This window comes from Oryctolagus cuniculus, chromosome 3, assembly GCF_051225735.1.
Source record: "Oryctolagus cuniculus isolate XC-2025 breed Fujian yellow rabbit chromosome 3, ASM5122573v1, whole genome shotgun sequence".
Lineage (NCBI taxonomy): Eukaryota > Metazoa > Chordata > Mammalia > Lagomorpha > Leporidae > Oryctolagus > Oryctolagus cuniculus.
In genome coordinates, this window is record NC_142869.1 from 81788606 (window position 1) to 82365321 (window position 576716).

The 576716-nt window shown below is 40.3% G+C and overlaps 4 protein-coding genes, 1 long non-coding RNA gene and 1 pseudogene across 33 annotated transcripts; 4 read left to right on the plus strand and 2 right to left on the minus strand.

Moving 5' to 3' along the window:
• Nucleotides 1-11739: 11739 nt before the first annotated feature.
• On the plus strand, nucleotides 11740-139270 carry PLA2R1 (phospholipase A2 receptor 1). Of its 4 annotated transcripts, NM_001082334.1 has the most exon segments (30): nucleotides 11999-12177; nucleotides 30828-31211; nucleotides 32720-32893; nucleotides 45546-45719; nucleotides 50241-50354; nucleotides 50793-50936; nucleotides 53201-53395; nucleotides 55012-55169; nucleotides 59200-59298; nucleotides 62442-62554; nucleotides 75286-75455; nucleotides 87241-87443; nucleotides 90524-90669; nucleotides 94100-94184; nucleotides 100102-100234; nucleotides 100815-100850; nucleotides 101311-101468; nucleotides 108046-108110; nucleotides 108718-108821; nucleotides 110905-111044; nucleotides 120176-120293; nucleotides 120975-121105; nucleotides 121463-121610; nucleotides 126105-126343; nucleotides 128212-128380; nucleotides 130400-130540; nucleotides 131044-131154; nucleotides 132339-132515; nucleotides 136193-136225; nucleotides 136348-137661. In NM_001082334.1, coding segments are annotated over 30 exon segments (4377 nt in total). In that variant the 5' UTR covers nucleotides 11999-12074; the 3' UTR covers nucleotides 136560-137661.
• On the minus strand, nucleotides 101386-186273 carry LOC149127404 (uncharacterized). 2 transcript variants are annotated; one of them, XR_016230852.1, is made up of 3 exons: nucleotides 186042-186273; nucleotides 172636-172748; nucleotides 101386-101522 (listed from the first exon to the last, which is right to left on the minus strand). It is a non-coding gene; the product is annotated as an uncharacterized LOC149127404 (long non-coding RNA). The 2 variants fall into 2 exon arrangements; XR_016230853.1 differs by lacking the exon at nucleotides 101386-101522 and adding an exon at nucleotides 170688-170817 and having other exon boundaries at nucleotides 186042-186181.
• LOC100358350 (small ribosomal subunit protein mS33 pseudogene) lies at nucleotides 141569-142154 on the plus strand (annotated as a pseudogene).
• Nucleotides 186274-186474: 201 nt separating the features above from the next.
• LY75 (lymphocyte antigen 75) lies at nucleotides 186475-296393 on the plus strand. Of its 2 annotated transcripts, XM_070070821.2 has the most exons (35): nucleotides 186475-186726; nucleotides 192437-192808; nucleotides 198507-198677; nucleotides 202274-202438; nucleotides 210897-211007; nucleotides 212429-212569; nucleotides 215115-215306; nucleotides 216124-216281; nucleotides 217944-218054; nucleotides 218585-218673; nucleotides 218799-218968; nucleotides 221559-221758; nucleotides 223431-223573; nucleotides 234344-234425; nucleotides 237497-237565; nucleotides 239270-239384; nucleotides 244406-244441; nucleotides 244841-245016; nucleotides 247554-247621; nucleotides 247886-247962; nucleotides 248551-248690; nucleotides 251257-251362; nucleotides 251576-251736; nucleotides 261405-261534; nucleotides 262697-262923; nucleotides 268858-269023; nucleotides 270411-270578; nucleotides 271764-271880; nucleotides 277849-278043; nucleotides 280290-280516; nucleotides 282064-282232; nucleotides 286117-286266; nucleotides 288647-288769; nucleotides 293435-293602; nucleotides 294694-296393. In XM_070070821.2, the coding sequence occupies exons 1-35, from the start codon at nucleotides 186633-186635 to the stop codon at nucleotides 294870-294872; spliced, it is 5166 nt and encodes a 1721-aa protein (XP_069926922.1). In that variant the 5' UTR covers nucleotides 186475-186632; the 3' UTR covers nucleotides 294873-296393. The 2 variants fall into 2 exon arrangements, with proteins under 2 accessions (XP_069926922.1, XP_089184405.1); XM_089328279.1 differs by lacking the exons at nucleotides 262697-262923; nucleotides 270411-270578; nucleotides 271764-271880; ... (5 more) ...; nucleotides 293435-293602; nucleotides 294694-296393 and having other exon boundaries at nucleotides 186506-186726; nucleotides 268858-268991.
• Nucleotides 296394-303175: 6782 nt separating this feature from the next.
• Nucleotides 303176-337168, plus strand: CD302 (CD302 molecule). 4 transcript variants are annotated; one of them, XM_089328290.1, is made up of 8 exons: nucleotides 303176-303285; nucleotides 317264-317374; nucleotides 318350-318490; nucleotides 318787-318922; nucleotides 323479-323595; nucleotides 329997-330170; nucleotides 331847-331873; nucleotides 334324-337168. In XM_089328290.1, exons 5-8 carry the CDS (start codon nucleotides 323487-323489, stop codon nucleotides 334521-334523), a joined length of 510 nt encoding a protein of 169 aa, XP_089184416.1. In that variant the 5' UTR covers nucleotides 303176-303285; nucleotides 317264-317374; nucleotides 318350-318490; nucleotides 318787-318922; nucleotides 323479-323486; the 3' UTR covers nucleotides 334524-337168. The 4 variants fall into 4 exon arrangements, with proteins under 4 accessions (XP_089184416.1, XP_089184417.1, XP_051705504.2 ...); XM_089328291.1 differs by lacking the exon at nucleotides 318787-318922; XM_051849544.3 differs by lacking the exons at nucleotides 318350-318490; nucleotides 318787-318922.
• Nucleotides 337169-337223: 55 nt separating this feature from the next.
• On the minus strand, nucleotides 337224-387565 carry MARCHF7 (membrane associated ring-CH-type finger 7). 21 transcript variants are annotated; one of them, XR_011387285.2, is made up of 11 exons: nucleotides 387411-387550; nucleotides 385999-386069; nucleotides 372264-372428; nucleotides 363487-363676; nucleotides 361473-361640; nucleotides 358392-359499; nucleotides 354334-354503; nucleotides 345420-345552; nucleotides 342766-342879; nucleotides 341232-341280; nucleotides 337224-338543 (listed from the first exon to the last, which is right to left on the minus strand). XR_011387285.2 is itself a non-coding variant. In XM_051849513.3 (11 exons), the coding sequence occupies exons 3-11, from the start codon at nucleotides 372414-372416 to the stop codon at nucleotides 338485-338487; spliced, it is 2121 nt and encodes a 706-aa protein (XP_051705473.3). In that variant the 5' UTR covers nucleotides 372417-372428; nucleotides 385999-386069; nucleotides 387411-387550; the 3' UTR covers nucleotides 337224-338484. The 21 variants fall into 21 exon arrangements, 12 of the variants coding, with proteins under 12 accessions (XP_051705473.3, XP_008256847.3, XP_069926925.2 ...); XM_051849513.3 differs by having other exon boundaries at nucleotides 345443-345552; XR_517059.5 differs by lacking the exon at nucleotides 385999-386069 and having other exon boundaries at nucleotides 387411-387551.
• Between the last annotated feature and the right edge of the window lie 189151 nt (nucleotides 387566-576716).

The following is a 576716-nucleotide window of genomic DNA, read 5'->3' on the forward strand; positions in this document are numbered from 1 at the left end:
ATGTAACAACATGGCTGTATCTTAAAATATGCTAAGAGACCAGATCATAAAAAAAGACTGTGCACCATATGATTCCACTTGTATAAAATTCTGAAAATTGCAAATAAATCTGTAGTGACAGAAAGCAGCTCAATAATTGGTTGGGTTTGTGGTAGGAGGGGTTTGAAGGAGGACCTATTATTTATAATTTATACTGTAACACAGCTATAACAAAGGACTCATAATTTTATAACTCACTGGATCACTAGCAATGCTGATCATCGCTTATCCAAAATCTTTGTGAAGTAGGAGAGAAGAGATTTAATTTTAATCCAGGTCCTTGCCTTCTACTTAGAGAAGCATTCTAAATACAGGCACATATGTAGTGCACAAAGAGGTAAAGTTCATTTAAAAGATGAGAATACACATACACACGTGGGCACAGTTGAGGAGTGCAGTGGGAGAAAGGGGGTAGAGGAGGGAATGTTGAGAGAGGGGTGCACCGTCAGTACCACTTCTCTCCCTGGTCTCAAAGCAGAGCCTCTCCCAGTTGTATAAGGTTGGAAGGGGAGCGGTTACATGGCACTTCCCATCTCAGGTCTCTGCTGAAAGAGGAGATAGGTCCTGCGAAGAGGGCTATTTGGCAAGTAGGCAAGGGGATTGATTACAGAGGGTGGGGCCTTAGGGTTTTTAGTTCGTGGACTTAATCTAACTATCCCATATCATTTGGGAGCAGAAGAGTTTCAGATTTGAAACTTGTTGAATTTGCGAATACTTGCACAGACCTTTCTAACTGCACATGCCTACCCTAAAGATCTGAGATCTGAAATATTCCAGCTTCTGATTTCAGAGCATTTGAGACTGCAGGTTTTGCCTAGGGATGTTCAACCTGTATACTAAAATCTTTATTTAGTCCATCAGTGCTGGTTTCAAAGGCTGGGGTTTCTAGCCTTTTATTAATAAACTGTCTTTTTTGTAGCATCGAATGTAATGAAAGCCGTTATGCAGAAATAAAACTATACATTGATGGACACGTTTTTAAAAGATTTTATTTATTTATTTATTTATTTGAGAAAGAGGGAGAGAGTTACAGATAGAGAGAGGGAGAGACAGAGAGAAAGGTTTTCCATCTGCTGGTTCACTCCCCAAATGGCCATAACAGGCAGAGCTGGGCTTATCCAAAGCCAGGAGCCAGAAGCTTCTTCTGGATCTCCCACACAGGTGCAGGGGCCCAAGGACCTGGCTCATATTCCATTGCTTCCCAAGGCCACAGCAGAGAGCTGGATTGGAAAAGGAACAGCCGGGGCATGAACTGGGGCCCATATGGGGTGCTGGCACCACAGGCGGAGGCTTAGCCTACTACGCCATAGCAACAGCCCCTTAATGGCTAAATTTAACACAAGAAACAACTAAGTAATATTCATGGATTCCTAGTTGTTAGGTTTTGGGATTTTTAGGGTTCCAAGAAGGCATGGAAGCACCCAGTTAAAGTAGAAAAGACTGTATTTCAAGGGGCTCAAAAGGGGGCTAAAGAGAGTGGGATTGCAGGCTACTGAGACAGACAGCAGGGTTGTTGGAGCCAGGCTTCCTTCTGTTTGGGCAGTAGGCAGAGTTCCTCCTTAAGCTGCTCCTGGGGCAGGTGCAGAGGGCCACATGGACCCTGATAAGGTGGGTGTGGGATGGGCAGAAAGGCTCCTTGTTCAAGTTTATAATGTTTGTCTTAGCAGTTCAGAAGGTCCCAGGTGAGGGGCTTTCCTGAGCAATAAAAATGCCACTAGCCGTTAGATGATCTTCACCAAGTTCATTGGGTTTGGGGTTTAGGCCTCAGAAGTTCTGTGTTCCCTTAACCATCTGCATTTTCCTCTTTTACAAAATGCACACATTTGACACCACTGTGATTCCTGTTTTTACTTAGTGAAAAAGCTAAGCTATGGTTAAGCTCTGTAGCCTGCCCTGGATGACAGCTCAAAGAACCACAGATAGAATGTAGATTTGCCAATTCTGCGGTGCTCTGCTACTTAGCTTTGTAGATCTTCTTAGAAAGCTACGCAGAACTTCTTTAACCAGTTCCACTAAGAGCTTTGTCTACAAGTTTCCTTTGATAGCCCCATGACTATCTCATGTCTGATCCCTATTATCTTGGCTACCCTAAGCATTAGCATTTTGAATTGCTTAGAAATAAAACTTGACAAAGTCTGGGGCAAGATAAGACAAGTGTGCACACGTGACAGGCTCCTTGTCCCCGCTCCTGTGGGATAAATCTTCACTTACCAAGGCTGGGACGTTGTTCCAGGGGGCCTGCTTTCTCCTCGCATCTTGGCTCACAGTACTTCTCCCCTTAAAACAACCTGCAAGGCAAGTTTGTATTGTCCTGCATATAGAGGAGGAAGTTCATCAAGATTATGTAATCTGACCCAGGTCACACAACTGAGAAGTAATGGGAGAAGGATTGTTCACTCACCAGTTACAGCCGCCTCCTTCTCCCATTACCTTCTCCTTCCAGGTGCAAAACACTCACAGATCCTGCTTCTAATTTTGGGGATACATTGGACAAAATCAAAAGATGCTACCTCTGATATTTTATTATTTTTATTTAAAAAGAATACTGGTGGGGCTGGTGCTGTGGTGTAGCCGGTAAAGCTGCTGCCTGCAGTGCCGGCATCCCAGCTGCTCTACTTCCTATCCAGCTCTCTGCTATGGCCTGGGAGAGCAGTAGAAGATGGCCCAAGTCCTTGGGGCCCTGCACCCATGGGGGAGACCTGGAAGAAGCTCCTGGCTCCTGGCTTCAGATCGGCCTACCTCCGGCCATTGTGGTCAAATGGGGAGTGAACCAGCTGATGGAAGACCTCTCTCACTCTCTCTCTCTCTCTCTCTCTCTCTCTGCCTCTCCTTCTCTCTCTGTGTAACACTGACTTTCAAGTAAATAAATAGATTTAAAAAAAAAATGAATACTGGTGGTTACAAAAACTAGGCCGGTGCCGTGGCTCAATAGGCTAATCCTCCGCCTTGCGGTGCCAGCACCCCGGGTTCTAGTCCCGGTCAGGGCACTGGATTCTGTCCCGGTTGCCCCTCTTCCAGGCCAGCTCTCTGCTATGGCCCGGGAGTGCAGTGGAGGATGGCCCAAGTGCTTGGGCCCTGCACCCCATGGGAGACCAGGAGAAGCACCTGGCTCCTGGCTTCGGATCAGCGCGATGCGCTGGCCGCGGCGGCCGTTGGAGGGTGAACCAACGGCAAAAGGAAGACCTTTCTCTCTCTCTCTCTCTCTCACTGTCCACTCTGCCTGTCAAAAAAAATTAAAAAAAAAAAACTACATATTTTTCTTACAATTAAATGGAATGGAACATCTACATCTCCAGAAAATGATTATCAGGTATTAAATAACTATTGGCTCACATTCCAGCCTGAAACCCTAAGTTCTAGGACAGGTGTAGATCCTGCAGGATGATAACTGCAGATGCCACGCCTGGGAGCTTGGGTTCCCAAAGCCTTTTTCCTCCTCTCTTCGGGACTGCAACATGCCAACTGGAAATTTTATTCTAAAGCCAGCCCCTCTGCCAGCTGACAGGCTTATTCTTGTTCTCCTTTCTTTTTGGGTCCCAAGCATTACCTCCCTGCCCTTCTCTGTCCTGAACACAGGACTTCAGAGCACAGACCCAGCCCTTATCCACCTTGCAGCAGTTAAATAAATAAATGCCAAAGCCTGGGTCCCTCCCCAGGCCCCCTGGAGCAGAGTTTCTGGGCTGAGGGCCTGCATCCTGAGGGAGTTCCAAAGCTGTGCAGGTGACTCTGGCCTCAGAAAGGCTGGGCACGGCAGGGCCCACGCACATCCCAGTAGCATATGAGGCAGGTGCACGTTCTCTCTGAGGCAGTCACTCATTTCTTCTACAGATGCTTGCCCTTGGCCTGCTTCCCGTCTGTACCCTCACAAATACCCGAAACAAGAGGGAAGGCAGGAACAAGCAGAAATCAGGCTCTGCCCATTGGCAGGCACAGAAAGACACCTTGTGCAAACGCAGGCAAGACACTGGCTCGAAGATTTCTGAGTGAGTAGAACTTTCTTTCCAGCTAAGTACTTTGCATGGGGAAAACTGTTAATTAAATTAAATGGATATAAATTGCTGCTTGGACTAAGGTGGAAAGCTAGCTTATTAATTCACTACTGGCATTGGCCCTTAGCCCAGTGAATTTTCACTTCTTTTCACTCTTAGCACTCCAGCCACTGTGGGTGCTATTAGTTAAAATATCCTGGTGCTGCTAAATCACAACATAAAACAATATTTTGAACACATCCAGAAGTGTTACATAAATGGCTCAGAGAGAGCTGCTAAATATATGTACCAAATAGGTTAGAAAAATTCTTACATAAACTCACATTCTCTTGTATCTGTGGCAGGGTTCCTTCTTATTGAAGTGGCTACTAGAGGAACTTAATGGGTCATTCAGGGTCACTTAGCCTCTCAAGTGTCCTTATCAGTAAATAATGCCTTACTAACACATCCTTCATGGTGTCATTGTTATGGGTATTATCAGTTACACTCACCATTTGCTAGGGTCTGGATGCTTCCCACACATTATATTATGGGATAGATACTCTATTACCCCATTTTACAGAAAGGAAACTGAGGCTGGGCAGGATGCAATGATTTGGCCTAGGTCACAGAGCAAATTCCCACCCAGGCAGTCTCACCTCGCAACCACCACAGCACACTGGGAACATGACCTACACAAAGCCTGGCACATTTCCACACTCTGCACATGGCAGCTACTGAGGACAAGGATAACAAGATCAGGATTTCCTCTCTTCCTAGCAGTGAACCAATTCAACACCCGTTCTTTATCTGTAAGATATTTGTTATTTGTTTTAAGCAATACCAGTACATATTAAAAACTACCTTGGGTGGGTATTCGCTGTGTCAGTCATGGTTTGAAGTACTTCCCCAGTATCCCCACAGTCTGTCTCCACATCAAGCTAGTGGGACAGGGGTTATTACCATTATTCCAATTTTGCTGATGAGGTTGAACAATTTGCCCAAGTCACAAGCCGGGATCTGACTCAGCCTGGTCCCACAGCCCTCCTCTGCCTGCCACCACTTGTCCATCTGTGTTGATAGAGCTGAGTCCCCTGAGACCCACCCCCACGAACAATTATTCCCCTACCAATAGCTTCAATTTCCTGGTGCATACCATCCTGATTGGTCAACTGCAAAGGCCTCCATGCCTTTCCCTGCATATAAGACAACACAAGCCACTGAAGAGTCACTGATCCCAGAGCACCTCTGGGCCCTTGTGATTCCCAGATTTCTGAACATGTTTCCCCAGCAGCTCTCTCTGTTGTTCCATATTGGAGCCAGACTCACCCACTCCCCTCAACTCCAGTTCTCTCCCTCATTCTCAGCCAATGAACTTCCCGTGACGTCACAGAGAAACTAGAAGCTAGTAGACGAAAGAACTCAAAACTACCAGCAGGTAACTGACTTAAGCTATATCCGCATCTATTATTGCCTTCGTTCCTGCTCTATGAGAGGCATCGTCTTCCTTTCTATAGTGGGTTCTCTTACTTTTTGTCCAGAAATTCTGCCTCCTCAAGGACCTTACACTATGAATTTTCTCAGAGTATCTTTGACTTTTTCTTCTCAGATGGATCCTCTCCAGCAGCATTCAGGGGTGCTCAAGCCTCTCACCTCATCCAGCACCAGGACAACAGTCACAGCTTTCTGTGCTTCCACGGTCTCTGACTCGAGCTACATATTTGCAACTGAACATTCTACTGCATCCCCAGATGCATACCCACGGCCAGGGCAGCCTTTTTTTCCCCCACCCTGTTGAGGGAAAGAGTTGTCTACCTCTGCTGTCTTGGCTCCTGGTCATTGTCAAATCACCTGTGTATCTTTTGTCCCAGCCATTAAGAGCATTCTCCTCAAGGTCACAAGGACTCACCTTCTTGTCCCAAATCCAATGTACATTTCTGCCCTTCAATCCTTTGATGTTTCCTGAGCATATGAAGCTGTTGATGGTTTTCTCCCAGCTTGCAGACCACCACACTCTCCAGCTGCACTCTCCTACCTCTTTAAACTCATCTCACCCTGCTCTGCAGCTGTCCTTCAGGTATTGTTGTCCCCGGTGATTCTTTTCAGGTGTCTCCTCTTCTCTTTCAACTTACACTCCCTGTGCAATTGCATCTACTGCTATGACTTTAATGATCAACCAGATAACCCCCAAGTCTATGTTCACGGTCTGTTTCTGAACTTCGGAGCTATTTGTGCAATTTCCTCGTGGATATCTCTTCCTGGCTATCACCGAGACACTAACACAACCCACATTCACACTTCTTTTTCAGTGGATGGAGCCACTAGGTTGGCCATGAAATGGGACCTCATGCTTGACAACTCCCTCTCACCCCAACACACTCAAACACTAAGTCTCAATGATCCTTCCTCTCAAATATATTTTTAAAATCAATTATTTAGGGCCGGCACCATGGCTCACTAGGCTAATCCTCTGCCTGCGGCGCCGGCACACCGGGTTCTAGTCCCGGTTGGGGCGCCGGATTCTGTCCCAGTTGCTCCTCTTCCAGGCCAGCTCTCTGCTGTGGCCAGGGAGTGCAGTGGAGGATGGCCCAAGTGCTTGGGGCCTGCACCCGCATGGGAGACCAGGAGAAGCACCTGGCTCCTGGCTTCGGATCAGCACAGTGTGCCAGCCGCAGCGCGCCGGCCACAGCGGCCATTGGGGGGTGAACCAACGGAAAAAGGAAGACCTTTCTCTCTGTCTCTCTCTCTCTCCCACGGTCCACTCTGCCTGATAAAAAAAAATCTTAAAATCAACTATTTATTTAGATGAGTGGCAGAGAGAGACAAAGAGAGAGAGCTCCCAAATGCTGGCTAACTCCCCAAATGCCCCACAATGGGTAGGTCTAGGCCAGGCTGGGCCGAAGCTAAGAATAAAAACACAGTCCAGGTCCCTCTCCTGGGTGGTAGACACGCAACTACTTGAGCCTTTGTCTGGTGCCTTCCAGGGTCTGCATTATCAGAAAGCTGGAATCCAGAGCTGCAGGTGGGTATCGAGCCCACATAAATTGATATGAGACATGGGCATCTTAACCTAGGTAGGCCAACTACTAAATGCCCACCCCCTCTAAAATATCCTGAAATGTATATTCATCTTTCATTGCCTCTCTCCTAGTCCAGACAATTGCCATCATTTTATCCAGACACTGGCAGCAGCCTCCTGACCCTTACAAATTGCTCATCTCTGATCCATTCTCTGTACTATAGCAGGAACATTCTTTCTAAAATGTAAAACACAATTCCGGTCATGGTGAAACCCCTAATGACTTCTTTTTTACTTCAGTATAATATTCTTAATATAATTTTGGACCTAGCACAAGCTTTTTCATTTAACCAGAACTCCCCAAAGCGATACTAAATGTGTCTGCTGCCAGAGTTTCTCCAGCTCCTGATATGCACTCTCACCTCTAGTCCCTCTGTCCAGAACATTCTTCCACTCCCTCCTGGCTCAGCTCAGTCTCCCCCCTTGCAGCCCCCATTCCCATTCCCAAGCAACTACCAGCTTTTGTTCTATACCATATATCAGTATTCGTTTTCCAGAATTTTAAATTAATGGAATCATAAAGTATATATTCTCTCATCTATGTTTTTCACTCTGCATAAGTATTTTGAGATACAGCCATGTTGTTACATGCATCAGCAGTTCATACTTTTCATTGCTAAGTGGTATTGCCTTATTATATGGATATACAACTATTTATCCATTCATCTCCAGGCAGACAATAGTTTGAGGCTATTATTAGTAAAGCTGCTATATATATTCATATAAAATTTTATGTGGATGCACACTTTCAGTTTTCTTGGGTGAATGTCTAGAAATGGAGTGGTTACATCATATGGTAGTTGTACTGGGTTATAGTGTTTCTGAAAGGATCATATTCACTAGGACCTCAGAATCTGACTTTATTTGGACATAAGGCCTTTGCAGATGTAATTAACTAAGATGGGACCATATTAGATTGTGGTAGGCCCTAACCCAATGACTGATATCTTTATAAGCAGACCAAGGGAATTGAGGCAGATACCCAGGGAAGAAACCCTCATGACAATGCAAAGACGGTAGCAATGTGCTACAAGTCACATAATATCAATGCCTGTTGGCCACAACAAGCAGCTGGTAGGGAGGAATGGCACGGATTCTCCCAGAAATCCTCAAATATGACCAACCCTACTGACACCCTGATTTTAGAATCTTGGCTTACAACACAGAGAATGAGTTCCTGTGGTCTTATGCTACCCAGTTGGTAGTATTTTGTTATGGCAACCCAAGGAAACTAACATAGCACTCGCATGCATTTCTGCTTTTAAAATTTATTTTAATGTATATATTTAAAGTGTGCGACATGTTTTGTGAATCATAATCATAGTGAAACAATTATGAAGGCTAAACAAGTTTACACATCCATTACCTTCCATAGTTAATATATATGGCAAAAAATATGCAAAATCTGACTAAGCAAATTTTCAGGATTCAACACAATAACTACAGTCTACAGGCTATCGGTGTGGACTTAATCATCCAACATAACTGCAACTTTGCGCCTTTGACCTAATTCTCCCTGCTTCCTCTTCCTCTCTGGCCAGTAATCACCATTCTACCGTTTCTATTTATTCAACTTGGTTTCCCCTTAGATTCCACATGTAAGTGATATCAGACAGCATTTTTCTGTCACTTCCTGGCTTATTTCACCGAGTATAATGTCCTTCAAGTCACTCATGTTGTCACAAATGGCCTTATTCCTTCTTTTCAAAGGCTGAACGGTATCTATGGGCAAGGACCCATTCTGCCCCATCGTCTGTGGGTCCTCAGAACCAGGACAAAGACTGACAGAAGGAACTTATATTGGATGTTCTCTGCTTCTCTGGACTCACTGCCTGTAGTTCTCCACGTGGTTCTGTGCTCTGGGAAGCCGACTTCTGCAGACTCCTGCCCACTGAATTCCTGCTGAGCTTGGTCAGTGGGAAGGGATCAGAGGGGAGGAGAAGACACATGGGGAATTCATTCTCTTCGCTTCCTTCTTCAGGCTTCAGTTGATAGCAATTGCTCTTCTCCTGTGCAGCCAACGGTTTGGTTCTCACTGGGCTTAGGCTACCCAGTTTGTCACCACTGCCTGCCCCAGTTTCTTCAGGCCTAGGTGTAGTAATGGCCGCACCCAGCTCTTGCAGATACAGGGCGTTTCACTCTTGTTTTGGTTCCCTTCACTCTTCCCATAGTTACATCTTTATTACAAACTAGGGTCTCACCCTTTCTTCATTTACACGGTACTGAGAACATTTGGTTAATGTGGACCCTCACCACAACCAACATATTAAGTGAGTTATTAATTCTTGAATTCTCTTCACTGTTTTCATTCCACACAATTCAGGTTTCTAATATTTTTCTCAAGTTTCAAATGACTCCAAAACATTATATTCCTTTCCACTTCCTTCCTTTCTTCTCCCTCCAACCCCTCTCTCCCTCCCTCCTTTTCTTCCTTCAGCAGAGAATCTAAGCACTTGCAAAGCACCAAGAAGTGTGCCACCCTGGAGATCCAAAGAGAGGTAAAATGCCATTGATTGTCAAGGAACTCACAGTTAGGTGAGAGATAAAAATTAAAAAAAAAAAAAAAAAGATAAGTAGTGCACTGGGAGGATGGCCAAGGGCTGTGCACCCAGGGCCCTCCTGCTTGGAGCCAGGAGACACAAGAACCACCAGCCAGCTCTCGCAGTCCTGCTCCCAAACTCTCCCTTTTGCTCTTGCTCTTTGCTGCCTCACCACTCCCCATATACTCTCAGCTCCCTGAAGCGAATCTTCATAAAATGTCACTGTGCTAAGCACTCCACATTCATTATCTCACTTAATACAACACCACTCTGAGTACTAGCAAACACTTAGCAAACAGTAGCGTCCGCACTGACACAGAAGGCAACTGAGGCTAGAAGAGACTAGGAAGGTAACCTGGCAATGCGTGCCGTGGCGTGGCATGGCTAGACCCGAAACATGGTAAGACCAGATTATACATGATGGTCATTTTCCTGAAGGCTGGAAAGCGCTCCACCTCCAATTTCCACCTCGAAGCTGCAGTGCTGCAGGAAGACATGAAAGCCCGTCTCTCTCCTCCAAGACCTCTGAAGGCAGGATGGGAGATGTGCTGTTGGAGGGCCAGGAAGCTGTCCTCACCTCTCATTACGCTAGTTGCTCTGGAGGTGAAACACAGCGGGCTTCCCCTCTCCTTATCCTTCCCGTGCTCATAGCTCTGCTACTTCAGAATTGTGTCTGCTGTGGGTCAGCAGAGGCTTTGTTATTTTGTCCTCATTATACAGAGGATAAAACTGAAGCCTGTGGCAGGTGCATGACTCGGCCAGCTCCCACTGGCAGTGGGAGGTGGCCCAAGGTCCCAGGGACTAATGCGCTAACCTTTGTATTTTTTTTTTCTCCCAACTTTGCACCACCCTAGAATGACCACCTCCTAGCCCCCACCTATCTGAACACACTTGACCTTCTGGGCCCACTCCGGCTCCTCCTGGCCTCTTGCACCTTTACTCTCACTGCCCTGCTCCTCACCAGAGATGATCATCAAGGCCTCTCCCTGTGACCTAATCATGATGTATGAGCTGTGCTTGCCTGCTGCCACAGTGGTAAGTTTTGTACTTAGAGGATGTTCCTTAGCAATGCAATGCTAGGGAGCCAACCAGTGGATGGAGGACCTTTCTGTCCCTCTGTCTGTGGCTCTGCCCCTCAGATAGATAAGTAAAATTTTTTTTAAAGATATCAATTGCGGAAGTAGCCGAAAACAGTAAGTCCTTTAAGGTCCTGCCATCTCTCTTTTCTCTTTTGTTTCCTTCCTTCCTCTATGTTTTATTAACTGACAGCAAGGTCCTATTTAGGGAAGGTCTTAGATTAGCCTGTTCTCACGAAGATTAAGAGAGAGGTTCCAGTCCCCCCGCCCCCCCCCCCCATTTCAAGGGCTGCAGTTGCAAGGACTACATTCTAGTGTGTGGGGGGGGGGGCTCCTGCTTACTGGTTTAGGGAGATAACTGTACTGACTGTACTGGACTGAAGAGTAATTTAGGAGTAGGGAGTTATTTTTTTAAACAGGAGAGGGCAGTCATTGAGCAACAAAGTCACACCTGGACCCACATCCAGGTTGATTGATTCCCCGGACCGGTTCACTGGAGGATTCCAACTCCTCCACCCGACTCCCGCCCCAGTGCTGACCCTGGGAAGCCTCAGTGTAGGCTCAAGTAATTGGGTTCCTGCCACCCACGTGGGAGACCTAGATTGTTTCAGCCCTGCCCAGTCCCAGCTGATACTGGCATTCAGGAAGCGAAACAGGATGGGAAAGCTCCTCTCTCTCTCTCTCCTCCCCCTCTCTCCCTCTCCCTCCCCCCCAAATACGCCCCCTCACAGATATTAAACATTTTTAAAACACACAGAAAAGCTCAAAGGGAATAACGTCGAGATTACTCCAGCGAGGCGGGTGGGGACGAGGCGGGTGGGGACGGCGAGGCGGCCCCTAGGGGTCTCACGTGTGCCACCTTCAGAGCCAGAGTCCCAGAGGCCCCCACAGCGCCTGGGTTCGCCGAGCAGCTCCGTTGACTCCCAGCTGCCCGAGGCCAAACTCTCAGTGTTTACCAGAATCCGGAGGGTTTGCAAACCCACATGTCAGACTTCCTGTCCTGGAGATTCTCAACTCGCTCATCCCAACTCTTTCCTGGCTTTCCCCAGAAAGAAGAGAGCGGCGCTGAAAGCGGGAGGAGCCCCAGAACGCGCACACCCGCAGCCTCTCCCCTCCTCTCTCCCCACCCCCAAGGCAGGAATTTCTGGGACGGGCAGATGGGCCACCCCCTCTTCTCTTTCCCCAAGCCCGAGTAGAGAGGGCGGAGAAAAGCTCCCTGCTCGGCCTTCGCCAGCCCCGTGCACAGCCTGGAGCGGCTGCACACTGTGGATTGGGGCGCCGCGGGGGCGAGGTCCGGGACCGGTGCCGCGCGGAGGAGGCTGCGACCCCGCGGGCACGAGAAGGGGCGCGCGGGCAAGCTCAGTGGTTAGCGATGCTGCTGTCCCTGCTGCTGCTGCTGCTGCTGGGAGCGCCGCGGCGCTGCACCGAGGGCGCGGCGGCAGCGCTCTCTCCCGAGCGGGTCCTCAAGTGGCAGGGTGAGTGTCGCCGGGGCGGGGGTGGTCGAGGGAGAGCAGGAAGGGGCGAAGCTGGAGGCTGGCCGTGTTTTGGGGGTCTCGTTTCTGGACTCCCACGAAGGCCCCTTGCGGCTGGGGCGGTCCTGCACCGCCAGTGCGGCCCAATAGCCTCCCCGCCTCTGCAGGGGCGCGGCGAGGGGCGAGGCTGGGTCTCTGGCAACCAGGACGATTCCAGCACGGGAGAGGAGAAGCTGTTACAAAATGAAAACGGACTTGTTTATTCGAGATCCTCCCAAAAAAAGATGTCTCATTTCGTCCCCTCCCAAAGCAAGCGCATGGGATGTGCGCAGCGACCTGGGGAATGGCCCTAGGTCAGGCCGCCCCTCTCAGCCCCTTCGGGACACAAAACAAGACTGTATGAAGGCCTCTCTGAGGCGGTGGGGGCAGAGGTGGGGACGGGACAGGGAGGACCTCTGTGGCCCCCGAGGAGCTAGGGGAATGGCACAAATGACCCCCTTAGCACAGTTTCTCTGGGCATGGCACACGGAGCGCACACCGATCAGCTCCCCTTTTACTGCACACGTACTAAACATAAGCCCACTGAAGGGGTGGGCAAGGAGCCCTGGTTTCTGGCCTGCAGGGGCCTGCAATCAGCAATGGCCACCTGTGAGGCAGAAAAGCCAAGTCCCAGGGCAAAAGCTGCTGTGTGAAGGGAGGTGGGGTGCAGTGGGGAGGCAAATGAACCTGGGGGAGCACCAGGCCTCTTCCATCCTCTCTGTTGGGAGAAAGGGCCTAAGCTAGTGTCAGCGAGCCTGTGCTCACTTCTTTTCCCTCCCCAGTATTCTGTGTGCACACTTTCGAGGTGGTCTTTTCTAGACCCCATTTCCTAGCACTCCTTGGAGGTTTAATAGGGTCATGTTTGACACCAACCTTATTCTAAAGTGACCAAAGGTCATACATGCTCTTCTCTCCTTGGTCAGGCCAGTAAAAATTGTTTCTGTGGGTTCACATCTGACCCCACTGTGTGGTACATTCCCACCAAGAGTTTACCATGCAGTAGCTCTTCCTGTGTATTTTAAACTCTGGGCCTGGTGGCCAGCAGCTGCCTTGTGACGCTGGCATCCCACTTGAGCTCCACTTGGAGTCCCAGCTAATCCACTTCTGATCCAGCTCCCTGCCAATGTACCTGGGAACAGCTGTGAATGGTGGCTTCCCTACTGCCATTCATCTGCATAGACTTCCAGGCGCCTGGCTTCAGCCTGGCCCAGCCCTGGCTGTTGTGGCCATGTGGGGAGTGAACCAGCAGATGGAAGACCTCTCTCTGAAATTTTACCTTTCAAATACATAAAAATCAATCTTAAAAAAAAAAAGGCAAAACATGTGGGTCTGATAGGAAGGCGGCAGGACAGGTAGCAGCCCAGACAGAAGCTGAAACTGGGCCACACGGAATGTATGCCTGTGACCCTCTGAGCCAGCAGCTGATGGGCTAATCCTTTCTATATCCAGCACACCCAAATCCTGGCCTACGACAGCTCCTAATCAGTGCCTGTTTTTAGACATTAAGGATACTCTGAAATAAGAACTGTCTGCTACCTCCTGTACCTCCAGGAGCAGTTTGCAAATCTGAAGGGGGCTCACACGTCTGACATGGGTGATTTAGAAATGAAAATGCTGCTACTGAAGTCCTAAATAGCACAGAGATTTTGTAGCGATCCTCACACAGGCTCCCCTCCCTCACTCCAATCTCCCACATCTGTGGGCTTTCAGGTGTCATCTAGCCAGCTTTGAAATCAGGTTTTTATTGTCTATTCAAAGATGAAAAACAACAAAATCTTAGCATTGGAAAAGGCTTGAGACACTTGACTCCCACCGTCCATTCTTCAGATGCGGAAGCTGAAGCACGCCTACCACAGAGCCAGTTATGTTTCAGTACTTCCGTTTACCTTGAGCCAGGGTGGACATCCATGGGACCACTGGGAGAAAAGTGCACACTCATTTTAGATTCATATCCACTCATACTAGGTATGTAATAATGCACATAATATAGAAACAGTATTTTTCATCTGAAGTGCTTGACATGTATTGTTTAATGTGTATTGGGAGGCAGATGATGGATTATATTGGATTCTATTGTGCTACATTTTCAATATTTACCAATAGTTTTATATGCAGAAATCAATATGCAGTGTCATACAGTAATTAAGTTCATGAGTTTCAGAGGCAGACTGTCCGAGTTAACATCCTGCTATGCCACTTACTAGCTGCATAACCTTAGGCAAGTTACTTAACCTCACTGTGCCTGTTTTCCTCATCTGTAGAGACGGAACTTACCCAAGTGTTGTATTTCTGTGGCACTGTCACCATGGCACCTCCTTCCTCTGGCAAGCCCAGACCATTTGACAGGTTGACAGGCTATACCAAGAGGTTTCATCGTGGCTTATTTCCCTGATCTAGAATTTGAGCCCTTTTTCCATGTAGCACTAAAACTTGACACTTCACTCAGGACTTCAGATACTGGAAGAGTAGTGGGAGAAGGAAGAAGAGGCAAGCAAACAGGTAAGAGGGGACATAGTCATCACTCAAGAAAAGTGAACTAGGGGCAAGGCAGAAAGTTTTGAAGATACAGCAAGGGCTGGAATTCATGAATGTGAAATGGCCCAACCAACCTGGCAGGAGAGTTTCCTTCTACAGTGCTCAGCTGGGTGGAGGCAGAAGTACAGAGAGGCCAGGGCTACATCAGGGTAGGCTTCCCTGAATGGACAGTGGCCAAGGGAAGTGAGAGTGCTGATGAACCTGAGGTCAGCATACTTGACCTGCAGTACTATCTGGAGTGAAGAAAATGAAACAGGATAAGGACAAGGGGGCACTCTTGACTCCCTATGCCAGTGAGAAGGGAGTGAGGAGCTCATGGCCTCAGCTAGTCACTCACTCTCTGTCAAGCTGAGCGCTGTGTGCTTTATCTCTGGTGCTAACTGGGTTCATCCCAAGGCAGTGCCTGAGACAGGCATTTATTTAGGGGCAAGTAGTTTCTTTGGGGGAGGATTCTAGAGAACATGGTAAAGGGAGGGAGGAAATGAGGCTAAGAAGAGAAGAACTCCACTATGAGCTACTGGGGCTCAAAGGACCTTCTAAGGCACTGTTAGAACTCAGTGAGTCCCCCAAAGGAAATAAGCTGAGGTATTGATCCGCAGCCTCCCACCACCACACTGATTGAGGGGTTGCTTTCCCTTCTGGGCCACTAATTCCCTGGTGTTTGTGGCCTCCTGAAATACTCTTAGCAGACCCAGAAAGTCACAGTGCATAGGAACTGTCTGCAGGTGAGTGAGCTCCAGGTTTGGGGATGTGAGTAGGCAACCAACAGAATGTGCCACTCACTCTAGGTTTGGGAGGTGAAAACAAGAGTAGGATATGACCCTGTACAAGTAGCAGAGCATCCAGAGACAGATACAGAAACGCAAACAGTTACCCAACAGTGGGTAGGTGTTGTAATAACATGGGATGCAGAGGAGTGGCCGGGGGAGCTGGAGACTTACAACAGGGCATTTGTTTTCTTGAAGGATGAGTAGGTAGCTGTCATAATACAGAAAAAAAGGACACAGAGCATTCCTGGGAGAGCCTATTTCTTGTGCAAAGGCAAGAACCACATACGGGGCAACAATTACATTTGAGTGAGCTGACCACTCTGGTTGGGTTCTTTTAGATGCAAAGAAAAAGTCTCCATGGAGGTCACCCACGCAAATGTGGGGCCAGTGGTAAGGGTTCCAGGGTTTTACGGAGACTCAGGAACAAGTTGTCTTATGCAACCAAGCCTCCTGGGAACTGACCACTGGAATGCAGCAGCTACTTGCTCTGTCCCTCTCTGGGACTGCATGGTGGTCCCTGTCCAGGACTCCTTTGTACTGACTGGTTTCTTCTGTTTTGACTTGCAGGACCCTTCTTGTGTTGCTCTCACAGTTTCCTGGCAAGAGCCCTTTCATGTCCTAAGAGAACAGTCTGGTTACCTGCCCCATATGCTGGCCAGTCCCTGTGCTCTGCACTTGAGTCAGAGACCTTCCCATGGCTAACTGGCCATTTTAGGGGTATAAGGCACACGCTGTGGATGGGATAGATCCCCAGAGTAGGTTCACAGACAGGACAGGCAGAAGTAACACATCTATATTAGGAAGCATGAGAGAGATGAGGAAGTGAAGAGTTTGGCTGGAGGCCCTCTGCTTTTAGAAATCAAGTCAAGTTGAATGAATTGGTCATTGCTTTTGCTTTTGGATAAAGAAAATCAAATCATACACTAAAGTTTAGGAAATGCATGGTCAATTTTGTATTTGAAGAAGGTAGCAAAAGACCACCTGGAAGGTTAAGGCTGAGCTAAGTCAGCTTCAGTAGAATATTTCAGAGCAGGAAGTTTTGATAAGAGTAGGAATAAGAGAGGGAAGAGATGTATAATTTGGGACATGCTCAAGCTGACTTGCCCCAAATGGTAGAGTTAGAAACATACCAGGGGACTCCAATTTAATCCCATCAAGGTGGCATGTACCAATGCCATCTCACTAGTCCAAGTGATCAATTTCAGTTCACAATTGATCATAATGAAAGGACTAAGAGTCAAAGGGAGCACATAAACTAGTACCTGCTAACACTAACCGATAGAATAAATAAAGGAGAGAGTGATCCAACATGGGAAGTGAGATACTCAGCAGACTCATAGAATGGCAGATGTCCTAAATAGCACTCTGGCCTCAGAATCAGCCCTAAAGGCATTCAGATCTGGCTGAAAAGCCCATGAGAGTATTTCAGGCATGGAAAGCCAAGACACTCTGGCAAAAGATCTCTGTGAGTGAGATCTCAGTGGAAAGAACAGGTCTTCAAAGAAGGAGGTACCTTTCTCTGAAGGGAGGAGAGAACCTCCACTTTGACTATGACCTTGTCTAAACAAGATAAGAATCGGAGAACTCAGAGGGCTTCCATAGCCTTGGAAACTCATGACTGGAGCATAGGGAGATTACTGATACCATAGACAGGAGTGTCAATTGGTAAAGTCAACAACAGGAGTCACTGTGCACTTACTCCTCATGTAGGATCTCTGTCCTTAATGTGCTGTGCATTGAGATTTAATGCTATAACGAGTACTCAAACAATATATTTCACTTTGTGTTTCTATGGGGGTGCAAACTGTTGAAATCTTTACTTAATGCATACTAAACTGATCCTCTGTAAAAAAAAAAAAAAAGAAAAAAAGAAACTATCAACTCCCAACTTGACTCTCACTGGGATTAAACATGACAGTAGGTCTGATCTGATTTCATCATCATTTAAAAAAAATCATCTATTATTTTTCACTTTATGTTTCTGTGTGGGAGCAAACTGTTGAAATCCTTACTTAATGTATACTAAGCTGATCTTCTGTATATTAAGATAATCGAAAATGAATCTTGATGTGAATGGAAGGGGAGAGGGAGTGGGAAGGGGGAGGGTTGTGGGTGGGAGGGACAGTATGGGGGGGAAGCCATTGTAGTCCATGATTCGTACTTTGGAAATTTATATTCATTAAATAAAAGTTAAAAAAAAAAATTAAAAAAAAAAGAAATTTCAAAGAAACTTTTAAAACAGTAGACTCCATGAAAGTTAGAAAGTGGGAGAAGTTGCAAAATAGGAGGAATGGTAGTTATATGATGGAAATCCCAAGTTTGGGCAATGGGTCTGTTCTTGGTAGTGATCAGATTCAAGATGTGGTTGTAGGAATGGTTACAAAAGTGGGACAACAGGTGAAGCTAGGCCTCATGGAAGAGGAGCATGAAGAACCAAATGTCAGAGCAGTGCTAGGGCCAGAGTAGAATGCAGGACTCTTGTCAATGAGCCACAATAAGACATACATTTTACATAACACTCCACAGTATTCCTATGTGCGCCCACACACCAGTGTATCTCTGAAATTAAAGTTTTGTATAAAAATATCCTTATATAAAGTGACATGGGGATACTTTTCTACTCTGTCATTCAGGGCTGGGCATGATACACTTAATTGATTTCATGACCATTAATGGACCACAAGCTGCAGTGAAGAAAGCACTAGACAAGAATGTTGAGTCATCTGTGTGGAGGGTCAAGGCTTCAGGGCAGGGGAGGGGAGGGAGACAATGGGAGCCTGCTGCTGTCCAAGCCATTGTAAATAGCAAGGAACAGCAGTTCCAAAGTTCACCCCATGGCTGAGGAAGAAAAGAGAAGGTGCCCTGGGAGAGGTTTCTGAAAGGAGGTGGTGAGAGCCACCCTGCAGGCAGCACTGGGGAGGAGCTGTGGTCCTGAGATTCTCCCCATAGTTTCCATTTATTTCAATACAAAGGTACAGTGTCCGTCTCTATTGCTCCAAACATTTTCTAATGTCTGGCAAGTGGTTATTCTGTGCTGTTTTATATCAACACATTGAATCCAAGGCAGGTAATGTTAATAGATAATCCTGCTTTTACATATGAAGAAGTGTTAAGGAACTTGTGCTTACAGGGGATCAAACCACACACTCAGCACTAACTAAAAAAAGGATATCTGGATGGTCTTGTGACCCCATGACCTATCTCTTTCATATCCCCCTGCATGATGGAAGCATGCAATTTGATTTTTGCAACAGGAGGACCAGGATGGCTGCCTCTTGCTCTCTGGAACTCTTCCTTTCCAAACCTCTGCACTTCCACTTGTGGAGCTGAGTATTTTCATGAGGCTGAAATGTGCAAAGCTATTGATTTATTTCTTGTTCTAAGCACTTCCTGCATCCTTAGGCAATGAGCCATTCTTCTAATCTGAAAATGTGGAATTTAAGTGAAGACATGGTTAGTGCTTAAGCTGCCAACTATCCGGACTTGTTCTCTTGTCTTGCCTTGCCTGTCATCCCTCAGTTTCTCTTCCACTTCATACTTTTCTCATCCCATTTCCTCTGACTGGCTCTTTTCCTCACAAGCCTTTGTGCATAGGCATGGATTTCCAATTTTCCTGGTCCTTTCAACCCTTTCTCAGTAAGCTTCTAACCTCTTTCCTATTATTGTTGATAAGCTGCCAAAAGAACTGATACCATACATGCTGCTTCCAAGCCCATGGCCAGCAAGGTCAGTCCACAAAGATAGGTCAGTTATGTCTTGAACTCCCATTCCTTGACTTAACACTTGGCTTATCTACATCTGGTTTTCTGAGGAGATGGCTCCTTTAGGAATTGACTCTTCTGAACTCATTCCTTTTAGGCAAATCCTCATATAACCTATCAAAGTTATATATCTGAGACATTAACAGAGGCTTCCCTCCATTTTCTGTCAGAAATTATCCTTGAAAGTCTTTTATGAGACATCCCAGTGCCTAGCTAGGAACATAAATTATAGTTTGAGTTGATCAAAGTGAAAGGAATATTGTTCAAAATTGAAACAACCAAAATAGTTTCTACTTCTGTGTGTGGCCATGTGACTTTTCAATTAATGGCTTTTTCCAGACACTATTGTTAAGAAATAGTGCTAATATAGAAATTTTGCTATTTCTGGATTTTACCATCTCTTTCCAGTGATAAAAATACAAACAGGAAATTCAGAGTGATTATTTTGCTTATTCTGCTTTTTTGGGCATCATCTGTGTTCAGTGATAAGGTTTGCTCTTGCTATTATTAATATTTATAATTGTGGCTGATGCAATCCTTACCAGGGTCCTATGGCACTGACACCATTACAAAACCCACCATGCAGATCGGGACACCAAAGCAGATTCTCTTCTAGCTTTAGGCACTTCTGCCTTAAGAGATGGGCTCTGCAGCTGACCACAAGCTTTTTTCCATAGCAAATAAGAACAGGGAGAGCTTCCAGGCACGGAACCAGCACAGGCTCTGAGGGCTCAGAAGGAGCTCACACTTAGGGTTTGATCATCTGTAGCTTGCCGTGTTCAGATTCCTAATAATTTTTGATAATTGAATTTGTGTGTTATGCACGAAGTCCAATGGGACAGTGAAGCGTGGGCCAAAGGCTTGGTGCCTCAGTTCAAGTTCAGTTATGCCTGGTATCACTTCCTCAGCTCTCTGGAATGGGTTTTCAGCTGCCTCTTCCTAACTCCTGCCTGATAACCCTTGCTGCCTCCTACCACAGTGCACGAGAGGATGGAAGCCTGGGGCTGGGAGTGGAGGCCTGTGGTGTCTCAGGTCAGGCGTGGCAGCAGTTGTCCCAACTGGATTGGCAGCCCCACTGCATCTTCTACAGGGACTGAGTAGGAAGCTGTCACCTGTCCCAGTCCAGTTACGCAGTATTATTCTGAGCCTGGTATGGCACAAGAGTTGCAATCTTTCAAAGGCCAATGAGAAGGGAAATGTGATTTGATTTCCCCACATCCAGCTAGTGCCACACATTTTAATTTTACCCTGGACCCTGCAAATTTTGTGGCCACTGTTATTAAGACAGAGAGGGGGCCAGCGCTGTGGCACAGCCGGGTAACGCCCTGGCCTGAAGCGCCGGCATCCCATATGGACGCCAGTTCTAGTCCCAGCTGCTCCACTTCCAATCCAGCTCTCTGCTGTGGCCTGGGAAAGCAGTAGAAGATGGGTCAAGTCCTTGGGCCCCTGCACCCGCATGGGAGACCTGGAAGAAGCTCCTGGCTCCTGGCTTCAGATTGGTGCCTTTCCGACCATTGCGGCCAATTAGGGAGTAAACCATTGGATGGAAGACCTCTCTCTTTTTCTCTCTCTGCCTCTCCTCTCTCTGTGTAACTCTGACTCTCAAGTAAAAATTAATAAATCTTTAAAAAAAGACAGATAGAGACTGTTAGGAATTCAGTTGCATGCTTCCACCCACCCCAAGCTCATATGTTGGAGTTCTAACACACTATGAAACCAGAATGGGAACTTACTTGACAGTACAGTCTTTACAGAGAAAAACAAGTCAAAATGAGGGGATTAGGGTAATCCTAATCTGACTGAAAGGGAAAATTAGACACATAAATAAACAGAGAGAACAAATGATGCGAAGAAACACAGGAAGAAGGTGGCTACCCCCAAGCCAAGGAGAGTCGACTAAGATCCCTCTCTCGCAGTCCTCAGAAGGAACCAACCCTGCTGACGCCCTGATCTCAATTTCAGCTTCCAGAAAATAAATCTCTGCTGTTCAAGTCAGTCTGTTATGCAACCTCTGCAAATTCATGCAATAAATATATAACAATAATAAGTCTACCATTAAAATATGTTTCACTTTTTTTAAATGTCTACCTTTCATCGAAGTACATGTCCTTTTTTAAGGGGGCACCTTCTCCAAGTGGTTCCAGTGGGGAGCGCAGAGTCAGCACTTCTGCCTTTAGTGATGTCACACCATTTCCAGAGCTGTTTTGGTTACGGCAGAGTTGTTTTCTGTTTTTGTTTGGGTGACCTAGTCTTTGAATCATTTCCACTGGGACTTCCACATGCAGGCATTTGTAGGGGAGTTGGACAGGGTCTGTCTTTGTGTCTTGCCGTGACTGGCTCTTTGTAAGAGGGCTCCCTGGTACTGAGACCATATATTTTCAGGGCAGTCTATAACATAATAGCCCAGCCACTGTGAGTAATAATGTTTGCCCCAGCAATGACTCATAGATACTTTCCAAGTAAATCAAGGGAAAATGATTGGGGAATAGACTCAAAGCCTAAAGGGAAATGGTCTTCAAAACTCACTGGTAAGAAAAGGCAATACAGCAAAGCACCCCAGGAGAGGTCAGATCCTCTGCAAGGGCTGGTCAGCGCCTGCTAAATGAGAAGGGCAGAGAGGGAGCACTGGGGCGGGACAAGTGGCCTGGACGGTCCGAAAGGGTTAGCTACCTGCAGGGGGTTGGTCACTGGCGATTTGAAGCCACACAAACTGCAACCCCATGAAGCTGATTAAGCTGGGTTTCATTTTTCCCACATGTGAGCAAGAGTATTCAGTGTCTCGTGGAACTTGGGGCGGCGATTTGGAGACTGAAGACAAAGCAGAAGGGACCACATAGAGATTGAGCAGGGGCGTCCTGCGGGCCCGTGGGGGTGGTGATTGCCCAGGTTCAGAAGCTGCAAGGGATAAAGATGGCTCAGAGCCAGGGACTGATGGCACTCTGACAGGTCAAAGAGAAGGAAGTCCTAAGCCAGGGTGAGGGTTTTTTTTTTAAATGTACTAAGGTAACTTTTTTAGTTGACGCATGGAAGGCAGTTCATGAGAACCCAAAGGCTTCTGAATTTAAGGGCCATACACTAAAACTCAGATGATCTGAGATGCAGGGTACCTCTTCATGCAGAGAGGTGGCAAGGGCTGGCCCCCTTCTCACTTTGTTCTATGGATCTGTTCCTTAAAGACCTCTGTTCAGGCAGCTGTCCAACATGGGAAATTCCTACATCACCGGTCTGGAAAGTCATATTAAGTCTCCAGATTTTCTGCATCACTCAGCCATGAGTAGCAGCTCACGGCGTCCCTTCCTGCTCAGAGTAATCTTAGGAGCACAATCAGATCTGCTCCGTTGTTCACTAGGTGGGGAAGACAGAGAGATCCCGAATGTGTGAAACTGCAGAAGGTCCCTTCAGACTGGTTCCAGAAGAGAGATGTCCTCCCCTACTACCTCAGGATAACCTCCTTTCCACAGCTGAAATACTGTTGGGACAGCAAGAAAATGGACAAACCCAAGAGATGCTGCAGGGCAGGAAGTGGGTAAGCCCAAGGGTAGGTGTAGGGTGGACAAACCCAAGGGCCTAGGGAAGCAGATTGAAATTGGATTGCAGTGTTCAAGCTGTGGGTTAAACATTGCACTTGACATGAACTGTGCACTTGAACTTTTCCTTCTAGACCCCTCAATATAGAGCAGTACAGAGGCTGACTTCATGTGTGTAACTGCATTGGATGATCATCGTGGTGTAATTTATTAAATACCAGAAAGTCCTTCGTGAAAGCCAAAAATGCCACCTTAAAAAAGAATACTTCTTTGGTAATTGTTCTATTTCTGAGTGCTTTTTTACATGCAAAAGCCTCACCCAGACTTAACAGTTCACACTTTGTCATATTCGCTTAATAGTTCAAACCTTCATTCGGCTTTGTTCTCTGGGGAGAGCTGTCTAAAGCAGAAGGTAGCTAGATAGAAGGCAGGTGGAGGTGATCAGAAGGGTTCTGAAAGCCAAGTGGAAAGGCCTCAGGAGACTTTGTAGTGGTACCTCCAGTGGACACTGTTCAGATAGCCAGATCGAGCTGTCCAAATAGCCCCAGGTTTTACACTTCAAACTTAACGGCTTTCTAGGGATTGGCCACAGGCATCTGACAAGCCATTTGAATAGCAGAAGCCAGAAAACCAGTCACTGCAACTTCCTTTCCCAGAATCCTCACATTCCATCCATCACCTAATTCTGTCCTTTCTTTCCCCTTGAAGTCTCACTCTATTGACTGCAGTCTAAGCAGTCCCTCTGCATCACCATTGCATTGACGCCAATGCCTTCAGTCCCTGCTCTGGTCACAGCAATAGTCTGCAAACTGTTTCTCAGGTCCACTCTTGTACCACTCATGCACCATCTCATCCCGCCTAAAAGAGAACTCCTCCAGGCAAAGCTTGGTGATGAGTCTTCATTTGTACCATCACCTAAAATAGCACAGTAGGTACCCAATAAATGTTTCTGTTGAATGACTCACCATTCTGATTCATCTTCTATGCCACTGGTTGTGTCTCCTCTTCTTCTAAAAGCTCTCTTTTATCTAAAGAATCATAGACAAATTTTTGAGTAAGATGCAAGTCCTTCATAAAATGGCTCTGAATCACCTCTTTACAACTCCATACCCTGCTATCACTAAAATCTTTCATATAGCCAAGCCATCATCACCCCAGAGCTGATTCTTTTCATCATGTCTGAGCTTTGATGGCATTCTCTATAAAGAAGGTCCCTGCTCCACTATCCACAACACAGTGATGAGTACAGGCATCCATCCCTGTCTTGACCACTAGTGTGCTCCCATTCTTCCAAATGATAGGTCCCTAATACCTACTTGTTGAATAAAAATGTGGAAGGGAATGTTGAATTCTCTGATTGTCTAGAGTAACTTGACCTTTTCTATCCCTAGCTTTACTTTATTGTGCTTATAACTCTTATATCAAAATATGTTGTGGCATTAAGTTACAACTATTTCTTTACATTTTAGTAAAGGAATAGAAGAAGAACATGAGTTCCTTGAAGGCAAGCCTATGATGTAAATATCTTCCTGCAGGATTCCAGACATGTCACGTGAGGCTTTCAATGACTGCTTATTTTAAATTTCACCTCCTACTTCAAAACACTTGTCAACAATTTATAGCAGTTCATTTTCTTCTTACTAGGTTGTAAATGAATATATGTAAATAAAGCTAGACCTACAGTGGATATCATTCTTGCTTAGTTTGGTATGAAATTATTAAGACAAAATGGATTTGTAAAAAAAAAATATCTAGAGTTCATGTTCTTGATTTAGTTAGTCTCCTCTGCCTCACTCTGATTCCTTCCAGCTCTGGTCTGTTTGACCAGCCTGGAAAATGGGCAAGTATATATGTGTGCACCCATACTTCCCAGTCAGAGAGTCTGATGACACCAAGGAGTCCTGTCTACTCCCATCTCCCATCAGATGGGGGCCCAGTCAATTGTCTTATTTTTTTTTAAGATTTATTTATTTATTTGAAAGTCAGTTACACAGAGAGAAGGAGAGGCAGAGAGAGACAGAGGACTTGCATCGCCTGGTTCACTCCGCAGTTGGCCACAACCGCCGGAGCTGTGCCAATCTGAAGTCGGGAGCCAGGAGCTTCCTCTGGGTCTCCCATGTGGGTGCAGGGGCCCAAAGACTTGGGCCGCCTTCTACTGTTTCCCAGGCCATAGCTGAGAGCCAAATCAAAAGTGGAGCAGCCACAACTCGAACCGGCATCCGTATGGGATACCGGCACTGCAGGTGGCAGCTTTACCTGCTACGCCACAGTGCAGGCCCCATCAATTGTCTTAAAGTTTGACCCATTTTCCTGTTTTTCCTCATTTATTTTTAAGGAGTTATTTTAAGTGCAATTATAATATTTTCTTTGGGACTGATGGAACTCTTCCTTAAGGCAGGAAAATTCCCATGATACCAGTAAAAATAGTACGGTTTCATAGGACAGATATTTAGGCAGATAATTACCCCTCTCCCATTGCCTTACCGAGTGTCTCCCACTTAACTGGCACCCCAAATAAATGCTCATTGGTTGGATGAATGAATATTCCACATGAAGTTATGAAAGAAGTGTCTTAAGTTCAACAGTTAATCAAGGAACATTCTCCTCTCATGCCTTTCAAGAGTATGTGTTATTTCATTGGGCCAAAGGGTGGGTCTGAAATGATCTCTTAAAATGAACCAGGGAGGAGAAAGTAGAATCTATTGGCCATGGATTTTATCTTTTTATAAAATGGATAGCTATTAGCTTATAAGTTACTTCTAGTAAATCAATCCTTTTTGTCCCCCTGAACTTATAATTATAAAGGGAAATATAATAACATTTTCCTGCAAAGAGATTTAGTAATTCTGGCAGTACTTCATTAATCACTTAATCAGTGTTCAAGCAGAACTGATGTCCTTGACATATATAATCAATCTTGATTCCTCCCACATTTGATTTTATCTTTCATGAAATCCAACAACTATACACACTAAGGACTGGCAGCTTATTTTCACAGTATGGTCTTGTTAAAAACTACCTGTATGGGCATATAAGAACAATCAGAATATTAACACGTGCCTTGGATTGCCTCACAGTCCATTTAAAAACAGTTGTTTTCAATGAATTTATGAATATTATCAGTGCTTGTATCAAATTTTATTATAACTTAATGGGAAAATAGGCTCAGGTAATTTTTTAACATAATATAATTGGAGGTAGAATTTTTAAAAGATCTATGTATTTATTTGAAAGAGTTATAGAGAGAGAGGGAGAGGCAGTAGACAGAAAGAGACAGGCAGACTTCCCACAACATCTGGGGCTGGACCACGCCAAAGCCAGGAACCAGGAGCTTCATCTGGGTCTCCCAGGTGGACAGCAGGTGCCCACACACTTGGGCCATCTTTCACTGCTTTTCCCAGGCCATTAGCAGGAAGCTGTATTGGAAGAGGAGCAGCCAGAACTCAAACTGGCACGTATATGGGATGCCAGCATTGTGGGCAGTGGCTTAACCCACTATGCCACGATGCTAGCCTCAGCAAGTTTATCATTTTGAGCAAACCACAGCTACTTGTTTATGATACATTCTAGAGAACTTCTGCAACGCTACGGCATAATCGCAGCTGGCATGAAAATGTAACAGCATGGAATTGGAATTAATATCTTTGCTTTGGAAAGTTTTTATTTTTTATGATCATGAGTATGATCAATGAGTTCTGATTCTTTACCCTTTTTCTATTCATTCTTCCCACATTTAGTGGTGTGTCATTCCCACGTCTACTTCTTCACAAAACACCCATTCTCCTATCAGCACACTGCTTGTCAACATCATGTATTTTTCTCTTTCCTATAAAAGAGCAGCAGTATAGACGTCACAGGTGGGCAATGTGAAAGATCAACAGATAAAGACTCTTAGCTCATAATTGCACATGTGTTTGAACAACAAGACCGGATTTTGTGTTCTGGTTGTTTGGAAGGTATTTTTTCTCCCTAAAATGTGATAGCACGGTGTTTCAGGATTGTTTATAGCTAAAAGGTATGTACCTGCTGTGCGCTGCAGGAGTTAAAGTAACAATAAGCTTTTGTGCTAATAAAGGAAAAAGAGAACTTGTGGGGGAATGCTCATATTAGCACCAGATCTACAACTGCACGTCCAAGAATCAGGAAGCCTAAGAGATACTTGGAACAACCCATATTTAGTGGTATCTTCCTACTTCCCATGGTAATGTGGGGTGTGCATTGCATGAGTTATTTAATGGAATATCCTTAACATCCCTGAGAGATCAGTATCCATATTCTTCAGCTTTGCATTACTTTCACTAAAACACCTGAGGGGAGTTATTTAGGAAGGAAGAAGGTTTATTTCAGTTTACACTTTTAGTAGTTCCCAGTCCAGGATTGGGCAGCTCATGAAGAGGAAGGATCATATGGTGATCCAGGCAGCGGAGAGAAACTGAGCTGAACATACACACACATACACTTATACACACACACACACACACACACAGCCTCCTGGGAGAACTACCTTCTTAGCACAACACCCCAGTGAACTAAGCGAATAGGCCTACCTCCCAGACACCATAACTGGATCAACCCTCCAACCATTAATCCTTCAACCATTAACAATAATCCACTGGAGACCAAACCCCCAGTGCATTTGCTTTTGGGGGAACCATCAACATATTATCAAGACCATAATAGGATTATATATATCCCCAGTTCAAATTGGAAAAATAAGGCTCACCAAGATCAAGCCATCTCCCCAATTTTACACAGCTGGTCTGAAATCACTCTGCCTAGTTCCAGAGCTCTTAACAACTAGCCAGGGCTACTCACTGATCTCGGGTGCATAGGCTGAGACCCAGTCAGTAGGTTGCAGAGCTGGGTATATGTGAATGTATGTAGTAGATAGAAGCTGAACTGCAGAACCATTATAGTAAAATAATTATCCTTTAATGAAAAATTAATGGAACTCTGGGCTAGCCAGAAAGTAATTAGTGGATTACAACAGAAATTAAGGTTAACATTCTACCCAAGCATGAAAAGGTGAAAAAGAGAGTTGGCAAGAAGGTTAATTATCAGAGTCCATATCACATTGATGAGAGGTAGATTTGATTTTGAATGACTATTTCTAATAACCATACAGACATGGCCTTCATTAGGAAAACAAATTTCCTGATCTTAATGAAATAGCCTTAAAACCATTCATTTTCCCCCAACCACTCACCCAACTCCTTTCTCTTTTACTCTGATGTATGGTGATTAAAGAAATTTTCTGACAACTAATTCAATTCTTCAAATACATGGCTATAAGTAAGGTTATTGATTATTCAATGAGGTGTAACATTCATTAATACATTGACAGTCTTTTTAAACAGTGTCTTAAGTGATTCGGCCTGCTGTAAATCAGTTCTCTTCAGCCTAACTTTGAGAAAACCAAAAGAACCAAGATGAAGGACTGTTCCCTTGCACTGATACCTGAGGAGGCTCCTTCTGCACTGTCCCAAGTCTCTCAGAGGCCCCTGCTCTGCCCCTACTGCAATGGCACGACTTTCCCTATACCCCAGCCATTTTTTATTGTTTGTGTTTGAAAGTAAGATGGGAAAAAAGTAAGAGGTGGGGAGAATAAATGGGGGGAGGGGGGAGAAGCAGGGAGATGGCAAGGAGGGGAGGCAAAGGGGAATTCTCTTCTGCTGTTTCACTTCCCAAATGCCCACAGAAACCAAGAGCTGAGAACTCAATCCAGTCTCCCACGTGGGTGGCAGGAACCCATTTATTTGAGCCATCACTTGCTGCCTCCCAGGGTGCACACTAGCGGGAAGCTGGGGTTAGGAAAAGAGCTGGGACTCAAACCCAGGCATTTTGATGCAGGACTCAGGGATTCCAAACAGCATCTTACTCAATGCACCAGACATCCACCCCAGCCATTTTAAGGAAGCCTGATAATGGACCTTCAGAGTTTCCACAACCAGGCAGGGCCAGTGAGTTGTAGCACAGCTATCTGCAACCCTGGCATCTCCTAAAGGCACTGATTCATACCCCGGCTGCCCCACTTCTGATCTAGCTCCTTGCTAATGGCCTGGGAAAGCAGCAGAAGATGGCCCAAATGCTTGGGCCCCTGTACCCAAGTGGGAGACTCAGAGGTAACACCTGGTTCCTGGCGTCAGCCTGGCCCAGCACTGGCCTTTGGCAGCCATCTGGGGGAGTGAACCAACAGAGGAAAGATCAATCTTTCTCTCTGTGTCACTCTGACTCTCAAAATAAATAAATAAATCTTTAAAAATAAAAAAAATACACAAAAGTGAAACCTAAGAGGGGAGCCTCACCAGTGGGAGAACAAAAGAGCTCCAGGACCTTGCCACACAGCTGAGGCAATGACGGGCCCAAGCAGCAGCTGTGTTCAGTCAACCTCCTGCCAAGTGGTCAGTACCCTCTGTGCTTAGCTCACAGAAACAAGACGTGATCTCCATCTTCAAAACACCTGTGACGAAACAAGTTGGCAACTGGTGCGTAATCAGTGTCTTCCAGGCCCGCAGCTTGAGGTAAAGGCAGGAGCAGGTAGGGAACTAACATGAAGTCCCTGGTTCAGTCCCACCAGATTTTTCCACAGGAGCCTCCCCCAGGTCACCCCTCCTGGCTGCATGGGGAGAGCTCAGGGAGATTTCACAAAATGCCTTCTTTCTCCATGTTCCCATGGGACCGCTGGGTCCACTGCATGTCTGGAGCTGGGGTCTCAGCTGGTCCCAGCTGGTGCCTCGGGCATCCACCTGCCACTGCCAGTCCCGACCTACAGGGCTACTCATCCTATGAGTCTATCCCCAGTGACAAAGTGTGCCCATATTTCTACTCCCAATGGGTGCAGCACAGACAGCTGATGTGGAGAAGCCCAGTTCATTCACCAGCCTTGAATCCTCAGTGAGGATGCAAACTCAACTTTTGTCCCTTTGCTTTCCCACAGGAACTTGGTAGGAGAGATTTTCATTTCAGCAGCTCCTGATGCAGCTGCTATGTGTCTAACCCCCACGCATCTGTCTGAAGAAAACCACATCCCCAGCCACCCAGTGTCTTTCCTCTCCTATTGTTAACCAGCACTCACCATATCTGAGTAGACCAACCAGGAAGCCCTGGTTCCTGTATGGTTAAGGCGGTTATGTTTGTCCACTTCCTGTTGCTATCAATGAATACCACAGACTGGATAATATTTTCTTAAGATTTAGTTATTTACTTGAAAAGCAGAGTTACAGAGAGAAAGGGAGAGACAGATCTTCCTCCACTGGCTCACTCCTGGCTGGGCCAGGCCAAAGCTAGGAACCTAGAACTCTGACCCGGTTCTCTCCATGTGGGTAGCAGGGACCCAAGTTCTCAGGCCATGTTCTGCTGCCTTCCCAGGAGCAATAGCAGGGAGCTGGATTGAAGTGGAGCAACCAAGACACAAACTGGCCCTCATATGGGATGCTGGTGTTGTAGCACTGGCTTTTAACCCCACAATACTGGCCCCAGGCCTGGTAATTTCGAAAGAGCAGAGGTTCATTTAACATACGTCTCTGGAGGTCGGAAAGTCCAAGAGCATGGCACCAGCATCTGTTAAGGATCTCCTTGCTGGGGGAGGGTACTGCAGAGGGTATTCACGCGGTGGGAGGGCGTATTCCAGAGATGCAGCCAAACTGGCTGTTATAACAGATTCACTCTCGAGTTGATGTATTATATATACCCCTAATCACCTCTGAAAGGCTCCACCTAACCTCACCTGTTATTGTCTCATTTTGGGAATTAAATTTCACCATGAGTTTTTATGAGAACACTCAAGCCATAGCAAGGTCTAAGGTCAGAGGTCTCATTAGCTCTAGTAAGTCCTTTCGTGCTTTGCAACAAACTCCTCTGTTTTGTGCAAATAAAGTCCTTCGTGACCCAACCAATTGACTCCAGATCTGTCCAGAAACACTGGCAGCTGCAACACAGCAAAGCTTACACCCTGGGATCCTCATGACACTCATAACTGTAGGTGAAAATTTCACACCACCCCTTTTCTTTTTCTGTTGCAGAGAAAGGGATATTCATCATCCAGAGTGAGAGCCTTAAGTCATGCATCCAAGCAGGCAAATCTGTCCTGACCCTGGAGAGCTGCAAGCAACCAAACAAGAACATGCTGTGGAAATGGGTTTCAAACCAGCACCTCTTCAACATCGGAGGCAGCGGTTGCCTGGGCCTGAATTTATCCAATCCAGAGCAGCCCTTAGGCCTGTATGAATGTGACTCCACCCACGTTTCCTTGAGGTGGCACTGTAACAGAAAGATGATCACAGGTCCCCTGCAGCACACGGTCCAGGTGAAGCAGGACAACATCATCGTGGCCTCGGGGAAGCGTCTTCATAAGTGGATATCCTATATGTCAGATAGTGGAGACATTTGCCAGCATGTGCACAAAGGTAAAAATAATCTCAAAGTCCTCCTGGAGGGAGGGGTATATTGTCATTACATTTACCCATAAGAAGGATGTGTAAGCATTGTGTGGAAGAAGTACATAGAACATGAAGGAACTTCTGATGAATACATTTTAGTTGCTTCTTTGATCTTGGTGAAAGGATTCCTGGAGTCTTGGGATGAACGTGCTAAATTTCGCTAAACAGAGCATCTCAGGATGTAAAGGCACTGGAGGAGAGACATCCAATTAGTTTTGGGAATCAGTGGAAAAGAGGAGAGGGGAGAAAGGTGGGAGGAAACAAGGACGGTGGAAGAAAATGTTCTTTGTGGTGAAGACTTTTGTCTACACAGATATAATAACCTCCCTGCCACCACTTCTCTCATTGTTGAAACTCATCCCCACATATGGAGGACTGTCTGCAGGCCACTGCAGATGCCCCTGATGCCTGACTGGCATCCATGTGACAGTCATATCCCAAGGGACTTGAAGATGAAGGACACACTACTCTCAGGGGTTATTTGGTGTGTGCCAAGCATGATTTGTGGGGAAGCTCAGTTTGGGGGTAGGTGGGAAAGAAGGCTTTCATTTTCAATACCTCTGCTATTTTGGACACCTTTATGCAGAAAAAAAAAATACCAATAAAATTAAGTGACTTAGTTACATTCCATAACCTCAGACCTGTCCCCCAAGGTTTACTGTGCAACTTCTTTCACCCATTACCCATCCTCCGTCTCTTCCTCTTTTTCTCCACACACATTCTCATCACAAGAACTTTATACTTGCTGTTTCTCTGCCAGACAACTCTTTTCCAAAAGCTTGTACCTTTGCTTCTCCCAGTTCTTGTTCAGAGAGGTTTATGCTGACTGCCCTACCTAAAACAGTGCCCCTCTACCTGTACATGCACACACAGTTGCAAACACACAAGTACACACACACACTCACACACCCATTCTGTCTTCATGCCCTATTTTATTTGTCTTATACCCCTTACCACTACCTAAAATCATGTTTATATGTACTTTTGCTTTCTGTTTGTCCCCTCAGCATTAGAAGATCTACACAAAAAGTAGCTTCCGTTGGTTTGTCCACTACTTTATCCGCAGCTCTGGGCACCTTAAAAGCAGCACAAATATTTGCTGAATGAGTAAATGAATAAACACCTATGTTGAAGTTTAGATGCTGTGTGTGTGTATGGCTGCATTATTGGGGGTGAATGGAAGATATTTTAAAAGATAATCTCCATTAAATTTTTCTTCTTATACATTCACAAAAACGTATGCTATTGTAGCAGTGTGCTGTAGTAAATGCGCAAGTAAATGAATATGTAAAATAAAACCACCACCACTTTCTCTGAGTGTAGCACCTGGCCTACCACTCAGCCCAGCCCTCTACAGAGGGATGTGCCTGCTCCCAGGGATTTTCAGTCCATAAAAGATACATTAACTCTCTGGCATTTTCCAAAGATGAAGCTGACGTCATGCTTACCTGACTTTGCACACTTCTTTCTCCTAGATCTGTATACACGCAAAGGGAATGCCCACGGGACGCCGTGTATGTTTCCCTTCCAGTACAACCATCAGTGGCATCACGAATGTACCCGGGAAGGCCGGCAGGATGACTCACTGTGGTGCGCCACGACCAGCCGATATGAGAGAGATGAGAAGTGGGGATTCTGCCCAGATCCCAGTAAGAATAAATACAGTCTTCTCTGTTTTCACGAATGAATCAAGGACGATTAGAAGTTATCTGTATCCAAAAAAACAGCACCAGGATTGATAAACTGAAATCTAGATAAGCACTCTGATTCCATTAATCCAGATTTTGATTTGGGGTTTGTTTTGGCCTTGAAAAGACAATTCTGATGTATATTCCTATTTACTTTATGTTCAGTAGATGTTAATTAGCTATTCTTCATTAAGCTCAGTGCATAAGGATGCTTTAACTGGAGACAAATTATAATGCTGTGTGATCTCATTAATCCTGGCTTCCCGGCAGGATATGTCAGATCAAATCTTAGTGCATGTAAAGCCCAGTTACCCTTCCAATCCACCACCCTCCTTTCTCCACACCCAGACTGCGTGTCTAACCCATTGTCAAGTCCTGCATCAGCTGGCCCTTAAGGGTCTAAAATCTCAGTTGCCCTTATTATCTTTCCACAATGGATTCTCATCTTGACACACTTTTCTCACTATTCACTTTCTAGATCTAACCTCAAAATCTTTTCTTAACTTGATTTTCAAGGTTTTGTGATAACTCTGGTGTTCTTTTTTTTGTTGTTGCAGTTACTGCTCCATTCACTTTATTTTCCTGTAGGTCTTCCAATTGTTCCAAAGTATTGGGGAATATTTCTATATACCCTCTACTGTCTATATTCAGTTTTCTTTACCTTGTTTCTGGTGAGTCAGAGATATAGCTTCTACAATTTCTTCATCTTCCATACCTACCTCCCCTCCACATATATGATAAAATGCAGCAAACAAATTTGAAATGAAAGCAAATTGAAGAGATCAATTCCAAACAATCAGATTTATAAAATTATCTGAAAATTTGACTTCTAATCTAAAAATCATTATGTCTTAGTAAAATATGTCTGTCTTGAAATCAGAAAAACCAAGAAGAGAATCCTACCACCTCCCAATAATGAGATTCAGAACACTCCCTCCATTTCTCTGAATCACAGCTTCCTATGTCATCAAATGGAAATCAGAGCAGAACTACGTGTGGGTTCAATTAGATGATGCACAGAATACATCTATCTTGATACTGATTTATGGTAAACGTTCACAAGGTTGAGCCATTGCTCATCATTGTCTTCATCCCCAATTTGTCTTTTGAACACACACTTTTGAATCAATGATCCCTCTTCTTCAGGGAACAAGCACAAAGCTAGACATAGTGGTGAATAAAAAGAGTTTTAGGACTTAGGATCCTCCCTGCAAAGAACTTGGCATATAGATAGAAGACAGGGCAGACAGATTTATTCTGTGCCAGAAACTGTAGACTGTATTTTGTAGGATACTGCAGAATCACCTAGGAGATGGCACAAAATGCACATCCCAGCCACATATTTCCCAGAGATGCAGTGCGTATGGTATGTGGGACTCAAACATCTGCATTTTTGACAAGGACCCCTGTGACTAGTGATGCAAATTATTCTTCATTAGGCAATTTGTAACATGCAGGTAACTCCAAATAACATAAATCTACATATATGGTTGAAAGTTAGCTTTGAACAGTCAATGTGGCATTGTCTATTAACAATCCTAGTGGAAATCTTGGTGTGCTGGTAGTAACCTTTTAGCTGCTAGATCATTTAGGGGGATGGTACAGGGAAGTCTGGGGCAGCAGGGGGCACTCTAAGAGTTCAGGACTGTGACTAGTCACCAGTTAGCATGAAAGCATTTCAGTATTTTATAATTATCAAATCACCAACCTTCTCTACCTGAATGTGATAGGTCTTGGCGTATGTCCATGTGATCCCCCACAATCCTTGGACTCCTGACCAGGTCTTGTTTTATTTGCATCATCTCTGTGCGTTTCCATCTCCAATGATGACATCATTAAAAGTAAATGAATGAACCAATGCTAATAAAATTCACAGTGTTTTATGTGACTCTAATAATAATAAAGCTTTTTTTTAGAAAGCTGCATCATTCTCTTTAAGGTTCTGAGAAGAGCCTTGTCCCCATCCTCTGTCATTTGTAGCCAATTACGGATTTCCCCAGTGGAAGCCTGGATTTGGTGGTGCTCTGGACTGTACACTCCCTAGACTATCTATTTGTTCAGCTTCCTGGGCTTGTCAGCCTGCCAGATCCCAACTCTCCTGACCTTTACCGTAGCCAGCAGAAAGCATGTTTATTTGTACAGAGGTAAATTACAGTTCCAGTTTTCTGCCTTTCTTGTTACTTTTGGTTCCCAGTGGCCAACATAACTCAAAATGATGTGTCAGAGACTGAGCACGATGAGAGTTTTTTCCTTGGGGGTCAATGAGTGGATAGGACAGAAAAGAGTGAGGAATGAAGTTAAGGTTTGTACTGTGTATCTCTTACATGGAAATTTTTGTAATATCACCATGTAAAATCATGCTGTTTTAAAAAAATGTTAGCAAATCAACAAAATTGAACTTTAGTACTAATAAACAGAAACATACTAGCAGTGAAGGATGTCATATGACATCTCCAGGAATAAAGATGACATATTTGGGTTTGCATAAGACAATTCTGAGCCAGACCAAGTCTCTCTTGTTTGTTGGAGACTCACACTTTGAGATAATGCTAAGATACCAACCTCTGGAAGGATTTCATTGTCCCTGCACCTTATTCAGTTGGTGTAAATGTGAGTTAGCAGACAGATGGGTAGCAATACAAATGTGTGATTTCCAGTTCCCCTTTGCTTCTGTGTGGACTGACACAGCTGGTGTGCTCTCTTGACATGCGATTCTCTCACTCCCCACCAGGACCACCCCAACCTCCCTATTCTCCTCTAATGTTAAACCGTACCCCACCTCTTTTTCCCTCCTGATTCTCATCAGATAACCTCAATTCCCACTTCATAATGAAAAAAAATCCAATCACAAAAGGGAAGTTTTGACAACTTGCAGTTCTCTATTCTTTAAGCCTACCTGGGTCAATACCTCTGGTTCTTCCTCCCTCCTACATGAGAAAATGTTCTTCCTCCCCTGGGTTCCAGAGCTACCCCTCCAACCTCTTTTAAATTGCATCTCAGTGATTCTCAAACTGCAGCATCAGCATTCCCTGTGAGCTTGCTAGAACTGAAAATGATCAGAAACACCCCAGAGTACTCATTAGAAATTCTGGACATTCAGCCCAGCAAAGTATGTTTCAACAAGACTTGTACATGTTTCCACTATGTATTTCCTCTCTACTGGGTCCTTTCTCTAGCAGTTAAATCTGTTCTAGGCATAAAATAACGTCCTAAACATAATAGAATTCCTTCAATTCCATATCTGTCTCTTGAAAACACCCATCTCTCTCATCTACCATATAGACAGACTTCTCAAAAGATTTGTCTATACCTCCTCACCTAGCTTTCACTCCTCAATGTACTATTTCTTCCGACCTGTATTAAAATTAATGACCTCCAATTCTACAAACCATTCACTCGTTCATCAAATATGTATTGAACACACACTGTTAGACCCTCTGAGTGAGGATGCTAACACGTCGAGAGGCACACCCCAAAGACTCAGAGTCCAGACCAGCTGATGCAAAAGCAAGAGGATTTATTCGGCGTCTGCGCAGACGGGCCTCCTGAACTCGGGAGTCCAGGGAGCGCCCCCAGCACAAAGCCACACGGTTTATATACCTGCAGCAACCAATCAAAAGCACTATAGCGTCCATGCACACAGCAGTCCAATCCGTGAGCTGATCATGTGAAAGGCATGCGTCTTCTATTCAATCAGCTACGGGATCACATGGGAGGCATGCACCTCGTCCCCATTTTGTTGTTTACTTCTTTAGCAGTTCCTTTCCCTGTCAGCGTCATCTTGTTCACCCTGAGGGGGACGACGTCTCGCTCCCTTCGTTCCCCTGGAGAGAGAGCAGCGTCCCGCTTCCCACACCGTTATTTGAGTATTAGGAGGCATACAAACTGGGTTAGGTCTTAGCACAGCCAGGCACAAGTGTCGCAGCTAGCTAAGCATAGGGTCCCTTTTTTTTTTTTTTTTTTTTTTTTTTTTTTAGCTGCACGTAATTTTAGCTTTGGGGGAAAAAGTTTAGGGCTATAATTTTTAAACTTTAATTTTATTTGGGGCAAAGGTGACTTCTTGTTTTTAATAGTGTTAGCTTAATTCACTCCATCTTGGTTTGATTTTTAAGGTTCTTCAATACTGTGTGCCAGAGACTCTGCTGACTGCTGGGGCTATAAGTGAATGTCAAAGATCAAAGTCATGGTGCCTACACTAATGAAATTCACATTAAAATCTAATAATCAAACTAATATATAATAACAATTTTTGATAAGATCTACTTTTAGGACAATAGTATTGTAAGGAAGAAACCAAATTTAAATTTGACACTCAAATAAAGCTCTCCTAAGTAAGTTGTATTTAAACTGTAGCCCAAGAGTTGAGCAGGAGTCATCAAGATGGAAAGTAAGGGAATACATGGTGCTAAGTGCCAAGCACAGAGTGAGGAAATGATCAGTACTGGATGCAGGCAATTTAGGGGCTAAATTGTTTAAACAGAACTGAAAAATAATGAGACCAACTAAAGGTCAGTCTGTTAGTGATTCATCATGCACATGCCTTAACCATCCTAGCCAATGTCAGTGATGAAATACTCCCACTTGTCCAGGTTGACTGATCCCCACTTCATCCCACACTATCCTCTGCATGCCACTGGCCAGTGACTCAAGACTTTGAGGAGGGAAAGGGGCAATTTCAATTTAGGACAATGTAACAAGGGTGCAGTGAGTGAGGGAAAGAGGAACAGAAGTTTCTGGGGAAGTAGACAGATGTCAACTTATGCAGAAACTAGATAATTTAGGGTGTCATAAAGGTAAGGATTTACTTATTTTAGAAACAGAAGAAAGTCATAAGAAGGTTTATAAGCACAGAAGTGATAATCATTTTAAAAATTGTGGGGAGCAACTGAGACTAGACTAAGTTACTGGAATTAAGACTTATTCTATGCATCTGCTCTCCCACAATATGGCGCTGGGGAGGAGGAAACTTCTACACAGCTGCCTCTCGCCAATTTGACTGATAAGCTGCAGGAGCTGATCCTGCTCCTGATTGAAGGAGAGCAGCATGCTCGGCGTGTGGGCAGTAGAGTTGGGATTGGTGGAAGAGGACTATAAAGGAGGAGAGAGACAACATGCATCAGGAACATCTGAAGGAACACCTGAGCAGCCCCCGAGGGAGCTGGCCGGCGGTGTGCCGCTCCTCCGCAGAAGCGGGGAAAGTGGCAGGGGGTGCCGCCCCTCCTCGGAGGTGGAGGAGCCGGCAGCCAACCCGGGAAGGACCAGCAGCAAACCCGGGAAGGACTGAGCAGACAAAAGAACAGTGCAGGGTCTAGTGTTGTTCCTCCGCAAATGGGGGAGCGACAAAAAATGGTAATGATTACTTTGGCTCCTTCTCAGCAGGTGGCTTAGGAGGGAGTTATAGACAGATCCAGGAGACCAGTTGCAGGTTTAGAGCAACAGTCAGGGCCAGGAATAGATTTAGATTTGGTGGTAGCAAGGGAATTGGAAAAAAGTGGACACACTGAAGATCTCCTTTGGAGAAAGACTGAACAGGACCTTGTTGTCAGACTTCAGCTGTGTTGGAAAGGAAGAAAAGAAGGAAGGAAGAGAAAGCAGAGTTGTCAGGTGATAGAGCAGCTGATTAAATCAACAAGCAAAAAATGAAAGCATTAAACCCTTAATCATTGTTGTAATGGGCTAAGCAGGAGTCTAAAACAATGCATTCAGCCATTGGTAAGATTTAAGGTCAGTATAAAAAAAAACTGTATTTTTATGCAGTAGCATAGCGATGAGTAATACAGAAAAGATGTTTTAAAATAATTCCATTTATAGTGGCATGAAAAACAATAAAATACTTAGGAAAGAATTTAACAACATAAAAAATTTACACTAAAAATTATAAAACATAATACAAAAAAATTAAAGACCTAAATAATGGAAAGATATCCCATGTTCATAGATTGGGAAACTTAATATGGCTGAGATGGTGCTACTTTACAGCAATCCCCATAAAAATTTTGGCTGAATTATTCATAGAAATTGACATGTTCTAAAATTCCTATGATAATTCAAAGGACCAAAATAAATAAAAACAAATACAATGAATTTTATCATTAAAAAGAACAAAGTTGCAGAATTCACACTTTCCAAATTCAGAACTTACATAAACTTGTGGTAATCAAGACTAGAAAAATATATCAGAATTGAGAGTTCCTATTTATGTTCAGTTGATTTTTGACAAAGATGCTGAAACAATTTAATGGAAGAAAGAATCAGTTTTTCAATAAATGGTACAAGGAAAATTGAATATCTACACTCAAAGCAGTAGAATTGAAACTCTATCTCTTATGAAAAATTAACACAAAATGGAACCTATATGTAAATGGAATTGATAGAACTATGTTACTCTTAAAATATGCATAGGGTTAAAGTTTCATGGCTTTGGATATGACAATGAATTCTTAGATATGACACCAAAACACAATAATAAAAAAAGTAAAAATGGATAAATTGGATCTCATCAAAATTAATAACTTAAATAAATAAAAATTAATAACTTGTATTTTAGAGGATACTATCATGACAAATTTATTCTTTATTCTAATACTTACATATTTATGCCTTTGTTTAACCAATCCTCTACTGTTGGAAATTCTTTCTTCAGTCTTTCACTATTACATTTTTACCCCCAGAAAGCTTTTATTTAAGGAATACAAACTTTATACATTTCATAATTACAACTTTAAGAACATGGAGATTCTTCCCACCATATCCGCCTACCCATGTACTCTCCAACCCATCTTCCTCCTCCCTCTCCTAGTCTCATTCTTATTTTATTTTTTTTTACTAAGATCTATTTTCAATTAACTTTACACACATGTGATTAACTCTATGTTAACTAAAAAGCTCAATAGTATAAAAAAAACCCCAAACTGTTCATCAACAGTCAAGACAAGGGCTATTCAAAGTCACTGCTTCTCAAATTATAAATTTCACTTCTGTAGATCACCTTTTAGGTGCTCTGTTAGTTATCACAGGTCAGGGATGTCGCTCCCCCTCTTCGTGGAGGAACGACACTGAACCCTGCGCTGTTCTTTCGTCTGCTCGGCCCTCCCCGGGTTTGCTGCTGGTTCTTCCCGGGTTGGCTACTATCCCTTCCACCTCCGTGGAAGGGCAGTTCCCCCTGGCCACATTCCCCACTTCCGCAGGGGAGCGGCACACCGCCGGCCGGCTTTCTCGGGGGCTGCACGGGTTCCCTTTAGATGTTCCCCATAGATGTTCCTGGTGCATGCCGTCTCTCTCCTCCTTTATAGTCCTCCTCCGCCAATCCTAACTCGGCTGCCCACACGCCGAGTACGCTGCTCTCCTCCAATCAGGAGCAAGTCCTACAGTTTATTGGCTGAACTGGAGGCACCTGTGTAGAAGCTGTTTTCTTCTCTCCCAACGCCACATTGTGGGAGAGCAGATGCATAGAATAAGTCTTAATTCGAGTAACTTAGTCTAGTCCGGATTGCTCCCCACAAGGGAGAACATATAATATTTGTCCTTTTGGGACTGTCTTATTCTACTAAGTATGATCTTTTCCAGTTTCATCCAATTTGTTGCAAATGATCAAATTTCATTTTTTTGTTTTTTCTTTTTTGTTGCCTTTTAAAAATTTTTTTACCAGTGTGTAGTATTCTATGGTGTACGTAACTCATAATTTCTTCATGCAGTCTTTGGCTGATGGGCATTTGGATTGATTCCAAATCTTAGCAATTGTGAATTGAGCTGCAATAAACATGGGGGTACAGATAACGCCTTCACATTGCTGATTTCATTTCCCTTGGGTAAATTCTCAGCAGTGGGATCAAGCTGGGTAATATGATAGGTCTATATTCAGACCTCCGAGGTATCTCCATACTGTCTTCCATAGTGGCTTTACCACCAACAGTGGATTAGGGTACCTTTTCACCTTCATCTTGCCAGCATTTGTTGTTTGTTGATTTCTGTATGAAAGCCATTCTAATGCGTGGGAGGTGAAATCTCATTGTGATTTTGATTTGCATTTCCCTGATGGCTAATGATCCTGAGCATTGTTTTCAAATGTGTTGGCCATTTGGATTTCCTCTTTTGAAAAATGTCTTTGTAAGTCCTTTGCCCATTTCTCCACTGGGTTGTTTGTTTTATTATTGTTGAGTTTCTTAATATCTTTATATATTCTGGTTATTAATACTTTATCAGTTTCATAGTTTGCAAATTTCTCTATTCTTTCAGTTGCCTCTTCACTTTCCTGTGTGTTTGTTTTGCAGTGAAGAAGCTTCTTAGCTCTATGTAATCCCATTTGTCAATTTTAGCTTTGATTGCTTGTGCCTCTGTGGTGTTTTCCAAGAAGTCTTTGCCTATGCCAATGTCTTGTAGGATTTCCCCAATGTTCTCTAATAATTTGATGTTACTGCAGCATCAGTTTAGGTCTTTAATCCACTTTGAGTGGGTTTTTGTATAAGGTCTAAGTAAGGTAGGGGTCTTGCTTCATACTTCTGCATGTGGAAGTTTATTTTTCCAAACACCATTTGTTGAAGAGATTGTCCTTGCTCCAGGGACTGATATCAGCTCCTTTGTCAAATATAAGTTGGTCGTAGATGCTTGGATTGATTTCTGGCATTTCTGTTCTGTTCCATTGGTCTATCCATCTGTTTTTCTACCAGTACCAGGCTCTTTTGGTTATAACTGCCCTATAGTATGTCTTGAAATTTGGTATTGTGATGCCTCTGGCTTTGTTTTTTGTTGTATAAGATTGCTTTAGCTATTCAAGGTCTCCTGTGTTTCCATATGAATTTCAGCATCATTTTTCTACATCTGAGAATGCCCTTGATAATCTGATTGGGATTGCATTGAATCTGTAAATTGCTTTTAGAATTATGGATATTTTGATGATACTAATTCTTCCAATCCATGAACATGGAAGATTTTTCTATTTTTTTGTATCTTCTTCTATTTCTTTCTTTAATGTTTTGTAATTCTCATTGTAGAGACTTTTTGACATCCTTGGTTAAATTTATTCCAAAGTCTTTTTTTTTTTTTTTAATTTGACAGGTAGAGTTATAGACAGTGAGAGAGAGAGAGAGACAGAGAGAAAGGTCTTCCTTCCATTGGTTCACTCCTGAAATGGCCGCTATAGCCAGTGCTGTGCCAATCCAAAGCCAGGAGCCAGGTGCTTCCTCCTGGTCTCCTATGTGTGAGCAGGGGCCCAAGCACTTGGGCCATCCTCCACTGCCTTCCCAGGCCACAGCAGAGAGCTGGACTGGAAGAGGAGCAACTGGGACTAGAACCCGGAGCCCATATGGGATGTCGGCACCACAGGCAGAGGTTAATCCTCATGTGAGCCACGGTGCCGGCCCCAGTCTGATTTTTTTTGTAGCTATTGTGAATGGAATTGATCTTAGAAGTTCTTTCTCAGCCATGGCATTGTCAGTGTATGCAAAGGCTGTAGATTTTTGTGTACTTATTTTATATCCTGAGACTTTATCAAACTCTTTTATGAGTTCCAATAGTCTCTGCCTGCACTCCTGCCCTTCCTCCTCCCTCTCCTATTCCCATTCTTATTTTTTACAAAGATTTATTTTCAATTAGCCTTATAAGATTGACCTTACACTAAGTAAAGAGCTCAATAAATGGGAAAAAAAACTGTTCCTCATTAGTCATCAGTTGAGAAAAGGGCTGTTCAAAATCATCACAACTCAAAGTGTCAATTTCTCATCTATGGATTAATTTTTTGGTACTCTATTAGTTACTACAGATCAGGGAGAACATATGGTATTTGTCTTTTTGGGACAGGCTTATTTCACTAAGTATAATTGTTTCCAGTTGCATCTATTTTGTTGCAAGCAACAGGATTTCTGGTTTTTCTATTTTTTTTTACTGCTGTGTAGTATTCCATGGTGTACATATACTATAATTTCTTTGTCCAGTCTTCAGTTAATGGATATCTAGGATCATTCTATATCTTAACTATTGTGAATTGAGATGCAATAACATCTGGGTATAGATAACTCTTTCATATGATGATTTCATTTCCTTTGGGTAAATTCCCAGGAATGGAATGGCTGGATCATATAGTAGGTCTATATTCAGATTTCTGAAGTATCTCCGTACTATCTTCAAAAGTAGACTGGGGTACCTTTTCCCCCACATCCTTGCCAGCATTTGTTGTTTGTTGATTTCTATATGAGAGTCATTCTAACTGGGGTGAGATGAAATCTCATTGTGGTTTTGAGTTGTATTTCCCTGATGGCTAGTGATCCTGAGCATTTTTTCATGTGGCTATTTGAATTTCCTCTTTTGAAAAAATGCCTGTTCTAGTCTTTTGCCTATTTTTTTTTTTTTTTTTTTGACAGGCAGAGTGGACAGTGAGAGAAAGAGACAGAGAGAAAGGTCTTCCTTTGCCGTTGGTTCACCCTTTAATGGCTGCCGCGGCCGGCGCGCTATGGCTGGCGCACCGCGCTGATCCGATGGCAGGAGCCAAGTACTTATCCTGGTCTCCCATGGGGTGCAGGGCCCAAGGACTTGGGCCATCCTCCACTGCACTCCCTGGCCACAGCAGAGAGCTGGCCTGGAAGAGGGGCAACCGGGACAGAATCCGGCGCCCTGACCGGGACTAGAACCCTGTGTGCTGGCACCTGAAGGCGGAGGATTAGCCTAGTGAGCCACGGCGCCAGCCCCTTTGCCTATTTTTAACTGGATTATTTGTTTTGTTGTTGTTGAGTTTCTTGAGCTCTTTATAAAGTCTGGATATTAATCCTTTGTCAGTTACATAGATTACAAATATTTTCTTTGCTGAATGTTTCTTTTGCAGTGCAGAACTTTCTCAACTCAATGTAATCCCATTTGTCAATTTGGCTTTGATTGTGTTTCTGGGGTCTTTTCCAAGATGTGTTTGCCTATGCTAATGTCTTGCAAGTTTTCCCAATGTTTTCTAATAATTTGATGGTATTGGGTCATAGATTTAGATCTTTTTTCCATTTTGAGAGGATTTTTGTGTAAGGTGTGAGGTAGGAGTCTTGTTTCATACTTCATAAAACATGGAGATCCAGTTTTCCCAGCACCATTTGTTGAAGACTGTAAGTTTGTGGAAAATGGAATTAAAATGTGTTTATTTGAATCCAAAAGAAGTTTGAAATCCACGCATATGAGGTATTTTCATAAGGTTCATAAGAAATTCATATTATCAAAAATTTGCTGGATTTCAAAAAATTTTGTACCAAAATGAACTTACCTTTTAAATCCAATTTCCCACATACATTCTGAATTATCCTCATTCAGCTATCAGTTAGGAATCTATAGAAACTTTAGATTTATATGTAATTTGATAACTTCTGGTTAACTAACTGGGTTCTGGGGAATGTTTGTTGCAATAAGACGTGAGAATACACAGTTCACATTTCCCAGGGGAACCTTTTAAGTATTTTTGGGGAAAAGAAAACTAATGAAAAAAATGTTATTCTCAAGTAAATCTGAAGTATGGTGAATTAAAATTATGCATGTTTCTTTACTACAAAATGTCACATAGCCTTCAACATAAAGAATCTTCATAAATTCATGAGAAATGAATATTATGAGAGATATGTATGTGAATTTTGTATTTCATAAATGTATTAATCCCATTCCAAATGAGTTTTTTGAAGCACCCTTGTATTCTAATGTGCGAATCTCAGAGGGTGCTGTCCAAGTATATTTCATTGTGTTCTGAATTTTCTTGGGGAGCCTTTTGAAGCTGTCTGACTCCAAGCAGTTCTCTTTGGAAAAGGCTGTTCTAGATTTCAGAAGGATGCCTGTCCCTAAGTCACAGTCATGCTGTACGATGGTTCATACTTCCTATACTTCTGAAATTATTTGGCTAAGTTTCATTTCTGGCATTTAACTTTGGATGCTTAGTTCACTATGAAATATAATTTAAATTTTTAGCAAAAGCACTTAAACTAACTTCTGATTTTGTATTATTTTATTAAACTTATGATTTTTCAGATCAAGATTTCATCCTTTATTAAATCTACTTTTAAGCATATTATGCAATCTTTGACCAATGTCTTACAAGAGGATTTTATATTTTTTTCCTCTTGATTGAAAGAACATTCTTAAACTGAATAGCAACACTTTTGTGCTAAATATCATTTTGAAAACTTGTGTTCTTTATTGACATATTTCTACTGTATCCTTTTTATTCAATTGAGCATTTCAAATTTGGGGATAAAAGCCTTTTGAAACAACATTTGTGTCTCAGATATTTAAATTCACACAATTTTCAATGTAAAGTTCTAAATGACTACTTTTAAAAGAACAGATGCTATTTCCACAAATAATTCACTTCTATTTCCTTCTCTTTAAATTTGTTTCTGTTATTTTACTGGAAAGGATCAGATCTTCTTTATTGGCAATTTCTTGAGTTTCCTAAGGTAAGTCATGAAAAAGCTTAACAATAGGTGTCCATGGGATAACAATACAAATATCACCACAAAAACTCATGAAGAATATAAAAGACACTGAAGCTTTCAGGGTTGCACACTGGGATAATTCCATTCAAACTCATCTTAGAAATATGTTGCTGTGTAGGCACAATAAGAGAGTAATGGATGTTTATAATGAATTTTGATTACAGCCTCTGCAGAGGTAGGTTGTGATGCTGTCTGGGAGAAGGACCTCAACTCACACATTTGCTACCAATTCAACCTGCTTTCCTCTCTCTCCTGGAGTGAGGCGCATTCTTCATGCCAGATGCACGGAGGTGCTTTACTAAGTATTGTGGATGAAGCTGAAGAAAATTTCATACGGAGTAAGTAGGTAGAAGGTACATAATAATAATAAATATATTTATAAATAATAAAATGTTAAAAATTATATCAGTGTATGAAAAATATATTGTGGGAAAAAAATTCCTTATAAAATATTTTTCTTTTTTAACATGACTCAAATTCTACCTAGAATTTTCACATGACCCATAGACCATTCTATTTGACACCCATTCACGTCATCCTTGATGTTTCTGTCTTGTAGAAGAGAATCTGAGGCCACAAAAAAGCACCCCATGAGAGCTGCAGCTCCAGTGGGTTGATCAGGGAGAGTCTAAGCTCAGGACTAATTCTTGCCCTTTGAGGGATCTTAGCTACACAACTTCCATTTATAAGCAGTTTGTGTACTTTATTAGTTAAACCTCATAACAGTTAACTATCACTCACTTTGTGCAGGTCTGGGGGAAAGAAAAGAACATAATATGTTAACAGGATTTGCATAAGACATAGTATAAGATGTCAAAAGAATTGTGCTAGTACATTGGTACTTGCATTTCACCCATCACTAAACTGCCTTCTTCTCCTTTATAGACTAAATGTGCTTTTTATATGGTATAGAAATGACTCTTTAAATGTTTTTGGTACATTAAAAATTGTCACAAAATTAGTCATTTTCATTAAAACTTTCTGACACTAATTTTTTCAATTTTTATTACACATGTAGTACATTTTAATTTTAGAATAATTTCTTAAATTCAGGTATACAGAGATAAAAATGAATAGAAATGTTCCATAAGTCTACAACAAAGAGATAACTATATTTTCTGAAAAAATATATAAAAACATATATGTACAATGTATAAAAAAGTAAGTATTGTATGAAAACATGAGGTGGCTGTTTCACAGTGGTTACGAGCAGGAGCTGGAAAGCCACCCATCCAGGTTTGATTCCCACCTCCACACCTACTATCCAGGGTTACCCTAGCGAATGTCTTAACCACTCAGTACTCCCAGTTTCCTCTTCTACTATGTGGAAATACTAACATGGCCTACTTCTTGGTGTGGGTTATGTCCCATAACTTACATGAAGTCTTAGGAAAGTTCCTGATACATGCCACACTCAGTATGTGCTAGCCATTTGACAGCAATTATGCATAGCTTGGTAAACTGCTTACTTCATTTTCCTGCCTATAATGAACATCTGACCCTGTCTGTAAATATAAATATGTATCATGATTATCATGATTTATAATGGCAACTGAGTAGCATACGTTGACAGTAATATGTCCATCTAATCTCTTTCCATTCAGGATAGATAGAATTATTGATTTTGCTTTGTTTATTTATTTTTTACTATTATAGAACATCCTTGCATATATCATTATGCGTGGATCCTAAATTATTTCTCTCTATATTTATAGAATTGGATTCACTGGGTGGAGGAAGGATACTCTAAAGCTTTAAAAGTTATTAAGAAGGATTGTAACCAGTGAATGAATGGGAAATTATCATTGAAACCAATTTGACTGAGTCATACTGCAGGAAAAATACCAATTTTCAAAATCATTCTAATCCTGCAATCATTTTTATATAAAAATCTGCATACCATTTATGAGTTTCAGTTATCTACCTTACATGCCAGAATTTCTCACGAGAGAGTCTGGACTTCCTCATCAAACTTGAGTAACAATTTGGCTGGCGCCGTGGCTCACTTGGCTAATCCTCTGCCTGCGGCGCTGGCACCCTGGGTTCTAGTCCTGGTTGGGGCACCGGATTCTGTCCTGGTTGCTCCTCTTCCAGTCCAGCTCTCTGCTGTGGCCCAGGAGTGCAGTGGAGGATGGCCCAAGTCCTTGGGCCCTGCACCTGCATGGGAGACCAGGAGGAAGCACCTGGCTCCTGGCTTTGGATTGGTGCAGCGCGCCAGCTGTAGCAGCCATTTGGGGGGTGAACCAAGAAAAGGAAGACCTTTCTCTCTGTCTCTCTCTCGCTCGCTGTCTAACTCTGCCTATCAAAAAAAAAAAAAAAAAAAAAAAAACTTGAGTAATAATTTATAAAGTAAGTTTGATTTAAATACCTGAATTCTATAATTAGCTTTTGGGGATTATTTAAGAAGACAACAGTTTTTTTTTTTTTAAATAAAGATAGAAACCTATTCTGACCAAGATATTTTTAATGATGAGAATAGCCTAACATTTACTGCTAATCACTGATGAACATTACACAAAGAACAATTAAGCTGTTGCAAGTACCAAGAAATAGCCAAAAGTAATCAGGTTTAAATTTGTTATTTCAGTATTTTGGGTTAATTTGGTTGTAAAGAAAAATCAGTGTTTTATGCATCTTTAAATGCAAATTATGGATTGCACAATTATCTTTATGTGTTATGAAAACAATTGGATTTCAAAATAATTCTAAGATGACAATAATTAATATTTTAATTATGTTATTTAAAAATATCACTAGACAAATACCTGGATTTTAAATACAAAAATTTCTTGCTGTCCTGTCAATCCATCTTTCATTTTACCTGTTGCCATCATAAATCCTGTTAGGTGATTTAATCAAATGATCTTAGGAAGAGACCCCATGGCTAATGCCACAGGAAGCTGGAACTTTGAGGCCCATGTGTGTTATGCTGTTACTGTTAAATCATTTCTGGGTCTCAAAATTATAAAGCAACATATTCTGTTTCCTTAAAAGGGTTCAGTTCTTTCCATTCTCCGCTAATGTACTGAAATGCCCAACCACTGGGGATACTCCAGCCTTGTTATGTAAATCCATTGACCTCATAACCTGGGTAATCACACAATCTACCATCTATCCTTAGATTCTTTGACAGTAAAAGGCACGGCAACTGATGATTATTCTGGAACTATCATGGTAAACCATGGGTTCTTTCAGGCAAACTAGGTCATACATTCACCCTAATTTTTACTCTTATCTGTCAGGTTTTCAATCCCAGGGTAGGCCCCTGTATCTGGCTCAAAATAAATTGGGTTCTGAAACAAATGAACCATTAGAGAACAGTGCTCTCCTTTATAGATTAGATAGGTAAGTGGCAATATCTGAAAGTGTCATAAAATTTGCCATTTTTATAAAATGTTTCTGACACTTGTGTTTTTGTCCAAATTTTATTGCACAAGTCGTTCATGTTTTTTCTAGTATAATATTTTAAAATTCAGGTCCATTGAAAGAAAAGGCAAAGAAAAATTGCAAATAATTCTACAGTTTCCACAGTACAAACTTGTCAATGCAAGTGTTTCCTCCTAGCATCCATAACAAAATGTGTATTTTCATTTATTTCTATCAGGAAGGCAGAGACAAAGTTCTCCCATTTGTTAGCTTACTCCCAAATGTTCCCAACAGCTAGGGTCAAGAGCTCAGAATTCAATCTGGGTTACCCATGTGGGTAAGCACCCATGCAGCTACCTCCCAGGGTACATATTAGCAGGAAGCTGGAATCAAGAGCCAAGCTGACCCTCAAATCCATGCAGTCTGATATGGACTGTGGGCACCCCATGCAATACCTAACCATCTGCTAAAAACTTGAGTTAAAATATGAGTGCTGGAGCAGTTGCCACAGAGCTAGCCTGCCATAAACCTCCCAGCCCAAGTGGTAAACAGCCTTGAGTTTGCCTCGCACTTGGCTTGCTGTGAGGGATCACTCTGGGCACTCTGGCCCCTTGGATTGGGCTGCCCCTCTAGACCAGATGGCCCCTATGGTTGTCACACTGCACAGCCCCTTGGCTGCTCTGCCCCTGTAGGCTGTCCTCACCTTTGAAAACTTTTGCTATTCACTTTCTGAGAGTTCCTCTCCACCCTCCTGCACCCTCTAAAACCCTCAAGTGTAGCCGGCGCCGCGGCTCACTAGGCTAATCCTCCGCCTGGCGGCGCTGGCACCCCGGGTTCTAGTCCCGGTTGGGGCGCCGGATTCTGTCCCGGTTGCCCCTCTTCCAGGCCAGCTCTCTGCTGTGGCCAGGGAGTGCAGTGGAGGATGGCCCAGGTGCTTGGGCCCTGCACCCCATGGGAGACCAGGAAAAGCTCCTGGCTCCTGGCTCCTGGCTCCTGCCATCGGATCAGCGCGGTGCACCGGCCGCAGTGCGCCGGCTGCAGCGCGCCAGCCGCGGCGGCCATTGGAGGGTGAACCAACGGCAAAGGAAGACCTTTCTCTCTGTCTCTCTCTCTCTCACTGTCCACTCTGCCTGTCAAAAAAAAAAAAAATAATAATAAATAAATAAATAAATAAATAAATATAAAAAATAAAACCCTCAAGTGCATGAACTCACATAAATAAGCCGGTTTAAAATCTGTGGCATCCTTGGTCTAGGTTGCCAACCATTGTAAGACAACATTTCTGCATACTTGGACGAAGCACTTCACAACTAAACTGCAGTCAGGGGCCTTTAGGGGACTGCCTGTTCCTCCAAATGGTGAAGGCACCAGGGTGGGGTGCATAAGCCTCTTCCTGTTATCCACTGGGATTCTTTATGACTCTGCGCTCCAGGAATAGGAAACCAAAAGCATTGCATTTTTTTTTTTTCTGAAACTTCATATGTCCATTTCAGAGCAGGTAAGCGGAGAAGCAGTGGAGGTGTGGACAGGTCTGAATCAGCTGGATGTGAATGCTGGCTGGCAGTGGTCTGATGGGACACCACTCAGCTATCTGAACTGGAGCCCAGGTACCTCAGTGCTTTATTGACCTTCCACATGCGGCATGGGAAATAGCCTTTCTGGTGTAGCCATGTTGTTATAAAAAGCGGTTTATAAACATTTGAAGCCTTGCTGCATTCCTGCAAGGCAAGCTTCCCCAGACCAGAAGATGGAGACCAAAAAGGTAAGTTACTTAGCCACGCTTGCAGGAAGGTTTGGGTCAGAGCCAAGACTGCAGTCTGCTCTCTTAAAAATAGCAACAAATTGCAAAATATTTCCCTACTATATAACAATAAAGTTAGCTCTTTTACAGCCTTTGGGAAATCACTTAATTGCCATGCCTGGACTTGACCTGTGAAATCATAGATGTTAACAGTTCACTCTTCCTGTGGAAGGGAGAGTCCTCAATGCTCAAATCACCTTTCACATATATTAAACTCTCATTAACACACATGGTGTATTTTCAGAGATAAGTTTTGAACCGTTTGTTGAATATCATTGTGGAACCTTCAATTCATTTATGCCAAGGGCCTGGAGGAGTAGAAATTGTGAGTCCACCTTGCCTTATATTTGTAAAAAATACCTAAACCACGTCGATGATGAAATAGTTGGTAAGTGTTATTATTTTAAGTGACTCTCATATGTTGTTAGTCTTTTCAATAGACAAAAATTCCTTCACTTTTTATCTTAAAGAATCATACTTAAAACCTAACTAAGTCTTGTTTGTATTTTTATGAATAAAAATGGATAACTATAAAATCACTATTGTAAAGCCTCTATGAATCAAACATGCCTATAGGTTTTTACTAAAAACTAAAATAAAACTACCTGTGCATAGAAAATAATTTTTTCTTTTTTAAAAATATTGCATTTCAGTCATTCTGTTTTAGAAAAACAACTGTGCTCCCTTTTCTATTCTAGTTCTGAATTTTAGAGTTACCCTAGAAAGTAAGCATAAATTAGAGAACAATTTTATGAAGTTCCTTACTTCATTGGCTTTCATTGTTTATTATCTTTTTAAGCTGACACGTAATTACAGACATTAGGCATACACCATGAAATTTGGATCCAGATATACCTTGTGTAATGATCAAGGCATGGTGATCAGTTTTGTGGTCAGAACACTCAAAGTCCTCTCTTCCAGCAACCTAATCACCCCCGCTGCACAACAGAACCTCAGAAATTTCCCTCCCAGGTGTCCATGTGTTCCATGCTTCATTGATTTTCTAGCACACCTGTATCTCTTATTCATAACACATCCTCCCTGATGAAATAATGTTCAAAACTTCTAGATGTCACGAAGGCTTACATCATACCTAATTATAATCTAGTGCCTGAAGTCCAATTATTTCTGTGTTTAAGGTCTACTACCCCTTTTAGTCTCTGAGGGAGTTAATGTCTTAACAGAAAGTAGAGATAAAAACATAGCCATCTTTTAAAGAATCATTACAAGAGTAATTAGAAACAACTCTAGATTTAAAATAACAAGCTAAATTAGCTATTTTGAATATTGTTCTTAACAAGTAGATCTTAACTTTTGTCTGCTTTTAAGAAGCCATGCTTAGGAGTGTCATTGAATATGGGGTAGAGACTTTTTCCATCATTGTGAGGATTCGCTGGAATTGCTACTGGCTGTTATTGACCACATCCTTCTATTTTTGCCTTCTTTCCACCCTCCTTTCTCCGTTTGTCCCTTCTTTTTGTGTTGTTATTGTTGTTACTTTACTCTCTCGCATGCCTTCCTGCCACCTTTCTTTTATCCTGTTTTATTTATTCCTCTGACCGACTAATTGAAGTCAAAAGACCAGAACTGGGGGTTGTAGCCCTCAGCCTGTTTGGATTCTTTGTTGTTGCTTCAGCAAATTCTTTTGAAGATTGAGGCCAGTGCCTTCACACTGTGCTTCCAGGATCTCAAATTCCTTGCTTGTCCTGTCCTTGCTGAGGTCAGACCAATTTCTCTATCTCTGCATCTCACCTTTAGAGACTGAAAATTTCACCTTTAAAGAGTTCTATCGCTGATTTTTGTTAGATCGCAAAGTACAGGGGCAGATGATAACTCAATGTTCTCACAGTCTTTGACTATGAATCTAGTTGCTGTCAGAGTCCCAGAAGCAACTTTAAAAGGAATGTTTTGTTTTCCAAATAGCAGTGAAATCTTATCTAACTGAATTAGTTCTTAAGAGAGGCACTTAGCTGTGATCAATAAAATAAGATTTTTAAATACTATTAACAATTTGGGAACAAGCTCTTGGATAAAGAATGCCAAACACTGGCATGCACACCACCCTTTGCCCTTCCAATGCCCAAAGCACCATGGCTACAAGTTCCTGTAAGGGCAGCTCAGGGTCACATCAACCTAAGGGTGATACCACAGGCAAGCAAACTGACCTTCAATGTGAAACCTATTTGTCAGCCCTGTTCTGGAGGAAGTGCAGGCTCTTATCAGCCGATGATGAATATCTTCCCATCCACACACTGTGTGTCAAGTCCTTGCAATATGACTTAAGTTGTGTTCCAAAATGCTGCTCCTTCTGCCATGTGAAAAAACTTTATAAATAGAAAACCATTCAATTTTGTATCTGGTCCTAACTTTCCATGTTCATTGTATGACTTTCGCCACATCCTCTACCCCTTCTTGCCTTAGATTTTTTTCATCTGGAAACAAAGTGCTGAGACCCATTGGACCCTAGATCTAGAGCTAAATCATACATTAGACCTTTCCGAGTGCAGAGTTTCTAGAATTCCATGATTCATTTCAGAGCTTTCTATTTTTCATATTCTAAAGTAATCATGTTGATGATAATTTATATAAAGGCTATTAAGTAATGTTAAAATAATTGTGGAAAATGACATTGTCTTTTGTTGATTTGAAAAGAAAAAGATGCTTGGAAATACTACGCCACCGACTGTGAGCCTGGCTGGGCTCCCTACCATCGTAACTGCTACAAACTTCAGAAAGAAGAAAAGACCTGGAACGAGGCTTTGCATTCCTGCCTATCCAGTAACAGCACATTAATAGACATAGGCTCATTAGCAGAGGTGGAGTTTCTTGTCACTCTCCTTGGAAATGGTGAGTGCCAACTTTGGCTTTGAGTTAAAAAAATATGAAATAGACTACAGTAGCTATTTTTATTAGTAGAGTTAAAATATTCAAACTATTTAAAAGTATTAATAAATGGTTCATAGGTTTGAAGTTGCTAAATAATATACAAGAGTACAAATTCATTAAATGTTTACAAAATGTGTGTTCAGAAACTTTGTAATGTTTTCACACATGCCAGATATTTTAAATTTGTTGTTAAAAAGCAGAAGTCATTTTCTAAAATTATAATTATAATAATAGTAATAATAAAAAAAACCCTAAACCTGTAATTTAGCATTATGTCCACTAGATAGCAGTAATGTGTGGAAGTGATATAATATAAGTAATAAAGGGCATTCCTCAGCAAATGACCCAGTTTAAATACCTTTGATTAGTAGCCAGTGGATCATCTATTTGGTGCAGTGTCCTCAGGCTGTGCCACGTGCAGAAGTTCTGGGCTGCTGCACCTCCACCAGATTTAGTTCATCGGAGCAGGTGTGCTTCTCCCCAGATGCACGTTTGAAATGGAAGTCTGCTGAAAATCACTGAAACCACTAGCTACATATTTTAATTTTTAAAAACAAAAGAAAACTCCCCAGACTCCATTTTGATGACTTTTGCAATGTTAGAGTTTAATCTGGAGGGGAAACACAAACCCTGCTGTGTCATTTTCCCCAACCCTTTGCTTTGGGATTAAGATGATCCCGAGTCTCCCTCTAGCTCAGTAAGAGCATCTGAACATCTCTTCCGGACACCCCGGGTCTTCTCATCCTACCATGGCTGTCAAGCTTGAGTTTCCTTTCCAGAAACCCCATTGCTTCCTATTTCAATGGCAACAAAATGGGGAAAAAATAGAAAAGGGCTAGTAAAAACATGTATTGTAAATATGAGACTACTAGGGTCAGCACTGTGGCATGGTGGGTAAAGCCACTGCATACAGTGCTGGCATCCCATATTGGCTCTGGTTCAAGTCCCAGCTGCCCCACTTCCAATACAGCTCCATGCTAATGCACCTGGAAAAGCAGTGGAAGATGGCCCAAGTGATTGGGCCCTTGCACCCACATGGGGCTACCCAGAGGAAGCTCCTGGCTCCTGGCCATTTGGAGAATGAACCATCAGATGGAATATCTCTCTCTCTCTCTCTGTCTCTCCATTCTCTCTCTAACTCTGCCTTTCAAATAAATAAATCTTTTTTAAAAAGCTAGGCTACCATTAAATGATTTTTTAACATGCCCTTTTCATAATATAGTGGAACTTCCCATTTTCCCTTTCTCTAGACAGAAGCAAAACCAGACATTTCAGGTCAACTTTATCTACAATAGCAGGAACCAGAGTCCCAGGAATCTGATTTGCTTAAGTATTGCCCTTGCATTGGCTTTAGCTCACATTCTGCCTCACTTATAATGCCTTCATCGAGCCAAACAGGATGTTATGGGAGGGAAAAAGATTTAGTTGGTATCATATACCAAGACTTAACCAGATTTCATCACATGAAGAAGTAAAGAAGTTACATGCAAAGGGGTATATTTTGGTAATAAGCCTAGTACATTATCTCCTTTGCAAATGTTAAGATCTTGCAAATAATTTACATTTATCTCTTACAGAGAATGCATCAGAAACATGGATTGGTTTGAGCAGCAACACATTTCCAGTCTCCTTTGAATGGTCTAATGGCTCCTCAGTCATCTTTACTAACTGGCACACACTTGAGCCCCAGATTTTTCCAAACAGAAGCCAGCTGTGTGTCTCTGCTGAGCAATCTGTAAGCTGATTCATTTGTTCAGTGCTCATTTTGTTGGACTCATACTGAGGGTCACTTGTGCCAAGGACTTGGGCTATGGCAGAGACTAAGACAGGCACAGTTCCTGCTTCTCATGTGGCTTTCATGCTAGGCAGCAAACAAGCACACAGAAAAACATGGTAGCTATTGTTGTGATGATTGCTCCAACAAAGCTGGTGCCAATTTGGTGAGAATCTTGGTTGTGACAAATACTTCAGAGAGATGGTCACTTCTGAAGAAGTGACATTTAAGCTGGGGATTAAACAAACAAACAAACAAAATCTTTTGAAGAACAGGGGAAGAAAATCCAGGCAGAGGGCAGCAAGTGCAAAGGCCCAGAGGCAGGCCCAGACTTGCTGTATTTAATAGAGACCAGCAGTGAGGAGGTGGTAGGGGATGGGGCAGGAGAAATTCGTAAGTGCTGGGCTTATAGACCATGGAGTAGCAGCCACTAATATGCTTCAGGGAGCCAGAGGGCATGATCTGAGGGCATAAGCTGACTTACATTTCAAAAAGCAAAGGGGTGCTGCCTAGAGAATGCATTAGAGAGGGATAAAGTGGAAGCAGAAAAATTAGTTTGAAAGCTTCTCCAGGGTGGTATCTTCGAAGAGAAATGGACAGATTCAAGGATGCTTTGGAAGACAGGACTAGTTCCTAAATTAGATGAGATATGTGAGAGAGGTAGATCGCTGACTTGAGCAGCCATCACTTTGGTGGATGGGAGTGCCTAGACCACCATGGCAACGCTGAGGAAGAGAGCTGAGGGTGGAAGGCTACCCTGGGGGGTGATGATGTGTATGCTTACTATCTTATTAAAACCTAGGGTCTGAAAAAGCATGGGGAAGCTCTTTGAAAACTGTGCATCGGTGGCAAATTTTGCTCTTTTCTTCACACAAATGGAATGGTCCCAGTGGTCTTACCTTCAGACTTATTCCCATGTTCCCATCTTTCATTTATCTAAATTCTCAGATTTTACAAAATTAGTTTAATCCTAAACCACGAGGATAGATTATTATATGTTTAAAACATATTTAATCTCCTTGATTTGATAGCTGCTGATCATACCAGGTGGAAATTATTGGGATTTGATGGACATCTTCATTCTTTCTAATGACCATTATTTTTTTTTGACAGGCAGAGTTAGACAGCGAGAGAGACAGAGAGACAGAGAGAAAGGTCTTCCTTCTGTTGGTTCACCCCCCAAATGGCCGCTACGGCCTGCGCGCTGCACCAATCCGAAGCCAGGAGCCAAGTGTTTGCTCTTGGTCTCCCATGCAGGTGCAGGGCCCAAGCACTTGGGCCATCCTCCACTGCACTCCCGGGCCACAGCAGAGAGCTGGACTGGAAGAGGAGCAACCGGAACAGAACCCGGCACCCCAACAGGGACTAGAACCCGGGGTACCAGCACCGCAGGCGAAGGATTAGCCAAGTGAGCCACAGCGCTGGCCGATGACCAGTATTCTTACAAAGTCAAGTTCCCCCAAGAAGAAGTTTATGAAATGTAACTAATGTAGCTTGACAAAGTAATTGTGCCAAGTAAACATAGAAAATTCCTGAGCACTTAGGATAGTGATACATTTCATTGTTTTCTCTCTTCAGGCTTGTGTGGGCACACACAATCACACATGCGATTAGATGTCTCTGAGTCCCATCTGAGGACGGAGAAACAATGGCCTCCCTAGACGTTTGTCCTGGGTTTGCTATGCAGTCCACCATAGTTCATTCTACAGTATTTGATGTTTTACTGATTTGTGGGTTAAATCCAGGTAAGGTAGTCCTCATCTCCTGTGGACAGACAGGGATATCTCACTTAGCATATTCACAGAACAGGAGCCAACATTTGGACAGAGATCACTTTAAACAGAGTGAAGACAGGTATTAATAGTTTTGGATGGGTCGGGACATCATACTATAAGTATAATGTTTTGTGGTTCCTTTTTAAACTTTTTTTGTTTATTTTATGTGAGGGGCAAAGAGAGACGAACGGACAGGGTTCCTATTTGCTACTTTACTCCCCAGATGCCTGCAACAGCCTGGGCGTAAGCCAGGAGCCTGGAACTCAACTTATGTCCCCGCTGTGGTTGGAGAAAGCCCAATTACTCTAGCCATGACCTCTGCCTCCCAAGGTCTGCACTGGCAGGAAGTGGAAGTCGGGATGCAGAGCCTGGCATCAAACCCAGATACTCCAACGTGAGATGCAAACATCGTTACTGCTAGGCTAATTGCCTGCTCCACTGTGGCTCCTTTATTGGCGGCAAGGTGGCTCCTGAAGCAGTAGATGTGTACCAATTAGTATTCATCTCCATGAAGTGGAACTCAGTATGAATATAATTATTATAGTTAACAAGTTACCACATCATGGTGGACACCTAAATTTGAGCATGAGAGCCTGGAAAGGATTCGTTCTTCCCTCCATGTGACAGTTATTAAGCAGCCACAGTATGCCTGACACTATCTTGTAACTGGATAGCTTACTGGAAGACTCTATGGCAGGCGGATGTGGGTTTGTGAAGACAAGAGGTGTCATACCCACCTCCATGTAGTATGGTTCTGAATATCAAGGCAGGGCTCCATATTTATCTCAAATCCTGGATGCCTCAAATACCACCTGAAATTCCACACCTAAATTAGGTGACTTTAGTCTAATGTTCTGATTTATGTTAAAATAAAAAATCCTTTTGGAGAATAAAATTTTAGACTGTTGGCAGTTATTGCATTATTAATGAAGGTCTAAGAGTAGCCTTTGGCAGAACTCGGAAAAGATATGGAAGTGTCTGCCTACCATCTAAAGGGAACATGCTCTGAAGAAGGACTTTGGGAGTTGAACATGACTGCCAGCTATGGGAGTGTTATCTAGGATGATGCATGGTAGCTTCCAGGATCAGGGTTATACAGGAAAGCAGTAAAGTGTTCAATTGAACACAAAGAAGTGGCTGAGGAGAGGAAGTAGTCTTCTCCCTTGGTTAGAGGGATGGCTTCATCCATGTGATTCTCCAAGTATGGCCTCTGGGCCTGCAGTACCAATGGCACCTGAAGACTTGTTAGAAATGCAAATTCTCGGCCAGCTCAATAGGCTAACCCTCTGCCTGCAGCGCCGGCACACCGGGTTCTAGTCCCGGTCGGGGTGCCGGATTCTGTTGCCCTTCGTCCAGATCAGCTCTCTGCTGTGGCCCGGGAGTGCAGTGGAGGATGGCCCAAGTGCTTGGGCCCTGCACCCCATGGGAGACCAGGAGAAGCACCTGGCTCCTGGCTTTGGATCAGCGCGATGCACCGGCTGCAGAGCACCCGCCGGACGCAGAGGCCATTGGAGGGTGAACCAACGGCAAAGGAAGACCTTTCTCTCTGTCTCTCTCTCTCACTGTCCACTCTGCCTGTCAAAAATAAATAAATAAATAAATAAAAGAAAAAAGAAAAGAAAAAAAGAAAGAAAGAAAAAGAAATGCAAATTCTCACATCCCATCAAGGCTACTGAATAAGACACTGGTCACTGGCTTCTCAGCTACCCCTCTGTGTGATTCTAGTGCATGCTAAAGATGGAGAACCACTGCTTTATCCTGTCTCTGTAAAAGAAAATTTGAGAGCAGCTTCATAAAAAGCCAGCTTACCTTTGGTATCAATGCTTGCCCCTGTTTTTGCTGTCTATGGGAACTTGTGCAAAATATGAAACCCAACCTTCAGATGGGAATGATAATCCCTACCTCACAGGATCATTGAGATCACATGTGGAAAACACCCAGCATTATGCTTGGCACACAGCAGTCAAGAACGTCTGTGTCTCTGTTTCCTGTCCACCCAACTCTGGATTGCATGCCTCAAACCCATGACACACTTGGGATGACTTCCTCCCTGCTGGAAGAGTGTCAGCCCATCCCATGGCAAGGCAGGATCCTGACACATCACCCCACTGGGAATCCCTTGTCACTGGTCATGTTTGTGTTCAGAAGCAATGGGCTCAACCATCAGGGGTCATTGTGGAGCACAGTCATTCAACTTGTGACATCTTTCTCCTTAGGAGGGACACTGGAAAGTTACAGATTGTGAAGAAACTCATTTTTACGTTTGTAAAAAGCCAGGCCATGTCCTTTCTGATGCTGAATCGGGATGTCAAGAGGTAAGTGTTGTTAATATTGGAAGACCCTGCAATTTAGGTTCAGAGACTACATAACTAGAATAACACTTGTATATCTGTCAGTAATTTAAAGTAAATGTCCCTCTCTTGTCTTCTCTCTCTCACTCTCACTCTTTCTCTCCCCTCTCTCTTGCAGCACCCTCTCTCTGCACCTGTTCCTTTCTTCCCTCCCTTCCTTCCTCCCTCCTTCCCTCCTTCCTTCGTTTCCCCTCTCTTGCTTCTTCCTCCCTCTGTTTCCCCTCCCTTCCTTCCAGCCCTCCTCTTTTTGTACTGAATGTGGACTACTCTTGACAAACCCAACAGTTATCAGCCACAAACACCTGAATAATGTACAGCCTCAAGAAGGATCATTGTCTTCTTGTCCTCTTGGACCCGAGACTACAATTTTTGATTAGATAAAGAGATCCTGTACACCATCTGTACAGACACCTGTTGTCACATGATGCCCTGTCTCTTATGTGGTTTGCATCATTCTCAAGTGGGATGTCAGAGAGAGAACGAATGCACTCCCTGGAGTCAGGCAGTGAGCCTCTGCACCCAGCATCTTGCCTGCCGTTCACCTTTCTTAAAATGAAATATTTGAGTAGAATACAATAATGGTGAGAAGTGTATGCTTGTAACATATTTATTATTTTGGAAAGATAGTTAAAATGCATTATTTTCTCTTCAAGTACGATTGTTTATGCTCTAGCTAGATAGTGATCCATCTCACCTCTCTTATCTCTGTTCATTAATCAAGTTGTAAACCCATGAGCTGCTCTTCACACTCAAGCTGGAAAATACAAGTGCCATAGCTGACATGTTCCTAAACATTTGATCAAATGATTACAGGTCCTGAATTAGTTATATAATCTCTACCTGATCAAAAATACTAGGAGGGGCATGAAATTTGTCTTATTGTGGCTTTCAAGGCAACTCAACATGGAACATGGTTGACTTTTGCTGAAATAACTAACTTCTTACACAACAGAAAGGGAACTAATGCTCTGTTCAGACTTTGGTCTGCTGCCTCCCTGTTCTGGCCAGCATTACCAGTGTTTAATGGTAATGGATTCTAAGTTCAAAGCCAGTTCTCTAGCTTTATAGGAAAATTCTCATTAATTTTATTGTACATGAGTCAATGAACAAGGTCTCCAAAGTTTTCTTTCTTTTAGCCACTTGTGCAATACCAGTCGATTATTTGAAGGCAAAAAAAAAAAAGTGATTTCTTTTTCCCACTGAGTCACATCTTTTAGGAGCAATTCCTTCAGTACTGTTATCATTACCCTTTCACTGAAAAACAAAGTGGCACCTACTGTACAAAGGGTTAGCCAATATGATCAATTATTCTTGCCAGTTTGATTGTGTGAACATGGCTTTATAATAAAGTCTTTGTTTTTCTAAGCTACTAATGAAGGAAGAACATCTTAAAGGTCACAGTGTCAGCCCCTCTCTCTGCCTGTTCTTACAAGCACAAAGCAATCTAATCTTCCTATCCTTGTCCCAGGGTGAGGCAAGGAGGGTCACTGTTGGGGGTTCCTGTTACTTGCATGGAGTGGATGGGGAATGAAGTAATGGCAAGTGATCCTGGGTAGCTGCATAAGGGAGCTCTTGTGAGCTATATCTCATTTAGTGATACAATTTAAACTACACTAGCTGATTTCTAGATTAAGGTTTTCTTTAATTGACTATGAGACTGAGACCTTTTCCAAGAAATATACTAGAAATCACTTTACCAGAACAAAAGCTAGCAAGTATTGATTGACCTGGCAGTGAATGAAGACCATTTGAAAGCCAGTGCGTGAGTAAAAATGGATAGATAGAAGTGATGTGGTTCTGTGAAAGTGTAAGAAAAAGAATGAAAACCACTCAGTTGAAATACAAAAGACTGAGGAGTGCATGTCTCTCATACTGTGTGGTTTGAGAGAATAGAGCCACCTTTCTTTCTGTCCAGAGTTGAGCCACAGAGTTATACGTTTCTCATTTTAATCTGAGTGCTAAAGTTTGCTTTCTTTTTTTTCCTCTCTAAAAAGGCAGGCAGTTCATTTAGAAATACTCTTCCAGAGAGAGTATTTGACACAGTGGTTAAACCACTACTTGGAATGCCCACATCCCATGTCAGAGTGCCTGGGTTCAAGTCCCAACTCAATTCCTGATTCCAGTGTCCTGTTAATGTGCACCTTGGGAGTCAGCAGATGATGGCTCAGGTGCCTGGGTCCTGCCACTCACATGGGTGGCCCACACAGACTTTCTGGCTCCTGGCTTCAGCCTGGCCCAGCCCTAGCTTTAGCAGGCATTTAAGGAGTCAATTGGCAGATGGTTCTCTCTCTCTCTCTCTGTCTCTCTCTCTCTAAGCCTTTCATATAAATTTTAAAAATCGATTTTAAAAATTAGAAATAATCTTTGCCATCTATATCTGTATCTATATATAACTTTATCTATTGGCTGTTCTCTATTTGGAAGACCATCCTGGTTTATAACAGACTTGTGTTCCAAACCCAGTTGATTCACTATTTGATTATTTTATCTAAGTCCCTAACCCTAAGGAATTCCAGTGGGATGACATAAAAGAATCAATAAGAAAGAAAGTTGAGAAAGTATATAACATTGTTTAGATCTCCAAGTCCTCTTGATCAGACTCGGTCCATAGCTCTATTTTAAAATCTCCACTGCATTCTGTCCCTTTGTTTCTCATAGCAGCCTGTGGATACTATTATTGTCCTCATTTGACAGAAAAGAAAAAAAGCCTGCAAAGATTAAGTAAGGTCACGTGGTGCTGCAACCAGGTTTCAGACCCCTTCTTTTTGACTCCAGGGCCAGCATTCTTAACTTCTACCCTCCTGCAGGTGCGATTTGTATGAAATTCTGACAGTCTGGGGAGAGAGAGACTGATTTTAAGTGAGTCCCCTTTGTTTTCATTTGATTTGAAGGTTCAAAGTTAATTAAAATTTCTAGGTTTCAAAATAATTGACGAAGGGCATTATCAGGTTGAATAAATATAAAGATATGAGGACAAAAGTTTGAAGAGTTTTGAGTGATTCGGAGGAGAAAGCTATGTAAGTGGTAAATGTGAATGTTCAAAATAAGTCCTTTGGTATTTAACTAGATTACACTGTGACTTTAATTTCCCTTTTCCTTTTTTCAAGGGGTGGGAGAGACATGGTGGATTCTGTTACAAAATTGACACGGTCCTTCGAAGCTTTGACCACGCTTCCAGTGGCTACTACTGTCCTCCCGCACTCGTGACCATTGCAGACAGGTGCATAAAAGTCTCTAATGGAAATGTTAGTGTGCGTTGATATGAGAACTCTTACAATGATGAAATCTGACTATAATTAGAACTTGTCAAAACCTAAAGCATGCTGTACATTAGAGTATTAAATTATTTAAAGTAGTTGTCCAGATTATCTTAAGCCATTCTATGTTATTCCTAAAATTTATTTTTGAGTGACAAATAGTAAAATTTAAGGTATATTTTACTTTGCATAAGAATTGAATTATCTAGCTTGGTCGAAATATTCAATCATGTTGAGATATTTATCTTCTAACTACTTGTATATTTGTAGTACTTGTAATGAAAGTATGTTTTTTAATAATTCAGTATTATTCTTTAATGTGTTCAAGCTCTGTAGGGGTATTTTTAGCAGAAAAGGAAGTATAACTAAGATGTTGAGGGTGTTCAAAGGCTTCACCACGGCCTCTTAGGTCTAATTTGTTTAGATTTAGACTTCTCCAGACACTGGTGTCTTCCTGAAGGTGGCAGAGAGCCTGTGTGCATCTCCCAATCCTTACAATTTACAAAACGCCACAGAAGTGTAGTAGGGGATAAAGGTGACCTTGTGTCACTACCAAGACCGCAAAGAGAGTGAGGTGGGGAGACTGACTTTTCTATGCTGAAGACTGAAGAGAACGAAACTCTTCAGCAGCCCCACAAGAAACTATACTTGCAAAGCAAGTCACTTTTTTGCCTAGGTCATTGCCTTTGCAAATGTCTACTGATGGCGGGGGTTGTGGTACAAAGGGTTGAGCCACCTCCCGGGACTCCCACTTCCCATATCAGAGTTCTGGTTCAAGTTCTGCCTGTGTGATTATTTTTTTTTTAAGATTTATTATTTATTTGAAAGACAGAGTTACAGAGAGAGGTAGAGACAGAGTGAGAGGTCCTCCACCCACTGGTTCACTCCCCAGATGGCCACAATGGCCGGAGCTGCACAGATCCAAAGCCAGGAGCCAGGAGCCTCCCCTGGGTCTCCCATGCAGGTGCAGGGACCCAAGGACTTGGGTCATCTTCTACTGCTTTCCCAGGCCACAGCAGAGAGCTGGATCAGAAGAGGAGCAGCCAGGACTTGAACCGACACCCATATGAGATGCCAGCACTTCAATCCAGGGCTTTACCCTGCTACACCACTGCACCGGCCCCCTGTGTGATTCTACAGAGCTTCAACGAATGTGCCTGAAAATGCAGCAGATGATGGTCCAAGTATATGGGTCCTTGCCCTACTTCTGGCTCCTGGCTTCAGCCTGCCTACTAATAGTTGTTTCAAGCATTTGGGATTTGGGGAGTGAACCAGTAGGTGAAAGATCTCTCTCCCCCTCTTCAAATAAATAAATAAATTTTCCAAATGTCTACTGAATACCAGGAAATAGGACAAACGGTGCTATGGTTTCTGTTTAGAGACTTTTCACACCTAAGTCTAATTGGTAAAAGAATATGTGTCCTTTGTTCTCTCCACAAAAGTGACCAGTATTTTCTTTCTCCTGTTATCTTTTATTTTCCTACTTTCCATCCCAGCCTTTACTCAAAAACAAAACAAAACAAAAAGAACAGGATGTATACACACACACACACACACACACAGAAGAATGGATGGATAGCATTTGACAGACTAAATTGCCCCTTTCAGAGAATAGCAGTACCATTTTTTAAAATGTTTATTTATTTGAGAGAGAGAGAGAGAGAGATCCCATCTGCTGCTGGAATGGCCAGCACTGAAGCCGAGAGTCAGGATCTTGGTACAGGTCTCCCATGTGGATGGCAAGGATCTGACTTCTTGAGCCATCACCCACTGCTTCCCAGGATCTACATTAGGAAGCTAGAGTCAGGAGTTAGAGCTAGGAATTGAGCCCAGGCACCCCAATCGGGGCGCAAGCATCCTAACTGCTAGTCCAAACAGCCCAACACTGCCTTCGGTATATTTCAGTGTTGTCTTGAGTGTTTCCCTTCACCTTCCCAGGTCTAGTTACCAGGCTGAAAGAAACCTTTAACCCCTTCACTTGGCTACCTACCCAAAGGGTTCCATGAGGATATTGGGTTCAAGGGTCTGCCAGTCAGGGAGTCAACATTGGATAGTACAGGGACCTGATTAGTCAAACTCTTTTATTAATTATAACTTAAATACATTTTCCCACTGAAGTAAATAATCCTTTCACCTATTTTTATGTCATTCTTTTTTAAATATATATTATTTGGGCACCTATTACACAGATGACACTGTTAATTGCTTTTCATATGTCATCTGACCATGCAAAAATTAATAGTTAAGAGTTTATTAGAAAATTATTTATTGAATGTCTATTTTGAGAGCCACCATATTAAACACTGGCATGCCCTAGTTAAAAAGGCAAAGGCATGATGTAATTGTCCAGCATCTTTTGCAGCATGGTAGTCAAAGACCAAGGAAACAAGTAAAGAGGATATGATGCAAGCAATGAACATATTAATTTCTAATCCAGATTCTTGTCTCCCACAGATGTAAAAACACTAAGTGGAGACTAGTACAGTGTGCAAATAGGATCACAATTTATTTAACAGAAGGGGAATCAACACACATTCATGTGGGGGGGGGGGGCCACCCTACACAGAAATATTCAACATGAGTGGACCAAAGAGTTTCCTATAAATGAGAGAGAAAGAAAAAAAATGAAACAGTATCTGTAAGTGAGAATGGGTGAGTAGGATAAGATTTCCCAGACCAGTACACAGCAGAAAGAGAGAAAACAAGAGTGGTATGTCTGAGTGCATTCTGTACTGGAAAAATAATTCTCTCCTGCCTTCTACCTCCTTTTATGAGGAATAAGGTAGCACCTCAATTAGATAAACAACTGGGGTGGGATTGAAGCATGCGCCATGGTCCCAGATATGACAGGAGCATCCTGGGATGGTGGGTGTATAAAGCCCACCATCAAGGAAATAAGGTTACCCTACAGGGCTACAAGAGTTCCAGCTCACCTAGACTTGAACTCACTGTCTACTTGCACCTATCAGAGAGACTAGCACAGTAAATGGCTAAACACAAAGTAACATTATAAGATAGCCCATAGTGCTAAAGTGACCCAAGCAAAGACAAGAAATCTGTTAAGAGTTCAAATGCTTGTTGCTCTACAAACCCATTAGGGACATCCTACAAATGACAGAAAGTGTGGGGAAAAATCCATTTCATTTCCCCCAAAACTTGATACAAGATTATACTGTGAATAGAGCTGACTTTGAACAGCATGTGTTTGAACTGCACAGGCCCACTTACATGCGAATTTTTGGTTTGGGAAATCTGTGGCAACTTGAAAAACCTCACAATCCACATGATCTAGAAATATTGAAAAAAAATAAGTGAAACCTGTCATGAACATAAAAGCTATATATAGATAACACCCTATGTTATCATTTACTATCATAAATATATAAATCTATTATAAAAGGTTAAAATTGATCAGAACTTACACACATACACACACACCATACATAGTATAATTTATAGTTGAGAAAAATGTTAACAAACACATGTAGTGGTAAATCATAATTTCATAAAATTAACCTTACCACATAGTGTACTACTGCCATAATTTCTTAGCCACCTCCATTGCTATTATTGGAAGTCAAAATTATGCACAGATGTTCCACGGCCCAGGGGCTCGCACCTCTACTTCTGTATTGTTCATGGGTCACCTGTAATTTATATTTGTTCTTTGATAAACTGGATTCAATAGGCAACACTCAAGTGTGAGCCAATTCTAAAGCAGAGTTATAGTGCAGGTAAGTTTACATTTACCCCAACCTCAGCCTCCTCAGTGGGCCCAGGTTGCCTTGTGGGGCAAGCTGCCAGGTCAAACCCAGGCCCCGGCAGGACTCAGCATGATCAGCGACATGTCCCCTCTCCTTGTCAGTTGACAGACGAATGTGCGGAAAAGTGGATTTTAAAAAGGAAATTTATTTTGGTGAAAAACATTTTTTTAAATCCATGTATACTTTTTTTAAATAACACATATTTTCCATGTACTTTTTGAAGCCTCCTCTTCTTCCCCACACAATATCTACATCCAAAATAGTGACTCCAACACAGGACTTGGAAGTGGGGGAAAGGAAGAGCCCTGCTCTGGGTGATGGGACAGCATCCTCCCACCACAGCAACTTTTGTCTAAGAAGGTTCAGAAGTAGGTGGAAGGACTCCTTAGATGCTGGAGTGTCCACCAGCAGCCTTGACAATCATTTTCTACCATTACCGATTTCCTGTTTGAGCTCAGACACTCCTGTCACTCTTCAGTACCCAAGCTTGTAGTTGCTAATTGATTTTCCACTCTTGTGCACAACTGAGTGACAGGTTTGATGGGCACAATTAGAACCACCTGCTACAGATTACTTATTTCTTTTGTTGTTGGGCAACTGCTCCTGGCCTAGGACTTTTAACACTTTGTAGATTAGAGAGGGTAAGAAAAACAGACCCTTCCTGCTAAATAACAGATATTTATTTGCGTACCAAATGTTACAAAACTATTTCAGGCCTAGCCTCTTAGTTTCCAGACAGAGCAGGAACACAAAACTTGAGTTTCTGAGTCACCATGGATAACTGTCTAACTGCCTGTATATCTTATTCTTGAATCAATCAGCCATGGAATATTGAGCACCAAATAATATAAATAATATTTCATGTTGTACATTTTGCTAAAAGTGATGAGAAATGTTAGGTTTAAATGTATGTCATTTTCCTTCAAGCATTGTACAGGTGTTCCATTTTCCTGCAACTGCCACATCTCTCAAAACATTTTTGCAGTTAATCTTTTTTATTATGGTAAAATATCTGCAACTTAAAATTTATCATTATAGTGTACAGTGACATTAAGTGATTTTACATTGTTGTGTACCTACCGCACATATAAACTAATTAACAGATAAATTGCAAAACAATAGCAGATTAACCGAAAACAATAACAGCTTATTTCCTGCATTCCCTATCCCTTCGTCCCCTAACAACTACCACTTTGTAGAAAGTTTGGCTCTCTGGATACCTCCAATTATTGGATTCATGCAGTATTTATCTTTTTAGTGCATGGTTTGTTTTACATAATGTCTTCAAGATTTATCCATGAAGCCTATACTAGAATTTCCTTTCTTTTTAAAACTAAGAATCCATGGTCCATATACACCACTTTTAAAAAATTATTTATCCATAGATGGACATTTGGGTACTTCCACCTTTTGGCTTTTGTGAGTATTGCTGCTACAAACATGAGCGTGTGGGTATCCGTTGAGTCCCTGCTTTCAGTTCTTTTGGGTATATGCCCAGAAGTGAAATTGAGGGATCATATGATAATTCTATTTGTAATGTTTTGAGGAACTACCATACTATCTTCCATAGTGGTTGCACCATTTTACATTCCTACCAGCAGTGCACAAAGATTCGATTTCTCAACATTCTGGCCAATACTTATTTTCTTGTTGTTTTGACAAGAATCGGCCTACCAGGTGTGAGGTAGTATCTCGCTGTGGTTTTTGCTTTGCATTTCATTAATGATTAGTGATGGTGAGCATCTTTTCACGTGCTTATCGGCCATCTGTGTATCTTTAGATAAATGTCGATTCAAGTCCTTTGCCCATTTTCTAGTTATGGTGGTTGTTTTTGCTGTTGTTGAGTTACAGGATTTATATATATATATATACACACACACACACACACATATATATATACACACATACTTATATATATGTTTATATAAACATAGATTTATATAAATATAACCATGGATATATTCTGGACATTAATCCCTTATCAGATACATGATTTGCAAGTATTTTCTTCTAGGTTGTGGGTTGCCTTTTTATTCCACTGACAGTCTTTTTTACTTTTTATTTCAGAATAGTTTTAAATTTACAAAACAAAATTTGTGGAGCAGTACAAAGAGTTCCAATAGACCCCATACCCTGCTTCCCCCACTGTTAACATCTTATGGTGGTGTGATATATTTATCACAAGCTACAAACCACAGGCAGTTCCCCCTATTATTATCATCTCATATGAATGTAATATAATTATCATAACTAATGAACCACACCTGGCTTCCCCTTTTTGATAGTGTCATTTGATGCACAGAAGTTTTTCATTTTGATTAAGTCTGATTTATCCATTTTTTTATTATTAAGCAGCTTTGCTTCAAACTTGGACATTTCTTAGACCCTTTGCTATAAATATCCCAGATTATAATTAGTCTACAGGATTAACCAAACTTTTTCAATTATTGAACAGTGCAAAGACGGTTTTGAAGTTTTTATTAACATATAAGCATTGTTTATATTTACGAGGTAAAGTCTGATATTTCAACACATATATACAACACAGTGGTCAATCAGGGAAATTAGCATTTCCATTTCTTTATTGTTATTTTCTGTTTGGATCCCTATCTTCTAGTTTGTCATACAATATAAAATGTGCTCCCACTATGCTGTAAAGCACTAGAAATTATTCCTTCCATCTAATGGTATTGTTTTAAATTTTTTATTAACATGTAATGTTGTACACTTTTATTATAGTAGAGTATTTCAACACATATAGACAATATAAACTGGTCAATTCAAACAGTTAACCTTTTCATTTTCTTATCTTTCTTTATGTTTGGACCCTACTGGCTCCTCTTTTCTAGTTCTTTACACAGTGTGTAATAAATTATTGTGAACTATAGTCAGCCCACTATGATGTGGAGCACCAGAACCCACTGCTTCAATCCGGCAGTATTTTGGTTCATGTTATCCCATCTCCACTTCACCCTCTCAACCTCTACTAATCCCTACTCTAAGTTCAGACTGACTTTTTAATTCACATTTAGTTTTATTTTCTTGCCTATGCTTTTAGTGCCATATATATTAAATCATTGCCAAATCCAATGTCATGAAGATTTTCCCCTATGTTTTCTTCTAAGAGTTTTATACTTTTAGATGTTATGTTTAGATCTTTAATCTACTTTGAGTTCATTTTTATACATGGTACAAGAAAAGAGTCCAATTTCACTACTTTTACAAATGGATATCTAGTTTTCCCAACACCATTTGTTGAAAACTGTCCTTTCCCCATTTAATGGTCTTGGTATCTTTGTTGGAAATCATTTGGCCATATGAAAAGGTTTATTTCTAAGCTGTGTTGTATTCCATTGGTCTATATGTTCATCTTTCTCCTGGTACCACATTGCTTTTATTACTGTAGCTTTTTGGCAAGTTTTGAAACCAAGAAATATTAGATCCTCAACTTTGTTCTTCCTTTTCACAATCGTTTTAGATACTCATATTCCCCTGAAATTCTGTATGCATTGCATGCATTTTAGAGCAAGTTTTTCTATTTTTTTGCAAAAAATATCATTGGGATTTGATAGGTATTGCATGGAATATGTTGACCATTTTGAGTAGTATGGACATCTTACCAGTATTATATCTTACAAGCCATAACCATAGGACTTCTTGCCCTTTATTTGTGTGCTCTTTCATTTCTTCCATCAGCATTTTGCAGTTTTTAGTGTGTAGTTCTTTCACCTCCTTAACCTAAGTGTTTCATTCTATCTGATGCTATTGAATTTTTTTATTAATATATATATATTTCCTTTTTGGATGGTTCAATTTTTTTTAATTTGACAGGCAGAGTTAGACAGTGAGAGAGAGAGAGAGACAGAGAGAAAGGTCTTCCCTTCGTTGGTTCACCCCACAAACGGCTTCCACGACCCACGCTGCGCCAATACGAAGCCAGGAGCCAGGTGTTTCCTCCTGGTCTCCCATGCTGGTGCAGGGGCCCAAGCACCCAGGTGGATGGTTCATTTTTAAAGTATAGAAATATTGCTGGGCCGGCGCCGCGGCTCACTAGGCTAATCCTCCGCCTAGCGGCGCCGGAACACCGGGTTCTAGTCCCGGTTGGGGCACCGGATTCTGTCCCGGTTGCCCCTCTTCCAGGCCAGCCCTCTGCTGTGGCCAGGGAGTGCAGTGGAGGATGGCCCAGGTGCTTGGGCCCTGCACCCCATGGGAGACCAGGAAAAAGCACCTGGCTCCTGGCTCCTGCCATCGGATCAGCGCGGTGTGCCGGCTGCAGCGCGCTGGCCGCGGCGGCCATTGGAGGGTGAACCAACGGCAAAAAGGAAGACCTTTCTCTCTGTCTCTCTCTCTCACTGTCCACTCTGCCTGTCAAAAAAAAAAAAAAAAAAGAAAAGAAAAGAAAAGAAATATTGCTGATTTTCCTGCATTGACTTTGTATCCTGTAGCTTTGCTGAATTCATTTGTTGGTTTGACACAGGGTGTGTGTGTGTGTGTGCACGCGTGTGTGTGTCTAAGGCAGTTAACTGGTTTTTTTAAACACATTTTATCCTCTTTAATATTATACAATAAAATAAAAATTCTCACTGTTTCAAATATATGTAAATTGGAAGAAAATATTCTAATAAAATGAAAGTGGCCCCTTGGCCCCTCTCCCTTCCACTCTCAGTTAATCCCCTTCCTCTCCCAAAGGAAACTGCCATTCAGATTTTGGAATTTGCTCTTCTAGGTTTATTTTATTGTGTTTATATTAAGTATATTTTCTAAGTCTGTATTTCTTTTATAATCTTTTGTAAGAAAAAAATCCAAAAAATTAACATTTCTGAGGAATTTCACCAGAAATGTGTGCCATTAACGATCATTATGTATATTTCCCCTTTTAAAAACTACTGATATTTTATTTCCATTCTTTATTTAGTGGAAAGATATTCCATAGCAGAGAACCTGGGTTTGAGTCCTGGCTCAGCTTCTGAATACAGCTTCCTGACAGTGCACATTCTGGGAGGTAGCAGGTGAAGGCTGAAGCACCGGGGTCCTGCCCCTCACATGGGTGACCCAGATTGAACTCCTGGCTCCTGGATTCAGCCTGGCTCAGCCATAGCTGTTGTAGGCATCTGGGGAGTGAACTAGTAGATGGAAGAAGATCTATTTATGTGTGTGTGTTTCTTTGGATAAAGAATTTAATCATTTTTATATTAGTTGAGCAACTAAGTCAGTTATTATATAAGCAAAAAGGCCATTCTGAAAATTGATTATTGTTGACAGCTCTTGTCTCTACTGTTGAGGAACAGTGTTGTTTTTTTTTTCTTCTTACTATTTGTTAAATTCTTTACTAAGTGCAGGGTTAATCTTATGAATACAAAATAAACTGAAAGCAAGTTATTTTAAAAATTAAAAAAAAAAGAAAATAGCACCAAAAATGTTAACAATCCTTTTTTGGGAAAAATCCAGTGCAGTTACTCAGATAAAAGCTGAGCCTTCCTAACAGAATCTCCAGCCTCCTCATTATATTTAAGAATGTCCAGTATTTTTTCATCAAAATTGTTCTTAAGCAAAACTGCTTCCAATGTATTACTCTTTGAGTCCTTTGTTTTATTTGAGGTAATACAAGCACAGTCATTATAGTACAGTCTGTTAAGTACTGTGTTGTTCACAGACAAGAAACATCTTTTTTCAATAACATGTCTCTAGCTAAATCATTTTTTTTTAAAACCAACACATGTTAAATTAAACATTAAGTAGAAAATAATATCTGTTTAAGTGTGCATTTTGATATGTAAAATGTTTATTCTGAAATTAAAAATTGTCAATACATGCTTAAGCTATATATTACTGTAAGTTGCATTTTTAAATTAAAATTTAAAATTTACATTAAAATGCATTTTGATTTCTTAACTTTTTTTTAAGATTTTTATTTACTTATTTGAGAGGTAGAGTTATAGACAGTGAGAAGGAGAGACAGAAAGTCCTCCTTCCATTGGTTCACTCCCCAAATGGCTGCAGGCTGGAGCGGCACCAATCCGAAGCCAGGAGCCAGGAGCTTCCTCTGGGTATCCCATGTGGGTTAAGGGGCCCAAGGACGTGGGCCATCTACTGCTATCCCTAGGCCATAGCAGAGAGCTAGATTGGAAGAGGAGCAGCCGGGACTAAAACCAGTGCCCATATGGGATGCTGGTGCCGCAGGCAGAGGGTTAACCTACTGCTTCACAGCGCCAGCCCCAGATTTCTTAACTTTTTAAAGGACTTGATTAGAAAGTTAATTTCTTTCTGATTCCAAGAATTATTTTCTTGTAAAGTCTGATTTTGTAAGTAGGTGCACATAAACAAAATATTTTCTTTAAAAAACAAACAAGTAATGCTTATTTTACTGAGCTAGGATAACAGATTAATATGCTATTCTGGTTATAATAATAATATAAAATATTTATACAAGGTCATTTCTGTTTCCTGAAATCATAACATTTGAATTAAACAACCACAGTGAAATCATTCAAAAATACCCAATATTGTGAAACTTTGAAATGTTCTCTTATGAATAATCCTAAAACACAGAGCCAGAAAAGACTTTGGAAGTCATTTACTCTATTACCATAAGTTAGAGTTTTTATAACACTTTCAGTGTTTGAAACCAAATAGCAATGAGTAGTAGATATGAAATATCCTCTTGTTTCTTTACCTATTGGAAGCAAACCTGCAAGAAATTGCATCTATTACCCAGACTTATTTTTCTTCTTGCTATTTTTTTTTCTCATTTGAAAGGCAAAGAAACATAGCAACAGACAGGTCTCCCAAATTCTGCTTTACTCCTCCAATGCCCACAACAGAGCCAGGGCTGGGCCAGTCTGAATCCAAGAGTTAGGAACTCCATCTGGACCTCCTACATGACTGGCAGGAACCCCAACCACTTGAGCCATTACCTCACTTCCAGCCTCCCAGGGTGCACATTACCAGGAAGCTGGAATCAACAGCACAGCAGGGACTCAAATCCAGGCACTCTACCATGGGATGTGGGCAACCCAAGCGGCATCTTCACCACTACACCGAATGCATACTTCCAGACTTATTTTCTGAGACTGTTGTTTAGAAGAAAGATACATTTGCTAAACTTCCTTACTAACAGGTGCCATCCTCTAAACTGGAACAACAGAAATAGAGTCCTGTTTTGATATCAGAGTTTAGGATTTAATGTATGAGTATTATATGCAACTACTTAAGAGGTATACTTGCAAATCAAAAAACCAGAAAGTTTCCTTTGTTTTAAGCAAGAACAAATGGAGATAAAATAGAAATCTCAGTGGACTCAAAAAAATGTGCAACCAACAAGAGGCACAAGCAAGGTACTGTTATGAATAATAATACCCAAGGCTAAGTTCACAAACAGTGTCATTTCCCAGCCCTACCCAATAAATGCCATAATAAAAGGTAATGGAAGAACTGGCTTAGCACAGTGAGTACTGGTCCTGACCGTAGCACCTGTGGTTCAATGCTTCGCTGGCTTACACCACAGTAATTTCAGGCACCAGCCGTGCCACTCTGCCGTAGAGGGGATCAGGAAAGCAAACAGCACATTATGAGAGAACAAACCAACAGAAGTACACAAAAACGGCATCTAGGCAATTCAGTTACTACTCGTCTACCTTGCTTGGAAAATACATTTACATAAGGTTTTGCCAGTGCAATCTGGTTAAAAAAATGTTTCTCATTTCAACTGTATACTGCATAGATCATTTATCTGGAGACAATATTTACTAAAGCATTATGAAAAGTTCTATGCACTGGAAAGATGAGCACGTTGGATGCCTAAGAACATTAAATGTTGCCACTGATATCCAGAAAGCAACCAAACATTTTATTTCTTTGTATTTTTTCTCTTTTCCTCCAATATTTCCTTGGAGACTCCTCTATTCTGGAATGACCCCATTGCTTTGGCTTCCCATAGCAAGTTAGGGAAAGATGATAATAACAAACAAACCCAGGAGTAGGCTTTAAAAGTCTGACTTGCTTTCTCCTTTTGTTTTCCTGGGTAATTTAATCAGGCTTTTCCTTTCCCACTAACTCAGCAAGTCTGACCAAAAGTCACCACTGGTTAAATGCATGTTTCTAATTTCATATATTTTGAGAACTGATTTCTCAAGATAGCTTCACATTTAGCTTAAAAGTTCAGCACTAGTTAAAATTTAATACTTGGGTTTCTCTTAGTAGTAGTGCATATGGAAACACAAGTTTTCTGGATTCTGCTTTTGCTGCATTCTTGTTGGGAAGGTCACCAAACACTGACCACTAATTGAGTCAGCTGTTTGGGGGTGAGTACTGGTGGGCACCCCACCTTGGGTAGTTCCTAGGGTTTAACTTTATCTTCAGTGAGAAGCAGATTTGAACACAGCTGAATAAGCCAAAGATTCCATGTACCTGTGAACAAAATCATTTGGGAGACACAAAGTTGCTACTCTAGTCCCCGTTTCTTTCTCACCAGGCAAGGGTGGTGGTTGGGTACCTGTGAACTCTTCCTTGGTCAAAGCTCATTCAGAAAAGCATAATATCCCTATTCCAGCTCTGGCCCATTCAACCCTATGTGTATTCTGGAAAGTGTGTGGTGTGTGGCCTGATTCCAATCATCCTACTCTAAGAAATGTTTTGCTAGCTGTGTGGACTTTGTCACCTACACTCTGAAACTGGAACTGGCCTCTATTCCTTGAAAAAATTAAGTGTGTCTATTTGAGTCAAATTCTCCTCACTAATGTATTTATGGGAATTTCACAGGCATTTGGCATTTATTAGTAATGACCAGGGTCTTTGGGTATTTTTGCTCAGCGTTTTAAAGAATTAATGAGAAATGCTAATCTTGGTGCCAGTCTGTGCACTTCATTATGTTTTAATGGCACTTTTTATTGCCCAGAAATTTCACATAATCCTTTCCTTTTTCCCTTTCTAAGGTTTGAACAGGCTTTTATTACCAGTTTGATCAGCAGTGTGGTGAACATGAAAGACAGTTATTTTTGGATAGCCCTTCAGGATCAAAATGACACAGGAGAATACACGTGGAAGACAGCGGGGCAGAAGTCTGAGCCGGTGCAGTACACACACTGGAATGCACATCAACCCCGTGAGTAGGGTGGACCATGAGGCTGCCCCCGTGCACCTCGTACTTCCATTTCTCTGTACCCCAAATTTCTTCTAGCCCTTGTCCCACCTCTTTTGACTCTTCCTTAATGTTTTCTTTATGCCTAAATTAACTAAAATGATCATCATGGGGTCTTAGAGAGTTAACTTATGGCTACTCATTTTCTTAAAATTTTTCTTGATTAGCATGTAATACTTGCACATTTCTTGGGATACAGTGTGATATTTCTACACATGTATGCACTGTAAACTAATAAAACCAGGCAACATGCATTTCCATGTCCTTATCTTTTGTTTGTGTTTGGAACCTGCCAGCTCCTCTCTTCCAGTTCTTTATGCAGGATATAATACACTATCGTGAATTTTAGTGACCCTCTGTGCTGGGAGCACTAGAAGTTATTACCTGTATCTAACTGTATTTGTAGGTACGTAGGAGGGAGCACTGTGGCCTAAATGTGGAAATACCACTAAAGCGTTATCAGTTTACATCCTCATCTAGCAAAATCTGAGAGGGCCAGTTTTCCCATGTTTTGGTCAATACTGAATATGACAATCTTTTGCCTTTTTACCAGATAAGACATGTTTTATTATTATTTTAATTCATAGATATGTTTAGTAATTTGAGAAATTTTTCATATTTTCACTTTACATTTGTTTGTGGTTTTGTTTTGCTTTTCACCTCAGTCACCTGTTTGCAAAATTTTCTCACTTTCTGTGTTTATTTTGGACACCTTCAGTTTTCTCAGTGATTTGTGGAAATTTTATTACCTTCTGAAAATAAAGTCATAGGCTGAGTAACTCATAAACAGTGGAAATGATTTCTCCCAGCTCTGGGGGCTGGACATCCCAGGACGAAGGCTCTGTCAGACTGGGTGTCCGGTGCGTGCCGCCCTGCTGCATCTTCCCGGAGCAGAGTGAAAGGGCAAAATGGGAGCAGTGCTCTCCTCCAACCTCCTCTCTAAGAGCACAAATCACACGCACCCACGACTTAGTAACTTCTCAAAACACCCCACCTCCTAATAGGATCGCATTTGGTATTAGGTTCCAATATAGGAGTTTTGGAGGACTACATACAACCAAGTCATAGCAATAGATAAGTGATATCAGAAGTACAAAACCAGTTTTTTTTAAAGCCATTTCTTTTATTTGAAAGGCAGAGTTACAGAGAGGGAAGGAGGAAGGAATTGGGGGGAGAGGGAGAAATATGAATCTTCCATCTGTTGGTTCATTCCCCAAATTGCCACAACAGCCAGGGCTGGGTCAGGCTAAAGCCAGGAGCCAGGAGCTTAATCCAGGTCTCCCAGTGGGGACAAGGGCCCATGGGCTTGGCCATCTTCCACTGCTTTGCCTTGGCACATTAGCAGGTAGCTGGATTGGAAGTGGAGCAGCCAGGAATTGAACTGCTGTCCATTTGGGATGCTGGTGTTGCAGGCAGCGATGCCACAGTACCAGCCCCCAAACCAGTATTCTGACAGTTAAAAGAATATCAATTTCCATTGGAGTTTAAAAAAAAAGTCCAAGGAGAAAGTGACATTTTACTTAGGATTTGAAATATGGTAGGATATGAAGGACAAAGAACTAAAAAGAACTTTCTAAGCATGAGTGAATATATGTAGTAAAGGAAACATTGATTAGCTTTAAGGAACTTAGTAGTTCTGTGTAACCAGAAAGGAGGATATATAGGAAGGAATTACAAAAGATAAGGAGAAAGAAGTGTATTGAAATCACAGTTAATAATACAAGCTAAAGAGTTCCCACTTACTCTCTAGGTGTGGGATTCCATTGAAGGATTTGGATCAGGAAAATATTAGGATGAGAACTGCTCCTCGTTGTGGCTGTGAAATACGATGATGCTAGGAGGTAGGAGAGCACACTGCAGGACACATGCATTGAGCACTTAATGACTATCAAGTCAGATTCAAATTCAAATCTCAGCTGTGTGACTTTAGAGAGGTTACTTAATCTCTCCATATCTATCTCTTCTTACTGTGAAGAGAGAGTATTTGCCTTTTGCCTAAAGCAACCATGAATGTCATTGTTAGGCCAGTGGGATTCCTCACCTATATACCTTCTAGGATGTATGACATACCCTGTGCTTGCTTTCTTTTTTTGAAATGCACACAAACAGAGACAGAAGGAGACTAAGAGATAGAAGGACAAAGAGGTCTTCCACCCACTGGTTCACTCCCCCAAATGCCTGCAATAGTCGGGACTAGGCCAGGACAAAGCTACGAGCTGGGAACTCAATATGGGTCTCCTAGAGGGTGGCAGGGATCCATCTACTTGAGTCATCACCCACAGCCTCCTTTGGTGCATGTGAGCAGGAAGCTGAATGGAGAAAGGAGCCAGGTCTTGAACCCAGGCACTCTGAAACAGGGTGCAGGCACCTCAAGCATTGACTTACATACTGCACCAAACGGCTGCCCCTCATGTCCGCTTTCCAACAGAAATACTCCAGGGCATGCTAAATGGCTAACATACAGTTTGAAGAGACTGAACAAGCATCAGAGCCAGAGTTAGATATGGCAGGAGTGTTGGAATTATCAGGCAAGCACTTTTTTTTTTTAACTTTTATTTAATGCATATAAATTTCCAAAGTACGACTTATGGATTACAATGGCTTCCCCCCCATACCGTCCCTCCCACCCACAACCCTCCCCTTTCCCACTCCCTCTCCCCTTCCATTCACATCAAGATTCATTTTAAAAATTATGATTAATGTTTTCAGAGGCTTAATGAAAACAGTAGCCAATCTGCACAAACAGAAGGCTACCATAGCAGAAACATGGACATTCTGTTAAAAATCTAAAGGACATGCTGGAGATCAAAGACACAATAGCCAAAAGGAAGAATGCTTTTGCTGGGCCTCGGAGTGGCGTGGACACAACTGAGGAAAGAACCTCCACGCGTGAGGGTATGGAAAGAGAAACTTCCCAAACCGAACAGCAAAGAAAACAAGGGCTGAAAGCACAGAATGGAAAATCCAAGAACTCTGACACACAGAGAAGTCGTAATGGAAATACAAGGAGAAGAGAAATGGGAATGACACCTCAGTTCTCAGAAACCCTGCAAGCCTGAAGAAGTGGTGTGAAATATACAAAGTACTGAGAGGAGAGCATTGCAACTGAGAATTCTACACTCTGTGATATTATCCTTGAAAAGTAGAGGGGAAATGAAGGTTTTATCAGACGAACAAAAATTGAGGGAATTTGTTGCCGATAGATCTGTCTTACGAGAAATGTTACAGGAGGTTCTTCAGAGAGAAGGGACATGACAGAGAAACTGATGGCGACATAAAGGAAGAGCATCAGAGGACAAATATGTGACAGTAAAATAAATCTTCCATTTTTCTTATTCTTAAGTTATCTAAGGGGCCGGTGCTGTGGCACAGTGGGTTAATGCCCTGGCCTGAAGCTCCAGCATCCCATATGGGCGCCGGTTCGAGACCCGGCTGCTCCTCTTCCGATCCAGCTCTCTGCTATGGCCTGGAAAAGCAGTAGAAGATGGCCCAAGTCCTTGGGCCCCTGCGCCCGTGTGGGAGACATGGAGGAAGCTCCTGGTTCCTGGCTTCAGATCTGCGCAGCTCTGGCCATTGCAGCCAATTGGGGAGTGAACCATCGGATGGAAGACCTCTCTCTCTTTCTCTGTCTCTCCTCTCTCTGTGTAACTCTGACTTTCGAATAAATAAATAAATAAATCTTTTTAAAAAGGTTATCTAAAGGAGCCGGTGCCATGGCTCACTTGGTTAATCCTCCACCTGCGGCGCCAGCATCCCATATGGGTGCCAGGTTCTAGTCCCGGTTGCTCCTCTTCCAGTCCAGCTCTCTGCTGTGGTCCGGGAGGGCAGTGGAGGATGGCCTAAGTGCTTGGGCCCCTGCACCCGCGTGGGAGACCAGGAGGAAGCACCTGGCTCCTGGCTTTGGATCGGCATAGCTCCGACTGTAGCAGCCATTTGGGGAGTAAACCAATGGAAGGAAGACCTTTCTGTCTCTCCCTCTCTCTGTCAAAAAAAAAAAAAAAAAAGAAGAAGAAGAAGAAAAGAAAAGTTATCTAACATAATAGTATGTTCAAAATCATAATAAATAATATATCCATAAATATAAATACATATATATTTGCTTTTGTATATGTGAAATGAATGACAGGAAAGATGGATGGGATGAGAAGGACTTTGGACCGTTGTGGTCTGTCGATGTAAGTTTGTCAGTTTTAACAAATGCACCACTGTACAGGGAGGAGATTGGGGGCAGAGGGAGGTATTAGAAACTCTGTACTTTGCAGTTTAAAAAGTTACACTTGTTAAAGATGCATGCAAAGTGAAACCAAGACAAATTCAATTTCCTATCTATCAGCATCAGTTTAAGAACTCTGTTAAGAAACCAATGACTTTCCATAGCTCTAAACAAGTGACAGCACAATTCACTCAAGAGAACAGTCTCCTTGTTCTACAAATCTATGAATATTATTAAAACGCACAGTGTAGGAAAGCTCCATGTCACACTATATTGCATAAAAATAAAAGCTCAGGTATTATTTCTATATACTCTGGAATTTGGTTAGGAATGTCTATACCTGTCAAAATAAATTAACACATTTTGAATAGACAAAATCCTCGGATTTTAATGTTAACTTCCTTGGGGCATATTTGGAGGTCTGAAATCTGGAATTGAAGCAGAGCTCCTTGTCATTCATAAGTTTCGGCTGTAATTTATTTGAGTGGCACTACTCTTTTTCTCTTTTCCCTGAAGCAAAAATAATGCCATGATGCTCAGTTTGGCTGCTCATGCTGATTGACACTGAGTAAATTGTCTCTGAATAAGATGAAAATGTAAATCTTTTTTTGAAGAAAATAGCAATATAAAAGCTCCCGTGTTTCCCTTTTTCTTTTAAAATGCAGCCTGCAGAAGCACCACCCTAAATCACATTTTCCTCCCTGCCTGTCTCAGAAGAATCCATTAGCGGGGGCCCTATGTCAGAATCTTAATCTAGCATAGACTGTGTGAATTGTCCACTGAACAGGAAGCCTCCTTATGTCACCTGTCCTTATGTCATCGCAGCAAAATATTCAGCTTGTGGTGCAATCACAGTTCTGCCACCTTTTTCAACGTTGCATTATGTTCATCAGATAGCATAACGGAGCACTGTGCGTCCTTCATCACACACCAGCAACTTTCAGTCCATGGCAATCTTATTTGACCTATACTCCTGCCCTCTCCCCATATTTTTTTCACAGAAAATCCCAAACAGCATATTCTTTCATCCACAAATATTTCAGTATTACTTTTTAAGTAGACTTTAAAAAATCAATATAATTGTCACATCCAAAACTAATTACAAATCTGTAACTTCAAATCTTTAGCTAATGCTCAGATTTCTCAGTGACTTGTAAATATTTTATATTTTGCAACCTTTTTTTTTTCCTTTGACAGGCAGAGTGGACAGTGAGAGAGAGAGACAGAGAGAAAGGTCTTCCTTTTCTGTTGGTTCACCCTCCAATGGCCGCCGCGGCCGGCGCCAGCGCACCGTGCTGATCTGATGGCAGGAGCCAGGTGCTTCTCCTGGTCTCCCATGGGGTGCAGGGCCCAAGCACTTGGGCCATCCTCCACTGCACTCCCTGGCCACAGCAGAGAGCTGGCCTGGAAGAGGGGCAACCGGGACAGAATCCGGGGCCCCGACTGGGACTAGAACCCGGTGTGCCGGTGCCGCAAGGCCTAGTGAGCCGCGGCGCCGGCCACAACCTTTTTTTTTTTTTTTTAACCAAGACCCAGATGAGGTTCCCTTATTGCAGTTTGTTGAGAGACCTACTGAAGCTCCATTTCAATCCTTATGTTTTCTGGACCCTGCCCCATCTTTTTTATTTTCCTAAAATGTAATTGTTAATAAAAATTGATTGATTGTGCTATAAATTTTCCTATAGGTGGTTTTGTTGATTGTATCCTCATCATGTTGTTTAATATGTTACTCTATGCTATTTATTTTCCACAAAGTTGATATTTTTATTAAAAAAAAGAATAAGCAGCCTGATCAGAATTCAGATTTTAAGGTTTTTAGAAGCAGATTTGTTAGGTAACTTTGTGTTCTGTCTGGAGGCACATATGTTTGTTTTTCTCTATTTTGTATTTTTAGCAGCCTTTGATGATCAATGCCTTGATCCATTGATGCGCTTGGAGTTCCTTCATTTAGAGCTATATAGCTTCATTTATATTTCTATAAAAAAGCAATTTCCCTCAATTAGTGTTTGGTTTCCCTGTGGTATGGGTTTTATAGGGAAAACAAAATAAATTCTGAATTCTTTCCCTTTACTAGTCTTCAAAATTATTGCTCCCTCATTTCATTTCTCCAACTGCAACAAATTAGGGCTTTTGTTTAGCATTTTTTAGGAAGTAAGCATTTCAAACATGTTTCATAGGTTTTAACCCACTGCCATTACTCTGTTCATACTAAAATTGCCCCATCTTCGTGATGGGCATCTCTTCTGGGGCGGCTTCCTGAGTCCTGCTGATGACAGGAGTAGCGCTTGTCAGTGCCCTTGCTGTCCAGAAAAGCAAAATGTGAAGTTTTGCTCCAGATGTAGAACCTTGTGTCTCATTGAGGAACCCAGGTTCCTTTGATGGGAAGTGGTGTTAGTTCGGGATCACAATCTGGGCATTTGGTGCTCATTGTTTGTTTGTTTGTTTGTTTCTAGGCTATTTCAGTGGACAGATCCAGAAAGTTTGTGTGTGTGTGTATATGTGTGTATAAGATGAAATACTTTCAATCTGAATTTACACCTAGGAGTTTTTTACTTAACATTTTTTCTGTATGTCCCTTCTTTCATGCCAAAAGTCTCTGTTCTCCAAACACCAGAGAATTCCACTATTTCAATTAAAAAAACAAACAAACAAACAAAAAAAAAACAAAGGGACTTGTGGCCCTTGGTATTTTAAGAGAAGTAAAAATTTCAGGTGAAACAAGAATGGTTTTGATTCATGCTAACCATTGCTGTTGATTAAAGAGAAGCAGGATGAGTTAGCTTCTCATACATAGGAACTAAAATGTGCTTTGTACTTAGATGAAAGATTTGATAGAAATGGAAGCTGTTTTTCAGGAAAGAAAATAGTTGAGTACAAATGTGTAAAGACATTCAAAAGCACTGCTCCCAGTTACGTTAGAGATCCATATGTGTCTAAAAAGAAACAGGTGAGATCTCTAGTTTGCAGCCATTGTTGACAGAGACTCTGTGACAAAAGTTTTGCTTCTAGATACCGCTTGCAGAAGATGTTAGCTTCACTCCTGTGGGATGAATCCAGGGCACGTTTGCCCCAGATGTTCCAAGTCAGTGGAAACCTGCCAGTGGTAAGAAAAATTGGATTCCACTAGAGCAAGTCAGATTTGTTTTCTATTTTTAAATTTTTTTTTTTTATTTGAAGGCAAGGACAGAGAGAGATTCAGGCAGGGACAGATAGTAATAGAGATGGAGCTAGAGACAGAGACAGAGACAGGGATTTAGTTAGAGATAGGGATAAAGAGATAGAGATAGAAAACTCTCACCTGTTAGTTCACTCCCCATACACCCACAACATCCAGTTCTGAAGCTGGGAACTCAGTCTAAGTCTCCCAAATGACTGGTAGGTTCCCAACTACTTTGGTCATCACTGCCCCCTGAAGGACCTGCATTAGTAGGCAACTGGAGTCAGGAGGCAGAGACAAGTATTGAACCCAGGCACTCAGATGGGAGACATTGGCATCTTAACCACTAAAGCAAACACTCATCCAGATTTGTTTTCTTGGAAACATCCTACATATACTGAGGAGTAGAAACCTTTACAGTCAGCAGACGCAACTAGACAGACCAGTCCATTTGAAGGCTCATTAGAGTTCTGAAATGAACCAGCACGTAAATGGGGACAAACACAATCTTATTTCTGAGACTCCCTTGGACACTTCTATATCTTTTCATAGTCATGTAAATAACTGTCATACAAGATAAAAACAAGATAGTAGATCTTTAAGGAAACTCTGTAGCCACGTGAGAGCAAGAGATGTGACCAAGGGAATGAGAGTGCTCCATGGAAAAGAGGAAGCCTCATTTGAGGGGAGTTCATTCATTCATTCAGCGGGTTTTTTATTGAGTGGCCACCATTCTGGACCTTGCTGTCATCTCACAATCGAATTATAGATCTGATTCCAAATCCTGAACCAAGTCCTCACTAACTGTGTGGCCTTTGGCAAGTTACCAAACCTCCACGCCTCAATCAAACCATCTGCAAAATACAGATACTAATACCCGCCCTTGAAGAGCCTTTGCTGTTAAATAAGGAAAAGACTGTCTACAATGCCTGGCACAGTTCCAGGGAAAGCTCACCTTCCCTGCCTGTGGAAAAGGAGAGGAGGAGGAGGAAGACGGGGGTAGAGAGGGTGGATGTCTCGAGAGGTGCAGATGTGAGAGGGCTATTGCAGGGAATGGGGAAATAATCAGAGACTGACGTAAAATGATTGTATAGAAACACTGAGGGCCCAGTACAGTAGCCTTCTACCTTGATGCTGCAGGTAGGTTAGATTGGTTGGTTTGTGTTTAGGTATTTGGTCAGGGAAGTAGAAGGTGGAGGCTTGCCCAGCTGAGCCCATTTAAAATGATTAGATAGCATTGTCAAATGGAAGAGACTAGAATAGTGAATTAAGAGTTTCTCAATTGACAGAAAGTTTTCCCAACCATGTTTGCGGGAAAGAGTGAAGGGGAATGAGTTGTAAGACAGCAAGGTGAATCCAATGAACTGTGAGACTCACCACTGAGACATAGGCTGATGGGTTTTCTTCTCCAATGGGCAGTGAGTTGTCAAATGCCAGAGCAATTTCCCTGGGAGGAAAACACATGGCCCTGTGTTTGGCTTTGCAAGCATCCCCATGATATAGGCTTATAAATTCAGTTTATATCTCCCTTAGCCCAGTCTCCCTTTATTACACCACTTTACTGCTTCTTTGGGGCTGAGATTCTAAAATTTGGGTCAAATGTTTCATTAAGTTAACCACGCTAGAATACCAATAACACTCCTGCAGCACTTTTCATCTTCATAGTGGTTCACAAACATCTTCTTCTTCAATAATGAAGATGAGTTGAATATCTATAGCATCGAAAACCAAAGCTATTTAATCACTGTCTGCTGTGAGGAAGTGAAATAAACTGCAAGACCAACAAAAAAAAGTATATTACATTTTAAACTTGCTGATTCGAGCTTTAAAAAAAATTTTTGAACATGCAGGCAGGCAGAACCCATGCCACAAACCCCTCATTTTTGTAATGACAACGGCTATAATAAGAATAATAGCAACTTCTTCAGGGTGTTTTTAGCTCCTCACACTTTATAGAGTGCTTTTCTATACATTGTTTCATTTAATCTTCATGAAAACTCATGTGAAAGAGAGGAATAGGGATGATTAGCCCCATATTTTAGACAAAGCTTATTGTGATTCAACAACGTGCTTAAGGTTCAAGCCACTAGATATTTGCACTTGGCCGAGAACCCCAAATGTCCTTTTCCAGGAGGGTTCCCACCTGGGCTGTGCACTAACAGGAGGTCCAAAAGGACAGGGGATTAGGGCATCCAGGGGAGTGCATGTTTTCCTTCCTCCTTCAAACAGAACAGCTCCATGATTCTAGGACATGTTGGACTTCCATGTGGATTTCCACAGTTCAATTCCATTGCCCAGAGATGACATCATCTCTACTGCTCATGACTCAGCTACGTTGTGAGTTGCAGTCCCAGATTCTGTTCCTCAGTGCTGCAAAGCTCTGTTCCCAGCCAGGGTGACTGCGTACTAAAACCTTTCCCTGCCCCTTGCTTGCCTTCCAACCCTCCACCTGTAGCACTAATTACCTGTTCCGGGCCAATGGAGCCATCTGATGGCCTTTGAACCAACTGCCTCTGGACTTCCTTTCCCTCTATATGAGCCGTATAGATGGGCTTCCTCCTTCATGACTGGCTACTTTACCTTGTGGGGCCTGCTGATGCTTCGAGACTGAGTGGCCTGCAGGAAGGAATGCCCTGTCACCATGATGCCCACTGCCGTAGGCCAGGGGTGCACCTCGGTATTCATTCTTTTTTTTAAAAAGATTTATTTATTTATTTGAAAGTCAGAGTTACACAGAGAGAGGAGAGGCAGAGAGAAAGAGAGAGAGAGAGAGAGGTCTTCCATCCAATGGTTCACTCTCCAGATGGCCGCAACGGCCGGAGCTGCACAGATCCGAAGCCAGGAGCCAGGAGCTTCTTCCAGGTCTCCCACATGGGTGCAGGGGCCCAAGGACTTGGACCATCTTCTACTGCTATCCCGGGCCATAGCAGAGAGCTGGACAGGAAGTGGAGCAGCCAGGTCTCGAACTGGCGCCCATATGGGATGCTGGCGCTTCAGGCACTTTGCCACAGCGCCGGCCCCACAGGTATTCATTCTTTAGCTCTGTATTCTTCCTGCTCTTTCATCACATTCTTTTCCATTTCTCTAGGAGTTCTTTGCACATCTTCCTCACCTCTCCTCATTTTCATTCCTCATTGTCCTTCTCTTTGGTTTTTCTGGGAGCAATAAAACAATCAAACATTGGTTGACAAAGATAATGCTAGTGAATTGGTGCCTAAAATAATTGGATCCATTACTTCTGAAAGAAAATTATGCCAGACAAGTATCTAGCACCAGAACTTTGAACACATCGTTACCATAGCATTTCACACATTATGTTTATTGCAATTGATTGTTCATGTGTTTGTGTGTTACACTAAGAGTTGCTTTTTGTTTTTTTTGTTTGTTTGTTTCATTTGTCTTCTCCCTACACCAACTAGCTGGACACACTGCAGGCCCACTTTGTTGTTGTTGCCAAATACTGATTTAGTTAATTGAATAATCATCCTGGATTCCAGAAAAAAAGTGCAATATTTTTCCATTTTTATTCTGTTGTTGGGGGATTATTTCTTACTGTCCTTCACTGAAATTTGGAGTGTATTTTTATGCTATCCTGTGAGCTGTATAGATTTTGCTGACAAACTTAAGAATCTTAATTTATTGTTTCTGTGAAAAAATGTACTTAATGTTCCAAAACGTTCAAACATACACAAAAGAATGGAGTTTTTTCCATATGTAAACAATCTATAACCTTTTCCAATATTTCACACAAATTATGAAAACAGTGGGAGAAAAAAATCTCTGTACTTTTGCTTGTCATTTAAGTCTTTCTCTCTCTTCCCCTTCCCCCCACCCCTTTTCCCTGGTGTCCACCCTGGTTTTTGTCTCTCAAGCTTTGCCTCATTTGGAGCATGTAGCTCATTCCTTCTGTTTTCCCATGGCTTACAGTTGAGTTTTCCAGTGCGTACCTTGCAGTCTACCTGGAATCCATGTTTTATAAAAGTATTTTCCCCATTGAATGTAGTTGTCAGCGGCTGAGCACTATGCATTTTTCATTGATGATTTTTCACAGTGGGATTTCAGAGCCAGGCATTGAGCCATGGGAAATACTTGGGTTTGGTGTGGGAATAGCTCCTGAATTTCCATCATTTGCCATTTGAGCTCCAAATAGACAATGTCCCAATTCCAGAATTCACAGTCTTTCTTCTTGCACATTTCTCTCTTCTATTATTTTTCCAGAGATAAAGAGAAATGAGACAATCATGTCGATAAAGCAGCCCTCTTCATCCTCATTCTTCTTGCCAGGGTGCCTCATTAGGAAATGTCGACGATGGAGCTGTCTTCTGAGCACAGAGTGTTCTCGTTGGCCAGCATTTGAAGTGCTTGTGTTATGCTTTCAGGCTCTAGTGGCGGCTGTGTGGCCATTCGAGGAAGGAATCCAATTGGACGCTGGGAAGTGAAAGACTGTGTACACTTTAAGGCCATGTCCTTGTGCAAGCAGCCAGTGGAAACTCGGGAGAAGATGGAACATGAAGAGAGATGGCCCTTTCACCCCTGCTATTTGGACTGGGAGTCGCAGCCTGGTCTGGCCAGTTGTTTCAAGGTAATAGAAGAGTTGTATGGGCATTCACAACAGTACTAACATTATTTACTAATTTATTACCCACATTGAATCCATGTGTCCCAAATTCCTTTATTCTAGCACCTTTTTTCCAGAAGAGTACTGGCACAACAGCGCAGGCTGAATCAATGTCTCAGTCATTTCACTTATATCCCAAATAATGTTTAAGTAAAAAATCGGCATATCTCTGGAGGCTTGGCTCAAACTCAACTGCTAGAGTATGAGTGCAGTAAGAGTTGTCACACACGTCAGGCAGAGCAACTTCATTCTGTCATGCAGACAGGCTGCAGGAAGAAACAGAAGCCCAGGTCCATGGCGAGTTGGTCCCCAAAGGCTCAGGAAAGTTGCCTGGAGCAGATGGAGCCTTGACACCACAGGCCCCACTTGCACCACAGCCCACAACTCAGGGATGCTGAAAGCTCTGTGATGTGACTTCTATAAGCACAGCACCCATTGGGTTACTGAGTTCAAGTGCTGTGGGACATCCTGTTCTAGGAGGAAAAAGGACAGTCTCTCCTTATCTCAGGAGGTTCCATTTTCAGTGCACTCTGTCCAAGAATTGCAAGCAACAAGGTGAAGAGCTAGAACATTCCAGGTCATTCAGGTACCTGTCGTGCAAAATCAAGGGCCCGGTCAGCATTCTTATTGTCGCGCTCATACCAAATGAAGGAGGCAGACATTTACTGGATATTGAAATGATATATTCCCTATGACTTATAAGCCAGAGGAATAAAATTTTCATTACAAAATAATACAGTTCTATTCCTAAGGTTAGCTTTTACAGCTTGCCAGTAACTTGAGGACCAAACCAGTTAATACCAATTAATCAGTAAAATAGATGTATGTATGTGTGTGAATTTTATAAAATATTTGAAAAAGGTCTGTGTGCAAATCAACTTGAGAACCTAGATTTAAATCAGTTCCCACAATCTTGTCAGAAATACATTTTTTGAACTGTGATGTGGTTTTGTATGGTGGTTTTGTCTTGGTTCATTTTACAAATAGAGACTCCCCAGTTCTGGGAGAAAGTGCAGCAGCTGGGTGCACGCAGAGCAGGGTGAGGACTCCAATTCCGTATGTGCTGCCATCTCTTAGAACTTGTAAACACCTGTGAATGCACTCAATTTCAGTGCACACAGGTATACTCCCACACTAAATTCACACAATAACAGGCCCAGAAGTGACCTCACAGAGCAGTAAGTTAAGCCTTAGAAATGAGTAAACTGAGGCCACGAAGATGAAGTCATTTACCCAAGATCACAATTTTTTTTTTTTTTTTTTGGACAGGCAGAGTGGACAGTGAGAGAGAGAGACAGAGAGAAAGGTCTTCCTTTACCATTGGTTCACCCTCCAATGGCCAGTGCCCTGCACTGATCCGAAGCCAGGAACTAGGTGCCTCTCCTGGTCTCCCATGCAGGTGCAGGGCCCAAGCACTTGGGCCATCCTCCACTGCACTCCCTGGCCACAGCAGAGAGCTGGCCTGGAAGAGGGGCAACCGGGACAGAATCCGGCGCCCCGACCGGGACTAGAACCTGGTGTGCCGGTGCCGCAAGGTGGAGGATTAGCCTAGTGAGCCGCGGCACCGGCCTCACAATTACTTATTAACAAAGGTGGAATGTATCCCTGGTCTTGGGACTCCTGGTCCAGTGCTTTTTCTGCAATGTATCACCCTGAAGTGTCAACAAATACATGGTATGTCTGATGGGAACAGGGGTAGGATTTATGAATTTAGAGTGATTTGGAAAGAGGTTCCCAGAGGAGGTGAGTTTTGACACATAATTTAAAAGATGGAAAGGCTGTGCTGTGGTCCACAAAGCTTGGAAAGCTATGCCTTCTGGTCTCAGCAAATCAGAGCCTGGTGAAGGCTGCCTACGCCGTGTACCTGCCTGGCCTCAGAGGTTCAGGCTTAAGGCTGAGCATTTCAACCAGAGGGAGGTACAGAACCCAAAGATCAGGAACTTTGGGTCTTCAGTCCCTCACCCCATTTATTTTTGACAGGCAGAGTTAGACAGTGAGAGAGAGAGATAAGAGAGAGTTATAGACAGTGAGAAAGAGACAGAGAGAAAGGTCTTCCTTCCGTTGGTCCACTCCCCTAATGGCCGCCACAGCTGGCACTGCGCTGATCCGAAGCCAGGAGCCAGAGAGAGAGAAAGAGAAAGGTCTTCCTTTCTGTTGGTTCACCCCCCCAAGTGGCCGCTACGGCCGGCGCTGCACCAATCGGAAGCCAGGAGCCAGGTGCTTCCTCCTGGTCTCCCATGTGGGTGCAGGGACCCAAGCACTTGGGCTATCTTCCACTGCCTTCCTGGGCCACAGCAGAGAGCTGGACTGGAAGAGGAGCAACCAGGACTAGTACCCAGCGCCCCAACTGGGACTAGAACCCGGGATGCCGGTGCCACAGGCGGAGGATTAACCAAGTGAGCCATGGCACCAGCCCTCACCCCATCTTAAAAACCAAAAATAGACCCTCCATCTGACTGACTGCTTCCTGTGACCATGAGGACAGTGGAGAAGTAGTGAATTTACACACAGCTGATCTGTTAGCTTAGCTAAGGCCCCAGACCCTAGAGATACACCTGCCCAAAGTCCCCAGTCTCATTTCTCATTTTCTGCCGTAGGCCAGCCAGATTCCTAATCATTGAGCACTCTGGTGGGGTAGAAATTCATGGACTCCTGAAGCAAGGAATCCAGGGTCTCGTCCCAGCTCTGCCCGTTGGTAGCTGTGTGATCTGAAGTTCTTAACCTCTCTTATCCTGACTTTCCTCATCTCGTGACAAACGTTTGTTGAGAAACAAGTATTCGGTAGTCACAAGAGATTGGGGGGGGGGGGGTAGTCCTCAAAGAGCTCATATATAAAATTGAACTTATCATATATTTGTTAATTTGTTGTGAAGATAAAATGAACTTATATTTTATCATGACTAGACACATCGTAGTTCAATAATGTTATTTTCCCCAAGTCCAGCTATTAATAAAGAATGACAATTATATTAATGTTATTTTCTTGAGTAGAATTAAACACCCTCACCTTATCCATAGCTGTGTTAATTTTCTTTATTACACAGGTATTTCATAGTGAAAAAGTCTTGATGAAAAGAACATGGAGAGAAGCTGAAGCGTTTTGTGAAGAATTTGGAGCTCATCTTGCAAGCTTTGCCCATATTGAGGAAGAGAATTTTGTGAATGAGCTTTTACATTCAAAATTTAATCGGTAAATACATGTTAATTTTGAAAAACTTACAGTCAAATATTCCATCTCCTTGTAATGACTTCTTGGAGGTGATTACCCAAATAGTTGTTTTTTTAAAGATTTATTTTATTTATTTGAAAGAGTCACAGAGAGAGGTAGAGACAGAGAGAGAGGTCTTCCATCTACTGGTCCACTCCCCAGATGGCCACCATGACCAGGGCTGGGCCAGGCTGATGCCAGGAACCAGGAACCAGGAGCTTCTACCGGGTCTCCCATATGGGTGCAGGGGCTCAAGGACCTGGGCCATTCTCCACTGCTTTCCCAGGCACATTAGCAGGGACCTGGATAGCAAGTGGAGCAGCCAGAATTCGAACCAGCATCTATATGGGATGCCAGCACTGCAGGCCAGAGCTTTTTAAGCCACTGAGCCACAGCACCAGCCCCAAAATAGTTGTTTAAAATTCTAGTATTTGTTTTAAGCATAATACCAGCTAGCCATTAATTGTGAAAGAAAACACATATACACATTTGGTTTTATATTTCTATTGCACTAAATTCTCATTCCATAAAACTAAGAACAAAGTGATAATTATTTTGCTATTTGAAGTCTTTTCTTTGTTCCTCAAATCAGATGTTTAAGCTCAGTACTTTTCCAAGCATTGTCTGAGGATCCTGAGGGGATGGAGCCCTAGGGGGATGAGGGGGCTAAGAGAAGGGACAGGGCTCCAACCAGCTCCACTGCTAATTATTTTGTATATAATAGGAATCCATGTCAGATTTTGTTTGTAAAAAGAATCCCAGTGATTTGTTTTTAATTCCAATCTAGCCCCTAATTTTCCATTTGAGGAAACAGACATTCAGTTATCTGGGCCCATCTGGGAAATTTACAGAATGTTTCAGGATCAGTTAAGTTTACATTGGAAGAAATCTAAAAGGTCTTGTGGTATGTCCCACCCATGGCAGCAATTCCTTCTACCACCTTCTCATGGTCACCCAGTGTTTGCATAATTCCCTCCAGTTGCAGGACTTTCCTTAGTTGGGAGAAAGCTCATTCCATAGATAAAAGTAGTTTCAGTGTTCCCCTTCCTAGTAAGCCTCAAGTCTGTGTCCCCTCAGTGTGGAGCTAGAGCAATGCAGATCTTGTCTAGTCTATTTTCAAAGGAGGATTCTGTCTCCTGTTTGTAAGCCTTTCTATCCCTTGGCCTCTTTCTCTAGAATGTTCTTGTCAGTCAGCATCTATCTGGAGAGAGACCCAGTCATGCAAGAGACAAAACCCTGCCCCTGAGGATATCTTAGCTGAAGGGCAGCATGGCTCCATGGCTGCAAACTTTCATCTAATGAAAAGAAACATAGGCCAGGAACTCAGTGTCAAGCTCTGGAGCGCTGGAATCTCCATGAAACACTTGCTTGAATCCCAGAGAAAATACAAGACTGTATTTTGAGGAAAATCCTGGCCTTCCCCATAAATGTCCTTACAGGGTGAATATATAATATTCATCAAGTTATTAATTTTCAACATCTACAAAATGATCTTAAAAATGGAACTTCTTGACATCTCCCAATGTGGGTCTCATGGGGTGTTCTGTGGGGTAAAGTGTGGGGGTGTGTGTGTGAATGATTAAATATGACTTCAAAATGTACAATCTTGGCAATTTGGCATGTACGTTCTCACTGTAAAGTCCTCTAGAAGGAAGCTCTTTCACTGACTATAAAACCCTTTTCGTGAGAACACATTTCAATGTTCCTTGGGACTGCTGGTCACTGTTAGATACTGACCTGAGACCATGGCTGCAGAGCCTGGCTGCTCATCATAATCACTAACACAGAATTCCCTGGGCTCACAGCCAGAATCACACTGGCTGAGACTGAAGGAACATTTAGGAAGCTTCTTGGTCAAGTGGATTATTCTCCAGATGCAGGGCCACACATAAAGGGATACGTGACAGTCTCCATGGTTCTAGGTTGCATTTGGCTTCATTACTTTAACCTTTAGTGAGGTTTGCTGTAGCAAACAATCACATGCAAATTGCTTTCCAGTTTGCTTTAAGATCAAATATTAATTTTATAAAAGTTTTAGTCCCAAAAATTAAGGTTGGATGTGATTATGTCATTTCTAGTTACATAAATTCTACTCTTAAACTTTATAGTAGAGTTTAGTGCCAGGCATCTGTGAAATAATTTATCTTTAGCTTCTAAACATAAAAGCTATCAAATGTGTGTTACTGTTTGCCTGCACAACCAGGGAATTCCATCAAATTATGTGTGTGTGTGTGTGTGTGTTTATTTTAAAATTTTATAACTTTAGGAAATTGATGGGAAGAAAATAACTACCAATCTGTCATCTAGGAACCAGTATATAGCAGGAAAAAGGTAGAACCCTCAATTCAGTGAGAGAAGAATGACAAAACTCTCAGTGCAGAGATTTCCAGTCTTCCCCTGCAGATTAATGTGCCTGGCTTAACCTCCAGGTGGTCGTTGTCCCCCTACACAACCTTCAGTGTAAATTGTCGTCACCACACTGACCAACCAAGCACCTGTGATGCCTCCAATTTTTGAGGTTGCATCTGACTGTAATTTGTATCGTTCAGGCAGAGGAACTCTGATACCTGAGCAGTGATGCTTCCGAACAGGCTGGCTTCCTGCACTAAGGAAAATAAAGCATCTGTCACGACTTCTGAATCTTTTAAATCTTTAATTCTTCAAAATTATACTCAGAAAATTATCCTAGTGAGATGGGTCATTGTACGATTAGGCTTTATTGCTTGATTTATTGAGTACTCTGTGGTTTGACATATTTGTACTCTGCCTAATAGGAGGGAAGATGATTCTCTGTGGAGCTTCTTGCCAAGGCTAAACCAATGGTGACTTCTGGGGTTAATTTACCATGCCTCAGGCTGATTTGCTTCGAATGATTTGTGTTGGAATCTAAGAAAAACCCCAAACCTTTTGTATACTCTTTATTATTAAGTAAAGATGGTGATGACTAATTTTCAGAAAAATTCATGAACATTTGACAAACCAAATCACTATAAACTAGTTTAAGTCATATGGTGGTAAAGTAGTAAATACATAATAAAGTGGTAAAAAAAAATCCTCTAAGAAGAGATGTTTGAAAATCTCTTATCCATCTACTATCATATATTCTTGTTTGGACCAAAAGGCATTGTCATTCCTGATGAGAAACTCATGTTCTCAGTATGGGTTGACTTTTCCCCACATAACTGATGAACAAGTCACACAAGCCAAGAGAAATAGGATGTGAGGCTATGTCTTCTCCATCCATTGGATAGCAGTTCAAATATGTCCAATAAATAGTTGTTGACTTGATCAACACTGCCTGGTAACGTCAACTGTTTCCTGCTTACATAAATATTTTAAAATAAGTTTTGACTATTTTACATAAAGTTGTGTATTCAAAGGGAAAGGAAATGTTTTTATTTCTTCTCTCTAGGTCAGAAGAAAGGCAGTTTTGGATTGGATTTAATAAAAGAAACCCACTGAATGCTGGCTCTTGGGAATGGTCTGATGGAACTCCTGTAAGTCTTTCCAAACTGGATAAAAGGAGGCAGACTCAAAGCAAGTGACCCTAGAACCAGCATGGAGAACCTAGGAATAATAACCATATCTCCCATGATAAAACTGGGCCAAGAGAGCAATTTTGGAAAGATCTTGGAAGGCCTTTGCTAGCCAGATGGTTCTAAAGCCACTTTAGAATCTCATCCTGAAAAGGAATCAAAATTTCCAAAAACCACCCCCAAACCATCTCACGTGTACACAGGCCCTCGGGCAGAGAAGGAGCTGTTCTTTCAAATAACCCCAGGGTTCCTTTACCCCAGCCTCTCTCTCCCACATATGGCCCTGATGGGGGGAATAGAGGACCCTGTCTGTGTCACAATGAGAAGCAAGCAGTTTATCTCACTCTAAAAGGACAAATACGCCAGCCTTAAAGATAGCACCTTCTTCTTGGCCAGAGCAAGCTTTTCAGAAGGAAAAGAAGTTTTGCATTTTCATTCAGCCTCATCCTTGGAAACATCTGTGAAGGATACAGGGAACTCACTATTGCATTTTTTTTCTTCATGTGCAATGAGAAAGTCTCTGTTTTTTTCTCAATATGACAGAGAAAAAAAATTGATGCCATGTTCCAGATTGAAATGGGATCCAGCCTAGGGATTGTGCAAAGACATCCAGGTAGTCAACTTCACATGTGAGATGGGGACTAGCCAATACCAGCAGGGAAAGTTTAATCAGTTCCTATTAACTCAGCCATTAATATTCCAGGCACACTCCTGTGTGCTTTTAGTTCATCTGATTGTAACTTAGTGCAGTGGGCATTAGAATGATTAAGTAGTTTGTCTAAAACAACACATGGGAGAGCCAGCATTTGCACACAGGTTGTTTGATTCCAAAGCTGCAATATTATAATATCTCCCAGTTGGCAAATTATGAGCAGCCAGACTTTGAAATAGTAAAGATCAATAGAGAATTAAATAGATGGCTGCAAATTTGTGTCCAAAAGGGATATAGATATATAGATATAGATGATATAGATGGCATAGATATGGATAGATAGATAGATGTATAGATACAAACATAGATTGCTGTATGCATCTAATGGGAACAAAAATAATGATAAGGGCATGCTAGTTTAAAAAAAATAAGAACATTTCTTTTCTAATACAGCTTGTTTGGAAAGAGTGTCAGAATCAGAGTGGGAAGAGATCTTAGAGATCACTCATTCCTTCCCACCTATTTTGCTGATGAGGAAACCAAGGCCAGAAAAGGAACAGGCAAGGCAAGGTCAATTCACACCATAAATGGCAGCCACAGCACAGTTGGGTAGTTAAAGACAACATAACATTTGAAAAACAGAAGGTAATACACAGAGCTTGAGAACACTTCATTTTGTTTTAGTAAAACTCATTAGTAATAGGATAAGAATAAACAATTTGGTTAAGATTAAATGAGATGGCAGCGCCGCGGCTCACTAGGCTAATCCTCCGCCTAGCGGCGCCGGCACACCGGGTTCTAGTCCCGGTCGGGGCGCCGGATTCTGTCCCGGTTGCCCCTCTTCCAGGCCAGCTCTCTGCTGTGGCCAGGGAGTGCAGTGGAGGATGGCCCAAGTGCTTGGGCCCTGCACCCCATGGGAGACCAGGATAAGTACCTGGCTCCTGCCATCAGATCAGCGCAGTGCGCCGGCCGCAGTGTGCCGGCCGTGGCGGCCATTGGAGGGTGAACCAACGGCAAAGGAAGACCTTTCTCTCTGTCTCTCTCTCTCACTGTCCACTCTGCCTGTCCAAAAAAAAAAAAAAAAGATTAAATGAGATAAGGCCATAAAGTAGTGGACTGAGTTCCTCTCTATCCACTCTGGACAAAATGAGTTCAAACTCAAGTTATTCTCCGAACCTGAGGATATACACATTTAAGTTAGCTGAATTGTTGAACAATTATGTTCACATCTAAGGAACAGTATAATATGGCTTTCAAAGATCTTCTTTTGCGCTGGGCATTTGGTGATGTAGTTGAGATACCGATTAGGATATCCACAACTCATATTAGAGTACTTGGGCTCAAGTTCCAACTTCACTCCCAATTCTAACTTCCTGTTAATGTGTACCCTGGGAGGCAGCCGGAGATGGCTACAGTAGTTGGATCCTTGCCATCCATGTGGGAGACAGATTGAGTTCCAGGCTCCTGGTTTCTCCCTGGCACAGCCCCAGCTGTTGCAGGCATTTGGGGAGTGAGCTAGCAGATGGGAGCTAGTGCTCTCTCTCTCTCTGTCTCTCTCTGAGTTTGATTTTTAAATTAAATAATTATTTGTAAATCCTCTTTTTCTCAAAGTTTTGTTCCAATTTTATTTGTAGTCTATCCACTCTTCTGTCAGGTAATTATTAAATAGTAGGGAAAGTTGATTCTTTAATGTTGGGATGCACAAGCGAAAGGAGAGACAGGACACAGGAACTTTTATTCCAAAAAGTGCCACTGGGCCAACCCAGTGTGTTTTCTTTATTGATAAGGATTACAACAGCCTATTGTACAGTGCATGCATGTGAACATGTAACTCTAAGGTTTCTTTGTAACATGTTTAGTAAGACATATTAGTTAAGCATGTCGGGGAAAGCAGCTGCATGTCCTGTGAAGCCAACGTTCCCACAAGGGCCCAATGCTCTTCTTGTTAGTAGGTCATAAACTATCCTTAATCAGTCCTTGTGGTCACACTCTCTGTTCTAGGAAGAAAATATCTTCACTAGGAGTGCACTGGCAGAAATCTTATTCTCCACATTTCCCCCCTTTCTTGTTTTATAAATGTTTATTAGCAATATAATTTTGGCAGAAATTTTATTCTCCACACTTTAGTGCCTCTGTTTGCATGAAGTATTTGAGTTATGTGGAAAGTGAGGGATCGTTTCCTAATGAAAGGTGGCTACAGCTTAGAATTTAGTTAGCACAGACTAACAGCTTAGCATGTATGTAAAAGAATCCACATCAAAATTGTAACCAGAAAAAGAAACAACAGCGAGAGCTACAGACCAATATCTCTGATGAACATATATGCCAAAATCTTGAACAAAATACTAATTAAATCCAACAACATATTAGAAAGATCATTCACCTAAAACATATGGGATTTATCCCCAGTATGCAGGGATGGCTCAACATTCACAAATCAGTAAATGTGATACATCACATTAACAAACTGAAGAACAAAAATCATATGATTATTTCAATAGATGCAGAGAAAACATCTGATAAAATACAACATCCTTTCATGATGAAAACCTTAAGCAAATTGGGTATACAGGAACATTCCTCAACACAATCAAGGCAAATTTATATCAAATCTACAACCAGCATCTTATTGAATGGAGAAAGGTAAAAGTATTCCCACTGATACCTTGAACCAGATAAGGATGCCCACTCTCACGATTGCTATTCAATATAGTCCTGGAAGTTTTAGCAAGAGCCATTAGGCAAAAGAAGAAATCAAAGGGATACAAATAAAAAAGGAAGAATTCAAAATATCCCTATTTGCAAATGATATGGTTCTATATAAAGGGAAACCAAAAGACTCCACTAGAGACTACTGGAACTCATGAAAGATTGCTAAAGTGGCAGAATATAAAATTAACACACAAAAATAAAAAATCAAACACACAATGCCATGGCTGACAGAGAACTTCTAAGATCAATCCCATTCACAATAGCTACAAAAAAATTAAATACCTTGGAATAAATTTAACTAAGGAAGACAAAGATCTCTATGATTGAAAATTATAAAACATTAAAGAAAGAAATAGAGTAAGACACAAAAAATTGTTAAAATCTTCCATATTTGTGGAATGGAAGAATTAATGTCATCAAAATGTCCATACTACCCAAAGCAACTTATAGATTCAATGTGATACCAATCAAAATACCAACAACATTCTTCTCAGATCTAGAAAAAATTATGCTAAACTTCATATGGAAACACAAGAGACTCTAAGTAGCTAAATCAATCTTATACAACAAAAACAAAGCCAGAGGCACCACAATTCCAGATTTTTAAGGCATAAAGCAGGGCAGTTATAATCAAAACAGCCTGGTCCTGGCAAATAAATAAATAAATAAACACACACACAAACTAACATGTAGACAAATGGAACAGAATATAAACTCTAGAAATCAATCTGTGCATCTACAACCAACTCATCATTGGCAAAGGAGCTAAAATCAATTCCTGGAGAAAGGACAGTCTCTTTAACAAATGGTGCTGGGAAAACTGGATCCCTGTATGCAGAAGTATTATACAAGACCCCTACCTTTACACCTTACACAGAAATCCACTCAAAATGGATCAGGAACCTCAGTCTGTAACCTGATATCATCAGATTACTAGAGAACACTGGGGAGACTCTGCAAGATATTGGCATAGGCTAAGACTTCTCGGAGAAGACACCAGAAGCACAGGCAATCAAAGCCAAAATTGACAAATGGGATTAAGTCAAGCTGAGAAGCCTCTGCACTGCAAAAGAAAAGTTCAGCAAAGTCAAGAGGCAACCAACAGAATGGGAGAAAATATTTGCAAACTATGCAGCTGATAAAGGATTAATATCCAATATCTATAAAGAGCTCAAGAAACTGAACAGCAACAAAACAAACAATACAGTTAAGAAATGGGCAAAGGACTTGAATGGCCATTTTGCAAGATTTTCAAGAGAGGAAATTCAAGTGGCCAACAGACAGATGAAAAAATGCTCAGGATCACTAGCCATCAGGGAAATACAAATCAAAACAACAATGAGGTTTCACCTCATCCTAGTTGGAATGTCTCTCAGACAGAAATCAACAAATATGAATGCTGGTGAAGATGTAGGAAAAAAGGTATCCTAATCCATTGTTGGTGGGGATGCAAACTGGTGCAGCCACTGGGGAAGATAGTATGGAGGAGATACGTCAGAAATCTGAAAAATATATCTACCATATGACCAAGCAATCCTGGGAATTTACCCAAATGAAATTAAATCAGAATATGAAAGAATTATCTGTACCTCCATGTTCACTGCAGCTCAATTCACAATAGCTAAGATATGGAATCAATGCAGATGTTAATCAACTGATGATGGTATAAAGAAATTATAGTTTATATTTATATATACTATAGAATACTACTCAGTGATTAAAAAAAATGAAAGCCTGTCTTTTGCAACAAAATGGATGCAGCTGGAAACCATTATACTTAGGGAGATAAGCCAGTCCCAAAAAGACAGATACCATATGTTTTCCCTGATCTGTGGTAACTAATAGAGTTCCTAAACTATAATGTATAGGAGTGAAATGGACATCTTGAGATTCAGTGATTATTCACAGCCCATGTCTTGACCGTTTATTTTTCTTCCTACTATGTGTTGAAGTCTTTACTTAGTGTAAGATTAATCTTATGAGAATAGAGTAAACTGGAAATAGATCTTTGTAAAAATTAAGAGTGAGAATAGGAGAGGGAGAAGGAAGAAGGGTGGGAGCAGGGGCAGGAGGGAGGGTTGGGTAGGAAGTCTCACTATGCTCCTAAATCTGTATATATGAAATACATGAAACTTGTATTCCTTAAAGAGAATTTTTTTAAAACTCTTATTCACATCTGACACATCCCTGAATCTCTAAGAAGGTTACCCAGGATCTTCCAGCTAGACTTATCCTGTCAGTCAGAAAAACACTACAAGTTCAAAATGAAGCTTGCATCTGTTTTGTTCCTTCTGGAGGAAGAAATAGCACACTCACTTTTAAGAAAAAGCATCCTTGAAAAACAATCCTAAGTATTTATTACCTGGTTCTTCCCAAATATGGAAGAACCACTAATTGGAGTTCTGAAGCTTCCTCTGGAAGTCTATAATGGTTATGGGCAGGGCTGCTTTCTGATCTTTTGAATATTTTTGTGGGGGATCATCATTAAGGAATAATGAACTTCATCTGCTGCAGGTTATCTCTTCATTTTTAGACAATAATTATTTTGGAGAAGATACAAGAAATTGTGCTGTGTATAAGGCAAACAAAACACTGCTGCCCTTGCACTGTGGTTCCAAACGTGAATGGATATGCAAAATTCCAAGAGGTAAAAATAAGGTCTTTCCTATCTATTTGATTCCTTGTGTAGCATGCCCCCATTGAAGAGCTTCAGAGATATAAAATTTAAGTGCCCTGAACCACACAATTCCAACAACCTGCCTGATGAAGCAAATATCAATACATTAGTGAAGAGTGTGTCACAGGGAAATGAGAAATAACACCAGTGCAGTGTGCCAAGTTCATTCATTGGGAATGAAGGGATCAAGCTAACACTGAAGAATAGTTTATTATACAAATACAGTCTGGAAGATATTTCACTTTGACTTTACAAGCAACCAGGATGACTTGTAAAATGAGTACATAGAAGCACCTGGCGCAGTGTGTAGCACCAGAAGGCCCTCAAGGATTGTTCATGGCCTTTCTTCTTTAATCCAAAAGCTTTCTGGTTCCTTCTCTTCCAGTAGGAAGACTTAACCATACAATAAAAACAGCACAAAATACCTAGTTTTTTTCCCAATTATTTTTTTAAAAGGTAGAGTATAAAATAGTGTATTATAGCTAAAGTAATTCAGAGACAATTCACCTCTGAAGTAAGTTAATCAAGGTGATTTGCTTTTACTTTGCAGATGTGAGACCCAAGATTCCATCCTGGTACCAATATGGTAAGCACCATTCTTGCAGTTCCTAAATTTCTAATTATACACTATAAAAGTGCTATGAGGTACCATTATTGTGTTATTACATTCTTCCAATCAAGCCTCTTTCTCCTTATGTTCAAATTAATGGTTAAAAGTAAAAAATCAATTAATGTGTTTATTAAATATGATTGAAGACTAATATCACAATTTACCTCTATTTTCCTGATGTGATTTTAAAATATCCTTGATCTTTTAATCTTTGAAGCTTTCATGTATGAGGAAGACTAAGGACAATCAACAAATTATGTAATTATTTGTGTGTGTGTGTGTGTGTGTGTGTAGATAGAAATTTAATGTACATTTTAAAATGCCAAGTGACCAAATTACAAATTGAGATCAAACATAGCATACCTATTTAAAGTCTGCATTCTCTCTCTCAATAGTTTTGGCATCATTTGTGGTGGTGGTTTTCTTTTTTGTTCAGATGCACCCTGGCTCTTTCATCAGGATGCAGAGTACCTTTTTTATCCACATTCCTCGGAGTGGTCCTCCTTTGAGTTTGTCTGTGGCTGGCTGCGCAGTGATATTCTCACCATTCATTCTGCACATGAGCAAGAATTCATCCTCAGCAAAATAAAAGCGGTACTTAAATACAGCTCATAAGGAGAAAGTCAGAATGTAGCATATTCTTCTGTCCTGAGGAGGGGGAGGGGGATGATATTTGATGTTAGACATTGGTTTAATTTTCCTTAAAAGCCACAGATTTTCAGAATTGTTTTAGTTCCTGTTCTAGAGATAATGAGAAAATAACAGATACAGGTTTACTATGTTGCATAGTCAGTTCACTTCTCTTCATTCTGTATTAGCAACAATGGTGAGTAAATCATTTTATTTTCTGAAGTTCATTTGATCATTCCACATGTATTTACTGAGAGGCTTCTAGGGATTAGGGTTCTATCAGTGATTAAAACAGACAGAAATTCCTGCTCTCATGGACTTGACAGTCTAATCTGGGAAGAAAGACCATACTCAATACATGTAAATAGAATTATATACTATATTAAAAAAAAGTATAAATAGTCAAATGCTGTGAAGGAAAATAAAGCTCATGTGAGCATATGCAAGACTAGCAGTACCTGGATAGGGGAGTAGTTTTAAAGTTTCAAAACTTTCTTCCTTTTAAATTTGTAGATGCTCTATACAGAAATGCTAAGTAGTTTTCCATTTCAAGTTAAGATAAAGACTAGACTTAATCTTTCGAGAAACTAGGCTAATAAGTAAGGATTATTATGCAAGACCTGGGTCATGCAGTTTTTTTCATTGTATCCCTTCAATAAACATTTGTAGAGCATCAAGTACATTCCTGGCAATGTGATATTTGTTGAAAACACGAAAATGTAGGAGACATATTTTCTGCTTGTAATAAAGCTGGATATACTGATTTGAAAACATGTTGTACGTGGTAAACACATACAATTTGATCTGTCAATTTTTATTTTTATTTTTTATTTTTTTACTTTTTAAATTTTTTAATGAATGCATTTTTACATAGATACAACTTTAGGAATACAGTGGTTCTTTCCCCCATGCCCTTTACCCCGCTCCCATCCCACTTCCCATTCCCTCTCCCATCTCCTTCTTCATTATGGATCATTTTTAGTATGTCTTTATATACAGAGGACCAACTCTATGCTAATCATAGATTTCAACAATTTGCCCCCACGCCCACACACAACAGATACAGTGTGGGGAGAGAATTTGCAGTTGATTCTCATATTGCAATTCAATAGGGACACAGGTCCTACCTGGGGAGCAAGTGCACAGTGACTACTGATGTTCCTTTAACAATTAACACTCTTTTGATCTGTCAATTTTTAAAATAAAAATTGTTAATTAAGCAGTTAGAAATAATACACTCTTGTATGGTGCAGTAAATAAAAAAGGAGCCATGGACAAAGACAACCAAGAAGACCTCACTCCCAACTTTCCTCCGAAAACTTTGAAAGCAAGAAAAGCCATTTTCTTTTTCCATTGTTTAAATATATGTCATGAACTCTAAGTTCTATTATCTTTTCATAACTTTGTAAGTTGATTGTTAAAATGAAGCTCTGTCTTAAAGCATCCAAGGCTTGTAGAGAAATAAACGTCTGCACTAGCAGCTCATGGGGTTTCATCATCTTTGTATCCTTTTTCTTATTGTATCCTTTTTCTTAACCTCATTCAGCCCACAAGGTTGATGCACATGAGGGCTCCTACCACATTTTGATGGAAAAACTGAGAAACAGAGAAGTTAGGTGACAACCCCATTCTCCCACAGAGACTCAGTGGCAGAACATCCTCTAGATCCAGGATGTTTCCTACCCTCAATTCATATTCTGTTTTGCCACCCTTCCACTTCTACAAATGAAGCACTCAATTCAAAATGTATGTTCACTATCAACAAATTACACCCTAGGATATCAGAAAATACATTGTTTCTTCCGCCTGTTGCCAAACTCCTCCCCTTAGGCGGCAATGACAAGAGGACAGGTGAATGGCTGAAAACCAGTCCATCAAGGTGCAAAATATATATCCCCAAAAGAGCTGCTACTTGGCCAATGTTTGCTGTAATCATGTCAGGCACTGTGCCAAATGCTAGCATTTAATCCCATTACTCTTTCCAAAAACCTTCTGTGGGAAGTCCATTATTAGTACATTTTATAGATGAGGAAGCTAAGACTCTAAAGAGCTTGGTTACACAGTAGTTAAATGGTTGAATTTGGAGGGGAAGCCAAGCCATCTGACTCACAAGGTGATTTAAAAACTCCAAACAGTGCTAGCTATGACAGCAGAACATATGTGTTGGGAGTATGTAAGAGTACAACGCCTTCATTATATAAAGTGCTAGTTTGAAAATCCCTCCCCAAACAATGGCTGCCAACACGAACATTGAAGGACATCTTTGATCTTTCCAGCAGCACTTAGCTCTCCTCATAACCTCTGTAGATCTTCTCTTCACTTTTCCTCTCAATTTGCCTCCTTATATCTGAGGTATGGGAAGCCACTGGGGATAGCAGAGTTCATACTCCCTATAAGAGAACAGTAACTCTCTGTGGATTTAGCAGTTGGGAAGGCATAGCCAGTGACATGATCTAGCTGAGGACTATGACCTCAAATCAGACAAATCTTGTGGTGTCTTATATAGCAAAAATATTATTGAGCCTGTGACCAAGTTAATGTAGAATATCTGTCAGTGTTATAGATGAACTGCTAACTTATCTAATACCCACTGTGCTACTAAAGAAAATTATTGGAAGGTACAGAATGTGCAAACTGAGAAAGGGCAAAGGGACTATATCAATCCATACCATAACCTGGGTGGCATATAAACAATAGAATATATTTCTCACAGTTCTGGAGGTTGGAAGCCCAAGACCCAAGTGCTGGCAGATTTGGTGTCTGGTGAGGGCTCACTTCCTGGTTCAGACACAGGTGTCTTCTCCCTATGTCCTCATACAGCAGAGGGGCAAGGGAGTTTTCTAGCGTCCCTTTTATTAAGTGCACTAATCCCACTTGCAAGGATTCTACCCTATTGATCTAATCACTCCCCCTGCTCCAAAGGCCTCACTTGTCTCCTACTATATCACCTTGAGGGTTAGGATTTCAACATGTGCACTTGGGGGAAATACAAACACTCAGTCTATAGCGAGGTTAAGGGGAAAGAGCATGAATTTATAAAGAAGAAAGCTGTAGATGTCCAAGTTGTTGATTGTGCATAATTTGTGGCTACGTTGGGCACTTTCGGTTGTAGATGGTGATGGTGGTATTTATGGTGTGCATTTACAGCTCATCAGTAATACCATTATTAAGCATATCATCCTAGAGAGGGTCAGGTCAGGGGGAGGTAAGAGGAGCCAAATGTATAGAGGCCATGCCACTCACATCAATGACATGTCCATCCTGTACATGTAGGAAGACTTTTATAAAGTTAATTAAATGCTTTAAATTATATGTATTTTGTATAGCACTCTTACGAAGAGTAGTGGCCAGAATTGTGAAAAACAGGAATAACACTTAGTTGAAGTTAAGAAGAGTTAATTATGAACAAGAAATCTGGATATGGTTTTGAAAATTTAAAGTAAAAAATGTTAACAAAGTTCTCTGTTTTGGAAAAAGAATAAGTCAGTGTTTACTATCCAATTCTGAGTAATAAAAGACCATAAGGCATGATCATAGTGAATTTTTTAATACAAATGGCCTCCATTTCTGTGGGTTTCTCAGCAGATGATTGAACCAAACACAAATCAACAAAAAACTGTTTTAATGGCATCTAGTACCAAACATGTACTGATTTTTTTTCTGATTATTCCCTGAAAAATACAGTATAATGAAATTTACTTACATAGCATTTACATTGTATTATGTATTATAAGTAATATAGAGATAATTAGAAGTATACAGAGGAGTGCCTAAATGATATATGAATATTATACCATTTTATAGAAGAGATTTGAGCATCTACTGGTTTTGGTACCCATGAAACCCTGCAAATACTGAGCAAAGACTTTTTTCTTTTGGCTATCTTAGAGCAATGCTAAAAAAGTAAAAAGCCAAAGGAAAAAGGAGATGTTATAAACTACTAAACAGCCCACTTGGCTAACATCTTTTTACTATATTATACAGTATTTGCACTTGGAAATGACAATTTACCAGTGTTTTTAAATTTCATTTTAAACACTTCTAAAAATGTGCATCAAATTTGTTGGTCCTCCTCTAAAATCAAGTATTTAAAAGCCTGAAAACAACTTGGTTTTTGTCATTTTTTGAGGGAAACAATTAAAAGATGATAGGTTGTTCTTCCTTACATTGCTTAGTATTTTAATATATTGTCTACTCTGTTTTATTTCTTTCTGATAAATGTTCATCCCACATGATGCTAACTATCGTGGCTGTTTGTATATAAAAAACACAACTAATGTTATAAAGTGTACCTTCATATTGCTTTTTCTATATGAACACTTTTTTTTTTTTTTTGGATAGGCAGAGTTAGACAGTGAGAGAGAGAGAGAGAGAGAAAGGTCTTCCTTTTTCCGTTGGTTCACCCCCCAAGTGGCTGCTGCGGCCAGCGCGCTGTACCAATCCGAAGCCAGGAGCCAGGTGCTTCCTCCTGGTCTCCCATGCGGGTGCAGGGCCCAAGTACTTGGGCCATCCTCCACTGCCTTCCTGGACCACAGCAGAGAGCTGGACTGGAAGAGGAGCAACAGGAACAGAATCCGGCACCCTAACTGGGACTAGAACCCGGGTGCCGCTGCTGCAGGTGGAAGATTAGCCTATTGAGCCATGGCACCAGCCTATAGGAACACATTTTAATAAGCCTTCTATTGTGTGGCCTTATATCTAAGTTAAAATTTCAAACATTGAGTTTTCCATGGTATGCTTCAGTCTGGGTGCCTTGTGGCCTGTGCCATGAAGTTCTGTGAATATTGCAACAGGTTGGTGTGTGCTGTGTGGAAGATTACCTCACCATAATTGAGGTTGTAATAAATCTGCCACTTAAGTTGCAGTAGTTGTAATTTGTCTTTAGCAGTCCTTAATTGGGGCAGTGAACAGTCAGGCCACGATTTCCACTACTGTTGCATGTAAGATCTCTTTACATTGAATGAAATTGCTATGGTTCTCCCACTGAGTTCACAGTCGGTCTCAATGGACCCGTTCCAAAGCCTGACAACAGAAATCTAAATTTAGCATGTAAGAACATGTCCATGAAACAACACCTCAGGGATCCAAAATTACAGTTCTTCCATACTGTTTTATTTTCAAATTGCTGATATGGCTGACAGCCACGCTGTTTAAGGCACAAAAATACCTGTGTATAAATTAGGGTGTTAGAGAGCTATTAGATTCTGCTGTGTAATGCCTGAAACTCATACAGGAAAATAATGTATCTTAAAATGTATTCTCAGGTCTTATAGAAGAAATGAAAGTACAAGCTGAAATTTATAATGCCTCCAAATTAACAAATCTTTAGCATAGAATAATTGTTACATTTTAACACAGACACACATGCAGAGTACACACATCATAAAATATATTGATTTAGAGGAGAGGTCTTAAAGAAACTTACTTCCCCTTCTTCTTTTATAGTTAAAGAGAACACTTCAATTTCCTGGGTCATAAGGCCAATATTACATCCGCTCTCATTCCTGTATGTAGAGGTGTGCACGCATACATACATGTTTTTGTTTTTCAAGTTTATATTTTATTGTACCTAGATCTGAATGATTAATTATTGTTTAAGATTAGTGAAATACATAAAGGATAGTTTTCCATTCATCAAACCCTGGGAATTCTGAGGTGTTCTTTAGTCTCATATTATGTCTGTCTATTTGAATGCTGTTCAAAGCTTAACAAAGTGATGGCTAAAATTCAGAATCTTTACACACTCCTCAGGTCTTTGTACATTAGATAGTGGTTCAAATAGTTGTGACATGCGCAGTGAACTTCCATAAATAACTGAGAGGATAAGTGCCAGACTGTTTAATCAGAAGGGAATCTGGGGTGGGCATGCAGCACAGTGAGTGAAGCAGCCATTCTGAGTGACCACATCCTGAATCAAAGTGCCTGGGCTGGAACTGCACCTCTGCTTCCAACCCAGCTTCCTGCGGGAACTCGTGGGAAGCAGCAGTTGAGAGCTCAAGTATGTGAGTCCCTGTGACCCACACAAGAGGCCAGGATGGAGTTTCTGGCTCCTGGCGTTGTCTGGTCCAGGCTGCGCTGTTGCAGACATTTGGAAAGTGAACCTACAAATGGAAGCTTTCTCTGTGTCTTTGTCTTTGTCTCTGTCTTTGTCTCTGTTTCTGTCTCTCTCTCTCCTTCTCTCTGTTTCTCCCCCTCTACCTCCTCCACTTTTCAAATAAATAAAAACTGAATAAACATTTTTTAAAAGGAATCCATCTTCTATTTTACTTTTCAATTGTTTTAGAGAAATTACTTTTCAAATTCTATGAACCTAAAAATTAGTTCCAGTGTTTGATTCCAATTTTCCTTCCAAATGAGGAGGGAATATTTTACAATAACAAAGCATTAGGCTTTCACAACATGCTAGGCCTTAGTTACTCTTCCTTAGGAAATCAGGTAAAATACTGAAGAATAGAAAGTTATTTGCAGCAACTCCTTTAATCTTAGTAGTGAAAAAGGAAAACAAGTAGAATAAATGCTGACATTTTATTTTCTTTAATAGCTCTCTAAGTATGGTGCAAATTGGTGGATTGGACTTCAGGAAGAAACAGCCAATGATGAACTGCGGTATGAACCTGGATTAATTTGCATTCAATATTGTTTGTAGGTTTTATTTGCAAAATGACTTCACAAGATTTTAGTCATCATTTTGTTAAGTAGCCTTCAAAATTCTCTTTAACTTATAAATGTTCATTTCCCTAACCAAAGATATGTGTATTTTTAAGTCTACACCAAGGAAATCATCTCTACAATCTATGCTTAATCAAATGATGACCTCCAAATCTTTTCCCTCCACTTTATTTATGCATTTATTTATTTTTGTAATAAGAATATTGAAATTAAATCCACTTTCTAAGTTTTTAAGTATACAATATTGTTAATTTTATTGCTATTCTATTCTATGCATAAGGGTTTTTTATTTTATGTGAGGTTTTAGTCCGTGTATACATTGTGTTATGTCCAATCAGAGTAATTATATGTATCTTTTCAAACATTTCATATTTCTTTATAATGAAAACATCCAAATCTTATCTTCTACTTTGTTTTTTAATGAGTATTTTTTAATTCAATAAAATAGTGTGCCTTCACCCCAAGGATCAGAACTCCAGGAATGGTGTTGGAGATTGAACATACAGAATGAGAGAAGACCTTAAAATATTTTGTATTCCCACAGCTGGAGAGATGGAACACCAGTCATTTACCAGAACTGGGACAAAGAAAGAGATAGATCCATGAATAATCAGAGCCAGAGATGCGCCTTCATTTCTTCCATAACAGGTTATTTCATTTATCCATTTGGGGTTTATCATACACACCACTAACTCTGAGGAGGCTTGACGTCTCCCTTTCATTGCATCAGTTCTGTGAGAAGGTTCCATTTTTTTCACTTTTCAGTTGACTGTGTTGTGTCAATATTATTAGTTTAAGGCTTGAGGATGGCCATCCTTCTGTTTAATGCATGCATTTATGTTCCTGAAACTAATTTAGATCTGGATAATTCCTTCTTCATGAACCAAAACAGCACCAAAGTAAGCCTATGGAAAAAAATGCCTGGGTGGGCCCGGCACTGTGGCGTAGTGGATAAAGCTGCTGCCTGCAGTGCCAACATCACATAGGAGCACCCCTTGAGTCCCAGCTGTTCCATTTCCAATCCAGCTCTCTGCTAACGGCCTGGGAAAGCAGTAGAAGATGGCTTACGTCCTTAGGCCTCTGCACCTGCATGGGAGACCCAGAAGAAGCTCCTGGCTCCAGCCATTGTAGCATTCTGGGGTGTGAACCAGCAGATGGAAGACCTCTTTTTCTCTCTCTCTCTCTCTCCCTCTCTCTCTTCCACCCCTCTTCCTCCCTCTCTCTCTCTCTGCCTCTGCCTCTCCGTAACTCTGCCTTTCAAATAAATTAATAAATCTTAAAAAACAACAAAAAAAGAAAAATATACCTGGAAAATACTATTCTCTATGAAATTTCAGTATGCACTTATTTTTTAAATTTTTTCCTAGTATCTAACTTATAATTAGCTGGATAAAATTTATTTCATTTTCCCATTTAATATTCTTACTCAGTTTGGCATTCTTTTTAATACTTGGCATTAATTGTTGCTTGCCTTAGAACAGCAGCTCTTTGCAAATTGGGTTTAGAAGCATATTTAGGTTGAAGTCCAGTCAGTACAGTGTTGTTTGAGTGGCCCATTTATGCTCACCTCTTTCTAATCAATAAAAGGTAATGCTAGCCTTACTCTGACAGATTCTTAACCAATGTGTGCCCCAAGTCAGGAGAGGGATAAATATGGGAAGCTATCCATGGTCCCTCTGTAGCAAGTTACAAAAGGAAAGACCATGTACTTAATCAGCTTGCTTTTGCCAGCAGGTGTCACAACAGCCTGCGGAAATGGCTGTTTTGAGAGTGCAGGAGAATCTGCATTGAAATTGGATTCCAGCCCCTCTTTCAAATCCAATATCTTTTTAGTTCATATTCATGATACTAGAAAACTGAATCTACTCTTGCAATTTCCATGCACCCTGCCCTGTTCTGGAATTTATGACTTGGATACTAATGAAATACATTCTGTAATTGTAAGCCTAAAACTAGAGCTTTCCTAAATTTAAAAAAAAAATACAAAAGATTGGCTTTAAGAGGCTAAGGACTTGAGGATATATTTTACTCAAGGCATGACTATATGTGAATCTGTTTCATTTAACCATTATTATTGAGAAATACCACTTTCTTAGAAGTTACAGAGTTAATTCTTTTCAAAGATTTATTTAATTTATTTGAGAGGCAATGTTACAGAGAGAGGGGGAGAGACAGAGAAAGAGGTCTTCCATCTGCTGGTTTACTCCCCAAATGGCCACAGTGGCTGGAGCTGAGCTGATCTGAAGCCAAGAGCCAGGAGCTTCTTCCGGGTGTCCCACATGGGTGCCAGGGTCTAAGTACTTGGGCCATCTCCCACTACATTCCAAGGCTGTAGGCAGAGAGCTGGACTGGAAGAGGAGCAGCCAAAACATGAACCAGTACTCATATGGGATCGTGCCACAGGCAGAGGCTTAACCTACTAAGCCACAGCCCTGGCCCCATAGAGTTAATTTGTCTAAATTACATTTTCTGAAGAATTAAGGTATGGAAATGATCTTTTTTTTTGTGTGTGTGTGTGTGTGTGATCATCTATTTAGAATCTTTTCTCCCCTTTCTCTATGTATATTGAGACAACGGTGACTCCATGGTCAGTAAAGTTTGGTTGAGTTTCTAGATGTAAAAAAATAAACATGAAAAAACCAGAGCAGCTTTAAAAATAGTGGCCCATAGAGAATGCCTACAAAGAGTCACCATTGTTTCTAAACTTCTCCCACCCCATTTTCTCCTCTAGGACTCTGGGACAGAGAAGAGTGTTCAGTTTCTATGCCCAGTATTTGTAAGAGAAAAACATTTTGGGTCATAGAGAAAGAGAAAGATACTCCAAAGCAACACGGAACATGCCCTAAAGGATGGCTATATTTTGACTATAAGGTAAACTCCTTTTCAAACTGTTGCTTATATTTATCTCTCATAGATGTTCATTTTGGAAAGTAATCAAAAAGTGGGAATGGCTTTTAGAAAAAGTATGAGTTGTTCATAGGACCTGAAATTTTTTTGTTAGAATTTTCCAGTTAGGAACCAACCTTTGGGAAAAAAAACTTTTTATCAAAAATGCCTTGACACCACCTCTCATTTGTACATACAGTTTTTACCACTGGCACAGTCATTCATTGTACTAGATGAATGTTACACTAGGTATGTGTGGTCATGTGGGGGGGGGGTGTAGGTGGGGACTGGAGGAGAAAGAGAGAGGGAGAGAAAAGGAGAGAGAGAGAGAGAGAGAGAGTATATGCATGTTTGGCAATGTACCCAGCTCTGCTCCCAAATGAACTGTAAACTCCAGAGGGCCAGACTCCATCTTCTTTTGGGTCTTCCCTGCCTGCAACTCTGCCGACCTGCACGCTGGCAGACTAATGACTTAGCTGGGTCAGTGTCATCTTGAACCTCACAAAGCTGGTTCTTCCATGCAGACAGCAGGGATGTTGTAAACCAGTATTATTAATTATGACTCTACTTCTAGTAAGGCCTAGACTTTTTCCCCACTCTTTATGTTTCATAATAAAATATCATTATAGGCCACAGTAGAAGTAATTAGAATGTATCCCAAATTATAATTGCTTAACTCCTAGAGAATTAAAAAGCTCAGATTGTGTCTTAATTTCCTAGACTAGTATGAAATTGTTCTTCAATTATTGGCAGGCTATTTTCGATCTAAATGTTCAGTTATGCTGGCAGGGCATTCTCTCCTTCTTTGAAATCTTTCTCCCATTGTCAACTTGTGAAATGAAGTCACTTGGATTGAGCACCTTCCATGTGGCACTGATTTTTTAAAATTTTTACTTGTAGTAAAATACACATAGCATAGGATATACCATCTTAAATGGTTTAGGTATAAAGTCCATCAGTGTTAAATACTTTCCCAGTAAATCTCTGAACCCTTTTCAGCTTGCAAAACTGAAAACTCCATAATTACAGCATGGAACAAGAGCTGTTTGTTCTTCTCCCTCTCCTGCCCCCCAGCTCCAGGCAAACACTGTTCTGTCCCTATGAATTTGACTACTCAGATAATTCCTGTAACGGGAATCATACAGTATATAGCGTTTTGTAACTGCTTTATTTCACTTGACACAACGTCCTCAAGGTTCATCCATGTTGTAGCATGTAGCAGGATTTCCCTCCTTTTAAGACTGAATGACATTTCATTTTATATATTTGCCACATTTTGTTTATCCATTCATCTATCAATGGACATTTTGGTTGCTTCTACCTCTTAGCTGATTTTGCTGAGTGATTTTTTTTTTTTTTTTTTGCCAGGCAGAGTTAGACAGTGAGAGAGAGGGAGAGGGAGAGAGAGAGGAAGAGAGAGAGACAGAGAGAGAGTTATAGACAGCGAGAGACAGACAGAGAGAAAGGTCTTCCTTCATTTGGTTCACTCCCCTAATGGCTGCTAGGAGCCGGGTACTTCTCCCAGTCTCCCATGCAGGTGCAGGGACCCAAGCACTTGGACCATCTTCCTCTGCCCTCCCAGGCCACAGCAGAGAGCTGGACTGGAAGAGGAGCAACCGGGACTAGTACCCAATGCCCCAACCGGGACTAGAACCCTGGCTGCCGGCGGCACAGGCAGAACATTAGCCAAGTGAGCCATGGCGCCGGCCGCTGAGTGATTTCATATCTATTTCTTATTTCATTGAATTTTTATATATATAGAATTATCCCGATTTTGTAGAGTAGAAGATCGAGTCTAATAAAATTGTATGAATTTTATGGAAGTTCATAGTAAGTATCAGGTTGAGAAGCAACATCATGTTTCCTATCCCAAAATCTGTCATCTTGTCTCCTCTACACATGCCACTTCATAGAACTTAGGGATTGCTACTCTGAAATGACAAATAGAACAACACTGAGATACTACCACACATCTATTAGAACAGCCAAAATCTGGAACACTGACACCAATTTGGTTGATTGATGGAGGGTAGCAAAAGATACAGCTACTGTGGAAGACAGTTTGAGAGCTTCTTACAAAACTAAACATACTCTTAACATACAATCCAACATTCACACTCCTTGGTGTCTATCCAAAAAAGTTGGAAACTCATGTCCTCATGAAAACCTGCACAAGGATGTTTAGACCAGCTTTATTCATAATTGCCCAAACCTGGAAGCAACCAAGATAGCCTTTAGTAGGTGAGTGGATAAACAATGGCACCTCAGATAGTGAAATATTATTCAATGCTAAAAATAATTCAGCTGTCAAGCTATGAAAAGACATGCAGCAAATTTATATGCATATAAACAAGTGAAAGAAGCCATTCTGAAAATGCTATAATACTGTACAAATCCAGCTTTATGACATTCTGGTAAAGGCAAAACTATGGAGACAGTTACAAGATCAGTGGTTGCCAGGGGATGGAGGAGAGAGAGTGACAAGAAGAACACAGAGGTAGCAAAAACACTGTTATGGGTACGACAAAGAGGGACACATGTATGCTTGACCAAACTCATAGAATGTACAACACCAAGCTTGAGCCCTAATGTAAATCATGGTCAAACTGGGTGATTATGATGCGTTAATGTAACAAATTTATCGATCTGGTAGGAAGTGTTGCTAACGGAAGAAACTATGAATGTGTGGGGCAGAAAGTATATAGGAAATACCGTTCCTTCCCCTAAAATTTCCCTTAAAAAATAGTCTTAGATAATAAAACTCAAGAATTGCCACACTTAGTCCCATGATATGGTCAGCCTGGTGGCTGTGTAAGATACTGTCCAGAATAATATGATTCCTTGAAACTTTACTATAGTATTGAGATACATGATTTTAAATAGTTAATATTTCCCACTTCCCATTTTCTCAAACTACAAAATCTTTCTACCAGCTGAAAATTAATTTGACACCTCAGTATCAGAAACTTGTAGCTAATACTCAACAAAACTTTGAATACTGCCTTTTATTTAAACCTTTGACAATTAGTTTTTAAAGCTTCTTCATTGTAGTAAATATATACAAAATATGTCACTTTAACCATTATAACACATACAAGTAGGTGGCATTAATTATACGCACAACGTTACACACTCATCATTTTTACTGATATTTCCTAAACTTTTTCATTATCCCAAACAGAAACTCTGTAACCATTAAAAAAACTTCCTATTCCCCCTCTCCAGGTTCTAGTAACTTCTAATTTATTTTCCATCTCTATGAAGGCACCTATTCTAGATGTTTCATATAAAGAGAGAAGAAAATGAGTATTGTTCTTCTCTCTGGCCTCTCACATTTAGCATGATTTCAAGGTTCATCCATGTTTTAGAATTATCAAAACTCCATTCATTTTCATAACAAAATAATCCTCAATTATATATGTTTATTCTTTCATTTCTTGATGGACACTTGGGTAGTTTCCATCTTCTGACTATTGTGAATAAAATGCTGCAATGAACATTGACGTAAATCTCGATTAGAGTCTCTGTCTTCAGTTCTTTGGGGGAAAATATCTAGGAGTAGAATTGCTGGATCATATGATAATTCTATGTTTCACTTTTTGAGGAATTGACAAATGATTTTACACACAACAAAACTGCTTTACAATCCTACCAGCAGCATATGAGGGCTTCAGTGTATCAGAGAAAGGGTTGTCTCTGTTCACCCCTCCCCTATGTTGAATCTCAATATCCAACACAGTTACATGAATGAATGAATAAACTGTGTGTTTGAAACCTCAGATAGTACCAAACCCTAACTATAGTATGCTTTTCCCTATATATGTGCTTATGATAATGTTTAGTTTATAATTTAGCACAGTAAGAGATTAGCAACAAAAACTAATAATAAAATTGAATAGTTATACTAATATACTGTCATAAAAGTTATGTTAAGGTGCTTGCGTCTTCCTTTTTTTTTTTTTTTTTTATTTTTTGACAGGCAGAATGGACAGTGAGAGAAAGGTCTTCCCTTGCCGTTGGTTCACCCTCCAATGGCCGCCGCAGCCAGCGCGCTGCGGCCGGCGCACCACGCTGATCCGATGGCAGGAGCCAGGAGCCAGGTGCTTCTCCTGGTCTCCCATGGGGTGCAGGGCCCAAGCACCCGGGCCATCCTCCACTGCACTCCCTGGCCACAGCAGAGAGCTGGCCTGGAAGAGGGGCAACCGGGACAGAATCCGGCGCCCCAAGCGGGACTAGAACCTGGTGTGCCGGCGCCGCTAGGCGGAGGATTAGCCTTGTGAGCCGCGGCACCGGCTCGCTTCTTCCTCTTTCAAAACATCTCATTGCACTGTAATCACCCTTCCTACTGGCTAAAAAACAAACTGCTGCAAATCAAAGCCAGATGAGGAGGGCTCATTCTAATGGATTCATCAGGTTATTAGAAAAGTTGGCAACAGAAAGGTCAATGGCTGAGAGGAGCAGCGAACCCTGAGCGGATGGTTTTCCTCCACTAGCACATAAAGCTACAGAAGGAAAAGCAGGAGATAAAAACCAAAGACCTAATTTCACAATTCTCAATGAGTTTCAATATTATGTCCCATTACATTTTGCTCCCTCTTTATTAATTTCCTAGTACTAATTTTTATAGTTATTTCTAAGCAAAACAAATTAACCTTTTAAGAGTTTTAAAATCCAAGTAGGGGCCAGTGCTGTAGTGGGTAAAGCCACTGCCTATGGTGCCGGAATCCCATGTGGGTGCCAGTTCAAATCCTGGCTGCTCCACTTCCAGTCCAGCTCTCTGTTATGTCCTGGGAAAACAGTAGAAGATAGCCCAAGCCCTTGAGCCTCTGCACCTGCACGGGAGACTCCTGGCTTCAGATTGGCCCAGCTCTGGCGTTGCAGCCATTTGGAGAGTGGACCATCAGATGAAAGACCTCTCTCTGTCTCTGCTTTTGCCTCTCTGTAACTCTGTCCTTCAAATGAATAAATAAATCTTTTTTTTTAAAAAATCCAAGGATATGTCAAAGCTAAACCTATTTCCTTAGGTCTCATAAATAATTTTCTCCATGCTTGATGATAGGGAAGAGGCTTGACCATGGTTTTCTCAAGGAATACCAAGTCTTCTAAGATATTTGTCCTAGCAGACCTGTGGAAGACAGTCTCTGGGCTTGTGTGCATGTGTATGTGATTAACACTCGAGCTTCCACTTACAAAGTTTTATTCAAGAACTTGATTGAATGCCACTGGCGGCCTTGCACCATCTGGTTTGGAATTATCCAACATTTTATTTTATGCACAACATAACTTTTCCTAAAAAACTCTTCTGTTTGGAATTTAGTCTGATCTTAGCACTGTATTCATCCATTCATTAAACTATGTTGAAAACTGAGAATTCAGTGGTGGGAGAAAATGGACACAATCCTTTCCTTTTTGGAACTTATAGACTTAGCTTACAGACTTTGGAGCTTACAGGAGAGCAAACAGCAGTAAATCAGTCAGGAAAATAACCACACAACTTAAAACTGTGATGTATGAGATAAAGAAAAAAATCATACAATTCTGTAAAAGTGTGTTAACAGGAGGACCTTGATTTAGATGGTGAGAAGGGCTGGGATCATTAAAAGTAGGGGAGCAGCATGTGCTAAAGTCTGTTTTGAGAAGTAATAATGATATTTAAGAAACTAAAGGAAGCATGGAGAGTCAGAATAATGAAAAGTAAGACAAAAGAAGCTAGAATGGTATCATGGTAGAGTTTCTGGTTTTTATCCTAAGAGCAATGGAAAACCCATGATGGGTTTTAAGGTGAAGAGTGACATGACCAGCCGGCACCGTGGTTCACTTGGCTAATCCTCTGCCTGCGGCACCGGCACCCCGGGTTCTAGTCCCGATTGGGGCGCTGGATTCTATCCTGGTTGCCCCTCTTCCAGTCCAGCTCTCTGCTGTGGCCCAGAAAGGCAGTGGAGGATGACCCAAGTGCTTGGGCCCTGCACCCGCATGGGAGACTGGAAGGAAGTACCCGGCTCCTGGCTTCAGATCTGCGTAGTGCCAGCCCTAGCGGCCATTAGGGGAGTTAACCAATGGAAGAAAGACCTTTCTCTCTGTCTCTCTCTCACTGTCTATAACTCTCTCTCTGTCTCTCTCTCTCTCTGTGTCTTTCTCTCTCTCTCTCTGTCTAACGCTGCCTGGCAAAAAATAAAAAAAAGAAAGAAAAAGAAAAAGAGTGACATGACCATGACCAAATTTTGAAAAGCATCACTCTAATTTTGGTTTTAAGAACATATTGAGGCTGGCGCTGCGGCTCACTAGGCTAATCCTCTGCCTGCGGTGCCAGCACCCCGGGGTTCTTGTCCTGGTTGGGGTGCCGTATTCTGTCCCGGTTGCTCCTCTTCCAGTCCAGCTCTCTGCTGTGGCCTGGAAAGGCAGTGGAGGATGGCCCAAGTGCTTGGGCCCTGCACCTGCATGGGAGACCAGGGGGAAGCACCTGCTCCTGGCTTCGGATTGGTGTAGTGCGCCGGCCGTAGCAGCCATTTGGGGGGGTGAACCAATGGAAGGAAGACCTTTCTCTCTGTCTCTCTCTCTCTCACTAACTCTGTCAAAAAAAAAAAAAATATTGAAGGAAGGCAAGGGTGAGAGCTGTTAGGAATCTATTACAGCAGTCAAGGAAGAGATTAGTGACTTGGACTAAGATGGTAGTGGCAGAGAACTTGGGGCAGTGGTCTAGGGGGAGTAAGGAGGTGCTCTTTGAGAAATTGGATGTCCAGATGGTGGAGCTGCAAGGTGGACAGAGTAGAAGGGTGAGGTTGCCTCCCAGGTTTCAGGCTTGTGTCACTGTGTGCTGATGGTGGCCATTCAATATCCGGAGAATTCTGGGAAAGGACTAAGCTTGAAGGGAAGATCATGAAACCTACTTTCAAGTGTAGACCTAGAAATGACAAGAGGAATTTTATATTCAAAGCTTGTTTGGAGTACAGTAGGCCTCCTTAATTCACAGTAATAATTAGAGATGCATTATACTTAATCACATTTTGTAAATTACTAAGTAAATAAGCAAGTTAAAATTAAGGATGCTATACTTCATCTTGCTAACTTCGCTTTAATTATTAATGACACCATTTAAGAGTGTGTTTGTAAACATGTGATATTTTTAGAAACAATGTAGTTGTAAAAATGGCAGTCCACACTTTCATCTTGTCAAGCTAGTAAGTCTTGGCTGAGGCAAACATGTTGCAAGAGCAGGAGACAGAGTGTTTTTCTGGGTTTATTGAGGTAGCTGAACCAATAAGGTTCATTGGTATTTATGAATGGTTCATTAGTGTGACTATCTGAACACAAGGTGAATTCACATTAAATGATAAGACTTCCTAATAATTAGTATGCACCACTCTTTGGAGTTTGTAATTAGAGAAAAAAGGCAAAATGAAAAGAATTAGATAAAAGGATAGTTGTTATAAAATTAAACTCCTTTAAAGCCAATTTGGTTTCTTTGTGAAACAAACAAGGCAAAGAGGACCAGACAAATGGAAAATGTTATTTCCTTTCTTACTTGGTAACTCTACTTCAAGCTATATCAGGGTTTCTGGTTTTCACGCTACGAGCAATTGAAAACCCCCAGAGGGTTCAACTAAAGAACATTATGAGCAGGACTGAGTTTTGAACAGACTTACTTCAGCACTATTAATAGCTGGATAATTCTTTGCTGTGGGGACATGATCTGACCTGTACAGCATAAAACGTTCAATAGCATCCCTGGTCTTTATTTGCTAGAGACCCTACCATTGTAACAACCAAAATTATCTCCAGAAAAAGTGTCAAAATATACCCACAAGTGGCAAAATTGCTTATCTGAGAACAAATGGGCTAAATCTAGATTGCCTGAGTATGTTATTTGACAACCATTTTAGGATCCATTGGCTTTTATTTTGTTCCATAAATGTTTATTGGGGACTTTATGTGGTGTGATGTTCAAAGACTTAGTCTCTCTGCTTTTAAGGGACATATGATGGTGAAGAAGAGGTTGGAACTAATGAATTCATAAATTAGAGAATGATGGAGAAGGATATCATCCCAAAATAAGACAGGGAAGGATGACCTAGAATTATTCTGTAGCTGAGATTCTCTCCATGGCAAGATCTTGAGATCTGACCTATTAATGACTAGGGCTGTCCTTGTTCAATAAGAGACTTGAGTGTGAGAGGAAACCCCAGCAAATTCCAGGTGAATTTCCTTTGCATAAAGTCTCTCTTGACTTCTCTGGAACTTTTCCTGATCTGTTATCACCTTTCTCTTCTATCTCTGCCTCTTGCCTAATTCCTTATGGTCCTACTGACACATTTTAATTTCACTGAGCTTTAAGGCTGGGGCAAAAAAAAAAAAAAAAAAAAAAAAGCATAGCTTCAACTCTGCTTGCTCTGCCTAGTATGGATCATTGAATTTCTCATCCTATCCCATAATAAAGAAATCTCTGCTTTGTTGTTATTCTCTCTTCAGTAACAATCAACTCTTACCGCCCAATCCCACAGCCTTTCTTTGTGTGTGAGTTTAGCACTGATGGTTGACCTCCCCTTTCATTTCTCCTCCTTTCCAGATTTCCTTGGTCCTGCTCCTGCTTCTTCTCCCACTGGGCTCCTTGTTTCTTTTCTGCTCTTCCCAGCAGACTTAGTGGCTAAATGGCTGACTCCAAATAGTTAGTGAATTTAATTACCTGGTGTGATTTGATTTCCCAGTATTCCTCTCACACCTAAAGTGAGGAAGTATGTTTGTAAATAAAATCAAATGAAGCTGCTCAACGCACCCCCCAGAATTGTTGTCTAGATTAGATCTTCCATTGTGAACACTGCAATCAGACTGGCAAGAATACTACTTTTCTTTGAGCAGAAGATATTATTCTGACATTGCACATGGCGAAACGCATCCTCCTTTTCTGCCTCATGCAAATGTAGGCAGGTCACTGCCTACCCTGAAACCTGCTCCTCTTTGTCTCATTTTAATGTCTTTAGTGCTGCTGTAAGAAAAATGAGTTCTTTCTGCCCAAGAAAAGCATGAAGTATGTTCAAGGCCGATCCCCAGTGTCTTTGGGAAACTTTTAATTCATTCAGGAAAATATGAAGTGAACACTCTGCTTTGACATTTTTTTATAGTGCCTTTTGGTGAATGTCCCCAAAGACCCAAGCAACTGGAAGAACTGGACACAGGCTCGAGATTTCTGTTTTGATGAAGGAGGGACACTGGTCGCCATTGAAAGTGAAGTGGAGCAAGGTAGAGAACTCAGTGTTCAACCAGGCCAAGATAACCACTTTTATTCTAAAGTAGCTATTAAAATATTCCAAAAAGTTCTGACATTTTCACATCAACCTTTAAAAAACTGTATTTTTGATGACACAAATTTTATCCCAAATTTTCAGTTTGATCTAGAAGGTTTTATGTCATGATATCTTAAAAACATAAAGCATTGATGATAAACTCTGAACTTCAAAGTCTTTTGTTTCACCAGTAATACTAAAAAGGTGACATATTTATGGTCTGTATTTTGAAATGACTAAAATAATCTCAGGTATAGACTACTATAATTGCATGGTATATTTTTAGATCTCTTTAGATTTATTTTACATATTTATTTATTATTTAGACAACTATATACCTTACTTTAAATGTAGGAGGTACCTCTTTTTTGTTGAGGGAGGCATTGACTGAATACTGGAAATTGTTTTGTTAATGATGTGATGAAGTCTCAAGTTATCTAGCTAATTTCTCTCTATTTAAACTGAAACAAAAGGGAAAGAAGCTGCATCACCTTAACAAAGACATACTCAATTCCCACAATTGATTCATAATTAAGTTTTGTTATCATTTAAATACAATCATAGCTATAAACAAAATTCAATGATTACTCAACTAGTTTATATGTAGTAAATTAGATAATGGATTCTTCTTTTTCAGCTTTCATTACCATGAATCTTTTTGGCCAGACTACTAATGTGTGGATAGGGTTACAAAATGATGATTATGAAAAATGGCTAAATGGAAATCCTGTGGCATATTCTAACTGGTCTCCGTCTGATATAATAAATGTAAGTTTACAGGTTTACTTTTCAAAATCATTTTAACAAGAGATTTCATTCAATATTTGTTTACTAGGCATTTTTTATTTCCTATATTTTGTAGGCATAGATTTATATTTCTTTGATAGCAATATATTAATTTTTAATAATGTAATTTCATCTGTTCATGTGTTCCATAAATATAATTACTTTACTCATCACAGTAATTGTTTACTTTGTAGGTTATAAAGTGATTTGTGAAGTTTATTAAATACAAATAAAGGAATGAGGATGTTTTAATTTGAAAAATTATATCCTTAGTAAAAACTTCAATGTTATAATAATGTTATATGTTCCTTTATTTTTGATAACATGTGTTTTTTAAAGATTCCAAGTTACAACACCACTGCAGATCAAAAACCCATCCCTCTTTGTGCCTTGCTGTCAAGTAATCCTAACTTTCATTTCACTGGAAAATGGTATTTTGAAGACTGTGGGAAAGAAGGCTATGGGTTTGTTTGTGAAAAAATACAGGGTAAGAACTGTTTGGTTTTTTTTTTTTTTTTAAGATTTTTTTTTTTTTTGAAAGTCAGAGTTACACAGAGAGAGAAAGAGACAGACAGGGAGAGAGAGATTCTATCCACTGGTTCACTTCCTAAATGGCTGCAACAGCCAGGGTAGGCCAGGCCAAGGCCAGGAGTCTGGAGCTTCCTCCGGATCTCCCATGTGGGTGCAGGGGCCGAAACACCTGGGCCATCTTCTGATGCTTTCCCAGGCACATCAGCAGAGCTGGATCAGAAGTGGAACAGCCAGGTCCTGAATCAGCGCCCACAGGGGATGCTGAAGTCACAGGCAGCAGCTCTACTCTCTACGAGCCAACACCGGCCCCAGTATTTGGTTTTTTTATTCCTTTCATTTCCATGGCTCATCCCTCTCTTTCATATTTGTTATGCACCACATAAAGCTAACAGCTTCACAGTTTGCAGTGTGAGCCTCTCACTCTGACTTTACATGTATTGATTCACTTATTCTCCTCTACCAAAGACTATGTCCTTCCAAGGGCTCAAAAGACTGCAGAACCCATTGAGTGATGACTAAGTTTATATATCCAGCTTAGTCACGTTTAGTCAAATTCTGCTTTGTTCTGAGATTATGTGCCTATTCGGGTTTTTCTTTTGTGTGTGTGTGTGTGTGTGTGTGTCTTTGTTGTTGTTGTTGTTAAATCACATAGAAAATATTGTAGAAGGATCTGGGAAATAAACCAAGTCATAAATGCTCCTTTCTTGGAACTCTAAAAAAGATCTCTGTGGCTAAAGATGGGATGCTGAGAACACCCCCTTAAAGGATTCTGGTATGAAATACAAATGCCATTCTATCACAAACAGCCAATGGAGTGAAGCAGAAGTGCAATGCATGCTAAGTGACATTAAGTAATAAAACAACCACCACAGCTTATGCTTTTACTGAGTGCTAAGCATCTTGGCACCATACCACCACAGAAGACCAAGATTTGTTTCTGGAACTGCATGGAACTGAGCAGCCCAAACAGGAATACAGATGCTGATCTGGAGCATGACTTATACTCCTTAGTATTACACCCATGTGAACTCTTTCCTGATACTAAGTGGGGCCAACACCATGGTGCAGCAGGTTGGGCCACTGTTTGTAACGCCCGTATCCCAGGATCAGAAAGTTTGAGTTCTGTATGCTCTGCTTTTTATCCAGCTCGTAGCTAATGTGCTAGGTAAGCAGAAGATGATGACCCAAATGCTTGGGTGCCTGCCACCCATGTTGGGAGACCTGGATGAAGCTCCTGGCTCCTGGATTTGGCCTGGCCCACCCCTGGTTGCTGTGGTCATTCGGGGAGTAAACCAGCAAATGGAATATCCCACTATGTGTGTGTCCCTCCATCACTCCCTGTCTCTCTGCCTTTCAAATAAATTATATTTTTAAACTTTTATTTAATTTGATGTATTTACTTGAGAGAGTGACAGAGAAAGAGAGACAGAGACAGAGAGACAGAGAGGAGAGAGAGAAAGAAAAAAGGTCTTCTATCCACTGGTTCACTCCACAGATGGCCACAACAGCCCGAAGCCAGGAACCATGAGCTTCTGGATCTGCCATGTGGGTGCAGGGGCCCAGGCTCTTTGGCTATCTTCCACTGCTTTCCCAGGCCATAGCAGAGAGAGGGATTGGAAGAGGAGCAGCGGGGCATGAACTATCCCCCATATGGGAGACCAGCATCACAGGTAGAGGCTTAGCTTACTATGCCACAGTGCTGGCCCCATAAATAATATTTTTAATGATACTAAGTATCAAACCATACTCTGAAAAGCAGTTCCAGAGAAAGTTATCACTTGAGCATAATGGTCAGGAACTGAAATAAAAAAGTAAATCTGTAATAGCAAGAGAAATACAGTAAATGTTAAGCTTGCTAGAAAAAGCACTGTTGTCAGTAGACTATGTACTTAGGTGGTCATGATGTGCCTGGCATTGTGACTTGGCTTTATGAGCATTATGCCATAAAATTTTCATGATAATTTGTGAAGTAGGTAAAAGTCTCCCCATTTTACAACTGAGAAGCTTGAGGCTTAGGAAAAGTAAGTAATACATTCAAGATCTCAGTTAAATACAATGATTTTATTCTGCTTCCTTGATATGGGTTTTTTGTTGGAATCTACCCTTGGATCATTTTCTCTCTTTGGTATTTTTAGGACTTCCCATGTTGATGTTCTTTGGCAATAGTATAGAGTACGTGGAGTTGAGGAGTTAGGACATGGAGGGCCCACCCCAGATGGATTCCCATCCCACCCTAAATAAGTTTTAGTCAAGGGACTTATCTTCCATGAGCTTTGATTTTTGCATCTTTAACATGGTGTAACTATCTTGGATGCTTTGTATAAATGCTTAGCATAGTTCCTACCATATGTTGAACAAATGATGGAATTTTTAATTATTGTTGCTTGTGAAAACAACTTGTGGCCTGAGTGAATGCTCAAGTTCTGATCCTCTTCTGTTTTTAAATAAATATGTGCTTACGTGCACAAAGAATATCAATTACTTTAATTATACTAATTGCTATTACTTTTAAATATTTACTTTGATATTATATTGATTTTGCATGAATTACTGGGGACAAGGCACATAGACTGGCAAACAGACTTCTAACAATGACTAAATTGATAATAAAAGTATGAACCATCACAATTTAATTGCCAAATATATTAATTTCCCTTTGGTTTTATAATATATGTTACTGCTATATGAAGGTAACAGTCTTGAGTAAAAGTTAAATTCTAACTTCACCATTTTTACTGGGGGGAGTATAACCAGAGGAGGAGAAAGAAGCAAGCAGCAAAATTTATTGAGCACCTGCTATATCCCAAATATAATAGAATGCACCCTGTGTAGATATCTCATTGACTTCTACCCACCTTTAAGGGAAGCTGATCAACCTCTTCTAGAACAGAAATTTGATATTTAGAAAGATTAATTTGTCTGAATCTCCTTGCCAGTTAAGGCCAGGAATTGGATTAAGTCCAGGTGTTTGCATCTAGCCACACTTCACTATTGTCCTCTCCAACCCCAACTGTAATTAAACTAGTACATGGAGAGAAATTTAAGTTACTTTGGACCAAAGTATGGAAACTTGTGTTAGATCTTCTGGACTTAGGCTATCCTGGTACACAACATAATACAAAACAAAGAAGCAAAGGTACATATTAAAGAGGACATATTAGGATATAAGACACAGGCTAGATTAGAATGAACAAGAAGCACCAATGACCATATGTGCCTTTTAACCTATAAATTTTTAAAAATTTTTATTTATTTTATTTGAAATTACAGAGAGGCAGAGAGAGAGAGAGAGAGAGAGAGAGAGAGAGGTCTCCCATCTGCTGGTTCACTCCCCAGATGGTCACAATAGCTGGAGCTGTGCCGATTCAAAGCCACAAACCAGGAGTTTCTTCCAGGTCTCTCATGCAGGTACAGGGGCCCAAGGACTTGGGCCATCCTCTACTGCTTTCCCAGGCCATAGCAGAGAGCTGAATCAGAAGTGGAGCAGTCAGGATTCAAACCAGTGCCCATATGGGATGCTGGCGCTTCAGGTCGCAGCTTTACTCACTAGGGCACTCTGACAATTTATCTATTAATAGTATCTACTTATATGAATTTTGTGTATTTCTAAGTATTTACTAACCTAATTTTAAAAAATCCTTTTATAATTTGTACATATAAACATTAAACATAATAGTGACTATCATATTCTCAAAAGTATAGTCAAGCATTTTATCTGAGAATATGTACTTGCAAAACTGGGGTGAGTATTTGGCCTGGCCATTAAGATGTCTGTATCTCACATCAGAGTACCTGAGTTTGAGTCCTGGCTCTGGCTCCTGATTACAGCCTTCTGCTGATGGAGTCCCTGGGAGGCAGCCATGATGGGCTCCTGCCACCATGTGAGAGGCCTGGATTGATTTCCTGCCTCCCAGCTTTGGCCTTAGCCCAGCCTCAGCCATTATGAGCATTTGGGAAGTGAACCATCAGATGCGTATGCCCTCTTCCTCTCCCCCTCCTCCTCCCTTTTTCTCCCTCCTTCAAATAAATACTTAAAAATTTTTAACAAAATAAAATTAGATTTCTAATGTAGTATGTGATTACATAATGACTCAGCAGTCTATTAACAAGAATTCAGTTCTCCCTGAGCAGTGCGTTAGGGACAGTGTAGCTAGTAAGGATATTATCATCATTTCCACCCAAAAGTGATCAGTCTGATAAAGGATGGTCAAAATGGGAAGTCTTTTAGAAGTGGTCCAATCTATGTTTATGTTTTTGAAGAAACACCTTCATTAAATTTTCCAAAAGTGTTCTAATTTATTAGCATCACCTATACTTTCAGGTAGTGTTCTCATTCTGAAATAGTCAATTTGGAAAGAAAAACTCTGATCAGTATGGATCCATGCTAAATTTTGCCTCTTCCTTTCTCATCTAGACGCTACAAATGACTTTTGTTGTATTTTCGTTTTAGATTCTGCTGGACATGAAGTAAACACATCTATCATGGATCCGATCCCCAATACCTTAGAATATGGAAACAGAACTTACAAAATAATCAATGCAAATATGACTTGGTATGCAGCAATAAAATCCTGCCAATTGCACGGAGCAGAACTGGTCAGCATTACAGACCAGTATCACCAGTCCTTCCTCACTGTTATCCTCAGCCGGCTAGGACACGCCCACTGGATTGGATTGTTCACTGCAGATGTAGGTGTTCTTTTTTTTTTTTTTTTTTTTTTTTTGACAGGCAGAGTGGACAGTGAGAGAGAGACAGAGAGAGAAAGGTCTTCCTTTTGCCGTTGGATCACCCTCCAATGGCCGCGGCTGCAGCCGGCGCACCGCGCTGATCCGATGGCAGGAGCCAGGAGCCAGGTGCTTTTCCTGGTCTCCCATGGGGTGCAGGGCCCAAGCACCTGGGCCATCCTCCACTGCACTCCCTGGCCATAGCAGAGAGCTGGCCTGGAAGAGGGGCAACCGGGACAGAATCCGGCGCCCCAACCGGGACTAGAACCCGGTGTGCCGGCGCCGCAAGGTGGAGGATTAGCCTAGTGAGCCACGGTGCCGGCTAGAGATGTAGGTGTTCTAAGACCCTTGGACATCTTTGTGTTTCATGTCTACCTCTTTAGTGACATCACATCTAAAATTAGCACAGGAAGAAAAAGTCCCAGAAATAATAGTAAATGTAACATGGAAGTAATTGGTTGATACAATAACTACTGATCAACTCTATGAGAAGCCTATGGCTATGACATAGGGATGTACACCTTTTTAGGATAAATTTCCACTAGCCTAATTCCTGGAAATACCTTTGAAAGGTTCCCTGAAATTTTCTGAGCACCCTCCCCCAGATCCTGCCTCATCTGTGCCCTGTAACACATCTTAAACTGAAGCACTGTGTTTGAGTAATCTGTTGCACTTAAAGAATTCTCCAAGAAAAAGTAATCATACTTCCTGCTTAGAAATTTAACTATTCATTAATTCAATACTCCTTAAAATTTAACACATGGTGTTCTCCCCTTCTCCCCACTCTGGAGATGTGATAGAGAGAATAGTGTTTTTTTTTTTTTTTAAATGAAAGTATTACACACTCAAAGTAGTGAGATGTAAACTCTGTTCTATCCCAAACCCTGGTTCTATTCCCCAGTGTTAAACCTTGTAAACAGTTTCTTGGTATCTAGAAATTCTCTACATATACACATTTATATACAGATGATGAATGAATGTTATATAGTTTTTAAACACAAAGGAGATCATACTATATATTGCCCTTAAACTTGCCTTTTGATTTAATATATCCTTTACAGCTTTCAATGTCAGCACATAAAATCTCACACATTCTTTAGAACAGCCACATAGTAGGATATACTCCTGCTTATTAAACCCTTCTCCTGTGAAGAGACATTTAGGTTCTCAGTGTTTCATGGTTACAAACAAGGTACCACAAATATCTTTGTGCAAATAGGACATTCCCAAAAGTGAAACTATTGAGCACACTTGAAATTTTAACAACTATTGACAAATTGCCCTTCAAATGTTTGTATCAATTTATATGCAAACAACACAATAATGAGAGCATCTAGATTTTTCACATCCTTGCCAACACTGAGTATTATCAAAATTTTGCTTGTGAGATGGATGAAAGAATGCTATTTTATGATTGTTTATTTTATTTTCCTATTACAGAATGCTTTAACTTCAGTCGGCTTGGCTTTAGGCCTTTGAATTTTGGCATATAAAACATTTTAGCCAAGTTTCCTTTGATACTTACATGTTTCAATGTTATATTTGGTCAATTCGAAATTTACATTGGTGTAAAAAGCAAAATATTGACCCCACTTCCCTAGGACTACTTACTGGGAAATTATGATAACAAGAAGCCAAGAATTCCTTTTTAAAAAGGATATTTTTTGTGGCATATACTCCAATTTTTCAGGAAATATCCACAAACCATCAAGACCTCCTGAATAAGGGGGTGGAAATATAAATCTGTGTGGGAAATGTGAGATGCACACACAGCATGGGGTCAAGCCGCCAGCACTCTTGCAAGGAAATGATGGCTCAATTTCCCTCCACAGAATGGTCTTCATTTTGACTGGTCAGATGGCACCAAATCCTCTTTTACCTTTTGGAAAGATGAGGACTCTTCCTTCCTTGGTGACTGTGTTTTTGCTGACACCAGTGGACGCTGGCATAGTACAGCCTGCGAGTCATTTCTGCAAGGTGCCATTTGTCATGTGCCCACTGGTAGGTTCAGTTCCATTCAATTCAGGAAATACATCCTGTGAAGTTACTGCATACAAGGCAATATACTAGGCCAGGGTGTGAGCCTGAATAGTAACAAGTCTCTACTCTGAGAAAGCCTCTGGTCTGGTTGGTGATGTAAAGATCAATAACTGTTATACCAAGCAGGGCTACCAAATGATCTAAGGGAGGTAGCAAGTATTGAAGGGGTTATCAAGGAAAAGAATGTAGCATATCCGTTTGGAGTAAAGTACAAAGGCCTCTTTTAAAAACAAAAAAGGATATATTTATTTATTGGAAAGTCAGAGAGAGAGAGAGACCTTCCATCTGCTGGTTCACTCCCCAAATGGCTGCAATGGCCAGACCTGGGGTACGGGCCAAAGCCAGGAGCCTCTCCCAGGTCTTCCATGTGGTTACAGGGGCCCAAACACTTGGGCCATCCTCACTGCTTTCCCAGGTGCATTAGCAGGGAGTTGGATTGGAAGTGGAGGAGCCAGGACTTGAAGCAGCACCCATATGGGATGCTGGCACTGCGGGCAGAGGCTTAACTTTCTATGCCACAGCACTGGCCCATGCAAAGGCCTCTTGAAGGATGCAACATTGAAGATGGGCCTTGAAGAATGAGTTGGATGTAAATGGGCAACAATAGGACAGAAACAGGCCTTCAGATGAGAAAAGCTGGGACAAAGCCACAGAAAGAAGGCAGAACTGGGCATGTGTGGGACAAAGCTGGTGCTGAGATTTGCCTGCATCACAGATGAGAAATCAAACTAGCAACATAGGTAAGGAGTATGTGTGGAAGACCTTGACGGAGAATTTATGTTTAAATCAAAGATTAACAGGATTCCAGGGCCATGGATAATCATAGCTGACACTGTTTGGATATTTGCTATATGTCAGGCCCTTCATTTTGCATAATACTCCTATCTTCTTTATACTTACAGTTCACCGAGCCTAATCATCCCTTTATTAAAAACTAAAACTCAGAGCATTAACAGTTTCCTGAGGATCTCACAGCTCTGTCAACAGTATGAGGATGGGAAGCCAGGTCCCCTCCCTCGCTGATGCGGTTTACCCCATTTCATCAGGCCCCCTTTCCCTAACCTGCTATCATGTGCTTGACAACAGTTCCCTAACTCTAGCTGATCTCCTCTTAAATCTCTCTTTCAGTAAAAGTGCATGTGTTTACCTCCATTCTGAGTATTATGTCAAATAGCATACACATTAGGTAACCAGATCAAAACAATTTAGGAATAAACATAAATGATAGCCATATATATAAGAAAAGCTAGTTCTGCTTCTAAAATACCATGAGAGCTCTCCTTTCGTTTTTGATAGCAGTGCATTTATTGAGTGCTTAAGAATCGTCAGGACCTAACTCATTTAAAACATCTCAACATCTATCTTTTAGAGATAGGAATGCAAGTGGAGGGTACCATGCCAGGGCACGTAGCCAAGAAGTAGAAAGGATCTCAGCCTGGGTGTGTCTGACTCTTACACACTTGCTCTGTGAAGTAAGTTCCCTCCCCAATTTTCCTTATTCACATTACCTTGTGATACTTTGTTGAATGCATTATTTTATCTCAGAAGTTTATTAGCAGATAAGGGTTTTTTAAAAATCTGTGATATTCAGCATTGCACAGAACACATTTTATACATTTGGAGTTCCCCTTTGCTATCATCATTTGCTGCCACTCTTTCTCTGAATCCCTAAATGACATCCTCTAGGATACTCATTGCAAACATGAGAAAAGCCACCCTCACCAGGCAGCACTCAAACTAAACCTACAAAGCTATGGATTAATATACCCTGTTATGTTATGTAAAGATTACTTCTGCCAGAAAGTCTATCAACTGATCCCAGTTTTGTAATCATTTACATTAAACCCAATCTTTCAGAGTATTACCATGAAAATCTTATTACATATATTTATCTTCGTCTTTCATGGAATTCAATGTAACATTTATCTCAATAAATGACTCAGTCACCACCCTGAAATTATAATGGGTTTTTCTTTATAGAAACAAGACCATTTGAACACCCAGAGCTGTGTTCAGAAACATCTATTCCCTGGATAAAATTTAAAAGTAATTGCTACAGTTTTTCTACAGTCCTGCACAGTGCAAGTTTTGAGGCTGCTCATGAATTTTGCAAAAAGGAAGGTAATTCTTATGTGATGGTAAAATGTTTTCATGTACTATCTCTTGACATTTCAGTAAACAATGTGTTTTTTTCATTTGTCTGATTATTTAGTGACTTTAGGAGAAACAAAAAGTACAGAAAAAGCAAACACTATTGAATCGCTTCTTTAGGGGGCAATTAATGTATGAAACTCAAGTCCAATGCAGAACTTGAGAATAGAAGATATTGTCTCAGCACACTGGACTTTCCCAAGAAAATGTTGCTTTTTGAATGCAACTGCATTATGAATATTTAATGTTCCTTAAAGTTAATATTCTATGTTTTACCTTCCTAAGTGAAGACTTGTGTCCTTTAATAAAATTGGTTTTACTTTAAAATTTTTAATCAAAATTATGTATTAATAATTGATATTTTTACCTTTCAAAGCCTGAGCTTTACAAATAATGGCATAGGAGATACTTTATAAATTATATTTATATATAAATACAAATATTTATTCATCCTCCACTTGTCTCTTTTATAGGATCAAATCTTTTAACAATCAAGGATGAAGCTGAAAATTCATTTCTCCTAGAAGAGCTTTTTGCTTTTGGTGCTTCTGTCCAGATGGTCTGGTTGAATGCTCAGTTCGATAGTAAGTGATTTGGGTGAGAAGAGGAGAGGCTATAAATAAATATAGTTGTTAAGGTTTGTGATAATGGCATCTGTGAGCTAGAAAATTCTCCTTGGGTACATTTGCTGTGGACACATGGGGCAGGGAAGCATGAATCCTAAAGCCATTTCTTCCAAAAATAACATTTACTACCCTTTTCCATACACTCATATCCTTTACAATAATCCCAGAATACCAACAATTAAAACAAACAACAACAACTTGTCCTTAACCTTATTGTGAAGATGCTTGGCTGGACCTTTGTCGATAAGATTTATTCCAAAGATACCCAAACCATATTGTCTTGAAAATACCCCAGGTTCCTAAATGTTAGAAAATGGAACAATAGAATTACAGAAATGTTTCAGTGATAAACAATGCTGTTAGAATTATCGTTTGCTATTCATCAAAATCAGAGTGTAATGCAATGGAAGCAGGCTATTCTTTTCATTATTTAATTGATGGTTATCGAAAAGTACTTGTAAAGAAAATTATTTTCATTAGTATGAGGAGCTCGTTACAGTGGTGTACCAAGGTGGGCAGAGAACCTACCCTTTTGAGGAGGTGTATTTAAATCCCTGACATTGTGTAGAATTTCTAGCAGATGGAACTAATAAAAAGCAGATGGATTTTTAGTTACTTTTATTGTTAGTTTTAAAATTCTTTCCAGACAATGCAACCCATTACCTACATAGGGCATGTGCTTTCCCACTGTCCCTACACGGTGGGTTCATGACAGGCATGCTATTTAAGAAACTCAGTGTAAATTCCTTTAGAAAATGAGAATCTTGTAATGATACGGATGTTAGAACTTCAAAGATCTTTCATTATCTTGGGTAGTTTAGCTTATTGAAAAATTCCTTAAATTGATTATAAACAATACGAATATTCCGAAATTCAAACTGTTTCATTATGAAAGATGATTTCCTAAGAGAACTAAATTAGAACACTCTCTGTAAAGTAAATGAGAGACTGTTTTAAAGGCAACATTATTAATACCTACTTTTTATGCTGAGTTCATAATTCTGTTTGCAGAGTTAAATACAACAGGTAAACAGAAATTCTCACTAAATTCAGAGGCTGCTTTTTATGCCTCATTCCAGTCTTGGAATGCTTGATAACCGTGTACATGATTCCTAATCAATCAGCATTTTTTTTTTCCACAGATGAAACAGTCAAGTGGCTTGATGGGACTCCAGCAGACCAGTCAAACTGGGGCATTCGGAAACCAGACATGGCGCACTTCAAGCCCCATCAGTGCCTTGCCCTGAGGATCCCGGAAGGAGTGTGGCAGTTATCCCCATGTCAAAAAAAAATGGGCTTTATTTGCAAAATGAAGGCAGGTGGGTGAAGTCAGAGAATAACTCTTCACTTGGATTCTACCTTGACTGATGTTAACCCCCCTCATTAGCAGTTATGGGTCTTAAAATCCAGAATTCAGAGTATTCAGATAGCTTCTCACATTATTTTTGTGTTCAATATCAATCAAGTCAGAGAACATTTCAGATTCTTCATTCTCTGATATGAACAGAAAAAAATCATTATAAATGATCTCAAAGATCCTATAACTTTCTGTGTCACTCTGGCTATTAACCTAGTGGGCAAAAGAAAAAAAAGTGGTTTACATAAAGAAATAAAATTAGAAATGTAAACAGCAAATTCCTTTCTGCCAACTGCTATGCAGAATTTTTAATTTTTATCTTTGGCCTCAGGAAATATAATCTAGGCCAGTGTATATTTATTGTAGACAAACAGATACAATTCTCCATTACAAGCATATCATACAACTCATTTTAACTTAATCCTGAGCAACATACTTAGTTTACAGTGACAAAAAAAATATTTTAGAAATATGTCAGAAAATTCAAGTCAGTTGCAAACAATAGGAGAAATTTTTAAGGTACAATGTCGACAAGGATCACTGACAAAAGGAAGGTGTTTATGATAATTACAACAGTTTCTAGATTCCAGTTGTATAAAAAAGGGGTCCATGTGGCCTGGAGGAGGCTTCAGAGAGATGAGACCTTGAGATCGTCAAGGATGAACAGAATTTTAGGAACTGGAACAGAACACAATGAGCTCACTATAACTAAAGGCAGCAACTGAGAATGACTGAGGTTGGAGTGGAGGTCTCAGGGAGTGATGGGATCCATTCACAGAGATCAAAAGACTCAAGAGTTGGCCTTGGTGACCTTGGTGCAGGGTCCCTCTTGTGCTCTGCAGACACCCACAGTGGAGTTGCACTTGTCCAGGTGTTAAGGGGAGTGTTTGTAATTTGAGTGATAGAACCAGGAACAGAAAAGGAAGGGAATAGTAGGAAAGAGAATCATCATTCTTGGTGACTGAACAGATACTGAGATGAAGGAGAAAAATTGAATGAAGGGATGGGCACCAATGTTTGAGATCTCCATAGTGTGAGTACCAACTCTTGGGGCAAACATGACAAAGTCTAATAAATAGCATGCCCAAGTTATCACCAGCATATAAGTATCTAAACAAACCAGGGAGTGGGTGTTTGGCATAGTAGTTAAGTCATCACTTGAAGCCGGCGCTGTGGCTCAACAAGCTAATCCTCTGCCTTGCGGCGCCAGCACACCGGGTTCTAGTCCCAGTTGGGGCACTGGATTCTGTCCCGGTTGCCCCTCTTCCAGGCCAGCTCTCTGCTGTGGCCAGGGAGTGCAGTGGAGGATGGCCCAAGTGCTTGGGCCCTGCACCCCATGGGAGACCAGGAGAAGCCCCTGGCTCCTGCCTTCGGATCAGTGTGGTGCACCGGCCGCGGAGGCCATTGGAGGGTGAACCAAAAGCAAAGGAAGACCTTTCTCTCTGTCTCTCTCTCTCTCTCACTGTCCACTCTGCCTGTAAAAATAAAATAAAAATAAAAAAAATAAAAAGTCATCACTTGGAAAGCCCACATGCCACACTGCAGTACCTGGTTTGAGCCCTGGCTGCTCTGCCTCCAATCTAGCTTCCTGCTAAGGCAGCAAGTGATAGCTCAAGTACTTGCGGTTTTGCCATTCATATGGGAAACTTGGATTGAGTTCTGGGGTCTTGGCTTTGGCTTGGCTCAGCCTGGCTGTTGCAGATGTTTGGGAATTAAATGAGGCAGATGATCTCTCTCCATCTTTATCTGTCTGTCTATCTATCTATCTATCTACCTATCTATCTATCTCTACCTTTCAAATGAAAATAAACTAATAAATTTTATTTTAAGAAGAACAAACCAGAAACACCTTATATCTGAATAGGACTTTAAATTTCCTATAACACATGACACTTCTTTGATCCTTCATGGCAACTTTCCGAGGTAGCAGAGCAGTTAAGACATTTCTATTCTACAGGTCAGAAAAGTGCTTGCCCAGATTGAGGTTTTAAGGAGGACTTCAAATTTTCTAAGTATTCCTTTTACATCTCTCACTGTCTCTATCCTGGGAATGAGTACTCTTTGATCATTTTTTAAAGAATATTTTCAGGCCGGCGCCGTGGCTCAATAGGCTAATCCTCCACCTTGCGGCGCCGGCACACCGGGTTCTAGTCCCGGTTGGGGCGCCGGATTCTGTCCCGGTTGCCCCTCTTCCAGGCCAGCTCTCTGCTATGGCCAGGGAGTGCAGTGGAGGATGGCCCAGGTGCTTGGGCCCTGCACCCCATGGGAGACCAGGAAAAGCACCTGGCTCCTGGCTCCTGCCAGGATCAGCGCGGTGCGCCGGCTGCAGCGGCGGCCATTGGAGGGTGAACCAACGGCAAAGGAAGACCTTTCTCTCTCTGTCTCTCTCTCTCACTGTCCACTCTGCCTGTCAAAAAAAAAAAAAAAAAAAAAAAAAAAAGAATATTTTCAACCACATCCACAATAATAGGTGTTTTTAATAACTTAATAGAAAATTACACATTATTTTTAAGTTACAAAAACAAGATTTTTTTAATGTGATTTTGCTTTCATTAACTACATTAATGTTTCTGTTAAGTCTATCAGAAAGATGTGCAAAAGACAGACACCAAGGCACTTCCTCCACTCACAAATCCATTAACTCTTCTTCCTCTGGATCATTCGCTCGCTCTGTCTCTGGATCTTTACTTAGGAAAGTTGTTAGGGCAGGCGTAATAGTTACAATGCCAATTGGAATGTCCGCATCTCACATTGGAGTACTTGGGTTTAATACCCGGCTCCAAATCCTGATTCCCACTTCTTGCTAATGTGAACTCTGGAAAGCAGCATTGATGGCTTCTTGCCACTCATGCGGGAAACCTTGAGTTCCCAGCTCCCATCATTGGTCCCTGCCCAGCCCCAGCCATTACAGGCATCTGAGGAGGCAGCATTTGGGAACTGGAGTGCTCTTTCGTCCTCTCTCTCTCTGCCTCTCAAATAAATACTTTTATTTTTTTAAAAAGCAGAATTAAAATTTTGAGATAGTCTACTTGAAAGAGATATATTTTAACAATATAAAGTCCTAAAACAGGAATCCCCTAACTTTTTGAATGGAGGAACTTTTGTTCATTTCCTAAGATCTCAAAACACCAAAGGTGAGAAAAATTGGTTGTAAAATCTTTCATAGAGGCAGACAGGTTATCACTGCTGTACAAACTCTGTACATCAGATCCCAACCAAACTGTGAGTTCTTGGCGTGCAGAGCCTGCATCTTACTCTTATTGCTATCGCCGACACCATGTTGAGATCGGATGGGAATTCTTCAGCTCAAAGAAGTAGTAGCATATGTTTGTAAGCACTAGTAATGATGATTACCATGAATCAGGGATCAGCAGACTTTTCTTATACAGGACAGTAAATATTTCAGGTTTGGGGGCTGGCATGTGATCTGTGTCACACTGCCATCACAGCATGGAAGCAGCCATAGGTAATGCATAAATGAATAAGTGTGGTTGAGTTCCAAAAAACATTACTTAGAAAATATACAACCAGATTGGATCCAGGGGCTACTGTTTGCTGATCTCTGCTATAAATAATGAAATGATTTGCTGAAACAAAGGAGAAACTTCATTTTTTTTTTTTTTTTGTATTTGGTTTTAGATATTCACACTGTAAAGGAGCATCCAGGAAAAGGTAGGCTGGGAACAGGAAAGATTTTATTTTTCTTTGGAATAGTAAAACAGGAAGCAACTATGTGGCAATATCCATATCACTTCCTTGTCATGGAAGGCTTCCTTTTTCTCCTCTCTTTTCAGGACCAAGTCACAGTATTGTGCCCCTTGCCGTAGCACTGACACTGGTAGTGATTCTGGCCATCATCACACTGTCCTTCTACATATACAAGCAGAACAAGGGATTCTTCAGGAGACTTGCAGGGGTTGGGAACTCTTACTATCCTACAACCAACTTCAGTACCATACATTTGGAAGAAAATATTCTCATTTCTGATCTTGAGAAGAATGACTAATAAATAATGAAGCCAAAGAAGGCCACAGCCATGAGGATGAGTGGAGAAGACCCCAGGGAGTCTCCTCTGTGTTTGCACTTATACACCAGAGCATCTAAAGTGACCTGGTCACTATTTCACTATTTTAATTATTCTTACAGCGATCATTGGCTTTGAATTGTAACCAAATCAGACTGGTTTTGATTTATTCATTTCCCTAAACTGCAACGTATCCTTTAAAAAGAAACTATGTAATGGTTATTATTCAGAAGGATAAGAAGTATTAAAAGAAACTCTCTATGGAAAATTCTCACAGCAATGTAAATAATAATTTTTGCATTAATATTTTTCTACTAAAATTTCTTGGGAGTTACCTCTTCAGACATTTACTCATACTTATTCCATTAAGAGAGAAAGACAGGATAAGAAAAAAATTTAATCATGTTTATTAGAGGAAAAAGAAAAGCTTCTGAGAGGTTTTGTTCGATTTTAGTTAAATCATTGTTAATAGCAAGGTTTGGAAAAAACTAACATCTAAGCTTAAAGGTCACAGGTTCTGGACTCTAACAAATATTTAAGGTGATATTTGTCTTGTTAGTTCTGAAAAAAATATTTTTGTTTAAATAGTAAAGGTTTAGGTTAGCAGAAGACTTTCAAAAGCAACCACCTCATTAAAACGTGGCCTGAAATTTCCTATAACTAAATCATGACCAAGTTGAGATTTTAAAATATAGATGAGCTTACAGGAATATATTGAGATTTTAGTACTATTAAAACACAGGGTATGCCGGCGCCGCGGCTCACTAGGCTAATCCTCCGCCTTGCGGCGCCGGCACACCAGGTTCTAGTCCCAGTTGGGGCACTGGATTCTTTCCCGGTTGCCCCTCTTCCAGGCCAGCTCTCTGCTGTGGCCAGGGAGTGCAGTGGAGGATGGCCCAAGTGCTTGGGCCCTGCACCCCATGGGACACCAGGATAAGTACCTGGCTCCTGCCATCAGATCAGCGCGGTGCACTGGCTGCAGTGCGCCGGCCGCGGCAGCCATTGGAGGGTGAACCAACAGCAAAAGGAAGACCTTTCTCTCTGTCTCTCTCTCTCACTGTCCACTCTGCCTGTCAAAAAAAAAAAAAAAAAAAAAAAAACAAAAAACAAAAAAAAAACAGGGTATATTAGAAACTAAAGATACGCAATAATATATAATTCTATTAACAAGAAGTTATAAATATATAACTTGAATTCAGAGGGAAAAATTGAAGATCTGAATTATTATCTCATTAGAACTAGAGGACATATTGAGAATAAATTATCTTCCAGTAGTAATCTAAGTGCCTTTATCGTATTAGTAAGTTGATTTTAGGTGTTTTATTTAATAAACTATGATTTCTGGGAACCATATCCTCTCATACTGTACTAGTTAGTGCAGTTGGTAAACAACCATTAAAAGTATGATACTGGGGCTGGCACTGTGGCATATAGGCTAAGCCTCTGCCTGCGGTGCTGGCATCCCATATGGGGGCCGGTACATGTTCCATGTTCCAGCTGTTCCTCTTCCAATCTAGCTCTTTGCTAATGGCCTGGGAAAGCAGTGAAAAGTGGCCCAAGTACCTGGGCCCTTGCTCCCACGTGGGATACCCAGAAGAAGCTCCTGGCTCTGTGCTTCAGGTGGGCTCAGCTCCAGCCATTGAAGCCATCTGGGAAATGAGCCAGAGGATGGAGGACCTTTCTGTCTCTCCCTCTCTCTGTCTGTAACTTACCACTCTTATAAATAAATATTTTAAAAAAAAGTATGATATTTCCTGTAAATAAGAAATCTCAGATTTGCTCTTCCTTCATGAATATCCTGTAAAGGAAAATGGCTCCATAATCAATATTCAGAACTTTACTCATCACAGAAATGTTTATTGAGTTCAAACTATGTACAAGTTTATGAACTTGGGGTATTAGCGTGCCAGTGAGGTTTCTGTTCTCATTGTACTTATTTTCTGAGGAGGGAAACTGACAGTGACCCAGTACAGAAATGCGTAGTCAAAAATAGCAGGTGGTTATGAAAATCAAGTAAAGTCTCACCGCAGAGAAACAGGAGGAGCCTCAGGGCCTCCCTGAGAGTATGTTAATTACAGCCTCAGCCTCCACACTGGTGGCCACTAGTCACAAGAGGGAGCTCCGGGAGAAAGTATGAATGAGCATGTAGGTGGCAAACCATCACTAACAGAAATACAGTTTTAAGAAAACACCCTAAGAATAGAGTCTTTGAGATGAAAAAAGTCCCTACAGCACCCAGAAGCAGGTCTTTACTACTGCTCTGTGGTTTATACACTGGGAGAATCTATTGCCATTTTTTTAAAAAAATCTTAGAATTTCATTTTTTAAAAGGATACTATATTATGTGGCAATTAAATCATTATGACTCAAAAGAAGAACTGACTTGAACTAACCAGACATAGAAAAGCCCAATTTAGCAATCTGTTGGGTGAAATTAAAGTTCTGCTCTTTTCAGTGGACTTGGTAAAATCTGGTAACCAATTAGCCTTCTAGTCAAAGCACAAAGCCACACCTCACAGTTTAGCAAAGTGTGTCATTAGGAAAGTGATTTTGCAGAAAGAAACTCTATTGCTTGTCAATGCTCTATACTTTGATAGTTAATACTGAACTGTATCTCCAGACAATCTCTCCTCATGAACAAATCTTGCACTTCTTCCATTACTGAAATTTCAGAAATAAAAGGTACAGACATACTTTGCTTTACTCATTGATGTGTACTTCGTAAAACTTTTTTCTACAACTATTTTTAATCTGAGTTGATTTCATAGCTACAACATAAAAAGAAGAAAAGTAGCAGAATCACAACCTTACCCATAATTAAAGTGCCTCCTCCCAAAACATCAGTTATTTTCTATGACTGACCTGAGTCTTTATAGACCCTGGGTATTACAAAATCTTGGATTTTCCAATTAATGGTACCTTGTCTCTTCCAATGCCAATAATCTTCTTTCATGGTAAATATTTCTTCATTCAGTTTCACTCCCTATCCAGGGTAGATTGGTTTATCTCTCGGATAAACATTCACTCTTGGAGTTTCCTTTCCTTCCTCAAAATGGTTGGACATATGAGAGCCTGCTGTGTCCTTGTGGCATTGGGAGAGAAGTTCAAGGCTGCCTCTGGATGTGTGTGATGAGAACTCCCCTGAGAGCAGCTGTCTGGCCCCACTCCTGGGAATTCTGGTGGCAACCACTGTAAAGTCTGTGGGTGGTGTAACTTCCAGTCTGTTCTCTCTGATTAGGACCTATGTTGGCTCTCTCTGGTACTGCCTTGTCTCCTGAGAACTGGTCATGACTCCCACCCAATTCTATCCCTAAACTCTGCAGTTCTTGGTTACAAGGTCACTTAACCCCTGCAATTTTGAGACCCTATCTAGCACGGGAGGCAAAAGGTGTGTTTCTCACCCTTATCTACATGGGCTGGCAAAAGGATTTGTGCTTTATTCTACTATTCAAAAAGCCTTGAAGTTCTCCAATGAGTCTCCTACCCGTAGCAGAAGAAGTTAACTTAAGATCTATCATTGATAAAGTAGGTGAGGTACTATGGTACTATGAAAAGTTTTGAATGGATTTCAAAAATACTTGCACTAAAATAAATTTATCTTTTAATTCCATTTTTCCACAAAGTTCTTGAAGCTCCTTGGTACATAGCTTCTATGGGCTACTGAAGTACATTTTCTAAGTAAACAGTCTTCAGATGGGGGACACATCCCCTAGGGTGCATAAAGACTTCCAGAGAATACAGAGGAGTGAATGTGTTTTTAGGGAACTCAGTTTCTAGAGTCTCTAAGCTTCATGTATGTTCCTTCATAGAACTGACTCCTAAGAACATCCCTGTGATCAAGGTATCCTGCTGGCTCTTCTTTCTCACCTTTCTTTGCACAGTTGCCTTTCTCCACCTTAACAACAAATGAAATGACTTTTCACTCCACTCTTACTGTGATGCCTTGAGAAAATGTTCCATGGAACCAAAGAAAAATATTCAAAATATTTATTTCACTGAGGCTTCTTTTAATAAAGGAATCATAAATCATAAATGTAAAACTTCATGTCTTGCCGTGTGTTCAAGTATTTTTCTGTTAAGGATGTAGTGGTGAGGCAAAAATGAATTATTTTCCCCATATTCATATTCTGAATTAAGATGTATTATACACTGTGGGACAATAGGAGTGCTAACTACCTTTGAGTTCTTATCTCGTTCATGACTTTAATAGGTCAAAGAATATTTCTAGAGGGAAAATCTGGGGAAAGCAAGGTGAAGGCAGGGTAGATGGGGCTAAGAACTTGATGTCTTATGTTATCCAGGGGAAGTGTGCATGACAAAAGCTCTGTGCTTTATTTCTTTTAGCTTTCTAAGTGAGTTGTGAGGATGAATATTAATATGCTTATTTGAAACTGAAAAATGACATTAGATTTTTTTTCTGAACATTAGCTTACTTCACTTATTGATTTGGTATTAAAGCTTGGCTTTACAAATTAAGATTTATGATGAACTTTTTATTAACTGAATGGACTAAAGTGAAAGAGTTAACAGCATAATGAATACTTGTTTGCAAAATATTAGCAAAGCCTTTTCATTTTACTTCTAGGAAACTGACCAGATGAAATCCCTTTCATTACTAGGTAGCAATAGTTTTCCAAGTTCAGTGTTTCCTGTTCTTTGCTTTAAGCAAAACTAAAGAAGGGGTATATTCAAGTGGTGAGTTGATAGAATGAAGAAAAATAATTTTTAGCTTCTGCCTAACAAGTGAAGAGATGACCTACAAATGGGAAGAAGTATTTGCAAGTTATATATCTGAGAAGGGTTAACAGCCAAAATATATAAAGAACTCAAAAAGAATTCAATAGCAAAAAGAAATAAAATAATCCAATCCAATTTAAAAATGGGAAGTAGATCTAAACAGACATTTCTCAAAGGAAGACATACAAATACAGGTACATAAAAAAAATGCTCAACGTCACTAATCATTAAGGAAATGCTAGTCAAAACCACAATGAAATATCATCTCACTCCATTAAAGTTGGCTATCATCAAAAAGACAAAAGAGGGAACCTGCGCGTGTGAGTGAGGAAGGTCGGGTCTAGAGACTTTGGCTCTTTAATGCCCATAAAATGTCTTCACTTTCAGAATATGCCTTGGCCGTGCCTAGTCTGAGTATCTGGATATTTGGTAAAGTTGCCAGGCCCACTGATTCCAAATCCATGAAGGCGATGAAACTGTTCGGTGAACAGCCTTTGGCCCAGAGTAAGGAGGCTTATGACTGGTATCCCAATCTCAACATGTATTTTGAGCTCATGGGGATATTCCATTTTCATGGCCTCTAAAGAGATGAGCATCAGAATTTTAAGGAGGAGTTAATGTATCTAAAGAAGCTTCATAAAAAGGGGAAACCAAGGAAGGCAGAAGGAAAAAGAACAACAAAAAAGAAATAGTGCTGGCCTGTGGAGAGAGAAAACTTCTTCCTCAGTGACTGAGAGGGGAACGTGTACTTGTTGTCTTTGCACTTGTTGGAAGACAGTCCTCTTTCTCACTGAAGCTTATTTGGAAGAACAGTCATCTCTATGTTGAAGTTGAATTCAGTTAAATTCTGACTGGCTTCTTAAACACACTCTAATTCTGCAAAATTATTCTGGTATTATTTTGCAATCTCATGTTTACCTAATTCTTTAATGAAATGGATACAGAAATTATTGTCTGATGACTTGTCTGAGGTGGGGATGGGATATTGGGGAGTAGGGGAGAGCCTAATTAAATGAGTGTCAGCATTTCCTCCTCCCTTTTCTCTTCTCCACTAGCTTAACCCTAAACTTCTTTCATCTCTGGCCATTCAGCCACTGTCTCCACCACCAAGCTCACAAACTTTCTGTGCTTGTCCACTTACTGCTTTGAGAATACCTAGTAAGATAAATCTGTGGAATTAAAGGCTACACCTGAAGAAGAAAAAAAAAAGACAAAAGATAACTGGTTTTGGCAAGGATTTGGAGAAAAGGGGACCTTTTCACAACAGCCAAGAAATGAAAACAACCTAAGTATCCATCAACTAACAAATGCATAAAGAAAAAGCTGTATATATTCACAATGGAATGTTATTCAGTCATCACAAATGATAAAGTTTTGTCATTCGCAGCAACCTGCAAGGAACTGAAGGTCATTATGTTAAATGAAATAAACCAAGCATGGCCGGCGCCGTGGCTCACTAGGCTAATCCTCCATCTTGCGGCGCCGGCACACCGGGTTCTAGTCCCAGTCGGGGCGCCGGATTCTGTCCCTGTTGCCCCTCTTCCAGGCCAGCTCTCTGCTGTGGCCTGGGAGTGCAGTGGAGGATGGCCCAAGTCCTTGGGCCCTGCACCCCATGGGAGACCAGGAGAAGCCCCTGGCTCCTGCCATCAGATCAGCGCGGTGCGCTGGCTGCATGCGCCAGCCGCGGCAGCCATTGGAGGATGAACCAACGGCAAAAGGAAGACCTTTCTCTCTGTCTCTCTCTCTCTCACTGTCCACTCTGCCTGTCAAAAATTAAAAAAGAAAAGAAATACACCAAGCAGAGAAAGACAGGTACCACATGATCTCATTCATATGTGGGATCTGAAAAACTGATCTCACAGAAGTTAAAACAGTGATTACTAAAGGCTGAGAAGAGTGAAGAAAGAGAGATGGGGAAACCTTGATTAATGAGGACTAATACATAGTTAGAAGCAAGTTCTGGTATTCTGACACATAGTAGAGTGGTTCTAGATAATGATGATGTTCTGTATGTTTCTCTAGTAGAAGGAAGAAAGGATTCTGAATGCCTTTATTGTAAGAAAATATTTAATATTTGAGGAGATATATGTACTCTTATTAGACATTTTACAATATTTACATCAAAACATCACATGGCACACCATAAAAGTTTACAATTAGGGTGCCAGTTACTTTTTAAAAGTAATTTCCAATGAAGCATTACTGTAATTTTGGACACTTCTGAGAAGGGAATTAAAAAACAAAGTGAGGTGGGGGCCCGCGCTATGACGCAGTGGGCTAAAGCCCTGGTCTGAAGTGCCGGCATCCCATATGAGTTCTGGTTCTACTCTCGGCTGCTCCACTTCTGATCCAGCTCTCTGCTATGACCTGGGAAAGCAGTAGAAGATGGCCCAAGTCCTTGGGCCCCTGCACCCATGTAGGAGACCCAGAAGAAGCTCCTGGCTCCTGCCTTCGGAATGGCGTAGCTCCGGCCGTTGCAGTCATCTGGGGAGTGAGCTAATGGATGGAAGACCTCTCTCTCTATCTCTACCTCTCTCTGTAACTCTGTCTTTCAAATAAATAAAATAAATCTTTTAAAAAAAGTGAGGTTGCTACAACAATCCTTGTTTCATTCCTACCTACTTATTTTATAGGAATAAAGTTTCTATATTAGTCACGATAGGTTAGCGTATGTACTGGAAACAAACAAAAATCCTGTAATTGCAGTGGGTAAAACAAGACTCAAAAGTTAATTTCCTTATGTATGTATATAATTTCTTTAAATATGTACATATAATTAATATATTTATATACTTTAAGAGGCAAAAGACAGAGAGTATATATTATATTTGTTCTCTTCTGCTGGTTCACTTCCCAAATGCCCACAACAGTCAGGGCTGGGCTGGAGCCAAAGCTAGGAGCCAGAAACTCACCCCAGGTCTCCCATGTGTGATGACACTGACCTGATTACTTGAGCCATCACCATTTCCTCTCAGGGTCTGCAATCAGCAGAAAGTGGGAATCAAAAGCAAGAGCCGCAAATCAAACCCGGGCACTCAGGTGTGGGATGTGGGAGTCTTAACCAGGATCATCTTCACTAGATTACCACACTGGCGGTGTACAGCCTGTCATGGTTCCACGGACTCTCCAGGGTAACTCATTTCAAAGCAGTTACAGACCCAGGTGACATCGCACCTCTGAACACGGGACTCCTAGCACTGATATGGCAATAGAGAACTCTTAAGCAACAAATGGCACTTCCACACACATAGCATTGGCCAGAACCAGTCACAAGGCCTAACCTAAGTGCAAAGAAGTATGGGAAGTCTTCCAGTGAGCTTAGGAAGAAGAGGATAACTGACTATGCTTGGCATCAGCAGTCTCTATCTGACTTCCTAACATGACCAGTTATAAAAATAAAAAAAGGAATAAAATTGATACTGAACCCTGACTCGATCTAGCAATTTGTAATTAATATTAATTTTTACCTATGGTACATCCATTTTATTGAGAGATGCATTTCATATAAATTTTAGTTTGGCAGAAACTAATTTTTTAGTCTTTGTAACACATTTAAATTGTCTTGATCAACTGAATTTATATTGTTCTAATAACAATTGAACTGACAATTCAATATAGAACAAATTTCTAACAACCTATGTTCACAGGGACTTTTTAAAAATAATTTTAATATCATTATTTAATGCACACTGGTTCTAGAAATATCAATAAAACACTATTTCTTCCCTCAAGGAACTCAGTCTCAGGGGGAGAAGAACATACATACAAGTAGGTGTGATGCAATGTGGTACAAATAATCACCAGAAAAACAGAGTCAGAAAGGAAAGAGTGGCATTTTGATAATAATAAGAGGTACAGAAAGAGACCAGGGAAACAGATATCTATTAAACAGTGAGAAATTTTTGTTTAGCAGCTTTCTTTGCTATCTTTTTGAGTTAGAAGGCAAGTTTTTAGTTTGGGGCCAATAACAAAGAAAAGAAAGGCCAAATTTATGTGCAGTTAATTTTTTAATCCTAAGAGAAAAAGACACATGTTATTATCTTTATACTGTGGTTAACCCCATTTAAAGCCAACTTGTTTCTAATGATTTCTAGTTAGTACTGGAGTCGATTGAAAAAGGCAAATAAATCTGGACTGCTGACCATATACATCATTCAAATATTAACCTACATAAATAATTTCATTTTAATCATATGCTATGGAGCAACATGATGAACATGTCTTTTGGCTCTCACCATTCTTAGACATAAAAAATAATGACTACATTAAAAAACTAAAGCTTTTGTAACTGGACATTAGAAATAAGCTAGTAAGAGTGGTGTCAATTTTAGAAATACTGACTTAGCTGGTTATAGTTTTATACAGCCTAATGGAACTTTTGATGTCTTGGATTATTTACAAGAATTCACAACTTTTAGACTTTTATTTCCATGTTTGCAATTCAATACAAAGTGATCGAAATTCATGTTTGTTAATTCTTTGTATGTAAAATTTGAAGTAGATACAATAGCTAATATGCAGAGTTTATAATTCATCTACAATATGAATATTCAGGCTCAAAAAATGTCAATATTTTAGGTATACTTGTAAGTCTGTTATACAGTTGTTTAATATCATATGTCAATTCCATTATTTTATTGCACATTAAATTTTTCAGCGAAAAGTCAACAAGTGCACCCAAATCTAAAGTGCTGAACATAAACATAAAAATCTGTTAACTGTACTTTGAAAATTTATATTTACTAAATAAAAAATAAATTTAAAAAATTTTAAAAAAAGAAAATCTGTACTTGTTTATAATGCCCAATGATGAATTCTAATTGCAGAAGAAAAATCTATAACTAAAACCACAAACTAAGCCCTGTGTAAACCAGTGACCTTCTTTACTTAGAGTTAATTAACACAAGCACTTGCTTCTTGCAGAGCACTTTGCTGTAATTTAGAATAAATTAAGGGAAAAAATCTTTCAAGTGCTGTTTTCTTCACACCATGAAGTGAGCATGATGGACCAAAGTTAAGTCATTTAAAATATTATCATCCATTTCTTGTAATTATGAGCAGCAATGCCATATCTTCTCTATTTTTAGGAAAAAAAAGACATCCTGCTTAACGTTATTGTTTCCTGTGCTATTTATTAATGGAAATTGATTCTCAATATAAAATGCCATTTTCTGTGTGTCTCTCATTAAGTCTTTCATTTACATTAGATTTAATGCATAATGCATATCTTTTGATAGTTTTCAAATATATGTATTTTAAATTTAATATGAAAAAAATGAAAGGATCATTTTTGTTTTCTCCTATGTCTTCCCCAGACCTGAAATTGTGACTTTATTATTTTCTCTACATGCAGTTTTAGAATTGACTTAAACTCTTTGAGTCCTATGAGGTCGTGGCCCCAAAGGTCATTTAAACTTTACTCTTGGCCTTTGTAAAAGATAGAGCTTGGCAGGCACCAGAAATCCAACTCAGCAATGTAGGAATCAACAGAGCTCTTCTCTATGTAGAAGGTGGAACCTGGGAGGAGGTGAGATCATGAAATCAAAGGCAGAATAAAGAAAAACTCAAAGAAAGGAGTAAGATAGGGTGACCACCTAACAGAAATGTTACCTCGCTGAGTCACCTACGACTTCAGAGTCCCTGATTCAAACTGTGCTGGTATGGAGGCTGCTGAGAGCCTTGTTCAAAACTGGGCATGACTTAATAGATTTTCCCAAGCCACTGGCACTCGTAGTCCTTAATCAAGGGCTCCTCTGACCAAATAAGAAACTGTTTCGTCCCCTTTTATTCCAGATGACATCCAAAGGTACAAAAGAGACCCATTCTCTGCACAATACCCAACAGTGCATCCAAATGCAGCAGTGCCTCCTGGCCCTGGGAAAGTGTCACAGAGCTCAGTGAAGTGGTCATGTATTCACAGAGCTCCCTGGAGTTGATACTCCAACTTTACACTTTCCAAAGGAAGCATAGAGGAAAAAACAGATATTAAGAAGGCCTACTTATGGCCGGCGCCACGGCTCACTAAGCTAATCCTCCATCTTGCGGCGCCGGCACACCGGGTTCTAGTCCCTGTCGGGGCGCCGGATTCTGTCCCGGTTGCCCCTCTTCCAGGCCAGCTCTCTGCTGTGGCCAGGGAGTGCAGTGGAGGATGGCCCAAGTGCTTGGGCCCTGCACCCCATGGGAGACCAGGAGAAGTACCTGGCTCCTGCCATCAGATCAGCGCGGTGCTCCGGCCGCAGTGGCCATTGGAGGGTGAACCAACGGCAAAGGAAGACCTTTCTCTCTGTCTCTCTCTCTCTCACTGTCCACTCTGCCTGTCAAAAAATAATAATAAAAATAAAAAAACAAGGCCTACTTGTTTATGTATTCCTTTAGAAGATAACCTGTAATTGCATATTCATAAGCAAATTTAATATTATACTTTAACTGTAATCTGTATTTGTTACAAAATGTAGTTTCATGAATGGTAGCCATTACAATGATTACATGGTCATTCTCATTACTCAACACTGCACTTGAAATGCTCTAATTTAGTTGTGAATCAAAAAAAGTCAGTTAAGGCAAGGAATCATAAAAATCAGTAGTTTTATACATAGCTTAAACACTTTATTTTCTTTTATGTCATATAAATATGCGATTATATACTAATCTTTTAGTATAGGGACAGTGCCATTCATTTTAATATTGCTTCCTGTTGATCTCATGCATAAACCATAGTCAATCTCCACTTTCGGTGTCATTCACAGGTGAAAATTGAAAGAGGGATGTCAACTAATCTGAGTGCAAGCCTTAAGTTTGTATCATTTCCTCCATTATGTGTAATTGTCATGCTCAATAGCAGAATTTTTAACTATTCACATATATTGCATCTGCAAAGCTTCTAGAGTAGTTTCTATAAAGGAATTCTCTTTTCATACTCAAACTTTACATTTTGTAATTAAAGTGTAAAGTTACAATAGGGAGTGCAATTGGCATAAATGGATTTGGAAACAAACACAGCTGACTGGTGTTCCCTGCAAACCAGCAGGCAGCAGGCACAGCAGCCCAGCGCTCTGTGCTTCCCCAGGCTTGGCTCATCTGGCAGAGCACTCAAGTCACGAGCTGCTTCGTAGCTGTCAGTGCTTGAAGCTTCCTCCGGAATTTTCCCTCATGAACTTTTCTCTGAGTCCTCTCAGAACGGACCTGTGCATAAGAAGCAAGAGAGAAGAGCTCCCCAGGACACCTGTGCGGACTGTGACTTGATGAAATGTGTCTGCAGAAGGAAGGTGGGGAGGGACGGAAGCAGCTCCTGTGGAGGCAGCTTCAGAGCCGGATGTCCTCCGCAGTGCTGGGGGAAGGGAACTTGCACTCCCAAAGGCGAGGCTTCTAGGGACATAGCCAGTGGGTTTTTGGGCTCCAAGGACATCTCTGCAGCGACATGGATGCATGAGCAGACCACCTCACGTTCTTCCATAGCGTAACTTCCTTTGTTCTGCTTCCAACGTCACCAAAATCTGTAGTTAGGATTTTGGTCCTCTGTGTAGGTCTGCCTTGGGAATGTCTGATCTCCCAGACTTTGAGCATATTAGGCCTCTAGGCGAGTGACTGCCTATCATAAAGGAAATGGCTCATGATTGTGATTAAATCTTCCATGCAGCTTATGAGAAAGTGAGGATTGTGGCCAATGTTCTTGTACTCATTTTCTAATTGTAAATCGGTAAGTTGGCATCGCTATGCCTACTTCAGTCCAATGGATGAATTTGTTGCGGCAGTAGGAGGTGTGGAATGTTACTGGAGACAGTGCACAGGTGTGGGCAACATCACTGGAAAGGTGGCCTAGACCCAAGGCAGTTGTCCTGGTGCAGGGATTCCAGAACAACTGCATAGCCCTTACTTAGATGAGAGCATGACCATACACTGACATCATAATACCTACTTCAGCTTTTGTGTATGCTTAGAGTAAGCCAGGACATGGCAACCTTTGGCCCCAGAAAAGAGTAAGTTTCTGTGGCTTAAAACCATGAACTAGGTCCTTGGACATAGTTGTGATCTTCAAGGTCCAGTTCATCACCATCAACTTTGCTTTTCTTTGAAAGCAACTAGGACATTTCAACCAGCTCTCATTCTACTTATTTCACATTAGTATTCATAAGATCACTAATTCAAGCACCATTTTACAGATAACAAAAGCGAGACTTTGAATAGTCTTTGGTTTTATCAGTGCTACATGGCTAATTCACTATAAAGTTGGAATCAGAACCTAATCTCACAATTCCCAGTTTCAAGCTTCTCACCAATGGTCTGTGTTGCCGGCAGTACAAGCGAGCACAGAGCACCACAAGAAAGGTGTGTGTTGAGAGAAGCAGGGGTCATGGTATACAAGGAATGACGAAAGCAGCCATGCTATTGCGCAAAAAATCAGGAAGGGCAAACCAACTTTTCCCCTAATTTAGACACCTGGGAAGGTAGGATGTAGTTGCAGTTATGCCTTGGAATCCAAAATGATCTGAGAAGCAGGAAAGGAGCCTGAGGAGAGCTCTGAGTGTGGTGAATTGAAATAAGGAGGTGAGGGATTGGGAATCACAACCCCTAGAGGCTTGTTCAGCACACCTGACAAACAACAAACAGCCATGTTACCCACTTGTTGCTTCAGTTTTTTAATTTATTTGAGAGGCAGAGAGAGACTATGTGTGTTCTCATCTGCTGGTTTATTCCCCAAATGTCCACAACAGCCAGGGTTGGGCTGTGGCTGAAGCTGGGAACCAGGAACACATTCCAGGGCTCCCATGTGAGTGGCAGAGACCCAGTCATGTTGCCATCACCACTGCCTCCCAGGCTCTGCATTAGCTCAATTCAGGATGCGGGCATCCAATCGGGCATGTTAACCACTAGGCCAAACATTCACCCCATATTTTCTTTTCCTGATAAATCTTATGAATGCCTAAACTTTCTCCCAAGAATAGGTTGTCTCCCCCCTCCTCACTGTTCTTATAGCTAATGCATTCTTATTAAAAGCTGCTGAGTTGCATCCCAGTCTGGTTACAGACACACACACACACACACACACACACACACACACACATAACTTTGAAAGTTACATAACCCTAGGAGACAAAGAAAACTTTAAAAGAGCCTTTTTTATTAGTTATGACTGGAAAGCAGGAAATTGGGAACCAGAGGATCACTGAATTTAGATCCTCACTGGTCACATGCATATCAAACCAGCTTGTGAGGCCGGCACTGTGACATGGTGGGTTGACCACCACCTACAGCACTGGCATCCCACATGGATGCCAGTTCGAGTCCCAGATGCTCCACTTCCAATTCAGCTCCCTGCCAATGACCTGGGAAAGCAGCAGAAGGTGGCCAAAGTACCTGGGCCCCTGTACCTATATGGGAGACCCAGATGAAGTTCCTGGCTCCTGGCTTTGGCCTGACCCAGCCCTGGCTGTTGCGGCCATTTAGGGAGTGAACCAGTGAACAGAAGATCTCTCTCTCTCTCTCTCTCTCTGTGTGTGTGTGTGTGTGTGTGTGTGTGTGTGTGTCTGCCTGTCCCTCTGTGCAACTCTGCCTTTCATAAATATATCTTAAAAAAAAGAAAAGAAAAGAAACAGCTTGTTAATGCCAAGTCATTTAGCTTCAGGGCCTTCATCACTCCTCACTCCCCGTCTCACATGTGTTCTGGCTATGCCCCCCCCCGACTCTGTGTCTCACATGTCTTCCCTTCAATGCCCTTGCCCTCTAGCTTTGGTGGGGTCCAGCCCCATGGGATGTTCAGAGAGGAGATTCGAAGGTGCAAACAAGGAGATCCTGCTAGCCCCTCCTCACCTTGCTGCAACCTAGCAGTGGTCACCTTCCTCTTCTGGGGCACAGTGCCTGTCACTCCTCTCCCACAGCTACAGCATTTCCCAGATCCTGAAACACCAAACCCACTTGGCTCTTGAGGCCCGGGGTGATACAGCCCCCCTGCTGCATGGAATTCCCAGCACAGCCTCATCAAACTTTGCTGCTTCCCCTAACCTTCTTAACCTTTATTAACAGTCCCTTCATTAAGCTCTCTTCAATCACCACCACTACAGTGAGAGCCCAATCCCGGTAAGCTTGCAAACTTAGACTATGCTATTGATACCAGAATGGTTCATTATTTAGGAGTCTTTTTTCCTCCAGCTTTCAATCTGATGTTTGCATGGAGCTCTTCCAACACAGCATAAAATTGCAATGGAACACATGTTCAGCCCTACCAGACCCTAAAAGCAAGCATGGTAAATCACCCCCCAGTAAGCCATTCTTGAGCTGAGAGTGGACATCATCAAGGAAAAACAAAAGGTTATTATAAGCCCACATGGTTAAATTATACTTTCATGACTGAACACAACTGTAATCCATATTATTATTTTAAATTACACTATAAAAAGCAGTCATTCCTCGCCTTTCCAAAACATAGTGATAATATATTACCAAATTATCAAGGGTCCTTTATTAAAGCTCTTGAATTTGATTTATAATGCACGATGTAGCTTATCCTTGAGAAAGATCTACTAAAAGGTATACTTAGTCTTAAAGCCAGTGAAATAAAATCTCTCTCTAATCAGCTGCCAGAAAGCTTCCGCTTCGATGCTTTGTTGATACTGCTGTCAGCAGGACATTAAAAGCTTGAAGCTTTTTATGTTTGATCAAATACCAACATTATGTTGAAGCAGAAGTATTAATTCATAGAGAAAAGCTTCTAAAACCTCTGCAGTTCTCCTTCATCCCTCCTTCCCCCAACAAAAAGGTCACTTCAGATCAGATATTTGGGGACAAAAAAAGAGAGGGGCATTTTGTGAGGGTTTGAGATACACAAAACCACTCTAGAACTCAAGAGAGAAAAGTGCTAAAATATCCTTTTGTAAAATTGCCAGTCATATCTAAAAAAGGAGGAAGTCACTGGTGCTGGCAAATAAGGTGACCTGATTATTATTCTCATCTTATAATGAGGAATGGAGCACCAGAATGGGACAGATCTTCGCCCTGAACTTTCATCTAGTGTTTGGAGAATCCGATATCATTGTCAATCTGACCATAATACTACAGCTGCTTGTCAAATAAGATCTCTCAACAAAGAAATTGGAAAGCTCCAAGGTTAAATGGTGGGAAGAAGTCATTTTTTCCTACAACTTTAAAATTTTTGCTTTGATTCTGGGTCCTCTAAAAGAAAATTTTTATTATACTACAAGTTTCACAAAAAAATGGTCACAGGAAGAGACTGAATTTTAAGTGTGTCTTAGAAACCTGCAAGAAAGTGTCAGCAATTTAAACAATGCTCTCAGGAGATTATTTACAAAAAAGAACCCAAAATGTATACTGACATCTATGTGGTTGCTATAAATGCTAATTTTAATAATCTTTTATTTAGATCTCTCCTTCTCTTACGTACACAATACAGCAAAATGTAGAATTATTGCCCCCAGTAAAGCAATAGACACAATGCGATCTGTAAGATGCCCACCATCATTGTAACACTATTAAGACATGTCAGACCCTAAAGAGATTATTTGATTTTTTAGAATACTATTGCAAAAATCTGAGAGTTAACACCATTGCTTCTAGCAGGTATACAGGGGAGAAGATCCTGGAAATTCCATTGCTGACCTGCAGAAGCTCACGTACGTTGCAGAAAAGGGTGGCATGCACAAGAAGGGTCATTTGCATGTCTCTGAAAATTGCACATCAGAGAGCTGAAGAAACAGAAGTTGTCCACTTCTGATGCCCCAAATCCTTAGTGCCATAAACACGTGGACAATGCTTGGCACCATATGAATAATAGCACCAGACCAGAGAGGAAACAGAATTGACCATAACATTATAACCAAACGTTATTCTTAATGAAATGTGGGATATGAGGAATATCCTTCTTTATGTTCCAGAATAGATTTTATATATATACATGTATGTATATGTATGTATGTGTAATGTGTATATATAACATATATGCATATATATAAAGGAGTGAGGTATGATATATATATATATATATACATACACAAATCCATACCTCATGCCTTATTTTTTTACACTCTGCACTCCCAAGTCAAAAAAAATTATGTTCCTATAACTGATCATTTTCCTCGTCAATATTGACATGGCTTGAAATTTGGCACACAAGTATTCAGCAGTAGGTACCTTCTCTCAGGTTAAAGATTCTGGCTGGTCCATTTACAGAAGTTGCTGACATTTGGCATATATTTGGTCACCTATCATCTTTGAACCCTCTCCTGACAGGAAGCTCGCTTCCCAGCCTCTTCCGTGGCTCAGAAACAGGCATGTGACTGAATTTCCACCAGTGAGATATGTACAAGCGACACTTCCACTGGGAAACAAACATGCTCAAAGGTTGAATAATACCCCCAAGGAGACTGGGTCCTAATTTCCAGCATCTGCGAATGTTATATGATAAAGTCTTTGCAGGTATCATTAAATTCAGGGTGTTGAGACTGGGGAGGTTTTCCGGCATCATCCCAGTGGGTCCTACATACAATCATATGCATCCTTAGAACAGGAGGGCCTGAAGGGATTCTCTCTGTGTGTGTGTGTGTGTGTGTGTGTGTGTGTCTCTCTTTCTCTCTCTCACACACACGAGGAGGTGGCAATGTAAAGATGGAACACAAGGAGTTTTGAAGATGTTGCCCTAGTATGCAGCCACAAGCCAAGGAATGCCCATTACCCGCAGAAGCTGGGAGAGAGTGAGTGTGTTATCCCCTCCCCTACAGGCTCCCTGCCAACACCCTGGTTTTGGCCTAGAGATACCTGATTTTGGACTTCTGGCCTCAGAACAACAAGAGAATAAATTTCTGTTGTTTTAAGCCTCCAAGTCTGTGGTAATTTGCTGCATACTGCAAGTTAGTTCAAGCATGAAGAAGTAGGCCACACCCAGAGTCCATCTGGTGAGGGGGGCGGCAGACGTAAGCAGCTTCCACAAGCAGCAGCCACTGAGGGCCAGGACCACCTTCTGGGGCACACTGGCTTGCAGAGCCTGGGCCCCGAGGCTGTGTGACACTGCAGGGCTCTGGCACAATTCTTCCCTGGCTGTTGCTGTGTAGTCTCTTAGCCTCTCAACAATCTTGTAAACTCCCCACTACACGTCCATAAACTGCTTTTCAGCATGAACTAGGTTCAGTATTTTGTAGCTGAGAACCCTGACGAAAACCATCATTAAATTAGCATTCTCCTCAACACACTGAGCCATCCTCATTTACGGCAGATCCCATGTGGTGCATGCCCTCCTCCCCACACAGGTACGCACGGGAAATGCAGTGAAACTGAGACTAGGGGTGACCTCGGGGTGGAAAAGAAAAAGAGGTGAAGTCAGAAGCACATTCAATTCAAATCCAACAAACTGATCAAGTCTCTGTATTCAACCAAAATAACAATGCACAAAGCCCAGGCCCTGTCCTTAAGGAGACAAAATGAATACACTGAAGATTGCGGAGTATTGTAAATGAATCCTACATGGTTCGTGCTGTGGCATCTTGCCTATTGTTCAGTAAAAGAGCATGCCTCTTTCTAGGGACTTGCTACTCCAAGTGAGGTCCAGTGTTAACTACAGAGAAAGGCACTCCAATTAAAGAAAACACTCGGGGCTGGTGCTGTGGCATAGCAGGTAAAGCTGCCACCTGTAGTGCCAGCACCCCATATGGGTGCCGGTTGGAGATCTGGCTGGTCCACTTCCAATCCAGCTCTCTGCTATGGCCTGGAAAAGCATTAGAAGATGGGCTAAGGCCTTGGGCCCCTGCACCTGTGTAGGAGACCTGGAGGAGGGTCCTGGCTCCTGGCTTCAGATCGGCGCAGCTGCAGCCGTAGCGGCCAATTGGGGAGTGAACCAGCAAATGGCAGACCTCTCTCTCTCTCTCTCTCTCTTTGTGTGTGTGTGTGTGTGTGTGTAACTCTTTCAAATATGTAAATAAATCTTTAAAAAAAGAAAATTCCCTAAGCAAAGGCATGAAGGTGAGAAAGCTTGGAACACAATCAGGCATCATGAAGTGTTTAAGACCCCTACATACAGGCCAAATAAAAGGTTAGGATTAGACTGTGAGGGTCAAGTCTGAGAACCCCCACTTTAGGCTGAGACACTGAAGGTACATGAGGGGGCGGGAGGAAGGATTATTCCCCAGAACTGTGTTTCAGGGAAATTCCATCTGACCACATGTGTTGTCAAGTAGGTTCAGGGGAATGACTACAGCCAGGAGCTCAGTAAAGAGCATACAACTATTGTTCATGCAAGATCTAACTGATGACGATATGAGAGAAAGAAATAGCAGGGACCAGGAAGGACAGGATAAACAAAATTTGGCAGTCTGTTCCACAATATAAAGGAGGGAGTGGATAGAGAAATGGAAAGTCTGGATATCCAGAAAGGGAGAAAGAGAAGCTTGGAAGAGAAGTAGATGCAGGAGCAAGATGGAAGCTGGTGAGTCAGAGTTCTAGTCTTGTTGATTTTGACGTCTGAAGGACATTCAGAGGATGCCCCTTTGGAAATGTGAGGTTAAACCAGTGCTTCAGAGAGGCAGACCCTAGGGAAAGATTTGGGAGAAACTGACACAAACAGATAATTGATACCCAGGAAATAGATGAGCTTCCCCGCAGAAAGAGGGAGGATGGAGGGAAAAAACGACTCCAAGAAAAGACCTGCCAGGAATATCTTCTCTTCAGAGATGGAAGGTGAAGAAAAGAAAATGCACTAGCCAAGGATCTTAGGAGCAAGCCACGGAGCCCAGTTGGCTCAGCCAAGCAGAAAGCAGAGGCTTACTCACAGATAACTTAGAGCTGGAGAGCCAGGCTCAGAAAACAGGAGGAAACCACAGCAGGCAGGCAGCTGTGAGCTGGCCAAGTTCCCGCAGGCCACTGGTAACCTTTGATGACAACGCCAGCACAGCGCTGCCTGCAGGGGGCGCTCGGGGGCCCAGGCAGAACTGGGATCTTCGTGAGAGGCTCCCGAAATGACTTCCTCCTGCCCCACGCGGGAGCCAGCCCTGGGGGAGGGGGGAGACACTGCCTCCACCCACGCACCATGAGTTCTGCTCTGCTCCCCGCCGCCACAGCCCCAACGACTTCCCCAAAACAGAACTCTGGAAACTGGCAAATATCTACTAAAGCGCGGAGGAAGGAAAGGCGGGGCAGAATCAGCGGTACAGCTCACGGGAGGGCAGCTCGCAGGGTCCACGTGGTCACCGTGTCAAACATCACCAAACACCTGAAAGGATGCCGACAAACCGGTCAGGGACCAGCCAGTGAAGTCCCCGGGGAACCTGAAGAGGAATAAAGTCTGTGCAGTGGAAAGAAAGTAGAAGCCAGAATTTGAGACAAATAAAAAGAGAAGTCGAGTGAAGGGGCAACAGGAGAGCTGTAGCCAACCATTTCGAAGTGTGGAAGTGGAATAAAGGAGAGCAAGAAGGTTTCGTCAGGATAGGGAATGTGTGAGCATACTTCAGGCCAGTGGGCAGCAGTCTACAAGGGTGACTGAAAATCCCTGGGAAAAAAGTGAAATAAGAGCCCAGAGGACATAGGAAATGTGGGGATCACGGAGGAGGTGGAGAGGAAGGGAGGTGTCAGGAAGAGAGAAGGGAAAGGGGACACAAAATCAGTGGTTCCTTTGGTTCCATGTAACTGCAAGACTGACGTCCTACGCAGGTATTATTCTGGAAACTCTGGGGCATACAAGTGTGGGTAAGACAGGTCCTGAGCTAGTGCCCCATAGATTAGATGACCTTTAATGTTCGTTCATCCTCCAATATGCTAGAGCATTCATACTTGAATTGCAAATGTCAATGAATGAAAGAGGTGAGAATTTACTAAGATCAAGCAAGAAATAAATTACTATGCGAGTACAGGGTGGGAAGCAAATGCTTCCTGCTGGAAGGTTTCAAAGAGGAAGCTGATTCTAGGGACAGTGAACATTTGGAGGGCTTGCCAGGGAAAACAAAGGGTATCCATTATCTCACACACACCCACACACACACACTCACAGCGCATGTTAGAATAGGCATTCCTGAATTCCATGGCTTTCCCAGAATCCGAATCCCTTGTTTGAGTTTCCTCCATCTATGAGGCAGAGCTATTACTCTGAACACCGAAGGTCAGATGTCAACTTTCACTGCCACCTCCAAGCCTAGAGCACAGGGGGGCGTGGTTTAGATTTATCTATCAGGCACATTCACCTGAGTGCAACAGTAGCAGTTGCTGTATCAGTTTTGTGCCATGGTTTTGTCTGTGTCCCATCTACTGCTTAGATTCCTTCTCAGAGCCTGGTTCACTAGCCCTCCCAGCAATTACACAAACACTTAAAATTCTTTCCAACTTAGTTATGTTTTCTTTCTGTTGCTTGCAATGTAAAATCCTAACTGATACGGATGTGATAATCCTGACCAACAAAAACATGGTCATGGACAAGCTCAGGATCCAGCTTAATTTAAGAATTGAGGGAGTGCATTAGCCAAGGTTATTTCAGGAAAACAGAAAACTGCTAAGTGTGTCAAGTAAAAAGCGATTTAATATAGGAAATCGGGGGATTGCACACTCTGGAAAGTCCAGGGGAGCAAAGAGTCTATCCACTTTTAGAATTCAAGAAATTTAGAGTTGCATGGGTTATAGAAACCACTACGGGGATCTCTTTCTATACCACCAAAGGAAGTAATTCTCAGGAGGATGCCTGGGAATCTGGGGCACATCTCCCAGTGTCTGCCCTCTGTGCTTTCTCATGCACTTGCCCATAGCTGCATATGGAGAAAAACGGTACCTCCTCTCCCACGCTGCAAATCTCGCACAGGTGTCCCTCACTGAAGGAGTCTACACTGAAACTCTACTCACAAGGGAGACTAAAATATGTAATTTGCAAATTCCAGGTCCTGCCATAAAAGGGAAAGTTTGCAAAGATGACCACTGGGAAGATGGGAGACTATTGTTCTCCTTCTGAAGGTTAAAATGTCTGGATCCAACTCTCTTGTTTCCTTCCATTTCTTCACCCTCATGCCCCCCCTGTCAGCCAACCCAGTAATTTCATTGAGGCTTCCGCTTCTTCCAGTCTATCAGTTCCCTCTCCATTTCTGGCAATCTTCCAACCATTGTCACATCAACCTCCTTGTCTTCCAACTATTGTCTCTCTATACCCTGTAACACACAAACATTGTATCGCTCTACCTGTTTGGTTCTTAGGTTCAGACTAGCAGGAAACACTAAGTTCAAGAATCCTACACTTTGGCCGCCAGTAATTTACAGCCTCTAACAGATCCCAAGTGAGGTACAGCTCCCATTCCCACAGCTACAATTTGAAGCCTAATAATACTCCTAGCAACGTCTCCTCCCCTTCCCACACATTTGCTAAGCAGTGGCCTTGTCTCCTACAACACAGCAAAAATAGCAGGAACTTGGAATTTCCCACGTCTTTCTTCTCCAATTCATCACCTCCCATTAAACCTGCATATTTAGCCTGTTTCTAATCTGGGCACTTTCCTAATCCTCCTGCCCCAGGCAGAATTGACCTGTGCTACAGGTCCTTAAGGACCTTCTTAGCATTTATCATTTCTCTTGCCTAATTGCCTCAAGCTGTCTCTGCTGCCTCATTCCCTGCATCATAAAGAATGCAGCCCATTGTTAAATTTAACTTTATCTGTTCTTTAGGCAAGAGTCATCTTCTCTAAGTGTTGGGCCAGCACTATTTCATTAGGAGTTGTAGTTCTGTAGAATTTTGACAGGCAACAGGCATACAGTCAAAAAAAAAAAAATACAAACAAAACTAATAAGAGCATAACAAATCAAGTTTGAATCACAAAACAATGAACAGGGTTATAACCCATTAACAGGTGTATTGCAGGTTTAGGTTGACTATTTGCATAAGTGCAGCAAGAAAAGTAATTTATCATAGAGTAATCATAGATTTTAAGAAAACTCTCAAGGTTAGGAAGCCAAACCAAGGTTGATTTTATAGATTTTTACCTGTAGTTCCTAATCTTTTGAAGTTTAAGGGCCTACTCAGAAGTGACTATTTTATTTACTTGTTATAAGACTGAGAATCCTTAAAGCTAGGCATGTAGCCTATATTTTTTAAATATGCCATGTTTTCCATTGTATCCTATTATGAAGAAAACAAATTTCTACTGGACTCATGTAAACACATTGCCATTGAAAACAAAAATACTAAACAGTTTTTTTGAATTTTGGAGAAAGTAGGGAAGAGAAGATAAATGTTTCTATCTTTGTTTACAAAAGTATACTTTACTGAAGTGTTATAAACCATAGAAATCTCAGGGGAAAAAAAGTTTTTCTTTTTAATCTTAGAAGACAGAAACATCTAACTATAGACTGAACAATAAAATAAAAGACATAGAAACTATCGAGTTTTTTTAAGTTTATTTTATTTATTAGAAAGAGTGTTACAAAGAGAGGTAGAGAGAGAGAGAGAGGTCTTCCATCCACTGGTTCACTCCCTACATGGCTGCAATGGCCAGAGCTGTGTCAATGGAAGCCAGGAGCCAGGAGCTTCTTCTGGGTCTCCCACAAGGGTGCAGGGGCCCAAGTACTTGGGCCACGTTCTGCTATTTTCCTAGGCCATAGCAGAGAGCTGGATGAGAAGAGGAGCAGCTGGGACTAGAACCTGTGCCCATATGGGATGCTGGCGCTTCAGGCCAGGGCTTTAACCCGCTGCGTCACAGCAACGGCCCTGAAACTGTTACCGGTGAATGGCAGGGATCTTGTCTTCACACAAGAAAGAATTCGGGCGTGAGACAGAGAGTAGTGGAAAGTAAAAAAGCAAGGTTTATCAGGGTAGGGACATCCATAAGAACGGATGGACACCTCTCCAGACAGAACCTGAGAGAGAGTGCCCAGTCGCTTGGACTAGGGGAGAGCGGGGCTACATGGTTGAGTGGAGAGATTACACCTGGGCAGGCCAGGTGGGCGGCTCAGCAGAGAGGCAGAGGTTGAGGTCGGGAGTTTTGAAGGAGATGGGTCTTTGTCTTCTCACATCTCCTCCTGAAACAAAAGACTTTATGGGTGTAAATACTAGAAACTCCTATCTGAGTTTTCCCCCAGAAGTTATCAGACAGGAGGAAGCCTAGCTGGCACCGCCCTAGGTTTAGAAGAAGAGTGAGCAAGACCCCCTGGAGGATCGGGATCCCAGCAGGGTATCTGAAATGCAGATACTGGGCTGCATCTGGAAGATTATCAGGCAGAAGGGGCGGGGACCCCCACCTGGCAGGTTATCAGGTAGAAGGAGCAGGGCAGGATGCAAATACTGGGCTGCCCCTGAAAGGTTATTGGGATGACTTTGAGATGCATATGCTGGACCCAAATGTCTCCTTAGGCCTTTCTCACACACACATAAGCTCATATCTGACTTCCTACCTAACAAAACCATCAAGCATTATCAGTTCTTTCAGTCTCATGTAATTCTTGTATTGTTTGATCTCCATTAGCAGTTTTATGAATCCACCAGTTTCTTTATAAGGATACAGCAATGTTCATTTAGTCTACTGATCTTAAAGTTATCAGGAACTTGTATATTTAAGAATACTTGTTAGGGGCTGGCATTGTAGCACAACAGGCTAAGTTGCTACTAGCAATCAGAGTGCCAGTTCATGTACTAGCTGCTAATGTTCCTGGGAAGACAGCAGGAGATGGCCTAAGTATTTGGGCCCCTGCCACACATGTGGAAGACCAGGATGGAGTTCCTGGCTGTTGCAGTTATGATGGAAGTAAATCAATGGATGGAGGCTCTCCCCTCCATACACACTCTCATTCTCCATCTCTCTCTCTGTCTCTCTCTCTCTATCTCTCTCTCTCCCTCTGTTGCTCTGCCTTTCAAATAAATAAATAATTATTTTTAAAAAGAATACTTGTTAGAGTCTTTTTCATAAATCAGATTATAAATATTTTTAGAGAAGAATAAGAATCCTAAGTGACAAAAAATTTAGGATAGTTATGGTTAAAATAACTATGGTAAGAGCTCCACAATTGACACAGAAATTTAGGTCTTTTCGTTGTAAATGGCATTCTAGAAAGCACCTTGTGGTCTTTTATGAAGTGATTCCATCCTTGCAGGCTTCTGGACCTGTGAAGGGAGGGCAGCCTCAAAGATCTCTCAAATGCTCTGGGCTTTTTTTTTCTTTTTTCCAATTATGTATCAGTCATAACTGATAGTGTTAGATGAGGGCTGCCAGACTTTTATAAACTTTTTACATAATCCCTAGACTATTTATATCAGTAACATATCTGTAGCAACATATCTGTAGATAAACATAACAAAAAAATGTTTAGCCTCATTTCACAATTTGACAATGCTTCCCATACTATCCAAATAAGCCTAATTAACTATTATTTCTACAAGATGAACAGTATATCTTTTGAAGATAGTCAGGGGCCCAGCTGGAAATCTCAAAGCGTACAAAAATGGGGAGGGAATCAATTTAGAATTCTGATCCTTAGACAGCCTGCCCAAAGATATCAAAAAGTTTAAAACAGCTGGTGAAAATAAGAGCCCACATCGTGGTGAAATAGTGCTTCTGTATTTAATTTAGAAGATTTACCTAGAGTTATAGAATTAGCCAATTATAAAATGCTCATTTAAAACATTTAAAAATAAATGTGTTACTAAGAATCAGATTTTTCAAGCAACCACACCTAAGAAAGCAGGCATTTAGCCTAGCCTTTAAGACACCCTTGCCCCACATCAGAGGGCCTGAGTTTGATTCCAAGCTCTAGACCCTGATTCCAGGTTCCCGCCAATGCAGACCCTGGGCAGCAGTGCTGATGGCTCAGGTATTGGATTCCTGCATGGATTTTGTCCTTGGTTCTTGGGTCTAGATCCAGCCTAGCCCAGCTGATGTGGGCATTTGGGGATTGAACCAGTGGGTGAGAGTGCTTTCTCTCTCTCTCTCTCTCTATGCCTCTCGAATAAATTTTTAAAAATTTAAAACCAATAAAGAAAGCAAAAAACACAAGAGAGTAACTTGACACACATAAAATCTTGGTTTCCCTGGTCAGTTACCAAAGAGTAAAAAAGTATTTTAAAGAAACCCATAAGCATAATTAGTACTTGTTTTAGATGAATGCAATTTTAATTTTAATTAAATTCAGATAGAAATATATCAGCATCTTAAGTCATTTAGGTGTAACTGTTAATTTAAATTGGGTAAAGGCAAATAAATAAATGCGTCTAAATATTAACTTTCATATATTCAGCACGTTATATTCTATAAAAAACTATTGGGTTGGCTGGCACCGCAGCTCAATAGGCTAATCCTCCACCTGTGGCGCCAGCACCCCGGGTTCTAGTCCCGATTGGGGAGCCAGATTCTGTCTGGGTTACTCCTCTTCCAGGCCAGCTCTCTGCTGTGGCCAGGGAGTGCAGTGGAGGATGGCCCAAGTCCTTGGGCCCTGCACCCGCATGGGAGACAAGGAGAAGCACCTGGCTCCTGGCTTCGGATCAGCGCACCCGCTGGCCGCAGCGGCCATTGGAGGGTAAACCATCAGCAAAGGAAGACCTTTTTCTCTGTCTCTCTCTCTCTCACTGTCCACTCTGCCTGTCAAAAAAAAAAAAAAAAAAAAAAAACTATTAGGTTAGTTTATAAACTGTCTATGAAAATAGTTCAACACTGTTTAAAGTAACTCAGGCTGAAATTTAATGTGTTACCTTAATCTTACTCTGGAGATTTTTAACAGGTTATTTCAAAATGTAAATCAAGGACAGTGGCAGATGGAAAACATCACAAGTATACTAATCTATTTCTCTTTGACATAAAATTAAAATCCGATTCTCTGTTAAAGCAATGTGTTAAAGTAATCTATTATGTTCTCTTGATGTCTGTTAAATTCTAATTGTTTAAAAACAGCTGAGTTTTTATTAAGAGCTATGGGTTATTTAAATATGTGCTTATAATCACCTTGTAATGAGGATCAAACTTGGTCTATATTATGTCATGGTGTTAAGAAATCTTATTTCAACCAGATGGTTTGGATTTTGAGCCTCCTAGGCATTCTTGACAGGCATTCAAAAAATCAAAAATCAAAGTTTCAAACAATTTGGACTCTGAAATTTCCAGTAAATTTTGGACTTCAGTTTTTCCAGTTGGGGCCCAGCTGAAAAAATCGAAGGACCTATGTTTCTCATCTTGTAGAGACACCAACTAATCAGCCATTTGGATTATATTAGAAGTACTATCAAGATGTGAAGTGGCGCTAAATTTTAAGTTTCTATAATATAAAATGCTATTAATACAAATGTCTGAGAATTAAAAAGTCTAATGATCTTGTGTTACTAGACACGATACTTATCTTAATGAGAAAGCCCCTGAGACCTAAAGGGTTAAATGCTTTGTAAAATCCTACAGGTGCTTTCAAAAATACTGTGTGAAGTAAGCAAGTGCCTCTTGTTGGTTAATGAGTTTATAATTTTAAACGTGACAACTTAAAGTCTTTTGTCATCCACAGTTTTATATATAATTTGCTGCTCATAAACTAAAGCGCTGTTGGTTCTGTGTTTAGCTGTCCTCCTATAGGATCCAATGGACTTTTTCCAGCCACATCTATTGTATTCAGTATTTTGGGATGATTCTGTAAACAGATGAAGCCATAATGTATTAAAGGTACCAACTGAGAGAAAGTGTGGTTAACAGGCTACTAAGAACAGAAAGTAATTCGAATCCACTGGTAATTTACAAAAAGGAGTTATATTTTTTTAAAAAGCTATTATTGAAACTGCTGTATTATTCTGTTATGTTATATGTGTATACATATTGTATGTCTACATGGGAAAATTTATTAAGAGTTTTTTTTTTTTCATTTTCTTTAATTTTTTATTTCAATTTTTGATTTTTTAACACATTCAATGTGGTTTGCAGATACAATTCCAAGAACATAATGATATTCCCTACCTCTCTCCTCCCTCTCTCTCCTTCTCACTCTCCTTCCTTACCCCTTTCTTTTTCTTTTTTTTTTTTTAACTTTTATTTAATGAATATACGTTTCCAAAGTACGAATAATGGATTACTATGGCTTCCCCCCCATACCGTCCCTCCCACCCACAACCCTCCCCTTTCCCACTCCCTCTCCCCTTCCATTCACATCAAGATTCATTTTCGATTATCTTAATATACAGAAGATCAGCTTAGTATACATTAAGTAAGGATTTCAACAGTTTGCTCCCACACAGAAACATAAAGTGAAAAATAATAGATGATTTTTTTTAATGATGATGAAATCAGATCAGACCTATTGTCATGTTTAATCCCAGTGAGAGTCAAGTTGGGAGTTGATAGTTTCTTTTCTTTTCTTTCTTTCTTTTTTTTTTTTTTTTTTTTTTGCCAGAGTGTCTTGGCTTTCCATGCCTCAAATACTCTCATGGGCTTTTCAGCTGGATCCGAATGCCTTAAGGGCTGATTCTGTAGCCAGAGTGCTGTTTAGGACATCAGCCATTCTATGAGTCTGCTGTGTATCCTGCTTCCCATGTTGGATTATTCTCTCCCATTTTTTTATTCTATCAGGTAGTATTTTCAGACACTAGTCTTGTTTATGTGATCCCTTTGACTCTTAGTCCTATCATGATCAATTGTGAACAGAAATTGATCACTGGGACTAGCGAGATGGCATTGGTATACGCAACCTTGATGGGACTGAATTGGAATCCCCTGGTATGTTTCTAACTCTGCCATTTGGGGCAAGTCAGATTGAGCATGTCACAAATTGTACCTCTCCTCCCTTTTTTATTCCCACTCTTATATTTAACAGGGATCGCTTTTCAGTTAACTTTCAACATTTAAGAATAACTGTGTATTGATTACAGAATTCAACCACTGAATGCTACCTTTTTATAGACTTTAAGAAGCCAATGTTTTTTGTGTGTTTTTTTAACTTTTATTTAATGAATATAAATTTCCAAAGTACAGAATATTGATTACAATGGCTTCCCCCCCATAACGTCCCTCCAACCCGCAACCCTCCCCTTATCCACTCCCTCTCCCCTTCCATTCATATCAAGATTCATTTTCGATTCTCTTTATATACAGAAGATCAGTTTAGCATACATTAAGTAAAGAGTTCAACAGTTTGCTCCCACACAGAAACATAAAGTGAAAAATACTGTTTGAGTACTAGTTATAGCATTAGATCTCAATGTACAGCACACTAAGGACAAAGATCCTACATGAGGAGTAAGTGCACAGTGACTCCTGTTGTTGACTTAACAAATTGACACTCTTGTTTATGGCATCAGTAATCACCCTAGGCTCTTGTCATGAGTTGCCAAGGCTATGGAAGCCCCCTGAGTTCACTGACTCTGATCATTTTTAGACAAGGCCATGGTCAAAGTGGAAGTTCTCTCCTCCCTTCAGAGAAAGGTACCTCCTTCTTTGAAGACCTGTTCTTTCCACTGGGATCTCACTCATGGAGATCTTTCATTTAGTTTTTTTTCTCCCCCAGAGTGTCTTGGCTTTCCATGCCTGAAATACTCTCATGGGCATTTCAGCCGGATCCGCATGCCTTAAGGGCTGATTATGAGGCCAGAGTGCTATTAGTACATTTGCCATTCTATGGGTCTGCTGTGTATCTCACTTCCCATGTTGGATCATTCTCTCCCTTTTTGATTCTATCAGCTAGTATTTGCAGACACTATTCTTGTTTATGTGATCCCTTTGGTTCTTAGTCCTGTCATTACGATCAATTATGAACAGAAATTGATCACTGGGACTAGTGAGATGGCATTGGTACATGCCACCTCGATGGGATTGAATTCGAATCCCCTGGTATGTTTCTAACTCTACTGTTTGAGGTAAGTCAGCTTGAGCATGTCCCGAATTGCACATCTCTTCCCTCTCTTATTCCCACTCTTATATTTAACAGTGATCACTTTTCAGTTAAGGAAATTAAATTGGCAAACAAAAAAGCAGTCTGCACATTAATGTTTATTGCAGCTCAATTCATAATAGCTAAGACCTGGAATCAACCCAAATGCCCATCAACAGTAGACTGGATAAAGAAATTATGGGACATGTACTCTATAGAATACTATACAGCAGTCAAAAACAACGAAACCCAGTCATTTGCAACAAGATGGAGGAATTTGGAAAACATCATGCTGAGTGAATTAAGCCAGTCCCAAAGGGACAAATATCATATGTTCTCCCTGATTGGCGACAACTAACTGAGCACCAAAGGGGAAACTTGTTGAAGTGAAATGGACACTATGAGAAACAGTGACTTGATCAGCTCTTGTCCTGACGGTTGATGTACAATGTAATACTTTATCCATTTTAGTATTTTTTTTTGTTCTAGTACCATTGGTTGAACTCTGTAATTAACACACAATTATTCTTAGGTGTTTAAATTTTAACTGAAAAGTGATCCCTGTTAGGAATTTGGAAAACATTATGTTGAGTGAAATAAGCCAATCCCAAAGGGACAAATACCACTTGTTCTCCTTGATAGGTGACAACTAGCTGAGCACCAAAAAGGAAACCTGTTAAAGTGGAATGAACACTATGAGAAACGGTGACTTGATCAGCCCTCACCCTGACTGTTGATGAGCAGCTTAATGTGTTATCCCTCTTAGTATTTTTTTTTGTTTCTTCTACTTAGTACTTTTGGTTGAATACTGTAATCAATACACAATTCTTCTTAAGTGCTCAAACTTAACTGAAAAGAAGCCAATGTTTAGAAACATTTATCTCCTAGGCTGGTGCCGTGGCTCACTAGGCTAATCCTCCATCTTGCGGCACCAGCACACCGGGTTCTAGTCCTGGTCAGGGCACCGGATTCTGTCCCCGTTGCCCCTCTTCCAGGCCAGCTCTCTGCTGTGGCCAGGGAGTGCAGTGGAGGATGGCCCAAGTCCTTGGGCCCTGCACCCCATGGGAGACCAGGAGAAGTACCTGGCTCCTGCCATCAGATCAGTGTGGTGCGCCGGGCGTGGTGTGTCAGCCACAGCGCGCTGGCTGCGGCGGCCATTGGAGGGTGAACCAATGGCAAAGGAAGACCTTTCTCTCTGTCTCTCTCTCTCACTGTCCACTCTGCCTGTCAAAAAAAAAAAAGAAAAAAAAAAAAGAAAGAAAAGAAAAGAAAAGAAACATTTATCTCCTTTATATTTACTTATTTTAACAAATACATTTAGATTACTTATGAAAACTGAGATATTAGCTTAATTTATTTTAAAAGGAAAAATCCCAGAAATTGGCATTTCATGCAGTGCTTAAGACATCCCTCGGGACAACCACATCAGCGTGCCTGGATTCAAGCTGGGACTTAGCAGGGCTCTGCTTCCTCCTACTGCAGATGATGGGTCAGATATTTGTGTTCCTGCCACCTACAAGGAAACGTGGATTGAATTCTGAGCTCTTGTCTTCAGCCTAGTCCAGCACTCGCTGCTGCGGACATTTGGGCAACCAACTAGTTGATGGAAGACTTTGTCTCTGTCTCTCTCTGTCTCCCTGCCTTTCAAATAAAATTAAAATCAATAAAAATTTTATATGAGAAAAAACCCTAAAAGCTAAATTGTTGCACTGTATATGCAGGAAGCAATGGCCACTATAGTGTACTTTTATCTTCATTATTTGTTTTAGGTCAAAACTATATTTTTATGATTTTAAATATCTAACAGAGGTAAGTACAATTTTGCTTGACTTGCAAACTCAGAAACAAATCTATGTTAACAATTTTGGAAACAATTTTACTTTGTTTTTACTGACTAGTTTAAAACAGCTTATTTATCAAAGATATACTTAAATCACATGAAACAAAAGGCAGTTGAGTTAATTTAACAGTTTTTACTTATGTGAGAACTCATTTATCTGAGTTTCAGACTAAAATGATTAGTGAATTTTGAATATTTCAAATTCATCAAATCAAAAAAAAAAAAAAGAATTGATCTCTTCTTAACTCTTCCCTCCTCCTGAACCTCTTATCGTGCCAACTGGGATCATCACCTGCCAGTTGCCCTTCTCTCAAATCCCACTTTACACTTCTGGATATTATACCTTTCAATAGCTCTACAATATGTCACCTGCTCTCCTTACCTACCACTCCTGTCCTAATTTTGGCCCTGACTGAAACAGAAAATATGTTATGTTAAAGGCCAATAGCACAATCTACAATGTAAAATTAAAATGAAAAGATAATTTGCATAATTAATGTATCATGCTAGAATTACTGAGATCAACAAAATGGTCCAAAACAAAGACATCTGCTGTAAGGGGCATGAGCCAGGACTCAATACAATATTGTTTTAAGCTGATAATTACCTGGGATGCTGAACTGATTTTTTTTTAATCTCATAATTTGGTATCTAGTGACTTAAGTATCTGGCTGTTAGAGAAAATCCCATTACTACTTGGCACACAATTTCAGACTGGATTGATTAACCATGAAATGAATGCAAGTGATTTGCACAGTTTAAATATGCACTTAATAGTTTAAATATGAGATGACATTGACAGGTTTCCAAATAGTGCTGATATTCTAATAGAGCAATTCAGCAACACACATCAGGATAATTCTTACATATTACCATTTTACCATCCCATTTTTTCCTTTATACTTCCAGGATTTTCCATTTTTATCTTAACTGTATTCCTAAATTCTTCATTCTGACAACTTTCAGGAACCATAAACCATGGAAGATAAAAGTTAAATTACAAAGACCATCAAGAGATTGATGATTTGATTCTCCTCTTCTAACACTTACAATGAGAATGGAGACAATTTAATTGGAAGGTGCAATAAAACTCAATAACACAGCATACAATTTGAGAAAAATGCAAAGAATCTCAACTGTGGGGCCGGTGTTGTGGCATAGTAGGTAAAGCCCTGGCTGCAGTTCTGGCATCCCATATGGGTGCCAACTTAAGTCAGGCTGCTCCATTTCCAATCCAGCTTCCTGTTAATGTGCCTGGGAAAGCAGCAGAAGATGGCCCAAGTCCTGGGCCCCTGCACCCATGTGGGAGACCCAGAAGAAGCTCCAGGCTCCTGGCTTCTGGAGCCCAGCTCTGGCCATTGCCGGACATATGGGGAGTAAAACAGTGATGGAAGACCTCTCTCTCTCTTTCTCTGCCTCTCTGTAACTCTGCCTTTCAAATAAATAAATAAATAAATCTTTTTTTTTTAAAAAGGGTCTCAATTGTACATGGATTGATAATTATTAAAATGAGAAGTTTCTTTAGAATCATTGGGTCTTATTGCATTATAAGTACGTTACATTCCTAATCCTTTCAATAGCAGTTTATTATATTCTATGTCTTGAAAAGATCTTCCTTATCTTTTCTTTCCCTTCTATCCACATCTCCTGCTTAACAGTTGTTAAACTTTCCCTATCAACTTTAAATTTGTCCACAACAGCCAGAGCCATCTTATTGTCTTCTAAAAATGTAAATCTGATATGAAATGTAAAGCCACTGTTTTGTGTCTTCATGACATCATAAATGCAGTTCCCATTACTGGAAGGGCCTTTATCCAACAGGGCAAACCCCTCATCCCTCAGTGTCAATATACTACCCCATTGCCGCCTACTCTGGAATATCCCCTATGACTGCCCTGAGCAAAAATTAGTTACCCCCTCCTTTAAGCTATGATCCTGGCTCTAACAATTCTCTATTGTTGCACTGACTCCTACCCATCCATAAATGCTCTTTCACATGCCTCATTTCCCATTAACTCCAGAGCTATTTGAAGAGAGGGACCATTTCTTGTCCATTTCTTCTATCTTCAATTTCAAGTTTAATATATAACAATAACAATATCAGTTATTACACACTTAAAGTATATTTCAGATAGTGATCAAAACACTTCCTTCATTTAATACTCACAATAACCTTATGAAGTAGACATTATTATTAGCCCTATTTTGTATATAAGAAAAACAAGACAGAATACATGCTCAGTAAATGCTAATAAATATTGTAAAAAATCAAATGTATTCATTCATCATGACTTCTAAGTGCCCAGATACTATTACAACTGGTAGTTGATATCTTGGTGCAGGTAAGGTGTATGAAATGACATGAAACAGCTTTTTGGTTTGGAAGGAGCTAGATTATCTGCCATCTGGAAGCTCTATATATACTAGGCTTCAAGATTAAGTGCTTTGTTTTTGTTCTTATTTTTGTCTTCATGTGTCGTACTGGTTTTGCAAACCACTTCTCCCTCCCTAATCTCATTTAAATCTGACCATTTTCTACATGAATGGTTAGCCTAGTTCTATTTGTACATTTCATTAAAAGGTCAGACACAGAGATAAGGTTCCTAGGCCTGAGGAGAAAAAACGTCTACCTCAATACACTAAGTGGGCTAATTAAAAGTTTACCTGGTTAGTCCTCTCTCCAGCAAGTCACATATAGAAGGGCACATTTGAGAGTTATCCTGGATTACAATACATAGTTGCCCTATAGAACCATAGTTTGGGGGCTGATGCTGTGGTGTAGCCAGTAGAGCTGCTGCTCATGGCGCTGACATCCCATATGGGCACTGGTTTGAGTTCCAGCTGCTCCACTTCCGATCCAGATCCCTGATAATGTGCCTGGGAAAGCAGCAGAAGACAGCTCAGGTACTTGGGCCCTTGCACCCACATGAGAGACCCAGAAGAGGCTCCTGGCTCCTGGCTTTGGGCCAACCCAGCTCTGGCCATTGTGGCCATTCAGGAAATAAACCAGCAAATGGAAGATTTCTCTCTCTGTCTCTGTCTCTGACTCTTTCTCTGAAATTCTGCCTTTTGAATAAATAAGTCTAAAAAAAAAGTACCATAGTTTTTGCTACAACATCACATATAAGCACATGAACTTAGATTAACTAACACGGATTATTAATATAAAGCATTTGCATTTCAACAACTCTTATTAATATGCTGAATGTAAATGCATAATGAATGGGACAATTGCAGAGGAGGTTGAGAGTCTGAGGTACTTGCCGTCCAAGGATTAGTGCCAAGTCATGGTTTTGTAAGCAACTACCTACGGCCCAAATGAAACTGGCTCTTCCAGTAAGATAGAGGAAATGTTACAAGCACCTTCAGCTTCTAGATTAACTTCATCAAAGATATCCATTAAAACTCAATGAAAATCACAGAAGGCTGAGTTCAGTAATAGTCCAGTCAGTCCTCCCAAGCAGAATCCATCAATGCATATGCACAGGTAAGGAAGAGAGAAAACACAAAGAAACAGAATAATGAAGTAGTTGAATCCAACCAGTTTTGGAGGGGATAGTAGTGCCTGTTGACCTTCATTTGGTCATTGCAAAAAGCCATGATAGAATAAGTAAAGACCGCTTTCCACGGGAAGTGAAATCACACAACTCACTCAGACACACAGGACTGCGCACTTTTTCTTCTATTCTATTCTATTTTGTTATTTTCAACTCCCTCTGCTTCTTCTTGTCCCTGGATCCTACTCCATCATGAATTCTTACTAATTCTCTGTATATCTCATATCTAGAATCCCTAAGAGAGAGGATCTGTTTAGTTTCATTCATCACAATAGATGCTGCTGAGTGACATCTCATACTGGGCCTGTAGAACCTAATGGAAAATTCTGTGCAGATCCCCATTGATTGCTGTGCCCTTTTCCTCTGGTATGCTTTCACTCGCAACAACCAGCAAATGCAGCTCTTTGTTGGAAGGTTGCCTTCAGGTAGCATGAGGCCACCTTTCTCTGTATGCAGAGAGCAGACAGTGCCTGGAAATTTCTATGCCCCAGGTTCAACCCTTAGCCAATGATTGACAGGTATGGAAATATACATACTCTCAGTTCCATTAGCCCTTTTGGGATTGGTTGTAATGCAAACCATTTCTCTTTAAACCCAACCTTTCAGAATTGAGACAAAATTACCTTCTGTGAGGTTTCACTTGAGGTCCCACCTGTGTTAGTCTCACTTTTCTTCCTTGTCCATGTCACCCTCTACTCATTCCTGGGAAAACTTCCTGCCTCAAGGAGCCCTTTGTCGGTAATACAAACTCCCTAGGCTTTATTTGTGAATTCTCTTCACCAGTGTATTTTCACACAAATCCTCCTCTGGGGAACTCATCTCAGAAAAGGCTATTCCAGATTTTTACTAAACAGCTTAGACACTGTCTTTAAGATGGGGGCCCATCCCTGATCCCATCAGCAATGATTAGGGCTGCAGGCTTGTGCAGAACAGAGCATCATTCTGACATGCACAATGAATGTGTTAATTTGTGATGCAGGTTCTTGTGCCTGACTAATATCATGTGCACACAGGAACAGAGTTTATTTGGCAGTGAGGGAATCAATACAATTCACACATGACCATGAACTGCCCCACGACATGACTGGGCCAAAGAACTGCCGGTAAAACAAGAGAGAAAAACAAAACAAAACTGTACCTATAACTTGGAAGGTCCATCCGCGAGTGGGAGAACGGAAGAGTAGGGAGGCCCCTCTGAGGCTGCTCCACAATATAAAGAGCACACACAATAACGAGATGTCCAACTGTGTTCTGCAGTGGAAAGAGAAATGAGAGCAGCACATTTAAGCAGGATCCGTGGTGGAAAGAGAGCTGTCTCCCCTTCCACCTCTTTTTATAAGAAAGAGGGTAGTATCTCAATTGGATATAGAAACAGGGTGGGGTCCTAGCATGTGCCCTTGTCTAGGAAATGACCAGTGCATCCTGGGAAAGTGGGTGTGTCAAATCAACAGTTAAGGAGATAGAGTGACATGTCAGGGATATAAGAGTTCCAGCTTGCCTAAACTTAACTAACTGCCTCCTTACACCAGATCAGTTTCTGTACATACCTTCTCTGAGGCTCTAGCTATGGGCCTGTGCAACCTCTTGGAAAATGGGAAGCACAAACCATAGCTTTCTCCAGAAAATGCATATTCATTTGGGTAATGTCTGTTGGGCATAACTATGGCAAGGTGAAAATAAGTGGAGGCAATAGTTGTGAACAAATTGCAGAAAGTAAAGTGCTCTCTGTGCCCAGTGTGTAAACAGCAGTGTGAAATTTGCTATCACAAAGCAGTACTTTAAAATATGAAAGACAAGAGAAGGTATTTGGACTCCCAGTTAATGTGCCAGTTGAGATGCTTGCATCCCATATCAGAATGTCTAGGTTCAATTCCCAGCTCCACTCATGATTCTAGTTTTCCACCAGTGCAGACCCTGGGAGGCAGAATGTGATGGCTCAAGCAGTTGGGCGCCTGTCCCCCACATGGAAGACTTGGGCTATGTTCCTGGCTCCCACCTCTGGCCTAAGCCATTGAAGGCATTTGCAGAGTTGTCAGTAGATGGAAGCTCTCTTTTCCTGTTGGTCCTGTCTGTTCATTCTTTCTTTTTCTATTTATGTGTGTTTGCCTCTCAAATAAAACAATGAAAGAATAATATAAGAAACAAATCTGGACATATTGCTTCCACTGAGAAATTTATATAGATATTTATGTGTACTGAAAAAAAAAAGAAAGAGAGAGAGAGAGAGAGAGACTTCAGAAATCAACACTTCTCACCGAAATTCAATACGAAACTGAATCACATTAAAGAACCTGCACAAAATCTCCTTAATTTTCCATTAACTCACAGTGGTGGTCTGACCACCCCTGGAGCAGAAACATATTATAGCTATTTATAAGGTAGCAACAGCCCACCTTTACTTAAGGTTGCATTCTGGCTTTCATTTTTGCATTGTTAGGTATCAACCTTTCCTCTGTAATGGCATAGAGTAACCTGGTAGATGACTTACAGATTAAATTATTTCACCATAAGAATAATAAAGCACTAAAAAACTTTTAAGCTCAATAACTAACCCACATACAGATGTCATAATATTCTAGTAACACTGTCAAACAAACAATGAATGAAATCACAAAATATGTAAGGAATCCTTGAGGGCACTGAAGAGAAAAAGATACATAACTATTCTACCCAAATTCATGTATGGTAACCTCACATATCACAGGGGTCCAACCCTACCCCCACCCTTGCAAAGAAGAAAAACCCAGTATCCTTTATGGAATAAACAAAAGCATTCACTTTTATTTTTGAATTATCATCAATTATTGCCTAACAATATTCTTCCCCTTGAATTGAAAGCAGTTGTGCCAGAGAGTAGGGAGTAAAATCTGAAGACGTTGGTGCCAGCTCCCAGGGGGGTGATAAGTCTGTACATCATTATACCACAAAGGAAAACCTATCATGCAACCTCGTTCTGAAGGCTGGCTTCATGGAAGGGTCGCATTACAGGAAACAATACAATTTTCAGGTCAGCACCGCGGCTCACTAGGCTAATCCTCCGCCTGTGGCGCCGGTACCCCAGGGTTCTAGTCCTGGCTGGGGTGCTAGATTCTGTCCCAGTTGCTCCTCTTCCAGTCTAGCTCTCTGCTGTGGCCCGGGAAGGCAGTGGAGGATGGCCCAAGTGCTTGGGCCCTGCACCCTCATGGGAGACCAGGGGGAAGCACCTGGCTCTTGGCTTCGGATCGGCGCAGTCCACAGGCCGTAGCGGCCATTTGGGGGGTGAACCAACGGAAGGAAGACCTTTCTCTCTGTCTCTCAACTCTGACTGTCAAAAAAAAAAAAAAAGGAAACAATACAATTTTCAAAACAAGAGGCTATGAATAAGCTCTAAGGGCTTACTCTGGTGATTACAACTTTCACTGCCACAAGTTGAAGTGACCGCTCCAAGTCTTAGTGTCTTTGTCTTTCAGATCTGCTCATTCATGTGTCTTTAAGCAGAGAAGCAGGAAGCCTGAGTCTTCTTCCAAAATTGAGTAATTATTTTGCCTCTGAAAAGTCACCCACAACTATCTTATATGCATGACCGCTGCTATCACTAAAATTTAGACTTCCATTATCATCCCCCTAGACCTCTGCAAGAGTCTGGTCTCTTTGTCTATCTTTAGTCTCCAATCAAATTTTTACCACTTTCAGGCTAATATTATTCAAGCAAAGCTCTCTTGATGTCACTCTTTCCCCTAAGAAACCTTTAATGAGTTCCAAATAACTGCCAACTCAAGTACCTATCTCCCAGCTTAGCATGCAAACGGATACCAAAGACCAGACTGAAGAAAAAGCAATCTCATGTTCACGAAGACGGGAAGACCAGTGTCATCACAATGTTCTCACTCTCCAGATTAGTCCTTACATTCAAGGCAGTTCCAATGAAAATTCATGAAACTTGATACACTAATTCCTAAGTCTATTTAGAGAAGCAATGCAACAGGAATAGCAAAAATAATTTTGAAGAGGAAAAACAAGTGAAATGTGTTATCCTACAAGAAATTAAGACTTATTCTAAAGATATAATATATAAAGATATTATACTACTATTGGTGCAAAGATGTGAGAAAATTATGAAACTATCTAGACTCAGAACATATTCACTATCCTATGAATTTATGGTGTATATACATGGCATAATTGGCACTATGAATCAATACAAATGGGATAATATTCAAACATTTAATTAAGCACAGATTTAAATTATTCCTATGTCTCAGCACACAGTCAAATGTACCCCAGGTGGATTAAGGAAATAAAAGTACAAATAAAACATTTTTCATGCTTACAAGAAAATTTAGGAGAACAGTTTTGTGATCTTCAAGCAGAAAAGAATTTCTTAAACAAGACTGAGAAGGGGCTGGTGTCGTGGCATAGCAGGTAAAGCCACTGCCTGAGATACCAGCATCCCATGGGGGTGCCAGTTTGTGTCCTGGCTACTCCATTTCTGATCCAGCTCCCTGATAATCGCCTGGGAAAAGCATCAAAACATGGCCCAAGTATCTGGACCTCTGCCACCCTTGTAGGAGAGACCTGGATGAAGCTCCTGGTTTCTGGCTTCAGCATGACCCAGTCCTGGCTGTTACAGCCACCTGAAAAATGAACCAGGAATAGAAGATCTCTCTCTCTCTCTCTCTCTCCTCTCTCTCTCTTCCTTTCTCACACTGTAACTCTGACTTTCAAAGAAATAAATAATCTTATAAAAAACACATTCATCACAAAGAAAAAGATGTATAGGGGCCAGCACTGTGTTGCAGCAGGTTAAAGCCCCAGCTTGCAGCACCAGCATCCCATATGGGCACCAGTTCAAGTCCTGGCTGCTCTACTTCTGACCCAGCTTCCTGCTAATGCACCTGGGAAAGCACCAGAGGATGGCCCATGCCCTTGGGCTCCTGCACCCACTTGGAAGACCAGGAAGAAGCTCCTGGCTCCTGGCTTCTGATCAGCTCAGCTCCAGCTGTTGTGGCCATTTGAGGAGTGAGCCAGCAGATGGAAGAACTTTCTCTACGTCTCTACCTGTCTCTGTAACTCTTTCAAATAAATAAATCTTAAAAAAAAAAACAGGTTTATATATCTGAATAAATTATCTGTATAGGAAAAAATTGATAAGCCTCAAATCTGGAAAATATAATACACATATAACTGACAACAGCATGATATCCAGAATATATAAAGAAACCAAAACTCCCGAAAACTAGTAAGGGCAAACAGTGAAAATACAAAGGTGGAAAAAAAAGAATATCAACTCAGAATACAAAATAGAAAAATGTAGGCTCTGCCAACAACAACACAGAGCACTAGGCCTAGGAGTTTGAATTGGTGCAACTCTGGTGTGAAGAGTTGGTAACATCATCCTTAGTATCCAGCACATACATGCCTAAGGATGTAGCAATTTCACTCCTAGCTGCATATTTTAGAAAAGCTTTTGTGTATGTGCCCAAGGAGTCAGATGACCGCCAGTATCCCCATCATGTGTTCACTGAATAATAACGTATCTCCACTGCTTTGTTTCATGTGGAGTTCTTCTAGTCCTCACTCTTCTCTGGGAGTGAGGCTCAGCAGGTGTGAGGGAAAGGATTGTTAACCATCAAGTTTGCCCTGCACATAAGTATTAAAGTTAAGAGAAAAATTTTGTAGTGGCTCTTAGGCTCTTTTCTTACTGAGTCATAGCTCTGCCACTTGCTAACATCTGCTTATGGGCCAATTGTTAAATTCTCTCTAAACCTCACTTTCCTCATCTGAATCCAATTATTTGCGACCCTTGTACTTGATAATAGCATACTCATGTTAATGAAGGCATAAGACATTAATAGCTACCATTTATGGTTCACTTACTTTGTACTAGGTAATTTAAGGTTTGAAATAATCCTATGAACTAAGTGATTTTACCTATTCTTTTTTAAAGTGAGAAAAATACACTCAAAATAACTATCTGATAAGTGGTAGGGCAAGGGTCCAAACCCACATGTGTCTGACTTCAAAATCCATGATGCAAATAAGGACCAACTTACTGAGCAAGAGTGCCCAGATGCACAGTGTGGTTTCTAAACACCATTGCCTGCTAAAAAGAGGCAAAGATTCCTACAGGAATGGCTGATTTCAGATCTGGGAAGGAAATACACAGTTCGAGGCTGAAACACCTTCTATTCCAGGTGACAAGGAAATGATGGAAAGCTCCTATGGCCATGTCTGTGTTGGCCAAATATGGAACAGCGGGAGAATCAATAAACACAGTAACTACAAGGAACTGAAACACATCAAATATGTCTAAAGGACAATAAAATATAAAGATTTCATTGGCCACTTTTGGCTGATTATAGGGCATCACCTTCTTATTTTCAAAACAAATGGAAAGAATCCAGCATTTTCCTATTTTTCCTATATGAGCTGTACCTTGGAGTAATCAAATAGTTGGCAAAGGACAGTTTGTCTCTAAAGAAGCATCCAGGGTGTAAGGGCGATCTGGCTGCAACGTGTGTCACCCCATTGATCGCCTGGGCTGATTCAGCTGATCTGGCTGGCTGGGCGGGTGTCCCCTTCCTCCCTCACGGCTCCATGTGCATCCCTCCTAAAGCTGCGCTTCAGCTGAAGAGGACGACCTTCCCTGTTAGAGGATGACTAGTCTTCAGTCAAGGGTGTGAGTAGCTGCACTCCCCTGCTGGACCCTCCAAGCAAGCTTTAAAGAAGCGTCCAGCTAACAAATGAAGAAAAACTGATGGGATTAGAATGTTTATATTCCAACTCTTAATGAACTAATTTTCCCAGCTACAGTCATTGATGGTTGATAGACCCAATGAGAAAATATATGACATGATGAACATTCTGAGAGAAAAAGAACACATACAAAATAGTACTGTCGAGGGTAAAATGAATTTGAACCTCATAAAAATTAGTATGAATTTATAAAAAATCAAAATCAGAAACTTATCAAAATCAGACTATGAGAAACTTTTCAAATGTGCTGGTCTCACACAGAAAGACAAGGTTTCTAGAGATTAAAAGACACACCAGAGACGTATCAACCAGTCTCAACATGAAAACTTTACTCAGATTCTGGTTTAAACAAACTATAAAAACAAATCTTTATAAGTCAGGAAATATGAGCACTGATGAATATTTAACAGTATTAAGGAGTTATCGTCATAACTTGCAGACAAAATTACATATTGTCATTATGAGATTCATATATTTATGTAGTTGAAAGGCATAGAAGTTCCTGTTTCCCGGCTTCAGTATGGCTCAGCCCTGGGGAGCCTTTTGGGGAGCGAACCAGAGGATGAAAGACACTCTCTTTCTCTCTCTCCCTCCCTCCCCTCTAACTCTGCTTTTTAAATAAATTAACTAAATCTTCCAAAAAATAAAAAGGGAAAGCCAACAACACATTCATTGTCTCTCTTTCTCTGATTCATGGGGAGGGAGAGGCTACAAAGCCTGAAGAGGGAAGGAACATGGTTGGAAACACAGAAGACCTCTGATGAGAGTGTGGGACTGGCTCTTCCTCCAAGGCAGAGCAACAGAAGAGGTGACCGAGACAAGGAGACAGGGAACTCCCATACCCGGAGTGAAGTCAGACATGAAGCTGAGCTCCGAAGAGGAAAAGACTTGGACCATCCTTTTTTTTTTTTTTTTTTTTTTTTTGGACAGGCAGAGTGGACAGTGAGAGAGAGAGAAAGGTCTTCCTTTGCCGTTGGTTCACCCTCCAATGGCTGCCGCGGCCAGCGTGCTGCAGCCAGCGCACTGCACTGATCTGATGGCAGGAGCCAGGTGCTTCTCCTGGTCTCCCATGGGGTGCAGGGCCCAAGTACTTGGGCCATCCTCCACTGCACTCCCTGGCCACAGCAGAGAGCTGGCCTGGAAGAGGGGCAACCGGGACAGAATCCAGCCCCCAGACCGGGACTAGAACCCGGTGTGCTGGTGCCGCAAGGCAGAGGATTAGTCTAGTGAGCCGCGGCGCTGGCGACCATCCACTTTTCACAGGTATTAATGAGTCCACAAAAGGTCAGTAAAAGGTAATGTTGGTAAAATGCAGTATTGTCCTAACATAATTCTCAGTGATAAAATTTCTAAGCAGGAATTTCATTGTGCCCTTCATAAATGTTTCTAAGAATCTAGAATTGTTAATCTTACCCTTGGGCCAGGAACCGTGGTGCAGTGGGTTAAGCTGCTGCTAGGGAAGCCCACACCCCCTTTAGAGTGCCTAGGATTGAGTCTGCCTCCACTTCTGATCCAGCTTCCTGCTGGTGCACACCCTGGGAGACAGCAAATGATGGTGTGACAAATTGGGTTCCCATGTGCCAGCCATGTGGAAGATGGGGATGGAGTTCCTGGCTCCTGGCTTCAGCCTGGCCCAGCTCCAGCTGTCATAGGAAATTAGGGGAATTAATCAACAAATGGAAAGTCTCTCCCTTTCTCTCTCTCTCTCTCTCTCTCTCTCTCTCTCTTTCTCTCTCTGTGTGTGCTGCTGTATCTTTCAAATAAATAAAAATAAAGACAAATAAAGAAAATTTACACTTAGCTAACAGGTTAGGTGGTCCAGAACCTTGTGCCTAAGTTGCCAGTCAGTTTTTGTAGAGGGTCACATCACACTGAATTCCAAAGCTTAAAAATAGGGCCTTTGTTATCTTCTGCTAAAGCTGGGAAACTATTAGGGCCAGTGCTGTGGCAGCACCAGCATTCCATTTGGGCACCAGTTCATGTCCCAGCTGCTCCTCTTCTGATCCAGCTCTCTGCTTATGGCCTGGAAAAGCAGAGGAAGATGACCCAAGTGTTTGGGTCCCTGCACTGGCATGGGAAACCCAGAAGAAGCTCCTGGCTCCTGGCTTGGGATCAGTCCAGCTCTGGCCATTGCGACCATTTAGGGAGTGAACCAGCAGATAGAAGACCTTTCTCTCTGTCTCTCCCTCTCTGTGTCTGTAACTCTAACTCTTAAATAAATAAATAAAATCTTAAAAAAAATAAAAGGTTGGGAAAATGTTTGTTCTAAAGTGCAAACCTGATCAGTTTCCCTGAGGATCAAAGGCTCCTGGGCTTTAATTATTTCTCATTCTAACTGTTGTTTTCTTGGAACAGTTTTGCAATGAATTTCGTTAATCCTGAGGAAAGAGCCTCTAATTACAAAAGCAAAAAGTCAAGCACATCATCTCAGATCCTTCCTCTTTGTGTTTCTGTCCAAGTCAGAACTTGGCCCCTCATCACATTTCTCACACCCAAAAAATCATCTGCACTTTGCAATTGTTTCCTTATTCGCCAAGGTGTGCACATGTGATAAGCATTTCCTAGAGAATTCCCACTGTTCTAGAAACATTACACTCTTCCCCCAAACACGCTGCTGATCCTAGTAATAGACTCCTACCAATACCCACATTCTCCTGATCAAGACCCACCCTTGTATGCCCAAATTTCACTCTGCCCCATCAGAAGAGGGCAACCAGCCCTAGGGTGCTCTCAAGGATATGTCTGGACTCTTCCCATCAATCTTTGGGGCCTGCATCCAACCTGTCTGATGCTTCTCTTATCCATAGTGGTCACGGAAGCCTCTGAGCCACAGTTTCCCCAGCTGTAAAGGAAGAGGGCAAAGAATGGACTCCATGATCTCTATCAGCTCTTTAACTCTACACTTCTTGGTGTCTGTGCATGAAGCTAAGCTGATTAAGTGAGTAAGTCAGCCACACCCCCTCCTTGTCCTATTTCCTATTCAATACTTTGCAGCTAACCCAGTAGAACATTTCCTCATCTAAGAATTCCACAATTCTGTGACGGAAGTTCAGGTTACTTCTAATAAAATGAGCCCTTTAATTTTGTTTTGTTCTTTAAGTGGTTGAGTTAGAACCATACGTTTGTCCTTTGGGGTCTCCCTGCCTCTATGACTATAGTCCTCAAGAGTTTAGTTATAATCAGGAATAAACACAGATCTCCATTATTGTGGTGTAGTGGGAATTGCCTAGAATTTATTCTTAGGCCAAACTCTTATCTGAGCCTTCTGGGTCCTTGTTATATATCTGGGGCAAATGTGGGCATCATAGCTGCAGTTTAAATGCATCCCTCACTGGCTCTGTTTATGCCACAACTCCTCATGCAGTTGAAAGTGTTTTATAGTTTTACTTATTTGTATGTAACTCAATTTTGATCCTGTCTCAAGTAAAACTTTTCTTTATGTTGAATCAGCATCATCAAGATCCAATGAGGAAAATAAAATCCATGCTAAGTAGTTTGATTGATGAAATTTAAATACATGTAAATACCGAAGTGTTGGAAGAACTCAATTTAAGTGCTAATAGGGTTACACAGAAAGTAATAACTACCAGATACTACTGCCACTCACGGGACCTGAGGGACAAGGAAGGGATGATGTTATCAGTGTAGGAATCAGTGTAGTTACCCTGTGGGAGCTACAGCCTTGGAAAAGGTTCCAAAAGGAGCTAGAAGTATGGTGGGGCTCTCCTGGTGGGAACTGAGGCACAGAGAGTGGAGCTTTCTGGCAGGAACTGGAAACACAGTAGAAACAGCCTCTGCTTGATAAGATTCCCAAAACAGAAAGAAACACCCTGGGTTCTTCCCCTCCCAAACTCGCATTGCTTGCCAGGAACTCCCATTGGCTGAACCTAACCAGAAGTCAATGGGAAAGGGATTCTGGGGAATGCAAGATAGCTCCTTGGGATTCAAAGCTGGTAAGGACAACGAAAGAATCTAAGAGAAAACAGGCAAATGACTTATATAAGAATAGGAAGAGGAGATACAAGTAACCAGTAAACATAGGAAAATATGCTCAACCTCATTATAACCAGGGAAATGCAATTTTATACCATAATCAGATACCACTTTACCTCTTACCAAAATGTTTAGATGCCAAATGTTGGTGAAGATATGCAGGGTAGTAATGCTGGTGCACACATATGGGAGTGTAACTTGGAAAACACGTGGGTGTCATCTAATAATGATGATACTAAATATATTCTGTGCTCCAGAAATTCCAGTTCTAGGAGAATTTCTGATAGTTGCTCAGAAAACTGTAACAATGTGCAACAGGAGAAGGCACAAAAAAAATGTTCATAGTTGCACTGTGACAGACAGTAAACTACCTAAATGGAAACTACTCAGTTAGAAACTACTCAGATATATACCAACAAGGGAATATGCAAAGTGAGTTTTATTCTTATAATGGACACTACATAAAAATGAATGAACTATAGCTATACACACCAACACAAATATATGTCACAGACATAACTTTGAACCACAAAGGCAAGTAGAAAAAAAGCCAACCTTGACATTATTCGATTTACATAAAATTAAAAACCATGCAAAACTATTTACACTATTTAAGGAAAGAATTATGTGTGGGGGCCGGCGCCGTGGCTCAATAGGCTAATCCTCCACCTAGCGGCGCCAGCACACCGGGTTCTAGTCCCTGTTGGGGCGCCGGATTCTTTCCCAGTTGCCCCTCTTCCAGGCCAGCTCTCTGCTGTGGCCAGGGAAGGCAGTGGAGGATGGCCCAAGTACTTGGGCCCTGCACCCCATGGGAGACCAGGAGAAGCACCTGGCTCCTGCCATCAGATCAGCGCGGTACGCTGGCCACAGCACGCCAGCCATGGCAGCCATTGGAGGGTGAACCAACGGCAAAAGGAAGACCTTTCTCTCTGTCTCTCTCTCTCACTATCCACCACTCTGCCTGTCCAAAAAAAAAAAAAAAAAAAAAGAATTATATGTGGGAAAACTGAAAAGAAAGGAATGATAAATAATTCAGAAGAGTGGTCCCCTCTGTGTGGGAGTAAACTGGATACAATTAGGAAAAAACCCACAAGCATAGCTACTCTCTCTCTCTTTTTTTTTTTTTTTTAGGTACGGCATATTTTCAGATTAAAACCATGATTTCCAAAACTTCAAAAGCTTCCCTATCTTCCAAAAGTTTAATTGGGAAGACAATACTATCAACAGTCATGCAGTTCTAAATTTCCACCATGGCACTATCTTCACTTGCAACCATTAAGCTTACCTAATTAATCCTGGTTCTTAGTTTCCAAAACTGAACAAATGAGGATAAAAGCGCTACTTGGTTCAAGGATGATTACTAAGCAATAGAAAATGCTTAGCAGTGGGTGCCAGGTATCTAATATTTAGTTCACACTATCACCTCACTTTGAAGTGTCCCTCTCACCACCATTGTCTATTGAATGTCACTGATTCAGGGACATTCCGCCCAGTGCCTAAAGACTCTCCCTTCCTCACAAGCAAATTTCCCCCTCTTTTTAATGTGCAGGCCTCCTGTTACTTGCACCATTTATGAGGCATCTACCATCTACTTATTTATTCATTTGTCTAGTGAATCACATGCAGGTACTGGAAACACAGAAGTGAATAAAGCAGACATAGTAATTGCTTTCATGGAGTCTGCATTCTAATGAGGAAGACAGACAAATGAGCGCTAAGCACATAATTATTTCACCCAGCTGTGCATGGTACAATCAGGGAAATGTGTGGGATGCTTGAGAATCTGTCCATATAAAGGAAGCTCACCTAGACTGTAAAGAAAGATGATTTCTCTGAGAAAGTGACATTCAAGGTGAGACCTGGAGGATACACTACTTTCTAATGTCACTATAGACAATAAATACAGATGGAGGGTCTATAACCTAGATGGAGCATCAGGGCACCTGTCCTTAAAGAAAGACTATCAGTAGGAGGTAATACTTGGAAATGCCAAGTGAAGATAATATGCAAGATTATACAGGTGTTTGGAGAATGGTTAATCCTCACAGCTAGGGCCCTTCAGAGAAACGTTTTCTGTAAAATGTGAGAGTTCAGCAGAAACAGTAAGGAAGGATAGAGCTAAGACAAGGGAAGGGATAACAAATATTCAGGATATAAATATATAGGCAGAGACAGGAAAAAGCAAAGTTCAGACAGATTGCTTTAACCCAGGAGTCATGTGGGAAGGAATTTAACCAGGTTATGGAGGACAAAGGTTCAAGGAAGGCAGCTCCTCAACTGGTCCTTGTAGGGATTTAATCACGTACATCTGGTGGGAGACAGTGACAGAACAGAGGCCGGACAATGCAAGACAGGGCCAGAAGACAGCCAAGAGTCCAACGTGGCACGCTGTGGGGTGGGCAGGGGACAGACTGATTGATTTTGGTGAGGGCGTAAGTACAAATGATAGCATTTATTTTTGATAGAGTTTTCTTTTTGTATCATGGACTTCTTTGAGCCTCTCATGAAAGCATCGAACTCTTCCCCCTCAGAAAGCTGCATACAATTTATAAAGTTGCATGAAATTTCAGTGATTCACAATACCTCTGAACACTCAACCAGGAAACCTTGCTACAATCAAGAGCACTAAAAGGACTTGAATAGAATGGTGATGTGTTCCAAAGTATCTAGAATATCTTCCTGAGAGGATCGTAATTGTTGGCAGTGAGGTCAGTTGAGAAATTATTGCAATAGGGCCTAATGCAAGCAGGAGCTCATATGATCCTAGGATATGGTGGTAACTGTAAGAATTCAGTCATTAATTAAACCAACATTTACTTAGAGTTTAGTCTGGGACAGGCCCTCTGCTCAGGACTGGAGACATGACAGCAAACAAGACCAGACCACCTCCCTCAAGGACCTCCAAGCTGGCCAGGATCAGAAGGAAAGGCAGGGAGCTACAGATGCAGTGGGCATCAGATCACTGGTAGGCTCTTACTCGGGGAACATCAAAGTCTTCAATATCACAGTTAAGGTCCTTCAAAACAGCCACCTATCATTTTTTGCTGTCATTTCCTCTTAGGCCTCAATACAATCTCTCCCTCCCTCTCTCTCTCCCTGTACTGTGCTGTCTTCTGCCCTTGTCTTGCATTTTCCTGCCTCTGACCTGTCACTATTTCTCCCACCAGCTGTACCTTCAAGGCCCAGTTGAGATGTTTGCCTTCCTTGAACATGTGTCTGCTCTCCCATTTACTCTGCTCCGTGTTACTCTGTGTGCTTCAGCCTCCCCCAGCACCCACTAAACCCCAGCACCCACTAAACTTTGTTACTCTATTTCATGAGGTATCTAGTTCCTGTGATGGTGAATCTACTGAACTGTAAGGCTAGAGCCCAGGACAGCACAGAGCCAGGGTGGGTTTGGGAGCCATCCACAGAACTCTGGAATCAGGTAAGACAAGTAGACCATCACACCCTCAAGGACACTCACTTCTGGGGAACAGGGCTGGGGCCACCTCTACTATACATGATCCACTCGGAGACTGCAGGGTTTAAATATACAGGACAGTCACCTCCAGGCAAATTAGGTCATTAGGCATTCGGAGCATTTACAAGGATAGCATGTCCGCAAAGGAGATGTGGGACTTGCACCTTCTGGTTCTGGTTGTAGACTTCTACATTTCTCCTGGACGGAATAATATGTTATACTGTTAAGCAAAGCGCTTACTTAAGTGGTTATAAAAATGAATCATCCTTGCAAGTGTTACAGCGCCGCTAAGATAACTCTTAGTTTTAATTCTTCACAATCGCAGGTCAAACAGGAAGGTACCAATATCTCACCTGTATTTGCGCTATCAAAATACTCCAGACGTCGCCCATGACGACTGAACACTTTGCCTTGGCTGCAGCCGCCACAGGCCTGGCGTGCATTTCCTCGTCTGCGGAAGGAGGTGATATGGCGACCTTTCCAGCCCGGCAGTGGAATGAAAAAGTCAGCCTGGCCTGCGGTGCCCTGGGCCGAGGGCAAGGTCCTAAACTGATGAACCCACCCACCTGGGTGGTGCCAAGTCCCCACAAGCTCCGAGTCTCCCCAGCTGTGCTGCTGAAGGGGTGAGGGCAGGTGTCACAGCCCCCTACCCCCGCCCCCGCCCAGTCCAGAGCCCTGGGCCGCTCTCTCCGGCGCCCTCGACGCCCACTACGCCCACTTCCCGCTCTCTCACGCGTCCACACTCGCAGGTGTCTGCCGCGTCCTCCCCCGCCCGCTCCCCAGGGCCGAGGAGACCGCGTTTGATTGGCCGAGGGCGGCAGGGGCGGTGCCTACGCCCCGTGAGGTCGGGGGCAAAGGCGCTGGCGCGGCAAGCCGGGCGCACCAGCAGCGGTGGGCTCAGCGTGCGCCCGAAGACCCGGTGGCACCGTCTGGGCTGGCTCAGGATGAGGACGCGCTGGGCGACCCCTCGCTGCGCTGCGGGGCTCCTCGCGCTGCTCCTCCCGTGCCTGGGGCTGGCGGAGCCCATTGGCCGCGCAGGTAACCGCGGGCGCGTCCGCCCGCCAGCCCGCTGAGGGGCCATGACGCTGGGGGCTACCTTTGCCGGGGTGGGGACTGCTGCTCTCTGTCGGGTCGCGGTCCGGGAGTCGGGAGCAGGACCTGGCACCGACGGGGAGGGTCTAGGCGGACCTTGGGTGCCTCCGCGGTGGAAAGGAGGGCGCGGCGGGGCGTGGGAGGGCAGGGCCTCTCTGGCGCTGAGGGGATGCAGAATGTCTCCCAAGTGTGTCCCTCGCCCCTCCCTCACAGTCTCTGAAAAGCTGCATGCCTGGAGGATGGAGTTCTCCATCTCCCTTCTACAATCCTGTCCGGCCCGTTCTCTCCCCCTTGGACCCCTTGGTCCTTCCACGTCCCGGGGCGCTTCCGCTCCTAGCGCCAAACGTTCCCAGTGATTCCCAGGCTTCACCGCGCCCATGGTGCGCGTCAAAAAAGTCAGGTTAAGCCATCTTCTCCGAAAGGGACCGCGACCAAGAACCAAGATCGGCTGTGACGCCCTCCCACACCACCCGGAAAAGCGACCCTTCTTTGTAATTGACTTTGCAGCGCCAAACGACACCCCCACCCCCACTCCCCGGCAGGCTGACAGCCTTATGCGGAAGCGCAGGTCGCTGACTCGGGGACCTGCAAGCCTCTCACCATGGAACCAGAGCCCGGACCGCACTTGACTAACGCGCAAGGCGGTGCCAACCCCGCCAGCCCCCTGTGCAGCCACCGCATCTTGCTTTTACTTTCTCTTTTTGCCTTGACACAAGATGTGCCAAGGACTTTGTTTCTTGGGCCACCTCCATTGACTGCTTCTCTTACCCTGCCCGTTATGAGGAAGGAACAGGTGGTGAGGGCCGTGTCTGAAACACAGAAGTTGTTGGTGGCTCTTCTTTGCTGCCAGGCTGAGTGACTGTCTGGTTCAGATGTTTTTCAGAGTGATTGGGAAGAGGTTTTCCCGGAGTGTGAGTGGCACCATCCTACTTGTGTCAAGGACCTGTTCACGGATCTTGCTTTCACTCCCAGTTCTCCATTCTTCCTTGCCCCTCCGGGCTGGGAACTACCTAAAGAGCCAGTCCTAGTACAGTCCCTTATTGCTGTGAGAAGTCTATTCTGCCTCCCCAACAACCCAAGGAGAAAATTTCACGACAGCCCCTAACTATGGTGAACACACTAACCTTGAGATCACAAACCTCCTGGTTTATTCCTAAATCGACTTTAGTCCTATATGTTTATTCTCCTGCACAACATTTCATATTTCCTTAGTTCTGGAAGCCTCCACAGTCCCCATCCTTTCTCTGTCTTCCCCAGAGTACCAGGCTGAACTAAGCACCTAGCACTAGGGTCCCAAGGCTGTTTGTTATCCTACATCCTTCCTGACTGCTCTGGGCTGCTCTGGTCAGCTGCCTTACCCCAAACCAGACCAGACTTGTAGCCTTCCTGGGAGGAACACTGAATGGTGAGCACCCAGCCATTGGGGTCGCTTCTTTGGCAGTGCATCAGCTTCAAGATGCTGGTGATGGCGTGCCCCGGGTCAGGTGTGCACAGCTAAGTTTGGTCCAAATGCTGAAGGAGCGCATCTGTGTCCCTGGAGAGATGCCATATTTACTTACTGAGTTTACATTTTGTGCCTGCTTTTAGAGTTAACAGTTTGAAATGAAACAATCTTTTAGGGATTCCTGAGGTTCTTAACAGCCCATACCAGTCAATCTGTGCTGTGTGATTTTCTGATTCCAAGACGACCACCATGAACCCAAACATTACTCCAGAACCTGTTTTTGAACCAGGAAACCCAGACTTGATTCTCACCTGCTGCACCTGTGCACTCTGCACAAAGGGCTTGACAGTGTGAGCTGTGGACATTTCTCTGAAACTACAATTGCTGCAGTATTCATCGCTCCTGGCTTCCCAAGCCATTTCCTTCTTCAGTGGTGTGTGGTTAGCTCTTTGGTATAGGATTCATAAGACAGGAGTTATTTAGTAGTCATAATATGCAAACACTGGGAGGTAGTTTTCCTTCAACAGATGTAAAAATACTAAAAATTCAATTTATGATAATGCTACTTAAGCCATTTTCTCTTAACTGCCACCTGAGTATTTGTATAAAATGAAGCATAGTGAAAATGCTTCTGGGGTAATGAGGCATCTTTTAATCTGCCTCTGCCTTTGAGATTTGTCCCAATATTGTATTTGGAGCATTAGAACTCCATAAACTTTCTTGAGGACTAGTGTGAAGTTATAAAGTGAACAGATGCAGTATGAAGTGATCAGTAAGCATCTATCTCTCTCTCTCTCTTTTTTTTTTTTTTTTGCATTTCATAAATACAACTTTAAGAACCTAGTGACAGTGACTCTTCCCACCATACCCACCCTCCCACCCAGCCCCCTGTGAAGTCCCCCAGCCAGACTCAGGCATCTCCTTTCAGCTGGTTGCTGGGCGTGCAGGCACAAGCTGGCCCAGCTGTTGCATACGTCCAAAATGGCGCCCACCAGCTATCAGCTAGTTACAGGACACTGGTGCTGGGTGGTCAGGGAGGGAGAAGTGTGCCCTCTAGATTGGTAGGTAAACTGACCCCCACAGGGCTCCAAACCAGACTCACACCAAACTCTTCCCACAGCTTTATCACCAGTGGCATGGGCTGCTGCAATCTGGTCTCACCTTACTCTCCAAAGCTGGTGTGGAGGCTCTCAGCTTCTGGGGTCCTGAATTGTATATGTCCACACCCTCCACGTAGGTCCACAGTGTCCGTCTAATATGTGTGGAGTTTCTTCTGCCATTTTCTCCCTAACTTCATGGAGATTACTCTCTCTCCATGTTTGTTTGTCTTTTTTACTATCTTCCCCTAGACTAGAGCAGTAAGCTCCCTCCCTATTATGCCCCTCCACACATCTTAGAAATAGCTCTGTAATTACCTTTTCAAAGTTTAACACACCTCTAAGATAGTTTCTGCAACCTTTTGCAACAGATTTGGGAAGGAATTATTTTCACACTTTTTCAGTGCTGCTTCCCACCCTCCTGCCATCCCATAGGGTCATAAGGCTGAGGCCAATGGAACAGCACCTGCTAGGAGTAAAAAGGATGTGGGGAAACACCGTGAGAGGACAGGACTCTCCCTAGCTAATGTATTACATGTGAATGTTTATATATACATTGTATAGGGGAGGCCATAACAAGTTACCTGAAATAATTTTAATATCTGTGCTAAGTGACCACTGTAAATGTTAAACATTGATTTTGCATACTTGGTTCAAATACAAGTGTAATCTGAGGCAAGAACTACATTTACAGGTGTTGTAATTTGTTAAAGTGTTGGGCAACCCCTCTTTAGCATAGCTACTCTGTGCTACCCATACTTCCCCTATAGCCTTTCAGAGTTCCTGCAATACTATAAAGACCACAGGTGTTCCAGAAGCAAAGTGTGTATAGAAAGGAGGAGAGTACATTTTTCTCTTCCAAAGTGTGTTTATAAAGCAACACTGTCACTTCAGTGCACATGCCCAATATAAGTGAGATTAGAATAAACCTGAAATACCACCAGCAGAAGCATGACACAAAATTGTGGACATCTGTTCACGGTGAGCTTGCCAAAGTCTAGAATAACCTGAATGACTAAGGACACTGTTACCTTGTGGAAACATAGAATGTTAACCCTAAAAGTGCCTGAGGTATCTTTAATTCTGCTGCTTTCCTCTGTCATTTGGAGCTATGAAGACCCTGGGAGACCAAATAAATGACTTCTGCGAGTTCTCCCAGCTAACTGGGAACAGAGGTTGGTTTTCAGTATAGGACCTCCAACTGCTTGTCTCATTGCTCTTTTTGCACTATATGTGGTTGTAGTGCAAACTTTTTTCTGCTGTCGTTCCTGACACTTTAAAATACAAGGTTCATTTTGGAGAGGTGAGGCAAAATTGCTTGGAAGAGAGAGAGAGCAGGGGTGCGACTGGTTATTGACTATGTGGGAGAAGGACATTAGAGAAAGTGTGAGTGATCATCTCTCACTACATTTTCCTTCTTCTTGCGTAACCCTCCAAACTATGTCTGTCAAGAGGGGTGCAGGATGGAGGCTGCTATGGCGACATACAAAGCTGCACTCTGTGGATCTTCTGAAATTCAAATCTGAGCACAGAAATAAAGTGTTAAGGTGTTTTCTGTTGTTATTCCTGTTGATTTTCTTTTTGCTTCTGTTCTTTTAAACAAAAGCCAAAAAAAAAAAAAATCCACCAAAGTTCAAGCTACAGTCAGAGTTAATTTTATAGTCATTATTTACATGGTAAAATTTCCCCTTAAGTTGCTGGCCTCTAGTATGAAAATTTTTAAAAACCCATGAATTATTACTAGAAAAAGTGTTCAGTGTTAGTAAAAGCAGTGATAGTAAATTGTCATCAAAATGAAACTGCCTTTTGGGAACCAAAATTTGTTGCGTCCTTCTGCTGAACTCCGCTTCACTGACATTGCTTAAGCTTGTCTAAAATATTTCAGCTTTCTTCTCATTAACATAATGATCTGTGCAATTAATGTTCCGATTTTTTTTCCTTTGTAAAAGAACTGACCAGATTGTTCAGTTATAGTTTGTTATAACAGATGTGAATCTTGTGTCACAAACTCAGGTGTGCAAGAAACAGTGCATTATTTTATTTTCAGAAAATCAAAAAAATCTGATTTTGAGTTCCCAGTCAGACTGACAAGACTTCAATTTCTGTTGTTATCTGGGTCTCCGCCAGCTCATGCAAAACCTCACAGGGACATTCGTGGCGATTTCCCTTCAGACGTCAACTCCCAGGGGTTACTTCTGAGTCCTGTCATTCAGATCTCTAGATCTTGACTCTGGAGGCTCATGCGATTCCAAGAGTTTAGGTGATCCATGCAGTCAGCCCCCCAAGCCTCTGACCTTCCTACAGGTAGTACTCTGGAGCTGGCCGCAGGTCCCCCATACTCTCAGAACCAGATACTGTTTCCGCTCGTTCCGTTACTCTTGTACCCTCTGAAAAGTCTCCGCATCTCCTGATATACCTCAGTGAATTCAGCCCTCCACAAAAGGTCCAAGGAGAGGTGGTCTACAAGCAGATTCTCCTTTTGCCTGGCCACGCTCACTTGCCTAGGGCCGAGGCACACAAACACGTGACTACATGCTTGGATCAGGAGAAAGGAACATACAGTGAGAACAAAGAATCAACTTCTCATTTAATGTACCTTCCTGCCACTGTAGCTAAAATGGAAGAATTGTACGAAGTAGGCACAGGACATTTTTCACTGACCATAGACCACCTGCCTAAGGAAGATGAAGACTAAGGAGCTTCTTTATCTTACTAAACAAGAGGGAAAAGATCTTCCATGCAATAGCAATAACACATACTGCTCTTTGCAGGTGCTTTGCAGGTGTTAGCTCATTCATGCTACATCCTCCATATGAAGTAATGAGAAAACTGAAGCCCAGCGGTTATGGGTTTTTCACCAAACACATGGCTATTAAGTAGCTGAGACAGAATGTGAGCCTAGGCACACTGGCTGCAGAGCCGATGCCCTTGACCCATACTAACGGCCTTTCCAGCCACTGCTACGCTCCTGCTTTGCACAGGACTTTACCAAAGTCTGAGGGTGGGAGCAGTCTGGTGGTATGCACCTACTCCTTAGCAAGCAGGGAGCAAGGCGCATTGGCCACGTAATTCAGAATCCTGAAATGTCTTTCCTTCACTGTCCGTCTTGACTCAGGTAATGAGCCATTCACCATTGTCAACGAAAACACAGGCAAGTGCCTCAAGGTACTGGATGACTGGATAGTAGCAAAAGATTGTAATGAAACCGAGGACGTGTTATGGAAGTGGGTGTCGCAGCATCGGCTCTTCCATTTGGAGTCCCAGAAGTGCCTTGGCCTAGATATCACCAAACCCACGTACTCTTTGAAAATGTTCAGCTGTGATTCCCAGGCCATGCTATGGTGGAAATGTGAGCACCGTCATCTGTACGGTGCTGCCCAGTACAGGTTGGCTGTGAAGGACGGATACGCCATAGCGAGCACAAACGTGTCCGATGTCTGGAAGAAGGGAGGCTCAGAGGAAGGCCTGTGTGACCAGCCTTACCGTGGTGAGTACTGGGGAGGGATTTTGACCTGTTTTTCATTGTGCCTATTAAATGTGACAGTAAATATGCACAGTTGCATAAAAATAAAACCAGAGCGGTAAGGCCAGCCAGAAAGCCATGCAGTTCCAGGCACTGTGCCGTGACTGTGAACCGCACACCTGTGAGGGCAGTCACGTCTGCCCCTCCTCCCGCCCTTTACAAGTAAGGCAGGGGGAGGTTAAGCGTCTTGTCTGGGGTCACACAGCAGTGAACTTAGCCTTTCAGATATTCTGGAATCTGAGCACATTTACCCCCTCCAGCAACACTCTGAACTCTGGAAGAAAGGAAAGTTACAGTAACAGGAAACTTACAGGCCAAAGGTCAAGAGGTCGAAAAAAATGGGTCTTAATTCTAAGTTAAAAAGAAGAAAGAAATGGGTATTTTTCCTTGTATACAATTTTGATATAATGAGAACATCTTAAGCGTCTCATGTGGGCTTGTTGTTTTCATTTTTGGCATGTTTATCACACATGAGGTTTCTGTTTATAATTCAACATTTTGAGGGTGGACTTATCAATTGCTTTCAAAAATAAGTGTATGAATATTGCCTTTAGAGGAGCAGACCATGAACGATACTCTGAATCAAGGGACTGGATTGTAATGAATTTCCATGTTTAAAAAGAATGAGTAGGCCAGCGCCACGCCTCACTAGGCTAATCCTCCGCCTGCGGCGCCAGCACCCCGGGTTCTAGTCCCGGTCGGGGGCCGGATTCAGTCCCGGTTGCTCCTCTTCCATTCCAGCTCTCTGCTGTGGCCAGGGAGTGCAGTGGAGGATGGCCCAGGTCCTTGGGCCCTGTACCCACATGGGAGACCAGGAGGAAGCACCTGGCTCCTGGCTTCAGCCTTAGTGGCCACTTAGGGAGTGAACCAACGGAAAAGGAAGACCTTTCTCTCTCTCTCACTGTCTAACTCTGCCTGTCAAAAAAAAAAAAAAAAAAAAGTAGATTTATTTTTCAAACAGTAAATGTAATCAGCTGTCACCCCAGCAATCCTTTTGTTGTATGTCCTAAATTATACCAAGTGTTTATAGATCTTATTTAAGTACTATTATTTTGCCTTTTTAAAAAAGATTTATTTATTTGGGAGTCAGAGAGAGGGAGAGACAGAAACCTTCCATCTGTTGATTCACTCCCCAGATGGCCCCAACAGCCAGTCAGAAGCCAGGAGCTTCTTCTCGGTCTCCTTTGTGGACACAGGGGCCCAAGAACTTGGGCCATTTTTCACTGCCTTCCCAGGCACATTAGCATGAAGCTGGATCGGAAGTGAAGTAGCCAGGACTCCAAACAGGCATCCTAGCACTACAGGTGGTGGCCAGCCCCCTTTACTTTCTTTTTAAAACTTATATTATTTTCTGAAGGTTGTCCTCCTCTTTTAAATCTATTTCAAGCTAATTTTAGCCTCAAATTCAGGATAGCTGCTTTACTTCCCACTATTTGCAGAGGTTTTCCTCCTAGTGAAAATGCACAAAATCTGAGAATGTCAAGATATACTGTTGCAGAGGCCAGTGCTGTGGCATAGTAGGTTAAGCCTCCCCCTGCAGCAACAGCATTCCCATATAGGCACCGGTTCAAGCCCCAACTGCTCCACTTTCAATCCAGCTGCCTGCTAATGGTCTGGGAAAACAATGAAAGACAGTCTAAGTGCTTGAGCCCCTGTACCCGTGTGGGAGATCTGGAAGAAACTCTGGCTCCTGGCTTCACATCAGCCATGCCATTTGAAGAGTGGACCAGCAAATGGAAGACCTCTCTCTCAAATAAATAAATATATAAACCTTTTAAAAATGTATTGTTGCAGACATATATTAGAGAATTGCAGGTGGGACTGACCTTTTCTTCAATCCCCTGCCTATCTGCAGTTCAATAAATCTGTCTCTGTTAGCCAGCTTCCCCCTAAATTTAAAGTGGTTGCTTAAACTTTAAACAATTGCTTTCTTTAAAAATAAAAGGAGGGGGAATGCGAGTGGCAGCGCTGTGGCGTAGCGGGTAAAGCTGCCGCCTGTAGTGCTGGCATCCCATATGGGCGCCAGTTCAAGTCCCAGCTGCTCTGCTTCCAATCCAGCTCTGCTATGGCCTGGGAAAGAAGTACAAGGTGGCCCAAGTCTTTGGGTCCCTGTACCCATGTAGGAGACCCGGAAGAAGCTCCTTGCTTCAGATTGGCACAGCTCTGGCCATTGCGGCCAACTGGGGAATGAGCCAGCAGATGGAAGATCTCTCCCTCTCTCTCTGCCTCTGCCTCTCCCTTTCAAATAAATAAATCTTTTTTAAAAATTATGTATTTGAAAGGTAATTAGAGAGTTTCAGAGAGGGAGGGAGGGAGGGAGAGAGAGAGAGATCTTCCATCTGCTGGTTCACTCCTGATATGACCTCAATGGCCAGAGCTGGGTCAATCCGTAGCCGAAGCAGAAACTTCTTCCCGGTTTCCCACCTGGGTGCAGGGACCCAAGCCCACTTGGGCCATGTCCCTCTGCTTTCTCAGGCACATTAGCAGGGAGTTGGATTGGAAGTGGAGCAATTGGAACTTGAAATGGCACCCATGTGGGATGCCAGCACCACATTTTACCCACTATGCCACAGCGCTGGCCCCAGCAATTGCTTTCTTGATACCACTTAATGATCTTTAAATTTTGTGCTACAAAACCTGTTTATAACATGGCAACCAAAAGAAAACATGGAACCAGAGAGAATGTCTTCCAAACTGGATTTAACTTGTTTCATTGTTTTTTTCAGAGACCTTCTTGACAGGATTGTCTCTGTCTCCCACCCCTAGTTCTTTTGAGGGATGTGGTTTATTATATTCTTAATCGCCTGTAGTTGGCAAAATGTCTTCATTTAATAAAATATTAAGTCCTGACAGTTCTACCTTATTAAATTGATGTATAGTCCTTCCTGTTCTTAGGGACTGCTGGCTAAAGTCAGGGACTTTCTCTTGGACTGCTCTGTCAGACTACTGATACTGGTCCCTACCCTCCTTTCTTATCTAGTTGTATATAGAGATAAGAAATATGAGATACCTGAATCCCAGCAAGTGAAGTCCAAGGTTACCCAGTTTATTCTGGCAAAGCAAGGGCTCAAAAATCAAGATTCCTTTCCCCAAAGATGGCTTTCTTTTCTCTCCCCTGATTTTTGCAACGTACAAAAAAATTTCTAATATATATGGACATTTATGAATCATTGAGTCTTAGTTGTGTCATCTTCACTTTAGAGAAAAACTTTTTTGGGGGCCAACACCATGGCTCACTTGATTAATCCTCTGCCTGCGGTGCCGGCATCCCATATTGGGGCCGGGTTCTAGTGCCAGCTGCTCCTCTTCCAGTCCAGCTTTCTCATGTGGCCCGGGAGGGCAGTGGAAGATGGCCCAAGTCCTTGGGCCCCTGCACGTTCATGGTAGACCAGGAAGAAGCACCTGGCTCCTGGCTTCAGATCGTGCAGCGCCAGCCGTAGAGGCCAATTGGGGGGTGAACCAACGGAAGAAAGACCTTTCTGTCGATCTCTCTCTCTCACTGTCTATAACTCTACCTGTCAAATAAAAAAATATAAACTTTTTCAGTTATGTACATTTTATGAGTGAACTACTTTTGACCAACACTCAGATATTCACTTATATCATTATTATATCTTGGTCTCAATGGCAGTTTTCAGATTTTGAATGTTTGATGAATCATGCAGAGGAAATGGAACTATCTGAATTTCGGGGCAACTCCTAGAAGGCTGCCAACCTCTTCCACCATTGAAGCTTTTTGACTCATGTTATGAAGAAACTAGTTTGTTTTCCACAGAAGCACCTCATCTCATGAAACGTTGCCTATTACATAATAAGCTGTTGCTTTAAAGATATTTGGACCACAAATTCACATGTTCAGCTAAGAGTCATCTTGAAAAGCCAGTCTTGCTAAGGAAACTCATGGGAGTTAGGAGGTCCAGCAACAGCAGAGAATGTGTGGGAATAAAACTCTTAGTGAACACTTAGCATAGCTTAGCTGTTTCTGTTTGTGATTGTCGTATGTTTATCATGCTTCAAAGCTCACTGTGACTGAGAGCCTTCTAATTGAAGCCTAGCTTTGAGCTAAGAATTGAAACCTGAGAAAGCAGCCACTGATGTCAGAAATTGTCCTTGTGTGCCAAGGCCTCTAATCAAGAGCCTGTTCTCAATCCTGTCACTTACAGCTGAGTGACCGAATATTTCACTTAACTACTCTACAAAAAGGGTTTTTCACAAACATGTGTAGCAGTTGCCCTACTGACCTCACAGGTTAATGGTTAAGAGCAAGTGAAAGAAATGTGTGTAAAATCACTTTGTATTGCAGAAGTAAAAGGTTTTCCAGAAAAAAAAACAAACAAACAAACAAAAAAAAACGGTTCTACAAGTAACAGTATTCAGGGACTGTCTTCTTAGTGTTGTAATAAAGGAAGGGAAATTGGTCACGAACTGTTGAGACTTTCAAGTGTGGTAAGAAACAAAGCAAGAATTCACAAAACAGAAGTACTAAATTAAAAACTATTGACATGACATAAAAAAACAAAACCAGTGGTCCATAAAAGATTGCTTGCAAAGAAAAGTATCCCCTTTTTTCTTACCTTGTGCTGAATGGTTGCTTAAAACGTTCCAAACTGTTAAATTAAGTCTCACACTTCATTAGATGAATGCTTGAAAATAATGAGCGATATAGAATCAAATATTGTCTTAAGCACACTTTTAAGCAAATTTGCGAGACATTCTGAGACACTAATAGTCTTGTGAAAGATGATGAGATCTGATGACTGTGCTTTACCTAATAGCCTTGATTTTATCTGATGAGGATCAGGATTTTAAATATACTGAGGGTATAGAGAAAGGTAATAGGAATTGATGCAGTGTGAGATGTTCTGTTAAAACACCGTTGGAAGAAAATTATGGACAAAGATATTGAACTCTTCATCCAAGCATATTTGAAGTTGGAATCATTTTTCAGTGGCTCTTTGTGTACCCCAGAAAAATGACTAAAATGAGAAGCTCAGTCTGCTCGCCCACTGGCCACCAGCTGGTCTCCTGACTGCCCCTTTGAAGCCTTTAGGTTCTCATGTCCTGTATTACCATGCCCTGCCCCCACCCTGTTTCTTCTCACTTCCTCAAAATCCAGTCCCCATTCTGCATCTGATTTCTGAACAGCAGACTCTTTAACACCAGGGGTGGTCCCAAAGCTCACACGCACCCCCAGTGATTCCATGATATTTTTCTAGCCCCACACTTACCAAAGGAAACAAAATATAGGTGAGTTTAATCTCAAGGCACCTCTATAGTGAAGTTCTCTACCACCCACAGTAGTCAGTCAATCCTTACTTGATCAAGCCAGGATCTTTCAGCTTTTCATCACACCACGGTAAGTGAAGCTTTATGTGCACTTTCTCACTGAATCATCACCAACAATCCTTGTGATAAGTATGACTGTTCCCAAGTTTCAAATGCAGAAACCAAGGCTAATGGAGGTTAGATAGATAGCCAGCATTCAAGCCCAGACCTGAGCAGTCAGCGTCCCTGCTCTCAATTTCCATGCTATGCAGCCTGCTTGGACAGAGGTGTTCTTGTGAATGAAAGAGTAACCTTTCTTTAAAAAGTTTTAGAAGTTTGCTGACTAAAGCTCATTATCCAGCTTGTAACTGTTCTCTGCTTTCTTCCCAATGCACAGAGATATATACCAGAGATGGGAACTCCTTTGGGAGACCTTGTGAATTTCCATTCCTGGTTGATGGGAAATGGCATCATGAATGCATCGTTAGTAAAAATCATAGTGGGCCATGGTGTGCCACCACCTTAAATTATGAATATGATCAAAAGTGGGGTATCTGCTTAAAACCAGGTATGTATGGGCTGCAAACTATGTATAGCACAGAGAGAGTACTATATATGTGAGGCAAAAGGGAGAAGGAAGAGTTCAGGATGACTCAAAAGTTACTATAGCCAATACTATTCCTAGATAAGAAGCATAGGCTTGGAGAAAGAGCAGTAATGTGTAGTTACGTGTTTGCTTTCAGAATCAGGTCAGGAAGAAGAGACCTGAGACAGGCTATGTCGTGGAAGACAAAGGAGAGAGTGTGATGGGTGGCCCCAGTAGCTCAGAGAAGCGTGAGCAGTTGGGAGATTGCTGCTGACCTTTAGCCGAGCAATTTCAGAACATTAGTGTGAGTAGAAGCTGGGTTAAAGGGAACCCTGTATGAATCATGGAGAAGAAAAAGAGTGATGGTTAGCATGAGGGAAAATGGATTGCCAAAAAAGTTCTAGAAAAGTGGTGAAGAGTGTGCCGAGTGTGGAAGAGAATGGAGAAAGACAGGCCTGGCCTTCTCAGAATGAGTGCCGGTGTTTCCCCTCCATTCCTGTGTGTTAGTGCACTTTTTCTAGTGGCTTCTTACTAGAGGCAAACCACTCAGGTGGTGCTGAAGAACTCACTCTTCCTTAAAATGAGAGGTGAGACCAAGGCAGCTGTTGGATCATTATCTGGAAAGTAGCTGAGACAGTTTCTCCCCAATTAGGTGAGAGTTACAGGGAATCACAGACCTGACAGGTGATAGGTGCTTAAGAAGTATTGTTAAATGGGTAATAGGTTGAAAGACTTTGTAGCAATGATAAAATAAAGAGCTCCAAACCTATGTAACAGTAGTTAACACTTATATGGCCCTGCAAGATGACAGGTACTTTTCTAAGCTCTCAATGAGTGTTAATTCATTCAGTCATCACAGCAACCCCGTAAGATAGGTAACATAATTTATTTCCATTTTGTAGATGGGCATGGTGAGGCATAGGGGAGCTATATAAGCTGCCTAAGGTCACACAGCTAATAAATATCAGGAAATCCAGCTGTGAAGTTCTTTTCCTAAAGAGCTACACTATGCTGCCTCACTAAGTAGCCAGCCTGGTGGTATTCATAAACTCATCCTCCGTAAAGGAAACTGGGACTTTAAAATACAGATTGCTAAGCAACTTAAAGAGGTGATACTGGGCCAGTGGCTTTCTAACCCCAGAATTCCACAGAGTTCCCAGGACGGTTTGTTAGGATGTAGGGCCCATCTCCACACATTCTGAATCAGTAGATTTTGGGCAGGTAGGAGGAGGCATGAATTTACAGCAAGCTTTTAGGTAATTCTGATGCTGCTACTCTGGGGAACCATGTCTTGAGAAGTACTTACCTAGGCAGAGGTGTAGCTTTTTCAACACCTGGAACCTACTGAAATAGAAAAAGCCAGTATTTGCTTTAGCTGTAATTGATAACAAGCAGCATTTGATCAAGCAGGTACAACTGTGGTTTGTATCAGACGTCTCAGATGTAAAAAGGGGTTTAGAGGTTGTGCGGTACAAAGACCTATTTCTCAGGTGAGAGGCAGCAGGTGCAGGTTGATGGAATGACCTGTCAGGGCCAGAGCACATTCATGGCAGAAGCCGGTGGAGAACCAGAATTACTGATCTTCATTCCCCAGCGTATTTACCCAACTATACCTTGCTGCCTAATTTGGGATTAGCCACCTTTGGGTAGTGAGATGTTATTGTATTAATGTTGACCCTAGAGGTAGCTTTTATGGAAGAAGCAAGATTGTGAGTTTTGGAAGCCTGACAACTGCTAACCCGTGAGGGTTGTGTTGCATAGCAAACACACTGCCATCCCACTGGAAGCTTCTGGATTTGCAAGTGTAGGGCCTCAGTAGTAATGATAAACCTTCAGGAAATGCCTGCAAATCTACCCTTTTTGTTTCCATCAAATGTCACCATCTCTGTTGTTATCTATGCCATAAAAAAGAGGCCATTCAGAAGACCAAGTCCAGGCTCAGAGATCAGTGATCTGATTATAACTCAGTCACAAACACCTCTAGATCTTTGTTCCCATCTCTAAAGGAGAGCAATAGACAAGGTGATTTCTAAAGACCTTTCCAGTTTATAGGCCCAAGAATCTAGCATTTGATATGTAACTGGTCATGGGAGGCCATTTGAAAAATCCCTGAGTATCCTGTGTTACCACACTTGACAGACTACATTGGTTTCTCCCCTCTTGTTAGGAGTACATGGGAGGCTCTGAGTTTACTTAAAAAAATAAGATTTATTTGTTTATTTGAAAGGCAGAGTTACAGCAGAGAAAGAGGAGAGACAAAGAAATATTCTATTCACTGGTTCACTTCCCAAATGGCCACAACAGCCAGAGGTGGGCCAGGCTGAAGCCGGGAGCTTCTTCTGGGTCTCCCACGTGGATGCAGGGTACTCTGCTTCTTTCCCAGGTGCATTAGCAGGGAGCTGGATTGGAAGTGGAGCAGCCAGGACTCAAAACAGCACCCATATGGAATGCCAGTGCTGCAGGCCATGGCTTTAACCTGCTGTAATACAGCACCAGCCCCTGAGTATACTTTTGAACTAGTTATCTAAACACCTCAACACCTATCTCATCCAGAAAATAACCTTAAGATTCTTTGGAATTATAGATGCTTTTATATAGCTGTTAAAGAATATAATGTGTACATTAAAGTACATACATGTTTGTAAACATATGCATATATAATGAATATATAATGTGAATTATATAATGTTGATTATATATCATAAGTTCAATCATCTGCTAAAATGTTAGAGAGAAACCTGGGCTTAGTTCCCCAAATTAGGTAATCCCTTGAGCTCTATGTCTTGGCCATTTCAGCAACATGTGTGCACACACATACCAGGCGTGGTTTCTCTGCCAGATCTAAGCAAACCCTCTGCAGTTGACCACTATGTTCAAGTTAGTTTGTTTTCCTCTGGCTCAGTGCTCAACGACCTGTGCATGTTGAGACTCCTACCTTCAGGCCAAGGACAGGCAGGACCATTGGTGAAAATATGATATTGTGGGGCCAGCATTGTGGCATAGCAGGTAAAGTCAGCACTTGTGACACCAGCATCCCATATGGGTACGGGTTCAGGTCCCAGCTGTTCCACTTCTGGTCCAGCTTCCTGCTAATATACCTGGGAAAGCAGCAGAAAATGGCCCAAGTATCTGAGCTCCAGCCACCGATGTGGGAGACCCAGATGAAGCTTCTGGCTTCTGGCTTCAGCCTCGCCCAGCCTTGGCTATTGCAGTCATTTGGGGAGTGAACCAGTGAATGGAAGATATATTCCTCTCTCTCTCTCCTATAACTCTGCTTTTCTAATAAATAAACCTTAAAAAAGAAAGAAAATACAACTTTGTAATTAATGAGGGTTAAAAGAAAAGCAAAAAATAAAGGGAAATGGAAGTTTTAACTAGACAGTGTCATTTGGTGTCCTCTGATTTCAATTTCATTGTGTAACCAAAGGAACAAAATGTAGGCTAAAGAGCAAGGGCAGCCTCCATTTTGGCATATCCTAAGTCTATGCACATTGAATTGCAGTACTTGTAAGCATTCAACGTAATAGAAACCATTATGCCCTTATTCTATGATCACTAACATATCTTTTTATCAACAGAAAATGGCTGTGAAAATAATTGGGAAAAGAATGAGAAGCTCGGAAGTTGCTATCAATTTAATACTCAGGAAACTCTTTCTTGGAAAGAGGCTTACGTCTCATGCCACAATCAAGGAGCTGACTTACTGAGCATCAACAATGCTGCTGAATTAACTTATCTCAAAGGTAGGTTTAGTTTGCATGCTGTCGGGCAAATTGCTGATATTGTAAAGATGTTGTGAAGGTGTGTTCCTGTTTTCATACCCGAGTATGTTATTTTGTGTATATCTTTTCTGGGTTCTCTTGAAATTTCAGCACTGAAGCCCACAGGCAAGAGTACTTAATGTAATCATTTCTATCCATTGAAAATGCATCTTGTGGTAGAGAATAGAGAGAGAGAGAGGGATGTTCAGAAAATGAGGTAGGGTGGCAAGGTTAAACTGCTACCCTAATCCCAAGTGAAAGGACTTGGGGGAAGGTGCACCACATTAAGTTGTTTGAACATTGAAAAGTAGAGAATTCAAGGAAACTAAAGCAGATGGCTGAGTCATACCAGGCGGCCTCAGTCAAAAGTCCCCGCGCTGGAGTGGAGTGCAGTCCCCCGGAGCAAGGACAGTGTTAAGAAGTCTTAAAGTGGATCTAATAACAAGGACTTGTGGAATGCATAGGATTTTGTTTTGTTGGCAAGGTAGTAGTGATAATTTTAAATGTCTTAGTTATGAAATTTTAAATCACATAGGCGAAAAGAAAATAAAGAGACCATTTATTTTTTAATATGATTTTAAGGGACCACCCTTCAGTTCAGTGAAAATCACTATGGAGGCTTTGATTGGAATTGTATTGAATTATTATGTAATTAGGAAGATATTCCTGTCTCTACATTGTCTTCTCATCCTTGAAAATGATATGCCTTTCTACTTTTTTTAACAGTCTCTGGTGGAGAGCAGTGGTTCTTTTTTTCTTTTAAACATTTATTTATTTTGAGGCTGGTGCTATGGCGTAGTAGGTTAAGCCTCCACCTGCAGTGTCAGCATCCGCTATGGGCAGATCCTGGCTGCTCCACTTCTGATCCAGCACCCTGCTGATGGCCTGGGAAAGCAGTAGACGATGGCCCAAGTCCGCGGGCCCCTGCACTCACCTGGGAGACCCTGAAGAAGCTCCTGGCTCCTGGCTTCCAGTAGGCCCAGCTCTGGCTGTTAACAGCCATTTGGGGAGTGAATCAGTGGATAGAAGACTTCTCTCTGTCTGTTATAGAGGGAGGAGGAGAGACAGGGACAGAATCTTCCATCTACTGGGTAAGTCCCCAAATGGCCTCAACAGCTAGGGCTGAGCCATGCTGAAACTTTCTGGCCAGGGCTGGGCTGGAGCCTGAAGCTTCTTCTGGGTCCCTCACATGGGTGCAGGAGCCCAAGGACTTGGACCATCTACTGCTTTCCCAGGCCATCAGCAGGGAGCTGGATCAGAAGTGGAGCAGCTGGGTTGTGAACTGGCACCCATATGGGATGCCAGCACTGCAGGCGGAGGCTTAACCTGCTATGTCACAACGCCAGCCCTGACCTTTCTGTTTTTTAAGAACTTCTTTTATGTACTCAGTAAAATATATAACTTTTTCTATCAGTCTCACAGTCTTTAAAAAAACACTTGTACACAAGTGTTGACTTTTCTTTTTAATCAAGAGACCTGAGCTACCAGGACTCTGGTGGTTTGTTCTCTGAATGAAAAGCACTATTTCAAGGGGTATTTGAAGAGGTCACAGGAAATGTGTATTGTGAAAAAATTGTATGTGGATTTCATTTTTTGATCCAAAATAAAGTTACTTTTTGAAATACTGTCACAGTAATGATGTTGTTCCAGTTAGATTATTAAATGCTTTTCACTCACTAAGTTAATCTCATGTAACAACTCTATGTTGATCAAAGCTTACATAATCAGACCTCTAGAATAAGAATCTGTCAAAAGGCCAATGGGCTGGTATTTGGCAATAGAATTCTATTCTGGACCCTAAGGAAGCCTTATAGAAAATATTGTTCAGAATGAAAGCTCCAGTATATTGCAACCCTCTAGAATATTGACATTTGGAAAGTGATGACTACAGTGAAGTAAGTGTCAAAGTGCGACTGTTAACACCCTACTAAACAATCTAATGATTCCTTTTGGTTTTAAAGATTTTGTTTATTTGAGAGGCAGAGTTATAGACAGAGAGAGGGAGAGACAGAGAGAAAGGTCTTCCATCCACTGGATCACTCCCCAAATGGCCTCAATGACCAGAGTTGGGCTGATCCAAAGCCAGGAGCCCAGAGCTTCTTCTGAGTCTCCCATATGGGTGCAGGAGCTCAAGCACTTGGGCCATATTCTATTGCTTTCTCAGGCCATGGAGAGAGCTGGATCAGAAAAGGAGCAGCTGGGACTGAACCAGTACCCATATGGGATGCTGGTGCTGCAGGTAGAAGCATAGCTTACTATACCACAGCACTGGCCCCTTATGATGTCTTTAAGGGAATGCATGGTACATGATTCTTTATACATCAGTTTTCTTTAATAATTCGTAAAAGGGAAATATATTGTTAAGAATCTTATTTTTCCCCTATTCTGGGCCAGCCATTTCCCACAATTTATGCACATCAAAAATTTTAGAGGTTCTGTTTGTCTGTTTCTAATGTTCCAAGCTCCTCTTTCAATTTGGAAGTTGTTTAGGCATATCAATAGGCATAATTGCAAATTCTGTTTTCCCAAGACCCAAGAAAGCTATGAGTTAACATCTAAACTCAGAGTATCTAAATCTTTTTTTTTTTTTTTTTTTTTTGACAGGCAGATTTAGACAGAGAGAGAGACAGAGAGAAAGGTCTTCCTTTTTCCATTGGGTCACCCCCCAGATGGCCGCTATGGCTGTCACACTGTGCCAATCCAAAGCCAGGAGCCAGGTGGTTCCTCCTGGTCTCCCACGTGGGTGCAGGGCCCAAGCACTTGGGCTATCATCCACTGCCTTCTCGGGCCACAGTGAAGAGCTGGACTGGAAGAGGAGCAACCAGGACAGAATCTGGCGCCCCAACCGGGACTAGAACCTGGGGTGCTGGCAGTGAGCCGCAGCACCAGCCGAGTATCTAAATCTTGAACAGAAATTTCTATTCAATGTCCTTTAAAAAAAAAAGATTTATTTGTTTATTTGAAAGACAGAGTTACACAGAGAGGGAGAAACAGAGAGGGAGATCTTCCATCCACTGGTTTACCCCCCAATTGGCCGCAACAGGTGAAGCTGCACCGATCCAAAGCCAGGAGCTTCTCCAGGTCTCCCGTGTGGGTGCAGGGGCCCAAGGACTTGGGCCATCTTCTACTGCTTTCCCAGGCCACAGTAGAGAGCTAGATCAGAAGTGGAGCAGCCGAGACTTGAACCCATGCTCACATAGGATGCCAGCACAGCAGGCGATGGCTTTACCTGCTACACCACAGCGGCAGCTCCCATTCAGCATCCTTTTACTGAGAACTACCATATGTAAAATTGGGCCAGGTGTAGTGAGGCCAACAAGAGTGAATCAGACACAGATTTAATAGCCAAAGTATTTGATCTAGTTGGATAAACAAGGGTTGAACATAATATGGAGCACAAAGGAGAATATTATTTACAAAAAAAAATCTTTGGATTAGCTAGTTATTGATTGTGACTAGGGAATACTCTGCCATAAGTAAAAGCATACGAAACCTCCTTGAAAATAAGTCTCAAGTAGTCTAAACGAGCTTTGTTTTTTCCTTTCTGCCTACCTTGTACCTGCTTAGTTTTCTTTTTTCTTTTGTTTTTACTAATACAAGGGCCTAGAGATCTAGACTGGTATCTATGTAATCACTGGATTGTGTCTGGGAATCAACACAGGCTGTGGTCTTTCCAATCCATCTGAGACCTAAAAAGAGACTCAGCAATCTCCAGAGCAGAAACATCACATTTCCATTCTTCCGTATTCGCGTCTATCCTAAAAGATTATTCATTTGAATTCACTTTGACAAGTGTCCCAAAGTGAGGATGCTTCTGGACTAGGGTCTCCACTGGCTTTGGCTTTTCCTAGACACATGACTGTTATCAGACCCTGTGGCTTCTCATTGTGGGAGCGGTATAGAAGCATAGGATCAGATCTGAACACTCCAGCAACGTCTTCCTCAGTGGACTCACTCTCTTGATTTAATTTGGGATTTTATGTTATCAATCATCTGTCTCTTGATAAAGATAAAATGTAAAGAAAAAAGTCTAGTTACAGATTGCCCATGGCATTTAAGAAATCTCTGTCCCTTATATTTACCAAGCAGGACTTCCGTCCATTTCCCATTCATGTCTACCTGGCAAATACGCATAAGAAACATTCATATTTTCCAACAGTCACAATTTGTCTTATGATTCCAATGAAGTCTTCAATACAAGTCACAAAGAACACCAGAATGAAGCAAAACATGAGGAGTGTGAAAGCTACAGTTTATCCCATTATAAATGTGTACATGCAGTGCACAGTAGTGATAGGATTTTCAAAGGGATCAGAGGGATCAGTTGTTTCCTGCTGGAGGGGATCTGGAAGGGCTTCTTGGAAGGGATGGTATTGAATTGGGGGGGGATTGGAAAGATTTGTCCTCAGTACTACCTCCAGTGGAAATGAATCAAAAGAATTATGAATATCAGGGTATGGTTGAGTCTGGAGTGCCCAAAATATGTCATAGTTTCCAGGCTCACTTAGGGATGCCCGAAAATCATTTAAAGAAAAACTAACATTCAGTTAAATCTGCGAAGTCTTCGTCTATCAGTCCTGGCAGCCCTTGCTTATGTGTGGGAGATGAAAGAGAGGGATGAAGCCACAGTTGCCTTCGGCGCTCGCCTCACCCTTTCTTTCTCAGCATCTAGTGCCTTAGACAAGTGATGGGAACCCTGGTTTCTCATGCCCATACCTAACAAGTTTATCCTTATCATACCGTCAATCCTAGTTTCTTCCTGGTTAGCTCTTTCTCCCAAGCTCTTTGTATCCATGTCAGCTGTTCTTCTCTTATATTTTCACCTACTCTTACTCCCCCCTCACTCTTCCACATCTGGCTATAAACTTGTTTAAATGCTACCATTAAAAAATAGACATAGGTGGGCCAGTGCTGTGGTGTAGAAAGTTGGCATCCCATATGGGTGCCGATTCCAATCCCGGCTGCTCCACTTCTGATCGAGCTCCCTGCTAATGTGGCTGGGAAAGCAGAGGGAGATAGCCCAGGTCCTTGGGTCCCTGCACCCATGTAGAGACCTGGAAGAAGCTCCTGGCTCCTGGTTTCAGCCTGGCCCATTTAGGGAGTGAACCAGTGGATGGGAGATCTCTCTTTCTCTCCTTCTCTGTATGGCTGCCTTTCAAATAAATAAATAAATAAATCTCTAAAAAAAGAAAATAGACGTAGGGATCGAGATTTGGCCCAGCAGTTACAATGCTGCTTTGGATGCCCGCGTCCCAGGCCAAAGTATCTGGGTTCAAATTCCACCTCGGGTATCACTTTCAGCTTCCTGCCAACATTGCATACTGGGAGACAGCCAGTGATGGCTCAAGTAATTTAGTTCCTGCTACCCATGTAGGAGACCTGGATTGAATTCTGTGCACTGCTCCATTGCAGGCATTTGGGGGAGTGAGCCAGCAGATGGGAGCTCGCTCGCTCTCTCTCCTTCTCCCTTTCCCTCTCTCTCTACCTCCCTACATCGCCCCTCTCCTTCCCTTCTTCCCTCCCTTCTACCCCACTACCTCACTCTCAACTACAACTTTTTTAATTAAAAACACATTTCCTGGATCCTGCAGCCCTACCTCTTTCTTTCACAGCCAAGCTCCTTTGCAGTTCTCTCCCAACTTCACATCTGCTGCTTAGTGGAGCAGTAATTACACCTCTGTTCCCACCATTCCCTTTCAAGACTCCTACCCATCCTTTAAAAGTTGGTCTCCAAGTCGTGGCTTTTGGTTTTGTTACCGACAATGACCAAAAGAAACCAAATGGCACTCGAGGCTTTGGGAGCAAAGGCACGCAGTTGATTTACACATGCGGGTTCAATTAGACTTGTGCCCTCTTTCTTTCCCTACTTTTATATGCTAAATTTAGCAAGGCAGGAACGATGTAGTTTTGAGGCAGTTTCAGGGCAGTTTGGGGGATCACACTGTTACCTTACGCCCACAGGGATTAACAAATCACAACTGCAAGGTAAGATAGCTTTAAATATGGGAATGAGTGAATTGCAGCTTAAAGACAGTTTCAGGAGGCACGCAAGTATCTTATCTTAGGTATGAGACTGGGACTTTATGGCAGGTGTGTAACCAAACTGGTTTCTAAGTCAGTACTGATTTGCTTAGACCCAGCTGGCCCTTTGATAACAAACAGGAAGGAGTCTGTAGCATTCCCTTGAACCGGCTCCTTAATGACAAGCAGGAGGGCATCTGTAGCAGTTTCTCTGCTGCTGCTTTTTCCTCCACCCAGGAAAGCGCTTCCCTTCCATTCCCTGGTTTCAGTTTTGGTGAAGTCAGATGTTTTATGCATCTAGGTTCTAGAATCTTCAGTAAGGCAAGGTTGTGTATAGCAGAATTACCCTTGAAAGCCGTTACAGTATGGACACAGTTTTTTGTTTACATACTACACCATTCATACATATAGGAATAGTTTTCTTCATAATACATGGTTTCCACAAACTTTTCGAAGACCTTTCCTGTGCCTGGATTTCAAAACTTTTTTATTGAAAATAAACTTATCTTTTAATCACATTTTCCTTGAACCTATTGAAAAATAATGCAATAGTATATAATTTGTAGGAAGGATTTAAGAAACTGTTATCAAGTGCTTTACTTCTGGGAGTTTTTCAACAGATTTATGAAGATTCCAACCTGTTAACTCTTCCTGTTTACCAGCATCAAAACTGTCCTTGGTAGATCATTTCACCAGTTGTTCTATCTCTTCTACCTGTCCCTTAATTATGTGTTTTTGTTTTTGTTTTTGTTTTGTTTTGTTTTGTTTTGTTTTTTGACAGGCAGAGTGGACAGTGAGACAGAGACAGAGAGAAAGGTCTTCCTTTTCCGTTGGTTCACCCTACAATGGTCGCCACGGCCGGCGCACTGCGCTGATCCGAAGGCAGGAGCCAGGTGCTTCTCCTGGTCTCCCATGCGGGTGCAAAGCCCAAGGACTTGGGCCATCCTCCACTGCACTCCCGGGCCACAGCAGAGAGCTGGCCTGGAAGAGGGGCAACCGGGACAGAATCCAGTGCCCCAACGGGGACTAGAACCCGGTGTGCTGGCGCCGCAGGCAGAGGATTAGCCTATTGAGCCATGGCGTTGGCCCCTTAATTATGTTTTTAAAAGATTTACTTATTTATTTGAAAGGCAAAGTTACAGAGAGGCAGAGGCAGAGAGAGAGCGAGAGACAGAGAGGGAGGGAGAGAGAGAGGGGTCCTTCATCTGCTGGTTCACTCCCCAGAGGGCCACAATGGCTGGAGCTGTGCTTATCTGAAGCCAGGAGCCAGGAGCTTCTTCCAGGTCTCCCACGCAGGTGCAGGGACCCAAGGACTTGGGCCATCGTCTACTGCTTTCCCAGGCCACAGCAGGGAGCTGGATCAGAAGTGAAGCAGCTGGGACCAGAACCCGGCGCCTATATGGGATGCCAGCACTGCAGGCAGTGGCTTTCCCTTCTATACCACAGCTCAGGCTCAGGTCCCTTAATTAATTTTTCAAATTCTCCCTTTGTGGTGTTGATGAGGTCTTCCAGGTTCCTGTATATTGCTGTTGACTTCCTTTAAAAGTGTTAACATTTCTTAGAATCATTTGCACATTTTTTCATTATTTTTCCAATATACATGGACCTTTACAAGCATGATTGCATCTGTTTTTTGTGGGCATATGCACATTGAGTGACATATTGGCAATTGGTCTTGCTATTTAAATTATTTCTGCTTTTCTATCTTCCCATCTCTTTTTTGCTGATGAAATCCGGTTGTCAAATAATAAATTGGAATGATCCATCTCCACTGTAGCACTTGTATTTATGTGTGCCAGGGGAGGGGAGTCTCATTTTTTTGTTTTTAGCCTAAATGTTCCTTTGGACCCTAGAGCCACATATTCACTTGCCTACAAAAACCAGCTCCTATACATTTTTCTGACCCAGTACCAGAAATACTGTACCATTCAGGGATCTGTATCTGTTTCTATTACATTGACATTCTCCTAAGGACAGGGACTTTGCCATTTTGGTTTTTATATCCCTAGTACCTGACAGATAATATGTGCTTTATGAATTTAAACTATCAGTCTGTCATACAATCAGGTCTTCAAAATCTATACATATACAATGGGAACTAATTTTGCTAAGTCTTCAAGATCAGTATAAGAGGTTAAAAATAGTGAAAGAACTTCACTGTGTTCTTGGCTTAGAAGAAAAGAAATTGGACAAGCCAGTAGGAAAGTAGAATTGAATTAACTTATCAGCCTTAGGGATTCTCCGTAGTCTGAAATTTGATGTCCATCAACGTCAGCTGCCTGTGTTGCATAGACAGTTGCCGAATGAGCTCCTGCCTTAAAGTCAAGCCCTTCAGGTTTTTGCTTTTGGTAGAAATCTAGGTTTGATTTAGATAGTAACAGATAATTTTGTCATTTTTTAAATTATGTGATTTTTCCAGAAAAAGAAGACATTGCTAGAGTTTTCTGGATTGGTTTAAATCAGCTGTACTCTGCTAGAGGCTGGGAATGGTCAGACCACAAGCCATTAAACTTCCTCAACTGGGACCCAGGTAACTGCTTCTTTTTCCACCTATTTTGCACAGAGCAAATGCTTCAAAAAACAAAATCTCCCACTTACTGAGAGTTTATAAAACTTGAAGTCTTTTTTTTTTAAAGATTTATTTTATTTATTTGAAAGACAGTTACAGAGAGAGGTAGAGAGCGAGAGAGAGGTCTTCCATCCGCTGGTTCACTCCCCAGATGGCTGCAATGGCCAGAGCTGTGCCAATCCGAAGCCAGGAGCCAGAAGCTTCCTCCAGGTGTCCTGTACGGGTGCAGGGGCCCAAAGTCTTGGGCCATCTTCTACGGCTTTCCCAGGCCACAGCAGAGAGCAGGATCAGAAGACGAGCAGCCAGGACTAGAACCAGTGCCCATATGGGTTGCCGGCACTTCAGGCCAGGGCTTTAACATGCTGCACCACAGCACCGGCCCAGCTTCAAGTCTTGACAACTATTCTTGTGGTTATTTCTCAGAAGAATGTTTTCTTAAGTCGTCCTTAATTTTGCTATGGTTACAGCCACCTGAAGCATTCCAAAGGCAACTAATCGTTTGTCCTTGACCTTTAGAGCAACCCTGCACTTTCAGCTAAGAGCAGAACGAGCCCCACTGCTTGGCCAGGAGCCAGCCTGTCCTGTAGGAGACTTGACACACCTATGATTTGCCCATGGTGTGTCTCATCTGCAGCTTAACCCTAATGCAGACATATTTCCACATTCTCAAACTCCAAGGTCTCCCCACTGTAGCACCCCCAAAATACTGACAACATAAGGGTTTTATTTTCTTACACAAATAAATACCTCAGGTAGATTTTATGGTGAATAAAACAAAATTTCTACTTAAATAAATGACTTTTTCACTAAAAGAAGGGATTAGGTAGCTTTTAAAAAATAAAACCTTATGCTTCGGACAGATGTAGAACCTAAAAGTTAACATTAACTTCAGTACAAAAATATTCTGTACACAGGAAAAACAAGTTATGTTCAATAAAATACTAGTTAGTAATTTTAGTTAATTAAATTTCTTCATTGATAAATTATTACTCTAATATTTCAGTGAATAGGATCTTTCAAGTTAATTTAATCTTTAAATCCTTAATGGCATTTCAGAATAATTAATTATTTTACTGTATAGAGTATCAGATTAACAGCTGCTTATCACAGGATATGACATGGATGTTGTCTAGGGGCAGAGGTTTGTTTTTTGTTGTTTAAATTAACTACAATATGAATATATCATAGTTCCCCCATATCCTGTATTTTTAGAAGAATTTAAGCACATTGTTGTCTATAAGGCTTTGCATTTCAACTTACTTAAAAGTTTAAACTATACTTTGAGTTCCCATCGAAGCAGAATTATGAATCTGAATTATTTTTTTGTAAATACCAACCTGGTCCTAACCTTATTCTTCAAACTGGAAATCCTTCCTCTCAAGACAAGCCCAGTGCACCTACATTAGGTGGGTCAAGCTGTGTGAAAATGGATGCTGAGTCCGGTCTGTGGCAGAGTTATTCCTGTGAGGTCCTACTACCCTACGTCTGCAAGAAACCATTGAATAACACCACGGAGTTAACAGGTATCTTTCTCATAACAAACAGATAAATCTTAATTAAATTCACAGTGTTCTAAGTCAAGTCAATCTATTTCGAATGTCTATTCCCGTCTTTCCTTTACCTGATATTACCAGTGCAGAACAGTCTTAACTTGTTGACCCCAGGACTAGGTATTAACAACTTCACCCAAATAAACCTTTGGCTGAGGCACTGAAGAATATTAGGTAAAAAATGCATATATGTCATATGAAGGCAGAGATGTTCTAGATAAGAAATACATTTCTATTCACTGGTATCTCTTTTTCCCCTAAAGTAGTTGTTTTCAATGTGTGATCCACAGAGCATGGCAGCACCTATACCTATAGAAATGCAGATTCTCTCATTTTGAGATTCAATGATTGTTCACAGCCCTTGTCTCCACTGTTGAACAGTTTTTTTTTCTTCTTACTATCTGTTGAACTCTTTACTTAGTGTAGGATTAATCTTATGAGTATAAAGTTAACTGAAAATCGATCTTTGTAAAATTAAGAGTGAGAATAGGAGAGAGAAGAGGAAAAAAGGTGGGAGAGTGGGCAGGAGGGAGGGTAGGGTGGAAAGTATCACTATGTTCTTGAATCTGTATATAGGAAATACATGACATTTGTATACCTTAGATAAATTTTTAAAAAAAAAAAGAAATGTAAATTCTCAAGACCTGCTCAGATTTCCTGTATCCTGAGCTCCAGGAATGGGCCTAGCAATCTGTGTTTCACAAAGCAATCTGTGTTTTCTGATACAGGTTCATATCTGAGAACCACTGCCATAGGGATAGGGCTATACATACTGTACGACTCTGTGATGATTTGAAAACTGTGGATGCAAATGTATTCCCAGCCCCACCCACCCACCCAACACCTGGCTATTCTGCACCCTTCCTTGTCAGGCTGGTTCTGTAGGTCTTTAAGTTGAACAATTAGGTAGGAAAGAAGTGCAGAACATTGTATGGACAAGGAGGAGGGTTTTCCCAAGAGCTTGGAGGTGAGAGCGCAAGCAGAGCTGAAGTTTTTGAGGAGCAGAGAAGTTTGAGGAGTTTTTTCAAGAACAGAGAAGAACAGGACTCAGACTGTCCAGGACAGAGCCTGAGGTATGCCTGGGATTCCAGTGAATCTCCATGGAATGAGAAACTGAGAGTGAAATCGGTGAATCTAAATGTCCTGCTCTAAAAAACTATAGAGGAAGAGAATAAAGCATCCAATTTTTTTATAATTCAAAAAAGGAGCATAAAGCAATTTTTAAAGAAAAAAATAGTTGTATGTAATAAAAAATGTAGAAGGATGTTTTAAAGTAATGGAGGAAGGAAACATTTATCTTCCAAGTTAATTCAAACCTAATTTAATCCATACAACAAAAGTCATAACATAAGAGACAGCACAAATGAAAATAAAATAGAGCGACTGCTGAAAGATTAAGTATATCTCTCACAGTACTGATTATTAAGTAAATCATGATGTTTCCACATGATTGAATAATATGCATTTATTAAAATAACTGTGCCAGCAGGAAAATACAAAGAACAGAACAAAATAATATGCCTACTTATCATTTTAATCTTGTGAAAATATGTATCCTAGAGTTAAGGACGAGAATATGAAAATGATTAAGTTTGATTATGTGTGATTTTCCCTCTGTTACTTTATCATACTTGTAAAATATGTCAGTAATAAAAAATGATTTCAGAGCTTTAAAGTTAATTGAGTTATCTTGCAGTTATGAACCTGGATTTTATCCTTTAGTAAAAAACAAACTTCCCAAATTTTTAAGAATTTGTGTTTGTTTTCATACAGTGGACTATCCAGCTGATTCTGAGCCAATGAATAACTAAACCACTTCTGGTTTGTTAACAAAAGTAGAAGTGTGTTGTATGGTTTTACGCCTGACCCTTCCTGTAGACTAGAAAGATTGGACCTTCCCGTTGAGTTCATCATGGTCAAAATGAAGAATCTAATCTTATGATGTCTGTAGGTCTAGCAAGAGGGCATGAAGAGGAATCCCAGATGCCTTTTAGTCCTTTCCCTCTGAGCTGCCATCTCTTGGGTGTGATTGTATAAATGTCTGTTTTGTTCCTTAAATCTCTGCCTGTCATTTCTCAATAGTAGGCATTAATGCGCGTCTCCTTGCTAAGCTCACCACGGAATAAGAGGGTTGGCCTCATAATCTTCTCAAAGGCAGAGACTGGAGGGGAACCTAACAAATTGGATGCCCAGGAAAAGATTTGTCAGCAGCTGGTTCACTCTACACCTTCCTTTTCTCTGCAACGACCAGGGGCAATCTCTCCCTAGCTGGGGTCTGTGCCCAGCTGTGCAGCACATTTGCATCCCATTAAAGTCACATCAGTATCTGAATCCCTGCAGGATTCTTATGATGCCATGTATGCAGGAGGGACTACGTAGATTGATGTCGCTGTTGTATCTGGTAGCCCATTCCCCAGTGTTCCAGAAGGCTTATGATTCAAGAAAGAAAAATTTGCAATGTTATTGATTCAAAGTAAATATATCTTTACTGGAGTATAAATAGCCGCTTTTCTGGCAGATGTTTGGACATATTCAGATACCCGCTGTGATGCAGACTGGCTGCCAAATAATGGATTTTGCTATCTCCTGGTGAATGAAAGTGACTCCTGGGACAATGCGAGTACGGAATGCAAAGCCTCCGGTAGTGACCTCCTGAGCATTCATTCTTTAGCAGATGTGGAGGTGGTTGTCACAAAACTCCATCATGGAGGTAAGTTTTAAAATTTACACTATATATGAGGTTTAAGATATTGTAAAATGGTCCTATTTTCAGACTCTTGGTGGAATTGAAATTTGATCCAAAAATCAGCACTGTCCCTTAGGGTTTTCTGTGGTGCTGGAACTGCTCACCAGCCACATGTGCAATTGAAATGTAGCTAGGGCAACTGAGGCACTAGATTATCACTTTATTTGGTTTTAATTAATTTACATTTGTGTTTAAGTAGCCACATATGCCCAGTGGCTATTGACATGTTCTGTATTGGCAGTACAAGCAATGATCAAATAATCTGCTTGTTCTCATAAATTAAGTTCTTTAAGTTCCTCCAAAAACCTCAGTGATGATTTTACTTTTCTAATTATTTGGAAGCTAAAGACTGGTAAACAAAAATATACTAGACCGCAGTGTTATGACCTATTCCTTGGATTCACTAATAATAGTAGGTGCCTATTTTGTGCTGCCACGGTGCTAATGTTTCATTTGTGAAGGCAGCAGTGGATTGTATTTCTGTTCTAATTGGAACATCTATAGTTGTATTCATAGAATTCCCTAATTCCTTTAAAGCCAAGTTAATTTACACTAGATATCAAGAACACCACTCTACAAATCATAGTGTAACTGCTATAGCTGCATACTCTGTTTGCATAAGTGACTTGAAAAGCCTTCACTGCACAACCTGCCTGCTTTATCAACATTTTAATAGGCTAATTAAGAATATCTTAAAGGCTTTTAAAACTACATCAGAATGTAAAAATGTACTTAGTGTATCACTAAGTAAAACTAAACAAATGGGACATTTTTCTTTCAGATGCCAAAGAAGAAATATGGACAGGCCTGAAGAACATAAACATGCCAACTTTGTTTCAGTGGTCAGATGGTAGTGACGTGACTCTAACATATTGGGATGAGAATGAGCCAAATGTTCCCTACAATAAGACTCCCAATTGTGTTTCCTATTTAGGAAAGGTAGGAAACCTCCCTGGTTTATTTCTATTCTTATTGTAATACCTAATGATAATACTTCGATTGGGATATTTGTATATGAACAAGAAAAGAATATTAAGAACCTTGTATATGATCTTTATGGCATCTTCTGAAAAAAAAAAAAGTAAATTACAGCAGTTACTAAATAATCTGCTTCCTGCCTGAGCGCAGAGAATCCCTTTAGAACTGAGACCCTTGTGCCAAACTGATCCTAATAACCTGTTTTCTCATAGGACCAGGGTCTGCATCCTGTTTCCTACCATTGGTGTGATATTTGTATGTAGCTATAATCTAACCTAAAAAAAATCCCATTTTATGGGGCTGGCTTTGTGGCACTGCAGGTTAAGTGGTTGCCTGCAATGCCAGCATCCCATATAAGCACTAGTTCAAGTTCCAGCTTCTCTCTACTTCTCATCTAGTGCCCTGCTAATGCACTTGGGAAAGCAGTTGGGTTCCTGGCTTCTGGCTTTGACCTGGCCCTGGCCCACCCCCAGTCTTTGTGGCCATTTGGGAGTGAACCAGTTCATGGAAGATGCCTTTGTCTCTGTCTCTGTTTCTGTCTTTCTGTAACTCTGCTCTTCACATAAATTTTTTCAAAAAAATCTTTATGAATTTATATTTAGATCAAGTTTATATTAATCCTACTATGAGAAGTGAAAAAAAATGTGTTTAAAATTAGATCTGAATTTGTTCAAAATGCCTAAACACTTATTGAACATGTTTTAAAACCAAAAAATAGGCAGTATCTTGATCAGGTTTGGCATATGTCTTTCTGTGTTTAATTTGTATCAATCTCCTGTGGGTAGTTGTCTCTTAATTGGTTGTGTGGGTGACTGTGTCACCCAGCCAACTGAAAAGACACAAGTGGGAGCGATACACAGCATACGTATTTAGAAGAATTTCCACGATAAAGATGTGTTTAGAAAGGTATCACATTGGTGCTATATTTAAAAGAATGTGCAAAATGCTTTTTAAAAAAGAGTAGAAGAATGGAAATTAGGTGCTATGGGGAAGAGTGAACTAATGCCATACCTAAACAACATCCCGGTGCCCAGAACTGCCCCTTCTCATGCCTGACTTACTTAAATTTAACTGGAAGGAAACACAGTGATTCAGCCAGTTAAGCAAAATTAATGTTAAGCAGCATATTTGAAAGAAAACTTTCAAGTCTTGGCTGAGGTAGAGTTGAAAGAAAATTGTGGTCTAGAATTCATGGAGCACAGCTGTTCTACCATCCTCACTTTACATATGAGGAAACCAAGCCAAGGAGGGAGTTGACTTCCAATATTTTTAAACTGGTCATGTCATATGGAAGATTGGCATACTGGCTGAGTTCTTCCTTCAACGTCTTTACCCAGGGTCCTATGTTGTTTTTATTGTTGGTCTTACAAGAAAAATAAAATTCATCCACAGTGTGACCTTCAGGTGATACTGAGATAACAGGCTGTGAAACACAACCGTGCAGGCCTGTTTGCATTTGCTGAGAGTGTTTTCTCACAACCAGTTATTCACTACGTTCTCTTCCTCTCCTTCTTCCCAGCCCTCCTTCAGCCCCAGACCTTTCTCATAGTTTTTGTGAATTCAGTTCTAAATGTATGGCAAATAATTTCTTTTGTGAGCAAATATATTTGTATCTTTTAAAAGCTAGGTCAGTGGAAAGTCCAATCTTGTGAAAAGAAACTTAAATATGTATGCAAGAAAAAAGGAGAAAAAATAAATGATCCCAAGTCTGACAAGCTATGTCCTCCAGATGAGGTATGTAAACTCACTGTGTAAAATATCCTAAGCTGTATTGCACCTTCTTGGTTAGAAATGATAGTTGAAACTTAAACAACTTAGACCTGTGAAATAGAAGAAATCACTACCTGTTGTTCATTTACATGACAGCAAACCAGAAGGCAGTGAATCATAAGATATTGGCATGCATACTTGCAGAAGAAAATGTCAATGTTTCATGAATTTTTATACAAACAAATATGATTACTATCCATGATGCTGATTTTTTACTTCCTCTACTATTATTGTTCAAAAATAACTTAGCTTACATACTTTTATGATGAGCCAGACACTAATTTAATTGTCTTTAATTCATCCTCTGTGAGTCCACACATGTGATCAGGGTGGGAGGTGGAGGTTCCCACGCTCATCACATGTATGCATTCACTGGTCATAGCCTCAGTTTCCACAAGTTGTAAGATGTCATCAGTATAACCGAGACTTGCTTGTCAGAGAGGAACGTCATCAAGTCTGGAAAGCATTGTGACAGCATCTCTTCTCGGATTTAGGGCTGGAAGAGACATGGAGAAGCCTGTTACAAGATTTACAGCGATGAGGTCCCCTTTGGAAAGAACTGCAATCTGACTATCACCAGCAGGTGTGACCACTAGTAAACTGTTAACTCTCAGCTCTTTTGCGAAACAGTTTTCCTTGGAAAAAAGTTTATCTTCAAATTAATCCAAACATTGTAAAACATTTGTAAATTTGATTCTTCTTTTGTAGTTTTGAGCAAGAATTTCTAAATGATATGATGAAGAAGTATGATAAATCTTTAACAAAATACTTCTGGACTGGCCTGACAGATGTAGATTCACGTGGAGAGTATAGTTGGGCAACTGTTGGTGGAATAAAGCAGGCTGTAACATTTTCCAACTGGAATTTTCTTGAGCCGGGTGAGTGTTTTGGCCTTTAGTGTAGCAGAATGGAGTGGCTAGCGAATGCAGCATCCTTCCCAAAGGTGTTCTTCACTTTTAAAATATGTAGGAAATGATCTTCAAGGATCTCTCTTTGGAACCAAAGGTAGAATCAGAGGCAATGTCTTCTCTACTAAATCCTTGGGAATAATCTGGTGAAAGAAGTTGGAAAATTTATTCCCCAAAGCTACCATCTAACAGCATGGAGCTACAATCACGAGTATGGGTTTTTTCTTCTTGATATGTATGTCTCCAACAGAATCTAGCAGCTTTTTGTGTTGCACTTTACATTTTCAACTCACTGCTTATCTTCTTTTTCCAAAATTAAGTATGTTTCTTGTCTTCTCAATGGTTAATAATTAAGCAACATATTATAGATAGTGTCTAATCTAAAAGTTAGTTCATCTTTCTCCAAAAATCCTAAAGCATCAGCCATGATTGTCTGTAGAATCAGGATATTTTTTTTAACTTTTATTTAATAAATATAAATTTTCAAAGTACAACTTTTGGATTACAGCAGCTTTTTCCCCCCATAACCTCCCTTCCAACTGCAACCATCCCATTTCCCACTCCCTCTCCCATCCCATTCACATCAAGATTCATTTTCAATTCTCTTTATATACAGGAGATCAATTTAGTATATACTAAGTAAAGATTTCAACAGTTTGCACCACACAGAAACACGAAGTATAAAGTATTGTTTGAGCACTGGTTATACCATTAATTCACATAGTACAACACATTAAGGACAGAGATCCTACATGAGGAGTAAGTGCACAGTGACTCCTGTTGTTGATTTAACAACTGACACTCTTATTTATGGCGTCAGTAATCATCCGAGGCTCTAGTCATGAGTTGCCAAGGCTATGGAAGCCTCTTGAGTTCGCCAGCTCCAATCTAATTTAGACAAGGTCATAGTCAAAGTGGAAGTTCTCTCCTCCCTTCAGAGAAAGGTACCTCCTTCTTTGATGGCCCGTTCTTAGAATCATAACATTTTGGCCAGAAAGGATATCAAAAGTCCTTTCTAATTTTGGGGTTGGGAAAATGGAAGCTTAGAACTGTGATTTACTTAACAAAGGTCATCTGTTTATTGAATTAATAAAATCAAGATCTTCTGATCTCCAAGCGAATAATTTTTAGAGGAGTTTGGCTTTGAATAAGACATCTGTTATAAAGCATCACACTTTCCTCCCCTTTGAATTATTTACATTTTTGTGTATGTTTTTCTAATGTAATCATGAAAATATATTTTGTAACACATAAGTTGGAGTGTGTAAGCTCATAATTGAACCCAATATTTGAAATAATGCCCACAAAATTTGTAACACATGGTCATCACCACTCAGCATGAGTGGTATGGATTGTAACAGTTATCTTTTTACTTGCAGTAGAGAACACAGATGCTAATCTTGGTTAAATCTCATCTTAGGTTAGAAATATTTTAATAGATAAATCACACAGATTTCTCTAATAGTCACTCAGATAACTTAGGGTAAATATCACACACTTATGGGTAAGCCTCAGTGATTGGAGGGATGATGAAGGAGTAGCAACCGTGGCTACCACTTCAGTTCTGTGATCCAGGCAACTGCCATTGAAGTGTCTTTACCATTATTACTCCCAGCATCAGCCAACTTGGTCTACATGGGCAAGCAAGTCATGAATAGGAGCATAGAACAAGGGAAACAACAGCACGCCTACCCAGGGTAGGGTGGCCTTAGTTTCCTTCATTCCTTGTTCTCCTTGCTGTCCACACATAAGACATATGGCTTCTGCGTTTGGTAGGGTAGAAGTTGTTCTCATTATTTTCCACTGTACGTGACTCTTCTTGTCTCCTGTCTACTTCAGGCAGTGTGGCATAATGGAAAAGGAGCATGATTTTCTACAAAACAAATTCTAGTTCAAATCCCAACTCCATCACTCCCCAAGTATGAGCATGGGCAGCTCACTCAGTCTTCATCAGGAAAATGGATTGGATGGTACAAACCACCTTTTAATGTTGTAATGCATAAGTAAAATTGTAGGCATCATAAGATAAATAGTAAACAATATGTGTTATCACATATCACCTTCTGCCTTTATGGTACCAGCCCTACCTTTGGGTCTAAATCTAAGAGTTTTGCCTTGAAGTTTACTTTTAACAACTTCTGAATGTTGTTAGCCTGACTTGAGCCCCTGTCCTGAGGAGTGTAGTGGCTTAGGATGCTATACTAAGAAGCAGCCTACATGGATTCATAATCCTGGATCAACCATTTACTGATAGTGTGACCTAGGACAAGTCCCTGAATACTTATTGCACCTCAGTTGCAAAAGTAGAATCCACTCTATAACCTTGTTGTAAGGATTATTTAATTGAATCCTTTTAAAAATAGTCTCTGACAAGTTGCACACGCTTTTGTATATTACTCACCCTTATCATCATTATGATTATTCTGAATAGTATTTCTTTTTCTCCCTTTTCTCCATTTTGTTGTGTATTCTATCTGCCTGCCATGGCTCAGAGTAAAAACATGATTGAACTTTAATTTAACAATTTAATTTTTAATTAAACTTGCCAATTTAATCCCAGCTTCGCCAGGTGGGTGTGTAGCTATGTCTACTGGGAAGTCTCTTGGAAAGTGGGAGGTGAAGGACTGCAGAAACTTCAGAGCACTTTCAATCTGCAAGAAAATGAGTGGACCTGTTGAACCTGAGCAAATAGCTCCCAAGCCAAGCGACCCCTGTCCTGATGGCTGGCATAGTCTCACCTCCAGTCTTTCTTGCTATAAGGTAAAGTTACCTTGTCATTCACTACTTCAGCAAAGTTACCTTTCTACTCTCCTCGTTTCTGTCCTTGTACAGATTATGTTCTTCCTCATATATGTTTGTAACCTAACGTGTTGGAGCCCGGGTCCTTAATGGGCATGAACCTCAAGTGGCAGGTGGCTCAGTCCTACTCCCTGCACGATACTGTCTGAAACAGAAGCCAAAGCCAGAACAGAGTTATTTCTTTCTGGGAAGTCCAATAAGTGGCATGTCATGATGGTACTCATCTTGGAGCTCTCAGACACTTCTAATGCTTGTTGTCGGATTAAGAATCCCATCACTTCTTAGAACAAAAAAAAAAGTTTATTTTCATATCTGTATCCATCAGATAGTCTCACAAACCGTTAGATACTACCCCAAAATTCAATGGCAATGACAACAGTCTGCAGGTCAGTTGGGGTTTCACTAATCTAGTTCAGGCTTGAATGGTCAGCTATGCTGGGCACCAGGCCACGACGTGAGATCTGTTGCCATTCAATCAAGGGATGAAGTTGAGGGGTAGCTGCTATCAGAGGCTTGTTTTTCTTACAGTAAATCAGTGAAGGCCAAGAAAGTAAATCCAGCCACATAACCCTGTTTCAGACCTCTGTTCACTTTACAGCCACTGTTGTGCTGTTGGTCACAGCATAAGGCACAGGATCACTTAGGCAGGCCCCACAGTGAGGTATAAAGGTGTGTATTCCACCCAGCAGGAGGCCAGGACAGTTATGATTACATCCCAGGAACTGAAGACTTGGGACCAGTGATCAGCTTACCATTATGTCATCTTCTCTTCCTGCACCTCCCCTTTTACCACCTTTGCCTTAAAATTAATCATCACAAACCAAAGAAACAGTCCAAAGTAGTAGGTTTTGTTTTGCTACCTTCTGCCCATGCTCATACACCAGAGCAAACTGCTCTTTCTCTTTATCGGAAAGTAGTTCTGTTCTTGTGTAGGTCTCAGTGGCTTATATTCAAAATTATACTGCTAGAATATTATCATACAGAACTGTCCCAAAATATTCATATGCATCGTCTTCCCTCCTAGTTCATTTCAAGTCCTAGGAACATAGGAAAACATGGTATCTTGTTGGAGCAATTCCCCGCCTGGCTGAGGAAGGTCATCCATCTGACAACAGTGGCTAGCACCTGTGTCAGCCTTTAGTTGACATTTTAAGCAAGAATTAGCTGTGTCTCAGTACACATATGCACTTATTACACTTGTAAGAATGTATTTCAGGGATGCACACATTTAACTGTAATTTTCTTTTTTTAATTTAATTTTATTTATTTGAAAGACAGAGTTACACAGAGAAGGAGAAACAGAGAGAGGTCTTCCATCTACTTGTTCACTTCCCAAATGGCCGCAATGGCTGGAGCTGGGCTGATCCGAAGCCAGGAGTCCCCTCCAGGTTTACCACGTAGATGCAGGGGCTCAAGGTCTTGGGAAATTTTCTACTGTCTTCCTAGACCATAGCAGAGAGCCGGATCAGAAGTGGAGCAGCAGAGACTCGAACTGGCGCCCACATGGGTTGCCAGCACTGGAGGCTGGGGCTTTAACCCACTACACCACAGCACCGGCCCCTGTAATTGTCTTTGAAACTATGAATACTTTAGGATTGTATCAGAAAACAAAATAACATTTTATTTTGTTCAGGTGTTCCATATAGAAAGAGTTGTGAGAAAGAGGAACTGGGAAGAAGCTGAAAGATTCTGCCAGGCACTGGGAGCACACCTCGCTAGCTTCAGTCATATGGATGAAATAACTGAGTTTCTTCAGTTATTGATGGACCAGTTCAGGTAATACTTCTAGAATGAGAGCTTCTGTGCTAAATTTGATGTCCTCCATGTATTTAAAATGAACATTTTTTTTTTGTTATCTAGAAGGCCTTTCAGTGCTTAGCATTGTGTAACATCATGCACTCTTATGTGCAAGACTCTGAAGGATCTGGAGAGTGAGATACCATCCCCACCCTTTGTGTGTAACATGGTCCAATGGTGGGGATAAGAAGAGTGGGACCCAAAATCTAGAACGTAGTTAAGGAGGCGCCTTGGGAATTCAGAGGCGGGATGAAGTGTTTCTGGGAAGTGTAATCAGGGGAATACCATGAAAAAGGTGGATTCTTGGAAAGTAAATAATATGTTTAAAGGTGCACTAGGAGAAAGTACCAGAGAAAACGGAACATAGGTAAGGGCTCTGAGACCAGAATGCTCAAATATGGTAAAGGAGAAACGAATTTAGCTATAAATGGAATTTAGATCCAGAATTGGAATGTCCCTGCTTGCCAGGGAAGGAGTTTGATCACAAGTCAGGAAGCAGTCTTCTATGTGCAGGATACATTCCAAGACTCCCAGTGGATACCTGAAACTGCGGTAGTACATAAGCCTATATAGAATAGTTGTTCCTGTGTATATATACCTGTAATAAAGCTTTGTTTATAAGTAGGCCACAGTAGTATGTTAACAGCATAATAAAACAGAAACATTGTAATAATACACTGTGGTAACAGGGATGTGAATATGCTCTTCATCTTACACTGTCTTCCCCCTCTTGTGATGACATGATCGATTCAGCACCTGGGTGATGACGTGACGAGAGGTGAACGTCCTAGGCATTGTGATACAGCCTCAGGCATCTGTTGACCTTTCCATGATGTGTCAGACGGAAGATCAGCTGCTACATTTCAGAGCAGGACAGCCTAAGATAAATGCCATTCAGAATGGCATATAGTTTAAAATTTAGGAACTGTTAATCTCTGGGATTTTCCATTTAATTTTTTCAGACCACACTTCACCACTGAGACCATGGAAGTGAAACTGCAGATAAAGATGAACTACAAAAGACCCTTCAAAAAGTTCATGTAAAATAGAATTAAAAGATGAGTTCATTTTGGTGCAAAAAAAAAAATTGGAAACCCACACATAATACACATTTCCCATGAACTTTATGACGATTCCTCTGCATGAATGTCATTTTTTTGGCTCCAAAGTAAGCTTATGTTTTCATTCCATTTTACATGAACTTTTATAGACAGACAGGATTAGTAGGGACATGCAGGACAACTAACTTGAAAGATCTTAAAGCTGCCTTGGTGAAATACTACATTGAGGAGTGGCAGTAAGAATCGGAAAGTTAAGAAGTGGTCAGAGATGTTAGAGAAGTGACAGCCATTGAGACTTTGCTGTCAGGGTGCAAGGAGGCTCCCTGAACTATCTTCTGATGTTCTTAAAGACAATATGGAGAGATATGGGCCAGGCGTTGCAATCATAGGAGGAAAATCTCTCTGAAGCTCTAGGGACAATCAGAGCTGTGAGGAGCTTCAGTTATTTTTCTCTTCCCTCACTTTTCTGCACTGAAAATAAAACTCAAAGCTGTAAATCACAGATTCAAGGAAAAAAAAGTCACAAAAGAACCACCACCTGAGAACATTCTAGTGAATCTTTCCCAGTCATTTTGAACCCAACAAAAACTTCAAAGAAGAACAAAACAATTTACAAAACATAAAGAAAATCTAACTATCTTTTTTTTCTCTGGGACATTTAAGGAGACATTGCAAAAGTTTGAGCTTGGAAATGTTTGCTATATTTTAATTTTAATACCCAATAAATTTCATTTGTGTTGAGATTAATTGATATAAGCTACCTATGTTTACATCAGTTTTCAAACATATATTGCAAGTTGTTGAGATTAATTGATATAAGCTACCTATGTTTACATCAGTTTTCAAACATATATTGCAAGTGAGAGATGGATTTAAAAAATCAGGAGGCCAACATCGTGTTATTTGTGATGCTGGTATCCTATATCAGAGCGCAGGTGCCAGTGCTGGCTGCTCTGCTTGTGATCCACCTTTTTACAAAAGAAGATGGCCCAAGAACTTGGGCCCTGGCCACTATGTGGAAAGCCGGGATGGAGTTCCTAGATCCTGGCTTTGTCTGGCCCAGCCCTGGCTGCTGTGGCCATTTAGGGAATGAACCAGTGGATGGAAGATGGATCGCTTTCTCTCTCTTGCTCACACTCTTGCTCTCTTCCTTCCCTCATCTCTCGCTTTCTCTCTCTCTCTCTCTGCCTCTCAAATAAATAAATAAGCCAAGTCCTTTTTAAAACTTCAGAGCACTTGAATAGGTAGTCTATTAGAAATGAGTCGGAAATAAGTATATAACATGAAAACATAATCCCAAGTCTAAATAATTATAATATATATAATTATAAAAGTAGAACCTATCTTAAATCTTGAAAGAGAAATATAGGAATTTTTTAATAAAATCAGGTGTTTAACTCATTTAAAAATAAAAATTGGGATGCAGAAATACAAAATAATTGCAAAAATAGAAATATTAAATAACTCTCATTTTGCCTGGAAACCAAATTTAACAATACAGATTGTATTTTTTTTTTTTTTTTTTGAGAGATAGAGAGACAGGAAGAGAAAGGCAGAAAGACAGAGAGCTTCCATCCATTGGTTCATTCCTCAAATTTCTGCAATAGCCGGAGCTAAGCAGGGCTGAGGCTAGGGGCTAGAGCCATTAGTCTGGAGTGAAATTCAGGTCTCCCACATAGGTGGCAGGAATGTAACTACTTAAGCCATCACTGCTGTCTCCCAGGATCTACATTGGTGGGAAGCTGTTGTTAAGAACTGGATCTAGGAGTTGAACCCAGGCACACAATTGTGGGTTACAAGCATTGTAATTACTAGGCTAAATGTCCCCTCCTTTATACATTTTTAAAATTTTGTGATAACATATAGAAGAATTGAAGAGAATATTTTTCATCTGTTGAATATGCAATGGATGAGGGAAAGTCCATATAGAAAATTATAAAGAAATAAAATAACAGGATGACTTTCAGCATAAAGCAAGTCATCAAAAGATCCATCTTATCTGTTATCACATTTTATTAAATCCAAGTCTACAAATTTTTTCAGTAATGAAATCCAACTGTATGCTGTTGAAAAGACTTACAAGTCTTGCCAGTTAGTACCTGTCCACCCCAAAAAGCATGATGTTTTCTCTCAAAGGAGATATTAGCCATGAAGTATTATAAAATTGAAAAATTTCAATAAAAATATATCTCTTTACAAATTACAATAACTAATAACATTTTCATGTTGCAGCAAATAAAGGTAGTGCTGGGTAGCCGGTAGCCCACTCTCCAGTTTGCTGTGGTCACGAATTTACTACTTGACCTGTTTCACTTGCTCAAATTGCATACTTCTCCCATGTTAACTCAAGCAGTAGTACCATGTGATCATCTTAATAGATGCTGAAAGTGCATCTGGTAAAATTCATTATTCATTTCTGACTAAACATATAAATATAGACTTGACATATGTAATGAATAGAAATAATATATAAATTCTTAAATTAAGAGTAAAAGGGCTGGTGCCGCAGCTCAATAGGCTAATCCTCCAACTGCGGCGCTGGCACCCTGGGTTCTAGTCCCATTCGGGGTGCCGGATTCTGTCCCAGTTGCCCCTCTTCCAGGCCAGCTCTCTGCTGTGGCCCGGGAGTGCTGTGGAGGATGGCCCAAGTGCTTGGGCCCTGCATGGGAGACCAGGAGAAGCACCTGGCTCCTGGCTTTGGATTAGCGAGTTTCCCCCGGCCGCAGCACGCCAGCCTCAGCAGCTATTGGAGGGTGAACCAACGGCAAAGGAAGACTTCTCTCTGTCTCTCTCTCTTACTGTCCACTCTGCCTGTCAAAAAAAAAAAAAAAATTAAGAGTAAAAGAATAGGCCGGCGCCACGGCTCACTAGGCTAATCTTCCACCTGTGGAGCCGGCACCCCAGGTTCTAGTCCCGGTCGGAGCGCTGGATTCAGTCCCAGTTGCTCCTCTTCCAGTCTAGCTCTCTGCTGTGGCCCGGGAGTGCAGTGGAGGATGGCCCAAGTGCTTGGGCCCTGCACCCACATGGAAGACCGGGAGAAGCACCTGGTTCCTAGCTTCGGATCAGCGTGGTGCGCAGGCCGCAGCGCGGCGGCCACAGCGGCCATTGAGGGGTGAACCAATGGAAAAGGAAGACCTTTCTGTCTCTCTCTCTCACTGTCCACTCTGCCTGTCAAAAAAAAAATAAAATAAAAAACAAAAAGAGTAAAAGAATAGGTTAAACAATAGATTGTCATGCTTAATGATGAAGCATTAAAAGCACTTCCATGAAAGTCAGAAAAAATGTAAAGATCCCTATTGTCAATCACTATTGTTGATCTTTGGAATTTAGCCCCAGTGCATTACAATAAAAATAATACTATAAAGTGCAAGTGTTTATAATGTATTTACTATAGGCAAAGGCAGATTATAAATGGGTAAAAATATACTATTTACATTAAAATGTGACTGCAAAAATGCTTTAAAAAAGGTAGTGATTGTTACCTTTAAGAATTGAGTGATTAAAAAAAAGTTTAAATTTTCACATTTTCCAGATTACTTTAACATAGCCACTACCATGTTTTTCTCATTAAAGAAAGTGGTCTCACTACTGCATAGTGGGAACCTGATATAAAATACAATACCTGTGTTCCATAAATATTCATTTATTAAGCATCTATTGTAGAGTTTCGGATATTCTAGACTTCAGTACAGATTGCTCTAAGCCAACTTAGAGATGCTAACTCTCAGGTTCTTTTGAAATGAGTATTAGCTACTCTCTTACACCCTTGAGAACATATTATAATGAATATAAAATTGAGCCCAGATCCTTACATACAAACACATTTATTAAACAATCATGGCAGCAGGTAAAACATTTTTCAAACAGGTTGTTTCAGGAGGTTGACAGCATCCCAGCAGGGTGCCCTTTTATGTGTTCTAACTACTGCCTTGCATTGAAGGTTCACTTTAGGTAGATGTGAAAATGTTCCAGGGACACAATTCTGTCAATGCTATAGTTGGCATCAGCCTGTTTGAATCACTTGATCTGGTGCCTGGATGTGGGTCCAGTTAAGGATGGAATTCTAGATGACATTTCAAAAGATACAGGCTGCCAAACTCACAGGCTTCTAGTATCCCTTCATGAAGGGTGAGAATTTCTCTGAATGTTTTAGCTAATTCTCACATCTTGAAAAATTTACATTTCACTGATGAGAGTCCATGTCTGACATCACAATGATTAAAAAGCTTCTAATTTCACTGGTAGAAACCCATGTCTGACGTTCACTCTACTAATGGCCAGTCTCCCATGTGGCTTCTGTGTTGGCCACCTCTGGAGCATGGCCTTCTGATGACTGCAGTCTCCCTGAGGGGCAACTTTCCAGCAGGCGACTTCACGGCCCCTGCATCTCAAGCTTGGCACACACACTGTACAGTCGAGGTAAAGTATTTTAAAGTAAAATGCTGATGTAACAACCTCTAGATTCCAAATAAGGAGAAGCAACTAACTGAAACAGGAAGCTGTGAACAAACACAAAGCAATGAGGTCATAGATATTTGTGAGAATCAATGATGAGAAAGTTGAGTATCATATGTGATAGAAATGACCACTTAGAGCATCTATCCACAGAATGGGTTATACTAGGCAACAAAACTAGTAATAAAGGAACTTTTCTTGATTAATTTCTTTGTTTCTGATCATACTTATTGAGCACTACCACATTAAAGAAATTAATATGAGACTGGCGTTCGGCACAGCAGCTAAGATGCCACTTGGAACACCTGCAGTCTATATCAGAGTGCCTGGATTTAGGTCTTGGTTCCACTCGTAAATCCAACTTTCTATTAATGCCCACCCTGGGAAGTAGCGGTGATGGTTTTAAGTACTTGAGACCCTGCTCCCCATGTGGGAGACCCAGATTGAGTCTAAGGTTCCTTGCCTTTTTTTTTTTTTTTACAGGCAGAGTTAGACAGTGAGAGAGAGACAGAGAGAAATGTCTTCCTTTTTCCATTGGTTCACCCACCAAGTGGCCACCATGGCCGGCACATTGCCGCTGGCAGACGCCGATCCGGAGCCAGGAGCCAGGTGCTTCTCCTGGTATTCCATGTGGGTGCAGGGCCCAAGCACTTGGGCCATCCTCCACTGCCCTCCTGGGCCACAGCAGAGAGCTGGACTGGAAGAGGAGCAACCGGGACAGAATCCAGCGTTCCAACTGGGACTAGAACCGGGGTGCCAGCTCCGCAGGTGGAGGATTAGCCAAGTGAGCCGTGGCGCTGGCCACCTGGCCTTTTTTTGATCCAGCATTGGCTATTGTAGGCAAACCACAAGATGGGAGATCTCTCTCTGACTTTGTGTCTATCTCTGACTTTCAAGTAAATAAAAATAAATAAATAAAATACAAGTACACTGTGCTCAGTGTTTAAAAAATTTAATGTAAGTTCACAGTGTAAAATTTGGAAAATATAAAAAAGTAATAAAGAAAATAAAAATCATATCCTGGCTATAACATATAATATATATTATAATCTAGTTATATAGTTAATATTTTGTGTAAACTCTTTCCATTTTTTCTTGTCCTATACTTGTAAATTTTGCAAAATTTATTTTTCACAGAATGTACTGTTCAATTTTCTTCTGATCACAAAAGTAATCCATACTGAATTTAGAAAACAGAACAGCAGAGGGAGAAAACAAATCTGCATAATCCCTTCACTCATAGGAACCATGTTTTATTTGTTCTCCTATCCCAGAAATTAACACATTACCATAATGAAGCAGACTGTGTTGTCTGTTTATTAAGTGCTCTGTTAAAAAAAAGATAATTTCCCTCTGCTATGCTAAGGAAGAGAGTATATCCTAAAACTAAAATTGAAGCCATGGCTTAAGAGAGAGAAGGAAGCACACCCATTTGTATTAGAAAATGATTCTAAAGCTTACTGCTTCACAGTTTAGCTTGTCATTGCAGGAGCTGACCTTTCTCAGCAAGATATCCACTTCCCAAATTATGTATTGCATGCCAAGGAGTTAAGTCAGATTACTGCTATACTTCTCAGAATCTAAATTCCACATCTCTATTTGTATTTCAATGAAAAGACTTCATGGTGCACCAAGTCATTAAGGCTCTGCGATCTTTGCAACTCTTAATGGCAGCCCAACAGGGAAAGCCATTGTAGAGCAAAAATAGCCATGGGATTAGAGAAGAAAGCCTTGTTTGCTGTGCCATGTTGCTGTGTACAATCCCTCCCGTGATGTGCATGAATGGGTTTAAATGTAAAGCTAAGGCTTTGCAGACTCAGCACGCTCATCAGATAGTATTTATTGGAGGTTATGGCTGAGGTGCTCTTCTCCTTAGCAACAAGATGCAGCAGGAAATTTATTGGGAATAAAAATTTTTACACAGTTATACATATTAACTTTCTATGAATGTCTTCTTAACCTAATAGCTTTAAAATCATATACTTAAGTGGTTGGAGTAGGTGAAATCTATAAAGAAAGAAAAATTTCAGCTTGACTTGATTCCCTCATTATGATTAGGTGCCTTTGTTTCCCTACAAATTTTCTAAAATTGGAAGAGAGCAGTGATTAACGTAGCTTTCAGTTTTTTCTTCTCGTTATTTATCTATAGCTAAACCAGGTCAAACCAGAAACAGATAAAGTTCAGGAAATCATTTTAACCTCTGACCACACACACTCAAAAATTGCCTACCCATAAGATGCTATGATTTTCTGTGTTTATGACACACAAATGAATCTCTTGAAATGAAGCTGAAAGCTGTAAATTTATGAATTGAAATGAAGTTTAATCTAGTGGGGATTAGAAATTTTAGACAGGCAAACTTTCCTCTGAAAAATTGTTCTTTGAGGTGCAGCAAAAGAGCCAGAAATGGGCTTGAAAGCAGAGAAGTAAGGGGCTGGTGTTGTGGCATAGCAGGGAAAGCCGCTGCCTGGACACTGATGCCAGCATCCCATATGGGTACTTGTTCAAGTTCCTGCTGTTCCACTTTTGATCGAGCTCCCTGCTAATGGCCTGGGAAAAGCAACAGAAGATGGCCTGAATGCTTGGGCCCCTGCATTCACATGATGAAACTCGTAGCTTCATCCTGGCTCAGCCCTGGCTATTACAGCCACTTGGGGAATGAACCAGCAGATGGAAGATCTCTCTTTCCATGTCTCTTTCTCTGTAACTCTGCATTTCAAATAAATGAACAAATCTTTAAAAAAAAAAAAAAAGAAGAAGAAGAGGAAGAAGTAAACAAGTTTCTAAGAGGAAGGAGAGGAAACCTTTGGTTAAGAGAAGACTGGGTGGGATCCTATAAAAAGTCTGCCAGTGGGAGCCTCTGAAAGGCTAGAGACAGACATATGATCTCCGATTGTCTTTCTGGTTGTCTTGCTGATTGTGTAAAGAAGATAAACTATCTAATGCTTACTTTAGGAGAAACACGAAAGTCTATACACAAATTTCCCAGCCCCAAATAAATAAAAGCTTTGGATGAAATGAAGTTATATTTGTAAAAATGAGAAAGGAAACCTAACCTCCTCTTTATTTTAGTAATCTGATTTTAACTGCAGTGTGTGGAAATTATCTAGGCCCTGTGGTTTAGAGATTCAGCACTCAGAGTGATACCTTCAAAAACAGGAAAGTTCTGATGAATTGAAGACACAAACTGCAAATTCCTCTCACAGCTACTGCTTAAACTGGATGTAATTGCCTCCACTGGATTTTTATTTTATTTTATTTTATTTTATTTTATTTTATTTTATTTCTTTGACAAAGTTAGACAGTGAGAGAGAGAGAGACAGGGAGAAAGGTCTTCCTTCCGTTGGTTCACCGCCCCCAGTGGCCCCTGCGGCCAGCTCACTGTGCCGATCCGAAGCCAGGAGCCAGGTGCTTCTCCTGGTCTCCCATGGGGTGCAGGGCCCAAGCAATTGGGCCATCCTCCACTGCACTCCCGGGCCACAGCAGAGAGCTGGACTGGAAGAGGAACAACCGGGACTAGAACCCGGCGCCCATATGGGGTGCCGTCACTGCAGGCAGAGGATTAACCAAGTGAGCCACGCCACTGGCCCGAATTTTTATTTTAAGTCCACAAATTGGTGACCTTTCTCAATGAACAGTGCTAAAAACCAAGTAATACAATAAAAACCAATAGGTCATGGTCCTCATATTTCATTGCAGTAAGTTGAAAAACTTGAGTTTAAAATGAGGGAAAGGTACTTACAATATTAAAATATGAGGGAGTGTTGCACAAAGGAAGAGATAAAGCAATTATTTTATTAAAAAGAGAGAAAGTAATTTCAAATTTAGTCTGGACCAACTTTTGGTTCACTAGTAAATTCTGTAAAAATGCAGACTTAATTCTTTCTCAGTCGTATGTTCCATATAGACCACTAACCCTGTTAAGCCTGAGAGTAGGAATTGTTCTTAGATCTGAATCCTAACCCACCTCTAATATGCATTATGTTTATATGTATATTGCATTTGTAAACATGTTATGAAGGCATATGTATACACACACACACATACACACATACACATGCACTGATCATCTATTCATGTGCCAACAAAGGTTAAATTATACAGAATGGAGATGGTCTACTCAGTAAAGCTTAAAAGGTGTAATAACATTTAGGAAATATTTACAATGGGAATTAAAGGCAGAGGCAATTTCCTTTGGATGTATTACTTCTATTATGCTGCATATTGTAGATTCCTGGCTAGAAAAAGAAAAGGATCACTAATGTCATGTCCTGCCTCCATGTGTGTAGCAGTGTATTCTTGGAATGCCTGGCCCCTCCTAAAGGCCAGTCTGACCCCTGGCACACGGTGCTCTCTCGGAAACACTCACCACCCTTTGAAGACTGACTTGTGCTGCTCGTTTCATAAAGCGTTTCCTCACTTCCTGCAGTCCACAGTGACCTCTCCTTTCTCTGAACATTTATCACACTTAAGATTTATGTGACTTACTTGATAGCTTTCATAAATAATTTTGTCATATTTTCTTTGCTTATATATATTTTGTTTCCATGACTATTTTATAGTCCACTTGAGGATGGATATTAGATCTTATACTTCTGCATATTGTTTTTGCTACAGCTCAAAGTCTTGTATATGAAAGTATAATACTTATGAGTGTTAAGTATAATCATTTAGGTGACTGCTTACTTATAATTCTCTGGTGTATTTCTTTGGCACTTAGAAAATATTCAAATTTATGTTTACTTTAAGCATAATGGGCAGTATTAATCAAATAAGTATTAAAAATTATTTAATAAAAGTATAGCCAGATAATTTGTTTTTCATTTTAAAGAAACGAATTCAATAGTGTTATGGACAGATACTATAAGTAAATGCTATTGCTGTACTTGGATATATCTAAAAATATTGTCTAAGATTAAAGCACTGTAGTGAAAGTTTTAGAATAATCACAAACTTTATTTCCTCTTAAGATTTAAACCAGAACAGCTCTTGTCTCTCATATGAAGAGAATAACTTAAAATTTAGTTTTTAAAATGATTGTTCTTTTTCTATAGGTACTCCATATTAAGGGTCTAGTTTCATTTCAACACTTCTTTATATGGATTGAAACTGTGTTCTTCAGTTAGTGACAAGATCTGAATAAACTTACATGTCTGAAGCACTTTAGACATGTCAATGATAAATATATTTACCCAGCATTCTTCTCAAAAATTTTTCATACTTTTTACACAGTGATCATCGATGGCTTTGGGTAGGTCTGAATAAAAGAAGCCCAGATTTAGAAGGGTCCTGGCAATGGAGTGATCGCACACCAGTGAGTTGAAACTTTTTTTTTTGGGGGGGGGTAATATGGAAAAAGTGTTTGTTTAAGTAACAAGTAAATTGATTGTTAAGTAATACAGTCATGTAAGATTCCTGTAGAATCACAAATGACCATGAATAGCCAAAGCAATCTTGAACAAAAATAACAAAGCTGGAAGCATCATATTACCTTACTTCAAAATATACTACAAAGCTGTTAGAACCAAAAAAGTGTGATACGAGCATAAAAACAGACTTGTGAAAGAAGGGAACAGAATAAAGAGCCAGGGCCAGCACTGTGACACAGTGGGTTAAGCCGCAGCCTGCAACACCCCCATTGCATATGGATACCAGTTCATGTCCTGGCTACTGCACTTCCAATCCACCTCCCTGCTAATGTGCCTGGGAAAGTAGTATAAGATGACCCAATTCCTTGGGCCCCTGCCACCCACATGGGAAACCAGGAACAATCTCCTTGCTCCTGGGTTCAGCCTGGCCTAGCCCTGGCTGTTGTGACCATTTGGGGAGTGAACCAGCAAATAGAAGATTTCTCTCTCTCTGTCTAACTCTTTTCCCTCTTTGCAACTCTGTTTTTTGAATAAATAAGTCATTTTTAAAAATCATCTCAAATGGATTAAAGACTTAACTATGAAACCTAAAACTGTGAAACTACTAGAAGAAAACAGAAGAACAGAAGTAGAAAAGCTCCATGATATTGGCCTGAGCGATGGTTCATTGGCTATCACCTCAGAAGCACAGGCAATAAAAGCAGAAATAGATAAATGGGATTATATAAAACAAAAATCCTTCTGTAAATCAAAGGAGATCATGAATAGACTAAAGAAGCAACCTATAGAACGGAAGAAAATATTTGCAAATTATATATCTGATGAGCTAGACATCCAAAATGCACAAGGAACTAAAACAACAGCAAGATAACAAATAACCTGATCCAAAAGTAGACAAAGGACCTGAATAGACGTTTCTGAAAAGAACACATACAAGTAGCCCAGTATATGAAAAATTCTCAACATCACTAATCATCAGGCAAATACAAATTAAAACCACAGTGAAGTATCACCTCACAGGTGTTAGAATGGCTATTATCAAGATGACAGAATTAAGCATTGGTGAGAATATGGGAAAAAGGGAGCACTTGCACACTGTTGGTGGGAATGTAAATTAAAACAACAATTATTATAGGAAGCAATATGGAGGTTCCTCAAAAAATTACAAGTGGAACTACCAGGGCCAGTGTTACGGCATAGCAGATGAAGTTGCTGCCTGTTACACCAGCATCCCATACAGGCACCAGTTCATGTCCTGGCTGCTTCACTTCCAATCCAGCCCCCTGTTAACAGCCTGCGAAAACAGCTGAAGATGGCCCTAGTACTTGGGCCCCTGCCTCCCGTTGGGGGACCAGATAAAACTGACTCCTGGCTTTGGCCTGGCCTAGCCCTGGCTGTTGGCAGCCATCTGGTGTATGAACCAGAGAATAGGAGCTATCTTTCTCCTCCTCTGTTTCTCTCTCGGGTGTAACTCTTTCAAATAAATAAATAAATCTTTAAATAAATAAATAAAAGTAGAACTACTATAAATGAACTAACACTCCCAACTATTGGGAATATATCCAAAGGAAATCACATCAGTATATCAAGGAGATAGATGTACTCCCATGTTTATTGCAGCACTATTCACAATAGGCAAGATAGAGAATCAATGTTAAGTGTCCATCAACAGATGAATGGGTGAAGAAAATGCGGTCTATGTGTATACAATGGAATACTTTTTAATCATTAAGAAGAATGTAATCCCATCAATTTAAGCAACATGTATGAACCTGAAGGGCTTTATAAGCCAGGCACAGAAGGATGCCAGTGTTCCCACTCACATGTGAAATCTAAAAAGAGATGATCTCATAGAACTAGACACTAGAATGGTGATTGCTAGGGAATAGTGCAGTTGCAAAGAGGGAGAGAGACGTTGATTAAAGGATGCAAAATTTCAGTTAGATAAGAGGAGTAAGTTTAAGAAATGTATTATAAGATACTGACTGTAGTTATCAATATATTATATTCTTGAGAAATACTGAGACTCAATATATAGTTTTCTTGCCACAAAAATAGTAACTATGTGAGGTAATGAATAAGTTAGTTAGACTTAGTCATTCCATAGTGTATATATATATATATATACACTTCAAAACATTTATGTGATATATACATATAATTTTTTCTGAATATTTTTAAAATAAGATTAATATATATGCATATCATATAACCACTAAATTATACATATTTATTGAAATGGATTCACATGTTTATAGTTGGGAAAAATATATGTAGTAAGGAAAAACAAGTTGTTAATATTTTTTATTTAAAAAGAAAATATGTATGTAGTCCAAAAAAGAGAGAGAGATGAATATGATGGTGGTCTTTGTATAGTACAAATTATTTTTCCCCAAAAAGGGTTTTTTTTGTTGTTTTTAAATGTCCTTTTAAAAAAGTAATGTGAAACTTTTCCCTTTTTATATAACAACAGTTATATGAAAAGAAACCATCTTTATCGAGGGAAATAATCTGTTTGGATAACCTTTAAAAATTCTTAAATGTTATTTCAGATGTTTATATTATCCAAAAGGGAGGATTCATGTAACACATTTAGGAGCAAAATGATTCTGGAATTTTCAATATTTGTTCCACCACAGTACTGTCAATTCATTTTGTGTTCTTTCTAAATATAACACTCCTTGACTTTTATTTTCAAATTGGAACATATATGAGGTTAAAAAAACAACTAACACTTCATCACATGTAAAACAAAAATATCTTTCCAAGTTCTTGATTCTATGACTCTAGCGATGAATTTCGTACACCATTAACCTCTACTTCGAAACTGTGTCTTCCTTTGTTTGGATACTTATGACATTTTCTAAGTCCTCTCATGATTTAGCATCCTGGTGTAAAAATGAGTTGAAAAGGTTTTCTTTCTGTAGCATGTGAACATGCTTGAATTATTAGAGCTGCTTAAATTGCAAATATTTATACATCAGTCTTAAATTCTCAAGCCTCTCCGTCTTTTCAGGTGTCTACTGTGATCATGGAATATGAGTTTCAGCAAGATTATGACATCAGAGACTGTGCTGCTGTCAAGGTCAGTACAATGCCAGAAAGTTTGCATGTTTAAAAAACAAATCTGGTATCGTATGTGGTCAGGCAGCAGATCCGTGGGTGCCTTTTGTGTATGAAGTATAATGTTAGGTGCAATGAGTGATAAGTACATTCCTGGCCTTACCAGCCTAACTTGTACTTAATTTGAAAGGATAAAATTTATATTCAGGAAAGGCATTTATGAAAATAGTCAAAGGGTACTGGGTTATTGGGAAATTATATAGTTTAGGTTTTATTCCAGTCTAGCTATGAGATATATCACATAGTAAGTTGAAATCAAGACACAGGAATTGAAGAGGAAAATGTATATTAAAAAGAACAAGGATCCAAGAGCTGGATTTGGGGGAACTGCTAACATAAAAAGGGAAAGATGATGAGAAAGGAGACCACTAGATACAGCTTTACTTTGTATCCCAAGAAAAAGATTCAAGTAGACCAAAAATATTACAGGAAGCGTGCGGCAAATAAGAACTGACGAAGTCATCAGAATGCACTTTTCTCAAAGTAACTCTTCTAGTAATAAACTATAGTGTCCTGCCTTTTAACAGAATTCCCAGGTTAACACAAAAAAGGTAAAAAAGTCCAGTGAAGCTCATGAAGCTCTCAGGGGTCCTTATAAGTGGAGAGACTTGAAAATTCACAAAATTAAATAAATAAGGCCGGTGCCGTGGCTCAATAGGCTAATCCTCTGCCTGTGGCGCCGGCACACCGGGTTCTAGTCCTGGTCAGGGCGCCGGATTCTGTCTCAGTTGCTTCTCTTCCAGTCCAGCTCTCTGCTGTGGACCGGGAGTGCCGTGGAGGATGGCCCAGGTCCTTGGGCCCTGCGCCTGCATGGGAGACCAGGAGAAGCACCTGGCTCCTGGCTTCGAATCAGCGCGGTGCACCGGTCGCAGAGCACGGGCTGCAGCGGCCACGGTGGGGGGTGAACCAACGGAAAAGGAAGACTTTTCTCTCTGTCCTTCTCTCTCTCACTGTCCACTCTGCCTGTCAAAAAATAAATAAATAAATAAAAAAGAGATACTGATGCAGCCCGAATCAGGGACAAGCCCAGCCAGGGCAGTGTTCCACAAGGAGAATCTTATTTCATCAGCCGCAGTACCCACCAGAGCCTTGGCCTTAGAGAAAATGGCCCTTGAAAGCATTAGATACCCACTCCACCCCCCAAAATTATGTCTTCCCCTTTGCTTTCTCTCCTCCTTGCTGGCTGGAACTTGTAGTGAGCTATGTTGGATCATGTAGAAAAGAACAAGAGCCTATACATGGCAGAATAAAACTCAAGAAGGAGCCCAGGCCCCTGAGGCCAGACGTCTATATCACTTATGATCTGCTCTGATGACAGCCTCGTGCTTGGGTACCACCGGAATCAATATTTTTTTCCAGATTCATATTTCTAAATTTTAGAAGTGTGAGATTCTACCATTTCATATCAACAGATACAGGAGGGAAAAAATGGTAATTTGCATCTGGATGTAGATGTGACCTGTATACTGTATTTCCTTTGTCAGCCCCTTTGTAGATTTTTACTCAGGCATTACTGTGTAAACATGCTGCTCATTGATGTGTTCATTTACCAGATATCTCAGGTACTAAAGGTAAAATGGGAACCAAGACTCGAGGGCTCACAGTTTAGTGTTTCCTAAGCACTATACCAACTGCAAAATATCTTGCCATCGTTCTCTTCCTCTAGGTCAATCAAAGGCCGTGGCGAAGAAGGTGGTATTTCTATGAAGAGAGAGAATTTGTTTATTTCAGGCCTTTTGCTTGTGATACAAAACTTGAATGGGTGTGCCAGATTCCAAAAGGTAAGTGATGTGATGGTTAATCCTTTTCACAGCTTTCTTATGTTCTTAATTTTAACATTGTTCATATGTTAACAGTGTGAAAGACTATGAAGATGCAGTTAATATATTAAGTACCTCCCTGTTTGACTTCTGCTCCTGATAGAAGGTTACTTTATTGAAAATTTATGCTACCTTACTCTCTGATTGCAGAAGAATTTGTATAGAAGATAAAATTTGGTTCACTGGGGCAGGCACTATGGTGTAGTGGGTCCAGTCCACCTCTTGCAGCCATTTAGGGAATGAACCAATGAATGGGAGACCTTTCTGTCTCTCCCTCTCTCTCTTTGTAACTCTACCTCTCCAATAAATAAATAAAATCTTAAAAAAATTTTTAGGTTCATTTACAGAGATTAGATTGTAGAATGAAAGATTATTTTAAGTAAAAGGAGAAATGTCATAGAAAAGAATCATTTTAGTTTTTTTTAATAACTTTTTTTTGACAGATAGAGTTAGACAGTGAGAGAGAGACAGAGAGAAAGGTCTTCCTTCCGTTGGTTCACCCCACAAATGGCCGCTATGGCCAGAGCTACGCCGATCCAAAGCCAGGAGCCAGGTGCTTCCTCCTGGTCTTCCATTCCCAAGAATCATTTTAGTTTTAATTTAGATGCAAAATGAAGATAATCTTGGAAGAATGAGGCAAAAGTTTAGAAATCAGAATGTGGCAGTTCCTGTAAAATTCAGAAGCAATTTTCAGTAAACTCCAAAATTGCAAATATTTTAGATAAATCCAAATTCTAGAAACCAGTTAGATTGATAATAGAACCTTTGATTCCAAAAAGGAGATGAAAAAAATCTTAGCGTTTTACTAGGAGACTACTAAGGAAATAGTAAGAAAAGTATTGCATGAGTCATACTTACAAATTATTTTAAGCAGAAATTGGGTATATTAAATTAGCGGCAAATACACAGAAAGTTCTAAAATGAGTTTAAGAAAAGAGGGAAGGAGGGACGGTTGGTTGGAAAGTTCCCTTTTTATAAATAAAACAATTTTTAAATTAAGATGAAATGAGTTTCTGAACTGAATGTAAACAGGTCATTGAAACTATGGGTATATATACTCCCACAAATTCTCAAAGAACTCAAGTTTTATGTCATGGAAATGCCAATTAGACGGTTGTTCTTTTTCCTAAAAAAAGTGTCTATCATGTTACCTTTAAAGGAGTTCCAGGGGCTGGCATTGTGCTGTAGCAGGTAAAGTCACCACCTGCAATGCCAGTATCACATATGGGCACCAGTTCGAATCCTGGCTGCTCCACTTCTGATCCAGCTCCCTATTAATGTGCTTGAGAAAACAGCAAAGATGGCCCAAGTGCTTGAGTCTCTGCCACCCCTATGGGAGACACAGAAGCTCTGGGCTTCATTGTGGTCATCTGGGCAGTGAACCAGCAAATGGAAGATCTTGTTCACTCTCTCTGTCTCTCTGTCTCTCCCTCTCTCTCTCTGTGTACTCTGACTTTCAAAAAAAAAATAAATCTTAAAAAATAAAACAGCTTCTGATATTCCATCAGGTACAGTAACTGGTGAGTCTCTCTCAAGGTGAACTGTCAAGCTGTTAGTAAAAGGGAGTCAGGGATTCAGCCCTAAGGAAAAATATGGCTGAGTTATTCCTGATTATTTGATTAAACCTTAAAAGGGGGCAATGAAAAATCAGTTTGGATACCCTTAGATAAGTGGCATAAAAACTCATGTATATAATTCTTTAAACTTTTCTCTTTTTTAATTTTATTGATCTGTTTGTATTTATTTGAAAGGCAAAGACAAATCTTCCATTCGCTGGTTCATTCCGCAAATGGCTACACTGGCCAAACCAGAAGCCCAAAATTCCATCTAGGCTTCCCACATGGGTGATAGGAAAGCAATTACTTGAACCATCACATGCTGCCTCCCCGGGTGCAATTAAGAAGCTGGACAGGAAGCAAAGCAGTCGGAGCTCAAATCGGGCCCTCCAGTAAGGGGTGCAAATGTTGGAGATGGGGCCAGCGTTGTGGTATACCTGCCACCTGCAGTGCTGGCATCCAGTATGGGCGCTGATTCAAATTCTGGCTGCTCTACTTCTGATCCAGCTCTCTGCTATGGCTTAGGAAAAGCAGTAGAAGATGGCCCAAGCCACCTGCGTGGGAGACCTGGAATAAGCTCCTGGCTTTAGATCAGCACAGCTCCGACTTTTGTGGCCAACTGGGGAGTGAACCAGTGGAACTCTCACTTTCAAATAAATCAATAAATCTTTAAAAAAAATGTTAAACATGAAATCTTAACCACTGTGCCAAGGACCTACCCTTTGTGTGTATAATTTATTCAGACTGTCGCTGGTTTGAAGTATTAGTGTGACCCTCCTATCACTTTGCCATTTACTAGCATGCCACAGAAAGTGTCGTTGCTCCCTCTAACGCGCCCTTGTTGTGGGGAGCAGCCCGGACTGGACTGAGTTACTGGAATTAAGACTTATTCTATGCATCTGCTCTCCCACAATATGGCGCTGGGAGAGAAGTAAACAGCTTCCGCACAGCTGCCTCCAGTTCAACCAATAAACTGTAGGACTTGCTCCTGATTGGGGAGCAGCGTACTCGGCGTGTGGGCAGCCGAGTTAGGATTGGCGGAGGAGGACTATAAAGGAGGAGAGAGACGGCATGCACCAGGAACATCTAAGGGGAACATCTAAGGGGAACACCTGTGCAGCCCCCGAAGAGAGCCGGCCGGCGGTGTGCCGCTCCCCCGCGGAAGTGGGGAATGTGGCCAGGGGGAACTGCCCTTCCACGGAGGTGGAAGGCACAGTAGCCAACCCGGGAAGAACCAGCAGCAAACCCGGGGAGGGCCGAGCAGACCAAAGAACAGCGCAGGGTCCTGTGTCGTTCCTCCATGAAGAGGGGGAGCGACACTTGTTGGTAGCTGCTTCCTCCTTTGAGAGATTAAATAAGAGAAACCTTAGAAATGACAAACCTGTAACCACAGGAAATAGTATGAAGAGCATGTGATTTTTCTTGTATATATACATGGTGTTTAAATTTTTTATTCATTCCTTTGGGAGACAGAAATAGAGAGCTCCCAAATACCGGTTCACTCTCCAGATACCACCACAGCTAGGACTGAGCCAGTAGTAAACCAGGAGCCAGGAACTCAATCCAGGTCTCCCATGTGGCTGGCAGGAACCCAATTACTTAAACCATTACCACTGTCTTCAAGAGTCTGTGTTAGCAGGAAGCTGTAATCAGGAGCAGAGCCTAGTATCAAACCCAGGCACTCCGATATGGAATGCAGGTATCTTAACCACGAGGCTAACCACCAGCCCATGTATATAAAATTTTAAACTAAAGAGAAGAGACTGAGTCACAAAATAAAAATCACTTAATCAAAGAAATACATTTTCTAAATAACTGCACCCCCATTTCCACAAGCAGAAACAAGATAAAAAAACAAACCACTCCCTATGTGAACTTCATTCCAGTCATTTGAAGCAATCAGTGATTGCTTGATCCAGGGCCTGAATATTACATTAACTCCCCTTTGATAGTACCTAGATTTCTAAGTTACAGTGTGTCACATTCACTTGGTTGTATGTTTCCTTGATTATTACAGCAGCAAAAGTCTATACTTTCTGGTTTTCTTAAGGAAATTTGCCTTTTCTGTTGCCTAAATCACCACTTCTTGGGCTCTTGTCTGTTTATTTTATTACTATTATTTTATTTTACTATTAGTATCCACTTCTTTAAAGTGAATATTTTGCAAAACATATAAATTTCAAGTAGCCACAACCACTACTGCTATATATACTTTTAAATATTCCTTTTATGATTGAACTGTGTAAACAATAAAGGTCATAAAGTTTTCAGTAAAATTACCTGTTACATAGCTACCCAAACACAGCTGTGTTTATTTATGTCTTGATTCCTCCAACACACAAATGATCAGAAGTTTTTGACAAGATTACAGACAAGACACTACATTTTTAGTGGGCTTGCAGCATTATCAATGGAAATTATCCAACATAAAGGGAAGTGGCTGAGAGAAACCAAAGATACTGAGTATGCAGGCAGTCCTCTGAGTAGGATCTTCTATACCTTAGGCTCTGATACCACAGCAAAATTAAAAGCAGCTATTTTGCCCAGTTATTGCTAAGATTAAGTGAGTTGTGTGTTTGACTTGAAGCCAGTGTGCCCTGGGGCCAGAATGAAAAGGGGGAGGAATACAGCTGGGATCCTGTGAGGAGCTGTCTAGGTGCTTCCTTAGAAATGATCACATGATTGCCATACTTCCCTGTGAGTTCAGTGGTAGGGTCTCATTTTTATAGAGTAGAAAATTGAAGATCAGAGAATTAAGTAACTCATTCAGAGTACCACAACAGCAAAGCAAATGAGGGCATTTGGACGTTGGCCTCCCATCTTTGAAGCCCATACTTCTGTGTAACATGCCTTATTTCTTCCATTTCCATCCAGGAATCCTGAGGAATTATTTTTTTCCCTAGTTTTCTCTCATATTCTCCAAAGGTTCAATACTGAGATGTCAAATTTTTTTCCAGTGGCTTCTTGGAGGGACAATAAACTCCACCAACATAGATTTACAGAACAATTACTCAGATTCCACTGGATAGAGCAGTCATTCTTAGATATCCTCATCAACAAGGAGGATTATCTTGGTGCATATTCCTTAGTGATTCTTTGTAATGCATACAATGTTTTTTACTTTTTATTGTTTTCTAAAGATTGTATTTTATCCATCTGGTACTTCAGTTACAACTTCCATGATAGCTAAAGGACTGTTGCTAATACTGGTAATACTTTATTCATGTTCACTAAAGCAGTTTTAGCATAGGCCCTACAAAATTCAATTAGGTGAACATAACTTGAAATGAAATGATTTGGCTAGATACAGATGAACCTCAGCAATACTACAAGTCCCTTTACATTATATTAAAGACCCTATTTATAGTTTACCATGATCTGTAATTGCATATTAAATTTAAGTTACTTGCTTTCTTCCTAAAACAGGTCATACTCCAAAAACACCAGAATGGTACAACCCAGGTGAGTTAAGAGAAATGAAATTTAGCTGAAGTGTTTTTTTTGATACTGTGCAAGATAATTGTGTAAGTACCAACTTCTTGTCTATCATATCTTCAAATGAAACACACATACACACACACACACACATACACACACACCCTACAACAGCAAGCAGGGAGGTGGGTGGCTTGTGTGGGATGAGAGGGTGAGGCTGGGTTTTTCCCACTCTGTGAATACAGGAAGGCGGCAGAATCTGTGGCTCAGGAACCCTTCGTTCTTCCCATCAGTACTGGTCCAGCTAGAGAGATCTACAGTCCGGATTAGTCACTCTTCATAAATATTTTAGAACATAAACCCCACATTCCAAGAGTAGAGTTTGCTTTGCACAACCCTAACTCCAATCTTCCTTTTCTTCTTTAGAGCGTGCTGGAATTCATGGACTTCCACTTATAGTTGAAGAAAGTGAATATTGGTTTGTCGCTGAACCTCACTTAAACTTTGAAGAAGCTTTCCTGTACTGTGCTAGCAATCACAGCGTTCTTGCCACTATCACATCTTTTACAGGACTGAGAGCCATCAGGAACAGAATAGCCAATGTAATTTCAACGAATGCATTTTAATATAATTTTAATTTTTACATTTATTCTGTTAAAATAACAGAAGGGGTCTTCAAAAAGTTCATGGAAATGTGTATTATAAAAAAAAAAAAAAAAACCTGTACATGGATTTCAATTTTTTGTACCAAAATAGACTTTTTTTTTTAATTTGACAGGTAGAGTTATAGAGTATGAGAGAGAGACAGAGAGAAAAGTCTTCCTTCCATTGGTTCACTCCCCAAATGGCCACTACGGCCCCCACTGAGCCAATCTGAAGCCAGGAGCCAGGTGCTTCTTCCTGGTCTCCCATGTGGGTGCAGGGCCCAAGCACTTGGGCCATCCTCCACTGCACTCCTGGGCCACAGCAGAGAGCTGGACTGGAAGAGGGGCAACCGGGACTAGAACCCAGCACCCACCGTGTGGGATGCCGGCATCACAGGCGGAGGATTAACCAAGTGAGCCACGGCGCTGGCCCCCAAAATAAACTTTTAATTCCATTTTCCATGAACTTTTGGAAGTCTTCTTGTGTTTCAAAAATGTTGCCAAAATGTACAAAACTTAAATGTTCCTCTAAGATAAGATTTGCCTCACAACATCCAAAATTCAGTGTTTCACCTTAGAAAGGTTAAATAGAATTGCTTCTTTTAAAATATGTAAGATTAATAGTAGGGGTAAATTTATGAGATGAATATTAGTTTTTTTTTTTTTTTAATTTTTGGTTTTTTTTTTGTTTGTTTGTTTGTTTTGTTTTTTTTTTTTATCTTTTATTTAATGAATATAAATTTCCAAAGTACGACTCATGGGTTACAATGGCTTCCCCCCCCATACCGTCCCTCCCACCAACAACCCTCCCCTTTCCCACTCCCTCTCCCCTTCCATTCACATCAAGATTCATTTTCGATTATCTTAATATACAGAAGATCAGCTTAGTATACCTTAAGTAAGTATTTCAACAGTTTGCTCCCACACAGAAACATAAAGTGAAAAATAATAGATGATTTTTTTAAAATGATGATGAAATCAGATCAGACCTATTGTCATGTTTAATCCCAGTGAGAGTCAAGTTGGGAATTGAAAATTTCTTTCTTTTTTTTTTTTTTTTTTTTTTACAGAAGATCAGTTTAGTGTACATTAAGTAAAGATTTCAGTCGTTTGCACCCCCATAGAAACACAAAGTGAAATATACTGTTTGAGTACTCGTTATAGCATTAAGCCTCAGTGTACAGCACGTTAAGGACCGAGATCCTACATGAGGAGTAAGTGCACAGTGACTCCTGTTGTTGACTTTACCAATTGACACTCCTGTTTATGGCATCAGTAATCTCCCTATGCACCAGTTATGAGTTTCCAAGGCTATGGAAGCCCCTTGAGTTCTCCGACTCTTATCTTGTTTAGACACGGTCATAGTCAAAGTGGAGGTTCTCTCCTCCCTTCAGAGAAAGGCACCTCCCTCTTTGAAGACCTGTTCTTTCCACTGGGATCTCACTCACAGAGATCTTTTTGCCAGAGTGTCTTGGCTTTCCATGCCTGAAATACTCTCATGGGCTTTTCAGCCAGACCCGAGTGCCTTTAGGGCTGATTCTGAGGCCAGAGTGCTATTTAGGACATCCGCCATTCTATGAGTCTGCTGAGTATCTCACTTCCCATGTTGGATCACTCTCCCCTTTATTTATTCTATCGGTTGGTGTTAGCAGATACTAGACTTGTTTATGTGCTCCCTTTGACTCTTAGTCCTTTCATTATGATCAATTGTGAACTGAAATTGATCACTTGGAGTAGTGAGATGGCATTGGCACATGCCACCTTGATGGGATTGAATTGGAATCCCCTGGTATGTTTCCAACTCTACCAATTGGGGCAAGTCAGCCCGAGCATGTCCCAAATTATACATCTCTTCCCTCTCTTATTCCCACTCTTATGTTTAACAGGGATCACATTTCGGTTAATTTTCAACACTTAAGAATAACTGTGTGATAATTACAGAATTAAACCAGTCATATTAAGTAGAACAGACAAAAAAAAATACTATGAGGGATAATGTATTAAGTTGTCCATTAGCAGTCAGAGCTATGCTGATCAAGTCACCATTTCTCATAGTGTCCATTTCACTTCAGGAGGTTTATGAGATGAATATTAGTAAGATAAATGATCCTTATCCCTTGTCACATTTTTAATAAAGTTGCATGTCTAGTTAACTTAAGTTTGGGTTTCTACTAATGAATAACTGCAAAATAAGTTAATTCATTTATTTTTAAATTTTTCACTTAATTGTAATAAAACATTGTGTGTCCAGTTAAAGTGTCAGTCCAATTAATAATTATTTACTTATAGTAACCATATTTTCTGTTCCAAAATAAGACCATTGAATATACAGAGAATTTTCAAATTACTTATTTTGGTGAAAGTGCTTATTTGTGTAATTTTGAGACCAAAGTAGTAGGATATCTGGGAATTTTATGGTGTGTAGTTATAGTAAGGCAGGTGTTTACTTAGAAAATGCAGCACATGTAAGGATGAATGTTTGGTTTGTGTTTCAGATCTCTGGTGATGAACAGAAGTGGTGGGTGAGAACAGATGAACGGCTAATAGATCATCCTTTTTCACTGTATGTAATGTACTGATTCTGCCTTTGTAAAGTTGCCCCTTAAAGCAGTATAATTTTCCCTTTACTAAATGTACAACTATTTATAAATAATTTTGAACATTAATCTATAAATTGTCTATGTTAGAAAAAGCCAACTCTCTTTGCATATTAGCATCAAGAAAAGAGTGGTATAAAATGGAATCATTATAGAATTAAAATAATAGTAAAGAGTGGAATAGAATATCTAATGATATGATGAATTGTCAATCTCTCATTTTCTTTCAGCTCACATCATCGATGGCACTACTTTCCTATGTTTTGGGAGGAATGCTTGTACATGTCTGCCAAGACTTGGCTTATGGGTAAAGCTAATTCCAAACCCTTTACTGTTGATTGTGCAATATGTCAACTCTAGGTTCAGTTACAGTCTTAATCTTGTTTTCCTTCTGATCATTTGTTTGGTAGCTTCATCTTATGCTGATTTATTGTTAATGATAATAGCTCAAATTTCCAAATGCAAATAAAGGTAATTTTTACTGTGAATACTTTAACTTCCTTTATCCTAAAACAGTTACTTAGAAATGAGCTAACCATTATCATAACTGATAAGCTTACTGACAAATTTACAAATTTAAAGCAGGTAGTAGTTCTAAAATACATAGTTTAGGTCCTTTTCTCCCTTATTAAACCTCCCCTTTGATTTGCTTCCTGTTTCCTGTCATCACTCCTTGGATGATGTGATAGCCAGCTCAAATATGTGCTTTTTTATAGGCAATGTTTCATATGCTACAGCCTACTAAATGAATAATAATAGATGACTGGAATGGAAAGGGAATATATTTTTACCATTTGGGAAAGATTGAGTTAAGCCTTTCTTTGCCACTGGATTATTTTTTAAATGTGCTGAATGAAAAATTCTCATCATAGTAATCCTGCTTTTCATTTTTCAGACTTAAATAAACCAGCAGACTGTAATACCAAGTTGCCCTTCATCTGTGAAAAATATAGTGTATCTTCATTAGAGACATACAGTCCGGATCCTACAGCTAAAATACAATGCTCTGAGAAATGGATTCCTTTTGGGAATAAGGTAAAAGAGAATTGCTTCATTGTGCATACAATGATTGCTTTCACCTTGCTTATATGGCCTAGTGGAGAATAACAGCCAGTCAGACAACATCCCTAAGATCTCCTCTGCATACTTGGATATTCCACATGGCACTGTTTATTGCCAGAAACCATGGGTGGAACTAAGAGTTAACTCTCAAGCTAGTCGTGTCCAGAGATAGGTCTTTCAAAATGCTGCATTTCTGTGCCCTTGCTACTAACACTGCAATTGCTAAAGTGGTTGGCCGTTGGATGGTAATCCATTGAACAGTCAGGACTGTCTCTGTGTGCAAATAGGAAGCTGAATTAATTTCTAACTGACGTTTTCTTTCCTCCATCAAGCAGAACATCCAAGCAGTACCTTCCAATCAAATTACACCAGCATTTCCCAATCTACCTTCTAGGGACTCCACACATGCTACAAAATGTTAGCCATTGACTCTGTCTCCATGTACAGGTTTTATGATTAAGTAGGTTTGGGAAATGTTACATTCTATATCTGCCTCTTTGAGGTGCATAATCTGTATTGGCATATGTATCTGTTAGGAAATGCATTTGGCTGCTAAAGAGAAATTGTCACAGTATGTTAAAACATTTATTCTCTTGCATAAAACAAGTGTGAAGGTTAGCAGAATGTGCTGGTATCTTCCAAACAAACTACATTTGTTTCTATTCTGCCATCTTTAATATAAGGTTCCCAAGCTCAATTTTAAGTTGTTCTCTATCTAGAGTCTTCTAGAAACTACCCAATGACTTTCTCGGTATCTCATAGGCTTCTTAAATCTGTAAGAAGTCTGAAAAAAAAATTTGTAGGATGTTTCAAGGAACACAGTTTAATATGTACTACTTCAAAGGTGGGTGATTAGTGTAGTGGGGAAGTCTTCACTAACAGAGTACTCGAGTTTGAGTCCTGGCTTCTGGTCCTGTCCACAGATAGGTCCTGCTGATGCAGATCCTGGAAGTACTTCTGTCCCTGCCACTCATGTGGGAGACTTAGACTGAGATCCTGAGTCTTGGCTTCAGCCTAGCGCAACCCAGGCTATTGTGGGCATTTGGAGAGTGAAACAGCAGATGGGAGATGTCTCTGTCTGTCTATCTGTCTATCTATCTCTCTATCTATTTCTCTGCCTTTCAAATAAGTAAAAATTCTTAAAAGATATACCATTCTACACTAAACTAATTAAAAATAAAAAGGGAAAATAAAGCTTCCAGCTGTAAACATCTATAATAAAGCATGTATTTTGACTCTTTAAAATTAGGAAAATTTTTAATTCCCCAGGGTACAAATATTGTTAATTTGCATAATTAATATAAATTTTAATTAAAATATTCTGCCAAGAGATAGAGAAATGATTTCTGTTAAAATGTAGGGTTTTTTAAGATTTATTTTATTTATTTGAAAGGCAAAGTTACAGAGAGAAAGATCTACCACCCACTGATTCACTCCCCAAATGGCTGCAACAGCCGAGGCTGGGCCAGCCTAAACCCAGGAGCTAGGAGCTTCTTCTGGGTCCCCCACAGTGGGTACAGAGGCCAAAGGATTTGGGCCATCTTCCACTGCTTTCCCAGGTGTATTAATAGGGAGCTGGATGGGAAGTGGAGCAGCCTGGTCTCGAACCAGCACCCATACAGGATGCCTGCATTGCAGGTGGCAGCTTAATCCATTATAGCACATGCTGGCCCCAAATTTTGTTTCTTGATATAAAGAGGTAATGATTAAGAGCACAGACGTTGAAGTCAGATGGAACAGAGGCTTGAATGCTGACTGTACTACTGTGTGGCTGCTTCACTTATGGAGTAAGTTACTTAACTGCCCTGTGCTCCAGTTTCCCCATCTGTTGTGAGAATTAAATAGCACTATACAAATTGCTTAGCATGGGAATTACTCAATAAATTGAAAATGTACACACAAATGTATACTTCAAAGGACTCATGGAAAATGAAATTAAAAGAAGTGTAATTTGCTACAAAAATTCTTGCATAGTTTTATCATAATATGAATTTTCCGTGAACATTTTGAAGAGCCTCATATCATAGTTTGATAACCTCCATTCGGTTGTTTAAGCTGAAGTGTATAAACCAGAATTCTTTAAAAGTTTTTATTTATGTTAAAGAGTGAGAGAGAAAGAAGCAGAACAAACTTCTCTCCACTGGTTCACTTCCTAAATGGCTGCAACAGCCAGGGCTGGTCCTGATGATAGCAAGGAGATGGGAACTCCGTCCTGGTCTCCACATGGGTGTCAGGGGCACAAGTACATGGGCCATCTTCCACTGCTTTCCCAAGCACATTCAGCGGTGGAACTGGACAGAAAGCCGAGAGCTGGGATTCCAACCTGCACTCTGATAAGGGATGCTGCCGTTGCCACGTGGGGCTTAACCTCCAGTACCACAATGCTGTCCCTAAACCAGAATTCCTGTCGTACTACTTTGTACATTTCCATATCTCATAGACTGAAAATTAGAATCTCTCTAAGAGATAAGACATTTACCTCTTTTGTGAGCTCTCCTTTGTCTGTAATCTTATGCTTAATTTATGTCTTTGTTTGCAGTGTTTTCTAAAGATCACACCCCAGTTTCTTACATTTTCTCAAGCCAATGATGTCTGTCATTCCTATGGTGGCACCCTTCCTTCAGTGTTGAGCCAGAGTGAACAAGGTACCAGAATTGTTTGGGAAACACATTTTATTTTGATTTGAAATCCAAGTTTGTTTGCAGAAGCTGTGGGGGATTAACATATAATCTTATTAAACTACTGTTTTGCAGAGTAGGAAAAAGGCTATCTTGATGGATAAGCAAAAATATTCAATGACATCTTTAGTATATCTTTGAATAAATCAAATATCTTTTTAAAAAATCTCCTTTTAACAGATTTTATTACATCCTTGCTTCCGGATATGAAAAGTACTTTATGGATTGGTTTGCGCTGGACTTCCCAGGAAAGGATAAACAAATGGACGGATAACAAACAGCTGACCTACAGTAACTTTCACCCATTATTGGTTGGTCGGAGGCTGCAGATACCAGCAAATGTAAGTTTTCTAAAAATCAGCAATGTATATAACTCTGTGAAATGCCTAATCCTCCATAAGTTATTAGATTAAGAACAAGAGCCTATTGTATGATTCCATTATATCAAATGTCTAGAAGAGACACATCTGTAAAGACGGTCGCTAAGTAGTTTCTAGAAGCTAAGGAAGGGGGCCGGCATTGTGATGCAGCAGGTAAAGCCAGTTCCTGTCCTAGCTGCTCCACTTCCCATTCAGCTCCTTAGTAAGGGACAAGCAGCAGAAAATGGCCCAGTGGCTGAAGCTCTTGGCTCCTAGCTTGAGCCTGGCCCAGCACTGGCCATTGCTACCAGCGTGTAGCAGAGGTTCTCTCTCAATCCCTCTCTCTCTCCCTCTCTCTCCCCCTCCCCCTGCCTCTCTCCCTCCCTCCCTCTCTTTGTCTCTCCCTCTCTTTCTGTAACTCTGACTTTCAAATAAATAAATCTTAAAGCTAAGGTGAATGAAGGGGTTGAAGGTAATGGCTACTGGTTCTGGGGTTTCTTTTAGAAAGAGTGAAAATGTGCTACAGTTGATTAGGTGTTTGTTGTACAACTCTTGAATACACCAAAAACTATTGAAATGTGTCATTTGAATTATAAGTTCAATAAAGCTGTTACAAGAAGAACATGTGTTTCTCCAGCTTTCAGATAGTTGCCCTGGTTTTGCATGGTGGCATCAGATTCCATTGTAATTATTTTATAACCCTCAGGTAGTAAGTTGTAAATAGGAGCTTAACATGTATGAGCTTTGAGTTATCAGCCTCTGTATCTTAAGCAAAAAGGTACATAATTGGTGATTGGAGATTATATTTTCCTAAGAGCTGGACACAAAAAACTGTGGGAGAGAAGAGGAAATTGTACTGACAATACTTATGGTGACACCATGTTATTCCCCACTTCTTCTGTCTTTACTGCTTTGTTGATGCAGAACACATTTCGCACAAAGGGCAGTGATTGAGACATTAAAACGACAAACTCCAATAATATGTCCTAGATAGTAAGCAAATGATGTTCCTAGTACAATGTTAGTTTGCTCAAGATTGGTGTTGGGAGCAAAGGGAACTCTGAATCATGTATAACCATGTACAAAGTAGACAAAAATAATACTTGGTTATCATAGAAAATGTGGAAGCTGTAGAAGACTAAACACAAGGGGCTGGAGCTGTGCTGTAGTAGACTAAGCCTTCACCTACAGCACCGGCATCCCATATGGGTGCCAATTCGTGTCCTGGCTGCCCCTCTTTAGGTCCAGCTCTCTACTTAGAGCCTGGGAAAGCAGTAGAAGATGGCCCAAGTGCGTGGACCTCTGCAGCCTCTTGGGAGACCCTGAAGAAGCCCCTGGCTTCAGCTCCAGCTGTTGCAATCATTTGAGGAATGAACAGCAGAATTTGAGGAATTTGAACCGGTGGATGGAAAACCTTTCTCTCTTTCTCCCCCTCTCTCTGTCTGTAACTCTACCTCTCAAATAAAAAAGTAAAATATTTAAAAAAAGAAGACTAAACAAAACAAAAAAGTCAACCTTAATCTCTCTTAAACTTCTGACAAAGGCTTTTAAACTTCTTTTCTTTAAGGTTTTATTTATTAACTTGAGAGGCAGAGTTACAGAGAGGCGGAGCGGGGGGCGGGGGGTCTTCCATCTACTGTTTCACTCCCCAGATGCCCACAATGACTGGAGCTGAGACTGTCTGAAGTCAGGACCCAGGAGCTTCTTCCAGGTCTTGCATGTGAGTACAGAGGCCCAAGTTCTTGGGCCATCTTCTAAAGTTTTACTCTCAGGCCATTACATAGAGCTGGATCAGATGAGGAGTAACTGGGACACAAACCGGTGCCCATATGGGATGCCAGCTTTGCAGTCAGAAGCTTAGCCTACTAGGCTACAGCACCAGGCACCAGGTTTTTAAACTTTTAACCATAGGGCTGGTGCTGTGGCTTAGCAGGTAAAGCCGGCACTTGCTGTGCCAACATCCCATATGGGCTCTGGTTCGAATCCCGGCTGCTCCACTTCCCATCCAGCTCTCTGCTATTGCCTGGGAGAGCAGTAGAAGACGGCCCAAGTCTTTGGGCCCCTATACCTACATGGGAAGACCTGGAGGAAGTTCTTGGTTCCTGGCCTCCGATTGGCGCATCTCTGGCCATTACGGCCAATTGGGGAGTGAAACAACAGATGAAAGACTTCTTTCTCTCTGCTTCTCCTCCTCTCTGTGCAACTCTTTCAAATAAATAAAACTTAAAGAAAAATAAACTTTTAACCATAACCTATATATAGTAAGAAATACAATTAAATCACTAGCCAGGAGATGGATAAATATAATATTAAATTGAACTAAGAGTTTTAGGAAAAATAATTACTCTCAGAGATTATCCACACTGATATTTTCATTTTGTTCCATTCCATTCTTCTTTGTTATCCTATCTTATCCTATTCTGCTCAATTTCATTATCTCAAATATTAGACAAAATCTGCTGAATTAATTTCATGACCTACTAAATGGGTCTTAAGCTGTATTTGAGCCCTGACTCAGGCAATCACAATGAATATTTCAGCACTTTTTTTTCTAGAACTTTACATATGTTGTTTTCATGACATAGATGGATAATAGTATAATCTAGTGTACTCTACTTTTCTTACTTAGTGGTTTCTTGCCTTTTTAATTTTTATTTTAAGTAGTTCAGATAATACAGAGAAGTATAGAGTTCACTGAGCATACATAGATTTAACAATTTTTAACATTTTGCCATATTTGCTTAATACATAAATATATGCACTATTTTTCTTGAAAGCAATGATTAAAATATTTTTAGAGGAATTTTTTTTAGAGATTTATTTATTTGAAAGTCAGCGTTACACAGAGAGAAAGAGCGGCGGAGAGAGAAGTCTTCCATCCGCTGGTTCACTCCCCAATTGGCTGCAATGGCTGGAGCTGAGCCGATCCAAAGCCAGGAGCCAGGAGCTTCTTCAAGGTCTCCCACGCAGGTGTAGGGGCCCAAAGACTTGATCCATCTTCCATTGCTTTCCCAGGCCATAGCAGAGAGCTGGATCGGATGTGGAGTAGCTGGGACGCAAATGGGTGCCCATATGGGATGCCAGCACTGCAGGCAGCGGCTTTACCCACTATGTCACAGTGCCAGCCCCTGATTAAAATATTAATGTCACATAATATGGGATCATGACAGAGATCATAAAAGAGCAAATAAGGCTGTATTATCATGTAAGGAGTGTAATTCAGTGAAGACAAACATTAATAAATATCTACATAACAATAATAATATCTGCATAACAAAATATATGTTCATCACACATTTTATTAACTTCTACATATGAGAGAAAACCTATGATACTTGTGTTTCTGTGTCTGGATTATTTCACTTAGCATAATGATCTCTAATTCCATCCATTTTTCCATCAAATTTATTGCAAATGTCAGGATTTCAAATCCTTTCAAATAAATAAATGAATCTTTTCTTAAAAAAAAGCTACTTTTAATTGTTACACAATATTGTCTGAGCTAAGCCATCATTTACCTAACATGGTGTATATGAAGTTGATCTCAGCTTTATACATTAATAGATACTGCGGCCAGGAGCATCTTGGTGTATAATCTTCGCTTATATTTAAATTACATTTTTAAATTGTGAAAAGTCATCTAGCCAGATTAAATGCTATAAGTAGTTATAAAGCTTGGTTACCAAATTGCTTTCTGGAAAGACTCATGAGTTTGTGTTGCCGTCAGTAGTTTATTGCCCATCTGTCCTCACCAGCACGTTAATAATTTTAACATGTATTAAGCAGTTAATGTGTGGGGAACTCTCCTAATATACACGTTCATTATTTCATTTAATGTTCATTATAGTTGTTAAATAGCCATGTTACTCTTACCCTACCTTAGAAATGCGAAGACAGTCACAGAGAGCCAGGTCACTTGCCAGAGGGCATGTAGCCCACTTGTGGAGAGTGGGGATTTAAATCCAGGTCTCACAGTCTGCACAGTTCTCTCACCTCTCTACTCCATTGCCTGCAATGAATATTAGCTTCTTAAAACTTGCTAATTTCCCACTTTAAATGATGTATTTTCAGTGATATTTCACTAATTTCTTCTCATTTTAAAACATCTGTTTATTTGAAAGGCAGAATGGCCAAAAGAGAGGGAGAGACAGAGGGAGAAAGAGATCTTCCATCTGTTGGTTCACTCCATAAATGGCCGCAACAGCCAGGGATGAGCCAGGCTTTATAAAGCCGGGCTCCAGGGACTCCATCTTGATCATCTACATATGCAGCAGGGGCCCACGCACCTGGGGTGTCCTCCACTGCTTTTCCATGTACATAAGCAGAGAGCTGAATCAGCAGTGGAGCAGCCTGGATGTGGGATGCCATTGTCATAGACAACAGCTTAACCCCTGCTGCACCACAACATTTGCCCCATACATTTCTCTGGTTTCTAATGAAAATAAACTTCCATAGGTTATATAATAATTTTATCTCATCAAACTTGGATGTTTTTGCCTTTGTAAACTTATCTATCAAACCCTTCATGTATTTTTATTGATTTCATGACTTTTTTTTAACTTTTATTTAATGAATATAAATTTCCAAAGTACGATTTATGGATTACAATGGCTTCCCCCACATACCGTCCCTCCCACCCACTACCCTCCCCTTTCCCACTCCCTCTCCCCTTCCATTCACATCAAGATTCATTTTTGATTATCTTAATATACAGAAGATCAGCTTAGTATACATTAAGTAAGGATTTCAACAGTTTGCTCCCACACAGAAACATAAAGTGAAAAATAATAGATGATTTTTTTAAAATGATGATGAAATCAGATCAGACCTATTGTCATGTTTAATCCCAGTGAGAGTCAAGTTGGGAGTTGATAATTTCTTTCTTTTTTTTTTTTTTTTTTTTTTTACAGAGGATCAGTTTAGTATACATTAAGTAAAGATTTCAACAGTTTGCACCCACACAGAAACACAAAGTGAAAAATACTGTTTGAGTACTAGTTATAGCATTAAATCTCAATACACAGCACATTAAGGACAGAGATCCTACATGAGGAGTAAGTGCACAGTGACTCCTGTTGTTGACTTTACCAATTGACACTCCTGTCTATGGCATCAGTAGTCTCCCTATGCTCCAGTCATGAGTTTCCAAGGCTATGGAAGCCCTCTGAGTTCTCCGATTCTTATCTTGTTTAGACAAGGTCATAGTCAAAGTGGAGGTTCTCTCCTCCCTTCAGAGAAAGGTACCTCCTTCTTTGAAGACCTGTTCTTTCCACTGGGATCTCACTCGCAGAGATCTTTTGCCAGAGTGTCTTGGCTTTCCATGCCTGAAATACTCTCATGGGCTTTTCAGCCAGATCCGAATGCCTTTAGGGCTGATTCTGAGGCCAGAGTGCTATTTAGGACATCTGCCATTCTATGAGTCTGCTGAGTATCTCGCTTCCCATGTTGGATCACTCTCCCCTTTATTTATTCCATCAGTTAGTGTTAGCAGGTACTAGACTTGTTTATGTGCTCCCTTTGACTCTTAGTCCTTTCATTATGATCAATTGTGAACTGAAATTGATCACTTGGAATAGTGAGATGGCATTGGTACATGCCACCTTGATGGGATTGAATTGGAATCCCCTGGTATGTTTCTAACTCTACCATTTGGGGCAAGTCAGCTTGAGCATGTCCCAAATTATACATCTCTTCGCTCTCTTATTCCCACTCTTATGTTTAACAGGGATCACATTTCAGTTAATTTTCAACACTTAAGAATAACTGTGTATTAATTACAGAATTAAACCAGTCATATTAAGTAGAACAGACAAAAAAACTACTAAGAGGGATAATGTATTAAGTTGTTCATTAACAGTCAGGGCTATGCTGATCAAGTCACCATTTCCCATAGTGTCCATTTCACTTCAGGAGGTTTCCTTTTTGGTGTTCAGTCAGTTGTCACCGATCAGGGAGAACATATGGTATTTGTCCCTTTGGGACTGGCTTATTTCACTCAGCATGATGTGTTCCAGATTCCTCCATTTTGTTGCAAATGACTGGATTTCGTTGTTTCTTACTGCGGTATAGTATTCTAAAGAGTACATATCCCATAATTTCTTTATCCAGTCTACCGTTGATGGGCATTTAGGTTGGTTCCAGGTCTTAGCTATTGTGAATTGAGCTGCAATAAACATTAGGCTGCAGACCGCTTTTTTGTTTGCCAATTTAAATTCCTTTGGGTAAATCCCAAACAATAAATATTCTGATCCTATGTTTCATGTGTTGATTACAAGTATTTGGCTAGCTTTTTTTAAAAAAAGTCCAAATACCAGAAATATTACAGGTAAGAGTTTTGGCTCTTTTTGGAATATGTTCAAATCCATTTGTTTCCCTTTTTCTCTCTATCACCTGTAAGTTAGAGAATTTATCATGTAAATGTTAGTTAAAAGTATAGCTATATTTTCTGCTAGTTCAGTTTCATGGGTGCCCTTTGTTTTTCTGATAGTGTGTTATATATATCAGCATATGTAGCTACTATCAATGAATGCATAATCCCTTGCCTAAACCTAACCACCTGTTCTGGTGTTATTTATTGCATATATACTTCCATTTGTTGAAAGTAATATAGAAACTCTCCTTTATCATGTATTAAGTGTGTGTGTGTGTGTGTGTGTGTGAGAGAGAGAGAGAGAGAGAGAGAGAGAATAGCTACCGCAGTGATACATAAATATTACCATATTGCAAGTTTTTATTTATTTGAAAGGCAGAGCTACAGAGAGAGAAAGAGAGAGACTTTCTTTCCTCTGATTCATTCCCCAAATGGTCACAATAGCTGGATCTGGAACAGGCTGAAGCCAACAGGCCAGATATTCAACCAGGTTTCCCAAATGGGTGGCAGATACCAAAGCACTTGGGCCATCTTCTGCTGCCTTCCCAGGTACATTAGCAGGTAGCTGGATTGGAAGTTGAATCAGTACTCTGGTATTGGATGCCAATGGCACAAGAGGCAGTTTATCCTACTGCATAACACTGGCTCCAATTTGACTGTTTTAAAAACTATAAACGGGGGCCAGCACTGTGGCGTAGTGGGTAAAAGCTGCCGTCTGCAGTGCCAGCATCCCATATGGGCACTTGTTCAAGTCCCGGCTGCTCCACTTCCAATCCAGCTCTCTGCTATGGCCTGGAAAAGCTATGGAAGATGGCTCAAGACCTTGGGTGCCTGCGCACACGTGGGAGACATGGAAGAAGCTCCTGGCTCCCGGCTTCAGATCTGCGCAGCTCCAGCCGTTGCAGCCAATTGGGGCATGAACCAGTGGATGGAAGACCTCTCTCCCTCTCCCACTCCTTCTCTCTCTCTGTAACTCTGACTTTCAAATGAATAAATAAATCTTTTAGAAAAAACTGTAATAGGATCAGTTGTCCTTTATTATATGCCTTTGAAAAAATGTTTTACTGTTCTCATCCATTAGTTCAGATAAACTTTAGTATTTGCTCAGTTTCCAACCACTACAATTAAATTTAAAAACTCCTGAAGATGACTGGACTACATTTTCGGGATTAACTGTTATTTTTTTTTAATTTTCTTAATTCAAGGATGTGCTCACATTATTTCTCCATTTGTTTGAATCATCCTTTAGATTACTCTTGGAAGTGCTGTAGCCTCTTTCTCACTGCTTTTGAGAATAGCAGCCTTTTCCTTGATTTTCTTACTGGTATATGGGAAGGCTATTGTCTAGGGAATTCATGTATCTTTTTCCATAAGCATCATTTTACTAAACGTTCTTACTGCTATTCAGTGCTATTCATTAGATTTTCTTGGATTTCCTACTAGGCTAACCATAGTCTGCAGATAACAGTGGCTCTTATTTCCACAGTTACCTCTGTCATACTCATTTTATGCCTCACTTCACATGCGAGGACTTCGAGAACCGTGGCAGACACCAGGATTGGTAATCACCATCCTGACTGCACCCAAACCGTAGCAGTATCCTCTCCAGTCTTCCCTTGTTGAATATTATGTTGTCTCTTTGTCTGCAATATGTCTTTCTATAACTAGCTTGCTTGGATTTTTACATCAGGAATAAGTACCAGACTTAGTTAAACTTGTTTCATCTGATAAAGCTGCCATACAGTTCTTTTTAGGCCTATTGATATGTGGTATATTACAAATATATTAGTAGATGTTATATGAAACTATCTTTTTATTCTTGTCATAAAATCTGGTAAAGTGTGCATTATTATTTTGCTGTTGAGTTTGGTTTATTTCATCTCTGCCAAAGAGTTAATTTTTTATGCTATATTGTCAGATTTTTTCTGATCACACTAGCTTTGTAACATGAACTGGGTGGACTTCTGGCTTTTCTATGTCCTGAAATTGTGACTCAGCTTGGGGAATGACTTTTCACTGAAAGTTTGGAAGAATTACCTACAAAGAGTTAGAGTTTGTTTTAGATATCATTACTTAAAAATAAAGATTGGGCACAGCAGTTAAGATGCCACTTGGGATACCTACATCCCATATTGGAATGCCTCGCTGATCTCCCAGCTCCTCTGCTTCCTGTCTAGCTTCCTGCAATGTGTACCTTGGGAACCAGCAAGTAATGCTCAAGTGCTTAGGACCCTGCCACTTGCACAGGGGACATGGGTGGATTTCTGGGCTCCTAGTTGTGGCCTGGCCCAGCCCTGGCTGTTGCAGGCATTTGAGGAATGAACCAACAGATGGAAAAACTCTCTCTCTGCTTTTCAGACAAAATGAAAACAAATAAATAGGTATATGCCATTGGTTTTGTCCATCCTCTTCTCTATCACTACTCCTGTTGCTTGATGTAAGTTTGTGAAAGCTACTTCTGTATTTTCTATCCTGTTTTTCTTAGTTTTGATTTTTTGGCATTGTCAGATCTATATTAAATTCTTAGTTCACTTTTCCTTTAAAAAAAGAAAGACACACTTAATAATACACATTTACCTTCTCATAAAGTATTACCCATATACCTTTTTCTGTATTTCTGATCTTATTTCCTATAATTATTTTATTTCAATGTTCATTTAATATTTATTGAGTAATAAAGTAGTGTTAGCATTTTCTATCTGTAGTTCCTATGGTAAGCTAACTTTTCTTATTTTTCTAAGTGTGGTATGTCTCGAACATAGAGAAAAATACAGGGACAATATACATTGAATAAATTTTTATGACTGATATTGATTTGTGATCAGAGAATGAATCTAGATACTTTTATTTTAATATAGGGGTCCTTTTCTAGTGACTAGTAAATATCAGAGCTTTAAGGTGTATTCTCTGTTGTGTCATTATAAAAAGTTTATAAACATCTAAAAAGTTGGTTTAATAATTATGTTTTGCTGACTTGAACTATCAAGACTGATCACAGTGTTAAATATTACTGTAGTTGTGTTTGTCTTATTTGTAGTGATTTTTGTTTTAAAGATATATTTATCAGTCTTGCTACTCTTTTGTTGTTTGTTTCTGAAGTTAATTGCCCTTTCACCAGCTTTGAAAGTTTGTCAGAATTTCTTTAGGAATGTCATGATTATGTTCTACATTGGGATTTTTTTTACAGGGGAAAATTCCAATCTGGAAACTAAAATTTTCTTGCTGAAATCTTCAGGCCACTAGTTCCCTGATTGCTTGTACTGGTTTGTCTCTTGTTTAGATTTTTGAGGAAGATTCCCACTACCACTGTACTATTATGCTCAACCTCCAAAAGTCACCTTTTGTTGGAACATGGAATTTTACTTCCTGCAATGACTTCCATTCTGTCTCCCTCTGTCAGAAATATTCAGGTACCAATTATTATCTAGATGACTATGTTATTTTATTATTATTATCTAGATGACTATGTTGTTAAGTGTATAAGTTTCCTTTACACAGAAATCTTACAAATGAATTCATAAGATACAGCTTAAAATTTTGGAATGGATCAATCCACATTGACTCAGGGAGTCAGAGGGTCTCAAATGGAGTATGATTATTTTCAAATATCATTGTCACACGTAATATAAAAAAATTAAGTAATGGAATATGTTAATTGTGGTTGTCTAATGGTGGTAAAACTGTGGTTGAATTTTGTTTTCCTTTCAATTCTGGCATTCTTCATCACTGGAAAGGGGGAAAAATGATTAATATTTTTAAATGAGTCCAATATAAACATTCACTATTAGATTTAACACTAAAAAATGAAAATGTAAAGCATTACAAATGAATCATTGTCTGTGCCTTTCTGTAGTGCAAATAAAAGTGAAATATGTGTTTAAAAACAGAAATCATCTATTTGAATAGGAATCATTTCCATTTGAAAACAATATTTTTAAAAAGATATTACATTGTTTCATTGACCCTCAATGAGTTTTAACAAATAATTAAGAAAAAATTATTTGCATAGTGAGAACCTTAAGTAGATATTTCATGTACTGTAGCAGAACTTTTTTGCTAGATTAATCAGTATCCATTTATCCCACACTTTTTAGTTAACACATTATTCAAGAAGTACTGCAAAACAGTGAGTCAAGCATATCCTCTTGAGGGTGGCTTTGTGCATTTTTTCATGGTAGTTCTCCCAGATGAAAATTGTATAAGGGGGCGTGGAACGCCTTCCCTGTTGAAGTGGCACAAGTGAAGGGCGGTTGGGCAGCCACCATGAACTGGCAATCATATCGCAGGCTGTTCATCTGTAGTTTTCCTCTTTCCCAAATCAGATCAGCTAGACAAAATTTTGTCCTGATTTTAGGAAACAAATGTTGTAGCTCGCATACTTTACCTACAGTATACAATAGGACATACCTAATTCTCCCACCTCCAATCTAAAATAAATAAATAGGTAGATAATATCTAAAGTAGAAAAAAATTATAATATAGATTAGCATGGGGAAGAAATAGTAGGAAAAAAATGTCCCATAACCTGCAGAGTGGGGAAGTTTTTGTGTTGTTGTTTTCTTTTATATACAGAAATTCAAGGCAACCAGACCTTGCAGAATACTTCAGAAACTATAAAGTATCAAAATAATTTATACAAGATAATCCTGAAGAGGCTGACTTGGGAACAGGCTCTGGTAGAGTGTCTGAAATATAACATGCACCTGGTGAGCATCACGGACCCTTACCAACAGGCATTCCTCACCGTGCAGGCAATCCTTCATAACTCCTCCTTGTGGATTGGGCTCTCCAGTCAAGATGTAAGTTTTCAGCCCTAGCTGCTTGAACTGGGGGATAGAATGTGACTGTTTTTATTGCACATAACATCTCTCTCATCAAGCTGAAAGAAACCAGAGATTTTTTTTTTTAATTTGTTTATTTTATTTGGAAGAGATAGAGGCCAACACACAGGGAGATTTTTCCCTCTGCTGGTTCACTGTCCAAATGCCTACAACAGCTGGGATTGGGCTAGGCCAAAGCCAAGAGCCTGGAACTCAATGTGGGTGTCAGAGACCCACATTGCTGCTTCTCATGTGACATTAGCAGGAAACTGGATGGGAAGCAGTACGCAAACCAGGCATTTCAGTACAGGGTATGGGCATCCCAAGCAGTGGTTTACCCACCGCACCAAACATCTCAAAACCAGAGATCTTAGAATTTACCCTAGGGACTGACATTGTGGCATAGTGGGTAAAGCCACCTCCTGTGATGCTGGCATCCCATGTGGGCGCAAAGGTTTGAGTCCCAGGTGCTCTACTTCCCAACCAGTTCTTTGCTGATGTGCCTGAGAAAGCAGTGGAGGATGGCAAAAGTCCTTGGGCCCCTGCACCAATGTAGGAGATCCTGAGGAGGCTTCTGGCTCCTGGCCTCAGTCTGGCCCGGTTCCAGCCATTCCAGCCATCTGGGGAGTGAACCAGCAGATGGAGGACATCTCTCTCTGTCTCTTCTCTCTCTCTGTAATTCTGCCTTTCAAATAAATGAATCAATCTTTTAAAAAAGAGAGAGATAAAGAGAGAGAAAAGAAAAAAACTTATTCCAAAAATTCCAAAAAAGCTCATGGAACATGTGGAGTTTAATTATCTTTCCACTGTTGGAAGATCTGCTTTATTGTTTAAGTGAAGAAAAGTTTCTGGGTGGATACAGATATTTGAGCACTTATTTTTATTTATTCTAATTAAAGATGGAACTAGAAACAGAACTACCATATCTTTTCAGCAAGCAGAAAATAAGAAGGGAAAATCAGATGGAGTAGGCATTTGAAAGCATTGTAGATGTTATTAAAGAATCCTTTCCATTCCTTTCAAACTCGTCAGGGTGAAATTAAGCTATCTAAACCAGGATTAGAATAATGTTTCACCACATCTCAAGTTCTGATCCCGAGTAGATATCCTTGGTACTTCTTATTCATTTTTTAGCCCAGCAAGGAATGCAAAACTCCTATTAATTCCTAGCGCTAACCCATGCACATGTAGCACAACCAGGAATAGTTATGCACCTGAAACTTTTGGCTATAATTAAATAGGGATGGATAGATATAGATAGATAGACAGACAGACAGACAATCTGTCATAGACAGTGTAGGACATGTTTGCCTCTTTTCTCTGCCACAGGATACCACAATACCAAGATGGGTCTGGGACTGCGTGGAGAAAATGTGATTGAAGACAATTTAGTCTTAGCACAAACTGAGAACTGAAGTAGAGAGTGTATGAAAAAAACAAAATTGTTATCAGAAGGTCAATTAAAAGTAGCATCTAGAAATGGCGTGAAGAGTAGTCTCCCAGACCCTCTGGCTATTCTGCCATTGACTCTAGAGCAAGCCAGGTGATCAGGAGTTGCTCACTAGCCCTCACAGTATCAACTTGCTCATAGTGTCACTTTTACTTGCTTGCTCTTCAGCATTTGGTATTCTGTGAAACTCATCTTTGTGTCCATGGTGAGGGTAGTGAGAACTTATTCTGTTTCCTAGTTTCAGTCACCCTAATTTTCTTGAAACAAAGCCAATATTATCACTGTAGAAAATTTGTAAATTCTGGTAACTTTAAAGAAAAATATTAAAGTCACCTGTCATACAAGTACCTAAAAACACAGTTTAATATTTGGTATGTATCCTTCAAGTTATTTTTCTACATACATATATTTGTTTTTAAGATAATTGGTATTATACTGTTTGTTACTTCTTTCTCCCCATTTAATGATTTTGGTCTTACTTCTTCCCCTACTATTAGTCTTCACCTATGATTCTCTTTATTCCTTTCACCTTTAATGTTAACATGTTCAGGGTAGCTATTTACTGTGTATCTTCCTAAGCTGCTTTAAGTCTTTGGAACATAAGAGGATATTTATAAATAATACGTTACATCAAGAACAGTGGGAAGAGGTTGAAAGACTTTAAATAGAATTGTGACAATATAATATTTTTACGTCAGTAAAATGACACTGGGTAGAGGGTAGGGGAGGAAGCAGGTAGAGATAGTTATTTTAATATAAATGCATGCAGGAATTGGTGTAAGCCTGAAATAAGGCATGTGTGCAGTATGTGAGGTGCAACAGTTCTGGGTCTACCAAGTCCAGAGTGTGACTGTGCAGTGAGTTACTCAAGCATGTAGGAGCAAAAGTGCTGAGAATTAGAAGAGGTCAAAAGGCTTGGGAACAGGCTGGGTCCTCCACATGAACACCAGTGATCATAATTCAATGATAGGGCCAAGCAGACTGAGCAAGACTTGGTACATCTGCTTAGTGAATGTTGAAGAGAGACAAGGATTCTGCCAGTGTGCGGTGACAAGAAGGGAGTAAACCTCCTAGGAAGTCACTGAGGGAGATAAAAATTCCTACTATCTACTTTTTTTTTTTTGATGTCTTTTTATTTTTATTTTTTTTGTACTTTTTTTTAACTTTTATTTAATGAATATAAATTTCCAAAGTACGGCTTATGGATTACAATGGCTTCCCCCCCCCATAACATCTCTCCCACCCGCATCCCTCCCCTTTCCACTCCCTCTCCCCTTCCATTCACATGAGGATTCATTTTCGATTCTCTTTATATACAGAAGATCAGTTTAGCATACATTAAGTAAAGATTTCAACAGTTAGCTCCCACACAAACATAAAGTGAAAAATAATAGATGATTTTTTAAATGATGATGAAATCAGATCAGACCTATTGTCATGTTTATCCCAGCGAGAGTCAAGTTGGGAATTAATAATTTCTTCTTCTTTTTTTTTTTTTTTTTACAGAAGATCAGTTTAGTATACATTAAGTAAAGATTTCAGTCGTTTGCACCCACATAGAAACACAAAGCGAAATATACTGTTTGAGTACTCATTATAGCATTAAGTCTCAATGTACAGCACATTAAGGACAGAGATCCTACATGAGGAGTAAGTGCACAGTGACTACAACCCTTTGGCGTCTGAGAGTGGAAGAACAAATGGCCTTCCCTCCTAGGTGTTGAAAATGGATTTTTCTCTCAGAAAAGTTAGGTCAAGAATTTTAATAGAGACCAAAATTTTAAAAAAAAAGAATTTTAGAGGCTGGTGCTGTGTTGCGGCAGGTAAGGCCACCGCCTGTGGTGCCTATATCTCATATGGGCACCAGATTCAAGTGCTGGCTGCTCCACTTCTGATCCAGCTCCCTGCTAGTATGCCCAGGAAAGCAGCAGAAAATGGCCCAGGTGCTTGGTCCCCTGCACCCATGTAGGAGATGCAGCTCCTGGCTCCTGGCTTTGGCCTGGCTCAGCCCTGGCTATGTTGCAGGCATTTGCTGTGTGAACAGCCAATGGGAGATACTGTCTCTCTCTTCCTCCTCTTCCCTCCCTCTGTCTGTCTGTCTATCCTTCTGTGACTCTGCCTTTCAAATGGATAAAATAAATTTTTTAAAAATAATCTTAATAAAGAGATATTTATAGTCTTAATGAAGAGATGCCATATTCAGTAAAAAGATAGGTATGGGATGATTTATCTACAATGAAATGGAAGTTTTAGAGGTCCAGGGATGGGGTTGGTGGTAAATGCAGCAAAGGAGAAGGAATCCAGGGCAGTGCAGATAAGAATGCAGGCAAAATCACATCTCCAAAGGTTCACATTTCAGACCACAGCAGTTTAGGGATACCTAAGAACTCTGGTTGAAAGCATTTCAGAATGAGACCTGGTACTCTGCTGGCAGAGTGGAGAAACTCAAACAGGCCTGGACCCCACAACCCATTCTCTGGATTTGTGCACCTCCGCTGTAAGCCTATCTCAGGATAATGGGGTGATCCAGTCCTGGTTGGAATGAAAAGCTAAATGTTTACAGACTTCTGGCACACAACAACATACACTGAATGAAAAAGCCTCTCCCTCAGACAAGTGTGAGAACAGCAGTGTGGGATCTACCAGGCCTGTGGCATTAAGAATATATTAAGAATATATTCATGTAATAGCAGGTAAAGCTGCCACCTGCAGTGCTGGCATTCCATATGGGTTCTAGTTTGAATTCCGGCTGCTCCATTTCTGATCCAGCAGTCTACTCTGGCCTGGGAAAGCAGTAGAAGATGACCCAAGTGCCTGGGCCCCTGCACCCACGTGGGAGACCCAGAAGAAACTCACGTCTTGGGATCAGCCCATCTCTGCCTGTTGCTGCCAATTTGGGAGTGAACCAGCAAATTGAAGACTTCTCTTTCTCTCTCTCCCTCTCTCTGTCTCTCTCTGTCTCTCTGTCTCTCTCTGTCTTTCTCTGCCTCTCTGTAACTCTGCCTTTCAAATAATAAATAAATAAATCTTAAAAAAAAAAGAATATATTCATGTAGCTCTGTGTGCCACTGGGTTATGCATTTTGCACATGTTGTACCATTATACTGGTCCCATTAGGTTAAGTGTCAGGCCTATTGAACAGATCAGTGGGTGGAGAGAGAGCAAACAGATTAAAAGCCAGTAGCGGCTGGCGCCGCGGCTGACTAGGCTAATCCTCCGCCTTGCGGCGCCGGCACACCGGGTTCTAGTCCCAGTCGGGGCGCCAGATTCTGTCCTGGTTGCCCCTCTTCCAGGCCAGCTCTCTGCTATGGCCAGGGAGTGCAGTGGAGGATGGCCCAAGTGCTTGGGCCCTGCACCCCATGGGAGACCAGGATAAGTACCTGGCTCCTGCCATCGGATCAGCGTGGTGCACCGGCCGCAGCGCGCTGGCCGCAGCGGCCATTGGAGGGTGAACCAACGGCAAAAGGAAGACCTTTCTCTCTGTTTCTCTCTCTCACTGTCCACTCTGCCTGTCAAAAAAAAAAAAAAAAAAAAAAAAAAAAAAAGCCAGTAGCAAGTTGAACCAGGCTCCTAAACCAGGTATGCTCAGCTCCAAAGCCCATGTTTTCTCCACTATGCCATGATGTCTCCAGTTTAATCAGCACTTATGGTAGTCCTTATGCCATTTAGCTTTCTGGTTTCTAACAACCAGCAGTTCCAATTATGTGTGAGGCAACACAGCATAATGGTGAAATCCATAGTCTCTAGGAACTGACACCCTGGATTATAGTCCCAGCCCTGCGGTTTATTCTGTGTGACCTTGTACACAATGTGTGTCTTCATTTTCCACATCTGTACAATGAAGATACTAATAGTACCTCTCTCATGTGGTTGTGATGAATTAAATAAATTAATATTTGTAAAGCACTTGGAATGACAGTAAATGCTATGAAAAGTGTGTTAAGTATAAAATTAAATTATAGGGGCTGGCACTGTGGCATAGTAGGGTGGAGCCACAGTCTACAGTGCTGGCATCCCACATGGGCACCAGTTAGTGTCCCAGCTGCACTAGTTCCGATCCAGCTTTTTTCTATGGCCTGGGAAAGCAGTGGAAGATGGCTCAAGTGCTTGGGCACCTGTGCTCACGTGGGAGACCCAGAGGAGACTTCTGGCTCCTGGCTTCATATCGGCCCAGCTCTGGCCATTGAGGCCATTTGGAGAGTGAACCAGAAGATGGAAGATCTCTCTCTGATTCTGTCTCTGCCTTTCTGTAACTCCACCCTTCAAATAAATAAATAAATCTTTAAAGCCCTGGCCTGAAGCACTGGCATCCCATATGGGCACTGGTTCTAGTCCCAGCTGCAAAATGTGTTGCAAAATGTGTTGCAAAAATTATAAATCTTTAGGTTGATCATGAGGGTCAAAATAATTCAAAAAGGATAACATGAAGATTGGCATTTGGGATGTATTTCTGTCCCTTTCAGGATGAACTCAACTTTGGTTGGTCAGATGGAAAACATCTTCATTTTAGTCGCTGGGCTGAGAATAACCACCAGCTTGAAGACTGTGTAATGTTAGACAAGGATGGATTCTGGAAAACAGCTGATTGCGAAGACAGCCAACCGGGTGCTATTTGCTATTATCCAGGAAGTATGTAAATTTCAAATATTTTGATTCTTAAATTACCCGTCTCATGAATAGTAGAATTGGAGGGAGTGGTTTTTTAAAATCTGGTTTTAGAATTGTGAAGAAGTTATAGTAGTGTCCCTTTTGCAAAATGTGTTGCAAAAAATTTATATTCTAGTAGAATTGTTGTTTCAAATATTTTATGATTAATTTTCTGTTTTGGACCTGTTGGCTTTTTATGTCAGCTGACAATGGAGATTGACACTTAAAATCCCATTGTTACTAGCTTCATTTTGCATAGATTTCTTATTTGTATCATGATAGAGAACTCTGGTGGCTTGTCTTTCCTGGATCTTAACAGTAACAATGAACATTATTTTTATGAGTCACTGTTATGATTCAGTTGGTCACAAGTGACAGCAACCAGTTCAGGCTAGCAAAACCCAGAGGGTGGGTCAGAACCCCAAAAGTTGGGAAAGAGCTGAGCCCCCTGGAGAATGGACACTGGGGATCCTGAGGCACTGTCCTCCCCTGTCGTTTCTGTTCCTCTCTGTGCATGTGCGCTCTTCTCTGTGTACTTCACTCCGTACATGGTGGAGTACGGTGGCTCCGCAACTTTCAACAGCATCCCCAACTGGATATGCGCTGTCAATTTCTAAATTCCACTATTCAAATCTTAGAACTGGATGGACTCAGCCTGAATCAGGTCTGCAGTCTGTAGCCCACTCACTGGAAGATGGTTTTACAACTGTCAAGTTTGGGGTGGAAAGTCAAGGCTGCTTCCCAAAGGGGCTTGTTGTGCTAGGAGACACACTGGGTGGTCCTGGCCACATACTCAGTCAGTTTGATCTATCTTAAGTAGAGCTTATCTATATTTGCATCATCTTGAATCCATGACCTTTTCATAAGGTGAAAAATATCAGATTCTTTAGATGCCATGTTTTCAACAGTATTTCCATCTGATTTGGCTAAAGCAATAGCTTATTTAGAATACCAGCTATTTCATTAGAATGAGCCTTTAAAATCAGAGACATCAGTAAGCAGAACCTTGAAAATGAATTTTCAAAGTCACAATTAGTGCCTATTATTAATTTATATGTTCATACAGTTTGTCTGAGTTGGCTTCTTGTACTTGACATTTGCTAATGCAGGAAGACAGAAATTGCATTTAACCTCACTCCTTACATTCCTTCACTTCACAACAGGAGTAAGGATATTGTGTCAAATAATTCCTTTGCTATAGAAAGCCAGCTTTCTATCCACTATATTTGTATATACATAGAGAACACACATCAGCAGGGTATTACTTGTTGGGTCCCTGAATATTTCCTACAAATCAAGTATAATGACTAGAAACAGCATTTAACATTTATATCTGAAATTAGAATTCTTATCATTACCTCTTTTCTAGATGAGACTAAAAAAGAGGTCAAACCAGTTGACAGTGTTAAATGTCCATCCCCTGCTCTAAATACTCCATGGATACCCTTTCAGAACTGTTGCTATAATTTCATGATAACTAAGAATCGACACATGGCAATAACACAGGATGAAGTTCATTTTAAATGCCAACAACTGAGTAAGTATGTCATACTATCATTAATATTATATGTAATTTTATATGTAATTTTTTAACATCTCATTTGTGTTACATAAATATTTCTAATTAGCACAAGTAACTAGATATCAGAAACATCTGTCTTCTAATTTCTATATTATCAATGACAAAGTATTAAAATTTTTGTTAAGTCAAAGTGGAATGTATAGGAGTGACCTCTTTCTTTACCTGTCCATTCAAAAACTAGTCTGTCTGTATGCATGTAAACAAGATGGTTCTCCTTCACAAGCAAAGGGAGACCAGAAAGCTGGATGTTAAACCAAGCAAAGCTGCTAGTAAAGAGAATAGGTTAGTTTGAGTGTTTGAAAGCTTAGGTATGCCACAAAGAAGCAACTATGCTGAAATACACATTTCACACTTACAGCTCTCAAGACTCTTCACACATTTTCTAGGAAATCCACCAAGAATTTGTGACTTCTGAATGATTGATAGAATGATGAACTTTGTGGAAAGTTCCTACAGAAAATATCAAGCTATTATTTCAAAGTGTACTCTGTATAACACTCGTCTTGAGAGGTGTTCTGGAAAAAAAAAATCCTCAGAAACAGAACAAGTTTGAACAACACTAGACGTGATAGCCTCCTATTGGACATTATCCAGTGTACACTGACCTATACTTTAAGCAATACTGGCATAAGCGAACTTTGTATAACTTTGTTTAATCTATTGTTTGCAAACTTTTTATCCATGTAGACCTTTTCTGAGGCACTCTCTATTAAACAGGACATATTGAACTTTTTGGCCTCTAAAATAATAGTAACCACTAAAGAAAAGGAACATCTGTCTTATAGCCCATCCAAGAAGTTTTACTTATTACACAATAGTCTTGGAGAATATGTCATTAATGTGAGTGGATTTGTGTCAACCGACAGGATCTTTAAGTTGGGAGGTGGGGGAGTGAAGTGAATCAGTGTTTTACATTTTCTATTCAGTTACTCGTTTTCTACTAGAAAACCAAATTTAAAGTAAAAATATTTGAAAATTTCTTAACCCATGCATTTTAATACAAGGAGATAGTGTGAATTCATGTTTTTCTAACTTTCCATTCTTTCAGTTTTAGAATAAATTGAGAATAACATTTTTTGAATCTGTTTACATAAAATATTTTGAATGACTATTAAAATTATTAACTATTTTATATAACAGATCCAAAATCACAAATGCTAAGCATTCGAGATGAAAAGGAGAATAACTTTGTTCTTGAGCAACTTCTACACTACAATTATATGGCTTCATGGGTCCTGCTAGGGATAACATACGAAAGTAAGTTGGACATTGCCAATTTTCTCTGTGTATATTCATACTTCATTATAAATATTTATCAAACCCCAAAAGTTTAGTTTTTCAAAGGATATGTTTTTAATATATAAAAGTGAAATTCTACAGTTAGGATAATATAAACACCAATACAATTTTTGCATCTCTTCTCTGCCATTAATATACCTTTACTATCAAGCTTATAGTTAAGTAGAGGAAAATAATTTCTTTCTGCACTCTGCCTTCTAGCTACCCAAAACTAACCAAAAATGAGTACTCCTGTATAAATCTCCAATACTTACTTTATATCTTATCTAAGGATATGAAATGAATGAGCACACGATCACATTTCTATTAATGTTCTACCTTTGACTTGAGGTATACATATATAAGCATAAGAAAAATGAGACAGGGCCAGGCATTGTAGTACAGCAGATTAAGCCAACTTGGGATGCCTGCATCCTGTATTGGAGTGCCGGTTCCCATCCTGAATCCTCTGCCTCCAGTCTAGCTTCCCTAATGCACCTGTGAAAGCAACAAGTGATGGCAGGTGTACTTTCCTCCCTGCTATCAACATAGGAGACCCAGATGGAATTTCTAGCTCCTGGCTTTAGCTTAGCCTAGCCCCAACTGTTGTGGGCATTTAAGGAGTGAACCAACAGATAAAAAACACTTCCCTCTCATATTCATTCATTCTCTCTCTCCCCCTCTCCCTCCTCTCTCTCCCTCTCCCTCTCTTCCTCCCTTCTTTCTCTCCCTCTCTCCCTCCCTCCTCTCTCTCACACACTGCCTTTCAAATAAGTAAATAAATCTTTTAAAAGAGAGAAAGATAGAGAGATACATTGTATGACAGTAGAGTAGAATATTTGAAATTTGGACTGAATTTCACAAATCCAAACATTTACTGCTATGAAAAAAATTTTAAACATAGAGTCTAATAGAGGAGAAATGAGACCATTTTGAAAGATACTCAGAAATGTCTTCAAAATCATAGCAGTTTTGAAATTAGAGAAAAGAGAATCAGTCTGTGAGCATAAAGCACCAAAAGCAGACATTTATCTTTTTTTTTTTTTTTTTTTGACAGGCAGAGTGGACAGTGAGAGAGAGACAGAGAGAAAGGTCTTCCTTTGCCGTTGGTTCACCTTCCAATGGCCGCCGTGGCCGGTGTGCTGCAGCTGGTGCACCATGCTGATCCAAAGGCAGGAGCCAGGTGCTTCTCCTGGTCTCCCATGGGGTGCAGGGCCCAAGCACTTGGGCCATCCTCCACTGCACTCCCTGGCCACAGCAGAGAGCTGGGCTGGAAGAGGGGCAACCGGGACAGAATCCAGTGCCCCGATAGGGACTAGAACCCCGTGTGCCAATGCTGCGAGGTGGAAGATTAGCCTATTGAGCCGCCGCCGCACCGGCCTAGATATTTATCTTAAAAGGGATTTAATAAGGGGCACTGGACGATGATAGTGAGAGATGAGGTAAAAAAGCAGCTCACTCCCTCAAATGTGACCGGTTTAAAAATAGTATTCTCCTTTGTTGTCTACCCTGTTTCTAAGGGCTTTCAAGATTTTCCTTGAATGTTTATCACTAGCAGATTAATTAATGAAAATTAAACTATCAAGCAATAGGTAAGGCTTAGGTTGTCAGTTGAGGATGCTAGGAGTTAGTTGGCCCAAGACTTTTCTCCAACGGTACTTGAGTGCCCTTGCATTTAATAGTGGGGAAAATAGGATGGTACTAGTAAACTTCCCAACTTTACTTGAAAGTGACTGAAGAACCATGGTCTTGTCCTGATATCTAAGACATAGAGATTTGAATTTTACCCTGCGAAATTACCAAATTACCAGGACAATGGGCATGTGTAGTTAATGATATCATTCTTCGTACCAATTTTTAATTTTAAAGGCTTAGCAAAACTTTTTTTTCAAAAGCTTTACTGAGATATATTCCCATACCAAACAATTCAACCATTTGAAATATATAATTTAAGAGGTTTTAGTATACTCACAGGTTGTGTAACTATCAGTACTTCAGAAAGAAGCACAATGCCCATCAGCATTCCCTCCCTGTCTCTTACTCTATTCCTAGTCTTTAGCAACTACCTACTTTCTGTCTCTCCAGATGACCTACTCTAGATATTTCATAAAAATGTGATCATATAATAAATATGATACAATATGAATGGCTTCTTCAACTTAACATGAATATTTATTGCAAGATTCATTCATATTATAGCATAGAGTAGTATGACATTCCTTTTCATGGCTGAATAATACAGTTTATGGATATATGACATGTTATTTATCCATTGATCAGTGGATAGAATTAGGTTGTTTTAACAGTGGTTACTATGAATCATGCTTCTCTGAATGTTTATAAACAAGCATTTTTGTGTGAACCTATATTTCCATTTCTCTTGGGTATATACCTAGGAATGAAATGGCTAAGATTTAGCTAACAAATTTGAAGAACTATCAAATTGTTTTCCAAAGCAGCTGTACCATTTTCCATTCCCACCACCAGTATATGAGAGTTCCACTTTCTTTTTTTTATTTCTTTTTTTTAATTTATTTTTATTTTTTATTTTTTATTTTTTTGACAGGCAGAGTGGACAGTGAGAGAGAGAGACAGAGAGAAAGGTCTTCCTTTTGCCGTTGGTTCACCCTCCAATGGCCCCGCATCTGGCGCACTGCGGCTGGCGCACCGCGCTGATCCGAAGCCAGGAGCCAGGTGCTTCTCCTGGTCTCCCATGGGGTGCAGGGCCCAAGGACTTGGGCCATCCTCCTCTGCACTCCCTGGCCACAGCAGAGAGCTGGGCTGGAAGAGGGGCAACCGGGACAGAATCTGGTGCCCTGACCGGGACTAGAACCCGGTGTGCCGGCGCCGCAAGGCAGAGGATTAGCCTAGTGAGCCGCGGCGCCAGCCTAGAGTTCCACTTTCTGTATGTGTATGCCAACATTTTGTTTTCAGCAGCCATAAGTAAAGCTTTATTGGAACACAGCCACACACTCATTTTTTAAAAAGATTTATTTGAAAGTCAGAGTTACACAGAGAGAGAAGGAGAGACAGAGAGTGAAGGAGAGGCAGAGAGAGAGAGGTCTTCCATCCGCTGGTTCACTCCCCAATAGATCACAATGGCCAGAGCTGCGCCGATCCAAAGCCAGGAGCCAGGAGCTTCCTCCAAGTCTTCCCACATGGATGCAGGGGCCCAAGGACTTAGGCCATCTTCTACTGCTTTCCCAGGACAAAGCTGAGAGCTGGATTGGAAGTGGAGCAGCCAGGACTCGAGCCAGCGCCCATATGGGATGCCGGCACTGCAGGCAGCATCTTTACTTGCTACACCACAGTGCCAGTGCACACACTTATTTTAATATTGTCAATTTTTGTTTTCAAGCTCTAGTGGCAGAATTGAGTATTTGTGACAGAGCTATATTTGTCTTTGTCTTTTCATTATACCCATCCAGTTAGGTGTAAAGTAATATCTCATTGAGGTTTTTATTGTATTTCCCTATAGCTAATGATATTAAGCATCTTTTCATTTACTGACTATTCATAGATAATCCTTCAAGAAGTCTCTATTCAGAACCTTTGTCAATTAAAAGAATTTTTAAAGATTTATTTGTTTATTTGAAAGGCAGAGTTACAGAAAGGAGGAGGCAGAGGTAGAGGTAGAGAGATCTTCCATCCACTGGTTCACTCCCCAGATGGCCACAACTGCTGGAGCTGGACCAGGAACCAGGTGCTTCTTCTGGGTCGCCCACACGGGTGCAGGGGCCCAAGCACTTGGGCCATCTTCTACTGCTTTCCCAGGCCATAGCAGAGAGCTGGATCAGAAGTGGAGCAGCCGGGACTCAAACTGGGGCCCATATGGGATGCTGGCACTGCAGGCGGTAGCTTTACCTGCTCCGCCACAGCACTGGCCCCAATTAAAAGAATTTTTTAAAGATTTATTTATTTGAGAAGCAAAATTACAGATAGAGAGATGGAAAGACAGAGAGAAAGAGAGATTTTCCATCTGCTTGTTCACTCCCCAAATGGCTGCAATTGGCATAGCTGGGCTGATCCAAAGTGAGGAGCCAGGAGCTTCTTCTGTCTTCCACATGACTGCAGGGGCCCAAGCACTTGGACATCTTCACTGCTTTCCCAGGCTATTAGCAGGGAGCTGGATTGGAAGTGGAACAGGGGACTTGAAGTGGCACCCATATAGGATACTGGTGCTGCAGGTAGAGGCTTAACCTACTAAGCCACAGCACAGGCCCCAAAGAAAATTTTTTGAGAAACAGGTAGGAAAAGAATGAGGGTGCACCTTCCCATTAGTTTATTCCTCAAATGCCTTTGATGGCTGAGACCGAGCATGGCCAAAGCTGGGAGCCAGGAACTCAATCTGGTCCTCTCACCTGGGTGACAGAAATCCAATTACTTAACACACCACTTCTGCCTCCCATGGTCTGCATTAGCAGGAAGCTGGAGGCAAGAGCTAGAGCCAGGCATTGAACCTATATTTGCCAATGTGTGATGCAGTGTCTTAACCAGAGTCTTAACCAATAGGCTAACTGCCTGACCCTGCATTTTTAGTTTTATTTATGACTGGGAGACAGATGGACAGAGCGCTCATCTACTGGCACAGTCCCCAAATGAATTCTGGGGCTGACTTGGGCCAAAGCCAAGAACCAGAAGATCAATACATATCTCCCACATGGGTGACAAAAATTCAGTTACTTGAGCCATCACCCGCTGCCTCCAGAGTGCGTATTATCAGGACTCTCTAAGCAAGGACTTGAACCCAGGTGCTCTGATATGATATGTGGGCATCCCAAGAAGTAACTTAGGCTAAATACCCTCTCCCCTGCCCATTTTTAAATTTGAGTTTGTCTTTTTATTATCAAGTTGTAAACATTCTTTATATATTCTGAATAGAAATCTGTTGTTGAATAAATAATTTTCAAATACTTTTTCCCATCACTTTCCTGATAGCATAAATTTTTTACTTTGATGAAAATCATATTTTTTCTTTTGTCACTTATGCATATCTAAGAAGGTTTTGCCTATCCCAGGGTTATGTAGACTTTGACACCTATGTTTTCTTCTAAGAAAACTGCTTTTACATTTAGGTCTATGATCAATATTGAGTTGATGTTTGTGTATGGCAAAAGAAGAGGGGCCACCTTCATCTTTTGCATGTGGACATCAAGTTTTCCAATACCATTTGTTGAGCAGGGTTGTTCTTTTCACACTGAATTGTCTTGATGATTTTAAAATATCAGTTGACCATGGGGCCAGTGCTTTGGTGAAGTGGGAAAAGCCGTTGTCTGCAATGCTGACATCCCATATGAGCACTGGTTCAAGTCCCAACTGCTCCACTTCAAACCCAGCTCCCTACTGGTAGCCTGGGAAAAGCAATGGAAGATGGCTCACGTTACTCATGTAGGAGACCAGGAAGAAGCTTATGGCTCCTGGCTTCAGCCTGGCCTCATCCTGGCCATTGCAGCCTTCTGGGGAGTGAACCAATGAATGGAAGATCTCTCTGTCTCTTCTGCCCTCTCTGAGTGACTCTGACTTCCAAATAAATAAATAAATCTTTTTAAAAATTGGCCATGAGTATGCACAGTTGTGTATAGTTTAGGTCCAGAGAAAAGATTTCTGTCACTAATTTTCTAACATACCAATTTTTAATAACGTAGTTGTGTTCATTTCCAGTTAAACACATAAGAAAATATAAATTTGATGAAAAACAATAGAATGTTGTTATTGAAGAATAATGGGATAAATTTTTAATTTTAATTTTCATGTTTATAATTTGTGGTTTCCAAATGAAAAATAAGCTTGATTTATTGCTTTACTCAGAAACTATTTTGAAAGGATATTAATAATCATAGTCTTTTAGAAAGTATGGAAAGGTAAAACAAAACTAGTCAAGTTTGAAATAACTGGAATTCAAGCTTTGATTTAATCTCTAAGCATAGAAAAAATGTGTATTCTCTAGATAATTCTCTTACGTGGTTTGATAAGACTACGCTGTCATATACACACTGGAGAGCAGGAAGACCAGCTGTAAAAAATGACAAGTTTTTGGCTGGCTTGAGTACTGATGGCTTTTGGGATATTCAGACCTTTAACGTTATTGAAGAAGCACTTTATTTCTACCAGCACAGCATTCTTGCTTGTAAAATTGAAATGGGTAAGTATGCTAAGGCGGAGTGTCCACTCCAGGGAAAGAGAATATAAGGCCATTAGCTCCACTAGTGGGAGTCATGGTGTGTGTGTGTGTGTGTGTGTTTGTATGTGTGTGTTTAATGCTTCAGTCCTGTGTGAAGTCTACAGAGGTAGGGGCAGGCATGGTCCCTAGTGTCATGGCCTTGGCCTCAAGGAACAAAATGTATTTTGGGAAATAGCCTTAAATTCCTCTCTTATGTAGGCTAGCCTTAGATTATTAGGTACAGACTCGAATGTGTAGAGAAGTTAAAATAAATTAGGGAACTAAAGAATAATGAAATAATGAAAACAAATAATGCCTTCAGGAGAAGGTGAAACTTGGCTGGACCTTAAAGGATGGATATGACTTATATGAAGAAGAAAGTGTATTTGCTTATCCTTTCAACAATCCAGGCAAAATGAATGTCTCTCCAACCTTGCCTAACCCTGAAATAAATCTATTACAATCCATGTTAGTTTTTAAGATTTTTCTAGCCTAAAAATGGTTATTTTTTTTTTTTTTTTTGACAGGCAGAGTGGACAGTGAGAGAGAGAGACAGAGAGAGAAAGGTCTTCCTTTGCCGTTGGTTCACCCTCCAATGGCCGCCGCTGCAGCCGGCGCACCGCGCTGATCCTGGCAGGAGCCAGGAGCCAGGTGCTTTTCCTGGTCTCCCATGGGGTGCAGGGCCCAAGCACCTGGGCCATCCTCCACTGCACTCCCTGGCCATAGCAGAGAGCTGGCCTGGAAGAGGGGCAACCGGGACAGAATCCGGCGCCCCAACCGGGACTAGAACCCGGTGTGCCGGCGCCGCAAGGTGGAGGATTAGCCTATTGAGCCACGGCGCCGGCTTAAAGAGAGAGACAGAGAGAAAGGTCTTCCTTTGCTGTTGGTTCACCCTCCAATGGCCGTCGCTGCTGGCGCGCTGCGCTGGTCTGATGGCAGGAGCCAGGTGCTTCTCCTAGTCTCCCATGGGGTGCAGGGCCCAAGCACTTGGGCCATCCTCCACTGCACTCCCTGGCCACAGCAGAGAGCTGGCCTGGAAGAGGGGCAACCGGGACAGAATCTGGCGCCCCTACCGGGACTAGAACCCGGTGTGCCGGCGCCACAAGGCGGAGGATTAGCCTAGTGAGCTGCAGCGCCGGCCTCCTAAAAATGGTTATTACTACCCATCTTTACAAAGCCTTCTGTCACCAGAGCCCACCACAGTGACATCCAGGCTGATGGCCTCCCCTCACAGGGCTACAAAATAACCTCTGAAAGACCATGTCCATGAACACTCTCCGGGGATTCCCCATGACCAGTTATTCTGACACCTTGTAAACCTTTGGGACCTTTTAGGGATCAGTCCCTATTCCTTAGCCTTCACCCAGCCCCCATTCTTTCTTCTTCTTTCTCAGTAACTAACTATAATCCTTAAAGAAGTCCCTATGCTCAGTCCACCCTAATGAGAAGGAAATTATCCTCCTCCTTCCTGAGGGGAGAATATATATAGCACTTAGACTTCTCTGGCATGACATTTGTCTGTACTCTCCCATTATAAAATGTATTCAGTCTTCTATTTTACCCTCATTGTTGTGGTTTTGTTATTATTTGTTTTTAGTATCGCCTTACTTTCTGGTTCCTTAACTTCTTTTTGTTCTTAATTTCACCTAACCCTCTTGATTCATTTTTTTCTTTAGTTTTATACTTTGGATTATAACCCAGCATACTACATCATTCACTATTTTGCTCAAATTGTTCCAGGTTTGGCCATTAGGAGCTCTTTCACTTGGCTTCTGTGTCCCTTTGAAATACCCTCATCGTGGTTATTTTATTGTTTGTTTTTAACACTTCCTTACTTTCTGGTTACTTTATTTATTTTTAGTCTTAATTTCACCTAATCCTAAAATCCGGTTTATCAAACAGACTTCCTGACTCCTGTATTTCAGATGAATCGCTCTTCTACTCAAACTTACATATACTAGTGGTTATTAGTTTTGCCATCATTTCAGATATAGTCATTGTCTCCAACTAATATGAGGACTGTGTTTATACATTTTTAATCAACCATACAATTAATATTTAAGAGCCTGTTATATATGCTGTAACAAGCAAAAAAGGAAAAATGTATATTTGACTTATTTGATAATAAATCTAGTTTTATTTAACTTATGAAATGATTGTATATCATCTTATTGAAAATATATATTTAAAATAAATTTAATCACTAACACTTAATTTAAATATTACAGTGGATTACAAAGAAGAATTTAATACCACACTGCCACAGTTCATTCCATATAAAGATGATATTTATAGCGTTATTCAAAAAAAGGTAACATGGTATGAAGCATTAAATGCATGCTCTCAAAGTGGAGGTCAGTTGGCAAGTGTCCATGATCAAAATGGCCAGCTCTTCCTGGAAGATATTGTGAAACGTGACGGATTTCCACTGTGGGTTGGCCTCTCAAGTCATGATGTAAGTCTTGCTTTGTTTTCCAGAAATTTCCTAAATCTGTTAATTTGAGGTTTAGAAATTTGAGCATAAAATGTTAATTCAAAGTGCAACATTACATTAAGTCCTGAATCTCAGTTTGCATAGCATGGTGCTTTTATACTGTTTACAACACAGAACAAATTAAAAACTAAATTTGTAGAATGAAGTAGGCCAAATGGCTGGGCTACCCGAGACCAGTGGGTTAATATTTCAACAAAGCCTCTGAAGCCTATTCGGGGTACACATATAGAAACTAGCAGAGAATCAGAAAATCCTGAGTTTTAGTAGTAGCAGCAGGTCTCCTATTTTCTTGTTGGGTAATTGTGAGCAAGTTATTTAACCTTTGCAACCTCATTTCCTCACCTGTAAAATCAGATAACAGTATTTTGTTGAGATTTTAATATAAAATTTTATGTAGGATGCCAACTGAAATTTTAACAAGCTTAGAATTCATAAGTGTGTAAGGTCTTCCTACTTTTCCTCTAGGAATTAGCAGTAGTTAAAATTAGTCTTCTGCTGGCAAACACATCTTCTGTGTCACTACTTGAATCTCATTAATGAGTATATTTGTGTACTTATAATAGTGCTTGGCATAAAAAATCAGCTATTGAAATTAGAGTTTTAGGCCTAATTTAAATAGTCTTAAGAACAAAGGATGGAAATAGACAAAATAAAGGATAGCAAGTTCAAATTCATCTTCTCAAAAGATAAGAAATGAAAAAAAAATAAACAAAATGCAGTTTAGAACTTTAAAAAGAATCGTCTTCTCATAATGAGTTCCTTGGGAAGTATTTTCATTTTCTAGTCCCCTGCTGCTTAATGTCCTCTGTCATGTGAAAGTTGTAGGCAGAGACTCAACCATAACACTATGAACTATAGGAAACAATATTCAGAATACTATAAAGGTTAGAACTGTAATTGTGACAAAAGGAAGCCACTTGGCTGTCATTTAATTTCAAGTGTTACATAAATTCATGATTTATGGCCGGCGCCACGGCTCACTTGGCTAATCTTCCACCTGCAGCGCCGGCACACCGGGTTCTAGTCCCAGTTGGGGCGCCGGATTCTGCCCTGGCTGCTCCTCTTCCAGTCCAGCTCTCTGCTGTGGCCCAGGAGTACAGTGGAGGATGGCCCAGGTCCTTGGGCCCTGCACCTGCATGGGAGACCAGGAGAAGCACCTGGCTCCTGGCTTCAGATCAGCGCAGCGTGCCAGCCGTAGTGGCCATTGAGGGGTGAACCAACGGAAAAGGGAGGACCTTTCTCTTGTCTCTCTCTCACTGTCCACTCTGCCTGTCAAAAAATTCATGATTTAAAAAAATAAAGACAGAGGATAGTAACTCTGTTATAAAGTTTAAAATTTTTATTTAATTATGGCAGAACAAATATCTCAGATCAGTTCATCTACGATACTTGTAAGCAAATAAAACTAATTCTCTATTCCAATATTTCTTAACGTATGTATGTTGTTCTTTGTGTTCTTTTTGAATTCATACGTCTGCATTCAGCTTATCTCTTTACTCTTGAAACAGGGCAGTGAATCAAGTTTTGAATGGTCTGATGGCAGTGCATTTGACTACATCCCATGGAAAGGCCAAAAGGCTCCTGGAGATTGTGTTGTTGTGGATCCAAAAGGAATTTGGAAACATGAAAAGTGCAGCTCTGTTAAGGATGGTGCTATTTGTTATAAACCTACAAAATGTATGACTTCATTTCCAATAATTATGTTTACTAAAATACAGTATAATGTATGTACATGGTTAAATACTTAATGGAATTTTTAATAGATTTTAAATGCAGGTGATCTACAAGTTATATAAAAATAATTTTGATACTTGGTTAATAGAAACAGATACAGTATGTTGCACTCAGGGAATTTGTTCCCAGAGACTTTCAATTATTGTAGCACCAAGTAAATTTTACTCCTGATAGACAGAGAAGAGGTCTTGTGGCAGACAGGAGGCAGGCAGAGATCTTGCATCTGCTGGTTTACTCCACAAATGCTCACAACAGCTAGAGCTGGGCCAGGGTGAAGCCAGGAGCCTGGAACTCAATCCAGATCCCCACATGGGTGGCAGGGACCCAAACACTTTAACCATAATCTGCTGCTTCCTAGGGTGCCCATTAGAAAGAAGCTGGCCCAGAAGCAGAGTAGCCAGGACTTGAAATAGGCACTCTGATATAGGATGTGGGCATCCCAAATGGCAACTTAATGACTGCACCAAACGCTTACCTGAGAGACTCCTTTAAAGAAACAGTTAATAAACTGACTTATTAGTGGTTAGCTACAGGAGAAAATGTAATTTTTTTCATGAATACATGAAAAACATGATCAGGCATGCAACAATGAAGAGCACATGTGTCTCAGGCTTCACAGGATGAAGGAGAATACATCACATTCATACTTGGGCTGGGCTCTGTGCTGGGTTGAACAGTGTCCCCTCACCCCAATCCTGTTCACCTAGACTTCCGAATGTGACCTTATTTATAGAGTACACATGTGTAGTTAGTTGAGATGAGATCATACTGGATTTGGGTGGGCACTAAATCCAATCACTGGTATCCTTACAAGAGGGAAACACAGGCACACAAAGGAAGGAAAGCCATGTGATGACAGAGGCAGACTGCAGTGAGCTACAAGCCGAGGATTAGTAGCAAACCCCAGGAGACAGCAGAGAGGCATGAAACAGGCCATCTCAGTGTCAGACTTCTGGCCTCCAGAACCACGAGGGGGCACATTTCTGTTGTGTTACACTGCCAAGTTCATGGTAATTTATTATGGCAGTCCTAGGAAACTAATACAAGAGTGAAGTTGAAAAGTGTATCTTCAAAAGTAACGCAGTTGGTGAGGATGTAGAAAAAGTGGAACCTTTCTGCATTGTTGGTGGAAATATAAAAAAAAATACAGCCATAGTAGAAAATAATATGGCAACTCCTCAAAACGTAAACCTAAGATTACTAATATGATCAGCAATTCCACTTCTGGGTAAATATTCAAAAGGTTTGAAAGCAGGCCCTCAAATAGGTATCTGTACAAACATGTTCATAGCAGCATAATTAATAATAGCCAAAACAAGGAAGCAACCCAACTGTCCTCTGATGGATGAATGGATAAGCAAAATATAATACGCTAACACAATGGAGTATTATTCTACCTTAAAAAGGAGGTTTTGACACATACTGCTACCTGAATGAATCCTTGAATACAGTATGCTAAGTGAAATAAGCCAGTCCCAAAAGGATAAATGCTATATAATTCCACTTGTATAAGGCACCTAGAGTTGTCATATTCACTGAGACAAGAAGAGTAGAATGGAGGTTGCTAGGGACTAGAGGGAAGGAGGTATGGGGAGTTGTAGTTTAATGGCTTAAAAGTTTCACTTTTGAAAGATGAAAAGTTCTGGAGATGGATGGTGGTGGTGCGTGCATATGAATGTACTTAATGCCTCTAAACTGTTCACTTAAAGTGGCAAAGATGGTAAAGTTTACCACAATATAAAAATTGGGGGGGCAGAGTGCTAGCACAGCAGGTTAAGTTGCCACCTGCAATGCCAGCATCCTATAATGGAGTGCTGGTTTGAGTTCTGGCTGCACCACCTCCCATCCAGCTTCCATGGCAGATGATCATGCAAGTACTTAGGACCCCACCACTCATGTGGGAGACCTGGATGGGATTCCTAGCTTCAGCCTGGCTCAGTCCTGGCTGTTTTGGCCATTTAGGGGAAGTGAACCAGCAGATGGAAGATCTCTATATCTCCCTCTCTGTGTCACTCTGCTTTTCAAATAACTATTTAAAAAATTTTTTTAGATCTTCTTGAATAGTAATATAACTTTACCACAATGTAAGCCCTCAGGAGAAAAAAAACAGGAGTTGAAATCAAAACTTCAGGAAGAACAGGAAGGAATGAAGATCTATGCACCTTAATGCAGCCCAATTGCAGATTGTAATAGAAACAGATTTTGATGATAAAGTGTCTCCATAGCATCCTAGTGCAATAAAAATCTCCAAAAAAAAAAAAAAAAAAAGACCACATCATTCAGGAAAGTCCATCATCAGTGAGACTGAAGTAGCCAGTGATCAATGTATTTTGCATCCCATGGATTACCACACAATTAAGCTCAGTGCAACCATGGAGTAGTCAGCAATATTCCTTTTGCAAACCAACTATTTTCATAAGATGAAAAAACAAGGACTTGGTAATAAGATCTCTTCCCACTGGCAGCATCAAGAATTTATCAGAAATTTAATAGACTTTGCAGATGAATTTGGAAAATAAGTTTTTTTAAAAAAATTTATTCAAAATGCAGAGTTATAGATAGAAAGGAAGAGATGGAGAGAAAAAGAGGTCTTCCATCCTCTGTATTACTCCTCAAATGGCTTGCAATGGCTGGGCCTGACCCAGGCTGAAGCCAGGAGCATGAAACCCAGCCAGGTTTCTCACACAGGTGGCAGGGGCTCAAGCAATTGGGTCATCGGCTGCTGCTTTCCCAGGTGCATTGGAAGGGTGCTGGATCAGAAGTGGAACAGCCAGGACTTGAACTGGTGCTCAGATGGGAGACCCAGGGTGCAGGCAGCAACTTAACCAACTATGTCACAACATCAGCCCAGAAAATAAGTTTTGATCAGCAGCAGCTGGGAAACTTAGGTAGGCATCAGCTGCTAAACTAAAGAAAGACGTAGAGGTCAGATTGGTTGTGGAAAGAATGGAGTCAAGAGCCAGTCAAATAACTGAACTGTGAAGAGACCAAACCTGACTTCTAACAGAAGGCGGAGTCATAGAAGGAGGAATTACGGATCACTAGAAAGTCTCTCAGTGAAGAATGAAATGGCAGCAACCATCCTTCTAGAATCATAGAGACCACAAGCGAGTTCTGCACAAAACTGAGTCCAGGAGAATAGAGCAGAAGAGTCTTCAGTTCCTGACGGGCATATGGACCTTTGAGTCAGATCACCTGTACCTCACCGTTAGGATGCTGGCAGTTTACTTTCCAGTTCTTGGATGCGCTTTTGCTGGAATTAATAACAGGTGTCAGCAGACAAAAGCTTCATCATGCAGGCTTCTTGTATTACTCAGCACAGTTAAAATTTATCCATTTCTGTGGGAACCAGGGCATTTTTAAGAAGCAATACCTAGTCTGTATTTGTTTGTGAGAGATTTTGGTTTGTTAATATAATGCACTTTGTAAAACAAATGAACAATATTCTGCTTGAAGGTAAAATCTTTAAAAATGGCATCTTGTATGTCTAGGTGAAATTGATTTAAACTTTCAGAATAAAAGGGAATCCAGAGAAATAATTTTAGTTATTATTTCAGAGTACTTGCAGGTCTACCTGACTGTTCTTTGCTTCTTTTCCTGTCTCTCTTTATAGTTGTTTTTAATGTTAGTCTGAATATTGTCTCATTTTTAGAATGATATTCTAAGATTGTAAAGAGACTGTATGGGCTGTGTCTTTCTCTGGTTCTGTAGTGAGTGCAATGCTCTTTACCCAAAAAAGCAAGAGTTTCAAATAAGAGTATTTAATGAGATTTGGGAGGGGAGTCATTCTTCTGTGCATTATTACAGCTGTGTCTAACTTTTTATAGCTAAAGAACTGTCCTCTTATACATACTCACCAAGATGTCCAGTAGCAAAAGAGAATGCATCACAGTGGATCCAATACAAGGGTCACTGTTACATTTCTGACCAGGCACTGCACAGTTTCTCAGAGGCCAAGCAGTTGTGTTCAGAACTTGGTGAGTTAAAATTCATTGATTTTTCTTTGACTCAATGATTTACTTCTTAGAAATGCTTCCTAAGGAAATAATCTGAAATAATGATTGAATTTTTAAAATATTTTAAAGTACTCACTCTTTATAATAGTTTTATAATCTAATTTCCCAATGGTAATTGCCTACTGTAGAAATAGTTAAGTATTTTATGACAAAGGAGCTCAGTGGAATTTTGGGATAGCTGTTAAAAGTTATTACTGTAAGAATAAGTACATGGAAAATGAAAGGGGGAAGAAGTGTCACAGAAGAAGCTAAGTGAACTGTTAAGTAAAAATACTGACAAATGAATTGAAATGGTTTTAAATATAGCTAGATATGCCTAAATGATGAGGTAAAATTTTTATAAAGTTAGCTAAATAGTATAAATAAAATACAGATTTTCATTACCTGGTTACTAATCAGTAATGTTAGCCTAACCAAGGCAACAAAGTCAAAAAAGCATGGGCACTATGGTTTCTTCAATGCAATTAACCCATATCCTCTGGACATCAAAAGGGACCAGGCTTTTGGTCTTCAGATTTTGCTATTTTAGAGAGAGCAGCAGTGATTGGCTGTGGCCCATGATAAATGTCTCCTATAGCCAAACTATAAAGTGACCTCTAAACAACCCATCTAGAGTATTTCAGAGACCCAAATTGTTCACCTGCCTCCTCAGGTAGTAGTTTAGCCAGACAGATGCCATTTATTTATTTTGCTAAGTGTGATTAAAGTGTCCTAGTTATTGCAGAACTACACAGTGGGAACTGTTGTGTGTTATGCCTATGCTCCCATGATGGCTACACATATGTATGTTCTTCCTAAAAGAGCAAATAGAAAAGTTTGTTATAAATACAGTATGTGGATTAAACACTGAAACCTTTGAAGCAGGAAGGTCTGGGTTCAAATACCAGTCCCCACAGGTCCTAGCAAAATGACATTTACATAATTATTTTGCTTTTCTTATCTGAGCCATGAGAATGAAAAGAGCCCTTCCTTCCAAGGTTGGTGGAGGTTGGGATGTTGTAGGAATAAATGAAAGGAGATAATGGACACTGTGCCCTGCAGATAGTGATCTCTCAAAATCTTATTAGAAAGGTTGAGTTTGACTTTCCGTTTCTGTAACTGACTAGCTATATAAATGAACAACTTGCTTAATATCCTTGAGTTTCCGTTTTTCCTCAACTGTAAAATAGTGATGATACCATCCCCTGTAGGGTTGTATAATATTAAACAAGGTTTACAGAAAGCATCTGCATGGTGGTGGTCTGGAAGCTGCCCCACACCACAAAAATGACGGTTCAAATAAGGCTAGACTTTTTGCTGCTGAAAGATATTTGATTCCACTTGTGATTGACTTCCAAATCTAGTTATTATTTTATTTCTATTATATTTCTCATTTTGGTGAAAATCCTGTATTTTCTATGGATTTACCTAGCAAACTCCCAGAACACTCACTCACTCACTCAATTCCATACTATCTTAAGGAACTTACAATGGTCCTAACCAAGTATATTTATGTGTAAGTTAATACTAAAAGGAGGGATAATGCTCCCCAGCATCCCAAACCTATTGGTTTTTTTTTTTTTTTTTTTTGACAGGCAGAGTTAGACAGTGAGAGAGAGAAACAGAGAGAAAGGTCTTCCTTTTTCCGTTGGTTCACCCCCGAAGTGGCCGCCACGGCCAGCGCGTCGTGGCCAGCACATGCTGATCCGAAGCCAGGAGCCAGGTGTTTCCTCCTGGTCTCCCATGCGGGTGCAGGGCCCAAGCACTTGGGCCATCCTCCACTGCCTTCCTGGGCCACAGCAGAGATCCGGACTGGAAGAGGAGCAACTGAGACAGAATCCAGCGCCCCGACTGGGACTAGAATCCGGGGTGCTGGCGCCGCAGGTGGAGGATTAGCCTAGTGAGCCATGGCGTCAGCCCCTATTGGCTTTTATTTTCATTTACCATCACAGGTTTAAAACTAAGTAGTTAGACAAAAAAGCATTGTTGAAGTGAGAGTACTGAAAATCCTTAAGATATACTTTTTTTTCATCACGTACTCTATTTTATTATGACTAGCTGTTCAAGTACAGAGGTCTCACTGCTTAGGCAGTGCCAAGATCCAAAACTATTGCCAGATAAATATTTTGAAAAAAACAGGGAATTTCTCTATACAAAGTTTTAATCTGGAAATATTTCTAACATTTTTTGAAGTACTTTTAAAATTTTGGTATAAATGCCAGTCTTTAAAAGCAGACTCTTTGTAAAGCTTGAATTTCTGAATGATTCTGTTCATAATATTTTTTTCCATATGGCTCATTCAGAATAAATAACTTTCCTAGTTTTCATAAAGCTAATTAATTGGTTTGTTTTCCTTCAACAGATCATTCTGCAACTATTGTTACCATAGAGGATGAAGAGGAGAATAAATTTGTGAGCAGACTGATGAGGGAAAATAATAATATTACCATGAGAGTTTGGCTTGGATTATCCCAGAGTTCTGCTGGTAAGTGACACGTTAGTGTGCACAGTTAAAAGAGTTCAGACTTGTCCCAAACACCAAGTCAGTCCTGCTGAAGAATGTCAGGTGGTTGTCTGTTCTTACTGATAACTACACCAACTTTACCAGCTGTTCTAGAAGTCTATCAATTTTAAGTGAGTATGGACTTATTAGTGATGCTAGAGACCACTAATGAAATAGGAAATCAGGCTAAGTGTCGCTCCCCCTCTTCGTGGAGGAACGACACTAAACCCTGCGCTGTTCTTTCGTCTGCTCGGCCCTCCCCGGGTTTGCTGCTGGTTCTTCCCGGGTTGGCTACTATCCCTTCCACCTCCGTGGAAGGGCAGTTCCCCCTGGCCACATTCCCCACTTCCGCAGGGGAGCGGCACACCACCGGCCGGCTCTTCTCGGGGGCTGCACAGGTGTTCCCCTTAGATGTTCCCCATAGATGTTCCTGGTGCATGCCGTCTCTCTCCTCCTTTATAGTCCTCCTCCGCCAATCCCAACTCGGCTGCCCACACGCCGAGTACGCTGCTCTCCTCCAATCAGGAGCAAGTCCTACAGTTTATTAGTTGAACTGGAGGCAGCTGTGCGGAAGCTGTTTACTTCTCTCCCAGCGCCATATTGTGGGAGAGCAGATGCACAGAATAAGTCTTAATTCCAGTAACTCAGTCCAGTCCGGATTGCTCCCCACAGATCCCCCTTTCTTTTTATTTTTTGGCGTTGATACGCGCCTGTCTTCGGTGTCCCGCGGCACACACTCTGCTCTACTTGCTAGAGTTGCCACAGGCTCTTACAAGTCCTATCAATCAGGCAAACCGAATCCGGGTCCTCTCTTCGCCATGTTGTGAGGAGGTTTTTAGGCGCTGATGCGTGCCTGTGTTCGGTGCCCTGCAGCGCATGCTCTGGTCGAGCCTGCAGGGGCTTACAAGCCCTATCAGGCAAACCGAATCCAAGCCTTCTCATTGCCTTTTTGTGGGGAGGCCTTACTGATGTTAATTCGTGCCTATCTTCGGTGACCTGCGGCGCATAAGCTGCTAGCCGCTGCAGGTGCTCATCGTGCTCATCGCCTCACTTAATCAGGCAGACCGAATCCAAGCTCTCACATTGCAGTGTTGTAGGGAGGCCTTTCTATTTCTCTATTTCTCTATCTCCGGGCATTCCTATTTCTCCCATTTTACTTCTATCTGCCAACATTCCTATTTCTCTCATTTTACTTCTAAACTTCTGTTTCTCTTATCCCCGCAGCTTCCCGCTGCCCGCCCCGAGGCTACTTCTCGGCGGCTTTCCGGCTCTGAGCCGCTTCAGCCCGCATCTCTCTCATCTGCGCGGCTCGGCTTTGCGCGGCTTGGCTTCGCGCGCTCTGCGGTCTCCACGCCCTTCGCGTCTGCACCACGGCCTCGCGCCAGCCCCGTTCCCTATCTATTCACGCCCCGTGCTCTCTCTGCACGCGGCGGCTTCCGCGAGTAACACAGCGTAGCTTACGTGTCCGCCACTAGCATTCAATCTAAGTTCCCCGGGCTAGCCTGGCGAATTCAACCCAGTATACGTCTCCGCCCCACGGTTTGGCTTCCCGTCCTTTGCTCCCCGGGCTAATCAGACGGATCGCCAATCTGGCTTACGTTTCAGCTTCTGGTTTCAACTTTTCGCCCCCCATTCCCGGGCTAACTTGAGAACCCCAAAGTGGCTTTCGTATCCGCCTCGGCCTGCCCCCCGCGGCTTCAATTTCCCTAACATTTTTCTCTACCCGGTATGTTTCCCCAAACTTTCCTCCAACGATATTCCTCCCTCATTTCTCCTGGCCTCTCCCCACAGTCCGCGTCCGAGTCTGTTCTAGCTTTCACTTTCGCTTTCGCCCTTAGAGATTTCTCCCAGCTTCCCCCCGTAGTCCGCATCCGAGTCTATGCCTAGGCTTTCAATAGCTTCTTCCGGCTCCTTTTTCGTCCGGCTTTTCCCTAGGCTGTTTGCTAGTCTCTCTCTCCGATATTTTCCCTAGTTCTTCCCGTTTCTTCCCTCCTAAGTTTTTTATCCGTCCTAGGTTTCCTATCCAAGCTAGGTTTCCTATCCGAGTCAGGTTTCCTATCCGAGCTAGGTTTCCTAATCCGAGTCACGGCACCATTATGTCGCTCCCCGTCTTCGTGGGGGAACGACACTAAGCCCTGCCTAGGCTTCATATCCGAGTCACGGCACCATTATGTCGCTCCCCCTCTTCGTGGAGGAACGACACTAAACCCTGCGCTGTTCTTTCGTCTGCTCGGCCCTCCCCGGGTTTGCTGCTGGTTCTTCCCGGGTTGGCTACTATCCCTTCCACCTCCGTGGAAGGGCAGTTCCCCCTGGCCACATTCCCCACTTCCGCAGGGGAGCGGCACACCGCCGGCCGGCTCTTCTCGGGGGCTGCACAGGTGTTCCCCATAGATGTTCCTGGTGCATGCCGTCTCTCTCCTCCTTTATAGTCCTCCTCCGCCAATCCCAACTCGGCTGCCCACACGCCGAGTACGCTGCTCTCCTCCAATCAGGAGCAAGTCCTACAGTTTATTAGTTGAACTGGAGGCAGCTGTGCGGAAGCTGTTTACTTCTCTCCCAGCGCCATATTGTGGGAGAGCAGATGCACAGAATAAGTCTTAATTCCAGTAACTCAGTCCAGTCCGGATTGCTCCCCACAGCTAAGTCCATTGGAATTGTAGGGGTTTATTTCTAAGATATTGGGATCTACCCCAGGATTTTTTTCCTCTTTTGAAAATGTCTCTCTTGCCTGTCTACTCACAAGAAACCCATGACTGACTTCCCTTACAGTTCTCGTGGCTGTCACCCCATAGTTGTAGCTCATAATTCTATTATTTGAAAAGTTAACTTCTTGTCATCCCTTTATCTCTCAAAATATTTTTACCACAGATAAAAATTAAGCCTTAGTAGAGCTTTTTTGTAAACAAGCTTAGTAAAATTGCAGGAAATTAACTCAAAGGGAATTTATGGGAAAATTTTCCAGTAAGCAATAATAGATATTAGACTGAACTTGGAATTGATAATGAATTTGAGTATAAATTTGATAGAAGAGTGGGAAATATTTTATATTTTACACAAAATTGAATTTATAATTTTTTAAATATTAATTCTAAAATGTTATAGACTTGTCAAAAATGATTGAGTTTGAATTTGGCCAACTGAATGAATTACAAATTGTGTTTATTCTATCACCACAAGGTGGTGCCATCTCAACCAGAAAACAAAAATGGAGCCATGGAGGGATGGAGGCTTACCTTCCTGGGCCACTTTAGACCCTTCTTGTTCTACCAGTATATCTAATTATATGAGCCTTTTAAATGGAGAAGAGGGAACAAGTCCTTAAAAATCTATCCCTTGTAGGGCTAGTGCCGTGGCTTACTTGGTTAATCCTCTGCCTGAGGTGCCGGCATCCTATATAGACACCAGGTTCTAGTCTTAGTTGCTCCTCTTCCAGTCCAGCTCTCTGCTGTGGCCCAGGAAGGCAGTGGAGCATGGCCCAAGTGCTTGGGCCCTGAACCCGCATGGGAGACCAGGAGGAAGCACCTGGCTCCTGGCTTCGGATTGGTGCAGTGGGGGCCGTGGCGGCCATTTGGGGAGTGAACCAATGGAAGGAAGACCTTTCTCTCTGTCTCTCTCTCTCACCATCTATAACTCTACCTGTCAAAAAAAAAATCTATCTCTTGCAATCCTCACTTGAATTTAAATACTATGTTCTGTGTCAGTGCTGTGCAGCAGAATTTTGTGCAAAGAAAGAAATGTTCTATATTTACCCTGTCCAATATAATAATGACTAGCCACATGTGACTCTTTTTTTTAAAGATTTATTTATTTATTTATCTTAAAGTCAGAGTTACAAAAAGAGAGAAAGAGAGATAAAGAGTCTTCTATCCATTGGTTCACTCCCCAATTGACCACAATGGCTGGAGCTGCGCCGATCCAAAGCCAGGAGCCAGGAGCTTCCTCCAAGTCTCCCACATGGGTGCAGGGGCCCAAGGACTTGGGCCATCTTCTACTGTTTTCCCAGGCCATAGCAGAGACCTGGATTGGAAATGGAGCAGCTGGGGCTCAAACCGGGGCCCATATGGGATGCCAGCACTGCAGGTGGCAGCTTTACCCACTATGCCACAGCGCCAGCCACATCTTTAAAAAAAAAAAAAAAAAGATTTACTTATTTGAAATTCAGCGTTACAGGGCAGCGGGGGTAGGGGGAGATGAGAGATGAGAGATACCTTCCATCCACTGGTTCACTTCCAAAACGGGCACAACGGCCAAAACTAGGAGTTAGGAGTTTCTTCTGGGTCTCCCACATGGATGCAGGAGCCCAAGCACTTGGGCCATCCTCTGCTGCATTCCCAGCTGCTTTAACAGAGATCTGGATCAGAAGTACAGCAGATGGAACTCAAACGGGTGCCCTTGTGGAATGCTGGCTCATGACCCGCCATGTCACAACACCATCCCCCAACACATGACTCTTGACCACTTGAAATATGACGAGTGCAGCTAAAGAACTGAGTACTGATTTAAACTTTTTTCCCTTTTTAAGGAATTTCATTTTGGATAATAGCTATCATATTGGACAGTACAGTTCTAAGTAAAATGAATGACATGAACTATAAATTTAGTAGTTTTGTGGCAATAGATATAGTTGTATTTAATTTGTTTGTTTAGATCAATCCTGGAATTGGTTGGATGGATCAGAAGTGACGTTTGTCAAATGGGAAAATAAAAGCAATAGTGATGGTGGAAAATGTAGCATTTTGTTAGCTTCAAATGAAACTTGGAAAAAAGTTGAATGTTCTCATGGCTATGGAAGAGTGGTCTGCCAAGTTCCTCTGAGTAAGTATGTAACCTGTCCTGAAGGAAGCTTCTTGCAGAACAGGTCAGGAAATAAATGTGCAGTCCACTTATATGCAGAATACTGTACTTGGCCCTGAAGTCTTTAGTCCTGAAAGTGTATCCAAACACCTGCATAAAAATTATACTGCAAGACAGTAAACGTAGAAGATGTCCAAGGCTCCCAAATGAAACTATTCAACAATCTAAACTTTGTATAGTTCTTTTCTGACTATCCTAGATTAAGTTATTAGGGAAGATGTGTAAGAGCAGAAAATGCTGAAGCTGAAAACTGAAAGGTCATCTAAATCAAGGTCAGGGACAGGTGGAGGTACCAGCTGGAGCAGATAGCCTGTAGTAGATGGCACTCGCTGAGAGCTGAAGGAGGAGCAGGAAGGCAGACAGCTGCTGGCTCCACAGTTTTTGATGCAAAATCAAGAGTTCTGGTTTTTTCCTGAGAGGCGTGAAAAGCAACTGGAAAAAGTAGGGGGTTAGAGTGGTATATTTCAAGAGTTCTGTTTTGTCCATGTGGATATGAGAGCCATGTGGAGATGCCTAGTGTGCAGTTGACATAGAGAAGGGAGGTCAGCTCAGAGGTGTTAAGTCACAGTGCGTCTGTGCAAAATGCAGAGAAAGAGATGGGACAGTGTTTGCATTTGGATAGCTAAGGACTAAATTAGGTCATCCTAAGGGCTTAAATCATTTTAAAGCAAATAATACTCTATTTGTCCCTAGCCAAGTCAAAGACATTTACAGCTTTAAGCAATTTGCTATCAAGTTAGGAGTAATATTCAAAAAGTGATAGTCCCAAAAGCATGTTGGAAGGACAACTGAGAATAATGAAAATGCTTTAATTTATTTGGAGGAAAATTCTTAAGGCAGTGAATAGAATTTGAATGGAAAGGAAAACATTTTAATTCGAAAAGAAAGCACTTGGGTATTTGATGATGATTTTGAAGCTATGAAGCAATCCCTTTTCATTGTATCTAATTGGTACACAGCTTAAGGCTGTGTCACACGCTTCATGTATGAAATTAATAATAATGATTACTTTTGCATTCGCTCTTCCAATGTCAAACCTTTCCCTGTACCAGGCCCTGACTACAGAGGAATAGCTATCACATTTGCTGTGCTCGGTGTCCTAGTGCTCGTCAGTGGACTGATCTGGTTCCTCTTCCTAAGAAACCGTTTCCACTGGAGAGGCTTCTCATCAGTTCGGTATGAACAAGGAATGAATGAAGAGGAGATTGTGCTTCCTTCCTTCCATGACTAAATTCTTCTGAAAGTTTGCTAATTTGCACTAATGTGTAAGAAAAAATGAGCCACTTAAAAGTGTCCCAGTGTCAGTATTTACTCTGCTCCACAGTACAAGTCTGAAGTACTCTTCAGTGGTTCAGTTGCTGTTCTGGTATCCACAAGCAACTGGCCACCAAATGCCATGTTTACAAACTCTACTTAAATAGTGAACAGGTCGCAAAGCTGGAACTAAAGTCAAATGCTTTGTAGGGTAATAAGTCTAACGTGCATCTTCTTTGTGAGTATGTGGGTGGTAACGAGGATGATTTCCTTTAGTGACATTTTCAACATGTCTTGGGAAATTTAAACGGGCATAAGTACTAGGTTATCCAATTACTTTTTAATTTTAAGAGCATCTGGCCAAATGCAAACATAGAACCTCAAGGTAAAAACTCAACTGTAAATAATATTGACATTGTTTCAAAAAAAGCCGTTTGTAGCATTTGGGGAAAATTATTGAACAATAACATTTTCCCTTTGTTTAGGAAAATGATGTCTTATACTATTGCTTCTTATACTATTCCAAAGATATGTTATACCAATGTAATCTAAAGGCAAATATTTTTGTTCATAATTCATAATAAATCAACTTTTACATATTTAAAAAGAGTATATTATTGTTAGCTTGCTTAGGTACCCTGTAGTAGTGTATTTTGTCTTTTCTGATGTAGTACATCTGAGTATTTGCTTTCTAAAGAGATTCAGTGAGGGATAAGAATGTTTGAAAAGTTCACAATTTATATGCAAGGATTTCAAAAAGTTCGTGGAAAATGCCTATTATGAAAAAATTATGCATGTTTTGTGCATGGATTTAAAAAATTTTTGGCATCAACATAAGCATAACTTTCAATGCTATTGTCCACAAACTTTTTGAAATATCCTCACTTGACACAACCTGCCAACTTTTGACCAAAATTTTTTTATTACTTTGTTGCCTTTTTACATGAAATAAACAGGAGAGCAGTCCATGAAGGAAATTTTTTGTGTAACTTGCACTTGTAAAAATGAGATTTTTGCAATAAAACTCTAAACCTTGAAGTTACTACTAAAATATTTTAAATTATGAAAAATAAAACATTGTTTTGTAATTATCACTTTAAATTTTACCACCTAGAATATATTTTTAATAATAATACCAACTGGACATGATGAATGCTTTATTCAGTGTTTATATTTGTACTTTAGAATATTTTTATATAAAATTCATAGATTTATTTTAAATTTAGTTTTTATACTACCATAAAGTTGTAAATAATTTTCAAAGATAGCTTTAAAGTAGCCTACAATTCCCTTAAGTATTTTTCATTGAATTTGTTAGACTAGTTCTTTTGCCCTGTGATCTGTAAAATTTTAATCATTAAGATGTAAAGTTTTATCTTTTAAGTAAACATGTTGCTGTTGATCCTTACTGAAAAAAAAAATAAACCTCTGGATTGGGCTTCATTATTTTAGGCATACAGTGTGACAAGAAATAAAGTGTCCAACTATTGTAAGTAGAGCATTGTTTAGAGAGTTTGTGTTTATTTTTAAAAATGTATTTATTTGAGAGACAGAGAAACAGAAAGAGCAAAATCTCCCTCAGCTGCTGTCTCACTTCCCAAATGCCCACAACAGCCAGGGCTGTGCCAGGGTGAAGCCAGGAGCTAGGAACTGCATCTTGGTCTGCTACACATAGGTGGCAGGGCTGATTACTTGAGTTATCACCTGCTGCCTCCCAGAGTGTATGTTAACAGGAAACTGGAATAAGGAATAGAGCCTGGACTAGAAGGCAAGCACCTCAAAATGGAATGCAAGCATCCCACACAGTGTCCACTGTGTGCATTCTTTAAAGAATAAATATCATCATCCCTACATTGTTGAATGTTTGATTGTAGTTTCCTTCCAGATTGCTGTTGTTCAATATGTCTTCTAACTATCAGGTTCAGCATGGGTCCCCTCTAGGTTCTACTTTTTCCTCATTCTTCATGCTCCCCTTAGAAGATATGTCCACCACCCCCATCCCCTCCAAGGCATTCAACAACCATTTCTATACTCATAGTTCAGACATACAGTTCTAGGATCATACTTCCAACTATCCATTGGACATGAGAGTGCCTCTCAGCATGTTCAGAATTTCTCATAGTATTTTTCTGTCCTCATTTCCCCTGTTCCAGATGTCTCAGGAGAACTAGAGACAGTCCATTTCTGTATTTCCTAACTAATCCAGCTATCTCACATTGACAGAATTCATTGCTTAAAACCAGGCAGCAGGGTTGGGCGTTGTGGCCCAGTAGAATAAATTGGTGCTAGGGTCTCCTGAATCTCATATAAGAGTGTCAGATTGAGTACCAGCTACTCTGTTTCTGATCTAGTTTCTTGCTGATGATTCCTGGGAGGCAATAGATAATGGCTCAAGTGCTTGGGCCCCTGCTGCCTCCATCAAGCACACAGATGGAGTTTTGGGCTTCTGGCTGTGGCCCGGCTGTTATGGGGATTTGGAAAGTGAACTAGCAGATGAATGATATTCTCTCTCAGTCTCTCTCTCTCTCTCTCTCTCTCTCTCTGGCTGTGCGTGTATGTGTATGTGTGCCTTTCAAAGAAAATGAAAATAAATAAAAATTTTAAATTTGTTTCTACTCTAATTATATATACAACATTTTTTAAAAGACAAAATGGCAAGTAAACCAAATGATGAAGTACAGGGACAAATATAGAAGTGGTACCAATAATCACTCATCTTTTTCCTTCCTCCCCAATAGCCTGTCCCCATCCTTGATCCTAAGACTAGATATTTTCATAATTTTGGGTATTTTATCCTGAAAGTGGATACTGCAGTTTAGTAACCCCAATTTTCCCCCCACTGCTGAGATTATTTTTCTGGAGATAGAAGTTCAGATTCCTTTCACTTTGGCTCATTTAATCCTAAAAACCTCTTAGAAAAGCAAAGATCTAATTGTTATTCATTGGTCAACACTTTATCTTTCTTCAGAAGAAAACTTTTACCAGTTCTCAAAGACTTTTTGACTAGATCTTATCATCTGTGGTGTTATCTCTAATTCCCTATATATTGTAAATTAAATTAAATTGTAAACCATATCTACATCTCAACAAATTTAGGGTATAGACATGTACTTCTTGTTTCTCTCAAGCCAAATTAGTCACAAGCAGAACTTGATAAGTTTATTTCCTATTACCACTACCACTTCTTCTTTTACTCTCTTATTAGGAAGAAACTGCATCTTCCTTGTCTCCCAAGCTAGAAATCAGAAGTCATTGTCAAATCCCCTTTCCCATCTCCCAAATCCAGCCATACTGCCAGTTCAATGTCAGATGCCTCACAAAGCAGGTTTTTGCCAATGTCCAATTTCGGGTTTTCTTAATCCCCCCTACATTATTTGTAACACCTCTCACTTTAGTGGCCTTTCTCTTTCATCTGTTTCCTGCCTCCTGGACACAGAGGAGCTGAGATACACAGAGGAGAACTCCCCCTGTTTGGCTATCTTGGCCTCGCTCTCTCAGACCAAAGATGTGTTCAGCAATGCTAAGCCCAAGAGCCTTTCTCAAAGATCTTACATAAAAGCTTGGTGATCACCAAAGCTAAGAAATCTTGGGGCCTTCGTTTCTTGGCCAAATGCCCTTTTGAAGCCATATAGGGTCAAGTCAAGATTGATCTCACTGCTTAAAAATAGAGAGGTAAAATCTCAGATAAACTGCACTCTAGAAATTAGGAAACCACTGGTTATCTCAGCTTGTGAGAGTGCAGCGGAGCAGTGAAGCCTGAATCCAGATGGGAGTGAGCCAAAACACAAAAGAATTATGAACATGAGGAATGTGAGATTTGGAGAAGGATGTGGAGAGGGTGGAATGGGGTCACCGCCAGAGGGAAAAGGGGCATTGATGAAGGGTGTTTGCCCAAAAGAGGGAGGAAAGAGGCTTACAGGTTTAGAAACTGAGAGGAAAAACAACAAGAGCAAGCAGTGGGGAGAAGTTGATGAATCAGGGCAGAGGGCATCTTTAGTGGAGGCAGATGAGACAAGGGGGCAGTTTCAGGCCCACAGAAAAAGGAACTCAGGCTTGCATGGGATGGGGAAGTTCGCCTTCCCGTGTGAGGCCACTAAAGGATGCCCTGCATGAAAGAGAAAGGAGAGCAGATCAGTATTTGAAAACATTTATTTATGCCCAAGGGTCCCACTTTTCTTGTGGAGCAGAAGGTGAGGTCTTCTGTTGAGAAAGACAAAGCCGAGTGATAGGGTCTCAGCTCAAAAAGAGTAATAAAACAGTGAAATGTCCAAAGAGAGGAATAGGTAAGAGCAATAAACAAGATTAAATTAAGTAAGAGGGTCACAGAAGAGGCACACCAGGGCCCAGATGAAATGAAGAGCCGTTTATTTATAGTGACAACCATCAGGAGAATTCATTGATTTCCTCTACACATCAGTAAAGTTGAGGAAAGGAGACCGTGAAGCAAGAGGAGACTCCAGGCTCAGGGCTGGTCTGCTGGGTGCCCTGGAGAGAAAGGGGGATGGAAGCATCCAGGCTGGGCGGAGAAGGGAGAACAAAAGGCTGGGAAAATGAAGTCAAGGGGCTGGAGGCTGGAATGAGACCAAGGCAAGTCAGAGCAGGAGAGAGGGGAAAATCTAAGGTCTGATGTGTGATTGGAAAGAGAAGTATCGTGAGCTTTTAGTGAAATATCCCATTATCCCACACAGAAGCAGTAAGTAGCTTGTTTTATCATCTTAGCATAAAAAAAGAGTCCGCAGGCACCAGATTAACAATGGAAAAAATAGACTTCTCCTTAGTTCAAATGACTTAGAAAAATAACACTGTTGAAATGGGGCATTTGCCTGAAGAAGATTGATGCGTAAGGGTGCCAATTCTATGGTAAACCTGAAAAATAGTTTAACACAATGTAAAACACATTGATAAAATATAGTTTGGGGCGGCACCGCGGCTCACTAGGCTAATCTTCCGCCTTGTGGCGCCGGCACACCGGGTTCTAGTCCCGGTCGGGGCGCCGGATTCTGTCCCGGTTGCCCCTCTTCCAGGCCAGCTCTCTGCTGTGGCCCGGGAAGGCAGTGGAGGATGGCCCAAGAGCTTGGGCCCTGAACCCGCATGGGAGACCAGGAGAAGCACCTGGCTCCAGGCTTCGGATCAGCGCAGCGCGCCAGCCGCAGTGGCCATTAGAGGGTGAACCAACAGCAAAGGAAGACCTTTCTCTTTGTCTCTCTCTCTCACTGTCCACTCTGCCTGTCAAAAAAATAAAATAAAATAAAATAAAATAAAATAAAATAAAATATATAGTTTGGTGTGTGAAGTAGAGGTGAAGAAGACTTTCTCAACTGCATGGAACTAATCATTTTATTTGTGTAGTTGGCAAGGCAAAGGAGAATCAAGCTGTCACAATCTTTGTTTATAAACAAAAAGTACCTTTGGAAGGATTCACTTTGGGTCTGGGTTTAGTATGTAAACTCATTGTTGAAAGTTTGAAAGGAAGAATGGAAATACATGAACAAGTCCATAAAACTGGACTCTGGGAGAGTCCAGCAGAAGACCTGGGCTGTGGTTCTCTTTCTTTCTTTCTTTCTTTCTTTCTTTCTTTCTTTCTTTCTTTCTTTCTTTCTTTCTTTCTTTCTTTCTTTCTTTCTTTCTTTCTTTCTTTCTTTCCTTCTTTCCTTCTTTCCTTCTTTCCTTCTTTCCTTCTTTCCTTCTTTCTTTCACTTTCTCTCTCTCTCTCTCTCTCTTTCTCTTTCTCTTTCTCTTTCTCTTTCTCTCTTTCTTTTTTGGCATTTACTGTGTGCCCGTGGGTAAGTCCCATTCCTTCTGTGGGTCTCAGTTTGCTTATCAACAAATGAAGATGCCCCACCACTTCTACCACTCTGCAAATTCTCATTATACACACCCTGCTGCTCACATTTCCATTTTAGACTGACTGTCAAAGGTTTTGAACGCATTCAAAAGAGTGAGAGTGTTAGAGACTTTAATCATTGAGCGGGTTTAGAACTTTACAGAAAAATTGAGCAGAAAGTAAAGAGTTCCGATGTACCTGCTTACACACACAGCCCCAACTTCCCCTATTATTAACATCCAACATTAGCAAGGTGCATTTGTTAATGTACCACGAGCCAATAAGAACACATCATTATTACTCTAAGTCCATAGTTCACACTAGAGCTCATCTGTTTTGTACAGTCGGTGTATAGTGATACACAGCCACCATTACAGGACCGCACAGAATTATTTCATTGCTGGAATAATATACTCTGCTCCACCTGTTCATCCCTCCCTTCTTTTTTGTTCCCAACCCCTGGCAATCACTTGTGTTTTTACTGTCATAGTTTTCCGTTTTCTGAAATGTCATATAGTTAGAATCATACATTATATAATCTTTTCAGACTGGCTGCTTTCACTTAGATGTGTCTCTTATTGGTTCGATAGCTCATTTATTTTTAGCACTGAGTAATATTTCCCTACATAGCAGTACCACAGTTTGTCCTTCACTTGTTGAAGGTCATCTTGGTGTTTCCAGGTTTTGGCAGTTATGAATAAAAACTGCTGTAAAGGAGTTTTTCTGTGCGTGTAAGTTTTTGACTCATTTATGCAATACCAAGGAGTCAGATTGCTGGATCATATGATAAGAATATGGTTAATTTTAGAGGTGAGGACTGTGACAAAGCCATCAAGCTGCCACTGGGGATGCCTCTATCCCATATCTCAGGGCTGGGGTTTGAGTCCTGCCTCTGCTTCTGATCCAGTTTCCTGCTAATGTGCACCCTGGGAGGCAACAGTGATGGTTCAAATACTTGGCACTCATGTGGGAGAATCAGATGGCGTTCCCAGCTACTAGTTTCATCCTGAACCAGCCCTGGCTGTTGTGGGCATTTGGAATTTGAATCAGTGGATCAGATTCTCATTCTCTCTCTCTCACTCTCATTCTGCCTTTCAAATAAACAGATAAGTAAAATTTTAAAGAGAATGTTTAACTTTTTGTTTACAAAGCAGCCAAACTGTTCTCCACAGTAGCCATATCATGCTGCATTCCCGCCAGCCATGAACAAGAGTTCTTATTGTTCCACATCTTCACCACCATGCATTATCAGTATTTGAGATTTGGATCATTTTGATAGATATGTAGTGCTATTTCATTTTTAATTTGCAGTTCCCTAAAGACATACAATGTTGAGCATCTTTTCATATGATTTCCCATCTATATATCTTCCTTTTTGAGATATCTGTTCAGATTGCCCATTTGTTAGTTGGGTCATTGTATTCTTATTGTTTAGACTAGATTTGATGGAACCCTTGCCAATGGCATGAAGCTAAAACAAGCCAAGCTTGTCTCTTGTCTGGTTCCAGAGACTCTCAGGAGCTAGGTTACAGTTGCGTGGTTCATACAAGTATGAGTGTATGAGTTTAAAGACTTTTTTTTTTTGCTGTGATCATGATCACCTTTTTCAGAATAAATTAAGATATTAAATAGTATTTTACATAAAGCACTAAAAAGTACAATCATTCAAATTCAAAAATCTTTCAAATTACCATGACTATTCTACTTACCAAACCCTTTAAAGACTCCTGATCCAGGAGCTGGGGAAAGAGTCCTAAGAGAATCGTCCAGAAGGGAGTTTCTGGTGGCCAGAGACAATGTCACCAGAGATGAGACATAATGACAAGGTGTCACTTACGCACCGGGCACATGGCTTCCGTGGCACTGTGGCCAGAACAGCATGACCCGATTCCAATCGAGAGGAAACATCAGACACCCTCAAACTGAGGGACACGAGACACTACCACCGGCCAGCACCCTTCCGTCGTGTTTAGTCATGAAAGCCAAAGAATGACAGGGGCACGCCCTAGGTTTGAGGAGACTGAGGAAACTCGGTATCTCAGTGCAATGACTGATCCTGGGTTGGCTTCTGAGATGGAGAAACCGTAAAGGACGGATCACCGGCGAAAGTACTATGGGATGTAGATGAGCTTAGCAGTTTTACACGAGCGCTGATTTACTAGTTTTGATCTTTGGACTGGAGTTACATAAGATGTTAATATTCAGAGACGCTGTCTGAAGGGCTACGGTACTGCGCTGTTTTTAAGACACTTTTAGAAAGTCAACTCAAATAACAAGTTCAAAACATTGAAGAGACAAATTCCAGAAGGCCCGCGCCTGGCCCACCCGCAGACCCCGGCCCCGCCAGCCGCGTCCACCCGCCTCGGCCCGGCGCCAGCCCCCGCCCGCCCGGGGCCCGCGGTGGGAGGGGTCGGCCCCGCGCTCCGCACTTCCGAGAAGCGCCGCCCCCGCCCCGCAGCCGTCGCCCGCCGCCCGCTCTCGGCGCCCGTCGCAGCCGTCATGGCCCGGGCCGCGCTGCCCGCGCTCCTGCTGCCGCTGCTGGGCCTCGCTGCCGTGGCCGCCGCGGGTAAGCTGCCCCTCGCCGTGCCCTCGCCTCGGCCCGCGCGCGGCCGTCGTCGCCCCCTGCCTCGCGCCAGAGGGGGCGCGCGGGGCCCGCGTTCCGCCTCCCTGCCCGCCCGGCGCAGTGCGCCCCCGCGGGCCCGGAGGTCTGGGGGGGGGGGTCCGCCTGCACCGGGGCCCCCTCTTTCTCTCGCATCAGGTCCCTGGGCGGGACCCCAAAACGGGGCTGAGTGCGCGGAGAGAGGAGGACTGAGTCCCACGGCGGGAGTGGTGTCAGAGCCTTGTGGGGGTGACTGGAGGAGCGAGGGGTTGGCCCCGGAGAGCTCCGGGCGGGCGCGCGGCCGGGATGGGGGGCTCCGGTGGGGCCGAGGCTGCGCGCGGCCTGTCCTCGCCGGCGGCGGTGTTTGTCCGCCTGGTTGGTGTTCAAGTCTGGGACACAGGAAAGCAGTTCAGCCAAATAACCCCTGAGTCGAGAGGGACGTGAGCGGGCGAGGGCTCGGGTTTCGCTCAAGTCTTGGGATTGAAAAATCGTGGGAGTGTGGTGCCAGTTGCCTCTGAAGAGACTGCACGAATAGTCATTTCCAAAGTTAACTCCTAAGGAAAACAGTTCTACCCGCATTTCCTATGAGTATGGAAAACAAAACAAAAACAGGATTTCCACACACGCGTGTCAAAACGATGACGGGGGCACTCTGGGGAAGACTTCCATCCAAAAATTCCGGGAATTAAAGAGCAAAGTCAACAAGAAGACCGTGCTCGGACAAAATGATTGTGCAAGCCACTTTCCCCCCGCGTCCCAGCAGTTGATGTGCGCTCCCGCTGGAAGCCTGCTGCGGGGCGCGCGGGCGTGGAGGCGGCGCGCTCACCACCTGCGGCGTGCCTGCGCGCTCTCCGCAGCTCTCCTGGACGCTTTTGCGGACCCGCGATTGTGACCAGTTGTGCCATCTGCTGCCAACTGGAGGAGCAGGATGAAGATGGGCTGCTGCTCCCGCCGTCTAGACTGAGCACCTGCGTTTTGTCCAAGACAGGACTGGCCTCAAGGCTGGGCAGGCTGAGCTGTTTCTGGAGGGTGTGCGCTCCGCTTATGCATCCCCAAACCCTCCCCTGCTATAATGGGAGTGCCCGTTTGACCCACCCTCTTGGCTGCCATGCTGTGCTTGAGACTTGTGGGGAAAATACCAGTTTCTAGATTTTTTGATATCCCTCTTATTCAGTGAAGCTACTTTGAGCAGCAGAAGACAGACTTTTCTGTGGAAAGTTTTGTTCTTTTCCTTTTCCGAGTCCATTGTGGATAAATGGGCGTTTGAAGGGCTTTAGAAGTGTAGACATTGAATAAATTAATGCTGTTAATCGCCTCCTCCTGGTCAGGGGGCTTTAAAGATTAATTTAGAAAGCACATGAGCTTTGGCCTTGGTAGTTACCCAACTTAACTGCACTTAAGTAAAATGGATACAATACTCAACAGGGCTTTTGTGAGCAAGCATTAAATGAGAAGCCTGTGTCTGGTGCCTTTGTCGGGCATGCTGTCTTGGTTTCCATCCCTTTGTTCTCTTAATACAAAACAAGAGGAAATAACTGCAACTAGGAAACTTGAGTACCACTGCATGTGTATTGGATGTTGATGTTCATTGGGCAGTCACGTGCCTGATGGTATAGGGGCTGAAAAACTACTTACATGTTTTTATCATGGTATCTCACTAATAATCTATCCAGACAAGATCAGGAGTCAAGAGCTTTATTGAGGTTATCATGAAATTAGCTGAATAGCGAGATCTTTTTTTTTTTTAAAGATTTATTTATTTATATGAAGGAGTTACACAGAGAGAGAAGGAGAGGCAGAGGGAGAGAGAGAGGTCTTCCATCTGCTGGTTTATTCCCCAGATGGCCGCAACAGCTGGAGCTGCACCAATCTGAAGCCAGGAGTCAGGAGCTTCTTCTGGGTCTCCCACACGGGTGTGGAACCCAAGGACTTGGGCCATCTTCTACTGCTTTCTCAGGCAATAGCAGAGAGCTGGATGGGAAGTGGAGCAGCCGGGACTCGATCTGGCCCCATATGGGATGCTGGCATTGCAGGTGGCGGCCTTACACACTACGCCACAGCGCTGGCCCCAAATAGTGAGATCTTAATACAAAAGCTCTTATTGGAATTACTTTTTTAAAAAATCAGTGTTGAATTGGAAATCATCATTTTTGTTCTTGATTACTTTGGAGTTTATTAGTGAAAATGATCTTATGTTGATCCTGAAAACCACAATGGACAAAACTTTCTTTAAATTCCTTGAACAAGATTCCATTGCATTCTTTTTTGTTAGTTTGCTTTTTATTTTTATTTATTTATTTATTTATTTTTGACAGGCAGAGTGGATAGTGAGAGAGACAGAGAGAAAGGTCTTCCTTTGCCGTTGGTTTACCCTCCAATGGCCGCCACGGCTGGCGCGCTGCGGCTGGCGCACCGCGCTGAACCGAAGGCAGGAGCCAGGTGCTTCTCCTGGTCTCCCATGGGGTGCAGGGCCCAAGCACTTGGGCCATCCTCCACTGCCTTCCCAGGCCACAGCAGAGAGCTGGCCTGGAAGAGGGGCAACCGGGACAGAATCCGGCACCCCGACCGGGACTAGAACCCAGTGTGCTGGCGCCGCTAGGTGGAGGATTAGCCTATTGAGCCGCGGTGCCAGCTGTTTTTTATTTTTTTAAATATTTATTTGAAAGGCAGAGTTACAGAGAGGGAGAGAGGTCTTCTGTCTGCCGGTTCACTCCACAGATGGCCACAACGGCAGGAGCTGCGCCAATCCAAAGCCAGGAGCCAAGAGTTTCTTCCAAGTCTCTCACGCCATCTTTTACTGCTTTCCCAGGACAAAGCAGAGAGCTGGATTGGAAGTGGAGCAGCTGGGACTTGAACCAGTGCCCATTTGGGATGCTGGCACTGTAGGCAGCGACTTTACCCATTACGCCACAGTGCCAGCTAGATGGTCAGTACATGTTCATCAGGTTAGTGATTTCCTGTGGGTTAGCTGGAAGGAGTGAATCAAAGGCATGTTTAGACTACATCTTCATTTTGTGGTCATCTTGTAGATCAGAATCCAGGTATCTAATTGAACAGCTGGAAGGTACAACCATGGTTGGGTACCCCTGCCTTTCTCCTCTCATATCTTACCACCCTTCCTGCATTTTCTCTCTTCATCCACTCAGACCATCTGAGCACATGAACACCTGTTGGACCTTCTTCACAGACCACCTGCCCCACCCCCATCATTCAGATCGTTATTTGTGGGTTACCTCCTGGGGCTGTGCCTGAACCCCACAGGCCTTCTTTTTCACATCTCCATGATTTATCTTCAGAGCACTTCCGAGAGCATCTTGTTTGTTCATGTGTCTTCTGGTGTGGCTCATCCTACCAGGAGGGAGCCCTGCGGCAGCAGGGATTCTACTTTCTTGCGAGTTTTTTTTATTTTCACTTTTTTCTTTCAGATTATGTTACCCCTCCCATGAACTCATCTCATAATTGAAATCAAAGCATTAAATCCTTTAAATCTACTGATGCCACTTTCTCTGACCTGTGTGGATGGCACAGCTATATTGCAGGGAAATTATTTCAGATTAAATATTGTGTTTTTGTAAATTTTGAAATTTTCTATTTTTCTTCCAATCAAAAAGCAGAATTACAGTTAGGTATTATTTCAGGACTTCTTTCGCTTTTGAGATACTTTTTAACAGTTTGCATATGTGTTGAAAACTAGTTTTGGGCGGGCGCCGCGGCTCAATAGGCTAATCCTCCACCTAGCGGTGCCGGTAGACCGGGTTCTAGTCCCAGTAGAGGTGCCGGATTCTGTCCCGGTTGCCCCTCTTCCAGGCCAGCTCTCTGCTGTGGCCCGGGAGTGCAGTGGAGGATGGCCCAAGTGCTTGGGCCCTGCACCCCATGGGAGACCAGGAGAAGCACCTGGCTCCTGCCATCGGATCAGCGCGGTGCGCCGGCTGCAGCGCACCAGCCGCAGCGGCCATTGGAGGGTGAACCAACGGCAAAAGGAAGACCTTTCTCTCTGTCTCTCTCTGTCTCTCTCTCTCACTGTCCACTCTGCCTGTCAAAAAATAAAAAGAGAAAGAAAGAAAACTAGTTTTGTAATTTTTCATTGTAAATATTAAGTATTTCATTCCTTTTGTGGATTATTATAGATTTTGAAGATAAATCTCAGGACCAAATCTGTAAAACAATGGGCCAGTGATGTCCTATGAGAAATCTGCAGATGAGCACTGGCGTGCTTCTCTGTGGGTAAATATGACAGCTGTTTGCAGGGAGAAGAGGGAGGTGGACATCTTGGAAGCTGGGTGGGGAAAGGAGAGGTGGAGACTGTCAGAGAGCTCCATTTCCTTGAAACATGGGGAGATCGCGCAGCCTAAAGTAGCCTTAGAAGCTTCTGGATAGTCAGGGATCTAGAACAGCTAGCTACAAACATAGTGTGTACATATCCTATGCATAGGAAACAAAATGAACAGCTCTCCTTTCTGGATCTCTGCAGATGACTACTGCTATCATTATGGGAGAGGAGCAAAGGTCTTAGTATTGACAAGGAAAAAGAAAATCTTTGCCCTTTGTTAATATTTAGAACAAGTATGTCCCAAGGATCACTTCCTCTTGTGCTGTGCCTGCTGGGTAAAAAGAAGAACTTACAACAGAACAGCAAGTTCTATTAGATTTATCTGGTCATGCAAAATATGCCTGTGATTATGACATTTTATTCACTTAGCACATGGTAATTTTAGGTAGAGGAGCTATTACAGAAACTTTAGGAGTTATGTTAAGTACAGCTTTTAAAATTTTTATCAGACTCCTAAATTTCTGTACATATTAAATTAATAGAATTACAAAATTATAAATCCCTAAAGAGTCACTTAGCTGCATTATTAATAACAACCTATATTTTAGGACTGCTATGAGGAAGTAGAAGCAATAGAAAGTCACTTTGTAGAGAGTTTTGTGGGTAGGTTTTTAATCATTTCAGGGTTATAGCAAAGATACTTAGCTTTGTAGACAACATAGTGTAGCCTTCCACTCACAAGACGCAGGAACTGCAACAGCTTTCCCCCAGGAGTTCTACAACTTCTATTTGAACGCTTTTCTTCTCAAGCTAAGATGGATCTCCTTGACGGTGCTTAAAGCCTGTTTCTGGGGCACACACTGTGATCTACAGCATGCCATTTCGAGTTTCTGCTAATGCTGAAATGAGCCTAAGGAGAAGGCAGTTGAAAGTGTTGGGGAAGGGTCTACAGTCTGGTGACTGTTTTTCTGCACATAGCCTTCTTTTTTTTTTTCATTATGTGACTTGTAAAGTTATTGATTTTATAAGGATTAGAGAAAAAATTGTCAAGTCAAAATGAACTATACACAAATTTGATAAAATTTTAAATTTATTTTTAAATTTTATTTTATAGAGTATTTTCTTTTTCAAGAATCTTCTACTTTAATTAATTAATTTGTTACTTATTTGAAAGAGAGAAACACAGAGAGAGAGAGAGATACACACAAACACACACAGACAGATGACAAAGAAGTCTGGCTAATTCACTTTCCAAATAGCTCCAAGTGTTAGGGTCAAGTCAGCACAAAACCATGACTCAGAAATACAGCCAGAGTCTCCCACAAGGACAGCAGAGACCAACTTCTGGAGCACTCTGCTGCCTCCCAGAGTGCATTGCAATGGAAGCACAAATCAGACATTGCATTACAGGATGTGAACGTTCCTGAGTGACTTCTGAACTGCTGTGCCAGACGCCTGTCCCTTAGACAGTATTTATTCTCACGTATACTTATTCAGCTATTCAGCTGTGGTCTTGTTGCTAATCATTGTCATTGTCTCACTCTCTTCCTTGCCAGGGGTCTTGTGTTTGCTCTTCCTTCTGCCTGACCTATCTATCCATGTGACTTTTTCCTTCAGCTCCTTCAGATCTTTATATATCACCTTTGTAATGAGATTTTTCCAAGACATCTTTGTAAAATTGCAACCCTAACCCTGGCCCCACACTCAGTCTTTCTTCTCTGGTTTTTCTCAACACTTACTAGTTCCTGTGGTTGCCAGCCTCTGTGATGACCACATACTCTTGTGTAGACCACTCCCACATATAATAGGGCTGGCCTGCGTAACTGGGATGGCTGATTTTATGTGTCAACTTGACTAGGCTTAAGAATGCCTGCAAGACTAATAAAGCATTATTTCTGGATGTGTCTGTGAGGATGTCTCTGAAAGAGATTAGCATTTGAGTCAGTGAGGCTGAGTAAAGAAATTCCACCCTTATCAGTGTGGGCAGGCATTATCTATATAGTCACTTGAGGTGCTGGGTAAACCCCCAGGCTGCCAGGTTCACTCTCTCTGCTTCAGTGGAGACATCCATCTTCTCTTGCCCTTGGGCATCGTTGCTCCTAGTTCTTGGGTTTTTAAGGACAGAGCAGGAAATGATGCCTTACATAATCCAGTGAGGCACATAATCCAGTGAGGCACTTGCATCTCACTCTGGTTTGAATCACTAACTCTGGGAGAAGCCACCTGCCATATCGTAGGGACCCTCAGGCACCCCTGTGGATGAGTCCATATGGTTAGAAACTGAGGCTTCTGGCCTGAGGCCAGCTCACCATACATCTGAGTGAACTTTTTGCTGGCAGATCCTCCAGTCCACTTCAGTTGTTAGGTTCTGCAGCTCTGGCCAACATGTTGAATACAACTTCATGTCGGACCCCAAGCCAGAATCACCCAGCTAAGCAACTGCTTCCAAATTCCTGACCTAGAGAAACTGGGAGATAATAGGTCTCATTTTAAGCTGTTAATTTCTTACATACCAGTAGACCACTTGTACACCATCTAACATACAAGTTTGCTTCTTTACCTTGCTTTTGGGTATCCATTTTAACTAGAATATAAGCTCCAGGAAGGCAGCAATTTCTTTTTGTTTACTGTGGAATCCTGGCATCCTAGAACAATTTTCTCATCACACTCCCTCAGATAGGTACTAGTGTTATCCTCATTTTACAAATACAGGAAACTGAGGCATAGTAAAGTTACATAACATACCAAAGATCATGTTGTCCAAACCAGACTTTATGTCACAGTCTAATATACTTAACCACAGCCTTGTACTGCCATACTTTTGTTCATGTTATCCTGCGGCATGATTTAAGATAGGAGGATACTTTTTATTAAGGGTGCAGTTAGGGGTTGGCACTGCAGCTTAGTGGGTAAAGCCACTGTCTACAGTGCTGGCATTGAATAAAGAGGAAATACCTGTATCTATTTCACTGGGTCATTGTAAAAATTAGGAGAAATGCTGCAATATTAGGGGGGTATTTAGTCTCATTTTAAGATGCCTGCATCCCATACCAGAGTACCAGGACTATTGAGAGGGTAGTTGGTTTTTTTTTTTTGTTTTTTTTTTTTTGTTTGTTTTGTTTTGTTTTTAGTTTGTTTGAGACAGAGAACTCCCATTAGTTGGTTCACTCCCTGAGTGTCTTTAACCTGGTAGCTGAGTTCTCACACATAGGGCAGTAGAATGTCCAGTGCAAGTTCAGAGCAACCAGAGGCTCAGGAGGGTGAATGTTGCACACTTCATGGAGAATTGATGTATGAGCTGCCACTGAAACAAGAGTGAGTGTGGATCAGTGGCTTAGAGGTCAGAAATCATTTTAATTTAAAAGGCATAAGAACTACAAGTGTACAAAGAAGTAACAAAGCAACACTTTGCTTAAGTGTTGACTGTTTTTTGTGTGTGCTTATTAGGCTTTATTTCATATAAACTATTTTAAACATTATTCATTTTTTTGTATGTTCTTTTGTAAAATACTGTCTGTAGCTTTGACTAGAAATAATACAAGAAAGCATTTCTCAACCCATGGTTCAGGAACTTCAATGATTTTAAAGGTGTTTCTGCTGTTGTTAAATGTGGTAATGGAGACTGTTTCCATTTTATTTTATTTTCTCAATTCCATAAGACTGAAGAAAAAAGAGCAACATAAGGCATCAAAAGAAAATAGGAAGGGTGGGAATTTGGCTTAGAGGTTTAAGGTGGAACTTGGGACTTCTGCATCTGCTGTGAGATTACCTGAGTTTGAGTCCTGGCTCCTCTCTCCTGCTACTGCACACCCAGAAAGGCAGCAAGTGATGGTCCAAAGACTTGGATCCCTGCCAGCCAAATGGGAAAACTGAATTGAGTTCCCGACTCCTGGGCTTGGCAGACCCAGCCTTTGCTGTTGCATGTATTTCAGGAGTGAAATAGCAGATGAGAGTTCTCTCTCATTTGGTGTTTCTCTAATAAATAAAGTAAAGGTTTTTTTTTTTTTTTTTTAAGAAGAAGGGAAATAAAGTAAAATAATAGTCAAACTTGCACTTCAGAGTTTCTCCCTTTATCACATTCACTTTCAGTTACATTCTGGAAATGCTTGTTTTTGCTAACCTGACCTAATATATAACATTCTCTTGAGATAGGGAGACAATAGGGGGAGAAACTTACCTTCATATACTGTGTGTTTTATGATATTCCCTCTTTCTGGGCTCTTTCTGTATGTCAAACTCTCATTAGTGAAATGTACACGTTTACATTTTAAAAAATGGTTTTTTTATTTGAAAGAATGACAAAGAGAAGAGGGAGAGACAAAGATTTCTCCATCTTCTGGTTCACTCCTCAAATGGTTACACTGGCAGGGCTGGGCCAGACAAAAGCCAGAAGCGTGGCACTCCAACCAGATCTCCAACATGGGTGGCATCAGCCCAGGTACTTGGGCCATCTGCTGCTGCTTTCCCATTCTTGATGATGGGGCCTCATAGCCTAATCACCTCTTAATATTTATTATTTGAAAGTCAGCATTACACAGAGAGAGGAGAGGTCTTCCATCTGATGGTTCACTCCCCAGATGGCCGCAACGGCTGGAGCTGGGCTGATCTGAAGCCAGGAAGGAGCCAGGAGCTTCTTCCCGGTCTCCCACGTGGATGCAGGGGCCCAAGGACTTGGGCCATCTTCTACTGCTTTTCCAGGCCATAGCAGAGAGCTGGACAGGAAGTGGAGCAGCCGGGTCTCAAACCGGGCTCCATATGGGATGCCGGCGCTTCAGGCCAGGACATTAACCCACTGCGCCACAGCGCCAGTCCCAAGCCTAATCAACTCTTAAATGCCCCACACCATCTCCTAATATGTTACAGTAGCAATTATCTTTCCATGTAAGTTTTGGAAGGGGTCTCTCAAACTACAGCAGGCAGTAATCCACTTCTAGATGAGAATACATACATAGAATTTTCATAGTAACATTCATTGTAATGGTCATGAACTAGAAACTACCTCAAGTATTTAACAGAATGGACATATTTATACAATAGCAGATAGCAATGAGAAAAAACCAGCAAGTACTCACTATACCTTGAAAAAAGGATATATTGGGTATGATTGCATTGCTGTAAAGTTCAAGACAATTAGAACTAATCTGGAGTGTTAGAAGTTAGGATGGTGATTACCTTTGGAAGGGAGTTGTGACCGAAAAGGGTCTGTGTTCTGTTTTTTTATTTGTTGATGACTATATGGGTATGTCCATTTTATGAAAATATACCAGGCTATTTGTTTATGACGTATGCATTGAAGGTATGTGTATTTCAAGATAGAGTTTACAGAGCCAGCATTGTAGCACAGTGGCTTAATGGGTTAAGCCTCTGTTTGCCACTCTGTTATCCCATATGAGTGCTGGTTCAAGTCCTGGATGCTCCACTTCTGATCCACCTTCTTGCCAATGAACCTGGGAAAGAAGTGGAAGATGGACCAAATACTTGGACCCTTGACACCACATGGGAAACCTGGATGGAGTTCTAGGCTCCTGGCTTCAACCAGGCCCAGCCCTTGTCATTTTGGCCATTTGGGGAGTGAACCAACGGATGGAAGATTCTCTCTGTCTCTCTGTCACTCTTTCCTTTCAAATAAATAAAATATGTTTTTGAAGATAAAGTTTGCCTTTTAAACAATATACCAGTAAAGGCATTAGAATCAGCAGCAGGTGAATTTAGTTGTGTTGTGAATTCAGAGTATTGTATATTCAGATATAAGAAACTTAAGATGCCTCAAGGAAGAAGTGGTGGATCTACAGGAAAGGGATTGTTTAAGGTGTGAACAGGTGATAATTAAGGCACTTAAAAATGAAGAAAAAGACTTACTCAGCAAAATATTTTAAGTCCCTATTATAGTATAAGAGCTATCTGAGGTATTGGGGTTCCCACGAGCAGTAAGATTCAGTCCTTATTTTCAGAGTGCTCACTGTCTAGGGGAGAAAGATACCAGGAATCATGATGGTTACTCAAAGCTCCGTATTTGGAGTTCTTTACCCTAGGAACTGTGCTGTGCAGTTTTGCAGCATTTCTCCTAATTTTTACAGTGACCCAGTGAGATAGATACAGGTATTACCTCTTTATTCATGAGGAAACACAAGAAATAACATATACTATCCAAGGTCTCACCATCAAGACACAAACCCAAATCTGTCTCACTTCAAAGCTGTGTACTTCCTGGTCATTCACCACTGATGACAGCTTTGGAGAGAGAACTGTATGGTGTTGCTTCAGGCTAAAGCTGAAGTAAATTCAAGTGGTGAGTTCTTGGACAAGGTGTAGAGACAGAGGTCTGGACTTCAAAGGATAAACAGAACATTTGATGATCTGTTAGCGGATTCGAAGAAATGGAAGTTGTTCCTCTGAGTAAAGGCCAGGCTTTCAAAGAAGGTGGCAGAAATGTATAGTGCACCTGAGATGGCTGAGTGTTTTTCTCCGGAAGAGGATACGAGGGTCTAGCTGCTTCATGCACAGGCTTTGAATTTAGGGCCTTGTTTTCAGGGTGTTTGAATCCACCTCCTTAATCTTTCTGAACTTCCTTGTGTTATGAATATTGGAAAATTATTGCCCATTTTGTTTGCTTATTTGGAGGGCAGAGAGAGAAACGGAGAACTTCTGATTCACTTCCTAAATGCCCACAATGTCCAGAGGTGGTCCACACCAAAGTCAGGTAATGGGAGTTCAATTTAAGTATCCCAGGTAGGTGACAGGAACTTTGAGCCATCACCTCTGCCTCTCAGAGCCCACATTAGCAGGAAGCTGGAGTCAGGAAACAGAATTGGTAATGGTAGGTATGGAACTCAGGTACTCCAATGTGCTGTGGTCATCTTATCCCACTAGGCTAAATACCTACCATAAATACCCAATCTGCGCATTCCATTTTATAGCTAGGTTTTCTTCCTTACTATTTAATTATGAACATTTTCCCAAAGAAAGTGCTTGTTACCAAAATGTCTCTATTCGGCTAATCTTTACGCCACCATACTGTGAGAGTTCTGGATACTTGCCAGAATTTAAGCCAATGTAATCATACATATAATGCAGGTGTTTACATAAAACTGCAGGCAAACAAAACACCTACCAATGAAGTAAATTGTATCTTGGGCCATCTACACTTACCCCAGTACATCTTGGATAGTTTAGCCACTAAATGTGGTAGAGAGAGATCAGGGAAAGCTCACATTTCACACTCTGGCATAATTTTTTTTAAAGATTTATTTATTTATTTATTTGAAAGTCAGAATTACACAGAGAGAGGAGAGGCAGAGAGAGAGAGAGAGAGAGAGAGAGAGAGAGGTCTTCCATCCGATGGTTTAATCCCCAGTTGGCTGCAATGGCCAGAACTGCACTGATCTGAAGTCAGGAGCCAGGAGCCCCCTCGGAGTCTCCCATGTTAGTGCAGGGGTGCAAGGACTTGGGCCATCTTCTACCGCTTTCCCAGGCCACAGCAGAGAGCTGGATTGGAAGAGGTGCAGCCGGGACTCAAACCGGCAACCGTATGGGATGCCGGCGCTTCAGGCCAGGGCATTAACCCACTGCGCCACAATGCTGGCCCCTCTGGCATAAATTTAAGTGGCATGTTGTATTGATTACATTATTGATTCAGCTACTATAAAAGTGATCTGAATTAACAATAGCTTAACAGTATAGTTTATTTTTCTCTCATTATGATCTGAGTTGATATGACTGCTCCACCTAGGATTCTTCCCCTTTTATTGTCCTGTTATTCTGAGAATGTTTCAGTGCCCATACAATTAAAGGTGGTTAATACAGTTTAACCAGTAGGAAAGGAGAAGTGTGGTGTGAGGAGTATGTGCTTTCCTTTGAAAGGCAAGATCTGTATGATGAACATTTTGTTTCTGCTAACACCTCATTATCCAGAAATTCCCACAGGACTGGGAAATCATCTAACTTGGTGGCCTTGTGCTCTGAGCTGTGAGAAACCGAATTCAAGCAGTAGCGATAACTATTCTGAGCTTAGTAAAACCAAGAGTATCAGGAAATTTAGATTAACATAGCTGATTGGTAGATTCTGATCTTTGTAATAGGGCATGCTTCTACTTGCTTTTTATTATTATTATTATTAAAGTTTTAATATATGCAGAGCTTAAACACCAAAATGTAGGGCTGGTGTCATTGCCAGTGTGTGGCACAGCAGGTTTAGCCTCTGCTTTTGGCTGTGGCATCCCATATCGGAGTGACAGTTCAAGTCCTGTCTGCTCCACTTCTGATCCAACTTCCTGCTAATGTGCCTGGGAAGGCAGTAGATGATGACTCAAGCACTTGGGCATCTTCACCCATGTGGGAGACCCAGGTGGAGTTCCTAACTTCTGGCTTCAGCATTACACAGTGCTGGCTGTTGTAGGATTTGGAGACTGAACCAGCAGATGGAAGATCTCTTTCCCTCTCTGCTGCTCTACTTTTCAAATAAATAAGCAAGTTTTTTTTTAAATGAAATAAAACTATGTAGGTAAAATCACTGAGATAGTAAGAGCACTAAGATTTTGTCTATATAAACCTAAGAGAATATGGAAGCTTAATGCTTTGTGCTCCATTATTCACTGGGATTAAGTTAAATCCTCTTCTGCTTCCTCTTTTTTTTGCCAGTGAAATTAAGCTCTTGCATACCTGTGCTTATAAACTATTGAAAATTCCAGGGGCCGGCATTGTGGCAGACTAGGTAAAGCTGCCACCTGCTACTCCTGCATCCCATATCGCCACCAGTTCATGTCTCAGTCGCTCTACTTCCAATCCCTACTAATGGTATGGGAAAAGCAGCAGCAGATGGCCCAAGTGCTTGGGCCTCTTCCACCCACCAGGAGAACCCGAATGAAGCTCTTGACTCCTGGCTTTGGCCAGGCTCAGCCCTGGCCATTATAGCTGTCTAGGGAGTAAACCAGCAGATGGAAGATCTCTCTCTCTCTCTGTCTCTGTCTCTTTCCCTCTCTCTATGGCTCTGACTTCCACGTAAATAAATATTTTTTTTTTAAAAAATTCGATTGTTTGCTTAAAAATGCACATCATCCTAATGAACAAAAGACAACCAAGGTAGAAATGATGGAGACACCCTCTGCCTTACTCAGCAGAGGAAGAATTCGGTGACAGCAGTAGGTTGAAGAGTCTCCTTTGATGAAGTGTTAAGGACATTCACCAGAACACCAGCCTTATTTTCCCGAGCTGTATGAAAGTATCTGATGATTCATAATCTAACAGCTTGTTCCCCTCTCTGTTCTTGGGGGTATCATTTGAACGAAAGACCTTCTAAAACTCTCAGACCTTTGAAATGATACACTGCAAAGACAACCTTCAAAGAGAAGCCTGGAATTCTGATGGTCTCTCTTCCTTGTTTGTTGCTTTGGTAAGAGGGCTGTAATTTATGTATCTGAATTCCTAAAAAAACTTATTTGAGTCCGTAGCTTTGCTCTGTCTGGTCAGAATAGAGTCATTTCCACATTTCTCTTTTCCACAGGTATAATGGATAGAGACAAGTTTGTATTACACTGATTTCTTGTTTTAACAACGATTTAACAAAGGAAACTTCATTTTTATGTGTGGGGAAATTTAGTGTCTAATGTCCTTATCTTCAGGAATTTATGTAGTTCCTACTCTGAAGTTAATTAATAGTGTTTTTCTTTTTCCATGTAGACTGTCCTTCTTCCATCTGGATTCAGTTCCAAGACAACTGTTACATCTTTCTTCAAGAAGCCAGTCAAGTAGAAAGCATAGAAGATGTCAGAAACCAGTGTACTCATTATGGTAAGGGAATTCCTCTTCTTTGTTTTTTTCCCAATTAGTTACTAATGTTCACTGATTTCTTTTTAAAAATGGTTCTTATATCTCACGTTTAGTTTGGTCCTTAAAATTAATGTAGAACTTTTGTTCTACCACACAAGCCACAGGCAGTGCCCTGTGCCAGGCACTGCAGTTAAACATATCTATTTAAGTCTATCAAGTATTTTATTGACCTCTTTTTTTATGAAGAGAAGGAATTTAGTTAGTTATTCAAGGTCACTCAGGAAATAGTTGGCAGAACCAAGATTCAAACACAGTTTTGTTGGATTTTAGGCATGGAGGTTTTTTTTTTTTTTGACAGGCAGAGTGGATAGTGTGAGAGAGAGAGACAGACAGAAAGGTCTTCCTTTTGCTGTTGGTTCACTCTCCAATGGCCGCTGCTGCCGGTGCACTGCGGCCGTAGCATCGCGCTGATCCGAAGCCAGGAGCCAGGTACTTATCCTGGTCTCCCATGGGGTGCAGGGCCCAAGCACTTGGGCCATCCTCCACTGCACTCCCTGGCCACAGCAGAGAGCTGGCCTGGAAGAGGGGCAACCGGGACAGAATCTGGCGCCCCGACTGGGACTAGAACCCGGGGTGCCGGCGCCGCAAGGCGGAGGATTAGCCTAGTGAGCCACGGCGCCGGCTGGCATGGAGTTCTTAATCTCTGTCATTCTGCCCTGAAAATGCTTTCGGCACGCAGGACTCACAAAATCAGATTACATTAGAACCAGCACATGAAGTCGGTTTAAAAAAATTAGATAAAAAGGCTGTTTGACAACGTATACACTCAACGTTCTTTGGGAAGTACATTTATAAATTCATGTTGTGAAATAATTTAGGTAAAGAATGTCAGTTTTAAGCAGTTATGTGGAAAGCATTTTGCCTAGAATTTAATTTGCCGGTGTTCTACGTCGGAGTGCTTGGATTCAGTTTCCTGCCTGGTTCCTTCCTCTCCAGTGTAACCCTTGGGACGCAGCAGCAGTGATGGATAGCTGGATTCCTGCCATCCATGTGGGAAACCTGGATTGATTTCCTGATTCCCAGCTTTGGCCCCAGCTCAGCCCTGGCTGTTGTGTTTGGGGAGTGAACCGGCAGATGGTAGTTTATTTCTTTCTCTCTCTCTGCCTTTCAAATAAATAAAAATAATAATTTTTAAAACTTTTTAAAAAATAACAATAAAAATATGTGCTTGAAGGCTATTTATATATTTGACTTTGTGGCCCAATGGGCATATTCTGTTAAGCCTGTAATTAGTGTTAAATTTGTTAGTTCAAATTAAAACCATTTTGAGCAGGTATCCCTTTCAGCTGCAGTTCTCATCTGCAGATACAGGAGTTCTTGATTCTGTTGTTCTAACGCTTCCTAATCCTTTCAAGTTTTATTTATTTGAGAAGCAGGCAAAGAGAGAGAGGGGGAGAGAGAGAGAAAACAAAAGAAGTCTCCTATCTGCTGGTCTACTCCTGAAATTGCTGCAGTAGCCACTCCCTGGGTTTGAAGCCAGACACTAGGAACTCAACCTAGGTCCCCCAGGTGAGTGGAAAAATTAGTCACTGAAGCCATCAGCACTGCCTCCCAGGATTTGCACCAGCAGGAAACTGGAGTCAGGATCAGAGTGTGTCTAACTCAGGCACGCCAGTATGGGACATGGGTATCCACACGCCAAATACCAACCCGAGTCTGATTTTTCAGCCTGGTCCAGCTCCAGCCTTTGCAGCCACTTAGGGAATGAACCAGTAGATGATATATTCCCTTCCTCCCTCTCTCCCTCCCTCCCTCCCTCCCTCCCACTTAGTCTCTTCCTCCCTCTCTCTCTCTCTAATTCTTTCAAATAAGTAAATAAATAAATCTTTAAAAAAAAAAAAAGTCCTTTTGTTTTAAAATTATAGTAGAAGACCTTAAAATCTCTTGACCCTTTTCATTAAATTTTGTCTTAGCATATTCACAACTCACTTAGAAATGCCCTTTGCCTAAAAGACAATTCTGACAGTCCACCAATATAACATTTTGGAACACTAGCAAATTTTATTAGGGCACCACAATTAAATCATTTTCAATTATTAAAGAAGGAATAAATGTAAATATAGAATTTTTAATCCTATTAAAGTCCACATGGTATTTAATACATATTATTTTCATTTGAAAAGAAAAAGCGTAAACTAGGCATACTTAGACATAACCATAGATTTATTTTTTTGACAGGCAGAGTTAGACAGTGAGAGAGAGAGACACAGAGAAAGGTCTTCCTTTTTCCGTTGGTTCACTCCCCTAATGGCCGACACGAAGCCAGGAGCCAAGTGCTTCCTCCAGGTCTCCCATGCGGGTGCAGGGCCCATAGACCTGGGCCATCCTCCACTGCCCTTCCGGGCCACAGCAGAGAGCAGGACTGGAAGAGGAGCAACTGGGACAGAATCCGGCGCCCCGACTGAGACTAGAACCCAGGGTGCTGGCGCCGCAGGCAGAGGATTAGCCTAGTGAGCCGTGGCGCCAGCCAATAACCATAGATTTTAATAACATAAATTATATCTGGAAAGTCAAGAAAAGGCATGTTCATATACTTAGTAGCTTGCATGAATGTTAGGATCAAAATTCACTGGCCAACTTTAATTCTTATCTCAGGTAAACAGCTCTTTATACAGAGACGTAATTAGTGCATCTTGACTTTCTCTGATTGAAATATAGTTAGCTGTAGCCATTATTATCTTCAGCAAAGTACAGCTCAATTAAAAACACTCAACACTGGCTGGCACTGTGGCTCACTTGGCTAATCCTCCACCTGCGGCGCCGGCACCCAGGGTTCTAGACCCGGTTGGGGTGCCAGGTACTAGTCCCAGTTGCTCCTCTTCCAGTCCAGCTCTCTGCTGTGGCCCAGGAGGGCAGTGGAGGATGGCCCAAGTTCTTGGGTCCCTGCACCCGCATGGGAGACCTGGAGGAAGCACCCGGCTCCTGGCTTCGTGGTGGCCATTAGGAGAGCGAACCAACAGAAGGAAGACCTTTCTCTCTCTCTCTCTCTCACTCTCTATAACTCTCTCTCTCTCTCTCTTTCTCTCTAACTCTGCCTGGCAAAAAACAAACAAACAAACAAACAAACAAAAAACCACAACACCAAGGTGGATTTGTGCCTTGATTTTTGATTCCTTGTTTTGAAGTCCATTACTTCTACTTGTTGAAGCAGAGTAGCTATTTAAAATGTTTAAATTGTATCCAAATTTGTCTTGTGTCTAAAGAAAATTATCTTTTTCCCTGGTGTACAATTGATAAATTGTAATCACTGATTTGATTTTTATAAAGTTTTAATGCATTTCAAATAACCCTTCTAATTAGTTGATAATCATATACATTTGTTTCTATCAGGGAGCTACCCGTTTCATCAGTGAACCAGAAAAGTAGCTAAATGTAGTTAGTGCTATTGTTGCTTATTTTTGGCTAGGATAGTACTTTGCTAGAACAGTGTGTTGACACAAATTGTGTTTTCTCTGCTATGTATAAAAAAAAAGCATAAGAAATGCTAGACTGTTTATATTTGGATAAAATCTTTACCACCATATAAAATCATATCTTTTTCTAAAAAGATTTATTTTTTTGAAAGGTAGTTACAGAGAAAGAGAGAGAGAGAGCTTCTATCTGCTGGTTCATTCCCCAGATGGCTACATTGGCCAAGACTGGATCAGGCCAAAGCCAGGAGCCAGGAGTTTCTTCCAGGTCTCCCACATGGATAGCAGGGATCCAGGTACTTGGTTCATCCTCTGCTACTTTCCCAGACCAGTAGTGGGGAGCTGGATCAGAAGTGCAGCAGCTGGGACTCAAACCGGTACCCAAATGGGATACTGGGATACCTGGTGGTGGCTTTACCCACTATGCCACAATGCCAACCCTATAAAATCATATCTTAAAACTACCATTTGGCTACAGAAAATAACTGTAAATAAATATTCCCAGTACTTTGTGCAAATTTATTTGATGTGCTAATGTATTTATTTATTCCTTTTAATTATTCATGGGGCTTGCACTGTGGCACAACTGGTAAAGTCAATGCCTTCAGTGCTGGCAACCCATATGGGCGCGGATTGAGTTCCAGCTGCTCCACTTCCAGTCCAGCTCTGCTATGACCAGGAAAGCATAGAAAATGGTGCAAGTCCTTGGGCCCCTGCACCCACATCGGAGACCTGGAAGAAGCTCCTAGCTCCTTGCTCCTGGCTTTGGATTGGCACAGCTCCTGCTGTTGTGGCCATTTGGGGGAGTGAAGCAGCAGATGGAAGACCTCTCTCTCTCTCTCTGCCTCTGCCTCTGTGTAACTCTGCCTTTCAAATAAATAAATCTTTTAAAAAATATTACTCATTTGAGAATGTAATTATGAGATGCTAAAACTTTTCTTATTTTGTAACATTTACTTTTTCTGGTATATAAGCTATGCCACTAGGCATAAAGAGAATTAAAGACCCAAATTGAATCGTAGCAGATAATGTCACTGGTAGTGCCTTGTAAAAAAGAAAGAAAAAGTTTTCCTGAGCACTTGGCATTCTTTGGGGATTTATGCTGTCATTTGTTCAAAAAAGTAAAAGTGTGTCTTATTTGCCTGACATCATAATTTGAGTCTATATCTGTTTAATTAGATTACAGTGTCAAAAATCATTAAAGTTCCATTGGTTGCCACAAGGTCAGAGAACAGAAGACAAAAACCACCTCAATTCTAGATACAAAAGCCTAAATTATAATCTGGTTAAATATGAGGGTACTTCAAAAAGTTCATGGAAGTGTATTATCAAAAATCTATGCATGGATTTTAGAATCTTACTACAACAAAAATAAACTTCTATTTTGATTACATTTCCTGTGAACTTTTGAAGGCCCATCTTATTTCCCTTGAGGATTTCCCCAGAATAGCAATTTGATCACATTTCACAATTAAGTACTACAGTAAAACAGATTAAAATCGCTATGACATTTAACAGACAAGAGGTAATAGCAGCTGGAACTGATTAAAAAAAATCATAGCATTTTTGAAAAAGAGAGAACTGACCCAGAGAAAGAACCCTGCTGAATTCTGACTTTGGACTAATTAAAATATTAAGTATTTTAAAGGTCAATCTTATTTTGTAAAGATTCTTCCTGCACAATGCATGATCACTGTAGAAAATTTAGACCACATAGGCAAATATTTCAAAAATAAAACAAAATCCACCCTAAATTCCAGCACCCTAAGTTAATGATTAACATTTTGATAACTGTGCTTCTAGATTTTCTATGTAAATGTATTTTAATAAATCTTTTTAAAAATAAAAATGGGATAACACTAGGCCCACTGTTTATAATCTGCATTTTTGCTTTAAAAGTGTCTCTCTATGGCAGCAAATAGAGAATATATATTTCCTAGTAACCGTATGTTATCCAGCTGTCCAGCTGAACCTTAACTGATTAATTAGGACTCTTAACACTGATTGTTCCAGTGTTTCAGCGTCACAACGTGATGATTGGGCCTGTTTGTGATTGGTGGACACAAATTTGTATTTGTGAACATGGGGTGAATAATTGTGTCTGTTTGAGTACAGAGCCAGTGATTACCAATTAGGAGGTAGTGATTACCGTGAATTGTTAAGAATTGATGAGTCAAAGAATATGGGATTTTTAAAGTATTTTGCCAAATCTTCTCCAAGACTACTGATTTTTCACTCTGAATAACTTATTAAATCCTATTTTTCTACTCTGAAGGCCAGCACTATTTGATCTGCAATTCTGAAAGCCTACTTATTTCAATTTTTATCTTTTTACCAATAAGATTGAGTTTTTCACACACTTTTAAAATTTCTTTTTATGAGGATGAATTGCCTTTTAACAGTCTGAGACCAATTTTTTTTCTTTATAGTAGAGCTATTAAAGTATCTTCAGTTTGTGACTTTCTACTTTAACAGTACATGGTATATATGGGGGAAATTTTTGGTACTATTGTTTTCTTTTCCCTTGTTAAATTGGGGTTTTTAAAGGTCTCTTTTAAAGATATTGTATGAATAATAATGCATAATTTTTAAATAGCTCATGATTTTCATTGATTCTGGAATATGTTGGCTTTTTTCTCTTTAAAATAATTTCAGGAGCAGATATGATAAGCATACATAATGAAGAAGAAAATGCTTTTATACTAGATACTTTGAAAAAGCAATGGAAAGGCCCAGATGATATCCTACTAGGCATGTTTTATGACACAGATGGTAAGTGACATTTATCTTGTGAAACATGACTTCTTTCTTTTCCTTTCCTTACTATTAGTGGTAAGTCATGGCTTTTGGAATTTTTAATTCTCTATTTCAAATTCAGCTTGCCTGTGGCCTCTATTTACTGTATTTCAGTATGCACCTACTCGTACCATACCTTTTACTTGAACAGCAGTGTTTCACAATGAGAGCCACCATTGAGCCTCTTTTCTGGATTAAAATGTGGTTCTTCAAAAAAAATAAAAAATAAAAAAAAATGTGGTTCTAAGCTCACTGTTTTTGTAATATGGCATAGTCACAAAATTAGTGTTATTGTCAGCAATTAATAGATGAATTATCAAAGCTATATTTATGTAAATGTGTTTATAATCAGTATAAAATCTAGAAACCACATATATACATTTTCAAATGGAGTGAAATTACTAAAGTTACTATTAACATTTGAACTTTTTCTTGTCTTTTTGCCCATAAAAATGCTTTTTTCTTTACATACATTGGATCTTTTTAAGAACTCTCTGAAACTAATGATTTGTGATGATTTTCCTGTTCACATATATTCCCTTCCTAACTTTAATACTGCAAAAGTTTAGATCAGACATACTTTAGTAACATTCTCTTTAATCCTAGAACCTTTGCTTTGACACCTTTTTAAATTGTCTTCTTTCATTGTGAACATGTCATTTTTTAATCTTTTTAAATTCTAAATTTATTTCACTTCCAGTTGACATTATGTCCCCCTCCCCCTCAGAAACCTCTTATTTAAAGTATCTTGCCACTTTACCAAACTCTTTTATTAGTTCCAATAGCCTCTTCTGGATCCCCTATATATAAAGTCTTGTCATCTGCAAATAGGGATAGTAGCTTCCTCCTTCCAATTTGTATCTCTTTGATTTCTTTTCCTTGCCTAATGGCTCCGGCTAAAATGTCCAGGACTATATTGAATAGCAGTGGTGAGGAGGGCATCCTTTTCTGGTTCTGGATCTTAGTGAGAATACTTCCAACTTTTCCCCATTCAATAGGACACTGCCCGTGGGTTTGTCATAAATTGCCTTGCTTGTGTTGAGGAATATTTCTTCTATATCCAATTTGCTTAAAGTTTTCACTATGAAAGGATGTTGTATTTTATCAAATGCTTTCTCTGCATCTATTGATATAATCATATGGTTTTCATTCTTTAGTTTTCTAATGTGATATATTATATTCATTGATTTGCAAATGTTGAGTCATCCCTGCATCCGAGGGATAAATTCTACTTGGTCCAAGTGAATGTTCTTTCTGATGTGCTGTTGGGTTTGATTGGCTAGTATTTTGGTGAAAATGTTTGTGTCTATGTTCATCAGGGAAATTGGTCTGTAGTTTGCTTTTTCTGTTGTATCTTTTTCTGGTTTAGGAATTAAGGTGACACTGGCTTCAAAAAAAAGAATTTGTGAGGATTCTCTCCCTTTCAATTGTTTTTAATAGCTTGAGAAGAATTAGAGTTAGTTCTTTAGATGTCTGGTAGAATTCAGCAGTGAAGCCTTCCAGTCCTGGGCTTTTTTTTTTTGTTGGGAGGGTCTTTATTACTGATTCAATTTCTGTCTTGGATATTTGGCTGTTTAGGTTTTCTGTGTCTTCCTGGTTCACATTAGGAGGTTGTATGCATCCAGGAATCTATCCATTTCTTCTAGGTTTCTTGATTTGTTGGTATATAGATTTTTGTAGTAATTCCTGATGATTCTTTTTATTTCTGTGGTATCCGTTTTTATATTTCCTTTTTCATATGTAATTTTGTTGACTTGGGCCTTTTATTTTGGTTAGTTGGGCCAATGGTATGTCAATTTTTTTTATTGTTTCACTGATCTTTTGTATTTTTTTTGTTTTCAATTTGTTTATTTTTTATAATTTTAATTACTTATTTTCTCCTACCAATTTGGGAATTGGTTTGTTTTGGTTTTACTAAAACCTTGAGATGCACTGATAGCTCATTTATTTGGTGCCTGTCTAATTTCTTGATGTAGGCACTAATTGCTATAAACTTTCCTCTAACACTGCTTTTGCTGTATCTTATTTTTTTTTTAAAAGTTATTTTATTTATTAGAGAGAGTTACAGAGAGAGGTAGAGACAGAGACGGGTCTTCCATCTGCTGGTTCTCTCCCCAAATGGCTGCAACAGCCAGAGCTGAGCTGATCCAAAGGTAGGATCCAAGAGCTTCTTCCAGATCTCCCAGGAGTGTGAAGGGGCTCAAGGACTTGGACCATCCTCTGCTGCTTTCTCAGCTGCATCAGTAGGGACTTGGATTGGAAGTAGAGCAGCCGGGACTTGAACCGGTGCCCATATAGGGATGCTGGCACTGCGGGCTGGGGCTTTAACACACTGCACCACAGCACTGGACCCTCCCATGTTTTGATATGTTGTACTGTCATCTTCATTCGTTTCCAGAAATTTATTTTTTTGATTTCTGTGACCCAGTGTTCATTCAGGAGCATGCTGTTCAGTCTCCATGTGTCTGCATATGTTCTAGAAATTCTTAAGTTGTTGATTTCCAGCTTCATTCCATGATGGTCAGAAAAGATGCATGGTATGATTTGAATTTTTTTTAATTTGCTGAGACTTGCTTTATGGCCTAGCATGTGATATATCCTAGAGAAAGTTCCATGCACTAGTGAGAAGAACATGTATTCTGCAAACTGTAGGATGAAAAGTTTTCTAGGTAGCCATTAGATCTATAATCTCAATTAACTCTGTTGTTTCCTTGCTGATTTTCTCTCTGATTGATCCGTCCATTGCAGATTGAAGTAGGGTATTGAAGTCCCCCGTTACTATTGTATTGGAGTCTGTGTCTCCCTTTAGATCCAGTAACTTTTCTTTTAAATAGCCAGGTGCCCTGTAATTAGGTGTATATATGTTTATTATAGTCACATCTTCCTGTTGGATTGATCCCTTAATCATTACATAGTGCCCTTCATCTCTTTTAACGTTTTTCATATTAATGTCTATTTTGTCTGATATTTAGCTGGCTTCACCAGCTCTTTTTTGGTTTCTATTAGCAAGGAATATCTTCTTCCATCTTTTCACTTTCAGTGTGTGTATCTTTGTTGGTGAGATGTTTCTTGTAATCAGCAAATAGGTGGGTCTTGTTTTAAAATCCATTCAGCCACGAAAAGCCCATGAGAGTATTTCAGGCATGGAAAGCCAAGACACTCTGGCAAAAAAAAAAAAAAAAAAAAAAAAAGCCTAAATGAAAGATCTCCATGAGTGAGATCCCAGTGGAAAGAACACATCTTCAAAGAAGGAGGTACCTTTCTCTGAAGGGAAGAGAGAACTTCCACTTTGACTATGACCTTGTCTAAATAAGATAAGAGTTGATGAACTCTAAAGGCTTCCATAGCCTTGGAAACTCATGACTGGAGCATAGGGAGATTACTGATGCCATAAACAGGAGTGTCAATTTGTTAAGTCAACAACAGGAGTCACTGTGCACTTACTCCTCATGTAGGATCTCTGTCCTTAATGCGCGGTACATTGTGATTTAATGCTATAACGAGTACTCAGACAGTATTTTTCACTTTGTGTTTCTATGTGGGTGCAAACTGTTGAAATCTTTTCTTAATGTACACTAAACTGATCTTCTGTATATAAAGAGAATTGAAAATGAATCTTGACATGAATGCAAGGGGAGAGGGAGTGGGAAAGGGGAGGGTTGTGGGTGGGAGGGAAGTTATTGGGTGGGGGGAAGCCACTGTAATCCATAAACTGTACTTTGGAAATCTATATTCATTAAATAAAAGTTAAAAAAAAATTAAAAGAGAAAAAAAATCCATTCAGCCACTCTGTATCTTTTAACTGGAGAGTTGAGGCCATTTGTATTCAGTGTGACTATTAATAAGTAATGACCTGGCCCTGCCATTTTTCCATAAATATTCCTATCATTTACTTAGGATTTCCTTTGTACTTTTACTGGGAGATTTTCTGCCTTCATGTTCTTTCATTCTTTTTTGTTGTTTTGTTTTTCCCCAGAAACCTTTTATTTTGGGAACACAAACTTCATGCTTTTCATAAATACAACTTTAGGAATATAGTGATTCTTCCCACTGTACCCACCCTCCCACCCACACCCTACCCCTCTCTCCTCCCTTACCTGTTCCCATTCTTATTTTTAACTAATATCTACTTTCAGTTAACTTTACACTCATAATTAACTCTATACTAAGTGAAGAGTTCAATAACATCAACATCAAAACTATTCTTCAACAGTTGAAACAAGGGCTGTTCAAAGTCATTGCATCTTGAAGTGTTAATTTCACTTCAATAGATCACCTTTCAGGTACTCTGTTATCACAGATCAGGGAGAATGTATAGTATTTGTCCTTTTAGGACTGGCTTATTTCACTAAGCATTTTGTTTTCTAGTTTCAACCATTTTGTTACAAATTACAGGATTTCATTATTTTTTTAAACCACTATGTAGTATCACATTCTTTCATAGTGATGAGTATGTCTATGTTAAGCATCTTTTGTAATTCTGGATGAGTGGTGAAAATTTATTTCTATTTCTTAGTTATGGAAGGTCTTTATTTCACCTTCATTCATAAATAAGAGCTTTGCAGGGTACAGTATTCTGGGTTGACAGTTTTTTTCTCTTGACAAACCTGTAGGGTTTCTGATGAGAAATCAGCTGTGAGTCTAATTGGAGACCCTCCCAAAGTAATCTTTCGTTTCTCTCATGCATATTTTAGAATGTTTTACTTATTTTACTGTAGAGTTTGACTACAATATGTGGTGAAGATCTTTTCTGTTCATGTCTATTAGTTCTATGTGCTTCCACTTGGACATCCCTTTCTTTCTCCAAATTGTTAGTTTTCTGTAATTCTTTCACTAAAAAGGCTTTCTAATCCATTATTTTTTTCCTTGCCTTCAGGACATCCAAAGACCTGTGTATTGGGTCATTTGATAGTATGCCATAGTATCCCATAATTTCCAGCACCTTTTTTTCTTTTTTAGTTTTCTAACTTTTTTTTTTTTTTTTGGCTATTCTTTCTTCTCCTGAGTCTGTCGTGTTGGTAAGCTTTCCACCACATTTTTAATTTGTTCTATTGAATTCTTCATTTCCAGTATTACTTTTGATTTCTCTTTAATATGTTTCACAGAAAATTTTTCATTCATGTCATGTATTGATTTAATTTGTGGATTTGTTTCTGATACTTCTAAGTAATCCTGTTTATCAATTTTTTGAATTCTGCTTCTGGCATTTCTTCAATCTCTTCACATTCTAGTATTGAAGTGTTGTGTTCCTTTGGGGACATCACGTTGTCTTCCTTAGTCTTGTTTCTTGAATTTCTGTGTTTATTTTTAGGCATTTGTGGACATAGTTGTCCCCCCACCCCACCCCCCATGGCTTTTAACTATGCCTCTGTGGCTTAGTGGAGTTCCGCTCTTCCAATGAATACCCAGAGGTTTGTGCTGGGTGTGGCCGAGGAGCTCTGTTCAGTTCAGTGCTCCAGGATGTGGGGAGTATCAAGGTGGCACCCAAGTTGGGTGTGGTAAATTTTTTTTTTTCTTTCTTTAAATCAGAGCAGGGAGGCTTTGACCAGCTCTGTTGGCTTGGTCTCACACTCACCTCTTCTCCAAGGAGACCAATTCCCTGGGCGCTAGCCCCAGTGGGTGCAATATTCTTCTGTGCTGCCACAGAACCACACAAAGGATCCATGCAGTCCTCAGTGTGAGCATGGGTCCCACAGCAATGACCCTAACCAGGCAATCAGAGAGCCCTGATCATGTGGAGCCACCCACAGTGACTGCTCAGAGACCCAGCCACACCCTGCACCCTCCCATGTACCCACTGTGTTTTCAGAGTCTATCCCATACACAAGGCTCCCACAGTCACAAGTGCCAAGCCCCTGTCAATTCTCCCAACTAGACTTAGGCATCTCCTCTTAGCTGGTTGCTGGGCACGCAGACACAAGCTGGCACAGCTGTTAGGTATGTCCAAAATGGCAGTCACCCTCTCTCAGCTAGTTACAGACCACAAGTGCCAAGTGGCTGGGGAGAGAGAACCGTACTCCCCCCTTTCTTCCCCTCTATGTTGGCAGGTACACTGCCCCCATTGGGCTCCAAGTCAGACTCAGGCTCTTCCCGCAGCTTTATCACCAATGGCTTAGGTGAGTCTTCCCGCAGCTTTATCACCAATGGCTTAAGTTGCTGCAATCTGGTGTCACCTCACTCTCCAAAGCTGGCGCTGGGGCTCTCAGCCACTGGGATCCTGAATTGTGCACATCCACACCCTCTGTGTAGATCCACAGTGTCCCTCTAATTTGTGTGGAGTTTCCCCTAGACCAGAGCAGTAAGCTCCCTCTGTATTCTGCAGATCATCAACATAAATCTGTTAAAATGTCTTAATGCTAATATTCCTTAACTGACAGATGCGAGTTTCAAGTGGTTTGACAATTCAGATATGACATTTGATAAATGGGCGGCCCAAGATGATAGCGAGGATTTAGTTGACACCTGTGGTTTTCTGCATACCAAGACAGGTGAATGGAAAAAAGGAAATTGTGAAGTTTCTTCTGTGGAAGGAACACTTTGTAAAGCGGCTGGTAAGTGTGACTGAAAATCTTTTTTCCATTCTAACAAGGGTGGGGAAAGGGGGACTGCATTTCAGATAATTCTCTTTGAGGTTAGTGTGCCTCATTAAACAGAGGCAGCAAGACTAAAGATTATTTTGCTCTTTTTGGAAGTCAAATACGTAATTCTCAAACTTAAGAGTTAGGGTAAGTTCATGTGAATGAGGCATGATTTTATTCTGTCTCATACAAGAGATTCCAAAAGGTCAAACACTTCTGTTGTGGAAAGGGATTATCTTAACTTCTTTATATGTGCTTTGATTGAACAGAAGTGCTAAATAATAATCATATGTCATTTCAGAATCCTAACGTTACTTTAGAACTAAGATGCTCTTCCAAGGATATCTGCTAGGCAAAGAAAAATTACATTATGGCTTACCATTTATTCTAGATTAAAATATTAATTTTTTCTGACCCATCCAAATGCTTTTTTTTTTTTTTTGACAAGAGTGGATAGTGAGAGAGACAGACAGAGAGAAAGGTCTTCCTTTTGCCGTTGGTTCACCCTCCAATGGCCGCCACGGCTGGCGTGCTGCGGCCGGCACACCGCACTGATCCGAAGGCAGGAGCCAGGTGCTTCTCCTGGTCTCCCATGGGGTGCAAGGCCCAAGCACTTGGGCCATCCTCCACTGCACTCCCTGACCACAGCAGAGAGCTGGCCTGGAAGAAGGGCAACCGGGAAAGAATCTGGCGCCCCGACCGGGACTAGAACCCGGTGTGCCGGCGCCGCTAGGTGGAGGATTAGCCTAATGAGCCATGGCACCGGCCCAAATGCTTTTTAAAGAACAAAATTATCCTGGTCCAGAACAATATTTTGATGTAATTTGTTAAACATCACACAAAATCTTGTTCTTCTAAATTTAGATACTAAATGTTTTCTCATTAAGGAACTTACAGGTTCCAAAATATGAATTTGGTATGCTTGAAACATGATACAAATAGCCATTTTATCTTCTTACATCCTTAGTATCTTCCTCTTGAACTCTAAAACTATACATCTAGCTCTGATTATTTCCTCTATTTACATCTGGAATACACTTAAATTTATTTATCTGTATTTAAGCTATTTAGGCAGGTAGAGCACTCCTACCCAAAACTATACATCTCACTCCAATTATTTGCCTTCTTGTCTGGAATTATATCCATCCATCTGTACATGAATTTATTTATGGCAAGAGTTCTGACTGCACTTAGTTTTACAGTGATATGTAAACATTTCTCAATAGATTTTTAGTAGCTGCATACAATTTTGAATATCTGAATTTTTAAAAACTGGTGTTTTTTGTGTACTGTGCCTCTCAGAATATCATTATATGAATCAAGTTTTTAATTAAACAATAACACTAAAAGATCAGAAAGTATACACAGCTCCATGTTAATGAGCTAAGGCCACAGTTGTTTAATTTTACCGTTTTCTACAAACTGCAACCAGAATCATCTTACTGCCTTCCTCTGATTACTGTTCTTTTTCTTGAATTCTCTTATTCTTTTCCTACCAACCAAGCTAATAGATAATTGATATCTCTTTAAAAATTAAGTTTAAAGTAAGTATAAAAGCAACAACAATATTAAGCTAAAGTGTTCATTTTCAGTAACTTTAAAATCCAGTTAAATTTTATTTATTAAATTTATTTTTGTTTTGTTTTTAGTACCATATGAAAAGAAGTATTTATCAGGTAAGTTAACAGTCTGGTCTTAAAATTATTTCCACAATTAAAGATATTTTAAAATTCTGATGTTAGAATACTACTGTAAACCCTTTGCAAAAGTTAATTATCAGGGCAGGAACACAGCATTTTTTCATTTTATTACCTTCTAGAACTATGATTTTTTGTTTAGGTTTATTTGAAAGACAGTTACAGAGAAAGGTAGAGAGGTTTATTTGAAAGACAGTTACAGAGAAAGGTAGAGAGGGGTCTTCCATCTGCTGGTTCATTCCCCAAATGACTGCAACAGTGGTAGCTGAGTTGATCCAAAGCCAGGAGCCAAGAGCTTCTTCTCAGTCTCCCACAAGGGTTCTGGGGCCCAAGCACTTGGGCCATCCTCTACTGCTATTCCAGGCCATAGCAGGGAGCTGGATTTGAAGAGCAGCAGCCGGGGCCAGAACCAGCGCCCATATGGGATGCCAGCACTTCAAGCCAGGGCTTTAACCCGCTGCACCACAGCGTCAGCTGAACTATGACTTCTAAGCTGTGTACAGGCACACTCCAAGGTGGGGAAAAGTATATATAAATTAAAAAATTAAGAAGTATATAAAAATTAAAACGTCTAGAGAGAAAACAAAAGATAGGTCTTCAACTCCCCAAAATTATCATTAATAGTTGAAAATCTGGGAGCACTTGGCTTTTAGATTCCAGGGAGCTTGAAACTCATTCAAAAAGATATGTAGATCTGCAGTACTTTAATGTGTGTAGTGACTACATGCCAAGATTTCTTCTGATGTGAGACACTGAACACAGAGCAAGGATTCTGCTCTCAAGCTCACATTCTAGTGGGAAGGGTGAAACAGCAGCCATATAAATACATGTCAGGCACAGACATGTACTGTTGGGAGAAAAACACAATAAGGACATACTGAGTACAGGAAGGCCAAGGCCATATTTGAGAATGAAGACCTAAACAGAGTGAAAAGGATGTTTCAAAGGCTGTCGTGAAGCAAGGGTTTAGGCCTGTGATTTAAGGGAATAACAATAATGGCTTGAAGCAGAGAGGTGACAACAGTTTAGTGTAGTGACAATCCTGGCTAATAGGTCCCTTTCATACAAATGCAAACTGGAAGACTCCCTTGAAAGAATGCTGTCAAGAAAATGCGAAGGTGTACTCATGTGGTAAGCACACAAGAAAGGGACTAGCCCAAGCTCACTTCGTGGAATTTATTTGCAATGATGCAGGGTTTAAATCTTTAAGGGTAGATAGGCATTAGGTAGGAGAGGAAAAGCCATGTAGGCAAGTGAATCAGCATTAATGAAGGTGAAGGGTTGGTTTGTCCTGCCACTAAATGGACTTGGGCATCACATAGAGTTGGCATGCCACAAATTAACCAATCAGTGGTTATTCTAAAAGGTATGTACTTTCTAAGAGGAGCATTATGTAGTTTGGGGATCAGATGATTAGAATAATGTATGAAGGTGGCAAGAAGGTGGTCACTCAGCACAGAAGATGGACTAGAAAGCATGTGCAAATTTGATGACTGAACAGTGAATGGAGAGGTCTGGCTACTCATCTGCAGAATTCAATAAGAATTTGGGAGTAAAGTGGGGAGAAGCACTGGCTATAAATAAAACACATCTATAGATGTACACAGACTTCAATGGTCGAGGTCCACCATGCAGTTTTGATTCACAAATATGATTTAAGTGCTCTGGAGGCCAGCGTTGTGGTGCAGAGGGCTAAGTACCATGTATACTAGCATCCCCTATGGGAGTGCTGGTTTGAGTCCCAGTTGCTCTGCTTCCAATCTAGCTTCCACTGGGAAGGCAGTGGATGATGGCCCAAGTTCTTAGGTTCCTGTCCCAAGTACTTGGGCCCCTGCTACCCACATTGGAGACATAGAAGCTGCTCAAGGCTCTCTGGCTTTAGCCCAGCCCACCCCCTGCCACTGCAACCATCTTGGGAGTGAACCAGCAGATAAAAGAGCTTTCAACACCCCCCCCCCCCCGGCACACACACAGACGCACATTAAGGTAAAAATCATCTAAAATATCACTATTCCTTAGAAGGAGAAAGGGAGTATTTTATTTAATGGACTGTATTGAACCTGTTAAAACCTAAAAAAAATAAATAAAATAAAAAATTTGAATCTGCTATTCCTGAAAAGAGCAGTAGGTCTAAATTTATAAAGTCTTATTAGTTCAGAAGGAAAAGCCAAAGACAACAAATAGGATTGTGGTGTAGTTCCATTTTAGGACACTCAGTACAGAGAACTCCAAAATGAACTTGGAATTCTGAAGCATAGCCACTTTTCAAACTAAGAAATACAAGTCTTGATAACAAATATTTTTCTCCTCAATGTGGGAAATTCTTGACATGATATACTTAAAACAATGAAATAATTGTGTACTCCAAAGATGCAATATTTGCAGCTTGTGTACCCTGACCTCCCACATATTTTGTCTTTTCTTTTCAGATGACCACATTTTAATATCAGCTTTGGTAACTGCTAGCACAGTAATTTTGACAGTTTTTGGAGCAATCATTTGGTTCCTGTACAAAAGAAGTTCTGAATTTGGTTTCACCACAGTTTTTTCAACGGCACCCCAATCACCTTATGATGACGACTGTGTTTTAGTAGTTGCAGAAGATGAGTGTGCTGTTCAGTTTCACTAACTTTTTGATAATCGCAGACTAAAACAACAAACGCCTTGTAAGTGGTTCCTGTGCAACATCTTTTAATATGAAACTTGGACATCAAAAATTATAGGTTTATGGTATCCCTTATTCCAGTAATGGTATTTTCATGTACTCATTGTTAAAAATTAATCTTTTGATTCATTATAAAAACAGGTTTTAGAAAAGGAATTATCAGACCTAATTTAGTGGTTATAACCACTCTTCAGATGGAGCACCTTTCATGAGAAGGAAAGCTAAACAACAAAGTACAGTAGATAAAACTCCAGCCTGCTTTACTTGCTCTATTTTCCCTTCCATGTAGTTTACTTACTTATTCTTCGTTATAAGAATAAGCCTGATTTTTAAGTAAATACTATACATTTAAATATCCTAGATACTGGTTATTTTGGCAGGTAACAATTCCTCTTCTATCTGCATTTTCAAGATTTAGATAAAAATTTTACAAATTTTTAACAGCCTGTACTATATTAATTTTACAGTCTCACTACTTTGATACACCATTTTGAATCACATGTAGTATTTGGTGCTGATCAAAAGTGGTTACATTTTTAATAAAAATTTAGGCTGGCACCGCACCTCACTTGGCTAATCCTCCGCCTGCGGTGCCAGCACCCCAGGTTCTAGTCCAAGTTGGGGTGCCGGATTCTGTCCCGGTTGCTCCTCTTCCAGGCTGTGGCCCAGGAGGGCAGTGGAGGATGGCCCAAGTGCTTGGGCCCTGCACCCGCATGGGAGATCAGGAGGCGGCACCTGGCTCCTGGCTTTGGATCGGCCAGCACGCAGGGAGCGGCCATTTGGGGGGTGAACAAACGGAAGGAAGACCTCTCTCTCTGTCTCTCTCTCACTAACTCTGTCAAAAAAATAAAATTTTGTAAATTTTTTGAAATAATAAAGCTGTAGCTGGGAAGGCAGAAGGCTGGCCAGAAGGTTAACGTTATTAATGTCCCTTTAAGAACTTATTCTCTTAGCACCTTTTTCTGTACAACCTGTCTCAGGCTCCCAAAGCATTTATAAGTTTTATACCTAAAGACATGAGATCTGTGTAAGCAAAGACTAAAGAAAACTAGTAGGTATGACTACAATAATGATGCTCTGAGTTTTTAGTGTGTTTACACTGTAAGGCAAGGTGAAAATCATTTAAGAAGCAGGGAAAAAGCAAGCTGAAACAAGTGATTTTCTTTAGCATCTTTCATAGCTCATTAACAGTATTTTAAAAGATAAAGAATGCATAAGTTACCAAAAAATTATTTAATATGCCTGAATGCGTAAGTAATCTGTAACTTGCACCTCATCAATTACATTATGAAGAATTTTCTTACTGGGAGATGGAACTCTAGCTTGACAAATGGCAGCAGAAATCACAGTTTTTTGCCATCTGTTTTCACTGATATGAATCAAAAGCATCTCTTCAAAATTAATGGCATTATTAAAGAAACAACTATAAAATGGTGACAAAAAACTAAGCAGTATGGCTATGTTGTATTACATAAACACATCATACTTTCCAAGAGTTTTAAATTTGAGAATCTGTATTTAACTGATATGTCTATTTTACTGTTTATGGACTATAATAATGTTAACAGTGGACTTTAGCCTGAAATTCCTATTGCTTTTCCTACTCAGATTCTACCACTACTTTAATAACTTACCACTTCCCTAAAAGCAGTTATCTCAAATATCTAGAATTACAATATCCAGTTAACTACTAGGTACATGAAGATATCCTAAGTTAAATATAGTTTAAAATTCAGTTCCTCAGTTATATTGCTTACATTTCAAGTACACAGATCACAAGTGGTTAGTGGTTACCATATTGTACAGTGTACCATACATGCATTACAGAAAATATTACTGGAAATTGCTGCTTTAGACTATCCCCTTCCACGCAACTAATTTTCTTCTATGTCTTTTGACAATGTCTTAGTTAATGATACCCCTCTCAGAAAAGGTGTTTTAAAGTTATTTAAATGTTCTATTTCATTTTCAACAGGTTTAAAGGCCATAGTCACCAAGTGCTAAATCACATTTACATTCCAGATTGTCTTATTATATTTAGAATATAGAAATTGTTTTCTTCAGCATTTTCATTCTAGGTAATGATGACAATATAATTCTTATGTTCGCCAAGTACCTTGGAAAATCAACGTTTTAAGGTACATTTTCTTAGGAATTTGTACTCCTTATAGTATCATATGGTCTCTTGTTTGGCATTTGAAAGTGATAACCAATGAAAGACATTCCTCTTACTCCTGTAGTGTCACATTTAAATGAAATCACAAGCTAATGACAATATTTAAATGCTAAGTGGTTCTATGAAACTACAAAAAAAATTACCTCTGTCACATAGCATTTAATGACACAACTAAATATAAATAAATCATACACACAAGTTTCCTACAATTTAGTCAACATTTTTAAATTTTAATTTAAATTTTTTGTTAGGCAGAAGACTTTTCATATTGAATTCTAAGTAATTCAGAGCATCCCTAAGGATCCACAGAAATATACTGAAATTTTGTATTTAAGTCAGGCAAAGACAAAGTCAAGAGTTGAACAAATGTTTTAGAAGTATTTATATTCCTGTATGAAACAATTTGAAAACTTAATAAAATTCTCGGCTATGAGGTGTGATGGCTTCTTTGGGCACCAGTTTAAAAGGAAACATTTCAAACTGTAAAATAAATTAATCAGTATGTATTTTATTCAAGCCAGGGTTTTACATAAGACCAACAAACTAAGTGTGGGCAAACTGTTCACTCACATTTGAGAAATTACACGGTTTCTATTTAGGTTCTGAAAAAGTAGTTTGCTGCCATAACATCAGACTTTATCCTAAAACCACCTGAAAGTGTTTTAAGTGTTCCTTAAGGGTGTCGACAGAGGAGAAATACAGTGTTACGGAAGTACACACATCTCATGACCATAGTGTAGGCCCATTCATGGTGAATAGGTAATATTCATCTGTTCTCTGAAGACAGTGAAAAATATTATTAATCACTAAATAAATGTTCAGAATTACCAACGAACAGTTAAAAACAACCAGGATCCAAACAAGTTATTTATATCATATTTATCTATAAAGAAGTGACAACACTAAAAAACACATTGAAAACCAGTGTTTTAAACTTTGAATGTGGGATTTAAAAATATTCCATTAACGTGAGATTGCAATAATTTTTTTTAACCAAATAGCATTTGACAGGCAATTCGGATCTAATTTACAGCTGTAATATTCCTAAAAGGAATATCTACATACTATGGCCTATCAAATATAATCTCCATTTTGCAAATCAATACAAAAATTTAACCATCATTTATACATTTTATATTTTTTAAAATTAGATTTTATTGGTAAATGAATTTAGAATTCAAATTAAATTTGGAAACCTAATACAGTGCTCTCTATGACCTCCCCATTCTTTAAAAATTTTTTTCTGAAACACTGGAAGAAAATGATTATCAAAATGTGACTGCAACTTAAGGCATTTTAAATGGAAAAATAATTAGATACTATTTGGCATTTTATTTCAAAAGCAAGTTTTGTTCCACTTTTCTCACTAGCAAGAGACTAACACGAACCATTTTTCATAAATAAGACTACAGTAATCAAAACTCAAAAAAGGGCTGATGGGCATTGTTCAAGATTTTTAAAACAAGGGTAACACTTTCCCACCCGCCTAAAAGAAAAAACACTTTTGATTACCAGCTTATAAACATCAGATTTGCTGGCCATGTTAAAAGGTCCAGCGGATTTTAATTAAGCAACACTGGAGAATAAATATACATACACACATGCACATACATGTATATGTGTATGTGTGTAGATATATTTTATATAGTCAATATATTTAACAGGCATTCCCCCACAAAATTAAATCACACTTAATTGCCAGTTATAATAAACACTTGTTCACAGACCATCCATTTGTCTTATTTGAAGTTAGGCAATATCAAATGTTCTGTTAAGGTCTCCATCTTCTTCGGACTCATCCTCTGAAGCTGTTGAAAGAAAACAGGATGATCAAGAATGATTTTAAGGGGAAAGAGAACAGGAGGTATAAATATGAAGCCAGAACAGCAATGACTTGTAAAACAAAATTCCCAATTTAGTATATTGTTTGGTCAAAATGATAAGCTACCATGACAGGGTTAGGGTGGTTTGATTGTGGGTGATGCTGATCCACAATGCCCCCGCCCACACACCATTTTGTGATGTTATTTATAGTTTTATAAAAATGACAATGTTTAAAAATGTGGTTCAAGAGCATGTTCTAAAAAGTTTCTGAGATCAATCTGTGTTCATAGTAGCTAATGATATACACACTAGAGAAAAAGTGAATGTAAGGCAAGTGCTCTCACACACCTGAGTAGAATCTGGCTTATTACCGCTGCATGTTTGATGCATCCGATGAGAATGAAAAAAAATGTACATAAAATAATAGGTTATGGGTGTTCTTGCAATTTACATCAAAGCTATGTCTATACAATGCCAAGAAAAAAACTGATTTAGTAAATCAAAAAAAGCTTTATATAGACACAGCCTAAGTTAAAAGAATTGGATTCGGTGAAAATCTGTTGATTATTTTCCACTTATCACCCTGCAACATCTCTAACTTCAAGTTTTTCAAGAGTCATTAGTGGTTCAAAATTTAGAATAAAGCATCCTAGAATGTTTGTATGAAGGACAGAATAAACTATAAAACTATATATTCTGTAGATTGTTTTGAATGTGAAGAAAGCTAAACTAAACATTTAACCAACATCTTCCCTATTTCTAAGTAAAGAAAGATTTAATGTACTCTGCTTAAATTAGTATTGGACAATTTAAGAGTATCCAACAAATGGAATCAACCTAGAGCAAAGCACAGGAAAAGTATGCAACATTTATAGATATAGTTCATTTCTAATAAATATCAAGCATATGACCTAGCTTATAACTGAAATAAAGTCTATCTAAGTTTTATAATAGATTGTAGAAATATATCAAACTAAAAAAACAGAATAGCTTTTCAGGGAACTTCTGTTTGCATAAAGGAGAGGAAATTATCAGGTGAAACCAGTTTTCAAAATGTATTAATGTTCTGGTAATTGTGTGTTAAATGGTAGCACCCATTATCTTTCACTGTCAGCATTTTACCTCCATCTTTTCCCTCTCTCATATGTTCGAGGCAGACATCGTTGTGGTTAGGGAACCCAATGTTAGTTTTGGAATGTTAGTTAAAAAAAAAAAAACAAGAAACCTGGGGAAAATGTAAACCAAAACATCACTACTGTCATATCTGACAAAGCATAAATTATAATAAAAAAAAAAAAGATGAGAGGGCCGGTGCTGTGGTGCAGCGGTTTGTTAAAGCCCCGGCCTGAAGTGCCGGCATCCCATATGCGCATCGGTTCTTATCCTGGCTGCTCTGCTTGGATCCAGCTTTCTGCTAGGCCTGGGAAAGCAGTGGAGGATGGCCCAAGTCCTTGGGCCCTTGCTACCCACGTGGGAGACTTGGAGGAAGCTCCTGGCTCCTGACATTGGATCTGCACGGCTCTGGCCATTGCAGCCATCTGGGGAGTGAGCCAGCGGATGGTAGACCTCTCTCTCTGTCTCTACCTCTCTTTGTAACTCTTTCAAATAAATAAGATAAATCTTTTTTTTTTTTTTTAAAGACTTTTGTATTAGCCAATATAAGTGATCTGAGCTTAAGAAGATAGAAAATACTAATTAACAATGTGAAAATGTGTTGTCTGGTTTTCTCTCAAATCCCTTTGAAAGTTAAAAGTAGTAGAAACTTAAAGACAAAAATCTTTGTCTTTTAGAATATTTAAGGAATTAAAAGGTTCTTACATGAAGTCCTCAAACTGACTTCAAAGGATACTGAGCTTTCTCTAAAGATAAAATTGTTAGGCTTAACACTAAGAATTCTGAAGATGACTACACAAAGTAAAAGAATACATATTAAAGGACTTCTCAGAGTGCTGTGGGGTGGGAAGCCTATTGCTGTGGTTGTAAAATTAAATAAGGGTTGAGTGGAATAATCTCAGATTCCCACAAACTGCTCTGGAGCCATTATTACCTGTGTGCCCACCTGGATGAAGATTGGAATGTGAATTTAATACTGCAGCTGCTGGAGGAACTTGCTGCTTATTAAATCAACCTATAGCAAACCTATTAAAGGTCTTTGAAGATCTGAATAAGGGCCAAAAAAAACACCAACCACCACCACCAAGGAAACATCCTATAGCTACTGCTATAGATTCAGGACCCTTTCTCTCCTACTTTCCTGGAACCTTGCACAAGCCCAGGAAAAACATGTTATGATCTCACAAAAGCTGAAAAAAAGTATTATTTCTTAACAAAAACAAATTTAAAAACCCCAAAACTAATAGATTAAAAAGTGGTTTGATTAGTAGTTAAGACTTAGTATCTTTCTAATTACAAGTGCTAAAATCCAAGTGAAACAATTATGGTTAAAATTATATCCCCTGTATCAAAATAAATTTGTTTGCAAACTATGAGTCTTTTAAAAAATTCATGTCAGTTGCCCAACCCATATTTCCCAAGTCAATCCTTTTGCTTTACTAAGCCTATAAATGAACCTCTAATTTGGCAGAAAAGAATATATATACTTAGATTGTACTCTGTGGGTTTAATTTGCAAGAATAAATTCAACAAGTCTGGGGAGGGGGAATTCCACCTACTTTCGAGATCTTCCATATGTGCCTGAAGCGTTCTTGCAAGGTTAATAAACTAGAAACAATGCAGAAAGAAATACAGTAGTTTAAATGTTGCAAATGGATCTAATGATAGAATCAGTATAGGAGATTTCATTTCTACTAAAGTCAAACACCATTTTAAGCCTTTAAATAGGGGCCTTTCTCCCGTTACCTCAAAAAACTAGAACCTTAAGGGTATTACAATAAAAATATTCTGTATTATCATCATTAATCATGTAAAACCAATTTCTTGAAATTAGAAGCAGATACAATAGAGTAATTTTATGTTGTTGTATTCTATCTTTTTGTAAAACACTTAAAAAAGTATGGGGGGTGGATCTTAACCCATGCTATTGCAATTTTAATGGTGAAAGGAAAAACCACCAAGTATTTTCCTGTCTCAATTTGTAGAAGTGTAGAAATATGCATTTAATATCAACTTTTCTTATGAAGGTACGAATTCAAAAGACCTTATATCCTTTATAATTTATTCAATCATTTACTCATTCTAAAGAGTTAAGATACCTTTTTAGAAATCGTTCTGTGGCATTCACTAAATTTAGAGGCTGCCAATTGGTAAAATATGCAGAAGTCAAGAGATCTGCTCAGATTCTGAATGCTTTTGATAGTCTGTTTTTTCTCAATGATAATTATCTGTCAATTAGTTCACTGTTATAATGTCCATAGCATGATAAAATATAAAAATACAGCAAAGTATTTTACAACCTTAGAAGCACTTTTATTTTATACCTTATTTGCTTATTTTATCTTAAATTGCAGCTGTTTCAATATTCAAAATAAAAACACTGTACCTTAACATGAACTCTACTGAATTTATCATCAAAGTGAACATTTATTTAAAAAACAATTAAGAGTCCATTTATGAACACGTATAGGATAAAAAGTGTTCATAATGCTACAGTAATGACAGATACAGGCTCAAGCTCCTGCTACACAAAACAGCCAAGCCAACAGAGCACAAAGTTTCCTCTTGTACACTAAAGAGCATCATTTCCTTACATGTATGTAACAGCTAGTCTAAACCAACTAGTCCATATTTTAAATAGTTTGCAATATAGACACAAAAATTAATACATCGGTAATCTTTTACAGGACAGAAATAACAGAAGTTAATTTCTCTTTCTCTTTTGGCTTTCAGTGTTCAGTTTTCTAAACTTTTAACAGTGAGGTGGAGGTTTTTGGTTTTTATTTAAAAGAACATTTTTTCCAATTCTGTCCCTATATGTCACTGAAATATATTACAGTAACCTTTAAGAGCTAGTCAGTTACTTCTTTAACATAGCTTCATGAGAAAATTAGGCTATTTGTTATAGAAGGAAGACAGAAATCTCCCAAGACAGAAATCTCCCATTACATCTAAAGTATTTTTATTTTTAACAAACATTTTAAAATAAGAGCTCCCCAAAAGAAAAGGATGTGAACACAAGGAAATTGCTTTCTGAGGCAAGCACTGGCTGTATCACACCCACCCCCTCTCTCCCACTCTAATATTACTTACTCGGACACGTGTGCTTGGTTCATTAGTATTTCCCATCATGTCAGAAAAACTTTGTTCACACAAGTGCAATAACACAACTAGGTAGAGACCAGAGCTGATAAACTCATACTCAGCCTTCAGTAGGGAAGCCAACAAAAGAAAAAGAGAAATAGAGAATAAAAAAATTAGTAGGCTAGAGATTGACATTCATAGAATATTGATAAGCTAGAGGAAATGTACTCATATCTGATTCCTTGTATGGGATATAGTGTCATCTACTAAAATAAGAAAAGGCTGTCCTTCATAAATTCATAAAAATCTTATTAATGCCATATAATGAATCCACATAGGTGTGACTATCCATTCTCATAGTTCTCCTTTATGTAATGATTTATATAAAAGTGGAAAATTGAAATCATTTGATAATGCTTTTTCTACAAAGCCAATAGCATTTCATTTTACAAAGAGCTGCAGCTACGTGTTTACTTAAAAATTGCCATTTTATTTACAACTAAATAAACTATTATAGCTAAAACCTATTCTGATAGCACAGGTATTTCTTGTGTAATACAGTTAACCTAAAGGCAACAGTAAACACAAGAATGAATCAATAAAGGTAACCTAGTAACTCCACTCATTCTCAAGAAATTTGTAATTGGTAAAAACAGAGTACTATGGCCCAAAAGTGCTCTGCAATTTTAAAGCTATGAATACAAAGGCACTAAAAAATCTAATCTGTCCTATAATTTTTACAAAGTGAACTATCTAGAAGTTATATTTTTCTTGGGTAATTAACTCATCTGAAGTTAAGAATTATACATTAATTATAACCTTACTGAGTACTATGTATTCCAGAAATTTAAAATCTATTGTTTCTTTAAATGCTTCATACTTAATTTCAATTAAAAAAATTTCAGAAAAATTTAAAAATTTAAGTTATCACCCAAAGATGATACCACTGGATAACAAGGAAATAAACTATACTGAACTAATAACTCAGAATGAGGGTAGCTTATAGGCCACTAGAATCCATGACTCACACAACAAAAACAAATAAAGGGGGCCGGTGCTGTGGTCCAGCAGGTTAAAGCCCTGCCTGAGTGCCAGCATTCAATATGAGTGACTGTTCAAGTCCCAGCTGCTCCACTTCCAATCCAGCTCTCTGCTATGGCCTAGGAAAGCAGTAGACGATGACCCAAGTGCTTGGGCCCCTGCACCCATGTGGGAGACCCAGAAGAAGCTCCTGGCTTCAGATCAGCTTAGCTCTGGCATCGTGGTCATTTGGGGAATGAACCAGCAAATGGAAGACCTCTCTCTCTCTCTCTCTCTGGCTCTACCTATCTCTTTGTAACTCTTTCAAATAAATAAAATACTAAATCTTAAAAAAAAAATTAAAAGCCAAGAAATTTAATTAAGGGTGTCACTAACAACTGCCAGCTAGTATTTCCTAACACTTCAAAATTGTTGAAGAATGTGGGCCTTTAAAGGCTTGAAAAACAACAAAAACACTCCTGGCTCAATTGAGGGGGAAAAAAACTGCCTTTCAGAGACAGAATTAAACAACTAAGGGAAGATGGCTAGAAGAAAAAATGCCCTTAAAACCTCTCATTTTAGAGGATAATATAGATATGTACTTTTTTTCCTTTCCATACTGTTTCCTCTATTAAGATTTTATTTATTTATTTGAGAGGTAGAGTTACAGAGAGAAAGGTCTTCCTTTTCCATTGGTTCACTCCCCAAATGGCCACAACGGCACTGATCCAAAGCCAGGAACCAGGAGCTTCTTTTCAGTCTCCCATGTGGATGCAGAGGCCCAAGCACTTGGGCCATCCTCCACTGCTTTCCCAGGCCATAGCAGAGAGCTGGACTGGAAGAGGAACAACCAGGACTAGAACAGGTGCCCATATGGGATGCCGGCACCACAGGTGGAGGATTAACCTAGTGCACCACGGCTCCGGCCCCCTCCCCTATTCTTAAAAATACCAATGCTTAGTGTTCTAGAGACTATTTGAATATTTAAGACATTTCCTGGCTGAAATTGATAGAATAAAACTTCCTAATAATTTAACATAATTTAGATCAGTGACTCCTAAAAGCCTTGTGCTAAGTAATTAGTTTCAAGGGATATAAGAATTCCTTCTAGAGTTTTTAAAGGTGTACTTTTTAAGATGGGTCCATAGTTTTTAATCAGATTTTCAAGTATTCCCACATTTTAAAAGTAAAAGCTGTTGATAAAAGATGATACATTATGTATGATTTCATTTATATGATACTTAGAATAGATAAATCTATAAAAGCACAATTTGGTGCACACTAGGGACCTGGAGAAAAAAGAATGGGGAGTAATTGCTTAATGGCTACAGGATTTTCTTGTGGAGTGATGAAAATGTTTGATTATAAAATGGAAATTTAAAACTTACAGCTCTGGGGAAGTAGGTTGGCATGCCTAATCTGGGACTACTTCCCTAGGCTTACATGGTGAATTTTAAGTCTAAAACTTTTGACTTGATTTTTGTCTTTCATTTAAAAAACAGAAAAATAAAGACAAATTATAAAGGACCCAGTGCAGTAACAGATTATGTTAAGAACACTATTATTATTTTAATGCAGAGTTTCTGACCATGCTTCAACCTTTTCTTCAAGAGCTGTCCTTTAAGCATTGAATAGACACTTACCAAATTAGGCAAAATATACTAACTTGTTCATTTGCATGAGCTCTATGTAGTTCATGAATATCAAAATCCTCCAGGTTAAGCTGCAACTTTTCTTTACAGAGTTCACAGGTGGTTACGGCCTCTAACGAAGAACCTGGTAAAAATTAAATTAATTGAATTACAAATCAAGCTCAGCTTTCAATGTCTTCACATTTTTCTAAGTTTTCAGCTTAAAACAGAGAAAATCCTACTGAATAAGAAAAAAGAGACTGTATTATTATTCCAGTGACCGATCATATATCCTAAAAGAGCAACCAATAATACACAATGACCATGTCAGGTCACACCCTCTGGTATTTAGGTTTCTACCCATTATTTAAGTATGTATTTTCCTCCCACATACTCACTTTGCATCCTGGATTGTGGGAAGCTGACAGAGGCAATGGAATGTCATCTGTACTTCCTACTATGGCATAAAAACAATGTTTAATCATAAAACAACTCAACTAAGTCACATATCCACGCCACTTTATTTGCTGTGACAGTGCAATACCTAAGACTTTGGGAATCTAAAGAATGTGCCTGCCCTAAGGGTTAGGAAAGGAAAGAAAAAAGGATCCACCTTTTTGTCCAGATAAAAGCAGTTCCTTCCAATCATGAAAAGAATTAGTCCTGATAGATACTAAAACATACCTGAATCTTGAAAACATTGTGCTCAGCAAAACTATTCCAGGGACAAAAGGACATAGTTCATGATGCAAAAGAACAAGTAGTATATGAAATATCTAGAATAGGTGCCGTCATTTTGAGTTAAACAGCACCTGCAGCACAGGCCCCACTGCTTCACTTGCAATCCAGCTCCCTGCTGAAGAGCCTGAGAAGGCAGCAGTAAATGGCCCAAGTGCTTGGGCCCTGACACCCACGTGGGAGACCTGGAAGAAGCTCCTGACTCTGGTCACTCCCATTTGGGGAGTGAACCAGCAGATGGAAGATTCATTCTCTTCCTCTCTCCCTAACTCTGTTTTTCAAATAAAATAAATCTAGAATAGGAAAATTTGAAGACAAAGTAGACCAGAAGTTGCCATAGACTGGGGAGTTACTGCTTAGGGGGTAATGAAAATTTTTGCAAACAGTGGTGATGGCGTGCTACATTCTGAATGTACTGAATTATGTAACAAAATATAGTCAATATGGTAAATTTCATGTTATATATATTTTACATTTCATTAAAGTTTATTTATCTGAAAGGCAGAATAACAAGAGACACAAAGAGAGCCTCCAACTACCAGTATACTCCCCAAATGCCCACAACAGCAGCAGCTGGGCCATGCTGAAGCCTGGAGACAGGGAACTCCATCCAAGCATCCCACATAAGTGGCAGAGATCTAAGTATATGGCGGATCATCTGCTGCATCCCAGTGTGTGTATTAGCAGGAAGCTGGAGTGGAAGCTGAGATCGAATTCAATTCTAGGCACTGTAAAATGGGATGCAGGCATCCCAAGCAGTATCTTAACCCACTGCAGCACTTGCTGCATCTCTGCCCCTCTCCATTTATAAAGAACTTCAGTTTAATATGCATTCAACAATTGATTACTTGTAAACCTGGTTCTAATATAGTAAGTAATAGTCTTTTTCTTTCCTGTGTTTATTTTTAGATATAGCATCAAAGTGAAAGGCGTCATAACCATTAAAGTTGTGTGAAAAACAGGCTAGAATTTAAATTCAACTGTTGACTGACTTGTATATGCCAGGAAATAATAAAAGAATTTAGTAGTAGTAGCCCCTGTCTTTAAAGAACTCATTAAAACAAAACCAGTGTTATTTAATAACAATTTCTTTAAATGAGTAAAGTTTGAGGGCTAGCATTGTGGCACAGGGGTTCTCAAGCCACCACTTGGGACAAGTGCATCCCATACAGGAATGCCCAGGATCAAATGCCCAGCTTCCTATGAATGCACCCGAGAGGCAGACAATAGCCCAAATACTTGGGTTTCTGTCACCCACTTGGGAGACCAGGATGTCTGGTCTCTGTCCTGGCTCTTGGCCTCTGTCTAGCCCAGTACTAATTATCCTGAACATCTGGGGAGTGATCTAGCAAGTGGAAGATCTCTTTCTTCCTCTGTCATTCTGCCTTTCAAATAAACTAAAGACTATTTCAAAAAAGTCCTTTTAAAAGTTTGACATGAAGTCCAAGACAGCACTAATACCTGTGTGCATTTCCTAGAACACAGCTGAAAGGAGAATGAGTTCTGTTCCTAGGAGCCATGTTGTTTTAAAAGCTGAACTATACCAGATTTTCACTAAGCTCATGAACTATATTAAGGGTGGTTCAAGGAGCCAGTGCTCTGGTACAACACATTAAGCCACCATCTGCAGTGCTGGCACCACATATGCACACTGCTCCAGTCCTGATCCAGCTCCCTGCTAATGGCATGGGAAATGCAATGGAAGATGGCCCTTGGGCCCCGCACTGATGTGGGAGACCTGGAAGAAGCTTTTGGCTCCTGGCTTCAACAGCACAGACCCACTCCTGGCTGATGAGGCCATTTGAGAAGTGAACCAGCAAATAGAAGAGCTCTCTAACTCTGCCTTTCGAATAAATAAATAAATCTTAAAAAAAAAAAAAAAAAAAAGGGGGTGGGGCCAACACTGTGGTGCAGCGGGTTAAAGCCCTGGCCTAAAGCGCTGGCATCCCATATGCGTGCCGGTTCTAGTGCTGGCTGCTCCTCTTCCGATCCAGCTCTCTGTTATGGCCTGGGAAAGCAGAAGATGGCCCAAGTCCTTGGGCCCCTGCACCCACATGGGAGACCTGAAAGAAGCTCCTGGCTCCTGGCTTGGGATTAGTGCAGCTCTGCCCATTGTGGCCATCTGAGGAGTAAACCAGTGGATGGAAGACCTCTGTCTGTATCTACTTCACTCTGTAACTCTGTCTTTCAAATAAATCTTTAAAAAAAAAGGTGGTATGACAATGACAGATTGCATGTATTAGAATGGTCTCTTAAGGTTAACAATGAAGCTAAAACATTCACATTGCCTAATGACACCCTAGCCAATATAGCATCAATGCAATCCATCACTCATGTGTTTGTGTTAAGCTGGTGTTAAAAAAAAAAAAAAAACTTGCACTGCCAAACATACCAAATATAAAGGTATACAGCACATGCAATTATGTACATAATACCTGATAAAGATATGAACAATTATTTTATTGGTTTATGTACTTACTATATTCTTTTCATTGTTACTTTAGTATGTTCTCTTGCTTATATATTTTAAAAAGTTTACTGTAAAGCCATAGTCCCTATTATGGCACCATCAGCTTCATGTATCTGTGCTTACAGCCCATCTTGAGTGCACCATGTTCTTTTATGTCTGATTTAATCTCATGTTGTTTTGTTCGCTGTGGTCTCAGAGCAGCATACACATACACCAAACAGCCTAGGGGCATAGTAGGCTCTATAAAAGTTTTTTCTGTAAGTATACTCTATGATATTCCCTTGCTGATGCAACTGCCTAACAATGCATTTCTCAGAACATATCTCTGTGCTGTGCAATCGATGACTGTATTTCAAGTGTGAAGTCAGTTTCTTTTTTTTTTGAATACAAATACATGAAGATTAAAAGAAATTAAAATGCATCTGGAACATTTTCTTAATTACCACAAGTCACAATTAAATCACTGAACAAAATTCAGGACAAGTCCATGTTATGATCTAAGAAAGAATGAGAGATTTTAAACTATTCTCAGAAGCAAGAAAGTATTAATAATCATAAAATAAGAACTTCAGAGATCACTTTAGTACACATTCATTTTTATCTTAGGGCTTCATTTTTCTATTCCATGTAATGAGAAACCTACCAAAAGTCATTCAATAAAGGTCATCACAGCTGGGAGTAACCTGTTCATTCCATTCCATAACCAGGGCTGTTTCAATTATACCCCACCTCATTCAAGAAGCCTCAAGTTCATCTGCCTAAACTTGTCTGACTAGTATTATAACCTTATAAAAATAACTGCATTTAACTGAGTATTTACCATGTGACTGGTGCAGTCATTACAGCATTTGATGTTCACAACAACTCTGAGGTATTACTCAATTTTACTCATGATGGAACTGAGGCCCAACCCTCTACTTAAGAATCTTTTTCTAAAAAAGGCATTTACAATGAGTGATTCTGATCAGCAGTTGGAGTTGAGAATCACTGTTCAGAAGTATGTTCAAGGTGCTAAATTAGCTAAATATTGGTCAAATATATTCAATCTAGTTTTGATGAACTCCAAATGTTCATCAATGTTCAAACAAACTCTATGCTGTATTATCCTCCATACCCAGAATTAACAAGCCAATTGCCAGTTCTTCGGAAGTTAAGTCAAGCTGTTCATTTTGGTAACAGCTAACATTTTGGGCCCTTACTAAATGTCAAAAAGCATGCTAAATACTTTACATGTACTACATCTTAGACCCTAGGGCAATGAACGATAAAGCCTATGAGGCTACCACCAATACCACATAGCCAAGAAATAAGCTGTTGCAAGTGAGATGGAATTATCACAGAGCCTTGGGCTCAGCCAGGTTTAGAAAAAACAAACTGCTTCCTCCCTCACATCCCAAATGAGTCTTATGCCCATACCTGCACATCACTGGAAACAGCAGAAAACAGTTCTCTAGTAGCCCCACATTCACATTTAAGTAGGTACCCATTCCACAGATCATAAGAACAAAAGTCAGTGCCATTATACCTCAACATAGTTGCCTATGTCATCAGCCCATAATTATCAGACCTGTAATCTCACATAATCATGCACATTTACTAATCTTACCTAGTTTCCCACCTTTCTTACCCTATTAGTCATTTCCACTATATCCTGTGGCATTCATGGTCTACATATCAGTAAATTCTTCTAATAACATGACTTTTAAGTTTATTTTTAAATTTATTTATTTTGAAAGAGTTATAGAGAAAGAGGGAGATGGAGTGATCTTCCATGTGTTGGTCTACTCCCCAGATGGTCACAACAGCTAGCACTGGGCCAAGTAGAAGCCAGGAGCTTCTTCAGGTCTCCAATGTGTGTGTCAAGGGTCCAAACACTTGAGTCATATTCTGCTGCTTTTCCCAGGCTATTAGCAGGGAGCTGGATCAGAAGTGGAGCAGCCAGGACACAAGCAGATACCCATACGGGATGCCAGCATTGAAGGTGGCAACTTAACCTGTCACACCACAATGCTGGCCCCCTCAGTATTTTTTAGCATTATATTTAACCACAATGCCCCCTGACTGATTAGATACTCTTTGACAGCCATGTTTTTCCAGTCTCTCTTACCTCAGGAACAAGAAACAGGTACACTTCCCACCCACCGTTTTCTGTTTTCAAACCTTAAGTACTCCCTCATCATTAATGACTTTACCAACTTATTTCTACTCCCTTACCAATTTATTTTGTGTTTATTTCAACATCTATATAGACCATTGACTTTGGGTCCTTTCTCTATATCCTTGCATTCTGTATCACCCCCACCTCAGATACCCATTGTAAGGTCATACCCTTGATCTTGTCATCATTTACTATACTACCTTGAAATCTGTATTTTAAGCAACCTTTCCTCTTGTAACTACAAATTACCACTGTAGCTTACCCACTCTGATAAGTCTGCATCATCAGTGAGTCTCAAAGATACTTTCTCATCATGCACATTTGCTGTCCTTACTATCTTCCTGATTTTAATTTCCTATAATCACCACAATCATGTCTTTACACTCTTAACTCTATGACATTTACTTGGCAAAGGACTCAAGTCCACCGAACACCAATGCTTATCTGTATCTGTGTTTCTGAAAAGTGCTTTGAAAAAAAAAAAAAAATGCATGTGTCTCAATTTAAAATCACTTTCACAAACACTAATATGACCTGGCAATCCTACCATAGGAGTTTTTAAAAAGTTACTGAAAGATGAATATTATGAAAAAACTATGCTTAGATTTCAAAATGTTTTCTGCACCAAAATAAACTTAGTTAATTTCCATTTTTCCTCAAACTTTTGAAGTACCCTTATAAATCCTTATGTTATTTTCCTTACACCTCAAAACCTCCTAACTTGTCCTAATCAGCTAAATTTGTTTTTAAGAAAGAGAACCAACTATATAAGAAGCTATGCATCTTCCCATCAATGTAACAACTGATCCACAACCTGTATCTATAGCTATCTGCAGGTGAAATGTCCTTTATCCTATTGAAAGGTTAAGTAGTCAACCAGTGCTCTGGATCCCTTCTTTTTCTTCCTTTCCTTAGTTTTTCCTCTCTTTCTGATTTCTCAAAAACATGTCTAGGAGTAGGCATTAAGCCTGCCAGTTAAGACAGCCACATCCCACACTGGAGTGCCTGGATGTCATACTCCAACCTCCAGTCCTAGCTCCAAGTTCCCATCAATGCTGATCCTAGGAAGCAGCAGTGATGGCTCAGGTAATTGGGTACCTGCCACCCACAGAGACCAGTATTGTGTCCCCCACTTTGGCCCTGGTCACTGAGAGCATCTGGGGAGTGAACCTAGAGATAGGAGCTCTCTGACTGTGTCTATTTGTGCAGCAGTGTAGCAAGTTAAGCCATGGCCTGCAATGCAGGCATTATATGAGTGCTGGTTTGAGTCCCAGCTGCTCTGCTTCCTCAGTTCCTTGGCTAATGTGCCTGGGAAAGCAACAGCAGAAGATGGCCCAAGTGCTTGGGCCTCTGCTACCTATGTGGGATACCTGGATAGAGTTCCAGCCTCTGCTGTCACTGCCATTTGAGAATGAACCAGCAGATGAAAGATATCCATCTCTCCTTCTGTCTCTGTAGCTCTGCCTTTCAAATAAATAAATCTTTAAAAAAAAAAAAAAAGCCTTAAAGTTTCATACTCCCAAATAAAATGTCCTTTGAGCCCACATAACTCTCTAATTCCTGCCCCATCTCTAAATTCACTGACAATAAAGTTTGTTGAAAGAGGGGCCTAAGTTGGGGTCCCCCTTTTTACCTCCCTTTTCTTCTTAATCCAGTCTTACCAGGCTTATGAATCCACTTCACAGAGATAGAAGCCATCAAGGATATCCATGCTACCAAATGCAATCATTATTTTCTTTATTATTATCTTACTTCTCAGAAGTACAGGGTTGCTCACACCTTCCTTAAAATATTTTATTCTTTTAACTTGTACAATATAACATTTTCTTACCTTTTTCCTATCTCACTGCATGTGGAGTCTGCACTTTAAATCTCCTTTTCGAAACCCCCTTACTAAATGTTTAGGTGCTACAGGGCTGTGTCCTGGGTCTATTTCTTTGATATGTGATCTTCTTCTAGTTGATCTTGTTTAGTTCCAAAGCTTCAATTGTTACTTCCATTTTCATAATTCCCAAGATTTCTCCCAAAATACCAGGCCTGTCCAGCTAACAGACTATGTAACATTTATGGTTATCTAATAAATAGTAAGTTCAAATATAGCATGTGCAAAACCTATCCCATTTCCAGCTTCCTTATTTCAGTAAAAGGTACTACCATTCACTTAGCTTCTTAAGGGAAAAAAACATTAATTTCCCTATCATGTTCCTTCTACACTTTACCACATCCAATCCACTGGCAAGTCCTCTAAGAATCCACCTCCAAAACAAGGAAAAATCCATTTCTATTGTAACTAACATCAACTCAAAGAAGCACTACTATAATATAATAGACTTCTAGTTGGGTCTCCCTGCTCCCACTAATCCGTTCTGTATAGTTCAGCCAACTATCACTAAGAACACATCATATCCAGCTTCCAGTGCTCCCTGCACTGCTCCTCCCCCAACCCCCGCTTCAGCGCCCTCACATCACACTTAGATGAAAATCTAAGCTTTGGACCTTGGCTATAAAATTCTTCCATGAGCTAGCCTCTGCTAATCTCTCATCTCAACTGTATCACTCCTTCTCCTCACCCACTAATTATGTACCAGCCACACTGTGCATCATTCAGTTTCACAAATACACTTAACTCATTCCCACTTTGAAGTCTGCATTAGAGGCTGGCGTTCTAGCACAGTGGGTAAAACTGTCGCCTACAATGCCAGTATTCCATATGAATGCCAGTTCATGTCCTGGGTGCTCACTTTCAATGCAGCTCCCTGTTAATGGCCTGGGAAAAGCAGTGGAAGATGGTTCAAGTGCTTGGGACCCTGCCATCCATGTGGGAGGCTTGAAAGAAGTTTCTGGCTCTAGCCTGGCCCAGAGCTGCCCATCATAGTCATCTGGGGAATGAACCGGCAGATGAAAGATCTCTATCATTGTTTTTACAATAAAGAAGTGAATCATAAAGAAAAAAATTTTTGCACCACTTGTTCACTCTGCCAGAATGTTCTTCCCATTATTTAAGAATAGCTAATCCCTTATTGATCAGCATGAAAGTCCTCACCTCAGAAAGGCATTCACCTAATAACCTGTAAGCCAATGCCTTGTCTGTCTTGTTTACTGTGCTATATCACACACATGAAATTGTACCTGGCTCTATAACAGGTCCTCAATGAACTGATCATCTACAATAGATGAATCCTAATCTGCCAGATAACAAACAGCATTAGAAACGATTTTCTTTCTAAGGACACAAAGCAGGCAAACACTGTCATTTTTAGGATTCAAAAGGATTTTTCAAGATATGCAAAAGAATTTTGCATGATATAAGGATGATCAATCAAAAAATACAATTATAGAATGTATGAAGTAATTTGTAGGATAATAAAATTTGGGAAATAGTAACAAATTTATGAAACAAGATTACTGTTTAATGCTTTTGTTCGGACTTCAAAAATGATTAAGGTGTTTTGATGAGTCTAAATTTATCAATAAATTATAATAAATTTATCAGCCAAAATGCATATACATGCACATCTCTTAGAAAAATTCTGAAAACATAACACAAAGGTGAAACTTACCAGAGTTAATTTTGGCCTGTAACCACTTTTTCATACACTCTTGGTGGACATACTGTAAACTTCCAGTGCACTTGCATGGCTCTATCAGCAAATTAGATGATGATGCAGCTGCCATCTGACAAATTCTACATAAGTCACCTTCTTCTTCTTCAGAGTCCTCTAACAGGAGGCTGGGAAGGAAAGCACATTTTCCAAACAGAGCTATTATAACTCATCCTGGTTAATTATTTACCATCATATAAAATCCCAAGTTGCTCTTGTTATTCCTACTTACACAGTGAGTAGAAAAGCAAAAAGTAACAACAAATAGTAACCACATGACAAGCCATGTCATTGAGAAGAAAAACTAAGTATTTTAAAGGTAAATAAACTATTCTATCAGTTATCTTCAAATGACTTTGTCTTCCATAGCAGAGCTTAAGTTCTGTATTTTTTCACTGTTAAGTACACCTAAGAAACAATTTCTATAGTATCTCAGACTACTTCAAGTCCAACATTATAAAGATTAACATCTACTCATCACTTTTGTACCCTACCTCCCAACTTTAACGACTCTATAGCTGAACTAAATACATCTTGACCTACAGTTTTTCCTTTGGATGTCATCAGAACTATATTTCAACTTACCAACTTTTTTTTTCATTAGATCACAGTAAAAAATTAAAGATTAGACTTTTTAATAGTCCCTTCACTTCAGCCCCAGCAATCTTATTATATCATCCTGATTTCTATAACGTAGGATTTTGACGTGTGAAAACGATTTCCACTAACCTCTGTCCTCTACAGGTCAATTTGAACTGATTAAACACAGGAACAATAGTTACGTAGAAAGCACAGTACTTGTGTTAAAATCCCTACTTCGTTGGTCCACAGCTGGCATGAATATGGCACTCAGTAATTTAATAATACTGAATGCTGAACTGCTAATGAAATAGAACTTGAATTACATGAATTCCTAAATAAACTTAACAAAAGATTTGTGGAAAGATACAAACAAAAACACAGCTGTTGGGTGACTTTCATGCCTAAGCTTAATCAGAGACATGAAGTTAGGCACAAATATTTTGAAAGACTGAAAACATGGTATTTATGTTTTTACTTTTCTTCACTTCATAAATTCAATTGAATTTTATGTGGCAGATTCAATTTTATATATCCTAATTAATTTTACTGTGTAATTCTTAAAATCTACATGTATTAGACAAAATACAGTAAAAGAATACACACACATGCACACACTCTATGGCAAAAAAAATTAAATGAGTGCTATTTTTAAAAACTCTCACCAAACACAGTTTTGTTGGCTTTATCTGTTTTTCTCTAAAGATCACAAAGCTCATGTTTTGCCCTCTGCTTACACGACTGCACTCATATTTCCCTACGCCTGACAGCAGGAAAATGTATTATTTACTACATTCTTCAGCAGACAGGTTATAATCAGATGGAGTTGCTATAATAAACAACCATTAAAGCTAACTTTTCCAAGGTAGAGCAAATCTCTTAAAAGAAAGCAAAAATATTGAGCTTAAAATCATGAAGAGAACAGCTTAAAGGTAAAATCTATGCTGTAGAAGGCAAAATGGGAATATAGAATCCTGATGCCCAACATCACAGAAAACATGCAAGCTTCCTTTATCACCAGAGCTGGAAGCAAATATTTCATTAAAGATAAAAATATCTAAAAATAATAACTCTGTCTCTCAATAATTCTATTAGGCATTTTATTGAAAAATATTTTAAAAAACCACTCTACAGGGGCCAGCGCTGTGGCACAGTGGGTTAAAGCTCCAGCCTGCAGCGCCAGCATCCTATATTGGTGCCGGTTCAAGTCCCGGCTGCTCCATTTCCAATCCAGCTCTCTGCTATGGCCTGGGAAAGCAGCAGATGGCCCAAGTCCTTGGGCCCCTGCACCTATGTGGGAGACCCAGAAGAAGCTCTTGGCTCCTGGCTTCACACTGGCTCAACTCCAAGCATTATGGCTATTTGAGGAATAAACCATGAGATGGAAGACCTCTCCCCGCCCCTGTAACTCTGTCAAATAAATGAAATAAATCTTTAAAAAAAGAAAAAAGAAAAAAACTGTTGGGGAATGAGTGTGAAAAAACACTCTACAACTTTAATGTCTTTTCTTCACATTTAAGCAAAAAAGTTATTCTAATACCTTGGAACTATTTTAAGATGATAAAATAACCAACCAAGTTGGGAATAAAAACTGGTCATTCATCTTCTTTGCCTTTGTTTTCTATATTCTCACTCTTACCAGTGAGTTTTACATAAAATTTAATTCTACAAAAATTATTTTATTTTATTTTATTTATTTGAAAGACAGTGTTACAGAGAGGTAGAGACAGAGAGAAAGGTCTTCCATCTGCTGGTTCACTCCCCAGATGGCCACAATGGGTACAGCTACGCTGATCAGAAGCCAGGCGCCAGGAGCTTCTTCTGAGTCTCCCACGTGGGTACAGGGACCCAAAAACTTGGGCCATCTTCTGCTTTCCCAGGCCATAGCAGAGAGCAGGATTGGAAGAGGAGCAGCCAGGACTAGAACCAGTACCCATATGGGATGCCAGCGCTTTAACCCACTGTGCCACAGCGTTGGTCCCCCAAAAGATGTTTTTATGAAAACATTCTAACGCCTGAATTTAACTGGTATTTCTGTCAAATAATCTTAATATAAGGAATATTCAATATTCTGATTTTTTTTCATTCCATAAAAGAATACAAGGTAGGGGCCAGCACTGCAGTGCAGGTCAAGCTACCGTCTGCAGTGCCGACATCCTATACGGGCACCAGTTGAGTCCCAGCTTCTCCACTTCTAATCCAGCTCCCTGCTAATGCACCTGGGAAAGCAGCAGAGGATGGCCCAAGTCCTTGTGCCTCTGTACTTTTTGTAGGAGACCCAGAAGAAGCTTCTGGCTTCTGGTTTCAGCCTGGCCTACCCTGGCCATTGCAGTCATTTGGGGAGTTAACCAGCAGATGGAAGATCTTTCTGTCTTTTCTTCTAATTCTTTCAAATAATAAATAAATCTTAAAAAAAGAGAAAAGATATGAGGTAGGGCAGGCATCTTACACAAAGGTTATAATGCCACTTAGGATACCCACATCGCACACAGGAGGGCCTGGTTTCAAGTCCCAGCCCCACTCTTGACTCCAGTTTCTTGCTAACACACACCCTGAGGGACAGCAGACAATGGCTCAAGTCATGTTCCTTGTCATCTACATTGAGATTCAGATTCAGTTCATGGTCTAGACCCAGCTGTTTGGAGCATCTGGACAGTGACAAAAAGATAGGAGATCTGCCTCTTTCCCTCTCTGCCCTTCAAACTTTTCTTTTTCTTTTTTAAGATTTATTTACTTAAAAGGCACAGTCACAGAGACAGAGACAGAGATCTACAATCCACTATTTCAAGCCCAAAATGGCCACACGGGCCAGGGCTGGGCCAGACCTAAAACATGAGCCAGGAGCTTCTTCCAGGTTTGCCATGTCCGGGCAGGGGCCCAACCACTTGGGCCATACTCTGCTGCTTTTCCCAGAGGCATGAAAAGGAAGCTGGATCAGCAGTGGAGCAGATGAGAAATGAACTGGCATCTGGCATCACAGGTGGCGGCTTTACCTGCTATGCCACAATGCCAGCCCCAATCTTTAAAAAGATTTGCACTTAGAAATAAAAATAAATAAATGGCAAACAGATCATGTTACTAAAGGCTAAAACAGATGTAGTGATAATCCACGATGACTTGACTTCTCTTACCAATCCTGCTTAGCATTAGTCTACCAAAGGATAGAGTAAGAGACTAAGATTTTTGTTGTTGTATGTGTATATATATCCAAAGTTGGTTAAAAATGACCTTTAGATTATTTCTTGATGCATTCACAACCCCAGTGCCTGCCTCAATTGAAAATGTTCATCCATTTATCTCTGGGTGAGACACTAACATCATGTTAGATATAAATATGACAGAAAATTCAGCATATATTCTAAGAAGTCACTTTAGAAAGAGTTCTTCTTTAATCCATTCTTGCTTTATAGGCTTAAAACAGGTTATTCAAAATTTACCTCTCTTTAATTTTCTGCAGTCTTTCTGGATCTCTGGAAGATGCACTTTTAGTTTTATCACTTTTCCCATCAGCTGAATTCCAACCTGAAGGAATAATATCTACAGTGATCATAACATTGTCAGTCAAGTTACTTCCAAGTGACGGAGGGACTGCAAATCGGAATAAAGAACCAGGAAGAATCCCTGTTATGCCAGTATTTCTTCCACCTTGAGTAGAATCTGATGTGGAGCCGCCTGTGGTAGCACTGCTCGATGCTGCAGTTGCTTGTTGTCTGTTGCCAGCAGCCCCAAGGGGATCATTCTGTGCTTCCAGGTGAACTACTTCATTTGATTCTCTTCTAAAAATATGAGACCTAGATGGTATATCAGAGGTAGATATCCTTGAAGATTCATCTCTTCCTTCTCGCCTCCTTCTAGAGAACAAGGGAGTACATCTATTTCTAAATGAGGAAGACAACCACAGTCCTGTATTTCTACCTTCAGATTCTTGGTTAAAATTTTCTGAATCTGGTTCAGAGCTATGATTTTGGCTAAGAGATGACAAACCCCATCTTCGCCTAAGAAATCGAAATCCCTGAGGAGCTTCAGATGACCTGTTATCAGGAACTTCAGAAGTAGATGTTGCAATACTACGAGACTGTGAAGTTGTCAAAATTCTTGGAGACATATAAGAGTTTTCAGAACTCAATGACCTTGTATTCAAGGAATCCTGACTAGATCTTCTTGAAAAAAATGTAGATGACATACTAGAAGCTATACGTGATAGCAATCTCCTCGTTGTACGCCTACCTTCATTGTCAGAAGATTCTTGAAATGATCTTTGAGATGAACCAACCCTTTCTGAACTGCGTATAGTTGGAGTTTCATCTCTGCTTGGAATAAAAGAAAATCCAGACTGTGTACTGCTTCGGGGAGATTCTGATTCTCTTGAAGAAAAATGTGACCTAAAAGAATTTCTGTTGTAGTCCCTAGAACTTGGTATGCTTTGATGTTCAGAAGGCAACTGGTGGTGGTTTGTGGACGATGTATTCAACTGTAAAGTGCTCAGTGAGTTCTCTTTTGGTCTTGCTCCCTGTGAATATGAAGAAGGAACTCTGTCTTGAGCATCTATTTTTGAAAGGAAGGAAGAGTAACCAATTATAGGAAATAAATCTCATTAAACTTGCATATATTAACTACTAATTATTATCAAAATGAAACAGATTCAAAGTGTGTACTGTTACATTTTAAGTATAGGATTTAGCTATGATTATAGAAAAACACAAATGTATTTTATCTACCTAGTCACACTAGTAAAACCCAGTACTGTTATATAAAGTCAATACTACAAATTCAAAAGAAAGAAATGTATCATGAACTTTTAAAAAGCAGAGAGCTGATGAACAGTTGAAAATTAATCAGAAATGTATGTGGTAGATTAAATATCTAAACAGAGAATTTTAAATAATCTAAATAATACAATGTAAATGGTTCTTAAAATGATTGAAAGCAATACCATCCTAGGGAGACTGTGTTTTGGAGATTTTTCTTATTAATGGAAATAAGTATAAAAGTGATTTTATGTAAATACTAAATGCTGTAATTTTATGGCAAATCTTGTTAACAGTTAAAAGTTTTTCCAATCCTTTTTTTTCCCAACCGTAATTTTTCCAATCTTCTATCTTAACAACAGTGGTTCTTATTTCTGCTTTCTCGTTAAATATACCTTAGCATATGGACTGGGAGATATGAATCAGAATACAGCTCTGGCATCTGCATTTTTCAAAGCATACCATAACTGGTGCTTGAGTCTTCAAATGGAGTGAGAAAACACTATCAGATTCCTTTGTGATGAAGACATCCATACTCTTAATGTGATAGCTACATTATTATTATAACAATACATGGAGCCTCATGAAAAGATAAACTATTAGAGTGTAAATCTTATTTCTTTCCTATACTTTTATACTCTAAAATATCTAGAAGCTAATGATACTATTAAACCTCCGCTACCAAAGCCAAGCACATACAATATGTTTTCATTTGTTTTAAAGTCTTACTCCAAAATAACTTAAACCTTTAAAAACAAAATCAGGCCAGCGCTGCAGCTCACTAGGCTAATCCTCCACCCTGCGGCGCCGGCACACCGGGTTCTAGTCCCGGTCGGGGCGCCGGGTTCTGTCCTGGTTGCCCCTCTTCCAGGCCAGCTCTCTGCTGTGGCCAGGGAGTGCAGTGGAGGATGGCCCAAGTACTTGGGCCCTGCACCCCATGGGAGATCAGGAGAAGCACCTGGCTCCTGCCATCAGATCAGCGCGGTGCGCCGGCCAGAGCGCGCTGGCTGCGGCGGCCATTGGAGGGTGAACCAACGGCAAAAGGAAGACCTTTCTCTCTGTCTCTGTCTCTGTCTCTCTCTCACTGTCCACTCTGCCTGTCAAAAAAAAAAAAATCATTTTCTTCTATGTAAAACAAATTCCACTTTTGTCTACTATATTACTGAACTTCAATTAGCACTTCTTTCTTCGGTTACTTAGTAGGACAGTTTTATGATGCTTACTTTTGGAAATCTTAAAGTTACGTACTTTGATGGAAAATTGTGTGGGTCTTTAGACCAACTTAATGACAATGAAAGTGCTCTTGTTATATTAAAAGTATTTCTAAATTATGCCTTAAGAGGATGATTTCAACCTTTAGTTATTTCAAAATTTAACTGAGTATTTATTTTCAACATTTGGTTATTTCAGAATTTATTTATTTATTGAACTATATCCCAAGCAAATTATGTAACAGCCATATTTAGCAGACTTTACACAGCATATACTTTATATTACATATAAACTACATTCCTCAGGGAAAAATGCAAGTAAACAATTTTAAAAACCAAATCTAGACACTCATGTACATCTGTTTTATTTTTAACTATTTACACTTTTGAATGCATAACATCAAATAAGGTATTTGAAACCTATCACACTATTCTGAAATCTTCATTTGGATGTAAGATTCACTTCATTTATTCCTTTGTATTGTTATTTTAATAACATGAATAAAGAAGAAAATGTAACATTAGATGAGCTACACTTAATAAGGTGGTTTATACATACATGATGAAGTTGTAAAATCACCACTTCGGTGACTATAATCCAAAAGATTACTAATAGAGGAATCCGTTCTTCTCTCCAAATCTCTCCTCTCTCTCATTAAGTCTGTTCCAAACGACCCAAGTACCACTGATGAAGACCTGGGGACTTGACTATGCCTCCAAGAAGAATCTTAAAATAATTGAAGAAAACTTATTTCAAAGAAAATTTAAGGTTTGTGATGGTAATACATCTTCAGCAACACAAAGCGAGTTTATTTTTATAATAGGAATTCCCAGTTACATACTGCCAATCTGAAGTAAAATTTAGCGAAAAAACAAACAAAAAAACCCCAACAAACATGTTCACTAATAAACTAACCACTTCTAAAATAATTTCCTACCAAATTACTGACACTAAAATCTACCCACCCTGAAAGATGTTAATGTCTTAGTCACTTCCCCATAAAAATCTGACCATACAATGTAAATATGATATAAAGTAACTACAAAGCAAAACTAAGTCTTGCCAAAGATGCAGAATTTCACAAAGTCAGTGAGTGATGTGGTGGTACTGTCATGACCAAAATCAAATGGAAGATGCTTTATATGTTAAAATACAATTTTATCAAAAATATGTTTACTGCTACCACATTTGGTTCACTGTATTCTAAAAACTAATATACTGTTATGATTATCTAAATTTTGATATTATTTCACTTAATAATAAAGTCTCAAACTTCTTTTCCTCTCACTATTTACCTTGAAATTTTGGCTCTTCTTTTCCTAGTCCCAATAGCCTTAAAAATTCTTCTTCATTAAGAGAAGTGGCCCAGTGTATTTTATACTAATCTTTCACACAGCAGAAGAGAACAAAAATATTTCTGCACAGTAGTATTTGTCTACAAAGTTAAGATTAGTCTGCTCTTACCCATCACATTATTATTATTATTATTATTATTTTTGACAGGCAGAGTGGACAGTGAGAGAGAGAGACAGAGAAAGGTCTTCCTTTTGCCGTTGGTTCACCCTCCAATGGCCGCCACGGCCAGCGTGCTAGGGCCAGCGCACCGCGCTGATCTGATGGCAGGAGCCAGGTGCATCTCCTGATCTCCCATGAGGTGCAGGGCCCAAGTACTTGGGCCATCCTCCACTGCACTCCCTGGCCACAGCAGAGAGCTGGCCTGGAAGAGGGGCAACCGGGACAGAATCCGGCGCCCCGACGGGGACTAGAACCCGGTGTGCCGGTGCCGCAAGGCGGAGGATTAGCCTAGTGAGCCATGGCGCCGGCCTACACTACTCTTAATATCCTTCAGATGGGCAGTGTCTTTCCCATGGTGGTTCTGCCTATCAAAATAGAAAGGAATCGCTTACACTAATTCAATTGGTAATACATATACATTTTAAGAATTTTATCTCCAATGTTATTATCAGTTTTGTCTCCCTTTAAAAATATTTCAAGCACTGGCTAACATTTCATTTGAGGAGTATAACTGAGGGGGAAGTGTTTAAGTCATTTGCACAATGCCAATCATCTAGTTAGAACACTAATTCCTTGCATAGAACTCTACTGGAGTATCAGCAATTTTTTTAATTGAAGACTTTCCGTATTTTTTGAAAATAAGTATAATATACCAAAATGCTTATCATTTACAAATATTCCTAGGAAATATTTGCAACATACATGAGATTTGTATTTCCTAGTACTATTTTAAAAATTTATCTCCCACTATAATCAAAATTGCTTTTATCATTTTATTATCATATATACCAGTATAAAATCTAATTAATTAAAGTCTGCTAATATTATTCTGTGTAGGATATTAGTGCCAAATACAGAGCAAAATGCAAAAGGAAAGTTAATTTAGTTCAAGTAGCAGCTTAAAGTAAGATTTTGGAAACTGTACTACATTTCTGACTCATTGTCTTTCATGCACTCTACCTGTTTCATCCCAAACTTAAGAACAATTATGCTACATCTTGGATAAAGGGCTTTGGTATAAAGTACATTTACAGTGACTCTTACAGAAATTTCTTACCTGATACTGTATTTAAACCATTTCCAACATTTCTTGCAGCTGAGGTAGATGTACAGTTTGTACAGGAAAGTTTAGGTCTTTTTGAATCATGATCTCGTTGTTGGTTCTGTGATCTTGAGCGTGCTCCCTGAGTTAACTCAGACTCACTATACCACGTGGATTGAAATGGTGATGCAGATGCTGATGCAGACTGGAAGTCAAAAAAATTTTTAGAGAAACAAAAAAGTGCTTGCATTCAATATTAAATTAAGCAGCAATGCTTTAGTAAATTCCTAAGGATGGTTTATTCCTCACAAGTATCAATTCTTCCCCTTTATGGTTTTTTCTTAATCTTTGTTCCCTTTGGCCATCGGTCCCTTTACTATCTATTATGATTCATACTTTGCTAGGTTTTCATTCTGGCTGAGACTAATTATTCCTTGTAAGTACACATAAACATTTAGCTGAACACTAAAGGGTGTCAAACAGCCATTATGAAGAGATGCACAAAACACTCTGTCACTGGATTTCTTCTAATACATTACTACTTACATCATCTTCAGACTTCAATTATGAGAAGGACATTGCATGCATTCAGGGAACGTATTAGATCATGGTAACACTGAAGAAGAATAAGCTGTATGTATATGGAAAACCATTAAGATGCACCGTTGAAAAACAGAAAAAGGCTAGACTGGGATTTCACCAATATTTGGCCCAGGGAATATTTTAGAAATTGAATACAGCACTCTTCAGCTTAGCACTAAAGTTGGCCTTATAAGCCCTCTCTAACGAATACTTCGTGGAGACTCAATAAACTGGAGCCACTCTAAGAAATAAAATTTACTAGGTATTTTCAGAACAAAACTGTTTTATGTGAAATTATTAGGGTATTTAGGTATCTTATCCGACAGGCCAGTGGTTCTGAGACTTTTGGATGCCAGAGAGCAAAATCAAAAAAGTCTTAAGTAAAATAAACCTTTAGATGTCACTTTTGACCAGTAGGATTTCTGAAATAGCAAATACTACCTAAACCTGTCCCCCCCCCCCTTTTTTTTTTGGCAGCTAGACAGAATTTATTCAGAAAAAAATAAACTTGCATAGGTGGACCAACTGCCAGCATGTAAACAGATCCAACACATGGCAGAGGGTCCAGAAGATAGGTGACCAACTGCTGGTGTGCACAGACAAAACAAATGGCAGTGGGCACAGACCCCAGTAGGCTGAGCTTTTTTATGTCTTAGGTGGGCTAGGTGTGGGGGTGGAGGGCAGTAGGTGGGGGTGAGCTTCTCCATACTAGTTCTTCAAGTTTGGTTCACTTGGCTCCCAAGCCTGGGGAAGACAGCAGTGAGTGGGGTGGGGAACAATACAGGGTATGAGATTGAACTGGTCTCTTGATAGAAGGCAAGGGTAACAAGAACCTAAAATGGCTGAGGCTTATGTCCTTGTTCCATCAATCCTGACTCTGAGTATAGAAAAGGAGATGGGGCACCAGTTTCTTTCTGGCTACTTCCTGCTGATAAGAAGCATTGACACAGGACGAGGCTATCTATATTCTGGACAAAACTGACTGAAGAGCAGTCTTGTGTTCCTGCATGATTGCTTGGGATACAGCAGTCATTCCCTCCTGGAAGATCTTTGGAATAAGTTAATTATACATGGTAGAAATAGGAGCACTATGTTTATGAGGATAAAAGGAAATATTAGAGACATTGCCCATGGTGGAAAAGATGGTCAAAAAGACAAAGGGAGAAACAGGAAATCAAGAGTCCTGTCTGGCCCGCTTCTAGTCCTGACCTCCTTCATTTCCTCCCTCTGCTTATGGAAACCCTGGCTGCTGTCAGGGGTTTGAGCAGAGACTGAAGCTGAATTCTTCAAGCTGAGTAGGGATGGAGTAGAGATCCGTGGTCAAGACAGGGTTCCAGTAGCATAAACCTGTTTTGAATTTTAAAAGGGGCATTTAATTTACTCCCAATACTTAAAAGACATCAGATTAACAATTTTAAAGAAAGACACTCAGAGTAGCATTGGAGATAAAATGGGTAGAATGAACACAAAGTAGGAAAAACCAGTAAGCCACTGGAGTAGTAAGAGAAGTTCCCATGACAAAAATAATGGGAATAGAGAGCAACTATTAAAGATAACTAGAGATGTGAGAAATGAAGAAAAAATGTAAAAGCATTTCACATTTTTTATGCAATGGATATGCCATTTATTAAAAATACTGACTACAGGGCTGGTGCCGCGGCTCAATAGGTTAATCCTCCGCCTTGCGGCGCCGGCACACCGGGTTCTGGTCCCGGTCGGGGCGCCGGATTCTGTCCCGGTTGCCCCTCTTCCAGGCCAGCTCTCTGCTGTGGCCAGGGAGTGCAGTGGAGGATGGCCCAAGTGCTTGGGCCCTGCACCCCATGGGAGACCAGGAGAAGCACCTGGCTCCTGCCATCGGATCAGCGCGGTGCGCCGGCTGCAGCGCACCAGCCGCGGCGGCCATTGGAGGGTGAACCAACGGCAAAAGGAAGACCTTTCTCTCTGTCTCTCTCTCTCACTGTCCACTCTGCCTGTCAAAAAAAAAAAAATACTGACTACAGGGTCCAGGGTTGTGGTGCAACAGGTTAAGCTGCCCCCTGAGATGCCAGCATCCCATAAGAATGCCGTTTCTAGTCCTAGCTGCTCCACTTCTATCCAGCTTTGTGCCAATGTACCTGGGAAAGCAGTGAATGATGGTCCACGTACTTGGGTTCCTGGCACTCATGTGGGAGGCATGGATGGAGTTCCAGGCTCTGGCTTCAGCTGGGACCAGCCCTGGTGGTTACAGCCTTCTGGGGAGTGAATCAGCTAAGAGAAATATCTGTGTGTGTGCATGTGTGTCCTTCCTGTCCTCCTTATCTCTGCCTTTCAAATAAATAAATAAAAAACCTTATAGATAGATAAAAGTGAAAACAGCTTGTCATAAAAAACTCCACTATCTACCTTTCCACTCACATATGAAAGCTCAAATTTGGGAAATTTATAGAAACAATGTAATTAATGGTTGCTTAGCACCAGCTAGGGGAAAAGGGGATGGAATTGGTACTATGACAGCTAAAGATCTAAGGTTTCTCCTTGAAATAAGTGCAGAAACTGTATACAACTCTGTGAAAACTAAAAATCAATTAACTATACATTTTAAATGGGCAAACTGTATGGTATGTGAAAATATAACTCAATAAACTATTTTTTGAAAAAGAATTAATGATCATTGCAAATGTAATCCATCTTATCTCCTAGCAAACACTTAATCAAGGGAAACCATGTAACGCCCAGTAACTGAAAAGCAAGCGGAGAATGACATGTTTTTCTTGGGCTATCATTTCCATGAATGCCTTTCCTGTGATGAATCCTACTTTGAAAATTTTCCAGATCAAAATTTTACCTTAGCCAAAGCAACAACTTGGAGCTTCGAACTTTTCATTGTTTCAGATATTCATGTGATAGAGGATTCATCATCACACTAATGTGGAAGAAACCTATATTCTAGATTCTAATCAGAATGGGTGGTGCTCTTAATTTTCATGAGAAAAGACAACAGCCAATCCATTCATGCCAACTTTGAGAAATCTAGGTAAGAAACCTTATACTTATAAAAGATGGAAGGACTTGGGAGTCTAACTCTCAAGACATGTATAGTCTCTGGATCAAGAGAAGACTACCAGAAAGGTAAGTATTCAGAAGACTGTAAAGAACTGTTTGTGCTGAGCTATATTTTGGCATTATGGCCTTTACTTAAGTTTACTAAGACAAAGTTTCACTAAGCATATACTAACAAGAGTATGTTAACTGAGGACACTACCCACTTTATCATTTCACTGTCCACTTTTTGACCAATCATCGTACTTTGCTGCTGCTTTTCCTTATGAATAACACACACACATTACAGAGCTGTCTGTGTTTTCCTGTGATATTCTTAATATCCAAAGAAGAGTTCAAGTGTAACTTCTAAAACACTTCAGGGTTTATGTAGAATCTATCCAAGGCACAACCTGGACCCATTCTCAGTCTTTTTTTCTTAACTGTATACATACATATATACATACATACATCACACACACACACACACACACATATATTTACTTAATTCCTTCAAAACTACTTTTATGTAAGGTAGAGTTACAAAAAAAAAATCATTGATTCATAAAAAAAGCCTCCTGTTTTATTATTTCACATTAAAAGGAACAAATTCTCCTACCAAGTAAAAAAAGTAACAAGTAACATTGGACCAGTGGTTGTTTAAACTACAGAAAAATATACAAAAGTAACACAAAAAAGTACATATTCATAGGACACTTTTAACACTGAATCTAAGGAACTAAAAATTCTTTTCAAAATAATCTAGAATTTTTCTTACTACTACACATAATGATTATACTTTTTAGCTATCAAATTATAATGATGCTGGAGTTGCAAGCAGTGCCTTAACCTGCTGCACCACAATGCTGGCTTCGGTTTTAAGCTCAAATATATTACATACTAATTAAAAGTACAGAAAATCATTTATGTCTACACACTTTAGATCCTTACCTATAAAATGATTCAAGCATCTGTCAGTTAGCTAAACTTAAAGTGAAAAATGTCAAACGCTATTAAAAAAGACGTTTCTATATTATTTAATCCACAACATAACTGAAATCAATGTAGCATGTCCTAGCCCTGACACACTTTGTTGAAGTTTCAGCTTCACTAACTGCCTGGTATAAGGAGGGAGTTTTTACAGCTTGGGACAGTTACGTGAAAGTTTCAGTAATTTTTAAAAAAATGCTACTTTTGACATTTAGGTCTCTTTCATTCAATAAATAGTTTTGCTAAGTAATAGTAAGCCTGTCAAACAAAATTAGCATTTGCAGTATATAATTTAAATACTCAGACATCATTATACTATGTCCCTGGGATATTACCTACGTAAAGCAACACAAAGCCAGAAAATATATAACGGAAGACATAATCATCATAATTATATTAATTGTAACATCTCAACCTTTACTATGTTTCACAAACTACTGTTCCAAGTGCTTCACATATATTATTTCTTCAAATTGATCTTAACAATAACTGCATGAAGAAGTCATTATTACTATGACCATTTTACGTTGGCGGAAACAAGAGTGACATAAAATACTTTCTATAAGAACACAGGTGTTCCATTTCTAAACCAAAACTAGAAAACTAAAGTATGGTAAGAGTTAATAGATAATTGAAGTATTCCCACAATACAGTAAAAAAATTGCAAGGAATTTAAAGCAATTGAAAAGCCTTAAAGAAATACTTCAAAATTTACAAAACTTAAGAGTAAAAAATTTTATTGGTTTGGTTTTTGGATATTGACAAATTATTTCTAGATTTAACTTTGGTATTTATTATATCAATATTATTTATATTTCACTATGTTAAAATTTTTGGACAGAAGGAACAACAGTAACAGGCTCCTACCACATTTTAGGTGGAGTCATTTCATGATAATTAAAATGATTTTTTAATGCTTGTATTAAACAATGAAAAATGAGATTTCTGTGATAATGAGCAAATCTGGGAGAAAACTGGAATAGTTTGAAAATAGATCTATCTAAAAATGAACGTCAATAAATCTGGAAAATATATTCAAGACTAACACCTAAAATATTTTTGTAACAATCACTATAATTACAATAAAAATACAACAATAGCTAACACTTACATAGTGTTTATCATATGCCAGAAGCTATTCTTATTCTACATAAACTAATGCATGTAACTGTAACAACCAGAGCAGGGTAGATGATATGGAAGGATAAGACAAGACTTGTAATTTTTCCAGGTTCACACGACTACAAAGTAGTGGGATGGGACTTCAATCAGGTGATTTAGTCTGGTTTCAGAGTCTGTGATCCTCATTAATAAGCTATATGAAAAAAAATTAGGCCAAGTCCGCAGAAAAAATTTTATAAAGACAATACAGAAGGAAAAAAACAATTCTGTGATCTGTGTCACAGAAGAGTTCTACAGAATGCAAAACTGCATTATTCTGTTGCTTCTGTTAGGCATATACTTACACAATAACAAAATAAATAGAAAATCAGTATCATTCAACATCTAAAATGAGACTAAACAGCTCTTATAACATCAATGAACAAGAGAATAGTAGATATTGTAAAGAAATTATTTTTTACTTCAGTCTTTAAAAAATACTTATTACCACACAGGATATTTATAAATAAGACAGTTATCATACATTACACCACAACATATAAATAAACCAGAAACCTTCACTGAAGGGTTCTTTACATTCAGTTACCTCAAAACTAAACTTTTCCAAATGATGCCATTTAATCAGCTGTTCAGCCAAAAACCCAATGAACTCAAATTTCAAAGATGAGCAAAAATAAACAGCATTATACCTACAAATCAGGATGTCTGAGATTTACAGTTTCATACTGAAAGTATTATGTTACAACACTGACAAGTCATTTCAAAAACCAACAAGCTGTTGGTCCGAAGGAAAATCAGCTACATAAAGAAGGAAGAAATCAGTGTAAGCTTATTATTCATCATAAAAAATAAAAACCAAAATTCATGGAAAAGGCTATCAGTAATGTGCCTTCATAAAAAGTTTGTTAATCATCCAACAATAAAAGCAAAATTCTGACAATTTGTATTCTCAAAGAAAAACACTTAACAATCATTATTCCACCACTTCTTTGTGTACAAGCAGAACAAGGCTGACAGTGTGACAACAGAAGGAAAAGGATAGTTTTTGATCCTTTGATAAAACCACCCACAATGACTGGTTTGGTCAAATTTATGCTTAGGAGGTTTCTGGACTAGCTATGAGATGTTCACATCCCACAACAAAGTACCTGGGCTCAGCTTCCAGCTTCTGCTACCACAGACTGGGAGGTATCAGTGGTGCCACAAGTACTTGAGTTCCTGCCACTCATGCACAAGACCTCAACTGACTTACCAGCTCCCAGTTTTAACCCTAAATCCCTTGAACTGTTGCAGCCTTCTGGAAGTGAACCAGCAGGTGAGAGCTCTCTTTATCTTCTCTTTCTGCCTCTTAAAAGGTATTTCTTTTTAATTATGTTTAAGTTGATACTAAAAGTTTCAACTACAAACTTGTTGATATCTGGAAAGTATAGTTTAAGACCACAATTCCTGATCCATAATTCTTAAATCCAAAAAGTTCAAAAAACATTAGCCATTTGGCTACAATTATCACAATGTTTTAAGAAAGCCTCAAATTCAGAAAAAAAATTAAGTTTATTTTTATTTATTTGAAAGTCAAGAGGGCTTGACATTGCAGCACAGAAAGCTAAGCTGCCACCTGCAATGCTGGCATCCCATATCACAATGCAGGTTCGAGTCCCAGATGCTTTGCTTCTCCATCCAGCTCCGTGCTAATGCGCCTGGGAAAGCAATATACTTGGGCCCCTGCTATCCATGTGGGAGGCCCAGACGGACCTTCAGGTTCCTGACTTCAGCCTGGACCATCCCCAACCACTAAGGCCATTTGGGGATCAAAGTAACAAATGGCACATCCCTCTTTCTACCCTTCAACTTAGTTTTTTTTTTTTGTTTTTTTTTTTTTTAAAAAGGGTAGATTGGCAGAAAAAAAAAAAAAAAAAAGAGAGAGAGAAAAAGTGCCCTGAACTTGCTGGTTCACTCCCCAAACCCAAATCCTACAACTGGGACTGGGCCAAGCTAAATCCAGGAGCCAGAAACTCAATCTAGGACTCTCATGTGGGTGGCAGAAACCCAACTACCAAAGCTATCACTGCTGCTTCACTGGATCTACATTAGCAGAAAGCTAGAGGGGCCCAGTGCTGCGGCGTAGCAGGTAAAGCTGCCACCTGCAGGGCTGGTTTGAGTCCTGGCTGCTCCACTTCTGATCCAGCTCTCTGCTATGGCCTGGGAAAGCAGTAGAAGATGGCCCAAGCCCTTGAGCCCCTGCACCCGTGTGGGAGACCTGGAAGAAGCTCCTGTCTTCTCCCTGGTCCAGCCATTTGGAGAGTGAACTAGCAGATAGAAGATCTCTCTCTCTCCTCTAATACTGCCTTTCAAATACACAAAGAAATCTTAAAAAATAAGAGAGACAGAGAATGGCATAAGTGTTGCTGTCAGTAGAAAACAGGACAAGGTTGAGGACTTAAGTACTTAGGAAGTGTAGTAATACAGAAATATGGGTCCTGGTAACATACAGCCCCTGCCAAAGCCAGATTCCTCTTTGGCATATTTAGTCATGCAATTAAAAAAATAAAATCACTTATTTAATTATGTGGAAGCAGAAGACACACACACATAGACAGAGAGGAGAGAGGAGGGAGGGAGAGAGAAGGAAAGAGAGAGCGGGAGAAAGGGGGCAGGGAGAAACAGAGAGAGAGAGAGAGAAAGAGAGAGAGAGAGAGAGAGAGTGAGAGAGAGAGAGAGTGAGTTAGTTCTTTCATACAGTGCTTTACTTTCCAAATAACTACAACAACCAGGGCTGGGCCAGGCCCAAGTCAGGAGTCATAAACTTCATCTGGGTCTCCTTCAAAGGAAACAGGAACTCAAGAACTTGGACCATCATCTACTGCTTCCCATTGTATCAGCAGAAAGCTGGATTGGAAGCAGAGGTAGGACTCTATCTCAGGCACTCTGATATGGAAAGTGGATGTCCCAAGAGGTGGCTTAATCCAATGTGCCAGAACACCTGCCCAGCTAACATTTCTTTTTTTAATCCAAAAGGATTTTTAAAAGTCCCAAGAATTTTTAAAAAGACTATGTACATATATTCCAAATCAAAATGTTACCTGATACTCAGAATCCAGTCTAAATGAAGAATCTCTTGAGTGATAGGCATCATTAAAACTACTTCCTCTGCTTCCAGACATCATCCTAGCACTTAAAGAGCTGGAGGGCTGAACAGAAATTCTTCTTGGAATCCTTGAAGGTTTAGACTCCATTCTTAAGATTTCCTGTGAAATGCAAATTTTCATTAACTGCCTTTGGGGAAACATGCAAGCCTTTAATTCTTAATCCTTCTTAATCAGCAGCTCAAATCAAGAACTAACCGTGCAAATTAACCATATCTGACAGGGTAAACTGTGAGACTAACACCAGCTTTCTTCTGCAAGGCAAAGGTCTCAAGTTCATCAAGGGTTTCCTATTGTCCATAAAATGAAGGAAATAAAAGTGCAATGAGAAACTGTGAGGTCTATTGTTTCCAATGCCTGGGCCTTTTTCTTTATTCAAAATAAATAAAATCCTACATGAGATTTGCTCGACTCTCTTGCGATTCTTCTCTATTAATGTTCAATGCTCATACCTACTGTACTATTTGCATAGCCCATATTATCTGCATATCAAGTAACACAATATGCTTTAAGAGGCCTTTGCACAGGAATTCTACATACTCTACATACAATTCCTGGTCATCAGTTTAAACACAAGAATCCATCCTTCTTTCCTGGGTTTCCAATTGGTACATACTTTTAAGATATATGATCTTATACTGTAATTTGTTTACCTGTCTATTTCCCCCTCTCAGTCATGATTTCCTCTAGATCAGTATCACTTAAAAACTATCCCCTAGAATACAATACTAAATAAACACAGTTAAAATGTAATGAATGAATGAAATGTATTTACCTTTTATTTATTATTGACAGGATCTCTTTAATTTTAACAACAAAAATAACAATAGGTGCTATTATTGTGGGGGATAGGCCTTTTGATTATTTAGTTCATTGAATCCCCAAACCAATTCAGTGAGGTAGGTACTACATTATCCTTACTTAACAGGTAAGAAAACTGGCACTGAGAGATTAAGCAATTTACAAATGGTTGCCTAGTTATAAAATACCTCCTGGAATGTTTCCAAAGAATGTTCATTATACAATTGGAAAATGTTAATCTCTTAAGTGGAAAACTAATTTATAAAAATATACATATGGCATTATTCTAAGGATGTTAAAAAAATCAAAGAAAGGAAGAAACTTCTAGGGAAACAAATGCTAAATTCGGCTTAGAGAAAATATGAAATTCAGTACCCAACTCTTTATAGAAGAGTAATTTTTAAGTTTTCTTCATTCAACACTTCTCAACCCATGACAAGAATAACTATTAACTAGCTATGCCTGAGTATTAACTACACGTAAGTGGAATCATATATAGTAGGTACTTGTGTCTGGCTTCATTTGATCAACCTTATATTTGTGAGATTCATCCATGCTGTTAAAAGCAATCATACTAAATTCACTCTAATTTGTGGGAGTGTACATAATTTACTTTCTTATTCTACAGTGAATGGACATTAGGTTGTTCGATTTGGAGGCTATGATAAACAGCACTGCTATAAGGATATTACTTTCACAAATTAAGAAGACTTAAAATTTTCTGGGGCAAGAATTTTGAAGGTCCTCTCTGGATAACTAAGATGTTATCAGTCAACAGAGCAGAAACAAGGAAGATTAAAAAGAAAAGGTATCAAAACAATCTCTTCAATGTCTAGTCACACAGTTTTCAAAGCAAAAATTTCTGATTCCCTTATTATTCTGATTGTAGACTGGAATGCAGGTAAACACAGATTCACTTATCTAATCAGACACAAAGCTTGGATTAAGTACACACCTGCTTCAATAAAATGTTCAAATTTAAACATTTAGGCTAAAAAATAGCTAATTCATTTTCAGAATGAAATCTCATGAATTATCATATGATGCAGCAATTTCACTCCTGGATTTATACTCAAAGAATTTAAAGTAAGATCTCATGGAAATATGTTCACAGCAGTTCTAAAACAGCTAACAAATGAAAGCAACGCAAGTAAGGTTTCTGACACAAAAGACAGACCAAAGAAAACAAACAAAAAAAAAAGGAACTAAAGATGAAGCTAGTAGAAGAAATTTTGATAGAAAGGGGCTAATTACTATTTTAAAAGGGAACAGAAAACAAAGTAACAAAATACTTGAAAATGCAATCAGTAATAAAAAGCTTGTAGAATTTCATTGAAAACAATATACACCAAAACAAATTCAACCAACTGACTGGGAGCAAAGTTGAGGAAATTTCCCAAAAAGTAGAACACAGAGTAGAAAATGTGATATGAGGGCCCGGCACTATGGCTCACTTGGCTAATCATCCGCCTGTGGCACCGGCATCCCATATGGGTGCTGGGTTCTAGTCCCTGTTGCCCCTCTTCCAGTCTAGCTCTCTGCTGTGGCCCGGAGAGCAGTGGAGGATGGCCCAAGTGCTTGGGCCCCTACACCCACGTGGGAGACCCAGAAGAAGCTCCTGGCTTCGGATCAGCTCAGCTCTGGCCATTGCGGTCATTTGTGGAGTGAACCAGCGGACAGAAGACCTCTCTCTCTCTCTGTAACTCTTTCAAATAAATAAAATAAATCTTTAAACAAAGGAGAGATATCTATAATTAGTTTTGGTGTTTTGTTTCAACAGCAATAATGCTCCTTTGTTATACATCTCATAATTATACTCATGTTCATATTCCGTTCCTACTTGCAGAATAAAACTAACCTAATAGGAAATCTGCTTAAAACAAACCTCTTAGGAGAGGCAAAGAGGCAGAGTCCTCTGAGAGAGATAATTTGATATTGTATGAAACTATTTTTGGTAACTCCTCTACAGAAATTGATTGAATTCTGACAATGTAGGTGTTGCATGAAAACTTATGTAATTTTGTTACATAAGCTGTAGGTCAAAAGCACAAAAGACAGTGGAAAATAAATGTGAAGTCCTTGAAAAACTTCTACCAGACCACTTGCAAGGTTTTGAGGCATCTCAAGTTCAGTCAGACATTTAACAAATATTTTTTAGATACTTTCTGAACATATAGAGACAGCGCCTACAAAGACAACTAATCTAATGGGCAACACATGCTACAAAAAGAACATTTAAATAGTTATAAAATTAATAAAGGAAAAGGTGCAAGCAAAAAATAACATACTACAGTGGTAGGCAAAAGGTCACTAAAGCTCGCTGCATTTAACCTAGACTTTTTTAAAAGAGTACTGCACAGCACAAAAATAAAGTTTGCAGGCAGTCTTTCCTCATTGGCCAACACAGCTCATTCAGTGTTCTGTCATTATACAGTGTTTCTTTAAATTCAGATTTGATTACACCACCAGGGCTGGTTTCAAATGTGTTGGAACTGCACTTCACTAAAAGCTCTGCTGTTCAGCATGAGTACTGGCCTGGCAGTAAGACACCAGTCAGAACACCTGCATTCCATGCCAGTACCTGGGTTCAATGCCTACATCCAAAACTTGACTCCAGCATCCAGGTGATACAGACCTTGGGAGACAGAGGTAATGGCTCTGAGACCCTGTCACCCAGGTAAGACCCAAGTGCCCAAGTCCGGTTATAGAATGAACCAGGGGACAGAAGCTCTGTCTCTCTGCCTCTCTAATAAATGAGTCTGGGAAGGGGCTTGTGGCATACCAGGTTAGGCTGCTGACTGGACTGCAGAATGCCTGGAATCAAGTCCTACCTCTGCTTCTATTCCAGCTTCCTGCTAATACACCAAGGGAGACAGTACTTGGATTCCTACCACCCATGTGGGAGACTTGGATGCAGTTCTTAGCACCTGGCTTCAGCCTGGCCCAACTCTGGTTTTATGAGCATCCGGGAAGTGAAGCAGCAAACAGCTCTCTCTCTGCACCCATTTTAAACAGGTATCTTTACAAAATTAAAACAAAAAACAAAAACCCTTTGCTGTTACCTTGACGTTTCTTATAATTTTATCTTTGAACTCCTGTTTCATAAGTTACCTCTATATCTAGCAGAGAAACAAACTTTGAGTTTACTTTGAGTAGGCCTGATAGCCAACTGTATACTTTCTATCTGGTCAGCCTTAGCACATCTACCTCTCCTCCCACTTACTATTTCTAATTAGAATCAGGAGTACCATGAAAAATTAAAACTTCATGCAAAGTAGAAAAACACCTCAAATGGGACAACAGAACAAGACTCTGGGCAGAGAAATATGTGTATCAATGCTTTCCCACTCAATCTGCCTACAGCATTCATCACTGTTACCCAACCTTCACGATACAATTCGTATTCTCTTTGAGACTCACAGAAGATAATAGAAATCCACTGGAATTTGATGCTTTGTGGTCCTCATCAACACTCTATGACAGTAAGGGCAGGAGGTACTTCAGAGCTCTAACAGGACACTTTCTGCTCTCTAGAAGCTGCTCAGGATGTATAAAAAAATGAATCAAACAATCTTAAGATTAATATTTGGGATTTTCGTTTTACTGAACTTTTCAACTTCTGAGATGACATCTATGGATGAAGGTTCTCTGAAAGTGGTATTTACCTAACCAGCTATACTTTACTCTGTCAAGTGTACCCTTACTTTAAGGTGCTTTAATAGTGGCTGACAAAAGTAACAAGAGTAGAAAACAGATATTCACACAAACTTCACAATTTATGTGGTCTGTTCATCCTAGAAACCTGTGGCTTGTTTTAACTACTTTAAAAAAATTAATTGCTTATTTTATAGGTAATTTCATTCTGCCAGGCTTCCTAGGAAACCTTGAAGGGCTCTTTTGAGCAAATTCATGTTTTGGGTGGCCTGCTGAACACTACAACGATATTCAGATTACAAAAATATTTTTCTATCCATGAGCTGCATTAACTCATTAAGTGGAAATAACCTTGCCTTAATGTTTCTTTTAGTCTAGGTAAGAGGCCTAAAGGAATTGCATCCTGACACGTAAAATTCTGAAATTAATTCTGCACCTGATATCAAGATCTCACAGTCACCACTGAAAAACTCTCAAATTTTCCTAGGATATAGACAAATCTAATTTGAATTTTACAATGTTACTCAGCAAGGCTTTCCTTGGGCTATATTTCAGGCCTACTCAAAGTAAACAAGTTTGTCTCTATACTAGGTTGAGTCAAAAGAGGAATTCCTCATTAATAGATATGTTTTCTGGGGCCGGCGCTGTGGCTCACTAGGTTAATCCTCTGCCTGCGGCACTGGCATCCCATATGGGCACCGGGTTCTAGTCCCAGATGCTCCTCTTCCAAGCCAGCTCTCTGCTGTGGCCTGGGAGGGCAGTGGAGGATGGCCCAAGTGCTTGGGCCCCTGCACTCGCATGGGAGACCATAAAGAAGTTCCTGGCTCCTGGCTTCGGATCGGCACAGCACCGGCCGTTGCAGCCATTTGGAGAGTGAACCAATGGAAGGAAGACCTTTGTCTCTGTCTATAACTTTACCTGTCAAAAAAATAAATTTTTCTTTTATATTTCATCCTTCTGTGAATGGTTCCTCTCCCAATCAAACTTTCAATTGCTTTCCATTTTTTTAGACTCCTATAGTTTGAATGTGTCCCACCAAAATTATGTGTTGGAAACTCAATCCCCAATGTAACAGTGTTAAGGAGTGGGGCCTAAGAGGGTGTGCTTAGGTCATGAGGACACCATCCAGTCGATTAATGGCAATTATAAAATAGCTTTGAGTTCTCTTTCTCTTCCCTTTCTGCCTTTACCATGGGATAATATAGCAAGAAGCCCTCAAAAGATGCAGTGCTCAATTCTGCAACTGTTAAGAAATTATCCAGTTTTATAACTGTTATAAATTATCCAGTTTTAGGTACTGTGTTTAAGCAGCACAAAACAGAATTAAAACACAGCATAGAGGCCAGCATTGTGGCACAGCAGGAAAAGTCACCACCTTTGATGCTGGCATCCCATATGGACACTGTTTCGTCCACTTCTGATCCAGCTGCTCCACTTCTGATTCAGCTTCCTGCTAATGTGCCTTGGAAAAGGAGCAGCAGAAGGCTCAACTACTTGGGCCACTCACTGCCACCCATGGGGGGAGAACTGGATGAAGCTCCTGGCTTCAGCATGGCTCAGCTCTGGTCATTGCAGTCATCTGGGAAGTGGACAAGCAGGTGGAAGATTGATCTTGATCTCTAAATCTCTCTAGCTCTTTCAAATAAAAATTAATAAATTTTATGAAAAAAAAAAGACACAGTCCAAATTCTTTTCCCTAACATCCAGAACCTCAACTTACCTATTTCTTTTAATTTACAAATGTCACTTCAAAAAAATTCTATCTCCAGTTTCACTCTTTTAAAAAAATTTATTTATTTATTGAAAGGCAGAAATACAGAAAGTGAATGAGAAGAAGCTCTTCCATCTACTGGTCCCCCACCCCTGGAAACAGCCACAACAGCGAAGGCTGGGCCAGGCCAAAGCCAAGAGCCAGGAGCTTCTTTCAAGTCTTCTCCACATGGATGCAGGGGCCCAAGGACTTGGGCCATCTTCTGCTATTTTCCCAAGCCACTAGCAGGGAGCTTAATCAGAAGAGGAGCAGCCAGGACTTGAACTGGTGCCCATGTGGGATGCTGGCACTGCGGGTAGAGGTTTAACCTATGCCGCAGCACTAGCCCCTCCAGTTCCCTCTTAAAAGTTACTTAAGGCCAGCGCTGTAGCTCAACAGGCTAATCCTCCTTGCGGCGCCGGCACACCAGGTTCTAGTCCCGGTTGGGGCACCAGATTCTGTCCCAGGTGCCCCTCTTCCAGGCCAGCTCTCTGCTGTGGCCAGGGAGTGCAGTGGAGGATGGCCCAAGTGCTTGGGCCCTGCACCCGCATGGGAGACCAGGAAAAGCACCTGGCTCCTGCCTTCGGATCAGCGTGGTGCGCCGGCCACAGCGTGCCGGCCACGGCGGCCATTGGAGGGTGAACCAACAGCAAAGGAAGACCTTTCTCTCTGTCTACTCTGCCTGTCAAAAAAAAAAAAAAAAAAAAGTTACTTAACACCTAACAGACTTTATTTCCTGAAACAGTATTTCAGAAATGAGAGGAATAGATGGAATAGACAATAACCATCCTAAAAACTCTGAGCACCAACAAAAGAGGCAGCACTGAGTGCTTACAAGACTGAAGGCAAGCAGAAAACTTGGAAGAGGCTCCCTCCTCTCTACAGCAAAAACACACAGGACCTGCCTATGTGGAAAATCTGAAAGACAATCCTTCCATTTTCCAGACCCTACACAAGTACAAGATGGCAATAAGCTGTTGCTAGGGGAAACTTCAGCCACCTGTTGGACTTCTGCTTATACTGTATACTTTCTATCTGGTCAACCTTAGCACACTCCTCCCTACCACTTATTACTTCCATCTAGAATCAGGAGTACCATGAAAAAGTAAAACTTCATGTAGAATAGGAAAACATGTGGAGCAAAGGGATTCTACCTATTACTTTTCTTAAGTGTAAAGCTTCCTGTAACCACTACTGTCATAATTGCCTATTATGTTGGTCTCAGATTTGGCTTTTTGAATTTGGAAAGTTGTAAATTTCTAAAAGTAGAGAAACAGCAGTGTGATGTCCAAAGGCTTTTCTTATACAACATGTATCCTCTCATCACTCTACAGATTACTATGTCCCATTACTACAATAATGGTCTTGTTCAGATATCTGTAAAGGGTCACAAAGTAGCCCAAACCAAACAACCGGCCTAACAAAAAAAGCTCCAGCCCTATCCATGTTAACAATGGCTACTTCCCACACTTTTAACAGTCTTTTCCTGTATTTTAATATATCCAGTAACAGAAATATATTTAATCCATGTATCAGTAAAATTGATTTCCTGTTATTTTCCAAAATAGGAGACCAAGGATAGGCAGGAAACAAACTAAGCACTACCTAATTTTTAGCACATGAGCCAACTTCCTACTACTTATAGAAGTATAATAAAAAAAGCAAGCGTTAAAGTTTGTCCCTTAGTTTGATCCTCTAATTTCCTTACCAACAAAAAGATGGTAATACCAACTTCACAGTTATATTGGGAACTTTGCTGGCACACAACATGTGGTCAGCAAATACTATCAATTATTAAGTAACACCATCAATGTTAAAAATTTCATACAAACACCTTAGTAGAAATTCTATGCTCTTTTTCAATATTTGAAATTTATCTTTAGCACACAATAAAAAAAGACTAAAAATTTTTATATTTTTTCAAAATATTTATTTGGGAGGCAGAGTTACCGACAGAGAGAGGGAGGGAGAGACAGAGGTCTTCCATCTGCTGATTCTGGCCACACTGGCCAGAGCTGCACTGATCCAAAGCCAGGAGCCAGGAGCTTCTTCTAGGTTTACCACATGGGTGCAGGGGCCCAAGCATTTGGGCCATCTTCCACTGCTTTCGCAGGCCATTAGCAGGGAGCTGGTTCAGAACAGGGGCAGCCAGGACTAGAACTGGTGCCAATATGGGATACCAGTACCACACATGGAGGCCTAACCTGCACTACAGCACCAGCCCCAAAGGACTTAATTTTTAAAGTCATTCAGATTTATATACATGATATTCCCTGTAGGGTAAATAAACACATACAAGCTTACCTACATGTAAGCAATAAAAACCTGGAAAGAGTGAGCCATTATTCAGTTAACTGTATTTCTGGGTGATAGCATTACTGGCATACTTTGTGTTCTTATACTTAGCTTTCCAAAATTTCTTTGATGTACCTGCTTTTACATTGCTAATTAAGGGAAACATTTACAAAAGAAAAATATAATTTTAATAATTTATATTATAATAAAATCCGTTGAGAATGCCTAAGGAGAACAACTGCCTTTCTAAATTGCTGGCTTACAGGGGCAGACATTGTGACAAAATGCTTAGGCTACTGCTTGGCACACCTGCATCCTGTATGCCAGTGTAAGTTCAAGTGCTGCCTGCTCTCCAGCTTCCTGCCAATGTGTCTGGGAAGGATGGCTCAAGTGCCTGGGGACCTGATACTGACAAGGGAGACCTGATTGGAATTCCAGGATTGAGGCTCTGGCCTGGTCTAGCCCTGGTATTACAGGCATCTGGGGAGAGAACCAGTAAACACAATTTCTGTGTGTATGTGTGTGTGTGTGTGTGCGTGTGTGTTTTGCTCTGCCTTTCAAGTAGATGTAAAAATAAAGTTTTTTAAGCTGCTGGTTTACAGTCTTGGCTTCTACATACCACAAAGTTAGTAATAAGCACTAAACAATCAATGAACCTCATGTACCAAATAGCAATCTCTAATAGCAATCAACATTTGACCAATTTTCTTGTTTATAAACCATTATATTATGGTAAAGTAATGCCAATCATGACATTTTAAATAATTCTTATCTTTATACTGGTCTAAATGTGTGGTAATTCATAAAACAAGACTACAAATACCCTACATTTTAAGTATGCAAACCCCTCTGCGATGTAATATTGATGGACTGCCCAGGACAATGTTCTCTTAACATTCTACCTCTTAAGTATGGGATAACCTAGTGAAACTGCAGCTAACAAAACTCATGGGAAGGGGCTGGCACTGTGGCATAGCAGGTAAAACCACGGCCTGCAGTGCCGGCTCCCATATGGGCGCTGGTTCGAGTTCTGGCTGCTCTGCTTCCGATCAAGTTCTCTGCTATGGCCTCGTAAAGCAGTAGAAAATGATCCAAGTTGTTGGGACCCTGCACCCGTGTGGGAAGACCCGAAGGAAGCTCCTGGCTCCTGGCTTCCGATCGGCACAGCTCTGGCTGTTGCAGCCAACTGGGGGTGAACCAGCGGATGGAAGACCTCTCTCTCTGCCTCTCCTTCTCTCTCTGTGTAACTCTGCCTTTCAAATAAATAAATTGTTTTTAAAAAATGCAGGGTAAGTGACATTAGCAAAAGTTGTTAAGAGGGGTGGGCATTTGGTTTGGTGGTTAAGCTGCCTCTAGGGACACTCCCATCCCAGAGAGTACTTGGGTTCAAGTATCAGCTCTGTCCCAATTCCAGCTTCCTACCAATGTGCACTCTGGAAGGCAACAGATGGTTCAAGTAGTTGTGCCCCTGTCATCCACCTGGGATATCAGGAGCTCCTGGCTCCTAAGTTTCAACCTGGCACAATCTTGGCTGTTGCAGGCATTTTGGGGAGTGAACCAGCTGATAGGAGATTTATCTGTCTCTGTCAAACAAATAAAATATGGGAAAAAAGAAAAAAGTATTAGAGCTTCCATTTTCAAACTCTTAAGAGTACCACCCTGACCCATGTCATAAAAGGCCCATATGGAGGGGCCAACGTTATGGCCTCTGCCTGCAATGCCAGCATCCCATGTGGGCACAGGTTCAGGTCCTGGCTGCTCCATTTCTTATCCAACTCCCTGCTGATGCTCCTAAGAAGGCAGCAGAGGATGGCCCAAGTCCTTGGGCCCCTGCACCCACATAGGAGTTCACCCTCCAATGGCCGCCGCACCGCACTGATCTGATGGCAGGAGCCAGGCACTTATCCTGGTCTCCCATGGGGTGCAGGGCCCAAGCACTTGGGCCATCCTCCACTGCACTCCCTGGCCACAGCAGAGAGCTGGCCTGGAAGAGGGGCAACCGGGACAGAATCTGGCACCCCGACCGGGACTAGAACCTGGTGTGCCGGCGCCGCAAGGTGGAGGATTAGCCTAGTGAGCCCTGGCGCCGGCCAATCCATTGGGTTTTGAGATGGTTTTTCATGTAGCAACAGAACAAAACTTCATAATGCAGCCTTTTACCTTCCTACTATTACCATACCATTATTATTATTATTTTTTTTTTGACAGGCAGAGTGGACAGTGAAAGAGAGAGACAGCGAGAAAGGTCTTCCTTTGCCGTTGGTTCACCCTCCAATGGCCGCCACGGCAGGCGCACTGCGGCCGGCGCACCTTGCTGATCCAAAGTCAGGAGCCAGGTGCTTCTCCTGGTTTCCCATGTGGGTGCAGGGCCCAAGCACTTGGCCATTCTCCACTGCACTCCCTGGCCACAGCAAAGAGCTGGCCTGGAAGAGAGGCAACTGGGACAGAATCCAACGCCCTGACCAGGACTAGAACCCGGAGTGCCGGCGCCACTAGGCGGAGGATTAGCTTATTGAGCCGCGGCGCCGGCCACCATACCATTATCTTATGCCCTATCTCCACGAAAAAACTGACTGTAATTGAGTCTAAATCAAAAATCTGTCTTAAATGTCAAGTCAGGTTGCAGGTATTGAATTACATTACTATATGATAAATTTGTAGCATGAAGGCAAGAGTATGAACACAAAATACAAATTATTTCAACACTCAAGAATCTTCCAGAAATACAGTTAATTCCATTATTTACTCATACTCTGTATATCCTTTTGTTTTAAAAATTCTACTTATAGAGAATTTTTCTATTTTTTTTTTTTTTAAGATTTATTTTATTTATCTGAAAGAGTTACACAGAGAGAGGAAAGGGAAGGAAAAGAGAAGGGGGAGGGGGGAGAGGCCGGTCCTCCATCCACTGGTTCACTCCCCAGATGACCAAAACAGCCGGAGCTGTGGTGATCTGAAGCCAGGAGATAGGAACTTCTTCCAGGTCTCCCACGTGTGTGCAGGGGCCCAAGGACTTGGGCCATTTTCTACTGCTATCCCAGGCTATAGCAGAGAGCTGGATCAGAAGCGGAGCAGCCGGACTCAAACCAGTGCCCATATGGGATGCTTCAGGCCAGGGCTTTAACAAGCTGCACCACAGCACCGGCCCCGAATTTTTTTTTTCCTTAATGGAAGTATTTTAGTGTCTTATTCCTAGTGAACATGGACAAAGGAGGTAAGGAGTGGTCAAATGCTGGAAGTGCTTCATAAGCACAGATTCTCTTGGACCTTTAAAAAACAATCTCTTGGGTTTTAGCTGACATATATTTAACACACAAAAATATAAGTTTTTAACAACAGGAAGATGGAAAAAATCTTTTCTCTGAGAAAAAAGGACTGTTTATAAAGGACACTTCAGAAAGATAACCTGTTGTCCTTAAAGTGAATTTAATCTGTAGGTATCACATTTCAATCTTCATTCAGTAACTGAAAACCATTTTCTGATTCTGCAAAATGAGAAACATGTGATAACTAGCCTTTAAAAGTTCAAAACCTGTCATCTTTAAAGTTATTGGTGAAAGATGATCTTAAAATCAGGTGTTCAGCTTAGCCTAACCACTAGAGTCACAGAGAAATGTATTTGGGAACAGGAAAAACCAGCTCTGACAACTTAACCTCATGCCAGACGAGACAAGGTAAAAATTAAGCACCAGTCAACTCTCAAATTATGAAATAATTTTATCCCCCTCAACCTTTTGGGGCTCATCTTAACAATTAGCAACTATATTAAAGACAGAATTTCTGTAATGGATTTGTGAGAAGATAAATTATTTCATTATACTGAAATTCTGCTTTGATGAATTCAAGGATTCTTAGTGGGAACTCAAGATCTTATTAATTTTAAACTGTAATCATTCTAATATGATCAGCTGTTCAGTTATTTAACAGTTAAAAAGACTCATTAACTTTACGGGGCTGGTGCTGTGGCACAATGGGTTAAAGTCCCCGCTGCTCCACTTTCAATCCAGCTCTCCGCTATGGCCAAGGACAGCAGTAGAATATGGCCCAAATTCCTGGGTCCCTTCACCCAAGTGGGAGACCTGGAAGAAGCTCCTGGCTTCAGATCAGCTCAGCTCTGGCCGTAGCGGTCATTTAGGGAGTGAACCAGTGGATGGAAGACCTTCCTTTCTCTCTCTCTTTGGCTCTACCTCTATAACTCTTTCAAATAAATAACAAAAATGAGGTCTAATATAAGCCTGTGCATTTCACTTCCCCATTTCCCATTGCTCTTTATTACTGGCACTTAATTATTTGTATTAACAGAAGAATGTATCACCAAAGATAATCTAAATATCATTTATTTGGCTCCTCCATTCCACAGCACAGAGCACAACTTTCCAACTGAATACAGAAGATCTTCCAGGTCAAGCTTTCATCTCCTATTCAATTTATGTTTCAATTAGGGGGACCAAATTTTCATTTTTCTAAAAACAAACCATGGTATCATGACGCTGCAGTTTCTTTTTCAAGTCCTACACATTCTTCCCATCTTAGTTCACGCATCACTTCCTGCAAAATTTTCCAAGATTAAGCAACTCTCCTGAATGCTCATCCTACTATATGAAAACACACGTACATAACAACACTGGTTGTTTATACATGAGCCTGATGACAACACTCTGAGTTGTAAAGGACAGAAGCTCTATCAAAACTCATTCTAGTAATGTGAAGATCTAAAATCTAGTAGCCAGGTTAAGAGCAATTATCAAAAAACGCTTTCATATTATTTCTTAAATTTGCACAATAAAACTATTTTCCTAAAACAGTATTAAAATGGGACAATTTTTGAACACACACTAGATGTTCTCTGTGTGCCGTAGATACCGAGTGGACTAAAAATTGTCTACATGTAAGTCATGGATGTTGTTTTTGGTCCAAGTTGACAATCTGACACTTTAATGTAGAACCTAGGAGTTCAGGAGTGTCTTTGTGGTTTAACTGGGAAAATAAGCCAACATGGCAGAAAAAAGAAATCATTTGTACTCAAGAACTCTTATCCAATGAGTCATCTGACCCAGCAGGAAACTGAAGAAAGCAACCCCAAGACTATGCACACACTGACCCTGCTTACATCTTTGATAGAATTTAAGGTAAGAGTTGTAAAAAAAAAAAAAAAAAAAAAAAAATTCTTACCTAGAAAACGTGGGTTAGAGAATTATATATGTTCTTGGTGCAGGAAGCAGTCAGCACTCGGGAGGACATTACTGGTGGAGGAAGTTTCAAGCATTTGAACAGAATTGTTGGATATAAACACCTGGACTCGAGCTTTCAATTCCAAGTGTTTGTGCTCAGTAAAAAACTCACGCTATTCATGTGCCCCAATGTTGGCTGCTTCACACCCTAACCTCATCTAACCTTATCTTCACCTCAACTCTAGGAACTAACTATTCCTGAGGAAACCTGGAGAGGTTAAGTAACTATGCTGAAAACCAAATATCAGACCTCGATCTTCAGACTCCAGTGCTACTGTCTCATGCACCCCTCTTTCACTAAATGCTGTACAGCTGTTAAATGAAACACTGACCTCATTTCCGAAACAAAACTGGTACTTCACGAAAAAACCCTAGTTACACTAGGTGCCAACCTCCTTTCCAAGAGAATGCGCTTTGATTTTTTTTTGCAATTTAAATTTCAGTTTTAACCCGACCTCTTCGTATAAAGGCAGATGGAAAATAATAAAAAATCAAGGAACAGTCTTACCAAGCCTTACTAAATTCAATTTTACTTGGCACATTTACTATTAACGAAGAGTGCCGAACAGTGGGCAAGAGAGGTCTTCCGGTGGATGAATACTGACTTCTAGAAGCACGCAGAGCCTAATATTAAGGAAAGTATCCGCCGGTGTGTGTACACACGCATCGCCACTACGCAGTTTCACCCAAAGCAGGGAGCAGTCTACTACTACTCGCGCCTGCCATTTTTTTTTTTTTTTTTTTTTTACTTCTTCCGCCAACAGGTCCGCTGTGGGTACAAGTCACCACCTCGTTCAACCTGAGGGAAACGCGACTTCCCACGGCACAAGCAGCACTCCCCAAGTGTCGCTCCGTGCAAGCACTGCGGCTATGAGCACGGAAGCTGGGGCGGGGTGGGGGGGGGGAGGCACAAAGTCGCTTCGATTCGATTCGAGACTGGGTGGGCCGAGCCCTGACCGCCTTTCAAGGCGTACTCACCCAATCAATCACCTCACTCAGGACACCCCCGGTTCGCAGGGCCCCCGCAGCCCCCTGCTGACCCCCAGTCGAAGGCCGTCCAGGCCGAAGTCGCGCTCAGGCCCCTTCCCCGCCACCCGTCCGAAACGAAGACGCACAATCTGCCCCTTCACCCGTCACAAACTAGCGCACGGGACGAAAAGCAGTAGGCAGAGGAGCCCCGCGCCAGACGCCCTTCGGCCCCAGGGAACCCGACCCCGCTCCTCCGCCCCAGCTTGCGAGAGCGCGGCCCCCGCGGCCCCAGGCCTGCGCCTCATTTCTTCCCCTCCCCCACCGGCGGCCTTGCCTCCAACCAGCTCCCCCGGAGGGTGAAGCCCGAGCCCCGCAATTTATTACCCCTGCTCCGAAGCCGGCGCTGAACAGGGCGCGTCGCGCTCACAGCGACCCCACTGCCTCTCTCCGACTCGCACTTCGAGTCCGCTGACTGAGGAAGAGCAGTCAACAGCGAAGCACAATGGCGCCCGGCCCTCTCCCGGATCCGGCGCAGAACCAGCCGCCACCGTTAAGTGCCCCTCCCTTCCCCTCCCCGACTTCGCGGACTCCCTCGGCTTCTCGCGAGAGTGGTGGCGCTGCGGGAACCCGAGAGCTGCGGGCGGGCTCGACGTACCCCACCGCGGGGTGGTGCTCTGACTGCGGCAACCGTTGACGGGCTGCCCCCCGGGAGGCAGCGAGGCACCACTGGTAAGCGGCTGCGATCTGGTCGGCCGGCTTGCTGGCGGCGGGGCCGGCGAGTGTGCGGGCGCCGGGATCGGGGCTCCGGAGGCCCGGCCCGGCTTGGCCGTCCTTGCCCAGCCGGCGAGGGGGCTCTGAGGCAGCCTGGTTGCTGTCAGGTGCGGATCCTCGCCCACAGGCTCCGGCCTCTCGGACACACCTGCAGGGCCCAGTGTTCAAAATACTACCCGGCCCTTTTTTACCTTTTTCTTTCTTTTTTTTTTTTCTTTTTCTTTTTGGCGCTTAATAAGTGGCGCAGTGAGTGTAGAATTGAATCAAGCACTGCCTTTCCCGACCTCCCCGCCCGCCCTATTGGGTTTGCCTGCAAATCCTCCCCTTCAAGGGTAGCAGCCTTGTGGTAATGAGGTCTTGGTGGGAGGGTACTTTTTACAAATCATGTCTTTGGGAATCGTGTTGGTAACCTTGCGATAAAAATTCACGTATTCAAAAAGAGGGGTAAATGACCAGATGAATGCTAGACGGAACTTTACAAAAACTAAATGTGGTGAACTAAGATGGTAACGAGTACTATTAATGAGGAATAGGTTAGAGGAAATGGACACATTTATGTGGGTTTGGAATAATGTGTCAGTTCTTTAAAGCTCAGCTGTGGAAACTTGGAACATATTGAAGACACTTGATTTTTTAAGTGACCTATCCTGTTAAAAACCAGCCCACTGGGTCCAGGTAATTCCAGAAAGTGAAGTGTGAGGTTTACTTGTATTTGCCGTTTGATCGGAAAGGAATGGAGTAGCAGTCACTGTTATCCCAATTTTACTGTGCCTTGTAGACTAACACACTACCCGAGCTTCACTATGATAAATTGTAAAATGCTGTAAAATTTAAAGGTTAAAAGTTAGATCGTTATTTAAAGTTGATACACAAGTGCCAGTCTACACTGTGGGGAATCAAATGAAGATTAAGCTTCGTTAATGGGATAAAGTGAGCCTGGACTACTTGGGAGAACATTACTTTTTTCCTTTAAAGAAAAATACTTTTTCTAGTGTATTTGAGTGACCCTATGGGATTATTGTTATGTGTGTGTGTGTGTGTGTGTGTGTCCGTCCTGAAGAACCAAAACTGCACAGGTTCAAATCCAACCCTGTCTCTTACTACTTTTATTATCTTGAGCAATTCCTTAACCTGCTTACCCTATGCCGCTTGTGTGAATTGACTTAATAATAGTACCATAAGATTTTTGAAGGGATTAAATAAATAATGCATTTGTTCCTGGAACATTAATAAGCATTCCATAATTGTTAGTATCACATTCCATGTCTAAACCACCACTAATGTTGTCTCTTTCTGGGGTTTGGTATTACATAGGTGCCTTCAGTCTCTTCTCAAATTTATTTTACACTAAGGGGAATGACTGCACCATTCTCCTGAGCTATGGTAGTCAGACCTGATAGCAGTAACTTCTCTCCAGAACCCCCAAACCAGTCATAGTACAGTTTAGCAGATTATGGCTTCATCTCAGCCAGCAGTGACAATAGTATCAAAGGTGAGTGTGGCATTTGTTTTATATGCAAAACAGAACTTCTAGATGTTAGTTTCTTATTGATGTTAGTAAATAAAGACTACTGATAAATGTTTTTATTCTTTCTTTTAAATGCCCACACCTATTGTCATCTCTTTAGGTTATTTTTTTTTTTTTAAATTGTATTTGAAAGGCAGAGCAACAGAGAGCAAGAGAATGAGAGACAGAGATCATCCATCTGCTGATTCACTCCCCAAATAGCTTCAACAGTCTGGACTGAGCCAGGCCAAAGCCAGGAGCCCGGAACTCTATCCTGGTCTCCCACAGGAATGGCATGGGCACATGTACTTGAGCCATCTTCTGCTGCCTCCCCAGGCACATTGGCAGGAAGCCGAATCAGAAGCTGAGTGGCTGGGACCTGAACTGGTGCTTTCCTCCAATTGTCTGATACAGGATGTCTGCATTGGAAGAGACAGCTTAATTCACTGGGTCACAACACCAGACCCTGTCTTTATTCTTTTATAATGACTAATTCTGTTTTTTTTTTTTAATGTATTCTCTCTGATGTGGTTTTCAAAGTAGTTTTTATTATCAAAAAATAATTATTGAGAGGCAGGCATTGTGGCCTACTGGGTTAAGCCACAGTCTATGATGCCAGCATTCCATGTGAACGCCAATTCAAGTCCCAGCTGCTACACTTCTGATACAGCTTCTTGCAAATGCGTCTTGAAAAGCAACAGAAAATGGCCCAAGTGCTTGGACCCTTGCCACCACGTGAGGGACCCAGATGGAATTCCAGGCTTCAGCTCCTGCCATAGTGGCCATTTGGGGAGTGAATCTGCAGATGGAAGATCTGTGTGTGTGTGTGTGTGTGTGTGTCTATGTCTGTTCCTCCCTCTCTCTCTCTCTCTCTCTAACTCTTTCAAATAAATAAGAAAATCTTTTTTGAAAATAATAATTGTTCAGATTTTGCTATAAAAGAGACATTTTGCTGAAATTATGGATACAGATGCATACAATAGTTACTATGTTTTCTGAGTTATGAATAAAGACAAAATTATTTGGAAAGAAAGTATTTGAAATCAAAACTGTTTCAAACAATCCTAGTCTCCATGGTTGCCTTTTATTCAGAGTCCCCCACTTAACCATCCTCTGTTAAACTTTTTATCCTTTATAACTGATTCTGACATTTCTTTCTGTGTCTAAACATCTTTGTTCACCTCTTGCCTATATCACTCACATTAGTTTCCATTTCTGAACACAGCTTCTCTAAATTAGAGTCTACTATTTTTAACTTTTCTCCTTAGGCTTTATAAACTTGCCCACCATTTATCCATGATTCTATAGCTCTTTACTCTCGTTCGTTTCTTCATCCTCTTGATTGCATAGAGTTCTCTTTCAGATAATGAATTTCTTTTTTTCTTAAGATTTATTTATTTTATTCGAAAGGCAGAGTTACGAGAGGCAGAGGCAGAAGCAGAGAGAGAGACAGAGATAGAGAGAGAGGTCTTCCATCGACTGATTCACAGAGAGAGAGAGAGAGACAGAGAGAGAGAGAGAGAGAGGTCTTCCATCCACTGATTCACTCTCCAAATGGCCGCAATGGCCAGAGCTGCACCAATCCAAAGCCAGGAGCCAGGAGCTTCTTCTGGGTCTCCCACATGGGTGCAGGGGCCCAAGGGCTTGGGCCATCTTCTTTTGCTTTCCCAGGCCATAAAAGAGAGCTGGATTGGAAGAGGAGCAACCGGGACTCAAACTGGAGCCCATACAGGATGCTGGCACTTCAGGCCAGGGCTTTAACCCACTGTGCCACAGTGCCGGCCCCAAGATAATGAATTTCAAAGTTCCTGTTTTCCCCCTTTTTTATCATCCTACAACCCAACTTTCTAATTAACTTCTCTATGGCAAAAGCCATTAGGTACATATTCTTTACTTTGCATAAATGGTGTGATGTTGAAGAGATGTGGTTATATTAGCATTTTGCAAATCCTATCATTTCCAATTGCAGATTATTTCTTAAACCTTGGAAAACTAGGAAGTAATAACCATGATGAGACAGGAGAGTTTGTAAGGTGAGGTCCTTGAGTCACAAACAAGGATGCTGGTTTATTCTCAATTGGGAAACCTACTAATCCATAGAGAACAGAACCTGGTGTTACTTTAGATTGAGGACCCTGACTTCTAAGAAATATGTTACTTAAAAGTCCTTTGCTTTAGGCCGGCGCCGCAGCTCACTAGGCTAATCCTCCGCCTGCGGTGCCGGCACACCGGCTTCTAGTCCCAGTCAGGGCGCCAGATTCTGTCCTGGTTGCCCCTCTTCCAGTCCAGCTCTCTGCTGTGGCCAGGGAGTGCAGTGGAGGATGGCCCAAGTCCTTGGGCCCTGCACCCGCATGGGAAACCGGGGGAGGCACCTGGCTCCTGGCTTCGGATCAGCGCGATGTGCCAGCCTCAGTGCACTGGCCACAGCAGCCACTGGAGGGTGAACCAATGGCAAAAGGAAGACCTTGCTCTCTGTCTCTCTCTCTCTCACTGTCCACTCTGCCTGTCAAAAAAAAAAAAAAAAAAAGTTCTTTGCTTTAAATCTTTGACAAAAAAATAACTTTCAGGTCAAAAATATTATAACAGTCACTTAGTGCTTTTATAAATTGTTCCCCATATCAAGTTTTATTGAAAGGTACTAAATTTAATAGATGAGCATCCAAAACATTCTGTTGGTTGGTTTCTCATGGATTACTAGCAAAAGACTTTGAATACCCAAAGCAAATAGTTAAAAGTATATAGAAGTACATAGGGGCCGGCACTGTGGCACAGGGGGTTAAAGCCTTGCCTGTGGCGCCGGCATCCCATATGGGCTCCAGGTTCTAGTCCCGGCTGCTCCTCTTCCGATCCAGCTCTCTGCTATGGCCTGGGATAGCAGTAGAAGATGGCCCAAGTCCTTGGGCCCCTGCACCCATGTGGGAGACCCAGAAGAAGTTCCTGGTTCCTGGCTTCGGATCGGCGCAGCTCCTGCCGTTTCGGTTATCTGGGGCGTGAACCAGTGGATGGAAGACCTCTCTCTCTCTCTGTCTCTATCTCTCTTTGTAACTCTGTCTTTCAAATAAATAAAATAAATCTTAAAAAAAAAAGAATTCGCCTTTAAAAGAAAAACACATAAAGAGACAACCATCTTGAAATCCGGTCTGAGAAACCTCTCTTAGACTTAAACTTACAGTCTAGATCTCACTACTTCTAAGATCTTCTCTGCTCATGGTTGCTCCAAAACATCTAACCTAGCCGGGAACAGTTCTCAATCATGGGATGCTTGAAACCCATTTCTGAAGCACCTTTCACACAGCGTGAAACCCAGGAAATGCTTAATACAGACAGAGGTCTTCTACTATTGGTAAAAATAGGAATTGAAAAACTAAAGTACTTAGGCCAAATCTGCTTCACCACCCATTACTGTAAATAAGTACTTTTATTGGAATATAGTCATGTGCATTAGTGTATGTATTATCTATGCAGGAGTGTTCTCCAATAGTATATAATATCTGTGTATCTATCAACATATTGATTGAAGGAATTGGCTCATTCAGTTATGGGAGCTGACAAGTTTGAAATTTATGTGACAGACTGACAAACTAGACTCAACTAAGAGTTGAATCTACATTTTAAAAAAATTACTTATGTAGGGGCCGGCACTGTGGCACAGCAGGTTGAAGCCCTGGCCTGCAGCGCCTGTATCCCATTTGGGCGTCCGTTTGAGTCCCAGCTGCTCCACTTCCAATCCAGCTCCCTGCTTTCCTGGGAAAGCAGTAGAGGACGGCCCAAGTCCTTGGGCGCCTGCACCAATGTGGGAGACCTGGAAGAAGTTTCTGGCTTCTGGCCCAGCTCTAGCTGTTGCTGGCATTTGGGAATGAACCAGAAGATAGAGGATATCTCTGTCTCACTGTCCCTCTGTCTTACAAAATAAGTAAATTAAACAAACATAAAAGAGGTGGTAGGAGCGGGAGGAGGGGATAGAGTGGAAGAAATATGTACAACATCTCCACAGCAATGCCTGGATTGGTATTGATTGGGTTACTGGATAGTCTAGCACCTTATGGGGTTCCAGCACTGCAGGCAGCAGCTTTACCCACTATGCCACAGTGCTGGCCCTGATCATACAACTATCTTACTATAGTCCTTTTCTTGTCCCTTTTTCCTCATTTTCTTTTTTCTCTCCTTTAATTTTTCTCTTAAATTTGGCTCTCTTTGTCTATTGGTCCACAAATATCTTTTGCAACTAATGTTGCAAATGACCATGTATAGCTCCTCTTTTTTATCGGCATGGTTACACAATAGTAAAATAATTGAGTATGTATCATATGTATGTAAGCAGACATATAGATACAGTTGTTTTTACCATTTATTTTATAAAACAGGATCAAATTTAAATATATACCTTCACCTTTATTTTTTTTTATTTTAGAACTAAAGTTACAGAGAGAGGGAGAGAGAGAAAGGTCTTCCATCTGCTGGTTCACTGCTGGAAGCCAGGAGCCAGAAGCCTGGAGCCTCTTCTGGGTTTCCCATTCGGGTGCAGGGGCCCAAGCACTTGGGCCATCTTCTATTGTTTTCCCAGGCCATAGCAGAGAGCTGGATTAGAAGAGGAGCAGCCAGAACTTAAGCCAGCCCCCGTCTTCATCTTTTTTTTACTTGATAGTACCTCTTCTCTGAATCCTGATTTTTTTTTTAAGATTTATTTATTTATTTGAAAGGCAGAGTTACAGAGAGAGAGGGGGACAGAAATAAAGGTCTTTCATCCACTGGTTTACTCCCTAAATGGCTGCAACAGCTGGAGGTGGGCTGATCTGAAGCCAGGAGCTAGGAGCTTCCTCCGGGTCTCCCACTCAGATGCAGAGGCCCAAGGACTTGGGCCATTTTCCACTGCTTTCCCAGCCCATAGCAGAGAACTGGATTGGAAGTGGAGCAGCCGGACTCAAACTGGAGCCCATATGGGATGCCAGCACTGCAGGAGGAGCTTTATTGGCATGATATGTCAGTGCCAACCCCCCTGAATCCTGATTTTTAAAATTGTTTATCTTTTCTTTTGAAATTATAATAGACATTACCATTCTACTACCTTCACAGTGCTTTTTCAGCTCTGTTGACTTGGCAGTTTGTGTGTTTTGCTGTAAAAAGGTTTATATGATAAAGCCTGTGATTTCTTTTGTAACTTTTGAGTTTCCAGTTTAGCTTAAAAAGTGCTACCTTATCCCTGGATTGTATCACGTAGTATGCTACATTTTCAGATTTCTTTACTAACCTCAATTAATCTCTTATGTTTTTAAAAAAATCTCATTTAAAAAATTTCATTTTTGTATATGGAATAAAAAAATACAGCCAAATTTTATTTTTTTTCTCAATATAGAACCAGGTGTGCCAGTAACATGGGTACTTTCTCATTTCTTAAGACTATTTTGCATTTCTGTCACCTACTGATTCAACCAAAAGGAATGATAATTACTGTTTCCTCCAGAATCACCCAATATGTGTAACTGGTTTTGTTTTACACAGTGCATGTTATTCTACCAGCCTGCCTAGAAATGATATTTATTTTACCTACTATTCTAATTCCACTTTCTCAGCAGTTTGCTAAAAACACTAATATATACTTTAGTTATTTAAAAATTTTACATCTATTTTTATATATAATTTTTCAAAGCCTATCTATATACCCACAGGCATCCTACTTAATTATTTCTTAAATAACCCTGTTTCCTAACCTAGAGTCCAATTTAACATTCTTTCATGGTAAGAACTTTAAATTGGACTCTAGGTTAAACTGGACTCTAGGTTAAATGGTAAAAACTCCTGTTTTGTTTTGTTTTGTTTTGTTTTGTTTTTTTAAGGATTTTATTTATTGTATTTGAAAGAGAGTTACAGATAGAGAACAAGAGGCAGAGAGAGTGAGAGAGATCTTCCATCCTCTGATTCACTCCACAGATGGCTGCAATGGCCGGAGCTGGGCTGATCCAAAGCTAGGAGCTGGGAGCTTTTTCCAGGTCTCCTATGTGAGTGTAGAGGCCCAAGTACTTGGACCATCCTCCACTGCTTTCCCAGGAGCATTAGCAGGGAACTATATCGGAAGTGGAGCAGTCAAGACTTGAACCAGTGCCCATATGGGATGCCGGAGCAACTTCACCCGCTATGCCACAGCCCTGGTTCCTTGTTTTGTTTCAGAGATGTTATTTGAAAGGCAGGGCATCAGAAAAAGAAGAGAGATCTTCCATTCTGTGGTTTGCTGCCCAAATGTCCACAACAGCCAGGGATCAGTCAGGCTGAAGCCAGGAGCCCAGAATGCCACTTGGTTCTCCAACATACAGGCAGGGACCCAAGCGCTTGGAGCCATCCTCCACTGCCTTCCCAAGTACAGTAACAGGAAGCTGGACTGGAATTAGAACAGCTGGACTTGAACTGGTACTCTGATAGGAGATGCCACCATTGCAAGCAGTGGCTTAACCCACTGCACCATAGCTCTGGCCCTGAGCTATAAACTGTCTTGACAACAAATGTGCCTTTTGTACTATGGACAATATACTGATAGAAAAAAATCTTGCTTTTTTTTCTATAATATCATCCCATAATGGTAAGAGAATAGTGACATACCTTAAATGTTTAGTTTATATTTAATGTTTATAATTCTTAGATTTAGCATAGCATGGTGGTGGTAGTTGTTGATTTTTTTGTGGTTTGAATATTGTTCTCTTAAAAGCTGATAACTATGTACTTTTTTTTTTTTCCAGGCAGAGTTAGACAGTGTGAAAGAGAGACAGAGAGTTATAGACAGTGAGAGAGAGACAGAGAGAAAGGTCTTCCTTCTGTTGGTTCACCCTCCTAATGGCCGCTACAGCCGGCGCTGTGCCAATCCGAAGCCAGGAGCCGGGTACTTCCTCATGGTCTCCCATGTGGGTGCAGGGGCCCAAGTACTTGGGTCATCCTCCACTGCCCTCCCAGGCCACAGCAGAGAGCTGGACTGGAAGAGGAGCAACCAGGACTAGTACCCAGCACCCCAACCAGGACTAGAACCTGGGGTGCCAGTGCCGAGACAGAGGATTAGCCAGGCGAGCCATGGTGCCAGCTGATAACTATGTACTGTTAAAAATTATATTTTAACTTAGTAGGAGATACTCACTTTTTTTCATTTGTTCATAGAGAGTAAATTTTGACTAAATTTGTGCAAGAGAAATTTTGTTGGGAAAAAATTTTCTTGGGAAAGTAATTATTTTATTGTTTTCAAGTCCATTTACTAAGGTATTTTTCTGGGCTTATGTTCATCTCAAATAGTTACTTGAATGGAAAAGTTTGAGTATATGTTTGCATACTAGAATCCTACGATATCAATGAAAATATAAAAATAAATTTTGATGAATATGTAATTCCCTCTTTTGACAATTAACAATTTTGTAAGTATACTGGTACCACTTTTTTGCTAGGCTTTACTTTCTTAGGTTAATAACTATTTTCCTGGTACAAAATTATTTTTATTACTGATAACAGTACAAATTGCTAGAGTAGTTGTGAAATAAAATTATTTTTGTGAAGTTGTGTTTCAGGATTTTAATGGTATTTATCAATAATTCTTAATCTCAATAAATTAGACATCAATTTTATTACAGAATTAAAATATTAATCAGGCAATGAAAATTTGTTTCTAGAAGGTTTTGGAAAGGAGTTTTTCAGTTATGTTTTAATAATCTTCTTAATAATGTCCAGAAATAAAAACAGGTAGTGTTTAGTCTTATCTATGGTCGAAAGAAAGTTTCATAGAAACAGTAAGCAACTAGTTTCTTTATTAAAAGAAAAATGTATAGAAAGAACTAAAAGTACTACATGCTTCTAAATGAAACAAAGTAGGAGAAAATTAACTCTCAGACCCTGAATAGAACATTTATTCCTTATTTAGAAAAACTTTTGTTTTCTTGCTGTCAGAAGCTAGCAAGAAATTTGTGTTTTGTTTAAGTAAAATTGGCACAAATAATTTTTATATTCTTTATTCAGAAAAGGAATGCAGGATGGAATAATTAATAATATAATTATATTTATTAGTAACTTAATAGGTGGATGAAGAAAGAATATGGCTTTTTTTTTTTTAAGATTTATTTTTATTTACTTGAAAGGCAGACTTACAGAGAGAGGAAGAGATAGAGATCTTCCACCCACTGGTTCACTCCCCATATGGCCACAATGGCTGGGGCTAGGCTGGGCCAAAGCTAGAAGCCAGAAGCTTCTTCCAGGTCCCCTACATGGGTGCAGGTCCCCAAATACCTGGGCCATTTTCCACTGCTTTCCCAGGCACATGCTAAGAAAGCATGTCCCTCCCTTATGCCACAATGCCAAGAGAAAATTTTTTAAATATTTATTTACCTGAGAGGCAGAGTAACAGACAGAGAGAAGAGGAGACAGAGAGGTCATCCATTCTCTGGTTCACTCCCCAAATAACCGTAATGGCTGGAGCTGGGCTGATCTGAAGCCAAGAGTTAGGAGCTTCTTCTGTGTCTCCCTCATGCGTTCAGGGGCCCAAGCACTTGGACCATCTTCTAGTGCTTTCCCAGGTCATCAGCAGGGAGCTGGATAGGAAGTAAAGCAACTGGGACTCACACCAGCACCCATATGGGATGCTGGCACCAAAGGCAGATGCTTAACCTACTATGCTACAGTGCTGGCCTCAACCAAATGTTTTTAAGGAAAGTAGAATATAAACTAGAATGAGGGGCCAGTGCTATGGCTTAGCAAGTAAAGCTCCTCCTGCAGTGCTGGCATCCCATATGGGTGCCAGTTTGAGTTCCAGCTTCTCCATTTCTGATCCAGCTCTCTGCTATGGCCTGGGAAAGCAGTAGAGGATGACCCAAGTGCCCTGCACCTTCATGGGAGACCCAGAAGAAGCTCCTGGCTTCTGGTTTCAGAAAGGCCCAGCTCCGGCCGTTATGGCCATCTAGGGAGTGAACCAGTGGATAGAAGACCTCTCTCTCTCTCTCTCTCTCTCTCTCTCTCTCTCTGCCTCTCTGTAACTCTGCCTTTCAAATAAATAAATAAATAAATAAAATTTTTTTTAAAAAAAGCTAGAATGAAGGACCAGTGCTGTGGTATAGTGGGTTAGGCCACTGCCACAGCACCGGCATTCCATATGGGTGCCAGTTCAATTCTTGGCTGCTCCACTTCCAATCCAGCTCCCTGCTAATTGCCTGGGAAAGCAGCTGAAGATAGCCACATGGGAGACCCAAAGAAATGCCTGGTCCTGGCTTTAGTCTAGCCCAGCTGGCCATTGCAGCCATTTGAGGAGTGAACCAGTGGACGGAAGATCTCTCTCTGTAACTTTGCCTTTCAAATAAAAAATAAATCTTTAAAAAAAAAAAAACATAGAATGAAATTTTTAAAAAGTTTTAACTGACACTTACAAATTGTACATATTAATGGGGTACCATGTAATTTCAATACATGTATATATTCTATAACGTCCAATCAGTATAAACATCTGTATCTCCCCATTTAACATTTCTTTATGGTGGAAATATTTAAAATCTTTTCTTGTGTTTTTGTATGAGAAATACACAGTGTATTATCATTATCTATAATCACCCTACTGTGCACTAGAACACCAGAATTTCTTACTCCTCTTTAGGTTATTATAAAACTTATTACCCATTAATTAACCTTTCTTCCTCCTCCCTTGAACCCCTGCTCTCCCTAGCCTCTGCTGATCATCATTATACTTTCAACTGCTATAAGATCAATTTTAGAACTTTCAAACACAGATATATGTATTTAAAAACACATGTAAATTTCTAAATACTAGTTAGAGACTATTTCTCTTTTTCCTGAACTTTTTTTTAAAGTTTTATTTATTTATTTGAAAGGCAGAGTTACAGAGAGACTGAAGAAAAGAGAAGAGAGACCTTCCATCCTCTGGTTCACTCCCGAGATGGTCACAATGACCAGAGCTGAGCTGATCCGAAGCCAGGAGCCAGGAGCTTCTTCCTGGTCTCCAATGCAGGTATAGGGGCCAAAGGACTTGGGCCATCTTCTACTGCTTTCCCAGGCCACAGCAGAGAACTGGATCATAAGTGGAGCAGCCGGGTCCCAAACCAGCACCCATTTGGGATGCTGGTACTGCAGGCAGTGGCTTTGCCTGCTGCATACAGTGCTGGCCCGTTTCCCTGAACTTTTAAAAAATTATTTTGAATTTATCACCTCATGAATTCTTATAGATAATAAGTAAATTACCTTCATGTCAAAAATTAATGATGTAGGTCCTCATGATTCTCAACCCTCAAGAATGAAGCCATATATCCCCATTTTTAAAATTTTTTTAAATGTTAGAATAGGTTTTTACCACTTATAGAAATTAGTGGAATGAAGAAAATTTTAAAAGAACAGATTCTATTTGTGTGTTTGACTGAATATACAGTTTTAGTACTGGAAAATACATGTATGAATTTTGTTTTATAATAAATGTGTCTTTTAGTTTAGTGGCTAGTGACTCTGGCATTAAATACAAGTTTGACTTACAGAATACTTTAAGATACAGTTTTTGATTGCCATTGATTAGAAATATTCTTCATTTTAAATTTTTATTTATTTTATTGGAAAGAGACAGCAAGGGAAATAGAGCTCCCACACACTACTACCTTACACCCCAGATGTCTACAAGGGGCTGAAGCCGGGCATTGCTGGGAGCCAAGAACTCAATCCAAGTCTCCCACATGGATGACAGTGACCCAAGTACTTGAGCTGTCACTTACTGCCAGCAGGAAGCTAGAATGGAGAGCAAAGTTAGGACTGGAAGCCAAGTGGCTTAACTGCTAGGCCAAAATCATAGGGGTTTTTACTTGTTTTGTTTTGTTTTTTGATACCAAGTATCATTCTACTGAAGGCATCAAAATGAAGTTTTGTAACATTTTTCCAGCTTCATGGAAGACTTCAGATGATGGCCCAAGTATTTAGGTTCCTACCACCCACATGATCTCTTTCTCTCTCTCTCTCCCAAATAAATGAATAGGGGCTAGCACTGTGGTGTAGTGGGTAAAACCACCTGGGTGCTGGTTCGAGTCCTGGCTACTCCACTTCTGATCCAGTTCTCTGTTATGGCCTGGGAAGGCAGTAGCAGATGGCCCAAGTCCTTGGGCCCCTGCGCCCACGTGGGAAACCAGAAGAAGCTCCTGGCTCCTGGCTCCTGGCTTAGGATCATCGGAGCTGTGGTCATTGCGGCCATCTCAGGAATGAACCAGCAGATGGAAGACTGTTTCTCTTTCTCTGTAACTCTGCCTTTAATAAATAAGTAAATCTTTTAAAAAATGAGTAAATTTTAGACACCTGTTGTAAAAATCTCGTTTAAACTGTTAAGTTGAAGATCTAGTTTGTATTCTAAATATCACCAAAATAACCATTCTCACAGATTAAACTTTTCAGATTCATTGTTGCTTTTTTGCCCCTTTCTTCTTGGTGGAGTTGTACAGTATTTTTTAAATCTTACATTGAAGATACCACACACATACTTTTCAGAATGTATTCATAACACTTCCTAGACTTCTTTCAAATTATCATAGATATTAAAAATAATATTTCTAATAGCCCTGGCTGTTGTAGCCATTTGAGAGTGAACCATTGGATAGAAGTTTTCTCTCTCTCTCGTTCTCTCTTTCTCTCTTTTCCTCTCTGTCCCTCTCTCTCTTATGCTCTGCCTTTCAAATAAATAAATAAATCTTTAAAAAAGGAAACATGTAATGCTGGAACAGGTGGAAATTGACATACAAAGAATGATGTTGGATCCTTACGTCATCTGAAAAGTTCACTAAAATAGATCAAAGACCTATGTGTAAGCACTAAAGCTATAAAATTCTTTGAAGAAAATATATAAAATCTTGACCTTGGATTCAGCCTTTACTTTTTCCTTCCTCCTTCCTTCCTTTTTTAGATATGCCAATTTCAAGCATAAGTAACCAAAGAAAACTGGTGATGTAAAGCCTAATATCTTGTTTCAGGAAGCGTGTGCTGCTATTCCTCACTGTGCAGTCCCGAGTTTTCCCACTGTTCTCTTTGGCAGGCAGTCCTAATGCAGCCCACCTCAGAGGCAGGAGATAAGACGGCTCAGTCACTTCCCCTCCTGAAAGTGTAGTTCCTGTATATGGTACACATGCTGTAAGGAAGATTTGACCCTCATATATTTTTAATTCTTGTATTTATTTCAGTATGGATGTATGTATATTTTGGGGGGGTTGTAATAATGTAATATACTGTTATTTATTTTGTCACTCAAAATGTTACAGCACTGGCCGCCTGGAGTTCTTCCTATAGACTCCTGTGGCCCTTTGGTATGACCTCATACTTTTGTTTTTTGAGCGTTTCTTTGCTTTCTGGTACTGCTTTCTACTGCTTTGTCTCATTTTTTTTTCTGCTCCAGCCCCATAATCAGCTATTTATTCAAGCTATTTATTTGTTTCCTTTATTACATAATAATGTTTAGAACCCAAAATCTTAGGAGTAGCTGGTTCATACTATTTTTCATCTTTATGTAAGCCTCTAAGTATTCTAAATAAAACTTTTTAAAAATTAAAAGCTGAAAGTTGTAAGATCCCATTTATTAAGTATTATGCCTTAGTTAAATTGTAATGTCTATTATCAGATGTTACCTTTTAAAATTCATAAATGCTTATTTCTAAATAAAATTATTTTTAAACTTCAATTAGTATTTGGAAGTTATTAATAATAATACTAATCAGTTATATTATATCCTCAATAGAACATTTTGGTGTGTTTTATTTGTAACTTTTCATATAGGATGGAAACACTGTCATATTTCCATGTTCCTATGAAAAGCATAGAGATCTATGAATAAATTCATAAAACTTTACATAACCAAACTAATCAGTATACAGTCTAGTTTAACATGCAGGCATAAAAGGACATTGCAAAGGCATAATGAAGGAGATCTAGATAACTCCTTTAAACAAGGATAACTCCACCCTCAAATTCCATTTTGGTGAATAAGCGTTATATAGACAGCGTGACCTGTTTAACAGGAAATGTTGTACATGAACTTGAAGTATTTCTTATGGGAGGCTTTAAAAATACCTCTTTGATCTATGACATAAGGTTACTACTAAACCAGATGATTCTGTTCTTCCTGTTCTATATCATAGAATCATCATAAAAATAATTCTTTCAAAATATAGGAATGAATAAGGAAAGTATAAAAATAAAAATACAGCAGTGCTTTAAATTTTAGTGATGCTTTAAGAGCATATTACCAAATAATGTAAAAGAGTATATGAGTAAAGGCAGTTAGAGTATAAGAAAAATATGGTTTGTGTGGTCTGATCCCATTTTTTAAATGAAAGATGTGCATACATGTTTATACATGCCTAGAAAATTTCTCAGTCACTGTCCATTTGCTAGTTGTTAGCTACTGGTGTGTCACAAAAACAACTTACTTTAATAAGCTACAGCCAGCATCTTTTCAGGTTAGCTAAAACAGAGCAGACAATGTCAGATTATTGGCACATAATTGTAATTACTATTACTGAACCATTTATTTCAGGTGTTTATATATGCAAGTGAGTGAGTGTGAGTAACTCCTGGATTATGGTGCAAAATACATTCCTTATCATGGGTCTGGGTCAAAAAAGAATGCTTGGAAACTATAGCTGGAAAACCAAAAACACTTCAGAGTGGATTTCTCAGAAGAAGAGAGATTTGGACAGAAGAGGGATCTGGGGAAAAAGATTTGGAGACTAACTTCTTTTATACTCTTTTTTTTTTTTCCTTCACAAACTGTGTAGAGAATGTAGTTTACAAAATCTTACAAAGTTGTGGTTTCTAATTTGCAAATTCTTAAGTACAGTTCTGTTAGATCTCTTCTTCCGTGATGTCTCTAACTATCACTATGCTAACTTCTTGAGCCTCACCTGACTGTTCCTCTTACTTTGCTACTTAAGGTTTATTCCTGGCACCTAGCTAACTCTGCTACTGGGAGTGTTAGGTTATATATAGCATGTGGACTAATTTTCTAACATCCTCCCTTCTCTCAAGAACTCTGAATCCTGAAATACACCTTGTCCCAATATTTCAGAAAAAGATTGTAGAGTTTTAAAATTATTAATTTCTAGCCTTTCCTATTGATGGTGAAATGTCTATGGTCAGTTTTAATTTTCTTTCTTTTAAGTAGTCTATTTATTCTTTTTAATCTATATTTCTTTTTAAGATTTTCCTCTTTAATCCTCAAGATTGATGTTTTCATTAGAAAGTATCTGGGTGTGACTGATTTCATTGGTATTCAGACCGTATCAATCTGTAGACAAATAGATTTTTCCCTCAGTTCTGGAACTCTTTTGGCTATCTTCTAATCAGTGTCATTCTGCCACTATTCTCTGTGTACTTTCCTAGAATTATTATTACATAAGTGTTGAAGCCTTTGTGACTCGTCATCCTGTCTTTAAAAAAAGATTTATTTATTTACTAGAAGATCAAACTTACAGAGAGAGAGAGATTTTCCATCTATTGGCCTATTCCCCACATGGACACAATGGTCAGGGCTTGGCCAGGCTGAAGACAGGAGCTTCTTCCAAGTCTCCCACATGGGTAGTAGGGGCCCAAGTATTTGGGCCATCTTCTGCTGCTTTTCCCAGGTACATTAGCAGTGAGCTGGATCAGAAGTAGGGCAGCCAGGACTGGAACCAGTGCCCATATGGAATTATGGTATTATAGGTGGCTGCTTAACCCGCTGTGCTACGATGCCAGTCCCTTGATCCTTTCTTTTAAATGTACATTCATATTTATGTTTCTTGGTTAAGACTTCATCCTTTCATTGTGGTGGATACTGTCTTCCAACCAAAAACTATTTCCTTCACTATTACTAATTCCACTTTATGTTAGTTTACCTAACAAGTACTTCACAAAGGATACAAGAGATACAACCATATTAGAACACTGTTTGCCAATTTCTTAGAAAGTGAAACATGTGCTTAACATACAACCCAAAAATCCCATTCCTTGCTATTAACCTAAGAGAAATGAAAATTTTATGTTCACACTAAAAATTGCACGTTTTCATAGCAGTTTTATTCATAGTTGCCAAAAAACTGGGAAGTATACAAGTATCTTTCAATTTGTGAATTGATAAACAAAATGGTACATCCATAAGGTAGAATATTCTCATTAGTCCAAAGAAAGAAACCACAGTTGACCTTCCACATCTACAGATTCAACAAACTGCAGATTTTTTCACAGAAAATACTACATCTCTATTAAACATACACAAACTTTTTTCCTTGTCCTTATTCACTAAACCATATACTACTTACATAGCATTCACATCATATTAGGTTTTATAAGTAATTTAGAAATACTTTAAAATATACAGGATGGGTACTGGCATTATGTCGCAGTGGGTTAAGCCACTGCTTGCAACACCAGCATCCCATATCCAAGTGCCCCTTTGAGTCCTGGTGACTCTGCTTTCAATCCAGCTCCCTGCTAATGTACCTGGGAATGCAGCAGAGGATGGCCCAAGTACTTGGACCCTGTCACCTGTGTGGAATACCAGGATGAGTTCCTAGCTCCTGGCTTCAGCCTTGTCCAACCCTGGCTATTGCAGCTATTTGGGGAATGAACCAGGAGATTGAAGATCTCTCTTTTTCTGCCTCTCCCTGTATCTCTGCCTTTCAAATAAATAAGTAAATCTATAAATAATCTTGTAAACATAAAATATGCCGGAGAATGTCCTTAGGTTAAATGCAAAATACAATGCTATTTTAAATAAAAGACTTGAACATTTGTGAATTTTGGTGACTGTGGGAGTCCTGGAACCAATCCCTCATGTATAATTAGGAATGATGTACTGATTAATGCGATATGGATGAATTTCTAATTCAATATGCTGAATAAAAGAAGCCAAACTTGAAAGACCACATAGTGCCGTGATTACATTTATGTGACATTCTGGGAAAGGGAAACCTATAAGGGACTAACAGAGTCCCTTAACAGAGCAGTGAGTGGTTGCCAGTTGCTGGGTGACACAGGGGTTCCCTACTATGATTGGCTAGATGTTGACCTCTCAGAGATGTCCACGTTCAAATTTCTAGAACATGAAGTTTTTACCTTATATAGCAAAAAGAATTTTACAGATGTGTTTAAGACATTGATATGGAGCAATCATGTTGGATTGTCTAGGTGATTCATAAATTTAATCAGAAGGGTTCTTATAGGCAGGTGGCCAAAGAATGAATATGGGAGAAGATGGTTAATGTGAGGGCAAACCACAGATTGCAGTAATGTGTTGAGGAACCAAGGAATGCTGTCTCTCAAGGCTGCAAGGGGCAAGGAATAGATTCTTCTCTGAAGTCTCCAAAAGGAACCAGCTCCATAGACACCTTAATTCTAGACCCATGCAGCTGGTGTCACACTTCTGGAATGCAAAACTATAAATCCGTGAAGAGAGACCAAGTTTTTGGTAATTTGTTACAGCATCAACAAGAAAACTAATAACTACAAAGGGGCACAGGGGACTATTATAGAGTGATATAACTGTTCTATATCTTAGTTGTGGTGGCACACAGTGTGAATTTACTGTGTGGAAATTATACCTTAACAAATGACTTTTTTTTTTTTTTGACAGGCAGAGTGGACAGTGAGAGAGAGAGACAGAGAGAAAGGTCTTCCTTTGCCATTGGTTCACCCTCCAATGGCCGCCGTGGCCGGTGCACCGCGCTGATCCGATGGCAGGAGCCAGGAGCCAGGTGCTTTTCCTGGTCTCCCATGGGGTGCAGGGCCCAAGCACCTGGGCCATCCTCCACTGCACTCCCTGGCCACAGCAGAGAGCTGGCCTGGAAGAGGGGCAACCAGGACAGAATCCGGCGCCCCGACCGGGACTAGAACCCGGTGTGCCGGCGCCGCTAGGCGGAGGATTAGCCTAGTGAGCCGCGGCGCCGGCCTTAACAAATGACTTTTAAAAAAATGTTTTATTCAGAGTATATTTTCTCTTAGAAAGAAAATTAAACATGCTGGTGGTTGTCTTAGGCAGTTTGAGAGAGTCCATGCAATTGTCAAAAGTATAATACAGATGGAAACTTCTGTGTAAATAAATAGAGCATAAATAATATACAACATGAATAATAATGCTCTGTGGAGGAAATATACTCAGAATTGTTATTCAGTAAGATAAAAACCTATAAAATGTTTAAAAAGAGGAAGATGATGACAGTTTAAGGGAATATCTGTTGGGAGTACTCCTAGAAAGAGAATATATGCACTGTGTGCATTTGTGTGTGTGTGTGTGTGTGTGTGTGTGTGTGGTTTTAGTTCTCTTAAGAAGAAACAATTTATATTATATTTCTCTGGAGTGATTACAAGAAAAAGTAGTATTTGGAACTTCTAAACAAGAAACAACTGAAGGAACTGCAGAGAAATTGAACTATCATTCTTTTATTGAGCTGATGAATTAACACAAGAACTGTTCTATTTTCTGGTTAGATAGATAATCAGTGTTTTCCCTGCCACACACACTTCTGGTTGGCTTTTCTATTTTATGTTGCCAGAGATGTCTGCCAGATTTCTTCTACTTCAGCGTTCTCCACCTCCTACTCTGTTCTGGGTGGCTGATCTGAATGAACAATGTATGTGAGCATTTTGGCCTTCCAGTTTCCAGTGGTTTGGCTAATATAAAAAGCATGAGGGGATCAGAGGGAAGGAAGAGAGAGTGAGGTTGGGATATTTATTCCCTTGCTCCTGTCTTGCAGAATTGCTTTGGTTGGTTACATCCTTTGACTGAAAGTCACAGCTCCTCTTAAGGCAGCCCTCTCTTCACCACTCTTTCCTACTTAATACTTCCATTATTGCATTATTCTCTATGGTTTTCCTGTGTGCTTTATTAAATCCTTCTTAAGCAACCTTAAATTGGGTGTGTCATATGTTTAAATTGCTGGGACCCTGAATGTATGGTATCCAAACTGATAAAATTATCTTTTCAATATAATTCTTTCAATCTAGTAATTACAACTATATTGAGTTTATCTCAGTGACTACAATTTTCATTTGTAAGATGTCTAATTGTTTTTTGCAATCCATCCTTATTTTATTTCTACTTTGTATTATTTTGTAATTTATTATCCTACTTAGATGGATGTCATTTCTTTATTATTTTAAACACCTTCTTTTGAAAAGATTTATTTATTTTAAAAGCAGAGTTACAGAGAGAGAGGGAGAGACACAGAGAAGTCTTCCATCTGCTGATTCACTCCCCAAATGACCACAACGTCTGGAAAGCCAGAAACCTGGAACTCCACCAAGTCTCCCATGTGGGTAGCAGGTCCCAAGCCCCTGGGGCCATCTTCTGCTGCTTTTCCAGGTGCATTCTCAGGGAGCTGGATGGGAAGTGGAACAGGCAGAACTCGAACCAGCATTTGTATGGGATGCTGTCATTGCAGGTGGCAGTTTAACCTGCTATGCCACAATGCCAGCCCCTATTTTGAGCATAGTAATTACATTTAAGCATACTTGTTTTTTAAAATCTTTGTCAGAGTTGCATAATATTAATTTTATGTAAGTCAATGTTCTGATTGTTAATTTTGATAGCTGTTTTAGCTTAAGATTTTCTAATGGCTTTTGGAATTTTGATTGGCAGACTCATTTCAAGTGGAAAGAAATTTTGTGTTCTGCTTTCCCCTTTCTCCCCTACTCATGCTCTGTGCTCACCCATCCCTCCCTAGCAATTTTAATGTTACATTAATCTAAGGATCCCTCCAGCTAGGGCTGTTGCACTGCAATGTTGTTGGAGGATTTTGCTGATACTGACACCAATATCATAAGGCTATTTTTTTTCTTTCTCCTTGGGCTTATACCTCTCTGTAGAACTGGCACCCCATGAAATAGGTTGGTAGCACATTTTATAACCTCTTTTTGGAGTGTGTGTGGCGGGGGGTGGACAGCCAGTGTGAGTGTGTGTAGATGCATATACACATATACTCCTGTCCTGCCTTGTCTCTAGTTTCAAACAGTGAGCCTGTTTCTGATACAGTATTAAGTTTATTGAGAATTATTCCACAGAAGCTGAATTTGGAGTTGTCACTGCCTTTCTTTGGACTGAGACTAGAATGCTTGGATATTAGCCCACTCATTAATTAGCATAACCCTTCAATTTTTGTCCACAAATATGTTATTTTGATTTTGAACCTGATTGTACCCTTTGGTTTTCTATTTCAAAATTTTATTGGCCTTAAACTTATTTTTAATTGCCATATAACATTTGTACTTATTTATGAAGTACAGTATTATAGTTTGACTCATGAATACAATGTGTAATGATCAAGTGATTGTGATTAGCATTTCTATCTCCTCAAATATTAACAATTCCACATGTTGGAAACTTTAAAAATCTTCTCCCCTAGTTATTTTGAAATATATAATAAATTTTCCTGGACTATATTACTCTACTGTTCTGTAGAACATTAGAACTAATTCCACCATGTAACTGCACTTTGATACCTGCTATCCAGTCTATCAGTTTCCTCGCTTCCTAGTCTCTAATAACCTCTATTATCTACTTTATGTGTCCAACTTTTCTCGCTTCCACTAATGAGTGAGAACATGTGGTGTTTGTTTTCTGTGCCTGGTTGAATTCACTTAACATAATGTCCTCTAGTTCTGTTCAAGTGTCCACAAATGACAGGATTTCATACTTTTTATGGCTGGATAGAATGTCATTATGTATATATGCCACATTTTCTTTATCCATTCATCTGTTAGTGGACAGGCCATCTGTCAGTAGGTTCCATATCTTGGCTGTTGTGAGCAGTGTTTCAGTAAACATGGGCATACAGTTATCTCTGACACAATGACTTCATTTCTTTTGTGTATACTTGGTAGCGGGCTTGCTGGATCCATGTTTTGAGGAACCTCTATACTCTTCTGTGAGGGTTATTCTAATTTCCATTCTCACCAACAGTGGATGAAAGTTCCTCTTTCTTCATATCCGTACCAGTATTTGTTATTTTTATCTTTTGATTAGCCATCTTAACTGATGTGAAATGACATTATAGTTTTGATTTGCATTTCCCTGATAATTAGTGATGTTGAGGAGCATTTTTAATATCTTTGTTGGCCATTTGAATGTCTTCTTTTGAAAAATGTCTGTTCAGATCCTTGTTTATTTTAAAATCAGGTTACTTTTTCCCTTGCTGTTGAGTTCAGTTCCTTATATATTCTAGGTATTAATCTCTTGGCATGTAGATGCTTTGCAAATTTTTTTTCTCATTCCTCAGTCTGTTTCTTTTGCAGTACAGAGTTTCTTAGTTTGATGTAATTTTTTTTCTGGTTTTGCTTCTGTTGCCTGTGCTTTTGGGGTCATCTCCAAAGAAAATCTTTGCTTTTTCCAATGTCTTAAAGTGTTTCCTCCAGTGTTTTCTACCAGTCATTTCAGTTTCAGGTCTTACATTTAGATCTTTGATCCATTTTGTTGAATTGACTTTTGTATATGGTGAGAAATAAGGGTCTAGTTTCATTCTTCTGCATATGTGTATTCAGTTTTCCTAGCGCTACAAATTGAAACAACTATCCTGTTCTTGCTGCCTTTTTAAAACAATTAGTTGGCTCTAAATGTGTGTGTTTATTTCTGGGCTTTCTGTTGCTTTGGTCTATATGTTGGTTTGTATAGCACCACCATTTTTTTGGTTACTACAGCTTTATAGTATGTTTTGAAGTTAGGTATGCTAATGCTTCCATCTTTGTTCTTGCTTAGAATTTCTTTTGCTATTTGAGGCATTTTGTGGTTCCATATGAACTTTGTGATTGTTTTTACAGTTTTGTGGAGAATGCTGTTGTCATTTTTATCGAGATTGCTTTGAATCTGTCAAGCATTTTTGGTATTGTGGACATTTTAATAATATTAATTCCTCCAATCCATGAGCATAGGATGTCTTTCAGTGTTTTTCAGTTTTATTTATAGAGACATTTTATTTCCTATTTTAAATTTATTCTTAGGTATTTTATATATATTTTTGGCTGCTGTGTCTTAAACACATCATTGATTCCTTTTTCAGTCAGTTACATTTGAAACATAGGAAGTAAGTCCAAGTACCTATATATACTTACTTAATTAGAATCTAACCCTGATGTCTAGCAAATAGGTATTATTCTCTTTTCCCTTGTGTACTTTGGATTTTGTTTTGGTACTGATTGAAACCTATTTAGAACTGTCTTATCAAATTTTTCATGCTCAATCTTGTTAAAAATAATATTTGTGATGTAGTAGGCCTATGATTAAAAATGTTATGGAACATCATTTTTTCCCTAAAGCTAAAATAATTTTTGTAGCTACTGGAATCTGTTGAGGATAATTTCTCCTTAAGCCAGAGATGGAAAATGTATTTTCAGAATCCTAACTCTGGTTTCAGTCTTGGTAATCACTTTTCCCATATACAAGTAGAGTGATTATCTTCTAATGCTAATTCTTAAATAGTGATGAAGTAATTTAGGCATTAAAAGCATTTATTTAAATTATTACTCTTATGAGAGTTATATTTTCATAGCATATCCTGTATTAATATCAGAACAGGGAGGTTTATAATAGTGAATCCTTTACATTTAAAAATTAGAACAGAGGTTAGACACACGCATATGCCTACTCTATTCATAATATCCCAAACTGGAGACCCCAAATTTTCTTCAGTGGCTTACCTTTTAAACAGATTATGTTATTACACTTTATATCATAGTATGCACTATCCAAAATAATATATATTATACAACACTGCTCAGCAATACAAACGTATTAACTATTGATTTATTAAGCAGCATGAGTGAATTTCAAAGTCATACTGAATATAAGCTGTTCTCAAATAGTTATGTTCTGCTTAATTTCTTTTATAAACTATTCTTGACAAAAGAAACCTTAACATAGCAGTGGTTGCCACAGAGTAGAGATCTGTGTGACTCAAAGGTCTATAGAACAAACAAGAGGTTTGAAGGGGAAGCTGAGAAAATTGTTCTGTATGGTGGTAATTACATGAATCTGCACAGTTTTTTTAAGTGAGGCTAATAATAATTTTTTTTTAATTTGAAAGAGTTACAGAGAGAGATGTAGAGACCAAGAGAGAGGTCTTCCATCCTCTGGTTCACTCCCCAAATGTCCACAAATGACCGGAGCTGAGCCGATCTGGAGCCAGGAGCCAGGAGCTTCTTATGGGTCTCCTACGTGGATGTAGGGGCCCAAGCGCTTGGGCCATCCTCTGCTGCTTTCCCAAGTGTATTAGCAGGGAACTGGATTGGAAGTGGAGCAGCCAGGACTCGAACTGGTGACCATATGAGATGCCGGTGCTGCAGGCCAGGGCTTTAACCCGCTGCACCACAGCTCCGGCCCCAAATCTGCACTTTTTTTTCCAAAGATTTTATTTATTTATTTGAAAGGTAGAGTGACAGGGAGGGAAAGACAGAAAAAGACATCTTCCACCTGCTGGTTGACTCCACAAATGGCCACAACCGCTGGGGCTGGGCCAGGCTAAAGCTCAATCCAGGTATCCTATGTGGGTGGCAGGAGCCCAATCAGTTGTGCCATCTTCTGCTACTTTCCCAGACACTTTTATAGGGAACCTCTTCAGAAGTGGAATAGCTGGTTATAACAGACGCATTATCTGATATGGGGTACCAGCACTGCATGCAGCAGGTTAACACACTACACCACAATTTCAACTCCAAATCTATACATGTTTCTACATTCATAGTGCTATCTGTCCCCCCAAAAGCCAATTTTGTTTTCTAATTTTAAATATATTTTTAGAGACCAGCATTGTAGTGTAGCTTGTAAAGCCACAGCCTGGGACACCAGCATCCTATATGGGTGCCAGTTTGTGTCCTGGATGCTCCTCCTTCGATCCAGCTCCCTGATAATGCCCCTTAGAAAGCAGAAGATGACCCAAGTCCTTAGGCCCCTGCCACTCACATGGGAGACTTTGTAGAAGCTCCTGGCTTCGGCCTTGTGGCCATCTGGAGAATAAATTAGTCGATCTTCCGATCCCTCTCTCCCTCTCTCTCTGTAACTCTGCCTTTAACATAAATAACTCTTTTAAAAAATTTAAATAGATTTTAGATAATGTAAGTAGTATTTTGAGTTATCTTCAAGTTTCACTATGATGTGAAGTGAAAGGAAAATTCTGGGAATTTGAATAAAAAATCCAAGAAACTAGATGCAAAGAAATGACAGTGTATTTCATTTTGGCATTTGGGGTTAGTATTTAGTGACCCATAACCTTGGTTTATATTTGTAATGAAAAAGGTATAAAAAGGTATAAAAGCATTATTAGCACTGCTGAGTCTGGTTGAGGAAACTTGATCAAGTAATTTAATTGCTCAAGTCAGGTTATTTTTATATAGAATGAGAAGTGTTGATTCTATGCTTCTCAAACTGAAATATTCCTAAGAAACATTTATTCCCAAGCTTGTTGGCATTATTACAAAAATGTTTTTAGTTTATTTAGCATTAAATAAAATGGATGCTCTAGAAAAATACTGTGTGATTTTTCTGGTGGTTTCACATAGTACCTGGCATATACCATTGCATCCCATAGTTGTAATGGCATGAGTCTAGGTAATATTATAATATCTTTGCTAGCCATAAAGTTTTACTTAGCTGTAATATTTGCCAGATGATATTTTCTGAGTTTTCATTTTCAAGTGTTCCTTTTTAATACTATGAAGAACAAAAATTTAAGACCACTAGGTGGGGATGTAAACATTACAGCCATTTGTTGTTTTTCTTGTGCTCCAAAGTAATTTGATAGTCTTAAGTATAATTCCTGGAAAAGAGGGTGGAAAAGAAAGAACAAATCCATGAAATACTCCTTTATCCTTCTAAATAAATTGAACTAGTAATCTGAATTTGAGAACAATTAAGCTTATGAATTAAGAATGAAGTCACTGATAATCAAATAACGTTGTGAAACTATAGCAGGGATGACTGAATCTTTGACTCCCCATTGTCACAATATGTGACACGTTTTGTTTTGTTTTGTTTTGTTTTGTTTTGACAGGCAGAGTTAGACAGTGAGAGAGAGAGACAGAGAGAAAGGTCTTCCTTCCATTGATTCACCCCCCAAATGGTCGCTGCAGCCGGCGCACTGCGCCAATCCGAAGCCAGGAGCCAGGTGCTTCCTCCTGGTCTCCCATGTGGGTGCAGGGCCCAAGCACTTGGTCCATCCTCCACTGCCTTTTGGGGCCACAGCAGAGAACTGGACTGGAAGAGGAGCAACTGGGACAGAATCCAGCGCCCCAACCCAGACTAGAAACCAGGGTGCTGGCGCCACAGGTGGAGGATTAGCCAAGTGAGTCGTGGTGCTGGGCCTGACACTTTTTGTTTTTAAGGGTTTTTTTTGATACATGTTTAATGACAAATATGAAATCAGGAATAAAATTTAACAGTTAAGAAACAATAATTGTTTTCCTAGTTTTTTTCTTCTTTTTTTAAAAATGATTTCTTTTTTATTTATTTGAAAGGTAGAGTTACAGAGAGAGGAGGAGAGGCAGAGCAAGAGAGAGATCTTCCATCTCCTGGTTCATTCCCCAAATGGCCTCAATGGCCAAGGCTGGGCCAATTCGAACCTAGGAGCCAGGAACTTCTTCTGGGTCTCCCATATGGGTGCATGGGCAGAAGGACGTGGGCCATTTTCCTCTGCTTTCCTAGGTGCACTAGCAGGGAGCTGGATTGGCAGAGGAACAGGCACGTCTCAAACTAGCCCCCAAATGGGATGCCAGCATTATAGGCAAAGGTTTAACCCATTATGCCACAATGCCGGCCTCTCATCCTCTTTTTTTAATTTATTTTATTTATTTGAAAGAGTTGCAAAGAGAGACAGAGTGAGAGAAAGAGAGAGACATCTTCCGTCTGCTGATTCACTCCCCATATGGCTGCAATGGCTGCAATGGCTGGGGCTGGACCAGGCCAAGTCCAAGAGCCTGGAACTCCTTCCAGGTGTACCAAGTGGGTGCCAAAGGCCCAAGCACTTAGACCATCTTTTGCTATTTTCCCAGGTACATTAGCAGGGAGCCAGCTAGCAAAAAGAGTGACTGGGATTCAAACTGGAGCTCATATGGGAAGCTGGACATCATAGGCAGCAGCTTAACGTGATCTACCATGATGCTGACCCTTATCTTCCTTAATACTATAAAGGAGTGAATGAAATGGACCTTTAGCCTAGCCATTAAGATGTCTACATCCCACATCAGAGTATCTGGGTTCTCTTCCCAGCTCCATTCCTGATTCTAGCTTCTTCCCGGTAAGTACACTAGGAGACAGTGGCAGTGGTTCAAGTGATTGGGTCCCTGCCATGCATGTGGAAGATTCTGATCTGAGTTTGTGGTTCCTGGCTTTAGCCTGGCTAAGTCCTGGCAGTTGCAGACATTTTAAAAGTGAACCAGTAGATGGGAAATCTCTTTCTGTCTCTCCAAGTCACTCTGCCTTTAAAAAAAAAATGATCATTTACCTCTTTTCAAAAATACTCTTAAATATTATATGAATTTTATTACTTGTTCTATATATAGTTAGCAAAAATTTAGCTACACAGAATATTAAGGATGTCCTCAAAGAGCTGTTTTTTAAATAAAATACAATTGTGATTTTTTTTGCAGTCTTTTAGAGTATTTAAACAAATTGTAAGGATTTTTGTTTGTTTTCCTTATCCTTTCTTATATCTAAAATGAAAGCAGCTGTATATATTCAGGAGTTAGAATTCTTATTTTTTATAATTACCTTTTCTATTACAACTTATTTTTTTTTTACTTTTTTTTTAAAGGGTCTCCTAAGCTCTTGTTTTTTCTTAAAATACTTTTTAAATTTTTTTTTTTCAGTTATAGAAAGAGAGGGAGGGAGAGATTGAGAAGAGAGGTCTTCTATCTGCTGGTTCACTCCCCAAATGGTCATAATGGCTAGGGCTGGGCCAGGCCGAAGCCAAGAGCCAAGAAAAACTTTCAGGTCTCCCACAGGGGTCAGGGGTCCAAGCACTTGGGCTATTCTCTGCTGTTTTCCCAGATACATTAGCAGGGAGCTGGATTGAAAGTGGAGCAGTTAGGACATAAACCAATACCCATATGGGATGCCAGTGTCGCAGGCAGTAGCTTAACCTACTGTGACACAACACCAGTCCCATTTTTTTTTAACTTTTCAGAAAAATACAAGTGCTTAATAATGAAAATTTTTCTGGCTTTTGCTGTTTATACATCATTATCACTCTTCCCAAATAGTTCAGGACTTTTTTTCCAATAAGAGCTAACACTTTTTTCTTGCAGAAGGCTGTCATAGGTTTTTAGGTTACTCAGTGCTTCATCTTCAGTATTTTGACTCAGCTAAGATTAAAAGGTTATAACATATTTATTATAATTTAAAAGATTTTTCTAACAAAGAAAACCATGCAAATTTCTGATATAACAGGGGAATGATTATAGCTTATTATGTATCTGATGGCCTTTGACTATGAAATATGAAATATATTTTAGCTAAGAAAATGAAGCAGTTTTCAAGGGAGCAGATCTTCTTATAAGAATGATTCAATTTTTTAAAATTATAGTTAAAATGTATGTATCTATATATAAAACATAAAATTTACTACTTTAACCATTTTTAAAATTATATGTATCAAAATTTTTTAATTTTATTATTATTTATTTGAAAGACAGCATTACAGAGAGAGGTAGAGACAGAGAGATCTTCCATCCGCTGATTCACTTCGCATTTGGCCACAATGGCCAGAGCTGAGCCAATCCAAAGCCAGGAGCCAGGAGCTGCTTTTGGGTCTCCCACATGGGTGGCAGAAGCCCAAGCACTTGGATCATCCTCGACTGCTTTCCCAGATGCATAAGCAGGGAGCTGGATCAGCAGTGGAACAGCTGAGACTTGAACCCATGCCCATATGGGATGCCGGAGCTGCAAGCTGGGGCTTTAACCTGCTGCGCCACAGCTCCAGTCCTAACATAAATTTTTACCCTTTCACCACTTTTAAGTGTCTTGTTCTGTGGTGTTAATTACATTTACATTATTGTACAAATATTCACTATTTCCCAGCTTTCTCATCACCATAAACAGGAACTCAGTAACCATCAAGCAAGAGATCCCTATTGCTTCCAACTTCTGGTAAACTCTACTTTGTTTTTATGAGTTTCCTTTTAATGACTCAATTTTACTATGACTATATATTTGTAATTTTTCTGTTGGAATAAAAAATTACGGTAAAAGCCTGCTATTATTTAGAGAAAACAAAATATGTAATGTTTTATGACAAAATATTTTATAAATATGTTTTTATAAGTAAAATATTTTATAGTAATAAAATATCTGCAAACATTCACTTACACATATAGCTATGCAACATCACCAAGACACTAGTATCAGTAAACTTACCAAACATCTTACTCATAGTTTGGGTTTCCCAAGTGTTTCAGGGGAAGCTCACGGTTCTTTTAGTGTTATAATATACTTTATCTTAGAACAAACATCAGGAAACATCTTTATATACAAACAGACATAATGAAGATCTCCATTTTTTTCATATTATGCTGATAAGTGTAGTGAAATAGTGTAACAGTGGTGGGTGTTGTGGCACGGTGGTTAAACACCACTAGAGATGCCTGTGCCGCATAGCAGAGTGCCTGGAGTTGAGTCTTCATTTCCAATCCAGTTTCCTACTAATGCTCACCCTAGTAGTCAGCAGGTAATAGCTCAAGTACTTGCATCCTTGTCAACTAATATGGGAAACCCAGATTGAATTCTGGGCTCCTGGTTTCCACTGGCCCAGCCCAATACCGTCTGTTGTGGACATTTGGAATGTGAGCCAGTAAATGAAAGACTGATTCATTCTCTCTCTCTCTCTCTCTCTCTCTCTCTCTCTCTTCCCCGTTTGTCACTCTGGTTTTCAAATAAATAAATAAAATGATAAAAATTAAATAAAAGTATATAAATTAGAAGGAAAGAGAATTATAAAGTATCTTTCATTTTAAAGTTTGTTTATTTGGTCATATATAAGACACTTTAAATAAAAATTATAAACAGAAACAACAAAATATATAAAAACATTTTTACAGATATTAAGAAACTGCATCTGTAGTAAAACTAGTTCTAAAGAAGGGGGCTTGAACTGTAAGCCAAACATGAACACACTGGAGTATTTTTGAACCAAGGTAAATAAAAAATTCCAAAGACTGGTGTCAGCTATGAACTGTGTACTACTTGAATTTATATGAAGAGGAAATATGGTCACAATTTATCATTTAATAAAAAAAACTTCAGATTTTGGTATTGCTAAATAGGAAGAGTCACAGTAAATAAACAAGTGAACAAAATCTTTCTAGAATTTTCTGTACTAAAACTAATAGTTTGGGGCTGGCACTGTGACATAGTAGGTAGAGCCTGCAGTGCTGGCATCCATATGAGCGCTGGTTCGAGTACCAGCTGCTCCACTTCGATCCAGTTCTCTGCTATGGCCTGGGAAAGCAGTAGAAGATGGCCCAAGTCCTTGGACCCCTACACCCACATAGGAGACCCAGAAGAAGCTCCTAGCTCCTGGCTTCGGATTGGCCCACTTCCAACCATTGCGGCCACTTGGGATGGTATGAACCAGCGGATGGAAGACCTCTCTCTCTCTCTCTCTCTCTCTCTGCCTCTCTGTAACTCTGCCTTTCAAATAAATAAATAAATCTTTTTTAAAAATAAAATTAATAGTTTAATTCATATCGAACCGTTTTATTGAGAACCCTGGTAGACAATCAAAGCCTTTCACTTAAACAAGCTATTTTATCATATTATCTAATGAGATAATACTCTAGTAAATCCAAAAAAGATGAATGTTAATTAAATCAGTTGGGAAAATCTGGAGAATAATTTTTCTTACCTTATTTTAGATAAGGTTGTACCTTCCTTATCCCAGAAAAATAATTGACCTAAGTTTTAGTATTGCTTGAGATAGAACCTTTATTGTGTTCCAGAACTCTGTAAGCAGAAAGGATTTTTATTTATAATGTTGCTATTTTGAAAATTATTTATTTTTATTTTATTTGAAAGGTAGAGCAGATGGAGAGAGGTCTTCTATTCACTGGTTTACTCTTTAAGTGCCTGCAACAGCCAGGACTGGGCCAGGCTACAGCAGAGCCCAGAATTCAATCAGGGTCTCTCACATGGTGGCAGGGACCCAAGTACTTTGCATTTCTTTGGACCATCACCTCCTAGGATGCACATTAGCAGGAACGTGAATCAGAAGCAGAGGTGCCAGGATTCAAATCAGACACTCCAAAAATGGGATGTGGGTATCCCAAGCAGTGAATTAACCACTGTACCAAATGCCCACCCCTAGTATCACATTTTATCTTGAACTTATTCCCTTATATCTATCTTGAATAGAAATGAGAATACTTCATTAATGTATACAAATTGGACCTATGTCTGACACAAGACTGAGGGGATTTTTATAGTTGATGGACTACATTCAGCACCATTAAATTACATCCTGTTGTGCCTTCTTTTACTGAAGAAATGTAATGTGTACTAACTCTTATTCTAGTCTAACATCAGAGCATTCTGTTTTGTCTTCCTCCATACTATATTTGTATCTTTCTTCTCTTCTAGTAAGAACTCTAACTCCCAAGACATTTATTTGTTTACTTATTTACTTAATGCCATAATATGCCCAAAATCATTAAGAACTGTTGTATGATTTACAAATAAGTTTATGATATTATAAACATTTAAGTTTTTTTTTAACTTTTATTTAATGAATATAAATTTCCAAAGTACGACTTATGGATTACAATGGCTTCCCCCCAATACCGCCCCTCCCACCCACAACCCTCCCCTTTCCCACTCCCTCTCCCCTTCCATTCACATCAAGATTCATTTTCGATTATCTTAATATACAGAAGATCAGCTTAGTATACATTAAGTAAGGGTTTCAACAGTTTGCTCCCACACAGAACCATAAAGTGAAAAATAATAGATGATTTTTTTTAAATGATGATGAAATCAGATCAGACCTATTGTCATGTTTAATCCCAGTGAGAGTCAAGTTGGGAGTTGATAATTTCTTTTTTTTTTTTTTTACAGAAGATCAGTTTAGTATGCATTAAGTAAAGATTTCAACAGTTTGCACCCCCATAGAAACACAAAGTGAAATATATTGTTTGAGTACTCGTTATAGCATTAAATCTCAATGTACAGCACATTAAGGACAGAGATCCTACATGAGGAGTAAGTGCACAGTGACTCCTGTTGTTGACTTTACCAATTGACACTCCTGTCTATGGCATCAGTAATCTCCCTATGCTCCAGTCATGAGTTTCCAAGGCTATGGAAGCCCTCTGAGTTCTCCGACTCTTATCTTGTTTAGACAAGGTCATAGTCAAAGTGGAGGTTCTCTCCTCCCTTCAGAGAAAGGTACCTCCTTCTTTGAAGACCTGTTCTTTCCACTGGGATCTCACTCGCAGAGATCTTTTGCCAGAGTGTCTTGGCTTTCCATGCCTGAAATACTCTCATGGGCTTTTCAGCCAGATCCGAATGCCTTTAGGGCTGATTCTGAGGCCAGAGTGCTATTTAGGACATCTGCCATTCTATGAGTCTGCTGAGTATCTCACTTCCCATGTTGGATCACTCTCCCCTTTATTTATTCCATCGGTTAGTGTTAGCAGGTACTAGACTTGTTTATGTGCTCCCTTTGACTCTTAGTCCTTTCATTATGATCAAATGTGAACTGAAATTGATCACTTGGACTAGTGAGATGGCATTGGTACATGCCACCTTGATGGGATTGAATTGGAATCCCCTGGTAATAAACATTTAAATTAAAACTCAAGAGTTCTTTGCATCTCTTTTAATCTTCCATTTTAGTGTATATATATATATATATATATATTTAAGTAATATATATATATATATTTAAATACTATGTTCAACGGCTGGCACCGCGGCTCACTAGGCTAATCCTCCGCCTAGCGGCGCAGGCACACCGGCTTCTAGTCCTGGTCGGGGCGCCGGATTCTGTCCCCATTGCCCCTCTTCCAGGCCAGCTCTCTGCTGTGGCCAGGGAGTGCAATGGAGGATGGCCCAAGTACTTGGGCCCTGCACCCACATGGGAGACCAGGATAAGTACCTGGCTCCAGCCATCGGATCAGCGTGGTGCGCCAGCTGCAGCACGCTGGCCGTGGCAGCCATTGGAGGGTGAACCAACAGCAAAGGAAGACCTTTCTCTCTGTCTCTCTCTCTCTCACTATCCACTCTGCCTGTCCAAAAAAAGAAAAAAAAATACTATGTTCAAAGTTATCTGGATTAATTAATTTTCTGGTTCTGTATGGCTATTATTCATCTGAAATACAGTTGGGTTTATTTCTTCATGTTTTCAACTTTGTATTTTCCCCAATCTTTTCTACTTATTTAAAAATATTTTTAAAATTATATAATTTAATTTTATTTTTAAATTTCTTGATAAAACTGTTAAAAAAAAGTATACCCAGTAGAATATATGTTCCTCTTCTGTCCCTTCTACTGTACTTTCACTTATTCTCTGTAGTTAACTAGTTTTATTAGTTTCTGAATCATTTGCTGTTTTGTTTGTTTGCTGTTTGGTTTTCATTTTTAGTAGAAATAAGCAGATATATGTATATCTTTATACATAATTATATGTTGTTATTTCCTCTTATTTCTATCAGATAGCTACTGCATATACTTTTTTATATGTTTGATTTATACCTAATATGCCCTGGAAATCACTTTTTATCAGGTCACCCCAAGCTTCATCATTTTTAATTTTTATGTCTGCATAATTTCAGTGTATATTAAATGGGTGTTCCATTCCTTAACAAATCAATGTATGGACATTCATGTCTTTTTCTAGTGTTTGTAATTACAAATAATTTTGTAATTTATGAGTTTGCACACATGTGTTTTTATAATTTTAGAGCTGTATCCTCATTGTAAATACTAGAATTAGGGTTGTTAGAGCAAGGAGTAAATACTATATAGTTTTAGGTTTAATTATTCTGTGAATAAGTAAAGGATGTCTTACATTCATTTAAACTGACATTATTTTTTGAAGTATTTTAAAGTTTTCCTCGTAAAGCCTCTTCATGTTTATTTTTAGTTTGCTCTTGGTATTTTAACTTTTTATTGCTATTTGAATGAGCTTTCCTCTTCTATCTTATAATTGTTGATTATTGTGTGAATTATATTATATAATAGATACACAGTATGCAGAGTAAAAAATACAAATGACAAAATGGAAAAATATTTTTAACATATATCTCAGAGACAAATTTTTTATCTACAATATATTAACAGTTACTGAAAACCAAAAAATGCACAATAACCCTTGGAAAAAGGAGCTAAAGATTAACAGACTTCAAATAAAAAATAAAAATCTTTTAAACAGATGTTCATAGTTGTGATAAAATAGGCAATAATTTAATGTACTCTAATTTATAGTTTCTTATTATCTTGGCAAAAATCTGCGAGTTCTCAACTGTTGGTGAAGCTGTAGGGAAACAGGCATTTTCATACATTACTTGTAGCAATATGAATTAGTGCAGGAATTTGGTGTGTTAGCTTCCTGTGTATCATATACATTTACCCTGTTAAGCAGCTATTCTATTTCTGAAAATACTCCAACATTTAATTGGGGAAAATGCAGAATTACATAGCACAAGGATATTTATTATAACTTATTTTTAGTACTGATAGCCTGGAATCAATCCAAGTGCCTTTGAAGAGGGAGTGGTTGACAAAATCATGGCATATCCACAATTGTGACACACAGGACTGTAAAAAAAGAGAAATATCACTGTATGTGCCAGAGTTATTTCTAAAATATTTTGTTAAGCAAAAAAATGAACTTCAAAAGATTATATATCATATATTATTTTATATTTTGTCTAGGAGTAGTTCAGAATTACTGGATGATAATAAAGATCAGATAGAAATGAGGATGGAAAGTACACAAAAGAACTTAAGAACCATATAGGACATGGTGCAGAGATCTAACAAAAAACAATTTGATAATGTCTATATATTTGGAAATTAAGCCATGTACCTCTTAACTTTTTTAAAAATTTTTTATTTATTTGAGAAACACATCGGGAGAGAGAACTTCCATTGGCTGTTTCACTCCCCAGTTGCTTGCAATAGCCAGAACTTAACCCAGGTTTCCCATATAGATAGCAGGAATCCAACTATTTGAACTATCACCAGCTACCTCCCAGGTTCCACATTGGCAAGAAACTTGAATAGGACTTTGGAGCAAGGAATGAAACCCAGGTACTCCAATATGGAGCATAGGTGTCTTCAGCAGCATCTTAGTCAATAGACCAAACAACCAGAAATTAAAGTTTCATGAAGTTAAAGAATAAATTATGGTAGAAATTAAAAATGTTTAGAATAACAAAAATAAGATATCACAATTTGTGAGGTGTGTTGAAAATTACACTCAAAGATCAAGAGCCTTATATGCATATATTATAAGGAGGAAAACCCAAAAAACAATTATCTAAAAAAATCTATTGTTATATGTTACAAATATAATAGCAAGGTAAATTCCAAGAAAATACAAGATGGAAATAATAAAAATGAAAGTAGAAGTTAATGGGATAGTAATTTGGTGCAGCAGTTAAGCTTCTATGTACGATGCCCGCATCCTATATCAGAGTGTTTGCTTTCAAGTCCTGCCTTGGGTCTCCATTCTAGCTTCTTTATACCACACTCCTTGTGGGTAGCAGGTGATAACTCAAGTAATTGTGTCCCTACAACCCACCTGAGAGACAAAGAATGAGTTTCTGGCTCCTCACTTTGGCCTGACTCAGCTCTAGCTTTTTCAGGCATTTGGGGAGTGAACCAGCAGATTAGAGATCCCTCTCTGTCTTCCCTTTTGTCTGTCTCAATCTATTTTTAAAATAAATACATTTTTTTAGTAGAAGTTGATAAAATAAGAAAATATTAGAAAAATTGAAGTTATAAGTTCATTCTTTGTGGATTGGGCATTTGTCACAGTGGGTAAGACAGAACTTGGGATGCCCACAACCCCTATCAGAGTGCCTGAGTTCAAGTACTGACTTCACTTCCATCCATCTTCCTGCTAATGCACACCATGGGATACAGCAGGTGGTGATCCAAGTACTTGGGTCACAGTCACCCATATGGCAGACCCAGGAAAAGTTCCAGGATTCTGGCCTTGACCTGGCCAAGTTCGAGCTTTTGTGGGTATTTAGAGAGTGAATCAATAGAATGAAGATAGCGGTCTCTATCTGTCTGCCTTTCAAATAAATAAAATATTAATATATTTTTAAATACATTCTTTGGAAAGGTTATTAAAATTCATAAATTCCTAATAAAATTTCTCAGGAAAAGAAGAGAAAAAACTATTTAAGAGTATATGTAGGTTTATTAATTTTTCTACTGTTCTGAATATTTGGAAATTTATATAATAAAGACTTAAAAATATCAAAATAAAAAATCCTTTCTGCTTAAAATATTCAGAGAACTTATTGTTTCCTGCAGTTGGATATTGATTTATATGGTATTGAGTGTGACAGAGACAGATAGGCTAAGAACTAGGAGTGTTCTCATGGAAACTATTTGGATGTAGGTTATTATAGGACAGTGAGTGGATAAAAATCTCCAACAGGTACAGTAAAATGATACAATGTTTTTCTCATCAGAAGAGTATATTGCGGGCTGGCGCCGTGGCTCAATAGGCTAATCCTCCACCTTGCGGCGCCGGCACACTGGGTTCTAGTCCCGGTTGGGGCGCCGGATTCTGTCCCAGTTGCCCCTCTTCCAGGCCAGCTCTCTGCTGTGGCCAGGGAGTGCAGTGGAGGATGGCCCAGGTGCTTGGGCCCTGCACCCCATGGGAGACCAGGAAAAGCACCTGGCTCCTGGCTCCTGCCATCAGATCAGCGCGGTGCGCCGGCTGCAGCGGCGGCCATTGGAGGGTGAACCAACGGCAAAGGAAGACCTTTCTCTCTCTGTCTCTCTCTCTCACTGTCCACTCTGCCTGTCAAAAATTAAAAAAAAAAAAAAGAAGAGTATATTGCCCCATCAATGAGAGTTTCATCAAGCCTGAGAATCTGGCAACACATCTCCCTGACTGAACATGGGTAATAAATTGACACACAAAATGAGAACTTTTGATATTGCTGATATATATACCACAATATATGATATATATGCCACAATAATTCTCTAAGACAACAAGTACATTTACACACTAAAATCATATCCATATGAGTCAATCAAATGGCCCAGTTACAAAACATACAGAAGCTAAGCCTCAAGGTTACTGGCTAAAGGTTCACTCACTATTGTTCAATGAGTAAACTAGAGACAAAGGTTTGTGACTTGTCTTGAGGCCTGGTTCAGTGTAAGAACAACCCAAATACAAGTATATTTTATTGTATTTACAAGGAACCTTCAATAATGTATTTAATCTAATTCTGGACAAATATTCAATGAAATTTGTAATTTGACTTATTTATCACCTGCCTTTCAGGAAACTCCCAGATATATCCTACGTGTCTATTCTATACTTAGACCAGATTAGTTGGCAAGCAATCTCCAGAATCTCATGTAATCGAAGGAATCATGGACCTAAAAAGCTTTCTCCCTCCAAAAGAATGAAGTAGGTGCTGCTTATACCTAGGGACACACTTCACTGTAGTGTGTATCACTGGTAACTATACTTCCATGAGGATTCTGAGGCCTGCAGATTCTGTACAAAATACAGTATTGTCTAATTTCTATATTTTGTATTTTAATGAAATTTGTGTATTTCTATCTTTTTGTGTTTATCTTTCACTCTTGTGAGATTTCAATCTTGTGAGATTTGTAGGAAAAAAGATATTTACAGTTGTTGAAGATTAGCTTAATTAAATTATACACTCATAGTTGTTTACCATTTCCTCCTCAAAATTTTTTAAAGATTTTTGAACTTTTATTTAATGAATATAAATTTCCAAAGTACTGTTTATGGCATCAGTAATCACCTATATGAGGAGTAAGTGTACAGTGTCGCCTGTTGTTGACTTAACAAATTGACACTCTTGTTTATGGCATCAGTAATCACCCTAGGCTCTTGTCATGAGTTGCCAAGGCTATGGAAGCCCCCTGAGTTCACCGACTCTGATAATTTTTAGACAAGGCCATGGTCAAAGTGGAAGTTCTCTCCTCCCTTCAGAGAAAGGTACCTCCTTCTTTGATGACCCATTCTTTCCACTGGGATCTCACGGAGATCTTTCATTTAGGTTCTTTTTTTTTTTTTCCCCAGAGTGTCTTGGCTTTCCATGCCTGAAATACAATCATGGGCTTTTCAGCCTGATCCGCATGCCTTAAGGGCTGATTCTGAGGCCAGAGTGCTGTTTAGGACATCTGCCATTCTATGGGTCTGCTGTGTATCTCACTTCCCATGTTGGATCATTCTCTCCTTTTTTTTTTTATCAGCTAGTATTTGCAGACACTATTCTTGTTTATTTAAAGATTTTTTTAAATTTATTTGAAAGCTAGAGTTACAGAAAGAAACAGATCTTCCATCCACTGATTTACTCCCTAAATGGCTGCAACAGCCAGAGCTGGGCCCATCTAAAGCCAGGAGCCAGGAGCTTCATCCACATCTCCTACATGGATGCAGGGGCCTTAGTGCTTGTATAGTCTTCTGCTGCTTTCCCATGTGCATTATCAGGGAGCTGGATTATAAGTGGAGCAGCTGGAACCTGCACTGGTGCCCTTATGGGATGCCCGTGCCACAGGCAGCAGCTTTACCCTCTACACCACAGCACCAGTCCCCCTCATCAATATTTTTGAAATATGTACCACAAGCCCTAATTTTCTCAATTAATTAAGGGCAGATTCACATTTTATTATAAAGTTAGGGAGATTGGAATAAGATGATAGAGTAGGGATTGAGCTTGCTGGTCTAGTCTAGGAGAAGATAGCTTTAAATAAGTGGAAAGAGTTCAGACTCAGAGAATAATTAGGGAGAAAATAGCAGAGGAAACTCTACACAAATTGGAGGGACACAGTGGATTTATGTGGGAGGCATGGACATGCACATCTCAGGACCCCAGAAGCTGGAGCCTTTGCACAAGTGTTGGAGAGTGAGATGAGACCAGACTGCAGCAACCCAAGCCACTGGCAAAAAATATGCAGGAAGAGCCCAGAGGGAATCTGGCTTGGAGCCCCATGGGGGCATAGTATTCCTGCCAAACTAGAAAAGAAGGAACAAAGTGGGGTACGTTTCTCTCCCCCTAATCACCCTGCAATAGCATCCTGTTACAAACTGATAGAGAGCAGGCACCATTTTGAACATACATAACAGCTGTGCCAGCCCATGTCTATACCCAGCAACAAGCCAAGCATAGACTCCTGAGTCTGGTGGGGCAAACAGACAGGGGGCTGGGTTCTCGTGACTGTGGGAGGCTTGTGTGCCGGGACTGTGAAAACACTGAGACTACGTGGGAGGACTCAGGTTTTGGCTGGGACTTTGGGGAGTTACCATGGGAGGCTCCACATGCTTAGGGCTCCCTGGTTACCTGGTGAGTGATATTGTTGGGGAATCTGAGCTTCCACTGAGGACTGCAAAGATCCTTTGTGGGTACTTGTGGCAGAGTGGATGAATAATATACCCACTGGGGCTAGCACCCAGGCATTGGTCTCCTTTGAGGAGAGGAGCTCAGCTGAGGCTACACCAACAGACAAGAACAAACCTCTTCTCTAATTAAAAAAAAAAGAGGGAGAGAGAGATTTACCATGCTGAACCTGGGTGTGTTACCACAGACACGACCTTCACCCTGGAGAACTGAACAGAGCTCCCTCGCCACACCCACCACATGCCTTTAGGTATTCACTGAAAGCAGATGATCCACTAATCTACAGAGTCATAGTACAAAGATAAAACTACTAATTTACAGAGTCATAGTACAAAGATAAAAGCCAACACAGTGGAAAAAAAACAAAGAAGAAACTAACTATCTCCACAAATGCCAAATAACAAAGGCACCAATTCAAGAAACAAGAATAAAGAAGACAACATGACGCCCCCAAAAGAACACAGCACTTCAGTACTAGATTGTGAAGATGATGAGACTGAAAAAATGCCAGAAATAGAATTCAAAAAATTGATCATAGGATTACATAGAATCAGTAGCAAATGCATGAACTAATTAAATCCATACATGACATGGAAGAAAATTTCACCCATGAAATTGAGATCTTAAATCAAAATGAAACCTTAGGAATGAAGAACTCAATAGAACAAATAATAAATGCAGTGGAAAGCCTTAACAACAGAATCAGTGAAGCAGAAAAAAGAATATTTGACTTATAAGACAAAGCACAACAAGAAGAAATTAGAAACTAAAAAGCACAGTTGATAATCTACAGGGTACTATCAAACGACTCAACATATGGATTCTAGGAGTTCCTGAAGGCCTGGAAAGAAAAAGATTAGAAGCCTGTTTTGGTGAACTAGTAACAGAAAATTTTCCTAATTTGGAGAAAGAGAGACATCCAAGTACAGGAAGAAAATGGAACTCCTAATAGACATGACCAGAAAAGATATTCAGCATGACACATTGTAATCAAACTCTCCACAGTAAAAGCCAAAGGAAATATTCTAAAATGTGCACGAGACAAACACCAGATTACTTTCAGAAGATATCCAATTAAACTCACAGTAGACCTCTCATCAGAAACCCTACAGGTGAGGAGAGAATGATCAGATGAATTCGAAGTCTTAAGAGTCTAGAACTGTCAACTCAGAATACTATACCCTGCAAAGCTCTCATTTATGAATGAAGGTGAAATGAAGACCTACCATGACAAACAGAAATTGCTTAAGGATGTGCTGCACATGGAAACAGAGAAAGATATGCATCACTATGAAAGAAGGTAAAGGAAGAAAATCTACCAGTAAAAGTACAAAGGATTCCAAAGTAAAAAAAATAGGAATATTTATGGGAAAATTGCAGGGCAAAGTCATTACTTATCAATCGTCACCTTGATGGTAAATGGCCTCAACTCTCCAGTTAAAAGGCACACACTGGCTGAACGGATTAAAAAACAATATCTATTTGCTGCTGCCTACAAGAAGCACATCTCACCAGCAAAGATGCATGAAGACTGAAAGTGAAAGGATGGAAAAAGATATCCCATGCTAACAGAAACCAATATCAGACAAAATAGACTTTAACACAAAGCTGTAAAAAAGAGACAAAGAATGCACTATGTAATAATTGAGGGATCAATTCAACAGGAAGAAGTAACTATTATAAACATATATGCATCTAATTACAGGAAACATGGCTACTGAAAAGAAATGTTAAGGGAGACATAGATACAAATCCAGTAGTCATGGTGGATTTCAGTACCCCACTTTCAGCAATGGACAGATCAACCAGACATAAAATCAATAAGGAACAGCAGAGTTAATTGACACTATAGACCAAAAGGACCTAACAGATCTCTACAGAACTTTTTATCCTACAGTTGCAGGATGCACATTCTGCTCACCAATGCATATAACTTTCTCTAGGATTGACCACATGCTAGGCGATAAAGCAAGTCTCAGAAATTCAGAAAAATTGAAATCATACTGTGCATCTTCTCAGGCCACAATGCAATGAACCTGGAAATCAGCAACTCTGGAATCTCTACAACATATGCAAGCACATGGAGACTGAGCAACATGCTCCTGAATGGCCAGTTGGTCATAGAAGTCATCAAAAGAGAAATAAAAAATTTCTGGAAAAAATGAAGTTGACAATACAACATAACAAAACATGAGATTACAACAAAAGCAGTGTTAATAGGAAAGTTTATACAGTTGGTGCCTACATCAAGAAATTGGACAGGCACAAAGTAAATCAGCTATCATTGTATCTCAAGGATCTAGAAAAACAACAGCAAACCAAACCCAAAACTAGTAGGAGAAGAGAAATAATTAAAAGTATAGAAGAAATCAACAAAATTGAAACAAAAAATACAAAATATCAACAAAATGAAGAGCTAGTTTTTTGAAAAACAAATTAACACACCATTGGCCCAACTAACCAAAAAAAGAAGAGAGAAGACCCAAATCAATAATATTAGAGATGAAAAAGGAAGTGTAACAACAGACACCACAGAAATAGAAAGACTCATCAGAAATTACTACAAAGAGCTATATGCCAACAAACTGGGAAACCTAGAAGAAATGGATAGATTCCTAGACACATTCAACTAACCTGAGCCATGAAGGTAGTAGAAAACCTTAACGCTCCAATATCCAAGATGAAAATTGAATCAGTAATAAAGAATCTTCCAGCAAAGAAAAGCCCAGACTAGATGGCTTCACTGCTGAATTCTATGACATTTAAAGAAGGAACTAACTCGAATTCTTTTCAAGTTATTCAAAACAATTGAAAGTGAGGGAATCTTCCCAAATTCTATGAAGCCAGCATCACCTGAATTCCTAAACCTTAAAAAGACGCAACAGAGAAAGGGAACTATAGGACAATTTCCCTAATGAACATAGATGCAAAAATCCTCAACAGAATTCTAGCCAATAGACTCTAACAATACAACAGAAAGATTGTCCATCCAGACCAAATGGGATTTATCCCTGGTATGCAGGGATGGTTTAACTTTTGTAAATCAATCTGATACATCACATTAACAAACTGAAAAACAAAAACCATATGATAATATCAATAGACACAGAGAAAGCATTTAATAAAATACAACACCCTTTCATAAATGAAAACTCTAAGCAAAATGGGTATTAAAGGAACATTCCTCAACACAATCAAGGAAATTTATGACAAACCCATGACCAGTGTCCTACTGAATGGGGAAAAGTTGGAAGCATTCCCACTGAGATCCAGAACCAGACAAGGATGCCCACTCTCACCATTGCTATTCAATATAGTCCTAGAAGTTTTAGTGAGAGCCATTAGGCAAGAAAAAAAATCAAAGGGATACAAATTGGGAAGGAATAAGTCAAACAATCCCTATTTGCAGATGACGTGATTCTTTTTATAGGGGATCCAAGGAACTCCACCAAGAGACTGTTGAAACTGATAGAAGAGTTTGGTAAAGTAGCAAGATATAAAAGCAGTACAGAAAAATCAACAACCTTTGTATACACAGACAATGCTATGACTTAGAAGGAACTTCTAAGATCAACCCCATTCACAATAACTACAAAAAATATCGGATACCTTGGAACAAATTTAACCAAGGATGTCAAAGATCTCTACGATGAGTGTTACAATTCATTAAATAAAGAAATAGAAGAAGATACAAAAAATATAAAAATCTTCCAAGTTCAAGGATTGGAAGTAAAATATCATCAAAATGTCCATACTTCCAAAAGCAATTTACAGATTCAATGCTACACTCATCAAAATATCAAAAAAATACCATATTCTTCTCAGATATGGAAGAAATGATGCTGAAATTAATTTGGAAACACAGGAGACCTCAAATAGCTAAAGCAAACTTATACAACAAAAACAAAACTGGAGGCATCTCAATACCAGATTTCAATGCATACTACATGCAGTTTTAATCAAAACAGCCTGGTACTGGTACAAAAATAGATAGATAGACCAATGGAACAGAAAATAGAAATGCCAGAAATCAATCCAGGCATCCACAACCAACTTATATTTGACCAAGGAGCTAAAACCAATCCCTGGAGCAAGGACAGTCTCTTCAACAAATGGCACTGGGAAAACTGGATTTCCACATGCAGAAGTATGAAGCAGGACCCCTACCTACACCTTACACAAAAATCCATTCAAAATGGATTAAAGACTTAAATCTAGGACCTGATACCATCGAATTATTAGAGGACATTGGGGGAACCCTGCAAGACAATGGAACAGGCAAAGAATTCATGGAAAAGACCACAGAGGCACAGTCAGTCAAAGTCAAAATTAACAAATGGGATTACATCAAATTGAGATGCTTCTGTACTGGAGAAGAAGCACTTAGGAAAGTGAGGAGGCAACTCTCAGAATGGGAGAAAATATTTTGCAAACTATGTAACTGATAAAGGATTAATAACTGGAATATATAAAGAGATCAAGAAACTCCACAACAACAAAACAAACAACCCAGTTAAGAAATGGGCAAAGGACTTAAATTTTTTTTTTTAATTTTTGACAGGCAGAGTGGACAGTGAGAGAGAGAGAGAGACAGAGAGAAAGGTCTTCCTTTTGCCATTGGTTCACCCTCCAATGGCTGCCGCGGCCGGCTCACCGCGCTGATCTGATGGCAGGAGCCAGGTGTTTATCCTGGTCTCCCTTGGGGTGCAGGGCCCAAGCACTTGGGCCATCCTCCATTGCACTCCCGGGCCACAGCAGAGAGCTGGCCTGGAAGAGGGGCAACTGGGACAGAATCCGGCGCCCCAACCGGGACTAGAACCCGGTGTGCTGGCGCCGCAAGGCGGAGGATTAGCCTGTTGAGCCATGGCACCGGCCTTAAATGTTTTTCAAAAGAGGAAATCCAAATGGCCAACAGACACATGAAAAAATGTTCAGGATCGCTAGCTGTTAGGGAAATGCAAATCAAAACCACAGTGAGGTTTCACCTCACCCCAGTTAGAATGACTTTTATACAGAAATCAACAAACAACAAATACTGGTAAGGATGTGGGGAGAAACGTATTCTAATCCACTCTTGGTGGGAATGTAAACTGTTAAAACCAATGTAAGACAGTATGGAGATATCTCAGAAATCTGAATATAGATCTAGCTTATGATCCAGCCATCTCACTCTTGGGAATTCATTCAGTGAAATGAAATCAGCAAATAAAAGGGTTATCTGCATCTGCATGCTTTTTGCAGCTCAGCTCACAATAGCTAAGACATGGAATCAACCCAAATTTCTGTCAACTGAAGACTGGATAAAGAAATTATGGGATATGTACTCTGTGGAATACTACACAGCAGTAAAAAAATGAAATCCAGTAATTTGCAATAAAATGGATGAATCTGGAAAACATCATACTTAGTGAAAGGAGCCAGTCTGAAAGGGACAAATAACATATGTTCTCCCTGATCTGTGATAACTAATAGAGCACCTAAAAGGCAATCTGTAGAAGTGAAATTGACACTTTGAGAAGCAATGACTTGAACAGTCCTTGTGTTGACTGTTCAGGAATAGTTTTTTTTTCTTCTTCATACTATTTGTTGAACTCCTTACTTAAAATAGAGTTAATCATATGTGTATAAAGTCAGTTGAAAATAGATCTCAGTAGGCTGGCGCCACGGCTCAAAAGGCTAATCCTCCGCCTGCGGTGCCAGCACCCCAGTTTCTAATCCCGGTTGGGGCGCTGGATTCTGTCCTGGCTGCTCCTCTTCCAGTCCAGCTCTCTGCTGTGGCCCGGGAGTGCAGTGGAGGATGGCCCAAGTCCTTGGGCCCTGCACCCGCATGGAGACCAGGAGAATCACCTGGCTCCTGCCATCAGATCAGCGCAGTGCACCGGCCGCAGTGGCCATTGGAGGGTGAACCAACGGAAAAAAAAAAAAGAAAGACCTTTCTCTCTCTCTCTCTCTCTCACTATCCACTCTGCCTGTCAAAAAAAAAAAAAAAGAAAATAGATCTCATTAAAAAATAAGAGTGGGAGTGGGAATAAGAGAGGGAGGAGGAAGTTTGTAACTACAAAGCTGTATGGTTCTGCATACATTCCTGTGGACCTCTTTTTTTTTCACCCTTTTTAAAAGACTTATTTATTCACTTGAGAATCATAGTTACACAGAGAGAAAAGGAGAGAGAGAGAGAGAGCAAGAGCGAGCGAGCTCTTCCATCTGCTGGTTCATCCCCAAGTGGCCGCAATGGCTAGAGCTGCGCTGAACCAAAGCCAGGAGCCAGGAGCTTCTTCCAGGTCTTCCCACATGTGTGCAGGGGCCCAAGGACTTGTGCCATCTTCTACTGATTTCCCTGGCCATAGCAGAGAGCTTGATCAGAAGTAGAACAGCTACAGTGCCCATATGGGATGCTGGCACTGCAGGAGTGGCTTTACCTGCTATGTCCTGGCACTGGCACCCAGACTTAATTCTAAGGGTACTGTTTAAAAACTTGGCATGGGTCCCCAATTCCCATTAAGCTGGGTGGTAAAAATGCCATCTTAAGTGTTAATGTGATCATATTAAGTGTTGAAGGGATCATATAGATAGGATAAAGTATTAAAGGGATCATATAAATAATAGCAAGTGTCTGGTAATAATGGATAGAATTAAAAAGGAGGGAATGTTCCAACTTGGGAAGCAGTCCACACAGCAGACTCATGGAATGACAATCTTTTTAAATATCACTATTACCTCAGAATCAGCCCTTAAGGCATTCTGGTCTGACTGAAAAGCTCATGAGAGAATTTAGCAGGCATGGAAAGCCAAGACACTCTGGCGAACAAAAAAAAAAAAAAAAAAAAAAAAAAAAAAATGTCTTTCATGAAGGATCCCAGTGAGTGAGACCCTAGTGGAAAAAAGTGGTCATTACAGAAGGATGTACTTTTCTCTGAAGGGAGAAGATAGCTTCCACTTTGTGGCCTTGTCTAAATACTGGCAGAGATTGTGAATTCAAAAAGCTTCCATAGCATTGGCAGCTTATGTCAAGAGCCTTGGGTGATCACTGACATCATACATGAAACTGTTAATTGTTTAATTAACAACTTGGGTCACCATGCACTGACTTCTCATGTAGGACCTCTGTCCTCAATGAGTTGCATTATGAGAATTAACTGTGAAACATGCTCTCAGTTTTTGTGTGTGTGTGTGTGGGTGGGTGCAAATTGTTGAAATCTTTATTTAGTGTAGAGTTGGTCTTCTGTGTATAAAGTTAATTGAAAATGAATCTTAGTGGAGAATGGGACTGGGAATGGGAGGAGGAGGAGGAGGTGTGATGGGAGGGTGGGTATGGTGGGAAGAATCACTATATTCCTAAATTTGTGCTTACGCAATTTGTACTCCTTAAATAAAAGGTTTCTTTAAGAAAAAATATAAAATAAAATTAGGGAGCACATGTATTGTCATGTGATTGTAACACCCACATTCCACTTCAGAGTACCTATGTTCAATTCCTAGCTCTGGCTCTTCACTTGTTTTCTGATAATGCAGACTCAGAGATAGCAATGATGGTTCAAGTAACTGAGATCCTGCCCATGTCAAAGATTCAGATTGAGTTTTTAGGTCCTGACTCCAGCCCAGGGCTCAGTCCTGCTTTTTTTTGACATTTAGGGGGAGTGAATCTGTGGATGCAACCTCTCTGTCTATTTCTCTCTCTCTCTGTCTGTCTCTTTCTTCCTCTCAAATAAATAAAAATGTTAAAAACCATACCTTTAAGAAAGCAAAATTGCTGTTTTCTTACCACTATAAAACTTTTTTTTATATACAAAAAGTGTAAGGATATGGAAGATGAAATGATAATCTGCAGTATAACATGATATCAATATATACGAATGAAGAAAAGAATCAAAGGTTCTCTGGGATAAAAAGGGAGTGAAGAGTTTTCAGGTCACTCTGAAGCCTTACAACATGGTATATTCTTGGGAAGCTCCCATAGAGACTTTTTTAAGAGTTGTAAGATAACATTATATACTATTAGGATTAGTTGTTTTACAAAAGAATGCATTGATATGATTATAAACTATATATGTACATGAGAAGTGGCCTTTAGAAGGAAACACAGTGTACTTCACAAATCTGAAAAACTGTTAGCATAATTGTTTCTAGTCTTTAGTCTATTTGACCTAAAAATATCAGATTATTAACTAAGAGTATGTGAATTCTGTTTCTACTAATGACCTAAATATCCCTGAAAAGGAGTTCATGTTCACTGATTGATCAAGCCCCTGATGACTTCAGAAGACAACTGTTCCTTTTGTCTAATTAGTGAAATCACTCCTTAAATAATAATTATTGTATCTAATATATTCTCATTTTTTTAAATTAGAACTTTAACTTTAAACTTATTTTTTTTTACATTACATATTTGGACTCAATTTCAAAAGAAGTTATGGTAGTTCCTTCTAGAAGTTTGTTCTTCATGTCCAATGTACCTACTAAGTATTTTCTTTCTTAATGTGTATCTATCTTTCATGCATTTTTTTAAAGTTGGAATTATCCTCTGGAAGAATGACCATTACAGAAAATGATGGGATGAAGCATGTAGTTCAGAATCTAGTTTAGAATCACAAAGACTTTCTTGCAAAAGCAGACCTAGATACATTACAATTTAAGAGAATATCGGAAAGACAGATAGAAAAAAAAATTATGTTTTTCATACCAAAAAACACCCAATAATTAAAATGCCATTATTTTTCCTGAGGAAGCATAGAGGACAGGAGATGATAAAACATCATCTTAAAAGCTAAAGGAGTAAATCAGTGAGCCCCAAATTTAATGCCCAATGGAAGTATCCTTCAGGAATGATGGCAAAATTAAAATTATTTTATAAATGGAAAACTAAGAGAAACTTATCTCCAGCAGACTTGTAATACAAGACATAATAATGGAAGTTCTTCAACTGGAGAGAAATGATTCTAACCCAACACTCGGATCTTCAGGAGCAACAGAAGAACATCTGAAATGGTAAATATGTGGATAAAAATAAAACACTGTTTTTATCCTTTTAAGTTCCTTAAAAAGACTGTGGATATTTAAAGTAAAAATTATAACACTGGGGTTTTCGATGTATGCTGACAGGATACATAAGTGTACAATAAAACTCATGTATAAAACTTCTATAAAATACATGAAACCTTGAGAAAGGATGGTGTAGGAGGGAGGTGGTTAAAAGGACATTCATGCTTGCAAGTTGTCTGTATTTTACATGAAGAGGTATCAAGCTCTGATTGAACTGTGCAAGATTAGAAATGTATATCATGATCCTTAGAGAAACCACTAGAAACAAAAAGCAAAACAAGGAGGGTAAAGCTCATGAACCAACAGAAATATCAGAAGAGCAACAAGAGCTAGTACAACAACAAATAGAGAAACCACCCTGAATTAGAAAATATAAGTGCTCAATGGAATCTGATGATAATGATTATATTAAATACTAAAATTTCAAATACTGTAAATAAAAGGCAGATTGTTGGAATACATATAAAAGGAAGTCCTAGCTCTACTACCTACATGGAATAAACTTTAGATGTTAAAAGGCATGTTAAATAAATGAATAGACAAAACTACTAGGCAAGCAGTAAACATAAAAATTAATTAAGTCTATATTAATATCACATGAAATATCTTTTAATACTGAAGATATTATGTGAGATAAAGTGATATTTCATAATGTTATAGACAAATTTTAGTAAGAAATAATTGTAAATGTCCATGTATTAACAATGCCTTATCTTGTGAATTACAAAGCTGGGAAATGGGTTTGCCAAAAACCGTTGCCCTCTGTCCCGTGCTTCCCGTGTGCATCCTCTGATGAGCCCTGTCCGGTCTGGCACACCTCCTCCCCCAGAGAGAAGGTCTCACCCAACCATGTAATTACCATACACTTGCTATTAAAGAGCCTTCCAAACTCAAAAAACAAACAAACAAACAAACAAAACAAACAAAAAAAAAACGATGCCTTAAAAATCCAAGAAGCAAGGGTGGACACTGTCCCTCAGTCCTCCTGGGTTGCCCTCATCCCATACCAGCTACTTTACATCTGATCCACCTCCCCGCTAATGCACTTGGGAAGCAGTAAATGATGGCTCTAGTACTTGAGTTCCTGCCACCCACAAGGGAGAACAAATGGAGTTCCTTGGTTCAGGCTGGCCCAGCCCCAACTGTTGTAGCCATTAGTAGAGTCAACCAGTAGATGATAGATCTCTGTTTCTCTCTGTGTGTCACTCTGCCTTTTAAATCAATGGATAAATCTTTAAAAAAAATACATGAAGTACAAATTTAGACAATGATAGGATGTTTTAACTTTCTCTGCAATTTATAGAACTAAAAGAAAAACTGAAAAAAAAATAGACAAAAGATTTGAATAACACTGCTTTAATCTTGCAGTTATTTATGTAACATTATACCCAACATCTGCCAAATACATATTGTTTTCATGTACACCTGGTATGGTCCCATGATAGACCATAAAACACATTAACAAATTTGAAAGCAATGAAGTTATACAGCATATGTTCTCTTATCAAAAGAATTTAAATAGTAGTCAGTAACAATATGTAGGGAAAATACTAAATATTTCAAATAAATACCTCTGAATAAAACATGTAGCAAAGAAGAAATCAAGGAGAAAATTAGAAAATACTTTCCCTTTTCTTTTTCTCTACCATCCTGGACAATGTACCTTTTTGCCATGTTTTTTCATAAGACTTTGAAGATCGAGCAATTCCTGGCCAAAAACAACAAAATCACTCATTCCTCAATGTGTTCTGATGAAAATTGGTAATAAAATCAGGTATAACTCCAAAAAGAGGCATTGAAGAAGAATCAGGTCAGGTTTATAAGGAGTTGCACATCAGATGACACACATATTTATGTTGTATCAAGGTCACTATCATCTTCTTTAAAAAGTACTTATTTAGGGGCTGGCTCTGTGGCTTATTGGGTAAATCTGCCACCTGCAGTGTTGGCATCCCACTGGGGTGCTGGTTTGAGTCCCAGCTGCTCCACTTCCAAGCCAGCTCTCTGCTATGGCCTGGGAAAGCAGGAGAAGATGGCCCAAGTGCTTGGGCCCCTGCACCCACGTGGGAGACCCGGAGGAAGCTCCTGGCGCCTGGCTTCAGATCGGCCTAGCTCTGGCCATTATGGCCATTTGGGGAGTGAACCAGAGGATGGAAGACCTCTCTCTCTCTCTCTCTCTCTCTCTACCTCTCTTGTAACTCTGCCTTTCAAATAAATAAATCCTTAAAAAATATTACTTGTTTATTTGAAAGGTACAATAACAGAGAAAGGGAAAGAGAACGAGATCTCCCATCCACTGGATCACTTTCCAAATGCCCACAACAACCAGGACTAGGCCAAGCTGAAGTCAAGAGCCAGGAATTCCATCCAGGTCTCTTGCCAAATGGGTGGCAGGAACCCAAGAATGTCACTATCATGTTAACCATATCAAGCTGAACGTATCACCACTGAATAGCCAGACATGATTAATTGAGGATTCAGTTTTCTCTTTGTTTCTCTGCCCTGCACTGGTGGTTTGGTTCAATAATATAGGAAACTTTTAGGAAAAAAATTAAGTGAATTAAGTAAAAATACAATATATCAAAATTTTTGGAATGCAGATAAAGTAGTGCTTAATGGAGAACACTGCTTTAAGTCTTTAAGTTAAAAAATAAAAAAGTTCTAAAATTAATGACCTATGATTCAACGCAGGACATTAGAGTAAGAATAGCAAAGTAGCCCAAAGGAAATATAATGAAGAATGAAAAAAAACAGGGGCCAGTGTTGTGGCATAGCAGGTAAAGCCACTACCCGCAATGTCAGCATCCCATATGGATACCAGTTCACATGCAATCTGCTCCACCTCTGATTTGCTAATGGCCTGGGAAAAGCAACAGAAGATAGTCCAAGTGCTTGGGGCTCTACACTCCCATGGTAGACCTGGAAGAACTCCGGGCTCCTGGCTCCTGGCTTTGGTCTGGCCCAGCCCTGGCCATTGTGGCCATCTGTGGAGAAAATCAGTGGATGGAAGATTCTCTCTCTCTCTCTCTCTCTCTCTCTCTCTCTCTCTCTCTCATTCTTTGAAATAAATAAATAAATAAATGTTAAAAGGAAAAAGAAAAAAAAAAGAATAGGGAGCCAGCACTGTGGTGTAGTGGATTGAGCCTCCACCTGGGGCACCAGCATCCATTTGACCAGTTCATGTCCCAGAGGCTCACCTTCTGATCCAGCTCTCTGCTTATGGCCTAGGAAAGCAGCAAAAGATGGCCCAAGTAATTGGGCACCTGGACGCATGTGAGAGAACCAGGAAGAGGCTCATAGCTCTTGGCTTTGGATTGGGTCAGCTCTGGCCTTTGCAGCCATCTGGTGAGTGAACCAGCAGATGAAAGATCTCTCTGTCTCTCCATCTTTCTCTCTGTAACTCTGCCTCTCAAATGAATAAATAAATCTTAAACATAAATAAATAAATAAAATGAAGGACAGAAGTCAGGTTTATAAACACCAGGTGACAAATCTGATGCTTTGGAAAGGTAAACTAAATTGACATGCTTACCTAAATGATCAAGGAAAAAGAAGGAATAAAAACTACCAATATAAGGAATGAAAGAGGATTTTTCTCTACAGATCTTACAGACTTTAAAAGGATATGAAAGAATGTTTAAAAATTAATGTCACCAACTTGATTAGGTTGGATAAATTCTTTTAGAAAGCAACTTACCAAAATTTACACACACACAAACCCAGAAAAATCATGGAATATTCACAAATATTTCAGAAAATAGAAGTGAGAACACTATCCAACACAATTTATTAGGTAAGTATAGCCCTAATACCAAACCCTGACAAAGACATTACCAAAATATCCATTTCCATAACTGTGACCTCCTGAACCTAAATACAAAAAAAAAAAAACTTATGCCAGCAATGTGACCTAGTGGGTAAAGCTGCCACCTGCAACACCTGCAGCATCTCAAATGGGCACCAGTTCCCATCCTGGCTGTTCCACTTCTGATCTAGCTCCCTGATAGTGTGTCTGGGAGAGCAGAAAATAGCCCAAGTACTTGGGCCCCTGCAGCCATGAGGGAGACCCAGATAGAGTTCCAGGCTCCTGGCTTTGGCCTTGCCCAACCCCTACCATTGTGGCCATTTAGGGAGTAAACAGTGCATGAAGATGCTCTTTCTATGTCTCTTCCTTTCTCTGTGGCTCTGCCTTTAAAATACATAAATACTTGTTTTTATTTTTTCATCTTTTTTAAAGATTTTTTTTTTATTTGAAAGCTAGAGTTACACACAGAGAGAAGGAGAAGCAGAGAGAAAAAGAGACAGAGAAGTCTTCCATCCACTGGTTCACTCCCCAGTTGGCCACAGTGGCCATAGCTGAGCTAATCCGAAGCCAAGAGCTAGGAGCTTCTTATGGGTCTCCCACGCAGGTGCAGGGGCCCAAGGACCCAAGCCATCCTCCACTGTTTTCCCAGGCCATAGCAGAGAGCTAGATTGGAAGTGCAGCAGCTGGGACTTGAACTGGCGCCCATATAGGATGCCAGCACTGCAGACGGCAGCTTTACCCACTACACCATAGCACCAGCCCCAAAAGTAATGGTTTTAAAAAAACACTTTACAAAATAGCATAGTGAATTAAGTATTATATAAAAAAGTATATAATGAACAAAGAATTTGTTCCATGAATGCAGGACTGGGTCAACATTCAGTGCTTTGTCAATTTTAGTTCATTATATTAACAAAATAAAAAACACATATAATCATTTCAAAATGTGCAGAAAAACCAGCCAACAAAATTCAACATGTGTTTACAATGAAAACTCAGTAAGCTGGTAATAGTAAGGAAGTTCATAATGTGATAAGGGGTATCTATTTGAAAACTCTTGGAACATCATGCATGGTATTCAGTGACAGAGTACTTTATCCCGAAGATTAGAAACAGAAAGAATGGAGCCAACACTGTGGCATATCAGGTAAAGCTGACACCTGCAGTGCCAGCATCCTATATGGGCACTAGTTCCAGTCCCTGGTGCTCCAATTCCAATCCAGCTCCCTGCTAATGAGCCTGAGAGAACAGTGGAAGATGGCACAAGTGCTTGTGCACCTACACCCCCCTGAGAGACCTGGAAGAAGCTCCAGGCTCCTGACTTTGGATCAGACTATCTCTACCTGTTGGAGAGTGAACCCGAGAATGGAAGACCTCTCTTTCTTTCTCTGCATCTGCCTCTCTGTAACTCTGCCTTTAAAATAAATAGATAAATATTTTGAAAAAATAAAAAGAAACAGAAAAAATGTCCACTTTCACCACTTATATTTAACATTGTCCCAAAAGGCTCTAGGCATTCCATTAAGGCAAAATAATAACCATAATAACAATGATGTGCATAATGGTCATGAAGAAGGAAAAACCCAAGGAGTTTGTAAGACAAATACTATGAGTGAGTGAATTTAACAATGTTAGGAGACACAGATTTAAGATACAAATATCAGTTATATTTTTTATATACTAGTAGCAAACTACTGGAAATTTAAAAAAACATTGTCCAAAGGAATAATACTTAGGAGTAAATATAATGAGAGGTACACAGTCTCTACCCTGAAAACTATAAAATATTATTAAATGTTTAAATGGTCTAAGTTAATAGAAAGATATTCCATGTTTATTGATTATAACACTCAAGATTATAGAGATATTGCTTTTAACCAAATTAATCAATCTAAGCTATATAATTTCAGTTAAAACATCAGTAGACTGCTTTGGGAGAACATGACAAGCTGATTCTAAAGTTGATGTGAAAATTAAAAAAAAAAAACAAGAATAGGCAATGCAGTTTTCAAAATGATAAATAAGATTTGAAATTGGAATCAGACCTTCTCTGATTTCAAGATTTAGCATAAAATTACTGTAATCATGATGGTTATTGTTCAAACAGTAGCCCTGAGGAATAATGGCACAGAATTGAATCTTGAAATTAGGCTCATACATATATAATTAATTTTCATTAATGGTGCCAAGGTAATTAAGTGAGGAAATGGAGAATCTTTCCAATAAATGGTGTTAATACAACTGGCTGTCCATGTAGGGAGAAAATTCATTAAAGCCTACCTCACAACATGAACAAAAATAAACTCAAAATGAGCTATAGACTTAAGGGGGGCCGGCGCCGCGACTCAATAGGCTAATCCTCCACCTAGCGGCGCCGGCACACAGGGTTCTAGTCCCGGTCGGGGCGCTGGGTTCTGACCCGGTTGCCCCTCTTCCAGGCCAGCTCTCTGCTGTGGCCAGGGAGTGCAGTGGAGGATGGCCCAAGTGCTTGGGCCCTGCACCCCATGGGAGACCAGGATAAGTACCTGGCTCCTGCCTTTGGATCAGCGCGGTGCGCAGGCCGCAGCGCACCAGCCGTGGCGGCCATTGGAGGGTGAACCAACGGCAAAAAGGAAAACATTTCTCTCTTTCTCTCTCACTGTCCACTCTGCCTGTCAAAAAAAAAAAAAAAAAGACTTAAGGGGAAAACTTACACTATAAATCTTTGAGGAGAAAGACAGGAGAAAAATCTTTGCTACATTGAGATGAGAAAATTATTTTTAATTAGAACTCAAAACCAAAAGAAAATATAACAAATTGACTTTTAAAAGCTCAAATTGAGAACTTTAGCTCTTTGAAAATACTTTTAGAAAAATGAGTCTTGGCTTTGACTGTTTGCTCTGGCTGTTGTGGGCATTGGAGTAGTGCAGATCGAAATTCTCTGTCTCTGTGTCTCTTTCTTATGCTTTCAAATACAATGAAGGAACACACAAATTTTTAAAACAACTGAAAAAAACAGGAAATGAAATTTCAGTATATAGATCAGAGAAAAATATTTACATATATATCAAAGGACTTGCTTCCAGGATATCTTATAATTCACTAATAGGAAAAATGATCCACTAAAGAAATAGCAAAAACTTTTGCCCAGACACATAACAAAACAATATAAGAATGGGTATATGAACACATGAAAAATATAATCAACACCATCAGTGAACAATAAAATGCAAATTAAACTCAAATGGAGACCCATTTTAAAGATTCATTTATTTATTTATTTGAAAGGTACAGGCAGAGAGAGAGATCTTCCATCTGCTGGTTCAGTCCCCAAAAGGCCACAGTGGCCGGGGTTGGGCCAGGATGAAACCAGGACCCAGGAACTTCTTCTGGGTCTCCCATGTGGGTGCAAGGGCCCAAGGACTTGGACCATCCTTCTCTGCTTTCCTGGGCACATCAGCAGGGAGCTAGATCAGAAGAGGAGCAACCAGGAACTGAACCAGCATCCATATGGGATGCCAGAGCTTCAGGCAGCAGCTAAACCTGCTGTACCACAATGCCAGGCCCAAAATTTTATGTTTTAAAGAACACCATCAAGGAGGTAAAAAGGCAACAGAATATGGGAAATATTTGCAAATCATTTATCTAATAATAAACTTTTATCTTAAATATATCTATATACATATACAAATAACTTGTATCTTGAGTATATATCTTGAGTATATATATTGAGTCAATAAAAGGGCAATAAATTTTTGAAAACTAGATAAATATCTGAACAGGCATTTATCTAAAGAAGGTATACAAATTATACCTTTGTGTATGAAAAGTTGCCATCAGTCATCAAGGAAATCCAAATCAAAATGACAGTGAGATACCACTTGAAACTCACTAGGATGATTTTTTTAAGTCAAAAACAAGCATTAAAGGGAATGTGGAAAATGGCAAATTCTCATATATTGTTGGTTGCAACGTGCAGTGATACTGCCACTGTTACAGTTAAACAGTGCCTACAAAAATTTAATGGAATTACCATATAACCCAACAATTTTCCTCCTAGATACATATCTCAATGAATTGGAAACAGTTACTCAAATACTTGTACATCAATATTTATAGCAATACTATTCACAATAGCCAAAAAGAAACAAGGAAAACAACCCAAATATCCATCATTAGATGAATATATGAAATATCCATCAGTAGATGAATATAGAAATTGTGGTATATCCATATAATGGAACATCATTCATTCAATGAAGAGTGATGTAGAGATACATGCTACAAATGCAGACAAGCCTCAGTACCATTATGTTAAGTGAAAGAAGGCAGACAAATGGCCTCTTTTATCCATTTTTTTAAGATTTATTTATTTATTTGAAAGTCAGAGTTACACAGAGAAAGGAGAAGCAGAGAGAGAGAGAGGTCTTCTGTCCGATGGTTCACTCCCCAATTGGCCGCAACAGCCAGAGCTGAGCCAATCCGAAGCCAGGAGCCAGGAGCTTCTTCTGAGTATTTCATATATACAGATTTAGGAGCATAGTGATACTTATCACCCTACCCTCCCTCCTGCTCACACTCTCACTCACCCTCTTTCTTCACTTCTTTTTTTTTAATCAATCTTTTTTTTTAAAGATTTATTTCTTTCTTTGAAAGGCAGAATTACAGAGAGGCAGAGACAGAGACAGAGAGAGAGGTCTTCCATCCACTGGTGCACTCCCCAAATGGCCTCAATGGCTGGAATTGGGTTGATCTGAAGCCAGGAGACAGGAGCTTCTTCCAGGTCTTCCACATGGCTTGCAGGGGCCCAAAGACTTGGGCCATCTTTTACTGCTTTCCCAGACCACAGCAAAGAACTGGATCGGAAGTGGAGCAGCTGGGACTCCAAACAGTGCCTATATGGGATGCTGGCACTGCAGGCAGCAGCTTTTTCCTGCTAAGCCACAGCACCAGCCTTCCTTCATTTCTTATTGAATCTTTTAATTTTTATAGTGACATACTTTCAATTTATTTTATAATCATATGCTTAACCCTCCAGTAAGTAAAGAGTTCAACAAATAGTAAGAAGAAAAAAAAAAAAAAACCTCACTGTGGTTTTGATTTTCATTTGCCTGATGGCTAGTGATCCTGAGCATTTTTTCTTTTAATTTTAATTATTTGACAGGTAGAATTATAGACAGTGACAGAGAGAGAGACAGAGAGAAAGGTCTTCCCTCCCTTGGTTCACTCCCCAAATGGCCGCCACGCCAACACTGTGCTGATTCTGAAGCCAGGAGCCAGGTGCCTCCTCACGGTCTCCCATGCGGGTGCAGGGGCCCAAGCCCTTGGGCCATCCTCCACTGCCCTCCCGGGCAGCAGCAGAGAGCTGGACAGGAAGAGGAGCAACGGGGTCCAGAACCTGGAGCCCAAATGGGATGCCGGTGCCGCAGGCGGAGGATTAACCACGGGAGCCACAGCACCAGCCCCCTGAGCGTTTTTTCATGTGACTGTTGGCCATTTGAATTTCATTCTTTGAAAAATGCCTGTTTGAACCCTTTGCCCATTTCTTTTTTTTTTTTTTTTTTTTTTTTTTACCGAGTGGATAGTGAAGAGAGAGAGACAGAGAGAAAGGTCTTCCTTTTGCTGTTGGTTCACCCTCCAGTGGCTGCCACGGCCAGCGCACCGAGCTGATCCGATGGCAGGAGCCAGGTGCTTCTCCTGGTCTCCCATGGAGTGCAGGGCCCAAGCACTTGGGCCATCCTCCATTGCACTCCCGGGCCAGAGCAGAGAGCTGGCCTGGAAGAGGGGCAACAGGAAAAGAATCCGGTTCCCCGACTGGGATTAGAACCCATTGTGCCGGCACCGCAACGTGGAGGATTAGCCTATTGAGCCACGGCACCGGCCAAGCCCTTTGCCCATTTCTTAACTGGATTGTTTGCTTGTTGTTGTAAAGTTTCTTGAGCTCTTTATAAACTCTGGATATTAATCCTTTATCAGTTGCATAATTTGCAAATATTTTCTCCCATTCTGTCAGTTGTCTCTTCACTTTGTTGAATGTTTCCTTTGCAGTGCAGAAACTTCTTAGCTTGATGTAATTCCATTTGTCTAATTTTGCTTTTATTGCCTGTGCTTCTGGGGTCTTTTCCAATAAGTCTTTGCCTATGCCAATGACTTTCAGAGTTTACCCAATGTTTTCCTCCTGTGATTTGAACAAATGGCTCCTTATACGCTTCCATTTATATGGTTCACAATAGGTAAATCCAGAAACAGGAAATAGGTAAATACGGAACCTGGTGTTTCTGGGGCTGGAGGATGGAGGGAATAAGGAACAACTGTTTCCTGAGTATAGGATTTTATTTTGGGGTAATAAAAATACAGTTAGATAAGATAGTGGTTCCACAACATTCTGAATGTACTGCCACCAAATTGTTGCCTTTAAGATGATTAATTTTATGTGCTGTGAATTCTCACAAGAAAACAGAGACACAAATTCACATATTGAGATACCTCAACACACAAAATACAACTGTTAAAATTAAAAAGCCTGGCCTACCAAGTTTTTACATGTTTGTAGAAGAAAAAGGATATTTGTTCACTGCTGGTAGTAATATAAAATTGTAAAATCACTTTGGAAAGCCATTTGGCAGTTGCTTAAAAAGTTAAACATATACCAACTGCATAATTTAGGCATTCTACTCTTAGGAACTTGCCCACGGCAGGGGGAAGAATGTATGTCCTCATAAACTCTTGTCCTTCAATTTTCCCAGTAGCATTATTTGTATTCCCCAAAATAGAAATATCTGAAAAAATGCCCACCAACAGGTTAATGAAACAAATAAATTATTGCATATCCCTAAAATAGAATTCTAGTTAGCAAAAAAGGAGAATGGACTATCAGCACAAATGTCACAATATGGTTGAAGCTCAAGATTATTTTTCGAGTAAAGGAACTCAGACAGAAAGGATACAGACTAATCTGCAATGATAAGAAGTAGGTAGTTCCCTGGGGACAGGGATGGAGGTATAAAAACAGTGAAGGAATTTAAAAAAAAAAGAGATGAGAAAATATTTTGGAGTAATGGATATATTCACTATCTTGATAATGGGACTGTTTCATAAGTGTGTTCATATGCTGAAACATCAAATTGTACCCTTTAGACATATGAAGTTTATTATATGTCAATTATAGTTCAATAACACTATTTTTTTAGGATTTGTTTCATTATTTAACAGGCAGAATGATAGGGACAGAGGGAGGGGGAGAGAGAGAGAGAGACAGAGAAAAAGAACGAAAGCTTCCATCTGCTGATTTTTTCCCCAAATGCCCACAACAGCCAGGGCTAGGCTAGGCTGAAGCCAGGAGCCAGGAACTCCATCTGGGTCTCCCATGTAGGTGGCAGGGATGCATGTACTTGGGACATCATCTGCTGTTTCCCCTGGTACACTAACAAGAAGCTGGATCAGAAGTGGGACAGCTGAATTGGCACTCTGATATGGAATGCCGGTGTTGCAAGAAAAAGCTTAACCCTCTGGGCTGCAACACCAATTCTACTATTTTTTAAAAGATTTATTTATTGATTTGAAAGGCAGAGTTACAGAGAGACAGAAAGAGATCTTCCATCTGCTGGTTCACTCCCCAGATGACTACAACTGCCAAGGCTGAGCCAGGCTGAAGTCAGGAGCCAGGAATTTTCATCCAGGTCTCCCTCTTGGATGGCAATGGCCCATATACTTAGCTCATCTTCCGTTATTTTTCCCAGGCCATTAGCAGGGAGCTGGATTAGAAGTGGAGCAGCTGGGACACAAAAAAGCACCTATATGTGATGCCTTTGTCACAGGCAGCAGCTTTACATGATATGCCACAACGATAGCCCAATGCTAAGTTTAAAATAACAAATATTGGCTAATTTGTGGAAAAATCAGAACCCTTATATGCTGCCTATGGGAGTAAAAAATGTGCAGTTGCCTTCTTTTTTTTTTTTTCTGTTTGGTTTTTAGATTTTTTTTAAACTTTTATTTAATGAATATAAATTTCCAAAGTACGATTTATGGATTACAATGGCTTCCCCCCCATACCGTCCCTCCCACCCACATCCCTCCCCTTTCCCACTCCCTCTCCCCTTCTATTCACATCAAGATTCATTTTCCATTATCTTAATATACAGAAGATCAGCTTAGTGTACATTAAGTAAGGATTTCAACAGTTTGCTCCCACACAGAGACATAAAGTGAAAAATAATAGATGATTTTTTTTAAATGATGATGAAATCATATCAGACCTATTGTCATGTTTAATCCCAGTGAGAGTCAAGTTGGGAGTTGATAATTTCTTTTTTTTTTTTTTTTTACAGAGGATCAGTTTAGTATGCATTAAGTAAAGATTTCAACAGTTTGCACCCCCATAGAAACACAAAGTGAAATATATTGTTTGAGTACTCGTTATAGCATTAAATCTCAATGTACAGCACATTAAGGACAGAGATCCTACATGAGGAGTAAGTGCACAGTGACTCCTGTTGTTGACTTTACCAATTGACACTCCTGTCTATGGCATCAGTAATCTCCCTATGCTCCAGTCATGAGTTTCCAAGGCTATGGAAGCCCTCTGAGTTCTCCGACTCTTATCTTGTTTAGACAAGGTCATAGTCAAAGTGGAGGTTCTCTCCTCCCTTCAGAGAAAGGTACCTCCTTCTTTGAAGACCTGTTCTTTCCACTGGGATCTCTCTCACAGAGATCTTTTGCCAGAGTGTCTTGGCTTTCCATGCCTGAAATACTCTCATGGGCTTTTCAGCCAGATCCGAATGCCTTTAGGGCTGATTCTGAGGCCAGAGTGCTATTTAGGACATCTGCCATTCTATGAGTCTGCTGAGTATCTCACTTCCCATGTTGGATCACTCTCCCCTTTATTTATTCTATCGGTTAGTGTTAGCAGGTACTAGACTTGCTTATGTGCTCCCTTTGACTCTTAGTCCTTTCATTATGATCAAATGTGAACTGAAATTGATCACTTGGACTAGTGAGATGGCACTGGTACATGCCACCTTGATGGGATTGAATTGGAATCCCCTGGTATGTTTCTAACTCTACCATTTGGGGCAAGTCAGCTTGAGCATGTCCCAAATTATACATCTCTTCCCTCTCTTATTCCCACTCTTATGTTTAACAGGGATCACATTTCAGTTAATTTTCAACACTTAAGAATAACTGTGTATTAATTACAGAATTAAACCAGTCATATTAAGTAGAACAGAGAAAAAAACTACTAAGAGGGATAATGTATTAAGTTGTTCATTAACAGTCAGGGCTATGCTGATCAAGTCACCGTTTCCCATAGTGTCCATTTCACTTCAACAGGTTTCCTTTTTGGTGTTCAGTCAGTTGTCACCGATCAGGGAGAACATATGGTATTTGTCCCTTTGAGACTGGCTTATTTCACTCAGCATGATGTGTTCCAGATTCCTCCATTTTGTTGCAAATGACTGGATTTCGTTGTTTCTTACTGCGGTATAGTATTCTAAAGAGTACATATCCCATAATTTCTTTTTTTTTTTTTTTTTTTTTTTTTTTTAAAAAGAAAAAAATTTATTTAGTTTTTAAAGTTCATTTAGTTTTTAAAAATTTTTATTTAATTTTTAATTTATTTTATTAAAATTTTATTTAGTTTTTTTTTTTTTTTAATTTTTTATTTATTTTTTATTTTTTTTTAACTTTTATATAATGAATATAAATTTCCAAAGTACGATTTATGGATTACAATGGCTTCCCCCCCATACCGTCCCTCCCACCCACAACCCTCCCCTTTCCCACTCCCTCTCCCCTTCCATTCACATCAAGATTCATTTTCGATTATCTTAATATACAGAAGATCAGCTTAGTATACATTAAGTAAGGCTTTCAACAGTTTGCTCCCACACAGAAACATAAAGTGAAAAATAATAGATGATTTTTTTTAATGATGATGAAATCAGATCAGACCTATTGTCATGTTTAATCCCAGTGAGAGTCAAGTTGGGAGTTGATAGTTTCTTTTCTTTTCTTTTCTTTTTTTTTTTTTTTTTTTTTACAGAGGATCAGTTTAGTATGCATTAAGTAAAGATTTCAACGGTTTGCACCCCCATAGAAACACAAAGTGAAATATATTATTTGAGTACTCATTATAGCATTAAATCTCAATGCACAGCACATTAAGGACAGAGATCCTACATGAGGAGTAAGTGCACAGTGACTCCTGTTGTTGACTTTACCAATTGACACTCCTGTCTATGGCATCAGTAATCTCCCTATGCTCCAGTCATGAGTTTCCAAGGCTATGGAAGCCCTCTGAGTTCTTCGATTCTTATCTTGTTTAGACAAGGTCATAGTCAAAGTGGAGGTTCTCTCCTCCCTTCAGAGAAAGGTACCTCCTTTTTTGAAGACCTGTTCTTTCCACTGAGATCTCACTCACAGAGATCTTTTGCCAGAGTGTCTTGGCTTTCCATGCCTGAAATACTCTCATGGGCTTTTCAGCCAGATCCGAGTGCCTTTAGGGCTGATTCTGAGGCCAGAGTGCTATTTAGGGCATCTGCCATTCTATGAGTCTGCTGAGTATCTCACTTCCCATGTTGGATCACTCTCCCCTTTATTTATTCTATCGGTTAGTGTTAGCAGGTACTAGACTTGCTTATGTGCTCCCTTTGACTCTTAGTCCTTTCATTATGATCAATTGCGAACTGAAATTGATCACTTGGACTAGTGAGATGGCATTGGTACATGCCACCTTGATGGGATTAAATTGGAATCCCCTGGTATGTTTCTAACTCTACCATTTGGGGCAAGTCAGCTTGAGCATGTCCCAAATTATATATCTCTTCCCTCTCTTATTCCTACTCTTATGTTTAACAGGGATCACAATTCAGTTAAATTTCAACACTTAAGAATAACTGTGTATTAATTACAGAATTAAATCAGTCATATTAAGTAGAACAGACAAAAAAACTACTAAGAGGGATAATGTATTAAGTTGTTCATTAACAGTCAGGGCTATGCTGATCAAGTCACCATTTCCCATAGTGTCCCTTTCACTTCAACAAGTTTCCTTTTTGGTGTTCAGTCAGTTGTCACCGATCAGGGAGAACATATGGTATTTGTCCCTTTGGGACTGGCTTATTTCACTCAGCATGATGTGTTCCAGATTCCTCCATTTTGTTGCAAATGACTGGATTTCGTTGTTTCTTACTGCAGTATAGTATTCTAAAGAGTACATATCCCATAATTTCTTTATCCAGTCTACCGTTGATGGGCATTTAGGTTGGTTCCAGGTCTTAGCTATTGTGAATTGTGCTGCAATAAACATTAGGCTGCAGATCGCTTTTTTGTTTGCCAATTTAAATTCCTTTGGGTAAATTCCAAGGAGTGGGATGGCTGGGTCGAACGGTAGGGTTATCTTCAGGTTTCTGAGGAATCTCCAGACTGATTTCCATAGTGGCTTGACCAGTTTGCATTCCCACCAACAGTGGGTTAGTGTCCCTTTTTCCCCACATCCTCGCCAGCATCTGTTGTTGGTAGATTTCTGAATGTGAGCCATTCTAACCGGGGTGAGGTGGAACCTCATTGTGGTTTTGATTTGCATTTCCCTGATTGCTAATGACCTTGAACATTTTTTCATGTGTCTGTTGGCCATTTGGATTTCCTCTTTTGAAAAATGTCTATTGAGGTCCTTGGCCCATCTCTTAATTGGGTTGTTGGTTTTGTTTTTGTGGAGTTTCTTGATCTCTTTGTAGATTCTGGTTATTAACCCTTTATCTGTTGCATAGTTTGCAAATATTTTTTCCCATTCTGACGGTTGTCTCTTCACTCTCCTGACTGTTTCTTTTGCGGTACAGAAACTTCTCAATTTGATGCAATCCCAATAGTTAATTTTGGCTTTGACTGCCTGTGCCTCCCGGGTCTTTTCCAGAAACTCTTTGCCTGTGCCAATATCTTGAAGGGTTTCTCCAATGTTCTCTAGTAACTTGATGGTGTCAGGTCGTAGATTTAGGTCTTTAATCCATGTTGAGTGGATTTTTGTGTAAGGTGTAAGGTAGGGGTCTTGCTTCATGATTCTGCACGTGGAAATCCAATTTTCCCAGCACCATTTATTGAATAGACTGTCCTTGCTCAAGGAATTAGTTTTAGATCCTTGATCAAATATAAGTTGGCTGTAGATGTTTGGGTTGATTTCTGGTATTTCAATTCTGTTCCATTGGTCTATCCTTCTGTTTCTGTACCAGTACCATGCTGTTTTGATTACAACTGCCCTGTAGTATGTCCTGAAATCTGGTATTGTGATGCCTCCGGCTTTGTTTTTGTTGTACAAGATTGCTTTAGCTATTCGAGGTCTCTTGTGCCTCCATATAAATTTCAGCACCATTTTTTCCAGATCTGAGAAGAAGGTCTTCGGTATCTTGATTGGTATTGCATTGAATCTATAAATTGCTTTTGGGAGAATGGACATTTTGATGATATTGATTCTTCCAATCCATGAGCATGGAAGATTTTTCCATTTCTTGGTATCCTCTTCTATTTCTTTCTTTAAGGTTTTGTAATTTTCATCGTAGAGATCTTTAACGTCCTTGGTTAAGTTTATTCCAAGGTATTTGATTGTTTTTGTAGCTATTGTGAATGGGATTGATCTTAGAATTTCTTCCTCAGCCATGGCATTGTCTGTGTATACAAAGGCTGTTGATTTTTGTGCATTGATTTTATACCCTGCTACTTTGCCAAACTCTTCTATGAGTTCCAATAGTCTCTTGGTAGAGTTCTTTGGGTCCCCTAAATAAAGAATCATGTCATCTGCAAAGAGGGATAGTTTGAGTTCTTCCTTCCCAATTTGTATCCCTTTAATTTCTTTTTCTTGCCTAATAGCTCTGGCTAGAACCTCCAGAACTATATTGAATAGCAGTGGTGAGAGTGGACATCCCTGTCTGGTCCCAGATCTCAGTGGAAATGCTTCCAACTTTTCCCCATTCAATAGGAGGTTGGCTGTGGGTTTTTCATAGATTGCTTTGATTGTATTGAGGAATGTTCCTTCCAAACCCAGTTTGCTTAGAGTTTTCATCATGAACGGGTGTTGTATTTTATCAAATGCTTTCTCGGCATCTATTGAGAGAATCATATGGTTTTTCTTCTGCAGTCTGTTAATGTGGTGTATCACATTGATTGTCTTGCGCACATTAAACCATCCCTGCATACCAGGGATAAATCCCACTTGGTCTGGGTGGATGATCTTTCTGATGTGTTGTTGCATTCTATTGGCGAGAATTTTATTGAGGATTTTTGCATCTATGTTCATCAGGGATATTGGTCTGTAATTCTCTTTCAGTGCTGCATCTTTTCCCGGCTTAGGAATTAAGGTGATGCTGGCTTCATAGAAAGAATTTGGGAGGATTCCCTCTTCTTCGATTGTTCTGAATAGTTTGAGAAGAATTGGAGTTAGTTCTTCTTTAAATGTCTGGTAGAATTCAGCAGTGAATCCATCTGGTCCTGGGCTTTTCTTTGTTGGGAGGGCCTTTATTACTGTTTCAATTTCTGTCTCAGTTATGGGTCTGTTTAGGTTTTCGATGTCTTCCTGGTTCAATTTAGGTAGGTTGCATGTGTCCAGGAATCTATCCATTTCTGATAGGTTTCCCTGTTTGCTGGCATACAAGTCCTTGTAGTAATTTCTGATGATTCTTTTTATTTCTGTGGTGTCTGTTGTTACATTTCCTTTTTCATCTCTGATTTTATTGATTTGGGTCTTTTCTCTTCTTTTTTTAGTTAGTTGGGCCAATGGGGTGTCAATTTTGTTTATTTTTTCAAAAAACCAGCTCCTCGTTTGGCTGATTTTTTGTAATGTTTTTCTTGATTCAATCCTGTTGATTTCTTCTCTGATTTTAATTATTTCTCTTCTCCTACTAGATTTGGGTCTGGTTTGCTGTAGGTTTTCTAGATCCTTGAGGTGAATAGAAAGCTCATCTATTTGGTGCCTTTCCAATTTCTTGATGTAGGCACCTATTGATATAAACTTTCCTCTTAACACTGCTTTTGCTGCGTCCCATAAGTTTTGGTATGTTGTGCTGTTATCCTCATTTACTTCCAGAAAGTTTTTGATTTCTCTTTTGATTTCTTCTATGACCCATTGTTCATTCAGGAGCATGTTGTTCAATCTCCATGTGTTTGCGTATGCTCTAGGGATTCCTGAGTTGTTCATTTCCAACTTCATTCCTTTATGGTCTGAGAAGCTGCATGGTATGATTCTAATTCTTTTGAATTTGCTGAGACTTGCTTTATGGCCTAGTATGTGGTCAATCCTAGAGAAGGTTCCATGTACTGCTGAGAAGAATGTATAATCTTTAGCTGTAGGATTGAAAGTTCTGTATATATCTGTTAGATCCATTTGGGCTATAGTGTCGTTTAAATCTACTGTATCCTTGTTGATCTTCTGTCCTATTGATCTGTCTATTTCTGAGAGTGGAGTATTGAAGTCCCCCAGTACTATTGTATTGGGGTCTAAGTCTCCCTTTAAGTCCGTTAACAAATCTTTTAGATAAACCGGTGCCCTGTAGTTAGGTGCATATACATTGATAATTGTTATATCTTCCTGTTGAATTGATCCCTTAATCATTATGTAGTGTCCCTCTTTGTCTCTCTTAATGGTTTTTGTGGTAAAGTTTATGGAGTCTGATATTAAGATGGCTACGCCTGCTCTTTTTTCATTTCTGTTGGCATGGTATATCTTTTTCCAGCCTTTCACTTTCAGTCTGTATGGATCTTTGTTGGAAAGATGTGTTTCTTGTAGGCAGCAAATAGATGGGTTTTGTTTTTTAACCCAATCAGCCAAACGGTGTCTTTTAACTGGACAGTTCAGGCCATTCACGTTCAATGTGACTAATGATAAGTGGTAACTTTGCCCTGCCATTTGCCAAAGATAAGTTCTAATATATGCTTTGAATTCCCTGTGATCTTTTGCTGTGAGCTTTCCTTCCTTGGTTTCCTTCCTTTACCTTCTTTCATATTGATGACCGTGTTTCTTTGTTTCTGTGTGTAACACATCTTTAAGCATCTTTTGCAGGGCTGGACGAGTGGCAACAAATTCTTTCAATTTCTGTTTGTTATGAAAAGTCTTTATTTCACCTTCATTCACAAATGATAGCTTTGCAGGATATAATATTCTGGGCTGGCAGTTGTTCTCTCTTAGTACCTGGGCTATATCTTGCCATTCCCTCCTAGCTTGTAGAGTTTCTGATGAGAAGTCAGCTGTGAGTCTGATTGGAGATCCTCTGAGAGTAATCTGACGTTTCTCTCTTGCACATTTTAGGATCTTTTCTTTATGTTTCACTGTGGAGAGTTTAATTACAACGTGCCGTGGTGAGGGTCTCTTTTGGTCGTGTTTATTAGGGGTTCTGTGAGCTTCCTGTACTAGGATTTCTCTGTCCTTCTCCAAACCTGGGAAATTTTCTGCTAATATCTCACTAAAAAGGCCTTCTAATCCTTTCTCCCTCTCCATGCCTTCAGGAACTCCTAGAACCCGAATGTTGGGTTTTTTAATAGTATCCTGAAGATTCCCGACAATATGTTTTAGATTCCTAATTTCCTCTTCCTTTCTTTGGTCTGACTGTATCCTTTCCTGTTCTCTGTCTTCTAAGTCCGATATTCTCTCTTCTGCTTCTCCCATTCTGTTTGTAAGGCTCTCTATTGTGTTTTTCATTTGATCTATTGAATTCTTCACTTCAGTCACTATCCCAGTTTCCTGTTGTACTAGTTGTTTCGTTTCATTTTGATTCCTCCTTAATATTTCATTTTCACGAGAGAGATTTTCTATCTTGTCCATTAAGGATTTCTGTAGTTCAAGAATTTGTTTTTGAGAACTTCTTAATGTTCTTATCAATTTTTTGAGATCTGCTTCTTGCATTTCTTCTATCTCATCATCCTCATAATCTTGAATTGGGGTGTCTTTTTCATTTGAGGGCTTCATGGTGACTTCCTTGTTTTTATTACCTTGGTTTTTGCGTTTGTTATTTGTCATATTGGAGATATTTGGTTTCTTCACTGTGGTGCTTTTTCTTGTTATACTATGACTCTAGATTAAGTGGACTATCTGTTTTTGATGGAGCCTTAGGGCTTGAGATGGGTGTGGCCTGAGAGCTCTGTTTGGTGTGCCAAAGGTGACACTCCCAGGTTAGGCGTGGTAAACCTCTCTCTCTCTCTCTCTCTCTCTCTTTTTTTTTTGATTCAACAGGGAAGTTATTCTGCACAGCTGAACAAAGTTGGAGGTAGTTAGCAGGCAAATGATATACCCACAGGAGCCAGAGATCAGAAGCTCTTTCCCAAGGACCACACAGGGAATCTGTTCGGCCCTTAGAGTGCGTTCAAATTCTCCTTCAGTCTCCCACTGGGTTGCCAAAGTTACGGAATTGTAGCGTCTCTGGAGAGTGCTCACGTGAATTCCGTGAGTTCTCTCCCCCACCGTCTCTTTTTTCACAGTCTCAGTTCAGTAGCACCATAAATTTACTAAGTCCTAATCTCCTGTTAATTCGCCCCACCCAGAGTCAGGTTTTACTGCTAGGCTCAGGGCCGGTGCAGACCTGAGGTCGCTCTGCTTATGACGTATGTCCAAGATGGCGCCTGCTCTTTGTCTTGCTCGCCCTTGAGAGGTGAGCGGAGAGAGAGAAACCCGTGTCCATACCAGTCACCTTTTTTTTTTTTTTTTTTCCCTCTCTCTCTCTTCCAGTTAGCTTGGTGAAGTCCCCCCCGCCCCGGGGGTCGTTCCCTCTAGTCTCCTCTCTCCGCTTGCCTGCCGGTGTCTCGGGTTATTGAGGTTCGGCTCACCTCGCGTTCCAGCGCTGGTGTGTTGAGTCTGCCGCTGACGTCCCGAACTGTGGGCTCCCACGCTCTCCACGCAGGTCTGCTCCCCTTCCAGCGCCGATGTGTGGACTCGGAGCCCTGGACTTCCCAAGTCTCCCCGCTGTTGCACTCCCCTTCGAGCACTTGCGCGCAGCTCCGTCCCTCGGCTCGGCTTCCGCGGCTCAGTCCCGCGGCTCGGTCCTGTGGTTCGGCTTTCGCGGGCGGTGGGCGACCTTGTTCTCCCAGTAGGTCCTCCGATTCACGCCCACTGGATCCAGAAGAGTTTTGTCTGCAATATTTTCCTGGTTCTTTTTTCTGAGGCTACCGTAACTCCCCTTTTATTAAACTAAATTTTCCCGGACTATCGGTGCGCGCCCTCACTATTCCGCCATCTTGGCTCCGCCCTCCAGTCACCCCCATAATTTCTTTATCCAGTCTACCATTGATGGGCATTTAGGTCGGTTCCAGGTCTTAGCTATTGTGAATTGAGCTGCAATAAACATTAGGCTGCAGACCGCTTTTTTGTTTGCCAATTTAAATTCCTTTGGGTAAATTCCAAGGAGTGGGATGGCTGGGTCGAACGGTAGGGTTATCTTCAGGTTTCTGAGGAATCTCCAGACTGACTTCCATAGTGGCTTGACCAGTTTGCATTCCCACCAACAGTGGGTTAGTGTCCCTTTTTCCCCACATCCTCGCCAGCATCTGTTGTTGGTAGATTTCTGCATGTGAGCCATTCTAACCGGGGTGAGGTGAAACCTCATTGTGGTTTTGATTTGCATTTCCCTGATTGCTAGTGACCTTGAACATTTTTTCATGTGCCTGTTGGCCATTTGGATTTCCTCTTTTGAAAAATGTCTATTGAGGTCCTTGGCCCATCTCTTAAGTGGGTTGTTGGTTTTGTTTTTGTGGAGTTTCTTGATCTCTTTGTGGATTCTGGTTATTAACCCTTTATCTGTTGCATAGTTTGCAAATATTTTTTCCCATTCTGTCAGTTGTCTCTTTACTCTCCTGACTGTTTCTTTTGCAGTACAGAAACTTCTCAATTTGATGCAATCCCAAATATTAATTTTGGCTTTGACTGCCTGTTCCTCCTGGGTCTTTTCCAGAAATTCTTTGCCTGTGCCAATATCTTGAAGGGTTTCTCCAATGTTCTCTAGTAACTTGATGGTGTCAGGTCGTAGATTTAGGTCTTTAATCCATGTCGAGTGGATTTTTGTGTAAGGTGTAAGGTAGGGGTCTTGCTTCATGCTTCTGCACGTGGAAATCCAATTTTCCCAGCACCATTTATTGAATAGACTGTCCTTGCTCCAGGAATTAGTTTTAGATCCTTGATCAAATATAAGTTGGCTGTAGATGTTTGGGTTGATTTCTGGTGTTTCAATTCTGTTCCATTGGTCTATCCATCTGTTTCTGTACCAGTACCATGCTGTTTTGATTACAACTGCCCTGTAGTATGTCCTGAAATCTGGTATTGTGATGCCTCCGGCTTTGTTTTTGTTGTACAAGATTGCTTTAGCTATTCGAGGTCTCTTGTGCCTCCATATAAATTTCAGCACCATTTTTTCCAGATCTGAGAAGAAGGTCTTCGGTATCTTGATTGGGATTGCATTGAATTTATAAATTGCTTTTGGGAGAATGGACATTTTGATGATATTGATTCTTCCAATCCATGAGCATGGAAGATTTTTCCATTTCTTGGTATCCTCTTCTATTTCTTTCTTTAAGGTTTTGTAATTTTCATCGTAGAGATCTTTAACGTCCTTGGTTAAGTTTATTCCAAGGTATTTGATTGTTTTTGTAGCTATTGTGAATGGGATTGATCTTAGAAGTTCTTCCTCAGCCATGGCATTGTCTGTGTATACAAAGGCTGTTGATTTTTGTGCATTGATTTTATACCCTGCTACTTTGCCAAACTCTTCTATGAGTTCCAATAGTCTCTTAGTAGAGTTCTTTGGGTCCCCTAAATAAAGAATCATGTCATCTGCAAAGAGGGATAGTTTGAGTTCTTCCTTCCCAATTTGTATCCCTTTAATTTCTTTTTCTTGCCTAATAGCTCTGGCTAGAACCTCCAGAACTATATTGAATAGCAGTGGTGAGAGTGGACATCCCTGTCTGGTACCAGATCTCAGTGGAAATGCTTCCAACTTTTCCCCATTCAATAGGATGTTGGCTGTGGGTTTTTCATAGATTGCTTTGATTGTATTGAGGAATGTTCCTTCCAAACCCAGTTTGCTTAGAGTTTTCATCATGAACGGGTGTTGTATTTTATCAAATGCTTTCTCGGCATCTATTGAGATAATCATATGGTTTTTCTTCTGCAGTCTGTTAATGTGGTGTATCACATTGATTGTCTTGCGCACATTAAACCATCCCTTCATACCAGGGATAAATCCCACTTGGTCTGGGTGGATGATCTTTCTGATGTGTTGTTGCATTCTATTGGCGAGAATTTTATTGAGGATTTTTGCATCTACATTCATCAGGGATATTGGTCTGTAATTCTCTTTCAGTGCTGCATCTTTTTCCGGCTTAGGAATTAAGGTGTTGCTGGCTTCATAGAAAGAATTTGGGAGGATTCCCTCTTCTTCGATTGTTCTGAATAGTTTGAGAAGAATTGGAGTTAGTTCTTCTTTAAATGTCTGGTAGAATTCAGCAGTGAATCCATCTGGTCCTGGGCTTTTCTTTGTTGGGAGGGCCTTTATTACTGTTTCAATTTCTGTCTCAGTTATGGGTCTGTTTAGGTTTTCGATGTCTTCCTGGTTCAATTTAGGTAGGTTGCATGTGTCCAGGAATCTATCCATTTCTGATAGGTTTCCCTGTTTGCTGGCATACAAGTCCTTGTAGTAATTTCTGATGATTCTTTTTATTTCTGTGGTGTCTGTTGTTACATTTCCTTTTTCATCTCTGATTTTATTGATTTGGGTCTTTTCTTTTTTTAGTTAGTTGGGCCAATGGGGTGTCAATTTTGTTTATTTTTTCAAAAAATCAGCTCTTTGGCTGATTTTTTGTAATGTTTTTCTTGATTCAATCCTGTTGATTTCTTCTCTGATTTTAATTATTTCTCTTCTCCTACTAGATTTGGGTCTAGTTTTCTGTAGGTTTTCTAGATCCTGGAGGTGAATTGAAAGCTCATCTATTTGGTGCCTTTCCAATTTCTTGATGTAGGCACCTATTGATATAAACTTTCCTCCTAACACTGCTTTTGCTGCGTCCCATAAGTTTTGGTATGTTGTGCTGTTATCCTCATTTACTTCCAGAAAGTTTTTGATTTCTCTTTTGATTTCTTCTATGACCCATTGTTCATTCAGGAGCATGTTGTTCAATCTCCATGTGTTTGCATATGCTCTAGGGATTCCTGAGTTACTAATTTCCAACTTCATAAAGGAATGAAGTTGGAAATTAGCAGTTGCCTTCTAAAAACAGTTGGGCAATTCCTTAAAAAGTACCCTGAAATTCAATTTTACATCTGCATATGTGCTCGTGAAAATGAAAGCATATAGGGCTGGCATTGTGGCACAGTGGGTAAAGCCGCCACCTGCAATGCCAGCATCCCATATGGGTTCTGGTTCATGTTCTGTCTGCTCCACTTCTTTTTTATAGTAGACTTTTACTTAATAAATATAAATTTCGAAAGTACAACTTTTAGATTATAGCAGTTTTTCTCCCCATAACCACCCTCCCACCTGCAAACCATCTCATCTCCTACTCCCTCCCATTCCATTCTTCATTAAGATTCATTTTTAATTATCTTTATATACAGAAGATCAGCTTAATATATACTAAGTAAAGATTTCAATAGATTGCAGCCACACAGACACAGAAAGTATAAAGTACTGTTTTGAATACTAGTTTTACCGTTAATTCGCATAGTACAACACAGTAAGGACAGAGATCCTACATGGGGAGTAAGTGCACAGTGACTCCTGTTGTTGACTTTACCAATTGACACTCTTATTTATGACGTCAATAATCACCTGAGGTTTTTGTCATGAGCTGCCCAGGCTATGGAAGCCTCTTGAGTTCACAAACTCCGACCTTATTTAGCCAAGGCCATAATCAAAGTGAAGTTCTCTCCTCCCTTCAGAGAAAGGTACCTCCTTCTTTGATGGCCTGTTCTTTCTGCTGGGATCTCACTCACAGAGATCTTTCTTTGAGGTCATTTTTTTTTTTTTTTTGCCACAGTGTGTAGGCTTTCCATGCCTGCTGCTCCACTTCTGATCCAGTTCCCTGCTGTTAGCCTGGGAAAGCTGTGGAAAATGGCCCAAGTTTTTGGGTCCAAGCACCCACATGGGAGCCCCAGATGAAGCTCTTGACTTCAGCCCTGCCCAGCTCTGGTCATTGCGACCATCTGGGAAGTGAACCAGTGATTGGAAGATTTCTCCCTGTGTGTCTCCCTCTCTCTCTGTAACTCTGATTTTCAAATAAATAAATCTTAAAAATCAAAACATATGCTTACAGAAGTCACATACTAATATTCACAGCTGAATCAATCAAATATATAGAAGTTACTCAAATTTCGTCAAATGAAGAAAGGATAAACAAAATGTGATATATCCGTTTGATGGAATATTACTGATCCATAAAAAGGAATTTTACTGATAAATAGCAGTGCAACAGGGCTGCTTTTTCAGAATATTATGCCAAATACAAGAGGACAAATTTGTTATGACTCTACTTACATGTGGTATATGAATACCAAGTAAAAACAAACTCTAGATATGGAAAGAATACAGGTTACTTTTGCAAGTGGGAGGAGACAATGTGGAATTATTAATGACTACAGATTTTCTGTTTGGGATGATGAAAATTTCCAGAAATGGAAAGTAATGATTATTGAACAACATTATAAATGTCCTCAATACCAATGATTATACACTTAAAAAGGGTTAAAATGGGGGCCAGCATTGTGGCATAGTGGGTAAAGCCACTGCCTGCAACACCAGCATCCTATATGACACTACTTGAAGTCCTGGCTGTCTACATCCAATCTAGCTCCCTGCTAATGCACCTGGAATAGCAGCAGAAGATGACCAAGTTCCTGGGCCCCATACCTACAAGGAGACCCAGAAGAAGCTCCTGGCCCCTGGATTTGGCCTGGCCCAGTCCCAGATATTGTAGCCATTTGGGGAGTGAACCAGCGGATAGAATATCTCTCTCTCTCTCTCTCTGTAACCCTTTCAAGTAAATAAAAATAAATGTTTTTTAAAAATGGTTAAAAATTATAATTGATGTTGTGTTTATTTTACCATAATTTTAAAGTTTTAGAAACTAATACATGCAGACAATACATTGAGAAACATTTATTTCTGAAAAGCTGCCTCAATTTTGGATATGAATATCAAGAGTCTATGACCTTATTTTCTGCATCTTTTCCTATACCCTCTACTACATAGAACTTGCTGGACAAGAATGGTAGTTATGCCGGCTTCTGCCTGCCTATTAAAACTATCACAACTGATATCAGAGGAGTGCTGTTAGGACTGGGAAGTAAAATCTATGCCTCATCCAGCTAAAATTGCCATATTTGGTTGGAAATGGAACTGGAACTGCAGATATTTGAATGGAGAACCTGGTAATGAAATACCTATACAGGGTATCAGGTAAGCTTTCCACATATGCCTGGCTAACTGGAAAACTACACATGTATGCAGAACTCCCCAAGAGCTGGCAAAAAGTAAAAAGATAAAAGAGAATAACAAGTTGGTTCAGACTCTGTTTTCCTCAACCTGTGCACAGATACTTGGCAAAAGGCAGAAATCCTATTAGCGCAAGGCATTTTATCACAACATCTGGCCAAATCATTGGCTGACCACTGAGTTATGCAGAAAACAAACTTCTAGGAAGCTAGGTTACAAAATAAGGATATGAGTAAATAAACTGAGCAGAAACATTCAGGAGATAAATTACACCAGTTCTCTGCAGTTTCATTCAGAAAATAAAGACAGAGGAAATACATCATAACACATTGTATGAGGCCAGCATTACCCCAATATCAAAGCCAAAGACATTAAAAGAAAGGAAAATTACAAGTCAATATTTCCCAGAAGCATAGTTGTAAAATCTTCAATTGAATTTAACAAATAAAATCCCATAATGTATATTAAGAATTATATACCAGGCTGGTGCTGCGGCTCACTTGGCTAATCCTCCACCTGCAGCGCCGGCACCCTTGGTTCTAGTCCTGGCTGGGACACCGGATTCTGTCCCAGTTGCTTCTCTTCCAGTCCAGCTCTCTGATGTGGCCTGGGAAGGCAGTAGAGGATGCCCCAAGTACTTGGACCCTGCACCCGCATGGGAGACCAGGAGGAAGCACCTGGCTCCTGGCTTCCGATTGGCACAGTGTGCTGGCCGGGGTGGCCATTTGAGGGGTGAACCAACAGAAGGAAGACCTTTCTCTCTGTCTCTCTCTCTCACTAACTCTGCCTGTCAAAAAAGAAAGGAAGGAAGGAAGGAAGGAAGGAAGGAAGGAAGAAAATTACATACCATGACCAAGTGGGATGTATTCCAAATATGCAATGTTGGTTCACCATTCAAAAAGCTGCTAATGTAATCCATTACATCAACTGGGAAAAGAAGAAAAATCATATGATCATCATCATCAGTGGATGCACATAAAGAATTTGAGAAATGGGGCTGGCGCTGTGGCACAGTGGGTTAACACCCTGGCCTGAAGCGCTGGCATCCCATGTGGGCGCTGGTTCGAGACCTGGCTGCTCCACTTCCGATCCAGCTCTCTGCTATGGCCTGGGAAAGCAGTAGAAGTTGGCCCAAGGGCTTGGGCCCCTACACCCGTTTGGGAGACCTGGAAGAAGCTCTTGGCTCTTGGCTTCGGATTGGCCCCCACTCCGGTCATTGCAGCCACTTGGGGAGTGAACCATCAGATGGAAGACCTCTCTCTCTCTCTCTGTCTGCCTCTGCCTCTCTGTAACTCTACCCTTAAAATAAATAAATATTTCTTAAAAAAAAAGAATTTGAGAAAGTCCAATATCCATGATGATAAAAATTCTAATCAAGCAAAACAGAAGAACTTTCTCAACTTGACAAAGGACAGCTACACAGAAACTATGGTTAACATCATACTTAATGATGAAAGACCTGATACTTTCCAGCAGGATCAGGAACAAGGCAATGATGTCTACTCAAACAACTTCCTTTCAGCTTTATACTACAGGCCTGTTTAAAGCAACCAACAAAGAAAAGAAATAAGATATATATAGATTGGAAAGAAAGAAAACTAATTGTTCACATATTAAAAGAATCAACCAAAAAAGTACAGAAAACCTGGCACCCAATTATAGTAAAACTGCAGGATGTGAGGTTAATAACAAAAATCAGTTGCCAGCAATGAGCAATTGGAATTTGAAATAAAAACCATAGTACTTTTCACATCACCACCAAAAAGTGAAACATTTAGATAAAAATCTAGTAAAATTTTGTTAGGTAGGACTATATGAAAAAGTATAAAACTGTGATTAAAAAAATCAAAGTTGTAAATAAATTGAGTTACTCTATGTACAAGGATAAAAAGACTCAATATTGTCAAGATGTCAAGTCTTTCAGACTTTGTAGGTTCAACTCAGTCCCAGTCCAGATCCTAGCCAATTATTTTGTAAATAGCAATATCTGATTCTGAAGTACACAGAAAGGCAAAGAATGCAAAATAGTAAATAAAGTGTTGAAGAAGAAAAAGTTGGATAACCGGCATTCCATGACTTCAATACTTACTTGCTGACATATATAGCTGTAAGTTTTTAAGTAGGATGTTTGTTCTCTTTTTTCATATAAATCATCTATCTTAAGTATTTTTCAAATACCGTTTACATTTTTTTCTCTTAATTCTGTGGATTTTTTTTTTTTGACAGGCAGAGTTAGTGAGAGAGAGAGAGAGAAAGAGAAAGGTCTTCCTTTCTGTTGGTTCACCCCCCAAGTGGCTGCTACGGCCGGCGCTGCACCAATTGGAAGCCAGGAGCCAGGTGCTTCCTCCTGGTCTCCCATGTGGGTGCAGGGCCCAAGCACTTGGGCCATCCTCCACTGCCTTCCCGGGTCACAGCAGAGAGCTGGACTGGAAGAGGAGCAACTGGGACAGAATCCGGCGCCCCAACGGGACTAGAACCCGGGGTGCCGGTGCTGTAGGTGGAGGATTAGCCAAGTGAGCCGCGGCACCAGCCATTCTGTGAAATTTTTTAAAAATGTTTATTTTATTTACTTAAAAAGAATGTCAGGGAGTGGTTTGTGGAGACTGACTGAGAGAGAGAGAGAGATCTTCTGTTTGCTATTCACTGCCCAAATGGCCACAATAGTCTAGGCTAGGCCAGGCTGAAGTCAAGAGCCTGGGATTCCATCCAAGTCTTTCACAAAGGTGGCATACTTGGTCTACCAACTGCTGTTTTCCCAGGCACATTAATTAGCAAGAAGCTGGATCCCAAGCAGAGCAAACACAACTCCAACCTGCATCCTAATATGAGATGCCAGTATCACACGTGGCAACTTAATCCACTGTGTCACAATGCTGGACGGGGGAAATATTCTAAAGGCTGTTTTCCATATCTTTCTTTAGTTCAGTCTGTAAACAAATACATGCTTATTTAATTTATAAATTTGAATTAGTTAATTTTTTATACCAACCAATTGCTTTTGAATCCAGATTGTCTCTTTATTTCAGTTTCTCTCCTTGTCTGTCCTATTATGTATTCTTTGAGGTAATTAAGCAGTTAAGCAGAGGAAAACTTTGCAGAATATATGGCATTTTTACATGCCTTTTTCTAAATATTTATTTATTTATTTGAAAGGCAGAGAGAGAGAGAAGGAGAGAGAGAGAGAGAGAGAGAGAGATTTTAAATGCTGGTTCACTCCCCAAATAACTGCAACAACTCAGGCAGGGTCTGGTTGAAGCCAGGAGCCAAGAAGTCCATCTGGGTTTCCCACGGAGGTGGCAGGAACTCAAGTACTTGAGCTATCATCTGCTTTCTATGAGCATTAATAAGGAACTGTACTGGAAATGGAATTGCTGGGACTCAACCAGCATTCTGAAATAGAATGTGGGAATCAGTAGCTTAATCCATTGTAACACAACACCTGCTACTTTATACATTGTTTGCTTGCCTGCAGAGTCTTTTTTTTTAATTTTATTTTTTTGACAGGCAGAGTGGACAGTGGAGAGAGAGAGACAGAGAGAAAGGTCTTCCTTTTGCCATTGGTTCACCCCTGCAATGGCCACTGCGGCTGGCGTGCTGTGGCTGGCGCACCACGCTGATCCAAAGCCAGGAGCCAGGTGCTTCTCCTGGTCTCCCACGCAGGTCCAGGGTCCAAGGACTTGGGCCATCCTCCACTGCACTCCTGGGCCACAGCAGAGAGCTGGACTGGAAAAGGAGCAGCCAGGACAGAATCCAGCACCCTGACCAGGACTAGAACCCAGGGTGCTGGCGCCACAGGCGGAGGATTAGTCTATTGAGCCACAGCGCTGGCCAAACCTGCAGAGTCTTTTCAAAACATTCTCTCCTTTGTTTTTCTTCCCATATTTCTTTTCTTTTTTTTTTCTGCATGAAAAAAAAAACATTTTATTGCACTTAAGTAAAAAGAAAATAAAATTTCTAAGTGAATCAAACTATAAATAATCCATTTAATGCTGTTTTCCTGCCACATGTTAAATTATTACATAACTAAAATTAACCAACTTAAATCTCATTGTTTTAAATCAGACCATAAAATAATATACACAAAAAATATACAAGAGGGAGAAAAATGACCACTTATCTTTTCTGCCATTGCCTTCATCTTTTAAAATATTTATTTATTTATTTATTTATCTAATTTCAAAGGCAGAGATAGACAGAGAAACAGGCAGATAGAGAGATCTTCCATCCACTTATTCATTGGCCAAACGCCCAGTACAGCTAGGCCTGTGCCAAGCCAGCATTAGGAACCAGGAACTCAATCCAAGTCTCCAGCGTGAGTGACAGAAACCCAAATACTTGAGCCTTCACTTGCTGCTTCTTAAGGTGTACATTAGCAGGAAACTGGAATCAAGAGCAGAGCTAGGACTCAAACCTAGCACTCCAATGTGGGATGCAGGTATCTCAAGAGGCATTTTAACCACTATGCCAAATGCCTACCCTATGTCTTCCTCACCTTGTCATTTTCCTTTTGCCTACATAGTCATTAAGTTCCTCTTGCACTTTTTCCCTTTTTTGCTTTTATCTTTTAAAAAGATTTTTATTTATTTATTTGAGAGGTAGAGTTACAGACAGTGAGAGGGAGAGACAGAAAAAGATCTTCCTTCTACTGGTTCACTCTCCAAGTGCCCATAACGGCCGGCCTGGGTGTGCAGATCTGAAGCCAGGAGCCAGGTGTTTCTTCTCAGTCTCCCATGTGGGTGCAGAGGCCCAAGGACTTGGGCCATCTTTTACTGCTTTCCCAGGCCACAGCAGAGAGCTGGATTGTAAGAGGAGCACCAGGGACTAGAACCAGCGCCCATATGGAATTCCAGTGCCCTAGGTGGGGGATTAGCCTACTGTGCCACAACGCCATCCCCTCTTACACTTTTTCAACAGACAGCATTGAACAAGGATTTCTAGACTTGTTCACTATAACTGCTAGCAAATTGTCCTTTTTGTATTAACTTTGAAGCCAAGTTTGTATTTTACATTGCAATACCTGCTGATACTTATCTGTTGGCCTGTTGTGAGTTTTTTGTTTTGGGTCCTGTGTCTAAATTAGTCAAACCTCTGTTTATTTACTTTGTTAAGAGGTGGCCTATTCAACTTTTTCCCCCCATCTTGTTTCTACTGCCAATATGTATAATTTTACATGTTCCAGCCCCATGCTCCTATTTCTTTATGTGTTTCTTGCTTGGAGATATTCACTCTGGAGAATTACAGAGAAAAGAAGCTATGGTGGAATCTTGGCAGACTTCTGACTCAGGTTGCTTCACAGTATTACCTTGTGCAATTAGAGTTATTTTCCTGACTGTGGTGGCCTATGCTGTAATTATTCATGGAATGTGCTTCTGATTCCACTCTCAGTGTTATAACAGGGAAAACGCCACTAGGGTTCTGGCTTATTTCTTATTGTTTGAAGTTCCTGTAGTCTCTGTTGTTGTTGTTGTTTTAATTAATGATTTGAAAGGCAGAGGGACAGAGACAGAAAGAGAGAAAGAGCAAGAGAGTGCTCCCATTTGCTGTTTACTCTCCAGGTGCCTGTAATTGCCGGGGCCAGTAATGAAATCCAGAGTGACAAGAACCCAATTATTTGAGCCATCACCACTGCCTCCCAGGGTCTCCATTGGCAGGAAGCTAGAGTCAGGAACTAAAGCTGGGAATTGAACCCCGGTCCTCCAATGTAGGATGCAAATGTCTTAATCACTGAGCTGAAAACCTGCTCTTCTGCACTCTGTTCTGGGTTCACTTTCAAGGCTCTCTAATAATCCATTTTTGTACTCCCCTGAATCTCAAAGAATTTCAGATGTGGAAAAATTACTTAAAGATTGCCTATTATTTCCTATTCCTTGGGATCAATCAAATGTAATAAGATATGCAAGGGTTGTCTGATTGACGGTCTAATGCCCTTGCCATTTTTTCATAATAATCTTTTCTTATGTGTGTGTTATTGTCAGTGAACACCATTTTGAGGAGCAAGAGTGGTAATGTAACAGAGTTTATTAATAAGTGTGCCACTAAAGAGTTGGATAATTTTGGAAGTCACTGAACTTTATTTGTAATCACATCTCTATAAGCCAGTGGGTCTAAGTTGTTTCCAATATCTCTTTTTTTTTTTTAGAGAAATAATCTCTCTTTTTTATTTTTTATTTTTTTATTTTATTTATTTATTTATTTATTTATTTGACAGGCAGAGCGGACAGTGAGAGAGAGAGACAGAGAGAAAGGTCTTCCTTTGCCGTTGGTTCACCCTCCAATGGCCGCCGCGGCCGGCACACCGCGCTGATCCAATGGCAGGAGCCAGGTACTTATCCTGGTCTCCCATGGGGTGCAGGGCCCAAGTACTTGGGCCATCCTCCACTGCACTTCCCTGGCCACAGCAGAGGGCTGGCCTTGAAGAGGGGCAACCTGGACAGAATCCGGCACCCCGACCGGGACTAGAACCTGGTGTGCCGGCGCCGCAAGGCGGAGGATTAGCCTAGTGAGCCGCGGCGCCGGCCCCAATATCTCTTTTTTAATTCTAATTTTTAAATTTTAATTTTTAAATTCAATTAAAAGTGGTTTTCATTTCTACAATGCCAAGCAAAGACAACTTTTGGTTTTGGTGAAAGGTGTTCAGTGGCACAAAACCTATAAGCTTTGATTCTTTACACCTCTTTTATATATCCATTTAAAAGAATTCTATCATGGTCAATTATGTATATATGAAGTTAGGTGTACATTTGAACAAACTGAAAAATAGCACAACAGGAAACTGTTATAGACTTTTTTTTTTGTAAAGATTTATTTCTTTAGTCATTTGAAAGTTAGAGTTACACAGAGAGAGGAGAAGCAGAGAGAGAGAGAGAGAGAGAGAGAGAGAGAGGTCTTCCATCTGATGGAAATGGCTGCAACAGCCGGAGCTGTGCCTATCTGAAGCCAGAAGCCAGGAGCTTCTTCCGGGTCTCCCACGTGGGTGCAGGGGCCCAAGGACTTGGGCCATCTTCTACTGCTTTCCCAGGCCATAGCAGAGAGCTGGATCAGAAGCAGAGCAGTCAGTTCTTGAACCGACGCTGATATGGGATGCTGGCACTTCAGGCCAGGGTATTAGCCTGCTGCGCCACAGCGCTGGCCCCAAACGTGTTTTTTTTTTTTTTTTTAAGCACAAATATCGAATGATTTAGCAGATAAAATTGTTGTGAAATTTCTCATAAAAATATAGTCTGGTTGGTTAGTTAAAAAGAGTATATTCAGGGCCAGCGCTCTGGCATAGCCAGTAAAGCCGTCACCTGCAGTGCCAGCATCCCGTACAGGCGCCGGTTCAAATCCCGGATGCTCCACTTCCCATCTAGCTCTCTGCTATTGCCTGGGAAAGCAGTAGAAAATGGCCCAAGACCTTGGGCCCCTGCATCCACGTGGGAAGAGCTGGAGGAAGCTCCTGGGTCCTGGCTTCAGATCGGCACAGCTCCGGCCATTGCAGCCATCTGGAAAGTGAACCAGCAGATGGAAGACCTCTCTCTCTCTCTCTCTCTCTCTCTCTCTCTAGCTCACTTTCTTTCTCTGTGTAACTATGACTTTCAAATAAATAAATCAATATTTTTAAAAAAAGAACGTCTTCCACGTGCAACATCACTAATAATGCAGAAATGCCGATCAAACTGATGATAAGATACCATGTTACACTCCGTAACATAGTTATAATCAAAATGACAGACGATAGAAATGGTGGTGAACATGGAGAGAAATTGGAAGCCTCATATATTGCTGAGAAAAAAGTAAAATCATACAGGTACTTTGGAAAATAACCTGGTAGTTCCACAAAAAGCTAAAAAGATTCACCATATGACTCAATAATGTTATTTCCATTAACAAATAAATGGAAAATAAAATAGATCCATATATGAAAAATTATTCAGCAATAAAAAAGAATGAAGTATCAGTAAAAGTCACAATATGGATAAATCTTAGAAAACATATGCTGTACATAAGAAGCCTGTCCCAAAGATCACGTTTTCTGGTTCCATTTGCATGTAGCATCTAGAATAGGTAAATTCATAGAGAAATAGATTACTGCTTTCCAGGAACTGGGAGAAGGGAGGAGTGGGTTATGTATATGGGACTGTCTTTTGGGGGAAGCTAGTCTGGATTAAAGAGTAATAGTTCACAAATTTAAAACTAAAAAAGTTATATGCTTTGAAAGAAATTTTATGATAGGTAAGTTATATTTCAATAGCACGCACACACACACACACAAACAAAAACCTTTAAAATTGTGTTCTGGAGCCAGCATTGTGGCACAGAGGATTAAGCCACTGCTTGCAATGCTGGCATCCCATATGAGTTCTCCTTCAAGTCTCCAATGCTCTACTTCCAACACAGCTGCCTGATAATGCACCCGGGAAAGCAGTGAAAGAAAAGTGCTTGGGTTCCAGTACCCTCATAGGAGACCTGGAAGAAGCTCCAGACTCCTTCCTCTATTCAGCCTGGCACAGCCCTGGCCATTGCAGCTATTTGGGGAATAAACCAGTGGATGGAAGATTGATTTCTGTGTATCTATCCCCCTCTCTCTAGCTTTGCCTTTCATATAAATAAATCTAAAAAAATTTAAAAATAAAAATATTATTTATTCTAAGTTTTTAAGCTTTTGACATTCAAGGTAGTTTATAGATATAATACTAAGAATATAATACTCCATTTCTTCCTCCCTCCCTTTCTCTCTCTCATTTTCTCTCTCTCTCCCTCTCTCTCCTTCCCTCCCTCCCTCTCAGTTTTCGAGCTAACGTATTTTTAATTTATATTAGTCAAGGCCTTAATGTTCCACCAAATAAAGAGTTCAACAAATAAAAAGATGCTAGTTTAGCGGGAATAGAGGCAGAGGCTATAAATAATAATCAAATAAAAAGATGACCATTTCACTCACAGACAGTAAATTTTAAATCACAGATTTAAAGCTATAATACTATAACATTCTTTTTAAAAAGATTTATTTATTTATTTATTTGAAAGAGTTATAGAGAGAGAGAGAGGGAGAGTCAAAGAGAGAGATCTTCTACCTGCTCCCCAGAAAACCACAATGGCCAGGGCTGGGCCAGGCTGAAGCCAGGAGTCAGAAGCTTCTTTCAGGTATACCACATGGGTGCAAGGACTTGGGTCATTTTCCATTGCTTTTTTTTAAATTCCATCTGCTGGCATTAGCAGGGGTTGGGTTGGAAGTGGAGCAGTCAGACATGAACCACTGCCTGTATGGGATGCTGGCATTGTGGGCAGCAGCTTTACCAGCTACGCCACAATGCCAGATCCATAGTATATCATTCTTGATCATTACTTTGACAAAAATATAAAGCAAAGTTTGATAAAACTATATCTGCAGCAATACTAATATACATAGATATTTCTTTCTTTTTTAGTTTTTGTTTTTTTGTGTTTTTTTTTTCTTTTTTAATTTTAGGTCCCACACATAAGAGAGAATGTGCTTTCTATGTCTGACTTATTTCACTGAACATGAAGTCCTCCAGTTGCATCCATTTTGCTGCTTTTGGTAGAATTTCATTCTTTTCCATAACTGAATAACATTCCGTTATGTATATGTACCACATTTTCTTTATCCATTCACCTGATGATGGACACCATGGTTTACTCCATATTTTGGCTATCCTGAACAGTGCTACCAAAAGCATGGTACACATATTTTTTGGAACAGTGTGTTCATGTCTTTTGGATATATACACAGTGGTGGGATTGCTGGATGATAATGGTAAATCTATTTTCAGTTTTTAAATAAATTTCCATACTGTTTTCCACAATAATGAAAACAGTATTTTTGTACTATTTTAAATTCCCATGACATGTGGACAAGCGTTCCCCTTTCTCTACATCCTTGTTGATATTTGTTACTTTGTCTTTTGGATTGTAGCCACTCTGATAGGGATGAGATGATATCTCATTGTAGTTTTGATTTGTATTTCCCTGATGGCTAGTGATTGTGTTTTGTGTGTATTTTTTAATTACTTAATTTATTTGAAAGTCAGAGTTACAGAGAGAGAAATCCTCCATCCATTAGTTTACTCCATAAATTGCATCAACAACTAGGGTTGGGTCAGTCCAAAGCCAAGAGCCAGGGACTTCATCTGATCTCCCACATAGGTGGCAGGGTACTAAGCATTTGGGTCACCTTCCACTGCAGGCCATTAGCAAGAAGCTGGATGTGAAGTAGAGCAGCTGGGACATGGGCTGATTCTCAGGTGGAATGCCTATGCCACAGGTAGCAGCTTTACCCACTACATCACAATCCAAGCTCCTTGATTTGCATTTCTTTGATGGCTAGTGATGTTGAGTATTTTTCAAATGTTTGTTGGTGATTTATATTTCTTCTTTTGGAAACTGTCTGTTGAGTTCCTTTTCAATTTCTTAACTGGATTTGTTATTTTTGTTCTTGAGTTTTTGAGTTGCTGATATGTTCTAGATGTTACTCTTTTGTTGGACAGGTAGCTCACAAATGTTTTTTCCCATTCTGTTGGATCTCTCTTCACTCTATTGATTGCATTGGGTATAATCCCATTTCTTAGTTTTGCTTGTGTTGCCTGTGCTTTGGGAGTCTTATCCAAGAAGTCGTCACTTACACCAATGTCTTAAAGTATTTCCCTTTCATTTTCTTCCAATAACCTAATGTCAGATCCTAAATTTAGGTCTTTGATCCATCTGTTGTTGATTTTTATATATGGTGAGAGGAAGGGATATAATTCAATTCTACATATATACATCCATTTTTTCCAGCACATTTTGTTAAACAGACTCTCCTTAATCCAGTGTATTGTCTGAGTACTTTTTTTATTTCTCTTTTGATTTCTTCTGTTACCCACTGTTCATTTATTTATTTATTTTGACAGGCAGAGTTAGACTGTGAGAGAGAGAGACACCCCCCAAATGGCCACCGTAGCCGGTGCACTGTGCTGATCTGAAGCCAGGAGCCAGGTGCCTCCTCCTGGTCTCCTATGTGGGTGCAGGGCCCAAGCACTTGGGACATCCTCCACTGCCTTCCCGGGCCACAGCAGAGAGCTGGACTGGAAGAGGAGCAACCGGGACAGAACTGGCACCCCAACCGGGACTAGAACCTGGGGTGCCGGCACCACAGGCGGAGGATTAGCCTAGTGAGCTGCAGCACCGGCCCCCACTGTTCATTTAACAGCATGTTGTTCAATCTCCATGTGTTTGCATGTTTTCTAGCGATTCTTGAGTTGTTAATTTCATCTTCATTCCATTGTGCTCAGAAAAGATGCATGGTATGGTTTCAATTTTATTTTAATTTGCTGAGACTTGCTTTATGGCCTACCATATTGTCTATCCTAGAGAAAGTTCCATCAGTGATGAAAAGACTGTATGTTCTTCAACTGTGGAATTTAAATGTTCTGTAGATAACAGGTTCATTTGGTCTAGGGTTTAGATTAGCTCTGTTGTTTCTTTGTTGATTTTATGTCTAGTTGATCTGTCCATTGATGAAACTGGGGTGTTGAAGTCCCCCAGTACTATTGTATTGGAGTCTATGTCTCCCGTTAGATTCATTAACATTTGTTTTAAATAGCCACATGCCCTGGCATTGGGTGCATTTAGTCACATCTTTCTGTTGAATTGGTCCCTTAATTGTTACATTATATAATGCTATTCTTTGTCTCTTTTAGCAGTTTTTTAAAATTTTATTTATTTTTATTTGACAGGTAGAGTTATAGACAGTGAGAGAGAGACAGCGAGAAAGGTCTTCCTTCCATTGGTTCACTCCCCAAATGGCCACCATGGCCAGCGCTGCACCAGTAGGAAGCCAGGAGCCAGGTGCTTCCTCCTGGTCTCCCATGTAGGTGCAGGGCCCAAGCACTGGGCCATCCTCCACTGCCCTCCTGGGCCACAGCAGAGAGCTGGACTGGAAGAGGAGCAACTGGGACTGGAACCTGGTGCCCATATGGGATGCCGGTGCCACAAGGAGGAGGATTAATCATGTGAGCCATGGCGCTGGCCCCTCTTTTAGAAGTTTTTGTGTTAAAATCTATTTTGTCTGATATTAGGAATGTTATACCTTCTTATTTTTGTATTCCATTAGCATAGAATATGTTTTGCCATCCTTCCACTTTCAGTCTGTGTGTATCCTGGTTGGTGAGATATGTTTCTTGTAAGGCAGAAAATGTATGGATCTTGTTTTTTAATTCATTCAGGCAGTTTCTATCTTTTAATTGGAGAATTTAAGCCATTTACTTTCAAGGTTACTATTGATAAATAAAAAGTTGGCCCTGCTCTTTTTCCATAAGTATTCCTATTGTTTGCTTTGGATTTCTTTTGTACTTTTACTGGGAGATTTTCTGTTTTTACATTCCTTCATAGTGATGACTATCTTTCTGTGTTTCTCTGTGTAGCACACACTTAAGCATCATTTGTAAGCCTGGATGGGTGGTAACAAATTCTTTCAATTTCTGTTTGTTATAGAAAGTCTTTCTTTTAACTCATTCATAAATGAGAGGTTTTCTGGGTATAGTATTCTGAGTTTATGGTTTTTTTCTTTTAAGACTTGGACTAATATTAGCACTGGTGCAATGGTTAAACCTCCCATTTGCTGTGCCAGCATCCCATATGGGTGCTGCTTCGAATCCCAGCTGCTCCACTTCCAATCCAGCTCCCTGCTAATGCACCTGAAAAAGCAATGAAAGATAGCCCAAAAATCCTTGGGCCCCTACTACACCCACGTAGGAGACCCAGATGAAGCTTCTGGCTTCTAGCTGAATCTTGGCCCATCCCTTGCACTGTGGCCATTTGTGGAATAAAGCAGCAGATGGAAGATCTCTCTTTGTCTCTGTAATTCTTTCAAACAAAATAAATAAATCTTAAAAAAAAAAAAGAAGACTTGGTCTATGTGTTTCCTAGCCTGTAAGGTTTACAATGAGATATCAATTGTAAGTCCAATTGGAGATCCTGTGAGAGCAATCTGGCAGTTTTGTCAATCACATTTTAGAATCTTTAGTGTTTTACTTTTTTTTTTTTTTTTTTTTTTTGACAGGCAGAGTGGACAGTGAGAGAGAGAGACAGAGAGAAAGGTCTTCCTTTGCCGTTGGTTCACCCTCCAATGGCCGCCGCGGCCTGCGCGCTGTGGCCGGCGCACCGCGCTGATCCGATGGCAGGAGCCAGGAGCCAGGTGCTTTTCCTGGTCTCCCATGGGGTGCAGGGCCCAAGCACCCGGGCCATCCTCCACTGCACTCCCTGGCCACAGCAGAGGGCTGGCCTGGAAGAGGGGCAACCGGGACAGAATCCGGCGCCCCGACCGGGACTAGAACCCGGTGTGCCGGCGCCGCTAGGCGGAGGATTAGCCTAGTGAGCCGCGGCGCCGGCCCTAGTGTTTTACTTTTGAAAGGTTGACTAAAATGTGTCATGGTGAAGATCTTTTCTGGAAGTGGAGCAACCAGGACTTAAACTGGTGCCCCAGTGGCCCTGTTATACCACAGTGCTGGCCCCCCTTTCGATGGATTTTATCTTTTAACTAGGCCTCTTTGCTTAGTGGAGCATCTGCTCTATCAGTGACTACCCAGAGGGATTGTGGTGGGTTTGGCCAGAGAGTTCTGGTCAGTGCTCCAGGGTGGGGTTAGTATCTAGAATGACACCCAAGTTGGGCATAGTAGATCTCTGCTATCAACAGAGGAAAGGGTATGATCTCCTCTGTTGGCATAATCACACCCTTACCTCCTGTCTTCCAAAGTGATCATTTCCCAGAGTTAACCCAGTTAACCCACAATGAGTGCAACACTTACCCATGCTGCTGCATGAACCACACAAAGGATCTGTGCAGGCCTCAATAAGAACACGGAACCCACAGCAATGATCCACCCCAAGCAGTCAGGGAGTTCTGAGCCTCTGACACCAGACACAGTGACATCCCATGCTTTATCCTGGAGTCATAGGATTCCCACAGTCACAGTGAGCATGGCTCCCACAGTCACAGGGTACAGACGATCCGCTCCATCCTGTTAGCTTGTCCTGTCTGTGGAGAAAGCAGAGACATTCCCAGAGCCCACTGCTTGTGGGTGCTCTACCTTGGCAGTTGAGCCCTGGAGCCTGTGATATGTTGAGGGGATGGGAGCATCTCAAAGTCCTACATAAGTGCCCAGCCCCTGTCAACCCTGCCAGCCAAACTCAGAGTCAGCAGGGAATAGATTTTTTCCTCTGGTAAAATCCCTGATCACACGCACGCATAAGAGCCATGGCAGCTGCTACTGGTATCAAAATGGCGCCTCTGCCCTTCAAGTTTTCTGGCGCCATTATGGGGGAATGGGGAGAAAGAAACATGCGTCTTTCTGCTGGGTTAGGATAGTACCTTGCCCCCCATTAGGGCTCCAGACTCAAAGACAGAGTGGTCCACACAACTCTCCCTCAGGCAGTATCGCCAGCGGCCCAGGCTGCTGCAGTCTGTTCTCACCTCACTCTCCGAACCTGGGGTGCCCTCCAGTTCCCAACTGCAGGGCTTGCGTGTGGTTGCCCCGCTTGTTGCTGTGAGTCACCTTCCACTCTGATCCATGGCATCCCTCTTCCTTCTGCAGAATTTCCACTGCAAACTTCTCTTTAACTCTACCCTGGGAATGTTCTTCCTCCACTTTTATTCTGCTATTTTCCCATCATCTAAGACAGTATTTAGCCATCTGGGTATCCTCTCAAATTCTCAACATTTTTTAAAAAGAGGATATTGGGTAGCTGGCACTTAACCTAGTGGTTATATGCCAGTATCCCATATCAGTGTGCCTGGGTATGAGTTCTGGCTCCTTGGATTTGATTCTGAAGTCAGGAGCCAGAGCCAGGAATCAGACCTGGAAGACCTGGATTACAAGTGCAACCCGAGAGGTGGCAGTGATGGCTCAAATAACTGGATTCCTGCCACCCACATGGAAGACCTGGATTCCAGTTCCTGGCTCTAGCCCAGCCCAGCCTCAACTGTTAGATGCATTTGGGCAGTGAACCAGTAGACAGGAGCTTTCTGTCTGTCTCCATCTCAAATAAATAAATAATTTAAAATACTTTTAACATAATGTGAATTTTCCATAAATTCTTTTAAACTCTTTTGTTCTTGTATTTATGAGGTATAGTGTGGTCATTTGATACATTTGATACAATGTGTAATGAAGTAACCAGGGTAATTAGCATTTCTATTTCCTTAAATTTTTTCCTTTCTTTGTGTTGGGAGCCTTCAAACTCCTCTCTTCTAGCTATCCATAAAATTTATAATGGAATTGGAATTTTTTAAAAGATTTATTTGCTTATTTTGAAAGTCAGAGTTACAGAGGGAGGTGGGGAGGGAAGGATAGAGGGAGGGAAGGAGGGAAGGAGGGAAGGAGGGAGGGAGGGAGAGAGAGAGAGAGAGAGAGAATGAATCTACCATCTCCTGGTTCATTCCCTGGATGGCCACAAATAGCTAGTGCTGGGCCAGGTTGAAGCCAGGAGTCAACAACTTCATCCAGGTCATCCACTTGGGTTGCTAGGGGCCCAAAACTTGGACCATCTTCCACTATTTTCCCCAGGCCATTACCAGGGTGCTGGATTGAAGGTGGACTAGCCAGGACATGAACCAGCACCCATATTAGATGCCGGAGTTGTAGGTTGTGGCTTTACCTACTCTGCCATAATGTGGATCCTAGATGGGCATTTGGCATAGTGATTAAGATGGCAATTGAGATGCCCAGGTCCCATATTTTGCCTAGGCCAACCCCAGCAATGGCAAGCATTCAGGGAGTAAACAAATGGATGGAAGATCTAGTTCTGTCTCTATTTCTGTCTCTCTGTTACTCTGTGTCTTTAATAATTAATAAATAAAGCTTAAAGGAAATAATTAAATGTGCAGGTCAGTGCTTTAAAATATGTGTTTGTGTATGCTAAATTGTTGTAAACTCAGTTAAGCGGCTATACTATAGAATATTAGAACACATCCCTCCTTTCTATCTGTATTTTAGTATCTATTATCCAGCCTGCATCTATCCTTCCTTTCCCTTCCATTTGTTGCCTTTACTGACCACTATTCTACTTCTACTTCTATGAAATGAACTTTCAAAGTTTCCAGATGTGAGTGAGACTGTATAGAATGTCTTTCTGTGTCTAACTTAATGCACTTAACATAGTGTCCTCTAGTTCCATCCTTGTTGCTGCAACTGACAAGATTTAATTGTTTTTATGGCTGAATAATATTCCATTGTGTGTCTATACACACACACACACACACACACACATATATGATATTTTCTTTATCCATCCATTTTACAGTGGACATTAGGTTTATTATACATCAAGGCTATTGTGAATACTGCTGCAGTATACATAGGATAGGAGTACAGCTATCTTTTTTTTTTTTTTTTTTTTTTGACAGGCAGAGTGGATAGTGAGAGAGACAGAGAGAAAGGCCTTCCTTTTGCCGTTGGTTCACCCTCCATGGCCGCCACGGCTGGCGCGCTTCGGCCGGCACACCGCGCTGATCCAAAGGCAGCAGCCAGGTGCTTCTCCTGGTCTCCCATGGGGTGCAGGGCCCAAGGACTTGGGCCATCCTCCACTGCACTCCCTGGCCACAGCAGAGAGCTGGCCTGGAAGAGGAGCAACCAGGACAGAATCCGGCGCCCTGAATGGGACTAGAACCTGGTGTGCCGGCGCCACAAGGCATAGGGTTAGCCTAGTGAGCCATGGCGCCGGCCGAGAAGCAGCCGGCCGGCACACCACGCTGATCCGATGGCAGGAGCCAGGTACTTATCCTGGTCTCCCATGGGGTGCAGGGCCCAAGTGTCCCACATGGATGGCAGGGCCCAAAAGACTTGAGCCATCTTCCACTGATTTTCTCAGGCCATTAGCAGGGAGCTGGGTCAGAAATGGAGACCCCAGGACTTGAACCGTTGCCCATATGGGATGCCAACATCACAGATGTGGCTTTATCTGTTATACCACAACATCAGCCCCAAGTTTCATGACCATCTTAATTGGCATCTGCCTGCTAGGCCAAAAGCTTGCCTCCATCTAACGAGTTTGGTTTTTTAAAATTCTTGGTCCTGGCTTTTTAAATTTTTTTTAGAGAGAATAGTAGTTATTTTTTTTTAAGATGTATTTGTTTAGGGGCCAGTGCTGTGGTGTAGTGGGTAAAGCCACTGCCTGCAGTGCCAGCATCCAGTATGGGCACTAGTTCAAGTTCTGGCTACTCCACTTCCCATCCAGCTCTCTGCTATACCTGGGAAAGCAGGGGAGGATGGTCCAAGTCCTTGGGCAGACCTGTGGGAGACCTGGAAGAAGCTCCTGGCTCCTGGCTCCTGGCTTCGGATTGGCCCAGCTCTGGCCATTGTGGCCATTTGGGTAGTGAACCAGCAGTTGGAAGACTCTCTCTCTCTCTCTTTCTCTCTCTCTCTCTTTTTTCTCTGCCTCTGCCTCTCTGTATCTCTGCCTTTCAAATAAATAAATCTTAAAAAAAGATTTACTTATTTATAAGGCAGAATTACAGAGAAAGAGAGAGAGAGAGAGATCTTCCATCTGCTGGTTCACTCCCCAAATGACGGCAATGGCTGGGGCTGGGCCAGGCCAAAGCCTGGAGCCAGGAGCTTCTTCCAGGTCTCTCATATGGGTGCAGGGGCCCAAGCATTTGGGCCACCCTCCACTGCTTTCCCAGGCACATTAGCAGGAGCTGATCATAAGTGATCAGCTAGGACTTGAACCGGTGCCTATATGGAATGCCAGGGCTACAGACAGTGGCTTAACCACCTGCACCACGGTACCAGCCCCTTATGAATCTTAAAAACAAGACCTGAAGCTATCAAAATTGTTTCCAATTAAGTACATCCCAGTAAAAGAAGAGCAAGTATATTTATAGTAATTAAAAAGTGCCTGGCACCTCACAAGGTATTTTTCGCTATATCTGACACCCCATAAAAAATTTGCAGGCATTCAAGGGTAGACATTTGGCCTAGCAGTTAAGCTGCAGGTTAGGATGCCCACATCCCACATTGGAGTATCTGGGTTCAATACCTGGCTCTGGCATCTGAGTCCATCTTCCTGCTAATGTGGATCCTAAGAGGCAGCAGTGATGGTTAAGTAATTAAGTTCCTGCCACCTATGTGGGTAACCAAAATGAGCTCATAACTCCTGGCTTTGACCTCCTTTCCCTTGTGGACATTTGAGGAGTCAATTGAATGGGAGCTCTCCCTCTGAGTGTGTGTGTGTGTTCATGTCTATCTTCCAAATAAAAACATAATGCGGAAATACATTGGTTAATTACAATTGACTCGGAATTAGTTCATGTGGTAGAATTAGCAGATGAGGATATCAGAAGTTTTTTTTTTAATTTTTTAATTTTTTTAATTTATTTTTTTTGTTGACAGACAGAGTTAGACAGTGAGAGAGAGAGAGAGAGAGACAGAGAGAAAGGTCTTCCTTTCCATTGGTTCATCCCCTAAATGGCTGCTACGGCCGGCGCACTGCAGCCGGCACGCTGCACCGATCCAAAGCCAGGAGCCAGGTGCTTCCTCCTGGTCTCCCATGCAGGTTCAGGGCCCAAGCACTTGGGACATCCTCCACTGCCTTCTGGGGCCACAGCAGAGAGCTGGACTGGAAGAGGAGCAACCGGGACAGAATCCAGCACCCTAACCCGGACTAGAACCTGGGGTGCTGGCACCGCAGGCAGAGGATTAGCCTAGTGAGCTGTGGTGCTGGCCATAAGTTATTATAACTGTATTCCATATATAAAACACAGCTAAAGGAAAGATTAAATATAATAAATAGAAAAATGTAAGACAGTGAAAAGACCCCAGACTTCTGATGCTGATAACTACAATGTCTGAGATGAAAAAAAAACAAGAGATAGGATTAACAGCAGATTATATGTTGTAGAAAAAAAGATTAGTGAATCTGAAGACGTAACAATAGAAGCCATTCAAAAGATAGCACAAAGAGGAAAATGAATTATTAAAATATGAATAGAACTTCATTATACTGTGGGACAACTTCATAAATAACAGATGTGCATCAATTGTATTCAGTTACAAATCTGGCCTAATATGAGTATATTTGTAATTAGATTTCTCTAAGGAGGAGATGATAGAAAAAATTGCTTTAAAAAATTGCTGAGTTTTTCTACATCTGATGAAAGCTTTAAGCTCAGTGAAATTCAAAACCAAAGAGCATGAAGAAAACGATATCAATGTGGATTATCATCAAATTGCTCAAAACTAGTAATGGGGAAAAAAATCTTGAAAGCATTTTGAGAAAAACAGACTTATGACATATACAGCAACAAACACAGATCTCAGCAGATTTATCATCAGAAGCAATGAAAATGAGTAGGCAGTAGACCAATATCTTTAAATACTTAAAGAAAACAACTTATTTACCTAGAAGTCTACACTGAATGAAAATCTTTCAAAGATGAAAGTGAAGCCTTTTATAGACATGCAAATAGATGAACTACAACTGATTCTTGACAAACGTGCAATCAGGCCAGTATAGAAAGGATTGCTGAAACTGGAAAAATTGGATATTGATAACTTCCCTGATGTTTAAAAATTATCTCAAAATATACCATCAACCTAAATGTAGAAGGTCAAACTGTGAAATTTCTAGAAGAATATATATATGAGGGAGAAGGGAGAACATACTTGTCTTTTTCTACAAAGGTTTCATATATAAATCACCATAATCTAGATTTATAGGAATTGATTTCAGATTCATCAAAATTAAAAATGAACTCTGTTCTTCAAAATATAAAGGAAGAAAAGATCAAATATAAGCTGGGAGGAAATACTACAAATCATATACATAGTACAGGCCTTGAAACTAAAATATATAGAGAACTCTCAAAGTTCAGTGATGAGAAAACATACAACCCAATTTAAAAATAGGAAAAGATCTGAACAGATGTTTCATGAAAAAAGAAGGAAAAAAGATAGCAAATAAACATGCAAAAAGTATTCAACATCATTAGCCATTGGAGACTGCAAATTAATACTATGGATAATATTATACATCTATTAGAATGGCTAAAATTTAAGAAAGTAGACCATCCCTTAATTTGGCTAGAATGCCAAAGATATGGAGTGCTCATTCAGTTCTGGTGGAAATGTAAAATGGCATAGCTACTTTGGAAAATTGTTTGACATCTTCTTATAAAATTACATGTATACCTATCTTATGATCCAGACATTCAACTCCTTGGTTTGTACCCAGTGAACTAGTGACATCCATCTTTATAAAATTTGGAAACGAATATTCATAGTAGCATTACTGGTAATAAGTAAAAAGTAGATATAATCCACATGTAAAAAACTAAAGAATAAATAAATCTGGTGTCTCTACAATGGAATACAATTTAACAATAGAAGATAATGAACCACTGAAACATGCAGCAAAAAGGGAGGATTTAAAAATAATCATACTGAATGGAAAAAACCAGATTTAAAAATACAATACTATATGGTTACACTTTAAAAAAAAAAGATGTTATTTATTTGAAAGGCACAGTTATAGAGAGGCAGACAGAAAGAGAGAGAGAGAGAGAGAGAGGTCTTCCATCCACTGGTTCACTCCCAAATTGGCCACAATGGCCAGAGCTGCACCAATCCAAAGGCAGAAGCCAGGAGCTTCTTCTGGGTCTCCCACATGGGTGCTGGGGCCCAAGGACTTGGCCATCTTCTACTGCTTTCCCAGGCCATAGCAGAGAGCTGGAGCTGGATGGGAAGTGGAGCAGCCGGGACTTGAACCGGCACCCATATGGGTTGCCGGCACTGCAGGCAGTGATTTTACCTGCTGCACCACAGCGTTGGCCCCACTATATGGTTATACTTTAAAAAAATTCTAGAAAATATAAATGAATTTGTGATTGAAAGCAAATAAGCAGTAGCCCGGAAATTAGGTAACATGGAAGCCTGAAGGAGGTACTCTAAAGGATAGAAGAAAACTTTTGTGGATAATGGATATGGTTATAATCTTGATTCTGTTAAAAGTTTCAAAAATGATCTAATTATATACTTTAAATCTGTGATTTATTATATATAAATTATAAGAAATCTTCATTTTACATTGTTCCAATATGCACAAATTTCAGTCTGCATGGTTCATTTAAATCATACCTACCCCCTAAAATACAGTTTAAATTACCACAGAATATTCATGGTGAGTAACTGTATAAAGAAGAAATTTTGCTAGCTCTTAAGTCCACAAATGATTAGAAACAACAGATACATAGAATGATTGGTGACCAGTCACATTACTGTTTTCAATCTGGTGGTGATTTTCACTACACATCTGTTTAGTTCGTGCATAGACAGCAAAGCATATAGTTGGATTGCTTCCTTGTCTCTCAGTGATCAACTCACGTGACATTTTACCAGAATGGATAATCAAGAGAAGGAATGGGTTGATGTTATGGTTAATGTTATGTATCATCTTAGTTATTTTCACTGTTTAGTATTTTTTGAACTTGCGTATTTGCCTGCCTCCAGCTTTGTTCTCCTTACTCAGCATTGTTTTGGTTATATGAGGTCTTTTTTGTTTCATACAAACTTTGTGATTATTTTTCTAGTTTATTTGTGTCTTTTCTAGTTCAGAGAATCATTGGTATTTTGATAAGAATTTAATTGAATCTGTGGATTATGTTGGGTAGTATGGACATTTTAACAATATTGATTCTTCCAATCCATAGATGTGTGATGTCTTTCTACTTTTTTCTGTGCTACTCAATTTGTTTTATCAGTGTTTTATACATTGCATTGTGTGTGGCAAGCATTTGTCACAGTAGTTAAGTCGCTGCCTGGAACATCTACATTCCATGTTGAAGTAACCAGTTTGAGTCCCATCTTTTCTGCCCTGGATCCAGCAACCTGCAAGTGTGCACCCTGGGAGGTGAAAGATGGTAATTCAAGCACTTGGTTCCCTGCCCACCAAGTGGGAGACCCAGGTGGAATTCCAGGCTCCTGACTTTGGCGTGGCCTATCCCTAGCTGGCATTTGTGGAGTGACTCAATAGATGGAAGAACTCCCTTTCTCTCTCTGTGACATTGCCTTTCAAATAAATAAATAAATCTAAAAACCTAACAAAAAACATGCCATTTTGGGCATTCGAGAGAGAGATGTGACACAATCTGACATTGTCACTTGGCCAAACACCAACCTTGGTCTATATTTTTGTTTCATTTCCCCTGTTCTGGTTTTCCTATCAGTTAAGCTGGCCTCATAGCATGAATTTAGAAGGGTTCCCTCCCTTTCAATACTTTGGAAGAATTTTGGAAGAATTTGTATTTGTTCTTCTTTAAAAGTTTGGTTAAGGGGCTGGCATTGTGGTGCAGCATACTGAGCTGTTGCTTGTGTTGCTGTGTCTGTTCAAGTCCCAGCTGATCTGCTTATGATCCAGGTTCCTGCTAATGTGCCTGGAATGGCAGCAGATGATGGCCTAAGTGCATGGGCTGCTGCCACACATGTGTGAAACTCAGATGAATTTCTTGCTCCTGCCCTGGGCCTGGCCCAGCCTTTTCTGTTACAGCCATTTAGTGAGTGAACCAGCAAAAGATGCCACATGGGTGCCAGAAGCCCAAACAGCTGGGCCATCCTCCATCGCTTTCCCAAGTGCGTTAGCAGAGAGCTGCATCAGAAGTGGAACAATTGGGACTCAAACTGGCACTCATATGGGATGCTGCCATTGCAGGCAGCAGCTTAACATGCTGCACCACAATACTGGCCCCTATAATCTTTCCTCTTAGTACTGACTTGCTTTGTCTCATAGGTTTTGATATGTTGTTTTTAAATTTTCATTTGTTTTGGGGACGGCGCTGTGGTGTAGCAGGTTAAGCTGCCACCTGCAGTGCCAGCATCCCATATGGGCACCGGTTTGAGGCCCAATTGCTCCACTTCCAAGCCAGCTCTCCACTATGGCCTGGGAAAGCAGGAGAGGATGGCTCAAGTTCTTGGGCCCCTGCACTCGTGTGGGAGACCTGGAAGAAACTCTTGGTTCCTGGCTTCAGATCGGCATAGCTTCGGCTGTTGCAGCCAATTGAGGAGTTAACCAGCGGATGGAAGATTCTCTCTCTCTCTCTCTCTCTCTCTCTCTCTCTCTCTCTCTTTTTCTCTTTCTCTCCCTCTCCCTCTCCCTCTCCTTCTCTCTCTATGTAACTCTGACTTTCAAATAAATAAATAAATCTTAAAAAAATTAATTTGTTTCAAGAAGAACATTTTCCTTTTCACTTCATTATTCAAGAGAATATTGTTTAATTTCCAGGCATTTGCACAATTTCTAAAGTTCTTCCTATTGATATCTTTTTTAAAAGACTTATTTATTTATTTGAAAGGCAGAGTTACACAGTGAGAGGAGAGGCAGAGAGAGAGAGAGAGGTCTTCCATCTGATGGTTGACTCCCCAATTGGCCACAACGGCCAGAGCTGCGCCAATCCGAAGCTAGGAGCCAGGAGCTTCTTCCAGGTATCCCACACAGGTGCAGGGGCCCAAGGACTTAAGCCATCCTCTACTGCTTTCCCAGGCCATAGCGGAGAGCTGGATGGGAAGTGGAGTAGCTGGGGCTTCAATCAGATCCCATATGGGATGCCAGCACTGCAGGTAGTGGTTTTACCTGCTAATCCACAGCACTGCCCCCCCCCCCCGCTATTGATTTCTAGTTTCATTTCATTACAGTCAGATAAGATATAGTGATATGATTTTAATCTTTTAAAATTTTTCTGAGACTCATTTTGTAGTCTAACATATGGCATAGTCTGGAGAATATTCCATGTGCTGATGAGGATATGCAATTTGTAGCTATTGATGAAAAATTCTGTAAATGCTAGATTCATTTGGTCTGTGGTATAGCTTACCTTTGATGTTTCTTTGTTGATTTTTTTCTAGATAATTGGTTGATAAAAGTGAGGTGTTGAAGTCCTCAAGTTTTTGTGCTATTAATTGTCTATTCCACCTTTTAGACCTAATCACATTTGCTTTATTCAATTGAATGTTCCAGCATTTGAGTGTATTTATATTTATAATGTTATTTCCTTATATCCCTTCATCATTATATAGTAATACTTGTTTCTTCCTTTAAAAAAGAGATTTATTTATTTATTTGAAAAGCAGAACGAAAGAGAGAGAGAGAGAAAGAGAGAGAGAGAAATATCTTATGTCCTCTTGTTCACTCTCCAAATGCATATTAACAGCCAGGACTAAGTCAGGCTGAAACAAGGAGTATGGAACTCCATCTGGATCTCCTAACATCTGCTGTCTCTCAGGTGCATTAACAGGAAGCTGTATCAGAAGCGTAGAGTGTCTGGATCTTGATCCAGGGACCACAGTGTGGGATATAGGCATCCCCAGTGGTGGTTCTACAGCAATACAACTGCTGTCATCTGTATCTTTTAATTGGGGATTTTAATATGTTTGTATTTAGATTTATTGCTAAAAAGTATAAATATAGTCCTGTAATTCTATTTTTTTCTGTTTTGTATATCCTTTCTTCCTCTCTTGTTTATCTATGCGGTTTGGTAGTTTTCTGTATTGATAGGGTTTAATTCTGTTTCTCTTTTGTATATTTTCTACACTGTTGAGATTTGTACTTTCATATGTTTTTGTGATGGTATTTATGATTTTTGTTCTTGTTTTTTTATTTTTTATTTAATGAATATAAATTTCCAAAGTACAGCTTATGGATTACAATGGCCCCCCCCCACCATAACTTCCCTCCCACCCGCAACCCTCCCCTTTTCCGCTCCCTCTCCCCTTCCATTCACATCAAGATTGATTTTCAATTCTCTTTATATACAGAAGATCAGTTTAGCATCTATAAAGTAAAGATTTCAACATTTTGTACCCACATAGAAACACAAAGTGAAAAATACTGTTTGAGTACTCGTTATAGCATTAAATCACAATGTACAGCACATTAAGGACAAAGATCCTACATGAGGAATAAGTGCACAGTGACTCCTGTTGTTGACTTAACAAATTGACACTCTTGTTTATGGCCTCAGTAATCACCCTAGGCTCTTGTCATGAGTTGCCAAGGCTATGGAAGCCTTTTGAGTTCACCGACTCTGATCATATTTAGACAAGGTCATAGTCAAAGTGGAAGTTCTCTCCTCCCTTCAGAGAAAGGTACCTCCTTCTTTGATGACCTGTTCTTTCCACTGGGATCTCACTCACAGAGATCTTTCATTTAGGTCATTTTTTTTTTTTACAGAGTGTCTTGGCTTTCCATGCCTGAAATACTCTCATGGGCTTTTCAGCCAGATCGGAATGCCTTTAGGGCTGATTCTGAGGCCAGAGTGCTGTTTAGGACATCTGCCATTCTATGAGTCTGCTGTGTATCCCGCTTCCCATGTTGGATCATTCTCTCCCTTTTTACTTCTATCAGTTAGTGTTAGAACACACTAGTCTTGTTTATGTGATCCCTTTGGCTCTTAGTCCTATCATTATGATCAATTGTGAACAGAAATTTGATCTTTGGGCCGGCGCCGCGGCTCACTAGGCTAATCCTCCGCCTAGCGGCGCCGGCACACCGGGTTCTAGTCCCGGTCGGGGCGCCGGATTCTGTCCCGGTTGCCCCTCTTCCAGGCCAGCCCTCTGCTGTGGCCAGGGAGTGCAGTGGAGGATGGCCCAGGTGCTTGGGCCCTGCACCCCATGGGAGACCAGGAAAAGCACCTGGCTCCTGGCTCCTGCCATCGGATCAGCGCGGTGCGCCGGCTGCAGCGGCGGCCATTGGAGGGTGAACCAACGGCAAAGGAAGACCTTTCTCTCTGTCTCTCTCTCTCTCACTGTCCACTCTGCCTGTCAAAAAAAAAAAAAAAAAAAAAGAGAGAAAAAAAAAGAAATTTGATCTTTGTACTTGTTAAAAAGCACCCCCTTAAGTACTTCTTGAGGGCCCACTCTAGTGGTAATATGCTCCTTTAATTTTGGTTTGTCATGGAAGGTCTTTATTTGTCCTTCATTTATGAAGGATAGCTTTGCTGGGTATGGTGGTATCCCTCTGTTTTCTCCTATCCCTCTGCTTTCTCCTATCCTTTAAAGTTTCTTCCAGAAATCTTTTACTACTCTAATGAGGAATCTTTATAAGTGATTAGAGATACATTTCACTTGTTTTTAAAATTCTCTTTGTATTGTATTTTTGACAAAATTTGACTAAACCATGCCTCAGAGAGGATCTTTTCTGACTGAATCTAGTGGTTGTCCTTTTGGATTCTGAACCTGGATGTCCATATCTTTCCCAAGATTTGGATGTTTTTTGGCAATTATTTCACTGAATAGGTTTTGTGTGCCTTTTCCCTTCACTTCTCTTTCTAAAACAAATATATATCACACATATTTGCTTACTTAATGGTTTGCCATAGATCTAGAAGTCTTTGTTCTGGGTTTTTCTTTTGTGTTTTTGTTGTTGTTGTTGTTTTGCTTTCTTAATGATTTGTTTCAAAAGACTTCCCTTAAAGCTCAGAAATTCTTTCTTCTTCCAGCTCAATTCTGTTTTTGAAGCTCTAAACTGAATTTTTTAAAAAGATTTATTTATTTATTTATTTATTTGAAGGAGTGAGTGACAGGGGTGGGGATGTGGGAACAGAGAAAAAGATATCTCTCCCAACTGCTGGTTCATGCCCCAAATGGCCACAATGGCCAGGGCTGATTTAGGCTTAAGCCAGGAGCCCAGAGCTCCATCTAGGTCTCAATTCTGTTTTTGAAGTTCTAAACTCTATTTTTTTAAAAAAAGATTTATTTATTTATTTGCATGAGAGAGTGATGGAGGGCAGGAATAGAGAAAAAGTCTAAAGCCAGTAGCCCAGAGCTCCATCCAGGTTAATCATGTGGGAAGCAGGGTCCCAAGCACTTGGGCTTTCTGCCACCTTTCCCAGACGCATTAGCAAGGAGCTGAGTAGAACATATAGCAGAACCAGTAGCACACAGATATGGGATGCCAGAATTGCAGGTGGCAGTTTAAATGAATGCACACCACTGGACCCTTAACTGTATTTTTTTTTATTTATTTGAAAGATAGAGTTACAGAGAGAGGTAGAGACAAAGAGGTCTTCCATCCATTGGTTCACTCCCCAGATGGCCGCAATGGCCGGAGCTGCGCCAATCCGAAGCCAGAAGCCAGGAGCTTCCTTCAGGTCTCCCATGTGGGCACAGGGGTCCAAGCACCTGGGCCATCCTCACTGCCTTCCCAGGCCATAGCAGATTGGAAGAGGAGCAAGCTGGGTCTCGAACCAGTGCCCATATGGGATGCTGGCGCTTCAGGCTGGAGCTTTAACCACTGAGCCACAGCACCGGCCCCTAAACTGTAGTTTTTTGTTTCATTTATTGAGTTCTTTTGCTCCAAGATTTTTGATGGGTTCTTTTTTCATAATCTCTCACTTTTTTTCTGTATTTTTCATTTATATGCTAAGTTGTCCTCCTAATTTTGTTGAATTGTCTGTGTTCTCTTGTTTTTCACTATGTTTCATTAAACTCATTTCTCTGATTTTATTAAAAAATTTATTTATGTACTTGAAAGTCAGAGTTAAAAAGGGAGAGGTAGAGAAATATCTCTCATCTGCTGATTCACTCCCCAGATGGCTACAACAGCCAGCGCTGGACCAGGCCAAAGCCAGGAGCCAGGAGCTTCTTCTAGGTCTCCCACCTGGGTGGCAGGGGCTCAAACACTTGGGTCATCTTCTACAGATTGTCCCAGGCCATTAGCAGGGAGCTGGATCAGAAGTGGAGTAGCCAGACACGAACTGGTGCCCAGCGTAACAGGCAGCAGCTTTACGCACTACACCACAACACCAGCCCCTTGTCTGAATTCTTTGTCAGGCAGTTTATTCAGAGAATTTAATCAATTTCCATTTATTTGTGGTCTGTTGCTAGAGAGTTACTGTGTTCTTTTGGAAACACAATGTTAACTTTTTTGTTGTTTGTTTCTTGTTTCTCTACATTGATGTTTATACATCTGGTGGATCAGTTGCTTTTGACAATTTTGTAATGTGGTTTTTGTAGTAAAAGACTTTCTGCTGGTGACATATCCTATGGTCTTGGTTGGATATGCTGCAGTAATATGGCTGTGCTTCTAGGTAGCTGCTTTAGTGTAGCATCCATATAGCTGCTTTAGCTCTCATGAACCTTGGTGATGTCTGCTGGTGTCTTAGTATCATAGGTTGCTGGGATTATGGGATTTCAACATGAGTGGAGATGCAACTCCATTAGATGGGGCTGTTTTACAGGTAGCTGTTGTACACGGTATAGCTCGCTCCAGGTGTGTGCACCCCTTGCTTTGAGCCCCCAGGAGCAACCCCATCTACCCTCTTGCTGCTGCATAAGAAGCTGGGTGGCCCTGACCATGTATTCTCACCCTGAAGACTAATCAGGCAGCCTACCTACTAACAGTGCAGCAGGAGGTGGGTAGGACTACCTGGATGTTTTCTGTTGGCCTCTTTGGAGTAAGACACTGAGCATGTGTTGCCCAAGTTTTATCCTGGTAGTCTACAGGTTGATCTGGAAGAGCAAATAGGAGCAGCTGCCCAGATTCTGCACAGGACCCCAGATGGGCAGGATCTCCAAATTGCTCTGTGCAGCAAGACCCTGGGTGGGACAGGGTATACTGCAGAGTGGGCTTTGCCTCTGATAACCTGGCAGTTCCCTCATACTGGACTCAGGACCTGTGAGGGTGGCAGGGTTCTCCAATGGTTATTGCCTCAGTTAGTCTGTGGTGTTCATAGATTGGAAGAGTTATTATTATTGTTTTCTTTCCTACACAAAGTAATCTATAGATTAAATCAAGCCCTCATCAAAATAGCAATGACAGTTTTCACAGAACTAGTAAAAAACAATCATAAAATGCACATGGAAGTAAAAATAGACTCCAAATAACCTATGTAATCTTGAACAAAAAGAGCAAAGCTGGAAGCATCACACCACAGATTTCAAAGCACACACAGAGCTATTGTAACTAAAACAGCATGGTACTGACATTAAAAATAAACTCATAAACCAATGGAACAGAATTGAAACCCCAGCAATGAATACACACATGCAAAACCAGCTTATCTTTGACAGAGTTGCCAGAAATATGCACTGTAGCAAGGACAGTCTGTTCAGTAAGTGGTACTGGGAAAACTGGATCCACTTGTGGAAGATTTAAATTTAGCACACATACACAAACAAACACAAACACATGCACATACACATGCTTCTCACCCAATACAAAAATTATTCAGAAAGTATCAAAGATCTAAGCATGAGACCTGAAACTATGAAACTAGGGGAAAATTTCATGATAGTGGTCTAGGCAAGGATTTTATAGATTTGACTTCAAAAGCACAGGCAAAAAGGCAAATATAGACAATGGAAATACATCAAAGTAAAAAGCTTCCACACAACAAAGGAAAGAATTTATAGAGTAAAGAGACAATATATGCATTGGAAAAAAATTATCTTCAAATACAAACCATACATCTGATAAGGGGTTAATATCCAAAATCCCAAGGGAGTTCTACTCAGCAGAAAGAAAACAGTCTGACTGAAAAATGGTCAAGGGGCCAAAATAGCCATTTCTTAGACAAAGACATATAAGTTCATCATATAATAAATGCATGAGAAAATGCTTGGGTTAGGTGTTTGGTGCTGTGGATTAAGTCGCCACTTGAGTCACCCACATCCTGTGTCTTAGTTTGTATCCTGGCTATTCCAGTTCTGATGCAGCTTTCTGCTGATGCACATCCTGGGAGGCAGTAGGTGATGACTCAGGTGCATGAATCCCTGCCACCCACATGAGAGACCCAAATGGAGTTCTGGACTCCTGGCTTCAACCAGGGCCCAGCCCTGGCTGTTGTGAGCATTTGGGGAGTGAATTAGTAGATGAAAGATTCTCTCTCTCTCTCTCTCTCTCTCTCTCTCTGTGTGTGTGTGTGTGTGTGTGTCTGTGTGTGTATGTGTCTCTCTGAATCTCTCCCTTTCAAATAAAATGAAAGTATTTTTTAAATGTATAACATTGCTAATCATAATGGAAATGCAAATTTAAACTACAGTGTGATATTACCTCACACCTGTCAGAATGACTATTATCTAAAAGATGAAAGAGTATTGGTGAGGATGTGGAAAAAAGGGACTGTTACAGTGTTGGTGTAAATGCAAATTAGCATACTTATTTGGTTGTACTGGAGGTTCTTCAAAAAACTAAAAATAGAATTACCATGTGATTAAGTAGTCTTACTTTTGGGTAATTAGACAAGAGTTTTGAAATCAGTATATCAATGACATGTTTGTATACCCATGTTCATTGCAGGACTATTCAAAATAGCCAAGTTACATAATCAACCTTAGTGTCTAGTTGTACAGATAAAGGAAAATGTGGCATATATACTCACTAGACTATCATTTGATGTTAAAAAAGAAAGAAATTTTACAACTTGCAACATGAATGGTGCTGGAAAACATTAGGCAAAGTAAAATCCCCGTCTACAGAGACAGATACCACTGTTTTCATTTGTATGTGCAATGCAAAACAAACTTAGAGAAGCTGAGTAGACTGGTGGTTGGTTACCAGAGGCTGGTGTAGTGGTATAGATGGTGGACAAATGTCTCAAAACTTCAATTATATAGTAGGAATGAGGTTGTCTTTGCTTCTTGAGATATACTCATATGGCATAATATAGTTAATATGGTAAATAATAATATACTATGCATTTCAAAATCACTAAATTTCAAATGTTTTCACCACAAAAAATGAGAAATATTTGAGATGGTGGATAGTTAATAAGCTTGATCTAATTAGTTTTCATTATACTTAAAAATTGTGACATCCCTTTATACACCATAACTATGTAAAAGTATAATTTGTCTAGTTACAATTAAACATTTAAAAATTCAATGTATGAAGCATTTCAAAAAATCATTTTTCTCAAGTGATTTTCATGTATGAAATGAACACAATGATTTTCTCAAATTATTGTGGGATCAGAGAAGTAGCTCTTTCTCAAGCCCTTGTAGAATAAGAATATACAAAGACATGTCCCATAACTGACTTTTTAAAACTCTCTTCATTAAAGCAGTTAGGTCAGCTACATTGCCAAAGTGTCCATTTTCAATCTTCATTTTACTTAGCTTATCAATGGCAGTTGAAAAATACATCACAACATTCTTCTTAAGCATATTTTGTACTTAATTTTTAGAAAATTATTCTTGATTTTTTAACTCATTTCACTGGCCATTCTATTTTTTTTTTAAGATTTATTTGTTTATTTGAAAGTCAGAATTACACAGAGAAGGAAAGGCAGAGAGAGAGAGAGAGAGAGAGAGAGAGAGGTCTTCCATCTGATGGTTGACTCCCCAGTTGGCCCCAACAGCCAGAGCTGCTCCAATCTGAAGCCAGGAGCCAGGAGCTTCTTTTGGGTTTTCCATGTGGGTGCAGGGGCCCAAGGACTTGGTCCATCTTGTTCTGCTTTCCCAGGCCATAGCTGAGAGCTGGATGGGAAGTGGAACAGATGGGACTTGAACCAGTGCCCATATAGGATGCCGGCACTGCAAGTAGCAGCTTTACCCTCTATGCCACAGTGCTGGCCCCTAGCTATTCCTTTTTAATTTCCTTTCCTGTTTTTTTAGTCTCCAACTTCTAAGCACCAAAGGTATAGTCTGTTTGTACTTTCTGTTTTGTGATTTCAGCCAATTTGTGGCCTTAAATACTATAATCAAGCAACTCCCAAATTTCTATCTCTAGCCTGGACCTTTTCCCTGAACTCCAATTCACCTGGATATTTTTTTTTTTTTTTTGTATCTTTAACTTAACATCTTCAAACCAATTCATTGGTTTATACCACCAAATTCCCTCAACCAATTTAGGTCATTTTGCAGTCTCCTAATGTAAATAATTTTTTAAAATTTTGCAAAAAGCATACAGGCCTTTTGGTATCAGCCACAAAATGTTTACAACCTGGAGCTGGGCCAGGTGTAAGCCAGGAGCTGGAACTCAATCCAGATTTACCATGTGGGTGGCAGGGACTCAACCACCATCAGTCACATTGTTGCTTCCCAAGGATGCACATTTTCAGGAAGGTGGAATTGGGAGTACAGCCAGGACTTGAACCCAGGTATTCTTGATATGGGATGCAGTTATCCCAAGTGGCATATTAACTGCTAGGCCAAATGCTCACTTCAACTTTGTTATGATGCGTCATTATTATCTAAAAATAATTATTAACATGCTTTCAATTAAGCATATTTCCATTTAAGAAAAGTGACTTTTATGTAAATATAATTGAAAGAAGCTACAGAAATTTTCTCCTTTCATACCTAATGATAGGAGCTACAACAATTAAGAAATAAAGATGAAGGTAATAACAGCAGAACCAGAAAATAAAACAACAAAATACCAGCTGCAACCAGAAATAACAAACGAGGCAGGTGTTGTGACACAGTGGGTTAAGCTGCTGCTTGTGGTGTCCACATCCTGTACCAGAGTGCCAATTTGAATACCAGCTGCTTTGGTTCCAATTCAGCTTCCTGCTAATGTACTTGGGAAGCAGGCTATTATGGCTTAAGTACTTGGGTCGCTGCCACCCATGTGGGAGACTTGGATGGAATTCCTGGCTCCTGAATTTGGCTTGGGCAGTTTGCAGCCGTTTAGGAAGGGAATCAGCAGATGGAAGATTCCTGTTTCTCTCTCTCTCTCTCAAATAAATGAATTTTTAAAAATAAACTGCATAGAATCTCATGTCACAAAGTTAGAAAAATGATAGCCAAAGAAAAAAACAAAGTACCGGCATCCCATATGGGCGCCAGTTCAAGACCCGGCTGCTCTTCTTCCCATCCAGCTCTCTGCTATGGCCTGGGATAGCAGAATGAGATGGCCCAAGTCCTTGGGCCCCTGAACCAGCATGGAAGACCCAGAAAGAAGCTCCTGGCTCCTGGCTTCGGATCAGCACAGCTCTGGCCGTTGCGGCCATCTAGGGAGTTAACTAGCAGATGGAAGACCCCCCTACCCCTGTGTAACTCTGACTTCCAAATAAATAAATAAATAAATAAATCTTTAAAAAAAAAAGAATATTCTGAAACATAGTATGGCACCCAGGCCCACATACAGCAAAACTAGAGATCCTGAAACTTAAACACACCTAAATTAGAGAAATAGATGTATGGAGTTTCTGTAGCACTTTTGTTTTTCTTACCATGTGAAAGTAAGACAGCTGCTGGGAAGAGATAATTAAAAGCTGAATAGTGAAAGATTAGGTCTGATTTGGGTGAAGAAAAAACTGAGGACCCCTGAATAGAGAGAATGATCTAAATTCCAAGGGCAATTTCCCTGTGGGAATAAGATATGTTCCTTCTGTGGGGAGACAGAGTGAACCTCCCAGAAAAATCTCAAAAGAGCTGATCTCAATTGCTCCAAAAGGTTGCACATACAAGTTGCCACAGAATAGCAAATAACTTGTCTGCCCTCTCTTCCATATGTTAGTCATATTATTGCCATTTTTTAAAATGCAGTGTATCACCTTGTTGCCAAATGATTTCTGTCTGTTTTTTGCTTCTCAGAAAGCAATTTGTCTCCCTTTGAAGTATCTCCTGTCACTAAATATATGGAGAAAGAAAGAAGTTATAAAAAGTAATTTTAATCCATTAAGGCTATTGATATTTTAAAAGTCATTGACTTTCTTTTAAACAAATCCCAATGACTTTTTAAAAAATTTTATTTGTTTATTTATTTGAAAGCCAGAGTATCAGAGAAGGAGAGACAGACAGAGAGAGAGAGAGAGAGAGAGAGAGTGAGCTGCACTATCCACTGGTTAATTCCCCAGATGTCCACAATAGCTGAGACCCGTCTGAGACAGGCTGAATTCAGGAGACAGAAATTCCATCCGGGTTTCTCCTGTGGGTGGCAGGAACCCAAGCAGTTATGCTATCACCTGCCTCTTCCCAGGGTGTGTATTAGCAGGAAGCTGGATCAGAAGTAGAGCTGGGACTGGATTCTAGGCACTCCAACATGGAATGCTGATATCAAGCAGAAGGCACCACAATGCCTGCCTCCATCCCCAATTACTTTTTTGGTAAACTGTTTTGTTAAACAAGTCCCAGAATAAGTACAAAAAATCTCCCTAGATTAAGTACAAATAATGCTTTCTAGTATTTTTCACCCTAAAGGTAGAGAATAAACTAAAGCTAAGGAAGATTCATTCAATGTTGCATCAGAGTAAAAAGAAATATAAAACCACAGGGTTGCCAAGTTTATTAAACCAGCAGAAAAAGAATAAAAATTATGTCTGGAGTAAAGGCAGAATCGAATTGTTGAAATTCCTTTAACTCTTGATATGTTTTGATACTTTTGGAATATATAATATCAATGATATAAATGCAGTCTGAAGGCACAGTTACTCCAACATGTGCATACTAATAGATGATACTTAGCTTTACAGTTAGATGTAATTCTTCTGTGTGAAGAATGTGAATGAAACTGTTCTACATGCACTCATATAAGGAGAAATGCTTGAGAACTTCATGTTCCTTTTGCATCTTTGATAACCCATGCAAAAAAAAAAAAAGGCAAAGAGATTTTTTTTTAATTGGTTTTTGATTCTTTCATGAGTCAAAAAGTTTTCTGAAAAAATGGTGCTTTGGGATCAGAATTGACAGCTCCAGCCACAGGACAGAGAATATCATTGTATTAGTTAGAGATTCCTCATGAATATTAATTCCTGCACTAAACTATTCCCAAAGGATAATTGTTGAGAAACAATATGAACTCTGACCTTGATTCACTTGTTGAAGGAAGTAGTGAAAATTGTACTCAGGATTGAATTTTTTTTCTTAATGCTGTGAAAGTACATGGGCAGTGAATTAAAAACTAATGTTCAACTGAAACATGCTAGCTGTTAAGATGTTCGTATCAATTTTTGAAATTAGATATAAGATAGAACATTTCTTCATGACCTGGAAAAAGACTTTTTCTGTGATTTCAGAAAGTTTGCCCAAATGGCATGTGACATTACCTTGAATAGTTTGAAACTGTCCTTTGCTAAATTATTATGAATTTTAATGTTAAAGACAATATATGTACCAGCTCCAAGATGGCGGAATAGGGAGGGAGCACACTGATAGTTCGGAAAAAAAAAAAGTTTAATAAAAGTGGAGATACTGTAGGTTAAGGGAAGAGTTAGGGAAAAAACAGCAGAGGAAACTCTTCCCGAACTAGTGGGACACAGTGGACCTATGAGGAGGGCATGGGCGCTCATGGCTTGGGACCCCAGCCGCCAAATCTATGTACCAGCGCTAGAAAGGGTGGTGAGGTGAAACCTCAGTAGCTGGAGACAGTGGCGGGAAAGCGGAAGGAAGAGCCTAGAGGGAACGAGGCTTGAAGCCCCATGGGGGAAAGTTCACCAGCCTAACTAAAGGAGAGAATATATACATATACATATATACATAGATATAGATATAGATATAGATATAGATATAGATATAGATATATAGATATATATGTAAAATAAAAGGGACCGGTACAGACACAATTCTCTCTCTCTACTCACCTTACAAAGGCGAGCAAGACAAAGAGCAGGCACAATTTTGGACATACATAAAAGCTGCGCCCTCCATCAGCCAAGCAGAAAAACCTGATTCTGGTGGGGAGGAATAACAGGAGGTTAGGACCTAGTGAATGTGTGGAGCTAATGAACTGAGACTGTGAAAAAAAATGAGAGTGTGTGAGAGGACTCACGGAGTACTGGAGATGTGAGTACTCTCCAGAGATGCCACAATCTCAGCAATTTTGGCAACCCAGTGGGAGATTGCAGGGGAATTTGAGCTCACACTGAAGACTGCACAGATCCTTTGTGTGGTCCTTGGGACAGAGCAGACAAATATTATACCCACAGGGGCCAGAGCTCAGACACTGATTGCCTTCAACTCTGCTCAGCTGTGCACATTTACTTCCCTTCTGAATAAGAGAGAGAGAGAGAGAGAGAGAAGATTTACCATGCCTAACCTGGGTGTATCACCTTTGGCACACCCTTAACCCTGAAGAACTGAACAGAGCTCGCTGGCGACACCCATCACAAGCCTCTAAGGACCCATCAAAAGCAGACAGTCTGCTTAATCTAGGGTATACCGGGAAAAACCACCATAGCAAGGGGGAAAAAAAAGAGAATAAACCAAAGAATATCTCCACAATGCCAAGCAACAATTGCAGAAACCAAGGAAACAGGAACAAGGAAGACATCATGATGCCCCCAAATGAACAAGACACCCCAATTCAAGATTATGAAGATGATGAGATAGAAGAAATGCAAGATATGGATTTCAAAAAATTTATGATAAGAACATTAACAAGTTCTCAAAACAAATACTTGAACTACAGAAATCCTTACTGGACAGAAAGTCTCTCTTGTGAAAATGAAATCTTAGGGAAGAATCAAAATGAAATGAAGAAACTAGTAGATCAAATGACAAACACATTAGAGAGCCTTAAAAACAGAATGAGTGAAGCAGAAGAGAGAATATCGGACTTAGAATACAGAGCACAGGAAAGTATACAGTAAAACCAAAGAAACGATGAGGAACTTAGAAATCTAAAAAATATTGTCAGTAATGTGGGGAGCAACTGGGAGCAACTCGGACTAGACTAAGTTACTGGAATTAAGACTTATTCTATGCATCTGCTCTCCCACAATATGGTGCTGAGAAGGGAGACACAGCTTCTACACAGCTGCCTCCAGTTCAACCAATAAACTGTAGGACTTACTCCTGATTGGAGGAGAGCAGCGTACTCGGCGTGTGGGTAGCAGAGTTGGGATTGGTGGAAGAGGACTATAAAGGAGGAGAGAGACAACATGCACGAGGAACATCTAAGGGGAACATCTATCTGAAGGAACACCTGTGCAGCCCCCGAGAGAGCCAGCCGGCGGTATGCCGCTCCCCCGCGGAAGTGGGGAAAGTGGCTAGGGGGAACCGCCCTTCCACGGAGGTGGAAGGGACGGTAGCCAACCTGGGAAGAACCAGCAGCAAACCCGGGGAGGGCCGAGCAGACGAAAGAACAGCGCAGGGTCCTGTGTCGTTCCTCCACGAAGAGGGGGAGCGACATAATGGTGCCGTGACTCGGATATGAAGCCTAGGCAGTGTTTAGTGTCGTTCCTCCACGAAGAGGGGGAGCAACAAGTAATCTACAGGATACTATTTAAAAAAAAACCAACGTTCCGGTTCTAGGAGTTCCCGAAGGCATGGAGAAAGAGAAAGGATTAGAAGGCCTTTATATTGAAATACTAGCAGAAATCTTCCCGGGTTTGGAGAAGGGTAGAGACATCCTAGTACAGGAAGCTCATAGAACCCCTAATAAACATGACCAAAAGAGATCCTCACCACAAAACATTGTAATCAAATTCACCACAGTGAAACATAAAGAAAATATTCTAAAATGTGCAAGAAAGAAATGTCAGATTACTCTCAGAGGATCTCCAATTAGACTCACTGCAGACTTCTCATCATAAACCATACAGGCTAGGAGGGAATGGCGAGATACAGCCCAGGTGCTAAGAGAGAAAAACTGCCAGCCCAGAATATTATATCCTGCAAAGCTCTCATTTGTGAATGAAGGTGAAATAAAGACTTTTCATAGCAAACATAAATTGAAAGAATTTGTTGCTACTTGTCCTGCCCTGCAAAAGATGCTTAAAGATGTGTTACGCACAGAAACACAGAAACATGGCCATCAATATGAAAGAAGGTAAAGGAAGAAAACCTCCCAGTAAAAGATCACAAGAAGTTCAAAGCATATATTAGAAAATATCTTTGGGGCCGGCACCGCAGCTCAATAAGCGAATTCTCCACCTGCGGCGCTGGCATACCAGGTTCTAGTCCCAGTTGGGGTGCCGGATTCTGTCCTGGTCACTCCTCTTCCTGTCCAGCTCTCTGCTGTGGCCCGGGAGTGAGTGCAGTGGAGGATGGCCCAAGTCCTTGGGGCCTTCACCCACAGTGGGGACCAGCGGAGGCACCCGGCTCCTGGCTTCAGATCAGCCCGGTGCGCCTGCTGCAGCGCACTGGCCGCAGCAGCCATTGGGGGGTGAACCAAAGAAAAAGGAAGATCTTTCTCTCTGTCTCTCTCTCTCACTGTCCACTCTGACTGTCAAAAAAAAAAAAAAGAAAGAAAGAAAGAAACAAAAGAAAATATCTTTGGGAAACTGGCAGGGCAAAGTTACTACTTATCAATAGTCACATTGAACGTTAATGGCTTCAACTCTCCAGTTAAAAGACACAGACTGGCTGAATGGATTAAGGAACAAAACTCATCTGTTTGCTGCTTACAAGAAACACATCTTTCCAACAAAGATGCATGCAGACTGAAAGTGAAAGGTTGGAAAAAGATATTTCATGCCAACAGAAACGAAAAAAAAGCTGGCGTAGCCATATTAATATCAGTCAAAATAAACTTTAACACAAAAACTGTTAAGAGAGACAAAGAGGGGCACTATATAATGATTAAGGGTTCAATTCAACAGGAAGATGTAACTATTATAAATGAATATGCACGTAATTACAGGGCACTGGTTTATTTAAAAGATATGTTAAGGGACTTAAAGGGAGACTTAGACTCCAATACAGTAGTACTGGAGGACTTCAATACTCCACTCTCAGAAATAGACAGGTCAACTGGACAGAAGATCAACAAGGAAACAGAAGATTTAAATGACACTATAGCCCAAATGGATCTAACAGATACCTATAGAACTTTCAATCCTACATTTAAAGAATTTACATTCTTCTCAGCAGTGCATGGAAGCTTCTCTAGGATTGACCACATACTAGGCCATAAAGCAAGTCTCAACAAATTTAAAAGAATTAGAATCATACCATGCAGCTTCTCAGACCACAGTGGAATGAAGCTGGAAATTAGCAACTCAGGAATCCCCAGAGCATATGCAAACACATGGAGACTGAACAGTATGCTAGAGCATATGCAAACACATGGAGACTGAACAATATGCTCCTGAATGAACACTGGGTCATAGCAGAAATCAAAAGAGAAATCAAAAACTTTCTGGAAGTAAATGAGGATAACAACATAACATATCAAAACTTATGGGATACAGCAAAAGCAGTGTTGAGAGGAAAGTTTATATATGTGCCTACATCAAGAAATTGGAAAGGCACCAAATAAATGAGCTTTCAACACATCTCAAGGATCTAGAAAAACTGCAGCAAACCAGACCCAAATCTACTAGGAGAAGAGAAATAATTAAAATCAGAGAAGAAATCAATAGGATTGAATCAAAAAAACATTACAAAAAATCAGCTTGAAAAAATAAACAAAATTGACACCCCATTGGCCCAACTAACTAAAAAATAAAAGACTCAAATCAATAAAATCAGAGATGAAAATGGAAATGTAACAACAGACACTACAGAAATAAAAAGAATCATCAGAAATCTACAGCCAACTTATATTTGATCAAGGATCTAAAACTAATTCCTGGAGCAAGGACAATCTATTCAATAATAGTGCTGGGAAAACTGGATTTCCACATGCAGAAGCATGAAGCAAGAACCCTACCTTACACCTTACACAAAAATTACTCAACATGGATTAAAGATCTAAATCTACAACCCGACTCCATCAAATTATTAGAGAACATTGGAGAAACCCTGCAAGATATGAGTACCGGCAAAGCCTTCTTGGAAACCACCCCGGAGGCACAGGCAGTCAAAGCCAAAATTAACAATTGGGAATGCATCAAATTGAGAAGTTTCTGTAAGGCAAAGAAACAGTCAGGAAAGTGAAGAGGCAACCGACAGAATGGGAAAAAAATATTTGCAAACTATGCAACAGATAAAGGATTAATAACCAGAATCTACAAAGAAATCAAGAAACTCCACAACATCAAAACAAACAACCCACTTAAGAGATGGGCCAAGGACCTCAACAGACATTTTTCAAAAGAGGAAATCCAAATGGCCAACAGGCACATGAAAAAATGTTCAGGATCACTACCAATCAGGGAAATGCAAATCAAAACCACAATGAGGTTTCACCCCACCCCTGTTAGAATGGCTCACATTCAGAAATCTACCAACAACAGATGCTGGCGAGGATGTGGGGAAAAAGGGACACTAACCCACTGTTGGTGGGAATGCAAACTGGTCAAGCCACTATGGAAGTCAGTCTGGAGATTCCTCAGAAAGCTGAAGATAACCCTACCATACAACCCAGCCATCCCACTCCTTGGAATTTACCCAAAGGAAATTAAATTGGCAAACAAAAAAGCTGTCTGCACATTCATGTTGTTTATTGCAGCTCAATTTACAATAGCTAAGACCTGGAATCAACCTAAATGCCTATCAATAGTAGACTGGATAAAGAAATTATGGGACCTGTACTCTATAGACTACTATGCAGCAGAAAAAACAATGAAATCTGGTCATTTGCAAGAAAATGGAGGAATCTGGAAAACATCATGCTGAGTGAAATAAGCCAGTCTCAAAGGGACAAATATCATATGTTCTCCCTGATAGGTGACAACTAACTGAACACCAAAAAGGAAACCTGTTGAAGTGAAATGGACACTATGAGAAACAGTGACTTGATCAGCCCTTGTCTTGACTGTTGATGAACAACTTAATACTTTATCCCTTTTAGTATTTTTTTTGTCCTACTTAATACTATTGGTTGAACTCTGTAATTAACACGCATTTATTCTTAGGTGTTTAAATTTAACTGAAAAGTGTTCCCTGTTAAATATAAGAGTGGGAATAAGAGAGGGAGGAGATGTACAGCTTGGTACATGCTCAAGCTGACTTGTCCCAACTTGGTAGAGTTAGAAACGTGCCAGGGGATTCCAATTCAATCCCATCATAGTGGCATGTACCAATGCCATCTCACTAGTCAAAGTGATCAGTTTCAGTTCACAATTGATCATAAGGAGAGGATTAAGTGTCAAAGCGATCTAATACTGATAGAATTAAGGAGAGAATGATCCAACATGGGAAGCGGGATACACAGCAGACTCATAGAATGGCAGATGTCCTAAACAGCACTCTGGTCTCAGACTCATCCCTTAAGGCATTCAGATCTGGCTGAAGAGCCCATGAGAGTATTTTAGGCATGGAAAGCCAAGACACTCTGGAAAAAAAAAAAGACCTAAATGAAAGATCTCCATGAGTGAGATCCCAATGGAAAGAACAGGTCATCAAAGAAGGAGGTACCTTTCTCTGAAGGGAGGAGAGAACTTCCATTTTGACTATGACCTTGTCTGAATAAGATCAGAGTTGGCGAACTCAAAAGGCTTCCATAGCCTTGGCAACTCATGACAAGAGCCTAGGGTGATTACTGAGGCCATAAACAAGAGTGCCAATTTGTTAAGTCAACAACAGGAGTCACTGTGTACTTACTCCTCATGTAGGATCTCTGTCCTTAATGTGTTGTACAATGTGAATTAATGCTATAACTAGTACTGAATCAGTATTTTTCACTTTGTGTTTCTGTGTGGGTGCAAACTGTTGAAATCTTTACTTAATATATACTAAATTGATCTTCTGTATATAAAGATAATTGAAAATGAATCTTGATGCTAATGGAATGGGAGGGGAGCAGGAGATGGGAGGGTTGTGGGTGGGAGGGAATTATGGGGGAAAAAGCCACTGTAATCCATAAACTGTACTTTGGAAGTTTATATTTATTAAAAAAATACAAAATATAAAGAGAAACTATAATTAAAATGTTTTATATTCAGAGGGAGTCTAGCAAATTGAAGCTGTGCATTCTCTTCTCCTAAATTGAGCACATTGAAAAAGTAATAATTTCATCTTTTTTAAAATTTATTTTTATTTATTCAAAAGACAGTTACAGAGAGAGGTAGAGACAGAGAGAAAGAGAGGTATTGCATCCTCTGGTTCACTCTCCAAATGGCTACAATGGCCCAAGTTGAGCAAAAACAAAGCCAGGAGCCAGCAGCTTCTTCTGAGTCTCCCATATGGGTACAGGAGTCCAAGCAGTTGGACTATCCTCTGGTGCTTTCCCAGGCACATTAGCAGGAAGCTGTATGGGAAGTGGAGAACCTGGGACTTGAACCGGCGCCCATATGGGATCCTGGTGTTGCAGGCCAGGGCTTTAACCCACTGCCCCACAGTGCCAGCCCCAATAATGTCTTCTAATGTGTAATCATTCACTTTGAATATATCTATTAGAATAATTTTAACATTGGATCTGATATTGTGAGGTGCCAATGCCTCTCAGTGGGACTGTGTACTCCTAAAGGGCTACCAATTGTGCTGCTTTTTAGTAGATGTATGCTGGTAAATCTTTAAAAACATACTCATGGCATTAAAATCATGAACTTACATGTTGTATGCAGGGATTTCAGAATTTTTTTGTATCCAATCAATTTCTTTTAATTCCATTTTCCACTGAACGTTTTGAAGTACCCTCCTACATACACAAATTTGTAAATTTTACTGATAAAACATATCTGTAGCCATTGTGGCCAATTGGGGAGTGAACTAGCGGATAGAAGATCTCTCTCTCTTTCTCTCTCTCTCTCTGTGTAACTCTGACTTTCAAATAAATAAATAAATCTTTAAAAAAAACCAACATATCTGTAGCATGCAATTTATAAATAACAATAATATATGTAATATTCTACTGTAAAATTTATATAGCCCATTTAGTTTATCAAAATCTTGTGTCTGTAGCCCTAACTATTTCTCATGAGTGTTTATTGATATTTTTGTTCAACTAAATGAGTTAAGATGAAAGTGAAATAACTAAGATGGTTGTTGGGACTTCACTTTTTCATCAATGATATCATAGACTTCTTAAATCACTAATTGTTTTTAAATATTGGAAGGTTACTTCCCTGTTTTTATGCTATTTATAATGTATCACTTTAAGTTTAAACTGCATTATTTATATATTTCATCACTTTGTCTAGGCTATCAACAAAATAGCAAGTTATGCCACAATTTCTAGTGTAAACATATCCATGACGTAAACATTCCCACCAAGGCTGACTGCAAGCTACTCACATGACATCAGTCAGCACAGACTTGGAAGAGATGAACAGCAGCACACTACTATGTCATGTTGTTGTTCTTGTTTGCTGTACTATGGAGGACATAAATAACTTCAAACTCATAGATAACAATAATGTAGTAAAATGAGAAGTGATAAGTTTTGAGGTTTTATTTGCTTTTAATATAACTCATTTAATTTTAAGTTTAAAAATATTTATATTTTTAGTAATGACTGTTTAACAACTAGTTTGCTATATTCCTGAACCTAAACATTTGACTCCCATGAACTGGTATGAGTCAGGTCCAGCATATTACTGCTCCTGGAGTGGTTCTGTGTGTAATCTACACAGTGTATGTGCTGGATTTAGGAGAGCAGCAGCCTTATAATCAAGTTAATTTAATCAGCTAAGTTCTATTTGTTATGCCCTTGGTTTTCAGGGAGGATAACTATGGTTTTATTTTTTTCTTTTTCAACAGTATTTTTAAATTTCTTTTTCAAAAATGAAATCTATATTGAAATCTTGTTAATTTATATGCGTACACATATACATACATGTATACTTATATGTATACTTTCAAATTTGGTTTCCTGTTAATATTTAATAGGAAATTCTTAATTTGTTCCATTAAAGTACCAGTTTTAAAAAATAAGTTGATTTCTTAGTATTTTCAAAGATGAACTATTGAGCATTTTAAAGGTATAATTATGAACTCATATTAAAATTTGTTACATTTCAAATTATTGCAATTATTTTATTTTAAGATTTATTTATTTATTTGAAAGGCATAGTTACAGAGAGGCAAAGGCAGAGAGAGAGAGAGGGTCTTCCATCTGTTGGTTCACTCTCCAAATGGCAGCAATGGTCAGAGCTGAGCCTATCTGAAACCAGGAGCCAAGGGTTTATTCCAGGTCTCCTGTACAGGTGTTGGGACCAAAGGACTTGGGCCATCTTCTGCTGCTTTCCCAGGCCATAGGAGAGAGCTGGATTGGAAGTGGAGCAACTGGGACTTGAACTGGTGCCCTTATTGGAATGCTGGCACTGCATATGATGGCTTTACCTGTTATAACACAGCGCTGGTCCCTTCAATTATTCTTAATAATGTTCAAATTGTGTCATATTTGGCCAGTGGGAGCCACTTCACATTGGCCTCTTCAAATTGTCTCCCAAGTCTTTGAAATTATACTGATTATCTTTGGCTGTCTCTATGTATAAGAAGTGTTCAAGTATTATAAGTTCATATTGAATATTTCCTATCCCAATCTTGGAATCAGTCATTGCCTCAAGGAATTCTTTTCAGGAGCAGACAGTGTTTAGAGACCATAATCTGGGTACCATGAGTTTGTGCATGTTGCTACTGCATTGCTCCTCATTTCTATTCATTTACAGTGGGCAGATTTAAGAAACAATGTATTTTTAATATAAACTGTATAATGAGCTCATTCCGATATATCTATTTCAATTCAGGATCACAGGGTTTTTATGTAACTTAAATCTTTCATGTTTCTTTTCTATGCCACACCAAAATTAATTTTCCCCAAAATCAATTTATTTATTTGCTTTTTCTCAGATTATATGTACATGATTACTACAATAATAGTACACAAATACGGTTACTGGGAACAATTTAAGTTGCCGTTTTATTGTGGCTTTTTCATAGTTTATAGATTATGAGGAGTATACTGTTAAGGGAGTGTATGTGATTTGTGTATGTATGTTTAACTGTTGTGTTTAAAAATTACTTGAAATAGTCATTTGTATGGTTATGCCACCAGCTCCATATACAATTAATTTATTTCATTTACTATTCATTGTATGGCATTTTAAACTTTGTTTTTGTTTTACAATAACATAATTTATTTTATATGGTTCCAAAATCATATCTGCAAGACAGGTTTTCAGAAAATCCATGTACTATCCCTATGTTCGCTACCCTGCTCCCTTCTTTCTCCTAGGTAACCCCGTATTTTGAAGATTTTAATTCATCCTTTCAGGAAAACCAAACAGATAAATATAAAAATGGATGCTGGCATATTGTACACGTTTTTCCACAACTTGCTTTTTTCACATCACTCTATACCAGATTTCACTGTGAAGTACTTCATACCACATATGTTCTTCATTCCTTTTCAGAAATTGCATAGTACTCCACTGTGTGGATTACGATAATTAAGTCATTTCCCTATAGTGAACATTTGATTTATTTCCAGGCTTTTGCTATAACAAATATAACAAATACAGTACTTCAAAAAATAATTTCCTGTATACCCATTTTCATGTTTTTGTCAGTGTTGGTCAGATTCTTGGAAGTGACTAGATATTTGCTAGTCAAAAAGAAATGCGTTTGTAACTTTGTATATACAGCCAAATTCTTCCTTGTTGGGGTTTTTCCATTTTGAACACCAGTAAAAGTGTTCCTTTTCCCAAGAGCTTCTCTAATAGGCTGTGTTGTGAAGGTTGGATTTTTGCCAATCTGATGAATGAGAAATAGTATCTCAATGATTTGCAATTTGCATTTCTCTTATTATGAACAAACTTATGAATGTTTTCATTTAAGGGGCATTTGCATTTCTTTTTCTGTAAAATGCTTGTTTTTTTTCTCTTGCCATTTTGCTACCAGGTTTTGGTACCTATATTCTCTATTTTTTTGATATCTCACGTAACTTGAAAGTATTTTTTTAAAGATTTATTTTATTTATATGAAAGACAGAGTTACAGAGAAAGGGAGAGACAAAGAGAGAGGTCTTCCATCTGCTGGTTCACTCTCAAGATGGCCACAAAAGCCAAAGCTGCACTGATCCAAAGCCAGGAGCTTCTTCCAGGTCTCCCACGCAGGTGCAGGGGCCCAAGGACTTGGACCATCTTCTACTGCTATCCCAGGCCGTAGCAAAGAGCTGGATCAGAAGAGGAGCGCCGGGACTTGAACCGACGCCCATATGGGATGTCGACGCTTCAGGCCTGGGCTTTAACCTGCTGCACCATAGCACCAGTCCGAAAATATTTTTCACATTTTTTTATTTGTCTTCATACATTGGTTACATTGGTTGTGGTAGGTTTTTTTTTTTCTTTTTCTTTTTTTTTTTTTTTTCCCATACAAAGCTTTTTACTTCATGTAGTGAGATTTACCAGTATTTTGCTTTCCCATATCTGGTTTTGACCATTGCTGGGAAAGCTTTTCATACTCTCCAATGATCAAGGAATTCACCTACTATTTTTTTCTGGTACTTGTATAGTTCATTATTTTATCTTTATACCTTATCTCTTTGAAATTTATTCTTAGAATGGATCCAAATTTATCTTTAAAAAAATATATATATATACCCAAGAGGCTGGCATTGTGGCATAGCAGGTTAAGCCTTTGCCTGCAACACCAGCATCCCATACAGGCACCAGTTGGAGACTCAGCTGCTCCACGTTAGATCCAGCTCCCTGCTAATGTACCTGAGAAAGCAGTGGAAGATGGCCCAAGTATTTGGGCCTCTGCACTCATATGGGAGACCTGGAAGAAGCTCTGGGTTCTGGCTTTGGCCTGGCCTGGCCTGGAACTATTTCTCTCTCTCTCTCTCTCAGCCTTCTTTTATCACCTTCATCTCTTACCATTCCTTGCACTGAATATTCCTATTATACTGAATTATTTACTAATGGATGGACACCAGCCGAATGGCTCTGCATATTTACATTTAGAGGTTTGTTTTTTTTTTTTTTTTTCACTTAGAATACCACCATCGATATCCCCAAATTGTTTGTTTGGTAAGCTCTCAGTATTTGAGATGTAATTCATATGGTATCTGTTACATAAAGCATTTTTTCAGTTTCCCAATCAGAATTAGTTGCCCCATCCTCTTCACTGTCACAAAATTTTATTATTTGTATCTTTATAATGTGATTTACATGAGTTTCTCATATAGGAATTTTACATTTTGAAAATGAACCAGGATGTGTTTCTTATGTTTCTCCAGCCTCTAGCATAGTGCATGGCATGTAGCAAGCACTCAAATGTTTGTTCAGGGAATGAAAAGAAATAAAACTTCATCAATCTGTAGTGACTGAAACAAAACAACATATGACAGTGGCCAGCTTGTTATACTATTAAGATCTTTGATCGGGGCGCAGCAGGTTAGAGCCTGCAGTGCCTGCATCCCTTATGGGCGCCGGTTAGAGTCCTGGCTGCTGCACTTCAGATCCATTCCCTGCTAATGCGCCCTGAGAAAGCAGAGGAAGATGGCCCAGTTCCTTGGGCCCCTGCACGCACGTTCAAGACCTGGAAGAAGCTCTTGGGTCCTTGGCTTTGGATCAGCCCCGTTCTAGCCACTGTGGCCATTGGGGAGTGAACCAGTAGATGAAAGACCTCTCTGTCTGTACCTCTATCTTTCAAATAAATAAAATACATCTTGAAATTTTTTTGAGTTATTTTTCTATGTAGTCATCCCTCATAGACTTTGTACATGGCAATTCTTTATTCTTCAAGGAATCATTTATAGTATCATACTTGTAAATTAAGTATCCATCTATCTCTATAGCTACCTGTTTAAGATCTGTCTCGATCCTAAAAACAGATGCTGTTTTACAGAAGAGGGTGGAATAATTCAGCCCATAGTGGTAGCATAATCTATGGGGCACATACGTATTATAAATAGAATCACTTGCCACTAAAATTAGAAAATATATGGTTGATCATTAAATTCCTTCAAAATTCTGTATATGATGAAGTACTAAGTTAGATAACCTTATAAGGAAGACCAAATATTCTGAGAGCCATATTTTATCAATAGTAGGGAAATTCTTTGATTTTTCCTCTCAATTCTAATTATATTGTAACCTGTGAGGTGATTAAGTGTGATAACATGAAAAAAGGGAAGAAATTACATTAAAAATTCTAAGCGTAATGTTTTAGAGAAAATAAAATACTCAGAATAATCTAGTTTAAAATTTTAATTTTTAAGTCAGTTTAAAATAATAGATTAAATTAGATAATGTGTTTGAATTACCAGTAATACTGAATTGTTTTAAAGATGTTTCAATATAAAATTAATATAGAAATTTATTTCAAGAATTTTAGGTATCTATGTTTTTCACTATTATGTTCTCATCTAACTCCACTTTTGACAATATCACAAAAGTAATTCCAAAACTATATAAAGAGCCCTTCATGATAATAAAATACAGTTTTCAAATGTTTTAAGAAGACATTGAGTTCAAGTTTTTCCAGTTTTATCCTTTATTCCAATCTTTTGATGATGATATGGCTTATAAGTTATTCTATCATGCAATCTGTGAAAATAACTGTTATATGTGGCTTCATCTTGAAATTATATGTACTTGTACATACTGTTGTAAAAAATTTTGAACTAAAATCATTCAGGAGAATGGTAAGAGTTTTAATGTAAGTTAATCACTTTGATTACACATTTATCTTTTTCCATAATTACATATATTTCCACAATTTAATGATTTTTATGTCAAATTTTCCCCCCAAGGTGTTTCTTCTGTAAAAACTAGCAATGTAAACCCATTATCTGTGAAACAAATGTGCTGTCTGTAAACTCAATATTACTTTAGAATATTATTGAAAACAAAAGTTTAACCACCTTTTGTAGTGTACTGCTTGAAGAGCTTATGTGAGAGAGATATTCTTAGTTATTCATTTTAAGAGAACTCTTTATGGGATCAAGACACCTTGGATCAGCCCTTTTTCCTTATCCTTTCAAAATTAAACATTTTCAGTAGTAATGCTATTGAAGGTAAAGTGTCAGTAATGGATTGTTAAACTATTAATATTATAATACTTTATATATAAAAATATCAGTGAATTGCATTGCTTACTTGCAAATATTTTAGAATGGTATTTACTTGAGTAATGGCTACTATTATAGAATAATACATGAACCTCTCTGCCTGTGACTTGGAATGGAAGTCTGAATGCTAGCATTCTTACTGATAGTTTAATCTTAGTTTCTCTTCTTGAACATTATTAGTAAATTTTAAGATTGTAGAACTATTGACCCACTCATACATGTATAGAGCTTGGCCTCTGAGTTAATTAAATATGAGTTAATAATATATTATAAGGAAATTATTGTCCTTATTACAGTTATTAGGTAGTTACTCAAATTATAGCTTGAAAGGAATGCAGAGCATGGAAAACTCAGGATTAAATTATGCATTTGAACCTTAGGCCAGCTTTTACTGTAGAGACAGTTTCCTGCTAAAAGAGAAATTGTATGTCATTGAAATTAAATGCTTTTCTGGGGATGGAAGATTCCAGTTTTTAATGAAATTACTGAGTGTGGTGTAGTGAAATGATTAAAATCTGTATTCCGGGAATGTGTCAGGGAAAAAAATCAATAAGTGCTAGCACAGCTTTGCTGCTCAATGTGAATCGTGAGAATGAAATAAACTACTACAAAAATAATAATTAAAAACATATCAGCACATTAATTTATTTAGCATCAGTCTCCTGAGACGTCATCTTCACTAATTTTTAGCATACATTTTACTATGTAATGAGCAGCCTTCTTTTCAGATATCCCTATTAGACAGGCAGTATTTCTGCCCTTCCCCCAGTACTCCTGCATTGCAATCATTGTACTTGCACTTATTATGTTACAAATGACCGAGGTAAGGCTGACATTCTCAGTGCATGCAAAAAGACCTAGTCTGCCAAGCTTTTTTTTTTCCTAATGAAGCAGCTTTGTGAAATCTCCCCATGTGTTAATACTAATGAAGATCCTCCAGCACAATTAAAATCACAGCCAGTGGCTGAAGAGGAAACATAAAACAATAGCATCTTTTATGATACATTCATCCACATACGTATGTGCAAAATATACATGTGATCAAATTATTCTCTTATAGCTTAATTTTTACTTGTTCTTCATCCTGAAAATTACACAATTTCTAATTATATGAACTTTGAGACTTTAATGTGTTCTGGAAAAAACACTACCTCAATTTTTTTTAAATTACATATCTACATGGGTAATAAAGTGATATAAAAGTTAGGGCTTTTTTTAAAAAAATCGTGTTTAGGAAGCTGTGAAGTGAGGTGCGGGAAGGAATGGGGTGCACTTCACCTTTAGTTTAACTTGATTGGTTGCGAGATGTGGGAATGGGGGAGGGGGAAGTGGAAGGGTAGAAACAGAAAAGTTTTAAGAGATTCCGGGGACAGATAAATATCGCATGGCTGCGTGGTTTAAAGATGGAGTAGTGGGCCACCAGTCTTGTAACGTGATTTTTTTAAAAGTGTTTAGTTCCTAAATTAGGTATCTTTTTAACCTCTCCGAAACTGAAAAAGGAAAAAAAAAAAAAAAACTATCGCGATTACTTTTTACAGTTTGTGCATACAGTTTTTAAACGACTTATTATTTCCACGTCTTTCATTTAAATTTTATTTTACCTTAGTGTTAAAAATTACATGAGTTTAGCCCGTGGATGGCCAGTACTATTTTATCCCGGGACCATGTTGCATCCTGCTTTTTATTTTGAGTCCTAACATCCACACATTCTGGGGTATTAATTTAGTGGGTTTGTAGACCTCAACAGAATTCTAAGATTATGCACAAAAAAGTTTCGGTGGAGATGGCTGATCTACATTCCGTAATTTCTCGTTTCCATTTTTCAAAAACGAAGTTTTCCATTATGTTTTCTGTGCCCTCTTATTTTAAAATCAAAACAAAACATTTAAGTTTCTTAACTTTTTCCTGGGACAAGGAACGGTGCAAACTCAAAGCTACAGTATTCTTGGAAGGAAGAAGCACCCCCTCCCTTGGCTCCTTTAGGGGCTGATAGGTCATTTATTATTGGAACCGAAATGGTATAAACAATTCTCTCTCTTTTTTCCCTTGTTAACAGCAACTTTCATTGTTAGAGAGAGGAGAGAGAGAGAAGCCTTGTTGGTTGACGTCACTTGGTTCATGAAGCCTTCGCCTAGAAGTGAAGCTGCTGAACAAACCTTGAGAAGAATCATCCCCTGCTTCAATCTGCTGCTGGATAGGAACTAATCAGAGGGAGAGAGGCGGAAGACGGAGCAGGAGGGCGTCCAGGGCTTTCCCGACCACAAATCTCACCTCCACTCCAACTCTCTTTATACTTTTCTTGCAGAAATTGTAGTAGAAATAAGGAGGTGGTGGGGTTTCCAAAAATCTTAACCTTCAGCCATCTGGGAAAGGCAAAAATCCCATCCACCGCAACTCTCAGTTCGAAAGTAAAGGTGAGTTAAAAATCCGCGGGCGTGAGGGGTGCGGGTGTAGACGAGAATTCCGAATGTTCCGAGGCCGGTTGAAACAGAAAAGGAGAAACTGCGCTCCTGCGAGCGGGAGGACTCCGGAGGCGCTGCCCGGACGCGCTCGCCGCGGTCGCCCGGCCGCCCCGCCGCCGCTGTTTACCCTCGCCGGTCGGTCGTCCCTTTGTTGTGCTGCCTGCGAGGCTAGGGTGACTGTCGGGGTCCCGAGTGGAGTTTGGGGGAGGAGGGCGCGGAGATGCGCGGCCCCGGGTGGGAGGCGGGGGGTGCGGTCTCAGGAGAACGTAAACTTTATTCCTGGCCGCCCGGGCGGGACCCTGGCGCAGTGGGGCCGCGGGCCGCGCTGGGCACGGGCAGCCGCGCCGCGCCACTCCGCGTCCTTTGTGCCGGCCGTCCTTCGCGGCCGCAGGGCCGGCGTCTCCTCCTCCCTTTGGGCTTCCAGCGTTCAGGTCGCCGACAACAGTTTTGCTGCTTGAACAACCACCTCTGGCAGCGCCGCGGTCGACGTCCCTACCCCGGAATAGGCGCCGCTGCCCCACTCCCCGGCGGGGTAGTTTCGAGATTCCCCCCCCCCCCCCGCCCTCGCCTCCCGCTGCCCTTTCTGCCTCCGCCCCCTCTTCCCGCTCGGACTGACGGAGCGGCGTCTGCCACCCCTCCCCAATTCGGGCCTCCTTGGCTCTCTGCGCGTAGCTGGAGGCTCCCGAGTTTCCTGAAAATGCGCGGCGGCGGCGGCGGGGTGGGGGTGGGGCAGGCGGGACTGGGAAGCGACGCGGCTGCCTGGGAAGGGCCGTGTCCGCGCGGAGGCGCCGAGCCGGCTTCCCACAGCTGTGACCGCGCGTGGGCCTCGCCCGGCCCGCCGCGCCGGTTCCCGGCTGCGCTGCGCCCGCCCCTCGCCCGCTCGCCCGCTCGCCCGCTCGCCCGCCTCCCATCGAGGAGTTCCGCGAACCCCAGAACTGGGATTGGGGAAGGGCAGAAGTGTTGCAGGAGTCTAAGCTGGCCCTGCTGTCCGGGAGATTTTCTCATTTTTTCTCTTTCCGTCTGTATTTATCTTTTGTGTGTCCCTTCTTTATAAAGAGAGAAGCAGCTGTAGCCCTTGGCCGAGTTGTTGAAATTTGTCCCTTTGTGTATATTACAATATCCTCCATTTTTTCCCCCTGCCCTCTAAACAACAAGCGTTTCGCCATCTTGGGCAATTTTTATTCCCAAGTCTCTGTCTCTCTCTCCATTTTTATTTTTTATTTTTCAAGAAAGGAAAGCAGCCTCTGAAAGGCAGAAAGAGCGTCTGAATATAGCTCAAAGTTTAGGCACTGTTCAGGGGGCCTAGTGACGTCATGTCAAGTTTATCGAGAAATTTTCCCCCAGAGTGAATTTTTTTCTCTTAATTTTGCCCTGGTGTAAAGGATCGTGCAACTTTCAGGTTAACTATGAGTTATGTGGCTTTTTTTTTTCTTTTTTGTCTTTTGCTCTCAAAATGAATTGGCAACGTGTTCACGTTTTGTGTTTAGGTAACAGGTGGAAGATCATGTGCAAAAAAAAAAGGTATAAACTTTTGTGTTAGTTGCCATTCACCTAGCTGTTATGTACCTTTTTTTAAGGTTTCAAATCTTTGCAGTCAGCATATTTCCGTTTATTTGCTCCACTCTCCCAGGTGGCTTTTTAAAAATTGGTTCATATATATGTGTAGGTACAGCACTTATTTTAGATTGCCAGCTCCCTCTTGTAATTAAATTTTTTAGGTAAATTTCTTTACCTTTTGAAAAATCTATTGAAAATACCTCTAGGTACTGGATACTTTTTAAAATACTAGCAGATAGGATTAGGTCAAAACAGTGGCAAAAATGTAGTTAGTAAATAAAAGGCAGAATTGATTTTAGAAGATAGTTTATAATCTCTTGCTATAAAGTCTTTGTCAGCCATTATGCAAAGATGAACAATAAAAACCAAGTGTTTTAATTTGCTTGTCTAAAATACTTTTTCATCTCATAAAAGTTGGGCTGGTCACATGACCCACTTAATGATACGCTGACTAGTATATAAATAAGAGGTGCTGTAAATTGAATGGGAAAGTAGAATTCTGTCTCCTGTAGTCATTTTCAGTCAGCATATTTACATCTCTTCTAACAAGGACATGAAACTGTCTGTATTTAATTTGCATTCTCTTTGTCTTGTGGATTGGGGAAAAAACGTTGACTACAATTAACTTTTAAAAAAAAACTAATAGAAATAGTTCTGAATACACTGAAAAGGTTTATCTAATATAGAAAGTTTCATTGTATGTACTATGTTTTTATTTCTGCAGTAGTCTTCTTCTGTGTTAGCTGCTATTTATCCAGGAATTTGCTTTATATAAAATGCTGTATAGAGAACTTGAGTGAATTGAATGTCTGCCATTTATGTGAATTGTAGGTAGGTGAAAAATGTTTAAATAGTTAAAAGCACATAGAACAGATGGTTCTAAATTATACATGCAACAAAGGACTAGAAGATTTGGCAGATTATAAATGGCAAGCAACAGAGGATAAGCAGTTTAAGAAAATGGTAGTTAAGTACATTTGATGTCTCACACCTATTGTAAACACTGTACATATTATTGTCACTATGCTGCATAATCAATAATTTAGACAACAGAAAGGCACTTGTGTATTTCAGATAGGAAGAAAAGATTTAACAAGTGTTTGAAATGAATGGGTCAGTGTAAAATTATTCTAATCCTATGATGACAAGTAAGAGCCTTTATTTTTGCAAATCAAATTGTGTGCTTTAAAAACAGGATATTATTTTTGAGCAGTTAACATGTTCATATCATGGTTTGGATAGGAATAGGAATAGGTACCAATTTTAAAATCCAGATAATAGTATCTTTACTGTTCTCACATGTTTAAACTAGTCCTGAACTGTGGCACCATTTGCTTTTTACAATACTGTGGAAAAACATTTTTAGACTGTTCATTCTTGGAACTTCATTTGTTAAAATACTGTTGGCATTGATTACTAAATACTTACTAAATGAAGAAAGGATATGTTTTAGTTTTTGAATTTTGTGTATAACATTGTGGTACTGATTTTACTTGACTATAGTTTACCCTGAACTCTTAAAGTGTATGTTATGTAGTTTTTGTCATTCAAGAATAATATATGAATAGTTTTCCTTAGCATTTTCAAAATATTTAGAATAACTCAAAATATCCAACTTGGTAGAAATTTGTTTTATTTTTTATAACCCATTCATTTAAAATGCAAGTAAGGACCGTAATAGGAAACCTTGGAATTTTAATTCTGTTGCCCTTTCTCCGATTTCTTTGTTTGCATGTTTATTATAGAACTGCAGTGTAAAGGAGCAGATGTTTTGCCAAACATCCTGATGTGTTGCTTTTTCTTGTGGGAGTGCATAACTGTTCCTTCTGATGCATCAACTTGACAGCTGGTTGATTTCATGGAGCTGCTAAGAAGCCATTAGTGGTGTCATTGAATTGAAACAGAACAGTCACTCCCAGCTTGAACTGCAATTGTTAATGTCTTTGTTGCTACTTTTGTGTTACTATACAAGATGTAAGATATAACAGTTGCGTGAAAAGTTCAGAATTTCTGTCTCATCTTCCTGAATTAGTCAAAGTATATGTTAGAACTTGATTACTTTTGTGTTTAAAGATTTCAGAAAGGGATTTTATGTTGTAATTTCTGGGCTTTTGAACTATTCCTAGTTAGAACTACCTAAAGAAAAATATGATTTAGCACAGAGAAACTAATATGGTGATTTTGACCTTTAAATGAATTTGTATCATCAAAGTTTAATGATTTTTAGGATACCTGATTTCCTGAGAGATTAATCACATTATCTAGTTAGGTATTTTAAGAGGTTTTTGACTATATAAAATTAAATATTTTGCATCATAAGGTCTTAAAACTATTGTGCTTTGTTTTGTAGATGTTGACTCATTTGGTTTGATGTTTCTTTAAACTTTTGTTATGGGAGACAAACAGAAAAGAAATAATTTTGAGGGAAACTGGCCGTCTTGTGTTTAATTTTCTTTTATAATGAGGCCCAAATGTTACTTAAAAGGTCAAACAAACTAAGAGCTAAGATATTTCGCTAGCAGCCATTTACGATTTTTAAAGGAAGTTACATTTTTATTATAATAACTTTTATTGATAATTTCAGCTATCATAGTTATCATACTGTTGTGCTAAAATGATGTCATCCCATCAATGCCTAAGTGTTTTCTTTTTCTGATTATTTACATGGTTTTTATTTGCTGGGAGAGGAGGTGGGAAGGAGGAAAGAGGAAGAATAAAGAATAATCCCAACAGAGAAAAGCACTTTTTTAAAAAAATAATTTGCATAAAAAACTTTAGGATGGTAAGGTTTAAGGATATAATATAATTTACTTAATACTATGAGACTTTTTCTAGTCCTGATTTGTATTGATTTTTAAATTTTAGATCTTTATGTTTATTTAATCTTCAAAGAGCATAAAATTTGTAACATTTAAAATAACTTGCCTTTTAAAAAATATTTAAAATGTGAAATTGGTGATTAGAATGTTTAATTTGATTGGATTAATCCCATTAAAATAACTTCTTATATAATATAAATAAAATTTTAACATGATAAAACTGAGTAATTCCAGAATTAGTATTTCCTAAAATCCTGTTTATGGAGACACTTCCCTTTTAAATAGGTCCTGTGTTACTGTGACTAAGCTATCTATTCAGATAATATGCTTTCTAAACTTTTTTTATATAAGTCAGACAACTCCTTTTAAAAAAAATCACTACACGACCTTAGACTGGGATTCAGTTTTTAAGGAGTGTATTTACTCATCTCATACTTGTGTCAAGGCAGATATTTATATGAACCAAATTATGGTAAACATTGAGTTGCGTATTAAATGTTAACTTTTAAATAAAGTAATCTCAATGCTTAGTCTAATTTTTAGAGCTAATGTAGTCTTAATTGTAGTACAGATATGCATTCTATTTATTAAGTAGAAATTTTCAGAATTGGATAGTTGTTAAAGGAAGATAATTCTGAAAAGAAGTCATAAAAAGTTGAAACTTTGGTTCCTAAGTTTTTATGTTGCATGCTAACTTTGAAATGATGGGTAATAAATAGGTTTAATTCATTCACACCTAGGTATGGAATTATAAAATATTGGCAATATCTTTACTGAAACTAAGAAAATTAAATGAATTTATATGATTTTTAAGTCCATTTTGAATGCTGTTTGATTTGTGGCAAGTCAAGAGTTTGAGGTGTAAAATATTTAAGTCTAAATATTTGTAAGATAAACATTGAGATTTTTAAAATAGGCTTCTATAAAAATGTGAGGTGAAAACAGTTTTTATCCCTCATATTTACATTTTTACTATATAAGATAATTTTCATTTATTTTTTAAAATTAATGCCTTTCGAATGGCTTTTAAGCTATTTAAAATATAATTTTACTTTGACTTTTGAATGCCTTTCCTGAAAAAAATTATTGAATATCCAGGATCATAATGATGAAAATAAGAAACTTCACTAATTTTGTGTGTACATGTGTATGTAAGAAAAAAGAGCATTTGGCTTGAAGACAGTTATTACATTGGTACTTAAACGATGTGTGGATATAATTGTGTGTTTTTCCTGTTTTCTACTCTTTACACTTTTCCACAAACATGCACTCATTAATCAAAGACGGTGCACTCCTGCTGAGGGCAGAGAGGTTCATCAAATTGGCAGTCAGTTTGGTGTAAAGAACGGTGTACTGAAGCTCTTAACTCGCTGGGACATAAATAAATCTAAGGTCTTTGTATGCAAACCCTGGAGGTTAATACTGTATAATTCAATGTCCTGTCTTTGTTTTTATGATTGATGTTTTTAAATGTTTCAAGCTTGGTGCAAGTCTTCTAGTAGGTCAGGCCTGACAATCTGATTGGCTATAGTAAGAAAGCATTAGGTTGTCAGAAGGACTTTGAGTATGCTGCAGAGATTTTTATTTTTTTCTTCCTACAAGATCATTGTCATATTGCCTGAGCTGTTATAGGAATGTACCAATGATTGACATTCCCTGCTGTGATAATGGACCTAGTGCATGAAATGCCAATAGTTTGGTCCTATTTGTTCGGAAGCTTACTGCTATTTGTATCCTTAACAGAGCTAACATGTAGAACAAGCAAAACTACTGGGATTTCTCTGTAGAAATAGTGCTGGGATTTGGCTTTAACATGAATTGGTTGCATATTCATAATTTAAGAACAGCTGGTTACAGCATGCACATAGTCATTTGCAAGCTATTATAAACCATTCCACTCACACATGGAGCCTGTGCTTGGTGAAAAAAAAATTTTTTATTGATCTACCTGCATTTAAAATCTGGTCACTGCTGCTACAGAAGCTCTTCATTTTAGCTGTGTTTGCAACACAGAACAGCTTCAATTTTAAATATTTAATTTAAACTAAATGCTATATAAAATGAAGCTCTGAAGGAAGCAAGTGTAAGAGGTCATGTCGTACCTCTCGTATACTTAATCTTGGCTCAAAATAAACAAACAAACTTAGATTTCACAAGTATTGCAATTTTTGGAAAATAATGCTTTATGATTATTTTCTGTAGAAATAATAACTAAATTATTCTGATCAAAAATGTTATTATTTTCTTTTGTTATATATAGTTTTAGAAAGCAACAATATAGGAAATTAACAATAGATTGTGATTAATTAGCCTGTAAAAACAGTGTCATCTAATATGTACAAGAGTAATAATACTTTTAGCATTAGTGGTATAAAAAAAGATAGAAAGGAAAATTGATGAGATTTTATGATTGGATTACAATGATGCTAATCCTAAAACTATAAAGCTGCCCTAATTTTTTGGAAGGAATCTAATGAGTCTCTTCTGCTTTTTGAGTGACTTCTGGAATAGTAAGTGTAACTGTGCTCTTGCGATATCTGAATGGTAAGTCAGTCCAGCTGTAAAAATTTCCTCATGTTATCAGTGGAGCTGTAATGAGTCGGGAGAAAACCTCTGAATCCTAAGCTTTCAATGAGAAGAGAAGGAAGAGAAAATGTCAAATACTGTATTTCAGATACCACTTTAGGAATCACAGGGAACTATGCCTTGATTTGTGTATGTTTAAAGTAAGCAAATACCTCAGTGATTTATAATGATACAGTTATACCAAGCTGTCCACACAACATGGTATTAGGTTCACATGTGCATGCTGTGTTTGTCCCTGCACTAGATGATGAAGTAGCTCTCAACACTTCAAGGTTGAGTACCAGTCCAAAGAGTGCATTTTACTCTTTCTTTGCTTCACAAATGACTGGATATGTTGGTAATATAACAAAATATATGGCCAAATTTAATCTAGCTGATAGTAGGCTGTACTTTTTTTCTAAATAATAAATTCAAAGGTTATTAAAGGACGATGTGTTACATTTTAGTTTTGAGTTACATGGGATCATAGCTTTATATATTACAGATAACTTACCATTATTAGAGGTTACATTAGTCATTTTGTGAATTATTCTATGTCCTTTTTGCACTCCCTTTTGACTATTGTCCTTTTAGTTATTTCCTTGCTGTTTAGCATCTCACCACAGAATAAGCAGAAGAAGTAAAAAGAAGGAAAATCTAAATGAGTCTGTTTTTCTCTTCCTTTCCGTTTATTGATAGATCAGATGGAGAGAAGTTCATAGTTTTTTGAAAAGCTGTAATAAAGGTTTGGGATCCTGCTCGTCAACCTTTCCTAGTTATGTTTAAAACAGTTATATTTGGAAAAGAGGAAAGATGACTTATTGAACATAATTTTTAATATATTAGTAACTCAGCAAGACAAAATTTAACAGTTGCATGAAAAATGGATTGATTCGATACACTAACTACAAGAGATCACAGGTGTTTGATACACTTTTATTGTTTTATGGGACAGCTATCTAAGTTTATTTTGAATGCTTTATCTCAATGTCCCTTTAGAGCTATGTATGAAAGTTAGTGAAAATTCAGAATATCAGATAGCTTCAGGTAGCATTGAACTAGATCAAGAAGAATGAGTAAACTTTGAATGTTCAGAGATAGGAAAGGAAAGAACCAATGGGAGAAGGAGAGCATGAACCCCCAACCCCTACCCCGGCCCATAGAACACATACATTACAGCTACTCCATTGGGCTTCTGAGGGTATTCTGCAGTCCAGTTTTTTTATATTTTTTTAGGATTTATTTTTATTTATTTGAAAGAGTTAGAGAAAGGCAGATAAAGAGAGAGAGAGAGAGGTCTTCCATCCTCTGGTTCACTCCCCAAATGGGTACAATGGCCGAAGCTGAGCCGATCCAAAGCCTGGAGCCAGGGGCTTCTTCCAGGTCTCCCATGCAAGTGCAGGGGTCCAAAGACTTGGGCCATCTTCCACTGCTTTCCCAGGCCATAGCAGAGAGCTGGATCAGAAGTGGAGCAGCTGGGACTTGAACCAGCGCCCATATGAGATGCCAGCACTGCAGGTGGCAGCTTTGCCTGCTATGCCACAGCACCATCCCCAATGCAGTCTTTTTGAAATCACTTCAATGCATACCCCTTCATAGGACCCTTCTTTTCTTCCATTGCTTTCAAAACTGGCTTTCTGTGAAGATGGGCTGTAATCAGTTTCAGATCATTCTTCGATGATAGATGTGTTTGTGAAGGCCAGATTTAAACTGAAGAAACTGCCCTTTCTGGTCAGAGGTATTCAAATCTCTTTTGTTTGAAATTAACCAGAACTCCTCCCTCCCTTCTGCTCGATTCTTTTACTGTGCTTCTGTGAAGGACTTTTCTTGTAATCTAACCCATGATCTTTCATAGCTATGAAGATTAGTGACCCTGCAGCTGAGCAAATATCACTTCTGTGTCCCTTTCCCCAATTTATTGGCAAGGAGCTAGTTTTCTAAGTAGATTTGATGGTGTTGACTCAAACATATATGTTTTTTAATTTAGTTCTGTTGCATAATTGGGGAAGACAAGCAGACTGACTGGACTACCATTAATAAGCATATCCATTAAGGAAAAAGTAAATAAACACACAGCCTTTATTTTATTTTTATGACTTTTTTGAAAAATAGAATTATAGAAAGAGAATGAGAGAGAGAGAGAGAGCACGTTTCAGCTTCCATCCAGTGGTTCACTTCTCAAATGGCTGCAATAGTCAGGGCTGGGTGAGGCTGAAGCCAGGAGCCAGGAGCTTTATCTAGGTCTCTCACGCAGGTATCAGGGGCCCCAGCACTTGGACCATCTTCTGCTGCTTTCCCAGGTACATTAGCAGGGAGCTGGATCAGAAGTGGAGCAGCTGGGGCTCTAACAGGTGCCCATATGAGATGCCAGTGCTGTAGGTGGTGGCTTAACCCATTGTACCAGAGCACCAGCTCCCCTTTTTTAGTTTTTGAGATAACATTTTAGATTTATATTACAGTAAAAAGGCTTAATACTTCACAGAATAAAAAAATTAGCACGTAAAAACCAAAAAGACTCTAGTGGGAATATAGCCATAATTGAATAGAATAATGACCATTTCACCCATATACAGTAAATTTTAAAGTAACCACAAATCATTAAAACTATAGTAATATAACATTCTTAACCATTGGTTTGACAAAGGTATAAGACTTAAGTGTCACAAAACTGTATTTGCAGGAATACTGATAGACACAGGCATTTCTTTCTTCCTTTTTTTTTTTTTAAATTTTAGCTCAATATAAGGTATTTGTCTTTGTGTCCGGCATATTTCATTCTACCTCATGTCCTCCAGTTATGGAAAATGTCTTTTTACGTAATTTTTTGGTGAAGGACAATAAGTTTCAGTGGTTAGGCTTTTTCTGATTTCATTATTACTGCCTAATAGTAGTGACATTTATTATCACTACATAATAATACAATTTGTTTCATTTTCTTTATTTGCAGTATCATAATGAACATTTACTTACACAAGACTTACCATGAGAAAAACTGAGCACTTTTATGTAATCATTTCTTCCCTTTACAAGGAGAGTTTTGAGGTAAATTAAAGGTATGAAGGGGTGAAATAAAAGGCTGTGCAGTGTCTTAAGTTTAGAGAGAAGGCATACTTACTATTTTCTGGTTTTCGTGATGATATGGTTGTTGAAACATATGTCTGATCTTCCATGGGAAAAGTGTTACTGCTGCCTTAAACTATTAAGTTGACATAAGAAACAGCTGAAAAAATCAGGTGCAGCTTGTAAGTTATAGGATGATATTTTCTCCCTGTCTGGGTTAGTTCAGCATACTGAAAGAAATAGGGTCTGCAACACAACACTAAGTGATAGAGCTTGTGGGTCAGATTTCTTCATTTTCAAAGAGGAGTTACTGCATAGCTGAAGAAAGTTGTTAGAGTGTGGGCAGTAGCAACAACAACAAAAAAAGAGGATTTTTATTTATTTTATAATGTATTATCTTCATTTTTATTTATGTTTATTTTATTTCAAAGGCAGAGAGAAGAGAGATCTGCCATCTTTGGTTCGCTCTCCATATGTCCATAACAGCCAGAGTTGGTCCACGCTGAAGCCAGGATCCCTGAGTCCCATTAGTGTCTCTCCTTTGGGTGGCAGAGAACCAAGTACCTTAGCCATCATATGTTACCTCCCAGCATGTGCATTAGGAGCTCACAGGCAGAGCCAGGACTCAACCAGCTAGTCCAAGAGGCATTTTAACTACTGTGTGAAAAGTTTACCCCTAAAGAGGACTTAAATTTTAAATGCGGTTCAGAATGTAGACCTGGATTGAGTTTCTGGCTCCTGGCTTCAGTCTGGTCCAAACCTGGCTGTAGTGGGCATTTGGGAAGTGAACCAGTATTCACAGAAAACTCTCTGTTACTGTATCATTGCCATTCAAATAAAATGAAAATAAATAAATTTTTAAAAAAGAATGGAGCCTTTGTAATTTGGTTGAGTGTGGAGATTTTGTCCGTGGTTGGCCTCAGTATCTTAGCATTGAATTTCTGTGCATTGTCACTAATAGTTTCAGCAACTTGTTGGGGAAATAAATCTTCCCTGTACTCATACCTTGGAGGTTTGAAGTAGAACGTTGAAGGGTTAGGGAAGGGCAGTGCAAACAGTAAACAGTTGGTCAAGGAAGAGAATAACTTTGGACAGTTGGGGGAAAGCTCTGTTTACCCTTCCCCCTCCAGAAAGCCTGGCCTTAGGTGTACTTGCCAAAACTCACAAAAGAGAAGTGTTTTAGAGAATGTGTAAATGTTTTTGTACTGTGTGTGAAATGGGAGGGTAGGAGCGAGGTATGCTCAAGGGACAAAAAAGCTAGATAGAATGTGAACAGAATTTCACTATTTTTTAAATGAAGCGTTCCGTGACATAGTATCTTGAATTTCACCATTTTAAATTTAATAAGACTGTAAGATAACACCTTTTGTTATACAGGTCATTTTTTGCAACTCTTTTTTCAAATATTTTATCCTTTCCAGGTAGCATTTAATGTATTGCAATACAAGTCCAGCGGGTGCCAACTAAATGGATTACATATACCTGGGTAAAACTGTGCATTTGTTTTTGTGTTTGTAATCTCAGCACTTCATAAGTGAGCTAAAAATAATTCTATAGTTACCCATGGAAACAAACAAAAAATCACTTACCAGTTTCTCATGTTTAGTTCTGTAATAATGTGCTAAGAGTCCCTTATTAGCCCCAGTGGTAATTAATTAAATAAATTGATCATTAAATTGAGAGCAAGAATCAGGTCAGCATCTATTTGCTAATAATGAGAAACAATCCAGGGTGCTCAGAAGTAAAATATGTGGCTCACGTGCTGCAGGAATTCACACTTTACTTAGGAGGGAAAGATGCACATGAATTTAATCTTTTGTGAATTTTACTCATAGAAATACAATTACTTATATCAGGAAAAACAAACAAGCTAGATGTGGGGACAGGAAAGCAGTTTCAAAAACGCTCAGTAAACTTAAGCTCCAGGCAGTATGAAAGAATTGGACAGTAAAAGAGGACCACAAAGTACTACTTCAAATGGGCCACTTTGGCAAGTGGGTAAATTTGAACTGAAAACAATTGAGACTCAACAGATGCAGAAAGGAGCCTTCTTGGAGCTTCCCTTATCTGACTAAAGGAAACTTCTGAGAAGTGAGACCTGTCACAAAGCCCCTGTAAGGGGTGTTTATGGTCATAAACGGAAGGGCAGGCTGTCTTCCATGTGTTTCCTGACACTATGAAGGGAGGGTAAATCACAAAGTTCATGGAAAATGAAATTAAAAGTACAGATTTACTTTAGTCTGGATTTAAAAAAAAAGGAATTCACGTGTAAGTTTTTTTCATAACATATTTTTTTATTTATTCTGAAAGATTATTGTATTTTTTAAACCCAAAGCCCTATTTTTAATTATTTTTTCATGAATTTTCTGAAGAACTTTCTCCTTGACATCCAGAGTCCCTTTTTCCTTTGTCTAGTCATTTCTCTACAACTTACCATCCATTCTTAAAATAGTTTATAAGCTTCTGAGGCTAACAGTCTCTTTGGGTTCCCACATAAAAATGTTAACATCAGGTGTGGGTGTTGTGGCACAGTGGTTAAGCTGCTGCTTGGACACCTACATCCCATATCAAAGTGCCTGGGTTTGAGTCTTGCCTTCACTTCATATCCATCTTCCTGCTAATTGATGCACACAAATGGAGGCTGCAGATGATGTCTCCAGCACTTGGTTCTGTGCTACCCTTGTGAGAGGCCCAGGTGGCAATCCTAGTTCCTGGTTTCAGCTCAGCTCAGACCTTTGCTATTGCAGGCATTTGGGCAGTGAACCAGCAGGTAGAACATTCCCTCCTTCCCCCCTACTGTTTCTCTCCATCTTTTAAAAGTCAATCAATAAATAAATAGGGGCTGGCATTTGTGGCACAGTGGGTTAGGCCACCACTTGGATGAAAGCATCCCATATGAGCACAGATTCTAATCCTGGCTGCTCTGCTTCTGATCCAGCTGCCTGCTAATGCCCCTGGGCAAGCAGTGGAAGATGGTCTTGGTCACCTAGCACTCACTTTGTAGATATGGTTGGAGTTTCAGGTTCCTGGCTTCAGCCTGGCCCAGCCTTGATCATTGTGGCCATTTGGGGAGTGAACCAGTAAATTTCTCTTCCTCTCCTTCTGTCTCTCCCCCTGTAACTCTGCTTTTCAAATAAGTAAAAATCTTTTAAAAAATAAATTTTTAAAAATTATTAGCATTACTGAAATATATTGTTTTCTGCTGATCTGTCAGTTTAATTTGTAAACCCCCAAGTCATTAATTTTGAGATTATAGAAAATTTTTTTTCTTATTTGTAGTTTTTCTATAGTTCACCTCATAGCATGAGTATCTTATACTAGATGTGACACTCAAGATTCAATTTAAATGTCTTTATTTTGAAATATATATATATATTCTCCTAAATGCAAGCCAACAAAGGGTATCTGGACCTCAACTACAGAAATGATGTATGTTTCAATGCTGACAGTGAAACTGGCTATGTTGGATTCAGAAATATTATTTTGATACCTAGTATGGTACCTTGTCAAATATAATGTGAATTGCTATATTTCAATACAACTTGCCTATTGAAACTTACTCCCCCACTCCTATCCCAATGAGGTGAACCTCTTCTGTATAAGAAGGGAATAGGATTCAAGATAGTTTACATATTTAAGTATTACTATTGCTATCTAAAATTTTTTTCTTAATTAGTTTACAATTAAAGCATTCAAAGAGATAGTGGAACTTCAGTTGGGACTTGAAAGAAGTAGGTATTAGAGTTTAGCCACCTATACAAAGGAGATGATGTAGGAAAACCTACCTTAACTAAAATTTATTTGATAATAGTGAGAAGGGGCTAGTGTTTAGCCTAGCATTTAAGAAGGCCACATCCCGCATTATAGATCCTGGGTTCAAGTCCCTGCCCTGCTGCAGATACTAACACACACCCTGGGAGGCTGCAGTCCAGTCGTTGAGTCCCTGCCACCCACACTGAAGATGCAGATTGAATTCCCAGCTCCTGTCCTTTACTGAAGAATCAACTAGAAGATGGAAACATTCTTTGTCTCTCTCTTTGATAATCAAGTAAAATAAAGAAAGATACATATTGAAGAAATCTGTTGAATGTATAAAAAGAGACTATTAAAAGAAAGACCAATGATTTATTCAAGAAATTCCAACATCAGGTGGAGGTAACTAGTCTGAAAGCAAAGTGAATGGATAGAGGGATAAATATGAGGGGCATAATAATTTAAAGGAATGGATTTGGGCAGCTTTGGGAAGTAGGAAATTTTGTTACCTGACATTCCAATATAGTTCATGTAATCATCATAATAATTTGAAGTAGTTGAGCACTTAACCCCTCTTTTCAGGTTGAGAACAGACCAGTTGGCTGTGGCTTACCACTTACCAAAGGTTTGATATTCTTTCTAACATATCATACGGTGTCACGGTGAGTTAGCTTAAGGCAAACTCTTGTGCTTTTTAAGTCCTCTACTTTTCTGCTGGTATATAACATTATATGAATGACAGAGTATATAGATGAATAATCGCACGAAAGTAACCTAATCTTTTTCATTTGCATTTGTGTTTATTGTTGTATATGTTTATGTGTTTACATTATTCCCAAACGCTGGTTTCTGAAAATTGGTGGGTAAGGCAGTGTGTTATTAAAAATATTGCAGACATACCATACTTGTGTGTATATCCTCGAATATAGCCTTTCATGACTCGATGATTTTTCATATGATGTTCCATGGCTGCAATTGTTGTTCCTATTTTTTCTTCAGTGATTATGCTTTCCTTTAAGATACCTACCTGAAGAGTTGCTTTTGTGAAATTTTCCCAGCTTTCTATCTCCTCACAGGGTTATCTGATTCTTTTCTTGTGCCCCAACTGTCTGGTAGCTGGTGGTAGCATATATGTTTGTGTGTATCTCCCTCCTTCCCTTCTTACCTTCTACTTACTCAATATTTTTATGGACAATGCTTTTATTTGTTGATTGATTTTTTTTAGGATTGTTTATTTAAAAGGTAGAGCAACAGAGAGGGAGAGTCATACAGAGATCTTCTATCCAAATAGAGTGATATCCAAATTTCACTCTCCAAATGCCTACAACACCCAGGGCTGGGCCAAGCTGAAGCCAGGAACAAGGGACTCCTTTCAGGTGTTCTTTTTTTTTTTTTTTTTTGACAGGCAGAGTGGCAGTTGCAGTTGATTTCCCAGTTGATTTCTCAACAATGTTGCAGTGAATTTGTTTCTGAGAGGAGGAGCATGGTGGGGGCAAGAGGCGCGGAGTCACCACACAAACCCCGGGAGTTGGGTGAAAGTGGGCTTGAGGCAAGCAGCCTGCAGACTTGTTTATTTCAGTTAGTACAACATCTTATATAGCCAAGACCAGCCAATCCGGTCAAGGGGCGGTCTATGCCCCAACAAATCACAGCCTGTTGCCATGCAGTTTCCAAAGCCATCTAATCACAGCCTGTTGCCAGGCAGGCTCTGTTGCCAGGTGGGTTTCAAAGCCATTCCTGAGTAACTGACAATCACTTGCCAGCGGCCACCTTGGCATGGCCTTTTCATTCCACCACATTTCCCCCTTTTTGTTTATTTTTGAGCAACGGGAGGCAGGATTCTTGGCCATACCATTGTTGACCCCGTTTCCATGTGGTCTCCGTACGCAGCTGTGCCTGTCTTAGGTTGTCCCCCAGGGGATCTTACACGGCATTGACTAACCAGCGCTCAAATCAAGAGACCACAGGATTGCTTGCTCAGATAGGGGTAGGAATGAGGAATAATGGTTATCAGGAATGGCATGACCGCACAGGCAGTGGGCCGTTTGAGTGGCTGACCAGAGCTAGTGGGGTACAAAACAGTAACAGATATGGCTATGGGCATTTTCTCAGGGTAGGATAATAGGGCAGGTGCATCTGCTAGCAAGGCGGATTCTCAGTCTTGTTCAGCTGGTTCTGGTTGGCTGTCAGTTGCAGGCTTGACGTTTCTGGCTGGTGCCCAAATGGGCTGTTCCGCATTCTCTGGAAAGACACAAGCATATCCTTGACCCTTGGTTAGCAGAGGCTGTGGTCCTTTCCATTCTCCTGTCAGGGGGTCTTTCCACCTAACCATAGGGGCTGGGGTCTGGGACGGAAAGGATCCCCAGTGTTTATAAGCTGGGCTTATCCCTTGGGAATCAAAAGTAAGAAAATTGATAGTGAAAAGGACCTCAGTTAAAGCAAGCTGTGGGTCTGAGGGCATATGATTGTTTTTTTGTCTTTGTAAGAGATCTTTAATCGCCCTATGAGTTCTTTCAATGATTGCCTGTCCCTGTGGATTGTATGAGATACCTGTGGCAGACTGTATGTTCCAAGATTTCAGGAAGGAATTCAATTCCTGTGATGTATACGCTAGCCCGTTATCAGTCTTTATGGTCCAGGGGACACCAAGGACCAGCATGCTGATTTAACTGCCTTTATCACATTACTAGCCTTTTCTCCGGATTGGGCTGTTGCAAATACAGCCTTTGAATAAGTATCTACCACCACATGGACAAACTTAAGTTTACCAAAGGGGTTAATGTGGGTGACGTCCACTTGCCAGAGCTTATTAGGAGCAAGGCCTCGCGGGTTCACTCCTGCTTGTTGCAGTGGGCCTAATGGAGCGAGGGGTGCACAATTCTTGCAAGAGTGCACTAGATGTTTGCATTGGCTCATTGTTAGCTCTGGGAAAAGCAATTTTATGTTGCTTGCTGACATATGAAATTTTTGGTTTAAAATACGGGCTTGTTCTCAGTGTCCAGTGGAAGTCGTGTTGCAGGAGATAAGACGATCAACCTTTCTGTTGCCTTGGAAAATAAAGCCAGGTAACCCAGTATGTGATCGTACATATGAGATATACCATGGGTATTTTCTGTTCTCAGTTAGCTCTTTAAGTGTTGTGAACATCTGGTCAATTGGCTTATTGGTCGGGTTAAAGACTGCAAAAGGGATCATCTTTGCTACCTGCACTGAGTATTTGCTGTCCGAAAATATATTTACCGGTCCATCTTGGCTAAGGAGTAGAACCTTGACTATTGCTCTTGTTTCTCCAAACTGTACTGATCCCCTGTGGGGTTCTACATGGATCTTATCTTTTTCTATTAAAGATTTGATCACTATTCCAAACAGTGACTTGTTGGCATCCATAAACGCACATGGTGCCATGGGTATAGGTTGATTAGCAGTGAAAGCATGTTTTGGATAGTCTATTTGTAAGGTTTGTAGTGTGTGGAGTAGCCTGTCTGCTGGTAGGTGATTGTCAACCTGTCCTGGGAAATTTATCATTTAAGTTTGAAAGAGCATGCTATTCTGCATCAATGTCGACAGTTCTAATTGTGATAGTGGTAGGACCATTATGTCTGGCTCTGTGTTAAATATCTTATTGGTAAAGTATCTTAATTTAAGTCCCATCATAAGGTTGGCATCTACTTTGTTTACTATTTTACGATAATCGCTCCAGGCTATGTCTTCATTATGGACTGGGGCAATTGTTGCTTTTGCCTCTTTGGTAGCACCTTCCCAAGCTAATTGTTTGACCAAATTGTCTTGATCGGGGCCAGGCAGTAATCTTTTCTCTACAGCCTCCAAGACTCCGGCAAGGAAATTGGAGAACCATTCGCCTGGGCCTTGAACTAGATTTCTAAAGAGCTGACAATAATCAGGAGGATTTATATTTTTTAAGGCTTTAATTGCCAAATCTCTGACCTGATCAAAATAGGCAACTACTCCAATGTGGGCCTGTTCTTGAGGATATATGTAGGTGCCACGGCTTGTAAGCATATCAAAGGTTACTGCTATTCCATAGGCAGCATTATTTCTTGCCACAGTTTCAGCCTCTTCCTCATAGGAGGCTTTCCACTGTAAAAACTGTGGTCTCGACAAACATGCTTTGAGCAGTGCAACCCAGTCAAAATGAATTTGAAGGTTTACTGCCCATTGTTTAAGCACTTGTTCAAAGTAGGGAGAGTCAGGACCTGACTCTTGAGAAGCCTTTTTTAGCATAGCAAGGTCATTTATGGGTGTTGGAATCCAGGGCCTGAATTCTGCATCCGCTCCTACATTAACAGCAAATGTGCAGGTGGGATGGAGTCTAGCGTCTGCCCTAAGAGCTTGGGGTGTCCGAGTACTGCCACAAATGTGGGATCCTCACTGGGTGCGGATGGGATGACCTCGCATGAGTTATTGTCTAGAGGTCCTCTAAGTTCATCCCACGGGTATGTGGGGGGTGGCTGAGGAGGCATTGCTACCTTGTTTGCTACCTTGTTTGCTACATCATTATTTTCACTGTTGGACTCTCCCTAAGTCATCAACTGTTGTCTGTGAGACAGGGACCTGGAGTATAGGCTTACTTAGCACTCACAGATTCATTATGTTTGGTAATCTGCACAGGATTCTGAGAGGGGGGTATCTTTCCCATGTTTGAGTGCTTAAGAGTGGCACGGTACGCCAACTCTAGCCAAAGGAAAGACATGCACAACACTGCTACCATAGCAAAGCAAATTCCTAGCACCTCAGCCGTAGATGGCATTTTGCAGGAGGTTTCCCTACGTTAGACAGATAGTGGTGTATCAGATCGTAAGTATGTCCTGTGCTTAGTGGGGGACTCCCTTGATTTGTTAGGTCAAGGCCGTATGCCCACATGGTGTCTCTGGAGCATCACCTCTCTTGAGTGAGGGAAGAAGACTTGGTTCCGAATTCTGGGATGATCAGTCCCTTATGTGAATTCGCCGGGTGAACCGAAAGTAAAAGGAGGAGCTGATAAGCGATGTACGCTTCTGGGCGGTGTGTGCCTAACCTGGGGTCACTTAGACCGAGGACAAGGACAAGGAAAGGGGCATGGGAGGGGGTTCTGTGCTCACCCTCACAGAACCGAACCGCACACAAAACATCGAGGGGCCGTCTTGCCGAAATCCAGGGGGGCCTCGCTGAGTCCAACATGCTGTCTTTCTCTCAGTCACCTTGGCGTTCCAGATGTTGCAGTTGATTTCTCAACAATGTTGCAGTGGATTAGTTTCTGAGAGGAGGAGCATGGTGGGGGCAAGAGGCGCAGAGTCACCACAGCCCGCAGACTCGTTTATTTCAGTTAATACAACAGCTTATATAGCCAAGACCAGCCAATCCAGTCAAGGGGCGGTGTATGCCCCAACAAATCACAGCCTGTTGCCATGCAGTTTCCAAAGCCATCTAATCACAGCCTGTTGCCAGGAAGGCTCTTGTTGCCAGGCAGTTTCTGAAACCATCCAATCACGGCCTGCCATCAGCCAGGCTCTGTTGTCATGTGGTTTTCTCTGTTGTCATGTGGTTTCCAAAGCCATCCAATCACAGCCTGTTGCCAGGCAGTTTCTGTTGTCAGTGGCCATCTTGGCATGACCTTTTCACCTCAGTGGCCATCTTGGAATGACCTTTTCACCTCATTCCACCACAGAAAGTGAGAGACAGAGAGAAAGGTCTTGCTTTTACCATTGTTTCACCCTCTAATGGCCGCTGTGGCTGGTGCGCTGCGGCCAGCGGCACAGTGCGCTGATCCGAAGCCAGGAGCCAGGTGCTTCTCCTGGTCTCCCATGGGGTGCAGGGCCCAAGGACTTGGGCCATCCTCCACTGCACTCCCGGGCCACAGCAGAGAGCTGGACTGGAAGAGGGGCAACGGGGGCAGGATCTGGCACCTCGACCGGGACCAGAACCTGGTGTGCCGGTGCTGCAGGCGAAAGGATTTGCCTATTGAGCTGTGGGGCCGTCCTCCATTCAGGTTTACCATGTGGATGGCTGGAACCAAAGTACTTAGACCATTGTTTGCTGCCTTCCCTGGTGCATTAGCAGAAAAATGGATCTGAAGCAGGGTAGCCAAGACTTGAACTAGTATTCCAATATGGAATATGCAATGTGGTATCCCAAGCAGTAACTTAACCTGCTATGCTTCAATTCCCACCTCACTTGATATTATTTTCAAGTGGTAAGTTCCCAGAAAAGTGATTAGGCATTGCAGGAGATGGCTTTACCTACTACAACAGAACATCAGCTCCCATTCTTCATTTGTAGTTCTTGCCTATTCCACAGATATCTCATTTAATTTGCATTTCCTGGACTAGAATGAGCATTTTTCAGTACCTATTTTTAAAAATATTTATTTTATTTATTTGAAAGGCAGAGTGACAGAGAGATAGAAACAGAGAGACAGATAGACAGACATAAGGGGGAGGGAGGGAGGGCAGGAGAGAAGAAGAGAGTGACATTGATCTTCCATCTGTTGGTTCACTCCACAAATGGCCATGATGTTTGGGGCTGGGCTAGGCCAAAGCCAGGAGCCAAGAACTGTATCTGGGTCACCCACATTGGTGACAGGCATCCAAGTACTCAGGCCATTTTCTGCTAACTTGCCAGACACATTAGCAGGGAGCTGAACGGGAAACAGAGAAGCCTGAACTCTAAGCTGTGCCATATGGGATACCAGTGTTGCAGGTAGCAGCTTAACCTGCTGCGCCACAATGCCGGCCCCACTTTTCAGTATGTAAACCTGTTGTATTTCTCCTTAGTGATTTGTCTTTTGCATTTGTGTGTTTGTTCATTGAGATATTGGTATTATTTATTATAAGATGCTTATAAGTTATTTTAAAGATTGATGTTATATCTTTGCATTTTTAAATTTAATTTTTAGTAGTTAATATATTCACATGGTTTACAAATTTTATCTTTTTAAATTTTTATTTTATTTGAAAGAGAGACAGAGATCTTCCATCCACTGGTTGCCTCCCCAAATGGACAAAACTCAATCTGAGTTTCCTGTGTGGTGGTAGAGACCCGAGTACTGAGCCATCATCTGCTGCCTCCCAGTGTGTGTATTTGCAGGAAGCTGGATCAGAAGCATGCCAAACACTCTGATATGGGATGCAGGCGAGAAAAATGGTAGCTTAGTCTGTTGTGCCACAACCTCACCTCTCTTTTCTTTTCTTTCTTTTTTTTTTTTTAATGACTTTAAAAAAAGATATATTTTATTTATTTGAAAGAGTTATATAGAGAGGGAGAGACAAAAGATATTGTATCTGCTGGTTCACTCCCCAGATGACCTTAACAGCTGGAGCTGGGCCAGGCCAAACCCAGGAACTTCTTCCAGGTGTCTCATGTGGGCAGCAAGAGCCCAAGCACTTGGGCCATCTTTCAGTGCTTTTCCAAGGCCTTTAGCACAGAACGGGATCAGAAGTGGAGCAGCCAGGACATAAACATCCCATATGAGATGCTGGCATCCCAGGATGTGGCTCTATCTGTTACACCACAATACTGGTCCCATTTTTAATGATTTTTTCAAAAAGTATTTTAGAATCATGAAGAGAGAAAGATAGATGGGAAGAGACAGAGATAGAGAGCAAGTACTTCTTGAGTTGGTTTATTCCCCCAATTTCTCCAGTGAATGAGCTGGGACCTGAGAACTCAATCCAAAAACTCATTTTAGTTTTCCCAAAGTGGCTTGTCCAAACCCAACTACTTGAGTCATCCTCACTGCCTCCCAGGGTCCATATTAGCAGGAAGCTGGAATCAGGAGCTGGAGCTAGGATTAAACTCAGGTGCTCCATTGTGGTTGTGGACTTCCTACCTGGCATCTTATCTACAAGGCCAAAAACCCCATCTTTTCCTTTTTAAGCTTAAAAAAATCCCTCTCACGAAAGTTTTTAAAGTTCTTATATTTTTGACATTTAATTCTTGTACATTCCTTTCTGCTAGTAAAACTATGCTGATGTTAAGGCTCAACTTAGCACTTATTTTCTGTACCACATTTCCATCTTATGTTGTGTAATCTAAAATTCCCATTACAGGGAATGTTGAGGTAGATAACTAAGGGTCAGCTTTTTAAAACTTTGCCATTTTCTTGTTGTAATTTTATTTTGACCTCTTGTGGTAGAATCTTTCATGTTAATTTTATTAAAATAAACTGAGCACGCTAAAATATATTTTCCTTGATAAGGCAGAGTTATTGTGATAAGCAATTCTGTTACCTTTTAGATGCCTGAATTAAGACTATTCAAGATGGGGCCAGCGCTGTGGCGCAGCGGGTTAACGCCCTGGCCTGAGGCGCTGGCATCCCATATGGGCGCTGGTTCTAATTCCGGCTGCTCCTCTTCTGATCCAGCTCTCTGCTGTGGCCTGGGAAAGAAGTAGAAGATGGCCCAAGTCCTTGGGCCCCTGCACCCAAGTGGGAGACAAGGAAGAAACTCCTGGCTCCTGGCTCCTGGCTCCGGATCGGCGCAGCTTTGGCCGTTGCGGCCATCGGGGGAGTGAATCATCAGAGAGAAGACCTCTCTCTCTGTTTCTAGCTCTCTCTGTAACTTTGTCTTTCAAATAAATAAAATAAATCTTAAAGACTATTCAAGAATATGATTTGGGGCTTTAAAAAATGTTTTCATATCATCTTATATCTGTGTCATTTGCTTGCTTACAATGAAATGTATATGGAGGTTTACACTTGCCAGTTTTTCCTTCTTGCATTTGTGTTCAATATCCTTGACTTATCTTTGTTAAAATTAAAGATAAAGGGGCTGGTCCTGTGGCACAGTGGGTTAAGCCATGGCCTGTAGTGCCGGCTCGAGTCCTGTCTGCTTCACTTCTGATCCAGCTCTCTGCTAATGCACCTGGGAAAGCAGTGGAGGATGACTCAAGTCCTTGGGCCCATGCACCCATGTGGGAGACCCAGAAGAGGCTCCTGGCTCCTGTCTTCAGCCTGGCCCAGTCCCGGTTGTTGCAGCCATTTGGGGAGTCAACCAGTGAATGGAAGATCTCTCTGTAACTCTACCTTTCAAATAAATTAATAAGTCTTTTAAAAAACCCAAAAAACAGGCCGGCACCGCAGCTCACTTGGCTAATCCTCCGCCTGCAGCACTGGCACCCCAGGTTCTAGTCCTGGTTGGGGCACCGGTTCTGTCCCGGTTGCTCCTCTTCCAGTCCAGCTCTCTGCTGTGGCCCGGGAAGGCAGTGGAGGATGGCCCAAGTGCGTGGGCCCTGCACCCACATGGGAGACCAGGAGGAGGTGCCTGGCTCCTGGCTTCGGATCAGCGCAGCACCGGCCCTAGCAGCTATTTGAGGGGTGAACCAACGGAAAAGGAAGACCTTTCTCTCTGTCTCTCTCTCTCTCACTAACTCTGCCTGTCAAAAAAAAAAAAAAAAAAAAAGGATTATTTTTCACCATAAAATACTCATTAAAGTTTTGAAAAATACAGAATAGTTTTAAGTTATAAAAATGGCCATTGTCCAGAATTCTATGTTTCAGAGGCTACTACTGTGTACTTTATTAGTTTCTTTCATGCTCAAGTATTTTTACTGAAATCAAAATGTTCATGAATAAAACTTCAGGTTAATGTCATGAACTTTTCCCTACAAAAATGAACAGGGAGAGCTGGGTCTGGCGTGAAATGCTTGTGTGATATTATGTAATAAAGAACCAAAACAATCCATTAGATTAAGTGACTACTGGCATTATTAATTTCAGTGGAGTGGTTTGTGGTTTGGATTGAAGCTAAAGAACAGGAACATGGAGTTTGGATGGATTTTTGTTTGTTCGTTTGTTTTTCAAGGGGAAAGAAAAGAAAACAGGCTGTTCCTGGGAAGGAAATGTGGGCTTAAACACGACTTTCTTAATAAGAAGAATAAAGATACAGGGGAAGAGAATGCAATTCAGAGATTCTCTGAGAATTAGGAAAAAATGGGTTCCAGACCAATGTTAGAATGGCTAACATTGAATAGAAGGAGGAGCATGTATTTCATTGTAACCAGAAGGAAGGAGAAAATGTAGGTGTGCACAGTGGAGAAATTGGATCTCTGATGGAAAGAAATTTCATAGTTCAAGTTCTATACACGATTCTCTAACCATAAATGGCTCTTTGTTGTTTTTTCAGTGAAACATGCTAATCATTCTTCCATGTAAATATGTGTGTGTGTTTTTACAAAATAACCATTGTTATACAATTTTATATGCTATGATTTTCATTTTAATTTTTAATCATTTGGATTATATCATGAGCATTTTCTCATGTCATTAAATATTTTCAGACAGCATATTGTCATTTTTTCAACTATCCAATTTTTGACATTTAAGTTTTTTTTATCATGTATTATTATATAATGGACTAATATAACAACAAGGTTTTATGTGTATTACAATTTATCCTCTTAGGATCTGTTCCTAGAGTTGGAATCGCTGGGTAAAAGGATATGCATATTTTACATATATAATATAATATTCTGGAAAATATTAACAAGTGGCTCTATGTATGCAAAGGAAGCCCTGATTTTGTAGTCTTTTCTTTTCCTTGTGTAAATACTTTCATCATGGTCTATTTCAGTCCAACAGCCCAATGCCACTGAACAGTTGAGAAATATAGTGGTACTACTATGATATAGTATTTCCCCTGAGACAATAGATGTAAACATTTTTACAATGTAGGTAATATAAAGTATAGTAAAATCATTGGGGAGTTATGAGTTTGGAGTGTTTATTACTTTATATTAAATATAATCTATTTAAATATAATTTTATAATAATGAATGTGTTGAACAGCTGAATTGCAAAATTCCTGAAAATTTAAAAATTGAATCTTGTGAAACACCATAATCAAGTTCTAAGATAGCCCTGCTTTTTTTGTCTTTGGCTTCTCTTTTCTTCTTTCTGCTGCTACTCTGACTTCCTGTCCATTTTCCCCATTTCCAAACAAATGGTGGCATTTTTTTTGTCCCAAGATTGTTATTCTCAATACTGAAAGAAATACATATAAAAAAGACCATGTATCCTTCATTTCATTTATTGCTCCTTGCTTTACATTTGAATCTTTGTCATAGATGGGATTTGTTTTAAATGAAAAAAGTAAAGTTTAGATTCTTTTTTCCCCCAAAATACTATTCAGTTTTTCCAAAACACTATTGAGTAATTCATGCTATTGACTGCATTACTCAACTCTCTTACTGTTTCTAATAATTTTCCAATTGATTCTCTAGAGTTTTCCAAATATATTATCACATCTTATATAAATATAATTTTGCAATCTTACATCCAGTATTTTTAACTTTACATTTCTGTGGCTAGTACTCATGATGCAATATTAAGATCTGGCACCCTTATCTTTTTCCTGACTTGGAAATTACTATAATACTTCATCATTATGTATGAAATTGCCTTCAGTTTGTTACATGTTTTAAAAGATAATGTTTAGCAAGTAGTCTATATTCTATTCTATTAAGACTTTAGATGTTTATTTTATTTATTTCCATCTACTTGAAAGAGTGACAGAGAGAGAGAATGAGAGAGACAGTGAGAAAGATCTTCCATATACTGGTTCAGTTCCCAGATGCCTGCAATATCCAGGGCTGCGCCTGGCAGAAAAGGAAGCCCAGAACTCCACCCAGGTCTCCCAGGTGGGTGGCAGAAAATCAAGTACTTGAGCCATCATCTGCTGACTGCAGGATGCATTAGCAGGAAGGTGGATTTGGAGCAGAGCAGCTCCAAATGTGGTGTCCCACGCAGCAGCTTAACTTACTGTGCTGCAAGACTTTTTCAATCAAGAAAGAAAGTTATATTTCATTAGTGCAGGAGCAGCGTAGTGACTTTTATTGACCTTCATTTCCTTCAGTGTTGTTTAAGGTTTTTTTGTTTGATTTAAGCTTCGAGAGTTAGATATTTTTTAAAGGTTTTATTTTATTTGCTTGAAAGGCAGAGTTGCAGAGAAAGAAAGAGTTAGAGAGATTTTACATTCACTGGTTCACTCCCCAGATGGCCACAACAGTCAGGGCGGGGCTACTCTGAAGCCAGGAGCTAGGAACTTCTTCTGGGTCTCCCACATGGGTGCAAGGCCCAAGCACTTGAACCATCTTCTGCTACTTTCCCAGATGGCAGTAACAGAAAGCTGGATTGGAAGTGGAGCAGCTGGGACTTGAACTGGCACCCATATGGGATGCTGACACTGCAGGCAGAGATAACTTTCTATACTACAGTGCCAGCTCTGAGGTTTAGATATTGATGGTTTTGCATATTTGGACCAAGTGGCAAGATCAGTTGGGCAATAGGAAATATAGTTCGGATATGTTTCTTCTAGAACTTCTGAATCGGTCAAGATCTTTGCTTTGGGGGCTCCTGTAATCCTATATAGGAGGATAGGGTTGACCTCTAATTTTAACAGTTTGCCTAGTTTAGAGACAGCTTATTGCACCTGTGGATGGGGCTGAGATGAGGGACGAATGGCCCTCTAATACTCTAATAATAATGGATTATGAGTTTTGTTTGATGTGTTAGACCTTATGTCTGCTTAGTCAAATTTGTTCAGCTCCTTCAAAGCCCGCTCCTTTTCAACCCGTTAAAGGAAAAATTGACAGCAGTTAAATTTTAGAAAGTTTACTTTAGCAAGGAAAGATAGCATCACAGACTAAAGATGTCAAAATGCCCCCTTTAACTATGTGGTGATTTACTTTATAACCAAAAGATAGAAAATGAGTTCTTATGGAGATCACTTTATTTAGCCTTCTATGGACACAACCTGGCAGCTTTCTGTCTGAGATTGTCTGAGGGGCCAGCTGCTTTCAGTGATGTGGTCTTAGTTCCTTAGTTACAAGAGTATACACTTAAATGAAGTTACAATCTGCTTGCACAGTAATCTAGGTTGATTACTACGATGGAGGCCACTTTGGACCATGCTTACCATTCAAAATAGAGACTTGTTTAGGCCAAATTTATTTTGATTCAACAAACCTTAATAACAACTCAAGAAAAATCAAAACAGTAAGGTCAAAAGGTAGCTCTTTATTTTCTTCCTGTTATGTGAACCTAGATATGAAGCTTTGTGATCCCTACTTCTCTTTTAGGCCTGCCATGTCCTTTAACTTCAATTCTGCAAGTTATGGGTTAGGGCATTTCAGAATATTCTCACTTACTTCCTTAAATCTACACCTTGTTGTCTCTGGACATACACTTGTGGAATCATAATCTTAGTATAATATTGGTATTTTCCCCAGTTTCTTTGATTATGGCATTTGCCTCACTAGTTTTGGTCCTTTTTAACCTGTTTGGTGGAATTTAGGGAGGGATCATGTGAATGAATATTATTCAAATTTTTAAGCCTCTTTTTACATATCCACAAAACACTCCTCAGAAGAGATTTACCATTTTATATTTCTGCCACTGAAGTTTGAGCGTTTTTTCCCCCCTTATATTCTTAATTGGAATAAGATTTTTTTTATGCTCTTGTGTCTCTCTTGGGGTGGGGTGGTAAAACTAGCATAATCCCCCAATATTGCCCCTCTCCTCAAGGGTCCAATCTTTTCAGGCGTATTCTAGGAGGGTTAGGAGGGGCCCAGGAGAGGTTGAGGAGTAACCTACCCACCATCCCCAAACTGCGTATGGCTTCCCTTTTCTGGAAGCCAGCCCCATGGGAGAGTCACTAAGTGTTGGGTCTGAGACAGTACACAAAGGGAGTGGTCCTTCAGATCTGAGAGAGTGACATTAATTCTCACTTCCTTGACTGGCTCACCCCTTTGCTGGAGTCAGGACAAGGGTATAGATCTGTTTCCGAGTCACCAATCAGGCAATTATAGCTCCAGAATGGTTGTATGTGGGTTCGGCTCAACCCTGATCCCAGGCTTACCCTCCACATTGGTTCTCTTGCAGTGAGCAGGGCAGCAAGCTGAGAATGAACATCAGGTGCATTACCTGGAAGTAGTCAAGGGGTGGCCTGGGGCCAAAATGCAATGAGGTGGCAATGCACCCAGGCAGTGAAGCCATACAGAGACAGCTCCATGGTGTGCCCATGGTAGGCCAACAAGTTGATCTGCTGCCTCTGCTCCAAACCTCTGCTGCTTTTGCAGCCTGAGTTTAGCTCATCAATGGCAGGTGCAACAACAATTAAAGAGGGTACGAACTGTCTAGAGCAGCCAGCGCTACCTAAACTCCTACCAGCAGGTGCCACTCTCATAGAGATGAGATTGATTCTTGGCTCCTGGGTCCAGCTCTTAAAGCTACTGTTGCAGTGGTTGACATGTCCCCTGTATCTCCTCACTGCCATTCCTGCTGCCGGCCAAAGCTGTGCTTCTACCTGCAGTCCCTGAAGCCCACAACCTCCTCTGCTGCCATCTCTGCTGCCAGAGCCTTGATGACTGCTTAGCCTCTCTTGACTGCCACCACCATCACGTCACAGCTGAGCTTCCATCAAGGGAGAGTAGAGTTCCACTAGCTAGCAGCCATAATATCATTTTTTGTTTGTTTGTTTGTTTGTTTTTTGACAGGCACAGTTAGACAGTGAGAGAGACAGAGAGAAAAGTCTTCCTTCTATTGGTTCACCCCCCAAATGGCTGCCATGGTGCACTGCGCCGATCCAAAGCCAGGAGCCAGTGCTTCCTCCTGGTCTCCCATGCAGGTGCAGGGCCTAAGCACTTGGGCCATCCTCCACTGCCTTCCCGGGCCACAGCAGAGAGCTGGCCTGGAAGAGGAGCAACCAGGACAGAATCTGGCACCCCGACCAGGACTAGAACCCCGGGGTGCTGGTGCCGCAGGCAGAGGATTAGCCTAGTGAGCCGCAGCGCTGGCCTGCCATAATATCATTTTAATTTGTGTATTCTTAATTGATATAGGCAGTTTTATTTATTAGTAATGTTATTTCTTTCTGAATTGTTTAGAACAAATGATTTAGGTAAGATTTTTGGAGGGATGTGAACCTAATTATCTTAAAGGTATTTTTTAATGCTCCAAAAAAGGCTAATTTCATGAGACATGGCTGATTTACTTTCAGAAGTGCAGCAAAAGTGTTAATTAACGTCCTATAGGCCTCTTTGAATTTACTTTTGTTTATCTAGAGTCTGCGTACTGCTGTACTAGGTACTAAAGTTACAGAATTGGCTTTGTAACTTTGTGTGAAGAATCTGAGCAAGAGCATATATAAACACTATTGTTTACTTTTACCTGGCTAGGAAACAGCCTGAGGCACTTTGCAGTAGTTCCTTTAAATGTCTCTTGAATTTCCTAAGATTCTTGGTGTGCCAGGAAGTGACCTTCCTTATCACCTTTGAGGCTGAAAACTTGCCAGGGATGGGCCAGTTGAAGCCAGAATCCCAGAACTAAGTCTGTGTCTTCCATCTAGGTGATAGTGACTGAAGTACTTAGGCCATCAAATGCTGCCTTCCTACATGTATTAGCAGAAGTTGGATTGGAAGTAGAATAGGGTGACTTGAATGGGCACTCTAATATGGGATTCAGGTGTAACAAGCAGAGGTTTAACCTGCTGTGCCACAACACCCACCCCGCATCTTAACTGCTATGCCAAATGACTACCCATAAGTGTTAACTTTTTTGAAATTTTAATTTATTTGGAAGGCAGACAGAGAGATAGAGAGACACTGTTCAAATGCCTGCAGCAGTTCAGGCTGGGCCAGGCTGAAGCTAGGAGTATGGAATTCAGTTAGGGTCTCCCACATGTGTGGCAAGCACCCAAAAGCTTAATTCATCACCTACTGTCTCCCAAGATGCACATTAGCAAGAAGCTGGAACCAGGAGAGGGCTGGGACTCAAACCTAGGCACTCCAATAAGAGATGCAGGCATCCAATAGAGCATCTTAACCACTATGCCAAATTACTTCCACTAAGTGTTTAATTTTCTTTTTAATTTTTATTTTATTTGAAAGGCAGAGAGGCAGAAAGAGAGAGGAAGGTAGAGAGAAAAAGGTCTTCCACTGGTTTACTGGTTCATTCCCCAAGTGCACACAACAGCCAGGGCTGGGCCAGGCTGAAGCCAGGAGTCAGGAACTCTATCCAAGTCTCCCACAGGTGTTGGAAGGAGCCAAGTTGTCACAGAGAAGGCAGTTGCAGGATCGAGTTTCGTGGGTTCTTTTCCTCAGCTCAGTATAGAAATAAAAAGCCAGGAAACAACTTGCAAAGAGGCAGAAATTTTTATTTGACAGAAAAGTGTCTGGTCTGAGAGGAGACCAGGAAGAGTGTCCTAACGGGACACTGGCTTTCAGGAAGTACCCAGGGTTTTTAAGACATTCTGTGGGGGTGCCCACTGGATGGAGAGTTTCAAATACTGTATGTCGATTGGCTTGGGGCTCATGGAGATAGCAAGGGTCTTCTGGAGATAGCTCATCTCCTTAGGGGCTCAGCCTCCTCCTCTGCTGGCTCTGGGTGAAAGATTGCAACCACCCTGGAGGTGTGATTTAAAGCCATAAGGTCACACATGGAATATAAGAAGCTGTTAGTGGGGGAGATGCCTGTTGGTCTGGAGACAGACTTTCCAGCCAGAGCTGGCGGCCTGCTTGTGAAGGACATTCTACCTGTGTCTGGGGCCCACAGATTCCCCTCAGTACTTGGGTACTTGAGTCATCATTTGCTGCCTTCCTGGGGTGAGCTCCATCCAGCAGGAAGCTGGGTTGCAAGCAGAGCTGGGACTCAAACCAGGCACTGCAGTCTTAACCACCGTGCCAATCACTCATACCTAAGTGGACAACTTTTACCTTGTATTTTTTTTTCTTTTTTTTTCTTTTTTGACAGGCAGAGTGGACAGTGAGAGAGAGAGAGAGACAGAGAGAAAGGTCTTCCTTCTGTTGGTTCAACCCCCAAAATGGCCGCTGTGGCTGGCGTGCTAAGCCAATCCGAAGCCAGGAGCCAGGTACTTATCCTGGTCTCCCATGGGGTGCAGGGCCCAAGCACTTGAGCCATCCTCCACTGCACTCCCTGGCCACAGCAGAGAGCTGGTCTGGAAGAGGGGCAACTGGGACAGAATCCAGCGCCCCGACCGGGAATAGAAGCCGGTGTGCAGGCGCCACAGGCGGAGGATTAGCCTATTGAGCCGCGGCGCAGGCCAATTACCTTGTAATCGTTACTAGAGTATTATATCATAGAAACCAAATTATATCCATCTACTCAATTTTTATGAAGTGAAAGAACAAATGTTTTTGGTTTTACTCAGGCACTCTGGGAAATCTCAAAGACAGTTTACTGTGCTATGAAATTTTTATTTTTTCTATATTTAGGATCTGATTATGGATTGCAAAATTGAGGGCTGTCAGATGATATCTGGTACTTGATTAAAATAGAATAATGGGCTCCTGAGAAATAATACTTGGTTACCTATTTAATCAAAGTAAGAATAAAAATAAACATAGAATACAACACGTTAGCTGTTTTCAAAAATGAGGAGAAATCTATTTTTCTTTGGCTAATCAAGGACATAATAAAATCAACATACAGCATGAAAAATTACTCTGGTAGGACACAGAGTTTCTGCTCTTAGGTATATTACACTGCAGACATCAAATAGGTTTTTACATTGAAGGTGTTAGTACCCTAAGGAAGCAAGCCCATCTGTGCTGAATGAAGTTTTCTAAAGTTTAGAATGTTTCATAGCTTCCTTTCAGAGTTGCCTATTACAAATCAAGGCAAATAAAATTTACTTCCCAGGTTAGGCCCTTCATTATCATCTTTCATATTCTGGAACAGACATTTTACTTTAGATCGATGATTCTCTCTAAGGGGATCTGCAAGGTCAAAACTATTTTCATAACAATGCTAACATGTTATTTGTGTTAATACACAATGCATTAATCATTGTTGACTTCAAATGAATCAATAAATAACCATTTAAAATACATCTTAAACTTAATTTCCAGTATGGTAAACATCAGTAGTTATGCCAAGTAAACTAAAAGCTCTTTTGGAGTCATCAGTAATTCCTGAGAATGTAAAGAGACTAGGGCACCAAATGCCCAATAATTATGACTTTAGGACCAAACTTTTTTTTCTTGAAAAATAACACACATTTCCTATTGTATAGTCCCTCTGACTTGTATTAATTCTAACTCTCACCATCTCCTTCTTGCTCTGCCTTCAAATAGATGAACAATAATTGAAATGGTAAATTTTGTAGTATGTATATTTTACCACCAAAAAGGAAAAGAAGGACAGTAAAGGCACAGATAACTGTGTACAATGTACTAGACAGAATGTAAGTAATGTATTTTTTGGTCTTTGTTAAAGTCTATAATCAGTTTCTCAGGAGACTGGCGTGAATTGGTAGAATAAATAAAGGAATATTCTAGAGTAAACAAAAGTGAGATACAGAGATTTGGTTGAAGTTTGCATGTGATAAGTAAGGATAGAAGTAAAGATTCTGGACTATAGAGTAACAAGTACTCTAGTTTCCTGGTGGTATAGAGGATTACATTATAGGTTTTATTAAGTGAACATTTATTTTCTTTTTCTTATTTCAATTGTCATATGGAGTTGGGGTATTAAATTTTTCTTTCCCTTATCTGTAAAGCATGCCCATTGGTATGAATTTTGACCAAAATGTGTCACAAATCATACTGCTTTGCTTTGTTATTTGCTTATTAAGTGTGTGTCTGTTCTAGGCAAGAAACTCTAATAGAATTGGGATTGGAAAGAATAAAATGGTGAATAAGATAATTTATTAATTATCTAATTCTATTCAGTAAAATATTTCAAACTTTGCAACTTAAAAAACCAAGTATTTGTTATTTCAGTGTCTGTGGAGTCAGGAATCTGGGAGTGGTTTAGTCAGGGGGTTGTGGCATGGAGGTGTCTCATGAGGTGATCATCAAACTTTCAGCTGTGACGGCAGGCAAGGCTCTGCTGGGCCTGGATGATCTGCTTCCAAGCTCTCCTGGTTGTGGCAGGCCTCTGTTCCTTGCTGGCTCTTGGTAGGAGGGCTTAGTTCTTTTCACATGGTCATTCCATGGTGTTACTTCTGACAGCTTCTTCCCTAAGAGTGAATGATGAGACAGGAGAGAGACATAGACTCTTTCTGGAGTGAGAATATTGTGAGAGAGGAAGAATATGTTGTACACAAAATGACTTGAAAAGCAATAAACAGAATAAAGGGTCTCTTAAAAAAATCAGGATATTGGGTACTCACAGGTTTAACATGGCCTCAGAATTCCTTAGTAAATCTACTAAGGAAATTTCCATTTGAGACATTATATATAACTAATTGATATATATGGAAAGTTCATATCAATATTAACATAAGGTTCATTTTCATTCTTTAATTTAGTTACTTTGTTCAGCTTAAAAGGTCATGTTAGAATCAACTATTTTAAAGAAAAGCAAAAATTTAGACTAAATCCCTAATTGAGATCATAAAATATGACTTCCAATATTCTGATTTTTTGCTAGAAAATGAATTTGTACACATGGTGATTTCAGTTTTTGTTTTGTGTTGTTTTTTGGCCACTCACAATAGTAGTGGAATCAAATTTTTAGACATGTTATAAGTAAAATTTGAAAGCTTTCCCATGTAAACAATCAAGGAAAAAATACTGAAATGGCAGGGTCCTCCCTTTGAGTATCTTTAGATTTGTATAAATTGCAGTTTCTTTTCTTTTATATTTTAGATTATTTTCTTTAAGTTACTGTATATACCATTCAAAACATTGAATCTCTCTTTAGCTATTATCTTAAAGTGTTTACTTCTGTTTTTCTGCTCCTACCTTTGTTACCGTAGAAACAGAAATGGACTAGAGAACTGACAAGGCAGCCAACAACTGAAATTAATGATAATTGTAATTCCTCACCTATAGTCACTGTGTCCCATTACCACTCCTGGATAATGGAAATAAACAAGCAGTATAAGGCCTGTTGACCAGAACAGGAAAACCCTGGAACCTAACTTGCATCCCTTTCAGAGTTGTTCATTTGTCTAGAAAGCTGTTAGGAAAGAGTTTTTCATTCTTGTGAATGGATAGACTGCTATCCATCCCCTTACAATTAAACTTAAAAAAAAAAAAAGATTTATTTATTTGAAAGGCAGAGTTGCAGAGAGGCAGAGGCAGAGAGAGCAAGAGCAAGAGAGAGAGAGAGCAAGAGCGAGAGAGAGAGAGAGAGAGAGGTCATCCATTCGCTGGTTCACTTCCCATATGGCTGCAATGGCCAGAGCTATGCTGATCCAAAGCCAGGAGCCTGGAGCTTCCTCTGGGTCTCTTATGTGGGTGCAGAGGCCCAAGGACTTGGGCCATCTTCTGCTGCCTTCCAAGGCCATAGCAGAGAGCTGGATCAGAAGAGGAGCAGCTGGGACTTGAACCAGCGCCCATATGGGATGCCAGCATTGCAGGCTTTACCTGGTATGCCACAGTGCCAGCCCCACAATTAAACCTTTAAATGTTAATAATGTGCATTTTATTCATAGTATTAAAATCATAAAGAAGTCCGCCCTTATCTGCAACTTTACTTTCCACAATGACAGTTTCCTACAATCAACTGTAGTATGAAAATATTAAACGAAAAATTCCAGAAATAAATAATTCCTAAGTTTTTTTTCTTTTTCAAAAATTTTATTTAGGACACAAAGAGAAAGAGATAACAGATGGAGAGACAGAGAGAGTTTGCATCTGTTGGTTACTCCCCAAATGCCCACAAAGCCTGGGGCTAGGCCAGGCTGAGGCCAGGAGCCAGGAGCTCAATTCAGGTCTCCTACTTGGGTGGCAGGAACTATTTGACCCATCACCTGCTGTCTTCCAGAGAGTGCATTAGAGGGAAGCTGGAATGAGGAGTAGAGTCAGGAACTGAACCCAGATACTCCGATGTGGGACATAGACATCTTAACTACTAGACTGAACATCTCCTCCCTTCACAAGTTTTAAACTGCACAGCATTCCAAGTAGCATGATGAGATTCTATGCTGTGCTGTTCCATTCTACACTGGATGTAACTTATCTCCATTTTTGTGGCAGATTGTTTATCTGAGCATTGCACCGTTTGTGTTCAAGCAGTCCTTATTTTACTTAGGAATGACCCCAAAGTGCAGCATTCATGATGTTGGGAAATATGCCAGATACACCAAAGAGAAGCCAAAATGTAGTTCCTTTAAATGTAAAGAAAAGGGGCCGGCGCCGTGACGCAGTAGGTTAATCCTCTGCCTGCGGCACCAGCATCCAATATGGGCGCCGGTTCTAGTCTCGGCTGCCCCTCTTCCAATCTAGCTCTCTGCTGTGGCATGGGGAAGCAGTGGAGGATGGCCCAAGTGCTTGGGCCCCTGCACCCGCATGGGAGACCAGGGAGAAGCACCTGTCTCCTGGCGTAGCTCCTGCTGTTGTGGCCATTTGGGGAGTGAACCAATGGAAGGAACCTTTCTCTCTCAATCTCTCCCTCTCACTGTCTGTAACTCTTCCTCTCAAATAAATAAAATCTTTTTTAAAAATATAAAGATAAAAGTGTTTACCTTAAGGAAAGGAAAAAAAAATCTTACATTGAGTTTCCTGAGATCAATGGTAAGAAAAAAATCTATCCATGAAATTGTGAAAGGAAAAGAAATCTGTGCTGTTAGGGGCTGGCACTGTGGCACAGTGGATTAAGCCGCCGTCTGCAGCACCGGCATCCCATTTAGGTTTTGAGTGGAGTACTGGCTGCTCTACTTTTGATCCAGCTTCCTGCTAATGCCCCTGTGAAAGCAGCAGCAGATGACCCAGAGCAGAGGAATATGGCCCAAATATTTGAGCTCTTGCACTCGTGTGGGAGACCTGGATGATGCTCCTGGCTCCTGGCTTCATTCTTGCCCAACCCTGGCTGTTGTGGCTATTTGAGGAGTTAATCAGTAGATGGAAGATCGATCTCTATCTCTCTGTAACTGTGCTTTCAAATAAAATACCCCCCCCCAATCCATACTGGTTTTGCTGTTGTACCTCAGAATACAAAAGTCACAAGTACAGTGCGTGATAGGTGCCTCCTTAAATGTGTGTATGTATGTATAGGAGACAACATAGTAATCCAGGTTTTGGTACTGTCCACAGTTTCAGGAGTCCACTGGTGGTCTTGGGCTATAGCCCCTACAGATAACTGGGGACTAATGTGTATGTTTCCTTCCTCCCTCCCTCCCTTCCTCCCTCCCTCCCTTCCTCCCTCCCTCCCTTCCTCTTCCTTTCTTTCCCTCCCTCCCTCCCTCCCTTGTTTTTCTTTGCTTTTCTTTTTTCCTTCCTTCCTTCCTTCCTTCTTCCTTCCTTCCTTCTTTCTTCCTTCCTTCCTTCTTCCTTCCTTCCTTCCTTCCTTCCTTCTTCCTTCCTTCGTTCCTTCCTTCCTTCCTTCCTTCCTTCCTTCCTTCCTTCCTTTCTTCTTTTCTTCTTTTCTTTTCTTTTCTTTTCTTTTCTTTTCTTTTCTTTTCTTTTCTTTTCTTTTCTTTCATTTCTTTATTTGAAAGGCAGAGTTACAGAGAGAAAGGGATACATAGAGATCTTCCATTTTGTGATTCACTCACTAAATGGCTGCAATGGCCTGGGCAGGAGCTTCATCCAGGTCTTGCATGTGGGTACAGGGGCGCAAGGACTTGGGCCATTTTCCACTGCTTTCCCAGGTGCATTAGCAGGGACCTGGATCAGAAGTGGAGCAGATGGGATGCAAATTGGCGCTCATATGGGATGCCAGCATTGCAGGCAGTGGCTTAATCATTACACCACAACACTGGCCCCAATGTATATATTTTCTAGGGGATGAGATTGCACATTATTTCATGTCAGCCCACTGTAGTCAAAATGTTTTCACACATATTATTTATGTGAACACTGAAAAATAGACACAGGTATTGTCATCTGAAAAGAATGCATTAAAATACTATTAAGTATAAGCAGATCTATGTTGCATGTTTATTAAATCAAGAAATAAATGTTTTAAATAATAAAATTTTTAAATATAAAATGGTTTTTACTTGAGGTTAGTTAGAAGCCTCTTTTTCTTTAAGAAAAACTTTAAAACCTTAAAAAATTTATTTTATTTTATTTGAAAAGCAGAGAGAAAGAAAACAAGCGAGGTCTTCCATACATTTTTTTGATCCCCCCAAATGTCTTGCAACAACCAGGACTGTGGGCCAGCCCAAGGGCAGGAATTTGGTACTCAATCCAGTTTCCATTGTGGATGGTGGGGATCACCAACATTTTTACTAATAGGGAAGCATAATCAAATAGGTTATAATTATAGAACACTACAGTCTAAATATCATGTAGTCGAAGAATTTCCTACAGCTTAAACTGAATCATATTTAAAGTTAATACAAAAGACATCTAGAAAGAAGTGTGTATAAGAATGTTTATGAATTATGCAGATTTACTAATATTTTATATTATATACTAGCAAATATAAATGAAAATACGATGAGATAAAGATGATCTAAATAGTATCTTGAGATGGGTATTGTGACACAGTGAGTTAGGTCCTTGCTTCAGAGTGCCTGGAATCAAGTCCCTACACTGCTTTTGATCCAGCCTCCTGCTACTGCACCTGGGGGGCAGCAGAGGATGGCCCAAGTGTGTGGATTCCTGCTTATCACATGGGGACCTGGATGGAGTTTCTGGCTTGTGACTTCTGCCTGGCTCAGCCCTGACTGTTTTGGGTATTTGGGAAGTGAATCAGTAGATGGAAAATATCTATATTTCTCTCGTTATTAGAGAGACTAAATTGGACTAAACATAATCCTAGTTAACAAAATCAGAAGAAACGGCATTAAATATCTTGATCCTTCTGCTCCTTATTATCCAAATTGTGAGGATAATACTGATCATCTCGGCCAAAAAGAATTACAAATTTAAGAAGAAATTATTTGAATTATGGTATCTATTAACAACTAGCGCCCTAAGTGTCTACTTATAGAAATTGACCAATCAGAATATAAAGCCTTGATATTTAGCAAAACATCATAATATACCTTTTGTTAATTGTTAATTTGTTGTTGATCTGTATTTTGTGGTAATGATTATAATTAGAATTTCACATCTGGCATATATAAAAGAATTTGAGAGGATATCAAGACTAAAAGTATTGTATAATCCCTGAAAATATATACTTTCATTTTGTGATCCAAATAATTTTGTTTTTGTTGTTGTGTTTTTTGGTGGGGGAGGTATTAGGCCATTTAATAAATCTGCTAGGTAGAAATAATCAAATCATCTAATTCTACACACAGCTCGGATTTTTTCTTTGCAAATTACTATTAAGCTTGCTATCAAGCTAAAGCATTTAAATTAATCCTTAGTTAAATCAGTTTATCAGCTTCAGGCCTGTAAGTTTCTCATTTCAAAAATAAAAAATTAAGGAAGATCACTAATTATCCTCCCTGTTTTGTATCTAAACACTATTGGTATAAATAAATGGCTATTTTTAACACTGAAGAACTTAAGGAGCAGGTGTTAAGCCTAACCATTAAAATGCCCATATCCTACAGTAGTATACATGGATTCAATTCCTGGCTCCAGTTCCTGATTCCAGATTCCTGTCAATGCAGACCCTTGGAGGCAGCAGGGTTGACTCAGGTAATAAGTAACTGGGTTTCTGTCACCCATAGGAGACCTTGATTGCGATGGCTGCTGGTTCTGGCCCTGGCCCAGCCTTGGTTGTTGGGGTTATTTGGGCAGTGAACCAACAGGTAAAAGATTTCTTTCTCTGTCAAAAAAAAAAAAAAAAAAAAAAAACAAAACTTTAAAATCAATTAACATATCACTGAAGAATAGCTGAACATGTATTGAAAATTATAGTTTTTCGATATATTTAGGCTTACATAATGTAAACTCTAAAGCAAAAAGAATATGAACTAATTCTGAAAGCTTGAATTTAGACTTTCCAATAACATTTTGCTGCTACAGGGTCTTGCATATCTTATATTCAGTACAAGAAATTATAGGGGCTGGCACTGTGGCACAGCAGTTAAAGCCCTGGTCTGCCATGCCAGCATCCCATGTGGGTGTCACTTCGAGTCCCGGCTGCTCCAGTTTCAGTCCAGCTCTCTGCTGTGGCCTGGGAAAGCATTAGAAGATGACTCAAGTCCTTGGGCACCTGCACCCACGTGGTAGACCTGGAAGAAGCTCCAGGCTCCTGGCTTTGGATCTGTTCAGCTCTGGCCATTGTGGTCATTTGGGGAGTGAACCAATGGATGGAAGACTTCTCTCTCTCTCTCTCTCTCTCTGCTTCTGACTCTCTGTAACTCTGCCTTTCAAATAAATAAATAAATTGTTTTGTAAAAAAAGAACCCACACAGTAAAAACAACAACAACAACAACAACAAACAAACAAAAAAAACAACCTGAACTCATAACACCTCATCCCTTAACTATATCCTCCACAATGTTAATAGAAATCCTCCAAAAGGCTAAACATAATCATGTCTCTCCTTCTTTCACACAACTTACTGTAAAAACAAAACAGAACAAAAACACTAATGATATCCCATCAACTCCAGCTTTCTTCATTGTTATCTAAACTTCATCTTCCGGAATCAGTTGCTAGTGCTTCCTATAGGACCTGGACTTAAGCCTGCCTGTCCTTTCCCACTTTTCCCAATTTACTCTTCAAAAATTTGCTAAGAAATGGACTTTTTAAATAAATTGATACTTGCTGATTGCACTGACAAGTTTAAGATCCAGTGTTCTATGTGGTGAATATGTAGCTCTTGGAAGAGACATGCAGTCCTTGCCCTCAAGGACTAGAACAGTCTGGTGACTCTTCCATGAAAGCGCTTCCCTTAGGGCTCTATCTTTATAACAAATCTAATTGTCTGGAGGTACTTTTCATGCCCTCCAGTATGTTTTCCCCTGTGGACAAGACTAGTGTGTTATTCTCTCACCAGAACCAGCACCCAGCCAAACAAATTACCAATGCTAGTTGTTCTAGTATAGCATGAGAAAAAAACCCTTACCAAATGAAAATGTCCTTTACTGCAATGCCTTGATGTTATATAATCATATTTAAATGAGCTCTGACTTGAATCTATGGTATAACTACATATATACATACATAATAGATATATTTATGAGTGAGTAGTAGATTATCTTAGCAAATAATAACTCCAAAATAAGACCTTAGTCCAGTGTTTCACAGGTGTGACCAGTGTCTTAACAGGAAAATTCTTCGCCAGAGTAAGCTGCCCAAACCTTGCAGATGTTTAGCATTGCTGGCCCTGCCCTCTCAGTGTCATTAGCTCCCTCAGTCATTGTGAAAACTCTAAACTTACTACACATTTGGAAATGTCCCCTAGGTGAATCAACAGTCAACCCCTGAAAAAGTCAAAAAGTGGAAAGTGGAAAATCCTAAAAAACATAAATGTAAACATTCATTAAAAATTCATATTCATTTCCCATTTTTCATGTGTCTGTGTGGGGCCAATTAGTATCTTTTCTTTGAGGGTAGATTGTCTAATTGGATATTGCTGTCTTTTTGTATAAATGCCTCCAAAGTTGAAGTTTCATGTCAGATTATTTGGAACAAGAAGTGAGACATTTAGACAGCTTTCAGGGGAGCAGAGTCCTTGTTCATTTTTATAGTGTTTCGTGCCATGGTTTTATAGTTGTCTTCCTAACATCTAATTTAATAATAACTCTAAGGATTAACCTGCTTTTGTCAAGTTTTTAAGAAACATTTAATTCTCAGGGAAACAGTCTTTCTTTTTACACTCTTTTCATTGGTTAATACAACAATATCAAATATTATTAGCCATATTAGATTTGAGAACCAGTCTGACTTCATAGGTATGCAAATCAACTAGTAGAAACAAAAATTGGGAATCTATCCTCAAAGAAAAAGTACTGATTGGCAAGGAGACTACAGCTGTCCCAGAATGAAATAGAGAAAGTTTACTAAGAAATGATGTAAGAGAGGTATGGTGCTGTGAGGAAGATCATACAGGGCACTACAGGGCATGTTAAGGACTCTAAGTTACATGGAGATTTGAGTATAGGGGGATGTGATCAGGTTTAGGTTTTAAAAGGATCACTTTGGCTGCTGTGTTAAAAATAGATTTTCCAGAGAAAGATCAGGAGACCTCTAGAAGGCTACTGCAAAGAATCCAAGAAGTGTGGATAACCTAGACTCTGAAGCAGTAAAAGTGAAAATGGGAGTGTATTTTGGGAGAAGAGGCATCCCAATTTGCTGATGGACTGCAACTGGTTTATAAGAGGAGTCAATACCAAAAAGTAGGAAGGATGAAGTCAAGGATGAAGTTTCCTGTAAGAACAAGTCGCCATTATGTAATATGAGGAAGATTGTGGAAGGGCTCCATACGGGAGAGTAAAGTCAGATGTTTGCCATTAGGTATGTTAAGTTTGAGATGCCTAGGAGACACGCAGGTAGAGTTAAAAAGACAGTTGCCTGAGAGATTCAGAGTTCCTTTTAGTTTTCTGGATTCCTCTGCTTTGCTTTGTTGCCTTCTCTTTCTCCCCTGGCTCCACATCTTGGTCTTTGGACTGTTTATTTTCTTGTGCAATAATCATTCTCTTGTAATAATTCAGTTCTGTGGGTTTGGATAACATCTAAATGCCAAATTTGCTTATTTAAAAAAAAATAGACAAAACTTAAAATTGCAGATTTCTCTGAACTCAAATTCTCACAGCTAATGTGAATGGGAAGTTCTAGCTTAGGTAAATAGCCTCCTTGCTGTTTCTTATCTGATACACTCTTGCCTTAAGGCATTTATATTTGCTGTTACTTTAAATAACCCTGTGGTTTGTTCTCTCTTCATTCTCAGTGCATTTATATTTTTTTCTTGGCTACTTGTTTGTATCACAAAAAGCTTATTTTATTAAGAAGCACTCAAATCTGTCAGTGCATAAAGTAAAAGCAATTGGCCCTGCCAATTGCCATTTCCGGAATTGCTTTTCAAAGGGTGTTATATACTTTCAGACTTTTTGTATGCACAGGAACACATGTACATATGTATACATTAATATATTTTTAAAATATAGGTAATGAAAGTATAGTTCTGTATTTTGATTATCTTTTGTACCTGTGTCACAGGAATGTACCCTGTCAGTAGTGTAAAATGTCTTCCTTATAAAAGTTAGGGATTGCTTTATAATCAGATTTTACTGATTCATTTATTGAGGACATTTTGTTTGCCTTGAATTTTGGAAAACAGTGGCCAATACGGAATTAAATATTTTCTTTAAAAAAAAAAACATTTATTTTTACTTATTTGAAAGGTTGGGGGTGGGGAAGAGGGAAAGAGAGAGAAATAGGAGATTTGAGATCTCCCATCAATTGGTTCATTTGGGGAAATGTGTGCAACAGCCCTAGCTGGGCTTACTCAGACCTTAATCCTGGTCTCCTCTGTGGCTGGCAAGGACCTAAATACTTAAGACATTATTTGCTTGGGCTGGCGCCGTGGCTCAATAGGCTAATCCTCCGCCTAGCGGCGCCGGCACACCAGGTTCTAGTCCCGGTTGGGGCGCCGGATTCTGTCCCGGTTGCCCCTCTTCCAGGCCAGCTCTCTGCTGTGGCCAGGGAGTGCAGTGGAGGATGGCCCAAGTGCTTGGGCCCTGCACCCCATGGGAGACCAGGAAAAGCACCTGGCTCCTGGCTCCTGCCATCGGATCAGCGCGGTGCGCCGGCCGCAGCGCGCCGGCCGTGGTGGCCATTGGAGGGTGAACCAACAGCAAAGGAAGACCTTTCTCTCTGTCTCTCTCTCTCACTGTCCACTCTGCCTGTCAAAAAAAAAAAAAAAAAAAAGACATTATTTGCTGCCCCCCACCCCCACCCCCGGGTGTGCACTAGCATAGATTGAAGTGGAGCAGAAGCTCAGACCTAGGCACAAATGAGGACAAAGGATGTGGGTGTCCCAGGTGGGACCATATCCATTGAGTCAAATGCTCACATCAGGAGTTAGACTGTTACACTTTTTCCCCCTCATTCAGTGCGTTGTGGATCTCCAAAGAAGGTAAACAGTGTGCTCAATTTTCTGAGCTTATTTCACCACAGAACTTTTTGTTCATGGACCATGTAATTTTCCCAAAGAGCATGTCCTGTCACTGTTGCTCCATTAAACACATTTGGAGTTCTAGTCAGTACTCTTATTTTACTTAGAAGGAAATTAAATAAGACTAAGTGGAAAATTAGTTTCAGTTTCTTGACTCTCTTATTTCATGTTGCTTCTTTTTCTTTGAATTTAATCTTCATTTAGTACTTTTTCTTGAATTCAGATAGGAAAATTAAGCACTAGAATTTTTTAATGAGGGGAAAGTTTTCATGTGTTGGTAGAAAGAAAAGATAACATTTGTATGTCTTTAGGTTTTTCTTTTTGTCAGCATGTAGCACTCTGGTAGGTAATTAGTGACAAGTGAAAACAAGATAAATTTCAGTCCCTTTGATGTAACTTTGTTTAAATCACTTAAGTCTTCTAACATAAATGAACCAGTTCTTTTCTCATGTTGGGTAACTCTTTCAATTAACTTTAAGAATAAGAGTCACTTGAAAAGCAGTATTAAGTCTGAATGTGCCTAGTAAATTTCTCAGCTATTTCTTTAGCCTTTCTCCTTCTCATTCGGGTTCATTGTTTTATTTTCTGTAGTGCATAGGAGGACTGATCGATCTAGATTAATCTATATGTTTTAAAATAGGAATACTGAAAAAGACATTTAGCCTAGCAGTTAAGATGCAGGGGTATATCCCCAGAGTACTAGAGTACTAGAGTTCTGTTCTTGGATTCCAGCTTCCTGTTTATGCAGGCCCTGGGATGCAATGGTGATGACTCCAGTAATTGAGTTCCTGCCACCCACCTCGGAAACCTGGGTTGTTTCCTGGCTCTGACTCCTGCTATTTTGGGTATTTGGGAAGTCACTAAGAGGATGGGATTTCTCTTTCTCCTTCTTTTTTATTCTCTGTCTCTCTGCCTCTTAAACAAACAAGTAAATATTAAAATAGAGATAGTGTTAAATCTTGTTACATATGGGTTTACTCTTGTCATTAATTGCCTAGACTGTCAGGTTTGTTCCTTCAAAGCAGCTTTGCCTTCCCTCACATAACATTTGCTGGGCTCTTTTGTTATGTGTAGTTAGCAATTGATAATCCTCTTTTAATTGTTTTAAAATTTAATTTATTAAAAAATGGAAATCTTTTTTCTGATTATAAAGGTAAGGCATACTGATATAGAAAGTTTAAGTAATGCTGAAAAAGTTTTACTTAAGAAAGTTAAATTACTTAAAATTCTACTATCTGGAGGACATTACATTAATACTGTGGTAAATGCTTTTCTCTGTCAATACACATATTTGTAAAAATATACTTATCCTCTGTAGGTTTGTAAATTGCATATTTTTATCCCTAGTATATTGTGGAATGCTTTCTTTTTCATGAAAATAGAGAATGTACATATAGATCATTTTATGAATATACTATAATTTAATTTCCATTAATAGACATTTAGATGATTTCTGTTTTCCAAATTATGAGTAGTTTCATGTTGAACATTTTTGTGGATATGAATTTATACCCTTGTAATTATCTCTCCAGGATAAATTCCTAAAAAGAGAAATTGCAGGATCAGAATGTTGGTACTCCTTACCAGACTGCCTTCTAGAACAATGGTATTAATTTAGACTTCTTCTGAAACTACCAATTTTTTAAAAAAAAGATTTATTTATTTACTTGAAAGTCAGAGTTACACAGAGAGAGAAGGAGATGCAGAGAGAGAGAGAGAGAGGTCTTCCATTCGCTGCTTCACTCGCCAGATGGCCCTAACAGCCAGAGCTGTGCCAATCCGATCCGAAGCCAGGAGCCAAGAGCTTCCTCCGGGTCTTCCATGTGGGTGCAGGGGCCCAAGGACTTGGGCTATCTTCTGCTGCTCTCCCAGGCCATAGCAGAGAGCTGGATCGAAAGTAGAGCAGCCAGGGCTTGAACCAGCACCCATTTGGGATGCCGGCACTGCAGGAGGTGGCTTTACCTGCTATGCCACAATGCCAGCCCCACTACAAATATTTTTTAATCTTTGATAATCTGTTTGGTGCATAATGATGATCCACATCCTGATTTGCATTTCTCTTATCATTAGTAGGATTTAATAGCTTTTCATCAGTTGAGCATTTTTATTTCTTGTATAAATTAACAGCTTTTACCCATATCAATATTGTTTTATTAGAACTTTCCATGTTTATTTGTTTAATTCTCACAAGAACAATTGAGGCATGATTGTGCTTGTATTTGTCCCACATTATGGTTGAGGAAACTGAAATATGGTTAAATCATTTGCCCAAGATTACTCAGTATATGTAAACCTAGGATCCAGACTCAACATTTTCCATATTGATTCTTAGGCCATCCAGGATGAGTTGATATTCTGTATATATTTTGAGGGGATAATTTATGTGGTTGATAATATTGTAAAGTTATTTGTTGCTCAACTTATTTCAGTTTTTAGATCTTAAAGAAAAACTATTTTATTAATGCATGTGAATATTGGTCCTAGCATTTTAGGCTACAGTTTGGGTTTTTTGTTTTGTTTTAGGCTACAATTTGTAGAATTTAACTTAGTGTCATCATAATTTCACATTCTCCAGAATCAGTTGCTATGAATGAAGGAAATTTCATATATATATATGTGTGTGTGTGTGCGTGTGTATAAATATATGAACTAAAAGTGTGCTTTTTGTGGTTTTTGACCTAGTGTGTCAACATTATCTTGACCACATTTTGGAAGTGAAGGGTCTATAGTCAACATTCCTTGTTTTACAGGTTGGGAACCTTGGATACAGGGTTCAATAATTAATTAGTGACAAATGCTGTGGTTCAACATTAAGGAGCAATTTTACTGATTTCATTTGGGACGTTTGAGTGTTTCCTTGTCTGGGGGCAGAAGCTTGTTAAGCCTTCCTAATAAATTCTTCAATCTATTTATGTTTACATGCTTAGTACCTAATTCTGCCTGGAGTATAGTGAGCACTTGGGAAATGCTTGTTGAATCAAATTCACTTCTGTTTGTTCCTCATTTTTATTTTAACCTCTTTCAGCTTAGTAATTCTTTTCTTTTGAATGTTTTAAGTATTTTTTGTACCATACTTCCTTTAGGTAATATGGTGATCATTCTTTTCATTTTACAGCTAAATCTAGAAAACAAGAACCTAGACATTCTTTGAGTCCAGTGCCCTTCTAGAATTCCATGCTGAATTTACTTGTATAGATGTGGATGAAAAGGTTTAAAAGTGTTATGTCAAATCATAAACATGTAGAATTTTAGAATATGAATTAAGATGCTTATGTATTTCAGAACTTGCATTACAGTACAGAAATGATAAAATGGTAGGGTGTATTAATGTAATATTAATTTAACTATAGCTGAAGTGTTATAGCCGAATGAAATCTCTGAAAGCACTTTATTCATTCTGTCAGGCTTCAAAAGTGAGATATTTATAATTTCTCTCTGAAAGCATAGTAATATTGTTTAGAAATACTTTATAAATATCAATGTTGCTGGTTCTAGAACTTTATACAGTGATACTCCACAGCAATAAATAAAGCCAAGTCAGATGACTTTTTGTAGTTCACTTATTCTCAAGTTTCAAAAGTAGATGGATCACAGAGTTTCTAAACCACATTCCAGTGATCATTCACTTGTGGTTAATTTTCTAACTTCATTGCTAAGTCATGCATACTATTGATTAAATTTTCAAGAATAAACAAAATACTGAAATGTTTACAGCCAATTGTGGAAACTGATCTTTGTGCAATTTCTTCTGAAATATAGGGATAGACCTATTGGAAAACGCAGTCATTCATTGTTTAGTTCTTTTGAAGTTAAGTTTTTAAACTTGTTCTTTAATTTTGTCTTAAAAGTAATCGAGATTCATCACAGTGATTTAGAATCTTTGTAATTTAATTCAAACTGGTAGGAAGTTGTCTTAGAGCCCAGACTATGAAAAACACAGATGAATAGCTCTGTTTAATATTAAGGCCCATATAACATAATAATGAGTGTAGAAACATCAACAATACATTATATTTATGGAACTATAGATAGTAATGTAAATAAAAAAGAGTGTTAATTTTGACTGGGACCTATGGGAAAGATTTGTAGAGTTGGGCTGTGTGGCCATTGATGATAATCACACTGTTGAATTTGGAAATCCTGTTAGAGGTTACAGCAATGGTTGAGTTGAAGGGGTTTGGGAATACAGATGAAGGGAGACTTGAAAATGATTGTCATTATTGAACTCTAATACAGTCTTTTATTCCCATCACTCCATGAAAGTGTTTTTCTTGAGGAAAGTCAGTAACAATTATTTATTCCTAAATTCTGTAAAGGAAAATGGCATTTTTCTGTGTGAAAGATTTTCATTTTTTAAGTCCTTAGATCTATTTTTCTTTTTCTTTACAGTTTATATCTCTGATGTTATTAGAATATAGGCTAACCTGTTAAAAAAAAATCCAGTGGTTTCTGATTAAACTATTTCTCTCACACATCATAATCCTGAGGGAGTGGTCCAGGTATGGCTTTGTCATCCCCATCCTGTAAAGTATATCTCATCTGTGTTTCTAGAGTGTCTTCTTTACCAGTTGTTGCTTTCTTCCAGCAACAGGAAGGGAGAAAAAAGTGGGCCTATTTTGTGAAAGTTTTCTAGAAGATGCACAGATTGTGTCATTCATCTGAGGTTGTCCAGAACTTGACACACAGTTATAGGAGAGCATTAAGAAATGGGGGACACTTGGAGGCTAATGGGCAGTCTGTGACACAGGGCCCAAGCCTGGAAGGAGGATATACTTTCTGCTAAGGTGATAAAAAATCTTTCTGTAAATATTTTTCAGTGATTTCCTTTTACTCTGATTTGGAAATCTGAAATCATTAACTATGGATCCAGTTTAATTTTTCTCTTAAGCTATTGTCCCAACACTATTTGTTGGATAGTTATTTTTTCACATTATGAAATATCACTTTTAAAAATTTACTAAGTTTTTTTTACTTTGTGTTGTTTCATCATCTTATTTCTTTAGTATTGCCACACTTTTCATTGCTAGCTGAATACATTTTGACATTTTGTATGGCATATCTCTCATCCTTGTTCATTTGTTTCAACATTCTGTTGCTTAATTTTTCAGGAATGTTTTGACCATTTTTGTCAAATCTCAGAAAATAATCCTTTGAGTTTAGGAGATTGGGTTAAGTTCATAAATTTTGATTTGTTCTTTTTGTTTTGGCTTAATACTTCATGAGAAAGTTTTCTTCAATTGTTCTGGGAATATAAAGCAGTCACATGTTCTTATTCACTGTAACGTATCTTTTTCATTAATCTTTTAAATACTAAGTTTATGCCTTTTCATGATAGAATTTTGTCCAGTTTCCCTTTTTTTCTGGTTAATTCAATCCCATATAAGGTCTGATTTATATAATAGTCCTGTTAATTTACCTAAGAATATGCAGGTGGATTCTTTTTTTTTCCTTATTCATCTGTAACCCCTGAAGGGAAAAGGAGTCTTCAAAAATTTATGGAAAATGCATATTATGAAAAAAGTATATATGGATTTCAAATTTTTTGTACCAAAATTAACTTATTTTTTAATTCTATTTTCCATGTACTTGAACTACTCTCTTATTCTGTATCCTATTGCTTTGAATATAAGAACATTGGTATCTATCTCTGCTATAATGTTTCTCCTTCTACACTGCCATTGTTTAAGATTCTCTCTCCAGCCCCAGTTCATTCTCCAGAGTGAGATCTAACTACTCTTTGGAATCTAGGTCAGAAATAAGCATTGTGGATCAGCTGTGTTCATTCTTTTCCAGCTGGGCTTCTGCAACAGTGAATACTTTGAATCAGTAACAAACAGAAAGGTATCGCAATGTAAAGGACCTGTGTTTTCCATGGCTCTCCTGTGTCTGTGTCTTGTCCTTATCATAATTTGGTTCTTTATTTTCTTGACTCCTGGTTTTAATTACAATGATTTAGGCTAAAACTCCTCGTGATGAGATTACCTTGGGAGAATCAGAAATGATGTATATTATGACATTATTTACTATTTATTTATTGGTTCCATTTCTATAACTACCCCAAACAAAAAGACTTAAAATTACTGTTTGATAGATGGGTGTTTGATTAGTATGTCTGCATCCCATATTGGAGTGCCTGGGTTTGAATCCCAGGTTTGTCTCCTGATATCAGCTTCTTGGTTATGTAGACTCTAGGAGGCAGTGGAGATACCTCAAGTAGTTGGATTTCTGCAACTTACACGGAAGACCTGGATTGACTTCCTGGCTTCTGGCATTGGTTCCATATCCATTGATGGCATTTGGGGAGTGAACCTGTGGGTAGGAGCACTCTCTCTGTGTGTTTCTCAAATCAATAAAAAAATTTTAACATAAAATCACTACCAGATTCAATATTTTTGGTATAGTAAAATTGCTAGATCTCCTTGGATAGTGACATAGCCCTCTTACTTTTGGTTTTGCAAAACTATTTCTTGTATTATCCTTCATTTGCGCTTGTCACATGAACAAGAGAAGTCCTTCCAGTTGTTTAGGTTTGGGCATGTTGGCATTTTCTTAAAAACTTACTAAGGCAGGAACTGGCTATGTGGCATAGCAGGTAAAGCTGCTGTCTGCAATGCTGGCATCTCATGTGGGTGGTGGTTTGTGTCCCGGCTGCTCTACTTCCAATCAAGCTCCCTGCTCCTGACCAGGGAGAAGCAGCAAAAAATGGCCCAAGTGCTTGGGCCCCTGCACTCCTGTGGGAGATCTGGAGGAAGCCCCTGGCTCCTGACTCTGGCTTGGCCTAGCCCTAGCCATTGTGGCCATCTGGGGAGTTAACCAGAGGACAGAGGATCTTTCTCCCTGTCACTCTCTCTCCCTGTGTAACTCTGACTTTCAAATACATACATATATCAATCAATCAGTCTTTTTAAAAAAAACTTTCAAAGACCAAAGGTTTATTTAGTTCATAAATTAACATTTAAGTCCTTATGGTCTGTTACTTTACTGTGTAATTTTGGGTGAATTATTTAATCTCACTGAACTTCAATTTTGTCTTCTGTGATGATACTTCAGCCATATACCTCACTGATAAGTTGTTAAGAATGAATACAGGCCGGCGCTGCGGCTCACTAGGCTAATCCTCTGCCTAGCGGCGCCGGCACACGGGGTTCTAGTCCCGGTTGGGGCGCCGGATTCTGTCCCGGTTGCCCCTCTTCCAGGCCAGCTCTCTGCTGTGGCCAGGGAGTGCAGTGGAGGATGGCCCAAGTGCTTGGGCCCTGCACCCCATGGGAGACCAGGAAAAGCACCTGGCTCCTGGCTCCTGCCATCGGATCAGTGCGGTGCGCTGGCCGCAGTGCGCCGGCTGTGGCGGCCATTGGAGGGTGAACCAACGGCAAAAGGAAGACCTTTCTCTCTGTCTCTCTCTCACTGTCCACTCTGCCTGTCAAAAAATAAAATAATAATAATAAGAAGAAGAATGAATACAAAAGTATGTATAAATCATCTTCATAAATTATAAAATTCCATTCATCAAATACAGATTTGAATAGGGTACTGGTAGTGATGACTGGAGACAGTCTTGAGTTCTATCAGAATATTCTTTTCTACCAGCATCTTTTCTGTAATTAAATGAGGCCATTAGGCCCTTTCATGAATATAAAGTCTCACTCACCTTCTTGTGATGTGTTTTATACCGTTTGTAGAGCTTATGTAGTGGTTACGGAAGGCAAAAACTACGGCTAGTCTCTACTACAGGAAAGCATCACTAAGTAATCTAAGCATAGTATCTGTGTAAATCTATTAATATGGTAGGACTGTGTTCTAGCCTGCATATGTAAGTTCTAAATTACTAAGGCTCAGATTTTGTAGAAACTTAATAAATATAGAAATGAATGGAAAAAAGACTCCAGTCTACCATTGTAATATGTTCATGATTTGTATTACCCATATAATTGGGCTTCCTTCCCATTGTTTTGAACCAAATTAAAATAATAAATAAAATAAAACATAAAATTATAAGACAGGAATTGTGGTGCACTGAATTGAGCCACTGCTTGAGGTGCCTATATTCCATACTGGAATGCATGGTTCAAGTCCCAGCTGTTCTGCTTTGGATCCAGCTTCCTGCTACTATATACTGAAGTAACCAATGGTTGCTCAATGTGTGGGCCCCTGCTATCCAAATGGGAGTCCCTGAGGGAGTTTCAGACTCCTAGCTTCAGATTGTCATAACCCTGGCTGTTTCAGGCATTTGGGGAATGGACCAGTGATGATGGATGGATGTGGATCTGCCTTTCAAGTAGATGAAAATAAATATATAACAGGGGTTAATGGTGTGGCATAGCAGATTAAGCCATTGCCTTTGACAGTAGCATCACATATGAGCACCAGTTCAAGTCCTGGCTTCTCTTCTTCAGACACAGCTCCCTGCTAATGCACCTGGGAAAGCAACAGAAGATGACCCAAATGCTTGGACCTTTGCCACCCATGTGGGAGGCCAGGATGGAGTTCCAGGTTCCTGGCTTCATCCTGGCCCATCCTGTCTGTTACAGCCATTTGGGGAGTGAATCAGTTGATGGACAATCTCTCTCTCTGTCTTTCTCTCTTTCTGAAACTGCCTTTAAAACCAATCAATAAATGTTTTAAATATATATAAAGCATTAAAAATTTGCAAATTAAAAGAAAAAGTATGATTAAAATGAGGAAAGAATAGAAAGGCTACTGAGAACAAAAAAATGAATAAATCAGCGTGGCAGAAACCAAAAATAAAAGGTGAAAGAATTTCAAAAGAATAAAATAAAGTATTGATGTAGTTTCATATGTATAGACACAGAAGTTAACATTTTATTTATTCAGCTATTACTGAATTATGTTAGCCATCAGTATACAGTCTGCTTCAACAGAAAACCCACTTACATTGACCCATGAAAGGCTACTGAAAGCTGTATTTAATGATGCAAAAAGTATTTCAGTATTTGTATCATAAATAATCGTTGCTAGAGGTAATTTTGCACAAGTATTGAATATTAATCAAATTACTAAGATATTGAATGCCCTGTTATAACTGACTTCATTATATTTATCCAGTTTGAGTAAAGGCATTGAAGTTCACAATTTAGGTGTGATTGCTGACAGTGTGTTGAAATTAATCTATAGATTAAGAATGAATTTTAACTCTGTGTGTAATTTCAAATTTAAAGCAAATATGAAATAATAGAATCATATAGCTTTACCCCTCTTATTACAATTTACTCATTTTGTTGCTGTTGAGTTTTAAAACCATTTAAGAGCAGTGTCCCTATCCCTAAATGCTGCAGTGTATATTTCTTAAAAATAAGGGAATAGTTATCAGCTTCAGATATTTAAAAGTGTTGTAAAACTCTGATCTCCTCTCATATTTCATTTTTTGTCAATTGACCAATTTCCTTTATGTTTTCCTCATTTAATATGGAATCTAGACTAGGATCAGGTTTGGCAGTTAATTGTCATTTCTCTTTGGTTTCCTTTAATTTGGAACTTGTCTATGGCTTTTCTTTGTTTTCTTTGATGTCAGTGTTTTTGGAGAACATATCACTTACTCCCTACTCCCAACCTTTTTTTTAATAGAATACTTCTAATTTGGGGTTGTCTGATGTTTCCTCTGGTTAGATTCAGGTTATGCATTCCAGGCCAGGATTAGTACAGAATACTTGCATTGTAAGTGACCCCTTTTATGTTTCACTCATCGTGATTAATGTTTGAACTTTCTTTCCATTTTGCTGTCTTAGTCACTATTTATACTCCATATAATCAGGGTGTTATTTAAAGTCTCCTCAAAAAACACATGTTGGACCTAGGTTTTGGATTTTATGAAACTAATCAACAACTAGTATGTAGTGAATAGTCCTATATGTGTACTATATCCCTTGAAAATTCTAGTTATTTTATAATTACTAGTACCATTATCTTTAAAAAATTTCAGAGGTGAGAGAAACAGCAACACATAAGACACACACACAGAGAGCTCCTGTCCACTGATTCCTTCTCCAGATGCTCAGGACTAGGTCAGGCCAAAGCCAGGAACCAGGAACTCAATCCAGGACGACCACCCACATGGGTTGTAACAAGTTCTACTCCCTATATATTAGGCAACAAGCAAACCATTTAGTTCTAAAATCTCTTTTAAGATAGAGAACTGACAGACCACTCTTTAGAATGAATATGTATATAATGTATATATATACACATACACAAATCATATATTAAATTATAATTTAGTTTTATTATGTACACACATATCTATGTATACATGTATATAATGTATGCACACACACATATAAAACTATGGGAATGTCCACACATTATGATTCAAAAATGCCAAGATTTGGTAAGAGGTCACTGGGTTTAAAAAACAGGATATAACTCAGGACACAAAATAACTATTTCAGTGGATTGATGTGAGTAGAAGGAAAATGACCTTTATACATATGAAAATAATAATACAGTTTGAATTTCTTATGTTTAAATACTACTTGACTAATTCTTCTAAGTGTTAAATAATAAGACAGCAACCTGAAAATCTATATGAATATACTGTAGGTCAATATACAAGGCAAATTATGGTGCTAACAATAATTTTAAATAATTGTATTTCATATGTATTTTATAAGACAGAAACATTAAAAGCAGGATAACTTCTTTCTAAAGTATAATTTGTAAAATTTTTGTTTATCTGATTTCTGCCTTGAAGTAGTAGGAAATACCTAAATATTTTATGAATGCTGAAGATGAAAACTCCAAATTGCAAGGTGGTTGGTAAGGAGAGAAGCAAAATAGTGTACCAACAAAGGAAAATCAAGTCATATACAAAATGAAATTCATTTCTGTACTTTATTAGCTATTAATTAAAATTGGAGAACATTTGGTCCAGTGATTAAGATATTAGTTAGGCACTAACATATAATATCGAAGTGCATGGGTTTGTGTCCTCCTAGCTTCTCTCTTTTTTTTTTTTAACTTTTATTTAATGAATATAAATTTCCAAAGTACGACTTATGGATTACAATGGCTTCCCCCCCATACCGTCCCTCCCACCCACAACCCTCCCCTTTCCCACTCCCTCTCCCCTTCCATTCACATCAAGATTCATTTTTGATTATCTTAATATACAGAAGATCAGCTTAGTATACATTAAGTAAGGATTTCAACAGTTTGCTCCCACACAGAAACATAAAGTGAAAAATAATAGATGATTTTTTTTTAAAATATGATGAAATCAGATCAGACCTATTGTCATGTTTAATCCCAGTGAGAGTCAAGTTGGGAATTGATAATTTCTTTTTTTTTTTTTTTTTTTTTTTTTTTTTTTTTTTTTTTACAGAAGATCAGTTTAGTATACATTAAGTAAAGATTTCAACAGTTTGCACCCCCATAGAAACACAAAGTGTTTGAGTACTCATTATAGCATTAAGCCTCAATGTACAGCACATTAAGGACAGAGATCCTACATGAGGAGTAAGTGCACAGTGACTCCTGTTGTTGACTTTACAAATTGACACTCCTGTTTATGGCATCAGTAATCTCCCTATGCACCGGTCATGCGTTGCCAAGGCTATGGAAGCCCCTTGAGTTCTCCGACTCTTATCTTGTTTAGACACGGTCATAGTCAAAGTGGAGGTTCTCTCCTCCCTTCAGAGAGAGGTACCTCCTTCTTTGAAGACCTGTTCTTTCCACTGGGATCTCACTCACAGAGATCTTTTTGCCAGAGTGTCTTGGCTTTCCATGCCTGAAATACTCTCATGGGCTTTTCAGCCAGATCGGAATGCCTTTAGGGCTGATTCTGAGGCCAGAGTGCTATTTAGGACATCTGCCATTCTATGAGTCTGCTGAGTATCTCACTTCCCATGTTGGATCACTCTCCCCTTTGTTTATTCTATCGGTTAGTGTTAGCAGGTACTAGACTTGTTTATGTGCTCCCTTTGACTCTTAGTCCTTTCATTATGATCAATTGTGAACTGAAATTGATCACTTGGAATAGTGAGATGGCATTGGTATATGCCACCTTGATGGGATTGAATTGGAACCCCCTGGTATGTTTCTAACTCTACCATTTGGGGCAAGTCAGCTTGAGCATGTCCCAAATTATACATCTCTTCCCTCTCTTATTCCCACTCTTTTGTTTAACAGGGATCACATTTCAGTTAATTTTCACCACTTAAGAATAACTGTGTGATAATTACAGAATTAAACCAGTCATATTAAGTAGAACAGGCAAAAAAAAAAAAATACTAAGAGGGATAATGTATTAAGTTGTTCATTAACAGTCAGGGCTATGCTGATCAAGTCACCATTTCTCATAGTGTCCATTTCACTTCAGGAGGTTTCCTTTTTGGTGTTCAGTCAGTTGTCACCGATCAGGGAGAACATATGGTATTTGTCCCTTTGGGACTGGCTTACTTCACTCAGCATGATGTGTTCCAGATTCCTCCATTTTGTTGCAAATGACTGGATTTCGTTGTTTCTTACTGCGGTATAGTATTCTAAAGAGTACATATCCCATAATTTCTTTATCCAGTCTACCGTTGATGGGCATTTAGGTTGGTTCCAGGTCTTAGTTATTGTGAATTGAGCTACAATCAACAACATGAATGTGCAGACAGCTTTTTTGTTTGTCAATTTAAACTCCTTTGGGTAAATTCCAAGGAGTGGGATGGCTGGGTCGAACGGTAGGGTTATATTCAGGTTTCTGAGGAATCTCCAGACTGACTTCCATAGTGGCTTGACCAGTTTGCATTCCCACCAACAGTGGGTTAGTGTCCCTTTTTCCCCACATCCTCGCCAGCATCTGTTGTTGGTAGATTTCTGTATGTGAGCCATTCTAACCGGGGTGAGCTGAAACCTCATTGTGGTTTTGATTTGCATTTCCCTGATTGCTAGCGACCTTGAACATTTTTTCATGTGCCTGTTGGCCATTTGAATTTCCTCTTTTGAAAAATGTCTGTTGAGGTCCTTGGCCCATCTCTTAAGTGGGTTGTTGGTTTTGTTTTTGTGGAGTTTCTTAATCTCTTTGTAGATTCTGGTTATTAACCCTTTATCTGTTGCATAGTTTGCAAATATATTTTCCCATTCTGTCGGTTGTCTCTTCACTCTCCTGACTGTTTCTTTTGCAGTACAGAAACTTCTCAATTTGATGCAATCCCAATAGTTGATTTTGGCTTTGACTGCCTGTGCCTCCTGGGTCTTTTCCAGAAATTCTTTGCCTGTGCCAATATCTTGAAGGGTTTCTCCAATGTTCTCTAATAACCTCCTAGCTTCTCTCTTGACTCTAGCTTCCTGCTAGTGCATGCCGTGGGAGGCAGAAAGTACTTATTAGAGTACATTTCTCACAATCCTAAGTGAATTAAATATTATCAGATGTAACATTTTTATCAGACTGGTTATTATATGATAGCTCATTGTTAATGTTACTTTTCTATCTGGTTGAAATCTTTCATTTGTTTACTAGTCATTTACTTAGATTTCTTCTTTGTAAATTACCTGTTTATATTCTTTACCTACTTTTAAAAATATTTGAATATATTCTAGTTAGTTATATGCTATGAAGATGTCTTCTCTCAGTCATTTCCTTGTCTTTTCATTTTGATTAAAGTGTGTTTTTGGTATAGTAGTTTTAATTAACATTATTGGTTTTTTACTTTATGATTTTGCTTTTTTTAAATCTTTCTCTATTATTCAAGTATATAACCCAAAACTTAGTGGGTTGGCACAACAATAATTATTTCATCATGTTTCACGGTTTCTGTGTGTTAGGAATTTTAAGAGCTTAGAAGGGTTGCCTTGTCCCTGGGCCACAGGCCTCAGATTGGATCACTTAAAGTCTGAGGATATCTTAACAGCTGTATTTTGTGGTTGATGTTTGTTAAATAGAGGTCAGCTGGGCTGCCAGCCAGACATCCTACATACTTTTCTGTTGCATAGAGTGGGAACTCAAGGGCAATACTGAGTAAGAGTATTATTGAAATATTGTTTTTTTCTTGACCATAATGGGCTTACAAATTGTTTCAAAGTTTTATTTACTTATTTATTTGAAAGGGTGAAACAGAGAGAGAGAGGGAGAGAGAAGGAGGGAGAGAGAAACACACATGAGAGAGAGTGAGATCCTCCATCTACTGGTTCACTCCCCAAATACCTACAACAGCCACTGCTGGGTTAGGCTAAAGCCAGGAGCCAGGAACTCCACATGTATCTTCCATATGAGTGGCCCAAACCCAAGTTCATGGGCCATCATCTGCTGCCTCCTGGGTGCATTAGCAGGAAGCTGGATCAGATGGAGACAGGACTTGATACCAGCTTCTCTGATATGGGATGCTGGCATGCTGGACAGCAGCTTCACCCACTGAGCCACAAAACCTGCCACAATAATGCTTTTTAAATTTAATGTATTTGACTATTTTTTTTAAAGATTTATTTACTGGGGCCTGGCATTGTGGTGTTGTCGATAAAGCCGGTGTCTGCGATACCAACATCTCGTAAGAGGGATGGTTAGAATCCTAGCTGCTCCACTTCACATCCAGCTCCCTGCTAATGGACTGAGAAAAGCAGTGGAAGATAGCTTAAGTGCTTGGGCCCCTGTACCCATGTGGGAGACCTGGAAGAAGCTCCTGGCTCCTGGCTTTGTGCTGGCCCAGCTCCAGATATTATGGCCATCTGAGGAGTAAACCAGCACATGGAAGATTCTCTCTCTCTCTCTAACTCTAACTCTAACTCTGCCTTTCAAATAAATAATATGAGTCTTTAAAAAATAGATAAATAAACATGGCAATAACAATAACTAGGCAAGGCCAAAGCCAGGAGCCAGGAATTTCATCTGGGTCTCCCAGGTGGGTGGTAGAAGCTCAAGCACTTGGGCCATCTTCTCCTGCCTTACCAGGCACATTAACAGAGAGCTTGATCTGAAGAAGAGCAGTCAAGACTTGAAGCAGCATTCCAATATGGGATGCTGGCATCCAGAGATGTGGTAGATTAATGCACTGCATCACAATACCACATCCTATTTATGACTATCAATGTGTTGTCATGTTGAAGAATTTTCATCTGTTTCTCCAAGTTGGGTAAGAGTTTTTAATCATGACTTCTATTAATTGTATTACTTTTTTTATCTTTTGAGATAATTTTCTTTAGTGATTCATATTATTAGCTTTTTTAAAAAAGATTATTTATTTATATAACAGAGTTATAGACAGTGAGAGGGAGAGACAGAGAGAAAGGTCTTCCTTCTGTTGGTTCACCCCCCAAATGGCCGCTACTGCCAGAGCTACGCCGATCCAAAGCCAGGAGCCAGGTGCTTTTTCCTGGTCTCCCATGTGGGTGCAGGGGCCCAGGCACTTGGGCCATCCTCCACTGCCTTGCTAGGCCATAGCAGAGAGATGGACTGGAAGAGGAACAACCGGGACTAGAACCCAGCGCCCATTTGGGATTCTGGCGCCACAGGTGGAGGATTAGCCAAGTGAGCCACAGCGCCAGCCCCATATTGTTAGCTTTTAAGAAGTAGACCTGTCTTTGTATTCTTTGGATGAAACTTTATCATGACATGTTAATGATATTTAAGTATTTGGGGTGGATTTGATTTGCTGGTATATTTAGGATTTTGTTGTTTTGCTGCTTTTTTAAAGCTTTTTTAAGGATTTATTTTTATTTTTAAATATTTATTTATTTATTTAAAAGCAGAGATACAGAGAGAGAGAGAAAGAGAGTTCTTTCATCTGCTGGTTCACTCCCCAAATGGCTGAAACAGCCCGGGCTGGGCCAGGCCAATGCCCGGAGTCAATAGCTTCTTCCATGCCTCCCACAAGGGTGCAAGGGCTCAAGTCCTTGGGCCATCCTGTGCTGCTTTCCCAGGTGCATTAGCAAGGAGCTAGATCGGAAGTGGAGTAGTCTGGACTTGAACTGGCGCCCACATAGGATACAGGCACTGCAGGTGGACACTTAACTTTCTATGCCTCAGCTCTGGCCCTGATGAAGATTTATTTATTTGAGAGGCAGGGTTATAGTCAGAGAGAGGGAGAGACAGAGAGAAATCTTCTATCCTTTGGTTCACTTCCCAGATGGCCTCAGTGGCTGGAGTGGAGCTGGATTGATCCAAAGCCAGGAGCCAGAAGCTTCTTCTGGGTCTCCCAGGTGGGTTCAGGGACCCAAGCACTTGGTCTATCTTCCCCTTTACTCCGAGGACATTAGCAGGGAGTTGGATCAGAAGTAGAGCAGGGGGGTAGCGGGTAAAGCCGCCGCCTGCAGTGCCAGCATCCCATATGGGCACCAGTTCAAGTCCCAGCTGCTCCACTTCCAATCAAGCTCTCTGCTATGGCCTGGGAAAGCAGTAGAAGATGGCCCAAGTCCTTGGGCCCCTGCACCCACATAGGAGACCCAGAAGAAGCTCCTGGCTTAGATCGGCTCACCTCCAGCTGTCATGGCCAACTGGGGAGTGAACCAGCAGATGGAAGACCTCTTTCTCTCTGCCTCTCCTTCTCTCTCTGTAACTCTGCCTTTCAAATAAATAAATAGATGTTTTTTTTAAAAATAATGGAGCAGCTAGAATTCAAACCGGTACCCATGTAGGATGCCAGTGCTGTAGGCAGAGGCCTAACCTACTATGCCACAGTGCTGGCTCCATGCTGCTTTTTTTTTTTTTTTTTTAAATTAATTTATTTGCAAGGCAGAGTTACAGAGAGAGAAAAGAGAGATCTTCTACCCACTGGTTCACTCCCAAAATTGTTGTAATGGCCAAGGCTGGGCTATGGAGAAGCCAGGAGCCAGGAGCTTCTTCCAGGTCTCCCACTTGGATGGAGGGACATTAGCAGGGAGCAGGATCAAAAGTAGGGCAGCCAGGACTGACTCAAACCTGCATCCATATGAGATGCCAATGTCGCAAGTGGTGGCTTTTACCTACACAATGTCAACCCCTGATTTTGCTTTCAGAATCATACTAACTTCATAAAGTATTTTCTTCTTTGTCTTTCTTTTTTTTCATAAGAAATAATCTAAAATAAGTCAGGAAATAAGAAAAAGAGGAACAAAAATAAGTCTATATGTAATAGAAAACAACTAGTAAGATGGTAGATTTAAATCCAAATATTAATAATTATATGAAATATAGATGGCCTAACTGCCCCAATTAAGAGGAAGACATTGTCAAATTGGATTAAAATGTGAGACCCTGCTCTGTGTTGTTATTAATGGCTCAAGCACTTGGCCCATCCTCTGCTGCTTTCCCAGGCACATTAGCAGGGAGCTGGATCAGAAGTGGAGCAGCCAGGACACAAACTGGCACCCACATGGATGCTAGTCTTGCAGGCGTTAGCAGCCTAACCCACTATTTCAGAACACCGGTACCCTGCCTTCATTTCTGATTCAACTTCCTGCTGATGCAGCTTAGGAGACAGCAGATGACGACTCATATGCTTGAGTACCTGCTGTCCACGTGGGAGACCCAGAGGGAGCTCCTGACTTCTGACTTTGGTCTGGCCTAGTCTTATCACCTCCACCCCTGTTGTGGCCATTTGGCTAGTAAACCAGCAGATGGAAGACTTCTTTCTCCCTCTGTTGACCTGCCTTTCAAATAAATAAAAAAAGAACAAACAATTAAATTATCTTTTTTTTGGTTGTTTTGAGAACAAATTTGAGTGGTATAATTGTGTAAATCATTGATAGTATGTATCATTGGTAATTTTACAGATGTGTCATTGATAATATCACAAATATGTATTTGTTGAAATTATAAATCAATATATAATTTGTTATGGAATAGATGTCATATTAATTGTTAGTAAATGCTATTTGTTGCATCAATAGGAAGAAATAGAGGTAATTCCAGGTAATCTTAGAGGGAGGTCACGGAAACCCAAATATAAGGAAAAGAATTGCAAATGGTACAGTAAAAACTCATTTATTATGATATTGATAAATTAAAAGTCATATAATAAAATTTAGCTATTCAGATGATTAAGCTGGCCAACTTTTTGTGATCTTCCTCTTTTCCCGGTAAATCGAGTATTGCTTTAAATTGCAGCTCTTGGGGCCAGCATTGTGGTACAGCAGATTAAACTGCTGCTTGTCTTTTCTTTTTTTTAAGATTTATTTATTTATTTGAAAGGCAGAGTTACAGAGAGGCAGAGGCGCAGGGAGAGAGGTCTTCCATCTGCTGGTTTACTCCCCAGATGGCTGCAGTGGCTGGAGCCGGGCCGATCCGAAGCCAGGAGCCAGGAGCTTCCTCCGGGTCTCCCACACGTGTGCAGGTGCCCAATCACTTGGGTCATTCTCCACTGCTTTCCAAGGCCATAGCAGAGAGCTTGGATGGGCAGGGGAGCAGCCAGGACTTGAACCAGTGCTCATATGGGATGCTGGAACTGTGGGCAGCGGTTTTACCTGCTATGCCACAGAGCCAGGCCCTGCTGCTTATGACACAAGTGTCCCTTAATGGAGTGCTGGTTGGAGTCCTGGTTGCTTGGTTTTCAATCCAGCTTCCCTGCAATTGTGCCTGGGAAGGCAATAGAAAATGGCCCAAATTCTTTGTCTCGAGTTCCTGGCTCCTGGCTTATACTGGCTTGTACCTGTAGTGGCCGTTTGAGAAGTGAACCAGCAGGTGGAAGATTCTTTCTCTCTCTCTCTCTCTCTCTCTCTCTCTCCCTTTGTTGCTTTGCCTTTCAAATAACTAAGCAAACAAATCTTTTTTTAAAAAAAAAATTCCATCTCTTAAGAATCACATTCAAGGGAGGGAGTCATTCGACACAGTGGTTAAGACATTGCTTGGGATCCCACATCCCGTATTGGAGTGCTTGAGTTCCAGTCCTGGCGCCACTCCCAATTCCAGCTTCCTGCCAGTGTACAGCCTGGGAGGCAGTAGATGATGGCTGAAGTGTTTAGATTATTACCACCCAAATGTGAGATCCAAATTGAGTTTCAGGCTCCTGGCTTTGGCTTGACCCAGTCCCAGCCGTTGTGAGTTTTTGAGGAGTTAATCAATAGATGGAAGATCTCTCTTTTTTTGTTTGTCTCTACCTTTCAAAAAAATGAAAATAAATAAAAAACTTTTTTTTAGAAATAATCACAGTCAGGAAACTCAGAAATGTATTTTTATCATTTTGAGCATTACTTTCTGCCACTTGATGGAGTCTGATTGATTAGCTTAATCAGGTATTAGTATCTTCTCCTCAAAGAACTTTAAAGAAAACATTGCCTTTTCAGTCCAGAGCAATCTAGACACCTGGTATGTTATTGGCTACTGTTGAAAGAATCAAAGTAGCAATACCTTTAAAGTTCAAAATAAGAGGTCATTTAATTTTTAACTTATCCATCAGTATGAAAAACTCCTTTCTTAGAAGTGAGGACTCCTTTAAATCATAGTTAGAGTCATATGAATAAAAATTTGATTACTTTCTGCAGTTAGCTAACCTAGGAGATCATTTTTGCTGTTGCTGTCTTCCTTAGTCCAGTGATGATGGAAAAATTATATAAATTTTCTTTCTGAAACTCTGGTCTGTTGAAATTGAAAGTTTCTGTTGAAATTCTTAAAAACTTTAGTAATTTTTTTCTGATTTTGACAATTACAAGTTTTTTTAAATGTTAAACAGTTTGCTTTTCTGTTGACACCAACTGTTCACTAACTAGGCAGTACTCCTGTTGAGTGAGGATGAAGGGAATTCATCAGAGGTGGTGCAAGGAATAAAGAATTGGTGTGGTGTTTTTTGTGGGGGTGATAAAATGTTCTGGAGTTAGGTAGTAGCAATTGTTGCACAACACCGAATCGTAAGTACTGAAACCTCTGAACTGTATACTTTATACTGGTGAAAATGATGAGTTTTAGCTAAAAGAGTTCATTGTCACTAAAAAACCCCCCTGTAATATCTTAGGGAGGAATACCTGAAATGTAGGGTGTTGCTCTGGATATTTAGATCTTGCCCTCATTTGAAATGATGGGTGACAGGCTTGACCAGTATTGTTTTTGTGCTGAGACCTTCAAGCACTATGCCATTGGCCATCTCTGAGAGATGTTAAAAAAAAAAAATGGTCCTAAAAGATGTATTATTATATTTACTGCTGGGATATTTTTGACAACTCAGCAGAACTATATTCCTCAAGTATCAGTAACAAGAACTTTTCTTCCTTCAAGAAAAGAAGAATTTTCTTCCTTCAAGAAAATGATGTATCAGTGTTCTTATGAATACTATGAAAAATATACATAAATAAAAACTACAAATGACAGTCATTTCTTCAATTTATTGATTATCTTGAAATTCAGTCCTGTTCTTTTTTTATTTTAAGATTTATTTATATATTTCAGAGGCAAAATCACAGACAGGGTGGGGAGAGAGAGAGAGAGGCAGGCCTTCCATCCTCTGGTTTACTCCCCAGATGGCCTCAACAGCCAGGGATGGACTGATCTGAAGCCAGGAGCCAGGAGTTTCTTCCGGGTCTCCCATGTGGATGCAGTGGCCCAAGCACCTGGACCATCCTAGGCTATCAGCAGACAGCCGTATAGGAAGTAGAGCAGCTGGGACTCGAACTGGTGCTCAAGGGGGATGCCAGTGCCGCAGGCAGAGTATTAACCTACTAGACCACAGACTTGGCCCCTCAGTCATGTTTTTTTGTCCCCAGGTTTAAAGTGTCTTGTGTTATATATTTTCAAAATCAGTTTTATTCAAGGCCTCATCTTATTTTTATCATTCTGAATTTCTTCATTT

What these genes read in the sequence shown, in the direction of transcription:
- LY75 (XM_070070821.2), top strand. Translation starts at nt 186,633, where the DNA reads ATGAGGACGCGCTGGGCGACCCCTCGCTGCGCTGCGGGGCTCCTCGCG. An exon ending in ATAGATCATCCTTTTTCACT is followed by an intron (nt 247,622 to 247,885) that starts GTATGTAATGTA and finishes ATTTTCTTTCAG; the next exon opens with CTCACATCATCGATGGCACT. An exon ending in GGATTCCTTTTGGGAATAAG is followed by an intron (nt 248,691 to 251,256) that starts GTAAAAGAGAAT and finishes CTTTGTTTGCAG; the next exon opens with TGTTTTCTAAAGATCACACC.
- MARCHF7 (XM_008258625.5), bottom strand. Translation starts at nt 372,416, where the DNA reads ATGGAGTCTAAACCTTCAAGGATTCCAAGAAGAATTTCTGTTCAGCCC. An exon ending in ACAGGCCAAAATTAACTCTG is followed by an intron (nt 345,553 to 354,333) that starts GTAAGTTTCACC and finishes AATTTTTACCAG; the next exon opens with GTTCTTCGTTAGAGGCCGTA. An exon ending in ACATATGGAAGATCTCGAAA is followed by an intron (nt 338,544 to 341,231) that starts GTAGGTGGAATT and finishes TTCTTTCAACAG; the next exon opens with CTTCAGAGGATGAGTCCGAA.
- PLA2R1 (XM_051847968.3), top strand. Translation starts at nt 12,075, where the DNA reads ATGCTGCTGTCCCTGCTGCTGCTGCTGCTGCTGGGAGCGCCGCGGCGC. An exon ending in GCGGGTCCTCAAGTGGCAGG is followed by an intron (nt 12,178 to 30,827) that starts GTGAGTGTCGCC and finishes TTTCTGTTGCAG; the next exon opens with AGAAAGGGATATTCATCATC. An exon ending in CTCGTGACCATTGCAGACAG is followed by an intron (nt 62,555 to 75,285) that starts GTGCATAAAAGT and finishes TCCCTTTCTAAG; the next exon opens with GTTTGAACAGGCTTTTATTA.
- CD302 (XM_051849544.3), top strand. Translation starts at nt 303,219, where the DNA reads ATGGCCCGGGCCGCGCTGCCCGCGCTCCTGCTGCCGCTGCTGGGCCTC. An exon ending in AAACCAGTGTACTCATTATG is followed by an intron (nt 317,375 to 323,478) that starts GTAAGGGAATTC and finishes AAATAATTTCAG; the next exon opens with GAGCAGATATGATAAGCATA. An exon ending in TGAAAAGAAGTATTTATCAG is followed by an intron (nt 331,874 to 334,323) that starts GTAAGTTAACAG and finishes TTTTCTTTTCAG; the next exon opens with ATGACCACATTTTAATATCA.